This window comes from Syngnathus acus, chromosome 2, assembly GCF_901709675.1.
Source record: "Syngnathus acus chromosome 2, fSynAcu1.2, whole genome shotgun sequence".
Taxonomy (NCBI): domain Eukaryota; kingdom Metazoa; phylum Chordata; class Actinopteri; order Syngnathiformes; family Syngnathidae; genus Syngnathus; species Syngnathus acus.
In genome coordinates, this window is record NC_051088.1 from 2,297,977 (window position 1) to 2,872,067 (window position 574,091).

Below are 574,091 nucleotides of genomic sequence, written 5' to 3' on the forward strand. Positions count from 1 at the left end.
ATACTCCTTGCTGCTTCAACTAAAGTCCGATTTTTTCTTTCAGCTACACCGTTTTGCTGTGGTGTGTGGGGTACAGACATTTCATGGTGGATGCCTTGAGCTTTCAGGTATTCTTGGAATTCTTTCGACGTGTATTCCCGACCGTTGTCTATTCTCAGTCTTGTAACTCTTTGTCCACGCTCATTGAAGAATGTTCTCTCAAACTCTTTGAACTAGCTGAGCACTTCACTTTTCTGCCTCATGAAGTATACCTTGCAGCATCTTGAGTAGTCATCAATGAATGTCACGAAGTACTTTGACCCACCTATGGATTCAGTCTGCATGGGACCACAGACGTCACTATGAATCAGCTGCAGTTTTCGCTTTGAGTGGATTTCTCCCACTGACTTGAATGGCTTCCTAGCCAGCTTGCCCTCCACACATGCTTTACAGAAGGAGTTCTCTTTTTCAGCAGAAAAGTCCATTCCACTCACCAGAGGTTTAAGCTCCTTCAGCATGGTGGTGTGATCTTTGATGCCATAGGCTGGCTGCAACTGATGCACTTCTTGCTGTATGAGGGACAGGCGTACTCCCCTCCACATCCAGCTGGTATAATCCATCGGCTCATTGTGTTCCCATTCCTCGAAGATCTCCATTTTTTCCGCGAATGTAGCACCGGGTCTTCTTGAACTGCAGTATTCCCTTTTTTCACAGCAGCTCCCACTGAGAAAAGATTCCCTGACAGCTTGCACACATCCAGCACATCATACATTGTGACATCTTTGACATCACTCACTTTGAAAGTCATTTTTCCATTGCCGAGTCCTTGTGCATCGACTACTCTGCCATCGCCCAGTTTCACTGATTGTGGCTTTGTGAATTCCTGGTAATCCTGCAGTATTTCTTTTGAGCATGTCATGTGTTTTGACGCTCCAGAGTCGATCAGCCATTTGACCTGTTACACTTTTTCATTCTGATTTTCTCTGGCAACAAATGCACTTTCAGTTGCACTCAGAATTTTCATTATCCTCACATGTCATTTGTTTAGCCTTGTGGGTTTGATTTTTACTTTTTAACTTTGGACAATTTCGTTTCAGATGTCCCTCCTTCCCACATTTAAAACATTTCCACTTGGATCTGTCAATTCCCTCAGGCTGTGGATCCCCACGCACTTGAGTGTCCATTGCAGAGGTGGCACCTAGTGGCGCAACACTGGTACTGCCATTTGCCTGCACTCGCTTTTGTTATTCATTTACTGCTGCACGAATTGAAGAGTCAAACTGTCCATCTTTGTCTCCAGGGCAGTGACAATTGTTGCATAGCTGGGTGGAAGACTACCTAGCAATGTCACAATCTGATCCTCCTCCTCAATTACAGCACTAATAGCACTGAATTGATCTGTTAATTCCTTCATGCGCTTCAAATGCTCGGTTATCGTTTCTCCTTCCTTCATTTCACACCTGAAGTACTTCTTTAGAAACAATTTATTTGCTAGAGTGTCTCTCTCAAAATGTCCCTTCAGTGTATCCCACACTTCTTTAGGTGACTGGCAACTTGTAATCAGGTACAGCTGAGATGTACTTACATTAAGCACCAACATTGAAAACGCTTTTTCTTTCCTCCTAGCGAATTCGGCTCGAGTAGCTGGGTTAGCATCTTGTGCTAATGTTTCCGTCTCCATTACCATGCCCCATAGACTCCTAGCTTTCAGCAGATGCTCAATCTGGAATTTCCACGTAGCCCAGTTGTCTGGTCCACTTAGCTTGTCGATAAACAGTCTGTCCTCCATTGTGAATCCCACAACACCGAGTACTCCACACAGAGTCCGTGTAAAACCACTGTTTTAAGCTATTTACTAGAACTGACTGGGACCGACTGGGTCCATAACCTGTTTTAATTTCACAAGTGTTTATTGAACAAAAACACGGAGCATACATAGCACCACAAAGTGGCAGTATTTCACATCTTGACCGGCATTAACCTGCATTGTAAAATGACTGTATTACAACAGCTTTTACTGCTCTTTCACTGACTTGTCAGCTTTGGATGAAAGTTGACTGCTGTTTCCTCAGACCCGCCTGCAATTCGTTGATCGTATCTCTTTTCAGTTGTCCTTGCAAGCCGTCATATTTTTCACTGTGAAGAGTCTTGTAGTGGCGTCGAATATTAGATTCCTTCAATACCGAAACTTGTTGCAAATACACCAAGCACAAAGGTTTTCCGTGCTTATCTGTAAATAAATGAATAGGACGCGGTCCATTTTTCATTGAAAATTCTACACTCCGTATCTACTTTTCTCCGTTTGGATAATGACATTTTGGCGAATGAGGGTGTAGGGGAGGGGTAGAGACCAGGGTAGAAACAACATCCTAACATGCAGCAATCGGCTCATTGTTACCATCTGCTGTGTTGGGTCTGTCTTCTCTGATCAAAATAATGTTGTCTTCTACTCTGATCAAATATGTGCCCCATAGCGGATAATCCATGAATTGCATATTATTAAAAATATTAACTCCGTGTATTTCATGCATTTTTTTCACTTTTAAATTGTCCCGTGGGCCTGATTGAACCTCCTTGCGGGCCGTATCTTTGACACCACTGCTTTAAATCCTAAAATAGAAAATTTGACTGTAAAATAATGGTGGCTAATTATCAAATCAAGTGCAATATTTCAAAATGCATTTAGCTAACACAATGTTATGACATCACTGTTTTAGCAATGAAAACATATTTATAATATTCATATATATTTTATGTCACAGAATCTAAAAAGATAAACAATGCAAACAAGTTTAAAAATCATCACACCACGCAGAAAGTAAAATCATGAAAACTACTTTTTGAGAATTTATTTATGTCTGGTGATTTTTTTGTATCGTGTGTAGACCAAGACACCGTTCATGAGGACAGTAGGGTTTCAACATGGTTCTAAGAAAAAGGGTTTTCTCCACTTGGCGACAAAACAGCACCCACACCAGAGACATTGATGTTTATGTCACATACAATCAGGACTTTATTGGGCCCAGGACAATTCTGATGAGGATGAAGCGAAGCAAGTGCATGCTTAGCAATCTTGTTCATGTGGTAGAAAAACTCCCATAAAGATGCCAATATGATGAAAGGATGGGAAATTCATAGATATGCCAGAAAGCAGCGGAGGGTGACTGTAAGCAGAAGCAAGCGTGGCATGGCCTGAAGGAGTTGGGCGGAGTTCTTGAGCGTCACCTCCACAGGAAAGTGGTTGCTCACCTGCAGAGCCTGGAAAGAAAAACAGCAGAATCAGTAAGCAAGAATTAACTCCACCAAGGTGAAGTAATTTTTCTTTGTTTTTGTTTTTTGTATTGTCCCCAACAATGAGAGAAATGGGACATGGCAAATAGGTAATACTACACAATGAAATAATTTTAACTGCATTTATTACAGTAACTACTACATTGCATTGGAGTATCATCAAACACATGATGGTTATTAAGGTTAACTAACATGATGGTCATCAAATGCACAATAATTCTGTCTTATCATTTATCATTATTTATTTCATACTTGTTTGCCAATTAAATGGAAAGAAAGCTTTGATATTGTCAATGAATATATTGACAAAGATGCGTGACAACAGAAGCCTGCATTACTGTGGTCTTGGTCAGTTTGAACTCTTTAGCGAAGTTGAAGACATTGGCGGAGAACGGAGTTATGGCTTTCAGGAAGGACTTCCCGTATACGACGATCCTGTGGTACAAGATTAAAAGCTACAGTCAAACATCAGTTCGACACGCATGCACGCGCATGCGCACATGCCTACCGATCATATGCACAGCTTGTCTCGTCCATGATGGTGGTGTCTATTTTGTCTCCGATGAGCCAGAAGAAGCTGCTGTTGGTGAACAGTCGGATGTTCTTCTTATCAGGGCGTGTCATGTGAGCGCAGCCAGCGTGAAAATTTCCCAAGAACATCACGTTCTACACACACAGACACACACACACACACACGTAAAAAACATACACATACCAAAAAAGAAAATTAAGATAGTTGCCAACTTGCATTGGCTTTCGGTCCACTTAAGATGTGACTTCAAGATTCTTTTACTAACCTATAAAATATTGCATGGCTTAGCGCCTTCCTATCTCATCAACCTAATTGTACCTTACGTTCTGTTCAGAAACCTTCGTTTGCAAAACGCTGGACTTTTACTGATTCCTAGGGCTGAAATAAGGGATAAGCGCAATCTCGATTCAGGCTCCAGAGCTTTGGAATGCCCTACCCATAGTTATTAAAGCTGCTACCTAAGTAAATCATTCAAGACCCGATTAAAAACACATTTCTATGGTATTGCCTTTAATTAACCTAGGCTGGCCAATTCGTCTGCAGTTTGTGCTTTCTGTCTTGTCGTGAAGAGTTGTTTGTTGTGTGCAGGTTGGTGACTAAATGAATGTGTTTTACCATTTGAAGTTTTTTGTTTGTTAGAAAAAAAATAATTCTGTTTAACGAGCAGCATGGCTGAAATAGGTGTGTAGATTAATAACTTGGCTCATGTTTGCTCACTGCTGCACTCTGGTGGCTGATGCCTGCCAGTATCCACCATGTTGAGAAACTTAATCCAAAACTTCATTTGGATCCTAATTTGATGTCAGCACATTGCAGAACAAATTGGTTGCTCTACAACATCCGAGCGTGAGTCAGCATGAGTGAATGCGAGATCTTTAGAGTGATGCAAAGTTGTGTGGTAAGATTTTTATTTTTTTTTATTCAATGTTTTACCAGGTAAGCCAATTGAGAACACTTTCTTATTTACAATCGTGACCTGGAGGCAAGGGGGTGAGAACTGAAAATTATTATGTTTGTTTTCCTGAGAATTCAGTGTTTCTTCAGAATTCCTGGTTTTACCCTCTGCTTGCTCTACAACAATTTTCTTTCTTGCATTTTTTATTTCATAAAATGTCATTTTGTCATTTTGAATGAGAATTAATTTGAAAAACAGCGTGACTTGTTTTTTCTTCAAAATAAAAATAAAAAAAAGATTTTTGCCAGGGTCTAGAGTAAGTTTGTTAAATAAACAGTAGCCAGGTGGCCAATGTAAATAAGCGTGGATGTTACCTCGTTATTCCATTTGTTCAATACTTGCTTGAAGACATCGTACAGGTGGTCCATCTCCTGGATGGCGCTGCTTGGGTCTGCATGCAGCCCGACCAGAACAATATTCTTGATAGCTGATGACAAAAGCGGTTGTTATAAAACAATATAAAAGCCAGAAAAATTATTCATGGGTTGCTTGCTTACCAGTTGTGTTGCTGAGGAAGTAAACAGCAAACGGCGGTCTGACAAACTGATTCTGGTCTTGGTACTGATGTTGACCCATTACATGCACCGTTTCTGTCCTGACAACAAAACATCAATGTCAACTGAAGAGTTAAAACGCTAGCATCTACTTTTTGTGAATTGAGTAAAAAAAAAGCTAATGTTTTTTATTTAAGTTATCTCAGTTAATATTAGGCCAGACAATACAAACAAAATTTCTCTAGTCCAAAATTTTCACACAACTATAAAATTACTCTGAAATGCTAATTGAATGAGTGAATAAAACATTACAACTACAACCTCTAATTTTTAGCATTGACTCAAATTACGCCTTAATCCTAAAATTTAAAAGGCAGAGACAAGACTATACTTTGAGGTGTCTTGTTGCTGCCGGTAAAGACTCTATGGCGATGAGTATTGAGAGCGAGAGCGAGAGAGAGAGAGAGACAGAGCGAGAGAGACAGACAGAGAGAGACAGAGAAAGAGACAGAGAGAGAGAGAGAGAGACACAGAGAGACACAGAGAGAGAGAGAGAGAGGGGAAGAAGTAGGAAGAGTAGGAAGAGAATAAAGCTTGGCTGAATGATAGGACTGCTAGTGCTCTTCCAAGATAAATTCAGATTCTGTCTCAGGAAAGGAACTGCCCATTTTGCAGTTGAAGGATAAGGGATGAGAAAGTTTAAAAAAGGACTGATTGAGCATGGATAGAAGTGGGGTTTTCACCTGTCCTTCACCTGACTTTTTTTTTTGCATTTATCTTCTTTGTTTTCATCTTGGTATTTTATATATGTAATAATCTTTTTCAATAAAGGAGAGGGAAAAATCTCTATGCTGAGACCAAACTGCCTGAAATTTAAGTGGTGTGAATAGTAAATTAGCCAACTAAAGAGCTTTAAATGTTTATTATAAATTATGAAACCGCTGCCATTAGCCTCTCTCAGAAGCCGTTTGTCCCAAGTACCTGCCCACTGATGGCCAGCGGATAATAATTTGTTCAACACCGCAAGAACCGACTTGGATTTGATTCTACCTTTGGCTACAATGCAGAGCAGAATCCTGGTTTAAGTGAGTTGTTTTAAACGTAAATCTTTTTGCCGTTGTTGTGGGTATTGTGTGCTACTGATGGTTGTGTATGTATGCATGACGTGTGTCGACAGAGTGCACATGCGTGTGAAGTATTCTGGAGGAGGAAGGCGGGAGCTAGCGTGTGTGCGGTTGTGGACCAGAAACTGATAAAAACAAATGAAAGAATACTACATCGAGTGTAAGAAGCAAGAGGAAAAAGTGTGCCAAATAAACTCTGACTGCAGTGCGACCCGTCTCCCTGTGGTGTATGTGTGCGTTATCGCGCTGTTGGGACTTCCCCTGTTGACAATGTGCAATGACAACGACCCCACAGCCTTGGACAAACGTCTCCTCTACATCCCCCGACTACTGTTAGGCAGCAAGCAAGTACAGACAACATACTAAGTGAATATGAGGCTTCGTAAAGCTCTGAGGCAGCCACCGTACCATCATACTCATATAAGCACTTCACCATTTTATTCAAAGCTCATCTGTTGGACTATGATTTTTATTTTATACTACATATACTTACGATGGACGGAGGTACGGACCGCTGATGGTTTTACAATAACGAGGACGGACGGACCATTCATTATCTTATGACTAAGAACTAACGAGGACGGAAGGAGGCTGAGGTCGCGTACGAAGGACAGACTGGCGTGTGTGTGTGTGTGTGCATGGGTGTGTGTGTGTATGCGTGTGTTTGTCTGCGCGTGGGTGTGTATGTACGTATGTATGTATATGTATATTCATTCCTGTTACACATTGGCTGTGGCTGATGACAAATATGACATGATGCCGAGCACACTTACAAACTTTTTTCCAAACTTTAACGCTTCAGACAACAGACCCAATGCTTTGATAAAACAACCAAATAGTTTTGTCGATGCTTTAAAAGAGCTAGTTTTGTAGTTATGTTGTAATGTATCAGTTTGGAAATATGGAGGAGGAGATGATTAGAGATTAACTTGTTGAAAAGATGAACTCACTGCGCATCAGGGAGCGTTTGCAACTGGAATTACCCCTCACGCTAGCCAAGCTTGGTCCACTGCACGTAATATTGAAATTGCTCTATCTGAGAATAACACTACGTGCAAGGGCGCATTGGACTGTGACGTACACATTGTTCTACAGAAAACAGGTTTCCAGAGACATGGGAAGTTCAAGGATCAACACCAACTGCTTTCACCACCACCTGAACAACCAAAACCTAAAAAGTAGCAAAATGAAATGTCCATCTGTCCGCCCCAACCTCCCTCCCTCCGTCAGTCCACCCACCGCGTATTTGGGGTCAGGTCAAGGAGGCAGCAGCTTCAGCAGGGAAGCCCAAACTTCTCTCTACCCAGCCACTTCTTCCAGCTCTTCTGGAGGGATCGCAAGTCATTCCCAGGCCAACCGAGAGACAGTCTCTCGAGCACGTCCTGGGCCATCCGGGTACGGGCCTGCTACTCGTGGGACATGGCCGGAACACCTCAGCATTCTAATCAGATGCCCAAGGCACCTCAGAGTCCCTCTCAGATGACCGTGCTTCAGATGACATAGTCTCTCCAGACTGTGCTGGGTCGTCCCTGGGGCCTTCTACTGGTGAGACACCTCTCCTGGGAAGCGTCCAGGAGGCATCCTAATGAGATGCCCGAGCCACCTCATCCAGCCCCTCTCAACACGGTGGAGCAGCAGCTCGACTCCAAGTCCCTCACGGATGACCGAGCTTCTCACCCTATCTTTAAGGGAGAGCCTGGACACCCTGCGGAGGAAACTCATTTTGGCCGCTTGTTTCAGGATCTCCTTCTTTCAGTCACGACCCGCAGCTCATAGATGAGGGTAGGATCATAGATCGACCGGTATATCGAGAGCTTTGAATTTCGACAACTCCTTCACCACGAAAGACCAGAGTATGCATCACAGCAGATGCTGCACTGATCTGCCAGTTTCCTGCTCCATCCTACCCACACTCGTGAACAAACTCCAAGATACTTGAACACCTCCACTTATGACAAGATCTCATCGCCGACCTGGAGAGGTTTCCGACTAAGAACCATGGTCTCAGATTTGGAGGTTCTGATATAAATCAGGATTTAAGAGGCCTTGTGGAACATAGCCAGGATAAACTGTACAGCATGTGACTAAACGAACCCATCATGAGAGATGATACGCTCAGAAAAGATTTCTGAATCTGTGTTTCTGATTTCTGACTATGTGTTGCAGACCAGTAGCGGAGGTGCTGCATGACACAATGCATTGGTCATGTGATGTAATGCTGCCGTTGTCCCCTGCGCAAGCATAAATAGGTCTTTGGACGAACATATCAATTTGACAGATAAAAGAATGTAGAAGGTGCAAAACATCTATATCATTTTAATTTAAACATTTTCTCAAAGACCGTTAACAGAATCGTTACCTCATTACCTCCCACCCTCAAGTTATCACTAATCTATTCCATTTATGTATCAAGCTTGAAAATTATTGTGATGAGTTGCAACAACCCTTAGATGGCAGCAGTGCCCATGATCAGAGCATAGCCTGTGACTTAGCTCAAGATGGAGAGTAGGTAGGGTGTGGAAGAGTCAGAGCGGATTCAGAGAGGATAGGAAAATAAAAAAACACAAGCAGCTTACTTTCGAAGATACTCTTCTTAGAGTTCAAGTCAACTAAAGATCGTCATTGGTTCAAGATTACAATGACGAAGTAAAAATAAAAACCCGTTAAAAAGCACCCGACACGGTAGACACAAACTCCGCTGGAGCCATGTGGAACACCATGGGGTGATTGTGCTTGTCCTGAGCTTCCCGTTCAGTGGATGCAGTTTTGTGGGCTAATAAAATATTTGCATAGATGAAAGGATGATGCTGTGGCGGAGGCATCTTGCCTTCAAAGTGTAAAACCCACAAAAAAACCATCAAATATGGCATCAAGTCATACATACCGTGTGACTCAGTATATTGTTTCAATATGCAGCTTTATGTTGGGGAATCCAGCACATTGTTTTTCAAAAAAGCCAAAATATTGGTGTCAAATTTTAACTTTTACTTGAAATACATCTGTTCACAAAATCCTCAATTTCTCAGTTTTTTCACCTGAAATAGGATTTTTGGTTAAATTTACCTATGTTCAGCTGCAGATAACCAAAGAATGACAAATGTTAGAATTATTATTTTTTTGTTGGTGATAGACTCTTTCTTCCTTTTGGTGGGTTCCATGTTTATGTGACCATAAAACACAATATTCTGTGAACCTTCGAAGATGGGTCAACATTCTCAAAAATGGCTGGCATTGAGGGGCTTGGCTGTGCTACAAATTGCTGGCATTTTATGAGTAGAGCGGAGCTTATAGATACTGTAGTTTTTAAAAACTCAGCACCTGGACCAGTTTACTACTAGGGCAAAGGCCCCCCATCACTATGTACTACTGAGTGTAAACATGTCATCCAACATGAGGTGCATTATGGGAAATGGTGATGGTGTCGCACCTATAGATGAAGACATAGTTCCGCAGGTCATCAGCAGACTTTCCCAGACTGGGGCTGGACACGACGTCGTAGTGGTAACCTTCATACCTCCAAATAACACAAACACACACCATACAAACAAACACAAGAACTCAGCATAAACCACATGACTGTCTCACACAATCAATCATTAACACAACATATTTGTTGAGGTGGGCGCTTTTCTCATACAACTTAAAAATGTCTTTTGACCAATATGTACTTAATTGTGACTTTTCTAGGTACCTTTAATAAAAAGTGCTTCAAAAAGAATTCAATTTACCGTATTTTCCGCACTATAAGTTGCACTTAAAAGCCTTTAATTTTCTCAAAAAACGAAGGTGCGCCTTTTAATAAGGTGTGTCTTTTGTGTGAACCGAATTCCAAAATCTGTAAAGTTGTTTTGTGGCCTTTAATTTTCTCAAAAAACGAAGGTGCGCCTTTTAATAAGGTGTGCCTTTTGTGTGGACCGAATTCCAAAATCTGTAAAGTTGTTTTGTGTGGCCTTTAATTTTCTCAGAAAACAAAGGTGCGCCTTTTAATAAGGTGTGCCTTTTGTGTGGACCGAATTCCAAAATCTGTAAAGTTGTTTTGTGTGGCTTCTGTAATATACATGCGTAATATGTAGATCCGATGAACCTATCAGAAGCCATTATGTTCCACGTAGATCGGGGCAAAAAAACAATCAGAGGACTGTACGTAACACGAAGAGTACGTACCTCCGCCGCCATTGATAAATAAATACTATCGTTTGTGCAAAAAGTTTTTTTGTGTGGCTTCCGCTACACAGAGACGTAATATACAGGCATAATATGTAGACCCGATGAACCAATCAGAGGACATTTACATAGACTGGGGCGGTAAACCAATCAGAGAGACTGTACGTAATGGGATCCTCCGTTGCTATTGATAAATGAACACTATCGTTTGTGCAAAGCAAACAGCATTAGGACCCTCTAAAATTGCATCAACAGACATGCTTACGAGGCACAACTCAAGCTTTCTGGAAAGCCAGGAGCATTGCACAAGAGCAACGTGACAACGATGAGACAATGACGAGAGGGAACTTGTCATGTTTAATGGCAAACTTGCCCTACTGTTTAATTTGGATACAGAAAATGAGGACTCAGACGGATTTGCGTATGAATATCAATCAATAATAATCTGAGTACAGTAGAGTACATGGTTAAACAGTAGAAGAAAGTACAACGGAACTGCCTTGCTCCTGTGACGTAAGTCATGGCATGCATGCGCCATATAATGCCGTGTGCCCGATGTGTGGATTAAGTACAGAAAAGCCCCCGGAATTGAGTCAGCGCCTTTTAACCCGAAGCACCTTATGGTGCGGAAAATACGGTAAATATGTTTTCTGTCTTTCGACAAGCAAAATGCATCTTGACTTCCTCCATTTATTCAAAACTTCTGTATTTTACGGTTGGGGTGACTTCGTTCCGTTTCTGGACATTTTTTATGTTTTCATGTGTTGCATCAAAGATGGAGCATTGAAGAAGAAAAAAACGGGTGCTGATATTTGAAGAGGATTATTAAAAAACGCAGAGGTTCTAAATAGCACCATGCTGGAGTTTCTCAGGATCTATTCAGACCAGAAAAGTCCTTTAGTCCGCTTGTTTGGTCTGGACCAAAAGCGGACTTAATTTTTTTCATTTGTTGCGGTTCCTATTCCGACTGTACATTTTGCAAGTGAAGTATACGCATCCACGCTTGTGACGATCTGTGCTCCCATTGGACAGCAATGACCAGGGCGGCACACAAAGCACAGACCGGAAATGGAGGAAAACATGCGAGTCCTAAATATATGAAAATCAGTCACTTACCGTAGTCTTCTACCTGTGTTCAAATGAGTGTCTCTGAAGAGTGGAATAAATTACCGTAGTTTTCGGACTATAAATCGCGGGTTTTTTTCATAGTTTGGGTGGGGGGGGCGACTTATACTGAGGAGCGACTCATATGTGAATTTTTTCACAAATTTTCAAAATAAAAAAAAAAATAAAAAGTTAAACTGCGATAAAAGAACCGCGATGTAGCAAGGGATTACTGTAATTTGAATTTCAAGTGACGTCAGTGGCGCGGCGGTTGTTTACATAAAGGACAAAGATTCGATCACGGGATGACGAAGATGACGAAGGGCCCCACGTACTACCGGCATCATTAGCGGCTTTGTTTCTAAGTGACACGGAGGACGAAGCGTTTGAAGGATTTAATGATTTGGAGTGACACAGAAGGTTTGAAAAACTATTATGGCTTTTACGCACGCCCGGTCCTACTCTACGGAACTTTCTTTCACCTCCGTGGATTGAAGTCGGGGGCCGGCGCTCGGCCGGGTGACTGTCCAGGGACGGTGGATGGGGCTCGGACATGGCTTTTACGCACGCCCGGTCCTACTCTACGGAGCTCTCTTTCACCTCCGTGGATTGAAGTCGTGGGCCGGCGCTCGGCCGGGTGGCTGTCCGGGGACGGTGGATGGGGCTCGGACATGGCTTTTACGCACGCCCGGTCCTATTCTATGGAGCTCTCTTCCACCTCCGTGGCTGGAAGTGCCACCTCCGGGGATGGAAGTCCACGCCGCTACACACCTGGAAGTCCACGCCGGTGCTTGGGGCCGTGTGGTGGTGAACTATTTATGTTATAGTTATTTGATATATTTTATTTCGTATAGCAACTTGTATATGTTTTTATCGTTACAGTTCAGTACTTGTTGGCTCGTTGAACTCTTGTTTTGTTAAATAAAGAGACGTTTACCAAACCCACGTCTTTCCTTGTACTTTGTTAACGCTATAATATAGTTATATACTAGATCTGTGGAATAACGACGAGGCTGACGTCAGGGCGCACGCGCGGCGTTGTTGACAAAGGAGGAGGAATTTGATCGATGGATTTAATGATTTAGAGTGCACAGATGGTTTGATAATATTATTGCTTATATAATAGTTGTTTGATATCTAATCTATATATCATTATATGGGTCTGTGGAATATTTAGAATATTTAGACGTCAGCGGCGCGGCGCATACGCGGCATCGTTCCCATAAAGGACGATCGATGGATTTAATGAATTGGAGTGACACAGATGGTTTTATAAACGTGTTATTTATGTAATAGTTTTTTGAATAACTCTGAATGTTACGTCAGGCCCGTTCTCAGCTCTTCGTTTGTGTTTATGTCACGTTAGTATACCTATCGTTTAGCCCAGTGGTTCCCAAAGTGGGCGGTACCGCCCCCCTGGGGGCGGTGGAAAGATCTGGGGGGGCGGTGAGGAAGAAAGGGGCGGTAGGGGGGCGGTAGGGGGGCGGCAGTCGATTTGTACACAACACGCCGCTCTGGCCCAGTCAGATCCGACAGCATAGACTACAAAAGCAAAAGCTCAGGTTTGTAATTTCAAGCTTGTAATGTTCCGAATTTTATCTTATAATAAAAACCGCATTCTGGCGGTCAACATCATCTTGAGTTCAAGTCAACATGAAATTGGGGACTCGCCAGAACGCGTTGTGTTGTGTTGAGCTGGTTAGGGCAGTGGTCCCCAACCACCGGGCCGCGGACCGGTACCGGTCCGTGGGTCACTTGGTACCGGGCCGCCAAGCCGCACAGAATTTTTTTTTTATCGACGATCAATTAATTCAGGTCAAGACACTCGTCCCGGTCACGTGACATGTTTCCCCAGTCGAGCCCGCAAAGCTAATATGTGGCGACAGGCTAACTAACCAGGCAGTTAAAACTGCTAAAAAATAAATTGGTTTACTAAATACTAAATTGGGTTTTATTTGTGAAATACACATTTATGTTTAACCTTTCTCTTTTCAAATTGCAGCAAACCAAATATCAAGAAAGAGGTGTTTGTTTCCATATGTGCCTTGGGGGGGGGGGGGGGGGGCGCTAGGAATTCACTGGGGAGCCAAAGGGGGCGCCAGCCTGCAAAAGTTTGGGAACCACTGGTTTAGCCTGTTGTTGCTTGTTCCTGTCTGTTCTTGGTGTTGGATTTTGTCGAATAAATTTCCCCCAAAATGCGACTTTTACTCCGGAGCGACTTATGTTTTTTTTCACGTTATTGTGCGTTTTATAGCTAATGCGACCTATATTCCGGAGCGACTTTTAGTCCGAAAATTACGGTACTTCATTTTCAGGCTGATGGTGGTGATAAACTTAAGTCTGAAGGGGTGTGGTCGGAAGGGCTGGGAATGGTGGCTACCCCTTCCCATAACTTTCATTGTAAACATCTTTCGAAGAAATACCCAAAGTTGAATGATCCTTAAAAATTCTCGAGCAGTAGTACCGTATTTTTACGATCATAAGGCGCACATAAAAGCCTTTAATTTTCTCAAAACATTAAGGTGCACCTTTTAAGAAGGTGCGCCTTTTGTGTGGACCATATTAAAAAAATTGTAAAGTTGTTTTGTGTGGCTTTCGTAATGTACGGGCGTTTTGTGTGGCTTCCGCCACGTTGATCGGGACAAAAAAAAAACAATCACAGGATTAGACGTGTCACGTGAAGGAGTACGTACCTTCGCCACCATTGTTTTGTGTAGCTTCCGCCACACAGAGACGGGAGGCGCGGTACAGGCACCCGATGAACCAATCAGAGGACATTACGTTTTACGTCAATCGGGGCGGTAAACCAATCAGACGACTGGGTGTAACACGTAGAGGAGTACGTACCTCCGCCGCCATTGGTAAATAAATACTATCGTTTGAGCAAAGTACGAACCTCCGCTGCCATTGATAAATAAATACTACCGTTTGTGCAAATCTGTAAAGTTGTTTTGTGTGGCTTCTGCCACACAGAGACGTAATAAACAGGCGTAATATGTAGACCCGATGAACCAATCAAAGGACATAACGTTTTACGTAGATCGGGGTGGTAAACCAATCAGAGGACTTCACGTAAGACGTAGAGCAGGGGTGTCAAACTCATTTTGGTCTGGGGGCCGCATACAACTTAATCGGATCTCAAGGGGGCCAGACCAGTAAACTCATTCCAAAATTACATAGAACTAACAATTGCGGCTTATACTTTCTCTCTGAACTTTGTCACAACACCTGCCTTTTTCCCGATCATTGACGGCGCACCATCAGTAGCCAGGCTTACGGCGCGGGACCAGTCCGCCCCGACTCTGTCCAGCGCTCCAACAATGGAGCGGAAAATGTCATCAGCTGTTGTGGTGTCGGTCATAGGCACCAACTCGAGAAACTCTTCTGTCTGTGACAGTCAAAGTCTCGTCAACTCCACGAATGAATATGGCCAGTTGAGCGACGTCCGTAATATCAGTACTCTCATCAATTGCAATGGAAAATGCCAGAAATGACTCCCCTTTGCGTTTCAGTTGGCCGTCCAAGTCTGCCGATAGTTCCGAAATCCTGTCTGCCACGGTATTTCTCGTCAAGCTAATATTGGCAAAAGCTTGTCGCTTCTCAGGACACACAATTTCGGCAGCCTTCAGCATACAGTTTTTGACGAACTCCCCGTCACAGTATGGCTTTGACGCTAATGCTATTTGGCTAGCAATTACGTAGCTGGCTTTCACCGCAGCATCACTGACCTCTCGGCTCCGGGTGAAAACAGATTGCTGTTTCCTCAGACCCACCAGCATTTCATTTACCTTGTGTTTTCTCAGTTCTCCGTGCAAGTTGTTGTATTTTTCTCCATGCTGAGTTTCATAGTGGCGCCGAATATTGTATTCCTTAAGCACCGAAACTTGCTGCATGCACACCAGGCACACGGGTTTCCCATTCACCTCCGTGAACATATAGGAAGAGGTCCATTTTTCTTGAAAAATCCGACACTCTGTGTCCACTTTTCTCTTTTTTGACAAAGACATTTCACTGAAGAGGGTGCCAGGGTCAACAGAAAAAGCGGGTAAAGCGATAGAACTGACTAAAACACAGCGCCCCTAGCGGACAATATAGGAACTGAAGATTTTAAAGGAAATTAAATTTATTCTTCTTTGATAATGCAGATTTATCCCGCGGGCCAGACTGAACCCACTGGCGGGCCAGTTCCGGCCCGCGGGCCGTACGTTTGACACCCCTGACGTAGAGTATGTACCTCCGCCACAATTGATATATAAATACAATATTTTGTGCAAATAAAACAGCAATAGGACCCTCTAAAATGGCATAGACAAAGAGACATACTTACGAGGCACAATTCAAGCTTCCCGGAAAGCCGGAATCATTGCCGAAGAGCAACGTGACAACGACGAGACAATGATGAGGGAAATTGGCATGTCAGATGGCGAACTTGCCCAACTGTTTAATTTGGATACAGAAGATGAGGACTTGGACGGATTTGCGTATGAATATCGATCAACAATAACGTGAGTACAGTAGAGCAGTGTTTCCCAACCTTTTTTCATTGACGGCACACCTTTTCATTGGAAAAAAATCTCGCGGCACACCGCCAACAAAAATCTGTTAAGCTCCTATATTATAATCAGTTATATTACAACGAAAGACGTAAAGTCCTATTCATATATATGAATGGAGAGTCGAATAATTTAATAGAAATAAATACTAAATATTCTTTAAATTGTATTCCTTTTTTAAAATAAAAGTGAGTTTTTTTAAAAAGGTTTTAGACTGTGTAAGAAATAAACTATTTAAAGTGATCCGTGAGTCGTCACCTTATCGTGGTGGTGGGGTTTGCGTGCCCCTATGCTCTTTTCTCTTTTTTGACAAAGACATTTCACTGAAGAGGGTGCCAGGGTCAACAGAAAAAGCGGGTAAAGCGATAGAACTGATGAAAACACAGCGCCCCTAGCGGACAATATAGGAACTGAAACTTTTACAGAAAAATTAAGTTTATTCTTCTTTGATAATGCAGATTTATCCCGCGGGCCAGACTGAACCCACTGGCGGGTTCAGACAACATGATCCTAGGAGCCATGTTGTCTGGGGCTTCATGCCCCTGGTAGGGTCACCCATGGCAAACGGGTCCTAGGTGAGGGGCCAGACAAAGCACGGCTCAAAAAGCCCCTTATGATGAAAAAGATATATGGACACAGATTTCCCTCGCCCGGACGCGGGTCACCCCCTCTGGAGCCAGGCCTGGAGGCGGGGCTCGAAGGCGAGCGTCTGGTGGCCGGGCCTTCGCCCATGGGGCCCGGCCGGGCACAGCCCGAAAAGGAAATGTGGGTCCCCCTTCCCATGGGCTCACCACCTGTGGGAGGGGCCAAAGGGGTCGGGTGCAGTGCAAGCTGGGCGGCGGCCAAAGGCAGGGACCTTGGCGGTCTGATCCCCGGCTGCAGAAGCTGGCTCTTGGGACATGGAATGTCACCTCTCTGGCTGGAAAGGAGCCCGAGCTGGTGTGCGAGGCAGAAAAGTTCCGACTAGATATAGTCGGACTTGCCTCCACGCACAGTTTGGGTTCCGGTTCAAGCCCTCTCGAGAGGGGCTGGACTCTCTTCCACTCTGGAGTTGCCCACGGTGAGAGGCGTCGAGCAGGTGTGGGTATACTTATTGCCCCCCGGCTGGGCGCCTGCACATTGGGGTTCACCCCAGTGAACGAGAGGGTAGCCTCCCTCCGCCTTCGGGTGGGGGGACGGGTCCTGACTTTTGTTTGTGTCTATGCACCAAACGGCAGCTCAGAGTACCCACCCTTCTTGGAGTCCCTGGAGGAAGTGCTGGAGAGCGCTCCTTCTGGGGGACTCCATCGTTCTACTGGGTGACTTCAATGCTCACGTGGGCAATGACAGTGAGACCTGGAAGGGCGTGATTGGGAGGAACGGCCCCCCCGATCTGAACCCGAGCGGTGTTCTATTATTGGACTTCTGTGCTCGACACGGATTTTCTATAATGAACACCATGTTCAAACATAAGGGTGTCCATGTGTGCACTTGGCACCAGGACACCCTAGGCCGCCGTTCGATGATCGACTTTGTAGTCGTGTCATCGGATTTGCGGCCACATGTTTTGGACACTCGGGCGAAGAGAGGGGCGGAGCTGTCAACTGATCACCACCTGGTGGTGGGTTGGCTCCGATGGTGGGGAAGATGCCGGTCCGACCTGGCAGACCCAAACGCTCTGTGAGGGTCTGCTGGGAACGTCTGGTGGAATCCCCTGTCAGGAAGAGCTTCAACTCCCACCTCCGGCAGAGCTTTTCCCACGTCCTGGGGGAGGCGGGGGACATTGAGTCCGAGTGGACATTGAGTCCGAGTGGACCTTGTTCCGCGCCTCCATTGTTGAGGCGGCCGACCGGAGCTGTGGCCGTAAGGTCATTGGTGCCTGTCGTGGCGGCAATCCCCGAACCCGCTGGTGGACACCGGCGGTAAGGGATGCCGTCAAGCTGAAGAAGGAGTCCTATCGGGCCGTTTTGGCCTGCGGGACTCCGGAGGCAGCTGACAGGTACCGGATGGCCAAGCGGAACGCGGCTTCGGCGGTTGCTGAGGCAAAAACCCGGACGTGGGAGGAGTTTGGCGAGGCCATGGAGAATGGCTTCCGGACGGCTTCGAGGAAATTCTGGTCCACCATCCGGCGTCTCAGGAGGGGGAAGCAGTGCAACGCCAACACTGTTTACAGTGGAGATGGCGTGCTGCTGACCTCGACTCGGGACGTCGTGTGTCGGTGGGGAGAATACTTCGAAGACCTCTTCAATTCCACCGACACGCCTTCCATTGTGGAAGCAGGGCCTGGGGACTCTGAGGCGGACTCTCCAATCTCTGGGGTCGAAGTCACTGAGGTAGTTAAAAAACTCCTCGGTGGCAAGGTCCCGGGGGTGGATGAGATCCGCCCGGATTTCTTAAGGGCTCTGGATGTTGTGGGGCTGTCATGGCTGACACGTCTCTACAACATCGCGTGGACATCGGGGACAGTGCCTCTGGATTGGCAGACTGGGGTGGTGATTCCCCTCTTTAAGAAGGGGGACCGGAGGGTGTGTTCCAATTACAGGGGAATTACACTCCTCAGCCTCCCTGGTAAGGTCTATTCAGGGGTGCTGGAGAGGAGGGTCCGTCGGGAGGTCGAACCTCGGATTCAGGAGGAACAGTGTGGCTTTCGTCCTGGCCGTGGAACAGTGGACCAGCTCTTCACCCTCAGCAGGATCCTCGAGGGTGCATGGGAGTTCGCCCAACCAGTCCACATGTGTTTTGTGGACTTGGAGAAGGCGTTCGACCGTGTCCCTCGGGAGGTTCTGTGGGGGGTGCTTCGGGAGTACGGGGTACCGAGCCAACTGATAAGGGCGGTTCGGTCCCTGTATCACCGATGCCAGAGTTTGGTCCGCATTTCCGGCAGCAAGTTGGATTCGTTCCCAGTGAGGGTTGGGCTCCGCCAAGGCTGCCCTTTGTCACCGATTCTGTTAATAATTTTTATGGACAGAATTTCTAGGCGCAGCCGAGGCGTTGAGGGTGTCCGGTTTGGGGACCTCAGCATCGCGTCTCTGTTTTTGCAGACGACGTGGTGCTGTTGGCTTCTTCAGGCCGTGATCTCCAGCTCTCACTGGAGCGGTTCGCAGCCGAGTGTGAAGCGGTCGGGATGAGGGTCAGCACCTCCAAATTCCTCGATCGGAAAAGGGTGGAATGCCCTCTCCGGATCGGGGATGAGATCCTGCCCCAAGTGGAGGAGTTTAAGTATCTTGGGGTCTTGTTCACGAGTGAGGGGAGGATGGAGCGCGAGATCGACAGGCGGATCGGTGCAGCGTCGGCAGTAATGCGGACTCTGTACCGGTCCGTCGTGGTAAAGAGAGAGCTGAGCCAAAAGGCAAAGGGGACCCCCTGCTGTAGAGTACATGGTTAAACAATAGAATAAAGTACAACCAAACTCACTTTCTTGCTCCTGTAACGTTTTTTTTTTGTTTACCGTAGATCATAGCATGCATGCGCCCTATGATGCGGTGCGCCCTATGTGTGTGTTAAATACAGTAATGGCACACATAACTGAGACTGCACCTTTTAGTACGGTGCGCCCTTTGGTTGTGAAAATACGGTATATATGCCCTCTCTATTTCAGGTAAAAAACTGTGACAAATTCCAAGTGAAATAAAAATGGCAGACTATATCTACAGGACTGTCTCAGAAAATTAGAATATTGTGATAAAGTTCTTTATTTTCTGTAATGCAATAAAAAAAACAAAAATGTCATATTCTGGATTCATTACAAATCAACTGAAATATTGCAAGCCTTCTATTATTTTAATATTGCTGATTATGGTTTACAGCTTAAGAAAACTCAAATATCCTATCTCAAAATATTAGAATATTTCCTCAGACCAAGTAAAAAAAAAAAAAGATTTATAACAGCAAAACAAAATCAAACATTTGAAAATGTCCATTGATGCACTCAGTACTTGGTTGGGAATCCTTTTGCACGGATTACTGCATCAATGTGGCGTGGCATGGAGGCAATCAGCCTTGGGCATTGCTGAGGTCTTATGGATGCCCAGGATGCTTCAATAGCGGCCTTTAGCTCATTTGCATTGTTGGGTCTGGTGTCTTTCACAAATTCTCTATGGGGTTCAGGTCAGGCCAATCGAGGACAGTAATGCCATGGTCAGTACACCATTTACTGGTGGTTTTGGTACTGTGGGCAGGTGCCAGATCATGCTGGAAAATGAAATCATCATCTCCATAGAGCATTTTAGCAGACAGAAGCATGTAGTGCTCTAAAATCTGCATTTACTCTGGACTTGATGAAACACAGTGGATCAACACCAGCAGCTGACATGGCTCCCCAAACCATCGCTGACTGTGGGAACTTCACACTGGATTTCAAGCAACTTGGATTTTGCTCCTCTCCAGCCTTTCTCCAGACCCTGGTGCCTCGACTTGAATGAAATACAAAACTTGCTTTCGTCTGAAAAGAGGATTTTGGACCACTCTGCAACTGTCCAGTGCTTCTTTTCCATAGGCCAAGTCAGACACTTCTTCCGTTGTCTTGAGTTTAGAAGTGGCTTGACCATGGGAATACGGCTATTGTAGCCCATTTCCCGGTCATGTCTGTGAACAGTGGCTTTTGATACCTGGACTCCAGCTTCAGTCCATTGTCTTTGAAGCTCCCCCAAATTCTGGAAGCGACTCTTCTTCACAATGCTGTTAAGGCTGCGGTCATCTCTCTTGGTTGTGCAGCGTTTCTTGCCACATTTCCCCCTTTCAACAGACTTTTTGTGGATGTGCTTTGAAACTGCACTCTGTGAACAGCTTGCTCTTTGAGAAATTTCTTTTTGTGTCTTACCCTCCTGATGGAGGGTGTCAATGATGGTCCTCTGGACAGCAGTCAGATCAGCAGTCTTCCCCATACTTGTGATTTAGTTTACTGAACCAAGCTGAGTGTTTTTCAAGGCTCAGGAAACCCTTGCAGGTGTTTTGAGTTCATTAGACGATTCAAGTGATTAGTTGAATACCCTATTAGTATACTTCCATCCATTTTCTGAACCGCTTAGTCCCCACGGGGGTTGCGGGAGTGCTGGAGCACATCGGGCAGTAGGCGGGGGACACCCTGAACCGGTTGCCAGCCAATCGCAGGGCACACAGAGACAAACAACCATTTGCACTCGCACTCACACCTAGGGACAATTTGGAGTCTCCAATCGGCCTACCAAGCATGTTTTTGGGATGTGGGAGGAAACCGGAGTGCCCGGAGAAAACCCACGCGGGCCCGGGGAGAACATGCAAACTCCACACAGGGAGGGCCGGAGGTGGAATCGAACCTGCACCCTCCTAACTGTGAGGCGGACGTGCTACCCAGTGCGCCACCGAGCCGCCTCTATTAGTATACTTTTCCATGATATTCTAATATTTTGAGATAGGATATTTGAGTTTTCTTAAGGTGTATGCCATAATCAGCAATATTAAAATAATAAAAGGCTTGCAATATTTCAGTTGATTTGTAATGAATTCAGAATGTATGACATTTTTGTTTTTAATTGCATTACAGAAAAAAAAGAACATCACAATATTCTAATTTTATGAGACAGTCCTGTATATACATACTATATTATATATATAGCGCAACAGAAAGCGAGAAAGAAAGAAAGAGCAAGAGAGAGAGTGCGAGAGAGCGCGAGTGGGAGAGGTAAGAGGGGAGAGAGATAGCGGAGAGAGGGAGAGAGAGGGCAGAGTGGAGGGAAGGTGACTCAAAATTAAATGTTCTTAAATGTTCTTCAGTTAAAGTCCATTCCAATACTTGGCATCAATACCAAGTGGCATCAAACAAAATGTCTCTAGATGTAAATACCATTAAATAAGTTGTCATTCTTTTGTCTGATCGTCATCTTTGACTCTGAAGCCGAAATGTCTTTAGTACAGTATAAGAAAAACAAAGGAATTGACCATTTCAACACTTTTGGAAGGGATTGCAAGAGTAAGTAAAAAAAAAAGTTGTGAATGAGCTTTATTAACATAACTCACATCTCAGATTAGGAAGAATCTATGCCCTTTAGTATTGGCTTTCTGTATGTGTTCCCACAGCATTTGTGTGAATTCGTTATTTGGAAGAATATCACTCCTAAATCGATGCTAATTTCAAGTCGAGAAACAAACAAAAGCAAGAGAAAGAAAACTCCATCCATGAGCACACTTAAACTGTGCGTTGCGCAAGATTTGAAAATAGGGCCATTAGTGTTGCGCCATCACGATCCGCAAATACAAAAAGTTTCATCAAAATACACATTGGCTCTTAATTCACTCAAAGCTAAGATTGGGATGAGTGATTGGTTTGCTTTACTGGTTCACTGATCACCATTAAGTAGGTATGCACTACAGAACGGTAAATTATAATTTATTGTAAATTACTCTGCAAACCCCTAAATAACTGCTCATGGACACCTGGGGTTCCTTGTTATCCCAGTTTGGGAACCACTCTGTTATCCATATCATAAGCAGCACCCACCACCACCACACAAACCCCCCACCTTGTCATGTCATGATACTCCACATTTGGTACAACAGACAATCACATGCAAGCGCTGCGGCAACTAGTACAAGCACTTTCACCAACCAATCACTGAGTCAAATTGGCATGGCTACTGTTAGTGAGCTTGTTAGTCGGAGACAGGGTAAGATGATGCCAAATATCAATCATGATAATGATAATAATGATAATAATAATGATAATAATAATAATCAGGGATGCACGATAATTCTGGACAAGATAATTATCAGGCCAATATAAGGATTTATGACATCAGATAATCTGACATTACGCAACATAGACAACAAAAAAGATCAGAAAGGAAAAATACTGAACATTTGCATGTTAATTCATGTTTGAAAGGTAGGTCAAAGTTTTGAATAGTGTGTGGTGCATTATTTTAGTTTATTTTAGCTAGATAAATTATTTTAGTTCATTTGAGTGTTTAGCTTGCATCCAGGTCCTGGATTAGCACATACTACTGTCTGCTTTAACTAAATTTAACTGATAGTTGCCCGACCAGTATAAAACATCTCAATTAGCACAAATTCAAATTCACACACATATATGGCGACTATCACTACATGCTAGAAGCTAGTAAGTTAGCCAGCATTAGTTTATGATTGGTTTAACTTTCGTGTTGGAACATTATAGACATAGACTTAACTTTATTCATCCCTTGGGATTGCTCCCTAAGGAAATTCTGTTCTAGCAGCATTCATACCGCAGAGTGGGTATATTAAAGACACAGAGATGACATGAGTGCCAACTCAATAGGCTCCAAGAAAACGCTGCCACTCACAATGGCGCCATTGTGGTTTTGTTACAACCACCACACACACAGTTTTTTTTTTTAAAGTTCTCACTCGTGTTCTCTGCAAGGTGCGTTCAATGACCACTCAACAGTCAGAAAACTCATTAATTGCAGCAAAATGTAATGACGAGTACGTGAGCACATTGCAGGGAGTACGTGGAAGCACAAAATAATTTATTAGCCTGACTTTTTCTGTCTTCTTGGGGGTATTTAGTGTAGAAAATTAAAAGAGGTTCCCCCCTCCCCAAGCAAAGTTAGGAGGTCAACAATAAAGTGAGATAATTTATTTTGTTATAAAGGCTTGAAAAAGCAAAAATAAAACTGTTGTTTTGGTTTTCTGTGTTTTCTGCGTTTACACAGAGTAATAGGGCAAAAAGTGTGACTTTTGCAATAGTCCGGCACGCTTTGTTTGCTTTTACATTGATTCCTATGGGGAATGTTGTCTCTATATAATCCTCTAAAATGACGGATTTATGGTGACAGACAGGTGCTCAGGTCGCTAACAAATGATGTGGCTCTCATGTGCAGCCAGTAGAGTGACATGGAGCAGTTATTTCAGTGAAGTAAAAAAGTATTAAAGTAAAAAAACATCTACATCAGGGGTCGCGAACCTATGGCTCGCGAGCCAGATATGGCTCTTTTGGTGAGTGCGTTTGGCACACGGACAAATCTGACATTTGATTACACGATTGAAGTCATAAATAATTTTGTTGTATTATCAAAGTAAAAAATAGACGTACTGAAATCAAAATGTTAAATTAGCTTTCAGGTGTTTCAAGTTAATTAGACGATTCAAGTGATTAGTTGAATACCCTACTAGTATACTTTTTCATGATATTCTAATATTTTGAGATAGGATATTTGAGTTTTCTTAAGGTGTATGCCATAATCAGCAATATTAAAATAATAAAAGGCTTGCAATATTTCTGTTGATTTGTAATGAATCCAGAATGTATGACATTTTTGTTTTTTTAATTGTATTACAGAAAATAAAGAAAATCACAATATTCTAATTTTCTGAGACAGTCCTGTACCATTTGGCATTCATTTACGGGTATCTTATATTATGCATCGAACTATAACTAAAGTTTACATTTGATAAGCAATTCAAAAAGTAGTTTCTTAAAAAATATATATATAATAAATGTGCAAAATAGAGATCTGTTTTGGATTTTTGTTGTGATAGAGGTAGGTGTCACATTTGACAAATGCGTTTATTTCCTCTTGGTGTGCACAAACTACAATTGACCGAAAATTTTAAAAACTGAAAAAGTTATTATCTGTCTTGAGAAACAGAAATTGATCAGCTTGAATGAAAGGTTGGCTTGAAAAAAAATATCGTGCATCCCTAACAACAAAAATAAGAGTAGGCTAATAACAATAATAACAGTAATAATAATAATAACAATAATAATAATAATAGAGACAAATATACAAGTATCTCTTTTCAAAATACTCAGACACACACGCATAATTCCAATTTGGTTAAGTATAAATTGCATTCATCAGATGTTATGTCGAGCCACATGTATCGCACCGCAGCACACAAATGACAGCTTCAAAGTATGTTGCATTGGCATTGATTGGCATGTGATTAATGCAATTGCAGCCAATCAGATTAGTAGGTTTGATTATCAGGCTCAATGTAAAAGCTTCGGCGATGCATGCTCGGAGAATCCACCATACCTTTGATCTTCCCTGTTGAGGGTCAGAAAGCACAGATTACATTACTGCAAAGTTAAAGGTCACTACAAGCACCTTGTGAGTCAAACAACCCAACATTAATGACTTTAAACCTTACCATACTATAATATAATAAAATTCATGATGACCGAATGGACCACACGAACAACAACACATTAAGCATTTACGGTTGCAAGGTCAACAGGTATAGAAGTTTCCCCTTTCATTATTTTACATGCCATATGATGGGAAAATAACCTCCATCAATCTACATGTGATAACCTGGTGGTGTATCTTCAATATTTTGGTACCAATACTCTTTGAGGTAGAGAGTTTTTAGTTTTTAAAGACTAGAGCTCCTCCAACCAATATTACGGTGGGTTGCCCAATATGTTAAGTGATTTAACTTTTCAACACATTTTCCAATGACCCAGAATTAAGAAAGAAACAGGAAGTTACTACCGTATTTTTCGGACTACAAGTCGCGTTTTTTTTTATAGTTTGGGTGGGGGGGGGCGACTTATACTGAGGAGCGACTTATATGTGAATTTTTTCACAAATTTTCAAAATAAAAAAAATTTTAAAAAGTGAAACCGCGATGTAGCAAGGGATTACTGTAATTTGAATTTCAAGTGACGTCAGCAGAGCGGCGGTTGTTTACATAAAGGACAAAGATTCGATCACGGGATGACGATGGGCCCCACGTACTACCGGCATCATGAGCGGCTTTGTAAGTGACACGAAGGACGAAGAGTTTGGAAGATTTAATGATGTGGAGTGACACAGAAGGTTTGAAAACCTATTATGGCTTTTACACACGCCCGGTCCTACTCTACGGATTTCTCTTTCACCTCCGTGGATGGAAGTCGGGGGCCGGCGCTCGGCCGGGTGGCTGTCCGGGGACGGTGGATGGGGCTCAGACATAGCTTTTACGCACACCCGGTTCTACTCTATGGAGCTCTCTTTCACCTCAGTGGATGGAAGTCGGGGGCCGGCGCTCAGCCGGGTGGCTGTCCGGGGACGGTGGATGGGGCTCGGACATGGCTTTTACGCACGCCTGGTCCTATTCTATGGAGCTCTCTTCCACCTCCATGGCTGGAAGTGCCACCTCCGGGGATGGAAGTCCACACCGCCACACGCCTGGAAGTCAACGCCAGTGCTTGGGGCCGTGTGGTGGTGAACTATTTATGTTAGTTATTTGATATATTTTATTTCATGTAGCAACTTGTATATGTTTTTATCGTTACAGTTCAGTAGTTGTTGGCTCGTTGAACTCTTGTTTTGTTAAATACAGAGCCGTTTACCAAACCCACGTCTTTCCTGGTACTTTGTTAACGCTACAATATTGTTATAAACTAGATCTGTGGAATAACGACGAGGCTGACGTCAGCCGCGCACGCGCGGCATTGTTGACAAAGGACGAGGAATTTGATCGATGGATTTAATGATTTGGAGTGACACAGATTGTTTGATAATATTGTTGTTCATATGATAGTTATTTGATATATACTTTATATATCGTTATATGGGTCTGTGGAATATTTAGAACACTTAGACGTCAGCGGCGCGGCGCATACGCGGCATCGTTTCCATAAAGGACGATCGATGGATTTAATGAATTGGAGTGACACAGATAGTTTGATAAAAGTGTTATTTATGTAATAGTTATTTGAATAACTCTGAATGTTACGTCAGGGCCATTCTCAGCTCTTCGTTTGTGTTTATGTCACGTTAGCATACTTATCGTTTAGCCTGTTGTTGCTCGTTCATGTCTGTTTTTGGTGTTGGATTTTGTCGAATAAATTCCCCCCAAAATGCGACTTATACTCCAGAGCGACATATATGTTTTTTTTCACTTTATTGTGCATTTTATGGCTAATGCGACATATATTCCGGAGCGACTTTTAGTCTGAAAAATACGGTATATATTGAGACAATTTCACCATCACAACTAATACAAGAGTAAGAGGTTGAGACTCCATCTCCATCTGCATTGCTTGGTTCTGGCCAGGCTAAGCCAGCAGTCACCATCACAAAGGTCATGTCAATGCAATCAATAAACTAATGAGCCGAGAGCACATAGATCCTGCCAGTAGTTCAGTGCTGTGAAAATTATCTGCCTTCTCAAATACTTTTTTCATGCATAGTTTCCCCACATTAATGTTTGATATCAAACAAATCTTAATGTCAGACAAAGACAAACCATGAAAACATAAAATTGAATTTTCAAATGATAATTTTATTTACCAAGGAAAAAACTATTCAAAGTTACTTGGCTCTGGGTGGAAAAGTATTTGTTCCCTGAACCAAATATAGAGATGTACAGATATTGTGGCACTTTTTTTTGCAGAATTACTTTAATTCAGCAACACTGCTTTTTTTCTTTTAATGAATGACCCCATTAAGTTCACGCCACAGTATCTGAATGAGATTCAGGTCAGGACTTTGACTTTACTAAACCAAACTGTCAGGTCTAACCGTGTGAATGAGTGTGTGAATGGGAATACGTATCACTAGATATAGTATTCCATTTAAAGCGGTGGGGAACACATAACGAGGTTCTGTGGACGTAATAGGCAAGGATTCTCCATCAGAACACTGGTAGAAGTGAGAATCATCACAGAAATCTTTTCGTTATCCCACTGGAAACACCCGACTTTAGAAAACCCTATGGATTTACAGTTGGGACCAAATTGATTAAAATGGGGAACTGGCAGAGCAAAAATAATATCCGAGATAAGCTCAAATGTAAAGATAAGAAAGGAAGGGAGGTAGCCACACGTATGATTGGGAGTTAAAGGAATTCTCTGGAGCTAGACAGAGAACTTTGTTGGAGCAAGGGAATCCAACTCCTAAATTATGAGGCCCTTGGTCAGGATGACCAGTGCTTCACCATCCAATTATTCCTTCACAAACCAAAACCTTAATTTTTATATATTTATTTTATTTTATTCAGAAGTAAACTGGTGTTGAATATGTACTGCTGAAGAAGCCTCGTACACCAGATTGAGGTAAAAAAAAAAATGATGACCAAATATTCTACCTCAGGATTTTCCAATGAAGGGCAGTAGTCATGGTTCAAGCAATCACATCGGCCAAATCCTGGAGTCAGTGAAGTCTTGAATTCAAAGTGGTAGTGTGATGACATGACCACCTCCATATTTGACTGTTTTTTAAATTCGATGCTACATTTATGTCGGATATATTTAGAAACACTACTTCTAAAAAATCTACCTTGCGTCTCCGACGGTCTGTTAGAATAGGCCTCTGGGCACACGTGATCAGCTAGGTAGCTTGAGCTATGTCGTTATCTTGCTGTGACCTTTCTTTTGCTTTCACTGGCCTTCCCTTCTCTATGGCACTCTTTGCACATACAGTGCCTTGCGAAAGTATTCGGCCCCCTTGAACCTTTGAACATTTCGCGACATTTCAGGCTTCAAACAAAGATATAAAAGTTAAATTTTTTGTCAAGAATCAACAACAAGTGGGACACAATCGTGAAGTGGAACAAAATTTATTGTATAATTTAAACTTTTTTAACAAATAAAAAACTGAAAAGTGGGGCGTGCAATATTATTCGGCCCCCTTGCGCTAATACTTTGTAGCGCCACCTTTTGCTGCAATTACAGCTGCAAGTCGCTTGGGGTATGAATCTATCAGTTTTGCACATCGAGAGACTGGAATTATTGCCCATTCTTCCTTGCAAAACAGCTCGAGCTCAGTGAGGTTGGATGGAGAGCATTTGTGAACAGCAGTCTTCAGCTCTTTCCACAGATTCTCGATTGGATTCAGGTCTGGACTTTGACTTGGCCATTCTAACACCTGGATACGTCTATTTGTGAACCATTCCATTGTAGATTTGGCTTTATGTTTTGGATCATTGTCCTGTTGGAAGATAAATCTCCGTCCCAGTCTCAGGTCTTTTGCAGACTCCAACAGGTTTTCTTCCAGAATGGTCCTGTATTTGGCTCCATCCATCTTCCCATCAATTTTAGCCATCTTCCCTGTCCCTGCTGAAGAAAAGCAGGCCCAAACCATGATGCTGCCACCACCATGTTTGACAGTGGGGATGGTGTGTTCAGGGTGATGAGCTGTGTTGCTTTTACGCCAAACATATCGTTTTGCATTGTGGCCAAAAGGTTCGATTTTGGTTTCATCAGCACCTTCTTCCACATGTTTGGTCGGTCTCCCAGGTGGCTTGTGGCAAACTTTAAACGAGACTTTTTATGGATATCTTTGAGAAATGGCTTTCTTCTTGCCACTCTTCCATAAAGGCCAGATTTGTGCAGTGCACGACTGATTGTTGTCCTATGGACAGACTCTCCCACCTCAGCTGTAGTTATCTGCAGTTCATCCAGAGTGATCATGGGCCTCCCCGCCACGCATTTACTAGCGGAAGCTGTGTCAGAAAGCTCGGTCGGTGCACACTCAAGTGCGTATACGTAGTATAAGTAGTACGTGCTCTATTTCTATCAGTTCTGAATTTAGAGTGTGGGCTGTGATGTCAGCATTCTCGTAATTCGCGCGCTGAGCTTTCAGCTGCAGTTTTACGCTAAAGCCACCCACAAACCTTCCCCTGGAATCCTTCCGCTAAAATGTGTGGCCAAAGGAAAAGAAAGGTGGACACTGAGTGCCACGTGTTTAAAAAAAGAGTGGACAATTTGGCTCGACCTCAGCAACAGGATCAACATCAACCCGTCACAGATTTAGGTTAACGGACCAACACCTCGGCTCTATCCTAAGAAGGAAAAGAGAAGTCACTGCTACTCCTCCCCCACCGTCTGTTGTCTTCCGGGTTAGAGCACGCTGGCGTCAGATTTGTTGACTGCCGCTTCTGTCCCGGACCGTGTCCGTTACTTGTTTTTCGTTTTCCCGTTTTCAGTGCACCCGTCTCTTCTTTTATTTTTCTCGTGTTGTCTTCCGTCCACCTCGCATCCCCGCAGCTCCGCTCTCACCTATCTGTTTCCTCTCCCTCGGACTACCAACTACGTTAGCCAGCTAGCCAACAGCCAACTGGCCAAAACCACCACCGGACCCTCCTGCCTCCCGACTCGGAGCCTGTGGCCGCCTGCTGTGGACTCGACGGCAGCTCTGGCCCGGCTCTCTGGCCTTCCGTCCGGCATCCTTGGGGGACGGGCTCCACTCCCTGCGGGCTCGCCAACTGTGGCTCTGCTGTGTGCCGCCGTGGTGCGTTGGGGCCTGCCGTTCGAGCGGGTGCAGTCGAGGTCGACCGGCATCACCACCTGGTCCACTGCTGCTTTCACACGAGGCTGGGATCCTTCGCCGTCGCCGCTACATCTGACCGGCATTTCACCGATGGCTCACCCATCTCCTCTTTTTGGACTACCAACCCCCCGTCACCCCCACCTCCCGTACTGGCAACCTCAACAACCTCCGCTCCCGCCCCTCCTGCTCCTCCATCCATCTCCTTCGCACTGCTGACCGATGTCTTGTTAACTATAACCTACTGTCTCCACCCCCCCCTCCACTCTTTTTTATTCCATGTAAAGCGTCTTTGGGTTATTGAAAAGCGCTATATAAATTGAATGAATTATTATTATTATTATAATTGCCACAACAAATTTTACTCCAGACTATGATGCACTAGCAAAAAAAAGGGAGACCAACACTGTTCCCACTGAAAATGAAGGGGAGTTTCTCTAGTTTGTTGTAAAAATATCCAGTTTGAATGTAATTTGTAAAAATAGCAGGGATTGAAACTACCGACCATTCTCATTTTCAAACAATGCAGGATGCTCAAGGACATTGGTGCACCACCTAATCTAAGGACTAATCTTAACTTTTAAAGTTCTTAAGGCCGACTTTAAGGAAGTGTTTCCCGTTTCCTCACCTCTGTCACCAGGTGTTTGTGAGTTAAAGCTCTGCTCTGATTTTCAGATATCCGTCACAGTGTTGCCGTTTTGATTTCTTTATTACTTTATTTAGATGTATTCTTTCACTGATTCTTCAAGATGATGTTTTTGGTCAGAATGTTTTCCGTTTGATGTGATTTCACCTCATAAGATAAGCATCTTTCATAAATCTGACCTGCAGGCGCTGAAGTGATGGAAACTGTTATTCATAATAACAGTGTCGTATTTATTGAGAATCACTGATGGCAGTTTTTTGGTGAAATATTTTTTTAATGCTGTTAATAAATGCATTTGTTTTCAAAAAGCTTTTTTTGAATATCCATGCTTTACTACCTACTAAAGGCCAAAAACCTTTATGCAATGACCTTTACATTGCGTTTTTTCACCTTCGTAATATTGCTAAGATTCGTCCGATCCTCTCGACCGGTGATGCGGAAACTATTAAACATGCGTTCATCACGTCGCGCCTGGAGTACTGTAATGCATTATTCTCTGGTCTTCCTAAGTCCAGCATCAAAAGTCTAAGTTAGTACAAAATGCTGCTGCAAGGCTGCTCTCACGGACAAGAAAATTTGATCACATTACCCCAATATTAGCCAACTTACATTGGCTCCCGGTCCATTTAAGATGTGACTTCAAGGTTCTTCTATTAACCTATAAATCATTGCATGGCTTAGCGCCTTCATATCTCGTCGACCTAGTTGTTCCGTATGTTCCGTGTCATAACCTTCGTTCGCAAAACGCTAGTCTTTTCGTGATACCGAGGGCCAAGAAAATGCCTGCAGGGTCTAGAGCATTTTCTATTCGGGCTCCAGAGCTTTGGAATGCCCTACCAATGAATATTAGAACTGCTACCTCACTAGAAACATTTAAGACACGTTTAAAGACACATTTCTATGATATGGCCTTTAATTAACCTGTAGTGGCCAATTCGGCTGGAGTTTGTTTTCGCTCCCTCTCCCCATCTCCCCAGGAACGGTGGACGGGCAGCTATCCCGAGTCGTCGAAAACCGAGGCCTGTCGGTGCTTCAACTTAATGTCGAGGGCCTTACCACCGCCAAACTCGAAGTCCTTCGGCACCTGGCCGACTCCAATGGGGCCGCGGTCCTGCTCCTACAAGAGACGTACTGCACGACCAACAACATCCTCAAAATCCCTGGGTTTCATCTCGCCGGGTCCATCAACACCAAGCAACACGGTGTGGCAACCTTCGTCCGCACTGGAATAAGCTGGGCAGCCTGTAGCCAATCCCCACCAGGCTCCAACATCGAGTGGCTGGTTACTAAAATCCAGAAAACCTCAGTCATCAACGTCTACATGCCCCCACCATCGGAGCTAACCACAACGTCACTCCCATCTGTAACTGCACCCGCAATCTATGCAGGCGATTTCAACTGCCAGCACAGACTGGGGGTACTCCAGCTGAGTGGCGCTGTGCGAATGGGCCTCCAACACTGATGCCCTGCTACTGTACGACCCCAAGGAACCCCCAACCTTCTTCTCTGCACGCTGGAACACCACCACCAACCCGGACCTGGCCTTCGCCATCTGCCGCAGCAACGACCCAAGACCGGAAAGGCGTGTTCTTGACAGGTTCCCCCGCTCACACCACCGACCTTCCATCATCAAAGTTCCATCACTGGTGGAACCGGTGCCAGGGAAGCCTGTGAAGAGATGGAACTTCCGATAAGCCAACTGGGAGTCGTATACTGAGGAGACGGAAAGGAGGTCTGCCGGCCTGCCAGACCCAGAGTCCACAGATGTGGAAGCAGCCTATGCAGCCTACTGCCAGGTCCTCCTGCGTGCGGCAAAGAAGACCATCCCACGTGGGTACAACAGGAACTACATCCCAGGCTGGGATGGGGAGTGTAGCCGCCTCCTGAAGGAACACCAGAGAGCCAGCTCCAGAGAAGAGGAGGACGCAACGGCAGCAGCACTGCTCGAAAAGCTGGACGCCACCCGCAAGGCGAGATGGACAGAAGTCATTGAATCAATCGACTTCACCCATTCCAGCCGCAAGGCGTGGCAGACCATCAACCGGCTCACAGGCAGAAATACACCAGCCCACAGATACCCAGTCACTGCAGACTCCATTGCCTCCCAACTCCTAAAAAACGGCCGCTTCCCGGATGCAGACAAAGACTTTGCACGACTAATATCACGTGAGGTGTCTTGCATCTCAAGAGCGGCCAACGTCGATTTCAATCTCTCGGGAGCCTTTACAGCAGAGGAACTCAGTGAGGTCATTAGCAAGCTAAAGCCGGGCAAATCCCCGGGCCGTGACAACATTCACCCGGAGTTCGTCATCCACCAGGGCCCAACAACATCTAGATGGCTTAAAGGTTTCTTCACGTCATGCTACCGGAGATTAAAGCTCCCGAAGATCTGGCGTAGGGCCTCCGTGACAGCTCTGCTGAAGCCAAACAAAGATGCGGAGGACCCAAAGTCATACAGGCCCATCTCACTGCTGAGTGTCCCATTTAAGATCTTGGAAAGAATGATACACAGCCGCATAGAGCCAGTGGTGGACTCACAACTCCCACGGGAACAAGCTGGTTTTCGTCGTGGAAGGTCAACAGCAGACCAGATTACCCTACTCTCCCAAGACATCGAGAACCGCTTCCAGGATAAGGAGAAAGCTGGAGTGGTATACCTGGCCTTAACTGCCGCATATGACACCGTGTGGCACCGGGGACTCCACCTGAAGCTGCTGAGGACCATACCGCACCGGCACATGGTGCAGTTCATTATGGAGACTGTTTCCAACCGCAGCTTTACTCTCCAAACCAGCAGTGGGCAGTGCAGTAGGCTCCGTAGACTGAGGAGCGGGGTACCACAAGGGTCAGTTCTCTCACCAACACTATTTAACATCTATATATACGACCTACCGGACACAGCATCCAGAAAGTATGGCTATGCAGACGACCTTGCCATCATGCTGAGTCGACCAACGTGGAAGGCGACGGAAGACGGCCTGAATGAAGACATGCGCACCATGGCAGCATACCTTCAAAAGTGGCGTCTCCAGCTCAGCGTTGGAAAGACTGTTGGTGCATCATAGCACCTCAGCACCAGGGAAGCAAGGAGAGAACTGGCAGTGAGCATTGAGGGCAAACGCCTGGAGGTTCAACAAGCCCCGAGGTACCTCGGCGTGCGTCTGGATCGAACCCTATCCTTCAAACAACACCTCGAAGATCTGAAGGCAAAGGTGACATCCAGGGTTGCACTGATCCGCCGCCTTGCTGGAACAACGTGGGGATCCTCTGCTAAGATCTTGCGGATATCAACCCAAGCGCTGGTCTTCTCTGCAGCAGAGTACTGTGCTCCAGTTTGGAACAGAAGCCCCCATGCCAAAAAGGTGGATGTGGCAATTAACAACGCCCTCCGAACTATAACAGGATGCCTGAAACCCACCCCTGTGTCCCTCCTGCCTGTCCTTGCGGGAATAGCGCCGGCCAACCTTCGGCGAGAGGCTGCCACCCTCGTTCTCGCCAGGAAGGCAAAAAATAACAACTGGCACATCCTGCACAACACTACAACAACTCCAGCTCCACCAAGCAGACTCAAGGCACGCCACCCCTACAACATGGCAGCACAAGAGATGCTCAATTCCATCCCTGAAGACATCTCCAGAGATGCCTGGCTGGCAGCAGCTTGGAAGCAGGAGTGGGAGGCAGCTGGCCCCTCCCTCATGCACCGTTATGTCTGGGAACCAAGAGACGGCGCCATAGGAGGAGACGAACTACCTCGCCAGCAGTGGACCACACTGAACCGCTTAAGAACTGGTGTTGGGCGCTTCAACACGTCTATGCGGCAGTGGGGACTGGCGGACAGTGCGGCAAGCGAGTGTGGAGCCCCCGAGCAGACAGCCGACCACATCATCAACACCTGCCCCCTATATAGACCACCCTCAGAGGCCGGCCTCTTCGACCTGGGACCAGAGATGCTGGCGTGGCTCTACGTGTTTGATAAATGTGTCACTATTTTAAGAGCGTGATTGAGATGCTGCATAAAGAGGATAGTTGTCAGTTGGAGCTCTGACATTATACGAGAGAGAGAGAGAGAGAGGTGAAGCTTCCACCCCACACAGCGACACAGCTGGAGAGGACGCTCTCAATGGTGCCTCGATAGAATGTGGTCATGATGGCTGGTGGAGCACTTGCTCGCCTGAGTTTCCGCAGGAAGTACAGGCGGCACTGAGTTTTCTTCGCCAGTGATGCAGTGTTGGTGGTCCAGGAGAGGTCTTCACTGATGTGCACCCCCAGGAATCTGGTGCTGCTCACTCTCTCCACCACAGCACCGTCTATGGTCAGTGGCAGGTGATGGGTGTGACCCTTCCGGAAATCAACAACAATCTCCTTGGTCTTGCTGACGTTCAGCAGGAGGTTGTTGTCCCTGCACCACGTGGTCAGAAGGTCGACCTCCAACCTGTATTAAGTCTCGTCGCCCTTGGTGATGAGATCCACCAGTCGTGTCGTCAGCAAATTTCACTATGCGGTTGGTGCTGTAGGTTGCAGTGCAGGCATGCGTCAGCAGGGTGAAGAGCAGCGGACTGAGCACGCAGCCTTGAGGGGCCCCCCTGCTCAGCGTGATGCTGCTTGAGATATTGTCGCCAACACGTACTACTTGAGGCCTCTGACAGGAAGTCCAGTAGCCAGTTGCAGAGGTAGGTACTGAGTCCCAGTTTGTCGAGTTTGCAGATGAGTCGTTGCGGTACAATGGTGTTGAATGCAGAACTGAAGTCCACAAACAGCAATCTCACATACGAGTCTCTTTTTTCCAGGTGGGTGAGGGCTGAGTGGAGGGCAGAGCAGATTGCATCCTCAGAGGACCGTTTGGCTCGGTATGCAAACTGGAAGGGGTCAAGGGTGGGGGGGGAGAATGGATCTGATGTGTGTCATGACAAGCCGCTCAAAGCACTTCATGATGATGGGTGTCAGTGCCACGGGGCGGTAGTCATTGAAGCAGGATGGGGCAGTTTTCTTCGGCACAGGTATGATGGTGGCAGCCTTCAAACATGATGGGACGATGGCTTGCTGCAGGGAAGTGTTAAAGATGTCTGTGAAGACACCCTTAAGCTCCTCAGCGCAGTCCTTCAGAGCTCGACCTGGGATGTTGTCTGGCCCTGCTGCCTTACGGGTGTTGATAGCAGCAAGTGTCCTCCTCACGCAATCGACAGAGAGGCACAGGGGCTGCTCGTGTGGAGGGGGAGGGGTCTTCAGCGGGCAAGTGCTGTTCTGAGCGTCAAAGCGAGCAAAGAAGCGGTTCAGATCATTGAGCAGAGGGATGTTGCTCTCACAGCTCTGCGGCGCGGGCTTGTAGTCCGTGATGGTCTGAATGCCCTGCCACAGGCTTCGTGCGTTCCTGCTGTCTTTGAAGTGCGCGGTAATCTTGCAAGTGAATGCCTTTTTTGCTTCCTTGATGCCACGGGACAGGTTGGCCCTCGCTGTTCTCATGCCAGCCCTGTAGGCTTCGTCTCTGGCCCTCAGCAGCCTGAGGACATCCCGTCAGCCATGGCATCCAGTTAGCCCGAGTGATGATGTATTTTGTGTGGGTCACATCATCAATGCACTTTGAGATGTAAGAGGTTACAGAGTCTGTATACTCCTCTATGTCTGTCTGATTGTTGTAAGTGGCTGCCTGCTTAAACATTTCCCAGTCTGTTGTGTCAAAGCAGTCTCGAAGAGCATCAGAGGCTCCCTCACGCCACACTTTTACCTGCTTGCGAACCGGCCTGTATGCTTTCACCCTTTGTCTGTATGCGGGCATTAGCATAACAGCGATATGGTCAGAAGGTCCAATGTGGGGGAGGGGGGTGGCTTTGAAAGCGCCTTTATGCGTAGTGTAGACCAGGTCCAGGAAGCTGTCTCCTCATGGTGGAAAATCAACATGCTGGTGTAGCTTTGGAAAAACAGCCTTCAGGTCTGCATGATTAAAATCTCCAGCGAAGATGGTGAAACCGTCAGGGTGCGCCGTCTGTTGTTCACTGACAGCCTGGTACAGTTCACTAAGAGCTGTGATCCTGTCGCTTGGAAGGCGGGATGTATACCGCGACTCGCAGAATCGCAGTAATTTCCCTTAGCAGGTAAAAAGGACGGCACTTTAAGATCACAAACTCCGCTAGTGGCGAGCAGTGTTTGCATACAACCACAGTGTCCTGGCACCATTCGTCACGGATGTAAACAGATTCCTCCTCCTCGCGATTTTCCACCCTTTACAATGGCCCGGTCTGCTCGATAGCATGCTAGCTGCCCCAGTTGTACAGCAGAGTCCGGAATGTTGACATTCAACCAACTCTCAGTGAACACGAGCACACAGCAGTTACTCACTGTCCGGTTCGTAGATCTCAGCAGTCGTATGTAATCCATTTTGTTGTCCAGTGAACGAACATTCGCCAGAAGAATGGAAGGTATGGCCGGGCGAGTTGGGTTGGTTGCTAGCCTGACCCGGATGCCTCCGCCCTTGCCCCTCTTCTGCCTCCTTGCACACCGCTTCAGACGCTTCTTATCCGGGGGAGGAGTAGCAGGCGAGTCTGGTGTTGTTTCAGGCCGGAGAAGTCCGAGTTCCTTTAATGTCTCTGTTTCGAAGTCCAGAACGCTGCAAAATTCGCTTTTGCCGATGTCAAGTAGAAACTGCCTGCTGTACTTGTAGCACGACGTAGTAAGACGAGACGAACATGTAAAACTGTCGGACAAACACTTCTTAAATGAACAAAACATAACAAAATTATAACAATATATTCGAGAGAAAAATCATGTTATTTTGCCTCATTCAAATCATGCAAAGACTGTCTATCACATCTTAATATCTGAATATTTACCGTATTTTTCGGACTAAAAGTCGCTCCGGAATATACGTCACATCAGCCATAAAATGCACAATAATATGTCGCATTTTGGGGGAAATTTATTCAACAAAATCCAACACCAAGAACAGACATGAACGAGCAACAACAGGCTAAATGATACGGTATGCTAACATGACAAACACAAACGAGAAGCTGAGAACGGGCCTGATGTAACAATAACAGTTATTCAAATAAATATAACATAAATAACACCTATATCAAACCATCTGTGTCACTCCAAATCATTAAAGCCATCGATCGAGTTGGTCCTCCTTTATGTAAACAAGTCCGACGTCAGCGCCGCGTTGCAGTTCAAAATTTTCTATAGGCCCATATAACAATATATCAAAGTCAAAGTCCGCTTTATTGTCAATTTCTTCACGTCAAGACATACAAAGAGATCGAAATCACGTTCCCACTATCCCACGGTGACAAGACATAGTACACAATATACATACAAGTAAACAACACAAAAAGTAAAAACAAGAAGGCACAAACAATGAATAAATAAGAGTGATGAATAAATAAAAAATATATATACATATAATAAATAAGAGGAGCAAAACTGGAGCAAGTGTGCATACAGCAGTCAGTCAGAATATAGCGCAAAAGTACAGGACGCTACGCAGAAGGGGGGAGAGAGTTCAGGATCCTAACAGCCTGGAGTATGAAGCTGTTGGTGAGTCTGGTGGTGTGGGACCGCAGGCTCCTGTACCTCTTCCCAGAGGGCAGAAGATCAAACAAAGAGTGAGCGGGGTGACTCACATCACTCACAATCGTGGTCGCCTTGCGGGTGAGATGGGAGGTGTAAATGTCCTTCAGGGAGGGGAGTGAAGCACCAGAGATGGGGACTCGAGTCACTGTGACTTGGACTCGAGTCGACTCGAGTCACTGTGACTTGGACTCGAGTCGACTCGAGTCGCTGTTTTGATGACTTGTGACTTGACTTGACAAAAATAAAAAAACTTGAGACTCGACTTGGACTTGGAAGTTAAAGACTCGGGACTTGACTTGACTTGGGACACGATGACTTGAATGACTTCCGTGTTATTTAGTTTATGTTTTCAGTTTGAATATAAAATTAATAATACATTTAAAAAAGTAATATCGATAACACGGTAGGAGCGCAGGCTGAGAATGGCGTTGTTATGATTGGATCGCTACCCTGTCAATCAATCAGTCGTGCCCTCTCTACCTACCGAACGTGTTTATTGGAGAATCACGCCCCTTTATATCAGACATGCGCAAACATGTCAGCGGGAGCGGTACCTTCGGCCATCGTAATTACCTTTATGACGGCAAAAGACGGACAGCACAGTGCAAGATATGCAACAGAAATATTTCAGACAGCCAGACGACAACTTCAAACTTTGTCCGTTTGAAGTTTATAGAGCTCTGGTGTCTCCAGATGTTACAGATGAAACATAAAATGTTTCTAATGCTCTTTAATGTGTTTCTTCTTTCAGATTTTTTTCAGATTATTTTTCATTTTTGCAACTCAAATGTGTCAGACACTGTCGGCAGACGTTCATTTGTTTAGATTGAGCTGTCAATCATTGTATGAGGTAATTTCTTTTTTGTTTGATTCCATGGTGTATTTTACTGAATATCAGTAATTACAGTGCAAATCCAAATTATTGTCGTATTTTTTAAACGAGTTCGACACATTGGACAATGATGGTTCTTAGTTACTTATATCTTGTCTTTTCACGTTACTAAGATCAGATTCTGCGGGTACAATTGCAATAATAAGGTGACTTGACTTGGACTTGACCTATTTAAGGACTTGACTTGGACTTGACTTGACCTATTTAAGGACTTGACTTGACTTGACTTGCCCAAGAAGAAAATGACTTGGGACTTACTTGAGACTTGAAGGTTAAGACTTGAGACTCACTTGAGACTTGCACATCAAAGTCAAAGTCAAAGTCAGCTTTATTGTCAATCCCTTCATATGTCAAGACACACAAAGAAACCGAAATTCCGTTTCCTCCATCCCACGGTGACGAGACATACAAGTAGGCGACACAAAACAAAAACGAGAAGGCACAAACCATAAATAATAAATAATAAATAAAATAAAATGCGCGATGAATAAATAACAGACCAATAACCCATTAAATAAGAGGGGCAAAACCGAGCCAGTGTGCATACAGCAGACAGCAAGAACAGGACGCTACATGTGTGACTTGGTCCCATCTCTGTGAAGCACCAATAATCTTACCAGCCGTGTTCACTATGCGCTGCAGGGCCTTCATGTTGTATTCAGTGTATATAAACTATGTATGAAATAACAATAATATAAACAACAATTTTATCGAATCATCCGTGTCACTCCAAATCAATAAATCCATCAGAATCTTCGTCTTCCGAGTCACTTGGAAAAACAAAACAAAACAAAGAAAACAAAAAAACACAGCTGTTGACCCCGGAAAGACGACATGCGCCGCGGACGTCAGACTAGATATCAAATAAATGTAATATAAACAACAATTTTATCGAACCATCCGTGTCACTCCAAATCAATAAATTCAGCAGAATCTTCGTCTTCCGTGTCACTTCAAAAAAATACACAAAAAAACACAGCTGTTGACACCGGAGTCCGTGCGCTGCTGACGTCAGCCTAGATATATCAAATAAATGTAATATAACCAATTTTAACGAACCACCCGTGTCACTCCAAATCATTAAATCCACCGGAATATTCATCCTCTGTGTAAAAAAAAAAAAAAACCAGCTGTCGATTCCGGACCTACGTGCGCACTGACGTCAGCCTCGTTGTCAGTTGGCGGCTCCAATTATTCCACAGATCTACGTATACAACTATATTGTAGCGTTACCAAAGTACCAGGCAAGACATGGGTTTGATAACCGGCTCTTTATTTCACAAATCAAGAGCTCAACATGTGAGCCAACACACGCAAGCACCCTGGATCGCTCTTTTTAGGCGATCTTTTTGAGCTCTCCATCTCCGTACATTACACTTTGTGACACCATATTTCACAGCCGCTTTGCAATTGTTTGAAGACTCTGCCTCATTTATCATCATCATCGTTTGCATCATAACTTCTCCTCAGCTGCCGGTTAACCTGGCCGATCGATCTTCGACCCACCTTTCTACAGATTGTCGCTACGTTTCTCCATTTTCTGTTATCTCTTCTCTTATTTTCTTCTCTTTTCTTTCTTACCGCTATTTTTTATTTTTCTTCTTTGTGCTACCGCTATTTTTATTTTTATTCTTCGTGACAGGGGTTTGCTTTGGCCGGGGGAGTTAAGTTCAGCATTCGCTTTAAAGATATCTGGCGCCATCTAGCGTTGTGAATGGGTATAATGTCTAGACACTGAATGTAAGACGACCCCCAGTTTTTCAGTCTTATTTCAATGCAAAAATCACCGTCTTATATTCGGGCCAATACGGTACATTTACCAAATATGCCACCATCCTTGCTCCTCATTCTCCAAACCTGCTTCTCTTTATCTCCGTCCATTTCGGTACTGGAAGCTTGCTGTGCCCACAAACGGCAATGATTATTTTGTCCTACATTAAGTCTATGCAGGTACACTTGCCATGTCTAAGGGCTGTGTATGTGACGTAGTAAGTACATAAATCCTTATTGCAGATTGGCTCTCGTCACCCGAGGTAAGTGTTCCTGTTTAAATTTACCAACATGAGCGAACCTCAAACCCATCACTGGTGCCACCCGGCTGGGATTTCCACCTATCTGCATTGACTTTATCTGTAATCGCATTGCGAGAATAGCTTGTGCTCGGCCTGATAGCAGCATAATTATAGTATCCTAAAAGTAACCCATCATTTACGGAAAACAAGTAATTCCAGCAGAAGTGTGAACGACAAGTTTGACTCTGTTCTTGGTGCCATTTGTTTACCTGCCAATCGGAAGTTTAAACACCTTGCACCAAATGCAAAAGTGCTGCGTGTATAGAGTCTGTCATTGGTGGAGAAAAAACGCGTTGACAATGTACTTAGGCTCACACGGCAAACTGATAGAAAGGAACATGACAACATTAAGTGGTAGCCCATGTGAAGTTGGCTTAAATCAGTACCTTTCACTGTACCTGTTGAGTGATGCCAGCAGAGTATTGACAAAGGAGCCATCAGAAGCCATCACTTCCTGGATGAGTGTGATGTCACAGCGAGAAGCGATCTATACACAGGGGCATTTGTGAGTGAATGAGTGAGTGGCTCGTGTGGTGTGCGCCTTTGTAAAGTACCCGTGTAAGCGTGTGCAGCACTCTATAGTTTGATGCCTTCTTAGAGTCAAGCTTCTGCACATTGTAGGCACAGATCCTGAAGGCTGAGACGCCCCCACCCCAAACCACGACACATAAGAAGGGCAGCAAGAGTCCAAGGTAAGGAGCACACCACGTCATAATCACCTGTGGAACAAAATACACATGAATTCTTATTTGCAGAGAAATCACTTGAAGGAAGTCTGGTCACATATGATGGTCGTAAGCAGTGTTGTACCTGAACGCGTTCAATGAACAAGAGTTCATGAACTCGTTCATATTTTGGACGAACATAAACTGAACGTAGCGCATTTTTGCTTTGTGAACATTTTTGTGAACACGCTAATTCTGGAGCCAATGAACAGTTATGAAGTGCTGTTTATTTCCGTTCAAGGATGCCAGGTTTTCTTTTCTTAGATTGCAAAACACACAGCAAACAAGGCTTAGACAAGGAAAACCGATTTGACAACCCCACCCGCAAACAGTTGCAAGTCATCAAAATGCGACGTGTGCATGGAGGAGCGAAGAAAGCAGTCGATGTAAACTCAGTCGCGCGACGAGCAGCCCCTTTCTTGTCAAATGGCAATGATAAGGTATCATCCTATGAGAGCATTCAGGAATTGTAGAAGTGGTAGCGCACTCAATGGCGTTGACCCACAAATTACTCTTAATGAGATGCATGTTGTTGTTTTAGTAATTTATTTGGGCTTTGCATATTTACATTAGCACTTTTAAGTCCCAAATTCTGAAGGTGTTCTGGTTCTTCTGGCAAACAAGTTAAGAAATATTAAGTTCACAAACAAATGAAGTTAGTAAAAGCTAATATGATGTTACTTTGAATCAGGCATGTCCAAAGACCGGCCCGCGGGGCAAATCCGGCCCCCGGTCAGATTTCATATGGCCCGCAGCTTCGGTCTTATAATGTATTATTTATGGCCCGCCTGCACTGTCAAACTGAATAAAAAAAAATTTTTAAATCGTGAAACTTGAAACTGTAATTCGTCAAATGGGACGTCAAACGCTGCGCGTTCGCTTCTCTTCCGGGGGGGGTGCTAATGGGACGTCAAACGCTGCGCGTTCGCTTCTCTTCCGGGGGGGAGGGGGGGGGGTGCTAATGGGACGTCAAACGCTTTGTGTGGCGGGCTCCATCTAGTGTGGAAACTGAGAAGTGCAACAGAGTTGAGCTCAAGCTTCTTGTGCGGGCCATATTCAATTATGTTTTCAGAATTTGCTGCGGGCCAATAAAAACTGGACCGTAGTTGGGACAACCCTGATCTAGAGCAGGGGTGTCAAACTCGTTTTTTTCGCGGGCCACATTGTAGTCATAGCTTCTTTCGAAGGGCCATTATGACTGTCAACCCAAATAAATGTATGAGCACCTCATATTATATACAGTAAAAGCTACAAAACAAACTGACAAATAACTCGTTTTCAAATCAGATGAGTAAAAACTGGTCAAATATTTAAAAAAAAAGATATTAAAAGTGACGACAATTTGCAATTCTAGTAATGACATACGAATTTGATGCACAATTTGTCTTCACGGGCCACAAAATGATGTGGCAGGCCATATCTGGCCCCCGGACCTTGAGTTTGATACCTTTGCCCTATACAGTCCTCAGGCTCCCCAACAATAGCGGTAGCAGTTTGCATTATTTTATTGCAATGTTTTTCCTTATTCAGATTTGTTTCAAGACTACAGTTCCAGTTAGACTTCACTTTGATGGTTAATGCAGTTATTGCAATTTTGTTGTTTTATCACAGTAGATTGGTTAAATTACATTTCAAAAACCAGAAGCCATTCATTTACAAATGTGATTGCACTTTAGTTTACATATTTAAATGTTCAGATATTAAGATGTGATAGACAGTTTTTGCATGATTTGAATAAGACAAAATAACATGCTTTTTCTCTCGAATATATTATGATCATTTGTGTCAGATGTACTGTAATTATTTTCTGTATAAAAAATAAATTCTGTGTTCAAAAAGTCTTTTTTTCAAACTTGAGTCTTGAAAAAGAGGGGGTCGTCTTATAATCAGGGTCATCTTATATTCGGGCCAATACAGTATTACTTTCTGAAAGATATTGTAAATAACGAGCAAAATTCACTTGTTTTAAGTTTTAATAAAAACAGACAACTTTGCATTACTTATAACTCCTGTTTAAAATGTTCATGAGGCAAAAATAATTTTAAACTCATGTAAATTTAAGGTATTTCATACAGTTTGTTCAGTGTTATTGGACTCTTCAGATATGAATGAAAGGCAGAATTTGTGTTTTTAGAGTTGTTCTCATCTGCCTGAATGGCTTATATTTGGTTATTTTGTCATTTAAAAAATAAAGACAATTGGGACAATGAAATTTGTTTTATAACAGTGCATGAAAATTTTGTAGTTAAAAAATGTCCGAAAAAACTATTGGCCCCCGGGCCCCTTCACTTTATCAAATCTGGCCCTCCTTTCAAAAAGTTTGGACACCCCTGCTTTAAATGTTTTGCACATTGAATACTTCAATAGTCATCCTTAATTTCCTACCTCAGTATGGCACCTACAGCAGATTGCGTTTGCACATTCTGGACCACAATTGTGCTTTTGTTTCAATTCATTAAAGAATTCAAGCAATTTTTTCATGCATTTGAGATTGTAAGGTGATAGCAGCATACTAGTGAATGGAGTGGAAGAAAACAATGAGAAAATGCCAATATGCCAGCGTGTAAAAGCTTGCAGCAACCTTCATTTTTGATTTGGGGGAAGAAAAGAACTATCAACTTTTCATTTTTTGAACCATGTACGTAGTTATAAAAAATAAAAAAGCTAACCATGAACTGAACAAGTTCATTTTAAAATTTGTGAACTGAACTTTGAACTATTTTGTATAGAAAATAAACTCTCCCAACACTGGTAGTAAGGTCATGGGTGGAGGAGATTTATACACGGCTGGCTGACAGGCCCGAGAGTTGGATTTTTGAACTGGTGCAGTGCAAAAGTGCCTGAGAGATTGTTAATATCAATATGAAACTATTCGAGAGAGAGCGAGAGAGACTGTTAACGTCTTGAAGAGACAGTTGTTTCTATGGCGTTAACTTTTCAACCATCCCGTACTCAGGAAGCACTATTATTCCACAATGATTACGCTGGAGATGCTTGGTCATGTTACTCATGTTTCCTTTCATGTACAGGACATGCGTCAAGTATCGTTTGCACACAGTAACATTTCTGTTGACGGCTTTCAGTCTCAACGGCGAAACCAAAGTTTACCCACACAGGAGATTTAAACTAAACCTGTGCTTCTTCATACTTTTGTTTCTCGACTCCTTGGCTTGTGCTGGACATGCCTCCATGTTAGCTTTCTCTGGCTTCTGTGAGTGTGAGATACACTAGCTATTGCCAGTTGTGTAGCTACAGTAAAATAAGCCACGTCTTTAAGAGTGAGAGACATGTGTTTGACGGGCATGCTTCTGGTCTCTCCTGGGTTTGGGAGAAGAAAAAGGGCAAAATAGTGGCTGCACTTTTGGAACCAGCAAAAAAAAAAATAAATAAATAAATAAATCATACACTTATCTCTGGCAACATTTACACGCATTTTTTCAAAACAAAAAGACCAAACTAATCGATCAGGGCTCCAGACATTTGGTTGCATTTTGCCACCAAAATCCGAGAAAGTCCAAGTAATATTTTCATCTACTCGCGCATGCGTGACCAATAAATTTGGATATTTTTTTCATTCAATATTTTTGTCGCTGACTATGTTCCTCACTTCAGCCCACGATCTTGCGTTAATAAATGAGCTGATAATAATAATAATAATTCATTCAATTTATACAGCGCTTTTCAATAACCCAAAGACGCTTTACATGGAATAAAAAAAGAGTGGAGGGGGGGGTGGAGACAGTAGGTTATAGTTAACAAGACATCGGTCAGCAGTGCGAAGGAGATGGATGGAGGAGCAGGAGGGGCGGGAGCGGAGGTTGTTGAGGTTGCCAGTACGGGAGGTGGGGGTGACGGGGGGTTGGTAGTCCAAAAAGAGGAGATGGGTGAGCATTCGGTGAAATGCCGGTCAGATGTAGCGGCGACGGCGAAGGATCCCAGCCTCGTGTGAAAGCAGCAGTGGACCAGGTGGTGATGCCGGTCGACCTCGACTGCACCCGCTCGAACGGCAGGCCCCAACACACCACGGCGGCACACAACAGAGCCACAGTTGGCGAGCCCGCAGGGAGTGGAGCCCGTCCCCCAAGGACGCCGAACGGAAGGCCAGAGAGCCGGGCCAGAGCTGCCGTCGAGTCCACAGCAGGCGGCCACAGGCTCCGAGTCGGGAGGCAGGAGGGTCCGGTGGTGGTTTTGGCCAGTTGGCTGTTGGCCAGCTGGCTAACGTAGTTGGTAGTCCGAGGGAGAGGAAACAGATAGGTGAGAGCGGAGCTGCGGGGATGCGAGGTGGACGGAAGACAACACGAGAAAAATAAAAGAAGAGACGGGTGCACTGAAAACGGGAAAACGAAAAACAAGTAACGGACACGGTCCGGGATAGAAGCGGCAGTCAACAAATCTGACGCCAGCGTGCTCTAACCCGGAAGACAACAGACGGTGGCTGATTTGCCAACTGACCTTGAGGGTGTATTCAGACCTGACTGTTTGGTCCACTTCAAATGGACCAGGGTTCGATTGTAACGCTAGTCCAGACCTTTTGTGCAGGTGTGAATACATGCAAACAAATCCTGGTGCGGATTAAAGAAACAGACCGAGACCCGCTGGTCTCGGTTCGCTTCCAAACGAACTCTGGTGCGGTTCACTTCAGGTGTGAATACAAACAGCGTTGATCTGAAGCAACAGCACAAATATGCAGAGCAGGAATGCAACGCATAGGACTTGCATGTTTTCCTCCATTTCCGGGTCTGCGCTCTGCGTGCCGCCCTGGTCATTGCTGTCCAATGGGAGCACAGATCGTCACAAGTGTGGATGTGTATACTTCACTTGCAAAATGTACAGTCTAAATAGGAACCGCATCAAACCAAAAAGAATTAAGTCCACTTTTTGTTCGGACCAAACAAAGCGGACTAAAGGACATTTCTGGTATGAATACACCCCAAGTTAACAACAATACTTTTTACAAGGAATGAAAATAAATAGTTGTGTTCATGTTATCTTCGTTTCTCACGGATGTGGCAACTATGGCTGCATGGGCCAGGCCAAAATGGCTGCCTACAGTTACAACAGCACAAGAGCATGCCGGTCTAAGCACAACAGCGATTGGACATGACCTTGCGGAGGCAGAGCTTTTCACCAGCTCGGACAGGCACATACACATTCACGGTAGCCTGTAAATGCATCCATGTAAAATCAAGTACCAAAAACCCACAGTCCATTCGAGCGTATTGTCCCGTGCAGAGTGGAATGACTGGTGTAATATTTTACCGTGTACTGTTGCACCCCTGGTTAGGACGCACTTTTGTAGCATGTTAAGTGCACAAACGTCACAATCGTAGCTCACGAGTACTGTTTTAAAATGCCGCTCCCTGTTCTCGAGATTGCCTTTCTTTGCCAATGCCATCAGTGCATTGCAGATCAAACAAACAAGCTTTAAATAAGAATAGACAAAATTCAAGATTCAAGAGTTTTTATTCGCCATGTTTGAGCGTGCCAAACAAGGAATTTGACTTTGGTACATCACAGCCTCTGTTCAACATTTAGGTGACTAACAACACTCAGGGCATGTGAAAAATGACAAGTATTCTCAAACATCCCTTGCTCTTAAACTCCCAGGAGGGCAAGGAAAAACTCAAAACTCCAACTAGGGGAAATGAGAAACCTTGAGAAGAGACCACAGATGGGAGGGTCCCTCTTCCAGGATGACCAGGCTGCAATGGATGCAGAAAGGACACATAGTACAAACAGTGTAGACAATTCAAAAAAAGGTGTGGAGAGCAGGATGTTATTGCACAGCAATGACTCTGAGACTCTAAGAGTGGTGTGAGTTCATCAGAGCAACAGCCTGGGGGAAGAAGCTGTCTCTGTCTGCTGGTTTTGGCATACAGAGCTCTATAACACCGTCCGGATGGGAGTACTTTAAACAGACTGCAACCTGGGTGAGAAGGGCCTGTAGAGATGTTACTTGCACGTTTCCTGGTCCTGGACAGGTACAAGTCTTGGATAGATGGGAGGTTGATTCCAAATAATGCAGCTTGTAGGAATTTACATTTATGCTAACCATACGTTGTACTATGATAATTACTTTTCATTTGCATTTACTGAGAAGGTCTGGAGAGGCTAGCGCAGACACTTTTGAGGGGTGGCGCTTTAAGGTAGCCGCAGTGTTTGTTGTCGGCGTGTGTTCCGACTTTTAAATTTTTTTTAATTAGTTTTTAGTCGTGTTTTTTAAAGTCTCTTTTCACGGCAGCCTGCGTGGAACAGTTTTTGCTTCATGCGTGGCCATCGATAAAGTTGAAAGGAGCTGGAAGGATTGAATATTTACAAATACTCTCCGCATTTCCTAATGAGCCTAAGGAAACACGCTGCCCAGCTAAATGGGAATATGAAACAAAAGCTGTCAAACATCAGGATATCCCACAAAAGAAGTCGCGCAAGAGGACCTAAAGCCGGTAAAAACAGAAGGCAGAAAATAATCATAGAAGGACACAGACCGAATCCCAAACAAAGGAAGGGAGTGCCCTGTCTGCAATACGGTGTGTGAAACCTGAACGAGAGCAACCGCGGATGCCAAAGTTAACTCTGCAACGCGAGGTCATTGATAAATAAGACGTATGAATATGAAATATTGCTGAAAACCCTAGATGCAGACATCGGGTGCGTTACTGAAACGTGGGCTCACAATAATATACCGGATGAATCAGTCAGTCAAGGATTACCAACTATTTAGGAGAGACAGGAACGGCAAAAGTGGAGGGGGCGTGGCTGTGTACTGTCATGACAGACTGCAGGCAAAAAGGAGAAAGGATTTGGAGAACGATGACATTGAGTGTGCATGGGTACAACCGCGTCAAACCCCCAGCAGTGTCTCAACTATATTTGTGGGGAATCTGTACCACCCGCCCTGGGCAAATAAAAAACTGTGCCAAGACAAACTTCTGGAATATCTAATAAATACTAAAGACACAATTAAAGCGTCTTTCCCCCACATGAGATTGTATTTATGTGGAAATTTTAATAAACTGCCTACAAAAATGTTAAACTCCTCCCACCCTGAGATTCGGCAGGCAGTCAAACGTCAGACCCGAGGGCAGGCAACTCTAGACTTGATTTTTACCAAGATGGCTAAACTTTACAGCCCCCCAACCACCCTTGCCCCCTTGGGTTCCAGTGACCGCAAGTGTTTGGTGATGAGCCCCTTAAATTCAACAGGGCAGAAACAATGGGTGAAACGTAGGAGGGGCCGGTTAGTGACGACAGAAAGAAAAGAGGCTCTGTCAACATGCATCGCTATGACCGACTGGTCTGCTGTCTATGAGGCTGAGGACATCACTGCCAAGGCGTCAAGTTTTAACAACTATATCTAGACAGCAATGGACATATGCATCCCTGTGAGACAGAAAAAAATAACTGCGGCTAAACCATGGATGACGGAGAAAATAAAACAGGCTATAAAGAAAAGACAAAAAGCGTATAATAAATAGGGGAAAGTGGGAAAATGGAGAGAAATTAGAAACTCTGTCCAAAGACTCATACACAAGGCAAAAACAACATACTATAAAAATGAAATGTAAAACTTAAAAAAAAAAAAGAACCCCAAGGAGTGGTGGGATTTTATAAATAAAGGCCTAGGACAAACTACCGTTTTTTTCCGTGTATAATACGCAAAATGTAACTAATTTATTGTCCTAAAATCTGGGGTGCGCATTATACATGGGTACAATTTTTTTTACATTTTTTTTTTTAATTTAATTTTTTTTTTTTTTTTTTTTTTTAAGAAAATCATGGTACTGGTACGAGTATTGATTTATGTATTGTTCTCTTCTTGTCATGTTGTGAAAGAATGTGGGTTGAATAAATACCGAAAGAACAATAGTGTGTTTGTACTGTGCTCTGGTCATTTCGTCAAAGAAGGGATAATAGTCCTCTTCTCTTCTTGACTGACAATGAGATAGTTTAATACAATCAGCAAATAACAAAATGCGTATTACAGGTAATATTTTATTTCACAACACTTTGCCTTGTTCCTTTCGTCTCTGCTGTTCACTTCAAACACGCTCCATACGAACGCAATGCTCTCGTATCAGACGCTTGCTCGATCACCTGCTCGTTTGCTGTCACAATGTACCCTACACAAATCCGAAACATTTGTTGCGGCTCCGAGTCACGACGATGGGCAAGTTTTGGTTTCCAAGGGTGTTTTTATTCCTCTTCAACGTCTCTCCCATACAGAGCCGCCTTTTTCACGTCCGCACGTCACTTTCCTCTCTTTTCATCTGATCGCGGTGGTGCCTTTACGGGCAGTCGGAGAAATCAACGCCAAAAAAAAAAATACATCCAGCCTAGTTAAGACCATACCAAAGACTATAAAAATGGGACCCATTGCCTCCCTGCGTGTGTGACGATCATTGGGACTTTTAAAAAAAAAAAAAAAAAAAAAAAAAAAAAAAAAAAAAAAAATTGGGTGCGTATTATACATGGGTACAGGCTTTTTTCCAGCATCAACATGCCATTGTTAGGGTGCGTATTATACATGGGGGCGTATTATACACGGAAAAAAACGGTAAATCATCATCTGATGCAAAAATCAGAATACAGGGAGTAGAAGAAAACAAAGCTGCAGAAGCTCTGAACAACTTCTTTGCCAAATCATGGACTAATACAATGCCCTATTGTGTTTTCCCCTTACCTAGACCTACACAAAGTAACATCTGCAGTATAGGTAAGATGAAGCTAGCCCTCACTCGGTTGGACCCCCGGAAAGCAAGTGGGCCAGACGGTATTCCAACCTGGCTGCTTAAAGAACTGGCAGAGGACCTGGCTCCGGTCATTACACCTCTGGCCAACTGCTCATACCAGCAGGGGTGTGTCCCTGATATATGGAAAGAGTCAAACGTCTGTCCCATACCCAAAGGCCAAAACATTGGCTCAATATCAGACTGGCATCCCATCTCACTAACCTCTTGTGTAGGGAAAATAATAGAAAGATTTGTGTTGAAAAAAACTAATGCCCACAGTGCTTGACGCGTGTAAGAACCAATATGCATATCTGCCTAAGCACAGTACTACAACGGCCTAAGTCAGGGCAATGCACACCTGGCTCACTGAAACTGACTCCAAACCAACAATGGTGAGAGTACTGTTGGCAGACATGTCCAAAGCCTTCGATAAAATCGACCACGGGATCCTGATGCAAAACATACTGGACCTAAAACTGTGCCCATCTCTGACAGCCTGGCTACACAGCTATATCACAGGGAGGAGACAAAGAGTGGTGGCAAATGGGGCTTATAGCCCCTGGATTGAAGTCACATCTGGGGTGCCACAAGGGGGTGTAGTTTCCCCATATGTCTTCCTCCTTGATATGGCCACCCGGGATGCTTTGTTTGCGGACACTCTTGATGTTGGCTATCCAGATGACATCGGGCTGTCAATCGAGCAGCGATCCCCATATCCAGCATCATGTCAGACTCATCAATGTGCCTGGAGGGACAAAGGCTGGACGAATGGGCAGCAAAGCATAAAATGATACTCAACAGGAAAAGTCGGTTGAACTCCGGATATGTTTTGCACGAAACCCACCACAACCTGCCCCACTGATGCTGGGGGGCCAGGAGGTACCTGTTGTGGAAACTACAAAGTATCTAGGATACCACCTACACCAAAACCTGACTGGAGATGTACACATTGAAAACGCAATAAAAACTGCCTCCAAGCGGTTGCTCTAACAGTGATGGTGAGACAAGGGCTACCTGCAGATAACCTTATCACTATCTACACCACTTTCATTAGGTAGTGTCTGGAGTACAATTCAGTGCTCGTGGTGGGCTGCTCTAAAAGACAACAAGCAGAGCTCGAGCGAGTCCAGACAGGTGCCTGCAAAATCATCAGAAGGAGAGCAGGTAACTTCTCACAACCCCTACCATCACTCCAGACCAGGAGGGAGGAGGCTGCAGTGAAGCTGGTCAGAGACATGCATGATCAGCAACATCCTCTGCAGGACCTGCTACCTCCAACACGAGGCAGCTGCACTGCCAGGACTTTGAGGAACCAACAAAAGCTGGCTGAATCTGAACCCAGGGCCAAGACCAACAGGCTGAGAAACTCCACCTTGTATACTGCAGTCAGGCTGTATAATGACATTATTTAGACATTATTTAAACAAGCAAAACAGCATGGCCACCAGAACTGACACTTTTTCCATGCCCATGCCCAGAACTTTTTCCATGCCCTGCTGCCTTGAAAAACATGTCTTGCTTTTTTTGATATTTAATCTTTACATTTCTTGTTGTTGTTATTGTAAAGTTCTGCTGTTTTTTCAGTGGGGCCTTTTTGGCTCCACTGCAAGCATGAATTAATAAAGTCACATCAAAGACATGGGCAAACTACGGCCCGCGGGCCGCATCCGGCCCACGGGGCTGTTTAATCCGGCCCGCCAAACTGGAATAAATTGTATTATAATACATTGTTTTGGGTCATTTTCCCTTCAATGATTGCATTTCCCCAGTAGATAGAGAAACGCCCGCCCGCGCATTTACTCCCTTAACCCGCGTCAGAAAGCGCGGTGCACACATGTCGTTTATATTACTTCACACAAACACTACATCCATCTGCTCCTGGTTCGGCCCCCCGGTCAAAATTTAGAACCCAATTCGGCCCGCAAGTCAAAAGGTTTGCCCACCCCTGGGCTAGCGTGACCTCAGGTGGCGCTGCGGCGGGAAATCTCCACGGCAGACATCAAACTTGCGGAGAGGACAAGACAACTTTTTTGTTGGCAGGCCAGCTGAAGGACCTCAAACCACACACCAATTAAGACAACTTATTTTTGACAGTCCAGTTGAAGGACATCAAACCATGCACCAATGATCCTCCTCTGTGAAACTTCAGCCTCATGAAGGGCGGACACAACCCCTCCTCAATTATTGCCACAGCAGGACCGGGCTGAAACACAATTATCAACATGGCGGCCAACAACACATTCACGCACACACAAACTGCAAGGCCCACCCTTTTGATGAAATGTGGTGTATGAAGTCTATTTTAGGGAAATGCATTCTTTGTCACTCTGCATCGCTACCTTCGAGGCTAGGGACGGATGTGAGCCGGAGCTCAACTCAGAAAATTGGCTTGCTGTTATTAGACCATTTTGGTAGGAATAAATACTTTGATTGTGTCACTGATGCGATAGACGAGTGTGTGTGTTTATTCCTGCACCCACCTAACGAGCACCTCGGAACTCCACAAAGGGATACGTTTAAGACTCTATTAGTCAATTGGTCATTTAAAAAGAGTGGATTTTTTTGCCTTCAAGATATATCTCAACAGCTCTGATTGCTGGCTCGATCTGGATGTTACAGTTAATTTAATGAATGAATTCTCACCAAAGGGAGCAGCGCTCAAATTTCGATGTACTGTGTACAACGACAATAAAGGCGATTCTGATTCTAATTGTTGAAAACATATTTGATCCACTGGTGAAAGGAGACGATGAATCTCATCTATAACTGCTTCACACAACAAGGCTTATGGAGGAATAGTTATGTTTGTATTATTGCCACTATTTTATGTTATATTTTATGTTATATTGTTAATTTATGCAATATGTTTTTGTAAAGCACTTTGTTTCGTTTTTTTCTTCCGGCGCTGGAAGAGCGGCAGCCCTTACAGCAGCTCTGTTGTTTTTATCTCCTGTTTGTTCTTCTCCTTCTTCTTCTTCTCCTTTTGGCTTTTTCCCTCAGGGGTCGCCACGGCGAACCATCTGTTTCCATCTCCCCCTATCCTGTGCATCCTCTTCTCTCATCCCAGCTAACTTCATGTCCTCTTTCACTTCATCCATAAATCGCCTCTTTGGTCTTCCTCTTGACCTCCTGTTTGTTCTTCTTAATTTTCTTAAATGAAGGCTGCTGTATTCTGGAATTTTCACAGGTGGAACCATCTTATCCTTATTATTAGTCAGGTTGTGGAGGCAGCAGCTTCACCAGGAGAGCCCAAACTTCCCTCTCCCCAGTCACTTCTTCCAGAGGGATCCGAAGGCATTCCCAGGCCAGCTGGGAGACAGTTTCCCCAGAAAGTCCTGGGTCGTCCTGGTGGTCACCTGCTGGTGGGACATGCCTGGAACACCTCACCAAGGAGGCATTCAGGAGGCATGCTAATCAAATGCCCTCATTTTACAAACCAGATTCAGTTGAAGTTGGGAAAGTGTGTAAAATGTAAATAAAAACAAAATACAACGATTTGAAAATCCTTCTCAACCCATATTCAACTGACTTCACTCCAAAGACAACATATTTAATGTTCAAACTGATAAACTTAATTGTTTTTTGCCAAATAATAATTAACTTAGAATTTCATGGCTGCAACACGTCCAGTAGAAGCTGGGAAAGGTGGCAAAAAATACTGGGAAAGCTGAGAAAAGCAAATATATGGGGAATCACGGCGTTTGCGTGTTGAGGCTTGTGGGCAGCAAAGATCGACGATCGAGCGAGCTCAACATTGACAAGGAGGGAGCAGAACCAGTCAAGTGACGTTCACATTAGTAACATGTTAAGCTCATAGAAAGTTACTACATTTTCAACTGTTATTTTTCGGTAATTTGAATGACTTTTAACAGCGTAAGCCACAAACAACGTGGGTTAGCTGGCAACTGCTATCAAATATAACTCGTTGCTGCTATTTAGTTTAGTTATTGTCTAGTTCGTCTAATTGTCGTTCTGGCCAGGTCGCACCAGCAAATCTGGATTTGTTAAATAAACTTTAATTAACAGAAATACAGATAATTTAACTACAAATTGTCTGGACGCCCATGTTGCTTCACGAAGCAGAGAATATTTGCGTGTATTTGTTCACAAGTGTTTTTATAGAAATGTACACGCCCTTTTGTACAAGCGGGTACAATTAACAACGACTATCACGACTCCTGTACGGGGACCAAAGCTCTTTTGTTCTTTAGTTTGCTCAGTTACGAATGTTCTTACCTGAGCCCAAAGTTTAGTGTTGATTTTTATGACGAGTCATGCAAGAGAAGCGAAGACTTGGCAGGGTGGGGTTTCTCTCTCTTTCTCGCTCTCTCTCTGAACCAGTCTCTACCTGCTCACACCTTCCGCAACAGTGGAACAACCCCCAAGTATGCTGCATTCAGAGCCTGTCGGAAAAAAAAACATTCTGACAGCGAGGTGTGTGTGTGTGTGTGTGTGTGTGCGTGTGTGTGTGTGTGTGTGTGTGTGTGTGTGTGTGTGTGTGTGTGTGTGTGTGTGTGTGTGTGTGTGTGTGTGTGTGTGTGTGTGTGTGTGTGTGCATGCGCGTGTGTGTGCATGCGCGCGCGGGTGTGCGTGCACCTGCGTGTGCGTGTTTTTGGGTACTGGCAGAATCTGGACAAAAATGCAAATGGTCTTAAAGGTACACGCTGATTTCAGCCCTAAATTTCACACCATTAAAGTCAAAGTCAAAGTCAAAGTCAGCTTTATTGTCAATCCCTTCATATGTCAAGACACACAAAGAAACCGAAATTCCGTTTCCTCCATCCCACGGTGACGAGACATACAAGTAGGCGACACAAAACAAAAACAAGAAGGCACAAACCATAAATAATAAATAATAAATAAAATAAAATGAGCGATGAATAAATAATAGACCAATAACCCATTAAATAAGAGGGGCAAAACCGAGCCAGTGTGCATACAGCAGACAGCAAGAACAGGACGCTACGCTGAAAGGGGGAGCGAGTTCAGGATCCTAACAGCCTGGAGTACGAAGATGTTGGAGAGTCTGGTGGTGCGGGAGCGCAGGCTCCTGTACCGCCTCCCAGAGGGCAGAAGTTCAAACAAAGAGTGAGCGGGGTGACTCACATCACTCACAATCTTGGTCGCCTTGCGGGTGAGATGGGAGGTGTAAATGTCCTTCAAGGAGGGGAGAGAAGCACCAATAGTCTTACTAGCCGTTTTCACTATGCGCTGCAGGGCCTTCAAGTCGTAGTCAGTGCAGCTGCCACCCCAGACAGCAATACAGCTGGAGAGGACGCTCTCAATGGTGCCGCGGTAAAAAGTAGTCATGACGGCCGGAGGAGCCCCCGCTCGCCTGAGTTTCCGAAGGAAGTACAGGCGGCGCTGGGCCTTCTTCGCCAGCGATGCGGTGTTGGTGGACCAGGAGAGATCCTCACTGATGTGCACCCCCAGGAACCTGGCGCTGCTCACTCTCTCCACCACAGCACCGTCGATGGTCAGCGGCAGGTGTTGGGCGTGACCCTTCCGGAAGTCAACAACAATCTCCTTGGTCTTGTCGACGTTCAGCAGGAGGTTGTTGTCCCTGCACCACGCGGTCAGAAGGTCAACCTCCAGCCTGTATTGAGTCTCGTCTCCCTTGGTGATGAGACCCACCAGAGTCGTGTCGTCAGCAAACTTCACTATGCGGTTGCCGCTGCAGGTGGCAGCGCAGTCATGCGTCAGGAGGGTGAAGAGCAGCGGACTGAGCACGCAGCCTTGGGGGGCCCCTGTGCTCAGCGTGATGCTGGCGGAGATCTTGTCGCCAACACGTACCACCTGTGGCCTCTGACAGAGGAAGTCCAGTAGCCAGTTGCAGAGGCAGGTACTGAGGCCCAGATTGTCAAGTTTGCTGATGAGACGCTGCGGCACAATGGTGTTGAAGGCAGAACTGAAGTCCACAAACAGCAACCTCACATACGAGTCCCTCCCCTCCAGGTGGGTGAGGGCCGAGTGGAGGGCAGAGCAGATGGCATCCTCAGAGGACCGTTTGGCTCGGTACGCAAACTGGAAGGGGTCAATGGTGGGGGGGAGAACTGACCGGATGTGCTCCATGACAAGCCGCTCAAAGCACTTCATGATGATGGGCGTAAGTGCCACGGGGCGGTAGTCATTGAAGCAGGACGGAGCAGGCTTCTTCGGCACAGGTACGATGGTGGCAGCTTTGAAACACGACGGGACGATGGCCTGCTGCAGGGAAGTGTTAAAGATGTCCGTGAAGACACCCGTCAGCTCACCAGCGCAGTCCTCCTTACGGATGTCGATAGCGGCAAGCGTCCTCCTCACGCTGTCGGCGGAGAGGCACAGGGGCAGCTCGTGGGAAGGGGGAGTGGCCTTCAGCGGGCAAGTGCTGTTCTGAGCGTCGAAGCCAGCAAAGAAGCGGTTGAGGTCATTGAGCAGACGGACGTCGCCTTCACAGCTCTGCGGCGCGGGCTTGTAGTCCGTGATGGTCTGAATGCCCTGCCAAAGGCTCCGTGCGTCCCTGCTGTCCTTGAAGTGGGCGGTAATTTTGCCCGAGAACGCCCTCTTCGCTTCTTTGATGCCCCGGGACAGGTCGGCCCTCGCAGTCCTCAAGCCAGCCTCATCCCCCGCCCTGAAGGCTTTGTCCCTGGCCCTCAGCAGCCTGAAGACAGCCCCTGTCAGCCATGGCTTCCGGTTAGCCCGAGTGACGACGGATATTGAGCGTGTCACATCATCAATGCACTTCCTGATGTAGGAGGAAACAGAGTCAGTATACTCCTCAATGTCCGCCCGACCGTCGCAAGTGGCAGCCCTCCTAAACACGTCCCAGTCAGTAGAGCCAAAGCAGTCACGAAGCGCATCAGAGGCACCCTCAGGCCACACCCGCACCCGCTTGCGAACTGGTCTGGATGTTCTCACCTTTTGTCTGTATGCGGGCAAAAGCATAACAGTGATATGGTCAGAAAGTCCAAGATGGGGGAGGGGGGCGGCTTTGAAAGCTCCTTTATGCGAAGAGTAGACCAGGTCCAGGAAGCTGTCGCCACGCGTAGGAAAATCAACATGCTGGTGAAGCCTCGGAAAAACAGACTTCAGATTAGCATGATTAAAATCCCCAGCGAAGATGGTGAAACCGTCAGGGTGCGCTGTCTGTTGGTCACTGACAGCCTGATACAGTTCACTAAGAGCCGCGACCCTGTCGCCTTCGATGTTGGAAGGCGGGATGTAAACCGCGACCAGCAGAATCGCGGTAAATTCCCTCGGCAGGTAAAAAGGACGGCACTTAATGATCACAAACTCCGCCAGTGGCGAGCAGTGCCTGCATACCACCACAGAGTCCCGGCACCACTCGTCACGGATGTAGACGCATATTCCACCTCCACGAGATTTCCCCCCCCGTACAATGGTCCGGTCCGCCCGATAGCACGCTAGCCGCTCCAGACGTACAGCCGAGTCCGGAATGTTGACGGTCAACCAAGTCTCAGTGAACACGAGCACACAGCAGTCACGCACCGTCCGGTTTGTAGATCTCAGCAAGCGAATGTAATCCATTTTGTTGTCCAGCGATCGAACATTCGCCAGAAGAATGGAAGGTACGGCCGGGCGAGCCGGGTTGGCCGCCAGCCTGGCCCGGACGCCCCCACGCTTGCCCCTCTTCAGCCTCCTCGCACACCGCTTTCGACGCTTCCCAACCGGGGGAGGAATAGCAGACGAGTCCGGCGACGCTTCAGGACGTAGCAGTCCGAGCTCCTTTAATGTCCCCGCATCAAAGTCCAGAACTCGACAAAACTCGCTTTCGCCGATGTCAAGCAGAACCTTCCTGCCGTACTTGTAGCACGACTCAGTACGACGAGACGAACGCACAAAACTGCCGGTCAAACACTCATTCGACGAACAAAACACCGTTCGAGCGGGACAGAGAGAGGTCGCTGCGTATGCACGCGCCGCCATCTTGAAGAATATTTATATATATATTATAGAATATATATTAAAATAATCGGTCGTGATTTAAGGGCTTATTCAAGATTCAAGAGATTCAAGAGTTTTTTATTCGCCATGTTTGAGCGTGCCAAACAAGGAATTTGACTTCGGTAAATCACACCCTCTGTTCAACATTTAGGTGACTAACAACACTCAGGACATGTGAAAAATGGCAAATATTCTCAAACATCCCCTGATCTTAAACTCCCAAAAGGGCAAGGAAAAACTCAAAACTCCAGCTAGGGGAAATGAGAAACCTTGAGAAGAGACCACAGATGGGAAGGTCCCTTATCCAGGATGACCAGGCTGCAATGGATGCAGAGAGGACACATAGTACAAACAGTGTAGACAAATTCAAAAAAGGTGTGGAGAGCAGGATGTTATTGCACAGTAATGACTCTGAGACTCTAAGAATGGTGTGAGTTAGGGGTGTAACGATTCATCGATACACATCGATTAATCGATATAATGCTCTACGATTTATTGTCATCGATGCTAAACGTAAACATCGATTTATATCGCCGTGTTTGACCTCGGACATTAGACGCGACTTTATTTTGAAATCCAGTTCATTGTTGCTTGCTTCCTCTTTCCGGGAGCAGTGCGCGGCGTGCTGTGTTGTGAGCAGAGCAGGCACGTGAAAGGGGAGCCGACAACTACGCGGCTCCTGGGCTGGTGCTATGGCTAGTGTCCAAGAAGACGAGGAAATTCGCTCCCCTTTGGGCTTCAAGTCATTCGTTTGGAAGCACTTTGGATTCCAAAGAAAAGATGGCTCAACGGACAATTAAAATTATTGTAAATAAATAGTTCAGTAATGCACTTTAAAGTTAATGGCATTACAAAAAAAGAAAGAATATTCATTTTTCTTTACTTATATGAGAAAAAATATAGGAATTCGATAAAGTTCAGTGTTAAAATAAGCACTTTGTACACTACAATACTCTTGTAATTTCCTAAATAAAGAGTTTGCAGGACCTTGTTGATTTTGCGTATGAATTGTTATAAATCAGGATATTGTTCTATATTTTTTATTTAAAAAAATAAATAAAAATATCGATCGTGGAGCACTATATCGTGATGTATCGTGAATGAATCACAGCAGGCTTTAAGATATCGGCAATAATCGTATCGTGGTCCTTTGTATCGATATGATATCGTATCGTGACAAAACCCGCGATTTACACCCCTAGTGTGAGTTCATCAGAGCAACAGCCTGGGGGAAGAAGCTGTCTCTGTGTCTGCTGGTTTTGGCGTACCGAGCTCTATAACGCCGTCCGGAGGGGAGTAGTTCAAACAGACTGCAACCTGGGTGAGAAGGGTCTGTAGAGATGTTCCTTGCACGTTTCCTGGTCCTGGACAGGTACAAGTCTTGGATAGATGGGAGGTTGATTCCAATTATCTTTTCTGCAGTCCTGATTGTCCGTTGCAGTCTGTGCTTGTCTTGTTTGGAGGCCGATCCAAACCAGACAGTGATGGAGGTGCATTTGGCCTTACGACAGATTGAGCAGGACACGCAACAGCGTTACACTGGTCAACATGTGCTAAATTCAGATAAATAACTGGAAGAAAAGACCCGGAGGTCAGCTTGACAAGATTTTAAAGTTGGACTTGGAAAGATTTGAACCACCGAACTTCAAACGTTTAGTGCAGGGGTGGGCAAACATTTTGACTTGCAGGCCGATTTGGGTTCTAGATTTTGACCAGGGGGCCGAACCAGGAGCAGATGGATGTAGTGTTTGTATGAAGTAGGTAATAGAAATGACATGTAAAGGTTATTGCATAAAAGGTTTGCCTGATGCATGCCTGATGATTTTCTAAATCACGGACACTGCCAAAGTCGTTTAAAAATGTTCAGTACTTGATTATATTTTACTATGTTTTGATTAATGCTAGACGCCAGTTTTGGATTACTACTGAACGTTCTGGACAGAGGGAAATGTTTTCGTTTTGTTTTGTTTCATTTCGTTTATTTCAAACATGTGGAAAAAAAGAAGATTACTGTACACAAATGAAAAGACAAGACAAAATACATGCATATACACATACATATATACATACACACATAAATAAAAGAGTAGCAATCAAGATATAACCACAAAGGAAACTGTACTGATCTCCCTGTGCGTTATGTACTTCGTGTACGTTGTCACAGTTCATCAGCCAGCCAAACTCACGTGAGCCAGGATTCAGAGCGTCTTGCTCCCTTTATTTCTGTTCAGTGCTAAACACAACGAGTGAAACTGCAAGTAAAACAACAAACAGTTTCTACTATGAATATTCTTATCTTATAAACAATAATAAAGTTATCCAATAACAATAACTTACAGCCGTTGATTCCGTGAGGATAAGGAGAGGAGAAAGATTCGTTTTTGACACAAGTAATGCTAACGTCTCTACTCATCAGTTGTCAAGTCGCTTCAACAAGAACATGCGCAGCTTCCGGTGCATTTCAAAATACATTTCCGGTTTGCTTCCGAACGACAAATAACCATTGTGTATTCTTTTCATAGAAAACATTTCTTACGTCATGAAAACAATTCTGAGGGCAGAACAGAAACCATAAATCATATTCACATGCCTGAAAAGGAGTGGGAAGAAGTATAATTTATTTAATCCCACCCCCTTTTAATAATCCCTAAATACCCAGCCATAAATTATTTTGCCTCATTTATCCCAACAAAATACTAAATTACTAAATTATCTTCCACCTGCTGATCGCTAGAACACTAAACATAAACCTACACAATATTAATACATACAGATATCTCACACACAAACATTTAACATACATACATACCTCAAATACAACACAAAGATACCTGAATGATAAAAATAAACAAAATAAAAACAAAAAACAGCATGAACAAAACAATGACACTACTAAGCACCCCATGATACTCAAATACCCTCATTTCTGTACCTTGTAAAAATAATTTCTTCTTTATATCTTTTTTTAAACTGATTGATGTTTGAACATTCCCTGAGCGTCCCCTCGAACGTGTTCCATAGCTTAACTCCACAAATTGAAATACAGAATGTTTTTTTGTTGTGCGTGCCTTCCTTATCCTGAAATTAAATGTTCCCCTTAAATTATAACCCCCTTCCAGTGAAAAGATTCTGAATGTTAGTTGGCAACAGATTATTTTTTGCTTTGAAAAGTATTTGTGCTGTCCGGAATTCCACTATATCTTTGAGTTTGATGAGTTTTGACTGTAAGAATAATGAATTTGTGTGATCCCTGTATCCTGCCCCATGAATGATCCGTATTGCTTTCTTTTGTAAAATAATAAGTGGATATATTGTGCTTATGTAATTATTACCCCAGATTTCTATACAGTACATGAAATAAGATAAGATAAGATAAGAGGAACTTTATTAATCTCACGTGTGAGAAACTGCATGTAACAACAGCTCGATTTACAGGAAGGTACAAGTTGGGGGATAAAAGTGCAAAAAGAGACTTCAGGAGACTTCAGGACCGTAGTCTTCCGGCATAATAAATAGAATACACTATAAAAAATATATGGAAAAATAACAGCAATTGTAGCAAAACTAAAAATATGAGCTATGAATATTTACAGAAAGAAGATAAAATAGTGGTAAAGTGTCGTAAAGTGTATGAAGTGTATGGAGTTTAGCAATGCTAATTACAAAGAGAAATATTGCACGGGTTATAGGAGTGAAATAGATCTATGCATTGTGTGGCAGAAAATATTGCACATTGGGCTTAAATTGCACATTGGGGTTAAGAATTGCACGTTACGGGGAAAGTATTGCACAGAAGGATGTGTTTACAGGTTGGCATTGTACAGCCTGATTGCGGTGGGGATGAAGGAGCTGCGATAGCGTTCCTTCTTACACGGGGGGAGTCTGAGTCTCTGACTGAAGGAGCTGCTCAAGTTCTCCAAAGTCAGATGCAGTGGGTGAGAGGGGTTATGGAAGAACTAGTGTATTATAAAGGATGCGGAGTGATTTATGATCCAGAGCCTGTTTTGCTTTATTTAATACTGCGATGCATCTTGAGATTTTAGTTTGTACATGTTTAACTTGTGATTTCCAACTGATCTTATCATCTATCGTCACCCCTAAAATTTAATCTCATTCACTCTTTCAATACTAACCCCATCCAGCTTTATCTCTAGTTTCAAATTAGTTCTGTGATTACCGAAAAGTATTACTCTTGTTTTGCTTAGGTTTAAGGATAATTTATTGCTGTCCAACCAGACCTTTAATTTGCTTAATTCATGATTTATTAGTCTTGTTAAGGTGTGTAAATCACTACCAGAACAAAAGATATTTGTGTCGTCTGCAAACAAAACCATCTTCAAAATATGTGATACCTTGCATATATCATTTATATATAATATAAAAAGTTTAGGGCCCAACACGGACCCCTGAGGGACGCCACAGGTAATGTCGAAACACGTTGAACAAGTGTCACCCAACTTCACAAACTGCTTCCTTTTTGTTAAATAGCTCTTGATCCACTCTAACGGTTTCCCCCTGATGCCATACCGATGTAATTTATTGAATAATATTTCATGATTTATTGTGTCAAATGCCTTTCTTAGATCTATGAATATCCCAACTGTATATTGTTTTAGGTCTATTGCGTTAGTAATTTCCTCCATTGAGTCAATTAGTGCCAGTGATGTTGCTCTGTTGGATCTAAATCCATATTGACTTTCAGTGAGTAATTTATATTTATCTATGAATTTGTCCAGTCGGTTATTGAAAAGTTTTTCCAGTATTTTAGAAAATTGTGATAGTAATGATACAGGTCTGTAGTTTGTGAAGTGGTATTTGTTCCCAGTTTTATACAAAGGTATGATTTTTGCTATTTTCATTTTATCTGGAAATATACCGGTCTGAAATGATAGGTTACAGATGTATGTTAATGGTTTAGAAATCCCCTCAATCACTCGTTTTACAACAGTCATACGGTCCAGGGCTGTGGACTCGGACTCGGACCCGGGGACTCGGTCGGACTCGGTCATTTTTGCCGGACTCGGACTCGGTGCTGATTTTGACCGAGTCCACCGAGTCCGACAATAAAAAAAATACATTCATATCAACATTTGTGTTTATTTTTCGTGCGTATTTGCTTCGCTTGAGTTCAATATGGTTTTTGGTCAAACGCGCATGCGCGTGAGGGGAAATCCCGCAAAGGAGGAGGGACAAACAGAGCGATTGGTTTTGCTGGCTTTTTAATGAATGGCGACTGTGACTACGGGGGCCCATTAGGTCCAGAAAAGCTGACAAGACGTTTGCCAAAATGGCAAGGAAAAAATGCACAGCTAAACGAATATATGACGATGAACACAGGACGTTTTTAACAGAGTTAAAGTTGTTTTTTGTTGAACGCTATGGCAAGCCATTCTGCCTGATATGTCGGACGTCATTGGCGCATTAAAAAGCTCAAATGGTCAGCGCCACTTCAGCTCACTTCATGCCAGTATCGATAAGGACTTTGCAAAAGGGACTGAATTTCGCAAGCACAAGTTTGGAGACTTTGAAAAGTCAGGCAGAAAAATAGGTACAGTTTTTCAAAAAAATTACGAAGCACTCAGAGACTGTCACACTTGCATTGTTTCAACTGGCTTGGAACATTGCACGGGCTAAAAAGCCATACAATGAAGTGGAGTTCGTTAAAATATGCCTCAGTGACGTTATTGAATTTTATTTTCATCATGCTGCTGAGAATGCGCGTAGGAATACTGTCCACAGCCCTGCTTGCTTGTTATGAAGACAAATTTAGTTGTTGCGTGCGCGCCCGCGCCTGCCTGCCTGCGTGCGTGCACGTACAAGACCCACAATGCCCCGCGCGCAGCCAAGATGGAAGAACCCGGGAGTAGCGAGAGAACAATGTTTTGCCTCTAGATTTGGGGGGGAAACGGAGCGTAAATTACGATCAATCCGGCCACGTTGAGTTGCACTTAGGCTAATGTTTACATTATGTACCAATGTCAAGGACGATTATGTCACCCAGCTTATATCATTGATGTGTTTCGATAGTTGTGGGGTCGTCACTAATTATTTGTGTTTAGATAAATGTCTGAGCTATAATGGTGTAATTAATGATTAAAACTTGAAAGTATATGTTTATTGTATTCGTTTATATGTTTAATAAAGACAAAGCCATCACAAAACTGTTGTAATTATTTAGATTTTGATCTAAATTAGCCTTGAATAAAGACTAAGCAGTCACATGAATTAACAAAAAAAAAATGGACAGCCGGACTCGGACTCGTGGTCAAGAGGCCGGACTCGGACTCGGTGCAAAAATCCGACCGAGTCCACAGCCCTGCAATGTCATCACAGTCTTTGGATGTCTTGTTTGTGCATTGGGAAACTATCTTTATAATTTCTTTCTCATCCGCTGCTTTGAGGAACATTGAGCTCAGATTCCTGTCTATTAAACTATTACAATGCTCCTCAGATGTTACTGGATCTGGGATTTGTTTGGCCAGATCAGGTCCCACACTTACAAAGAATTTATTAAAGTTGTTAGCCACTTCTTGCATATCATGCTTCTCAGTGTTATTGATAATAAAATATTTAGGATAATTAATTTTTTTAGAGCCATTTTTTATGACAGTATTCATTATATTCCATATTTCTTTGGTGTTATTTTTATTATCATTTAATATTTTATTATAGTATTCTTTTCTAGCAGCTCTTTTAATATTAGTTAGTTTATTCTTATATTGTTTGTATTTATTTTCTGACTCTTTAGTTCTCTGTCTTATAAATTCTCTGTAAAGTGTATTTTTCTTTTTACAGGCATTTTGTAAACCCTTTGTGATCCAGGGATGATCTACATAATTTAGTTTCCTATTATTTACTTTTAGAGGACAGTATTTGTCATATAACCTTTTGAAAATTTGTAAGAATTCCTCATATGCACAGTTAATGTTATTTTCATTGTATATAGTATCCCAGTTTTGTGACATTAAACCATTTTTAAATGCCTGTATTGTTTCTTCTGTTTTAATCCTTCTGTATTACTGTTTTTTGGCCGGTTGAGTAATTTTATAGTTGTCATCAAAAACCATAAAAACTGGCAAATGGTCACTGATGTCGCTGACTAATAACCCACTTATTGTGCTGTTTATAATGTCATTTGTGAATATATTATCAATAAGAGTGGCACAGTGAGAAGTTATTCTGGCTGGTCTAGTGATTTTTGGATACAAGTTCATGCTATATATTGTGTTAACAAACTCTTCAGTCAGTTTGTGCTTGTTTGGATTGAGTAAATCAATGTTGAAGTCTCCACAGATGAAAATTGGTTTGCAACTGTGTTAGGGTAGTGTTCACTCTAACTTATTTTGCAAGAACCACACTGGAGACAAGTTAGTCGTTTCAAACACCTGCAGGCGGAGAGTTCACTCGTCGCTGTGCTTACAGCGATGGTCGAATGAAGTCTGAAGTCTGGCCTCATCAGGTGCATATTTATTGAGAAGAAACACAGTGGGGTTGAAAGTGGGGGTGTGAGAACCCAGGAAGGGGTGAAGACGCTCCCCTGCTGATCAAAGCATAGCAGGGGGCCTTTTACGACTTTGTGGAAACAAAGCAACTTTGATTGCTTCCTCTGCAGCTAGTCAATCAGGTGAAAATATCTTAGCACTTTGGTCTACTACTTTGGTAAGACAGGACAAGCTAGGTAAATTATTACAGGTTACATTCCAACATAATCATACGATGAAGATATTCTGCAAACCCTAACATATCCCCCCTGTTTTATCATATGAGTATGTCAAACCCGATCACTCAAACATAAGAAAGAAAATACAATGACAGCAATAATTTCCAGTGAAGACGAGGCATTCCCCTCAATCCTCCAGTCCAAATTTTGTGTGCAACTGAAAAACCTGCGGCCAGATTAAACGCAGGAAAAGAGTTACACGGCCCCTTTGCCTTAGGCGACCAGAATGTTATCAATAAAAAAAGAAAAAGAAAAACACAGAAACAGTACATCATTGTACCCATCACTTGCAAGGCATTTTCGATGGTCAAATCATCAAGTTTCTGTAAAAGAATGCTGAGCTAAACAGCATCTACGCAATCCACGTCTCGCAGCACATCATAGTCATCACATCCGTCATCTCTAAGAAGTTGTATATGCACTTGTGCCACGGTAGAAGACACAAACCATGTCACAGCAGACTTCAAACACGGGATAACACAGGTCGTAAACAAGCACAACAATACCAGCACAGCAAGCACAGGAGTCACAAGTTTCAACAGCAACTGCCACCACGCGCCAGAGAATAGCCATGAAAAGAAATCCCATTGATGTGGGATGTTATCCTCCGACATGGCCTGCTGTAAATTCCTCAGTGAGTTCATGGCTTCCTTGATGTGCGTGTCGTTATCTCCTGGAATGTATGTGCAACAGGAAGTCCCAATGATGTGGCACACACCACCTTGTGCTGCCATCAACAAGTCCAGAACCATCCTGTTTTGCAAGACCATTAGTCTAATAGCCTGGATCCCCCTATTTTGTCCATCATCGACTTGCAGTGAGAGGTTCACAAAGGATTGAAAACGATAGTTCAGTGTCTCGATGAAGAGAGATTGTTTTCCAACTCCGATCCAAGGAAAAAGCGCATGAACAACTTTGTTTCCGACAGGCCATATTTTATGGTCGTCCGGAACATTCGCACCCCAGACAGGGTCATGGGGGTCAAAGGTTGCAATCGCCCTGCGGCGACGTCCAGAAGAGTTGTGTGCTGTCGTCAGCTGACGATGTTGTATCCTGTAGGTGTGGTCTGTCACCCACACTGGTGCACACACTCCTGTCCAGTTGGCGGGCAGCATCGGATAAACCTTGTGACCACAAAGCCACCAGCCATTCTGTATGAAGTATGTTCCGTTTGATGGTGCAGCCATGTTGGTCGGAGAGCCCTCACCACCTGAAATGGCTCTCTTATCCTGACACTCAGTGGCGATGTCCAAAGCTCCCATCCAGTTCCCTCCCGGAGAGCAGTCTCTGTCAATGCATTTGTGGGTCTCACTTCCTTGGATGTAACACGTATAGTTCACTCCAGGTGGCCGGTCGGTGAAGGCCACCTGCGGCAGTGTTCGTCCTTTAACAGTCACATTGAGATTTGTCCAGAAAAGCTGATCACAGGTACCTTCCGCAAGTCCAGGGCGGGACGGGTCGGCATCACTGACTGTGACAGCACGGTGTTGATATCCAACTCCTCCCATGGATGCCATGCATTTCGCTTCAGTGACATTCATTGCTCTGGCCTCCAAGTGAACTTGTGTGGAGGACGGAGGGAGTTTGGAACACACATAGCAGCCCTCCTGTGTGTGCGATCTCACAGTGAATTTGACGTAGCGGTACCACGTGTTGGTTTCGTATGGGTTTCTCGGGTCCCATGACCAGTCCTCAAAGTTCTCATCGTGTGACCATCGTTTTCCACGGTCAACATTGTCACTTGGTCTGTTCAGTTGAGTCCATAGACCATAGCACGCTCCAACCACAACGCAGCAGAGGATCCATCTGGCATATGGAGCCCCGTTGCTACTAGGATGGCAGAGACACCGGGACATCCCCTCGCCTAGCGGAGTGGGGATCGTTGTTTTCTTCACCAACATTGAGACGTCCCACCCTAAACGATAGGACTCCTTTGAAGTTAGTCTTCCCCACCACTCCGAATTAGGGGTCCAGCACTCTCTGCAACTTGCAGTGGCTGAGGTGAATCCAGCTTGGCCGTTCAGCTATCTTTACTGCGGTGGGGGTAGTCAGCAGGACTTGGAATGGTCCCTCCCACCGTGGGCTGGCCCAGTTCTTTCTTTTGATGACTTTGATGTAGACCCAGTCTCCTGGCTTGACGCTGTTGTCGACCTGTGAGGATGAAAGATCAGGCGGCAGTAAATTTGCATTTGACACCTCTGTCAGTCTGAGCGTTCTAATCATGTAGTCTGCCAAAGACTGTTCTTCATCTGCCTTTTGTAAATCTGCATGGAACACAGGTAGTCTATATGGCCTCCCGTGGATGATTTCAAAAGGTGTTAGCCCTTCTGAAGTGGGAGTGATTCTCATATAGAGCTTCACTAAGTCTAGGCACTCCGGCCAAGATCTGCCTGTTGTTTCCATGCATTTTTTCAACCTGCTTTTGATAGTATAGTTTGCTCGTTCAACCAGGCCAGCGCTGGACGGGTGGTAGCCGCAGTGGTTTTTTAACGTTACCCCAAGGTGTACAGCCATGTTCTGTACAACTTGGTTCACAAAGTGTGGACCATTGTCACTGTAAATGGTTTGGGGGATGCCATGAGTCGGTATGATGGCTTTGCAAATGGCTTTTGCCACTGTTAAGGCATCCGCACGTTTAGACGGAACTATTTCCACCCATTTGGAAAATGCATCAATCATCACTAGGCAGTATTTGTGAGGTCCACTTTGTGTGAGCTCAATAAAATCCATGTGCATGATTTGAAATGGGTAAGACGGTTTTGGAAATGAGCCTCTCTTAGGTCTCATGTTTCCTTGTGGATTATGTTTCACACAAACGGGACATGCTTTACAAAAGTTTTTTAAGTAAACATCCAAACCAAAGGTAGTGAATTGTTGATGTATGATGGACCTCATCCCCCCTGTCGACACATGGCAAGGCCCATGCGTCGCAATTGCCGCTGCTTTAAAGAGTGACTTAGGCAAAACAGGTTTGTCATCGACGCGGAGGATATTATCTGTGTCCGCTATTGCTCCTTTTGTCGTCCACATTCGTCTTTCCACCATTGGAGCATTGCCCTGCATATCTGTCAGTATAGTCTTATCTATGAGATGCGTGTCCTCTGAATCTATTAAAAAAAATTCATGGCCATGTTTCCCTGCTGCCGCTTCTTTAGCAATTCTGTCCGCTAGTCTGTTTCCATTCGAGGCTTCGTCTGTGCCTGTGGTGTGAGCAGCACATTTACACACAGCCAGTTTAGCAGGTAAATGAATGGCCTGCAACAAGTCTTTCAAGAAGGAGGCGTGGGTAACTGGCTTACCAGTTGATGTTGTCAACCCCCTGCGCTCCCATTGTTTTGCAAAATAGAACAGAGTAGAAAACGCATACTGACTGTCTGTGTATACAGTGACTTCCTTATCTTCCGCCAATTCACAAGCTCTTGTTAGTGCAATTAGCTCAGCAGCCTGCGCCGACCTGTTGTATGGAAGCTCCTCTGCTTCAACGATCTGGTTTGGCAATTTCACAATTGCATACCCACTTTGATTGTTCCCTTTATATATTTATTTCTTCCTTAGCATTTAACGTACTCAAAATCACTCTTTCTTCAAAGTCGCTCTACTAATTTTCGATAGAAGTGTCCAACAACGCCAACCATTCAACCTGTATTTTCCCTTCATTCAGGCAATCAGTCATCAATGCTCATTTGCATCTCACACGCAGTCTCCAAGAAGGAGACTTTCTATCTCATCGGTCCCAATACATCCAAGCTCACCACACAACATTCACATACCGTTTCCATCTCAAGGTTCTTGATAGGACAATCCACCAATCCAAAAAAAAACTCAACACGCAAAAAAACTGCTGGCAAATCAATCAGAAGTTTTCCTTCACAATTTTGATTCTTCCAATTCCTGAAAGCATGTTCTGTCGTTTCTTACTTAACATGCACTAGTGTGGATCAGTTTCTGCTCGCAAACAGATTTCTCTCTTTTCCTCTCATTTTTATCTTTCAAAAGCGTTTCTGTTCTGCGGTGCAAATTGGATAGACCACAGTCTAGCAAATTTCTGTGCACTAAAAGTTTAGCCAATTTTCATAATTTTAACACGCATGCACAGCTCTCGCGCGCGTAAGGTAGATCCCAGCACCAATGATTCGTCACAGGCTGGCCATTTCCTGTGGTCGATCATGAGCTGGTCCCTCCCACGCACACGAGGACAGCACATTCTAAGTTTTATTTATCTTCTAGAAGCCAGTTGCATTCATTTACCACTAGATTTGCAAATTTTAACTTTAGTGTACATACACAATTTGATCTCTGGTCATTTGTCATTGGGCATACAACAGCATTGTCATACTCCTTGCATGGACAGGAGCTCTAACAATCTAAAAACGTTCTAATAATCTGACAATGACATGTCTTGCTTTCATATGGACATCTGTTATTTCTTCCTCTGTAGGAGCACAAGAGATCACAGGGGAGGAATCTAGTCACGCTGACAATTTGGCTTTTCCTCTGCCCCTTCCTCCACCCTTTGATAGGTGTCGTTTTGCCTGACGACACTCTCTTGCGAAGTGTCCCCGTCTCCCACAGTTCCAACAGTTGTCAGAATCTGATGGGGGTTTTGAGTTACATTGCGGCCTGCGACCTTGTTGGCCTCTACCTCTTCCTCTGGCCTGCTGGGACCCATGAAAGAAGACTGTTGTATCTTCATCTAGGTCAACATCATCATCATCGCCTAGATGAAATACATCAGAACTTTTGGCCCATTGCGTAGTTGTTGTCACACTTGCAATATCTACTTCCACCAAATGTTTCCTCACCCAGTTGCCGAAGTCGGGGGGGGAAACAGTGATGAGCGCGTTTTTAAGACGTTGCTGATAAGCACTCTCAGCCGCATCATCGAATGGGGTGCCACTGTGCACCCAGAATTCTTTTTCAAATCTTAATTGAATGGCGGTCTCATCACTTTTTATCTTTCCAGGTTTTGTCTCCTGAATTTGTTCTCTTTTCTCTTGTGAAGCTTTCAACCACATTCTAGCACAATTCAACTCTCTCTCTTTTCTTTTCTTTTTCAGTCCCTTTGTCGTTCTATCTACACTCTCCTCCAAAACATCAACCACCATCTTCCACACTTCAACTTTCAACGTCCCTTCTACTCCATACTTTTTCTTCCACTTTGGCATGTATTGCATACAATTAAGAAATTTACATGCCATGTACTTCTCATCTCCTTCAAGAGCTAGGGATTTACCGGTTTTGTTTCCCATCTTAATTAGGTATTTTAGGTTTATACAATTTTTTTTATTTTTATTTTCTTTGAGGATCCTCAATGCAGGTTTAAATTGACCTTCCACCAAATTCTCTTTGCGGTCAATTTATCCTACCAGTCGCACTCTCAACCACACAAACACCAGCGCTTTTTATTTTTAGGCCTATCCAGGATGGGTGTAAAACCCTCCAACACAGCTTGGAGGAACGGACAGAAAAAAAGAATCTACGCCCTTCTTCAATTAGGAAAAAGAAACTCTGTTCTTTCTTAGCCCGTTCCTTCCACTGGGACTTGAACCCAAGCTGTTCTTTGGCCGGAGAAACGTACAAAGAAATATCTACACCCTTCTTTGATGAACAAAAAAGAAGCTCCGTGTTTCTTAGCACGTTCCTTCCACTGGGACTCTAACCCAAGCCAGATCCCTCAGCTTGGAAGAACAGACAAAGAAGAATCTACGCACTTCTTCGATGAACGAAAAAGAAGCTCTGCTTTTCTTAGTCTGTTACTTCCCCTGGGACTCGAACCCAAGCTATATTCCGTGCACCTCTACCTTTTTACGCGTTTCACAACAACACAATCACACAACTTTAGGGCGTTAACTTACTTGTCCCCTGGTTCGTTGCACTGCCGGGTCCCGTCAATCCACCTCTGTCAGACGAAGGCAGACCTAAGACGCTGGCCCAGCGAAGAATTTCCTTCCCAGGTCTTTCTTTACCAGGTCCTCCTAATGGACGCTGGCCCGTCGACGGTGTACAGCGCGTCGTCCTCCGTCAGCCAGATGGCGGGTATGAGGGTCCCGGGTTTCGGCACCAAAATGTTAGGGTAGTGTTCACTCTAACTTATTTTGCAAGAACCACACTGGAGACAAGTTAGTCGTTTCAAACACCTGCAGGCGGAGAGTTCACTCGTCGCTGTGCTTACAGCGATGGTCGAATGAAGTCTGAAGTCTGGCCTCATCAGGTGCATATTTATTGAGAAGAAACACAGTGGGGTTGAAAGTGGGGGTGTGAGAACCCAGGAAGGGGTGAAGACGCTCCCCTGCTGATCAAAGCATAGCAGGGGGCCTTTTACGACTTTGTGGAAACAAAGCAACTTTGATTGCTTCCTCTGCAGCTAGTCAATCAGGTGAAAATATCTTAGCACTTTGGTCTACTACTTTGGTAAGACAGGACAAGCTAGGTAAATTATTACAGGTTACATTCCAACATAATCATACGATGAAGATATTCTGCAAACCCTAACAAACTGATTTTTGAAAACACCTCCTCCATCCATTCTGTGAACAGTTCAATACTAGAACCTGGTGTCCGATATATGCAGCTAATGATTACATTTTTCTTTTTTTCTTTGCGTATTTCAATTGTTATGCATTCCAATATGTTGTTAACTACCATTGACATATCCTTTATCACCCTGACGTTTAATGTCTTTTCCACATAGATCGCAACTCCTCCTCCACCTTTGTTTTGTCGATCTATGTGTATAAAGTCATATCCCTCCAGCTCAAAGTCTGAGCTTTTACTGTGTTGATCCATGTTTCCGTTATTGCAATAATGTTGTAAACTGTAAACTGATGAAGATAATCCTTAATGTTTGTGAAGTTGGCATACAGACTCCTACTGTTAATATGTATAATGGACAGTTTGCTATCTTTATTGATTCTATTAAATTCTTCATCAGTATAGTAACTGCAGTTATTGTTGATTGAGTTGAAGAAGTTGTTATCCGGGTCTATATCATGTTCCATATCCAGTGAACTGTGGTCAGTATATTGAAATGATTGGAGTTCCAGCTTGTCGTGTTCACTAATTCTCTGAGTTATGTTACTGTTGTCTTCAAGTGTAGATGCTTGACTTCTTACGGTGTGTGTCATGGTTGTGAGTAGAGTTTACCTTACAGTCCTGCATGATGATCATTGGTATCTGTCCAGCTCCTCGGTACGTCTTACCATCAGCACTTTTGCTTCCTCTGGTGTTCCATTGAGATTGATAAATATTTTACAGTTTGTAGTCCAGGTGTGTTGAATTTTTTTCTGCTTCTTCAGGTAGCGTGCTTTTTTGGCGATATCAGCGTTGCGCTTGGTCAGGTGCTCATTGATGTAGACGTCGGTTCCTCTCAACTTTCTTCCTTGTTTTAATAGTGCAATCTTGTGTTTTCGGTTGACAGCGGATTTGTCCCCGGGGCTCCTCTTGGGCAGAGGGTGGCAAGCTTCGATGTTGTCGCAGTCCAGCTGTATCCCCTTGGACTGCAGGAAAGTAGCCACCTGTTTCTCCGTGGAGCTAACATCCGTTTCACCGGGCTCACCTTCCTCGCCAGCGGCCAATGCCCGGGCGTATGACCGGGCTTTGATGTTGACTCCCGAGATGATCACATCGTTAATTCTGGTGTACTGCTCCAGGTCAGCAACCCTGCTTTCCAGGAAGGTGATTCTCTTTTCCTTTTCCTCATTCTGGATGCGGAGAGCTTTAACCTCCTCAACCAGTTTAAGGATAGCTATATGCTCCAGCCTGACAGCAGAGACTTCTTCAGTGAGGAAGTCCAACGCCTTTTTAATATCATCGACCTCCTCCACCAAAGAGAGGGGAGCCGCTGGTGCCTTCTTCAGACCCATGTTTGGGACGTGCTAGTTGTTTTTAGCAGTGTAGCAGTGCGTTGTTGTATGTGTGATAAATGTCTGCCCACGTGCTTTTAACCCAGAGCGCCGGCCCGCTGCCGCTTCATCCAACCTTTCTTTGAGGCAATAAAAGTGACAAGGAGTCTGTGGTGAATGGTCTTTGTTGCTTCGCTGGTCTTCAAAAAACACTTGGTGGACGATGGCTGGCCCAGAGAAGGAACACTCCAGTGACACACGGCTGATTGGGAAAAGATTTTATTCAACCGATGTCAGAGTGAAGTCTCTCCAAAAATTCGAGTGGCCCCAAAAGCATAGATGTTAGCAGCCCCTCCTTCCTGACAGACAAGCCTATCTTATACCTGCCCAGACCGTTGATGTCATGGCTTGGAGTAGACTTAGAGACTTAGACTTAGACAGAACTTTATTGTCATTTTGTCAACACTAGGTGTGTACAAAACGAAATTTCGTTGCATACGGCTTTCAGCAATGTAGAGGTATTTCGGCTGGTTAAAAAAAGTGACATTCTATATAAAAATATGAAATAAGATAATTATAAAGTACAAAGTGCAGCAGTGATAAAGTATGTGAACAGTGCAGGAGACAAAAACAGTATTTACAAGTGTGCAGAGGAATGCTACGTTTGAATGTTCAGCAGTCTGACGACAGCAGGGAAAAAACTATTGCAGAACCTGGTGGACCTGCAGCGGATGCTGCGAAACCTCTTCCCAGAGGGCAGCAGGGAGAACAGTCCATGGTGGGGGTGTGATGGGTCACTGATAATATTTCGGGCTCGGGACACGCAGCGCTGGGATGACAAGTCCTGAATGGAGGGAAGAGGAGCCCCGATGATCCTCTCTGCTGTCCTCACCACTCTCCTCAGGTTCTTCCAATCGGAGGCGCTGCAACCTCCACACCACACCGAGAGACAGCTTGTCAGAATGCTCTCTATGGTGCTTCGGTAGAACGTCCTCATGATGGGTGGGGGCAGGTGGGCTCTCCTCATCCTCCGCAGGAAGTACAAGCGCTTCTGTGCCCTCTTGACCAGTGTTGTGGTGTTCACAGTCCAGGTGAGGTCGTCTGTGATGTGGACTCCCAGGAATTTAGTGCTGCTGACCACCTCCACAGCTGAGCTGTTGATGATCAGTGGAGCGTGGTGAGGCTGGTTCTTCCTGAAGTCGACGATGATCTCCTTCGTCTTCTCCACATTCAGGATCAGGCTATTTTCTCTGCACCAGCCCACCAACTGCTCCACCTCCTCTCTGTAGTCCAGGTCGTTGTTGTCCCTGATGAGGCCCACCACCGTTGTGTCGTCTGCAAACTTCACGATGTGATTGGTGGTGAACCTGGGGGCGCAGTCGTGTGTCATCAGGGTGAACAGCAGGGGGCTCAGGACGCAGCCCTGAGGGGAGCCTGTGCTGAGGGTGATGACATCGGAGGTGTTCTGTCCGACCCGGACTGACTGAGGTCTGTTGGTGAGGAACAGCTGTCGTTCACGTGTCAGTCTACTTGCTGCTTTCGATGCCCTAAAAAGGGCATGTACAAGGCCCTTCCCTGGTCACGAACAAATGGCCCTTCCATGGCCATTCTAAGTACCTACACATTACTGAAACTAAAGCCTCTCTGCCCAGCAAAAATAGCTTATGGTTGAACATTGAAATAGTTTACCACCTAAGGCAACATACAAAGACGCATAGAATCCAAATTTTACTACAAGTCCTCATCAAATGCTTCTCCTGCAGGCTTGATCTGTGTAACAATGCAGTAAGCGCAGTAAATCTCAACATGTTCCATCACGCACGGCGACAGACGAAGGGCGTTAGCCAAATTTGCCTAACAATGAAAAGATATGTCTCAAAAGATAGTGTCAAAAGAACAAACAAACAAATGCATGGTAAGTGGTGAGTAAGAACTTTGCATAGTCAGGGAACATTAACAAATTGATGATGTCACAGCCAAAAGTTCACATAATTCCGCACAAAATGACAAAATTGAAAAAATGATGAATGGGCGGTGTGCGACAGTGGGCAAAGTGGATGTATGTGCAAGAATGGTTTACAGGAAGGACACTTGGAGATAAAACCGGTAGAGGTGCCAGAGGAAGAGCGGCAGGAGGAAAACAACCAGGAACCCAGCCAAAGGTGATCGCCAAGGCCGAAAGACGGGATGGAAAACCGCAGCCCCCACACACACCGAATCGCCCATAATCAACACCCACCCCACGGAACCAGCTCTCACCGAACCAGCACCCACTCCCATGGAATCAAACTCTCCTGCGAACTTGCCACACCCCCTGACTCACCACCTATCAAACTCGGCCCACACTGGCATGTGCAACTGAATATAAGCTGACCAAAGAACCTTGAACGTTGCCTTTTCTGAATGGAGACTTTCTGCTCTTGAGCATGGTCGCACGAAAGGCCCAGCGCTGTATTGTACTTTCCTGAAAATAGAGCTTTCTTAACAACAATTGTGATTGAACTCAACCAACCAATGTAAGTCTAAATTTTGTTTCGGTGTCTTAGCCTTTTCCTAAAACTGAAGAAATAAAACGAGCACGCAGTGAGTAAATTGGATAACAGGTGATTGGCTATGGCTTTTGCCGTGAGGTGCGGATAGCGCGCTTCCCAAATTGTGGACCAAATCCAACAGTAGGTAGTAAAGCATGGATATTCAAAAAAAGCTTTTTGAAAACAAATGCATTTATTAACAGCATTAAAAAAATATTTCACCAAAAAACTACTATCAGTGATTCTCATTAAATATGACACTGTTATTATGAATAATAGTTTCCATCACTTCAGCGCCTGCAGGTCAGATTTATGAAATATGTTCATCTAATGAGGCGAAATCACATCAAACGGCAAACATTCTGACCAAATACGTACATCATCTTGAAGAATCAGTGAAAGAATACATCTAAATAAAGTACCGTTTTTTTTTCATGTATAATGCGCCCCCATGTATAATACGCACCCTAAAAATGGCATGTCAATGCTGGAAAAAAGCCTGTACCCATGTATAATACGCACCCAAATTTTGACTTTTTTTTTTTTTTTTTTTTTTTAAAGTCCCAATGATCGTCACACACGCATCTGGGTGTGGTGAAATTTGTCCTCTGCATTTGACCCATCCCCGTGTGATTTTGATCCATCCCTTGGGGGAGAGGGGAGCAGTGAGCAGCAGCGGCGCCGCGCTTGGGAATCATTTGGTGATCTAACCCCCCAATTCCAACCCTTAATGCTGAGTGCCAAGCAGGGAGGCAATGGGTCCCATTTTTATAGTCTTTGGTATGACCCGGCCGGGTTACTTAAGTCCGTAAACGTAAAATTATTTCAGAAAAAAGATCATCTTTGGGAACAACCGGATGTTATTCTGCCGGTCAGTATCACTGCGCATGCAGTAGCAAACTCGATAGCGAAGAAATATGTGAGCCTCTCAACGGGATCACCAATATTTGAGTGATGTTCCAGTTATTTATCACAATTAGTTTACCAAGTCTGTGTTTTGAGTTCCTCCAGTCCGTCAGTGCCTCCCCAGTCATGAACCTCACCGCACGTCACTGGTACACATTAACAACAAACTGGACTGGACCGACAACACCGAGGCTCTTATCAGGAAGGGGCAGAGCAAGATGTTTTTCCTGAGAAGGCTGAGGTCGTTTAATAGGGGTGTAACGATTCATCGATACACATCGACTAATCGATATAATGCCCTACGATTTATTGGCATCGATGCTAAACGTAAACATCGATTTATATCGCCGTGTTTGACCTCGGACATTAAACGCGACTTTATTTTGAAATCCAGTTCATTGTTGCTTGCTTCCTCTTTCCGGGAGCAGTACGCGGCGTGTTGTGTGTTGTGAGCAGAGCAGGCACGTGAAAGGGGACCCGACAACTACGCGGCTCCTGGGCTGGTGCTATGGCTAGTGTCCAAGAAGACGAGGAAATTCGCTCCCCTTTGGGCTTCAAGTCATTCGTTTGGAAGCACTTTGGATTCCAAAGAAAAGATGGCTCAACGGACAATTAAAATTATTGTAAATAAATAGTTCAGTAATGCACTTTAAAGTTAATGGTATTACAAAAAAAGAAAGAATATTCATTTTTCTTTACTTATATGAGAAAAAATATAGGAATTTGATAAAGTTCAGTGTTAAAATAAGCACTTTGTATACTACAATACTCTTGTAATTTCCTAAATAAAGAGTTTGCAGTACCTTGTTGATTTTGCGTATGAATTGTTATAAATCAGGATATTGTTCTATATTTTTTATTTAAAAAAAATAAATAAATAAAAATATCGATCGTGGAGCACTATATCGTGATGTATCGTGAATGAATCACAGCAGGCTTTAAGATATCGGCAAATATCGTATCGCGGTTCTTTGTATCGATATGATATCGTATCGTGACAAAACCCGCGATTTACACCCCTATCGTTTAATGTTTGTAATAGGCTACTGAGAATGTTTTGTCAGACAGTGGTCTCCAGTGTCCTGTTCTTCGCCGTGGCCTGCTGTGGAGGCAGCATCTGTGCCAGGGACGCTACCAGGCTGAACAAGCGGGTGAAGAAGGCCAGCTCGGTTATGGTGGCTGAACAGAGGATGGGGAAAAAACTGGCGGCCATGTTGGCCAATCCCTCCCATCCACTGTACATCGAGCTGACGGGGATGAGGAGCAAATTCAGCGATAGATTTGTCCTCCTCTGTCAGAGCACAAAGAGATTTGGACAGTCGTTTATTCTAGCTGCACTCCGACTCTACAACCAGGCCCTGCAGGCACGGGGAGACCTGGAGCTAGAGTTGATAGGCTAACTGACTTGGGACTTTTATTTGCACATGACGCACTTTAGCAAACTTCCAGCTTGCGCTGCATATTTATTGGACCAGCAGTGTGTTTATATTTTGCATTGTCATCTCTGGTTTTCTTTTTGTCTTCCTCTTTTTATAAACGTCATGAGCTGTTTGACAACTGACAACCAATGTTCCCTCTAATTTTTCATGTATCTGGGCATAGACACAAGCTCCCTGAGCAAACTGAGGACTACAGTGAGCAACATCAGGTCGCTTCGGGGGGGGGTGCTAATGGGACGTCCAACGCTGCGTGTTCGTTTCGCTTCGGGGGGTTGTAATGGGGCGTCCAACGCTGCGTGTTCGCTTCGCTTGGGGGGGGGGGGGCTGATGTTTATGCGCCGGATAGATTTCTTGTGCGCTGAGAACGTGCGGGCAGTGCGCGATTGCGCACGCGCGCAGCTTAGAGGGAACATTGCTGACAACTGATTTTCCCCAGAGGGGACAATAAAGGTTTCCATCCATCCATCCATCCATCCATCCATCCATCCATCCATCCATCAATACCACCGAGCCATGACGCCCGGATTTTAATTTAATACAGAACAATCCATGAACAATCCATCTCATGAAAAGTCTCTCAATTCATTGTGTTTGCTTATCTTGATGAAAGAAAAGTGACAGATGTGACAGAAACGGCACTTAAACTGCAAGCGGGCACCTATTCTTGCTCTTTTAGGTCAGCAATGAAAATGAATGTTTTTTTGGAATGTTTTCCAAAGTTGAAGTGGGCCTAAGTAGAGATGTCCACATACATTTTGGGGTCTGGTTGATCCCTGCTTTGCAATGTATTTTAAATTATTTTGACTGGGCAAATTGTGATCGGTCCCAGCTGTGACTCCCACTAAAACATGAAAGGAGAGGAGGGGGGCGTGACCATGTTCTTCATTATAAGTAGGTGTTTTTCAAAAACATGCATGGTAGGCCGATTGAGCATCCCAAATTGTCCCTAAGTGCGAGTGCAAATGGTTGTTCATCTCTGTGTGCCATGCGATTGGCTTGCAACCAGTTCAGGGTGTCCCCAACCTACTGCCCGATGACTGCTCCAGCATGCCTGCGACCCCCGTGGGGACAAGCGGTATAGAAAATGGATGGATGGATATTGAGTTAGGGTTACCGAGGAAAATTTTGAACAAAATAATTTAGAGAGTTCTATTGATGCAGTCGCAATCAATACACTTTAGGTCACCATCTTTTATTTTTTTTTAACCATTTGACCAAAATAGTGAGGTTTTTTTCTCCAAATGAAGTTAGATTCATGGTATTAATTTTTTGAATTAGCTTGTTTCATGTTATTCATGAAAGAATCCCATTTTGGTTAAGAAAATGCATTCTAAAGTGGATCCCGCATTCCTAAATTTATTATCAAAGTTTCTTGCGAGAGTGGATTACATGCGATAGAGAGCGAGAGAGAGCGAAAGACCGAGAAAGAGAGACCGAGAGAGAGCGAGAGACCGACGGACGGACAGAGTGGAAGAGCGAGACGGAGGCCACAAGGATTTGGTTCAGCTAAAATCAATCGGTGGATAAGTGACACAGTTTGTGAAATTACGGAACGAAGATAAGCAAGAAGTGGCGGGTACAGTAAAACTTAACCAGCAACTGTTAACAAACTCTTTAATGTGCATGCTAACTTTGTGGCTATCGGTTACCTTAGTGCACAATTGCCGTCGACTTGAAACCTAACCAGCAACTGTTAACACATTTATAAACTTGGATGCTAACTTTGCGGGACTCGGCTAGCCAGGTGTTGTGCTCGATTTCGTTCCCCCGTGAGATTTTGTTCCCCCTGCTACGGGAGCGCGCACGCCTTGCTTGGAAAGCGAAAAACCGATGCCGTACGGCGTCGTACGGCGTCAGCACTATGTTGTTTTCAATAAAAACATGAAGAACTCACGTTTGCGTCAGTCAATTTTAATTTTTAGAAATGATTATTCTCATTTGATGTCTTTAAGTTCATTCGCGTTCTGCCGTTGAAGCGGGGTGCATTCAAAGACCAGTCGTACAGACGGAACACTCAATCACTTCACCAAAAAGCAACAATATAATTACGTGAGCTCTTTCCTTAAACCTCAATGCAAAGAAACTCCTCTTTTTGGGTACCGTTACATGCTACAAGGAGTATATATTACAAAGGAGACTTTGTACTTAATTGTGATCATCATTCATCCATCCATTTTATTACTCAGGTATTTTCAAAGCAAATTAGTATTGTTGCATTTATTAATTTGCTTTAAAATGACAGCGCAATATAATTAAAAGCTGACACTATACCAATGTCAAACGTGTTCGTTTAAGAACACACACGTTTTGTGATCAAATCTTTCATAACGAGAATGATTTGAGTGAATTGATTTGAATGAATAATTGAGAAGAAATTTCAGTTCTGAAGGCTCCTTTTGTCCCAAGCAAAGTGACAGGTGGTGGGGAGGGACGATAAAAATTGTAACAGGAACTCTATAAAAAATGTCAACCCGTGAGAATTTGTGCCCCCCTCCCATTTTGAGAACGGTGAGTCCTGGACATCGACTGGCTTTTTTTCTGTCTTCCTGGGGGTCTGTTCAGGTTGTGTGGCAAATTTGAACAGATTCCTCATTCCTAGGCCAAATTACAGGGGGGGAACACATCCTCACGGCGGCCCCGTGAGGATATGTCCCCCCCATTTTGAGAACGGTGAGTCCTGGACATTGACTGGCTCTTTTTCTGTCTTCCTGGGGGTCTGTTCAGGTAGTGTGGCAAATTTGAACAGGCCATCACAACGATACCATTCAGTTAAGTGGAAGGTTCCTATTCCACTTTGGAAATCCTCTGATCTCAGTTGTTAAAACGCTTTTCCATAGTCTAGCGGACGCTTGCGTGTGGGTGTTTGATGTTACCTCTGCTTCAAGTGTTGTGTAGTATGCACATGGAGGTGCATGATCTTATTGAGGGAGGGTGTAACACGTATACCACGCACCACTGGTTATGGACGTATGTGCTCTTGCCACATCAGTCATCTTTGGCTTAGTGTCTCAGTCAGGTGACACTGAGCCTCAATAAATATGCATATACGCAAGTTTGTGGAAGTTGACAGGGGACGCAAGGGATGAAATGTTTGCTGCTCGAGAGCCGACGACAAGTGCTGAATCGTGTCGATCGACCTGTGTGATTATTAGAAAAGCGGCCACACTTGTTTGATGATGAGCTTCTAGTCCAGGATTCAACTCAGCCCAATCTAGAGGATTCCTGCCAGGAATCCACAACCTGCTCTGTCTGGGCTGGTAGGCGGCTTTCACAGCCGGCCCATTAACACTTTTGGTTTCCCAATTTAGTCTGTGGCCCACCCAAACTTTCATGTTCATTTTCCACATTCCCCCGTCCCTCACATTTTCGTCGGGACAATTAAAGCACAATTTTGCAGATGATATGAACTAATGAATTGAACTGACTTTACCAAACAAGATACAGAAACATTGTATCCAAAAACAGTGATTATATATTGATATTATGATGAATTATTGAACTGGCAAATGTGATGATTGGAGATTATTTACACCGGATAGCCATTCGTTTTCTTCTAGTGTCTATTCATGTGTACCGTATTTTTCGGACTAAAAGTCGCTCCGGAATACAATTCGCATCAGCCATAAAATGCACAATATGGTGGAAAAAAACATATGTAAGTGGCACCGGAGTATAAGTCGCGTTTTGGGGGAAATTTACTCGACAAAATCCAACAACAAAAACAGACATGAACCAGCAACAACAGGCTAACGATACGGTATGCTAACGTGACATAAACACAAACGAGCCTGATGTAACATTAACACTTATTCAAATAACTATAACATAAATTACACCTTTCTCAAACCTTCTGTGTCACTCCAAATCATTAAAGCCATCAATTGAGTTCGTCCTCCTTTATGTAAACAAGTCAGCGGCGCGTTCCAGTTCAAATTTTTCTACAGGCCCATATAACAATATATAAACTATGTATGAAATAACAATAATATAAACAACAATTTTATCAAACTTTTTTGATTTTATCTGTGTCACTCCAAATCTTTAAATCCAACGGAATCTTCGTCTTGTGTCACAAAAAACAAAACAAAAAAAACACACACACACACACGTCTGTTGACGCCGGAAAGACTACGTGCGCCGCTGACGTCAGACTAGATATATCAAATAAATGTAATATAAAGAACAATTTTAACAAACCATCCGTGACACTCTAAATCAGGGGTGGCCAACCAGTCAGAGACTAAGAGCCACATTTGTTTTACTGTGTACCGCAAAGAGCCACATCCCATCCCCCCCCCCCCGAATGGGTTTGCCCCTCCTCCTTTGCGGGATTTCACCTCATGCGCATGCGCGTTTGACGAAAATACCATATTGAACTCAAGCAAAGCGAACACGCAGCGTTTGACGAAAATACCATATTGAACTCAAGCGAAGCGAACACGCACAAAAACAAACAAACAAACAAATAAACCCACAAATGTTGATATGAACGTAAAGGAGCCGCATGAAACCCGGCAAGGAGCCGCATGCGGCTCGCGAGCCAAACGTAAAGGAGCCGCATGAAACCCGGCAAAGAGCCGCATGCGGCTCGCGAGCCGCGGGTTGGCCACCCCTGCTCTAAATCATTAAATCCATCAGAATATTTATCCTCTGTGTAAAAAAATAAATAAAATACACAGCTGTTGACGCCGGACTATGTGGGCTGCTGACGTCAGACTAGATATATCAAATAAATGTAATATAAACAAGAATTTTAACAAACCATCCGTGTCACTCCAAATCTTTAAATCCACTGGAATATTCATTCTGTGTGTCAAAAAAACCCCAAAAAAACCCCAGCTGTCGCTTCCGGACCGACGTGCGCCGCTGACGTCAGCCTCGTCATCAGCCTCGTCATCAGCTGCGGCCCCAATTATTCCACAGATCTAGCATATAACTATATTGTAGCTTTACCAAAGTACCAGGCAAGACAAATCAAGAGCTCAACATATGAGCCAACACACGCAAGCGCCCTGGATCGCTCTCTTTAAAGTGATTTGTGGTTTAAAGTGAAAATAACAAAAGTGGTTTAAAGTGAAAATAACATGTGAAGTGATCAACTATACTAGTAAGTAAGTAATGTGTTAATGATCAAGTAAAAATTTGTGAAAAAATTCACATATAAGTCGCTCCTGAGTATAAGTCACCCCCCCACCCAAACTATGAAAAAAACGCGATTTATAGTCCGTAAAATAGGGTATATCCATTTGGTGTCAATATAAAGTCTCTGCCTCCTCTCTTTCTGAGGCGCTATTTAGATTATGATATGCAGAAAATATTGGTGAGCTAGCCTGGAGAGTTGGTAGAACTGCACCTTATTGATATTTTTGTGGACAAAATAGTACAATACCGAAATGGACATATTTGTCTTCCGTGCCTCTCAAAGAGGAATTAACCCCAAAATTTTCCTTACAATGTTGAGAGCACTCCTACTAGTCAAACAATTTAATTCTAATTTATATTGCGTCTGTGGAATAAGAGGTAAGCAGCTAAATTCGACCATTGTAGTGGGCGGCCATTTTGCCACTTGCTGGCGACTAAGAATGATATCACAGTTGCTCAGGGCTCAGGTAATGACCAATCACGGCTCAGCTTTAGAAAACTGGTGACTTAAAAAACGTTATTATTATTTCATTTGAACTCATAAGGAGTATTATTTATATAATAATAAAATAAAAGTAGTTATTTCAATCAAAAACACCTTAACAGGTCAAGTTACATTTTACCGTATGACTTCATACTGTATTTGATAGCAGCTTCTCAATCTTGCATTCCTTGAATTTGAGTTATTGCACATTCTCTGCAGGATATCAGAATAACCTCCAAAAGATGTTGTTTGGATGAAACAACTATCAGTGACATACAAAACTGTAATGTTATCCAGGTGGCACTATGGTGTCGCGGCTCCTGAGTCGTTTGAAGCGCTCACTCTTGAAAGATGGCGAGGTCCCGGGGCCTGAGCCGCTGGGGCGGATGGAGGATAGCTGCGAGGTGGAACTGGAAGAGGAAAATGAGTCCGTGGCAGAACGACTTATTGGCACGCTCTCTTTCGCCGGCAATGGAGCAGCGCAACATGGAGAGGAAGGGGAGGGGTCGGGCTTGGACAGTGACTTGGACTTCCTGGACAAGTCACTGGAAGATGGGCTTCGCAGCAGAGGTGAGGCAACATGACAGAATACCTCAGCAGAAGCACAACTGTTTTCTTTTCTTTTGTCTCCAAAGATGCCAGTCCTGTTTCTCCAGCCCCTTTCAACTTGCAAGGGACTAGGGCAGGAACTGGCCAGGCAGACATTTTGTTGTTTGAGGTGACAAATGCTACCGTGGTCCAAGACACGTCCTTGAAGTATGTGGTAAGTTGCAAGTTGAAAAGTGGAGTAAGCTCATTGACCTCGCACTGATGTCAGTGTCTAACCTTCTGCCAGCTTTACACCATCCACGTCATCCAGACACGTGACAGTGACAAGACACCGGCCGCCATCGCCCGTCGTTACTCCGATTTTCTGCGGCTGCACGCCACTCTGCTCCATCACCATGGAGACCAGATGGAGAGTGTGTGTTTCCCGCGTGAGCGCAAATTCCGCCAGGGATGTCTTTGTGGGTGGGGTGCTTTCTGGTTGGTTTTGTGACCGGTTTCCTTTTACTTCTGCAGGGAAGAAGCTGCGCAAGAACTTCACGGCCGAGACCATCGCCAGGCGAAGCCGGGCTTTTGAGCAGTACCTGACGCATCTGTGCTCCGTCCCAGCCCTCCGGGAACTGCCCTGTGTGCGCTGCTTCTTCTACCTGACAGACCTCCAGACTGGACAACTGCTTGTCAGGTTATTGCTCATTTCCTACTCCTCAAGGCGGAAAAGCTAAAAATAGCAAACATTAGGGCTGTCACTATTAAATATTTTTAGAATTGTTTATTCAATTGATCATTCCAATGAACTGTTTAGATGTCTGTTGTAGGATCAATTGGACATTTTTTGACAAAATAGGTTCCTTTATGACAGGACAGATATCATGGTTTTAGCAGTTCATTCAATAAAATAACTAAATGGAAAAATGTTTAGAATGACAAAAATGGCAAAGCAGTATTACAAAGTTAATAATACATTTGAGAGTACAGTGGAAGGAAATCTTTGTCCCGGTTCTCTAACAAAGCTTCGGAAACCCACCCGACTCACGCGGCTATTGTAAACAAAAATCGTACCGTATTTTTCGGACTAAAAGTCGCTCGGAGTACAAGTCGCATCAGCCATAAAATGCACAATAAAGAGGAAAAAAACATATAAAAGTCGCACCGGAGTTTAAGTCACATTTTGGGGGAAATTTATTTGAAAAAATCCAACACCAAGAACAGACATGAACCAGCAACAACAGGCTAAACCAGGGGTGGGCAAACCTTTTGACTCGCGGGCCGAACTGGGTTCTAAATTTGGACCGGAGGGCCGAACCAGGAGCAGATGGACGTAGTGTTTGTGTGAAGTAATATAAGCGACCTGTAAAGGTCATTGCATAAAAGATTTTGGCCTTTAGTAGGTAGTAAAGCATGGATATTCCAAACAAGTTTTTTGAAAACAAATGCATTTATTAACAGCATTAAAAAAAAAAAAATCACTAAAAAACTGCTATCAGTGATTCTCATAAAATACGACACTGTTATTATGAATAACAGTCTCCATCACTTCAGTGCCTGCAGGTCAGATTAATGAAAGATGTTTATCTTATGAGATCACATCAAACGGCAAACATTCTGACCAAATATATCATCTTGAAGAATCGGTGAAAGCATACATCCAAATAAAGTAATCAAAACGGCAACACGGTGAGGGGTATCTGAAAATCAGAGCAGAGTTTTAACTCACAAACACCTGGTAACAGAGGTGAGGAAACGGGAAACACTTCCTTAAAGTAAGCCTTAAGAACTTTACAGGTTAAGATTAGTCGCAAACAGGTGGTGCATCAATGTCCTTGAGCATCCTGCATTGTTTGAAAATGAGAATGGTCGCTAGTTTCAATCCCTGCTATGTGTACAAATCATATTCAAAATGCATTTTTTTACAACAAACTTGAGAGCCTCCCCTTCATTTTCAGTGGGAACAGTGTTGTTGGTCTCCCTTTTTTGCTAGTGCGTCATAGTCTGGAGTAAAATTTGTTGTGGCAATTCTTAGGAGAGATCCGAGGTGTTGGTCCGTTTACTTCGATCTGTGACGGGTTGATGTTGATGTGGCTGAACGTCACGTCGCGTACGTCGAGCCAAATTGGCCACTCTTTTTTAAACACTCGGCACTGTGTCCACCTTGCTTTTCCTTGGACGACTCATTTTAATAGAAGGATTCCAGGGGAAGGTTTGTGGGTGGCTTTAGCGTAAAACTGTATCTGAAAGCTCAGCGCGCGAATTACAAGAATGCTGTCGTCACAGCCCACGCTCTAAATTCGGGACTGATACAAATAGAGCGCGAGTGCGCCATGTCCGTACTACTGAGTACGTACACGCACTTGTGAGTGTGCACCGAGCTTTCTGACACGGCTTCCGGTAGTAAATGCGCAGGCGAGCGGTTCCCCATCTACTGGGGAAACGCAGTCATTGCAGGCAAAATGACCAAAAAAAATGTTTAATAATACAATTTGTTCAGGGTTGGCGGGCCGGATTAAACGGTCCCGTGGGCCGGATGTGGATGTTTGCCCACCCCTGGGCTAAACGATACGGTATGCTAACGTGACATAAACACAAACGAGGAGCTAAGAACGGGCCTGATGTAACATGAACAGTTATTCAAATAACTATAACATAAATAACACCATTTGATAAACCATCTGTGTCACTCCAAATAATTAAATCCGTCGATCGAATTCATTGTCCTTTCTGTAAACAACGCCGCGTGTGCGGCGCGCCGCTGACGTCGGACTCGTCATCAGTTACAAGTTCAAATTATTCCACAAGCCCAGATAACAATATATAAACTATGTATCAAATAACAATAATATAAACAACAATTTTATCGAACCATCCGTGTCACTCCAAATCATTAAATCCATCGGAATCTTCGTCTTGTCACTTAAAAAAAAAAAAAACACAGCTGTTGACGCCGGAACTACATGTGCCGCTGACGTCAGACTAGATATATCAAATAAATGTAATATAAACAACAATTTTAACAAACCATCCGTGTTACTCCAAATCATTAAATCCATCGGAATATTCATCCTGTGTCAATAAAAAAAAAAAACACACAGCTGTTGACGCCGGAACTACGTGCGTCGCTGACGTCAGACTAGATACTATATCAAATAAATGTAATATAAACAATAATTTTAACGAACCATCCGTGTCACTCCAAATCATTAAATCCATCGGAATATCCATCCTCTGTCAATAAAAAAACAAAAAAAAACAGCTGTTGACTCCGGACCTACGTGCGCCGCTGACGTCAGCCTCGTCGTCAGCCTCGTCGTCAGCCTCGTCGTCAGCCTCGTCGTAAGTTGCGGCTCCAATCATTCCACAGATCTACGTATATAACTATATTGTAGCGTTACCAAAGTACCAGGCAAGACGTGGGTTTGGTAAATCACTAGATCTCCGGAAGTCAGTGAATGGAACTCATTGTCAGTGAGGCTCCAATTATTCCACAGCCATAGTGCGCCCTCATGCGGTTTAAAGTGAAAATAACATGTGAAGTGATCAACTATACTAGTAAGTAAGTAATGTGTTAATGATTAAGTAAAAAATTGTGAATAATTTCACATATCAGTCGCTCCTGAGTATAAGTCGCCCCCCCCACCCAAACTATTAAAAAAAACGTGACTTATAGTCCGAAAAATACGGTAGTTCGTTCCACCTGCCACTAGTTGGTCTTGGTTGACGTCGTTTGGCAGATTGTTGACCACAGTAAGGCGCATTGTATGAGAGAATAAACATGGCTCCTAAGAAAGATGCAGTAGAAAAGAAGAAGAGGAAAGTGGTGAGGACAACAACACATCTGAAAAAGCTGATCATAAAAAAGTAGGAAAGAGGCGTTCGTTTATGTGACGGACTTGGCATCAGAATACAAGGTGCCAGGATCGACCATAAGTTCTTTTTTGATGAACAGAGAAGCGATAAAAACTGACAGTGTTGCTAAGGGGGTTTTACGAGGGGTTACACAATTTGAAATGACATACAAATTAGATGGAACAAGTGTCACTCTGTAGACTTAAGGTCATTCAATGAAATAAGTTCTGTTGGATTAAATGTTTTAATGACAACATTGTTTTGTGTCCAGTGTCGACCGCTACCAGGACGCTCTGGGACCGTTGCTCAATGCCAAGAGGCTGCAAGACAAATTGGGTAGTCCTCCAGATCCCCTTCATTGGCTCTTCACTCTTGTGGGGCTGTGCTGCTGCTTCCAAGAAGTGGAGCAGCTGGAAGAAGCCCGGGATCAATGTGAACATGCCCTCCGTGTCCTGATCCCCCCAGAGAGGACAAACGTGGACAGGCCACACCCAGTGCTGATGTCATTGTTACAGGCCGCGGTGCGCCTGTCGTGGCAGATGGGACAAGATAAGCGGCGATGGGAACAGCTTCTCCATAAGCTTGATGATCAGGGGGCAGGGCTGAACAGTCAACCAACCATCAAGGAATTTCTGGTCAAATGTAATCTGCAAGACAGCCAAAAGGATGCATTTTATGTCAACATAAAATCCCATCATTTTAAAACAGGATATTCTCAATATTCCAGTGACAAAATTATTTGATACAGATGACACTAATACAGAGCAAGTGCTCTTATTGTGGTGGCTGCTCAGTCAATAGCAGTGGTCCCTAACCTCAGCGTGTGAACTGGTACCGGGCTGTGGGTTCTACACCGAATTACTCCCTGGGTGAGACGACTTCCAAGCGCCCCCCCTCTAAAAACACATTTTGTTTTGCACGGATGTTTATTTAACAGTATTAGGGAAAGAGAAACTTGCATTTCTCAAGGGCACACTTCCTGATATTTCACTATTGCAATTACAACAGGAAACACTTTTTAAAATGCACAATGAAGACAAAGGGACATTTCTGAATACAACATAAATTGGCAAATGGATATAAAAAAAAGTGTAGCAAGAGAAAACCAATAATTTAAAATATTAATAATACTCAAAATATACAAACCGGATTCGGTTGAAGTTGGGAAATTGTGTAAAATGTAAATAAAAACAAAATACAATGATTTGAAAATTCTTTTCAACCTATATTCAATTGAATACACTACAAAGACAACATATTTAATGCTCTAACTCATAAAGTTTATTTCATTTTTCAAATAATAATTAACTTAGAATTTCATGGCTGCAACACGTGCAGTAAAAGTTGGGAAAGGGCATGTTTACCACTTCGTTACATCACCTTTCCTTTAATAACTTAATAACGCGCAAACGTTTTGGAAGAGAGGAGACTAATTCTCTTAGCTTCTCATGTGGAATTCTTTCCCATTCTTGCTTGATGAACCGCTTCAGTTGTTCAACAGTCCGGGGTCTTCCCTGTTGTATTTTACGCTTCATAATGCGCCACACATTTTCAATGGGAGACAGGTCTGGACTGCAAGTGGGCCAGGGGAGAACCTGGACTCTTTTACTTCGAAGCCACGCTGTTGTAACCACGTGCAGAATGTGGCTTGGCATTATCTTGCTGAAATAAGCAGCGGCATCCATGAAAAAGACATCGCTTGGATGGCAGCATATGTTGCTCCAAAATCTGTATGTACTTCTCAGCATTTATGTTGCCTTCACAGAAATGTAAGTCACCCATGCCATGGGAACTAATGAATCCCCATACCATCACAGATGCTGATGGTCCGCTTCCTCTTTGGTCCGGAGGACACGACGTCCAGTGTTTCCAAAGACAATTTCAAAAGTGGACTCATCAGACCACAAAACACTTTTCCATTGTGCATCAGTCCATTTTACATGAGCTCAGGCCCAGAGAACCCGGCGCCGTTTCTGGATGTTGTTCATAAACGGCTTTTGCTTTGCATGGTAGAGTTTTAACCCGCACTTACTGATGTAGTGACGAACTGTATTTACTGACAGTGTTTTTCTAAAGTTTTCCTGAGCCCATTTGGTGATATCCTTTACACACTCATGTCGGTTTTTAAGGCAGATCGAAGGTCACGGTCATTCAGTCTTGGTTTCCGGACGTGGCGCTTACGTGCAGTGATTTCACCAGATTCTCTGAACCTTTTGATGATATTATGGACCGTAGATGTTGAAATCCCTAAATTCCTTGCAATTTTGCTTTGAGAAATGTTGATCTTAAACTGTTCAGCTATTTTCTCACGCAGTTGTGGACTAAGTGGTGAACCTCGCCCCATCCTTGTTTGTGAATGACTGAGCATGTTTGGGGAGGTTCCTTTTATACCCAATCATGGTACCCACTTGTTCCCAATTAGCCTGATCACATGTGGGATGTTCCAAATAACTTCTTCAACTTGTCGATAACAGGACAAGAAGTCAGAGTTGGAATTCTTTTGACCCACCACCAGGCTCTAAACATGCCTGAAAACTCATGAAACTTTGAAAACCCAACAGGCCTGGCAACAGCATCAATATTCTGTTGAGTTATTGTGAGATTTTAAAAAATGGCTCATTAGCTCCCAAGATCTAACAATCTTTGGAGGTATCTGAAACAGACCAAGACCTACAAAAACGGCTCATGGGGCCATTTGCTAAATGTAACTATCACGTCTCGTCTCCGCTTCTTGCCGTTTCCGCGTTTCCTCGTGTGTCAGTGTTAGTTGTCATGGTTTCTGTTCGCGTCTCTGTGCACTCGTCCCTCCTCACCTGTGTCTACCCGTAATCAGGGTAATCACAGTCGGGCAGTTGACTCATTACCTGTCTTGTATTTAAGTCTTGTCTGCGTGTCACTCCCTGTTGGATTGTTCTGTTAGTCTGTCCCTCTGTTATTCTGTTAAGCCTCCGTTAGTCTGTCTCTTTTAGCCCGTCCATCTCTGTTAGCCCATCCTGTTTGCGCTTGCCGGTTAGTCCTACCATGCTCTCCTGCTTGTTTGTTCCCCTCATCCTGTCCGCCACCACCCTTTCCCTCAATAAACCCTGGTCCAAACTGCATTTGGTCGCCCTGCTCCATTCCGCACGTGACAGTAACATTGTAAATGTAACACTTTTAAATTTCTTTTAATTTGGCCCCATTTTTGGCATAGTTTCCGATTGTCTAGCGAGGCCATGAAGGCAGCGGGGGGGGGAGACGGGAAGAGCGATCCAGGGCGCTTGCTTCAAGCACACACTCATATGTTGAGCTCTTGTTTTGTGAAATAAAGAGCCGGTTACCAAACCCACGTCTTGCCTGGTACTTTGGTAACGCTACAATATAGTTATAGAGTATAACTATATTGTACTCCCCGGGAGTCCCAGCCGCGATCGGCGGGATACGGGGAGTCGCGCCGCAATCGGCGGTATTCGGGGAGTCCACGCCGCAATCAGCGGCATTCGGGGAGTTCGCACCGCAATCGGCGGCATTCGGGGAGTCCGCGCCACGATCGACGGCATTCTGGGAGTCCGCGCTGCAATCAGTGGAATTCTGGGAGTCCGCGCCGCAATCGGCAGCATTCAAGGAGGCCCCGCCGCAATCGGTGGCATACGGGGTTTCCCAGCCGCAATCAACAGCATGCGGGGAGTCGGCGTCGCCATCGACGGCAATGTAGGAGTCCCAACCGCAATTGGTAGCATTGGGGGAGTCCGCGCCGCAATCGGCAGCATTCGGGGAGTCCGCGCCGAAATCGGCGTTATTTGGGGGGTCCGCGCCGCGATCGACGGCATTCTGGGAGTCCGCGCTGCAATCAGTGGAATTCTGGGAGTCCGCGCCGCAATCGGCAGCATTCAAGGAGGCCCCGCCGCAATCGGTGGCATACGGGGTTTCCCAGCCGCAATCAACAGCATGCGGGGAGTCGGCGTCGCAATCGACGGCAATGTAGGAGTCCCAACCGAAATTGGTAGCATTGGGGGAGTCCGCGCCGCAATCGGCGGCATTCGGGGAGTCCGCGCCGAAATCGGCGTTATTTGGGGGGTCCGCGCCGCAATCGGCGGCATTCGGGGAGTCCGCGCCGCAATCGGCAGCAAACGGAGAGTCCCTGCTGCAATCGGCGGCACACAGGGAGTCCCAGCCGCAATCGCAATCGGCGGCATTCGGGGAGTCCGCGTGCAATCGGATTCATTCGGGGAGTTCGCGCCGCAATCGACGGCATACGGGGAGTCCCAGCCGCAATCGACGGCATACGGGGAGTCCCAGCCGCAATCGGCAGCATTCGGGGAGTCCCCGCCGCAATCGGTGGCATACGAGGAGTCCCAGCCGCAATCGGCGGCATACGGGGAGTGACTATTATATATATGTGCGTAGATCTGTGGAGTAATTGGAGCCGCAACTGACGACGAGGCTGACGTCAGCGGCACACGTAGTTCCGGAGTCAACAGCTGTGTGTTTTTTTTTTTTAAGCGACACGGAAGATGAAGATTCCGATGGATTTAATGATTTGGAGTGACGTGGATGGTTCGATAAAATTGTTGTTTATGTTACATTTACTTTTTCCATGTATAATGCGCCCCCATGTATAATACGCACCCTAAAATGGCATGTCGATGCTGGAAAAAAGCCTGTACCCATGTATAATACGCACCCAAATTTTGACTCCTACTTAAGTCCGTAAACGTAAAATTATTTCAGACAAAAGATCATCTTTGGGAACAACCGGATGTTATTCTGCCGGTCAGTATCACTGCGCATGCGCTAGCAAACTCGATAGCGCAGAAATGTTTCGGATTTGTGTAGGGTACATTGTGACAGCAAACGAGCAGGTGATCGAGCAAGCGTCTGATACGAGAGCATTGTGTTCGTATGGAGCGTGTTTGAAGTGAACAGCAGAGACGAAAGGAACAAGGCAAAGTGTTGTGAAATAAAATATTACCTGTAATACGCATTTAGGTTTAGAACTGAACTCTCGCTCTTTAGTATATAGCTGACGTGTCTTGCGCATCCGTTCTGCGCATCTGTAATGGCGGCCTCCGTATGATATCCGGTTGGCGATGGAGATTAAAAAAAAAAAACAATATTTGACAATAACACACCATCAAGGATTGCACCATCGCATCAAACGATGTGTCGTCAATTATGAATTTTACTGACTAAGTGTGTTGGGCAGGATGGCTGAATGCGATGCGCGATTGACAACAAACAAGAAGAAAGGTGATTTCAAGTTTTATTTCGAGGGAGATTTTCTTAAAAAGAAAAAAGAATTGTACCCATGTATAATGCGCACCCCAGATTTTAGGACAATAAATTAGTTAAATTTTGCGCATTATACATGCAAAAAACCGGTATTTGATATATCTAGTCTGACGTCAGCGGCACACGTAGTTCCGGAGTCAACAGCTGTGTTTTTTTGTTCTTTATTAAGTGACACGGAAGACGAAGATTCCGATGGATTTATTGATTTGGAGTGACACGGATGGTTCAATAAAATTGTTGTTTATATTATTATTTGATATATAGTTTATATATATTGTTATATGGGCCTGTGGAATAATTTGAACTGCAACTGACGACAACGAGTCCAACGTCAGTGGCGCGCCGCACTCACGGCGTTGTTTACAGAAAGGACGAAGGATTCGATCAATGGATTTGTTGATTTGGAGTGACACAGACGGTTTGATAAACGTGTTATTTATGTTATAGTTATTTGAATAACTGTTAATGTTACGTCAGGCCCGTTCTCAGCTCCTCGTTTGTGTTTGTCACGTTAGCATACCGTATCGTTTAGCCTGTTGTTGCTGGTTCATATCTGTTCTTGGTGTTGGATTTTGTCAAATAAATTTCCCCCAAAATGCGACTTATACGCTGGTGCGACTTATATACGTTTTTTTTCCCCTTATTGTGCATTTTATGGCTGATGCGACTTGTACTCCGGAGCGAATTTTAGTCTGAAAAATACGGTATGTCTGATAAACGAATGAGGTATTGCGGTTTTCAAATATACAATATCATGCAAAAAAGAGACAAAAACAACAGTGGTTCTTATGTCAGCAACATTCTAATTTCCTGTATAGTGGAGGAAGAGGGCCAAGATTTGGCCTAATATGTATACAAAAAAAAAAAAAAGACTCCTAGCACAGGGTCCAGCCACCCGCGAGACTTGTGAGAAGTGGTTCGGAAGATGGATGGATGGATGGATGGATGGATAGATGGATTGGTTTGGGTGGATGAATGGATGGGTTGGTTTGGGTGGATGGATGGATGGATGGATGGATGGATGGATGGATGGATGGATGGATGGATGGATGAGGATATAGTTATTTTATTTTCAATCTGTAGGGGAGAGTGGGGTAAGTAGTGCCAATTTCTACTTAAAGTGCCCTTAAAGCAAGGGGATAACAGTAATGCCTCCAACTAAGATATCTACATATAGTTTAGGATGTTGTGCATCCCTGGGAACAATTACTTTGGATCTTAAACAAACTGTTTGAGAAATACAGCTTTAGAAAAAAAAAGTGGTTTTGTGGCACAACTTGCCCCAGGTATGGGGTAAGTTGTGCCATTAGAGAAAATACACTAGGGTAAATTGTGCCATTGATAATTGAAGTAAAACAGATCATTTTAATCTCACAAATGATAATGCTATATAAAAACAAGACAAATTCAATACAAATTACTTGTTTAACTTTTATTTAAAGTTTTAGCAACATCAAAGGCCACTTTTCTATAACAAGGCCTATAGTCACATGAACACCTAATTGAGTCTTGGAAATATGAACTTCTGCTCCTTTCTGGCAGTACCACCTAGTTTTGTGGTGTGGTGTGAACACATAGGCTACTCAGAACAAAATTAAAATTCCAAAATGAGCACCAAATCATCTGCAGCTGAATTTCTTCCCAGATTCGGCCTACTACTGAACATCCCACGTGTCAATGCTGCAGGGGAATGCAAATTTATGCTCCCTTCTGGTTGTGCCACCAAGTTTTTGTGGTGTGGGTAATTTCTTGAGCACATCACCTCTAGGGATGACTCCTTCATCATTCTCTCTAAATGTGAAAATGGACTTACCATCAAGAGACATCTCAGAACTTTGCTTCAGAAACTTTGCACTAATCTCGTCACCTTCAACATTCTCCACCAATCCAACACAGTTCTAGGATTTGGATTTTTTACCCGCAAACCTCACAATGACAAAGTCACCAGCAGACAGATTCTTGTCACCATCATCATCATCACTCTGGACACCTGAACTGTCATATTCAGTGACATCACTCAGTGGAAGCGGAAGATCACTCTCTCCTGAGCTACTGGGGAGCACCTTCTTTTTGGATTTGTTTTGCTTTGACCTTTCCAGGCTCCCCTTCTTATTCCCACTCCTTTTCTTCTTTTCAGCCTGTTTCTTTTTTCTGCTGTGCATCTTCTCTAGGCCATCTTCTGCCTCATCATTGGTGGTGGAGTTTTCTTCTGAGCTACTGTACACGGTCATTTTCTTCTTGGTTTTGTTTTTATTTGCAGCTTTCATAGCCCTTCTCTCTTTCATTCTTTTTCTTTTCCTGTTCAGCCTTTTTATCTTTATCTTCTGCCAGTGGCACAACTTACCCCAGGCCCTTTGGCACAAATTAGACCCACCATTTTGAAAAACAAATGCATCCCCTTGCTGTTTTGAGCAAGCATCATGCTAATCGTATGGACTCATGCTGTAGCTTACTAAAGCACTAAAACATGTGTGAACTGTTTTCAAAGTTGTTTATAATTGTTCAAACACAGCAATAAAAAACCCTTAATCATAGAAATTTTACTTTTGAGGGTAAAAAAATTTTTTTGAACTTAAATGTGCTTACCTCTCAAGCCATGTGTCTCCCTTCTCTGCAGGATGAGTGAAATGGATGCCCTTACAAAAATAGGTGGTCACATGACCAACTTCTTCTATGGTTTTCTGGAAAACAGGGGTGGAACTACTTGCCCCTTGGCACAAATTACCCCACTCTCCCATATTGTTTTTCATAATTATAGCTGGATGGATGGATGGTTAGATGGAGATATAGTTCTTTTATTTCAATCTGTATTGTTTTTTATAATTATAGCTGGATGGATGGATAGAGAGAGAGAGCGAGATGTCAATACCGTATTTGTTTTTATTTTCATTTATTATTTAGGTAATTGTTATTTGGGCAATTTGGTCAGTGGTCACAATAGCACACATTCAGGCCTCGACTGACTGGTATTAGAGTGTAGTTTTGCCCCCGTGTCAGTAGGAGGAACAGTTGCGGTGTAACAAAGAAGTTCCTCGGCCTCACGTCAAAGATTGTCTATTTTTATGAAGAAGACATTGACGTTTGTTTATTTAATGGCTATTTTGTTCAGTGTTGTTCAATGATTGGTTCTGCAGTGGTGGGGTTTCATCCTTCCAAAGGGTCATTATTTGAATATATATTTTAAAAATTACTTTTCATTTTCAGTATTCATCTTGCCTTTTCATCATATGATCCAATTGTAAAAAGCAGTGCTTCTCAATTGGGGATGCGCGTACAACTTGGGGTATTGGACGGAAGACACTCCTGGAGGTATGTAAGATTTTTAAATACGTATATTGACAAAGTAACATACATGCAAATATGTTTTAAAAACACCTTAATTATGTAAATCTTTCAGGAAAAATCCAAGTTCATGAATTTTATATTCACTAGGCTACTCAATTTCATTATCCTAAAAACCCTGCCAAACTGTCATAATAATGCTACCACACTTGTCAATCATTTGAAAATCATTTAAAAGTAAGTAAATTATTTCTTTTACAGCACTTTATTATGATCCCAAAGCAGATAACATTGTTGATAATATTTTTATGTGCACAGTTCCAAAGGTTAATAAACCAGACAATGATGGTACAAGACTCTGATGTTCTTTTTTTTTTTTTTTTGTTCTCATCCCTAATTGCTTTGCGCTGATTAGAGGGCACTTGGTTCAAAACCATTATTTCACACAAATATCCATCCAATATCTCCATCACTGAAAAATGGTTGAGAATCACTGGTATAAAGCATTTTATTAATTCAAAATGCCAATGAGTAGGGCTGAGCATATAACAGTTACCAACCTGGTGCCCGCGGGAGCCAAGAAGCCACAAAGCATCACATGTCAGCTCAGTGGCCTAGTGGTAGAGTGTCCGCCCTGAGACTGGAAGGTTGTGGGTTCAAACCCCGGCCGGGTCATACCAAAGACTATAAAAATGGGACCCATTGCCTCCCTGCTTGGCACTCAGCATTAAGGGTTGGAATTGGGGGGTTAGATCACCAACTGATTCCCGAGCGCGGCACCGCTGCTGCTCACTGCTCCCCTCTCCCCCAGGGGATGGATTAAAATCACATGGGGATGGGTTAAATGCAGAGGACAAATTTCACCACACCCAGGTGTGTGTGTGACGATCATTGGGACTTTAATCTTTAATCTTAATCTTAATCTTAATGTCCTAAACATACTGTACTTGACTAATGATGGGACATTTATGATTTTCAAGGAATGTTGTACAAGTGATCACTTGAAATTGTGAACAATGGATGGATGGATGGCAGAGATTCATAAAAATAATGTCGTCTAATGATATTTATGTGTTGCTTAGTTATTGTGAAGTCATTAACTTTATCATTGTCTTGTCATAAATGTACATATATCATTAAATATGTATTATAGTGATGGTGAAGCCACACACTTCCCAGGGTGCATGTAAATAGTTGTATACAGTTAAATGTTGCTCTTTACAGTATTTGCTTTGTCAAAAGTGTGACGTCTTTGAGATGGAAGGGAAAAGGAACAGCGATTCAAGGAAGCAAAGGAAGGGAGCAGGTAAAATGGGCAGGAGTACCATTTTAGCTTGAAGCTCGTCTTAAGGCAGTCTGTGAGTTGGGTGAGTGGGCATGAGTTCTGGCCAATAGCAGCTCTTGAATGAAAGTGCATTATGTTACTGCTTGTGGAAATAAAGCAAAAGTGTTGTCCTTTAAACACAAATGAGGATTTTAAATATTTATAGTCCATCCATTCATCCATTCTCTGAACCACTTATCCTCACGAGGGTCGCGGGTGTGCTGGAGCCTATCTCAGCAGTCAGCGAACAGTAGGCAGGGGACACCCTGAACCGGTTGCGAGCCAATCGCAGGACACACATACACAAAACCATCCACACTACAGACAATTTGGAGTGGTCAATCAGCCTACCATGCATGTCTTTGGAATATGTGAGGAAACTGGAGTATCCGGAGAAAACCCGCACCGGCACGGGGAGATCATGCAAACTCCACACAGGAACACCAGAGCCAAAATCTAACCCACAAACTCTGCACTGTGAGGCAGACGTGCTAAGCAGTGTTTCACCATGCCACCAATATTAATACAGTGAAACCTCTCCTTATGAAATTAATTCATTTTGTGATCGCGTTCATGGGTAGAAAAGTTTGTAAATAGATCAAAATTTCCCCATAAGAATGAATGCAAAATGTAAAATGAACGTTTTTACCTTGAAATACATGACGACTTGCTATTGGAGTAGGCACTTGAGAGACGGGGTGGGAGGGGGAAGTGGGAATATCATGTACCGTGCTTAATTTCTACATTCGCTACACCCTCTTCTTCAAGAAGTGGCCGAGCGAAGGGTAGAGACACGTACACACATCACAACGTCATCGGACACGATCTGATAGAGTCATTAGTTGCTTGGATGTCGAATTTTGTTTGTAAAGGGAGGCAAAACAATCTTGAGGCTCCGGTTCACATCTTGAAATGTTCATAAGTATAGGCATTTCTAACAAGGGGTTTCAATGTAGTAACATTTAATAATATTAAAAGGTATCGTGGACAATTTTGTCATTTCATACGTCTGTTTCAAACTGGTACAGCATTAATCAGTATCCCAGAAGTAGCTCCGTCTTTCAGAAAGGTTGGTAATGCCTGATTTAACAAAACAAACATACTGTGCTACATTGCACTGTTATTCTAAGAATACAAAAATAGGACACTATAGGTAGTTTCACATGATGTGATCAGTGTTTATCTGCTATGTTGGAGGATGGAGGATAAACTAGGAAATGTGAATTCGTTTGTGCGGAACCGTGAGTATGCGGGGTCCACCGGACAGCTGTTTAGCATAATGTAGTCCTGCTCTCGAACAGCATCAAAGTGAGAGGTCTCGCCGCTTGGTGCATCTTTGCTAAGAGAAACGTGGCCTTAGAGGGTTACCGGCTGGCTCGCGTGTGATCTACGAATGACACGCATACAATTCCGGCTTTGTCCTCCATCTGTTGGCCTTTTTTCGAGTGGGGTCTGATAACAGAACCTTGTTTTTTCCGCACATTTCTCGCGCTACCCGCCGTCTCTGCCTTACAAGCCGCGATCCACGGCGAGATATGTCTGAGGTGGAGAAAGCCAGCAACTCGGCTCCGGAGACTGTCACCGCTCTCCTGGACGTCCTAAACACCACCGACTCGAACGGGAATGAGGCGCTCAACGCGACCGCCAAATTCGTGGCCACGCCGGAGGGCACGGCACTGGCTTACGGCAGCCTGGTGCTCATGGCTCTGGTGCCCATCTTCTTCGGAGCTCTGCGCTCCGTGGCCTGCTCCAAGTCCAAGGTGAGATTGCCGTTAGCTGGCTAGCCGCGCGCACAATCGATCGAGCTGCTGACTTGCGAAGCTTTCTTACGTCACATAATGTGATTCCTGATACAACATATGTGCTGGTTAATATGTTAACCATCGCTGTTGTTTCGAGATTGTGTTGTTCTTTGTACGCGTGTTGACATCATCGCGTTGCTTATCTCCGGCTATCATGAAGTGGACATTTGCCATCGGACATATGTCATCATGTGTATTGTTGTAATTATTAGCGCCCGCTGGGAGTTCCCGATGGTTTTGTAGAAATTCTGCAGTTTTGTCCCGTCAAGAATCCCATATCTGACGCCCGACACATCCACGGAAACTCACCAAATTTAGCGCACTCATCGACCCTGGGGAAAAAGTATATATGTTATGGTAAGAAATGAAATTAAAATGGCCTTGTAGCGCCACCTAGAATGGAAAAATAAAAAACATTCCCTGGCCGTTTGGCCTGGATTTACGAAAATTGGTAGGCACGTGTAGCACCCTGAGATGTGCAAAAGATCAGTTGCAGCGGTAGTCTAAAATGTACAGGAAGTGAGCTGAAATTTTTTGAATATCGAATTTTGGCCCATCTTTGCACATTTACAAAGGTCATAATTTTGCACCCTTGTCTTTGAGCAGCCATGTCCAAAGTCCGGCCCCCGGGCCAAATCCAGCCCCCGATCAGATTTCATATGGCCCGCAGCTTCGGTCTTATAATGTATTATTTATGGACCGCCTGCACTGTCAAACTGAATATAAAAAAAAAAAAAAACTTGAACCTGTAATTCCTCCTATTACCAAAGGGTGGCAGCACCACCCCTCGCCGCTCATTTCTGCCATGGCGACTGCAAAGAAAACGAGGACAGTTGACATTGAGGGCCGTCGCTTTCAAGAGAAATGGGAATTACAATAATACTTCGCTGAAAATCAAGGCAATTGTGTTTGTCTAATTTCTAAAGAGACGGTTGCCTCGTTTAAGGATTTCAACCTAAAGAGACACTAGTAGACTAAACATGCTGACACATACGACAAGCTAACAAGGAGTAACCGCGCTGATAAAGTGAAGCAGCTCCAAGCTGAAATGGCATCACAACAGCGATTCTTCACGCAGGGCTGTGAGTCAAAATTAAATAAAAATTTAATATTACTTAATATTAAATACCGTTTTTTTTCCATATATAATGCCTGAAAAAAGCCTGTACCCATGTATAATACGCACCCAAATTTTGACTCCTACTTAAGTCCCTAAACGTAAAATTATTTCAGAAAAAAGATCATCTTTGGGAACAACCGGATGTTATTCCGCCGGTCAGTATCACTGCGCATGCGCTAGCAAACTCGATAGCGAAGAAATGTTTCGGATTTGTGTAGGGTACATTGTGACAGCAAACGAGCAGGTGATCGAACAAGCGTCTGATACGAGAGCATTGTGTTCGTATGGAGCGTGTTTGAAGTGAACAGCAGAGAAGAAAGGAACAAGGCAAAGTGTTGTGAAATAAAATATTACCTGTAATACGCATTTAGGTAGAGAACTGAACTCTCGCTCTTTATATAGCTGACGTGTCTTGCGCATCCGTTCTGCGCATCTGTAATGATATCCGGTTTGCGATGGAGATTAAAAAACAAACAATATTTGACAATAACACACCATCAAGGATTGCACCATCGCATCAAACGATGTGTCGTCAATTATGAATTTTACTGACTGTGTTGGGCAGGATGGCTGAATGCGATGCGCGATTGACAACAAACAAGAAGAAAGGTGATTTCAAGTTTTATTTCGAGGGAGATTTTCTTCTTCAAAAAAAAAATTGTAGCCATGTATAATGCGCACCCCAGATTTTAGGACAATAAATTAGTTAAATTCTGTGCATTATACATGGAAAAAAACTGTATTATGAAGTGGCCATGTTAATACTGTTGATGTTATAAACCTGGAGACATGACACAAACTATTACTTTCTGAAAGATATTGTAAATGACAAGAGCAAAACTCACTTGTTTTAATAATAACAGACAAATTTGCATTACCGTATTTTCCGCACTATTAGGCGCACCTAAAAACTTACATTTTACTAAAAAAAACACAGTGCGCCTTATAATGCAGAGCGCCTTATATATTAGACTTAGACTTAGACAAACTTTATTGTCATTTTGTCAACACTGGGTGCACACAAAACGAAATTTCGTTGCATATATGGATCAATTGATGAATTTGTTGATCCATACTGGTTGTACACAGTGCTCTGCCAAAATGTTTCAGTACGTTTTAGTACGACTAGTAAATTACAAGGTCGCATCGCTTCCCAACATTATGGCAACTGTAGTCAGGGGGCGTCACCGAATAGCTGTTGTACCCGCGAGGCTATTTCATTTCAAAATAGGCTGCTCCGTTAATGTTTCGAGTAAATTTACGGATTGATATGGAAGGGAAACATAGGTAAGCAGTACCAATGCGTTAGATCGAACTTTAGTCAGTTCCGATCATTTTGTAGGAGATCGTTTGAGAAACGCGATTGTTTACACTTTGCTGAGGCTCATGGGAGATTGCGAGCTGAGGCTCATGGGAATTTGCGGATGGCTAATGCTATAACGATAGCTGCTATACGCACCAGGCTATTTCATGTCAAAATAGGCTGCTCTGTTAATGTTTCGAGTAAATCTACGGATCGATATGGAAGGGAAACATAGGTAAGTAGTACCAATGCGTTAGATCGAACTTTAGTCAGTTCCGATCATTTTATAGGAGATCGTTTGAGAAACGCGATTGTTTACACTTTGCTGAGGCTCATGGGAGATTGCGAGCTGAGGCTCATGGGAATTTGCGGATGGCTAATACCGGACTTAGCAGAGTTTAATGAGAAGGGACAGAAATGTGTTCAGCTGTGGCTGAACCACGTCTAGCCAAGCCTGTAACTAACTGCCTTGTAGCCACGATAAGAAGAAGAAGCCAGTCGGTGGTGCTACCACTACGATGTAAAATACGTTTGTAGCTGTCTTCAGGACATTTATGATGAAATGTGCAAATTTGAGAAAAGATAGGATCATCTGGGTCAAGTTGCAGCAGGTTTTATTGTCACGGCGTGTCATTAGACTTTAATAGCCACGCCTTTTGCCAAAAACTCACAAAATTTGACGTAGAGCAGGGGTGTCCAAACTTTTTGCAAAGAGGGCCAGATTTGATCAAGTGAAGGGGCCCGGTGGCCAATAGTCTTTTCGGACATTTTTTAACTATAATAAAATTCATGCAAATACACACTGTTATAAAAGGCAGATGTGAACTCTAAAAACACAAATTCTGCCTTTCATTCATATCTGAAGAGTCAGATAACATTGAACAAACTGTATGAAATACCTTAAATTTACATGAGTTTAAAATGATCTTTGCCTCATGAACATTTTAAACAGGAGTTTTAAGTAATGCAAAGTTGTCTGTTATTAAAACTTAAAACAAGTGAATTTTATAATATCTTTCAGAAAGTAATTGTTTGTGTCACGTCTACAGGTTCATAACATCAACAGTATTAAGATAAGATAAGATAATCCTTTATTATTCCCTCAATGGGGAAACTCCTATGTTAGCAGCAGTACACTTAACATATACACACACACACGCATGCGGGGAAGGGGGTAAAAGATTTAAAAAAGTAGAAGGTATATATAATTAAAAAATATGGACAGTATATACAAAATACACAATACACAATATACAGTGGAGATAAAAAAATATTAGATAAAAAAATAGTGCAAGGGAAGAAAAAAAAACAGTGCAAAAAAAGCAGGTAAAAGAGTGTGAGGTAGACAGATATTGCACATAGTGTGATTGCACATATGGTTATTGCACGTTATTGCATGGCCTCGCGGGTACAACTTCGTAGCTTGCTTTAGTAATATTTACTTTGACTCAGCCCCGCGTGAAAAATCGCTGTTGTGATGCCAGTTCAGCTTGGAGCTGCTTCACTTTATCAGCGCGGTCACTCCCTGTTAGCTTGTCGTATGTGTTAGCATGTTTAGTCTGGTAGTGTCTCTTTAGGTTGAAACCTTAAACAAGGCAACCGTCTCTCTTTACAAATTAGACGAACACAATTGCCTTGGTTTTCAGTGAAGAAGTTTTGTAATTCCGATCTCTCTTGAAAGCGACGGCCCTCAATGTCAACTTTCCTCGTTTTCTTCGCAGGCGGCATGGCAGAAATGAGCATAGAGGGGTGCGCGGCACGGATGCAGACTGGCTACAAAACAAACTGATGAATAACTAGTTTTGAAATCAGAGAGTAGTAAAAACCGTTCAAATAATTTTTAAAATGAATGGTAACAAAAATAGCAAGTAATATCTATTTTCTTGTTTAAAAGTGAAGACAATTTGTAATTTTAGTAATGATACAAAGTCGATGCAAAATTTGTCTCACAAGCCACAAAAAATGATGTGGCGGGCCGTATCGGGCCCCCAGGCCTTGAGTTTGACACCTAGGCTCCAAGACAGGGGTGTCCAAACTTTTTGCAAGGAGGGCCAGATTTAATAAAGTGAAGGGGCCCGGGGGCCAATAGTTTTTTCAGACATTTCTTAACTCCAAACATTTCATGCAAATACACACTGTTATAAAACAAATTTCATTGTCACAATTGTCTTTATTTTTCAAATGACAAAATAACCAAATATAAGCCATTCAGGCAGATGTGAACAACTCTAAAAACACAAATTCTGCCTTTCATTCATATCTGAAGAGTCAGATAACATTGAACAAACTGTTTGAAATACCTTCCAATTACATGAGTTTAAAATTATTTTTGCCTCATGAACATTTTAAACAGGAGTTATAAGTACCGTATTTTCCGCACTACTAGGCGCACCGGATTATAAGGCGCACCTTCAATGAACGGCCCATTTTAAAACTTTGTCCATATATAAGGCGCACCGGATTATAAGGCGCATAAAATAGAAGCTATACTGCAACAAACTGAGGTTGACTAGGGTTGCGGTATGCATCCACTAGCCAATAACCAACGAGCCCTCTGTAAACAATCGCGTTTCTCAAACGATCTCCTATAAAATGATCGGAACTGACTAAAGTTCGATCTAACGCATTGGTACTACTTACCTATGTTTCCCTTCCATATCGATCCGTAGATTTACTCGAAACATTAACGGAGCAGCCTATTTTGACATGAAATAGCCTGGTGCGTATAGCAGCTATCGTTATAGCATTAGCCATCCGCAAATTCCCATGAGCCTCAGCTCGCAATCTCCCATGAGCCTCAGCAAAGTGTAAACAATCACGTTTCTCAAACGATCTCCTATAAAATGATCGGAACTGACTAAAGTTCAATCTAACGCATTGGTACTACTTAAAGTAGTACTTACCTATGTTTCCCTTCCATATCGATCCGTAGATTTACTCGAAACATTAACAGAGCAGCCTATTTTGACATGAAATAGCCTGGTGCGTATAGCAGCTATCGTTATAGCATTAGCCATCCGCAATTTCCCATGAGCCTCAGCTCGCAATCTCCCATGAGCCTCAGCAAAGTGTAAACAATCGCGTTTCTCAAACGATCTCCTATAAAATGATCGGAACTGACTAAAGTTCGAACTAACGCATTGGTACTACTTACCTATGTTTCCCTTCCATATCGATCCGTAGATTTACTCGAAACATTAACAGAGCAGCCTATTTTGACATGAAATAGCCTGGTGCGTATAGCAGCTATCGTTATAGCATTAGCCATCCGCAATTTCCCATGAGCCTCAGCTCGCAATCTCCCATGAGCCTCAGCAAAGTGTAAACAATCGCGTTTCTCAAACGATCTCCTATAAAATGATCGGAACTGACTAAAGTTCGATCTAACGCATTGGTACTACTTACCTATGTTTCCCTTCCATATCGATCCGTAGATTTACTCGAAACATTAACAGAGCAGCCCTATTTTGACATGAAATAGCCTGGTGCGTATAGCAGCTATCGTTATAGCATTAGCCATCCGCAATTTCCCATGAGCCTCAGCTCGCAATCTCCCATGAGCCTCAGCAAAGTGTAAACAATCGCGTTTCTCAAACGATCTCCTATAAAATGATCGGAACTGACTAAAGTTCGATCTAACGCATTGGTACTACTTACCTATGTTTCCCTTCCATATCGATCCGTAGATTTACTCGAAACATTAACAGAGCAGCTTATTTTGACATGAAATAGCCTGGTGCGTATAGCAGCTATCGTTATAGCATTAGCCATCCGCAAATTCCCATGAGCCACAGCTCGCAATCTCCCATGAGCCTCAGCAAAGTGTAAACAATCGCGTTTCTCAAACGATCTCCTATAAAATGATCGGAACTGACTAAAGTTCGATCTAACACATTGGTACTGCTTACCTATGTTTCCCTTCCATATCAATCCGTAAATTTACTCGAAACATTAACGGAGCAGCCTATTTTGAAAGGAAATAGCCTCGCGGGTACAACAGCTATTCGGTGACGCCCCCTGACTACAGTTGCCGTAATGTTGGGAAGCGATGCGACATTGTAATTTACTAGTCGTACTAAAACGTACTGAAACATTTTGGCAGAGCACTGTGTACAACCAGTATGGATCAACAAATTCATCAATTGATCCATATATAAGGCACACTGGACTATAAGGCGCACTGTCAGCTTTTGAGAAAATTTTAGGTTTTTAGGTGCGCCTTATAGTCCGGAAAATACGGTAATTGTATTTAGCCTATCTCTTTTTTTTAATGGTATGGCTCTCACGGAAAAATTATTTTAAAAAAAATGGCATTTATGGCTCTGTCCGCCAAAAAGGTTCCCGACCCCTGGCATAGAGCAAAGGTAGAAATTTTGAGTAGACCGAGGATTCTCACTAGGTCTTCAACAACAGCAATGTCACTGCAATCCAAAGTGTCAAGTTTTTATTATTATTAGATTCTTATTATCAGACAAATGCTAGAAATTTTTCATTGTTACCTGCTGCTGACAGTTTCGACTGCGCACTCCAGTCTTCTTCAGAGCCGACGGGTCTGAAACTAATCGAAAAAAACAAGCGTCAAGTTTTTGTTATAGTTCTGGGCTGTAGATACAGCAGCCTGCTGTTCTTGATACTGGGCCGTCATTTTCAAAAATTTAGCGGCCGCCGTGGAAAAAGGAGAGCAATTAAATGTCTTTTACGACTAGAACAGTGGTCGGCAAATAGGGGCCCGCGGGCCAATTTTGGCCCGCCATCTATTCTGTCTGGCCCGCGAGATGACGTTAATATGATGTATTTTTTTCAACCCCATATTTTTTTAAAAGAAAAAAAGGGCATACAACAAACCCATTAAATTCGAAACATTTATTGAGCTATGATAGTCTTTAGTGACAACAACAGGTGGAACATCCTGTTTCAGTTATCCATGACGCACAGGTCGGAATGGTATTGACACGCGAGTGCGCGTAATCTTATGCAAAAAACACCCAAAGTGTCCTGTCTCCCTCCTCCAGTGGGCAAGGTAAAAAATAGTCTATATTTCGTTAAATTAGTAGCATAACAAGGTCTGTTCAAATGTGAAATGGCCCACTTAAAATAAAACACAAAGAAAGAAGTGAACGTGAAAGCCCAATCGAAAGAACAGATGAATGCACATTGGCCGCGTGGGAGAAGGATCTGCGCTGCTCCTGAATAAAGACAGAAAAAAGAGAAATTTAAATAAGATCAAACAATATATAACTGGCATTTTTGTTTAACTATTTAAAAAGGTCAGTAGGCTACTCACTTAATGGGAAAAGTGGCTCCTCCCTTTGGTCACAATTTTGTGAATGTCGTGCGACAGGGATGTCACTTTTATCCTCAAGCAGTTCTCCAAGCTTGCATTGGTCAGACGGTTCCTCTCGTGTGTTTTGATTGCATTCATTGACGAAAAGCTTGACTCACACGTGTAGGTAGATGGAAACATCGTCAGCACATAAACATCAAATTTCTTGATCCCCGTGTACTCTTCTGAGCATCCGATCCAGAAATCCTCTACGGAATGCGCACTAAAGGCATCACGGACGAGGGAGCTTGACTGGAAATCGATTAGCTCCAACTGTAGCGTTGCCTCGTCCAATGAGCTCATGGTTGTTTTGGCCAGTGAGGAGAATTCCTCTCTTCGCGTGGACAATGGGTCACGGACAAAGCCAACAATTTCCCTTGGGACACAGTAGTCTTGGAACCGCGACTGAAAGTTGTCCCGTAGTTTGTCAAGGAATTCAGTCATAATTCCTGTCACTCGCCCCCCTCCCTGTGATTTTAATGTTGCAAAGTGCAAAAGCCTTCCACTTGCTAGATCAGACTGGAACAACTCCAGCTTCCTTGTAAACGAATCCATCTTCTCGATCAGGTCCTGGTTTTCCCTCTCCCTTGTAGTTGCAGGTTCAGCTGGTTAAGATGGCCAAAAATATCAGTTAAAAACGCAATGTTTGAGATGGACATTTCCCCTTCTGGAAAGGCCAAGTGGTCGTCTGAAGCACGCATCTTGCTCATTTGCAGGAAGGTTTTCACTTGCTCTAGTAGCGGACAGAAGCGCTCCAGTGCCTTTCCTTTACTTAACCAGCACATGTCATTGTGAAGTAGCAGATCCTCGTAGCAGGCCTCTGACTCAGCAACAAGTTGGCGAAAAAGATGGTGCTGAGTGCTTGATGCACCCCGGACAAAATTAATGACTCGCATCACTTTATCCATGACACTCTTCAGCTCGCCACTGAGTCTGGCGCACAGGACACTCTGGTGAATTAGGCAATGTAGTGCATGCATTTGTGGTGCTATTTCCTTCAATCGGGCCACCAGACCTCTGTGGCAACCAACCATGTCAGGTGCACCGTCTGTCACGATGAGGTTTATTTTCTCAAATGGTATTGCATGGTGTTTAAACAATTCCTCCACTTTGGCAAATATAACATCCCCAGTGGTGTTCCCTTCTAATGGAATTAGAGCCAACAAGTCCTCCCTGAACTCCTTCCCATCAAAATACCGCACGTAGATGCACATCTGACTGATATCAGTGTTGTCTGTACTCTCGTCAATGGCAACGGAAAAGTAGTTGGCCTGACTCAGGCCACTCATTGATCCGCGCACATCGTCAGATAGGCTCTCTATGCGTCGGGAAGCTGACCTCGCTGAGAGCGGCATTTGTTTCACAGAGGCAATCACTCCATCCATGGACTTATCAGTAACCAGCTCCTCCAAAACAGCCACCATCACTTCCTTAAAAACCTCTGCGTCCGTAAATGGTTTGTTGTGACGGGTAAGAACCCATGCTGCTTTAAGGGACGCACTTGTAACCCTCTGCTGCTCGGTGAGTGACCTGACAAGTATTTTGTTGCTGTGTGCATATCCGGCCTCCAATGCTTTAATTTTATTCGTTCGCACATCTGTCCCAGGAGCTGTTTTGAACTGGCCATGTTTTGTCTCATGGTGTCTTCTGATGTTATACTCTTTGCAAACGGCAACAGCCTCGTTGCAAATGAGACACGTAGGCTTGGCATTAATAAATGCAGGCAGGATAAATGCATACCTCTGCTTCCATTCTTCTTTGTAGGTCTTGCATTCTGAATCAATTTTTCTTTTCAAGGCTTTCGACAATGACATTTTGCATCGATAACTAGCATAGCAATGTTCAGCTAATCATTCACACGTGATCCAAAAGAATATTTGTATGAGTACGGCAGGTTGAGACGGACACGCAGCAGGCGGCATAAAAACAACGAACATAAGCAAATAAACGTTTTTAATGGAATTAAATTAAATGCATTTTAAAAGTAAGATGATGTTTATTTTAATATAATGTAATAATTAATACCGTATTTTTCGGACTAAAAGTCGCTCCGGAATATAGGTCGCAATAGCCATAAAATGCACAATAACGTGAAAAGCCACCCGGCCGAGCACCGGCCCCCGACTTCCATCCACGGAGGTGAAAGAGAGCTCCGTAGAGTAGGACTGGGCGTGCGTAAAAGCAATGTCCGAGCCCCATCCACCGTCCCCGGACAGCCACCCGGCCGAGCGCCGGCCCCCGACTTTCATCCACGGAGGTGAAAGAGAGCTCCGTAGAGTAGGACTGGGCGTGCGTAAAAGCAATGTCCGAGCCCCATCCACCGTCCCCGGACAGCCACCCGGCCGAGCGCCGGCCCCCGACTTCCATCCACGGAGGTGAAAGAGAGCTCCGTAGAGTAGGACTGGGCGTGCGTAAAAGCAATGTCCGAGCCCCATCCACCGTCCCCGGACAGCCACCCGGCCGAGCGCCGGCCCCCGACTTTCATCCACGGAGGTGAAAGAGAGCTCCGTAGAGTAGGACCGGGCGTGCGTAAAAGCCATAATAGTTTTTCAAACCTTCTGTGTCACTCCAAATCATTAAATCCTTCAAACTCTTCGTCCTCCGTGTCACTTAAAAACAAAGCCGCTAATAATAATAATAATAATAATAAACTTTATTTGTATAGCACCTTTCATACAAGAAATGCAGCTCAAAGTGCTTTACAACAAAGAAAGAAAAACAAAACATTAATGTATGGATACACAATTAATAAAGTGAGCTTAAAATAGGAGCAAGCTTTAATAAAATAAAGAATAAAGCTTTAAGAAAAGGTAAAAAATAAAGATAAAATTAGGCTTAAAATTAAATTTACAAAACGTAATTAGTTAAATGCTCGGGTAAAGAAATGAGTTTTAAGTTTTGTTTTGAAAATATCTAGCGAGCTGGCTTCCCTGATATCTATGGGCAGTGTGTTCCATAGTTTGGGGGCGTAATTAACAAAGGCTGCATCACCGATCTTCTTTCTGCTGTTGCTGGGAGACTCCAATAAACCAGCAGCAGATGATCGCAGGGTTCTTGGAGGTATGTAGCTAACAAGAGAGTTAGCAATGTAGCTTGGTCCCTGCCCGTTGAGGGCTTTGTTTATAAGGAGAAGGACTTTAAAATCAATTCTAAATGTTACAGGAAGCCAGTGCAGAGCAGCTAGAACTGGTCTAATGTGCTCTCTCTCCTTGGTCCTGGTTAATAGGCGAGATGCAGCGTTTTGGATGAGCTGAAGTCTATCAGTAGTTTTTTTTTCGGGAGACCAGTAAAGAGTGCATTACAGTAGTCAAGCCGGCTTGAAATAAAGGCATGAATCAGTTTCTCAGCATCATTTTGATTTATGAACGCTCTTACTTTTGCTATATGTCTAAGGTGGAAAAATGATGTTTTTGTCACCTTGTTAATGTGGGACCTGAATCTTAGATCTGAATCTAAGATAACACCAAGACTTGTAACCTCGGATTTAATCCAGGGAGTTAATTTCCCCAAATTATTAAACAGCATTTCTCTTTTTGTTTTAGGGCCGATTAGCAAGATTTCAGTTTTATCCTCGTTTAACTTTAAGAAATTGTTGCTCATCCATTTATTTATAGCCAGAAGACAGTTGGTGATGGAGCTTATAGGTGTAGCATCATTGGGTTCTGCAGATATGTACAATTGTGTGTCATCCGCATAACTATGGAAATATACTTATACTACTATACTTACTATAACTTTCTGATGATGTCACCAAGTGGCAGCATGTAAAGTGAGAATAATAGTGGACCAAGGCAGCTGCCTTGTGCAACCCCATAGCGGCTGTCATGTGTGTTGGACACATGCTCTCCTAAGCTGACATAGAACTTTCTCCCTTTGATATACAGTGCCTTGCGAAAGTATTCGGCCCCCTTGAACCTTTCAACATTTCGTGACATTTCAGGCTTCAAACATAAAGATATAAAAGTTTAATTTTTTGTCAAGAATCAACAACAAGTGCGACACAATCGTGAAGAGGAACAAAATTTATTGGATAATTTAAACTTTTTTAACAAATAAAAAACTGAAAAGTGGGGCGTGCAATATTATTCGGCCCCCTTGCGCTAATACTTTGTAGCGCCACCTTTTGCTGCAATTACAGCTGCAAGTCGCTTGGGGTATGTCTCTATCAGTTTTGCACATCGAGAGACTGGAATTCTTGCCCATTCTTCCTTGCAAAACAGCTCGAGCTCAGTGAGGTTGGATGGAGAGCGTTTGTGAACAGCAGTCTTCAGCTCTTTCCACAGATTCTCAATTGGATTCAGGTCTGGACTTTGACTTGGCCATTCTAACACCTGGATACGTCTATTTGTGAACCATTCCATTGTAGATTTGGCTTTATGTTTTGGATCATTGTCCTGTTGGAAGACAAATCTCCGTCCCAGTCTCAGGTCTTTTGCAGACTCCAACAGGTTTTCTTCCAGAATGGTCCTGTATTTGGCTCCATCCATCTTCCCATCAATTTTAGCCATCTTCCCTGTCCCTGCTGAAGAAAAGCAGGCCCAAACCATGATGCTGCCACCACCATGTTTGACAGTGGGGATGGTGTGTTCAGGGTGATGAGCTGTGTTGCTTTTACGCCAAACATATCGTTTTGCATTGTGGCCAAAAAGTTCGATTTTGGTTTCATCTGACCAGAGCACCTTCTTCCACATGTTTGGTGTGTCTCCCAGGTGGCTTGTGGCAAACTTTAAACGAGACTTTATATGGATATCTTTGAGAAATGGCTTTCTTCTTGCCACTCTTCCATAAAGGCCAGATTTGTGCAGTGCACGACTGATTGTTGTCCTATGGACAGACTCTCCCACCTCAGCTGTAGTTATCTGCAGTTCATCCAGAGTGATCATGGGCCTCTTGGCTGCATCTCTGATCAGTCTTCTCCTTGTTTGAGATGAAAGTTTGGAGGGACGGCCGGGTCTTGGTAGATTTGCAGTGGTCTGATACTCCTTCCATTTCAATATAATTGCTTGCACAGTGCTCCTTGAGATGTTTAAAGCTTGGGAAATCTTTTTGTATCCAAATCCGGCTTTAAACTTCTCCACAACAGTATCTCGGACCTGCCTGGTGTGTTCCTTTGTCTTCATGGTTCTCTCTGCGCTTTAAACAGAACCCTGAGACTATCAAAGAGCAGGTGCATTTACACGGAGACTTGATTACACACAGGTGCATTCTATTTATCATCATCAGTCATTTAGGACAACATTGGATCATTCAAAGATCCTCACTGAACTTCTGGAGTGAGTTTGCTGCACTGAAAGTAAAGGGGCCGAATAATATTGCACGCCCCACTTTTCTGTTTTTTATTTGTTAAAAAAGTTTAAATTATCCAATAAATTTCGTTCCACTTCACGATTGTGTCCCACTTGTTGTTGATTCTTGACAAAAAATTAAAATTTTATATCTTTATGTTTGAAGCCTGAAATGTGGCGAAATGTTGAAAGGTTCAAGGGGGCCGAATACTTTCGCAAGGCACTGTATGTTCTGAACCAGTTTAACACACAGTCCGAAAGACCAACTAACCTTTCAAGACGATTGATTAGGATATCATGCTCAATGGTATCAAACGCTGCACTTAGGTCTAAAAGGATAAGAATCGACACCTTGTTTTCATCAGAGTTTAGTCTGAGGTCGCTGATTATTTTAGTAAGAGCAGTTTCAGAGCTGTGGTATGTTCTAAAGCCTGACTGAAATTCCTCCAGGATATTGTTTTCTTTCAGAAACGAGTTTATTTGCACTGAAACTATCTTTTCAAGTACCGTAAATTCCGGACTATAAGCCGCGACTTTTTTCCAAAATTTTGAACCCTGCGGCTTATAGTCAGGTGCGGCTTATATAAGGATTTTTTCGTGATTTTTGTGATGACTTGATCACTTTTATACACTGCGGTATCTTGAAGAAAAAAACAACAACAAAAATACTATTTTGAAACACTACTATGGCTGCTGCTTATTCTGGCTGTGTTGCTTGTGACTATTATGAGCTTTAGTAGGAATGCACGCTAGGTGACCTGCGTCAAAGGGCTCTAAACCCTTTCTCTTACTCTGCCATGTGACTCAGAGATTACACAAAGCAGTGGCGCTGTTTGGACCATCTGCATTGTATTAAAACCCAATCAATCAGCATTTAAATTCAATTCTTCTGACATTTTGCTCACCAAAAACAAGTTGTAATGAACGTGAACTTTTAATGCATTTTATTCAGAAGGTTAATTTGAGGCAGAGCACGAGCAAAGGCCATCCGGATGGAACTTTTGACTTTGACTTCCCTCTAGTTCAAGTTAAGGGGTCATCTTAACGTGCATTCATTTTGCGGCAAAAAAAAAAAATAAAATATATATATATATAGGCGTAGGAGAATTAGCCCCTGACGAGCCAAAGGAGAACGTTGCCACTGTACAGGATTCGGAAATCAACCTTCTCAAGTCCGGAGAACTCACGATGGCCGTCCCGCTCAGCATCGAGGATATTTCCCAGTTTGGCGACGGCTCGCGGGAGCTCTTCATCAAATCCAGCTGTTACAGCGTGGTGACCGTTGCGGTGGCTGACGCGGGGCCGAGCATCGGCTGGATGTTTTCTTCGGAACCAAAAAGCATTTCCTTTAGTGTGGTTTACCGGGAAAATGCTGATGATCAATTGGAGCGATCAAAGGTTCTCATTCCACTGACGCGCTGCAATTCTCACAAAGAGACCATTCAGGGACAGCTAAAAGTGCGTCGGCCGGGAACCTACGCGCTCATCTTCGACAACTCCTTCTCACGATTTATCTCCAAGAAAGTCTTCTATCATCTGACCATGGAAAAGCCCATCATCTACGATGGAAGCGACTTCCCCTGAAGCTTTGCCAACACTAAGTATCACCATGGCAACCGAAGGGAGATAAGAAGAGACAGACGAAGAAGAGATAATGCGCCGAAGAAGACGTGCTAGTTTGTGTTTTGATAGGCGTATAATTCACACGAAGAAGAGACAGAACGAGATCAAGACGGACATTACTGAAAGGGAGCTTTTATACACAAACCGTCATTATGGGGGACAAAAGAAATGCATATAATGCCGCTTTTAAGCTAAAGGCAGTCGATGTTGATGACATTGTCTTGCGTCACCCTTTTCTTTATTTCGTGGTCCCGTCTACTCTGGAGCTATACGTGTCGCTCGCTAGTTTAATGTAATTTAGCGCTTCGTGCATGAATAAAATTAGCATGAACAGACCCTCATCACACTCGAAGAAATGCATAAAAGCGACAACGAAAGAGAGACTGAGAAAGTGTGAGGCGAAGGATATCTAACGCTATTCCAATCGGACGCTGAGGAGGAAGACTTCGATGGTTTCAGTGCACAGGAGGAAGATGAAGACGACGAAGCTCTTTTTTTACTTTTACTGGTATGTTTTTTAATGAGCCCTGTTGGTGCTGTACTACCGTGTTGCTGCTGTGTTACCGCCGCGTCTCAGTGACTTTTACCGGGTATGTTTTTTTTAATCCAGCCCTATTAGTCTTGTGTTACTTCCGTGTTGCTGCGGTATTACTGCCGCGGCACGGGCAGTGTTTGGAAAGAAATGTTAAGGTATGTTATTAAAACTTTAAAAAAGCTTTCTGTGTCCAGTCTTTCTTTGTTAATAACTCGCGTTGGAAAGAAATGTTAAGGTATGTTATTAAAACTTTAAAAAAGCTTTCTGTGTCCAGTCTTTCTTTGTTAATAACTCGCGTGCACACTTCCGTGTTGCTGTGGTACTACTGCTGCGTCACAGGCAATGTTTAGAAAGACATGTTAAAGTATGTTATTAAAACTTTAAAAAGGTTTTCTGTGAACGGTCTTTCTTTGTAAAAAACGCGTGTGCACGTGCGTCTTATAGTCCGGTGCGGCTTATGTAAGAAAAAAACTAAAATATCCCCCAATTTTAGCTGGTGCGGCTTATAATCCGGTGCGGCTTATAGTCCGGAATTTACGGTATCTTACTAATGAAAGGAAGGTTGGATATCGGCCTATAGCTGGTCAGTACATTTCCATCTAGGTTGGGCTTCTTTAGTAAGGGTTTTACCACAGCTGTTTTAAAGACATCTGGGAAGATGCCTGTTTGAAGAGATGTGTTTATAATGTTCAGGACATGACTTGAGACACTGTTGAATACCCGCTTAAAGAATGCTGTCGGTACAGGGTCAATACATGAAGTGGAGGAGTTACACTCAGTGACAGTCTTGCAAAGCTCATTCAATGTAATACAGGTGAATTTTCCCATTTTTACACAATTTTTGTAGGATTTACTGAGATCATCTATGTTTATATCAGCAACAATACTGGCTCTGATTGAAGTTATTTTACTAGTGAAGAATAATGCGAGTTCTTCACATTTTGATGCAGAGAACTGTGGGGGTGTGGGGGCAATGTTGAGTAGTTGATCAATAGTGGAGAATAATATTCTAGAGCAGGGGTGGCCAACCCGCGGCTCGCGAGCCGCATGCGGCTCCTTGGCTGGTTCCATGCGGCTCTTTTACGTTCATATCAACATTTGTGTTTATTTTTGTGTGCGTATTTGCTTCGCTTGAGTTCAATATGGTATTTTGGTCAAACGCGCATGCGCGCGAGGTGAAATCCCGCAAAGGAGGAGGGACAAACCCATTTGAGGAGTGTCAATTTCGCTCTAAAAATGGCAAGGAAAAAATGCACAGCTAAACGAATATATGAGGATGAACACAGGACGTTTTTAACAGAGTTAAAGTTGTTTTTTGTTGAACGCAATGGCAAACCATTCTGCCTGATATGTCGGACGTCATTAGCGCATTTAAAAGCTTCAAATGTTCAGCGCCACTTCAGCTCACTTCATGCCAATATCGATAAGGACTTTCCAAAAGGGACTGAATTTCGCAAGCACAAGTTTGGACACTTTGAAAAGTCAGGCAGAAAAATAGGTACAGTTTTTCAAAAAAATTACGAAGCACTCAGAGACTGTCACACTTGCATTGTTTCAACTGGCTTGGAACATTGCACGCACGCACGCACTAGCGTTAGATATCCTTCGCCACACACTTTATCAGTCTCTCTTTTGTCGTCACTTTTATGCATTTCTTCTAGCATTTTCCATGATGAGGGTCCGTTCATGCTAACTTTATTCATGCACGAAGTGCTACATTACATTAAACTAGTGAGCGACACGTATAGATAGCTCCAGAGTAGACGTGACCGGGAAATAAAGAAAAAGGGTGACGCAACACATTGTCATCAACATCGACTGCCTTTAACTTAAAAGCGGCATCATAGCATATTCGTTTGTCCCCCATAATGACGGTTTGTGTATAAAAGCTTCCTTTCAATAATGTCCGTCTTGATCTCATTTTGTCTCTTCTTAGTGTGAATTATACGGCACGGATGGACATGCGATCAACACACCACTTTTCTCCCCAGTGACCGTGTCACATATCCCTCCGCCTCGCAAAGCGGTGCCGCACAACAGCGGTCCACAACCTTTTTACGAGTGTATAAAAGTGATCAAGTCATCACAAAAATCATGGAAAAAATCCTATATAAGCCCGCCATAATGACGGTTTGTGTGTAAAAGCTTCCTTTCAGTAATGTCCGTCTTGATTTCGTTCTGTCTCTTCTTTGTGTGAATTATACAGCACTATTTGCCTGGCGGATGGACATGCGATCAACACACCACTTTTCTTCCCAGTGACTGTGTCACATATCCCTCCGCCCACCAAAGCAGTGCCGCACAACAGCGGTCCACAGCCTTTTTACGAGTGTATAAAAGTGATCAAGTCATCACAAAAATCACGGAGAAAATCCTATATAAGCCGCGGGGTTCAAAATTTTGGAAAAAAGTCGCGGCTTATAGTCCGAAATTTACGGTATTATTTTATTATAAGCAGTCATGGCGTCTCTGTATATATCACGATGAACTGTGAGTCTAGTTTTCCTCCATTTTCTTTCAGCTGCCCGACAGACTCTCTTGGTTTGCCTAACATTGCTATTGTTTAACCATGGGGTGATTCTGTCAGTACTTTTCCTTTTAACCTTTAGCGGTGCAACAGTATTCAGAGCAGACAACAAGATACCATTGAAATGTTCAACTATGTCATTTAAAGAGCAGTCATAGTTGTATGGCTCAAATGACCTCATAATATCAGAAAACTCTGCTTCAGCCTGCTCATCTAGGAATCTCTTTTGAACTAGAATTTCCCTTTTAGTCTGTGTTAAGGTTAGCTTTACATTATAAGATACACAGTGATGGTCAGAGATAGGCAATTCACATACAGAGACATTATCAAGCCTGGTGGCCTCTGCAGTCTGGGGGTAGCTACTGTAGGCTACTGGTGGTAGCAGAGCTTCTGTAGTCCGAAGGTAACTACTGTAGTCTACAGTACCCTGGTGGTAGCTGGGCTTCTGTAGTCTGGTGGTAGCTACTGCAGGCTGCAGTAGCCTGGTGGTAGCTATAGGCTGCAGGCTGCAGTAGCCTGGTGGTAGCTGGGCCTCTGTAGTCTGGTGGTAGCTACTGTAGGCTGCAGTAGCCAGATGGTAGATGGGCTGCTGTGTAGGCTGATGGTGGCTAGCACGGCTAACAGGTAGCAAGGCTAGCAAAGCTGGCTAGTGCTAGCAAGGCTGCTAGCTTACCAGAGCATATGCTCCATAAAAGAGAATAGTCCACAGATAAAACAAAATTGGTTTTCTAACTAATAGGGGTGTAACGATTCATCGATACACATCGATTAATCGATATAATGCTCTACGATTTATTGGCATCGATGCTAAACGTAAACATCGATTTATATCGCCGTGTTTGACCTCGGACATTAGACGCGACTTTATTTTGAAATCCAGTTCATTGTTGCTTGCGTCCTCTTTCTGGGAGCAGTACGCGGCGTGTTGTGTTGTGAGCAGAGCAGGCACGTGAAAGGGGAGCCGACAACTACGCGGCTCCTGGGCGGGCTGGTGCTATGGCTAGTGTCCAAGAAGATGAGGAAATTCGCTCCCCTTTGGGCTTCAAGTCATTCGTTTGGAAGCACTTTGGATTCCAAAGAAAAGATGGCTCAACGGACAATTAAAATTATTGTAAATAAATAGTTCAGTAATGCACTTTAAAGTTAATGGTATTACAAAAAAAGAAAGAATATTCATTTTTCTTTACTTATATGAGAAAAAATATAGGAATTTGATAAAGTTCAGTGTTAAAATAAGCACTTTGTATACTACAATACTCTTGTAATTTCCTAAATAAAGAGTTTGCAGTACCTTGTTGATTTTGCGTATGAATTGTTATAAATCAGGATATTGTTCTATATTTTTTATTTAAAATAAATAAATAAATTAAAAAATTTGATCGTGGAGCACTATATCGTGATGTATCGTGAATGAATCACAGCAGGCTTTAAGATATCGGCAAATATCGTATCGTAGTTCTTTGTATCGATATGATATCGTATCGTGACAAAACCCGCGATTTACACCCCTACTAACTAACCTTTACAATGGTGGTACACTTGCATTTGATAAAAGGTTAGAAAGTTCTCAAAAAAACCCTAAAAACACTCTAAAATTGCAGGCAAGACAAGGAGCAAACAATACCGGCAGCCATCGGATTGATGCCGGTACTACGTGGGGCCCTTCGTCATCTTCGTCATCCCGTGATCAAATCTTTGTCCTTTATGTAAACAACTGCCGCGCCGCGCTGCTGACGTCACTTGAAATTCAAATTACAGTAATCCCTTGCTACATCGCGGTTCGTTTATCGCGGTTTCACTTTTTTTTTTTTTTTATTTTGAAATTTCATGATAAATTCACATAAGTCGCTCCTCAGTATATGTCGCCCCCCCACCCAAACTATGAAAAAAAACGCGATTTATAGTCCGAAAAATACAGTAATTTAAATAGTAGGGACCCCCCCAAAAAAAAAAAAGCTATGGCCCGCGATGCCATTGTCTCAATTTTTTTTGGCCCGCGTCCAAAAGTAATTGCCGACCCATGGACTAGAAGGTGGTGTCTCAACTGACCTTGGCGATCACAAACAAGGCATTTTTAACATCCCCCCTGAGGTCTGAGGTCACCAACTGAAAGCAGTAAAATCTACACCATGTAAATGACCATTTCCCTGGTAAAGTCTTGTACCTTTGTGTGGAATTCCAAGGTGCATGTTGATGGGCTCAGGAATGAAACCAGGGAAAATAGGGACAATTTCGAGTGGACAATCGGCCTGAAAAACATTTGGGACAAAAAAAAAGATGTTTGACTGAATCGATAGGCCAAAATCAAACATCCATCCATCCATCCATCCATCCATCCATCCATCCATCCATCCATCCATCCATCCATCCATCCATCCATCCATCCATCCATCCATCCATCCATCCATCCACCCAAACCAACCCATCCATTCATCCACCCAAACCAATCCATCTATCCATCCATCCATCCATCCATCCATCCATCCATCCATCCATCCATCCATCCATCCATCCATCTTCCGAACCACTTCTCACAAGTCTCGCGGGTGGCTGGACCCTGTGCTAGGAGTCTTTTTTTTTTTTTTGTAGTAGTAGGGCAAACAGTGTGACTTTTGGGATAGTCCGACACACATTGTTTGCTTTTACATTGATTCCTATGGTAAACATTGCTTCTACTTACAAACCTGATCATAGAACCAATTAAGTTCATAAGTAGAGGCACCACTGTATTATAGTATATTATATAATTTTTTGATTTTATTTGGATTATATTCAGTCCTGATCCTGTTTTTCTTCCTGTCTTGTCTGTTTACGTCTCTTTTTCTTTCTCAAATATTCTACTTTTAATTGGATTCAGTCCTGATGCTTTCTTTCTTCCTGTCTTGTGCGGTTGCATCTGTCTTGTCTGTAGGAGCTTGGAGAAAAAGCGTACGAGTCAGGCATACGAGTGAGTATAAAAGATGCTGTTTATATGCATGAAAATATACATGCTTTGTGTGTCTACGATTGTGTGTGCAACCATCATATCACTTGATGACCGTAAATCATGTCAACTGCATCAGAGAGTGTTTCCCACTTTCCCACTCGTCATTAACCAATCAAAATCGTTTCACACTTTTCTCCTTGTCATTAACCAACCAGATCACTTGTTTGATCTTAATGTTGATGTGAGGCTTCTCATGAACAGAAAGTATCAGGTTAGAAAATTTTGTCACCTCTAATATCATGGTTTATTAAGAAAATCTATATCCAAATGCGTTTTTTTATCCTGGTTGTATTAAACAATTGTAGATCTCGCTGAACATTTGTCAAGACGCCCTGGAGGCGGCCATGCTTGCTTGAAAGAAGGCAGCAGTAGAGCTGTGACTCAGGTCCATTGACAGCCATCTTTGCCTCGTTGCCTCAAAAATTCAACGCAAGTTTCTCTTGGTCAGATTCTGACAAATTATCAAGATCTCAATGCACTTTAATCAATCATGGTTGATCTTATACTAGACCAGTGGTTCTTAAACTTGTTGGAGGTACCGAACCCCACCAGTTTCATATGCGCATTCACCGAACCCCTCTTTAGTGAAAAACAAAATTATTTTTTTCAAATTCAAGACGTATGTTTTTTACAAAATGAGCCATGCATGAACGTCACTTTGTTCAAAGAACAAAACCAATACAATGCATGAACTCACAACAAATTAATCAGTGCAACTTCTGCTGTTGCCTTTACGAGACCAGTTCAGATATGCATCTTCACGAATTTACACGATGAATCAGGTGTGTTCGGACCTCCACAGTGGAGGCTCTGCCGAACCCCTGAGGCCGACTCACTGAACCCCTAGGGTTTGATCGAACCCAGGTTAAGAACCACTGTACTAGACTATCTTGATACGTATTGCGATACATGTTTTGCATCCCTGAATGCACTTTAATCTATCATGGTTGACCTTACACTAGACCAGGGGTCGGCAACCCATGGCTCCGGAGCCACATGTGGCTCTTTCATCCTTCTGTTGTGGCTCCCTGTGACTTTGGAAAATGAGTATTTTATAAAAATTTAATTTAATTTTAGTTCGTTCATTTTTAAATATAATTCTGAATTTGAAGATTATGGTAAACTTGTAACATTAAAATTAAACGTTTTCAATATTTTTACCGCCCGAAATGCGTCACATCCGCCGATGTGCGACATTCGAATTCCTGGCGTCCCTCACGTCTGGCAGCCGGCGCTTTTCCAGCACACTACCAGCGCGATTTTTTGACACCTGCCTGGAAGGTAAATGATGGATAAATCCAAGAAAAGGAAAATTTCTGAAGATAACAGAACGTTTAATGCTACGTGGGCAGATTATTTTGCTTTCACTGCTGATGAAACTGGTTTACCAGTCTGCTTAATATGTGGTGAAAAATTGGCAAACAACAAAAAGTCAAATGTTGCGAGACATTTCGAGAACAAACACTCGCCCTTTGCTAAAAAATATCCAGAGGGAGAGGAGCGAAAAAAGGCCGTTTCGGAGCTGATGCGGAAGGCTGATGTGAGCAAAAGTCACTTCAAGAAGTGGATTAAGACTGGAAATTCAACTATGTGCAAGTTTCGTGGCTGCTCAGGAAATAGTCAAGCATGGGAAGCCATTTACAGATGGAGAATACCTCAAAGAAACATTTATTAAGATTTCAGAACATCTGTTCTCGGACTTCAAAAACAAAGATGAAATTTTACAGAAAATAAAAGACATGCCTCTCTCTGCAAAAACTGTCCAAGACAGAACTGTGAAGATGGCATAAAACGTCACCAGAAAGCAGATTGAAGATATCAATTCAGCTTTGGCGTATGCAATCGCCTGTGATTTGTCCAAAGACCAAAATGACATCGAACAAATAGCGCTGTTCTGCCGATACGTGAGCGCTGCCTGGCCACAGGAAGAAATGATTGAATTGATACCGTTAAAAGGCCAAACACGGGGGGAGGACATCTGCGAGGCTGTCTTGGATTGTTTAAGAACCAAAGAAATAAAGACCACCCACCTGGTGTCCGTGGCTACTGATGGGGCACCATCTATGACGGGAGCTCAGAAGGGCTTTGTGGCTTTACTGCAGAAGTCACTGGATAGAAAGTTGCTGACATTCCATTGCATCTTGCATCAAGAAGCATTGTGTGTGCAAACATTTCCTCCAGAATGCACAGAAGTAATGGATGTTGTCATTCAGATTGTTAACAAAATAATGGCAAAAGGTTTAAATCACCGTCAGTTCCGCTCATTACTGGATGAGTTGGACAGCGCGTATTCTAATCTCTTGCTGCATAACAAAGTCCGGTGGCTGTCCAGAGGGGAAGTGCTGAAACGCTTTGCAGCGTGTCTGGAAGAGGTGAAGGTTTTCCTCAGCAACAAAGGGCTCACTTTTCCTGAACTGGAACAGCCAGAGTGGCTGGAAAAACTCCACTTCGTGGTTGATATGACAGCGCACCTGAACACGTTGAACACATCTCTTCAGGGGAAAGGAGGCACAGCTCTGCACATGCTGGAAGAGGTGCTGGGATTCGAGCGCAAATTGACAGTGTTCGCCAAGGATTTACAGCGAGGTACACTGTATCACTTCCCCACTTTGAGAGAGTTCCAACAAGCTGGCAATGCCATAAATTCACAGTATTTGCAATCTGTAATCACTGCAACGCAAACATCATTTGGAAAACAATTCTGTGAGTTCAGAGAGGAAAAAAACACCTTATCCTTCCCTGTCACTCCCCTGACCATCGATCCATCCCTGTTGAACATGACTGCATTTGCAGTTGTAAGTCAACCTGATCTGGAGATGGAACTGGCCGACATCGCCGACAAGGACATCTGGGTGTTGAAGTTCAAAAGCTTGACAGCTGATCTAGAAAACGTGTCCCGTCAGAAGGCCGTTCTTGCTCAGAATCACAAATGGAGCGACATTGCAAACCTTCCCAAACAGGACAAACTTGTGTTTGAGACATGGAATGCCATCCCCGACAGCTACATAAACATGAAGAAGTATGCATTTGGGGTCCTGGCAATCTTCGGATCCACATACATCTGTGAGCAGGTCTTCTCCAACATGAACTTTATTAAAAACAAGCACCGCTCACGCCTCACAGACATCAGCTTACGTTCCTGTTTGAAGATGAAGGTGACATCTTACAGCCCTGACGTGAAGAAGCTGTGCAGCGAGGTTCAGGAGCAAAAATCACATTAACCAGGTAAAATAAATATTTTAATTGGTTATTATTTTCCATGTGTGTGTGCGTGCATACGTGCGTGTATGCGTGTATGTGAAATATAAAAGTGACATAAATACATAACTATATATTAAGTGAAGTAGTCCTTTTTTTTAATTCAGGAGGACAACTGGCTGCACACTCCAGTACACGCGATGGGACAGAAGCTTTTTGTTACATGCAGAAATAAAATTCTGTGTTCTCTGCAGCAGTTCGTTGATTTCATTTTCATAAATGCAATAGTTTTTTGTACATAGCATAATATATACATGCAAAATATATATAATGATGTCAAAATGGGTTGTGGCTCCGGGGGCTTTCTTTTCATTGGGGGGCGGTCCCAAATGGCTCTTTGAGTAAAAAAGGTTGCCGACCCCTGCACTAGACTATCTCGATACGTATTGCAATACAGGTGTATCACGATGGAGAAAACCGACTCCGGGTGCTCCGGTTTCCTCCCACATTCTAAAACATGCTTGGTAGGCCGATTGACTATTTCAAATTGTCCTTAGGTATGATTATGATTATGAGTGTGAATGGTTGTTTGTCTATATGTGCACTGCGATTGGTTAGCGGCTAGTTCACAGTGTATGACTGCTGCGATAGGCTCTAGAACGCCCGCAACCCTCGTGAGGATAAGTGGTTAGAAAGATGAATGAATGAATTCTAGGACATTACAAAATTCTCTTGCATGACTAATCGGTTGAATACATCAATAATTAATGACAGGATTTGTAATTAATCTAATTAATTACCAGCTCAGTTGGTGGTAGAGTGTCCGCACTGAGACTGGAAGGTTGTGGGTTCAGACCCCGGCCGGGTCATACCAAAGACTATAAAAATGGGACCCATTTCCTCTCTGCTTGGCACTCAGCATGAAGGGATGGAAATGGGGGGTTAGATCACCAAATGATTCTCAAGCGCGGCACCGCTGCTGCTCACTGCTCCCCTCTCCCCCAGGGGATGGATCAAAATCACATGGGGATGGGTTAAATGCAGAGGACACATTTCACCACACCCAGATGTGTGTGTGTGATGATCATTGGGACTTTAACTTAACTTTTTTTTTTTTTTTTTAATTGCATTTTAATCTCATCACTGATAAAGGTCCCCATATAAAGATTTTGAGTTCTGACATTACAAAATTGTAGTGCATACCTAATCAGTTGAATATACCAAGATGAAAAGATTTAATTCCACCTTTTTATTCGTGAAGTGTTCTTGATTAATGAAATTCAATGGAAAAAAGTCAAGCACATCAGCAAATTAACTAGGCTAGGTGCGCTATTCAAAGATGCAATACAATTACACAGATATAAAGCTGACTCAATGCAGCAATTCAAAATCCAGGGATCTCCTGCGTTATTTGTACCTCTGCTTCACACAGTCTGCTGCCACAACAATTGCTTCTTTGAATTTGAGCTTATTTTTCTTTTTCCAGTACAAAACACTTTGTTTACTATGTACTGTACAACCAACCTTAATACTATTAAACTGTAGTTCCAGCTTGAAAATACAAACGTCTCTTTAAATGTCAACATGCTGAAAACGTGAGTTGGCCCGAAAAAAAAAACATGACTTGGCGCATGAGTGACTCTCACAGATGACTTCTGATAAAGAACATACAGTCAAACCTCCGTTTTTTAACGTCCCGGTTCTCGAACAAATCGGAATTTGAACGAAAAATGAGAGGTTTTTGCTTCGGTTGTCGAACAGAATTCGGAGGTCGAACCTCGCGAGATGAGCCGAAAGGACCCGAGAAAACCCGACCGCGCGGCCCAGATGCCGACTGACTCCGTTCGTTATTGTATTTTCGTTACTTTGAGGATTGTATTAACCCCTAATCATGCCTCCAAAGAAAGCAAGTGGGAGCAGTAAAGCCATCCTAAAACTCAAAAGACGCTCTTAAAGCAATGCGACAGTGAGCGCCCGGCGCGCTGCGGTTGCGCGATCGGACCAAATTAAGGTCCCTGCGCACTGAGGTCCACTTAAATTTTGGAAAGTACATCAGGACTTTAAAAATATTGTCTAAATTTCAGCGATGGCTCTGTCACAATAACGCGACCAGCGCGGTGCAGTTGCGCGGTCGGCGGCGCACTACGGTTGTGCGTTCTGCGGCGCGCTGCAGTTGCGCGATCGGACAAAAATGCGCAAATAAAAAATGCTTAAAGCCGTTTTTTTTTGTCTTGGAACGGATTAAAATTTTGTCCGTTATTTGTAATGTGAGAAATAGATTCGGAATTCGACCGATTAATTTCTCGAACCGCCTTCTGGAACAGATTGTGGTCGAGAACCGAGGTTTGACTGTTTAACACACTAGTGATGTGTAGATGAGTCGTCATGAAACGTTTCAACACTTTGCCAAACTGTATTGATACTGTGTCGATACTGTGTCACTGAGTGCTGACACCTGCTGGACCTTAAAAATGCTACAGGCAACCTAGTTGACAGACTCATCTGACACTGATTTGATGACCTAGTATATACATTAATATAATTTAAGTAATTATATCTTGTATTTTATTATTTCATATATACAGGACTGTCTCAGAAAATTAAAACATTGTGATAACGTTCTTTATTTTCTGTAATGCAATTAAAAAAACAAAAATGTCATACATTCTGGATTCATTACAAATCAGCTGAAATATTGCAAAACTTTTATTAATATTGCTGATTATGGCATACAGCTTAAGAAAACTCAAATATCCTATCTCAAAATATGAGAATATCATGAAAACGTATACTAGTAGGGTATTCAACTAATCACTTGAATCATCTAATTAACTCCTGAGCCTTGAAAAACACTCAGCTTGGTTCAGTAAACTAAATCACAAGTATGGGGAAGACTGGTGATGTGACTGCTATCCAGAGGACCATCATTGACACCCTCCATCAGGAGGGTAAGACACAAAAAGAAATTTCTCAAAGAGCAAGCTGTTCACAGAGTGCAGTTTCAAAGCACATCCACAAAAAGTCGGTTGGAAGGGGGAAATGTGGCAGAAAACGCTGCACAACCAAGAGAGATGACCGCAGCCTTAACAGCATCGTGAAGAAGAGTCGCTTCCAGAATTTGAGGGAGCTTCAAAGACAGTGGACTGAAGCTGGAGTCCAGGTATCAAAAGCCACTGTTCACAGACGTGTCCGGGAAATGGGCTACAATAGCCGTATTCCCATGGTCAAGCCACTTCTGAACTCAAGACAACGGAAGAAGCGTCTGACTTGGGCTATGGAAAAGAAGCACTGGACAATTGCAGAGTTGTCCAAAGTCCTCTTTTCAGACGAAAGCAAGTTTTGTATTTCATTTGGAAGTCAAGGCGCCAGAGTCTGAAGAAAAGGCTGGAGAGGAGCAAAATCCAAGTTGCTTGAAATCCAGTGTGAAGTTCCCACAGTCAGCGATGGTTTGGGGAGCCATGTCAGCTGCTGGTGTTGGTCCACTGTTTCATCAAGTCCAGAGTAAATGCAGATTTTAAAGCACTACATGCTTCCGTCTGCTGAAAAGCTCTATAGAGATGATGATTTCATTTTCCAGCATAATCTGGCACCTGCCCACAGTGCCAAAACCACCAGTAAATGGTGTACTGACCATGGCATTACTGTCCTCGATTGGCCTGCCAATTCCCCTGACCTGAACCCTATAGAGAATTTGTGGGGTATTGTGAAGAAGAAGCTGAAAGACACCAGACCCAACAATGCAAATGAGCTAAAGGCAGCTATTGAAGCATCCTGGGCATCCATAACACCTCAGCAATGCCACAGGCTGATTGCCTCCATGCCACACCGCATTGATGCAGTAATCCGTGCAAAAGGATTCCCAACCAAATACTGAGTGCATCAATGTACATTTTCAAATGTTTGATTTTTTTTTGCTGTTATAAATCTTTTTTTTTTTTTACTTGGTCTGAGGGAATATTCTAATATTTTGAGATAGGATATTTGAGTTTTCTTAAGCTGTAAGCCATAATCAGCAATATTAAAATAATAAAAGGATTGGAATATTTCAGTTGATTTGTAATGAATCCAGAATGTATGACATTTTTGCTTTTTTAATTGCATTACAGAAAATAAAGAACTTTATCACAATATTTTAATTTTCTGAGACAGTCCTGTACATTCATTTAAATTTAAAATATATTTAATCTTTTAGTTACAGTCCATAAATAATGTGAGCATGTTGTGAAAGAGGGTGCTTGTTCTGTTTTTTTTTCAAATTTTTATTCAATACGTTTTTCCAACGTCGTGAAATTGAGCCTGTTGCGCTTTTTGGACGCATTTTCTCCAGCCGTTGAAAACACCCGCTCACACGGCACAGATGAGGCTGGAGTGCAGAGAAATTGCAACGCAAGCCCGAAGAGGTTTGAGTAATGGGTCTTTTGATTGTCCCAGTATCTGATTGGATCCTGCGACCTGGCAATATTGCCCTCTGCCAGGTATCTTTGAACCTCCTGGATGGCATCGGCTGTGGCACTTGCTTTGTCTGACCACTTCAATGTCCAGGTTATCTAAAAAACATTGAATTGGCATTTTAGTACATGATCACTTTGAAATGAATTTGAATTCAGATATAACAAGTGGAAACGCTGAGAGAAACATGATGAAACAACAAGGAAATTAAAACAAATACCTTATTTTCTGATATGAGATCAAAATAGTCCCACACAGAAGAAACCTTTCGTTTGACTTGGGGCTGCTCCATAATTCTTGATAACTTCGAGGATGAATCGCAAAAGATCAGATATTGTTTTGGCAGATCCAGCCCGTTGACGATGCGCTTCCTTTAACAGAGGTTTGGCACGCTTCCTTGACAGGCGATACTGCTGCTGTTTCAGTCACGTGACTTTCGTAAAGCGATACACGCACCGACACGGGGCTTCGCTCTATGAGCTCGACACATGCGCCGAAGCATCGGTGTTGCCCAACCCATCAATATTACACACTATTTCATGGTCCAAAATTAAAAGTTTTTTGTTGTGTGCATGTTAGTTGGTATAAAGGTATAGTTTACCTTTTTTATCTTATATTTGTTAGAAACAAATCCTTTTGGAAAACTTGCACCACAGCTGAAATACCGTTTTTTTCCATGTATAATGCGCCCCCATGTATAATACGCACTCTAAAAATGGCATGTCGATGCTGGAAAAAAGCCTGTACCCATGTATAATACGCACCAAAAGTTTGACTCCTACTTAAGTCCGTAAACGTAAAATTATTTCAGAAAAAAGATCATCTTTGGGAACAACCGGATGTTATTCTGCCGGTCAGTATCACTGCGCATGCGCTAGCAAACTCGATAGCGGAGAAATGTTTCGGATTTGTGTAGGGTACATTGTGACAGCAAACGAGCAGGTGATCGAGCAAGCGTCTGATACGAGAGCATTGTGTTCGTATGGAGCGTGTTCGAAGTGAACAGCAGAGACGAAAGGAACAAGGCAAAGTGTTGTGAAATAAAATACCTGTAATACGCATTTAGGTTTAGAACTGAACTCTCGCTCTTTAGTATATAGCTGACGTGTCTTGCGCATCCGTTCTGCGCATCTGTAATGGCGGCCTCCGTATGATATCCGGTTTGCGATGGAGATTAAAAAACAAACAATATTTGACAATAACACACCATCAAGGATTGCACCATCGCATCAAACGATGTGTCGTCAATTATGAATTTTACTGACTAAGTGTGTTGGGCAGGATGGCTGAATGCGATGCGCGATTGACAACAAACAAGAAGAAAGGTGATTTCAAGTTTTATTTCGAGGGAGATTTTCTTCCCCAAAAAAAAAAAAAAAAAAAAATGTACCCATGTATAATGCGCACCCCAGATTTTAGGACAATAAATTAGTTACATTTTGCGCATTATACATGGAAAAAAATGGTAGGTGTGTTCATTGATGACTTGTTGGCTCATGTTGGCTTCAAACTAGATTCTGGTGAATGATGCGTTCTTCCTATTGCCATGATGCGAAACAATGTTTAATTATGATTACGTACATACTGTATTCGTGACCATGCATTACCAATGACTATGGGCTGACAGACAGAGAGTGCTCACTTGAGGTAAGTAGTACAAATTTAAACGTGAAATACTTGGGGAGGAGCTGAGTACCGTATTTTTCGGACTAAAAGTCGCTCGGAATATAGGTCGCATTAGCCATAAAATGCACAATAACGTGAAAAAAAGCATATAAGTCGCTCCGGAGTATAAGTCTCATTTTGGGGGAAATTTATTCGACAAAATCCAACACCAAGAACAGACATGAACGAGCAACAACAGGCTAAACGATAGGTATGCTAACGTGACAAACAGAAACGAAGAGCTGAGAACGGGCCTGACGTAACATTCAGAGTTCTTCAAAAAAGTATTACATAAATAACACGTTTATAAACCCATCTGTGTCACTCCAATTCATTAAATCCATCGATCGTCCTTTATGTCAACAATGGGTGCACGCCGCTGACGGCGCTTGCACTTCAAAATATTCCACAGGTCCATATAACGATATATAAATTATATATCAAATAACTATTATATAAGCAATAATATTATCAAACCATCTGTGTCACTCCAAATCATTAAATCCATCGATCAAATTCCTCGTCCTTTGTCAACAACGCCGCGCGTGCGCCCTGACGTCAGCCTCGTCGTTATTCCACAGATCTAGTATATAACTATATTGTAGCGTTAAAGTACAAGGACCCAAGCACTGGCGTCAACTTCCAGGCGTGTGGCGGCGTGGACTTCCATCCCCGGAGGTGGCACTTCCAGCCACGGAGGTGGAAGAGAGCTCCATAGAATAGGACCGGGCGTGTGTAAAAGCCATAGTAGTTTTTCAAACCTTCTGTGTCACTCCAAATCCTTCAAACTCTTCGTCCTCCGTGTCACTTACAAACAAAGCCGCTAATGATGCCGGTAGTACGTGGGACCCTTCGTCATCCCGTGATCGAATCTTTGTCCTTTACGTAAACAACCGCCGCGCCGCGCCGCGGACGTTACTTCAAATTCAAATTACAGTAATCCCTTGCTACATCGCGGTTCGTTTATCGCGGTTTCACTTTTTTTTTTTTTGGAAATTTATGAAAAAATTCACATAAGTCGCTCCTCAGTATAAGTCGCCCCCCACCCAAACTATGAAAAAAAACGCGACTTATAGTCCGAAAAATACGGTAACTCAAAGTAACACGAAAGTGATGAGCCACTGCAGCAACGTGTAATATTTCATATTTCGTCTTTATTTGTGGTTTACACACAAGACAGGCTGGGCGTGTTGCTGTCAATCGGTACTTGACCCTGTTCATACAGTTTGTTCAAATTTGAAAATTGTTATATTTCCAAATAAATTCACCACCATAAGCCTTTTTATGCTTGACTGCTGATTGCTACAAGCCTTCCTTTAATAAAGGTGTTAAAAAGATATGTCAGCCTCTACTTTACAAAAATTCACCCATTGCAATAGATCATGGAACGTATCCCCTGCGAAAAGTGAGGGAGCACTCACATAATGTTTGATTGTATTTTATATATTAAATATACTTCATCTTCCATCCATGCATTGTCCACCGCTTATCTGAGCTCAGGTCCCAGAGGCAGCAGCTTCAACAGGGAAGCCCAAACTTACTCTCCCGAGCCACTTCTTCAAGCTCATTCCAGGGATCCCAAGTCTTTCCCAGGCCAGCCAGGAGATAAAATCCTCTAGTGTCTCCTGAGTCGTTGCTTTTTGGCTCAGCTCCTTCTTCACCACGACAGACCGGTACATAGTCGACATCACTGCAGATGCTGCACCAATCTGCCAGTCACCCGTTCCATCCTACTCTCACTCGTGAACAAGACCCTTAGGCACTTGAACACCTCCACTTAAGACAGGCTTGTTCAAACCCGGCCCGCGGGCCAAAAGCGGCCCGCGTCTAAATTTAGACTGGCCCGAAGCATTGTGTAATAAAATCAATAATAAGTGGCCCGCTGGCACTGTCGCGGGGACCTGCGCGCCCCAGAGCGAGCCACAGAAATGAAACTCGTCCTAACGGGAACGCGCACATGAGCCAGCACTCATGATCGGTTGTGAGCGTGTCTCCTCCATCCCTTCCCAGTTCACGCGCACACAGGTGTCCGTTTGCAAGATAATCAGTGACACAGACACTTCCTCATTCAAATGTCCACATACCAAGGACTAAGGCGACGCTAAAATCAGAGACGCTGCAAGTGACGCTACACAAGGAAAGGCAAATAAACACGGACTACTGGTGAGAGCTGTCTGCTTCGTACGAACTCTACACACTACGCGTCCGTGCCGCCCACTCACAGTGATCGCAAACAACAAAAAGACTATGGATTATTATTTTGAGATTATGAAGTAATTTGTTGCGTATGAAATTGAAATAAAAAAGATAAAATGGAGAATGATTTGATTTGGATTAAAAATCTGACATGATGCAACCTGGCCTGTTTACTGCAGTCACAAACACCAATATCACCCTTCTCATTAATACAACAATAACAATAATAAAACAAACTTAATACATCTAATAAAAAATTCATTAAATTTTCATAAAATTGTTCATTTGTATTTAATTATTATTTTAATCTTTAACTGTACTGGTAGTGACAACAGATTTTCATTTGCAAGATCAACCTATCTGCAGACAGCAAAGGTTATAGATATATATTTACAACTTCATTTACAATGGTAATGGTTCCAGGAATGTCAGTGCGAATGGTCGGCCCCTATACATTTTTATCTAACCAAATCTGGACTGCTTTGCAAAAAGTTTGGACACCCCTGACTGAAGACAAGATCTCATCCCAACCTGGAGAAGGCATTCCACACGTTTCTGACTGAGGACTATGGGCTATATTTGGAGGTGTTGATCTGAGCCACATCATCTATAAAAAGCAGTGATGCATCTTCATCTTATTTGTGAAATTGTATAACACTGCAAATCACCGAAATAGAAGATACAACAGGCTCAATTAGTATGCACTACTCACAAAGAAATAGGGACATTGGAATTTTGCTTTTGATTCAAGTTGAATCTAAAATGAATTAAAACCTTTACAGGTGAACTTAATTTTAAACAAGAACCTGTTTGATCCATGCACCCCCCCCCCCCCCCCCCTCAAACAAAACAACAGTCCACTTCATCTGCTGTCGACACCTTGCACCTCACCTATGAGCCTTTGGACAGGAGGTTTTTAGAGAGAAGTGGCCACTGAGCAGAGACTATCTTCTTCACCTTGCACCTCGACTGTGAGGCTTCCGACAGGAGGTTTTTAGAGAGACGTGGCCACTGAGCTGAGAATGTCAGAGTTGTTCGCAGGTTTGTGAGTGTGACAAGAGTTGCAGAAAGGAATAGATGTTGACGTCCATGGAAATGTTCATGAATCAAACACCTGTTGTAACATTTGCCATTCAGATCCAATTTCAGAAACAAGTACTGAACAGTAGTTCATATGCGTTCAAAAGTTTATAGATGGTCAAAATAAGTTAACCCAGTGGTTCCAAACTTTGTTTGGAGTGCCCTGCAAGACGTTTGTTGTTAAAATTATCTTTTACGAGCACGGGATAGCCCCAGCACGCTAGTTTTCATTATACTCTGTCAAAACATGAATAATGTTACTTCACCTTGGATTATTTCTTTCTTAAGATTTGTGTCCTTTGGAGAGTAGTAGTTGAAGCAGACTTACTTTGTTAATCACATTTAAAGGTTTAATGAACAAGTCTCACTGTAAGTGTTTAACTATCCCTGTCGTTGTCCGCAGAACACGTCAGACATGCCAGAGACCATCACCAGCAGAGAAGCTGCCAAATTCCCAATCATTGCCAGCTGTACTCTCTTTGGACTCTACCTTTTTTTCAAGGTGACCTTCCAGATTCTTTACACTTGGCTCAAACTGTTATCCATTTGATTGGTGGTGGGGATGGGGCCAAATTTGATTGTGAACAGCAAAGAGACACTAGCTGTAGAAAATAATGTGTACTGAGCAGCTGACAAACACCAGAAAACCACTAGCTTATGACGATAGTATAGGGTTTAGCATCAAACAAGTTACCGAGCAGCTGGTGTACATAGTTTTGTATTTAGTAGGGGTGTAACGATACATCTTTTCTATCCATATACCAATGTGTCTGCCCCACAATCCAGCTACTGTATTTTCCGCACTATAAGGCGCACTTAAAAACTTAAAATTTACTCAATTTATATGCCTTATAATGCAGAGCCCCTTATACAGGACTGTCTCAGAAAATTAGAATATTGTGATCAAGTTCTTTGTATTCTGTAATGCAATTAAAAAAACAAAAATGTCTTACATTCTGGATTCATTACAAATCAACTGAAATATTGCAAGCCTTTCATTTTAATATTGCTGATTATGGCATACAGCTTAATATTAGAATATCATGAAAAAGTAATTGAATCGTCTAATTAACTCGAAACACCGTTTTTTTTAGTCTTGGAACGGATTAAAATTTTGTCCGTTATTTGTAATGTGAGAAATAGATTCGGAATTCGACCGATTCATTTCTCGAACCGCCTTCTGGAACAGATTGTGGTCGTGAACCGAGGTTTGACTGTGTAAAACACTAGTGATATGTAGATGAGGCGTCATGAAACGTTTCAACACTTTGCCAAACTGTATTGATACTGTGTCGATACTGTGTCACTGAGTGCTGACACCTGCTGGACCTTAAAAATTCTACAGGCAACCTAGTTGACAGACTCATCTGACACTGATTTGATGACCTAGTACAGGGGTGGCCAACCAGTCAGAGACTAAGAGCCACATTTTTTTACTGTGTACCGCAAAGAGCCACATCCCATCCCCCCCCCCGAAGCGAAGCGAACACGCAGCGTTTGACGTCCCATTACCACCTAAACCCCCCCGCATGCGGCTCGCGAGCCGAACGTAAAGGAGCCGCATGAAACCCGGCAAAGAGCCGCATGCGGCTCGCGAGCCGCGGGTTGGCCACCCCTGACCTAGTATATACATTCATATACCGTATTTTCCGCCCTAAAAGGCGCACCGGATTATAAGGCGCACCTTCAATGAACGGCCCATTTTAAAACTTTGTCCATATATAAGGCGCACCGGATTATAAGGCGCATAAAATAGAAGCTATACTGCAACAAACTGAGGTTGACTAGGGTTGCGGTATGCATCCACTAGCCAATAACCAACGAGCCCTCTGTAAACAATCGCGTTTCTCAAACGATCTCCTATAAAATGATCGGAACTGACTAAAGTTCGATCTAACGCATTGGTACTACCGTAATTTTCGGACTATAAGTCGCACCGGAGTATAAGTCGCACCAGCCATAAAATGCCCAAAAAAGTGAAAAAAACCCATATATATGTATATAAATCGCTCCTGAGTATAAGTCGCCCCCCCCCCAAACTATGAAAAAAAACCGCGACTTATAGTCCGAAAATTACGGTACTTACCTATGTTTCCCTTCCATATCGATCCGTAGATTTACTCGAAACATTAACAGAGCAGCCTATTTTGACATGAAATAGCCTGGTACGTATAGCAGCTATCGTTATAGCATTAGCCATCCGCAAAGTCCCACAAGCCTCAGCTCGCAATCTCCCATGAGCCTCAGCAAAGTGTAAACAATCGCGTTTCTCAAACGATCTCCTATAAAATGATCGGAACTGACTAAAGTTCGATCTAACGCATTGGTACTACTTACCTATGTTTCCCTTCCATATCGATCCGTAGATTTATTCGAAACATTAACAGAGCAGCCTATTTTGACATGAAATAGCCTGGTACGTATAGCAGCTATCGTTATAGCATTAGCCATCCGCAAAGTCCCACGAGCCTCAGCTCGCAATCTCCCATGAGCCTCAGCAAAGTGTAAACAATCGCGTTTCTCAAACGATCTCCTATAAAATGATCGGAACTGACTAAAGTTCGATCTAACGCATTGGTACTACTTACCTATGTTTCCCTTCCATATCGATCCGTAGATTTACTCGAAACATTAACAGAGCAGCCTATTTTGACATGAAATAGCCTGGTACATATAGCAGCTATCGTTATAGCATTAGCCATCCGCATAGTCCCATGAGCCTCAGCTCGCAATCTCCCATGAGCCTCAGCAAAGTGTAAACAATCGCGTTTCTCAAACGATCTCCTATAAAATGATCGGAACTGATTAAAGTTCGATCTAACGCATTGGTACTACTTACCTATGTTTCCCTTCCATATCGATCCGTAGATTTACTCGAAACATTAACAGAGCAGCCTATTTTGACATGAAATAGCCTGGTACATATAGCAGCTATCGTTATAGCATTAGCCATCCTCAAAGTCCCATGAGCCTCAGCTCGCAATCTCCCATGAGCCTCAGCAACGTGTAAACAATCGCGTTTCTCAAACGATCTCCTATAAAATGATCGGAACTGACTAAAGTTCGATCTAACACATTGGTACTGCTTACCTATGTTTCCCTTCCATATCAATCCGTAAATTTACTCGAAACATTAACGGAGCAGCCTATTTTGAAATGAAATAGCCTCGCGGGTACAACAGCTATTCGGTGACGCCCCCTGACTACAGTTGCCGTAATGTTGGGAAGCGACCTTGTAATTTACTAGTCGTACTAAAACGTACTGAAACATTTTGGCAGAGCACTGTGTACAACCAGTATGGATCAACAAATTCATCAATTGATCCATATATAAGGCGCACTGGACTATAAGGCGCACTGTCGGCTTTTGAGAAAATTTTAGGTTTTTAGGTGCGCCTTATAGTCAGGAAAATACGGTAATTTAAGTAATTATATCTTGCATTGTATTATTTCATATCCATAACACCTCAGCAATGCCGCAGGCTGATTGCCTCCATGCCACGCCGCATTGATGCAGTAATACGTGCAAAAAGATTCCCAAGCAAGTAATGAGTGCATTAATGGACATTTTCAAATGTTTGATTTTGTTTTGCTGTTATAAATCTTTTTTTTTTTTACTTGGTCTGAGGAAATATTCTAATATTTTGATATTTGAGTTTTCTTAAGCTGTATGCCATAATCAGCAATATTAAAATAATAAAAGGCTTGCAATATTTCAATTGATTTGTAATGAATCCAGAATGTATGACATTTTTGTTTTTTTAATTGCATTACAGAAAATAAAGAACTTTATCACAATATTCAAATTTTCTGAGACAGTCCTGTATATGGATCAATTGGTGAATTTGTTGATCCATACTGGTTGTACTAGGGCTGTGGACTCGGTCGGATTTTTGCACCGAGTCCGAGTCTGAGTCCGGCCTCTTGACCATGAGTCCGAGTCTGAGTCCGAGTCCGAGTCCGGCTGTCCATTTTTTCTGTTAATTCATGTGACTGCTTAGTCTTTATTCAAGGCTAATTTAGATCAAAATCTAAATAATTACAACAGTTTTGTGATGGCTTTGTCTTTATTAAACATATAAACGAATACAATAAACAGATACTTTCAAGTTTTAATCATTAATTACACCATTATAGCTCAGACATTTATCTAACCCTTATTTGGAAAGCGAAAAACCCATGTCGTACGGCGTCAGCACTATGTTGTTTTCAATAAAAACATGAAGAACTCACGTTTGCGTCAGTCAATTTTAATTTTTATAAAGGATTATTCTCATTTGATGTCTTTAAATTCATCCGCGTTCTGCCATTGAAGCGGGGTGCATTCAAAGACCAGTCGTACAGACGGAACACTCATTCACTTCACCAAAACGCAACAATATAATTACGTGAGCTCTTTGCATAAACCTCGATGCAAAGAAACTCCTCTTTTTGGGTACAGGCTACAAGGAGTATATATTACAAAGGAGACTTTATACTTAAGGCGGCTCGGCGGCGCACTGGGTAGCACGTCCGCCTCACAGTTAGGAGGGTGCGGGTTCGATTCCACCTCCGGCCCTCCCTGTGTGGAGTTTGCATGTTCTCCCCGGGCCCGTGTGGGTTTTCTCCGGGCACTCCGGTTTCCTCCCACATCCCAAAGACATGCTTGGTAGGCCGATTGAAGATTCCAAATTGTCCCTAGGTGTGAGTGCGAGTGCAGATGGTTGTTTGTCTCTGTGTGCCCTGCGATTGGCTGGCAACCGGTTCAGGGTGTCCCCCGCCTACTGCCCGATGACGGCTGGGATGGGCTCCAGCACTCCCGCGACCCCCGTGGGGTCTAAGCGGTTCAGAAAATGGATGGATGGATGGACTTTATACTTAATTGTGATCATCATTCATCCATCCATCCATTTTATTTTATTACTCAGGTATTTTCAAAGCAAATTAATATTGTTGCATTTATTAATTTGCTTTAACATGACAGCGCAATATAATTAAAAGCTGACACGATAGCAATGTCAAACGTGTTCATTTAAGAAAAAGCCACACACGTTTTGTGATCAAATCTTTCATAATGAGAATGATTTGAGTGAATTGATTTTACAATTTTTATCCCCCCTCCCCACCATCTGTCACTTTGCTTGGGACAAAAGGAGCCTTCAGAACTGAAATTTCTTCTCAATTTCATTCAAATCAATTCACTCAAATCATTCTCGTTATGAAAGATTTGATCACAAAACGTTTCCGTCTGTACGACTGGTCTTTGAATGCACCCCGCTTCAATGGCAGAACGCGGATGAATTTAAAGACATCAAATGAGAATAATCCTTTATAAAAATTAAAATTGACTGACGCAAACGTGAGTTCTTCATGTTTTTATTGAAAACAACATAGTGTTGACGCCGTACGACGCCGTACGACATCGGTTTTTCGCTATAATTCGGTATAATTCGAGGTAGTCCACCCTCACCCAAAATTAAGGTTTCATGGGAATATTATTGTCATAATTGTCTGGACCATATATGATAATTGTTTAATGGTAGTTATTGATAGATCTTGAAGATGTCAAGTTATAGGTGCATAAGACTATGTTGTTCATGCATATAGCACGTTCATTGTAAGAGGGGAAGAGATGTTGTGTATTTTGGGCTAACTCAAATTCCGTAGTAGAAAAACCCCGGAAGTGGGATGGGCATTCTGTGTTGTTCTGGTACGCCCTGTGAACGCACTGTGAGTAAGGAATAAAGCAGTTATCATTCACGTCGTTGTCCGACCTATTCTTGCTATCTAAGAACCTGGAAAATAGTAAGGATATAACATATATCACGGGTCATTACGACGAGTTTGGTGGAGTTTTTACTGCTTCTTCCAACTCCTACCGCGCTGACTGTAACCTGACACTCTCTGGCTGCGTCTTGCCTCTTTTTTTTATTGTCGGACTCGGTGGACTCGGTCAAAATCAGCACCGAGTCCGATTCCGAGTCCGGCAAAAATGACCGAGTCCGACCGAGTCCCCGAGTCCGAACCGAGTCCACAGCCCTGGGTTGTACACAGCGCTCTGCCAAAATGTTTCAGTATGTTTCAGTATGACGAGTAAATTACAAGGTCGCATCGCTTTCAGCATTACGGCAACCGTGGTCAGGGGCGTCACCGAAGTAAGCTACTACTGGTCAATCGCATGACTTTTAAAAAACAAAAAAAAAAAAAAAACATTTTTTCTATAGGCTAGAATCCATCCCATCGCTTGATTGACATATAGGTAAGCCTGTCGGGAGGAACACACAGTGTGCACGTGCGCCCTCACCGCAGCAAATTTGGCTGCGCATACGCAAGCCCAGCACCAAAGCTAACAAGCTAAGCAACGCATTACGCATCAGCTCCATCTAGTGCAGGGGTCTCAAACTCCAGTCCTCGGGGGCCGCATTCCTACATGTTTTCCAAATTTCCCTCGTTAAACACACCTGATTCAAATGATCAGTTCATCCTCACGTTCTGGAGGAGCCTGATAATTGAATCAGGTGTGTTTAACGAGGGAAACTTGGAAAACATGTAGGAATGCGCCCCCCGAGGACTGGAGTTTGAGACCCCTGATCTAGTGCAAGGGTGGGCAAACCTTTTGACTTGCGGGCCGAATTGGGTTCTAAATTTTGACGGGGGGGCCAAACCAGGAGCAAATGGATGTAGTGTTTGTGTGAAGCAATATAAACGACATGTTAAGGTCATTGCATAAAAGGTTTTGGCCTTTAGTAGGTAGTAAAGCATAGATATTAAAAAAAAAAAAACTTTTTGAAAACAAATGCATTTATTAACAGCATTAAAAAATATTTCACCAAAAAACTGCTATTAATGATTATCATTAAATACAACAGTTATTATGAATAACAGTTTCCATTACTTCAGCGCCTGCAGGTCAGATTTATGAAAGATGATGTTTATCTTATGAGCCGAAATCACATCAAACGGCAAACATTCTGACCAAATACATCATCTTGAAGAATCGGTGAAAGAAAACATCTAAATAAAGCAATAAAGAAATCAAAACGGCAACACTGTGACCGATATCTGAAAATTAGAGCAGAGCTTTAACTCACAAACACCTGGTGACAGAGCTGAGGAAACGGGAAACACTTCCTTAAAGTCGGCCTTAAGAACTTTAAAAGTTAAGATTAGTCGCAAACAGGTGGTGCATCAATGTCCTTGAGCATCCTGCATTGTTTGAAAATGAGAATGGTCGCTAGTTTCAATCCCTGCTATTTGTACAAAATATATTCAAAATGCATTTTTTTTTTCCAAACAAACTTGAGAAACTCCCCTTCATTTTCAGTGGGAACAGTGTTGTTGGTCTCACTTTTTTTGCTAGTGCATCATAGTCTGGAGTAAAATTTGTTGTTGCAATTCTTAGGATAGAGCCGAGGTGTTGGTCCGTTAACCTAGATCTGTGACGCGTTGATGTTCATGTGGCTGAACGTCACGTCGCGTAGGTCAAGCGAAATTGTCGTCTCTTTTTTAAACACTCGGCATTCAGTGTCCGCCTTTCTTTTCCGTGGGCCACTCATTTTAATGGAAGGATTCCAGGGAAAGGTTTGTGGGTGGCTTTAGCGTAAAACTGTATCTGAAAGCTCAGCGCGCGAATTACGAGAATGCTGACGTCACAGACCACACTCTAAATTTGGCACTGATAGAAATAGAGCGCGGAGTGCGCCGTGTCCGTACTCAGTAGTACGGACACGGCGCACTCGTGGGTGTGCACCGAGGTTTCTGACACGGCTTCCAGTAATAAATGCGTGGGCGGGCGGTTCCCCATCTATTGGGGAAACGCAGTCATTGCAGGGAAAATGACCGGAAAAAAAGAGTTTAATAATACAATTTATTCAGGGTTGGCGGGCCGGATTAAACGGTCCCGTGGGCCGGATGTGGCCCGTGGGCCGTAGTTTGCCCATGTCTGATCTAGTGGATGCATAACGCAAACCTAGTCAACCCCAGTTTGACGCTGTAGCTTCTATTCTATGCGCCTTTTAATCCGGTGAGCCCTATATATGAAATAATTTCTAAAATAAAAAATTCAATGAATGTGCGCTTTATAATCCAGTGCGCCTTATAGTGCAGAAAACACTGTACATCGACGAGAGCTGGACTTATTTACATTGATGCTGGCCACACGACACAATTTTTATTTTTGTTATTGATTGCTTTAATTCATATAATAAATTAGATTGTTTTAGACCCAACAGTCCTAATACCCTTTTATCTTTATTCAAGTAAGAATGTTATTTTCAATCAAGTCTAAGTTGTTTTCGCTCAAAAATGTCATCTCTGGTCAGCGCTTGCTGCGAGAGATTACGTCAAGCATGCAAACAAGATAATAATGGTGACGAGGAAGACGAGACACGTGTGTGGGAGCACTGTGGATTTTGCAAGAAAGGAGATTGTCTTGACAACACAGTTGCAGAGTATAGACTTTGCAAATGCCCAGTGTACAAGTACAACGGGAATACAATTTGTCGACGCATGGCGTCTCCGCCGCGGGGGCGCGCGCGCACCTCGAGTCAGATCAGTGCAACATTACTTGCTTGTTTTCGCAAAGAACACACATTTGTGTATTTTGATTTTCATTTATATGAGCAAGGTTTTGAAAAATGAACAGGTGATGCATTCAACGATCAATAGCTGCGTGTAGAAGCAAAATAACTGTACAAAGTCACGTTCGTCAGTTTATTCCATGTCCATTCATTGACCACTCACATGATAGGACATCTCAAACATCCACAAAATACTCATTCAATGCACCAAAAGGCAATGACTTAGCACATTGCAGGGAGTAGGTGACTTTTATAATCTATTTGAACCACCAAAATCAGAACACGGGGGATGGGGATTCAATGGGACAACAGTTTTTGTTGCCAAGCATGTGGACTAGCTGATATTTTTTAAACCGAATATGTAAGCCTTTGGCAAAATTGGATAAAAGTCATCACAATTATTTTGTTCAATATTGAAATCACGATTTACACAATTGTTTTGGAAATTGGAACAGCATTTATTGAACATGTTTGGAACAGTAGTTATGGAACATGTTTTAAAAAAGCACTCTCCTGTTAACAGTGATGGGAAAGTTCATTTTCTTTACAAACTACCGTATTTTCCGCACCTAAAAACCTCAAATTTTCTCAAAAGCCGACAGTGCGCCTTATAATCAGGTGCCCCTTACATATGGACCAATATTGAGCCACTACAGCAGGCGTGTCCAAAGTCCGGCCCGCGGGCCAAATGTATATATCTTATAAATGGACAAAGTTTTAAAATGGGCCATTCATTGAAGGTGCGCCTTATAATCTGGTGCGCTTTATATATGGACAAAGTTTTAAAATAGGCCATTCATTGAAGGTGCGCCTTATAATCCGGTGCGCCTTATAGTGCGGAAAATACGGTAGTTAGAAGTTCAGTTCACAAATTTTAAAATGAACTTGTTCAGTTCAGAGCTCATAATTGAAATTTTATCAACTAGGTTTATGGTTCCAAAAATGAAGTTAATTGTTTTTTTTGTTCCCCGATAAAAAAAATAAAAGTTGCTTTGAGCTGTTTTCTGGCATTTTCCCATTGTTTTCACCCACTCCATTCACACTAGTATCCAGATGCTAACAACGTACAATCTTAAATCTAAGAGAAAATTGCTTGAATTGTTTCTTATACTTTATACTTGCACAGTAAAATTTCAATTTAAAACATTGTAGTTTCTGCAAGTACTTAGTAAGTAGTTATACGGTGAAAATAGAAGGAATTGTGAATGTTTTCTCTGCAAGTCAAATTGTCGTGTGTGCCCCTAAGTTTTCTTCCAGCACTGCTAAAATCTTCAATTTGAAGCTCTTCTTGAATTATATTAGTCTGGTGCCCTCCTGTAGAGCGACAGCTAATGATGAGCTCTTGAACGCAAGAGTGTCTAGCACAGGGGTGGGCAAACTTTTTGACTCGCGGGCCGAACTGGGTTCTAAATTTGGACCGGAGGGCCGAACCAGGAGCAGATGGACGTAGTGTTTGTGTGAAGTAATATAAGCGACCTGTAAAGGTCATTGCATAAAAGATTTTGGCCTTTAGTAGGTAGTAAAGCATGGATATTCCAAACAAGTTTTTTGAAAACAAATGCATTTATTAACAGCATTAAAAAAACAAAATCACTAAAAACTGCTATCAGTGATTCTCATAAAATACGACACTATTATTATGAATAACAGTCTCCATCACTTCAGTGCCTGCAGGTCAGATTAATGAAAAATGTTTATTTTATGAGATCACATCAAACAGCAAACATTCTGACCAAATATATCATCTTGAAGAATCGGTGAAAGCATACATCCAAATAAAGTAATCAAAACGGCAACACGGTGAGGGGTATCTGAACATCAGAGCAGAGTTTTAACTCACAAACACCTGGTAACAGAGGTGAGGAAACGGGAAACACTTCCTTAAAGTAAGCCTTAAGAACTTTACAGGTTAAGATTAGTCGCAAACAGGTGGTGCATCAATGTCCTTGAGCATCCTGCATTGTTTGAAAATGAGAATGGTCGCTAGTTTCAATCCCTGCTATGTGTACAAATCATATTCAAAATGCATTTTTTTACAACAAACTTGAGAGCCTCCCCTTCATTTTCAGTGGGAACAGTGTTGTTGGTCTCCCTTTTTTGCTAGTGCATCATAGTCTGGAGTAAAATTTGTTGTGGCAATTCTTAGGAGAGATCCGTTTACCTCGATCTGTGACGGGTTGATGTGGCTGAACGTCACGTCGCGTACGTCGAGCCAAATTGGCCACTCTTTTAACATTCGGCACTCAGTTCTTTTCTTCGGGCCACTCATTTTAATGGAAGGATTCCAGGGGAAGGTTTGTGGGTGGCTTTAGCGTAAAACTGTATCTGAAAGCTCAGCGAGCGAATTACAAGAATGCTGTCGTCACAGCCCACGCTCTAAATTCGGGACTGATACAAATAGAGCGCGAGTGCGCCATGTCCGTACTACTGAGTACGTACGTACACGCACTTGTGAGTGTGCACCGAGCTTTCTGACACGGCTTCCGGTAGTAAATGCGCAGGTGAGCGGTTCCCCATCTACTGGGGAAACGCAGTCATTGCAGGCAAAATGACAAAAAAAAAGTTTAATAATACAATTAATTCAGGGTTGGCGGGCCGGATTAAACGGTCCCGTGGGCCGGATGTGGCCCGCGGGCCGTAGTTTGCCCATCCCTGGTCTAGCAGCTGACAGAGATGGTTAGCCACGAGCACCCAAAAGACACAGTAAATGTTCAGCTGGTGAGTGGAGCATGAATTTAGCTGCTAAGAGAACACTTGGCACGAAATTTTGAACACATCAGTGGGTTGAGCCAGAAGACTGTACCGTTTGAGACTGAAATCTGTACAGTTTTCTGTTACGTGTTGAACATAGCAGTGACCTGATGTGTGCATAGCTATTAACTTATATTAAGATAGCACAGTACTTAGCAGCAGTTATATATTAGCTGGTGAACATTGCAATGAATCTCGCTGAACTATAAGTGTGTTCAGCAGCTAAGGGACATGGTTAACATATTTTTGCATCACATTTTGGATTTGTACGGTGTGTGCAGGTGTTTTCTCAAGAGTACATAAACCTGCTACTGTCGGCCTACTTCTTTGTGCTTGGTGTGTTGGCGCTGTCTCACACGACGAGGTAAGTTGCAAGGCCTTGCACATCATACACCACCCTGTTGCATTGACTCTTCTTTTTGGTATCCAAGTCCTCTGCTGTCCAGAATCTTCCCCTCTTCTGTGCCAAACAAGCAGTACCAGCTGCTCTTCACACAGGGTGCTGGTGAGGCCAAAGAAGGTGAGAGAAATCTAGTCCTCTAGTCTTCTGCCCTGGATACGCTGATTGCCAAATTCTGTTGTTTTGTCTCTAGAGATCATTAACTACGAGTTTGACACAAACAACTTGGTGTGTCTGCTTTGCAGCAGCGTGGTTGGCGTCTGGTACGTTCTCAAAAAGGTATTCTACGTCATGGTGGTGGGATAATAGCACACACTTGTGTCCAATCATTTTGTACTTTGGGACGGCCAATCATCAGTGTTGTTTTGGCCTCGTAGCATTGGATCGCTAACAATCTCTTTGGCCTGGCCTTTGCCCTCAACGGAGTGGAACTTCTGCACCTGAACAATGTCAGTACCGGATGCATCCTGTTAGGGGGGCTGTTTGTCTACGATATCTTCTGGGTAAGAGCCTGCCTCACCTAAAATTATGGGTGGGCGATATGGCAAAAATATCACATCACCATTTTTTTTTTTTAAATCACAATCACGAATTTTATCAAAAACATTTTCGGGTGTGTTGTTTTTACGTGCACACCAAACACTGGGTGAGCAGCAGCAGCAGCCAGCAGCAGCCAGCCGCAGCCAGCCGCATCATCCGCGTTTCCTAGCTGCTCCCTCTTTTAAGTATGTGTCCCGCAGACTTTTCAATTTTATATGGCAAAACTCCTCTGACGACCAAAAAAAAGTCAACATCGAGTGGCTGACACTGTGCTAATACTGGTGCTTCGTACAGTTCAACAGCTGAAAAAAAACTAAAAAACTAAGTAAAACATGTCAGGTAAATCCCAAGTTCCTCACAGTTCTCCTGCTCGCCTGCTCCTGTTTACTTCTGTCCTGTTCATACATGGACATGTTGTAGTTCTCGAGATTATCATCTTTTCCTGCATTGTTTTCCAAACTCTCTTTCTGCATTTGGTTCTTTCTTCTCCACAAAGCCCGCCGGTACCAGACGCAGTGCGTCACGTGGTATGTTCGCAAAATTGATTGGGGTAGCGTTTTACTTTATATCCGGCGGAAAGGCGACATGAGCGTTATTGCGTTGCCTCATCAGCGCCATTCTGCACTCGCATGCGCCCACACGCAAGACCTATATTGACTGATTGAATCGCATCGCCAGAAACCCGAGCAACATATTTGGCGTGAACGCAGCATTAGCTTGAAGCTCACGTCTGCCTCTGGCTGCTGTGTGTTTGACTTGCGATTGGTTTGGCTGTTGGTGTATGTAGGGTTTTGGATGCTGTCTCCTCAAGTAAATAAACAGGTTCATAGTGTCCACCGTCCGAATGTAGTCACTGCATATAACTTTGGTTTGCGTCTTGCCAACCCAAATCCATGCTGTGATTTCAGACGATCTGCCAATCTATCGCCTTCATGAGATCATGAGTTAAATTCGATCTAATATTGTCATATCGCCCACCACTACCTAAAATCTAACCTTAATATTCGTAATGACACTCACTCTTCACAGGTATTTGGTACCAATGTCATGGTGACAGTTGCCAAGTCTTTTGAGGCGCCGATTAAACGTGAGTATCGGTTAGGATTGATTACAAGACTTTTATTATCTGATTACATGCATGAAAGAGACTCAAATGTTCCAATTTGTTATATAGCCTACAATGATGCATTGAGATTATTACTTAATAAAACTAGTTGGACCCGTGCAACTGAAATAAGTGAAAGGGTCAATACCAAAGGCGCATCTAGTCTTTTTTTGGAAGGGGTGGTTACTGAAGCACCAATTATTGAGTTGAGCAGGCATTCCAATCCCCGGCAACAGAAGCTAGCTTTTGGCACATGGAATGTCACCTCTTTGGCATGGAAGGAGCCGAAGCTGGTGTGCGAGGCAGAGAAATCCAGACTCGACATAGTCAGACTCACCTCAACACACAGCAGACTCACCTCAACACACAGCCTAGGCTCTGGTACCAGTCCTCTTGAGAGTCTTCTACTCTATTCCACTCTGGAGTTGCCCATGTCGAGAGGGACAGAGCAGGTGTGGGCATACTTATCGACACCCAGATTTGCGCCTTCACTCCGGTGGACGAGAGAGTAGCTTCGCTCCGCTTTCGGGTGGGGGGACAGGTTCTGACTGTTGTTAGCGCCTATGGACCAAACGGCAGTTCAGAGTACCCTCAGAGTACCCACCCTCTTTGTAGTCCCTGGACGGTATGCGGGAGAGTGCTCCTTACGGGGACTTCATCGTTCTGCAGGAAGACTTCAATGCTCACGAAGGTAATGACAGTGATACCTGCAGAGGCATGATTGGGAGGAAACCCCCCCCCCCCCCCTTTCGGCCTGAACCCAAGTAGTGTTCAATTATTGGACTTCTGTGCTCGACATAATAATAATAATAATAAATTATATTTATAACGCACTTTACATTCGGGGGAATCTCAAAGTGCTACATGGCAAGTAAAAACAAGAAAACAAAACAAGGACAAGTATAAAACAACTGGACGACAACCAGGATATGAGAACAAGAATTACGGAAATGCTATAGTAAAGAGGTGAGTTTTAAGTCCGGTTTTGAAAGAGTCAGTGGATTGGGGTGCTCTTAGGTGGTCGGGGAGGGAGTTCCACAGTGTGGGGGCTGCATGGCAGAAGGCCCGGTCGCCCATGGTGCGCAACTTGGTTTTCGGGACGTGGAGAAGGTGTGAATTGGATGAGTGGAGGCTTCGGGTGGCAGGTTTTGGGGCAAGGAGTTCTTTGAGGTATGGGGGAGCATGTCCGAGGATACACTGGTGAGTGAGGAGGCCGATCTTATAATAATCAGTTCGGAATTTGATGGGGAGCCAGTGCAAAGAACGGAGGATGGGTGTGATGTGGTCGCTTTTCCGCACCCTCATCAGGATCCTAGCAGCGCTGTTTTTGATGTACTGAAGCCTCTGGAGGCTCTTGCTAGGGATCCCGATGAGGAGTGCGTTACAATAGTCTAGCCTTGAGGAGATAAGTTGAATGTTGAATGAACCATGTTGAAGCATAAGGGTGTCCCTTACACCCTCGGACGCTGTTCGCTGATTGACTTTGCGGTTGTGTCATTAGATTTGCTGTCGCATGTTTTGGACACTCGGAAGTAAAGAAGGGCAGCGCTGTCAACAAGATCACCATCTGGTGGTGTGTTGGAAAAGAGTATCTGTTGGGACGTTCAATCTCAGTTTCAGGAGGAGCAATGTGGTTTTCGTCCCGGCCGTGGAACAGTGAACCAACTCGACACAGTCAGCAGGGTCCTCGAAGGTGCATGGGAGTTCACCCAACCAGTCTACATGTGTTTTGTGGACTTGAAGAATCTGTTCGACCGTGGCCTTCATTGAGTTCTGTGGGAGGTGCTTTACTCGTATGGGGTACCGAGCCCCCCCTGGGCTGTTCGGTCCCTATACCACCGATGTCAGAGTTTGGTCTGCATTTCTCGGAAGTACGCTACACTCTCAGCAAGGTCCTTGAGGGTGCATGGGTTCACCCAACCAGTCTACATGTGTTTTGTGGACTTGGAGAATTCAGCCGTGTCCCTCGTTGAGTTCTGTCGGAGGTGCTTTACTCGTATGGGGTACCGAGCCCCCCTGGGCTGTTCGGTCCCTATACCACCTATGTCAGAGTTAGGTCTGCATTTCTCTGCAGTACTCTACACTCTCAGCAAGGTCCTTGAGGGTGCATGGGTGTTCACCCAATCAGTCTACATGTCTTTTGTGGACTTGGAGGATTCAACCGTGTCATATGTGAGATTGCTGTTTGTGGACTTCAGTTCTGCATTCAACACCATTGTACCACAACGACTCATCTGCAAACTCGACAAACTGGGACTCAGTACCTACCTCTGCAACTGGCTACTGGACTTCCTCTGTCAGAGGCCTCAAGTAGTACTTGTTGGTGACAATATCTCAAGCAGCATCACGCTGAGCACGGGGGCCCCCCAAGGCTGCGTGCTCAGTCCGCTGCTCTTCACCCTGCTGACGCATGACTGCACTGCAACCTACAGCACCAACCGCATAGTGAAATTTGTTGACTCTCGTGGGTCTCATCACCAAGGGCGACGAGACTCAATACAGGTTGGAGGTCGACCTTCTGACCACGTGGTGCAGGTACAACAACCTCCTGCTGAACGTCAGCAAGACCAAGGAGATTGTTGTTGACTTCCGGAAGGGTCACACCCAACACCTGCCACTGACCATCGACGGTGCTGTGGTGGAGAGAGTGAGCAGCACCAGATTCCTGGGGGTGCACATCACTGACGACCTCTCCTGGACCACCAACACTCCATCACAGGCAAAGAAAGCTCAGCGCCTTCTGTACTTCCTGCGGAAACTCAGGCGAGGAAGTGCTCCACCAGCCATCATGTCCACATTCTACCGAGGCACCATTGAGAGCGTCCTCTCCAGCTGTATCGCTGTGTGGGGTGGTAGCTGCACTGAATACAACAGGAAGGCCCTGCAGCGCATAGTGAACATAGCTGGAAGGATTATTGGTGCTTCACTCCCCTCCCTGAAGGACATTTACACCTCCCATCTCACCCGCAAAGCGACCACGTTTGTGGGTGATGTGAGTCACCCCGCTCACACTTTGTTTGATTTACTGCCCTCTGGGAAGAGGTACAGAAGCCTGTGCTCCCGCACCACCAGACTCACCAACAGCTTCATACTCCAGGCTGTTAGGATCCTGAACTCTCTCCCCCCTCCACCCTCGGCTACATGACGTCCTGGCCTTTTGGGCCACGATGGCTGCCTTGCACTATTATACTGACTGTCTGCTGTATGCACGATTGCACCATTTCCACCGAGTTGCTCTTATTTATTCATTGCTCTTATTTATTCATTGTATATGCCTTCTTATTTTTACTTTTTGTATTGTTTACTTGAATCTGTAATATGTCTTGTCACCGTGGGATAGTAGGAAACAAAATTTTGATTTCATTGTCTGTCTTGGCATGTGAAGAAATTGACAATAAAGCAGACTTTGACTTTACTTGTTGAGTTCTGTGGGAGGTGCTTTGCAAGTATGGGGTACCGAGTCAGACCACAAAACACTTTTCCATTGTGCATCAGTCCATTTTACATGAGCTCGGGCCCAGAGAACCCGGCGGCGTTTCTGGATGTTGTTCATAAACGGCTTTTGCTTTGCATGGTAGAGTTTTAACCCGCACTTACTGATGTAGTGACGAACTCTGTTTACTGACAGTGTTTTTCTGAAGTTTTCCTGAGCCCATTTGGTGATATCCTTTACACACTCATGTCGGTTTTTAAGGCAGTGCCGTCTGAGGGATCGAAGGTCACGGTCATTCAGTCTTGGTTTCTGGCCGTGGCGCTTACGTGCAGTGATTTCACCAGAACCTGAACCTTTTGATGATATTATGGACCGTAGATGTTGAAATCCCTAAATTCCTTGCAATTTTGCTTTGAGAAATGTTGTTTTTAAACTGTTCAACTATTTTCTCACGCACTTGTGGACAAAGTGGTGAACATCGCCCCATCCTTGCTTATGAATGAATGTTTCGGGAGGCTCCTTTTATACCCAATCATGGTACCCACCTGTTCCCAATTAGCCTGATCACATGTGGGATCTTCCAAATAGGTATTTGATGAGCTTTTGTCAGCTTTCTCAGTATTTTTTGCCACCTTTCTTCAGTATTTTCGCCACCTTTCCCAACTTCTACTGGACGTGTTGCAGCCATGAAATTCTAATTAATTATTATTTGGCAAAAACAATTAAGTTTATCAGTTTGAATATTAAATATGTTGTGTTGTAGTGTATTCAATTGAATATTGGTTGAGAAGGATTTTCAAATCGTTGTATTTTGGTTTTATTTACATTTTACACAATTTCCCAACTTCAACCGGATCCAGTTTGTAGATTGGTTTATTTACATTTCAAAAACCAGAAGCCATTCATTTACAAATGTGATTGCACTTTAGTTTACATATTTAAATGTTCAGATATTAAGATGGGACAGTTTTTGCATGATTTGAATGAGGCAAAATAACATGCTTTTTCTCTCGAATATATTGTTATAATAATTTGTTTCAGATGTACTGTAATTTCCTGTATAAAAATTAAATTTGGTGTTCAAAAAGTCTTTACAAACTTGAGTCAAAAATATTTTTCAAACTTGAGTCTTGAAAAAGAGGGGGTCGTCTTATAATCAGGGTCGTCTTATATTCGGGCCAATATGATATTATAACAACTCTTTTATAACAAGGCACAAGTGTACACACTGTAAATTATGAAAAAATATATATATAATAAGGTACAATACTGTAAATATACTTTTAGAACTCTTATTATTATAACAACTACAACAAGTGTACGTACTGCAATTGTGTGGACACTCCCAGTCTTCTGCTGGCGTGTGGGCAACTTACGTGCCAGAATTCCTCAATTTAGAAGGTTTATTTTGAAATTGTGAATTTTTTGGGGGGGGGGGGGGAATCTGTGATGTGCTGAAGCCGCGATAATCAAACCGCGATGTAGCGAGGGATTACTGTAAACGTAGTGCCAAACATGGTAAGTACAGCAATGGCCACGGCGTTCTGATGTGCTCACTCTCTCCCCTTGCCAGTGGTCTTTCCACAAGACTTATTGGAGAAAGGTCTGAATGCCAGCAACTTCGCCATGCTGGGTCTTGGTGACATCGTCATCCCGGGCATCTTCATTGCGCTGCTGCTGCGTTTTGACGTCAGGTAACCCTGCGGATGGGATGCTTGTTGTAACCATTGCTTCTCGTTTCTTGTGATGTCTTTCCTTTTTTTTCCTACTTCTATTGGTTCTTCTCATTTTATTTGTCCTTCAAATTGCTCTTAATGTTCTTGTATTCTTCCATCCTTCTTTCTGCTCGTCATGGTCATTCTTGTACTTGTTAACATACTACATATTGGAATTTTTCTCTCCTACTTGTTCTTGTGCACATCCTTCTGTTTCTACTTTTTGATCATCTAATTGGTATTCTACTTCTGCTTATTGTATGTAATGTTCATCTACTTGCTGTATATGGGTCCTAATACTTGTCTTCCTTTGCTTTCTACTTGCTCGACATCTGCTAATTCTTCTTCTCTTTCTACTTTTTCCTCTTGTTAATCTACTTTTAACTTGTTCATCTTTTCTTCTACTTTTTCTGCATGTGCTTTTCCTCTTCTAATTCTCATTCTTCTACTTATTCTGTTAACTTTTTCAACCTATTTCTTCTCCTACTTCAATTTGTTTTTCATCTATTTGCCCTTGTTTTTATTATTCTACTTATTCATTCTTCTCCACCTTCTTCTACTATGTCTTGTTTGCTTCTAGCCTGAAGAAGAACAGCAGGACATATTTCTGCTCCAGCTTCCTGGCCTACATCTTCGGACTGGGCCTCACCATCTATGTCATGCACACCTTCAAACATGCACAGGTGAGACATTGGTCACAGCGCCATTAAAGCCCCTTCCCTCAGAGAGTAGCTAACCTTGGTTTGTGTGTGTGGTCAGCCCGCTCTGCTCTATCTGGTACCTGCCTGTGTCGGCTTCCCCGTTGTAGTGGCTCTCTTCAAAGGAGAACTTACTGAGATGTTCAGGTGAGTAGCCATGGTAAAAAGAAGAAATCTGAACCACAGCTGCTGTCATGACAAGTCAGTGAACGCAACCAATCATCCTATTAAATGCTTGGACATCATCCTCCTGTCTGTCTGCATGCATTTCCTGTCTTCTTCTCTTCCTCTATCTGCTGATACTCCATGCGTCTTCATCTACCTCTTCTACTGCATCAGGGTTCTTATAGTTTTGGAATCTAAATTGTAGTTAGTTTTTATTTAGTTTTGAGTTTTTTGTTTTGTTTTTTTAATTTAGCAAGTCATCATGAGGACAAGCGGTTCGGATGGATGGATGGAATAGTTTTAGTATTAGTTTTAATTTTTAATTATTGCGTGTGTGCAAGATTTAAAAAAACGATACCATGGTAGGTATTGCTTAATACAAGTTCAGGAAAACCATTACCGTATTTTCCGCACTATTAGGCGCACCTAAAAACTTACATTTTACTAAAAAAAAAACACAGTGCGCCTTATAATGCAGAGCGCCTTATATATGGATCAATTGATGAATTTGTTGATCCATACTGGTTGTACACAGTGCTCTGCCAAAATGTTTCAGTACGTTTTAGTACGACTAGTAAATTACAAGGTCGCATCGCTTCCCAACATTACGGCAACTGTAGTCGGGGGGCGTCACCGAATAGCTGTTGTACCCGCGAGGCTATTTCATTTCAAAATAGGCTGCTCCGTAATGTTTCGAGTAAATTTACGGATTGATATGGAAGGGAAACATAGGTAAGCAGTACCAATGTGTTAGATCGAACTTTAGTCAATTCCGATCATTTTATAGGAGATCGTTTGAGAACGCGATTGTTTACACTTGCTGAGGCTCATGGGAGATTGCGAGCTGAGGCTCATGGGAATTTGCGGATGGCTAATGCTATAACGATAGCTGCTATACGCACCAGGCTATTTCATGTCAAAATAGGCTGCTCTGTTAATGTTTCAAGTAAATCTACGGATCGATATGGAAGGGAAACATAGGTAAGTAGTACCAATGCGTTAGAGCGAACTTTAGTCAGTTCCAATCATTTTATAGGAGATCGTTTGAGAAACGCGATTGTTTACACTTTGCTGAGGCTCATGGGAGATTGCAAGCTGAGGCTCATGGGAATTTGCGGATGGCTAATGCTATAACGATAGCTGCTATACGCACCAGGCTATTTCATGTCAAAATAGGCTGCTCTGTTAATGTTTCGAGTAAATCTACGGATCGATATGGAAGGGAAACATAGGTAAGTAGTACCAATGCGTTAGATCGAACTTTAGTCAGTTCCGATCATTTATAGGAGATCGTTTGAGAAACGCGATTGTTTACAGAGGGCTCGTTGGTTATTGGCTAGTGGATGCATACCGCAACCCTAGTCAACCTCAGTTTGTTGCAGTATAGTTTCTATTTTATGCGCCTTATAATCCGGTGCGCCTTATATATGGACAAAGTTTTAAAATGGGCCGTTCATTGAAGGTGCGCCTTATAATCCGGTGCGCCTAATAGTGCGGAAAATACGGTACTTTAAAACAGTTTGATATTACCAGGTACAGTTTAATAATCCATAGACTAATTACAATAAGTAATACTGATTTGAAAGTAAGTGTGCAGTGTACTATTTTTTTATATGTACTGTATATTCTTTTCCATATATGAACCAAAAAAAATGAAAGCACTTTTTATCTAGTGTTGCCTTTCAGGCTGAGTTAAATAAATGCAGGGAAGCCATTAAACCACACCAAACTCATCTTTTTGGAGCAACGTCATCGTGTTGGCTCTTTTTTTTATTGGCTGCTGCTTGTTGATGTCGCTTCTGTGCGCCACACATTAGGACTACACTCCAACGCGACTGCTTGACCTTCTCTTCTGCAAGTGGTCATGCATTAATTTAGAACTACCGTATTTTCCGCACTATAGGGCGCACTTAAAGGCTTATAATTTTACTCAAAAAAACCACAGTGCGCCTTGTATTGCAGAGCGCCTTATATATGGATCAATTGATGAATTTGTTGATCCATACTGGTTGTACACAGCGCTCTGCCAAAATGTTTCAGTACGACTAGTAAATTACAAGGTCGCATCGCTTTTAGCATTACGGCAACCGTGGTCAGGGGCGTCACCGAAGTAAGCTACTACTGGTCGATCACAAACATTTTTTCTATAGGCTAGAATCCATCCCATCGCTTGATTGACATACAGGTCAGCCTGTCGGGAGGCAATCACAGTGAACCGCACATGTGCAACACCCCCTCACCGCAGCAGGTTTGGCTGCGCATACACAAAAGCTAACAAGCTAATAACGCATTACGCATCAACGCACGCACTCGCTTTTTTCTTTGAACTAAAGAAAGTTTATGACCATCAAAAATGAATGGGGGTTGCTAGACCAAGTAAGAAGCCAAACTGTATCACTTTCATACAGAATGGGAGTTGGACTTTTTTTTACCTCATTGACTGGGTTGACATTCCCTTTAGCACAGCTCCATCTTGTGGATGCATAACGCAACCCTAGTCAACCCCAGTTTGATGCAGTAGCTTCTATTCTATGCGCCTTTTAATGCGGTGCGCCCTGTATATGAAACATTTCTAAAATAAAAAAATTCAATAAAGGTGTGCCTTATTATCCAGTGCGCCTTATAGTACAGAAAATACTGTAAATACATTTAAAATCAACCCCAAAGGCTCGTTTATTAAATTGCCAAGGAAAACTAAAGACATTTTTGCCAGAAGTACCGTATTTTCCGCCCTAAAAGGCGCACCTAAAAACCTAAAATTTTCTCAAAAGCCGACAGTGCGCCTTATAGGCCAGTGCGCCTTATATATGGATCAACTGATGAATTGTTGATCCATACTGGTTGTACACAGTGCTCTGCCAAAATGTTTCAGTACGTTTTAGTACGACTAGTAAATTACAAGGTCGCATCGCTTCCCAACATTACGGCAACTGTAGTCAGGGGGCGTCACCGAATAGCTGTTGTACCCGCGAGGCTATTTCATGTCAAAATAGGCTGCTCTGTTAATGTTTCGAGTAAATCTACGGATCGATATGGAAGGGAAACATAGGTAAGTAGTACCAATGCGTTAGATCGAACTTTAGTCAGTTCCGATCATTTTATAGGAGATCGTTTGAGAAACGCGATTGTTTACACTTTGCTGAGGCTCATGGGAGATTGCGAGCTGAGGCTCGTGAGACTTTGCGGATGGCTAATGCTATTGCAATAGCTGCTATACGTACCAGGCTATTTCATGTCAAAATAGGCTGCTCTGTTAATGTTTCGAGTAAATCTACGGATCGATATGGAAGGGAAACATAGGTAAGTAGTACCAATGCGTTAGATCGAACTTTAGTCAGTTCCGATCATTTTATAGGAGATCGTTTGAGAAACGCGATTGTTTACACTTTGCTGAGGCTCATGGGAGATTGCGAGCTGAGGCTCGTGAGACTTTGCGGATGGCTAATGCTATTGCGATAGCTGCTATACGTACCAGGCTATTTCATGTCAAAATAGGCTGCTCTGTTAATGTTTCGAGTAAATCTACGGATCGATATGGAAGGGAAACATAGGTAAGTAGTACCAATGCGTTAGATCGAACTTTAGTCAGTTCTGATCATTTTATAGGAGATCGTTTGAGAAACGCGATTGTTTACAGAGGGCTCGTTGGTTATTGGCTAGTGGATGCATACCGCAACCCTAGTCAACCTCAGTTTGATGCAGTATAGCTTCTATTTTATGCGCCTTATAATCCGGTGCGCCTTATATATGGACAAAGTTTTAAAATGGGCCGTTCATTGAAGGTGCGCCTTATAACCCGGTGCGCCTTTTAGGGCGGAAAATACGGTAGTTTGTTTTGGTTAGTTCTGTAAACGTAAAACATACTTTGGTAGTTTTCGTTTACTAAAACAACCTTGGTCTATATACATACACTCCTCATTGTACTAAATGGGCTGTACTTGCTGTATGCTTTCTACCTTTGGTACTCAAAGCGCTTCACACTGTTTCAACATTCACCTCCCGATGACATACCATCAGGACCAACTGGGGGTTCAGTGTCTTGCTCAAGGACACATGGTCACAATTGCTAAGTATCAAACCCCCAACTGCCGGGTTGGAATGCAACCACTCCACCATTGAGCTACACTGCCCACTCATGAGTACTTCATCCTCTCTGTGTCTCATCTTTTGCCTTGCTTATCTGCATACACTTGCTGTAGCTTTATTGTCCTCTGTATCTGTATCCACTCTCTCTTCTTCCTCTTCTGTCTGCATCGACTGCTGTCTGAATTCTGCAGTCATCCCTATTCCCCTCCTTGTCTGAATTTACTGCCCATGTGTTCATCTTTCTCCTTTCTGTATTCTGCCACTTTCTGTTTCTTCTACTTTACTGTTTGCACACATGTCCTGTCTTCATCCCCACCTTCCACTCTTTTTCTGCATCTTCATACTATCTTCCTCCTCCTAATCTTTTTATTCTTACTCACCTCTGCATCCACTCCCTCTCGTAATCTTTCTCTTCCTCCTGTCTGCTTTATTGATGGGAGCATTGATCTAAATGTAACTACGTATTGATATCTAGTCAGTATATTAGATCGATACTAGCACAATGAGTTCAATACCATAGTTCAGGGGTGTCCAAACTTTTTGCAAGGAGGGCCAGATTTGATAAAGTGAAGGGGCCCGGGTGCCAATGGTCTTTTCGGACATTTTTTAACGATAAAAAGTTCATGCAAATACACACTGTTATAAAACAGTTTTCTTTTTTTTTTCTGTCATTGTTCAAATGACAAAATAACCAAATATAAACCACTCAGGCGGATGCGAACAACTCTAAAAACACATTCTGCCTTTCATTCATATCTGAAGAGTCAGATAACATTGAACAAATTGTATGAAATACCTTAAATTCACATGAGTTTAAAATTATTTTTGCCTCATGAACATTTTAAACAGGAGTTATAAGTAATGCAAAGTTGTCTGTTATTAAAACTTAACAAGTGAATTTTACAATATCGTTCAGAAAGTAATTGTGTCACGTCTACAGGTTCATAACATCAACAGCACTAACATGGCCACTTCGCAGCTTGCTTTAGTAATATTTACTTTTGACTCAGCCCTGCGTGAAGAATCGCTGTTGTGATGCCAGTTCAGCTTGGAGCTGCTTCATTTTATCAGCGCGGTCACTCCCTGTTAGCTTGTCGTATGTGTTAGCATGTTTAGTCTGGTAGTGTCTCTTTAGGTTGAAATCCTTAAACAAGGCAACCGTCTCTTTACAAATTAGACAAACACATTTGCCTTGATTTTCAGTGAAGTATTATTGTAATTCCCATCTCTTTTGAAAGCGACGGCCCTCAATGTCAACTTTCCTCGTTTTCTTTGGAGTCGGCATGGCAGAAATGAGCAGAGAGGGGTGCGCGGCACGGATGCAGACATTATTAAAGTAGTGATGCTACCTTTTGGTAAAAGGAGGAATTATAGTTTCAAGTTTCATTATTTTTTTATTCAGTTTAACAGTGCAGGCGAGGAATAAATAATACATTATAAGACCAAAGCTGCGGGCTGTATGAAATTTGACCGGGCCGGACTTTGGACGTGCCTGCCATAGTTCAAGTTCCATTTTTACTAGTTTTGTCACAGTTGGCAGCCAGTTTGCCGTAAAAAAAATCCAGAATCCAGAAACATTGCCAATCTGTCGGGAAAAAGTAGAATTTTATATTTATCAATACATTTTCTTAATTATGATGTCATGGCTTTTAATAGTTTAATACTAAAAAGGCAAATATCACCAAAACACTTACAGGTCATGAAATTAATTGAGAATTGGCAATTCAAGAATGCAGCCATCTTAACTATGTAAAGTAACGGTACTGATATTGCCGATACTGTATTTACTCGTTTACTTGGATTGACTGTGTAAATTATGACATTCAAACAAAAAGTACCCGGAAACCTCATCAATCTTTTATATTCGCATGAGTGTGCACAAAACTCCTGTCAGTGTTCTTTAGCATCGTCATCCTTTCAGTGACTTTTTTTCTTTTTCACCACATTTTAATCCGAGTTCTTGGCCCCTTCTTTTTTCTCTCACCTTCTTTCCTCTCGAGGCACTCAGCTATGAGTCATTCGAGGGTGTCCTTCCAGCCTCTCCCAGGCTCACCTCCTTTCCAAGCATCAGCGGCTCCCCCGCCAGCCTCGCTGCCTCCATGAACGCTGTCTCTATGGCGACAGACTCCCCCCACCGGCTTCGCTTAAAGAACGCCGCCATGTAGACAGACTGTCCGTGGTGTTAGCATTTGCCATCAGACGTTTACTGCAACTGATAACGTCTCCTTCCTGTCCGACATCATCATCATCTGTTCTCCAGGTACGAGGAGACCTTTGGGGAGGAGGGCCTAGCTAAAGATGACGCGGCAGAATCACTGAAGAAGGACCAATAACATTCACCGATCACATCTGCCTCGCAAACACTCTCATACTGCCAGCCTCCGCCCACAACTTCTCATCTGGCTGCTTCCTGCCATGCTTCCTATCACTTGTCATTCTGCAACCTTATTGTCTGCAGGGGGGCAAGGACCCAGAAGCCCTCTTTCATCAATACGTTGCAAGGATAATCAGATGAGGGCAGAAACTTGATGGGTGAGGTGACAAAAATCAATAAAATTAATACATACATCAAAAAAAGAATCAATGGACGGATGAATGAATGAGTGGTTGGGTGAATGAATGAATGAATGGAGGATTAATTCAGAATTCAAAAGGCCTTTTTGGGGCATTGATAAAGAAATTTATCACAAGCATTCTTTTACGTATCTTTTGGACAACAAAAATTGTGATGTGCCTTTTCTACCCCTAATTATTTTAATTCTCATGATTACTTAAATCATAAAAAAATGGGGTCCCAACATGTTATTATTAACATTAATTATGTTATTAAGGGGTTAATATAGGTAAAAAGGTTATTTCAAAGGGCTGTTCCAGCATTTTTCGTAAAATAATCATTAATATTTGATAATGTAAACTTCATTATAAATGCCCCCCTTGCCCTCATCTGCGCTCTTGCATCTAAATGGTCACGACATCATGGTTGAATGTCATCATGCATCCTTTTTCTTTTTTAATATTGTTTTCTAGGTTTATTAAGATAAGATAAAAGGGAGTTTTCCAAAGGTATATGGGTATTTCACAATAAAACCTTATTTCACAGAAGTCTTTTTGATGTTGCGGTTGTGCTTTGTTTTCCAATTGGATAAGAGTATTTAGGGAAGTGTTTATTGTGTGTGTTTATTTGGAAGGGTACATTTGCTCTCATAATCCTCAAATTTTAAATGGTTTATTCTTCGTTGTTAATGCTCCCTTTGCTCAATTTTCTTTTCCAACTTGATGTTAAGGAGAGAGAAAAAACAAATGGATGAATAATTGCTCTTCTCCAGCTCACTTTGGTTGAGGACTGCATGTTAATGTTTTTGGTGTGCATAAAAAAATAGAACTTTGACTCAGACAACTCAAGTATTTGTGTCGCCGTATCGTCTGATGTTCACAATCTTTCTATAAAATGTATTAACACATGAGAATTTCTAACGAAAACCACCACACCAGGGCTCTGCTTTGTCCCTAAATTGTGGCATTTTGCCACTAAAATGTGCAACTAAAATTTACTCAGGCTAGTGCACTCAGTCAATTTGCTTTTTCAAAATGTTTTTTTTTTTTATATTTACGAATCTTTGATATTGTTGCTGACAAACGTTTGCCCCACACTATATAGTGAACATAGGATGAATATTTAGCTTGGAATGCAATTTGCAATGTGTGGTCTAAAATCTGCTTGAGCCCCTAAATTTAAGTTTAAAGGAACAATAAGGCCACTATGGTCCATTTTTCAGTTACTATCTCAATTTATGTATCTTTTGATCGGGAAAATGAAAAACTTTGCATTTTCTATTTTCTCAGTTTATTTTAGAGAAATAATTACCTTGAAAAGCCAATATGGCCATGTCCCCTCCCCTCCATATCTTTGTGGGTGTCACTTGAGGATCAGTTTCTCAATTGGAAATCATTGTACACAGTCACAAGGCTGCCTAAAACCCTACTAGTTTACAACCCTTCTTTGACAACCTCGCAGTGGCGGATGCTGGTCTTTGAAGGAGGGGAAGCTAAATATCGGCCTACGTCATGAAATGTGTCTGTTTATTTATACGTAAATTCTACCCTTCGTTCTTTCGATTGCTGATTCGCACATTGCGCTGTCAATCATAAAGGGATTCAGCCTCAGACAGATCAGAGGCGTAGCCAGGAATTTTTCCAGTAGGGGCGCACGCCCACAGGAAAAAAAATCGAACATCACCCACGCCGTTCGCTGATCGCTAAAACAACGTCCGGGAGGCAAACGGTGAATGGATAACATCGCGCACATAGAATAGCGTAAGCACATTCGCGCAAGACCGAAAGAAAAAAACGGCATGAAAATGAAGAATCGAAAAAGCTCGATTTTATTTTATTTTTTTTCCAACCGGGGCGCAGGGAGTCCTAACCGGGGCGCCGCCCCGGCTCGCCCCGGCTTGGCTACGCCTCTGAGACAGATCATCCAATCATCATTCAGAAGCTGACCATCCGCAGCCAGTCCACTGCCCCGTACACCCCCAGAGACGCTGGGCGTCCAATGGGTGGGATAAAGCCCGTATACTCGTCTCGTTTCGCTGCACTCTTTGCTTCCCTATTGAACTTGGTAGACGCCCAGTGTTTAAAGACTTAGACTTAGACTTAGACAGAACTTTATTGTCATTTTGTCAACACTAGGTGGGTACAAAACGAAATTTCGTTGCATACGGCTTTCAGCAATGTATTTCGGCTGGTTAAAAAAAGTGACATTCTATATAAAAATATGAAATAAGATAATTATAAAGTACAAAGTGCAGCAGTGATAAAGTATGTGAACAGTGCAGGAGACAAAAGCAGTATTTACAAGTGTGCAGAGGAATGCTACGTTTGAATGTTCAACAGTCTGACGACAGCAGGGAAAAAACTATTGCAGAACCTGGTGGACCTGCAGCGGATGCTGCGAAACCTCTTCCCAGAGGGCAGCAGGGAGAACAGTCCATGGTGGGGGTGTGATGGGTCACTGATAATATTTCGGGCTCGGGACACGCAGCGCTGGGATGACAAGTCCTGAATGGAGGGAAGAGGAGCCCCGATGATCCTCTCTGCTGTCCTCACCACTGCACTGTGAAGCTGCGGGAATGAGTAGAGGAAAGCCGCGTTGTTACCAGTGATAAGCTGATTCTGAACAAATGTTGAGAGCGTTGTAGCGCATATTTAGTCAATGACGTACACACAACACTGCAGGGGTGTCCAAACTTTTTGCAAGGAGGGCCAGATTTGATAAAAGTGAAGGGGCCCGGGGGCCAATAGTTTTTTTTGGACATTTTTTAATGCAAATACACACTGTTATAAAACAAATGTCATTGTCCCAATTGTCTTTATTTTTTTTTAAATGACAAAATAACCAAATATAAGGCACTTAGGCAGATGTGAACAACTCTAAAAACACAAATTCTGCCTTTCATTCATATCTGAAGAGTCAGATAACTTTGAACAAACAGTATGAAATACCTTATACTTCATGAGTTTAAAATTATTTTGCCTCATTAACATTTTAAACAGGAGTTATAAGTAATGCAAAGTTGTCTGTTATTATTAAAACTTAAAACAAGTGAATTTTGCTCGTCATTTACAATATCTTTCAGAAAGTAATAGTTTGTGTCACGTCTACAGGTTCACAACATCAACAGTATTAACATGGCCACTTCGTAATATTTAATATTAAGTAATGTTTACTTTTGATTTACTTTTAACTCACAGCCCCGCGTGAAGAATCGCTGTTGTGATGCCAGTTAAGCTTGGAGCTGCTTCACTTTATCAGCGCAGTCACTGTTAGCTTGTCGTATGTGTTAGCATGTTTAGTCTGATAGTGTCTCTTTAGGTTGAAATCCTTAAACAAGGCAACCGTCCGTCTCTTTACAAATTAGACAAACACAATTGCCTTGATTTTCAGTGAAGAAGTATTGTATTCCATTTCTCTTGAAAGCGACGGCCCTCAATGTCAACTTTCCTCATTTTCTATGCAGTCGCCACGCCCGGACTGAACATAGGGAGAACCAGGAGTATTCCCGAAGCGCCGGCCTAGTATTGGCCTGCGTCTGTTTTTTTTTATTTTTATTATTATTATTATTATTATTATTGTTATGTTAAGTCTGCCTGTGCAGCGGCGCGCCTATCAGAGAGACAGGCCAGGCCACTTAGGCCACTCAGGCCTGGAGCATGTGAGGAGGGAAAGACGATGGGTTTATATCAATTAATACCCGCCCCCACAGTCCGTATCAACCACACAGACCGCGTGTGGAGGAAGGGGTGTGTTACTATGTCAGGTGCCGTCTGCTGTAGCTAGCTAGCGAGCGGTGCAAGTGAGGATAATGAACTTCGAACGTGGTAAAAAGAAGAAGAAAGGCGGTGCAGAGAGGGAGAGGAACAAAAAAAGAAAGGCGCTGGAGGAGGACGCGGCCAAATGCAGAAAAGTTACAGATTTATTCAGCCTTCCCCACGGTGCCATTAGAAACTGTGTGTGCCCGCGTGTGTATGCATGCCAGTTTGCATGTGTTGTGTGCATATGTGCCACTGCCATGTAATAAGGCTGTCCTTCTGTTGATTTATTGTTAGATTTAGTTCTAGTTGATTTTGTAAGTTGAGTCATTTGTTATTCTTTCTTACATGCGCATTCCTCTAGACTTTGTAACTGGCCCTGGCTAAATTAATATTAAAATATATGTCTATGTTTCCTATGCAAAGGTGGCAATATTGCCAGTTTTGGTGCTTCAGACAGTAGGCCCAGTACTAGCTGACAGCAGCTGACAGGTAAAGAACAGTCATCTATCACTGCATGGGATTGAATAGGCAATGACTATGCATGAAACATTTGGAAAAAAAGCATATATTTGACCATATCATCCTTTTGATATTGATTAAATGTGTTATTGTTGATAATATAATTATTATGCTGGTTGTTCTGACACTCCCAGCAGATGCAGAGTATATTAGCAAGACAAGTCCAGGGAGCAGTGCAAGGGAAAGGCCAACTCAGGACACAGGCAGTCAGACTCAGAGAGACCTTTTGATTCTAGAGATTCTGATTTGATTTGTATTCAATTTGACAGTGCAGGCGGTCCATAAATAATACATTATAAGACCGAAGCTGACCGGGGGCCGGATTTGGCCCGCAGGCCGGACTTTGGATAAGTGCATAACAGTATATATTTGATCACTTAGTTTTTGACATTTTAGGGGAAGCTGAGCTTCCCTTGCAATCTTAGAGCAATTGGCTGTGCAACCGATCCTGTTGCAGGGTTGAAACTGCTTAGCCCTAGTTTGAAACCCTAATTTGGAGCCCTAACCTGAGTTTAAAACTCAAATTTGAAACCCTATTTCGCAACATTAAACTTAGTTTTAAGCCCTACTTTAAAACCTTAACCCTAGTTTACAACTGTACTCTGAAACTGTGCATAGTTTAATGTCTCCCCCCCACCACCCCCCCTCCCGACATTAAAACCATTAACCAAGTTGGGGGGGCGGTGATGTCGGACACATCAGTGTGACTGTGCGCCCAAATGTAGACAGAAGAATGAATAAATATCAGAGATAAATTTATAATTTTAATTTACAAAATGCAGGTGGGAATTCAGCGCTAAGCTCAAGGCATTGTGGCTGCACAGGGCCCCTGCCACAACCACTGCGGTGGAGGGAGACCCAGCTGCACAGGGGACATTTGCTCCATTGCCAGCTGCGCAGCAAGACCCCGCAGGGTCTGTGGGTAGAGGGACGAAGGCCTCAGAGAGTGGCGGCGCAATTTAAATTTCAACAGGGTTATTTAAAATTACAATTTGTCGTCTATGCTGTAACGAAAGTTGTCAAATATTAATTTGTCAAAAAGGCTACAACGTGAACCATATCTGGAGAATTGAGAATTAAAATGTTAGGGATCAGGTGTTACGTTTTGGAAAGGCCACTCATACAAAGGCCACTCACAGGAATATAGGATGGGTCTTGCTGTTCTGTTTAGCGCTTTGGACATGGTTATGTACCCTGAAGAAAAGCAAATGATGCGTTAAAGCGCCTTCACTCCATTCTGGTGTGGGGGCGTTCTGACCCGTAAGAGGCTCTAAGCGCCATCAACTTCTACCAAACTCACTAATCATTGTTCTGGGTGATCTTAACAGGGCGAACCTCGCACACGAACTCCCCAGATACAGACAGCACGTAACGTGTCCCACCACAGGGGCACAGACTCTGGACCACTGCTACACCGTGATTAAGGATGCATTCCACTCTGCGGCTCGTGCAGCTTTAGGACTCTCGGACCACTGTCTAGTTCATCTGATGCCGGCCTACAGGCAGAAACTAAAAACTTCTAAGCCTGTGGTGAGGACTGTGAGGAAGTGGACAGTGGAGTCAAGGCAGGACCTCCAAGCCTGCTTTGACTGCACCGATTGGGGAGTTTTCGAAGCTGCAACTTCAGACCTGCATGAACTCACTGACACTGTCACATCATACATCAGTTTTTGTGAGGATCTGTGTGTGCAGACTAAGACCTTCTGCACGTACAATGACAAACCTTGGTTTACACCGAACCTCAAGAGGCTGCGCAAAGTCAAGGAGGAGGCCTACAGGAGCGGCGACCGCGACCTGTTCAAGCAGACCAGAAACACACTGAACCGAGAGGTCAGGAAAGCCAGGAGGTGTTACGGGGAGAGCCTGATGAGACACCTCTCTGCCAATCCTGATCCCTCAATAGTGTGGAAAGGTCTGCAGAGCATCACGGGCTTCAAGAAACGAACCCCCCGTCCTGTGGAAAGCCCAAGGCTGGCTAACCAGCTAAACAGGTTCTACTGCAGGTTTGATCGGTCCTCCCACACTACGGGACTTCCTGCAGCACAATCTACATACTCACCTCTCCCCACAACTGCTCCGTCCACACCTCTATCAACGTTGTCACCCACTCTCTCTCTTGCAGAGGCCGCGCCCGCACTCCAGATCCGCGAGGAGGAAGTGCGCCAGATGTTCCGGAGACAAAAGACCAGGAAGGCACCGGGCCCAGACGGCGTGTCACCTTCCTGCTTGAAAGTCTGTGCTGAGCAGCTGGCGCCCACCTTTACACGGATCTTCAACCGTTCTCTGGAGCTGTGTGAGGTGCCCTCTTGCTTCAAGAGCTCCACCATCGTTCCAGTGGCCAAGAAGCCCGCCATCACAGGTTTGAATGACTATCGACCTGTCGCACTGACATCTGTGGTCATGAAATCTTTCGAGAGGTTAGTGCTGAACCACCTGAAGGATGTCACGGGCCCCCCTGCTTGACCCCCTCCAGTTTGCCTACCGGGCAAACAGGTCGGTGGATGATGCGGTCAACATGGGACTGCACTACATCCTGCACCACCTGGACACCCCAGGAACGTACGCCAGGATCCTGTTCGTGGACTTCAGCTCGGCGTTCAACACCATCGCTCCTGACATCCTCCAACAGAAGCTCATCCAGCTTGCGGTGCCTGCCTCCACCTGTCAGTGGATCACCAGCTTCCTGACCAACAGGAGACAGCGTGTGAGGCTGGGGGGCACCACATCTGACACCCGGACCACCAATACTGGAGCCCCTCAGGGGTGCGTCCTCTCCCCACTGCTCTGCTCTCTCTACACCAACGATTTCTCCCCAGGTGACTCTCCTGTGAAGCTCCTGAAGTATGCAGACGACACCACTCTCATCGGACTGATCCAGGACGGTGATGAGACTGCGTACAGACAGGAGGTGGAGTGGCTGGTCCACTGGTGCAGCCAAAACCACCTGGAGCTGAACCCGCTCAAGACCGTGGAGATGACAATGGACTTCAGGCGAGACCCTTCACCACTTTTACCCCTCACTATCCGCAGTAATACTATTCTCTCCACAGACACCTTCAAGTTCCTGGGAACCACAATCTCTCGGGACCTGAAATGGACTGGCCACATAGACTCTGTCCGGAAGAAGGCCCAGCAGAGGCTGTACTTCCTGAGACAGCTCAAGAAGTTCAACCTGCCGCGAGAGCTTCTGAAGACCTTCTACACTGCCATCATCCAGTCTGTCCTCTGCACCTCCATCACTGTCTGGTTTGGATCGGCCCTCCAAACAAGACAAGCACAGACTGCAACGGACAATCAGGACTGCAGAAAGATATTGGAATCAACCTCCCATCTATCCAAGACTTGTACCTGTCCAGGACCAGAAAACGTGCAAGGAACATCTCTACAGACCCTTCTCACCCAGGTTGCAGTCTGTTTGAACTACTCCCCTCCGGACGGCGTTATAGAGCTCGGTACGCCAAAACCAGCAGACACAGAGACAGCTTCTTCCCCCAGGCTGTTGCTCTGATGAACTCACACCACTCTTAGAGTCTCAGAGTCATTCCTGTGCAATAACATCCTGCTCTCCACACCTTTTTTGAATTTGTCTACACTGTTTGTACTATGTGTCCTCTGCATCTATTGCAGCCTGGTCATCCTGGATAAAGGACCTTCCCATCTGTGGTCTCTTCTCAAGGTTTCTCATTTCCCCGAGCTGGAGTTTTGAGTTTTTCCTTGCCCTCTTGGGAGTTTAAAATCAGGGGATGTTTGAGAATATTTGCCATTTTTCACATGTCCTGAGTGTTGTTAGTCACCTCAATGTTGAACAGAGGGTGTGATTTACCGAAGTCAAATTCCTTGTTTGGCACGCTCAAACATGGCGAATAAAAACTCTTGAATCTTGAATCTTGAAGTCAGACAACTAAGGGAATTAAGGCACAGGGAAATAAATGCCATTTCTGCTACGCTCTCTAATTTCGCCACCACAAATCACAAGGCTGGAGAAGACAATGCTCTCAAATTGTAGCCTGAATGATCACACAATGGACATGCTCGCTTCCTCAAGCAAAGTAGCGTCCATGGAGCAGCCGTCAAACTTGAGCAGTTCCCACTCAGCGAAGGTCTGGGCGTCTGTGTCGCAGTGGCCCAAACTGCCAGGGTATCCAGCGCAGGTGGTTGTGCTGACATCTGCATAAATGCCCAACTTCAGACCCTTGGAGTGCACCTGGAACCAGAGCTTTTACTTTCAGACAGTCTCAAGAAAATGGCAGTGTTGCACTAAGAATTATGCCTTAATATCCAAAAACAGTCCTAAACAATGAAATGCAACCATACTGTAGCCTACCTAACGTTAAACACAACCTGAACTGTATATAACAAATGTACTGTAGTGAAAGTGAATCGCCACTACCACACTGAGAATTAGGATGTATTCAGACCTAAGTGTCCACTTTAAACGGACCAGGGTTCGATTGGATACTACTAAGTGACGTTTTTTTTTTTTTTTTTTAAATATGTGACTTACCGTTTCTTTCCATGTATAATGCGCCCCCATGTATAATACGCACCCTAAAAATGGCATGTCGATGCTGGAAAAAAGCCTGTACCCATGTATAATACGCACCCAAAGTTTGACTTTTTTTTTTTTTTTTTTTTTTTTTTAAAGTCCCAATGATCGTCACACACGCGTCTGGGTGTGGTGAAATTTGTCCTGTGCATTTGACCCATCCCCGTGTGATTTTGATCCATCCCCTGGGGGAGAGGGGAGCAGTGACCAGCAGCGGCGCCGCGCTCGGGAATCATTTGGTGATCTAACCCCCCAATTCCAACCCTTAATGCTGAGTGCCAAGCAGGGAGGCAATGGGTCCCATTTTTATAGTCTTTGGTATGACCCGGCCGGGTTACTTAAGTCCGTAAACATAAAATTATTTCTGAAAAAAGATCATCTTTGGGAACAACCGGATGTTATTCTGCCGGTCAGTATCACTGCGCATGCAGGAGCAAACTCGATAGCGAAGAAATATGTGAGACTTTCAACGGGATCACCTATATTTGAGTGATGTTCCAGTTATTTATCACAATTATTTATTATTATAATAATAATATATATAATATATATAATTATTTATTATTCACAATTGTCATGGTGATCTTTCTCGTGATTTCTTAACTAGGCTGGATGTATTTTTTTTGTTGGCGTTGATTTCTCCGACTGCCCAGAAAGGCACCACCGCGATCAGTTAGGTTAAAATGAAAAGAGAGGAAAGTGACGTTGTAAAGAACCATCCGTGACAAGATTTTCTTCAAAAATTGTTGTACCATGATTTTCTTCACAAAAAAAAAAATTTTTTTTTTAAAATTGTACCCATGTATAATGTGCACCCCAGATTTTAGGACAATAAATTAGTTAAATTTTGCGCATTATACATGGAAAAAAACGGTAGCCAATATGCTATATGAATACAAAACTAAGGGTGCATTCAGACCTGACTGTTTGGTCCGCTTTAAACAGACTCGATTGTAACGCTGGTCCGGACCTTTTGTGCAGGTGTGAATACACGTAAACGAATCCTGGTGCGGATTGAAGAAAGGGACTGAGACCCACTTTTTCAAGTGGTCTCGGTTCGCTTCCGAACGAACTCTGGTGCGGTTCACTACAGGTGTGAATACAAGATCCGAACCAACAGCACCAATATGCAGAGCAGGAACGCAACGCATAAGACTCACATGTTCTCCTCCATTTGCGGGTCTGTGCTCTGTGTGCCGCCCTGGTCATTGCTGTCCAATGGGAGCACAGATCGTCACAAGCGTCGATGTGTATACTTACTTCACTTGTAAAATATACAGTCTGAATAGCGCATCAAACGAAAGAAATTAAGTCCGCTTTTGGTCCGGACCAAACAAGCGGTCTAAAGGACTTTTCTAGTCTGAATGCACCCGAAAACTAATCATGAAACTAAATTAAAATCAATGATTTTTTCCAAAATAAAAGCTAAAAACCGGCTCTAAAAACGATTTAAAACTGGCTATATTTAAACGACAAAAGTAAAAAAGAGAATACAAAACCATCATAAGCCTGAAAATTTCCCAGGGCACAGATCACAGATGATTTATAGCAATAAATCATTGCCTTGCTTTAAAACAGTCAAGTAATAAAGTTCAAATTTTAATTTGTGATTGGCCTGTAGGAATTGCTGAACCCGGCTCAGGTTCTCTACGTTCTCACTTGGTGAATTCTGCCATGACGAGTAAAGTGCCAGATGTTAACTTTATAATATCACTAATATCACACAGCCGTCAACTCATGCAGTTTTTTTTTTTTCTCCACACTTATCCCTTTGGAGTAGGAGTGTTTGTCCCGCATAAGGATGAACCATCTCTCCTTGTAGTTCAGCGGCGATGTTTTCCTCCTCTGTTGATGAAAATGTCTTGTTGGATTTTGGTCCACAATTTAGGGAGCGCTATCTGCGCCTCACGGCAAAAGCCATTGCCAATCACCTGTTATCCAATTTACTCACTGCGTGCTCGTTTAATTTCTTCAGATTTAGGAAAATGCAAAGACGCTGAAGCAGAAATTAGACTTACACAGGTTGGTTGAGTTCAATCACAATTCTTGTTAAGAAAGCTCTGTTTTCAGGAAAGTACAATACAGCGCTGGGCCTTTCAAGAGCAGAAAGTCTCCATTCAGAAAAGGCCACGTTCAAGGTTCTTTGGTCAGCTTATATTCAGTTGCACAGGCCGGTGTGGGGCGAGTTTGATGGATGATGAGTCGTTGGGGTGGGGCGAGTTCGCAGTAGTGTTTGATTCCATGGGAGTGGGTGCTGGTTATGGACGATTCGGTGTGTGTGTGGGCGCTGCCGTCTTCCATCCTGTCTTTCGGCCTTGGTGATCATCTTTGGCCGAGTCCTTGGCTGTCTCCCTCTGGCACCAGCTGGTTTTATCTCCAAGTGACCTTCCTGTAAACATTCTGCTCCATTCCTACACTGTCGCACCTCATCCATTCGTCATTCTTTCAATTTTGTCATTTTGTACGGAATTATGTGAGCTTTTGGCTGTGACATCATCAATTTATTAATGTTCCCTGACGATGCAAAGTTTGTTCTTTTGATACTCCATGTCTTTGCTTACATCATTACATTCTTAGTTTAATCAGGCTTCCAACCGTATCTCTTCTTTGTTAAGCAAAATATTTCCCTCTGTGCAGAGCGTTCAGTAGTAATCGAAAAGCTGGCGTCTCACATTTAGGCGACGTATGACGTTTAGTCAAAACACAAGATATAATCAAGTACTGAACGGTCAAGACGACTCTGGCCGTGTCCATGATTTAGAGAAAAAACATCAGGCATGCATTACACAGTTCCTTAAGGGTCATTAAGCTATTTAGGCAACATATCAAAAGACATTTATTTTGCAGTGCACAGAAATACATATTGAATCGTGAAGTTGTAGCAACCTCTGTTATTATCTTATATCAAAGAATGTCTAGTTATGTCTTCTTTATTGGTTGACTCCATGAATATACTTGTCTGCTTATATACTTTATCCAAAGAGATGTGAGCGTATCTGTTATTGTGGCTAGGCGGGTTTTGTGTCTTTTGACCCTATTCCTTCACACCCTCTGTTGACCTCAGTTTAACTGAGGTCACCAAAAACCCATATGTGTTCGTAATCCCTCTGTCGGCCCACCACGTCCCTCTGTGGAGCCGCTTCAAGTCCCTCTGTGGGGCCGCCAATGAGTGAGAAAAATAAATATAGATAAAATTCATACCCAGACATTCGTAAAAGATGGAGAGGGGAAAGGCAATTGGCCTAGACGACATTCCAGTGACAGCATGGAACTATCAAGGAGAGATGGCAGGGGAGATTCTTAAAAAGCGAGAAGATTCCCGAAAGAAGTGGAAGATGAAAAAGAAAATGTGAGAGAAAAATACATAAACAAATAACGAAATACATACATACATATAGACAGACAGACATCGAACGATCGCCCATTCGGTCACTCAGTCATTTGGTCTCGGTCATTCTGTCATTCAGTCAGTCACTCACTGTCCACCAATCAATCAATCAATCTTACTCACAAGTGTTAACTAATTTGTAATAGTATTGCAAGCAGTTTAAACTCTATTGGAATATGTGAATGTCCATATCTGTTCTATCAAATTCTAATCCTACTTTACCTATGTGTTGGAAAAATGTGTACATATATGTTATCATGCGTTCTCTTATATCATGCTTTTTATACGCTTTCTTATATTATGCTCTTACGCAATATTAAATTATTTTCTTTTTAGTCTTTACTACAACATTATTATATAACCGTGATGGCTTACCACAATGGTACGCCGAGTACGTGCTTGCTGGTTTGCCGTGCTGTTCTTATGTTCTTACCACAGGAGAGGTGAGAGGTTACAACTGGGCCAACAGGTTGCAGCTGCAAAGAAAGACTGCACCTTGTTCCATACTTTCAATGAAGCGTCTATCGTACATCCCGTACATTGAGAGGCGATGAATGGTTGTCACCGCAACCACCCATCTGTCATACATCGAGAGGCCCCCGAGAGGCCCCTGAGAGGCCCACTCGTCTATCATACATCGAGAGGCGACGAGTGGCTGTCACCGCAACCACGCGATCTTAATGGAGCGTTAAACATGCTTCTGAGTTCCTGCCAGAGGGATTGCTGAACTCTTGACACCTCATCCTGTTGCCATTTAAGTATATCACCTTGCGTTTTTTATGTTTACGAAACAAAGCCCATACGCTCCCCCTCCCTTAGGGGCTTTGTTTCACTTTGTGGGTAGGGCGACCCCAAATAAAAAGAGCAAGGAGGCAGACAGATCTTCAGAGGTAGTGCGATGGTTGTTAACTGTCTGTACTGCCCTCCTTGTACAAGTTAAGACTCAATCTTCCGTCTCACTTGTGTTTTGTCCGCTGATGCTTTTCTCTAACAGTTATTCAGTCAGCGAATTAAACCTGACAGAAATTTGGGGCTCGTCCGGGATCTCTACAGGCCCTGAAAGTTGTCCGGCGGGACTTCTCGACACAGGCGAAAATCCTCGGCCGAGGTAAACAAAAGCCCTTTGACGGGACTGTCTCGAGCAGTCCGGCTGGACACCAAAAAGGCTGCCGAGATCATCCGAGGAAGAGAACCAGCGGACTGTGAGTAGGAACATTGATTCTGCTGAGAAAAGAATGAATGAGTGGTGACAACAGGTCACTTAAAATGAGCAGTGACAAGAGGTCACTTCAAACCTTGAGAATTCTAGACTCTGTCAAGTACAAATAGGAACAGTTAACTTCCGCAGGGGCGTTGTGGAGCCCCCTAACTTTTGTTGTTAGTTAAATTCCGCAGTAGGAGGGCGGACTCCTCTGTTATTCCTGAAAAGTGGTAAAAAGCGCGCGGTGTGTTTGTGTACGGTTTGACTGAGAGTGATCTCATTTGAGCGCTCCTCTATATAAAAACGCAGGATTGTAAACAGTGGCTTTGTGTGGAAGCAGAGGCAAGAACTCTCCGCTCCCTTACCACACATCGAATTATTAACCGCTGTCCTGTGAATAAAGTTGGTTTTTAGGACACTGTAGGTGCCATTCAGACGACCAACTCCAAATTTTAGATAAAAAAACCATGGGTAACTTAAGTAGCAAGCAAAAACCCCTACCCCGACATGATTTAAAATGCAAGGATTGGAAATTAATGGAATGGGTCGACCCAGAAAATGTAAAATATCTTGACAAATGGATAACCGATTACAAATTTGATGGTCAGCTGAGCTCAAAATCATTAAACGACCTCAAAGAATCGATTAAAGCCAAGCACGGCGCAAACAAAAAGAAGAAAGACGGGTATCAATTAATAGTAAAATGGGAATTGGAAGCAGAGAAAAGAAAATGTGGACAGATGAAAGGTAGAATGAACAATAAGGGAGGTGAAGAAAAAGCCAAAGAGAATTTGTTATTGCACAGGCAGGAAGATGATGAGACAACATCGGCGCGGCCTCGCCTGAGGGCCGTGGCTGAGGGTGTGATAAGTGAAGATGAGAAAGATGTTCAAATCGCAAAGAAAGATGTTGTGGGACATCAAAGCGATTCATCCTCTCCGGCTTTGTACCCCAATTTGCCGAGTGCGGATGATCCTCCGAAGTATAGTGATTTTGCTCATGCCATGGTGACGCGGAGCCGCGCGAAGTCAGAAGCTCCCTCTCCCTCGGCCCCCGCAGCAAGCTGCGGCCCGAGCTACATGGGAGCGGGAGTAGCTGACGCTTACCCAATGATTCAAGTAGCAAATCCTCATGATGACGGAGGACCCACAATTTTAGTATACAGAACATGGACACAAGCTGATGTAAAATCAGCCACAGAGGGAATAGCATTGCCTTCTGAAGATGTTGAACAATACTGCACTGACATGATACAACTCATTGCTTCCTACAACTTAAGAGGCGATGAAGTGCAGCAAGTTTTTATGGCAACCTTGACCAAAGATTGGGCCAGTGTCAAGGGCAATTGGAATCCTTTTGATGAAAATGGCCGTCCGTGGGAATACAATGGATTGCCATTGAGAGATCAAATTGAACAACTTTTGGGCAGAATAAAAATAAAATTTCAACGTAGAGCAAATTACACAGATATTGGCCGAACCAAACAAAAAGAGGATGAGTTGTTTGAGGATTATAGACACAGATTGGAGAAGGTGTTCAAAGCCAATAGCGGTTTGGAGCCTGGCACTGAAGTCTACAAACAACAACTCAAAAATGCTCTACACGCAAACTCGCGACCAGCAATCCAAAGCTGGGTTGCTAAACACATGATTACTTTCCCAACTTCTACACTGCCACAATTTATTGATTTATTTCATGCTATGCACGCTGAAAAGGTTATAAATTTAAAAAAGGGTAAAGAAAAAGGGAAAATGGCCACCATCTTTTTTGCAAATAATGATTCATCTGACGTGTTTTTTCAAAATAGAAACTCCGAACCACGCCTGAGAGGGCGAGGTCGTGTAAATTTCCGCGGCAGAGGCAGAGGAGAGTTTGGTCGTGGGGCTCTTGGTTATGACCCAAACGGGCAGCCCTCCCAGGGCCAGCCAAAGCATTATGGTCCCCGGCTTCCTATTTGTTGGTCGTGTGGCAAAGAGGGCCATATAGCAAAAGACTGTCCGAATCTCCATAAGGGTCAGGCTAATCCTCCCTTATGACTGACCGATGGTCAACGGAAGGCTGAAAAGGCTGTCCTGACGACTGCTCCCCCTGCTGATGTAGATTTGAACATTCAGGACTTGTTGATGAACAATGTAGAAAAACCTGTGATAACTTTGATGGTAAAAGGGACTCCAATAACATTTTTGTGTGACTCTGGCGCGTGTGTGACCACATGTCGTGACATTCCTGAGGATGTGCGAGAAGGAGGAAAGACCTTTTGGGTGAGAGCAGCAAATGGAATGACAACCCCAGTTCCCCAATCTCGTCCAGTCTGGATACGGGATCCAGAAGGGGGAAGTTGTTGCATTCCCATTTTGTTGATGCCAAATTGTCCTGTTAACCTGCTGGGAAGAGATGCACTCACTGCACTTGGCCTTTCTCTTGTGCCCCTTGATAACAAAATTGTTGTCAAGAGGCGACACCAATTACAAATTTTTGGGCAATTTCATTGCTATTATTTTTATTCATTGGATTTGACTGATGCTGAAGTTGTGCAGTGTGGAACCCCTCTTCTAGCACAAGCAGCCACCCTTTTGCGCTGCCCTGAGCAGGCGATGGACCCAACTAAACTGCATGTAACCATGTGGCATAAAGACACGCCTGGTCCTGATCACAACTACGAAAACTTGCTTGAGGCTGTCACGCCTGCCTCCTTGAGAACTGACTTCCTCCTGCATGATGGTGAAAGCCGTGCTTGTGTAGTCATACAGCCGGCTCCCTCTGAGATCCAGGAGTTGCATAGGACTGCCACGCCTCTCCATATCTCTTTGTTCCGACCTTTTTCATCCACATGGCAAAGTTTAGGATTTATGGCTAAAGATGCATTGGCTGCCTCTGATTGGGCTCAGGTCGGTCCTGACTCCTCTTATAGTCCTTCTACGAAGTTTTTCAAATACAGAGTGAACCAGATCCTGTCCCTTACGTGTGGAGTGCACGTCAGATCTTGTTCTGAGAAAGCGCCCTCGGCTTGACATTTTGCGCTCTCATCGGATGATGAGCGGGTCCTCGCTGAGGTCCCACAGGAACTGTGGTCAGCGGGGCCTTCAGACGTAGGGCTAGTGAAAGGTGCGCTTCCTGTTGTTATCAGACCTAAGACCGAATACCGCCCTTGTGTGCGACAGTACTCATTGAAACCCGATGCCCTACAAGGTATTGCACCTGTTATTTCAGATCTATTGAAAGCAGGTGTACTCGTTCTTTGTCCTGATTCTCCGTGCAATACTCCAATTTTCCCTGTGAAAAAGGCGCCTCCTTCTGTCGGGTGGAGATTGATACAAGATTTGCAAGCGGTAAACAATGCTGTCATTCAGAGGGCACCCTGTGTCCCTGACCCACATACCTTGCTAAATTCGTTGACACCCGATGCAAAAATATTCTCAGTAATTGACATTAGCAATGCCTTTTTCTCTGTCCCTATTGCGGAAGAAAGCCAGTTTTGGTTTGCGTTTACGTACGCTGGGCTGAGGTACACCTTCACCAGGCTGCCCCAAGGGTACTGCGAAAGCCCAACTATTTACTCACAAGTGATGGCAGCCAGCATGGCAAAATTTGTCCCACCAATGGGCAGTCAGATTTTGCTCTATGTCGATGACATCTTGATTGCGTCCCCTGATTTTGATTCGTGTCAAACAGACACACTTGCGTTGTTACGTCACCTAGCAAATGAAGGCCACAAAGTCAGCAAAAACAAGCTCCAATTGTGGTCCGAGGAAATTAAATATTTAGGCCACAATCTGAGTTCTCAGGGTCGCACTATTGTTGAAAGTAGGAAAGTTTCCATTTTGCAGGCCCCTAAACCTCTCACTAAGAAGCAAATTATGTCTTTTTTGGGACTTGCTGGGTATTGTAGGAGCTGGGTGCCTGATTATGCCCAAATTGTTGCTCCTCTGTCTAAATTGATGTATGTGGAAGACATCTCAATGTCCACTCTGTTGAGATGGACTCCTGAGGCAGAGGATGCATTTGTACTGATAAAACAGGCCTTAGTCTCTAGCTCCACTCTAGCCCTGCCGAATTACGACAAGACGTTTGTCCAAACTGTTGATTGCAAAGGGCATTTTATGACCTCTGTCCTGTTGCAGTCGCATGGCTCGAAACTCCGCCCTATTGCTTTCTTTTCTTCTAAGTTGGACAGTGTTGCTTGTGCTCTCCCACCATGCGTGAGGGCCGTGGTGGCGGCCTCCATGGCTGTGGAAAGCAGCGCCAGCGTTGTGTTGTTTCATCCTTTGACGCTGAAAGTTCCGCATGCAGTGTCAGCTCTCTTGCTGCAAACTAACATGACCTTTTTGTCGCCTGCGCGTCATCTGTCTTGCATGGCTACATTGCTTTCTCAGCCACACCTGACCGTTGAGAGGTGCACGACGCTCAATCCTGCTACTCTCATTCCTCTTCCTGATGATGGTGAATTCCATGATTGTGTCGAAGCGGCTCATCATGTGGCCAAGGCTCGACCCGATCTGGAAGATACACCTTTGTCTGACGGTCATGTGGTTTTCGTTGATGGATCGTCTAAGAAAAATGACCTTGGTGTGACCCTCTCCGGGTATGCTATTGTCTCTGCTGATGAGGTGTTAAAAGCTGTCAAACTACCGTCCCACATGTCTGCACAAGCAGCTGAGCTCATTGCTCTCACTGAGGCTTGCATTCTTTTTGCGAACAAGTCTGTCACCATTTGGACTGATAGTCAGTATGCTTTCGCTACAGTGCATGTTTTTGCTCAACAATGGAGCAACCGTGGCATGGTTACATCTACGGGCAAGCCCGTCACCCATTCTACATTGCTACCTCAACTTTTGGACGCTGTCCAATTACCAACCAGGGTGGCGGTCTGCAAATGTGCTGCTCACACTACAAGGACTGATCCTGTTTCACTGGGGAATGCCTTCGCTGACAGGTCTGCCAAGGCCGCTGCTGAAGGCCTGCTCCATGTCCTCTCGTCTTGCACTGATATTGGTTCCATGTCGCACATCTCCCCTGACGTGCTGCTTGACATGCAGTCTCAGAGCCCCTCACAAGAACGGCTCTCTTGGGAAAGGCGAGGTGCAGTGAAAAACACCGATGGTCTTTTTGTATGACCACTAGGCAAGCCTGTCTTGCCCCGGAACTTGTATAAGTGGGCTGCTATTTCGAGTCATGGGGTGACCCATGTCTCGACGGGGGGTATGGTGAAACAGATTGATTCTATTTTTACGGCATATGGATTCGCAAGTTTTTCGCAACAATTTTGCAGAGCATGTTTGATTTGTGCCAAACATAATCCACAAGGCAACCTAAGACCTAAAAGAGGGAAGTTCCCAACTCCAATGTATCAATTTCAAACAATACATATGGATTACATCCAATTAAATAAGAGCGAAGGAAAAGAATATTGTTTGGTCATTATCGATGCGTTTTCTAAATGGATTGAAATTTTTCCTACCAGACATGCAGACGCGCTCACGGTAGCAAAGGCCTTATGCAAAGATATCATTCCTAGATATGGTATTCCAGAAAAAATTTATAGTGACAATGGTCAGCATTTTGTTAATCAAGTGGTGCAAAACATTGGGAAAATGTTCCACATAAACATTAGGAACCATTGCTCCTACCATCCGCAGTCTGCAGGCTTAATTGAGAGATTTAACGGAACTATAAAAAACAGATTAAAGAAATGTATGGAGGAAACCAAACGACCGTGGACTCAGTGTCTGGATTTGGTGAAAATGTACATAAATGTAACAAGTACAACTGGGTTGACACCCTATGAAATCATTTTTGGGAGGCCTTATAGGCTTCCTCAGTTTAAGAACATTTGGGACGTTCCAGAAGAAGCCACATTAGCAGATTACATGAGAAAAATGTTGGAACATGTGAAAAAGCAAACCAGTAACACTGATGACCAACCCATCTCTCCGCAGGAAGACCCCAAAGTGGTACCGGGAGACTGGGTCTTGATCAAGAGTATCAAGAAGAAGAATTGGCACTCCCCCAAGTGGGAAGGTCCCTTTTTGGTATTACTCACAACTCCGAACGCTTTAAAAATAGCTGAGCGCAACACGTGGATTCATCTGTCTCACTGCAAAAAGGTGATCTCCGCAGACCCAACCTAAGTAAGGAAGGTGAGCAAAGTCTGGTAATAGTGCCTGATTCTGGTGCCAAGATCCAGGGTTGACGCGAAAGCCAGCGGAAGATTTCCAAGACACCAACCTGAAGCTCAGGGAGTTGACTCTGAGGAGATCTGAAAAAATGCTGTTGAGAAGATGTTTCGCGGGGGCGCGAGCCTGGTGTAATTGGGACATGTGCGTTTGGATGACTGTCATAATGGGTGTTACTATAACAGCTTGGATAGTGGGCTATGAGGATATAGTTCCTCTTCATTTGAGACAACCTACCCACCTCAGTTCACCTGAAACAACTACTGATGATGATTTTTACCAATATTGTTTGTGGAGGAAGAATGTTATACATAGACGTAGACGTGATATTCTCCCTTCTTTTTGACCTTGCCGTTTGCACACCAGCCATCATCCGCTCAGGCTCTCCAGCTTGCGTGCCGTGGATCCTGGCCTGGACTTATAAACATTCATTGATGTTCACAGTGGCTCCCAACACATCCTCTACTGTCACCTTACCTATGAAAAGTTTAAAAGGTTTTCAAAATGGGCATGCCACTACTGGGGACAAATGGCTCGGCTATTGGTGGTACCTAACTGGCCACCCAGTTAGTACTGCTTGGAACACCCTCGTTACCTCACAAGAGCCAGGATATTGGCCTCCTGGGTCCAGTGAAGAGGCTGTGTTTTTTGCTAAACGAGTAACTTTGAAGAACCGAGGCTCAAACCTCGTTCTGACTTTTACACTCCCTGATGGTCAAATACGGCCTCCTAACGCCACTTTGTTTAACACTTCCTGTTGGGGTTTTCAACTGTGGGCTTGGTCCTCCGGGTCTGACCCCCACTTCCCTGTTGTGATTTGCGTTAACAAAACAATGTTAATGGCTGACAGTCCCATTTTGAATAATTATACCAAAGCAGCCTCCACGGGTATGAGTGGTCAGACTAACAACTGGCTCCTTATGGCCGAACAAGCGTCTGCAATGGCTAACACCAGTTGCGTTGTGTGTATGGGCCCAAGACCCCTTTTGAAAATTGTACCTGCTAGTGTTACACCGAAGTGTGCTGTTGTTTTGATGTCATCCCTTTCCATCTCACCTACTCATGACTGCTCTGCATGGGACAGATTTTTTCCTGTTTCCTCCGTGACAAAGAACAAACCCCTTTTTTCGTCTGATGTTGCTAGGGGAAATTTCACGTGCGTCAGATTACCGGGTACCGGCGTGCCGCTTGGTGTTGTAACTACACCAATGTGTGCTAATATCGTGAATGTCACTGCCCCTTTTTCACCAGTCGCTCGTGGTGATATTTGGTTTTGGTGTAATACTAACAAACTCGATGATAGTCTGCCTTCAAATAGCTCTGGGATTTGCGCTTTGGTAACCCTTTTGCTTCCTGTTTTATTGATGCCCATGACTCCTTTTGAGTTGGGATCTTTTGTTGATTCCATAGTGCCCAAATTCTGGCTGAGAGCTAAACGAAGTGCCGATTGGCAAGGCGCTGCAGACCCGACTTATATAGATGCTATTGGTGTTCCCAGAGGAGTACCGGATGAGTATAAGCTGGTGAACCAGGTAGCAGCTGGGTTTGAATCCACCCTGTGTTGGTGGTGTACTCTTAACAAAAATGTCGACAGGATCAATTACATCCATTACAACGTGCAGAGGCTTGGGAACTGGACCGAGGCGGGCTTCAAGGCGGTCCACTCCCAACTGGCCGCTACGTCCCTCATGGCTTTCCAGAACCGGATGGCCCTAGACATGCTACTCTCAAAGGAGGGCGGTGTCTGCGCCATGTTTGGTGATCAATGCTGCACATTCATTCCAAATAATACTGCAGCTGATGGAAGCCTGTCCCAGGCTCTCGAGGGCCTGAGGACCTTGAATGGGAAGATGAAGGAGCACAGTGGGGTGAACACAGACGTTTGGTCAAACTGGCTGAATGTGTTCGGAAGGTACCGCACCTTGGTTTCCTCGGTCCTAGTCTCCCTTGCTGTTTTTTCTGCTGTTTTGACCTTGTGTGGATGTTGTTGCATTCCGTGTCTCCGGTCCCTAATTAACAAATTGATTACCACTGCTATCTCTCCATCAGCTGAGACTTTTCCGTTGCTCCCAGAGGACGACTTTGAGTTTTTGGATATTCGTCACCCTACCGAGGACTCCCTCTTTGAGGCTCCCGTAGTTGACGTGTCCGTTTTGTTTCCTGACACCGACACTGATTGATTGCCCTCTTTTCCCTTCCGAGTGTAAATCTGTTCTTATGACGTGTGATCCTGCGGCTGAAAATCTTCTGAAGTGGCCGTCTACAGGTGATGTGATTGTTTCTGAGAACTTATGATAATCAGGGGGGAATTGTTGGAAAAATGTGTACATATATGTTATCATGCGTTCTCTTATATCATGCTTTTTATACGCTTTCTTATATTATGCTCTTACGCAATATTACATTCTTTTCTTTTTAGTCTTTACTACAACATTATTATATAACCGTGATGGCTTACCACAATGGTACGCCGAGTACGTGCTTGCTGGTTTGCCGTGCTGTTCTTATGTTCTTACCACAGGAGAGGTGAGAGGTTACAACTGGGCCAACAGGTTGCAGCTGCAAAGAAAGACTGCACCTTGTTCCATACTTTCAATGAAGCGTCTATCGTACATCGCGTACATTGAGAGGCGATGAATGGTTGTCACCGCAACCACCCATCTGTCATACATCGAGAGGCCCCCGAGAGGCCCCTGAGAGGCCCACTCGTCTATCATACATCGAGAGGCGACGAGTGGCTGTCACCGCAACCACGCGATCTTAATGGAGCGTTAAACATGCTTCTGGGTTCCTGCCAGAGGGATTGCTGAACTCTTGACACCTCATCCTGTTGCCATTTAAGTATATCACCTTGCGTTTTTTATGTTTACGAAACAAAGCCCATACGCTCCCCCTCCCTTAGGGGCTTTGTTTCACTTTGTGGGTAGGGCGACCCCAAATAAAAAGAGCAAGGAGGCAGACAGATCTTCAGAGGTAGTGCGATGGTTGTTAACTGTCTGTACTGCCCTCCTTGTACAAGTTAAGACTCAATCTTCCGTCTCACTTGTGTTTTGTCCGCTGATGCTTTTCTCTAACAGTTATTGTTTATGTTTATTGTTTTGTTGTTTATTGTTTAGCACATATTATTATAACAAATAACAGTGCAGGGAGGGAGACGAAGCCTAGGGCTTGTAAGGAGCTCCACTCCTGTGTAAACAAAGTGCACAACAAACAAAGTGCTGTGTCATCAAATATCATTCAAGTGTTTAAGAAAAAAATATATATATATATATATAAATGAATAAACATAAATGAATAAACACAAGCATAACTAGCTAAATATTAAATCGTCATATTTACATATGCATATATACGAATGTGAATGTATACATACATAAACAAATACACTATACAAAATGAGAAACAAGAGAAACAAAATTTGAAACTTAGTGATGTTGAAGCAATCAAAAAAACACCAGGTAAGAAATAGCTAAGAGGGAGCAGAAGAACTGCAAACAGAAAATAACAAAACAAGGAAGAATCAGGGTATAAATAGTGGTTTAAGTTGATGTTCTTAGTATGGATCAGCTGAGTGCGGTGGAGTAATTTTGGACTGGTAGGATCATGAGTGGAGAAGGTGGTGTTTCAGGTGCTTTCTAAAAGCAACCTGTGAAGATATGGATCGGATATGGATTGGTAGCTCATTCCAGAGTGAGGGCCCTCTAAAATGGATATTATATTGATGGCGTGATGTTCGACAGGACGGTGGGTGGAGATTGTCCCCCTGTCTTGTTGGATAAGAATGAAAATCAGATACAAATGCGAAGAAATTATGAAAAGTGGCTGGAAGACAGTGTTTCCTATATATATATTTATGGGTGAGTAGACAGGTTTGATGAATATTTACTTTATCAATTGGCAGTAATGAATAATTTCTAAACAATGGTGCCGATGGTTCATATCTATTTGAAAAAGAGATCATTTTTAGGAACTTCTTTTGTATGATGAGTAATTTGCTGAGGTATGTTGGATATGTAGCTGCCCAGACTATGTTGCAGTAATTGAGTAAAGGAAAGAGGAAACTAAAATACAGAGTGAGATGAGCAGACGGATGGACCAAGGGACAAACTTTTCGTAAAATACCTAGCGTTTTCATGGATCTTTTGCAAACCAAATCAATGTGTTCAGACCAGTTTAAGTGTTTATCTACTATAACTCCTAGGAATTTAGTGCTAGTAACTTGATGGATTTCGTTATTATTTATGTAAATTTTGGTCTGTTTTTTGGGGTAAGATTTATTTATATTGCAGAAGATCATGAAGTTACATTTTTTTATATTGAGTGACAACTTATTTATTTTGAACCATTTTGTAACAGCGTGCAACTCAGTATTCACACGTGCAATGAGGAAATTAAAATCCTCGTGGGTGGCAATGAGATTGGTATCATCCGCAAATAACAAAGGAAGAAAATTTGAACAAGACATGGAAAAATCATTTATGTACACCAAAAATAATAGAGGACCCAATATTGAGCCCTGCGGGACCCCAAATAGTATTTTAGAGCTGTTGGAAGAACAACCATTTATATATACATATTGTTCTCTGTTGGCGAGATAGTTTGTGAACCATTTCAGGGCAGAATCGTTCACTCCATATCTCTCTAGCTTAGCGATAAGGATCTTATGGTCGACAGTATCAAATGCTTTGCTTAAATCTAGAAAGACACCAAGAGCGAATTTCTTATTGTCAAGAGCCGTTGAGATGTGGTTGGCAAGCTGAAGCAGTGCATGCTCAGTAGAAAACTTTTTGCGGAAACCGTATTGATGTTTATAGAGAATATTGTTTGTTTCTAGGTGCTTTGCCAATCTTGAGTAAACCAGTTTTTCTAGAATCTTGGAGAAGCAAGGAAGTACGGATATAGGTCGATAATTACCATATTCATTAGTCTCACCAGCTTTGAAGATAGGAATGACTTTAGCAATTTTTAATTCTTGGGGTACAATGCCAAATTTTAAAGATAAGGAGAAAATGTGTGTTAGTGGAATTATTATCGAATGAATGATTTTCTTAATAAGTATGCTTCTGATCTCATCATGGCCAGGGGCCGAGTTTTTCAAGCTCATGACGATGTTGTAAACTTCCTCAACACTAGGAGGGTCAAGAATGGAGAGTGAAGGAAACTGCCCTTTAATAAGGCAACAGGGGCTTGTATCAGAGGTTGAGAAGCTAGATGCCAAGGTAGTGCCAACATTTACAAAGAAATCATTGAAACCATTAGAAATATCTATTGGGTTTGAATGAGCTCTATTCTTCCCCAGCATCTCACTTGGGGTAGATGTTTTTGATTTCTTGCGATGTAATAAATGGTTGATAAGATTCCACGTTGTTTTGATGTCACCGGAGGCTTGTGTAAATTTATCAGCATAGTAAGTTTGTTTGGTTTTCCTTAGTAATGCTGTAAATCTGTTTTTATATTTCTTGTATGTTTCTATATTTATAGGGATGGGATTTGCAATAGATTTTCTATATAGTTTATTTTTTTTACGTGAAGATTTTTTTAGTTCATCCGTTATCCATGGTTTCCCCTTAGAGTTATTTTTACGACTAGAAGTTAAAGGAAAGGAGGACTCTAATGCATTTGTGAGTATTGTTAGAAAGGAGTGATAGGCTTTGTTGACATCTTGCAACAGGATAACCTCATCCCATGACACAGAGCTGATGATAGATATAAAAGATACCATGTTTTTCTCAGTAAATTTGCGGAATTTCATTTGATCACCAATATGATCTTTGATTTCGGGACTACTATCATTGTGGATGAGATGGAAGACAGGTAGATGGTCGGATACATCACAGATCAAAAGGCCAGATGTTATCTTGTAGTCTAGAGAATTAAATAGGATATTGTCTATGAGAGTGGCCGTTGAGCTTGTGATCCTGGAGGGTTTGTTGATAAGAGGGAAAAAGTTACTGGAATATAATGTATTAAGGAAGTCTGCTGTATGTGACTGCTTAGATTCAAGCAAATTAATATTATAGTCACCAAGTAAGACACACAATTTGTTTTCTTTGTTTATGATTTCTAGAGTAGAGTCGAGGGCTTCATTGAAGGTGATTTTATCAGAGTCTGGTGGTCTATATATACATCCAATTATCACATTTTTGTTGTTTATAAGTGAGCAAGATGAGAGTTCTATAAACACAGATTCTGCTACAGTCATGTCAAAGTTGACACTTAGATCCTTTCTGGGAGAGAAATTTAAGTTATCAATCACATACAGTGAGACTCCTCCACCTTGCTTGTTTGGTCTACAGGAATGTATAGGAGTGTAGTAAGAGAGAGGGTAGCTAGATGTATTATCAACCATCCAAGTTTCAGTAAGAGCTATTACTGAAAAAGAATGTGTTAAGGTTGATAAATAGGTTTTTAGACCATCATAATTTTTAGAGATACTCCGTACATTGAAGTGGACAGTGGAGAATACATTTGTTTGGCAGTGGCCAGGAGGAGTATTGCACAGTTTGTTAAACATATCTTCAGAAAAATATTCACATGACATTTCAACAGATTTTAAGGGAGTGTAATTTGTATCTGGGTTAAGGAAGGACTCATAGATACCAGCATTAGCATTCTCTAGATCAAATGAATTAAATAGTAAAGAGTCTAGATTCGGTGGGACAGAAATTCCTGCATTTGTGAGAATGTCACTGGATGGCATGAAAGGTGTAAGGGAACTGTCTACCTGAGATGGATGTCCTCCCTGCCAGTCTCTGTTTGCCTTGTTGTACTTCGCTGTAATCCATTATTTTCGTCCGGAGGGTCCATAGGTACCAGTTAATGGTCATTAGTTCAGCCATTGTAAATGTTTGGTTCCCCCACCACCAGGCCACATTTCTTCAGTTCCTCCAGTTCACTCACAACGAGAGTTTTGACATCTTCTGGTGTTGCTCCGTTTGTTTTTAATCCATATTGTTACAGTTTCTGACCCACGTTGCGAGAATCTTGTTTTCCTTCTTCAGTTGCGGTGCGTTCCAGGCTATCTCAGCATTCTTCTTAGTGAGGTGCTCATTTAGGTAAACCACCTTCCTTGTAGCTTCCTCCCTTGCTTCAAAAGATCCACTTTATGTTTCCTATGAGAAGCGAATGATAATTTTCGGAGGATCTTTTGGTCGTTTTCGGTTTCTTGGGATGTGTGTGACAAGCGGCAATGTTTCCTTTCTGGAGTTCCATGTGCTTACTCTCGAAAAACTGTACTACCTGATTTTCGAGCGTTGACAGCTCGTCCGATGGAGAGTCATCTGTCGAGGGATCCGAAGGACCCGCCGCCCTGGCATAGGAGCGGTGAGATGTTTTTAGACCCGTGATTATGAGGTCTTCTTGTCGGGAGTACTGCTCCAGTGCATCTACTCTCCGTTCAAGCGACAGGATTTTCTCGTCTTTCTCCTTCGATAAGTTCTTAAGCTCCGTTAGCTCAGACGTTAGCTGGAGCAGGGTGGCTTGCTGCTCTAAGAGTGTGGTAATGTCTTGCCGTATCAGGTCAATGGATGATTTAAGTTCATCGTAGCCCTCATTTTTTTTGGAGGGCGGCATAGCGTAAAGTTCGAAAAAGTTAGGCTCTATAAAGTTCAGTTATCAAAAACAATTCGGCCACATAGCCTGACAGTGATTCCGCTTCCGCTGTTAATGACTCAGCAAGCTGCAGTAATCTACCGCAGAATTGAATTGGAGTTGCAAAATGGGTAGCCCGAGTCAGTTGCTTGTTAATCCGACTCCAGTGTTACAATCGCGGCTGCTGCATCCATGCATGAGTATTCAGTCAGCGAATTAAACCTGACACTATGTATAAGGCACAGGTATCAAACTCAAGGCCCGGGGGCCAGATGCAGCCAGGCACATCATTTTATGTGGCCCGCGAAGACAAATTGTGCTTCATATTCATGTCATTACTCGAATTGCAAATTGTCTTCACTTTTAATAATATTTTATTTTAAATATTAGACAAGTTTTACTTGTCTGATTTGAAAACGAATTACTTGTCAGTTTATTTTGTAGCTTTTACTGTATATAATATGAGGTGCCCATACATTTATTTGGGGTGACAGTCATAACAGCCCTCCAAAAGAAGCTATGACTACAATGCGGCCCGAAAATTATTATTATTTTTTTTTTTTGACACCCCTGGTATAAGGGATAGCCTTTTCAAAGCATAGTCATCGTAATTTATTCAATCTGTTGTTTGACTAACATTTAATCATTGATCAATCACGTATCTTAATTCATGCTTTTCCTCCTTTGAAGCGACTATGTACTTCAAACCCAAACGCCACCATTTTATAGGGAAAAACTTTTGTTGAATCTATTTGTTTTCACCATAATACTCCTGCAGTCATCTTAAATTTGTTCAATTTATCAATCCCTTCCATTGTTTATCCTGCAAATGAATCGCGTGAATAATGTGTTATTCAAACTTTATCGTTCATAAGTTATCCACCTGTTCCAAATTCGTTTGGAGTCTGTATGTTATTGTTCCAATTTTTTTTTTACATTTAATACTCTCCCACCTATTTGATCCTATCTTGTAAAGGTCTACAATTTATTCTAAGCTATTTTAAAACTCTCCACACTTGTTACCAGGCTTTGGCTCCATTTCACGATGTTGTCTCCCATTCACTTCATTTCTGCCAAGCTGCTTCTTCTCCTCCGTCTCGCATGTTGAAGACTTAAAAACCATCAATTCTGAAAACACTTAAAATCTCACAATTCCCCCCTTTGTTTTTTTTTGTTTTTTTGTTTTGTTTTGTTTTTCCCTCCCCCTTTCGACACATTCTAAAAAATGTGGCACTTGGTTAAAAGTAAAAATAACAATGTCCATGGTAACATACCCATCGCCAGCTGGACTTCGGTGTACCTCCAGATGCCATCCTGGCCTGGAATCACCAATTCTCAGTCCCTGAAACTCGACTGGCAGCATCTCACATGGCTGTATGAACAAAAGCCATCACCCTCCTGTAGCTGTGCATGCAGCTCTCCGGACAATAAACATCCATAATACCAAGAAATAAAATTCATAATGCTAAACAAAAAATAATCCACACACGGGCGCATGTCAAACGTATGAAATTGAAAACTGGAGCATGCCGAGCCCGTCCTGAAAACGATCACATTTACAAACTCATTATGAAAAGTAAGGGGTTAGTTGTTAATGCATGTTCACAGACATGACACAAAATTCTCCAAGACTGCAGTTGACAACCTGCAAAGTAAACACAAGTTTAACAAATAAAGCACAATCTGCTCCCTGGGTTGCTGTTAGAGGCTGCAATACAATTAGGTAAAACATCAAAACAAAGCAAGTCATCACAAATTCCGTCACGTACATTTCGTCACACTGTCAGGTAAGTCCAGAGTTGTTGTCATACACTGTCTTGACTCAGTCTTGATTGTCAATGCTGGTATAGTCACATCTGGTCATAATCTTGAATTGGGCCTTCTCCATTGAAGTCTTTTGTTGTCAATGGTGCCCCAGAGTAATCCTAAACCCATATTTAGTCCAAAATTAGCCCCGATCAATCTTGCTTTTTCAAATCTGTATATTTATATATATTTATATTTTTCAGGTGAGAGGAATGTTATCCTCTGCTGTGATCACATCACCCCAACCTTGAATCATGTTAACCATTCACAATACACAAACACCACAAGCACAGACTTGACATTCATACACCATTACAGACAAACTGTCATCCCACAACACACACATAAAAACATACAATATTAAATTGTAAAAGGAAACATCCCTACGCAAAATTTTCTCCTCAATTAAAAATTTTAAATCCAAAATTAATATCTAATTGTCTGGTCTCCTGTCCTCTCATCGTTTGCCAATATGCAGAATGCTGGAACATGATTTAACTCCCCATTTAGTTTGCTCACATCTCACAGACTATTTGACACTTTGTGTTGAGCTGTAACTTCAATATTTCCACCTTCCCCATATTTCTTCCACTAACAGTTCCATTTTGCTTTCAGTTTAAATTCATCCCTCCAAATAACTACCTCTGGCAAAGAACCAAAAAATTATAGAGCACTCCCTTTTACTGTTACCTTGTTCCTTCATTCATCTCCTCACAAGCATAACTGACCCTCCTAAAAAATAATGATACTAAAAATAATGTTTAAAAAAAAACAATATACACAGCTTCCTCCTGCCACTTACACTATCACCTTGAAGATTATCGTTCTCATTTTTGTTGATGCCAATTCTTAGAATTAAAAAGAAATGCTTACTCTTGATAATGGAGTCACGCTATATCACAAATTTTGAAAACGTTCTTCCACGTTTCCCCTTTGTACCTATCAAAACCAATTACAAATATTTTTGCTGTCATGATCATCATTGTGGCCCTCACACATATTGTTCCTGTACTTTAAATTGTCAATTTTTGTACATTTGAAGCCCTTTGAGATTTGCTGGTGGGCTGTATAAATAAACTTGACTTGCCTTGACTTTATTATTATTCAACTTCTTCTGCATTCTTCTGCCTCTTTTTATTTATTTATTCATTTTTTTTAATTTTTTTTTTTTATTTTTTATTTTTTTTTTTAGCTTAACTACTTCTACGAATTCATCTGATTCACTTCATTACACTTTTAACACATTCCAAATATTCATGCCAAATATTCTAAAATGTACAACTTTACAAATTTACAACTTTTAAGCCAATATTTCACCATTCATTCTTCATGGCACATTCAACATTTCTCATTTTCTTCCTCATAATTCCTCCACTTCGCCTTCTTTCACTTCCTAGATTAAAATTTCACATTTTCACTTTTAACATTGCGGTAAGATTTTGCAAAATTTCCTTTTTCCCTTATAATTTCTAATTAATTTTTTTTTTTACTGACTCAACCCATTCAATTTTGAACTGTTTCATCTTAGCCTACCTATTCCAAAACTTCCCACTTTTGAAAATTTTCAAATTTTCAACTTTAAAATTCACGCCCAATTTTACAGAATTCTTTCTATATTTTCATCCATTTTCTGACCACTTCAACACGTTCCAAATTTAAACATAATCTTGTAGCATTCCCCGAATTTTTATTCAGCCTCTTCGCCTTCACACGCAATTTCTACAGAAATTACAAATTCTAGTTATTATTGTTAATCCTCCGTGACCCTCGTAAGGACGAGCCGCACCAGTAATGGATTGGATGGATGGATTGTTAATCCTAACCCAAGTGCCTATCATAAATTGCCATTTAAATCAATTGTCGCAAGGGTCATGTCAATGTATTTGTTATTTAAAGCCCTACTGTATTCTTTTTTAATTAAGTAGCGCCCTGTATTACTATTTTGCTGACTATACAGAATTCCAACTTTCTTATGGCCCCTCACCCCTTCCAGCTCAACATGCATCCTATAAATCATTCCGCAATTGATGTGTAATTAAATTCTGGTCGTTTTGATAAAGGTCAATTAAAGTTAGCAATTCAGCCTTCTGTTGCCCGAATCCAAATTTGCACCGGTCCAATTATAAATTTCATTATTTCAATTAGATTCATCATGTCTTCGAAATGCTATGTTACGATATAGAAATTTATGATTCAAATGATTTAATTTTTATCGATCAATGTACACTTTGCAAAGTTTCTGATCACGCTGTCGTATGATTTGTTATTATTAGTGCATCTTCACTGTCCATATCGATGTATTTTGTTTTTTATCCCCGTTTCAATGTCAATAAGCAGCCTTATTATTCCCCTCTTTTATCAAAACTCCTCAGTTATGTCCGCCCCAGCACCCAAACACACTTCCATCCCTTTTGTCCCATACTCCACCAACTTTGTAATGCTTCAGCAGTCTTTAGCAATGGTAGTCAGTTTGACTTCATGGTGCCTCGTGCAAGTCTTTAGCAGCCTCTCCTCTTAGATTCTCATGATGATGACTCAGGGCTGGATTGTCCGCCATTCTCAAATGCGTCCATCTTGTCTTTGTTCTTTCAGTCCATTTTCTTTTTGATCTGCAACTGTGTGTATTCACCAACTGTATGGTTCTTGTCCTGTAAGAGCTGTGCTTGCCCCCTTCAAGCATGATAATAGTTCCCGGTTGTTCTCCCAAAGGTCAAAGGTGTCTCATGACCAGGGACAGTCCTCTGTTGATTTGAGACCCGCCAGTGGAGTACGAGGACTCAGTTCAGGACTTGTGCCACACGCTAGGGCATAACACACTGGGACACAAATTTCACAAAACTATCTTCGTGTTATCAGTCTTCCTGTGTAGTATTTGTTCCTTACACCCCAAATCTTCCTATTAACATTTTGTATCCTATCAGTTGCGCACTCTCATCATCTTACTATCAAGCCGCCCTTATCAAATGCTTTTTTTTTTTTTTTCTTCTGAGTAATCCATCCACCCGACCCATTAACACAGCTAAAATCCTCGTTCCAGTGTTTATCATCAAATAAGTTCCGAAATCCTTTGTATTAAACTGTAATGTAATTTAACAATCTACCACATGGGTTGTATATGCGGTGAATGTTATTGTTCAATCTATAGGTCATACAGCGCCTGTGTTCCAAATATGACACTCCTTCTTGATTTACCATCTCATGTTATTGTTGTCAGCAGCGCTAAATGATAGTGCTTGAAAGTGAATGTCTTATCGCCCAATTTGAAACACATGCCACATTTGAGCTAGTATTTATTCATTTATTTATTTGCCATCCTCATGTTAGCTGGCATATGTCAGAATTAAAATGTAATTTTGCTTTTAATTTTAAGTCTTTCTGAATTGCTATATCCTTACTGCACCGAAATAAACTGTTAAATATATCTTTAAAAACACACAAAAACAATCTATGCTCCTGCACAGACTCTTAAAAGTGGCACCCAAATGCCAGATTACAAATCAAACCTCCTCCTTCACTCTCACATTTTTTGATAAAACAGTCTACTTATCTAGACACTGTCATCACGTACTAAATAATGGCCTCCAAATATAATGTTGTTGCTGTGGTCCCTCAAAACATGTGACTAGAATTTGGACAATTATTAACCCCCATCAATTGATCAATTATCTCCTCACTAAATTCCTAGCCTGTTAACCTATCTGCATAAAGAAAACATTTACAATGCAGGCGATAAGAGAATAACAAGGAACACCTGAACCCTAACCCAAGAACACAAAGAAAACATAACAATAAACAAAATAAACCCAAGTACTCCAAATATTTCCTCATTAAAATTTTAGCCTTTTTGTGCAGAGCACCATTGATTTCTCATCATTGACCTAATTTTATCCTTAATTTAATCCCAATCACGAATGCCCCCTGCTTAATACTTTACTTGGTGTTCTTTTAATAAAAAGTGCCCCCTTGCAATGTCGTTTTTATTTGTTGTTGTTGTTTTTTTTTAACTCTAAGTGATTCAAATCTTTGATTTATTCTTACATGTAACCACCTTGTATAGTCTAATGTCCTAATCGATCAATAATTCCTCCTAAATTTAACATCTGCAATCACAATTTATGTAATTTGATCCAATTCAATAATGCCTGTTCTCTCTTACTCTCACATTTTTTATGAGGGTTGGGCACTCTCCTCGTTGGACCAGTTTCTGCCCACAACCCTCAGATTATTCTATAATTTCTAATTTTTACATTTAACAATGCAAATCTGATAAACCATTGTCTAGCACACCGTTTTCGTGCACCATTTTAACCCAATTCCATCATTTATAACAAACTGATACACAAAGACAAACATAGATAACACACGGGCCCACAACATAGACATGACAATCTTCCCAGTTGATGACAAGGGGGGGGGCAACCGAAGTGTGGAGAGCCTCGCCACCACCACGTCGCACAATGCAACCCCCCACCTCTGTCCAAAATATGCATTTGTGCCACCTGACCGTTTGGCCCAAACTTTAGAGCCGCACCCTTTTGAAAACAAAAATGGTTACAGTTTAACCCCACCACACAATGGGATATAACCTTCATGCTAATTATATATATACATTCTTTATCAAATTCTTTTTAAGCCATTTTTCTGACTCCAACTCACATGACAAATAAAAATCAACAATTTTATACAAATCAACTTATTGTTCTTCATGAACCACAAATCATCACTTCCACCCCATGAACAGCAGCACCACAACTAATCACTCACTTCTCTAGCTGCGTCGCTGTCCCATCTGACAGCCCAGCCTGCTTTCCACACAATATCATCATAGTCACACTTCAACAATTATGTAGCGACCTGGTTAACCCAGTTACCCTTCGCCCTAGACAACAATATAAGTCTCTAAGGTCGCGCTATTGAGGTCGCCAGGCATCCGTCCTGCTATATCAGCGATGCCGTCACCTTTTTTTTTTTTTTTTTTCACGAGTCCCCGACTCGTATTGGTGGCCTGGCCGATCCAATCGACCCTGACCTTAGGCAACAGTACAAAGTCCCTAAGCGTCTACTATTGAGGCCACTCCGGTGCCCATATGATAGTCACTGGCACCCCACAAGTTCCACGGTGAGTTTCCTTCGCTGATCAGACGAAGTCCTCACCACCTTTCTCCTTTTCTTTTCCACAAAATGTCACTTTTTCACCAGTTCCCATACAAGCATAAATGTAGTATATACATACAACCACAATTCCTGAACACAGAGCTAAAATTATTAATTTTTAATTTTAATTTTACTCCGCTTTCACTCCACAATATTGCTGAACTGGGAGATTTTATTGGAAAAAAGTTCCCCCTTACCTTTTGTGTTGATCGGACTGCAATATTGTTGAGCAAGAGCGGAGATGGAAGAATCCTTCCTGGAGCATGCACTTTCCCTTCTGAAGAAATCACGTCGGATGGTCACCATTTGTTGGATTTTGGTCCACAATTTAGGGAGCACTATCTGCGCCTCACGGCAAAAGCCATTGCCAATCACCTGTTATCCAATTTACTCACTGCGTGCTCGTTTAATTTCTTCAGATTTAGGAAAATGCAAAGACACTGAAGCAGAAATTAGACTTACACAGGTTGGTTGAGTTCAATCACAATTCTTGTTAAGAAAGCTCTGTTTTCAGGAAAGTACAATACAGCGCTGGGCCTTTCAAGAGCAGAAAGTCTCCATTCAGAAAAGGCCACGTTCAAGGTTCTTTGGTCAGCTTATATTCAGTTGCACAGGCCGGTGTGGGGCGAGTTTGATGGGTGATGAGTCGTTGGGGTGGGGCGAGTTCGCAGTAGTGTTTGATTCCATGGGAGTGGGTGCTGGTTATGGACGATTCGGTGTGTGTGTGGGGGCTGCCGTCTTCCATCCTGTCTTTCGGCCTTGGTGATCATCTTTGGCCGAGTCCTTGGCTGTCTCCCTCTGGCACCAGCTGGTTTTATCTCCAAGTGACCTTCCTGTAAACATTCTGCTCCATTCCTACACTGTCGCACCTCATCCATTCGTCATTCTTTCAATTTTGTCATTTTGTACGGAATTATGTGAGCTTTTGGCTGTGACATCATCAATTTATTAATGTTCCCTGACGATGCAAAGTTTGTTCTTTTGATACTCCATGTCTTTGCTTACATCATTACATTCTTAGTTTAATCAGGCTTCCAACCGTATCTCTTCTTTGTTAAGCAAAATATTTCCCTCTGTGCAGAGCGTTCAGTAGTAATCGAAAAGCTGGCGTCTCACATTTAGGCGACGTATGACGTTTAGTCAAAACACAAGATATAATCAAGTACTGAACGGTCAAGACGACTCTGGCCGTGTCCATGATTTAGAGAAAAACCATCAGGCATGCATTACACAGTTCCTTAAGGGTCATTAAGCTATTTAGGCAACATATCAAAAGACATTTATTTTGCAGTGCACAGAAATACATATTGAATCGTGAAGTTGTAGCAACCTCTGTTATTATCTTATATCAAAGAATGTCTAGTTATGTCTTCTTTATTGGTTGACTCCATGAATATACTTGTCTGCTTATATACTTTATCCAAAGAGATGTGAGCGTATCTGTTATTGTGGCTAGGCGGGTTTTGTGTCTTTTGACCCTATTCCTTCAGTCTTCCAAAATGCTGTCACCCATGGTTCACGCCCTGGTTAACCTGTAACGAGGGAGCAACAAAGATGTAAGGTCACTGAAAGTGGCTGCTATAATTTGTTGTGTATATTTAGTGTAGAGGTTATTCAGATACTTGGGCCTTTTAAAGGCTTTGTTCATATAGGAGTCGTGTCAAACATAGGGCCCGCGGGCCGAAACCGGCCAGCAAGGAGGTTCGATCAGGCCCGCGTTCGATCAGGCCCGCAGGATAATTTAAAAGTGAAAAAATCCATAAAAGACACGGAATTAATATTTTTAATAATATGCAATTCATGGATTATCCGCGATGGAGCACACTGTTTTGATCAGAGTAGAAGACAACAATGTTTTGATCAGAGAAGACAGAACCAACACAGCAGACGGTAGCAATGCGCCAATTGCTGCTTGTTACGATGTTGTTTCTACCCTGGTCTCTACCCCTCCCCTACACCCTCATTAGTCAAAATGTCATTATCCAAACGGAGAAAAGTAGATACGGAGTGTAGAATTTTCAATGAAAAATGGACCACCTCCTATTTGATTGATTGATTGAACATTTATTGATCCCCGGGGGTAGGGAAATTCAGGCCCCAGCAGTATTCATACCACAGAGCAGGTATAGAAAAGACACACAGATCAAATCAATAGGCTTTTTAGATAAGCACGGGAAACCTTTGTGCTTGGTGTGTTTGCAACAAGTTTCGGTATTGAAGGAATATAATTGACGTTACTACGAGACTCTTCACAGCGAAAAATATGATGGCTTGCAAGGACAACTGAGAAGAGATAATATCAACGAATTGCAGGCGGGTCTGAGGAAACAGCAGTCAACTTTCATCCAGAGCCAACAAGTCAGTGAAGCAGCGGTAAAAGCCAGCTCGTTGATTGCCAGCGAAATAGCATTAGCATCAAAGCCGTATTCCGATGGTGACTTTGTTAAATGATGCATGATAAAGGCGGCTGAACTTAAGTTCTTGCCATAGACGTCTATTGGACGTCTGGTCTATGTATAGACCTAATTTAGACGTCTAAAATTGATCTATGTATAGACCTAAAATAGACGTCTAAATTAAAAACATCAAATATGATCATAATTTGGAATTTTAAAGTTTCAACCAGCTGTAAGTTGTATAAATAATGTACAGAAGTTGTTTGGATTTGTTTTTAACAACCATATTGATCCGTACATGTGAAGTGGTTATTTCTGTAACCTGATATAGATGTCTATTTTAGGTTATTCTATTGACCTAAAATAGATGTCTAAATTAGGTCAATGTGTAGACCTAAAATAGACGTCTAAATTAGGTCTATATATAGACCTAAAATAGACGACAAATGTAAATTCATTAAATATGGAATAATAAACCCTAAACCAGCTATAGGTTGTATAAATAATGAACAGAGGTTGCATTGCTTTGTTTTAATCAACCATTGATCCTGGTAAAGTGTGGTTATTTCTGTAAACTGATAGACGTCTATATTTGGTCTATGTGTAGACCTAATTTAGACGTCTATTTTAGGTCTACACATAGACCTTATTTAGACGTCTATTTTAGGTCTCTAGAATAACCTAAAATAGACGTCTATTTTAGGTCTACACAGACCTAAAATAGATGACAAAATTAAATCATCAAATATGAAATATTAAACCCAAAAACATTCTGTAAGTTGTATACATAATGTACAGAAGTCGTGTTGCTTTGTTTTAAACAACCAATGATCCGTGTGAAGTGTGGTTATTTCTATGACCTGATTTTAGGTCTATGGAATAACCTAGAATAGATGACAAAATTAAATCCATCAAATATGATCATATTAAACCAAAAACAAGTTGTGTTGCTTTGTTTTAAACAACCATTGATCCGTGTAAAGCAGGGGTCTCCAAACTTTTTGCAAGGAGGGCCAGATTTATTAACGTGAAGGGGCCCGTGGGCCAATATTTTTTTTCGCTTCTCTTCCGGGGGGGGGGGGTGTTAATGGGACGTCAAACGCTGCGCGTTCACTTCTCTTCTCGGGGGGGGGGGGGTGCTAATGGGACGTCAAACGCTGCGTGTTCGCTTCCCTTTTGGGGGGGGGGGCGATTGTAATGGAACCAGGTGGCCCGCGGGCCGTAGTTTGGAGACCCCTGGTGTAAAGTGTCATTGAGGCTATGGAATAACCTAAAATAGATGACAAAATTAAATCCAACAAATATAAAATATTGAACCCAAAATCATTCTGTAAGTTGTATAAATAATGTACAGAAGTTGTGATGCTTTGTTTTAAACAACCATTGATTAGTGTGAGGTGTGGTTATTTCTGTAACCTGATATTAGGGCTATGGAATAACATAAAATAGACGACAAAATTAAATCCATCCATCCATTTTCTATACTGCTTGTCCCCATGGGGGTCGCGGGCGTGCTGGAGCCTATCCCAGCAGTCATCGGGCAGTAGGCGGGGGACACCTTGAACTGGTTGCCAGCCAATCGCACACATCGACGAACAAAAATTTAATCCATCAAATACGAAATTGTTAAACCCTAAACCAGCTGTAAATTGTATAAATAATCTACAGAAGTTGTCTTGCTTTGTTTTAAACAACCATTGATCCGTGTGAAATGTGGTTATTTCTGTAACCCGAGGCCAAAATTAAATCCATCCATCCATCCATCCATCCATCCATCCATCCATTTTCTATGCTGCTTGTCCCCACCATCAAATATGAAATATTAAACCCTAAACCACCTATAAGTTGTATAAATAATGTACATACGTTGTATTGCTTTGTTTTAACCCTTTAACAACCAATGATCCCAGTGAAGTGTGGTTATTTCTGTAACCTGATATAGAAGTCTATATTAGGTTATTCCATAGATGCCAAAATTAAATCCATCAAATATGAAATATTGAACCCTAAACCAGCTGTAATTTGTATGAACAATGTTGTATTGCTTCGGTCAAATCGCTAGGGGCAGACACATGCATAGATTGTGCGCCACCGTAAAAAAACAAGAAGAAGAAGAAGTGTGCAGCGCAAGTAAAGTGGCCTATGAGTTTGAGCCTGTTGCTTCTAAAGACAAAAACAAAATAAGACACTAAGGAAGGCTGCCAGCAGGTGAGTCTTCGAGGTTTTTCGGTAAGACCTGTTGTTTTGTCCTGCAAGTTTGTCCATTTCATTATCAATCGATTTCAAGCTTGGACTTAAGTTGTAGATTGCCTGCTAGTCCTTCGTTTTCGCTACGTGACTAATTGCTTTGTGAAGAGAAGAGCTGACAAACGCTAATGGTCGCTAAACGTTGATGGTAGCTAAAGTGAATTTGCTTCAAATTCCAAAAAGTTTGTTTCATGTCGATGCATAGTGCATGTAGTGATTTTCTTAAGTAAATAAAATCTCAAGTGAATAAAATATTTTTGAAAGTTTATAACTGTACATATAAGGCATATAACAGCCTACATTTAAAAAGGAAATGTTATTTTTGACAAGCGGTTATGCCGTATGCACTTACAATTCATATGTGAATTCAAAACTAATGTATAAATAATTGCCATTGCTTTTGCAGATGTCAGCAGCTCGCTTTGAAAAATCGCCATGGCTATTATAAAACAAAAACAAGATCAAACAGTAAGTATTAGGGGTGTAACGATTCATCGATACACATCGATTAATCGATATAATGCTCTACGATTTATTGGCATCGATGCTAAACGTAAACATCGATTTATATCGCCGTGTTTGACCTCGGACATTAGACGCGACTTTATTTTGAAATCCAGTTCATTGTTGCTTGCTTCCTCTTTCCGGGAGCAGTACGCGGCGTGTTGTGTTGTGAGCAGAGCAGGCACGTGAAAGGGGAGCCGACAACTACGCGGCTCCTGGGCTGGTGCTATGGCTAGTGTCCAAGAAGACGAGGAAATTTGCTCCCCTTTGGGCTTCAAGTCATTCGTTTGGAAGCACTTTGGATTCCAAAGAAAAGATGGCTCAACGGACAATTAAAATTATTGTAAATAAATAGTTCAGTAATGCACTTTAAAGTTAATGGTATTACAAAAAAAGAAAGAATATTCATTTTTCTTTACTTATATGAGAAAAAATATAGGAATTTGATCAAGTTCAGTGTTAAAATAAGCACTTTGTATACTACAATACTCTTGTAATTTCCTAAATAAAGAGTTTGCAGTACCTTGTTGATTTTGCGTATGCATTGTTATAAATCAGGATATTGTTCTATATTTTTTATTTAAAAAAATAAAAATATCGATCGTGGAGCACTATATCGTGATGTATCGTGAATGAATCACAGCAGGCTTTAAGATATCGGCAAATATCGTATCGAGATTCTTTGTATCGATATATCGTATCGTGACAAAACCCGCGATTTACACCCCTAGTAAGTATAGATGACAAATTTGAGATTTTCTGATGACATAGCAAAGATGTAATTTTCCTTTTTACCCATGTTGTGATTTGTGACTCCAGATTTAGCTCAAGGAGTGGCACGTGAAAAGGTAGGTTTTTATCTTCTGATGTCATTAAAATGTGCACCTAACTTTGTTTTGCGCTCAATAGGGCTTGGCAAATCACTTCAAAAGTTAAAATTGTGTTGTGTCATGTGATTAACAGCAGTTAATGGGTGAATTTTCAAATCAGACATCTTCTTTTTCCCTTTCCCTTTTTTTCAGACTCCAAGCCTGGAGAAAAGAGGAGCATCTGTATTAAAAACTGACCAGACTCCACAAGGTACAGATTGATTTTTGATTTATTCTTGATTGTATCACAACTGCCTCGCGTTATCTTTGGAAATTGATATGTTATTGGTGGTTTGAATATACTTATGTATGCGGACCTACTGTCGAGCATATGCAAAAAGCGTATGTCGTAATTGCAATCTTCAATATGGAACTTGCATTTATGACATGTCATTTCCTTGACTTTCACACTCCGGAAACTGGGGCGGATGTCAAAGAGCAAAATAAAACCCAGGTTTACCCTGTACATTTTCTTCGTTTGGATAACAACTTGTAGAACAAGCGATTTTATCAGTACCATTTTAAAATAACGTGATTGGATATGTACAACAGCCAAATTAAATTGCACCACATTCAAAGGCACAGACAAATGCCATCATTTTTTTTTCCAAACAGGGCAAAGTTTATCATTGGAAAATGGTCCATTTGAATCTTGCAGCTAACATTTGCTTCATTCTTCAACAGCTAGGAAGTGAAACGCCCATCACAGGGAAAAGTAAGAGTTTTTTTTTGTAGGCATTAGTCATTTAAAATAGGTCGTAGCTGCAGTAATTTAAGTGAGTATTTTATTTCTATTTCTCTTTATTCTCAGAGTTTCTGAAGATCATTGTGAAGCCCCTTCTGGCAATCTCTGGGCTGAGGAGCCTCAACTCTCGTTCATAATGTGACGCGGAGAGTGGACGGTGCCCATGACTGATCTGGAGACCTTTGACATGATGTTCAAGGAAATAAATGACATAAAGGATGCATGACAGAATGATTAAGCTTGGAATTGGTTAGTCAACATTTTGGATGTCCCCCCTTCACTCTTGATAGCTTCCATTTGTTTTAATTGCTCTACTGTCAAAGTTACTGACTTTTCAGTTATTTTTTTTTACAAGAAACAAAATCTTCAATTCAATTTTGTCTACTTTTAATTCCACTCTTCTGAGACACTGTTCATAATTCCTTGTATACAGATTGCAAAGCAGTCTTGTGTTGGGAGGGGCTGATTTGAAGACCTGCATGTTTCCAAGACCATGGACAGGTATGATTAGTTTGACATCTGTACTGTAGATTAGAAAAGACAACAGTGAAGGCTTACGATGTGGTGGCTGCTCTCAATGTTGACATTTTTTTCTGTTGTAGATTTTACACAAATGACTACGCGTGGTGGTGAAACTCGTGCAAAGAGAAGACTGCTCTGATAGCTCTGGTAATTAAAAAAAACTTGTCAGCTCGTTCCTGTGCGATTGCTTTATGTTCGAAATGTGCGACTGACATGACATACATCAAGGAAAACCTATTTTACAGGTAGTCATTTTTTTTCCCATATTCATATTTATTTTACAGAGTAATCCCAAGGTCTACAATGGGTGGTGCCTGATGTACATCGAGTTCATCTTTGTAGAAGCTGTTGGTGACACGCACAGAGGCCACGGATGATGAAACAAGGACCGCAATGGCTATAAATTTAAAACGGGCTCCAGCGCTGAGTAGCAAAGGGGGCTATCAAAAGCCCACAAGAGTGATGTTTATATTGTTGTGTTTCGCCGAGCTGATTGTTTTGTTTGATATGTCCTACATAAAATATTATATATAAATATATTTATATTGTAACGTAATAGTTTTGTTCTATTAAATAGCCCCCATTTTTTTAGTATTGTATGTATATTTTTACATTTTTAAACATATGATTTAAAAACATTGCACATTTATATTTATGATGGTTGGATAATGTTTGAAAAAATGTTTTTATTTAGGTTCAATTATCGTTTTGGTTAATTTTAACATCAAGAGGTGTATATCTGCAGCTAACATAAGTATGACTGTTACTGAAACCTATTTTTATATTAAAAAATGTAAATTTTCACACCCTGGACCATCACTAATCAAATGCATTTTCACAACATCCTGGGACTACACAAACGTAAGGATCACAAGTTAAATGTATTGAAGAGAACCTCAATGTTGAATAGACGTCTAGATGGTCAAATGAACACTAGCTATTAGCGCGATTAGCGCTAATCGCGCTAATGGCTATTAGCCATCATTCGAACGTCTACTCAATAAACGTCTAAAAACTTTCACTTATAATAATAATAATTCATTAAATTTGTATAGCGCTTTTCAAAAACCCAAAGACGCTTACAGGGAACAAGGCAAAGACATACAGGAGGGGGACGGGGAAGAGACAATGGGATAAAATTAAGAAGAGGAAACCAGTTATGGGTAGGGGAAGTCATAGGCTTGAGAGAAGAGGTAAGTTTTTAGACGGGACTTAAATATGGGGAGTGTGGGTGAGTCACAGACAGACTGAGGGAGAGAGTTCCAGAGTCGGGGTGATGTGCAGGAGAAGGCTCTGTCGCCGAAGGATTTGAGTTTAGATTTTGGGACTGTCAGATGAGAAGTATTGAAGGATCGGAGGGGACGGTTGGGGCGGTAGGGGACAAGGAGGTCGGATAGGTAAGTGGGAGCCAGGTGGTGAAGGGCTTTGAAGGTGAGGAGGAGGAGTATCTTGAAGATGATACGCTCCTTAATGGGGAGCCAGTGAAGAGAGCGGAGAACAGGAGTGATGTGTTCGCGGGACCGGGTGTGGGTAAGGAGGCGGGCAGCAGAGTTTTGGACTAGTTGAAGTCTATGGAGCGAGTGAGCAGTGATTCCAGTGAGAAGGGAGTTGCAGTAGTCAAGCCGGGATGAGATGAAGGCGTGGATGAGGGATTCAGCGGCAGGGAGAGAGAGGCAGTGCCTGATTTTGGGGATGCGTCAGAGGTGGAAGTAGGAGGTCTTAACAACTGAGCTAACATGAGGGTGGAAGGACAGTGCAGGGTCGAAAATAACGCTAAGGTTGCGTGCCAGAGGGGAGGGAGTGATGCTTGAGGAGTCAATGGTGAGTGTGATGGATCCAGTTTTATTAAGGGAGGATTTAGTGCCTATGAGGAGGAGCTCTGTTTTGGCACTGTTGAGTTTAAGAAAGTTGTGGGTCAGCCATGTTTTTATTGTAGAGATGCAGGTTTCAAAGTGGGTGAGGGGAGGGCTTTGGGTTTGTGTGGTGCGTATATAGATCTGGGTGTCATCAGCGTAGCAGTGGAAGTCCAGATTGAGTTTGCGGATGACATTACCAAGGGGAAAGAGGTAACAGATGAATAGGAGGGGGCCAAGAACTGAGCCTTGGGGCACCCCCTGTGTAACTGGGTAGAGGATGGATGTGTGGCCGGAGAGAGAGATGAACTGGTTTCTGTTGGCGAAATAGGAGGTGAGCCAGTCGAGTGCAGTGCCCTCAACACCTAGTTGGCGCAGCCTTTGAAGGAGGATGGAATGGTTCACAGTGTCAAAGGCTGCGCTAAGGTCGAGTAGTAATAGGATGTTGAGGGCACCAGAGTCTGCAGAAATGAGGAGATCATTGGTGACTTTAACAAGAGCTGTTTCGGTGCTGTGAAGTGGGCAAAATCCGCACTGGAAGGGTTCATAGAGGTTGTTGGACTGGAGATGGGTGTGGATGGGCGGAGACAATGCGTTCAAGGGTTTTGGAAAGGAATGAAAGGTTGGAGATGGGACGGTAGTTGGAGAGGTTGACTGGGTCCAAGGTGGGCTTTTTGAGGACGAGGGTGATGGCTGCAAGCTTATAGACAGTGGGAAAGTGGCCAAGGGATAGAGACTGATTAAAAAAGGTGGTGAGGTGAGGAAGGAGGACAGGGAGGCAGGCCTTAGTTAAGGTCGTTGGAAGGGGGTCGAGAGAGCAGGTTGGATGCGGTGATGATGTCTAGGATGGTGGAGGAGTTGACAAGGGAGAAGGCAGTGAAAGAGGGGAAGGGCGGGAGGTCAGGAAAGGGGGAGCAGGAGAGCAGGGGAGGTGGGGGAGGAGGAGTTATTGATGGTGTCGGTCAGAGAACTGTTGATTTGGGCGATTTTGTTGTTAAAGTTGACAAGGAAGGAGTTACAGAGGGCGGGTGAGGAGGGTGGCTTGGTGGCCGGTGGCTGGAGCAATTTGTTGACGGTGGAGAACAGTATGCGGGGGTTCCGGTTAGTGTAATTAATGAGAGATGAGAAGTAAGCAGATTTGGCAGCAAGAAGAGCATCACGGTAGGAGATGTGTTGTTTGAAGGTTTCAGCATGGACAGTGAGGCGGGTTCTTTTGTGGAGGCGTTCGAGTTGACAGTTTGTTTCATGGAGCAGAGTTCCGGGGTGTACCAAGGGGCAGAGTTAGTGAATGTAACAGAGGAAGTTTTCCAGGGGCTAGGGAATCAAGGGAGTCAGAAAGGATGTTGTTGAGCATGGTGGCGAGGTCATCAGGGGAGGAAGAAGTGGGGTCGGAGGGAAGGGCAGAGGATAAGAGCTGGCAAAGCGTGATTGGGTTTACAGTCTTGATGTTGCGGTAGGAGATGGTGCGTTTTGTGGAATTATGAGGCGAGGGTAGAGGGGCGGAGAAGAGGATGCAGAAGAGATGATCTGACAGTGGAAAGGCGAGAGGACGGGGGTTGGATGTGAGTGGAAAGGAGGAGCATACTATATCCAGGGTGTGGCCTTTGGTGTGGGTGGGGAAGTTGATGTGCTGGGTGAGATGGAAGCAGTCCAGAAGGGAGATGAAGTTGGACGTCAGTGGAGCAGTTGGCTGGTTGATGTGGATGTTGAAGTCACCGATGAGTAGGAGGCGATAGGAGACTGAGGATACGATGGTGAGGAGTTCAGAGAGTTCAGAGAGAAAAGACGGATGTGACTTTGGGGGGCGGTAGATGAGAACAGCAGTAGTAGAGTTGGGGAGGGAAAAAGCGAGATATTCAAAGAATGAAATAGATGGGAGGTTGAGGTCCAATTCAGTGATGGGTAGGGACTGCTTATGGAGGACAGCAATGCCACACCCTCGCCCAGAGAGGCGGGGTTTGGCGATGTAGCTGTAGTTGGACGGAGTGGCTTGGTTGAGACTAAAAAAATCCAGGGGCTGTTGCCATGTTTCACAGAGAAGGAGCAGATCCAAGTTATTGTCCAATAGTAGTTCAAAAATAACTGGTGATTTGTTGGAGAGGGAGCGACAGTTCAGCACCGCGAGGGAGATGGATGAAGGAGCGGGGGGGAAGGGGGAGCGGAGGTTGTTGAGGTTGGCAGTATGGGAGGTGGGGGTGACGGGGGGGTGAGAGGTAGTCCAGAAAGAGGGGATGCGTGAGCAATGTTCCCTCTAAGCTGCGCGCGTGCGCAATCGCGCACTGCCCGCACGTTCTCAGCGCACAAGAAATCTATCCAGCGCATAAACATCCCCCGCCCCCCCATTAGCAACCCCCCCCCCCGAAGCGAAACGAACACGCAGCGTTGGACGTCCCATTCGCAACCCCCCCCCCCCCCCCCCCCCCCCGAAGCGACCTGATGTTGCTCACTGTAGTCCTCAGTTTGCTCAGGGAGCTTGTGTCTATGCCCAGATACTTGAAAAATTAGAGGGAACATTGTGCGTGAGCCATCAGGGAAATGTCGGTTAAAAGATAGTCCAGAGCTACGGTGGATGTAGCGGCGACGGCGGAGGATCCCAGCCTTGCTGGTAGCTGAGGCAGCAGCAGCAGGGAGACATTGATTATAGTTGAGGTGATGAAGATCAGCAGCAGTGTAGACAAATGGGCGAGAAGTTGGTGGAATAGAAGCCCGGAGCAGCAGAAGTGATAGTTCATGGAAGAGATGAGACGTGACAGCAGCTGGGAATAATCCAGATAAAATGCTAGAAGTGGCTAGTAGCTGGTTAGCTAGAAATCCGGAAGAAGGCCCAGCAGAGGCTGTACTTCCTGAGACAGCTCAAGAAGTTCAACCTGCCGCGAGAGCTTCTGAAGACCTTCTACACTGCCATCATCCAGTCTGTCCTCTGCACCTCCATCACTGTCTGGTTTGGATCAGCCTCCAAACAAGACAAGCACAGACTGCAACGGACAATCAGGACTGCAGAAAAGATCATTGGAATCAACCTCCCTTCTATCCAAGACTTGTACCTGTCCAGGACCAGGAAACGTGCAAGGAACATCTCTACAGACCCTTCTCACCCAGGTTGCAGTCTGTTTGAACTACTCCCCTCCGGACGGCGTTATAGAGCTCGGTACGCCAAAACCAGCAGACACCGAGACAGCTTCTTCCCCCAGGCTGTTGCTCTGATGAACTCACACCACTCATAGAGTCTCAGAGGCATTACTGTGCAATAACATCCTGCTCTTCACACCTTTTGAATTTGTCTACACTGTTTTTGCCATTATTCACATGTCCTGAGTGTTGTTAGTCACCTATATGTTGAACAGAGGGTGTGTTTTACCGAAGTCAAATTCCTTGTTTGGCACGCTCAAACATGGCGAATAAAAACTCTTGAATCTTGAATCTTGAATCTTGAATCTTGAAATTGGTAAGCAGTGAAATGCATGGAAGCAGCAGTGGACCGAGTAGTGATGTTGGTGGAGTGGGTGTTGGTGTTGGTCGATCCCGACTGTACTGGCACAAACGGCAAGCCCCAGTGTGTCATGGCGGCACACAGCCAAGCCACGACCGGCGAGCTCGCAGCGAGCGGGTGCTCCCCTTGAGGACGCCGGCCGAGTGGCCAGAAAGTTGGGTTAAAGCTGTTTGCCGAGCCAAGAGCGAGCCGGGAGGTAGGAGGGTCCGGTGGTGGTTTGGCTAGCTGGCTAGCGTAGCTCGGAGTCCGAGGGAGTGGGAACAGAGAGGTGCGAGCAGAGCTGCAGAGATACGCGGTGGGCAGGTGAAAAGGCAAGAAAAATAAAAGAAAAAACGGGCACACTTAAAACGGGAAACACAAAACAAATAGCGGACAAACAAGTAGCGGACACAGTTCGGGGCAGAAGCGGCAGTCAACAATCCAGACGCCAGCGTTGCTCTAACCCGGAAGACAAAAAACACGGGAACTGGTTGTGGGAGCCAAAAGTATCTCTGCAGCACCTTAAAAAAGCGCTTCGTTGTTAGTTCGATGCATAAATGATATCCTTGTTTGTTCACTTATCCAGCTGACGACAGCTCTTATAGATGTCTAATAGACGTCTAATAGATGTCTATCCCGTAGACGTCTAAAAAACTTTCACATATAGACGTCTAATAGACATCTATCCCGTAGATGTCTACGGCATAGACGTCTATTTTTTATTTCACTTTTAGGCCTTTTTTAAGACGTGTTTTAGCCGAGACGTCTGGGTAGCATTTAGACGTCTATTAGACGTCAAAATGCTCGCAGGGATATTCTTCTAGAAATTATGTAACCTCTAATCTGGGTAGTAAAATTCTCTCGCGACGTAAAGCGTTTCGAATTTATACGGATTCCATGTCGATCGGATTTTGAATTAACGGCCAATCCATGTCTTTGTGTGGGAGGAGACAGATTGAAACTCTGGGTCTCTTATCGTAAACCTGCCAACGAGCAGATTATGTTCACAGAGTAAATTACCGCAGTAATTGACCCAGAGTTTAAATTACCTCTCTTTCTGGAACGGATAACTCAGAGTTTCCCTCATTTCCGGGGTAATTTACTCAAGAGTTTTCACAGAACCCGCTTTCTGGAATACCCCCCCGGTCGTCACGTTCAAGCTTGCATTGTGTTTGTATCATTAAAAAAAAAAGTAGGATGAGGAAGAAGACGACGAAGAAGAGAAGAAGCCGCAGCCGCAGAAGAAGAAGGAGGAGGCGGAAAGAGACGCTGACGAGACGAAGCAAAGCAAAGCAAAGCAAAGCAAACGCAGTCGCGTGACCGCAGAGCCTAATGCCGCCGCCGCCGCTGTTGTGTTTCTCCCATTATGGCGGAGTGGCCAGCAGCGCGGATGGGTAGTGCCTCCCATTCGGATGTTTTTTCTTGAAAGCCTTTCATACTCCTTAAAGTGGCTTTTCCCGCATCGACCCTACGTCCCCTCCTCTCGTGTGATTTTCGGCAAAGTCATGGCAGACTGCGGCGTGGATTTATACGCCCTGCCGAAGGAGGTTCGAGACCAATTGGCGGAGTTGGACTTGGAACTGTCCGAAGGTAAATAGACGCTGCGAATGGTAGAAATCAATGGTAACGATGTCAAGACATGTCTCGACTGTATCCGGCCACTGTGTTTTATTGTCGGCGGCAGGCGAACGCGGCTTTACCGAGGTTATTGTCAGCTGAAACTGAATGTTGCTTGTCGCTTCTTGAGACGCGCAAGATGCTGTCATATCCGGCACCTTGCCGCTTGAAACGCAAGCTTTTTGAGGGGGTAAAACACTAAAAAGATGTGAATTGTTTAGGTATCGTGTGCCTTGGAAATTTATTATCCTACTGTGTGTGTGTGTGCGCGCGCGTGCGTGTGCGTGCGTGTTACACATGTCAGTATAAGCATTAAAATAATTGTGTTGCTTTGCAAACAAGGTAAAAAGCACTGCAGTAAATGAGACTGGCAGTAATGCACCATTCAAACACCACGACTCACAGCTCCAATGAACACGTTCAATAGGACTGTGTGTTAGATTTTCTCAAGAAAGCCCAGCACGTTATAAGTGACATACGAACAAGGAGAAATGACAGCAGAGTCGAGCCCTGACAAGTAGGGCCTGCTTGCCTCTGGCCATGGCTGTCTCACGCACGCACGCACGCGTACACACACGCACACACACACACAATGAATCCAATGAACAGTTCATAGTACCCTCCCCCAAGCAGCTGTTAGCCCCCTCATGCATCCCATGGACACAGTGTGCCCCCCCTCCCAGCACCCTAACTGCTGAATAATGCACTGAAGCTTGATTTCAAGAAAATCGCAAATTAAATCAAAATAGCAATCTGTCAGAAAAATGGCAATACAATTTTTACTTGAATTGTTTGGTCCAAGTCCTCAGTTGACCAAAGGAACATATTGAATGTGGAAGATAGTCGGCGTACCCTAAGGAAACCACCTAAAGAGGACATATTGTGCAATTTCAAAGATGACAAAAACCCAAATGACCCCCACCCTGTTGTGCGATCCTGTGCCTGGAAAGGCGTGGGACGATGGTGGCGTGTGGAGGTCCTGGGGCTTTGGTCGCCGCTGTACCCCTGAGCTCTCCATCCTTCCCCTGTCTAGACCTTGCCATGGGACAGTACTCACTGCAAAAGAAAATGGATGGATGGAATACAACATGAAACATTGTAAACATTGTAGCCAGATATTTTGGCTATGGCTTAAGGGGAGATGGTGATAACCATGTTTCAGATTAACCCATAAAATCAATATTTGAGTCAGTAAGCAGATGCTCCATTTGTTCTTTTTTAGACCCCAAACATCGCACATTTAGACTTAGACTTAGACAAACTTTATTGTCATTTTGTCAACACTAGGTGTACACAAAACGAAATTTCGTTGCATACGGCTTTCAACAATGTAGTGGTATTTCGGCTGGTTAAAAAGTGACATTCTATATAAAAATATGAGATAAGATAATTATAAACTACAAAGTGCAGCAGTGATAAAGTATGTAAACAGTGCAGGAGACAAAAGCAGTATTTACAAGTGTGCAGAGGAATGCTACGTTTGAATGTTCAACAGTCTGACGACAGCAGGGAAAAAACTATTGCAGAACCTGGTGGACCTGCAGCGGATGCTGCGAAACCTCTTCCCAGAGGGCAGCAGGCAGAACAGTCCATGGTGGGGGTGTGATGGGTCACTGATAATATTACGGGCTCGGGACACGCAGCGCTGGGATGACAAGTCCTGAATGGAGGGAAGAGGAGCCCCGATGATCCTCTCTGCTGTCCTCACCACTCTCCTCAGGTTCTTCCAATCGGAGGCGCTGCAACCTCCACACCACACCGAGAGACAGCTTGTCAGAATGCTCTCTATGGTGCTTTGGTAGAACGTCCTCATGATGGGTGGGGGCAGGTGGGCTCTCCTCATCCTCCGCAGGAAGTACAAGCGCTTCTGTGCCCTCTTGACCAGTGTTGTGGTGTTCACAGTCCAGGTGAGGTCGTCTGTGATGTGGACTCCCAGGAATTTAGTGCTGCTGACCACCTCCACAGCTGAGCTGTTGATGATCAGTGGAGCGTGGTGAGGCTGGTTCTTCCTGAAGTCGACGATGATCTCCTTCGTCTTCTCCACATTCAGGATCAGGCTATTTTCTCTGCACCAGCCCACCAACTTCTCCACCTCCTCTCTGTAGTCCAGGTCGTTGTTGTCCCTGATGAGGCCCACCACCGTTGTGTCGTCTGCAAACTTCACGATGTGATTGGTGGTGAACCTGGGGGCGCAGTCGTGTGTCATCAGGGTGAACAGCAGGGGGCTCAGGACGCAGCCCTGAGGGGAGCCTGTGCTGAGGGTGATGACATCTGAGGTGTTCTGTCCGACCCGGACTGACTGAGGTCTGTTGGTGAGGAAGTCTAGCAGCCAGTTTTGAAGGGGGGTGCTGAAGCCCAGGTGTTCCAGTTTTTCCACCAGATGTTGTGGAATGATGGTGTTAAACGCTGAGCTGAAGTCCAGGAACAGCAACCGCACGTGGGTGTTCCTCTCCTCCAGGTGAGCCAGGCTCAGGTGAAGAACGGAGGAGATTTAAATGACCTCCCAGAAACCTTTGTTTCTGTAATTCATCCATCCATCCATCTTCTTCCGCTTATCCGGGGTCGGGTCGCGGGGGCAGCAGCTTCAGGAGGGACTCCCAGACTTCCCTCTCCCAGGCCACTTCAACTAGCTCATCCCGGGGGATCCCCCCCCCGGAGGCCCGGCTAGTTGAGGTGGAGGCCCGGCTAGTTGAGGTGGAGGCCCGGCTAGTTGAGGTGGAGGCCCGGCTAGTTGAGGTGGAGGCCCGGCTAGTTGAGGTGGAGGCCCGTCTTGCTGAGGTAGAGGCCCGGCTAGGTGAGGTGGAGGCCCGTCTTGCCGTCTTATTTGGTAATGATGGTCCAGAATTAACTTCAATATCTCCAGCTAACAGCAAAATCATGACAAGATGTACAACCCTTATGGAAGGTTTAACTGAGTCAGTCTCATCATGTTTACCTTTGGGAAGCCTGGCATGGCCAGTCTAGTACTCTTGTGAGGAGAAGGTGCTGCTTGTAGATTTGTTTGTTTGTTTGTATCCTTTCGTGGACATATGCAGTTCAAGAGTAAGTATAGAGATACAAAAGCAAGTAAAAGCCAAGATAGTGATATGGCTAATGGTCTTTTAGCGCATTTGAAGCATATTCGTGGCAAACACACAGGACCTGCCAAACTGTGTGGCTGCCCCACGGCAGCCGTTGTTTCTGACAGTCGAACACAAACATGCTCCGACTTCACAAGATAGTAAACAGTTTCTGATAGCAATGTGTATCTTGTTGAACTTGTTTGCCCAAAGAACCAGAAAACGTTTAGAATTTGGGACATAAAAGTGCAAAGGGTGCAAAGCCCAGATCAATTTCTAAAACAACAAAAAACAATCTCCTTAAGAATTATTTGTGGTTCAACTCCATTGACAGCCCTACAACTCCTAAAATTCCTAATTCCGCTCATATGATAATACCTTATCCTTGCCGTTAGACAAGAAAGAGCAAGTGGGACTGCTTGCCGTGCGACGTATGAGTTTACATCAACTGAAGCGGCATCGCAATTTGTTTGCGCCTCCACGCTTCGCATTTTGATGATGCACGCGCCGTGCGACTGTTTGCCGGGGTTGCCAAATATTTTTTCCATGCCTAATTTAGCCTTGTTTACAGTGTGTTTAGCAGGCTTTTATTTTAAAGTCTGAGAAAACCTGGCATCCTTGAGAGAAAATAAACTGCCCTTCAAAATCGTTCATTGGCTCCAAAATGAGCACGTTCACAAGAACGTTCAAGAAGTTAAAATGTTCAGTTCACGTTCATCCAAAATTTGAACGGGTTCAGGAACTATCGTTCATTGAATGCGTTCAGGTGAAACACTGTCTGTGGTCCATTCAGCCGGAGATGAAGTGGCTAGTCAGTCGGCCCGGTCTGTATGCATCAATTTCTGATGAACAACTGCGAGAAAACCCCCAGAGTTCAGAGTCAAAATTTAAAAGTTGGACTTGGAAAGATTTGGCGCACCGAACTTCCAGTGATGAGGGTCACCTTTCAGCCGAGTGTGGTCAATTAAAGCAACTCCTTGTTTAAGTTTAAGTCCCAATGATCGTCACACACACATCTGGGTGTGGTGAAATTTGTCCTCTGCATTTAACCCATCACCGTATGATTTTGATCCATCCCCTGGGGGAGAGGGGAGCAGTGAGCAGCAGCGGTGCCGCGCTCGGGAATCATTTGGTGATCTAACCCCCCAATTCCAACCCTTAATGCTGAGTGCCAAGCAGGGAGGCAATGGGTCCCATTTTTAAAGTCTTTGGTATGACCCGGCCGGGGTTTGAACCCACAACCTTCCAGTCTCAGGGCGGACACTCTACCACTGAACTGGTCACCTTTGATCCTTAGCAAAGAATTGTTAGTTCATTGCTGCTGTGACTTAGTTTATTGCCGCTGTGACTTAGTTCATTGCAAAACCTGCTGTGACTTGAGGGGGAAATGTTTGTTCCCTTGTTACTTGGATAAGAACAGTGGCCTGCCAAAAGGCCTCTTGGAGGTATGCTACTTCTGTTGCGAGCCTCCCCCCCGTGACCATGGTAACACAATGACCATTCAGCTGCTTTGGGTCTGCATGGCCAGGAGCTCTGGCGTTTGTACCATTCAGCTAAACTCGTTCTTTCTGCAGTTCTCACTGATTTTTTTTCCATTGGAGGAGGAGGGCCATACTCGAAAAGTTGACTTGCTGTCCTCTTGTGGGTCAAAGTTGAAGCCTGTTCAATCGAATGGTTGGAATTGAGGAGTAACTTGTGATATTTTGTAATGATATCATGATAGAGAGCGTATAGAGAGAGTAAGAAAACTGTTTAAATATCAATTATTTTACAATGGCTTACAGTGTTTATATATTCTGTCAAAATTACATTTGGTGAATGACCCTACAAACAATCAAACAAACAAACAAACAAACACATTTTACCACTAAATTCACCGCCCGCCGCTGATTTCGATGCCCCCTGCAGATATCACAGCAGTCTGCGGATGTGCAGAATAATATATTTCCATCTAATTTTCATCCCGGTAGCTAGGTGTCGCAACGCTTTTGTTTTCAATTGGAAGGCATCTTTTTACAATGCTTTATTGATAGCCTCACTCGTTTGGACAATGGAGCGGTGTCTCAGAACTCAGCCTCCGTAGTCCGTACATAGAGAGCAAACTCTTACCTGAAAGATTTGCGTGAGGATGGAGGCAAGGTCTTTTGTACAAGTTGTAACAAGGTGCTGGATCACAAATGAAACTCGACAATAAAAGTTAATCTGTCCTCTGCTTCTCATTTAAAGAGAAATGCAATGTAAATGGACAACATTTTAAAACTACAGAAAACAATTACCACAATCGCCAGTAAGACCGTGACTGTTGAGGATAGGAAACAGATATATAGAGGCTTTGCAGTCACGTGGTTTTATCACGTGATTTTGTGTTATGCCGCCATCTTGGCGGTCAACTAGTCAGCTCGTTCCTACGTGTTTGTATGGATTGTCTGATTTCTGCGCTACGTTTTCACCGATTTCTTCCGAATTATGGCTGATTTGCTATCCAACGAAGTTAGGCATTTGGATGAAGACTCCAAGAATCGTCACAGAGAGAAGTTGAACCTTGTTGGCACAACGGATCCGTACCTTTTACCGAGAAGCATGCTAAAATCGCCCGAGCATTTTGCAACAGCCGACCTGCCTGAACGCTCATATCCAGATATTTATAATTACCTCGTCGATTTGTTTTGTAATGGCATTTCATAACTTGACATATTAAAAAACTGAATAGAGTGAAATCATTCAGATACTGTACCTGTCTGTTCAAGTTGCTACCATTTTTATTATTTGTTTATTTTTGCATGATGCCACATCTGATTGGCTTGAAAACTTAACCAATAAATAGAATTCAATATTTACATTGATAACGTTTTCAAGCATCATGAAAAAATAAACACAAAATAAAAACGGGGGGGTGAACTGAAGAAATCATCCCATTCCCTGCCTTGCTGCTCTTGCTGCCTTTCTAAAAATGCACCCAGCATTTTCAACAATCATATTTGTATCATCCCATATTGTATTATTTCACATTTTGTGAAACAAATCAGGGGTGAATAGTTTGTTTACATACCTGATATGAAGTCCTCATTGCATATCCTTGTGTAAATCGTAGGTTTCCATCGTTCACGACGAATATCCGCGATCCATTTATCACGTTTTTTCATGTTCGCCGGAAATCTATAGAAGCTAAGATTTGGTTTATCGCCTCGTCTATTGCTACATCTAACAGCACAGCAGGTATCCGGCATTTTTAAGCTCAAATAGCAGCAGATATAACAAGAAAGCGTGTGTGAGTCGTTGACCGGCACTGAAAAGTTGACCGCCATGATGGCCGCCAAGCTAATGTGGGTAGCTTGATGACGTCAGCTGCAAAGCCTCTATTGTGGGTGCCGTGGCTCAGGCAGTAGAGCGGGTCGATTAGTAACCGGAGGGTTGTCGGTTCAACTCTGTCACAGTCACGTGTCATTGTTTAATAACATACCTTAACTTTTCTTACAAATAATGCCTGTGACGAGGGAGTAACACAGCAGCAACACGGAAGTAACACAGCACTAATAGGGCTGGATAAAAGTCACTGAGACGCGGCTGTAACACAGCAGCAACACGGTAACACAGCACTAACAGGGCTGGTTGAAAAAAATACCAGTAAAAGTCACTGAGAGCCATCGTCTTCATCTTCCTCCTGTGCACTGAAACAATCAAAGTCTTCCTGTTCAGTGTCGGATTGGAATAGCGTCAGATATAGTTCGCCACACACTTTCTCAGTCTCTCTTTTGTTGTCGCTTTTGTGCATTTCTTCTAGCATTTTCCATGATGAGGGTCTGTTCATGCTAATTTTATTCATGCACAAAGCGCTAAGTTACATTAAACTAGCGAGCTACACGTATAGCTCCAGAGTGGATGTGACCGGCAAATAAATAAAGAAAAGGGTGACACAACGAGATGTCATCAACAATAGCCCAGCGCCCCCTAGTGACCAGAAGAAACCTCTCAAGTGCATGCATGAGCAGCTGTAGTTCCTACGTTAAGAGCCAAATCGACTGACTTTAACTTAAAAGTGGCATCATATGCATTTCTTTTGTCCCCCATAATGAGGGTTTGTGTATAAAAGCTTCCTTTCTTCAGTAACGTCCGTCTTGATCTTGTTCTGTCTCTTCTTTGTGTCAATTATACGGAACTATTTGCCTGGGGGATGGACATGTGATCAATGCACCACTCTTCTCCCCAGTGACCGCGTCACATATCCCTTCGCCCAGCAAAGCGGTGCCGCACAACAGCGGTCCACAGCCTTTTTACGAGTGTATAAGTGTATTAGTCATCACAAAAGTCACGAAAAATTCATAGATACGCTGCACTGGACGACAAGCCGCAGGGTTCAAAACTTGAGCAAAAAGTAGCGGCTTATAGTCCGGAAATTACGGTAGTCAAGATTGATAAGTATTTAAAATGTTTTAAAATTACTATGCTTTGCTCGACATAGTATGTTTTTTTTACAGGGCGTATTCATTCATAAGACACATAGTATATTGTATGTCATAAAATGTCTATGACTCAAATACTCGATGGAAATAACCCCAAGGCTTTTTGTGTCATCCTTTTCACTGTATTATTTGAAAACTGTAAATATCAAAAATATTTACAATGAATGTATTGTTTTGTATTTTTGTGCTGGAATGTTAACAGTATCCACAGTTCAAATGGATCGTTTACACTTAGCTTTGGCACTTGCTGTGTTAGCCTTGTTTACACATAGTGTTTTGCATTGTTTTGCACCATATTAAGTTAATTTCTGCTGTATGCAGTATGTTTACAATATCCTAGTCATGGATATTTTACACTTTGTTTTAATATTTGCTTTAATATCTTCTGCCTTAAAAGATTTGCACCTTATTAAGTAATGCAAATAAATCTGCCAAAGAAGGACAAAGAGAATATTGTCACGTTCCCACGTCACCTGACTTCCAGCCTAGCCCGACTCATGAAATTGCCAGCACCTGCTACGGCTCGTTAGGCTCCCCATTTAACCTCTCTGTGTTCTGCCAGTGGTTGTCAGTTCGTCTGATTACCCTGCCCGTGATACTGCTGCGCCAAGGCAGCAGATCCGTCGCCCAGTACGCCATCCGGTTCCAGACGGTGGCGCGTCGTAGCGACTGGAACACCCCGGCTCTCGTCGGTGCCTTCATCCACGGACTCGCGGAATATATCAAGGACGAGATGGTGTCCTGCGAGCGCCCTCAGACCCTTGAAGTGGCCATGGACCTGGCAGTACGGGTGGACCGGCGGATCCAGTCGAGGCGACGCGAGGAGAGGAGGGTGACTCCGCCCCCCCGTCGCCGTGACATCAGCCCGACACCTCGGGTGTCAGGGAGAGCACCGGTTTTTCACCTGACCTGTCGTCCGCCAGGGACCCTGTCCACGTAAGTCAGCGCGCCTTTACTGCTCCTCACACCCAGCCCAGCTGGTCGGAACCGATGGAGATCGGACGCACCTCTCTCTCTGTGAGGGAACGCAGTCAGCGCATCAGAGAGGGGCTTTGCCTGTACTGCGGGGGTGAGGGTCACTGGGTGGCCTCTTGCCAAAAGAGACCTAAGGGCACCCGCCAAGCAGGGATCCGTTTGGGGTCGGTTTTCTTGCCCCCCACCACCTGTCGCGAGTCCCTGTCCCAGAACCACTACTCGACTCCAGCCCGTGCCCTTGCCTCTCGGCCCTCCGCTTCTCCAACCCGTGGGCAGCGGCCGCGGGCCCGGTCTCGCCGTCGGCCGCAGCGTATGGCCCGGGCCCTTACTCGGCTGCCGTTGCGACGTCCGCAGCCGGGTTCTGCTCCAGTGGGCGGGGTATTATGGTCTGACCGGCTTCCTGCTCGGAGTCGTCCGGTAGGGACCCATCCGGTTCCCGCGCCGGCCCCCTGGTCGGCGTCTCCCGGTGCCGCTGCTGGGGAGGTGGACCGGGCGGTAGTGCCGCCTGATGACGGGGCTTGGTCGACGTGTTCTGACTCGGACTTGTCGGACTATTGACTGCCGCACGTCTTGGGTTCCCCCCCTCCCGCCCGGCCTCCTGCTCCGTCTTGGGGTTCTGTTTTTGGGACGTCGGGGGCCGTCCCTTGGGGGGGGGGGTTCTGTCACGTTCCCACGTCACCTGACTTCCAGCCTAGCCCGACTCATGAAATTGCCAGCACCTGCTACGGCTCGTTAGGCTCCCCATTTAACCTCTCTGTGTTCTGCCAGTGGTTGTCAGTTCGTCTGATTACCCTGCCCGTGATACTGCTGCCCTTTTTGTCCCCGGACCAAACTTGTAGCCAACTGCTTCCTTGACCTTCGACCACGCTCCAGATCGCCGCCTGCCCTGACTACTTGCTCGTCCTTCGACCACGCTCCAGATCGCCGCCTGCCCTGACTACTTGCTCAGCCACGCCAGCCAGACCGCAGGTCCAGCGTTCTACGTCCCCGTTTTCCCTCTTGCCAATAAAGGATCGTGCTGCACTTGGTTCCCTGTCTTTGTTCTCTGACAAATATTGATCTTTATTATTTTATAACCACAAATTTTCAGTATGGTTTTGTTTTACACATAATTTTCCAAGATAATTCTTACTTTATTATTAATTAAGATTAAAGATTAAAGTCCCAATGATCGTCACACACACACCTGGGTGTGGTGAAATTTGTCCTCTGCATTTAACCCATCCCCGTGTGATTTTAATCCATCCCCTGGGGGAGAGGGGAGCAGTGAGCAGCAGCGGTGCCGCGCTCGGGAATCAGTTGGTGATCTAACCCCCCAATTCCAACCCTTAATGCTGAGTGCCAAGCAGGGAGGCAATGGGTCCCATTTTTATAGTCTTTGGTATGACCCGGTAGCTTTATAACTACCGTTTTTTTCCGTGTATAATACGCCCCCATGTATAATACGCACCCTAACAATGGCATGTTGATGCTGGAAAAAAGCCTGTACCCATGTATAATACGCACCCAATTCTTTTTTTTTTTTTTTTTTTTTTTTTTTTTTTAAAAGTCCCAATGATCGTCACACACGCAGGGAGGCAATGGGTCCCATTTTTATAGTCTTAACTAGGCTGGATGTATTTTTTTTGTTGGCGTTGATTTCTCCGACTGCCCGTAAAGGCACCACCGCGATCAGATGAAAAGAGAGGAAAGTGACGTGCGGACATGTGAAAAAGGCGGCTCTGTATGGGAGAGACGTTGAAGAGGAATAATAACACCCTTGGAAACCAAAACTTGCCCCTCGTCGTGACTCGGAGCCGCAACAAATGTTTCGGATTTGTGTAGGGTACATTGTGACAGCAAACGAGCAGGTGATCGAGCAAGCGTCTGATACGAGAGCATTGCGTTCGTATGGAGCGTGTTTGAAGTGAACAGCAGAGACGAAAGGAACAAGGCAAAGTGTTGTGAAATAAAATATTACCTGTAATACGCATTTTGTTATTTGCTGATTGTATTAAACTATCACATTCATTGTCAGTCAAGAAGAGAAGAGGACTATTATCCCTTCTTTGACGAAATGACCAGAGCACAGTACAAACACACTATTGTTCTTTCGGTATTTATTCAACCCACATTCTTTCACAACATGACAAGAAGAGAACAATACATAAATCAATACTCGTACCAGTACCATGATTTTCTTAAAAAAAAAAAAAAAAAAAAAAAAAGAAAAAATTAAATTAAAAAAAAAAAATTAAAAAAAAATTGTACCCATGTATAATGCGCACCCCAGATTTTAGGACAATAAATTAGTTAAATTTTGCGTATTATACACGGAAAAAAACGGTAGTCATTTTAGATTTTTTTAAGACCTGCGGAAAAATCAACTTTCAAGCTGCGGAATAAAGAATTATTTTCCGTAGAATCAGGACTGTTCACCGCGGAGAGTTTTCTCTACAGATTCCTGCGGGGACTAGGAAATAGAACCAAAACCTAAAGAATGTTAACATGCAAATATTTTTGTGTGTACTTAATACTTTTTCAATATCCCATATTTGGTCTAATTTGTTTTTCTCCATTATTTGATTAAATTTTTTTTTTCTATTTTCTGTTTGTGTCGTAATAACATGTTATAGTGTATTTTTTCTTGTTTCGTGTTGTATTCCGTCCATCTATTTTCTGTACTGCTTGTCGCCAAGGGGGTTGTGTGCGTGCTGGAGCCTATCCCAGCAGTCATCAGGCAGTAGGCAAGGGACACCCAGAACTGGTTGCCAGCACACAAAGACGAACAACCATCCGCACTCACACTTACGGGCAATTTGGAGTGCTCAATCAGTCCACCATGCATGTTTTTGGGATGCCGGAAGAAACCGTAGTGGCCGGAGAAAACCCACGCAGGCACGGGGAGAACATACAAATCCACACAGGGAGGGCCAAAGGTGGAATCAAACCTGCACCCTTTGAACTATGAGGCAGACGTGCTAACCAGTGCTCCATGTGCCTTCCTTGTGTTGTTGTATGAATATATTAATTTTATATTTATTCATTTTTATCTATTTTGTACGCATATACATATATTAGGTATGAAATGGTTTTCAAAAACCGCTTGAATCAACTGGTCCAACAGTTTCGGTTCAGTTCGGGCTCAAGCAATCATTTGGATAGCTCTGTAAGAAAACATGTCAACTTGTAAAGGTTTTTATTTGTCCACAACCACATATAAATGAAGTTCCACTGGATAATGTTTTGTTTCTGTATTTTTGGTTACGTTCCAAGCAGATTGTTCAACACTTAAGGCAAGTATCTTGTGTGCATAAAATATGACAACATATGCATGTTGTCGTGGTGAATAGTTAATAATTCAAGATTCAAGAGTTTTTATTCGCCATGTTTGAGCGTGCCAAACAAGGAATTTGACTTCGGTAAATCACAGCCTCTGTTCAATATTTAGGTGACTAACAACACTCAGGACATGTGAAAAATGGCAAATATTCTCAAACATCCCCTGATCTTAAACTCCCAAGAGGGCAAGGAAAAACTCAAAACTCCAGCTAGGGGAAATGAGAAACCTTGAGAAGAGACCACAGATGGGAGGGTCCCTCTTCCTGGATGACCAGGCTGCAATGAATGCAGAGGACACGTAGTACAAACAGTGTAGACAAATTCAAAAAAGGTGTGGAGAGCAGGATGTTATTGCACAGTAATGACTCTGGTGATGCCAACTCACCCTCCTCCAGATATGCTGGAGGCATAATAATTCACATGCCTTAATTAACTCTTTGAATGCCAAGCGTTTTTAGAAATACCAACCCATAAAATCCCAGACGATTTCAAGCATTTTCACTCGTTTTTTAAGGCCTACAGAATATTGTGAGCTATGGCTATACGTATACAGTATTCCCTCGCTACATTGCGGTTCATTTATCGCGGCTTCAGTACATCGCGGATTTTTTCCCAGATTAAAAAAAGATGAAAAATTCAAAATAAAACTTCTAAATTGAGGATTTATGGCATAAAGGTTGCCCACACGCCAGCAGAAGACAAGGAGTGCCCACACAATTGCAGTACGTACACTTGTACCATTTTATAAAAAAAAGTTGTCATAATAGAGTTCTAAAAACATATTTACAGTGCCTTGTTATACGTAATTTTTTTTATAATAAGAGTTCTAAAAACATATTTACAGTATGTACACTTGTACCTTGTCATAAAAAAGTTATTAGAATAATAGAGTTCTAAAAACATATTTACAGTATGTACAGTGCCTTGCGAAAGTATTCGTCCCCCTTGAACCTTTCAACATTTCGCGACATTTCAGGCTTCAAACATAAAGATATAAAAGTTTAATTTTTTGTCAAGAATCAACAACAAGTGGGACACAATCGTGAAGTGGAACAAAATTTATTGGATAATTTAAACTTTTTTAACAAATAAAAAACTGAAAAGTGGGACGTGCAATATTATTCGGCCCATTGCGCTAATACTTTGTAGCGCCACCTTTTGCTGCAATTACAGCTGCAAGTCGCTTGGGGTATGTCTCTATCAGTTTTGCACATCGAGAGACTGGAATTCTTGCCCATTCTTCCTTGCAAAACAGCTCGAGCTCAGTGAGGTTGGATGGAGAGCGTTTGTGAACAGCGGTCTTCAGCTCTTTCCACAGATTCAAAGTCAAAGTCTGCTTTATTGTCGATTTCTTCACATGCCAAGACACACAAAGAAATCGAAATAACGTTCCCACTATCCCACGGTGACAAGACATAGTACACAATATACATACATGTAAACAACACAAAAAAAATAAGAACAAGAAGGCACAAACAATGAATAAATAAGAGTGATGAATAAATAATAAATAAACAAATAACACAATAAATAAGAGGAGCAAAAATGGAGCAAGTGTGCATACAGCAGACAGTCAGAATATAGCGCAAAAGTACAGGACGCTACGCAGAAGGGGGGAGAGAGTTCAGGATCCTAACAGCCTGGAGAATGAAGCTGTTGGTGAGTCTGGTGGTGCGGGAGCGCAGGCTCCTGTACCTCTTCCCAGAGGGCAGAAGATCGAACAAAGAGTGAGCGGGGTGACTCACATCACTCACAATCGTGGTCGCCTTGCGGGTGAGATGGGAGGTGTAAATGTCCTTCAGGGAGGGGAGTGAAGCACCAATAATCTTACCAGCCGTGTTCACTATGCGCTGGAGGGCCTTCACGTTGTATTCAGTGCAGCTACCACCCCAGACAGCGATACAACTGGAGAGGACGCTCTCAATGGTGCCACGGTAGAATTCAAGATTCAAGAGTTTTTATTCGCCATGTTTGAGCGTGCCAAACAAGGAATTTGACTTCGGTAAATCACACCCTCTGTTCAACATTTAGGTGACTAACAACACTCAGGACACGTGAAAAATGGCAAATATTCTCAAACATCCCCTGATCTTAAACTCCCAAAAGGGCAAGGAAAAACTCAAAACTCCAGCTAGGGCAGCGGTGGCCAACGCATGCGGCTCTTTGGCTGGTTTCATGCGGCTCTTTTACGTTCATATCAACATTTGTGTTTATTTTTCGTGCGTATTTGCTTCGCTTGAGTTCAATATGGTATTTTGGTCAAACGCGCATGCGCGTGAGGAGAAATCCCGCAAAGGAGGAGGGACAAACAGAGCGATTGGTTTTGCTGGCTTTTTAATGAATGGCGACTGACTACGGGGGCCCATTAGGTCCAGAAAAGTTGACAAGACGCTTGCCAAAATGGCAAGGAAAAAATGCACAGCTAAACGAATATATGACGATGAACACAGGACGTTTTTAACAGAGTTAAAGTTGTTTTTTGTTGAACGCTATGGCAAGCCATTCTGCCTGTAATGTCGGACGTCATTGGCGCATTTAAAAGCTTCAAATGGTCAGCGCCACTTCAGCTCACTTCATGCCAATATCGATAAGGACTTTGCAAAAGGGACTGAATTTCGCAAGCACAAGTTTGGAAACTTTGAAAAGTCAGGCAGAAAAATAGGTACAGTTTTTCAAAAAAATTACTTAGCACTCAGAGACTGTCACACTTGCATTGTTTCAACTGGCTTGGAACATTGCACGGGCTAAAAAGCCATACAATGAAGTGGAGTTCGTTAAAATATTGCCTCAGTGACGTTATTGAAATCTTGTCTCCTGAAAACGACAAACCAAAACGAATGGTCTGTCCCGCCACACATAGTAAGTGAAAAAACTTATGTTTTTGTTTGTGGAATTTGTTGAACTGAGAGTTTGTCTGTGTGAGACAATGCACACAATGTTCATTGTTGAAAATGTGGTCTTTGGTCTGTGGTTTTAGTACTGTAGGAGTCAATTTGTCATTATCATGTTGGTGCGTGACATAATGTCACACAATAAATTTGGCTGAGCAGAGGGGTGTGTGTGTGTGTGTGTGTGGGGGGGGGGGGTTCATGTGTGGGGTTCATGTGTGCTCATGTGTATGATGTGGCTCTTTGCGATGACACAGTAAAAAAATGTGGCTCTTAGTCTCTGACTGGTTGGCCACCCCTGAGCTAGGGGAAATGAGAAACCTTGAGAAGAGACCACAGATGGGAAGGTCCCTCTTCCAGGATGACCAGGCTGCAATGGATGCAGAGAGGACACATAGTACAAACAGTGTAGACAAATTCAAAAAAGGTGTGGAGAGCAGGATGTCATTGCACAGGAATGACTCTGAGACTCTAAGAGTGGTGTGAGTTCATCAGAGCAACAGCCTGGGGGAAGAAGCTGTCTCTGTGTCTGCTGGTTTTGGCGTACCGAGCTCTATAACGCCGTCCGGAGGGGAGTAGTTCAAACAGACTGCAACCTGGGTGAGAAGGGTCTGTAGAGATGTTCCTTGCACGTTTCCTGGTCCTGGACAGGTACACGTCTTGGATAGATGGGAGGTTGATTCCAATGATTTTTTCAGCAGTCCTGATTGTCCGTTGCAGTCTGTGCTTGTCTTGTTTGGAGGCCGATCCAAACAAGACAGTGATGGAGGTGCAGAGGACAGACTGGATGATGGCAGTGTAGAAGGTCTTCAGAAGCTCTCGCGGCAGGTTGAACTTCTTGAGCTGTCTCAGGAAGTACAGCCTCTGCTGGGCCTTCTTCCGGACAGAGTCTATGTGGCCAGGCCATTTCAGGTCCCGAGAGATTGTGGTTCCCAGGAACTTGAAGGTGTCTGTGCAGAGAATAGTATTACTGCGGATAGTGAGGGGTAAAAGTGGTGAAGGGTCTCGCCTGAAATCCACTGTCATCTCCACGGTCTTGAGCGAGTTCAGCTCCAGGTGGTTTTGGCTGCACCAGTGGACCAGCCGCTCCACCTCCTGTCTGTACGCAGTCTCATCACCGTCCTGGATCAGTCCGATGAGAGTGGTGTCGTCTGCATACTTCAGGAGCTTCACAGGAGAGTCACCTGAGGAGAAATCATTGGTGTAGAGAGAGAAGAGCAGTGGGGAGAGGACGCACCCCTGAGGGGCTCCAGTATTGGTGGTCCGGGTGTCAGATGTGATGCCCCCCAGCCTCACACGCTGTCTCCTGTTGGTCAGGAAGCTGGTGATCCACTGACAGGTGGAGGCAGGCACCGCAAGCTGGATGAGCTTCTGTTGGAGGATGTCAGGAGCGAATGTAGTCATGACGGCCGGAGGAGCACTTGCTCGCCTGAGTTTCCGCAGGAAGTACAGGCGGCGCTGAGCTTTCTTGGCCAGTGATGCGGTGTTTATCTCGATTGGATTCAGGTCTGGACTTTGACTTGGCCATTCTAACACCTGGATACGTCTATTTGTGAACCATTCCATTGTAGATTTGGCTTTATGTTTTGGATCATTGTCCTGTTGGAAGATAAATCTCCGTCCCAGTCTCAGGTCTTTTGCAGACTCCAACAGGTTTTCTTCCAGAATGGTCCTGTATTTGGCTCCATCCATCTTCCCATCAATTTTAGCCATCTTCCCTGTCCCTGCTGAAGAAAAGCAGGCCCAAACCATGATGCTGCCACCACCATGTTTGACAGTGGGGATGGTGTGTTCAGGGTGATGAGCTGTGTTGCTTTTACGCCAAACATATCGTTTTGCATTGTGGTCAAAAAGTTCGATTTTGGTTTCATCTGACCAGAGCACCTTCTTCCACATGTTTGGTGTGTCTCCCAGGTGGCTTGTGGCAAACTTTAAACAAGACTTTTTATGGATATCTTTGAGAAATGGCTTTCTTCTTGCCACTCTTCCATAAAGGCCAGATTTGTGCAGTGCACGACTGATTGTTGTCCTATGGACAGACTCTCCCACCTCAGCTGTAGTTATCTGCAGTTCATCCAGAGTGATCATGGGCCTCTTGGCTGCATCTCTGATCAGTCTTCTCCTTGTTTGAGATGACACAGAAGGTTTGAAAAACTATTATGGCTTTTACGCACGCCCGGTCCTACTCTACGGAGCTCTCTTTCACCTCCGTGGATAGAAGTCGGGGGCCGGCGCTCGGCCGGGTGGCTGTCCGGGGACGGTGGATGGGGCTCGGTCATGGCTTTTACGCACGCCCGGTCCTATTCTATAAAGAGGGAAAGAAGACCCAATGATTGTCACACACACATCTGGGTGTGGTGAAATTTGTCTCTGCATTTAACCCATCCCCGAAGGGAGCAGTGAGCAGCAGCGGTGCCGCGCCCGGGAATCATTTGGTGGAGCTCTCTTCCACCTCCGTGGCTGGAAGTGCCACCTCCGGGGATGGAAGTCCACGCCGCCACACGCCTGGAAGTTTGTTTTGTTAAATAAAGAGACGTTTACCAAACCCACGTCTTTCCTTGTACTTTGTTAATGCTACAATATAGTTATATACTAGATCTGTGGAATAACGGCGAGGCTGACGTCAGGGCGCACGGAATTTGATCGATGGATTTAATGATTTAGAGTGCACAGATGGTTTGCTAATATTATTGCTTATATAATAGTTGTTTGATATCTAATTTATATATCGTTATATGGGCCTGTGGAATATTTTGAAGTGCAAGCGCCGTCAGCGGCACGCACCCATTGTTGACGAAGGACGATCGATGGATTTAATGAATTGGAGTGACACAGATGGTTTTATAAACGTGTTATTTTTGTAATAGTTTTTTTTAATAACTCTGAAAGTTACGTCAGGCCCGTTCTCAGCTCTTCGTTTGTGTTTATGTCACGTTAGCATACCTATCGTTTAGCGGCCTGTTGTTGCTCGTTCATGTCTGTTCTTTGTGTTGGATTTTGTCGAATAAATTTCCCCCCAAAATGCGACTTATCCGGGTCGGACAGAACACCTCAGATGTCATCACCCTCAGCACAGGCTCCCCTCAGGGCTGCGTCCTGAGCCCCCTGCTGTTCACCCTGATGACACATGACTGCGCCCCCAGGTTCACCACCAATCACATCGTGAAGTTTGCAGACGACACAACGGTGGTGGGCCTCATCAGGGACAACGACGACCTGGACTACAGAGAGGAGGTGGAGCAGTTGGTGGGCTGGTGCAGAGAAAATAGCCTGATCCTGAATGTGGAGAAGACGAAGGAGATCATCGTCGACTTCAGGAAGAACCAGCCTCACCACGCTCCACTGATCATCAACAGCTCAGCTGTGGAGGTGGTCAGCAGCACTAAATTCCTGGGAGTCCACATCACAGACGACCTCACCTGGTCTGTGAACACCACAACACTGGTCAAGAGGGCACAGAAGCGCTTGTACTTCATGCGGAGGATGAGGAGAGCCCACCTGCCCCCACCCATCATGAGGACGTTCTACCGAAGCACCATAGAGAGCATTCTGACAAGCTGTCTCTCGGTGTGGTGTGGAGGTTGCAGCGCCTCCGATTGGAAGAACCTGAGGAGAGTGGTGAGGACAGCAGAGAGGATCATCGGGGCTCCTCTTCCCTCCATTCAGGACTTGTCATCCCAGCGCTGCGTGTCCCGAGCCCGTAATATTATCAGTGACCCATCACACCCCCACCATGGACTGTTCTCCCTGCTGCCCTCTGGGAAGAGGTTTCGCAGCATCCGCTGCAGGTCCACCAGGTTCTGCAATTGTTTTTTCCCTGCTGTCGTCAGACTGTTGAACATTCAAACGTAGCATTCCTCTGCACACTTGTAAATACTGCTTTTGTCTCCTGCACTGTTTACATACTTTATCACTGCTGCACTTTGTACTTTATAATTATCTCATTTCATATTTTTATATAGAATGTCACTTTTTTTAACCAGCCGAAATACCACTACATTGTTGAAAGCCGTATGCAACGAAATTTCGTTTTGTACACACCTAGTGTTGACAAAATGACAATAAAGTTCTGTCTAAGTCTAAGTCTTATACTCCGGAGCGACTTATATGTTTTTTTTCACGTTATTGTGCATTTTATGGCTAATGCGACCTATATTCCGGAGCGACTTTTAGTCCGAAAATTACTGTAGTTAAAATAATGTGAAAGCCCATTCAATCAGATGAAATTCAAAATTTGGTTGACACACAAATTGCTGCCTCAAAACTGCAATATTTGCATGTTTGGCATCATTTGTAGCTGCAGATGTTCTTTTCCAGTGACAAATGTCCATGATGATGAAGAAGCCTCGGGTTTGTTGTAGCTTTAGACCAGGGGTGTCCAAACTAAGACCCGCGGGCCAATTGCAGCCCCCAGTTTTAATATGCCCGCAAGACATTTTATAGAAAGAATAGAAAATGGCCTGCACTTCAACTATTGCCTGAGTGAATTGCACTTTTTAATTTTAACACCAGAGGGAGCTACTGTTCTACTACTACTGTTGATCAAGGCACCATAAAAAAGGACAAAAGTAGACGAAGTGTGAGAGGACAGACAGGGCAGCCAATTGCAAGTTGACATAGTCTTTATTGAATGAGGGGAAAGGGGATGTGGCGATCAGGAGTTGGAGCAGGTGGGTGCTTGCTTCGTGGCGTAGCCGGCGATTGAGGAAGACTGGTGCGTCAAGGAGGAGAGCGGTGCGGCAAGCACGTACCCGATCGGTGTGCTTGCGGGGATCGGCGTCAAGGACGGGCGCAGAGTCAGGACGGGTGGCGAGCAGAGCGTGATCAGCACCGGGCAGATGGTCAGGGCAGGCGGCGAGCAGAGCGTGGGCAATAACGGGCGGGTGGTCAGGGCAGGCGGCTGGCAATACAAGACGGGTCAGCGAACAGAACAGGTCGGCAATGGGAGTCAGACGGGTAGAGTGCAGTGAGTATACGGGTGGCATCACAGGACAGACTGACAAGGAGTGTTCCGCTGGCATGGTTTAAATAGGTTGAGGGTGAGAGAGGATGTGAGCGAGTGAGATACTGAAGCGAAGAAGTAAAAACTCTTCTCTGATTGGCTATTGTCACGCATGTGACCGCATTCTTTTTTATCAAGTATAATGGTGGTTTGCATCCATAGCATTGCATTAGCAATTACTGGATTATATGTGAATTTCCAAGATGGCGGCGCCCCAGTCAGCTGCGGCTGCCACGGCTCTCGACAACCGACGAGCATTTCCACAAAATATGCCGCCTAGGACGCTACAAACAACACAAAGATTAGTTTATCCATCCAGTAGGTTAGTATATGATCGCCAGCGCCTGCTGGAGGTACGGTCATCAAGTGTTTTTGGACTCGTAGCCACAACTACCCTAGTCTGTTTACGTAGCCTCGGAGTGCTTCGGGCAAAAGCCCCAGAAGCTCACGATGCAGCGGGCTCGCCGGGCAGCACACGCCGGAGGAGGAGTAAGCGTAGGCGGTGTGACCGGCGGCGGAAGCGCGGCTGTCGAGGTGGGCTAACGGCTAAGCTAAAAGCTAACCTCTACAAACCGCCGCTTCCATCCATCTTCCTCTCCAACGTCCGCTCACTGGATAATAAAATACACCATCTACAACTGGAACTCTCTTCAAAGAGGGAGATTAGAAACTGCTGCGCTCTCATCCTGACGGAGACATGGCTGAACTCATCAATACCGGACAACGCCGTTAGCCTGGAGGGGCTCGCTACATTCCGCGCTGACAGAAACAGCGAACTAAGCGGTAAATCCCGAGGAGGTGGGCTGTGTGTCTACATCAACAACAACTGGTGCAAAAATGCTAGATCTGTCGTCAGCTTCTGCTCTTCGGACATCGAGCTTTTGACTGTTAACTGCAGACCCTTCTACCTGCCCAGGGAGTTTACTGTTATTAGCATCACGGCTGTGTATGTGCCTCCCAGCGCTAATACTAAAGAGGCCATGAGCGTTCTCTATCGAACAATCGGTGAGCTGCAATCCACGCACACAGAGGGTGTTTTCATCATTGCTGGGGACTTCAACCAGGCTAACATGAAGACTATTCTCCCTCATTTTTACCAACATGTGGATTTTCCAACTCGGGGAGAGAACACTCTGGACTTGGTTTACACCAGTGGTTCCCAAACTTTTGCAGGCTGGCGCCCCCTTTGGCTCCCCAGTGAATTCCTAGCGCCCCCCCCCCCCCAAGGACCGGCATTTATATAAATAAATAATACATTTATATAAATAAATAAATAATACATTTATAATATCATTACCATTACGTTGAATTAGTGGGAGCACTGAGTTTGTTTCTCAGAAACGAGCCGGTCCCATCTAGACGTAATCTGAGACAATGACACCCGAAGTGATTTAAGGTTTGTCTTTTATTGCAGGATGCTTGGTCTCCATGTGTTGAAGCAGTTTTGAATGCTTCACTGCCTGGTTAGTTAGCCTGTCGCCACATATTAGCTTTGCGGGCTCGACTGGGGAAACATGTCACGTGACCGGGACGAGTGTCTTGACCTGAATTACTTGATCGTCGATTAAAAAAAAAATTCTGTGTGGCTTGGCGGCCCGGTACCAAGTGACCCACGGACCGGTACCGGTCCGCGGCCCGGTGGTTGGGGACCACTGCCCTAACCAGCTCAACACAACACAACACGGCGCGTTCTGGCGAGTCCCCAATTTCATGTTGACTTGAACTCAAGATGATGTTGACCGCCAGAATGCGGTTTTTATTATAAGATAAAATTCTGAACATTACAAGATTGAAATTACAAACCTGAGCTTTTGCTTTTGTAGTCTATGCTGTCGGATCTGACTGGGCCAGAGCGGCGTGTTGTGTACAAATCGACTGCCGCCCCCCTACCGCCCCCCTACCGCCCCTTTCTTCCTCACCGCCCCCCCAGATCTTTCCACCGCCCCCAGGGGGGCGGTACCGCCCACTTTGGGAACCACTGGTTTACACCAATATAAAAGATGCATTCAGAGCAGCCCCCCGCCCCCACCTCGGCTCTTCAGACCACCTATCTGTTATGCTAATCCCTGCATACAGGCCCCTGCTGATCAGAGCAAAACCCACAGTGAAGCAGGTGAGGGTGTTGTCTGAGGGGGCCATGGAGGCACTCCAGGACTGCTTTGAGTGCTCTGACATGTTCAAATCAGCAGCAACATATGACAACCAGATCAACATTGATGAGTACGCCATGACTGTGTCAGCCTACATCAACAAATGCACCGAGGACGTCAGCACCACTAAGAACATCATCACCCGAGCCAACCAACGACCCTGGATGACTGAGGAGGTACGTCAAACGCTACGAGCACGGAACTCAGCCTTCAAGTCTGGCAACAAGGAGGCACTGAGGACAGCGAGAGCCAACTTGAACCGTGCCATCAGGTTAGCGAAGCGAAGCCACAGTCGGAAAATTCTGGATTTTTTCCATGACGCCAATAACACCAGGAGTATGTGGCAAGGCATACGGGCGATCACTGACTACAACTCACCCTCCCCCCCGGTGGGTGAAGTCTATGCCGACTTCCTAAATGGTCTAAATAACTTCTTTGGGCGGTTTGAGGCACTAAACAGTAGGGGTGTAAATCGCGGGTTTTGTCACGATACGATATCATATCGATACAAAGGACCACGATACGATTATAGCCGATATCTTAAAGCCTGCTGTGATTCATTCACGATACATCACGATATAGTGCTCCACGATCGATATTTTTATTTTTAATTATTTTTTTTAAATAAAAAATATAGAACAATATCCTGATTTATAACAATTCATACGCAAAATCAACAAGGTACTGCAAACTCTTTATTTAGGAAATTACAAGAGTATTGTAGTATACAAAGTGCTTATTTTAACACTGAACTTTATCGAATTCCTATATTTTTTCTTATATAAGTAAAGAAAAATGAATATTCTTTCTTTTTTTGTAATACCATTAACTTTAAAGTGCATTACTGAACTATTTATTTACAATAATTTTAATTGTCCGTTGAGCCATCTTTTCTTTGGAATCCAAAGTGCTTCCAAACGAATGACTTGAAGCCCAAAGGGGAGCGAATTTCCTCGTCTTCTTGGACACTAGCCATAGCACCAGCCCAGGAGCCGCGTAGTTGTCGGCTCCCCTTTCACGTGCCTGCTCTGCTCACAACACAGCACGCCGCGTACTCCTCCCGGAAAGAGGAAGCAAGCAACAATGAACTGGATTTCAAAATAAAGTCGCGTCTAATGTCCGAGGTCAAACACGGCGATATAAATCGATGTTTACGTTTAGCATCGATGCCAATAAATCGTAGAGCATTATATCGATTAATCGATGTGTATCGATGAATCGTTACACCCCTAGTATATAGCCATTGATTTTCTCCGGCTGTACCTTCCGCGCCTTCGTTTTGCGATGCTTCAGTCACTGGGGTACTTCTCAATGGTTTAAATTGGTAGCCTTGTACCCCAAGAAAGAAATCGTACTCGTCTTCATTTTCGTCAGAAGGTGAAGAATCATCTGAGGGAGATTCGTCAGACGACATCGCTTCGCTATTTGTAAATAAAACAAAACAAAAACGACATCGCTTCCACTTCTGTATCCGCCATTATGCTTACATGGGCTAAGTAATTTGGCGACGCTGAGCCTCCTATAATCTACGTCACAGTCACTTCGGCAATTTCCGGGATGAACTTCAACGATCACATACAAACCGTTGATTTTTCATCGATTACTCCTCAATTTGCAATTTTATTCAAAAATTAACAACAGTTTCCAAAAATACAAGTCCATCTTAATCAAATAAATTTTGGGACCCCATAGTGTCTTTACATGCCCTTTAGTCGCCCAAGCCGATGCTAATGAGAACAAACATTTAGAAAATAGATGGATTTATAAAGAGACAGAATGTGAAAACAGATTAAAAATGTTTTCATTGTGAACTACACCATTAAGCTTTTAAAATGAGGTTGAACTGACACAGGTAGAGTGGAATGGTTCTCATTAATGACAATTTCCTGCCAAGTGCAGTCGAGACAGGTTCCCAGCACAGTCTACTCATTGTTTTTGCATTTCTGCTCTCTAGTTTTTATAATTACAATCTTGTTGGGGTGATGTTTTTTTCCCCTTTTAGCCTGCAAGAGCACTGATTGTTCAGTTCTCCTTAGATTGACTTGGCTTTGGCGGGGTTTGGGATAAGGCTTTATGATTTTGGATTAGGCATTAGGAGTAAGGGCTATGGGTTAGAAAGAGTGGGTTTCAAGTGTTTGGATTAGGGTCAGTGTTAGAGTGGTGCTCACTCTAATTTATCTTTGCAAGAACCACATGGGAGACAGTATGCCCTTTTTAAGCACTTGCAAGTGGAGAGTCATTCGTCGCTGTGCGTACAGCGATGATCGAATGAGGTCTGACTCAGGCCTCTTGCAAGAGCATTTTTATTGAGAGAAACAGGGTGGGGATGAGAGTGGGGTGAGAGTGGACAGGATGGGGTTGAAGCCCCTGGCCTGCTGGTCAAAGCATAGCAGAAGGTCTTTTACGACGTTGTGTAAACAGACCAACTTTGATTGCTTCCTCTGCAGCTGGTCAATCAGTTCAAAAGATCTTAGCACTTTGTTCTACTACTTTTGTTAAGACAGGACAAGCTAGGTTAATTATTACAGGTTACATTCCAACATAATCATAGGATCAAACTAATCTATCAACCCTAACAGTCAGTATGTACAGAATAACAGAAATGTACTGGAGTTGCATATTCAGAACACAAATAAAATTCACTATTCTGTTACAGTTACAGAAAAAAGAAGTAATCAAATTACAGGTATGTTTATTAAAAATGAGGATTATTTTGCAGGATTACAATTTCCATGCAGACAGACAGATGCCATCATGTTACGTTACAAACTACAGGTAACTAGTGACTGTATTGGAATAGAAATAACCCTCCCAACCCTGGTTTGAATTTAATGTTATGAGTAGGGCTGCCAAGATTACTTGACAAGTTATAACCGCGTCAATGACCAAATCTGTTGAAAGCTAATTTAAAGGGATGCTTGGATAATCTGAACATTGGCACTTCTACTGTATGACAGATCTGAATGTGAAAATGATGTCAGCACTAAAATTCAAACTCTAACCCTAACACCAGTGTTTGGAATAAGGGCGTTTAAAATAACGGCGTTAGGTAATGCCGTTATTTTTTCAGTAACATGGTAATCTAATTAATTACTGTTTCCGTCGCTATAACGCCGTTATCGTTACTGAACGTTAAATGCGATGCGTTACTATGAATTGATTGAATAAACCGCGTAATCCCGACGCAACCCTGGCTGCTCCACACAAAATCGAGACTGGGTGGGTTAACGAGATAAGCGATTATGATTGGCTAAGGCAGAGACATGTTTCATGGTAACCAATCGGAGCCAGTGTTTTTACACGAGCCAGGCCATGCGCTTCACGCGCGCACACACACACACACACACACACACACACACACACACACACACACACACACACACACACACACACACACACACACACACACACACACACACACACACACACACACACACACACACACATACATACAGCAGCAGCAAATGCACTTTGTATTGTTTAACTGTTTACTTTTGAAGGAAATACTTAAAGTACAGAATGTCTACCAGACCAGTTGCCTGAGATTGTGAGCTTGATTTATTGAATTAAGACTACACAGTTAAACACACTTTATGTTGTTCAAATGTTTACTTTTGTTGTGAACAAAATACTTCAAGTGCAGGATAAACATTGTGCAATAAATATTAAAGGTTATGTACAAGTACCTATCTGTTCCACTCATTTCAACTGACTTGTGAAAACTGCTCAGAAAAATCCAAATTCTTTGATATATCGCAACTTCTTTTACAGTAACGCAAATAGTTACTTTCTCTGGTTACGAGTACGGGTGTAAATCGCGGGTTTCGTCACGATACGATATAATATCGATACAAAGAAACACGATACGATATTTGCCGATATCTTAAAGCCTGCTGTGATTCATTCACGATACATCACGATATAGTGCTCTACGATCGATATAGAACAATATCCTGATTTATAACAATTCATACGCAAAATCAACAAGGTACTGCAAACTCTTTATTTAGGAAATTACAAGAGTATTGTAGTATACAAAGTGCTTATTTTAACACTGAACTTCATCAAATTCCTATATTTTTTCTCATATAAGTCAGTAAAGAAAAATTAATATTCTTTCTTTTTTTGTAATACCATTAACTTTAAAGTGCATTACTGAACTATTTAATTACAAAACAAAAATAAGTTCTTTATAATGAATGTAGTAAACATTACACCTTGACCATATGTTCTAATCCAAATGCAAAAAAAAAAACATTCTCTTGCAATACCAGAGAACTATACATAATACATAACTATACATTCATTCCATAGCACCAGCCCAGGAGCCGCGTAGTTGTCGGCTCCCCTTTCACGTGCCTGCTCTGCTCACAACACAACACGCCGCGCACTGCTCCTGGAAAGAGGAAGCAAGCAACAATGAACTGGATTTCAAATTAAAGTCGCGTCTAATGTCCGAGGTCAAAAACGGGCGATATAGATCGATGTTTACGTTTAGCATCGATGCCAACAAATCGTAGAGCATTATATCGATTAATCGATGTGTATCGATGAATCGTTACACCCCTAGTTACGAGTTACTATTATTATAAAGTAATTCAGTTACTAACGCAGTTACTTTTTGGATCAAATAGTGAGTAACAATAACTAATAGGGGTGTAACGATTCATCGATACACATCGATTAATCGATATAATGCTCTACGATTTGTTGGCATCGATGCTAAACGTAAACATTGATCTATATCGCCCGTTTTTGACCTCGGACATTAGACACGACTTTATTTTGAAATCCAGTTCATTGTTGCTTGCTTCCTCTTTCTGGGAGCAGTGCGCGGCGTGTTGTGTTGTGTTGTGAGCAGAGCAGGCACGTGAAAGGGGAGCCGACAACTACGCGGCTCCTGGGCTGGTGCTATGGCTAGTGTCCAAGAAGACGAGGAAATTCGCTCCCCTTTGGGCTTCAAGTCATTCGTTTGGAAGCACTTTGTAATTTCCTAAATAAAGAGTTTGCAGTACCTTGTTGATTTTGCGTATGAATTGTTATAAATCAGGATATTGTTCTATATCAATCGTAGAGCACTATATCGTGATGTATCGTGAATGAATCACAGCAGGCTTTAAGATATCGGCAAATATCGTATCGTGGTTCTTTGTATCGATATGATATCGTATCGTTACAAAACCCGCGATTTACACCCCTAATAACTAATTACCTTTTGAAAGTAATGTTCCCAACACTGTCTAACACTACCCCCTAAAAGAATCTGTAGTGATTTTTGTAGGTTGAAGTGAACAAGAGTAGCAATGCACATATGATTTTTGGTGGTGATTGATTATAGTTTTCAGACATTAAGATACACTAATATTTTTTTATCTCCATGGACAGGCAGGCAGGAATGAAGTCAAATTTATCAAACGTCTCCATGTGCAAAAACGTGCAAATGTGATGGTGCATTTAAACAGATCAGGGCTGGAGTAAATACATTTTTGGTGCTGGTTTTTTTTTGGGAGCCAACCCCACATTCAAGCCACCGGTGTGACAATGAAGTCCTCAGTAAGCGTTTGTTAGCGTGCATCAACTGACACCCCTACTAAACATGTACCACCTGGGCAGCACGCACACACAGGGTGGAGTAACGCTCATATCCTGACCTAAGATTACAGGCACACACACGATCGCAGTACTGTTATGCACACACCACATTCTTGCACTCCAGCTTTCCCTCTCTATTGGAAGAAGCTGTCAACATCACAGAGTCAGTGTGGTCATGCCAGTCTGGCCCTGTTGTTTTGCCCCACAACCCCGACAGGCCCTCCTCTGTTTGCTAATGACTGTCAACCCTCCACTCTCCTGGCACTCACTGGAAGAACATGAAGACTCCAACAATAATGACGCCCCAGTCTGTTACAATCCTTGTGCACATCACTGTGCTTGCATGGGTGTTTCTGCATCAGTATGCAGCTTAGCATAAACAATTGCATGCGGCACATCCACAAGGCTCAATTACATTTACCAAACATCCGACAAGTACATACAGTTTTTGTAAGACTGGTGTCATATACGAATATTTTCCAAATTTTCCAAACAAACTACAAACGAAAAGTTTTACCTTGAGCTACAAGAGGCCTGAAATGTGATTTTGTTTTTAGAGTCATCATTCAGGTGATTTTCTTTTTTTTTTTTTGCCTTAACTTATAAGCAGAAATATGACAGGACTGCTGCAAGATGGAAGGAAAGAAAGGCCGAACGGTTTAACGTTTTCTGATTGAAATGGCGATAAAATGTTTTTGGAGTGCTCCTGACTGACCCAAGGTCTGTTTATGTATCCTATTTAAGATCACTATCATTTGTCATGGTTCATCAGATTTGTTCACAAATGGGTCGTTTTCAGTTATTTCTCATGGGATAAATTGCTTTGAAACTCAACGGTTTCCCTTCTCAACACCCCTTTTGGTACAAATTACCGTTAAGATCTCAGGTTCTACTGTGTATAAAATTGCAAAATATACTGTGGTAATTATTCCTGACAAAAGGTTAAAAATATGCATATTTAGACAAATTGTTCTGGAAGTGAATTTCAACAGGTTGGCAGCTCTGTATTTCTGTAGCAGTGTTATGTTCCTTGTCTGACTGACACTATCTCTTTGTGGATTAAAATAATGCAGCATATTTAATAGGCAGCCTGGCTGGCTCTGTTCACACATTAAATTGCCTACTGTGGAGGGAAGAGTGGCCAAGTTTTATTTTTTGCAATATTCCGGTCTAAATCGGCGGGTTCAAAATACTGTGCCCAGTGCGGCGGAGTTTAGCACTAAACCTACGCAATGTGTCAATCCGCAAATACATGGGCAAATGTGTCAAAAACATACACAATGATGCAGTTAAGACGCACACTCAAGTACGCAAATAAATACGTGTTGTAGCAATAGAAAATATATATCAGTGGCAGATATGTAATTTTGCGCATATCGCTTAACCTTTAAACTAAGGAAACTCCAGGAGTGTGTTGAGATCAAATGAGTGCTCTTGATTTTGCTTTATAGGTGTGGGTGTGCACACGAGTGTGTGCTTCTACATTGAATTTTGTGCAGCAATGGAGAAACAGATTTAACTATTTGGTGTATCTGTTTTCTCTCCTAGGTGACATCACACAGAAAGGTTTTGAGAAGAAGAGAGCCAAGCTGCTGGCTTCCTATTTGCCAAGTAAGACCCATCAACTCTTAGGCCAACATCGTTTTCGTTTTCGTCAGTATCCAGTGTGACTTTTGACCTAGTTTGCCACCATCATCTGTAATACTCGAATAATACTAGAATACTGTAATACTGTAATACTAGAATTAGAATTGCAATGGGTTTATGTTAATCTGCCAGACTTGGGCTCTTAAAATAATTTTATTTCTTGGGCCACGTCACTCCACTTTGATCTCAAATGGGCTATTTTTGACAACCTCAACTGACTCAGTTCACCATACAAATTAAAGTTGGAGGTTCAAGGAACTATTTACAAAAGAAGATCCTGTTTACCCCTTCCTGAGTAAAGGTCATATCCCCGAGGAATCTTGCATTCCCCAGAGAACCAACCTACTTTCAAGTTATCGAAAAACACAACATTTTATGTTCAGAGGTTTTATTGGTAGGGAAAGTGTTTAAGGGTGCTCTTGGTATCCTGTGGCATTTTTTTGTATTTATTAGGGGTGTAGCGGTTCACCATACTCACGGTTCCATTCAAGTTCCGGTTTTTAAGTGACTGCTCCATTCAAACTTCAGTTCAGCTTAAAAAAAGTTAAAAAACACTTATATTTTTAGTTGTTGAAAACCTCCAGGCAAAATGTATTGATTTTATTGCAATATTAAGAACACGTACATGACTCAATTATATATGTTATAATAACATCTCTTTAGACCAGTCCTCAATAATAAGGTACCGTATTATTCGGACTAAAAGTCGCTCCGGAGTATAAGTCGCATTAGCCACAAAATGTACAATAAAGGGGAAAAAAACATATTTAAGTCGCACCGGAGTATAAGTCGCATTTTAGGGGAAATTCATTTGACAAAATTCAACACCAAGAACAGACGAACCAGCAACAACAGGCTAAACGATACGGTATGCTAACGTGACATAAACACCAACGAGGAGCTGAGAACGGGCCTGACGTAATATTAACAGTTATCCAAATAATGATAACATAAATAACTCCTTTAGCAAACCATCTGTCACTCCAAATCATTAAATCCATCGATCGAATTCTTCGTCCTTTATGTAAACAACGCCGCGTGTGCGCCGCTGACGTCGGACTCGTCGTCAGTTGCAGTTCAAATTATTCCACAGGCCCAAATAACGATATATAAACTATATATCAAATAACTATTATATAAACAACATTATTATCAAACCATCTGTGTCACTCCAAATCATTAAATCCATCGATCGAACTCTTCGTCCTTGATGTAAACAACGGCGCGTGTGCGCCGCGCCGCTGATGTCGTCAGTTGCAGTTCAAATTACAGTAATCCCTCGCTACATCGCGGTTCGTTTATCGCGGTTTCACTACATCGCGGATTTTTTTTCCCAAATTTAAAAAAAATAAAATTCTAAATAAAACTTTTAAATTGAGGAATTATGGCACAAAAGTTGCCCACACGTCAGCAGAAGACAGGGAGTGCCCACACAATTGCAGTGCGTACACTTGTACCTTTTTAAAAAAAAAAATTGTTATAATAAGAGTTCTAAAAACACAATTGAGAGTGTTATACCTTATTATGGAAAAATTGTTATAATATAAAACAGTTCTAAAAACATATTTACAGTATGTACATTTGTACCTTGTTATTAAAATTGTTATAATAATAAAAGCTGTTCTAAAAACATATTTACAGTATTGTTAAGAATTCTTAAGTTAGAGTTATATAGGAGTTATTTATGTTATTCAGCCGTGCTTTGATTTGCGGTAGGGTGCTTTATTTTGAAGGCCGTTTTCAACCGATACCATTTCAAATCATTAAATCTCCTGACTCCGGAAGTCAGTGAATGGAACTCATTGTCAGTGATGCTACAATTATTCCATAGCCATAGTGCGCCCTCATGCGGTTTAAAGTGAAAATAACATGTGAAGTGATCAACTATACTAGTAAGTAAGTAATGTGTTAATGATCAAGTAATAATTTGTGAATAATTTCACATATAAGTCGCTCCTGAGTATAAGTCGCCCCCCCACCCAAACTATGAAAAAAAACGCGACTTATACTCCGAAAAATGCGGTACTTCTAATTAACTGAACCAAGAATAATAAAATAAACATTTGTTCAATGATCAGTTTACTTTGTCATAATAAAATCTGTGAAACTGTTCTTGAACCAGTCTGAGGTATAATAAAAAGAAAAAAAACACTTATCTTAGGAGCAGCCAACATCGTTTAAATAAATCAAATATAAATGGAAAAACCTCTATATTGTCTAAAGTAAAATAAAAATCTGATACTGGTCTGAGGTAGAATTAGGATGGATAAATATCAAGTCTTTAAAGACCAGTCTTTATTCTCAGGTGAGAGGCTGGATCTCTGTGCTGTCATTACATTGTCAAGTGCTGAATAGAAAACCGTCTCACGAGCAACAATTGTTGCTGGGACGCCAAGATAGCGTTTAGCCAATTTAGCCAATTGGAAATTGGCTGGCATTAGTTATTGCTTTTGCCCACTGTGATTTTGGATCAAGTTTCACTTTGAAGGGTTCGTGGATATTTGGCCTCATGAATATTTTGCTGCTGTTGTGGTTTCACTGCTCCGCCTGAGTGAGCTCGGTGGCTACGTGATACCTCCTCATATGGGCTAGCATGTTTGACACGTTACCGTTCTCTCCCACAGACAGTTTTATGTAACACAAATGACAAATAACTACCGTAAATTCCGGACTATAAGCCGCGACTTTTTTCCAAAATTTTGAACCCTGCGGCTTATAGTCAGGTGCGGCTTATATAAGGATTTTTTTCGTGATTTTTGTGATGACTTGATCACTTTTATACACTGCGGTATCTTGAAGAAAAAAACAACAACAAAAATACTATTTTGAAACACTACTATGGCTGCTGCTTATTCTGGCTGTGTTGCTTGTGACTATTATGAGCTTTAGTAGGAATGCACGCTAGGTGACCTGCGTCAAAGGGCTCTAAACCCTTTCTCTTACTCTGCCATGTGACTCAGAGATTACACAAAGCAGTGGCGCTGTTTGGACCATCTGCATTGTATTAAAACCCAATCAATCAGCATTTAAATTCAATTCTTCTGACATTTTGCTCACCAAAAACAAGTTGTAATGAACGTGAACTTTTAATGCATTTTATTCAGAAGGTTACTTTGAACCCCGAGGCTTAAATGGCGGCGCGGCGTATTTATGGATTTTTACGGCCTCCAGGGGGCGCTCTAGCAGGAAGCAAGAGCGAGACAGACGAAGAAGAGATAATGCGCCGAAGAAGACGTGCTAGTTTGTGTTTTGAACATTTCGCGGATCACGCACACACCCTCATCATGGAAAACACACGAAGAAATGCATTTGATGCAGCTTTTAAGTTAAAAGCAATCGATTTGGCTGTCAAAGAGGGAAATAGAGCTTAAATGGCGGCGCGGCGCGTCGTATTTATGGATTTGTACGGCCTCCAGGGGGCGCTCTAGAAGGAAGCAAGAGCGAGACAGACGAAGAAGAGATAATGCGCCGAAGAAGACGTGCTAGTTTGTGTTTTGATAGGCGAATAGTGGCGTATAATTCACACAAAGAAGAGACAGAACGAGATCAAGACGGACATTACTGAAAGGAAGCTTTTATACACAAACCGTCATTATGGGGGACAAAAGAAATGCATATGAAGCCGCTTTTAAGCTAAAGGCAGTCGATGTTGATGACATTGTGTTGCGTCACCCTTTTCTTTATTTCGTGGTCCCGTCTACTCTGAAGCTATACGTGTCGCTCGCTAGTTTAATGTAATTTAGCGCTTCGTGCATGAATAAAATTAGCATGAACAGACCCTCATCACACTCGAAGAAATGCATAAAAGCGACGACGAAAGAGAGACTGAGAAAGTGTGAGGCGAAGGATATCTAACGCTATTCCAATCGGACGCTGAGGAGGAAGACTTCGATGGTTTCAGTGCACAGGAGGAAGATGAAGACGATGAAGCTCTTTTTTTTTTTACTTTTACTGGTATGTTTTTTAATGAGCCCTGTTGGTGCTGTACTACCGTGTTGCTGCTGTGTTACCACCGCGTCTCAGTGACTTTTACCGGGTATGTTTTTTTTAATCCAGCCCTATTAGTCTTGTGTTACTTCCGTGTTGCTGCGGTATTACTGCCGCGTCACGGGCAGTGTTTGGAAAGAAATGTTAAGGTATGTTATTAAAACTTTAAAAAAGCTTTCTGTGTCCAGTCTTTCTTTGTTAATAACTCGCGTGCACACTTCCGTGTTGCTGCGGTACTACTGCTGCGTCACAGGCAATGTTTAGAAAGACATGTTAAAGTATGTTATTAAAACTTTAAAAAGGCTTTCTGTGAACGGTCTTTATTTGTAAAAAAACGCGTGTGCACGTGCGGCTTATAGTCCGGTGCGGCTTATATAAGAAAAAAACTAAAATATCCCCCAATTTTAGCTGGTGCGGTTTATAGTCCGGTGCGGCTTATAGTCTGGAATTTACGGTAAGTAGAAGGCAAGACCACCATCCTCTGTCGTCTCAATTAGAAATCCAAAATGTCTCCACACGGCCGACTCAAATATGGCTAGGGGTGCTGCTCGTTCGTGTTTGGCCGTCATTTCCGTCATTTCTGTCGGCTGCCTCCGGAGTCCCACAGGCCAAAACGGCCCGATAGGACTGCTTCTTCAGCTTGACGGCATCCTTTACCGCCGGTGTCCACCAGACAGGCACCGACCTCCTTATGTCCACAGCTCCGGTCGACCGCCTCAACAATGGAGGCACGGAACATGGTCCACTCAGACTCAATGTTCCCCGCCTCCCCTGGAATGTGGGAAAAGCTCTGCTGGAGGTGGAAGTTGAAACTCTTTCTGAAAGGGGATTCTGCCAGACGTTCCCAGCAGACCCTCACAGTACGTTTGGGTCTGCCATGTTGGACCGACATCTTCCCCCACCATCGGATCCGACCCACCACCAGGTGGTGATCAGTTGACAGCTCCGCCCCTCTCTCCATCCGGGTGTCCAAAACATGCAGCTGCAAATCCGATGACACGACTACAAAGTCGATCATCGAACTGCGCCCTAGGGTGTCCTGGTGCCAAGTGCACACATGGACACCCTTATGTTTTAACATGGTGTTCATTATGGACAATCCATGTTGAGCACAGAAGTGCAATAATAGAACACCGCTTGGGTTCTGATCGGGGGTGCAGTTCCTCATAATCACGCCCTTCCAGGTCTCACTGTCATTGCCCACGTGAGCATTGAAGTCACCCAGTAGAACGATGGAATCCCCAGAAGCAGCGCTCTCCAGCACTTCCTCCAAGAACTCCAGAAAGGGTGGGTACTCTGAGCTGCGGTTTGGTGCATAGACACAAACGACAGTCAGGACCTGTCACCCCACCCGAAGGCGGAGGAACCCTACCCTTTTGTTCACCGGGGTGAACCCCAATGTGCAGGTGCCAAGGCGGGGGGCAATAAGTATGCCCACACAACTCCAGAGTGGAAGAGAGTCCAGCCCCTCTCAAGAGGACTTACCAGAAACCAAAACTGTGTGCCGAAGCAAGTCCGACTATGTCAAGTGGGAACTTTTCTGCCTCGCACACCAGCTCGGGCTCCTTTCCTGCCAGAGAGGTGACATTCCATGTCCCCAGAGCCAGCTTCTGTAGCCGGGGATCGGACCGCCAAGGTCCTCGCCTTTGGCCGCCGCCCAGATCACTTTGCACCTGACCCCTTTGGCCCCTCCTACAGGTGGTGAGCCCATGGGAAGGGGGACCCACATTGTCTTTTCGGGCTGTACCTGGCTGGACCCCATGGGTGAAGGCCCGGCCACCAGACGCTCGCCTTTGAGCATGTTAACTTTCCAACACGTGGTGACAGCTTCCTGGACCTGGTCTACTCTACACATAAAGGAGCTTTCAAAGCCGCCCCCCTCCACCATCTTGGACTTTCTGACCATATCACTGTTATGCTTTTGCCCGCATACAGACAAATGGTGAAAGCATCCAGGCCGGTTCGCAAGCGGGTAAGAGTGTGGCCTGAGGGTGCCTCTGATGCGCTTCGAGACTGCTTTGGCACTACTGACTGAGAAATGTTTAAGCAGGCGGCCACTTGCAACAATCGGACGGACATAGAGGAGTATACTGACTCTGTTTCCTCTTACATCACGAAGTGCATTGATGATGTGACCCACACAAAATTCATCATCACTCGGGCTAACTGGAAGCCATGGCTGACGGGGGCTGTCCTCAGGCTGCTGAGGGCCAGGGACAAAGCCTTCAGAGCGGGGGATGAGGCTGGCTTGAGAACAGCGAGGGCCGACCTGTCCCGGGGCATCAAGGAAGCGAAAAGGGCATTCTCTTGCAAGATTACCGCCCACTTCAAGGACAGCAGGGATGCACGGAGCCTATGGCAGGGCATTCAGACCATCACGGACTACAAGCCCGCGCCGCAGAGCTGTGAGGGCGACATCCGTCTGCTCAACGATCTGAACCGCTTCTTTGCTCGCTTCGACGCTCAGAACAGCACTTGCCCGCTGAAGACCCCTCCCCCTCCACACAAGCAGCCCCTGTGCCTCTCTGTCGATAGCGTGAGGTGGGCGCTTGCCGCTATCAACACCCGTAAGGCGGCGGGCCCTGACAACATCCCGGGTCGAGCGCTGAAGGACTGCGCTGGGGAGCTGATGGGTGTCTTCACGGACATCTTTCACATTTCCCTGCAGCAGGCCATCGTCCCTTTGTGTTTCAAGGCTGCCACCATCGTACCTGTGCCGAAGAAACCTGCTCCGTCCTGCTTCAATGACTACCGCCCCGTGGCACTGACGCCCATCATCATGAAGTGCTTTGAGCGGCTTGTCATGGAGCACATCAGATCCATTCTCCCCCCCACCATAGACCCCTTCCAGTTTGCGTACCGAGTCAAACGGTCCTCTGACGATGCAATCTGCTCTGCCCTCCACTCAGCCCTCACCCACCTGGAGAGAAGGGACTCGTATGTGAAATTGCTGTTTGTGGACTTCAGTTCTGCATTCAACACCATTGTGCCACAACAACTCATCCGCAAACTCGACAAGCTGGGCCTCAGTACCTACCTCTGCAACTGGCTACTAGACTTCCTCTGTCAGAGGCCTCAGGTGGTACGTGTCGGCGACAAAATCTCCGCCAGCATCACGCTGAGCACGGGGACCCCCCAAGGCTGCGTGCTCAGTCCGCTGCTCTTCACCCTGCTGACGCATGACTGCACTGCAACTTACGGTAGCAACCATGTGCTAAAATATGCCGACGACACGACTCTGGTGGGTCTCATCACTGGGGGCGACGAGACTCAGTACAGGTCGGAGGTCGACCTTCTGGCCACGTGGTGCAGGGACAACAACCTCCTGCTGAACGTCAACAAGACCAAGGAGATTGTTGTTGACTTCCGGAAGGGTCACACCCAACACCTGCCACTGACCATCTACGGTGCTGTGGTGGAGAGAGTGAGCAGCACCAGATTCCTGGGGGTGCACATCAGTGAGGACCTCTCCTGGTCCACCAACACCGCATCACTGGCGAAGAAAGCTCAGCGCCGCCTGTACTTCCTGCGGAAACTCAGGCGAGCAAGTGCTCCTCCGGCCGTCATGACTACATTCTACCGTGGCACCATTGAGAGCGTCCTCTCCAGTTGTATCGCTGTTTGGGGTGGGAGCTGCACTGAATACAACATGAAGACCCTGCAGCGCATAGTGAACACGGCTGGTAAGATTATTGGTGCTTCACTCCCCTCCCTGAAGGACATTTACACCTCCCATCTCACCCGCAAGGCGACCACGATTGTGAGTGATGTGAGTCACCCCGCTCACTCTTTGTTTGATCTTCTGCCCTCTGGGAAGAGGTACAGGAGCCTGCGCTCCCGCGCCACCAAACTCACCAACAGCGTCATACTCCAGGCTGTTAGGATCCTGAACTCTCTCCCCCCCTTCTGCGTAGCGTCCTGTACTTTTGCGCTATATTCTGACTGTCTGCTGTATGCACACTTGCTCCATTTTTGCTCCTCTTATTTATTGTGTTATTTGTTTATTTATTATTTATTCATCACTCTTATTTATTCATTGTTTGTGCCTTCTTGTTTTTATTTTTTGTGTTGTTTACTTGTATGTATATTGTGTACTATGTCTTGTCACTGTGGGATAGTGGGAACGTAATTTCGATCTCTTTGTGTGTCTTGGCATGTGAAGAAATTGACAATAAACCAGACTTTGACTTTGACTTTTGACTTTGACAAAGGGGGGCCCCGAGTCCGGACAAGGGAAGACGAAGTCCATTTTTGTTTATCATCATATGGGGTTAATGAGCCGTGCTTTGTCTGGCCTCTCACCTAGGACCCTTTTGCCATGGGTAACCCTGTCAGGGGCATAAAGCTCCAGACAACTTGGCTCCTAGGATCATTAGGACACGCAAACCCCTCCACCACGATAAAGTGATGACTCATGGAGGTTATTTTTTAGACAATTCTGTTTATTTAGATTATTTCTTAGAGCATGTTCGCTCATTATTTTCAGTTTTTACTTTTCTGAAAATGCATCATTCTTGTTGTTTTTCTTAGTTTTAGCATTAGTTTTAGCTTTTTTCCTAAATTTAGAGTAGCTGAGTGCAAGATTAAAAAAAATGCTTACCAAGTATTGTGTAACAAAGCAAACTACAATTCTGAAACGACCTGTTGGCTATTCGTTTTTACGTCCAGACATACAGCAATACCAAAATAAAAACATTTAAAATGAACCTCAAAAGCACACATATGGTATAAATGCACAAAGACAAAAACATTTTTTTTTACCCTCAGTAATTGTAGTTATAGTTAATTTATAGTTAGTATAGTTCTTTTTTCAGAAGCACATTTGTTTTTCTTTCTTTTTTTTAAATTTAATTGAGGACATTTTTCCCTCTTTTAGTTATTTCATTAAATTATGTTTACTGTAATATTCTTGCTCTAGATGCGGATGTGACTCTGCCAGATGTGCAGCTTTCTGGGGGCCACAGTGGTGAGCCCACGACTAGTCCTGAGGCCTCGGGCCCCTCCACATCTTCAGCCTCCAAACACCATCGTACACACCGAAGTGGAGGGGCCAGAGATGAACGGTATAGATCAGGTACTAACAAATCACAAAGCTTTTGAAATGTAATATTTGTTACATTTTGCTTACTGCTGTTCTCATTTTCTATATTAATTTGTTTAGACATTCACACAGAAGCTGTGCAGGCAGCACTAGCCAAACACAAAGAGGAGAAGATGGCCCTACCCATGCCAACCAAGCGACGCTCAGCTTTGGTCCAGTCTCCTGGTGATGCTTGCACACCTCCAGGTACAAATAATTGCCAATAACGTTTTTGCTTTAATATGCTTCAGCAGAAGTACCTTCAAGTGGCCCACATTCTGAACTTTCAGATTATTATCAGCCAACATCATATTAATCCGCTGCCGGAGGGCAGAGCAGGCATCTCTCACAACCTGCAGCTTTCTATTTATCTGTGTGAAAGGCTCATCCTCTTCCTCGCACCATTACAGTGGTACCTCTACTTACGCCTATACTGATTATACTTCGCAATATTTTTTTTATATCTATTTAGGAACCAATTTTCAACCTTCCGAACCGACGGTGCAAAAGACAAGTAGTGTAGTTGAGTACCGTGTTTTTCCATGCATAATGCGCAAAAGTTAACTAATTTATTGTCCTAAAATCTGGGGTGTGCATTATGCATGGGTACAACAATTTTTGAAGAAAATCTCCCTCGAAATAAAACTTGAAATCACACCTTTCTTCTTGTTTGTTGTCAATCGCGCATCGCATTCAGCCAAACTGCCCAACACACTTAGTCAGTAAAATTCATAATTGACGACACGTCGTTTGATGCGATGGTGCAATCCTTGATGGTGTGTTATTGTCAAATATTGTTTGTTTTTTAATCTCCATCGCAAACCGGATATCATACGGAGGCCGCCATTACAGATGCGCAGAACGGATGCGCAAGACACGTCAGCTATATAAAGAACGAGAGTTCAGTTCTCTACCTAAATGCGTATTACAGGTAATATTTTATTTCACAACACTTTGCCTTGTTCCTTTCTTCTCTGCTGTTCACTTCAAACACGCTCCATACGAACACAATGCTCTCGTATCAGATGCTTGCTCGATCACCTGCTCGTTTGCTGTCACAATGTACCCTACACAAATCCGAAACATTTCTTCGCTATCGAGTTTGCTACCGCATGCGCAGTGATACTGACTGGCAGAATAACATCCGGTTGTTCCCAAAGATGATCTTTTTTCTGAAATAATTTTACGTTTACGGACTTAAGTAAGAGTCAAAATTTGGGTGCGTATTATACATGGGTACAGGCTTTTTTCCAGCATCGACATGCCATTTTTAGGGTGCGTATTATGCACGGGGGTGCATTATGCATGGAAAAACACGGTATGTCTCCTCAGACCATGAAACTCGAACTCATAAAGGTGTTGTGCCAAAGTAGGTACCCCTGTGAAAATCGGTATCCCGTGCTGCAGGAACGCGCACGCATTGAATGAAAGCTAGTACCAGCTGGTTTTCAATAAAAACATGAAGAACACCCTTTTGTGTTTGTCATTTTCCATCTTTAGAAGCTTGGTTCCTTTTCTTTTCTTTTATTGTTTTAAATTCTCACTTGCGTTCTGCACGAGTTGCGTTTAATGACCACTCACACTGTCATAAAACTCATTAATTGCACCAAAAATTAATGTCGAGTACGGGAGCACACTGCAAATAGTAGTACATGGAAGCATGAAATAAATTATTAGCCTGACCTTTTCTGCATCTTCTCGGGGGTATTTTTTAGCAAGTGCAGAAAATTAGAACAGCCCCTTCCCAAGCAAAGTTAGGAGGTCAAGAATAAAGTGACATTTATTTTTGTTATAAAGGTTTGAAAAAGCAAAATTAAAACTGTTGCTATGTGTGTTTTACGCAGAGTAATAGGGCAAAAAGTGCTACTTTTGGAATAGTGCAGCAAACAATATTTGCTTTTATATTGATTCCTATGGGAAATTTTGCTTCTACGTACAAACTCTTCTACTTACAAACCCGATCGCGGAACCAATTAATTTCGTAAGTAGAGGTAACACTGTACAAGGAAGCAGGATTCCTTAGTAGGTAGCAGGTTTTCACCTCAACACGAGCGGCTGTGACAGGCAAGTGATGCAGAGCTGCAGAAAAATGCCCTCGCTCTTACTGCAGTAAGATGGTTTGTAACTGTCTAACTAGCGGCAACAGCAATACGGCAGTTGTGGTGACATCACACTGTCTCATCCGAGTGCACAAAATTATAAATTGATATTCATCATGCCAATCGAACAAGTGACCGAATTACATTACATACATTTACTCATGTAAATGTGATACGTTGATGGTACAAACTTAAAAAAAAAATTCAACTTTGTGGCATATTGTTCATTTGTAGTTTGGTGGAACTTCAAATTGTAAAATATTTGGAGCATTCATTTATTTATGGTATATCTGTGAATGAGTTTTGATCAAGATTACAGATTTTAAATGTTTGTTCTTTCCACCAGACACATCTTCTGCATCAGAGGATGAGGGCTCACTGCGCAGAAAGGCTGCCTTCAGTGTGGCGCTGGCCCAGGGGCTGCAAAGTCCTGATTACTGGATCAACCATTCCGTCCAAAGCTCCTCCACTTCCTCATCGGCGTCCTCTACACTGTCCCACGGAGAGCCGAAAAGCCAGCCCCAGCCTCAGCCCGCTGCTTCAGTGCTGGCCGATGTACTAGCCCACATGCACATTGGTAAATTCCCTTTATCAACAGCACATATGAATGTGTTTGTGCTCTGCAGACCCTTAGCATGGCTCACTTTGTGGTTCCCCATTAGAGAACAGTGTTTCTCCAGATGTGACATCATCTGCCACTGCCCAGGACAGAGGCTCGAGAATGGACCTGCCTCCAGCTGTCAGGGGCATGAGCCGTGGACAGAGCCGTTCTAGCATGCTTGATACTGCTGATGGTAGATACACACACACACATGCATGCAATCACACAAAACTGTTGGTAATATCAGGTATGTGTGCCTGTGTGCTTTACTGCGTACGAAATACAAAGTAAAACCCAGCAATTACCTCCTAATCATTCCAGTCATACCGGGCATTCTTAATAAATTAATTATATTGTCAAAAAATGTTAATTGCATCCAGTAGTTGAGTTCAAATTTTTTCAATAATGTTTCAATAAAGGCGGCTCGGTGGTGCACTGGGTAGCACGTCCGCCTCACAGTTAGGAGGGTGCGGGTTCGATTCCACCTCCGGCCCTCCCTGTGTGGAGTTTGCATGTTCTCCCCGGGCCCGCGTGGGTTTTCTCCGGGCACTCCGGTTTACTCCCACATCCCAAAAACATGCTTGGTAGGCCGATTGAGCACTCCAAATTGTCCCTAGGTGTGAGTGCGAGTGCGTATGGTTGTTTGTCTCTGTGTGCCCTGCGATTGGCTGGCAACTGGTTCAGGGTGTCCCCCGCCTACTGCCCGATGACGGCTGGGATAGGCTCCGGCACGCCCGCGACCCCCGTGGGGACTAAGCGGTACAGAAAATGGATGGATGGATGGATGTTTCAATAATTCAACGAGTAATTTTTTTATTGTTGATGTAACATTTTAATTTCTTGAGATGCCAAATATTGGTTTTTCGTTGGTGAGAGTTGTTACCATCAAAACTTTCAAAAATAAAATCCTGAACTACTTGACACAGTGTCAAAAGTGAGTTTTACATTTTGAATTAAGCTACTAAAATTGATTACGTTTTTGTTTCTCCCGTGGTCTAGTTTTTATTGGTGGGCATCTGTGGTGATGACACTCAATAGAATCTGTTCGATAAAGTCAAGGCACATGACGCTAATTATCCGTATCTTTCTTCTTTCTTTTGGGTCCATTAATCCATCTTGACTTTCATTTAAAAAGGAAAGCGAAAAGGTAATACGAGTGGCACGGGGATCCGGGGGAGCGATTCTGAAGATGCCCGTGTCAGCTTGCTTTCCAGCCTGTCAGTCTCAGTGTGTCTTGTGACTTAAGCTTAGATTTAGACAACCTCCCGCGCTCCTTTTCCCTGAATTTTCAAAACTGTGTCCGTCCAACTCATTTCAAATCTTTCCTGTTGCTGATCTTGACCCTGACTGTGTGACTGTGTATACTACAATAGCCATGTGTGTTAGAGTTGCACGTGTGGATCATGATTTTCTTAATTGGTAATACTTTGTTTGTTTGACGGTGGTGGTTGTTTATGCAGGTGTGCCTGTCAACAGCAGAGTGTCCACTAAGATTCAGCAGTTGCTAAACACGCTCAAACGGCCTAAAAGACCACCACTCAGCGAATTCTTCCTCGACGACTCTGAGGAAATAGTTGAAGGTGAAAAGATGAATTCATTGCATTCATTACAACAAGGGACACCCATTTCATTTGTCGCGATCCTCTGTTTCATCCAGTTCCCCAGCTAGACCCCAATACCCCAAAGCCAGAGGGTCGTCAAATCATCCCAGTAAAGGGGGAGCCCCTCGGTGTTGTCAGTAATTGGCCTCCTGCCCTGCAAGCAGCTCTAGCCCGCTGGGGGGCCACCCAGGCCAAGAGCCCCGCACTCACGGTGCTAGACATCACTGGAAAACCCCTCTACACTCTCACATATGGTGAGTAACAATTTGTTGCAAATTTTAAATGGAGCGATAGCTCAAAGTTAGTTCACAATCTGTTCTAAGATGCTTGGCCAGAGTCGAAGTTTTAAGAAAACCTTTGATAACAGTACAGGTCGTTATTAATCGTAATTAACATTTTAATCATCATACTCGTACTAGCTACCTACTGCCTTCCTGTGTGGAGTTTGTATGTTCTTCCCATCCCTGTGTGGGTTTTCTTCGGTTACACCGTTTTACTCCCACAGTCCAAAAACATGCATGGTAGGTTGTTTGAACTTTGAAGACTCAAAATTGTCAATAAGTGTGACTGTCCATGTGAATGATGTGTGCCTTGCGATTGTCTAAAAAACATTTGTTGGTTCAAAAATGGTGTTATACGGCAGCCTACCAGTGTTTTTTTGTTTTTTTTGTCGGAACATTAAGTTGTGGTCTGCATCAGTGATTCTTAACCTTTTTTTTGTCTTGTGTACGCTTTTGTTATACTCAAAGTTGTTGATGATATTCCAAGAGTAGAATGTAATACTGATTATGAACAGAAAATCATTTTATTTCGTCTCCTTAATTTCAACATTTAATTACTGGGCACTGTCTTCTTTTTAACTCAAATTAAACATCAAAATTAAAAAAAAATGTTGCCTTGAAAATACATATGCAATATTAATAAAGTAAATAAACCTGTCTTTTGTATGTATAACATTTAGAACATTTACCACTAAATCTAGAGCTCATTTTATAGTCCCTTCCAAACAGACATTTTAACTTTTGTTTTTGTAAGAATGAAACACGTTTCCCCAAGGAAACAGGATGTTGTGCACACCATTTCATTGACAGACTTATGAAAGGACTAAGAATATGTACTTATCTTGTAAATAAAACATAAAATATTTAGACATAGCCCCTGCAATGTACTCACATAACCTTGGTTAGGAAAGTCTTGTGTGTCTCTTCAGTCGATGTTCCTTCTTGTCAGAGTTGCTCACACATTTGAAAATGGTTGTTTCCAACCAATGCTGGTCTGCAACAGAAGAGCTTGTTTTAAGACTACTTGTAACTTGCTTAATAGATTCACAACTATAGTATTTTAGATGATGGAAGTCCATCTTGATAATTTGCATGATGTTTGCATGCCTGTGCATGTCACAGGCTGTAAAATGGCTGTTCTGATTAATTAGTAGAGCGTGTAAGTGGCAGGTCGGAGTAGATCACGTCAGTTCAATTCAGGTTGCCGAGGGAGTAGGGCGCCTTTTTGTTCTGCTCTCAAGGTTACAGCTGCAAACTAAGAGATAACGGCATACAGACACACAGACATTCAAAATACAAACAACTTAATATGAAATAGCTTTACTTGTACAATGAACGAGCAAAAGAAAGGACATTTTGGAGTGATGCAGCCAAAAAAGGATCAGGCAACGGCGATACTTTGGAAGAAATGAGAAATCAGATGAGAACTCGGTGAACAAATCTGCAGAGAACTCTGGACATTCTTCAAGAGACAGGAGGGGAGGTTAGCGACATTAAGAAGAGTATTAACGAAATGAAGACTCAATTGACTGGATTAGAAACCAAGATGAAAGAAATAGCATGTCTCAAAGCTGAGAATGCCAAGAAAGACTAACTGATAAAATTCTCACCAACAGAGTAGATGATATCGACCAACAATATAAAATGAACAACGTCATTATCTTTGGGATCAAGAGCTCACCTAGACATCAAAATGAGTCTGATGGTGGAGACGAGATAGCAAATCGATCCGTGGAATAGCAAGTGGTAGATTTCCTTACAATACAAAACATAGCGCTGGACAAGGAAATATTGGATTTCTGCTGACTCCGTTCCACAAGAGGGACAACTGGAGGTAGAGTGAGCGGAAATCGTGTAGTACTACTGAGATTTATAAATATCAAGCACAAAGTTGCTTGACTGAAACGGAAAGAATCTAAGAGGATCGAATGTCTACAAAAACAAAAATCTCAACAAGCAAAATGCAACCATTGCATGGAGAGCTCGCCAGCTGAAGAAGCAAGGAAAAATACAAAGCACTTGGACGACAAATTGCAAAATCTACATAAAGCCGAATGGATCATCCCCAGAAAGCACCAAACCTGTGCTGATGGAAGAGCTGGAGAAATATGCAAACGGAGGTACGTCAAACCTAACTTCATTCTATTAAATCATAACAAAAATGTCAACAAACAAGAACTAACGGACTTGGCTGCAAGATATGAGAAAATGTAATCAGAAATTAAAAATCATCCAACAACAAATGTTCCAAATGAGGATACTAACCCAGACTGTCACTACTATGGAAATGGATGAGAAAAATGTGGATACTACTTGGAAGATAAATTCAACAACTGCATAAATATGAAAGAAAACTGTCCATAATCCACTTCAACATCAGGGTTTTAAATTCCAACTTTGAAAAATATAGGACTATCTTCAGACATTGGACAAACCTTTCAACGTCATTGCAATATCAGAAATGTGGAACAAAGAAACTACAGTCGAGTCTCCACCTCGACGGATATAAACCAGTCCATAGATGTAGAGGCAACAAAACAGGTGGTGGAGTCGCAATCTATATTGAAAACAATATTGTTTTTGAAATGCTATGTCGTATAGTATGTCAATGGTGATTGAAAATGTTTGTGCACGTGTAACTATCTGTGACTATGAAAACAGAAATACTCAAGTTACAAGATATTATTGTATGCATTTCTTTGGTAAGCATGTATGGAGTATCTGGATTTGACATACCTTCTACTATACTAAATCTATTCAGACTGGGAAAAGACACCCTTGGACTCAGATGACTGTTGATATTTGAGCACCTGCAGATGAGCACAACATCGAGGAGCCACACGCCAGCAGTGACTGGTGTATATTGCAATAAATTAAATACAGAAACTAAGACGTCTGCAAATCGTAAGACTTTCAAAAAAACAGTCAAGAGCTTTTTGATACAAAAACACAATTCATCATATGAATTCACCAAAATTACAAGAGGCTTTGAGACGCATTTCATATTAAATCACTGTGACTTTTGCTTTAAATATTTTTGTATTATGTCTTCAGTGCAGGCTGGTGACTGTGATGCTGATGTGTGCAAAGGTTGACACAAAAACTCACCAACCCTTGTATCTAAGGTTGTTGATATTGAAATTCATAAGCAATGCTGTTGAATGTTAAATTGTTTGAACTTGTGACACATAAGAGGGGAGTTGCAGTGAGTCTTGTGGGCGCATCGGGTGCAGGCCTCCTAGAGACAAGAACAGGCGCTTCACCAACTATATCATATGCTATGGATCTCCTAAGCTCGGCCTTCAGTGCAACCGACCAGACAATTGGGAGCCGCAATGACCCCACAGTACCTCTCTCGCAGGGTACACAAACGGACAATGGACTGGAAGTGGCGCGTCTTGTGCCTCAAGATGGGGAAGATGTGTACATTGTGATCTTCTTCGTCATCGGCTGGCTTTCTCTGACCACCGTAGGGTTGCACATGTACCAAAAGCGTTGCACATGTACCAAAAGTCTGGCGCCCTTGGAAATGAGGGACTTCCTGCTTTGGAAAACAACCTGAGGGCTGAGAGACCAGAGAGATGATGACAAGGCTCTGTCACGAGATATCTGAACTTAATGGGAAAATGGTCAAGGTACAGGAGGCCAGCATGGGAGATGACTGGTTGTGATCGATCGGTGCAGGTGTCGCCTGGTGCTGGGGGTAGTGCCCTGGGGTGCCGCCGAGATTGTGACTCCAACTCTCTGTATATTGATTGTTTTATTCAAATCAAATTGTCATAATCTGCTGGGATAGGCTCCAGCACACCCGCGACCCCTGTGGGGACAAGCGGTATAGAAAATGGATGGATGGATGGATGGATGGATGGATGGATGGATGGATGGATGGATGGATGGATGGATGGATGGATGGATGGATGGATGTTATAACTCAGTTATCTTGTCATTGCTGTATTCAAATCAAATGTTATGTTGTGTAATTTTTCTGATTATTTGTTTCTTCCTTTTTTGTTATGGTGGTACTTAGGTAATACTGTGAAGATGTAGACTGTGTCTGGCAGTGTAAACCCTTGGTTGAAATCGGGACAGGACTAGATAAGCAAAATTGCTTCAACCCGCCTCCCTTTGTGTAAATCTGGCCACAGAAGATCCAAATCAAAATATTTTGCTCACAAAAAGCTGCCAGCTGACAGTCCTATCAATTTAGTGCAAGTGAGCAAAAACAAAGCAGTATGATTGCTCAATATATCTTAACAGAATCAGCACTTGCGCTAAATCACCCATATGTGATTACTGTTCATATCTAACTATCATGACACTGAAATATTCTGCATAAAAGTACTTACACTGTCAGCTTTTTTTCTGCTTTCAAAGCACACCTGCTTACTTCATGTTAATCATAAGAAAATGTGTTGCAAAAAGCCAAAGGAAAAGGCAAAACACACAAGCACAATTATTCTTTTCATGCTTCCTGAAATGAGATCTCGTACATTGCGGTTGATGTCATAAGACTTCACGTTTGAGAATGGCTTCAATCACAGAAATTGTGTGAACCTCGGGGAGCATTTTTCACCAACATTTTTATTTCTTTCTTGTAGGCAAACTGTGGAGTCGCAGTCTGAAACTGGCTTACACGCTGCTTAATAAACTGGGCACAAAGACGGAACCTGTGTTACAACCTGGAGATAGAGTAGGAGCATGTTAATCACTGCACATAGGGTGCACATGTTAACAGCTGACAGTGAAATGTATCATCTCTTGTCTCCTAGGTCGCACTGGTTTACCCAAACAGTGACCCCAGTATGTTCTGGGTTGCATTCTATGGCTGTTTGTTGGCTGAGGTCATCCCTGTGCCTATTGAAGTACCACTTTCAAAACAAGTAAGGACAATGCTATTGAACATTGAAGGACACATTTTTTTGTCTGTGACACTGCCTTATTTTACTCAGAACGTTGTGAGATAAAATACCAACAGGAACATTGAAAATGAGCTTATGTGTTGAGATAAAATACCAACACGAACATTGAAAATGTGATTTTGATGGCAAAATAATATATTTACAATGATTCTTATAAGGATGGTTTGATGGGGCGCTTGGTTAGCACGTTTTCCTCACACTGCAGAGGTTGTGGGTTCGATTCCGGCTCCAGCCTTCCTGTGTGGAGTTTGCTTGTTCTCCCCGTGCCTCCAGGAACTCCGGTTTCATACCACATTGCAAAAATATGCATGGTTAGGCCGATTGAGCACTCCTAATTGTCAACTGGGATAGGCACGACCGTGACCCTTGTGAGGAGAAGTGCATGGATGAATCTTACAAAGTATTTGCATGCTATTTAGTAGGCGTAGTAGTGTGTTTTATAGATTTGTACAGATTAAGAATCCATTATATTGATCGGATGTTGTCTCTCTCCATAGGATGCAGGCAGCCAGCAGATTGGTTTCCTCTTGGGCAGCTGTGGCGTCAGTCTGGCACTGACCAGTGAAGTGTGTCTCAAAGGGCTGCCCAAGACACAAAATGGAGAAATCATCCAATTCAAAGGTCACACAGCCCTATGGCTCAGTCATCACTATCTACCACTAGCTCTGTGTTTGTCATTTGCTCCTCCTGGGGACCTATTAGAGGTCATCATTACACTGAATAAAAGCTGTACATGATTAATATGTCGTCAACTGACGTCATTTTCTACTCTTTAATCAATGGCATGTCCAAATTAAGTAAATCCAGTGGAACCAAAGTGGAACCAGCATAGAAGTACTTGTTGTATTAAGATTTGTTTGGGTGGCCTCTTCGCATGTGCAGTCGGAGCTGAGATTGCAAAATGAAAACTTTGTTTTAATGTTGCTGGTCATGAGATCTTCCGCACCCCTTGTGTCAGGCAGCTAAAACTTGTTCACCTTCTTCAGGATGGCCCAGAATGAAATGGGTGGTGACAGACACCAAGTACCTGACCAAACCTTCCAAAGACTGGCAGCCTCATATTCCCACCGCCAACACAGACACCGCCTACATCGAGGTACTCACTTAAGGCGAATGTATTTTACTTATCGTGGAGCTTCTGATATCTCACAAATGTGTAGCTTAACTATGGAAAATACTGGTCGACCTCTGCTTCTTATCTTAGGTCATTTGTGTGCATTTCTATTCATTGTAGTACAAAGCCAGTAAGGAGGGGACCGTGATGGGTGTGGCTGTGTCCAAGATCTCCATGCTGACTCACTGTCAAGCCCTGACACAGGCCTGTAACTACTGTGAAGGTCAGTATGTAACAGTATAATTTTGTAATTTCGGACGAGTCAACCTTTGATTATCGTGAGGGATCTGTTCTAGACCACACACGTAATACGTGACTTAGTGACCCAGTATTCTGTATATATTCAGTATCCCACCGTGACCAGAGGGTAACAATCAGTGAAGACGCAGTACTGAGTGCTGGAACGTGTCGATCGACCTGCGCAATTATTCGAAAAGCGGACTTGTGTGTGGGCTTCGCCTTCCCCCACCGCGGCTGCGGAAAACCAACACCAACAACATCTGCTAAAGGAAGGAAGTCAAATGGCATCGTAGGCTACCATGCTAACGTAGCCTACGTGTTTAGCCACTTTAGCCCCACCGGCAGGTATTGAAAGTCGGCGTTTAGCAGTGTGACTCGTTTTTAGTCTAGATCTGCTTACGCCAGGGGTCACCAACTCCGGTCCTCAAGGGCGCCAATCCAGCCTGTTTTAGGTGCAGCCCTACAACAACACACCTGATTCAAAAGATCAGGATCGCTATCAGCCTTAATAGAGCTTGCTGATGAGCTGATCATTTGAATCAGGTGTGTTGTTGTAGGGCTGCACCTAAAACAGGCTGGATTGGCGCCCTTGAGGACCGGAGTTGGTGACCCCTGGCTTACGCTATGCCGCCCAAAAAAAATGAGGGCTACGATGAACTCAAATCATCCATTGACTTGATACGGCAAGACCTTACCACACTCTTAGAGCAGCAAGCCACCCTGCTCCAGTTAACGACTGAACTAACTGAGCTTAAGAAATTATCCAAGGAGAAAGATGAGAAAATCTTGTCGCTTGAACGGAGAGTAGATGCACTGGAGCAGTACTCCCGACAAGAAGACCTCATAATTACTGGTCTTAAAACATCACACCGCTCCTATGCCAGGCCGGCGGGTCCTCCGGATCCCTCGACAGATGACTCTCCATCGGACGAACTGTCAACACTTGAAAATCAGGTCGTACAGTTTTTCGAGAGTAAGCATATGGAACTCCAGAAAAGAAACATTGCCGCTTGTCATACACTCCCAAGAAACCGAAAACGACCAAAAGATGCTCTGAAAATTATCATTTGGTTCGTCAATAGGAAACATAAAGTGAATCTTTTGAAGCAAGGGAGGAAACTACAAGGAATGGGTGTTTACCTAAATGAGCACCTCACTAAGAAGAATGCCGAAATAGCCTGGAACGCACGCAAACTCAAGAAAGAAAACAAGATTCTAGCAACGTGGGTCAGAAACTGCAAAGTATGGATTAAAACGAACGGAGCAACAACAGAAGATGTCAAGACTCTCGTTGTGAGTGAACTGGAGGAACTGAAGATGTACGGCCTGGTGGTGGGGGAACCTAACGTCTACAATGGCAGAATTGATGACCATTAACTGGTACCTATGGACCCTCCTGACGAGAATGGTGGATTACAGCGGAGCACAACATGGCAAACAGAGTCAGGCGGGGAGGACTTTCATCTCAGGTAGACCGTCTCCTTACACCCTCAATGCCATCCAGTGACACTCTCACTAATGCAGGGATCTCTGTCCCACCGGATCTGGACTCTTTATTATTAAATTCATTTGAGCTAGATAATGTTAATGCTGGTATCTATGAGTCCTTCTTTAACCCAGATACTAATTACACTCTCCTAAAATCTGTTAAATTGTCATGTGAATACTTTTCTGAAGATATGTTTAACAATCTGTGCAATACTCTTCCTGGCCACTGCCAAACAAATGTATTCTCCACTGTCCACTTCAATGTATGGAGTATCTCTAAAAATCATGATGGTCTGAGAACCTATTTATCAACTTTGACACATTCTTTTTCAGTAATAGCTCTTACTGAAACCTGGATGGTTGATAATACATCTAGCTACACCCTCTTTCTCACTACACTCCTATACACTCCTGCAGACCAAAAAAGCAAGGTGGAGGAGTCTCACTGTATGTGACTGATAACTTAAATTTCTCTCCCAGAAAGGATCTAAGTGTTCACTTTGGTATGACTGTAGCAGAATCAGTGTTTATAGAACTCTCATCTTGTTCACTCATCAACAATAAAAATGTGATAATTGGATGTATATATAGACCACCAGACTCTGATAAAATCACTTTCAATGAGGCCCTCAACTCTACTCTAGAAATCATAAACAAAGAAATCAAATTGGGGGCCCCCCAAGGCTGCGTGCTCAGTCCGCTGCTCTTCACCCTGCTGACGCATGACTGCACTGCAACCTACAGCAACAACCGCATAGAGAACTTTGCTGACGACACGACTCTGGTGGGTCTCATCACCAAGGGCGACGAGACTCTTTACAGGTCGGAGGTCGACCTTCTGACCACATGGTGCAGGGACAACAACCTCCTGCTGAACGTCAGCAAGACCAAGGAGATTGTTGTTGACTTCCGGAAGGGTCACACCCAACACCTGCCTCTGACCATCGACGGTGCTGTTGTGGAGAGAGTGAGCAGCACCAGATTCCTGGGGGTGCACATCAGTGAAGACCTCTCCTGGACCACCAACACTGCATCACTGGCGAAGAAAGCTCAGCGCCGCCTGTACTTCCTGCGGAAACTCAGGCGAGCAAGTGCTCCACCAGCCATCTTGACCACATTCTACCGTGACACCATTGAGAGCGTCCTCTCAAGTTGTATCGCTGTGTGGGGTGGAAGCTGCACTGACTACAACATGAAGGCCCTGCAGCGCATAGTGAACACAGCTGGTAGGATTATTGGTGCTTTACTCCCCTCCCTGAAGGACATTTACACCTCCCATCTCACACGCAAGGCAACCACGATTGTGAGTGATGTGAGTCACCCGGCTCACACTTTGTTTGATCTACTGCCCTCTGGGAAGAGGTACAGAAGCCTGCGCTCCCGCACCACCAGACTCACCAACAGCTTCATACTCCAGGCTGTTAGGATCCTGAACTCTCTCCCCCCTCCACCCTCGGCTGCATAATGTCCTGGCCTTTTGGGCCACGTTGGCTGCCTTGCACTACTCCTCCTGTATTTTTGCGCTATATTCTGACTGTCTGCTGTATGCACAATTGCTCCATTTCAAAGATATAAAAGTTTAATTTTTTGTCAAGAATCAACAAGTGGGACACAATCGTGAAGTGGAACAAAATTTATTGGATAATTTAAACTTTTTTAACAAATAAAAAACTGAAAAGTGGGGCGTGCAATATTATTCGGCCCCCTTGCGCTAATACTTTGTAGCGCCACCTTTTGCTGCAATTACAGCTGCAAGTCGCTTGGGGTATGTCTCTATCAGTTTTGCACATCGAGAGACTGGAATTCTTGCCCATTCTTCCTTGCAAAACAGCTCGAGCTCAGTGAGGTTGGATGGAGAGCGTTTGTGAACAGCAGTCTTCAGCTCTTTCCACAGATTCTCGATTGGATTCAGGTCTGGACTTTGACTTGGCCATTCTAACACCTGGATACGTCTATTTGTGAACCATTCCATTGTAGATTTGGCTTTATGTTTTGGATCATTGTCCTGTTGGAAGATAAATCTCCGTCCCAGTCTCAGGTCTTTTGCAGACTCCAACAGGTTTTCTTCCAGAATGGTCCTGTATTTGGCTCCATCCATCTTCCCATCAATTTTAGCCATCTTCCCTGTCCCTGCTGAAGAAAAGCAGGCCCAAACCATGATGCTGCCACCACCATGTTCTTCCACATGTGTGGGGACATTACCAGTCTTTGTGTGTCTCTCTTGTTTGCTAATGTGTTTCTGTTTTTTGTCTCAGGTGAGACTTTGGTCAATGTGTTGGACTGCAAAAAGGATATGGGCTTGTGGCATGGCATCTTAACGGTAAGATAAGTTTGTCCTCCACAGCCAATTGACTGGTGGTCTCAACCACGATGTCTTTCTTCTCCTTCCAGAGTGTCATGAATAGAATTCATACTATTACTGTGCCGTATTCCGTCATGAAAGCCTGTCCCATGTCCTGGGTGCAGAGGGTGCACATTCACAAAGGTTTGCCTTCATTGCTCTTATTATGATGCTCCTTTGTCTATTGTTTTTCAGTATGCATTATGTTTCTTGTCATCTCACAGCACGTGTGGCCTTGGTTAAGTGCCGTGACCTTCACTGGGCAATGATGGCCCATAAAGATCAGAAGGACACCAACCTGTCCTCCATACGAATGCTTATAGTGGCTGATGGAGCAAACCCATGTGAATCACATCCCTTTTTTAACATTATATAGATCTTTGTTTGGTCTGTTATAATTGACCCTTTTCCCTTTTTTGTGTGATTAGGGTCAGTGTCATCATGTGATGCCTTCCTGAATGTGTTCCAGTCTCACGGTCTAAAGCCTGAGGTCATCTGTCCTTGTGCCACCTCGCCAGAAGCCTTGACGGTGGCCATTCGCAGGTACAGTAGTCTTTCACATGCATAAAGGCATGCAGTTGCGCACATTCTGGCTCTGCAGATTTTCTCCTGTTAAATCTGGCCTTACATGCATTCTGTGGTGGATTTAAGCACTTTTTCTCTTATGCGCATCAAAGGCTGTAGTAATGGTTTGCCATAAATACAATATTATCAGGGTATTTTTTGGGGGGTGATAAAATTTTGAAAGATCATGTAATTGACACTGTAGAGACGTGATTACGTTAACGCAACATCGTACATTATTGTATGTGCTCTTCCCAATGTCGGAGAGCGTGAGCAGCTTTGCACCGTCTTCGTCCTCAAATGAGGCGGTGGTTAAGGTGAAAGGGGTCAGATAAATTGCAAAATGCAATCCTTTAAAAATTATACAATTAAACTGTTGTCACTAAGGTTAAGAAGAAACAACCAGCATCTTAAACCCAAGATAAAGACGTGAGGAGGACATAAAAAAAGTAAAGTGAACGTAAATGTTAACAAAAGTTTCAACCTAACATTGCTGCAGCATTTGTTAGATGGGCTCCTTATTTAAAAAAACACGGTCGTAAAGTAATATTGAAGCCGTTGCTTATTATTTGGCCAGGATACACAATCCCTGGGAGAGTCCAATCAAATATAGATGCATGTGTGTGTGTGTGTGTGTGCGTGTGTGTGTGCGTGTGTGCGTGCGTGCGTGCGTGCGTGCGTGCGTGCGTGCACTCCTCAGCCTACCTGTTAAGGTCTATTAAGGGGTGCTGGAGAGGAGGGTCTGTCTGGAGGTTGAATCTTGGATTCAGGAGGAGCAGTGTAGTTGTCGCCCTGGCCGTGGACCAGCTCTATACCCTCGGCAGGATCCTCGAGAATGCAAGGGAGTTCGCTCAACCGGTCCACATGTTTTGTGGACCTGGAGAAGGCGTTCGACCGTGTCCCTTGTGGAGTTCTGTGGGGGGGTGCTCAGGACACGCTGGAAAAACTGTCTCTCGCCTGGCCTGGGAACGACTTGGGATCCCCTAGAATGGTCTGGACAAAGTGGCTGGGGAGACGGAAGTCTGGGCGTCCCTCCTAAAGCTGCTGCCTCTGCGGCCAGACCCCTGATAAGCGGTAGAGGATTGATGGATAGACGGACGGACGGATGGATGTTGTTAATAATTAATGACGGATCGGAGCTAGACCGGACTTGGGCACCCCTGATCTAGACTGTTGGAGATGTCCTCTTGGATGAGCAGCGAAAGGTCTTATAATATAACCAGAACATTCCAGTTGCAATCAATTCAATGCGCCAAGAATGAATTGACTTAGACCTGTCAAGCCTTTAGCTCACACGATCACTATCTTTCCCCACTGCCTCCGCTACAGACCCGGGGCGCGAGGAGCTCCTCTACCAGCCAGAGCTATCCTCTCCATGGGCGGGCTGAGCCACGGTGTGATCAGAGTGAACACAGAGGACAAGAATTCGGCTCTCACTGTCCAAGACGTCGGACACATTATGCCTGGAGGTTCGTTGCCAGTGCTAACTCTTGGAAATACTGTAACACAAAACGTTAACATACCCAGAGTTGATGTGACAATAATACGTATTTCAGCTCTGATGTGCATCGTGAAACCAGATGGCTCGCCTCAGCTGTGCAAAACAGACGAGATAGGAGAGATTGTTATCAGCTCCCGAGCGGGGGGCACTATGTACTACGGTCTTCCTGGGGTCACCAAGAACACTTTTGAGGTCTGTCAAAGCCCAGGTTGAAGTGATGCTTTCAAGATAAAATTTTCTTTTTGTCCTCCAAAAATACTAAAACCAAGCACATTTATTTGCAGATATACCCTTTTAAACATATAATTGCTAATACACATCAAACTATACATGAAAAAGTTAATTTTAGAAGGCATTAAATAAAACTGAGTATAAGTCAAATGCACAACATAAATAAGGGCAACTGCAATAGGTGCTCTTTAGTCATGTTTGATGATGTTATAACCTTTAGATTTGTATGTCACTCAAAACACAATTTCATTTCAACTCAATCTAGCAGTTCTGTTTCAAAAAGCTGCTCATATGAGAAACAGAAAATGGCAACTGCAGGGTGTTCTGTTCGATGTTGCGTCGTCTATAACAACCTAATGTTTTGCCCCCTGTAGGTGATCCCTGTCAACCAATCTGGAGCACCTTTAGGAGAAGTTCCCTTTACCAGAACTGGTTTGCTTGGATTTGTTGGCCCAGTAAGTCCCATGTACCCAGAAATCAAGAGCTGACATTTAGCATGCATGTAGTCAGGGCTGAGGCCCTCCTTTTGTTCTTTGCGTAGGGCAGCCTGGTATTTGTTGTGGGCAAAATTGAAGGGTTACTAATGGTGAGCAGGCGACGCCACAATGCTGACGACTTGGTGGCAACCGCTCTTGCCGTCGAGCCTGTCAAAACAGTTTACAGGGGGAGGTAAGACACTGCCTGCTTAGTAATATGAAATGTGAAATACTTAATAGTGTGTGCATTTGTGCACGCGTGTGTTTTGATCCCTCTGACTCTGTCTAGGATCGCTGTGTTTTCAGTGACTGTTTTTTATGATGAGAGAATTGTGATCGTGGCAGAGCAACGGCCAGATGCCAGTGAGGAGGACAGCTTCCAGTGGATGAGTCGAGTTCTGCAGGTATGTTGCAGCCTCTCTCTTACAAATGGGAAAGCCTCAGACATTTAGTGATCTAAACCAGTGTTTCCCAACCTGTTTTCATTCACGGCACACCTTTTCATTGGAAAAAATCTCGAGGCACACCGCCAACAAAAATCTGTTAAGTGTTACACCAGCTTCTATCTTAAAATCAGTTATATTATAACAAAAGACGTAAAGTTCTATTCCTGTATATGTATGGAGTCGAATAATTGAATAAAAATAAATACTAAATATTCTTTAAATTGTATTTCTTTTGTAAATGAAAGTGACAGTTTTTGAAAAAAGGTTTTAGACGGTGTAAGGAATAAACTATTGAAAGTGATTGTGATCAAAATCCAAAAGAATCAATATGGCTTTGTTTACTGTTTTAGACTAGCTCTATAAAATATTGCGACATTAAGAACAAAGTCACTTTTAAAGACGCTCTGCTGTTCTGACAGCGTCTGAGTGGCTATCACAGTCGAGGTGTCTCGATTTGACTGTGTATTTTACGTTGGTGAAAAATGAACAATCCAGGTTCTCCCGTTCAACTACATGCTCTGATTTCCATCGGACCGAAAACGCACCACAGCCGTCATAGTGTCACTGTTAGTAAAAACATACAGCAACTAGTGATGTGCATTTCAGTTCTTTTAAGTGAACTGAACCTTTAGAATCAGTTCATTCAAAAGATTCTTTCAAACGAATCGTTCAACAAATCGTCCCCCCCCCCACACACACGCACACACTGAACAGGAAGTTGCGTCACTGACTCGTCTCGTTCGTGAACCGGAAAATACGTCACTGACTTGTAAAGTCCCTCCTCCATCTATCGCTCGCTGCTGATTAGTCGTTCGCAAAGATTCACGAGTGAGTGACAGACAGCATTGCTGCTATACCAGCCAACACACGTTATGCCGACATTGATGTTTTAATTTTGTATTTGTTGGGTTATAGTTGATGGTGTTATTATTCCGAATGTGTTTGAATAAAAGGTTGATAAAAAAAAACGTTAATTTAAAAAACGTTATGCCGACATTTGTTATTTTGGGGGACACCAACTCGTATAACAACGTAAACATTGTCATATAAAGCAGTTAACCAAATGTCTGATTTTTATGTTTTGATTGGCGAATATAAATACAAGGGTTAGGGTTAGTGAACGAATCACTTCCTAAAGTGATTCGTTCTTTTTTCAGTTCATATGACTTCAACCAGTAGGTGTCGGTAATGCGCATTGAAGCTGGTGCCACCACGCCGTAAATCAATACGAAGAAGAAAATGACGTAACTTCCCGTTCACGAACGAGTCGTGAATTGCATTTCCCGTTCACCACCTGAACGGATCTGTGAGTGAACGAGTCATTTTAAATTGTACTTTGCTAGGTGTTCGTGTACACAATGTGTTGTGATGACATCTGCTGTGGAATCTTCACTGATCTATTCGCTTGTAATAACAGGCCACTTTATTAGGGAAATATCATGGTCAAAGGTCACAGGTGTCAAGCTCTAGTCCTCAGGGCCGCATTCCAACATGTTTTCCAAGACCTGATGGAATGCACATCACTAGTACAAAACAGTGCAAACGACCATGGTTGTCCAGGTTGAAATAGCCAACTGGATAATGACACGGGCTCTTGCTCGGTAAGAACTTGGTTCGATCCCAGGTGTGAGAATATATATTATTGTGCAATTAACCCTTTATTTATTCTTTTTTTTTACCTCGTGTAGTGTACCTACACATATTGTCATATAAAGCAGTTAACCAAATGTCTGCTTTTTATGTTTTAATGGGCGAATAAAAAAAAACAAGGAATAAAACACCAGACAAGTTTTAACATAAATGTTTATTTGAAAATAATAATATTAAAAGTAAATTTCAAACCAGCAATCCAATATGAAATTGCAGTAGATATATTGGATAACAATATTTAGGCATATATATGCATACACGGTATTTAAAAACTACTACAGGTGTTATAAAATCAAGATTACCCAAAGAGAAGCATAATCTCCCCGTTGTTGCATAACGGCGCATCCCTTCATGCAATAAAGTTAGCCGTTAGCTTGGAGAAAACGTGCATAAAAGAAGTGGTGTTTCAGTGAGTGGTTCTTTCTTTCCTTGGCAAATCGTAAATCTACATTCTGGCTTACATAGTTCACGCCAGGAGACGCAACACTGACTGATCCGTTGATGCACGGGAAGGCATTTCACCCATTGATCGTTCGCGAACGGGAAAGTCAAGATTCGTTCCCTCACTGATCCGTTCTCGCGATGAACTGGAAATGCAAATCACTCACTCACTGACTCGTTCACTCACAGATCCGTTCAGTTGGTGAATGGGAAATGCAATTCACGACTCGTTCGTGAACGGGAAGTTACGTCATTTTCTTCTTCGTTTTGATTTACGGCGTGGTGGCACCAGCTTCAATGCGCATTACCGGCACCTACTGGTTGAAGTCATACGAACTGAAAAAAGTTCGTTCACTGAAAACAAAATCGTTCTTTTGAACAAATCGTTCACTCACGAGCCAACACTAACAGCAACACACACATAAAGTGAGTATGTGCCGATGCCACAACATGAAATCTCAAGATTCTCCGATTTGCCACGCATGCACGATTAGCAAGTGGCTGACCAGGCCTTGCGCTAACTGACCTGTGGTTTGGCGATCCTGTTTACAATGCGCTCGGTATTTAATGTTGGACAATTTCCCACGGCACAGCTGAACATCTCTCACGGCACACTGGTTGGGAAACACTGATCTAAACAACAAAACCTATGTGAAATATAAGTTCCAAAGGTTGTGTGTTATACTGTGTATGACACAAACCATCAGTATTCTAGACCTCATTGTATCCAGTATCACATGAGGAACTCTGCTTATGTGTTTTACCTTTCTTCTTGTGTTTTTGTGGCACATTTTTAAATAAAAGATGAGAGAAGATATCCACAGGAAATTTGTATGAAGTAAGCAGACCTGCGTATACGAGGATACGCTGTCATTGTTGTGCTGTTACTGTTTTTTATTTGTCAGGTTTACACTTGCCCTTTTTGTTCCATTGTTGTTGGCTTGATTAGATTGAATTGAATAGCTTATTTCCATGCATTGAATCTGAGGAGCACTATGTGCATATGTAGACTGATACGCATATACTAGCATATGCATCACACTAGCTCTTATTCAGCCACTGACTAGCTAGCTGCCATATGATGGACATGTCGCTTGATTCGTATGTCTACTCAAAGGATGTTAGTGGCTTTGTTTAACCCATTACGGCTGAAAGTGCTTTGCAAAACATGCCTCTAAAATCTAAGGGCGATCTTAGAAGCACTCCTTCTAAAGTCTGTGCTACTGGAAATTCAACAATATTGTTAACACCTACTAAATAATTGATAGCGCAGCCCCTGTAGCAGATAGAAAAATTATTCCAAAAACATTTGAGCACTTACAACTACAATCTATAAACATTTAATATAATTTTTAAAACTGTACCTTTGTCTCTGGGAACAGGTGTGTTTGAAACAGCCTTGATTAAAATTAGTCCTCCATTCTGACTGGAAGCTTTCAAAATCTGGTCAGAAAAGATTCCCTCAAATTCTACGAGACAACGGTGCAGTCACGTGTTCCGATGCATTTCATTGGCTGCGAGAGAGAGAATTAGTCAAGGAAAACAAAATGATGCATTTGCATTCATGGTCTTAAAGCAGTGGTTCTTAACCTGGGTTTGATCGAACCCTAGGGGTTTGGTGAGTCAGTCTCAGGGGTTCAGCAGAGGCTCCACTGTGGAGGTCTGAACATACCTGATTTATCATGTAAATTTGTGATGACGCATATCTGAACTGGTCTCGCAAAAGGCAACAGCAGAAGTCACACTGATTTGCAGGTGTAATTTGTTGTGAGTTCATCCATTATGTTGGTTTTGTTCTTTGAACAAGGTGATGTTCATGCATGGCTCATTTTGTGAACCAGTAAAAAACATTGATGTCTAGAATTTGAAAAAAATAATGTTATTTTTCACTAAAGAGGGGTTTGGTGAATGCGCATATGAAACTGGAGGGGTTCAGTACCTCCAACAAGGTTAAGAACCACAGTCAAAGGAAGAAATGCAGAACAGCGCTCCTGGCTCTAGTGGTCGAAACACGGTAATGCGCTCCCGTTTTAAATAATAATAATAATAATAATAATGCATCAGATGGGTTCCAATTTTGTATTGTGACATTTAATGATTAAAAAAGGGGGAAACGTTTGACTTTCATCACCCCTCCCCATTCAGAATTAAAACTACGAGATTGTTTAAACCAGGGGTCATCAACACGGTGCCCGCGGGCACCAGGTCACCCGTGAGGACCGCATGAGTCGCCCGCAGGACTGTTCTAAAATTAGCTCAAATAGCGGCACTTGTCAGTGAGCTGGATCTATTTATTTTACAGTCAAACGTCGGTTTTCGAACGTCTTGGTTCTCGAACAAATCGGAATTCGAACAAAAAATTCGAGGTCGAACCTCGCGAGATGAGCCGGGAGAACCCGAGAAAACCCGACCGCGCGGCCCAGATGGCGACTGACTCCGTTGTTATTGTATTTTTGTTACTTTGAGGATTGTATTAACCCCTAATCATGCCTCCAAAGAAAGCAAGTGGGAGCAGTAAAGCCATCCTAAAACACAAAGACGCTCTTAAAGCAATGCGACAGTGAGCGCCTGGCGCGCTGCGGTTGCGCGATCGGACCAAATTAAGCTCCCTGCGCACTGAGGTTCACTTAAATTTTGGAAAGTACATCAGGACTTTAAAAATATTTTCTAAATTTTAGCGACGGCTCTGTCACAATAATGCGACCAGCGTGGTGCAGTTGCGCGGTCGGCGACGCGCTACGGTTGCGCGTTTGGCGGTGCGCTGCAGTTGCGCGATCGGACAAATATGCGCAAATGAAAAAATGCTTAAAAAAGGTGGTTTTTTTTTTGTGTGTCTTGAAACGGATTACATTTTTTTCCATTATTTGTAATGGGGGCGGCTCGGTGGGGCACTGGGTAGCACGTCCGCCTCACAGTTAGGAGGGTGCGGGTTCGATTCCACCTCCGGCCCTCCCTGTGTGGAGTTGGCATGTTCTCCCCGGGCCCGCGTGGGTTTTCTCCGGGCACTCCGGTTTCCTCCCACATCCCAAAAATATGCTTGGTAGGCCGATTGAAGACTCCAAATTGTCCCGAGGTGTGAGTGCGAGTGCAAATGGTTGTTTGTCTCTGTGTGCCCTGCGATTGGCTGGCAACCGGTTCAGGGTGTCCCCCGCCTACTGCCCGATGACGGCTGGGATAGGCTCCAGCACGCCCGCGACCCCCGTGGGGACTAAGCGGTTCAGAAAATGGATGGATGGATGGATTTGTAATGGGAAAAATAGATTCGGAAATCAACCGATTCGCTTCTCGAACCGCCTTCTGGAACGGATTGTGGTCAAAAAACAAGGTTTGACTGTATTTTTGCTATTCTTGTTAAAATCACACTTACCCGTGAACTGGAAATGACAATAATAACACACAGTGAAAGCCAAATTGACCAAATTGGCTATTTCAGAAGTGTGTGTCAAACTGGTAGCCCTTTGCCTTAATCAGTACCCAGGAAGTAGGTCTCGGTTTAAGAAAGGTTGGTGACCCCTGGTTTAAACAATGTTTTACTGTTTTATTTTGTGGATTAATACTGCAGTGTAAGTCATCACAAACATTCTCACCACAGGCCATTGACAGTATCCACCAGGTGGGTTTATACTGCCTTGCACTGGTGCCTGCCAACACCCTCCCAAAGACGCCTCTCGGTGGCATCCACATCTGCGAAACCAAGCAGAACTTTCTAGAGGGAAACCTACACCCTTGCAACATCCTCATGTGCCCACACACCTGCGTCACCAACATGCCCAAACCACGGCAGAAACAGCCTGGTGAGTTTGTTGAATTAAGTTGTTTGACTCAAGTGAATGGTGTTGCTTAAAATGACTGGTATGCCATCTGATCTTTGCAGTAGACGTTGGTCCAGCGTCTATGCTAGTGGGCAATCTAGTGGCGGGAAAACGTATTGCACAGGCTACAGGCAGAGAACTGGGTGTGTTAGAGGACCAGGATCTGATTCGTAAGGTACGATAGAGCACACTACATTGACCAAGTTCACATCTGTTGCACAATGTTTGATATGTTCTAACCAGGGGTGGAAGGGTTCACTTAATCCACATTCAAAACTTGAGTTTGCGGTCATGGATTTCTCACAGAATTATTGATAAACATTTTTTGTTATTGTAGCACTATTTACATATTTTTACTAATCAGAAATGTATCTATGCTAGTGGGCAACCTATCCATGTTCGCTGCATATAGTGATTGGTGAAAAAATAAGTGCTCTTCCATTTGATGGCAAAAGATACAATAAATATGGCAAAAGATACAATAAGTATGTGTACCCACCAGAGGTGCGAGTAAGTCACGTATGTGCAAATCACAAGCAAGTCTTAAGTCATAGCCTTCGAGTTTCAAGCAAGCCCCAATTAAGTAACTCTAGAAATAAATAAAGCAAGTCATGTCACGTGACCAAAAAAGTCCTGAGGCCGCCAATCTGAACCCTCAACGCCCAGGCTGTGCCTATAAATTCTTTTGATAAGTTACAAATAGAATCATTGACAAAGGGCAGCCTTGGCGGTGTCCGGTCACAGGAAACGAATCTGACTTACTGCCGGAAATGCGCACCAAACTCTGACATCTGTGATACAGGGACCGAACCGCCCTTTCAGTAAGCACCCCCCGCAGTTTGTTCCACGGCCAGGATGAAAATCACACTGCTCCTCCTGAGTCCGACCAGGGAGGCTGAAGAGTGTGATTCCTCTGTGTTGGAACACACTCTCCGGTTCCCCATATTAAAAAGGGGAACGACCATGGGAAGGGGGACCCACATTGTCTTTTCTGGCTGTGCCCAGCCTGGCCCCATGCATCAAGGCCACCAGATGCTCGCCTTCGAGCACCGCCTCCAGGCCTGGCTCCAGAGGAGAGGCCCGGTGATCCGCGTCCGGACAAGGGAAAACTGCATCCATTTCTTTTTAGAATCATAAGGGATCAGTGCAACTGTAATAATAAACACTGACTTGTTATACAGTACTCTATTAAATAAACGCTCGTGAAATAAGTCTTAGGGTGTATTCAGACCTGACTGTTTGGTCCGCTTTAAACGGACCAGAATTCGATTGGAAGGCTGGTCCCGACCTTTTGTGCATGTGTGAATACACGCAAACGAATCCTGGTGCGGATTAAAGAAACGGACCGAGACCCACTGTTTCAAGTGGTCTCTGTTTGCTTCCAAACGCGCTTCCAAACGAACTCTCGTGCGGTTCTTTCAGTCCATACCAAACAAGCGGACTAAAGGACTTTTCTGGTGTGAATACACCTTTAGATGACGCACATCGACAGAACAATGTTTATTACCATAGTGATTTTCAGCAAGTGGTAATCTGGTGTTTTTCATGCACATATGCTGCTCTTGCTGTTGTCTGAATTATGTGACTTTGAGTTCCTGGTAGATCTAGCAAATGCTCCCGAAAGCAATAGCAAGGAAATAGATAAAAAAGAGCACCGACGAGGAGCCCCATTAATCGGAATCTTGGCTAGCATGAGCGCAACCGTACACACTGCCTCCGTGCGTACGTGGTGTGCGAGGGTCGTCGTCTCCCCCCCCCTAGCTTTGCTTGCTTTGCCTGCGACCATGCAGATGCAGCCCTCTCCCCCGCAGGTCAGAGTAAAAAAAAACAAAAACGTTTTGATCAGTTCAAAAACCAATTAAACTGAAATGGTTTTACCGATCAGTTCAAACGGTTTTTAAAAACCTCCCTTGCTTGCTTTGCCTGCGACCATGCAGATGCAGCCCTCTCTCCCGCAGGTCCAAGTAAAAAAAAAAAAAAGTTTCTTTCAGTTCAAACGGTTTTCAAAAAACGTTCCATTCCTCATACTATCCATCCATCCATCCATCCATCCATCCATCCATCCATCCATCCATCCATCCATTATCTGTCCCCACGGGGGTCGCGGGCATACTGGAGCCTATCCCAGCAGTCATCGGGCAGTAGGTGGGGGACACCCTGAACTGGTTGCCAGCCAATCGCAGGGCACACAGAGACAAACAACCATTCACACTCGCACTCACACCTAGGGACAATTTGGAGTGCTCAATTGGCGGAAGAGACAGTATAAACTGTGCTTGCCATCGGTCATCATGGGAAACGTGAGATCTCTTCAAAGCAAAATGGAAGAGCTAACGGCGCTAGCCAGGACGCAGAGGGAATATCGCGAATGCAGTCTCATGTGCTTCACGGAGACATGGCTGAACGATCTCTCGCCCGACTCACACCTCTCCCTGGACGGTTTTCAAGTGGTGCGGGCTGACAGGAGTGCTACGGAGTGCGGTAAGAGGAGAGGTGGAGGACTCGCTGTGTTTGTGAACGATAGATGTTCCCATCTCGGACACGTCAGCGTTAAGGAGTGTCTCTGCTCCAGTGACTTGGAGCTGTTGGTGGTTAGCATGCGACCGTACTATCTCCCGAGGGAGTTTTCACATGTTGTTGCTATAACTGTGTACATCCCTCCCTCGGCTGTCGCTGCTACCGCTACGAACCGGATCCACGCTATTGTTTCTAGGCTTCAAACCCAACACCCCCAATCTCTCCTCCTCATCTCCGGGGACTTCAATCATGCTTCCCTGGCCGCTTCCCTCCCTGCCTTTACGCAATATGTTGACTGCCCCACCAGAAACGACAGAACTCTGGACCTGTTGTATGCTAATGTCAAGGATGCATACACCTCTTCCCCCCCCCCACTTGGTCGCTCGGATCACAACCTTGTCCATCTGGTCGCAGACTACACCCCGGTGGTTAAACGGCGTCCACCTGAGAGGAGGTCTGTGATGTTGTGGTCTGAGGAATCCACTGCCAGGCTCAGAGACTGCTTCGAGTGTACAGACTGGGAAGCTCTCTGTAGCCCCCATGGAAGTGACATTGACAGCGTGACCCACTGCATTACGGACTACTGTAATTTTCGGACTATAAGTCGCGGTTTTTTTCATAGTTTGGGTGGGGGGGGCGACTTATAATAAGGAGCGATTTATGTGTTTTTTTTCGGAAATTTTCAAAAAAAAAAAAAAAAAGTGAAACCGCGATAAACGAACCGCAATGTAGCAAGGGATTACTGTAATTTGAATTTCAAGTGACGTCAGCAGCGCGACGCGGCGTGGCGCGGCGGTTGTTTCCATAAAGGACAAAGATTGACTCGACGGAGCTCTCTTTCACTTCCGTGGATTGAAGTCGGGGGCCGGCGCTCGGCCGGGTGGCTGTCCAGGGACGGTGGATGGGGCTCGGACAATGCTTTTACGCACGCCCGGTCCTACTCTACCGAGCTGTCTTTCACCTCCGTGGATGGAAGTCGAGGGCCAGCGCTCGGCCGGGTGGATGTCCGGGGACGGTGGATGGGGCTCGGTCATGGCTTTTACGCACGCCCGGTCCTATTCTATGGAGCTCTCTTCCACTTCCATGGCTGGAAGTCCACAGCGCCATAAGCCTGGAAGTTTGTTTTGTTAAATAAAGAGCCGTTTACCAAACCCACGTTTTTCCTTGAACTTTGTTAACGCTACAATATAGTTATATAGTAGATCTGTGGAATAACGACGAGGCTGACGTCAGGGCGCACGCGCGGCGTTGTTGACAAAGGACGAGGAATTAGATCGATGGATTTAATGATTTAGAGTGCACAGATGGTTTGATAATACTATTGCTTGTATAATAGTTATTTGATATATAATTTATATATCGTTATATGGGCCTGTGGAATATTTTGAAGTGCAAGCGCCGTCAGCGGCGCGCACGCATTGTTGACAAAGGACGATTGATGGATTTAATGAATTGGAGTGACACAGATGGTTTTATTAACGTGTTATTTATGTCATAGTTTTTTTAATAACTCTGAATTTTACGTCAGGGCCGTTCTCAGCTCTTAGTTTGTGTTTATGTCACGTTAGCATACCTATCGTTTAGCCTGTTGTTGCTCGTTCATGACTGTTCTTGGTGTTGGATTTTGTTGAATAAATTGCCCCCCAAAATGCGACTTATACTCCGGAGCGACTTATATATGTTTTCTTTCACTTTTTTGGGCATTTTATGGCTGATGCGACTTATACTCCGGAGCGACTTATAGTCCGAAAATTACGGTACATAAATTTCTGTGTGGAGACCACTGTGCCCTCCAAGGTGGTCCGGTGTTTTCCCAATAACAAACCCTGGGTGTCGTCCGAGATAAAGGCTCTGCTTAATGGGAAGAAGAGTTCGGGGGATGTGGTAGAGCTGCGTAGAATCCAGAAGGACCTCCGGCTGAAGATCAGGCAGGGGAAGGAGAACTACGGGAGGAGGCTGGAGAACCAGATGGGGCTTAACAACGCCAGGGGCGTCTGGAGGGGTCTGCAGTCCATCTCGGGCCGTGGTAAAGGGGCTGATCGGAAACCAGCTGATGGGGACAAGGACTGGGCGGATGAACTCAAGCTGTTCTTCAACAGATTTGATTCCGCCTCCTCCCCGCCCCTTCACCTCGCTCCGCACCTCATTCTGTCACCTTCGACACTCCAGCCCCCCCGCCAGCTCACCAACCCCCTCTCACCCCCCCGGAGTCACTCTTCTGTCTCCACTCCATCACCCCGGTCTTCCGACGTCCCCCTCTCCTTTATAGATCTTCAGGTGAGAAGTCACCTCAGAAAGATCAAGGCAGGGAAGGCCCCGGGCCCAGACGGCATCTGGCCGAGACTGCTCAGGGACTGTGCGGACCAGCTGAGTGGTGTGGTCAGGTACCTGTTCAACCTGAGCCTGAGCCTGAACAAGGTCCCAGGACTGTGGAAGACCTCCTGCGTGGTCCCCGTACCGAAGGTGCCGCGCTCCAAGGAGCCTAACCACTTCAGGCCTATTGCCTTGACTTCCCACCTGATGAAAACTATGGAGAGGATCATCCTGGGTCACCTGCGATCGCTGGTGGGAGCGCAGCTGGAACCCCTGCAGTTTGATTACCGGCCTGGTGTTGGGGTGGGCGATGCAGTGATTTATTTACTGCACAGAACACTGCTTCACCTGGAGGACAACAGGAACACTGGGAGGATCATGTTCTGCGATTTCTCCAGCGCTTTTAACACCATCCTGCCGTCACTGCTTAGGGTGAAGATGGAGAAGGCGGGTGTGGACCAGCGCCTGGCTGCATGGACAACGGACTTCCTCACCGACCGGCCGCAGTATGTGAGGTTACATCGCTGTGAGTCCAACGTGGTGCACTGCAGCACAGGTGTCCCCCAGGGTGCGGTGCTCTCTCCTTTCCTTTTCACCCTGTTCGCTTCAGACTTTGGCCACGACACCGCTCACTGCCACAATATAGGACGGTCATCAAGGACTTTGTCAGCTGGTGTGAGCTCAACCAGCTTCAGCTAAACACCAGCAAGACGAAGGGGTTGATTGTGAGCTTCGGGGGTACAGCACCCATCTTCACTCCGGTGAACATCCAGGGATCGGACATTGAGGTAGTGGAGAACTACAAATTCCTGGGTGTTCACCTTAACAACAAACTGGACTGGACTGATCACACCCACGCCCTGTACAAAAAGGGCCAGAGTCGCCTCCACCTGCTGAGGAGACTGAGGTCCTTCGGTGTGTGCAGGGCTCTCCTCCGGACCTTCTATGACTCTGTGGTGGCCTCAGCCATCCTCTACGCCAGGGGTGGCCAACCAGTCAGAGACTAAGAGCCACATTTTTTTACTGTGTACCGCAAAGAGCCACATCCCATCCGCCTTTTATTTTTCTTCTTCGTGACAAGGGTTCGCGTTGGCCTGGGGAGTTAAGTTCAGCATTCGCTTTAAAGATACATGGCGCCATCTAGCGTTGTAAATTGGTATAATGTCTAGAATGTAAGACGATCCCCACTTTTTCACTTATTTCAATGCAAAAAACTGTCTTATATTTGGGCCAATACGGTACTACAAATCCTGTGCGGTGATTGAGCTGAATATGCACAAATCCTGGATGTGTGCTGGGTTATGGATGGTCATTCTGAAATGTGCATCTTTTTTCAACATGTAGCCGTGACCATTTTTCAAAGCCTACAGTACCGTAATTTTCGGACTATAAGTCGCGTTTTTTTTCATAGTTTGGGTGGAGGGGCGACTTATACTCAGGAGCGACTTATATATGTTTTTTTTCACAAATTTTTACTTGATCATTAACACATCACTTACTTACAAGTATAGTTGACCACTTCACATGTTATTTTTAGTATAGTTGATCACTTCACATGCTTTGATATCTTTATCTTGAACATATTCAAAACATGAAAAATAGAGAGAAAAAATCAAATAAAGTAATTAACACTTTAAAGCGCCATATCCTCTGGACATGTCCTCTGTCACCTGGATGACATAAAGGACGAGAAATTTGATCGATGGATTTAATGATTTGGAGTGACACAAATGGTTTGATAATATTGTTGTTTATCTGATAGTTATTTAAAATATAGTTTATATATCGTTGTATGGGCCTGTGGAATAATTTGAACTGCGGCGCGGCACACGGCATTGTTGACAAAGGACGATCGATAAAAGACGAGAAATTTGATCGATGGATTTAATGATTTGGAGTGACACAAATGGTTTGATAATATTGTTGTTTATGTGATAGTTGTTTAAAATATAGTTTATATATCGTTGTATGGGCCTGTGGAATAATTCGAACTGCGGCGCGGCACACGCCATTGTTGACAAAGGACGATCGATGGATTTAATGAATTGGAGTGACACAGATGGTTTTATAAACGTGTTATTTATGTAATAGTTTTTTTTAAATAACTGAATGTTACGTCAGGCCCGTTCTCAGCTCCTCGTTTGTGTTTGTCACGTTAGCATACCGTATCGTTTAGTCTGTTGTTGCTCGTTCATCTCTGTTCTTGGTGTTGGATTTTGTCGAATAAATTGCCCCCCAAAATGCGACTTATACTCCGGAGCGACTTATATATGTTTTTTTTCACATTTCTGGGCATTTTATGGCTGGTGCGACTTATACTCCGGTGCGACTTATAGTCCGAAAATTACGGTATATTGCTTGTTAGCAGGTGCAGATGGTATGTGTGTCTGTTTTTAAATGGGCTCGGATCGACTAATAATTCATGTGTATAAAAGTCTATTCCTCTCCCTTTCAGCACCAGTTCTTATCTGACGCACTCCAATCAAGAGCCCAGACCGACCCGGACCATATTCTCTATGTCCTACTGAATGCAAAGGTAGAGCAAACAAGTGCACAACCATCCTAGTCCTGTAGAATAAGGTTGTACTAAGAATGAATGAATGGGATCTGTACATGGCAGTGTTCTAACAGCATATCTTTTTGCTGTAACGCAGCATTGTAGCCTAAGACAGTACAAATGCAGGTTGTGCTAATCTTAAACCCCTTAAAATCTCAGTGTAATAGGCTGCAGTGCATTTGAACCAGTTGTACAATTGCATATAAATTTATGAAATATAAAGTGTCAATTTTAAAATCGTCCAGGATTCCATTCATTTAGTCACCATATTATGTCTGCAGCGTCATCAGCTGGCTTTTTGCTGCAGTCAGACCAAACACGAGCTGAGTGTTTTCTGATGGCACGTTTCCATATAGTGTTCCCTCGATAGTTTGCGGTTCGATTCTTGTGGATTCACTTTAACGCAGATTTTTATTCGTGACTCATTAAAGTGTTACCCACGAAAAGTGAGGGTACAATGTATATATGTATCAATGCAGTTTGCTCGGTCAGGCACGAAGGAGGCTCGGAGGAAAATATTTTTGCTCCTTTTCCCATTTTATGGCATTGCATTGCCAACAGTCAATCAGTATCAAGAATGTACTCAATTCATTAGCATAAACGCTGACAAATAGCCAAATAGTTAAAAATAAGACACACATATACACACACTCACACACACACACACACACACACACACACACACACACACACACACACACACACACACACACACACAGGATGCTGAAATGAAAACATTTTGGGACAATATCACCTTCAGTGGGACCGAGCCAGTGTAATTTTTACTTAATTCTTTAAATTGTTCGGGCACGGGGTTGATTGAATGTACAAAAATATGACTAAATAGAATATTTTGTAAGTGCCTTTGGATAAGACTGAAAGCAACCGACTTAGATTTAATTCAAATGTCGTATTAGTACTCAAACTTTGTGTAAAGGTGCAAAAGCTGAATTGAAAGTATGCCGATTAATTTTTTTGGTTTTTGTCATGCGTAATGATTTATTTTGACAAATTTGTCTGAAAGACTACCAGTGTATGCCATACTTGAAAATACTGCGATTGTTTTGGCAAAAGTAACTCAAAAGTGTAGCAGTAGTATGATAAATCTTAGTAATATTGTTCCGAATAGGTGTCCTGGACATTTTTCCAGGACTGGTATCACAAAAGATTTACACGTTTTGAAGCTGAATCTAAGAAGGTTTCCCTTTATTGTGAGTAATATAATCAACAGCACATCTGCAAAAAGATGCCATAGCATTTTCTTTGTTCAACGTGCGAGAAGAGGCAAAGTTGGGACAGGGCAACTTGTGGCTGCTTCAACATGACACCCGTCATAATTCCCTGAATCCAACAGTTGCTGGCTGAGAAGAAACCTGGTTCTGTGGGAAAGTGGGTTATACAAGGGTACTAATTCCTTCAGTTTTCAGTTTGGATTCAACTTGTTTGTGATACCAGTCCTAAAACATTTCTGACATACTTTGAACATGAATAACAGTAACCAAGTACAAGTATGTTGTACATAATACCATAGATATAATGCCAAATGGCGGTTGTTATTATTGTTCTGTTTTGGCTGCAGGGCGTAGCAGTGTGCACGGCCACGTGTGCTCAGCTGCACAAGCGGGCAGAGAAAATCACAGCCACCCTAATCGAGCGAGGAGGCCTCAACACCGGCGACAATGTGGTGCTGCTTTATCCCCCAGGTGAACATGTGCATCGATGATGAGCTTCTGTCAGAGCAGAAACGTTTAGGTTGTTGCTCTGTCAATACATTCTGTTTGAGTCTGAGACCCGAGGATAGAACATGCCATGTGTACTATACAAACATAGCTCCCGACAGCTTTCCTTTGTCAAATCTTTAGGAAGTTTGAATGAAGTCTATTGATCACATATATTACAGACAAAAACATATATAACAGGCTTGTTACTGGGAACTGATGAAAAGATGCTTCCTGGGCCTTTGATTTACTAATATAGTGGATCTTGACGCTAATTCGTTCCAGAAGGAGCGTTGAACATTGAAGCCGTTGCGTTCAGTCGCAACAGAATCAGAATCAACTTTATTGACAGGCACCCGTACCTACTGTGTCATTGCGCATGTTGAGCTAGTGTGTTGCATCTCCATCCATCCATCCATCCATCTTCTTCCGCTTATCCGGGGTCGGGTCGCGGGGGCAGCAGCTTCAGGAGGGACTCCCAGACTTCCCTCTCCCCAGCCACTTCATCTAGCTCATCCCGGGGGATCCCAAGGCGTTCCCAGGCCAGCCGAGAGACATAGTCTCTCCAGCGCGTCCTGGGTCGTCCCCGGGGTCTCCTACCGGTGGGACATGCCCGGAACACCTCCCCAGGGAGGCGTCCAGGAGGCATCCTGATGAGATGCCCGAGCCACCTCATCTGGCTCCTCTCAACGTGGAGGAGTAGCGACTCTACTCCGAGTCTCTCCCGGATGACCGAACTCCTCACCCTATCTCTAAGGGAGAGCCCGGACATCCTGCGGAGAAAACTCATTTCGGCCGCTTGTATCCGGGATCTCGTTCTTTCGGTCACGACCCATAGCTCGTGACCATAGGTGAGGGTAGGAGCGTAAATCGACCGGTAAATTGAGAGCTTTGCCTTTTGGCTCAGCTCTCTCTTTACCACGACGGACCGGTACAGAGTCCGCATTACTGCCGACGCTGCACCGATCCGCCTGTCGATCTCGCGCTCCATCCTCCCCTCACTCGTGAACAAGACCCCAAGATACTTAAACTCCTCCACTTGGGGCAGGATCTCATCCCCGATCCGGAGAGGGCATTCCACCCTTTTCCGATCGAGGACCATGGACTCGGATTTGGAGGTGCTGACCCTCATCCCGACCGCTTCACACTCAGCTGCGAACCGCTCCAGTGAGAGCTGGAGATCACGGCCTGAAGAAGCCAACAGCACCACGTCGTCTGCAAAAAGCAGAGACGCGATGCTGAGGTCCCCAAACCGGACACCCTCAACGCCTCGGCTGCGCCTAGAAGTTCTGTCCATAAAAATTATGAACAGAATCGGTGACAAAGGGCAGCCTTGGCGGAGTCCAACCCTCACTGGGAACGAATCCGACTTACTGCCGGAAATGCGGACCACACTCTGGCATCGGTGATACAGGGACCGAACCGCCCTTATCAGTTGGCTCGGTACCCCGTACTCCCGAAGCACCCCCCACAGAACCTCCCGAGGGACACGGTCGAACGCCTTCTCCAAGTCCACAAAACACATGTGGACTGGTTGGGCGAACTCCCATGCACCCTCGAGGATCCTGTTGAGGGTGAAGAGCTGGTCCACTGTTCCACGGCCAGGACGAAAGCCACACTGTTCCTCCTGAATCCGAGGTTCGACCTCCCGACGGACCCTCCTCTCCAGCACCCCTGAATAGACCTTACCAGGGAGGCTGAGGAGTGTAATTCCCCTGTAATTGGAACACACCCTCCGGTCCCCCTTCTTAAAGAGGGGAACCACCACCCCAGTCTGCCAATCCAGAGGCACTGTCCCCGATGTCCACGCGATGCTGTAGAGACGTGTCAGCCATGACAGCCCCACAACATCCAGAGCCCTTAAGAAATCCGGGCGGATCTCATCCACCCCCGGGGCCTTGCCACCGAGGAGTTTTTTAACTACCTCAGTGACTTCAACCCCAGAGATTGGAGAGTCCGCCTCAGAGTCCCCAGGCCCTGCTTCCACAATGGAAGGCGTGTCGGTGGAATTGAGGAGGTCTTCGAAGTATTCTCCCCACCGACACACGACGTCCCGAGTCGAGGTCAGCAGCACGCCATCTCCACTGTAAACAGTGTTGACGTTGCACTGCTTCCCCCTCCTGAGACGCCGGATGGTGGACCAGAATTTCCTCGAAGCCGTCCGGAAGTCATTCTCCATGGCCTCGCCGAACTCCTCCCACGCCCGGGTTTTTGCCTCAGCAACCGCCGAAGCCGCGTTCCGCTTGGCCATCCGGTACCTGTCAGCTGCCTCCGGAGTCCCGCAGGCCAAAACGGCCCGATAGGACTCCTTCTTCAGCTTGACGGCATCCCTTACCGCCGGTGTCCACCAGCGGGTTCGGGGATTGCCGCCACGACAGGCACCAATGACCTTACGGCCACAGCTCCGGTCGGCCGCCTCAACAATGGAGGCGCGGAACAAGGTCCACTCGGACTCAATGTCCCCCGCCTCCCCCGGGACGTGGGAAAAGCTCTGCCGGAGGTGGGAGTTGAAGCTCTTCCTGACAGGGGATTCCGCCAGACGTTCCCAGCAGACCCTCACAGAACGTTTGGGTCTGCCAGGTCGGACCGGCATCTTCCCCCACCATCGGAGCCAACCCACCACCAGGTGGTGATCAGTTGACAGCTCCGCCCCTCTCTTCGCCCGAGTGTCCAAAACATGCGGCCGCAAATCCGATGACACGACTACAAAGTCGATCATCGAACTGCGGCCTAGGGTGTCCTGGTGCCAAGTGCACACATGGACACCCTTATGTTTGAACATGGTGTTCATTATTGAAAATCTGTGTCGAGCACAGAAGTCCAACAATAGAACACCGCTCGGGTTCAGATCGGGGGGGCCGTTCCTCCCAATCACGCCCTTCCAGGTCTCACTGTCATTGCCCACGTGAGCATTGAAGTCACCCAGTAGAACGACGGAGTCCCCAGAAGGAGCGCTCTCCAGCACTTCCTCCAGGGACTCCAAGAAGGGTGGGTACTCTGAGCTGCCGTTTGGTGCATAGACACAAACAACAGTCAGGACCCGTCCCCCCACCCGAAGGCGGAGGGAGGCTACCCTCTCGTTCACCGGGGTGAACCCCAATGTGCAGGCGCCCAGCCGGGGGGCAATAAGTATACCCACACCTGCCCGACGCCTCTCACCGTGGGCAACTCCAGAGTGGAAGAGAGTCCAGCCCCTCTCGAGAGGGCTTGTACCGGAACCCAAACTGTGCGTGGAGGCAAGTCCGACTATATCTAGTCGGAACTTTTCTGCCTCGCACACCAGCTCGGGCTCCTTTCCAGCCAGAGAGGTGACATTCCATGTCCCAAGAGCCAGCTTCTGCAGCCGGGGATCAGACCGCCAAGGTCCCTGCCTTTGGCCGCCGCCCAGCTTGCAATGCACCCGACCCCTTTGGCCCCTCCCACAGGTGGTGAGCCCATGGGAAGGGGGACCCACGTTTCCTTTTCGGGCTGAGCCCGGCCGGGCCCCATGGGCGAAGGCCCGGCCACCAGACGCTCGCCTTCGAGCCCCGCCTCCAGGCCTGGCTCCAGAGGGGGGCCCCGGTGACCCGCGTCCGGGCGAGGGAAAACGTGATCCATTCATTTTTATCATCATAAGGGGCTGATGCATCTCATGGATATTTATTACTGAAAAGGCCCCTCATTGAAGCTTGGTCTTAAAAGGATCCGTCCTCCAGCCTCTTAAATACTGTATAACATACAGTAGCTCTCTTTTTACATGGTTGTTATCGGTTGAACTCAACTCTTCAGCGTGAAACCCCGTGATCTTGTGGTTTCACCAGTGCAGCTTTACGGCTATTGTTTACAAATACATAGAGTAGCTCCCAGTTGTTATCACATTAATGTAACTCTCAGCGTGAACCACTTGTGATCTTGTGGTCTCGCGGATGCAGCTTTCCGGACGCGCGCCATGCACGACTGCAGTTGGGCGTCACAATGGTTTAAAACCCTCTAAACAACAATGCAAGCTAACGTCAGTTTCCGAAGCTTTAACCGAGAACCGAGGCAAAGATTTCATTCATTTCAGTACCGAGGTGATTGACTTCCGGGGTTCCATTGTAATCAGAAAATGTTTTTTTTAAAAGCTCATCACTTTTTAATTTTGTGCAAACAAATGCAGCAAAGGGGCGGCTCGGTGGCGCACTGGCTAGCACGTCCGCCTCACAGTTAGGAGGGTGTAGGTTCGATTCCACCTCCGGCCCTCCCTGTGTGGTGTTTGCATGTTCTCCCCGTGTCCGCGTGGGTTTTCGCCAGGCACTCCGGTTTCCTCCCACATTCCAAAAACATGCGTGGTAGGCCGATTGAGCACTCCAAATTGCCCCTAGGTGTGAGTGCGAGTGCGGATGGTTGTTTGTCTCTGTGTGCCCTGCAATTGGCTGGCAACAAGTTCAGGGTGTCCCCCGCCTACTGCCTGATGACGACTGGGATAGGCTCCAGTACGCCCGCGACCCCCGTGGGGACAAAGCGGTACAGAAAATGGATGGATGGATGGATGGATGGATGGATGGATGGATGGATGGATGGATGGATGGATGGAAATGCAGCAAAGACTGCACACGGGTCTATTGAGGTCTTTTGGTTTGCTGTGTTTGATGGACTTGTCTGCAAAATTAGGCTTTTATCTTTTTCATGTTCCACCAAGACTGGCTGGTTTTACCTCCTGCCACTGCACTGGCCATAAAACGTGGAACTGAAAATCAGATTAAGACAACTGGGAATCAACGCATTGTCTCTTTCAGATGGCGATATTATTATACATATTTCACTACCCTTCAAACGTTTGGGGTCACTTAGAGATGTCCTTATTTTTATAATAAAATTATAATAGTTTTATAATAAAGTCAAAAAAAATGTTCCAGTGAGGATAAAACTAATCAAGAATAGACTATAGATTGTTAATCTGGTAATTGACTATTCTAGCTGCAAACGTTTTGGTTTTTTAGATTCAAGATTCAAGAAGTTCATTGGCCATGTTTGGGCATGCCAAACAAGGAATTTGACTCCGGTAGAACTCAGCCTCTGTTTAACATTTAGGTGACTAACAACATTCAGGACATGTGCGAAAATTGACAATTATTCTCAAACATCCCCTGATCTTAAACTCTTAAACTCCCAGGAGGGCAAGGAAAAATTCAAAACTCCTATTAGGGGAAATGAGAAACCTTGAGAAGAGACCACAGATGGGAGGATCCCTCTTCCAGGATGACCAGGCTGCAATGGATGCAGAGAGGACACATAGTACACGTAATATAGACAATTCAAAGATAAAGCGTCAAGAGCAGGATGTTAGTGCACATCAATGACTCTGAGACCCTTATGAGTGGTGTGAGTTCATCAGAGCGACATCCTGGGGGAGGAAGCTGTGTCTGTGTCTGCTGGTTTTGGCGTACAGCGCTCTGTAACGCCGTCCGGAGGGGAGTAGTTCGAACAGACTGTGACCTGGGTGAGAAGGGTCTGTAGAAATGTTACTTGCACGTTTCCTGGTCCTGGACAGGTACAAGTCTTGGATAGATGGGAGGTTGGTCCCGATTATCTTTTCTGCAGTCCTGATTGTCCGTTGCAGTCTATGCTTGTCTTGTTTGGTGGCCGATCCAAACCAGACAGTAATGGAGGTGCAGAGGATAGACTGGATGATGGCAGTATAGAAGGTCTTCAGCAGCTCCTGTGGCAAGTTGAACTTCCTGAGCTGTCTCAGAAAGTACAGCCTCTGCTGGGCCTTCTTCCGGGCAGAGTCTATGTGGCTGGTCCATTTCAGGTCCCAAGAGATTGTGGATCCCAGGAACTTGAAGGTGTTAGAGTGGTGCTCACTCTAACTTATTTTGCAAGAACCACACGGAAGACAGTATGCCCTTTTAAGCACTTGCAAGTGGAGAGTCATTCGTCGCTGTGCATACAGCGATAATCGAATGAGGTCTGACTTTGGATTCTTGCAAGAGAGTTTTTATTGAGAGAAAGCAGGGTGGGGGTGAGAGTGGTCAGGATGGGGGTGGACCCCTGGCCGCTGGTCAAAGCATAGCAGGGGGTCTTTTACGACGTTGGGGGAAACAGAACAACTTAGATTGCTTCCTCTGCAGCTGGTCAATCAGTTCAAAGGATTTTAGCGCTTTGTTCTACTACTTTGTCAAGACAGGACATCCATCCATCCATCCATTTTCTGAACCGCTTAGTCCCCACGGGGGTCGCGGGCGTGCTGGAGCCTATCCCAGCCGTCATCGGGCAGTAGGCGGGGGACACCCTGAACCGGTTGCCAGCCAATCGCAGGGCACACAGAGACAAACAACCATTTGCACTCGCACTCACACCTAGGGACAATTTGGAGTCTTCAATCGGCCTACCAAGCATGTTTTTGGGATGTGGGAGGAAACCGGAGTGCCCGGAGAAAACCCACGGGTTTTCTCAAGACAGGACATGTTTGGTTAATTATTACAGGTTACATTCCAACATAAGCATACGATGAAACTAATCTATCAACCCTAACAGAAGGTGTCTGTGGAGGGAATAGCATTAGTGAGGATAGTGAGAGGTGGAAGTGGTGAAGGGTCTCTCCTGAAGTCCACTGTCATCTCCACGGTCTTGAGCGGGTTCAGCTCCAGGGGGTTTTGGCTGCACCAGTGGACCAGGCGCTCCACCTCCTGTCTGTACGCAGTCTCGTCACCGTCCTGGATCAGTCCGATGAGAGTGGTGTCGTCCGCATACTTCAGGAGCTTCACAGAAGAGTTGCCTGAGGAGCAATCATTGGTATAGAGAGAGAAGAGCAGTCAGGAGAGGACGCACCCCTTGGCGGCGCCAGTGTTGGTGGTCCGGGTGTCTAATGTGATGGTCCCCAGCCTCACATGCTGTCTCCTGTTGGTCAGGAAGCTGGTGATCCACTGACAGGTGGAGGCAGGCACAGCGAGCTGGATGATCTTCTGGTGGAGGATGTCAGGAGCGATGGTGTTGAACGCTGAGCTGAAGTCCACAAACAGGATCCTGGCATACGTCCCTGGGGTGTCAAGGTGTTGCAGTATGTAGTGCAGTCCCACGTTGACCGCATCATCCACCAACCTGTGTGCCCGGTAGGCAAACTGCAGGGGGTCGAGCAGGGGGTCTGTAAGGTGGTTCAACACCAACCTCTCAAAGGATTTCATGACCACAGATGTCAGGGCGACAGGTCTGTAATCATTCAAACCTGTGATGGCGGGCTTCTTGGCCACCGGTACAATGGTGCAATGAGGGAACCTCACACAGCTCCAGGGAACGGTTGAAGATCCGTGCAAAGTTGGGTAGCAGTTGTTCAGCACAGACTTTCAGGCAGGAGGGGGACACGCCATCTGGGCCTGGTGCCTTAATGACCTTTTGTCTCCGGAATATCTGACACACCTCCTCCTCGTGGATCCGGAGTGCAGGCGCGGCTTCTGAAAAAGAGAGAGTAGGTGATAACGATGATGGAGGTGTGGACAGAGGGGTTGTGGGTGAAGGTGTGTATGCTGATTGTACTGCTGGAGGTCCTGTTGTGTGGGTGGACCATTCAAACCTGCAGTAAAACCTGTTTAGCTGGTTTGCAAGCCTTGGGTTCTCTACAGGTTTCTTGAAGCCTGTGATGCTCTGCAGGCCTTTCCACACTGTTGAGGGATCAGGATTGGCAGCGAGGTGTCTCCCTAGGCTCTCACCATAACACCTCTTGGCTTTCCTGATCTCTCGGTTCAGTGTGTTCCTGGTCTGCCTGAACAAGTCCCGGTCCCCACTCCTGTAGGCCTCCTCCTTGGCTTTCCGCAGCATCCTGAGGTTTGGTGTAAACCAAGGTTTGTTGTTGTTGTACCTTAGTCTGCACACACAAGTCCTCACAAAAGCTAATGTATGATGTCACAGTATCGGTGAGTTCATGCAGGTCTGAAGCTGCAGCTTCAAAAACACCCCAATCGGTGCAGTCAAAGCAGGCCTGGAGGTCCTGCTTTGACTCCACTGTCCATTTCCTCACAGTCCTCACCACAGGCTTAGAAGTTTATCATTTCTGCCTGTAGGTTGGGATCAGATGAACTAGACAGTGGTCCGAGAGTCCTGCTGCATGGGGCACAGAGCGGAATGCGTCCTTTATTACGGTGTAGCAGTGGTCACGTGTCTTTGTCCCTCTGGTGGGACACGTTATGTGCTGTCTGTATTTGGGGAGTTCGTGTGCGAGGTTCGCTCTGTTAAAATCACCCAGAACAATGATCAGTGAGTTTGGTAATTTTGTCTCCATGTCTGTTACCTGGTCAGCCAGCAGCTGCGTGGCTTCGATCGCACGTGCGTGTGGTGGAATGTAAACACCTGCCATAACGATCGAGGAGAACTCACGTGGTGAATAAAACGGCCGGCAGTTTATGAAAAGTGTTTCTAGGAGAGGGCTGCAAGACACTTTCAACACTGTGACATCAGTAGACCAACCTTCATTAATATAGAAACATAGACCACCTCCCTTTGTTTTTCCCGTGAGCTCCGCGCTGCGATCTGCGCGTAGTAGCTGAAACCCAGTTAGCTCTACGGCGTGGTGGGGGGTTAGGGTCCGTCAAGCCACATTTCGACGAAGCACAGGGCGGCGGATCTGCTAACGTCCGTGTTCCTTGAAATGAGAAGCAGCAGTTCGTCTATCTTGTTAGACAGAGAGCGGACATTCGCCAGATGAATTGATGGTCGGGGAGCACGGAACCCTCTCCGCTTCAACTTCACGAGGGCTCCGGCGCGCTTACCACGCCGCCGTCTTCGGCATGCTAGCTTGTAGAGTGCCGCCGCTCTGGCTAAAATCTCCGTCAAACAGTCTGAGTCAGTGAAAACCGGAGAGAAAGTATCAGGAGAAGACTGGTCCGATGTTTAACAGTTCTTCTCTGGTAAAAGTGTTCCAGGATGGGCAGCAGAAGACGCAAAAATCACACAAAATAACACAAAGAAGCAGAGAGCGAGTCACCGAGGCGACCATCCGCGGCGCCATCTTGATCCTCCGCCTTCTTGATGCAATATCTACATACAGTGCCTTACGAAAGTATTCGGCCCCCTTGAACCTTTCAACATTTCACCACATTTCAGGCTTCAAACATAAAGATATAAAATTTTAATTTTTTGTCAAGAATCAACAAGTGGGACACAATCGTGAAGTGGAACGAAATTTATTGGATAATTGAAACTTTTTTAACAAATAAAAATCTGAAAAGTGGGGCGTGCAATATTCTTTGGCCCCTTTACTTTCAGTGCAGCAAGCTCACTCTAGAAGTTCAGTGAGGATCTTTGAATGATCCAATGTTGTCCTAAATGACTGATGATGATAAATAGAATGCAACTGTGTGTAATCAAGTCTCCGTATAAATGCACCTGCTCTTTGATAGTCTCAGGGTTCTGTTTAAAGCGCAGAGAGAACCATGAAGACAAAGGAACACACCAGGCAGGTCTGAGATACTGTTGTGGAGAAGTTTAAAGCCGGATTTGGATACAAAAAGATTTCCCAAGCTTTAAACATCTCAAGGAACACTGTGCAAGCAATTATATTGAAATGGAAGGAGTATCAGACCACTGCAAATCTACCAAGACCCGGCCGTCCCTCCAAACTTTCATCTCAAACAAGGAGAAGACTGATCAGAGATGCAGCCAAGAGGCCCATGATCACTCTGGATGAACTGCAGATAACTACAGCTGAGGTGGGAGAGTCTTTCCATAGGACAATAATCAGTCGTGCACTGCACAAATCTGGCCTTTATGGAAGAGTGGCAAAAAGAAAGCCATTTCTCAAAGATATCCATAAAAAGTCTCGTTTAAAAATTGCCACAAGCCACCTGGGAGACACACCAAACATGTGGAAGAAGGTGCTCTGGTCAGATGAAACCAAAATCGAACTTTTTTGGCCACAATGCAAAACGATATGTTTGGCGTAAAAGCAACACAGCTCATCACCCTGAACACACCATCCCCACTGTCAAACATGGTGGTGGCAGCATCATGGTTTGGGCCTGCTTTCTTCAGCAGGGACAGGGAAGATGGCTAAAATTGATGGGAAGATGGATGGAGCCAAATACAGGACCATTCTGGAAGAAAACCTGTTGGAGTCTGCAAAAGACCTGAGACTGGGACGGAGATTTATCTTCCAACAGGACAATGATCCAAAACATAAAGACAAAATCTACAATGGAATGGTTCACAAATAGACGTATCAAGGTGTTAGAATGGCCAAGTCAAAGTCCAGACCTGAATCCAATTGAGAATCTGTGGAAAGAGCTGAAGACTGCTGTTCACAAACGCTCTCCATCCAACCTCACTGAGCTCGAGCTGTTTTGCAAGGAAGAATGGGCAAGAATTCCAGTCTCTCGATGTGCAAAACTGATAGAGACATACCCCAAGCGACTTGCAGCTGTAATTGTAGCAAAGATGGCGCTACAAAGGTATTAGCGCAAGGGGGCCGAATAATATTGCACGCCCCACTTTTCAGTTTTTTATTTGTTAAAAAAGTTTAAATTATCCAATAAATTTTGTTCCACTTCACGATTGTGTCCCACTTGTTGTTGATTCTTGACAAAAAATTAAACTTTTATATCTTTATGTTTGAAGCCTGAAATGTTGAAAGGTTCAAGGGGGCCGAATACTTTCACAAGGCACTGTAGGTGTATAAAGGCCCATTTCCAGCAACCATCCATCCAGTGTGCTTAATGGTCCATTGTGTTTGCTAATTGTGTCAGAAGGCTAATGGATGATGAGAAAACCCTTGAAAACCCTTGTGCAATTGTATTAGTTTTCATGGAAAACACTAAATTGTCTGGGTGACCCCAAACATTTGAACGGTAGTGTATGTTAATAGTCTATTTTTGTAATCAAGGGCCTCCTCCCTCTACATGCAGGCATTGACCTGATAGCTGCCTTCTATGGCTGCCTTTATGCCGGCGTCATCCCTGTGACTGTGAGGCCGCCCCACCCACAGAATCTGGCCGCGACTCTCCCCACTGTTCGCATGATCATTGACGTGAGTGTGCGCCACCTTGATCCCAAACCATGTGTGTTAAGTGATTCATATTTATTTGAGAATGTAATTGCTTCCTATGTGTTCCAGGTGAGCAAAGCAGCCTGCATCCTCACCACTCAGCCGCTCATGAGGATCCTAAGGTCCCGGGAAGCTGCCGCCAGTGTCAATGTCAAAACATGGCCCATCATCATCGACACAGGTAGAACAAATATTGATAGAACATCAATATTAGTGCATTAAATCGAGGTGCCACTGTAAATTAACTTCTTTTGGACCTGTTGTCCTTAGCCCATATGCAAATGGCTATTGTTTTTCGTTGTTTTTTAAATATTTTGATCTGTAAAAATATTAGATAAATAACATACAAATTTAAAAAAAAAAACATTTGCCTATGTGGTAAGGACAACAAGTCCAAAAGAAATTTCAAATAAGTAATTTCAAATATGAATTGCCATTGGATGACGTGACATATCAAAAAGGCACAACCCATTAAATTCACAGATGCTTTCACATTTAGACAAAATTTAGACATTGAGATGAAAAATCTATTTCCGAGTTTAAGGCAGCAAGATAGCACTCATCGTCCTCGCTCTGTGGCGAAGCTGCCTAAAACCGCATTGCATACTGCAGGGGTCACCAACCTTTCTTAAACCGAGAGCTACTTCCTGGGTACTGATTAAGGCAGGGGTGTCAAACTCCTTTCCTCGGGGGCCGAATCCCTACATGTTTTCCAAGTTTCCCTTGTTAAACACACCTGATTCAAATGACCAGTTCGTCCTCACTTTCAGCAGGAGCCTGATTAATTGAATCAGGTGTGTTTAACGAGGGAAACTTGGAAAACATGTAGGGATTCGGCCCCCGAGGAAAGGATCTTGACACCCCTGGATTAAGGCAAAGGGCTACCAGTTTGACACACACTTCTGAAATAGCCAATTTGCTCAATTTGGCTTTCACTATGTGTTATTATTGTCATTTCCAGTTCACATGTAAGTGTGATTTTAACAAGAATAGCAAAAATACAGTCAAACCTTGGTTTTTGACCGCAATCCGTTCCAGAAGGCGGTTCGAGAAGCGAATCGGTCGAATTCCAAATCTATTTTTCCCATTACAAATAATGGAACATTTTTCAATCCGTTTCAAGACAAAAAACCCCTGCCTTTTTAAAGCATTTTTTCATTTGCGCATATTTGTCCGATCACGCAACTGCAGCGCACCGCCGAACGCACAACCGTAGCGCGTCGCCAACCGCGCAACTGCACCGCGCTGGTCGCATTATTGTGACGCTGAAATTTAGAAAATATTTTTAAAGTCCTGATGTACTTTCCAAAATTTAAGTGGACCTAAGTGCGCAGGGAGCTTAATTTTGTACGATCGCGCAACTGCAGCGCACCGCCGAACGCACAAACATAGCGCGTCGCCGACCGTGCAACTGCACCGCGCTAATCGCATTATTGCGACAGAGCCGTCACTAAAATTTAGAAAATATTTTTAAAGTACCGTATTTTCCGCCCTAAAAGGCGCACCGGATTATAAGGCGCACCTTCAATGAACGGCCCATTTTAAAACTTTGTCCATATATAAGGCGCACCGGATTATAAGGCGCATAAAATAGAAGCTATACTGCAACAAACTGAGGTTGACTAGGGTTGCGGTATGCATCCACTAGCCAATAACCAACGAGCCCTCTGTAAACAATCGCGTTTCTCAAACGATCTCCTATAAAATGATCGGAACTGACTAAAATTCGATCTAACGCATTGGTACTACTTACCTATGTTTCCCTTCCATATCGATCCGTAGATTTACTCGAAACATTAACAGAGCAGCCTATTTTGACATGAAATAGCCCTGGTACGTATAGCAGCTATCGTTATAGCATTAGCCATCCGCAAAGTCCCACGAGCCCTCAGCTCGCAATCTCCCATGAGCCTCAGCAAAGTGTAAACAAATCGCGTTTCTCAAACGATCTCCTATAAAATGATCGGAACTGACTAAAGTTCGATCTAACGCATTGTACTACTTACCTATGTTTCCCTTCCATATCGATCCGTAGATTACTCGAAACATTAACAGAGCAACCTATTTTCACATGAAATAGCCTGGTACGTATAGCAGCTATCGTTATAGCATTAGCCATCCGCAAAGTCCACGAGCCTCAGCTCGCAATCTCCCATGAGCCTCAGCAAAGTGTAAACAATCGCGTTTCTCAAACGATCTCCTATAAAATGATCGGAACTGACTAAAGTTCGATCTAACGCATTGGTACTACTTACCTATGTTTCCCTTCCATATCGATCCGTAGATTTACTCGAAACATTAACAGAGCAGCCTATTTTCACATGAAATAGCCTGGTACGTATAGCAGCTATCGTTATAGCATTAGCCATCCGCAAAGTCCCACGAGCCTCAGCTCGCAATCTCCCATGAGCCTCAGCAAAGTGTAAACAATCGCGTTTCTCAAACGATCTCCTATAAAATGATCGGAACTGACTAAAGTTCGATCTAACGCATTGGTACTGCTTACCTATGTTTCCCTTCCATATCGATCCGTAGATTTACTCGAAACATTAACGGAGCAGCCTATTTTGAAATGAAATAGCCTCGCGGGTACAACAGCTATTCGGTGACGCCCCCTGACTACAGTTGCCGTAGTGTTGGGAAGCGATGCGACCTTGTAATTTACTAGTCGTACTAAAAAGTATTGAAACATTTTGGCAGAGCACTGTGTACAACCAGTATGGATCAACAAATTCATCAATTGATCCATATATAAGGCGCACCGGACTATAAGGCGCACTGTCGACTTTTGATAAAAATTTAGGTTTTTAGGATGGCTTTACTGCTCCCACTTGCTTTCTTTGGAGGCATGATTAGGGGTTAATACAATCCTCAAAGTAACGAAAATGCGATAACAACGGAATCAGTCGGCATCCGGGCCGCACGGTCGGGTTTTCTCGGGTCCTCCCGGCTCATCTCGCGAGGTTCGACCTCCGAATTTTGTTCGACAACCGCAGCAAAAAAAATCTCGAATTTTTTGTTCGAATTCCGATTTGTTCGAGAACCAGGACGTTCGAAAACCGAGGTTTGACTGTAAAATAAATAGATGCAGCTCACTGACAAGTGCCGCTATTTGAGCTAATTTTAGAACAGTCCTGTGGGCGACTCATGCGGTCCTCACGGGCACCGTGTCGGTGACCCCTGGCATACTGTATAACCGCAATCCTGCCCAACCATACTGGACACTATTTTCTCTGTTGGGTCCAGGGTCCGTTGGTTCTGGCTCCATTAAATCGAGGATCCACTGAAAATAAATGGACACATTTTGTACGTTTGTTTACTCTCCTCTTAGATGACCTACCCAGAAAGCGGCCACCACAGATCTACAAGCCCCCAACAGCCGAGATGTTGGCTTACCTGGACTTCAGTGTGTCTACCACAGGCATGTTAACTGGAGTAAAGGTAACGATTTGAGCACCTTGCATTAAAATCCATGCTCGATACTGTAGATTAGTGTTTCCCAACCTATCTATACTGACTCAAGGCGTATACTATGTCACATCGGAAAAAAATCTCATGGCATTACATACCAAAATGATTCACAAAACGTGAATCGCAATTGGTTGTTTTGCCTGTTACTATACATCAGTGATCCCCAACCTTTTTTGCGCCACGGACCGGTTACGTGTCAGAAATATTTTCGCGGACCGGCCTTTATATAAATAAATAATACATTTATATAACTAAAATACATTTATATAAATAAATAATACATTTATAATAAATACATGAATACGATGAAACAAAATGATACGACTGGCATAAAAACAAGTATAAACGACATTAAAATAAAACTCACCATCACATTGAATTACTGGGAGCACTGAGCTTGTTTCTCAGAAACGAGCCGGTCCCATCTAGGCGTAATCGGAGACAATGACACCCGAAGTGGTTGACAGTACCCTATTAAAAGACAATTGAAAGTGTATTGAAAGACAGTAGGGTAGGGGGCAGGATGCTTGGTCTCCATGTGCCGAAGCAGTTTTGAGGGCTTCATTGCCTCGTTAGCTAGCCTGTCGCCACATATTATGCAGAGTGGGCTTGGCGTCTTTTAAATGCAGCTTTCCTTTTCTTAGAAGTCATAGCCTCTTCTTCTTCCGTCTCCTCATTGGGCTTTTTTCCCTTTCCGAAGAAGCTTTCCAAACATCTCTGTTTCTTGCTCATTTTTGCTTGCTTCGCGGGCTCAACTGAGGGGACATGTCACGTGACCGAGACGAGCGTCTTGACCTGAACCGACGGATGTAATTGGGAGAGAATCGCCAATTTTTTTATATTTTTCAAAATAAATACTTACTCATTTTTGCTAGCTTTGCGGGCTCGACTGGGGGAAACATGTCACGTGACCGGGACGAGCGTCCTGACCTGAATTAATTGATCGTCGATTAAAACGTTTTTTTTTTTTTTCTGTGTGGTTTGGCGGCCCGGTACCAAGTGACCCACGGACCGGTACCGGTCCGCGGCCCGGTGGTTGGGGACCACTGCTATACATGATCGGCATAGATTAACAAATGACACTTTTTGTATAAGAAAATAATGACAATTTTGTCAAAATGATTGACATTGGATAAGTCCCTCTGGCACACCTGATGATCTCTCACTGATTGAAAACCACTGCTGTAGATAATCTAAATAATCGTGACCAATACTGGACATAAAATTTAGCCTTGAACTTGAAAAGGCCCATATCATGCATGCAATTAGATAGTATTACTTGATTACTTTATGTTTGTATGTTTGTGAAAGAATTTATTTGAAATATAATTGCTCTCAATTGGAATTGTAGTTTCAAAAGTCAACCAGGTGAAAGTTGGCTTAGTATTGCAAAGACCCAAACTTAAGGCGGCATTTTGTCACCTAACCGTTGCTGAACGATTCACTTGTGTGTAGTATCTCACACTCAATGTTGTTTGTAGTTGACGCTGAGTAGTATTTTAAAAGGTGCTGTTTATTTATTTTTTTAATCAGATGTCTCATGCTGCAGTCAGCACTCTGTGTCGTTCCATCAAGTTGCAGTGTGAACTCTACTCCTCACGCCAAATAGCCATCTGCCTGGACCCATACTGCGGCCTAGGCTTTGTCCTGTGGTGCCTCTCCAGGTATGTAAAATGGTCCATAGATGATAAGCAGTGTGATTGTTACAAAAGTGATTGTGGTGTGCAGTGTTTACTCAGGTCATCAGTCAATCCTCATCCCTCCCCTGGAGCTGGAGAGCTCACTTCCTCTGTGGCTGAGCACCCTCAGTCAGTACAAGATCCGAGACACCTTCTGCTCCTACTCAGTTATGGAGCTTTGCACCAAAGGCCTTGGAACCCAGACAGAGCTGCTGAAGGTTGGCGTGCAAAACACTTGAAATGCCTCAATTTTATTTTATTTTAAGCCTTAAGTGAATGTGTTTCATAAAGACAGAATGAAACACATTCATTTAAGGCTTAAAATAAGCGGTTATGCATCTTAACTTGTGAGGCAAAATTTGCATCTTGTGCCTCATCAAACACATTGAATAGCAAAACAGCTGTCCTAAAAATTGTTGTTTGGGAGGACGCATGCGCATCTCTCAAGACACCTACTGTGGATAGTCGGAAGGTGCGGCTTAAGTGGATGGATGGATGGATGGATGGATGGATGGATGGATGGATGGATGGATGGATGGATGGATGGATGGATGGATGGATGGATGGATGGATGCCTTTTTAAACTAAATACTTTTAATAGGGCTGGGCAGTGTTGGGCAAATTACTTCCAAAATGTATTTAGTTACAGTTATTAGTTACCTTTCCAAAAAAGTAATTGAATTATGATTGATTTACTCCTTCATAGATGTAATTAGTTACTAGGGAAAGTAATTACAGTGATCCATCGTAACTTCGCGCGTCATTGATTGCGGATTCGCTATTTCGCGGGTTAATAAGTGACGGGAGAATAGCATTTGAATACACGCTGATAGCGTGAGGCGTGCCTCTGAGCAATGTGTGTCACTTGGGACAAGCGCGGAAGCCAGCCGCACACAAAATTAATGCACTGGCATGAGCGCTGATAGCGTGCTCTGCCTCTGAGCAATGCGGAGGTGACAGAGTAGAAGCGCAGGAGGCGCGGGAGGCCGGAAGGCGCGAGGGAACAGCACCAATCGGTGCAGGAGGAGTTGGGACACGTGACAATATTACGTTTGTTCTCTTATTTACTGTTAAGGTAGAATACATGCACAGAACAGTGTGGGAAAGGTTATTAAGTGATTGGGAAAGTTTTATGTCGTGTAAAAGTATTAAGGAGGCTTTACAAAGCCTAAATATTGTGTATAGTACCACAATGCAACAGGAGATTCATGCGTGACTGTGACTGGTTTTGCTATGCATGATGTCCCTGGGTTAGTGTAGTGCAGGAATTGTCAACTGGTCGTCCGAGGCCCTCTAGTGATCCAAAGTGGTATTGCACGTGGTCCGCGAAATTGGAAATGGAAAACAATTGAAACATTTTGAAAAATAAAATTGATTTATAATTTAGACTTGATTTATTTTCCAGCTAATTTTGTGAATCATTTACCCTTCCAAATTATGTCAAATGTAGCTGACATTTCCAAAATACACATACAGATGCAAATAAATAGCCTGTATAGGTCTATACTCTTTCGGTGCAAAATAAAATAATACTCCGTCAAAGCAGTGGTCTCTGAGTTGCTTCTTGGGTATAATGGATAAATGGACAAATGGACAAAACCAGTTGAAAACCCCTGGTGTAGTGTGTTAATCCTGAAGGTGGTCACTTTGCATTGCTTGAAAAGGTAAACCAGACTTCAAATAAACTTGCAATACATCCATGCCCTCTAGCGGCCAACACGAAACACGACATGTTTGAAATTTCTATACAAAGGTAATTAAATTCCTAATTAATACATATAATGTTTCTACTATGCGGATCTTCATTTAAATGATGGTTCTGGAACGCATCTCCTGCGATAAACGAGGGATCACTGTATTGCATTACTTTTTCAAAAACGTTCAATGATGTAAAAGAAATCAACTTTTTAAGCAGGTGTCAATACAGTTGCATTAACTAATACAGCATAGCTCAGTACCTCATTTAACTTCATATTTATTGAACAACAATGTAAAATAAGAATACAATAAATAAATTGTCACACAACTTCCAAATTGTTCACATCGGCCAGAAATCCACACTGCACACTTTTTCATTTTTTTACACCAAAACTCTGATGAGAAAAAAAAAGTTACGGCACGGAGTGGCGCACAATTCGCTATATGGTATTTAAAATCAATGTTTGCGTCTTTGGACAGTCCAACAGCTGAAAAACGAACAAAGTAAAAAGTAAAACGTACCAGGTATGCCAAGTTCCTCACTCAAGATCGCCCATGTCTGCTCCTGTTTTGTTGTATCCCAGTATAGGTACAAAGAAGTACGTATTGTACAGCGAGGGGTGAGCACGGATGGTTGTTTTGTTTTTGACATTCTGAAAATCTACTCCCTAAACTGAATTTGAAACCCAAGATGAATTACTGTACACTACACCCTTTCTCAGCGAGGAGGAGAGGCCTATAGGTTGAAATTACCGTAATTTTTGGACTATAAACCGCACCGGACTATAAACCGCACCAGCTAAAATTCAGGGATATTTTAGTTTTTTTCTTATATAAGCCGCACCGGACTATAAGCCGCACGTGCACATGAGTTATTTACAAAGAAAGACAGTACACAGAAAGCCTTTTTAAAGTTTTAATAACATACTTTAACATATCTTTCTAAACGCTGCCTGTGATGCAGCAGTAGTACCGCAGCAACACGGAAGTGACACAGCACTAACAGGGCTGGTTGAAAAAAATACGAGTAAAAGTGAGAGCCGTCGTCTTCATCTTCCTCCTGTGCACTGAAACCATCAAAGTCTTCCTTGGAATATCGTTAGATATACTTCGCCACACACTTTTTCAAACTCTCTTTTGTTGTCGCTTTCATGCATTTCTTCTAGCATTTTCCATGATGAGGGTATGTTCATGCTAACTTTATTCATGCACAAATCGCTAAGTTACATTAAACCAGGGGTGCGCAATACGTCGATCGCCAAGCCACTATTAGTCGATCGCGTGATATTAAAATGTTTTTTTTTTTTAATTTATTTATTTATTTCGCACTTGACGCGTGTACAAACAACGGCGCTAACAACACAACACAAACACGCTAGCTCGCGAGTTCCCTCCAATTGTCAGAACCCTGTTTTTTCTTTTAAACTTAAGAAAGGGTATAAAAATGAGTGGGGCAGCTGGCCATAGTAAGAAGTATCACTTTCATAGGGAATGGGAGTAGGACTTTTTTTTTCACGATGACATATATATACTATATATATATATATATATAATTTTTTTTAGTGGGTAGATCTTTGTGACTTGGTCATTTCAAAAGTCGCTCGCGAGCTGAAAAGGTTTGGGCACCCCTGCATTAAACTAGCGAGCTACACGTATAGCTCCAGAGTAGATGTGACCGGGAAATAAAGAAAGAAAATGGTGACGCAACAAGATGTCATCAACAATAGCCCAGTGCACCTTGTGACCGGAAGAAACCTCTACAGTGCATGTATGAGCTGCTGTAGTTCTTACGTTAAGAGCCAAATCGACTGCCTTTAACTTAAAAGCGGCATCATATGCATTTCTTTTGTCCCCCATAATGAGGGTTTGTGTATAAAAGCTTCCTTTCTTCAGTAATGTCCGTCTTGATCTCGTTCTCTCTTCTTTGTGTCAATTATACGGCACTATTTGCCTGGGGGATGGACATGCGACCAACACACCACTCTTCTCCCCAGTGACCCTGTCACATTTCCCTCCGCCCAGCAAAGTGGTGCCGCACAACAGTCCACAGCCTTTTTACGAGTGTATAAAAGTGATCAAGTCATCACAAAAATCACGGAGATAATCCTATATAAACCGCACCGGACTATAAACCGCTGGGTTGAAAATTTGAGAAAAAGGTCGCGCCTTATGGTCCAAAATGTACGGTATTATAGCATTGCAGAATGAATCAGGCTAAGCAGCAAGATAGCAACAAGATCTTTAATGAGAACAAAAAAGGATTACTGTGGCCGTGACCACACCAAATTAAGGAAGTGTACCATTTTGGCTTGAAGCAGCCATTTTAGGCAAATTAGAGGGCTACGACTTTGACAAACTGTTCTTGGTAATTTGCCCAAATGAGTTCCAGTGGGAAGTAGGTTTCCTAAAAAGATGGACAACGCTCTTTTAAATATTTTTTTTATATTGGCGAAACATTGAATGCATTTGGATCCTTCACCATTTAAAAAGAGGTATAAGGGCCCATTCATCAATGTTTGCAGTTTTAATTCTTATTGTATCCCACCGCAGTAAACCACGATGGTGCAGGTTGTAAGAATGTTGTGGCTTATCTGTTTATCTAATAATAATAATAATTCATTCAATTTATATAGCGCTTTTCAATAACCCAAAGACGCTTTACAGATAACAAAAAAAAAAAAAAAGGGGGGGTACGTATGGGGGGGGGGGACAATAGGATATAGTTAATAACAGGACATCGGTCAGCAGTGCAAAGGAGATGGATGGAGGAGCAGGAGGGGCGGGAGCGGAGGTTGTTGAAGTTGGCAGTACGAGAGGTGGGGGTGACGGGGGGTTGGTAGTCCAAAAAGAGGAGATGGGTGAGCCATCGGGGAAGTGCCGGTCCAGATGTTGGACCAGATGGACCAGATGGTGATGCCGGTCGACCTCGACTGCACCCGCTCGAACGGCAGGCCCCAACGCACCACGGCGGCACACAGCAGAGCCACGGTTGGCGAGCCCGCAGGGAGTGGAGCCCGCAGGGAGTGGAGCCCGTCGCCCGAGAACGCCAGACGGAAGGCCAGAGAGCCAGGCCAGAGCTGCCGTAGAGTCCACAGCAGGCGGCCACAGGCTCAGAGTCGGGAGGCAGGAGGGTCCGGTGGTGGTTTTGGCCAGTTGGCTGTTGGCTAGCTGGCTAACGTAGCTGGTAGTCCGAGGGAGAGGAAACAGATAGGTGAGAGCGGAGCTACGGGAATGCGAAGTGGACGGAGGACAACACGAGAAAAATAAAAGAAGAGACGGGTGCACTGAAAACAGGAAAACGAAAAACAAGTAACGGACACGGTCCGGGACAGAAGCGGCAGTCAACAAGTTTGACGCCAGCGTGCTCTAACCCGGAAGACAACAGACGGTGGGGGAGGAGGAGTTCTGTAAGAAGTAATCAGAACGTTCCTGTTGAACAACTCTTATGGTAAAAATATTTGACATACACAGCATTATCAACAATTGGATGGTCCCTGTTGCGATAAATATGGTTGTCTACCTGGGGCATAGTACATTGTCCATGTTTCACTGGTAGATCAGAAATAACATGTTTCTGTCAAAGACAAGTCTACAATTGTGTGTGTGTGTGTGTGTGTGTGTGTGTGTGTGTGTGTGTGTGTGTGTGTGTGTGTGTGTGTGCGTGTGCGTGCGTGTGTGTGTGTGTGTGTGCGTGTGTGTGTGTGTGTGTGTGTGTCTAGGCACGTGGTGTAAATCTGTCGTGCGTGCGCAGCTGCGTGGTGATAGCCGAGGAGAGGCCCAGACTTACCCTCACGCAGTCTTTCTCCAAGCTTTTCAAGGATGTCGGTCTGTCGTCGCGAGCCGTCAGCACCGCTTTTGGCTCCAGGGTCAACCTGGCCATCTGTATGCAGGTGGGAATTCTGACATTCAGGTCATTCAGGTTTATGCACTTAAGTACATTAGTGCATCTACATGTTTCCTTTTTTGTTTTCCTGGCTGTGTTGCAGGGCACAGCTGGACCAGACCCCTCCACTGTCTACGTTGACATGAAGTCGTTACGCCATGACAGGTAATGCTCAACACTACCTTTGGGACATTTTAGGGTAACAGAGTTATGTCTCTGTTGCTAAGGGTGAGGCTGGTGGAGCGTGGAGCACCTCAGAGTCTTCCACTCATGGAGTCAGGCACTGTGAGTGTTGATTATTGATAAATTAGCACCATGACACAGATCCAGCAGCTATCAGCGATTGTGTTCTGTTTGAAGATTTTAGCGGGGGTGCGAGTCATCATCGTCAACCCAGAGACACGAGGACCGCTGGGAGACTCCCATCTTGGTGAGGTAAGTGGCTAGAGAGGATAGCAGGAACTCACATTGGCTTAACTGGGCTTTGACCATATAGCCATATGCTTTTTGTGAGGATGCTGATTTAGACCTGTTTGAGTTTTTCAGGTTGAGATGTTTGACAATAAGAACCAAGTAAAGCCAGATCTAGACTGGGTACCTGCTGTATGTTTGTTACTTTTGATGAAACGTTCGCGTATCATTGTGGTAATGACCTTGATTTCATTTGATGTAAAAGAAGAAAAAGAAAGAGTTGTTCATAGACGTTTATTGTTCAGTGGTCATTCGTCCTTACAGCAATTTACAATACTTACAACGTAAGGTGTTTCAAGGTTACAAATCGCAAGTAATGAACTACCATAAAATCCCGTAAGGCTAAGTTAAACCTCAATTTTAAACGCTTCGATTCTACGCGATTTTCTGTCTAATGCGATATGGTCACGGACCCCAATTTTTTCGGCGCATTTTAAATGGTTGAAATTGTAGAAATTACAGTGCGAAAAGACAAGAGGCAGTATCTACTTTTGACTACACAACGGCGCGTTATTATTTTTCTCCTACCATATTCCTCAGCAACATGGCGCTGCAAAACACCTGTCAACCCGTTTTCCATCTTTCTTAAAGAGACTGCAGCAGTAACTTACAGGTTATATATACATTAGCACAATGTAACAAATCAATTAATTATTCATTTTTACCCAGCACAGCGAAGTTATTCCCCAAATGCAAACGTTTTTTCCTACTGCAATTACCCGATACACTCGCATGCACGGCTCTGTATTTTTTCCCCTTCCAAGACTTTCTAAATAACGTCCTTTCGGGTTAACGCCATTCCCAAATTCTGGACCCCAAAGTCCGCGTAAACTCTAAGCTTAGCTGTACTCCTTTTTTCCCCCAAAAATGATCCCCAAATTGTAATGCATTACAGCACTCAGTAACTAATACATGACAAAAGCACATCGTGCCATAATGCATTACAATAATTTATGAATAAATGATGTAATACAATGAGTTATTCAGCATTTTCTCTAATATTTTTACAGTTACTGAGTCCTGTATCACATTACATTTTCAGGATTACAATAAATAAGTACTCACAAATTTGACTGGAAATGAAGTCCATTGCGTCTATTACAAGATGGGCTAGTTTCTTTACCAACCACTGTGAACAGGATTTTTTTTTACCTCTCTGAGGGATTCTTGATGCAATTTACAAACACATGGCTCATTTTGCATCACTGCAAAAATGTTTTCTGTATTTGAAACAACAACAAACTTTGTTAAGAAGTCATGGCTTGTTAAAATAAAAAATGCAAAATTAACATCCATCCATTATCAGAACCGCTTATCCTGTCGAGGGTCGCGGGTGTGCTGAAGCCTGTCCCAGCTGACTTTGGGCAGTTGTCGAGGGACACCCTGAAGTGGTTGCCAGACATTCGCAGGGCACAGAGACAAACAACCATCCGCACTCACACCTACGGGCAATTTGGAGTGGTCAATCCGCCTACCATGCATGTTTTTGGGATGTGAAAGGAAACTGGAGAATTACAACTTAATGAACTCTAGATTGTGTGTTTTTTTTTTTTTTTTTTTTTTTTTTTTTTTTTTTATATAAAGAATACCGTATTCTATAATTAGAGAAGGTTTATGTCCAACAGGGGGGGTGGGCGATTAATAGAGAATAGGGGTGTAAATCGCGGGTTTTGTCACGATACGATATCATATCGATACAAAGAACCACGATACGATATTTGCCGATATCTTAAAGCCTGCTGTGATTCATTCACGATACATCACGATATAGTGCTCTACGATCGATATAGAACAATATCCTGATTTATAACAATTCATACGCAAAATCAACAAGGTACTGCAAACTCTTTATTTAGGAAATTACAAAGTGCTTCCAAACGAATGACTTGAAGCCCAAAGGGGAGCGAATTTCCTCGTCTTCTTGGACACTAGCCATAGCACCAGCCCAGGAGCCGCGTAGTTGTCGGCTCCCCTTTGCGGCTCCCCTTTCACGTGCCTGCTCTGCTCACAACACAACACGCCGCGCACTGCTCCCGGAAAGAGGAAGCAAGCAACAATGAACTGGATTTCAAAATAAAGTCGCGTCTAATGTCCGAGGTCAAAAACGGGCGATATAGATCGATGTTTACGTTTAGCATCGATGCCAACAAATCGTAGAGCATTATATCGATTAATCGATGTGTATCGATGAATCGTTACACCCCTAATACAGAACACTTTTTGTCCGATCGCCAAGGGGCACTGAAATGGGCGACAACAAGTATATTTTCCTTATGTAGTATGCAATACCTGCATCTCACTGGTGTTCTTGTTTTGATCTACTTCTAACAGCGGGGTGCGTCCATTGACGCTCCATCGATGCGACACGTTACCGTCGCACATCACATGTTGCGCACGTCATGTTATCGCGATCGTCTTGTTCGAGCGCACCCCCCGATAACGTAATTGTGTGAGGATATTGTAGCGGAGTGACGAGTGTAATTGTATCATAGTTTATGGAGAAAAACAATTTAAAAGGGCCATTCGACGTGCTGTCAAATCTGTCATATTTAAACTTGTGCAATGACGTCGGCATGCGGTCGCGGAGGAAAACGTAAGTTTTGGGGGTAATTTTTAGCAGCATGGGTGATAATTGGAGGTATCAATGTTTTTTATTTACGTCATCGCTAACACACACTGGGCGATTATTAGAATATGGGCGATAATTAGAATAAATACGGTTAAATGCTGACTTAATATGGATCGCTCTTTAGCCATTCATATTTTTTCCTTTGTTGCATATTCTTTATCGAGCTATCTATCTTATCTGTTTTGTTTGACCAATTATCAATTACAGTGGAGCCTCGGTTTTTGAACGTCCCGGTTCTCGAACAAATCAGTATTCGAACAAAAAATTCGAGATTTTTTTGCTTTGGATGTCGGACGAAATTCGGTTGTCGAACCTCGCGAGATGAGCCGAGAGGACCCGCATGCCAACTGACTCCGTTCGTTATTACATTCTCGTTACTCTGAGGATTGCATCAACTCTAATCATGCCTCCAAAGTGGGAGCAGTAAAGCCATCCTAAAACACAAAGACCCTCTTAAAACAATGCGACAGTGAGCGCCCGGCGCGCTGCGGTTGCGCGATCGGACCAAATTAAGCTCCTTGCGCACTGAGGTCCACTTAAATTTTGGAAAGTACATCAGGACATTAAAAATATTTTCTAAATTTCAGCGACGGCTCTGTCACAATAATGCGACCAGCGCGGTGTAGTTGCGCGGCCGGCGACGCGCTACTGTTGCGCGTTCGGCGGTGCGCTGCAGTTGCGCGATCGTACAAAATTAAGCTCCCTGCGCACTGAGGTCCACTTAAATTTTGGAAAGTACATCAGCACTTTTAAAATATTTTCTAAATTTCAGCGACAGCTCTGTCACAATAATGCGACCAGCGCGGTGCAGTTGCGCGTTCGGCGACGCGCTACGGTTGCGCGTTCGGCGGTGCGCTGCAGTTGCGCGATCGGACAAAAATGCGCAAATGAAAAAATGCTTAAAAAAGGCGTTTTTTTGTTGGTTTATTTTGCTTGAAACGGATTAATTTTTTTCCCATTATTTGTAATGGGAAAACATGATCCGGAATTCGAACGATTCACTTCTCGAACAGCCTTCTGGAACGGATTGTGGTCGAAAACCGAGGCTCCACTGTATACTCTATCACTATTATTTAATACTAGCGTTGGGTGTCTGACAAAAAGTGACTGAGAGTCAAAATTAAGTCCAGTTTGTGTATGTGTGTTCTTACATGTGTGTAGATCTGGGTCAACAGTCTCCACAGTGCGAGTGGCTACTACACTATCTATGGCGAGGAGAGCCTGCAGGCGGATCACTTTAACACCAAACTCAGCTTTGGGGATCCCAACACGCTGTGGGCTAGAACAGGGTACCTGGGCTTCATTAAGAGAACCGAGCTACTGGATGCTAGTGGAGGTCAGCCACTATTTTACAGTTTACAGTCTCTTTGGTACATTTCTAAGATCAGAATTGACATTTACATAACAGTCAGTCTATTTCTCAAAGCAATACTTACAAATAGCAAAACATAATGGTTTCCCTGCAAAGGTCATTTTCTGTCTCAAAATCCTTAGTGCATCCCTCAAAATAAACATTTGTGCATCTCTCAAAACAAATATTTGTGTCCCCGAACTTATCAGAATGACAGGTCTTGGTGTCACTGTGTATGGCTATGATATGGCTGGCTATCCCCTTTTATTTTCTCAATCGATTTGATTTTAATTCACAAGAGTTCACTTCTATTTCAGTAGGTGCTACTGACGCAGCTGACCCGTGGCGGAGCTGCCGAGTGTTCAAAATTGTCCATTTGTTTATTAATTGATATTTGTTCAATCCAATTTTAATCGATTTAATTGAAAATATCATTTTTTTATTCACTGGTTGATAGGCATATTTGCCAACATTTGGTTGTGAAAAATGTGGAAAAAAATGTTTTCAATAGCGTATAGACCTAAAGTTTATTTGCCAAGTCTTTTGCGTAATATTCACCACACGAAGGAAAATTATGCCAGCTGTTTCACAGATATTCAGTAAATTTCCATTGAGGACAATGAATAAATGAGCATTTCTATTTAATCTCTGCTGACCGCCAGGAGAAGGTGCTTAAAGCAGTTTCCTTTGTGCATGCGCAGTCTAAGTACGCATACCAAATTAGTCATATGTGACCCCTGGATGTGTTCTGGTGTCACCCGGTTCGTTCGTTTTCTCTTTTCTTCTCATTGACATTTTGCATACCGCTGGGTCTTTCTCTACCCTGAAGAAAGCACGTATTTGTCTATCAACATTTTCACCTCGACGCTGTAGAGCCTTGAGACCATTGGTCAGAGCAGCAAAGTTTCTCTCTCTAGACGCTGCAATGGCATTTAACTTTGAGTGTAATTGTTTGACGCCGTTGTGGCGTTTGAACTTGTTTGAGGCCCGATGTGGTCACGTTCTCTAACCTCCGACTAGTAATGTGTCGCAGAGTAACATTTTTTTTTCACCGGTTGACCTCTGCGGGAGAGCAGCGTGGATGCTGCTGTTTTCTTTAGTGACGCAGTCCGACAGGCTTTTGGGCTGATGACCAGGGAGCACGGGCGGGTGATGTCCTTTCCAGTCTAGGCGCGCCACCTGCCAGGTGTGGCTGGTGCAGTCACCCCTGATGGAGGCCTCTAGGAAGGCTCTCTGTAGCGTTCCTGTGGAACCGGGGAAGCCTTTTGCAATGGGAGCGCTGGAGAGAACGATTAAGGCTCACGAGAATAGGAAACTGCATTGGAGTCTTAATAGGAGCCTTGCCCCTTGGGGTAGACTCAGAGCACCCTCTATATCTCCGCACCCCTGCCCTCTGCTGCAGTTTCCGACCGTGGGCATGGTCCCCAGCCAGCTGGCTGCTTTGCTGGCTTGGTGGTCTTGACCCAGTGGTACAAGTTCCAGTATCGACCTACTTCCTTGTGACAAAAAAGACTGGTGGATAATGACTGACTATGGACCTGAGAGGGCTCAACCATCACTTCAAGGTGCACTTCCACATGCTAACTACGGCTGACGTCTCGCTCAGCCGGGGGGAGTGGTTTACATTTGTCGACCTGAAGGACGCCTTCTTCCACATCCCAATTGCACTTCAATTGCTGTCACTGGCAGTTCCATATGGTCTCTTTTGGGCTCTCCCTCACCCCAAGGGTCTTCACACGTTTTGTGAAGGCTGCACTTGCGCCCCTACAGTCTGCGGACATGACGGTGTTGCCGGACGTGGATGACTGGCTCATCTGTACACCGTCAAAGGCTCAGGTAGTTCAGGATACGTCCACTCTTGCGTGCCGGTGTTGCCCGAATGGGCATCTGGGTCAATTTAACCAAGTCTATGAGACCTGATTAACACCAAAACAGAATTTAACAGCTACGAAGCATTGTTGACCATAAAAGTACAACTGACACAATGATGTCAAAATTGGACAAGTAGTTTTGAGAGACTTATTGATTCTGACATGAGAAGTGTACCAAAGCAACTGAGAAAAGTTGTAAACTAAGGAGTAAGGAGGGAAACTGTTAATGACTCAATGATTTTCTGCTACAGATCGCCATGATGCCTTATTTGTAGTGGGGTCCCTGGATGAGACGCTGGAACTAAGGGGCTTACGTTACCACCCCATCGACATTGAGACGTCCGTATCTCGAGCTCACCGCAGCATTGCAGAGAGGTGAGTGCTTAGCTTGTTTTTATGGTACAGTTGACTCCACATTTCTGACACTATATGGTGGTGGGCTTTAAAAAGATCGCAAGACAGGTTGTGTCAAACTTTGTGTAAAATTATTAGATGATAGAAGAATGTAAAAGTTAAATACCGTATTTTTCGCACCAAAAGGCGCACTGGATTATAAGGCGCACCCTCATTGAATTTTTTATTTTAGAAATTATTTCATATATAGGGCGCACCGGATTAAAAGGCGCATAAAATAGAAGCTATACTGCAACAAACTGAGGTTGACTAGGGTTGCGGTATGCATCCACTAGCCAATAACCAATGAGCTCTCTGTAAACAATCGCGTTTCTCAAACAATCTCCTATAAAATGATCAGAACTGACTAAAGTTCGATCTAACACTGGTACTGCTTACCTATGTTTCCCTTCCATATCGATCCGTAAATTTACTCGAAACATTAACAGAGCAGCCTATTTTGACATGAAATAGCCTTGTGCGTATAGCAGCTATTATTATAGCATTAGCCACCCGCAAACTCCCATGAGCCTCAGCTCGCAGACCCCCATGAGCCTCAGCAAAGTGTAAACAATCGCGTTTCTCAAACGATCTCCTATAAAATGATCGGAACTGACTAAAGTTTGATCTAACACATTGGTACTGCTTACCTATGTTTCCCTTCCATATCAATCCGTAAATTTAAAGTTAAAGTCCCAATGATCGTCACACACACATCTGGGTGTGGTGAAATTTGTCCTCTGCATTTAACCCATCCCCGTGTGATTTTAATCCATCCCCTGGGGGAGAGGGGAGCAGTGAGCAGCAGCGGTGACGCGCTCGGGAATCAGTTGGTGATCTAACCCCCCAATTCCAACCCTTAATGCTGAGTGCCAAGCAGGGAGGCAATGGGTCCCATTTTTATAGTCTTTGGTATGACCCGGCCGGGGTTTGAACCCACAACCTTCCAGTCTCAGGGCGGACACTCTACCACTAGGCCACTGAGCTGAAATTTACTCGAAACATTAACGGAGCAGCCTATTTTGAAATGAAATAGCCTCGCGGGTACAACAGCTATTCGGTGACGCCCCCTGACCACAGTTGCCGTAATGTTGGGAAGCGATGCGACCTTGTAATTTACTAGTCGTACTGAAACGCACTGAAACATTTTGGCAGAGCACTGTGTACAACCAGTACGGATCAACAAATTCATCAATTGATCCATATATAAGGCGCTCTGCATTATAAGGCGCACTGTGGTTTTTTTGAGTAAAATGTAAGTTTTTAAGTGCGCCTAATAGTGCGGAAAATACGGTACTATAATTTATTAAAACAGGATATTACTAAAAAATACCCAATAAAAAGCATTGCTTTGATTTATGGGTTTATAGCCTTTACATGAATATATTTGTTTGTAATTTCCTGAGACAACTTTCTCCTTCACATTCTAGTCAATGTTGAGTCCGGTACGCACCATGTCATCAAGCAACACAGTGACTAAATAAATAGAGGACACACTATAGGTGCCTATGCTCAAGGCAACTCAAAAAATTATTTGTAATATGTTTTGTGCAGCCCAATTAGTCGAAACATAGTGTTTTGAATATTGCGTTTGTTGAATATGAATAAGGCAGGCAACATCCAACTGTTAATCCATCTCAGGCCATTTTGCCACTTGTCGACTGAAAATGACATCACAGTTGCCAGGTCTCAGGTCACAACCAATCGCGGCTCACCAGTTTTCTGAAGCTGAGTCGTTATTGGTTGTGATCTTAGACCTAGCAACTGTAATGTAACTTTTCAGCCGCCCCCTGAGATGGGTAAAAACGGGCAAATTTTGCTGCTTCACTTATATTGCACAAACACAATATATTAATCCAAATGCCGTGTTTAGACTAGTGGGGGCACATACCACATATTGTAAGAAACATGTTTGGGTTGATTTCCCCTTTAATAACAAAAGCACCCACAGATTGTTCTATTTTTTGGTCAGTCATCAGGTATCCAATGCAAGAAACAAATCCAGTATTTATTCTTCTGGTAAACATGCATATTATTCCTTGTTTGGAGGCTTATTCTTTCAGAAACTGTGGGTGGAATTTGAAGTGTGCATAGATACTAAGTAATCCCAGACATCAGACTTGTATGTGTTCCCACCAGTGCCGTGTTCACGTGGACTAACCTACTGGTGGTGGTGGCCGAGCTGAGCGGCTCCGAGCAGGAGGCATTGGACCTGGTTCCCCTTGTCACCAACGTGGTTCTTGAAGAGCACCACCTTATTGTGGGCGTAGTGGTCATCGTGGACCCGGGCGTGATCCCCATCAACTCCAGAGGGGAGAAGCAGCGCATGCACCTGCGCGACTCCTTCCTGGCCGACCAGCTTGACCCCATCTATGTGGCCTACAACATGTGATCTGAGAGAGAGGAACATTACGAGAAATCAAACCGGGCTTCCTTTGTCTCCCTCATTAGTCATCTTTTCAAACTAAACTGTTTAATTGCTCGTATTCTTCCATCTATTCATTGCTCTCCATGTAAACAGTTCATCAACACATTTATTTTCTTTATCGTTATTCCCCCTACACCCTCATAAAAGACCCTCACTTCTCAGTAGCAGGGAGGCGCAGCGATTGAAACTACAGAGAAGAGGTGGAACTTTCCTCCTTCCCCTTGCACTTTAAGTCCTCGCACCTCCGAGTCCACCTCCTGTCTGGCCAGAAGGGGACACGCACATTGTTTGCTTTCCCAGGGGCAAAACCTCCACTTCAGTATTAACACGTGCCGCCAGCTGGGGGGGGTCCTGATATGTGCACAGTGGCATTGCATCGTACAAAATGTTCTGAAAATACACTGAGGCTGAGGTCCAATTGCTTTATGACCGTTTACCTGCTGAAAACTGAATTTTCTTTTGCTGCAACCTGCGGGTAATAGCCAACACGATGTTGAATATATAATTGAGCAGGGTTTTCAATTGACAGCACAAATTGGGTGAATTTCTGCACAAATCTTGCACAAAGGAGCCTTTAGCTGAACAGCCCACTGCATGGTAAGGCCATGTTCACACCCATGCGGATATTTACAAAAATATATGCCTTTCAAGTAGACATATTTTGCATTCCCCCCAATTCAAAGCGATTCCTAGGTGTCTCAATAACATGCCAGTAACATGTTTTCATCAAAATAACCAAAGCATAAAAACTTGCATCACATTTTACCCACTGTAATTTTCCCTTGTTCATATTAACCTGTTTTCAAGGTGCAGTCTTGTCTCATGTAAGTGAGCCACTGTTTCCACTCCACTCTACTGCTTCAATCAAGTATGGCCTCTGTTACCTTGATGCCTCGCTTGTGCATCATGACAAGACAAGCAGCTATTTGTTGTCAAAGAGCAAAGCAAGCCCTCATGAAGACCATTTGTGTGTCCACTGGTGGAGGTAGCACTTAATCACCAAGCTGCCAAATGCATGAGGCGCATGCAGCGTCCATATTGGCAAACACAAATTTACCCCCCATCTTGACAACTTAGCTCAACTTTCGAGTAAGTGCGAGTTAGCACAGGCTAACTAGCGATGCACTCTGCTTACCTTTTAGCTGGGCATTGTAGTGTTCTGTGTACTCAAGGGGCCGGACTCCAACTGTGACTTAAAAATAGTGGATTGTCAGACAGCCTAGCTTCCCAGTCATGAATGGAGATACTCAGTGTGGGGATGAAATTATGCAAATTAGCTGCACTACTAGGCTACAGTCTCGCAAAATTCAAAAGGGCTTGCTCACATTTGGGAAAATAGGCAGCTAACAAAGGATTTCTGTGGTTGTTTAATTTCACACTTGATAGGTGTGTTGTAGATGTATGTTGTAAAAAAATTGGAGCTTGGAAAATATACTTTTTATTGTATTCCTTTAAATATCAATGTATGTGTGGACCTTAAGGGCTCCCACTTGACTTGGCCTCAACTGGTCTCTTGCTAGAGTCAAAACATTTTTATTACAGATTAAACAGCCTTGAAATACATGACAAGTAATCCCTTTTAGCAAAAATGCAATATGTCTAACAGCAAGGGAAATGTATGTTCTAGACAATTTATTAAGGACCTTCAAATTGCTCTAGCCAACGAGAAATATGGCAACTGGATGTATTAAAGTTAAATGCAACAAATGACCCATTGAAAAACACCCGGCTATCAAATGACGTTTTATCATCACTGTATTAAAAAGCAGACTTGCTGGACATTTCCGTTATAAGTCCCAATCTCAAATCCCTTGTTATTTGTTTTGTTTTGTTTTTAACCCCAGATGTAGATGACTCTCAATGATATAGTCATTGCAAGCACATGTTCGCATTGTGTGCAGTCGTTTTGACGATGCTTAAAAGCTGTCCTATCAGCGCTAGTATGCTGTTCAAATAGGTTGCTTGTTAGGAGGCAGAGTTGTGCCTTTTCACAAAAAAGCTCCATTGTGACACAATGGATGAAGGAGTCGTATTATTAAGAGATCAGTGAGTGAGGAAACAACTTTTTGCCTTATTGAAACTCTTGGAACTTTTAATTTGAACCTTCTCCAATCATACTGTTCATATCTCTTGCTCATGTCGTCTTCACGTAGTCCAAGGCTTAATGAATGTCAAACACTTGAAAGCAAGGTAGGATGGCCGAGTGCTAGTTGTAAGCAACTCATATAGCAAGATACATTAACAAAGTTGTAGGGGATCAATGAGGGTATAAGGATGTCAATTTGTAATCTGTGTGTTAGGTCAAATACTGTTATCAACTGGTGTTATTGTGTACATGCAAATAGTCTACACTTGACTGGTCTTTAATACTTGACAGCATTTTTCTGCTTTCATTTGAAAAACAAATCGAAAAAAACACCAGACTTATTAGACTACTGTGGCCGGAACACCATGCACTTTTCACAATACTGGTGCGTACGTGCGTGTGCGGGAGAGCGCGTGTGTGCTTTTATGATGATTTTTTTTTTTTTTTAAGAAATTTGAAACCTCTTTAATGATTTGATTTGTTTTCATCTTTTATGTCACCGCCACTGTAATTTCACCCTTTCCATCCAACTATAGAATTTAAAATACAGGATCTGATAGTTTTAATTGCTTTTTTTTCTTAGTGTGACCAACGTCACACGTTAACACGTTAAGTGACATGTATGCAACAGGCACGTTAAAAGCACTCATGCACCAGTGAAGCATTTGAGTCACTTTGTGACTATTCTTCTGTTGTAACTCTTACAAGTTTTTAATAAAGTTTTATAATTTAACGTCAACCTTTTTCGGTGCTATTCTCTTAGAGATGTGAAAATGTCCTCTTATACTGTCTGGATGTTCATAAATTGCTGTTCATTACGATGTTCTACAAGGGATTGTCTTCATTAACATTCATTCCACATCTCCAAAGTAATTCCAAGCACAGGCTGATGTACCCACAATGTATACCTCAACAATGACTTGTCGCCTCACTATGCATCGATGAGCCGCAAGCAGTAGTTTGATCAATGGTGTGATTTCTTCAACGCTGTCTTGACAAGCAAAGACAAAGATTTCATGCTGTCGTTGGATGTGGTTCATGTGAAATAAATAAGATGCTTTGTCAGAAGCTCCTGTCATTTTGCCACGTTTCACTCACATTTCATAAATACCGTAATTTTCGAGCTATAAGCCGCACTGGACTATAAGCCGCACCAGCTAAAATTCGTGATTTTTTTTAGTTTTATACTTATATAAGCCGCACCGGACTATAAGCCGCACGTGCGCACGAGTTATTTACAAAGAAAGACAGTACACAGAAAGCCTTTTTAAAGTTTTAATCACATTAACATTTCGTTGTAAACACAGAAGTAACAGCACTAGCTGGGCTAAAGTTTGAATGGCATTAACATTTTGTTGTTAACACGGAAGTAACAGCACTAGCTGGGCTAAAGTTTTAATAACATTAACATTTTGTTGTAAACACGGAAGTAACAGCACTAACTAGGCGGGTAAAAAAAAAAAACATACCAGTCAACAGTCACTGAGAGCCGTCTTCTACACTACCATCATCCAGTCTGTCCTCTGCACCTCCATCACTGTCTGGTTTGGATCGGCCTCCAAACAAGACAAGCACAGACTGCAACGGACAATCAGGACTGCAGAAAAGATCATTGGAATCAACCTCCCATCTATCCAAGACTTGTACCTGTCCAGGACCAGAAAACGTGCAAGGAACATCTCTACAGACCCTTCTCACCCAGGTTGCAGTCTGTTTGAACTACTCCCCTCCGGACGGCGTTATAGAGCTCGGTACGCCAAAACCAGCAGACACAGAGACAGCTTCTTCCCCCAGGCTGTTGCTCTGATGAACTCACACCACTCTTAGAGTCTCAGAGTCATTACTGTGCAATAACATCCTGCTCTCCACACCTTTTTTGAATTTGTCTACACTGTTTGTACTATGTGTCCTCTCTGCATCCATTGCAGCCTGGTCATCCTGGAAGAGGGACCCTCCCATCTGTGGTCTCTTCTCAAGGTTTCTCATTTCCCCTAGCTAGAGTTTTGAGTTTTTCCTTGCCCTTTTGGGAGTTTAAGATCAGGGGATGTTTGAGAATATTTGCCATTTTTCACATGTCCTGAGTGTTGTTAGTCACCTAAATGTTGAACAGAGGGTGTGATTTACCGAAGTCAAATTCCTTGTTTGGCACGCTCAAACATGGCGAATAAAAAACTCTTGAATCTTGAATCTCTTTGTCTTCCTACTGTCCACTGAAACCAGCAAAATCTTCCTCCTCAGTGTCTGATTGGAATAGCGCCAGATGTACGTCGCAACACTCTTTGTCATTCGCTCTTTCGTTGTCGCTTTCATCATCACTCTCGTCCTGAGGCAAATTCACTCCTGAGCTTGTGCTCTCCTCTCCGTCACACACCAGACTGGCTTTTCGAAACCCATTGGTGATGGTGGATTTTTTCACACTGCTTCACACTGTCAGGATCCACTGGCAGACTTGTGCGAAAGTTGCTCTTCGCCTGCGTCCAGTTTTTGTAAACGATTTCTCGCCGCTGGTCAGCCAAGCCTCCCTTTCAAGTCGGGGGGCCACTTTAAATCGATTAATTTATTCCAAGTTTACGTGCAACTGCTCAGTTCCCTTCTTTATCAGCCAGCTCAATTTAATTACTTCACTGGTTCTTCTATATCAAACAATTTTCTTAGGTTCATTTACCTGACATGTTTCGGCGGGTTCTTTCGCCTTCATCAGAGTGTCAGTGATGTGATTGTGACGCGTCTTTATCAGCTGATGGATGAAGGCGTGGCTCACCTGTCAGATTTGACAGATGAGCCACGCCCTCTGCTGTCCGTTCACCTCTCCAAAATGCTGTTCCAGGTTGTAGAGAGCATGTAGGCTCCTTCGTCCCTGTTGATGGTCCTCGGGCCCCGCTTGCGGATCTCAATGGCCTCCCTGATCCAACGCTGATGTTTGTTGTCTTCAGTGCGGATGACTCTGGCCTTTTTCCAGTCCATGATGTGGTTTTCTCTTTTACAGTGGTCGGTGATGGCTGACTTGTACTGTTCCTGTTCTGCTTGTAGTTTTATTGCTCTTGTTTGTCTTGTTGCTGTCTCCTTCTCGCATTCCTTCTTATGTTCCGTTTTTCTTGTGATGAAGTTCCTCCCTGTCTCCCCGATATATGATTTATTGCATGATTTGCATGGAATCTCGTATATGGAATTGCATTTATTTTCCGGATTAACTTTGTCTTTTGGGTGGACCAGTATCTGACGGAGTGTTGTATGTGGTTTGATAGGCGTGCTTATGTTGTATTTTATCATGGCTCTTTTGATGCGTTCCGTAATGCCTCTTACATACGGCAACGTCACTATTCCGCTGGGTTCTTGTTTCCGTGTTTGTTTCTTTCTTTTCTCCTGTGTTTTGTATTTTTTGTTTTTTACCTGTTCTGCACCTTTGGTTATTGCCCATTGTGGATACTGACATTTTTTGAGTGCGTGTTGTATGTATTTTTCTTCCTGTGTTATGTCTTCCGGATCCGTGATTATTGTTGTGCGTTCGAATAGTGTTCTGACTACTGACAGTTTGTGTATAGTGGGATGTTCTGATGTCCAGAGGAGGTATTGGTCGGTGTGTGTGGGTTTTCTGTGTACTTTTGTTTTGATGTCACCGTTGTCTGTGTGGTGTATGTTGATGTCTAAAAAAGCTATGGATCGATCTGTTTCTTCTTCATGAGTGAATTTGATGTTACCGGTGGTGTCTATGGTATTGAGATGGTCTGTGAGGTGTTGTGTATGTCCTGTTTTTGTTTTTTCCAGAATGTCGTCAACGTAACGTTTCCATAGCGTGGGTTTGTATGTGTCCAGGGCTGTTAAGAGTGCCTTCTGTTCTAAATCTTCCATAAAGAAATTACACATGATGGCAGAAAGAGGGTCTCCCATGGGGAATCCCTCTTTTTGCCTGTATATTGTGTTTCTGTATTGAAAGTATGTGGAGGTGGCTATGAAATGAAGTAATTGGGTGATGTCTTGTGCTGTTAGATTTGTGCGTTTCTTGAGTGTCCTGTCTGCTGATAGTCTGTCATGTACTATGTGTATAGTGGGCTGTGTGGGCGTTTTTGTGAAGAGTGAGATGACGTCGTGTGATATGAGCATTTCATCTTTCTGTACTTTTATGTGTGTGAGTTCTGTAGCTAGTTGTTTTGAGTTTTTGCAGTGTTGATCCGTGTGTCCTAGTAGTGGTTTTATTATTTCTGTGAGTGCTTTTGAAAGGTTGTATGTGACTGACCCTATGCTGTCTACAATGGGGCGAAGAGGTGTACCTGGTTTATGGATTTTTGGTGTGCCATAAATTCTGGGGATGATGTTTGCTGTGGGTATTAGGTGATTGTATGCCTGTTTGTCTATTTTATTTTCCATGAGTAGTGGTTTGAGTAATGCTTTGAGTTTATTTTTCTTGTCTTCTGTTGGGTCTTTTTTTATTACTTCGTAGGTATCGTCCTGTAGTAACTGTTGCATTGATTCTTCGTAAGTGTCCGTGTCCATAATCACTGTTGTTCTGCCTTTGTCTGCCGGGAGGATTGTAATGTCTTTATTTTTTGCTAGTGTGATCATTGCGTTTGTTTCCTGTTTTGTAATATTACTGGGTGGTGATTTAGCCGTTTTTAATATACCTGCAACTTCATTGCGTAGTGCTGCTTTTTGTCCTGGGTTATGTATTCTTTCGCATGCTAACTCCGTGGCTAAAATGAAATCATCGTAAGGTATGTTTTTGGGTGTGATCGCGTAGTTGAGTCCTTTTGCTAATATGCTGCGTTCTGCCTGGGTGAGATCGTGGCGTGACATGTTGTGAATCCTGCTGAAGGAGTTCTAATGAAGTTTTTTTGTCTGTACAACTGTGGAGGCAACGGATGGGTACTGGTAGGCCAAGTGGAAATCAGCTTTGGTGGTTACTGAGGCAAAAACTCAGGCTTGGCATGAGTTTAGCAAGGCCGTGGAGAACGTCATCTGGATGCCTTCAAGGGGGTCCAGTACAGTGAGCTCAGTATCACGTCTGCTTTTTGAAGAGGCTGTGGTCATGGTGGCTTCCTTAAAATGCAATGTTCATCAAGCCATTGGGATGAAAATTAGCACATCTGAGAACAAGATGCTCGGTCAGAGTCTGGGTCCTTTTTTCTTTTTTTCCTTTGAATCCTCTCCAATGTGTTCTTTTTAGCTGGGGAGTACTGCACTGCTGGTTCACTTCTTTGCACTTGGGTCCTTCATCCTGCCACAAACGTAACAGGGATGTGCTCAGTGCAGTAATCAAAATTAACTGATTTTGTTTTTCATGTTGACTCCTAGCAACCTGTTAGGATAACTAGGATGTGTCCAAGTTTGTTGACAAGTGTGGAAATATTTAATTGACCTTCCTGACTGTCATACCTCCATGTGGCCATCTCCTGTCACGGATGGCCACATCCGGATCAGAGACAGGGTGACCAAATGCAGCACGGACCTTTATTGAAAAGGGGGGAAAGGGGAAGTGGAACGCTGGACTTGCGAGCTGGCTGGCGTGGCTGAGCAGCAGAGCACAGCGCGTAGTCGTAGTCGGAGGCAGGCAAGTGGTCTAGGCAGGAGGTGATCAGAAGCGTGGTCAAAGGACGAGCAAGTACTCGGGGCAGGCGGCGATCAAAGCGTGGTCGGTCAGTTTACAGAAGCGGTTGGCAACAGAGCTCGTTCAGGGCACAAAAGCAGTGGTGTCACGGGCAGGGTAAGCAGACGAACTGACAACCACTGGCAGAATACACAGAGGTTAAGTAGGGGACCTAACGAGCTGTAGCAGGTGCTGGCAATTCCTTGATTGGGGCTTGGTTGGAAGTCAGGTGACGCAGGAACGTGACATCTCCATGTAGTTTTATGAACCTATGAGCCCCTTTTTTTAAGGAGGTGACCTTGCTTGCTTTTTTGCCTTTTTTTCTGTCTTTGCTTGACATAACCAATGCATGTCAAGGATTGGTCGGTGAGCAAGTTTCATGGTACTGATGACGCTCCAAAGTTCCCAACTAAGAGGCTTAGAGCAATACAAGCAATGAAGTCTCTCCATTCTACTTTTCTTTTTTTTTGACAGTAATGATCAACTGTTAAAGATGTAAAATGTTGAATGGGTAAAGTCAAAGTCAAAGTCAGCTTTATTGTCAATCCCTTCATATGTCAAGACACACAAAGAAACCGAAATTCCGTTTCCTCCATCCCACGGTGACGAGACATACAAGTAGGCGACACAAAATAAAAACAAGAAGGCACAAACAATAAATAATAAATAAAAAATAATAAATAAAATGAGCGATGAATAAATAATAAACCAATAACCCAATAAATAAGAGGAGCAAAACCGAGCCAGTGTGCATACAGCAGACAGTAAAGAACAGGACGCTACGCTGAAAGGGGGAGCGAGTTCAGGATTAAGAGTAAGAGTTTTACTCAGGAATTGATTCATTCACGTTTCATTCATTCCTAAGAAAATGTGTTTGCTTATTTTGAAATATGACCAACACGAAATTTGACAGCTGTTCACACATTGTCATTGACTTTCTGCACTCGTTTGCACAGGTGTGCAATTCGATACTATCAGAATTCTTGCATTGACCTCGCACGCAAGAGATACACGTGTGTTGTGTGCGCACCATCCGAGCACACACTCTCCTGTGGTGGCGCACTGGCGTCGGGCATTAGGAGGAGAGCGAGGCTGCAGGCCTAAATATCCTTTTGGATTGGAGCAGGAGGCACCGGGCGACACTCCCTCACATTGTGCTGAGAGACATCAATTAATTATGCAGGGAAGCTGCTCGGTCTGAGGAGGGCTGCTACTGCTGGAGGTGGAAGTGCTGGTGGAGGTGGTGGAGGAGGGAAGACGGCAGCATCAATATGGCGACAACTGCAGTTTCTCCCAGATAATTCGCGCCTCTGCAGTCCCGCGACGGCTCCACGGATTCACTGTGACGCTTACGAGGTAAGCGCACCTTCCCTTACATGTGGAACTCGTTGTGTGCGATGCCAGGAGACAGCTGGTTCTTTTTTTTTGTTTTTGTTTTTTTGGGGTCGTTTTGCGTGAATGTCGCAGAGCTGCCCCGCACCCCCTCTTGTTATTCCTAAAGATCTGAATGTGTGTCTTGAGCGTCGTCCTCGGACTGGACGCGAGCAGAAAATGAGGGAGGCAGGGTCGCGGAGCATAAGATGGTTCCATCAACAACAACAAAAATCGTATTGCGGGACACTTGCCTCTAGCTAAAAAAATCACATTGCGGGACACTTGGCTCAACCTTGGATGACAGGATGCGTGTGAGTAATCAATCCTTCATTTCTCGTAGCTTCAATGCGTCTTTGTCTAATCGTTTCTCTCTTTCTGTTTTTTTTTAAAACATGTTCACGCACCCCCACATGCATGCACACGCACACAACGTGTATTGATTTGCTCGTCGACGAGACTCCACGGGTGTGGTGCACACCCTTCAAGGCGTCGCGCTGAGGAAAACTGGATTTGGAATCTAGCGCGCCGCATGGAAGACTTTTGCATGTCTCACCAAAAATGATGTTAATGGTTCGTGAGGTCGCTGCATGTGACAAGGATTATTTTATCTTTTTTTGTTACCATCCACTGCAGCAGCAGCAACCTGCCTGCCCGCCTCGGTTAATGTGTCGCTTTGCGCAAAGTATCCTCCAATGTTACACAAACATCCACTCTGGTTGTCGTCACCGATACAAACGCAGAAAACCCCCGAATGTGCGTGTCTATTGTAGTGTAGTATGTGGACGACCCTTTGGCTGTTTTTTCCCGCCGTCGAAGGCCTGATCTATGTTCTTTTCTGAGCCTTTTAATTTTATACATGCACGCGCGCATTGTGTATGCATGCGCGTTTGCCAGAAGAGCAGCAGAAGGCTCGGTAGCTCTCTATTCCAGGGTCCATTATAAAAGCAGACGTTTTTGCAGAAGGGGATACAGAGCGTTTGATTGTATGTGCGCGTGCGTTTGTGTGTGAGAGAGAGCTTCTCACGACCAACATGTAACACGTAAATGTGTTGGGTGAGCGTCAAAATGAGTCAAATCTGATGCCGCGACTGTCTAAGAAAATGGCACATCCGTTCTAAACTGTTGGCTTTTCTCCAATAGCTTGTATACCTTTTTTTCTGCCGAATGCTGGCTCACATGAGTTGAGTTGACCCTGAAATTTGCTGCAGCTTGAGCACTTGTCATATTACCATCATACGCTGACTAAAAGGCTCTTCCTGAGTAGAGCAGCCATTAAAGAGCAGCCTAATAAAGTAGCCTAAAATAGGGCAGTGCAGTGTTCTAGTATATGAAAATGTCTTCAACCCAAGATCCTGCTCAGTATACTTACTTTTCGAAGGCTTTCATTTATTTCACTCCCAAAAAATTATCAACCTTTGAAGTGAATGTTTGTCCTTAAATTTTCTGCTTCACAATCAGGCACGCAAGAAACCACTGTCATTGTTTAATTACAATTGACACATTTGTCAACTGCAATTGGTAAAACATTAAGCCTTGCTACGGAAGGGTTGGCAACACATTAAAATATACCATGGCGTATTGTTCCGGGCATGTGCCAATAGCCTGGAGAAATGGCTGAGGTGTTTTTCTTCCCAAAACGGGACACAATAGCTATTTCAAAGCCGAGTCTTACAGAATGATTACGTTAACGTCATTTCAACTGAAGTGTCTGGAGCGACAGGGGTCACAACTATATTTGTCAGAGTCAGAATTTTACCGCACAGTCACCTTGCGGATGGACCCTCAAATGTTAATTAAATAAAAAACTAATTTTGGCATAGTATTATTATTTGATGTTTATTCTTTATCTTTCAATTTCATTTAAAACTGAAGGCATTTTTAGTTGGAGTGCAACTGTACAAGGCAAAATATTGAACAGTTTGGTCCGCTCTACACAAGACAACACAGTAAACCCTCGCTACATCGCGGTTTGTTTATCGCGGTTTCACTACATCGCAGATTTAAAAAAAAAAAAAAATTCTAAACTGAGGAATTATGGCACAAAACTTGCCCACACGCCAGCAGAAGGCAAGGAGTGCCCACACAATTGCAGTGCGTACTCTTGTACCTTTTTATAATTTTTTTTTTATAATAATGAGTTCTAAAAACATATTTACAGTGTTGTACCTTGTTATAGAAAAATTGTTATAATAATAAAATAGTTCTAAAAACATATTTATAGTATGTACACTTGTACCTTGTTATAAAAAAAAAAAAAAAGTTGTTCTAAATCAGTGGTGTCCAAACTACGGCCCGCGGGCCAACTGCGGCCCGCGGTCCAGTTTTTATTGGCCCGCAGCAAAGAAGAAGTACTGGGCAGGCTAACGAGTTAGCGGAAAGATGCTAATTCGCGATCGTGCTAACACGCGCAAACGGACCTCTAAAGGAAATTAAACGAACATTTGGAGCAATACTACATTGTCCTAAAGGTTAGACACATGTGATCATTCATTTCTCTTGTTAGGAGACACACTTACATCGCCAATGACTCCTGTACCACTGTAACCGACATATGTACAAGAACGTAAAAAAGGAAGTGGTATCGCCTGAAAACCGCCTTCAAAATAAATCACCCTACCTCAAATCAAAGCATGGCTGAATAACATAAATAACATGGAGAATTCTTAACACAAACTGTAAATATGTTTTTAGAACAACTTTTATTATTATAATTTTTTTTATAACAAGGTAGAAGTGTACATACTGTAAATATGTTCTTAGAACTCTTATTATTATAACAATTTTCTATAACAAGGTACAACACTGTAAATATGTTTTTAGAACTCTTATTATAATAACTTTTTTTTTTTTAAAGGTACAAGTGTACGCACTGCAATTGTGTGGGCAGTCCTTGCCTTCTGCTGGCGTGTGGGCAAGTTTTGTGCCATAATTCCTCAATTTAGAAGTTTTATTTTGACTTTTAATTCTTTTTTTCAATTTGGGAAAAAAATCCACGATGTAGTGAAACCGCGATAAACAAACCGTGATGTAGCGAGGGATTACTGTACATCACTGAAAATCAAGGCAATTGTGTTTGTCTAATTTGTAAAGAGACGGTTGCCTTGTTTAAGGATTTCAACTTAAAGAGACACTATCAGACTAAACATGCGAACATAAACGACCAGCTAACAGGGAGTGACCGCGCTGATAAAGTGAAGCAGCTCCAAGCTGAACTGGCATCACAACAGCGATTCTTCACACGGGACTGTGAGTCAAAAATAAATATTACTAAAGCAAGCTACGAAGTGGCCATGTTAAGATTGTTGATGTTATGGACCTCTAGACCTGACACAAACTATTATTTTCTGAAAGATAATGTAAATGACAAGAGCAAAATTCACTAGTTTTAAGTTTTAATAATAACAGACAACTTTGCATTACTTATAACGCCCATTTAAAATGTTCATGAGGCAAAAGTAATTTTAAACTCATGTAAATTTAAGGTATTTCATACAGTTTGTTCAATGTTATCTGACTCTTCAGATATGAATGAAAGGCAGAATTTGTGTTTTTAGAGTTGTTCACATCTGCCTGAGTGACTCCTATTTGGTTATTTTGTCATTTGAAAAATAAAGACAATTGTGACAATGAAATTTGTTTTATAACAGTGTGTATTTGCATGACATTTTTGTAGTTAAGAAATGTCCGAAAAAACGATTGGCCCCCGGGCCCCTTCACTTTATCAAATCTGGCCCTCCTTGCAAAACGTTTGGACACCCCTGTTCTAAATACATATTTACAGTATGTGTTAAGAATTCTCCATGTTATTTATGTTATTCAGCCGTGCTTTGATTTGAGGTAGGGTGATTTATTTTGAAGGCCGTTTTCAGGCGATACCACTTCCTGTTTTACGTTCATGCACACATGTTGGTTACAGTAGTACAGGAGTCATTGACGATGTAAGTGGATCTCCTAACAAGAGAAATGAACGATCGCACGTGTCTAACCTTTAGGACAATGTAGTATTGCTCTAAATGTTCGTTTAAATTCCTTTAGAGGTCCGTTTTCGCGTGTTAGCACGATCGCGAATTAGCATCTTTCCGCTAACTCGTTAGCCTGCCCAGTACGTCTTGTAAACATGTTACACGCACACACGTATAATGTGTATATTTTCAGTATTTATACACAATTTTATGTATGTTAGTTATACTATTAATGTATTATTTACATGTTTGAAACAATTATTTAATGTTCTAATAATAAAATATGCACTTACCGTTTTTTTCCGTGTATAATACGCAAAATTTAACTAATTTATTGTCCTAAAATCTGGGGTGCGCATTATACATGGGTACAAATTTAAAAATTTTTATTTTTTTTTTTTTTAATTTTTTTTAAATTTTTTTTTTTTTAAGAAAATCATGGTACTGGTACGAGTATTGATTTATGTATTGTTCTCTTCTTGTCATGTTGTGAAAGAATGTGGGTTGAATAAATACCGAAAGAACAATAGTGTGTTTGTACTGTGCTCTGGTCATTTCGTCAAAGAAGGGATAATAGTCCTCTTCTCTTCTTGACTGACAATGAATGTGATAGTTTAATACAATCAGCAAATAACAAAATGCGTATTACAGGTAATATTTTATTTCACAACACTTTGCCTTGTTCCTTTCGTCTCTGCTGTTCACTTCAAACACGCTCCATACGAACGCAATGCTCTCGTATCAGACGCTTGCTCGATCACCTGCTCGTTTGCTGTCACAATGTACCCTACACAAATCCGAAACATTTGTTGCGGCTCCGAGTCACGACGAGGGGCAAGTTTTGGTTTCCAAGGGTGTTTTTATTCCTCTTCAACGTCTCTCCCATACAGAGCCGCCTTTTTCACATGTCCGCACGTCACTTTCCTCTCTTTTCATCTGATCGCGGTGGTGCCTTTACGGGCAGTCGGAGAAATCAACGCCAAAAAAAAAAAATACATCCAGCCTAGTTAAGACCATACCAAAGACTATAAAAATGGGACCCATTGCCTCCCTGCGTGTGTGACGATCATTGGGACTTAAAAAAACAAAAAACAAAACACAAAAAAAAAACATTGGGTGCGTATTATACATGGGTACAGGCTTTTTTCCAGCATCAACATGCCATTTTTAGGGTGCGTATTATACATGGGGGCGCATTATACACGGAAAAAAACGGTAAATGGTTTCATATACATTTATTGACAAAAGATGAGAGGGTGACCGTACTTCGCGGATTTCACTTATCGCGGATTGGTTTTGGAACCAATTATCTGCGATAAATGAGGGATTACTGTACACAAGTTTTTGTTTTAATACATCATTTTCAATCTATGTCCAATAGCTGTTGTGCTTGGCAGTCATGCTCTCGCGTTGTTGTAACTGTAGGTGGGTCCGTGCAGTCATGGTTACTTTGGGCTTCTTGTTTTGAAAAGGTTTTAATTTGCTTATTCTGAAATTGTAACCCCTATGTTGGACTTTTTCTGGTCCCAAACCCAGGAGAGACCACAAGCTTGCCTTTTTGTCCCTTATTTTACTGTACACAACTGGCAACACAGAGTACCGCTCACAATTACAGAAGCGCAGGAGGGTTAACGGCGTTGCAACAACACTTAAAGAGTTCATTGTTTCTGAGATTAATCACAGTCATGGTTTCATAAAATCAAAATGTAAAACATATACGTATAGTGGTACCTCTACTTACGAACGATTAAACTTAGGAATTTTTCAAGATACGAACCGGAGCCTCGCAATATATTTTGCATCTACTTAGGAACCAATTTTTGACATCCGAACCGACCAGGTTCCCCCATCCCCAAGCAAAGTTAGGAGGTCGAGAAAAAAAGTGATATTTTTTGTTATAAAGGTTTGAAAAACCAAAAATAAAACTGTTATCTGTGTTTTTACACGGAGTAAAATGACTTCTGGGATAGTCCGGCACGCATGATTTTCTTTTACATTGATTCCTACGGGAAACGTTGCCTCTAGTTACAAACGTTTCTACTTACAAACCCGATCATGGTACCAATTAAGTTCGTAAGTAGAGGTACCACTGCATTCAAAATCTGAGATGTGCAATGACGTCATGCTACGGGCACTCCAATTGGACAAACTACATGACATTACACCTGTTAAATAAGGATATGGGTGGTGGTCTCAATGTACATGTCTTGGAAAAATGTCCGCGATGGTATAATAAACATACCGTGGCTCCAAGGTATAAATCATGTTACGGTACGGAATCCAATCCCCTCTATGACAATGTAGAGACGCAGGTTGTTGCAAATTGTCCAATCGAGGTTGTTATCCATCTCTCCCGCCTTTTCAGAATGATTGATAAAAGCTTGCCTCTGAAGTTGTTATTTAGGGGTTTCTTCCTTGGCACCGTTGACAGCCATATCAATCTACGCACAGCCGTCCAGTTTATTGTTTCTCAACTGGGAGTAAAATCCAAAATACTTTAAAACCTTGGCTTTGAACTAAAATGGTGCGCGTTTGAATTGGTTGTTTTTCCTATCCCTTCCATTAAAGCTACAGTCTTGTCTCTTTTGAGTTGTCACAAAACTGTGGTTGCGCAGTGCTGCCCTTTATCAACCTGGTAGATTAACATGTGACTGGTTGCTTGTAAAGTAGCTTGTGCGACACGGTAAAAAGGTATTGAAAGTATCGATGCTCACTTAAAGAATCGATACTTGGTATCGGCACAAAAAGTATCGGGATACATTAAAATATTATATTTTTCCCAGCCCTAACAGGTGAGGTACACCCAGAATAGTTACTGCCTGGCCAAAACATTGTCCCTTGCCCCGTGTTTGCTTTTCTCCTCTTTGATATGTCCAGTGTGTATCTAGCATAGCATGTGATTTTCTAGACTGTGTAATGATTATCCTCTCAACTTTGGATGCCATCAGCCTCAATGATTTTGTCACATTAGTTCCAGTACTTGCTAACATGTGGGTAACATTGGTCATCCAGGGTCCAGATGATCTCTTTCATCCACTTGAAAGCATTTTCATGGCTGGCAATCCATTCGACGTCTGTTCCCTGTAGTATTTGGCTTAATGGCGCTGTCGCTTCTGACAGGTTGGGAACAAAACTGGCAAGATAAGTCACCATGCCGAGAATTGTGTTGAGATCTGCTTCATTCTATAGTGGTTGCATATCTTTGATGGCTTGGGGTCTGTTTCAGGCCATACATTGTGAGTCTGTGTCTGAAGTAGCTCACTTCAGGTACACAGATGGGTTGAGTTTGACTCCTCGTTCTACTGTATAGTCCAACTGACTGGGAGTTATATCCTGGGGGCCCCAGTGCTGCTGACCACAGTGTCAGAGATGGTGTCTCTCAGCCTGACGTACTGTGGCCTGCCTGTGAGGTAGTCGGAGATCCATACCACCAAGAAGGGGTCCACTCCCATTCTACTCAGTTTGGCAAGGGGGGCGGATGGTATTGAAGGCACTGGAGAAGTCCAAGAAGAGAATCTTTGCCGTGGCTCTCCCTTTGTCCAGGTGAGAGTGGACTCAGTATAATAGGTAGAGGGTGGCAGGGTGTAAGCTGAGATGGGGGGGTATGTGGAGGCAAGGGGTGGTGATGCTGTGTTGTCCATGGGGAGATGAGTTGTGGAGGGAAGGGGAGATGGCTGCAGCAGAGGTGGGGGGGTCAAGGACTGGTCAGACCTGTAAAAGAACTTATTCAGTTCATTTGGCCGCTCCATTGTCCCTCAACGGCCCTGGTCTTTGTTTTGTGGTTATGGTCCTCACACCGTCCCAGACGGCCCTCATGTTATTTTCACTCAGCTTCTGATCCACCTTTCTCTTGTAGGGGTCTTTGGCTACGCTCACACAGTGTTTCACCTCTTGCTGTGCTGCCTTCATGGCCTCTTTGTCTCTGCTCTTGAAGGCAGCCTTCTTCCTGTTTAGGACAGCCTTGACTTTCCATTGTTATTTGGGTAGTAGTAGACGGTCTCAACAGGAGAAACAGACAGGCAGAAAACAAACTCCAGCCGAATCGGCCACTGCAGGTTAATTAAAGGCCATATCATAGAAATGTGTCTTTAAATGTGTCTTAAATGTTTCTACTGAGGTAGCAGTTCTAATATCCATTGGTAGGGCATTCCAAAGCCCGAATAGAAAATGCTCTAGACCAGGGGTGTCAAGATCCTCTCCTCGGGGGGCCGAATCCCTAAATGTTTTCCAAGTTTCCCTCGTTAAACACACCTGATTCAATTAATCAGGCTCCTGCTGAAAGTGAGGACGAACTGGTCATTTGAATCAGGTGTGTTTAACAAGGGAAACTTGGAAAACATGTAGGGATTCGGCCCCCGAGGAAAGGAGTTTGACACCCCTGCTCTAGACCCTGCAGACATTTTCTTGGCCCTCAGTGTCGCTAAAAGACTAGCGTTTTGCCAACGAAGGTTACGAGACGGAACATAAGGAACAACTAGGTCGACGAGATATGAAGGCGCTAAGCCATGCAGTGATTTATAGGTTAATAGAAGAACCTTGAAGTCACATCTTAAATGGACCGGGAGCCAATGTAAGTTGGCTAATATTGGGGTAATGTGATCAAATTTTCTTGTCCGTGAGAGCAGCCTTGCAGCAGGATTTTGTACTAACTGTAGACGTTTGATGCGGGACTTAGGAATACATTACAGTAGTCCGGGCGCGACGTGACGAACGCATGTATAATAGTTTCCGCATCACCGGTCGAGAGGATCGGACGAATCTTTGCAATATTACGAAGGTGAAAAAACGCAATTCTGGTTATATGTTCTCTACTTCGCGGATTTTCACCGGGTGGGCGTGAAACCAATTAACCGCGATAAACGAGGGATTACTGTACACCTAAATCTCCATTTTACTCAATTCAATCGTGACTTTCTGTCTAACCGGGTTTGGTCATGGGCCCCAATTTTTTGTCATAAATATATTTTCAAGTAGTATTTTAAGTGGACAATATAAGGGCCGTACGAAGCTACATAAATGACTAGCGTGTAATCCTTAGTGCTAGTCATTTGATGAAGTTCTGTGACCAATTTCAAGGCCTTTAATAAGAAGAATTCATGCTGTTTGATCTTTATGACTGCTTTGTTACAGTGTTAGGCCCCTCCATGAGTCGTCACCTTATCGTGGTGGAGGGGTTTGCGTGCCCCTATGATCCTAGGAGCCATGTTGTCTGGGGCTTCATGCCCCTGGTAGGGTCACCCATGGCAAACGGGTCCTAGGTGAGGGGCCAGACAAAGCACGGCTCACACAAGCCCCTTATGAAGAAAAACATGAATGGATTTCGTTTTCCCTCGCCCGGACGCGGGTCACCGGGGCCCCCCTCTGGAGCCAGGCCTGGAGGCGGGGCTCGAAGGCGAGCGTCTGGTGGCCGGGCCTTCGCCCATGGGGCCCAGCCAGGCACAGCCCGAAAAGGAAACGTGGGTCCCTCTTCCCGTGGGCTCACCACCTGTGGGAGGGGCCAAAGGGGTCGGGTGCAGTGTAAACTGGGCGGCGGCCAAAGGCAGGGACCTTGGCGGTCCGATCCCCGGCTGCAGAAGCTGGCTCTTGGGACATGGAATGTCACCTCTCTGGCTGGAAAGGAGCCCGAGCTGGTGTGCGATGCAGAAAAGTTCAGACTAGACATAGTCCGACTTGCCTCCACACACAGTTTGGGTTCCGGTACAAGCCCTCTCGAGAGAGGCTGGACTCTCTTCCACTCTGGAGTTGCCCACGGTGAGAGGCGTCGAGCAGGTGTGGGTATACTTATTGCCTCCCGGCTGGGCTCCTGCACATTGGGGTTCACCCCGGTGAACGAGAGGGTAGCCTCCCTCCGTCTTCGGGTGGGGGGACGAGTCCTGACTGTTGTTTGTGTCTATGCACCAAACGGCAGCTCAGAGTACCCACCCTTCTTGGCGTCCCTGGAGGAAGTGCTGGAGAGCGCTCCTTCTGGGGACTCCATCGTTCTACTGGGTGACTTCAATGCTCACGTGGGCAATGACAGTGAGACCTGGAAGGGAGTGATTGGGAGGAGCGGCCCCCCCGGTCTGAACCCGAGCGGTGTTCTATTGTTGGACTTCTGTGCTCGACACGGATTTTCTATAATGAACACCATGTTCAAACATAAGGGTGTCCATGTGTGCACTTGGCACCAGGACACCCGAGGCCGCAGTTCGATGATCGACTTTGTAGTCGTCTCATCGGATTTGCGGCCGCATGTTTTGGACACTCGGGCGAAGAGAGGGGCGCAGCTGTCAACTGATCACCACCTGGTGGTGGGTTGGCTCCAATGGTGGGGCAAGATGCCGGTCCGACCTGGCAGACCCAAACGCTCTGTGAGGGTCTGCTGGGAATGTCTGGGAGAATCCCCTGTCAGGAAGAGCTTCAACTCCCACCTCCGGCAGAGCTTTTCCCACGTCCCACGGAGGCGGGGGACATTGAGTCCGAGTGGACTCCGCGCCTCCATTGTTGATGCGGCCGACCGGAGCTGTGGCCGTAAGGTCGTTGGTACCTGTTGTGGCGGCTATCCCCGAACCCGCTGGTGGATACCGGCGGTAAGGGATGCCGTCGGTAAGGGATGCCGTCGGTAAGGGATGCCGTCAAGCTGAAGGAGTCCTATTTGGCCGTTTTGGCCTGCGGGACTCCGGAGGCAGCTGACAGGTACCGGATGGCCAAGCGGAATGCGGCTTCGGCGGTTGCTGAGGCAGAAACCCGGGCGTGGGAGGAGTTTGGCGAGGCCATGGAGAATGACTTCCGGACGGGTTCGAGGAAATTCTGGTCCACCATCCGGCGTCACAGGAGGGGGAAGCAGTGCAACGTCAACACTGTTTACAGTGGGGATGACGTGCTGCTGACCTCGACTCGGGATGTCGTGAGTCGGTGGGGAGAATACTTCGAAGACCTCCTCAATTCCACCTACAGGCCTTCCATTGTGGAAGCAGGGCCTGGAGACTCTGAGGCGGACTCTCCAGCCTCTGGGGTCGAAGTCGCTGAGGTAGTTAAAAAAGTCCTCGGTGGCAGGGCCCTGGGGGTGGATGAGATCCGCCCGGAGTTCTTAAAGGCTCTGGATGTTGTAGGGCTGTCATGGCTGACGTGCCTCTGCAACATTGCGTGGACATCGGGGACAGTGCCTCTGGATTGGCAGACTGGGGTGGTGGTTCCCCTCTTTAAGAAGGGGGACCGGAGGATGTGTTCCAATTACAGAGGAATCACACTCAGACTTCCTGGTAAGGTCTATTCAGGGGTGCTGGAGAGGAGGGTCCGTCGGGAGGTTGAACCTTGGATTCAGGAGGAGCAGTGTGGCTTTCGTCCTGGCCGTGGAACAGTGGACCAGCTCTACACCCTGTACAGGATCCTCGAGGGTGCATGGGAGTTCGCCCAACCAGTCCACATGTGTTTTGTGGACTTGGAGAAGGCGTTTGACCGTGTCCCTCGGGAGGTTCTGTGGAGGGTGCTTCGGGAGTACGGGGTGCCGAGCCAACTGATAAGGGCGGTTCGGTCCCTGTATCACCGATGCCAGAGTTTTGTCCGCATTTCCGGCAGTAAGTCGGATTCGTTCCCAGTGAGGGTTGGACTCCGCCAAGGCTGCCCTTTGTCTCCGATTCTGTTAAAATTTTTATGGACAGAATTTCTAGGCGCAGCCGAGGTGTTGAGGGGGTCCGGTTTGGGGACTTCAACATCGCGTCTCTGCTTTTTGCAGACGATGTGGTGCTGTTGGCTTCTTCAGGCCGTGATCTCCAGCTCTCACTGGAGCGGTTCGCAGCCGAGTGTGAAGCGGTCGGGATGAGGGTCAGCACCTCCAAATCCAAATCCATGGTCCTCGGTCGGAAAAGGGTGGAATGCCCTCTCCAGATCGGGGATGAGATCCTGCTCCAGGTGGAGGAGTTCAAGTATCTTGGGGTCTTGTTCACGAGTGAGGGGAGGATGGAGCGCGAGATCGACAGGCGGATCGGTGCAGCGTCGGCAGTAATGCGGACTCTGTACCGGTCCGTCGTGGTAATGAGAGAGCTGAGCCAAAAGGCAAAGCTCTCAATTTACCGGTCGATTTACGCTCCTACCCTCACCTATGGTCACAAGCTATGGGTCGTGACCGAAAGAACGAGATCCCGGATACAAGCGGCCGAAATGAGTTTCCTTCGCAAGATGTCCGGGCTCTCCCTTAGAGATAGGGTGAGAAGCTCGGTCATCCGGGAGAGACTTGGAGTAGAGTCACTACTCCTCCACGTTGAGAGGAGCCAGATGAGGTGGCTTGGGCATCTCATCAGGATGCCTCCTGGACGCCTCCCTGGGGAGGTGTTCCGGGCATGTCCCACCGGTAAGAGAACCCGGGGACGACCCAGGACGCGCTGGAGAGACTGTGTCTCTCAGCTGGCCTGGGAACGCCTTGGGATCCCCCGGGGTGAGCTGGAAGAAGTGGCTGGGGAGAGGGAAGTCTGGGAGTCCCTCCTAAAGCTGCTGCGACCTGACCCCGGATAAACGGAAGAAGATGGATGGATGGATGGATGGATGGATTGTTACAGTGTCAGGGATAGATAGGATTGTTTTTGATTCGGAAAGGGGGAAGTTTGCGGAAGCACCTCATCTACACAAGTCACTCACAATTCAAAAGAGCGTGGTCGGACACAGTAGTAGAATAAGTGGCTGCTTTATTCTCTCTTCCATCCAATTCACATAGTATCAAAATGATGTACTCAATCAGTCTGATATTGTCATGTGCGTATTGCGTCTCTTTTAATAAAATGTCAACAGACTTCAATGTGTGTGAAGACGGACAGCAAACTGACCTTTTTGGCTACCCAACAACATGCCTGACCTAAATTAACGTAACAAAGGTCCACTTCAGAGTGGTCGTACTCAGACGAGCTTCAATAGTAGAAGCTATACATTGCGCATTAGTAATGACTGTGGGGCGCAGCTCCTCACAGCATCCCCAATCCAACCCTTAATGCTGGGTGTCAAGCAGGGAGGCCTCCATTTTTTTCAATAGTCTTTTTGGTATGACTCGGCCGGGGATCGAACCCATGACCTCCCAGTCTCAGGGCGGACACTCATACCACAAGGCCACTAAAAACCTGCCTAAAAACATGCCTTTCTAAAACAAACAGGACTTTCTATACAACACGCTTTCGAGGTTAATGCAACGCCCACATTCTGGACCCCAAAGTTCACATGAAATCGAGATTTAGGTGTATAAATAACCTGGCAGTGTATTTTTTTTACATGTAAAATATATAGAAAACAAGGGGGAGGGACCAAATACGTTTTTGTAGTTTTTTCCCAGTCTCTTTGAACATGTAAACTGCATTGAACTTTTTCTACTGATTTTTTCTTTTTTCCGCAAAGTTTTATTTTTATCTTGTAATGTGTTGTATATGGATGTAAATCAAATCAATCAATCAATCAATCAATCAATCAATCAATCAATCAATCAATCAATCAATCACATTTTCCCTTTGCCTCATCGTCCCACAGATCTCCTACATTGGATGGTCAAAACCTAAAGACCACATAGTTGCAGGATGAAAACATGGCTGCACCCCTTCTCGCACCCCCAGGACCTAACAGCTTCAAGAGATTTAATGCAGAATCATTGGCGGCCCTCGAGCAGCGCATCAACGAGGAGAAGAACAAGAAGCCGCCAAAGCAGGACAGCAGTTACCGTGACGACGATGATGAGAACAAGCCCAAGCCCAACAGTGACCTGGAGGCTGGCAAGAGCCTGCCCTACATCTATGGGGACACCCCTAAGGGAATGGTGGCGGTACCACTGGAGGATCTGGACCCGTACTACCTGAATTCTCAGAAAGTGAGTTGAACCATGATCATCTCAGCTTTTAAAGGAAGACAGATGCTTGAAAACAGAATGGCCAAGGTTATTTGTCGATGAGATACTAAAACAAATCAAGTTTGAGGCAAATGTGTATTCGTGTTTTCATCAGCCCTATTCCTTGTGTCAACCAATCAGCATTCTTTTGTCCCCCTGTGATTTGTTCAGCTGTGCGTCATTGTCAGTTTGATTATATTTAGTTCAATGTTTTCATTTGGTCTTCGTTTATTTGTTGTCGTTGTTGCTGGTGTTATGTATCCCTGGTTTGGTCACGTTTCCTGTCATGGTGAGAATTTTGTTTTCTGTGCTTCTTTGGTCCTTTGAATCTTGATTAATTTCATTATTTTGTTTGCCCCCCCCCCATTTTTTTCTAAAGAAATCATTTTGGGGAATTCATCCTGCCTTGCTTTGCAACATTTAGGTCATTTTTTCACCTCAACTCCACCACACAAATCTGTCTATATGCATCCCGACACCGTCTGTCAAGAATACGGACCCTGGAAAATAGGTTAAAAAAAAGTAATAAATATAACATCCCTAAATGATCAGGATTCAAGTATCAAAGAAAGAAAATCTCCAGAAAACAAAACACTCACCACACTAGGAAGCATGAAAAAATTTGGAATACATGACACTAGCAGCAACACCGATACGCAGACTGGAAATTAAGTTCAAGCTAATCAATGACAAAACTAGGAACAGCAGGACAAGACACGTGGCTGAATGGAGTTGGTTGGCGGACACAAGGCACAAAGCGAACAAGAACAGTTCGTAATGAAAATCCAAAAAGTAGAATTGACATTATAAAGGGAACACAGGGAAAACACTATCAAACATGAAATAAAACTAATATAATCAAAGCAAAGCTAAACAAAACAAGATCACGACAAAATTATGATTCATGTATGATTCATTCACCATGTGACAAAATAAGTCTCGGTAAATGTTTATATTAACTGTTTGTTTGACTAATATTTATTCAATTTTATTATTTACAATAAATTATTTCCACTGTGCACTGGTTAGCACGTCCATCTTACAGATCAGAGGTGTAGGGTTCAATCATGACTCTGGCCTTCCTGTGTGGAGTTTGTATGTTCTCCCAGGCCTGCGGGGTTTCTTCTGGGTACTCCGGTTTCCTCCCATATTCCATAAACATGCATGGTAGGCTGATTGATATTCCAAATTGTCCGTAGGTGTGATTGTGAGGGGTTGTCTGTTTATGTGTGCACTGTGATTGACTGGCAACAAGTTCAGGGTGTACCCCGCCGATCACCCAAAGACTGCTGTAATAGACCCTTGTGAGGATAAGCGGTTCAGATGATGAATGAATGAATGTTGAAATAGTTTGGAAACTTAACCAATTTGAGGTAAAATGGCTAAATGAATTATATAATATATATATAATATATAATATTATAAAAGATATTATATTATAGGACTCTTGATAATGGAAATTCTTGGTGGGCCAGATTTAAAATAGAAGTGGGCCCTACTTTGCCCAACCTTTTTTCTAGTAGTGTTGGACTAGGCCTCTTTGGCACCTATGATTAGATAGGTAAGATCTTCCGCAATCTTGCAGAAAAGGCTCCACAGCTGTGTATCGATCTTTCTGGCATCCATTAAATAGTTCAACTGAGAAATGGCAGTCCTTTGGTAGTCACTATAGCATAGCGAGCATTTAAAGATAAAAGAACTGTGAGAAGATAACAGTTGCAAGGCTCTACTTATATTGGGATCCATAAGGAGTGTTTTGGGGTTCGCTGAGTTATCTCTGAATATCTTATGCTACATTCAGATGAAAAGGATGGTTACAATTGATGGTCCATTGAGTCTAAATGATTGTTGCTTAGTCCATCTTGAAGTGAAACAGTTGAGGCCAACTGGCATGCACTATTCGGCTCTTTATTTACTTTCAACAGGCCCTACATCACACCTAGCATGGAAATCCAGACTCAATGCTGTACCTGCAAATGAGTCTGGTGAGTATACTCATCAAGCCAATTTCTAAGGCGAGGCAAACCTGAGCAAACAGACAGCGAAATTAACCAATCAGCGAAGAGTGGCTGTGACATCAGAAAGAAACACATCTTCTTTTGCTTCCAGTGCTGTCAGCTGCTGGAGTTTAATGACTCAATGTGTTTTTGGTGATTCAAAACTGAGTTTAATATTGAATGAAACAAACTCATCTCTCCTGCATGACACTTTGAATGTTATGAGAATGGACCTCCGCCACCCATCACTCAGCTTCAGAAAATTGATGGGCCTGCACAGAACACATTATTACAAATAAAAATTATTACAAATAACATTTTCAGGTTGATGTCCCCTTTAATAAAGGACCTATATTTTTTATAAACTGCCGTTTTGTTGTTAATCCTCTGACAATTACAGACCAGCTTGTAGAGAAAATGTCAGTTGAGGTGAAAACCTGCTTCCCACTAAAATCCCAGCCTTGTGAGACAGCGTATAAACATATTTTTCTTCAGTTACTTTACTGCTAGCCTGTCTTACAGTTAGGACTATCAAAGGGAATTACACAGCTCCGGTTTGCTTCAAGCTAACTAGCAAGTAGAACGACATGAATAGAATAGAATAGAATAGAATAGAATAGAATAGAATACCTCATTGTATAGACAACGAAATTGAGAGCGCTGCTCATTTGGTGAATAGGGGTGTGAAACAGAGTGGGATTGTATAGAATAGAGAATAGGCGTATATAAGGAGGACAGTGTAGAATATAATTTTGTTCGCTGGGGCAAGATTGGAGTTTTTGGTGAGTTGCTTTGCATCTAGGGTAGGGATGCACCGAAAATTCGGCCACCGAAAATGTTCGGCCGAAAATGACCCAAAAGTGCATTTTCGGTTTTTGGCCGAAAGACCTAAATCACCGAAACAACACGGCCGAAACTTGTGATGACGTGAGCAAACAGCGCAGCCAGCACGCGGGAAAACGGGATAAGAGCCAGCATGTCTGCGGTGTGGACTGATTTCACTATCTCAGAGAAAGAGCCACGGATAGCGATTTGCAAAACATGCAATGCTGAAATTTCAAGAGGGGGTGCATCTGCAAAGAGTTTCTCCACGTCGGGTTTAATTCATCACCTGAAATCCAAACATCCCGATCGCCATTCTGAATATGAGAAGAAGGCGACACAGAAAAGGAAACTGACACCGAGCACGCCCACTCCGTCTGTGGCGGACGTTTTTGAAAAGGCAAGAAAGTTTGTGCATCCACAATTCTTGGTGGATTTGTTGTTGATAAAGGCTATGGTAACCATTGTTTTGATACACTTTTATGTTGTACACACAGAACAAAATTTAAAAGGCACTTGACTTATGCACTTTGTGTTTTTATAAGAGAACATATTTAATTTTACAGTCTTTCAGCAGGCCAGTCAGTTATAAGCCTGTAAATTATTATTTAATGTACACATGAGTGGGGTCAAGTTAAACATTTTATTTTTATTTTATTTTTGAATTTTAATTTATATTGTGCATTGTTGTAATGTCAGTGCTAAATAAATATTTTCATACTTTTGTAACTGGTTTATTGCAATGCCTTGATTTTAGTGAGGTTAGTACACATGTAGCCATAAATGCTGTGGTTCTAATAACTGACATAATCATTTCTTTCGGTGTTTCGGTTTTCGGCCTTGGTTTCCTCATTTTTGGTTTTCGGTTTCGGCCAAGAATTTTTATTTCGGTGCATCCCTAATCTAGGGCAGTGGTTCTTAACCTTGTTGGAGGTACCGAACCCCACCAGTTTCATATGCGCATTCACCGAACCCCTCTTTAGTGAAAAATACAATTACTTTTTTCAAATTCAAGACATTGACGTTTTTTTACCGGTGCACAGACATGTCATCTTGAAAGGCAATTTAAAATAAAAATAGAATAAAGGCAACAACAGGCTGAATAAATGTACGGTATGCAAACGTTACATGATACATAAACAATGAACTGAGAACGTGCCTGACGTAACATATCAAGAGTTATTCAGATAACTATAGCATAAATAAAATGCTAACAAGTTTACCAAACCATCCGTGTCACTCCAAATCACTAAATCCAATGAAGTCTTCATCCTCAGTGTCCCTTTTAAACAACTCCGCTAACTCTGGAGGTAGAAGATGCAGCGCTTCCTCTTCTACGTGGCTTACGTCAGACTCGTCAGTTGCAGTTCCAATTATTCCACAGGTCTAGAGCGCCCTCATGCTGAACCGCATGAGGGCGCTCGTGAATGTGAAAATAACATGGGAAATGATATGTGTTAATAATTTCACACATAAGTCGCTCCTGAGTATACGTCACACCCCCGGCCAAACTATGAAGAAAAATGCGACTTATAGTACGGTACCTACTCACCAGAGATGCTGATCCTTCATAGATTTAAAAAATGAAAACAAACATACAACAACATATTTATTTGTCTCTTCCTGTCTGCTCAAGCAGTGGAGAATACCTAATTTTCCTGGTTGAAAAAAATAAAACAGCATTTTTATTTTCAAATTCAGCCTCTGGGCCAGTTTAGTACCGGGGCTCAGTACCCATCCTAGAACTCCAGATTGATGAGCAACCAAAGCTGCATTTCAAAAAGAAAGGGAAAGAATTCCACTTGCAAAGCTTCAACTAATAGTGTCCTCACTTTGCAAATGCTTCTTGAGTGTTGTTAAAAGGAAAGGTGATGTAGCATGGTAAAAATGGCAGGCATCAAATTCAAAATGAGTGAATTGCAAAATCCACCCCCCACGTTTATCAGTTTGAACATTAAATATTTTCTTTGTTGTTTATTCATTTAAATATAGTTGGCAAATGATCACCGTATTTTCCGCACCATAAGGCGCAGACTTAATTCCGGGGGCTTTTCTGTACTTAATCTACACATAGGACGCATGCATGCCATGATTTACGGTAAAAAAAAAAAACTCACAGGAGCAAGACAGTGACTTCAGTTGTACTTTATTCTACTATTTAATTATGTACTCTATTGTACTCACATTGTTGATCGATATTAATACGCAAATCCATCAAAGTTCACATCTTCGGTTTCCAAATTAAACAGTTGGGCAAGTTTGCCATTAAACATGACGAGGTCCCTCTTGTCATTGTCTCATCGTCGTCACGTAATTCTTCGGCAATGAGGCCAGCTTTTCATAAAGCTTAAGTTTTGCCTCGTAAGCATGTCTTTTTGTCAATGCCATTTTATAGGATCCCAATGCTGTTTATCAATTGCGGCGGAGGTACATACTGTACGTCTTACGTACAGTGCTCTGATTGTTTTTTTTGCCCCGACCGACGTAAAATGTAATGTCCTCTGATTGGTTCATCGGGTCTACATATTAAGCCTGTATATTATCTGTGTGGCGGAAGCCACACAAAACAACTTTACAGATTACAGATCACACTTTACAGATAACAGACACAAAAGGCGCACCTTCTTTACTTTTTTTTTGAGAAAATTAAAGGCTTTTAAGTGCACCTTATGGTGCGGAAAATAAGGTACCGTTTTTTCCATGTATAATGCGCCCCCATGTATAATACGCACCCTACAAATGGCATGTTGATGCTGGAAAAAAGCCTGTACCCATGTATAATACGCACCCAAATTTTGACTTTTTTATTTTTTATTTTTAAAGTCCCAATGATCGTCACACACGCATCTGGGTGTGGTGAAATTTGTCCTCTGCATTTGACCCATCCCCGTGTGATTTTGATCCATCCCCTGGGGGAGAGGGGAGCAGTGAGCAGCAGCGGCGCCGCGCTCGGGAATCATTTGGTGATCTAACCCCCCAATTCCAACCCTTAATGCTGAGTGCCAAGCAGGGAGGCAATGGGTCCCATTTTTATAGTCTTTGGTATGACCCGGCCGGGTTACTTAAGTCCGTAAACGTAAAATTATTTCAGAAAAAAGATCATCTTTGGGAACAACCGGATGTTATTCTGCCGGTCAGTATCACTGCGCATGCAGTAGCAAACTCGATAGCGAAGAAATATGTGAGACTCTCAACGGGATCACCAATATTTGAGTGATGTTCCAGTTATTTATCACAATTATTTATAATCCATCCATCCATCCATTTTCTGAACCGCTTAGTCCCCACGGGGGTCGCGGGTGTGCTGGAGCCTATCCCAGCCGTCATCGGGCAGTAGGCGGGGGACACCCTGAACCGGTTGCCAGCCAATCGCAGGGCACACAGAGACAAACAACCATTTGCACTCGCACTCACACCTAGGGACAATTTGGAGTCTTCAATCGGCCTACCAAGCATGTTTTTGGGATGTGGGAGGAAACCGGAGTGCCCGGAGAAAACCCACGCGGGCCCGGGGAGAACATGCAAACTCCACACAGGGAGGGCCGGAGGTGGAATCGAACCCGCACCCTCCTAACTGTGAGGCGGACGTGCTACCCAGTGCTCCACCGAGCCGCCCTATTTATTATTATAATAATAATATATATAATATATATAATAATTATTTATTCACAATTGTCATGGTGATCCTACTGGTGATTTCTTAACTAGGCTGGATGTATTTTTTTTGTTGGCGTTGATTTCTCCGACTGCCCAGAAAGGCACCACCGCGATCAGTTAGGTTAAAATGAAAAGAGAGGAAAGTGACGTTGTAAAGAACCATCCGTGACAAGATTTTCTTCAAAAATTGTTGTACCATGATTTTCTTAAAAAAAAAAAAATGTACCCATGTATAATGCGCACCCCAGATTTTAGGACAATAAATTAGTTAAATTTTGCGCATTATACATGGGAAAAAACGGTATATTGTTGTTTTAATTTACGTTTTATATGTATATCCCAACTCCATCGGAATTGAGGGTAGAATTTTTGTAGCATGGGTTGACAGTAGGGGTGTAACGATTCATCGATACACATCGATTAATCGATATAATGCTCTACGATTTATTGGCATCGATGCTAAACGTAAACATCGATTTATATCGCCGTGTTTCACCTCGGACATTAGACGCGACTTTATTTTGAAATCCAGTTCATTGTTGCTTGCTTCCTCTTTCCGGGAGCAGTACGCGGCGTGCTGTGTTGTGAGCAGAGCAGGCACGTGAAAGGGGAGCCGACAACTACGCGGCTCCTGGGCTGGTGCTATGGCTAGTGTCCAAGAAGACGAGGAAATTCGCTCCCCTTTGGGCTTCAAGTCATTCGTTTGGAAGCACTTTGGATTCCAAAGAAAAGATGGCTCAACGGACAATTAAAATTATTGTAAATAAATAGTTCAGTAATGCACTTTAAAGTTAATGGTATTACAAAAAAAGAAAGAATATTCATTTTTCTTTACTTATATGAGTAAAAATATAGGAATTCGATAAAGTTCAGTGTTAAAATAAGCACTTTGTATACTACAATACTCTTGTAATTTCCTAAATAAAGAGTTTGCAGTACCTTGTTGATTTTGCGTATGAATTGTTATAAATCAGGATATTGTTCTATATTTTTTATTTAAAAAAAATAAATAAAAATAAAAATATCGATCGTGGAGCACTATATCGTGATGTATCGTGAATGAATCACAGCAGGCTTTAAGATATCGGCAATAATCGTATCGTGGTCCTTTGTATCGATATGATATCGTATCGTGACAAAACCTGCGATTTACACCCCTAGTTGACAGGCATGTGCACAAATAGGAGTTGCTCAATCGCCTGCCCTTTTGCCCTGGGTGAAAAAAGTGCAATTTTCTTCAAATTTTAAGCTTAATTTTTCCATCACAATGTTGTGCCTTTTCCGTCTTGGCTATTTCAGCCAACAATGACACATGTGCAAGGCAGGGCAAACGTCCTTATTGGTTCGCTGAACAATAGAATAGAATAGAATAGAATAGAATAGAATAATCTTTATTTTAAAGATTAAAGATTAAAGTCCCAATGATCGTCACCCACACACCTGGGTGTGGTGAAATTTGTCCTCTGCATTTAACCCATCCCCGTGTGATTTTAATCCATCCCCTGGAGGAGAGGGGAGCAGTGAGCAGCAGCGGTGCCGCGCTCGGGAATCAGTTGGTGATCTAACCCCCCAATTCCAACCCTTAATGCTGAGTGCCAAGCAGGGAGGCAATGGGTCCCATTTTTATAGTCTTTGGTATGACCCGGCCGGGGTTTGAACCCACAACCTTCCAGTCTCAGGGCGGACACTCTACCACTAGGCCACTGAGCTGGAGTTTGTATAGCACTTTCACAACAGCAGTCACTGTAACAAAGCGCTTTCAGTAACAAATGACACTTTGTAGTGAAGGTAGACTTCCAAAATGGATGCTAGTAGTGCATTCTGGGTCATTCAAAGACCTCAAAACTCTTTATAGGACAGCGGGTGATGAGGGCTCATTGAATATTCACCATGAGCCGTCCGAATGTAACTGATGAGATGACGCAGCCACGCTTAATGGCGTCCGCCTCTTTTTGTTACTCCCATCCTCTCCCTTACGTCTCGTCATCCTCTGGCTGACTGGCTGCCTTTGCCACGGTCTTCCTTGGCCTGCTGCTGCTGCCTCTGCCGCCTGCCTGCTTGCTTCACTACCTCGCCATCTTACCCGGCGCCCCGTAATGAAATTTTCAGCAGCTTTGCAGCACTTAAGTCATGCGTTACAGCAGTGGTTCCCAAACTTTTGCAGGCTGGCGCCCCCTTTGGCTCCCCAGTGAATTCCTAGCGCCCCCCCCAAGGCATTTATATAAATAAATAATACATTTATATAAATAAATAAATAATACATTTATAATATCATTACCATTACGTTGAATTAGTGGGAGCACTGAGTTTGTTTCTCAGAAACGAGCCGGTCCCATCTAGACGTAATCGGAGACAATGACACCCGAAGTGATTTAAGGTTTGTCTTTTATTGCAGGATGCTTGGTCTCCATGTGTTGAAGCAGTTTTGAATGCTTCACTGCCTGGTTAGTTAGCCTGTCGCCACATATTAGCTTTGCGGGCTCGACTGGGGAAACATGTCACGTGACCGGGACGAGTGTCTTGCCCTGAATTAATTGATCGTCGATAAAAAAAAAAAATTCTGTGCGGCTTGGCGGCCCGGTACCAAGTGACCCACGGACCGGTACCGGTCCGCGGCCCGGTGGTTGGGGACCACTGCCCTAACCAGCTCAACACAACACAACACGGCACGTTCTGGCGAGTCCCCAATTTCATGTTGACTTGAACTCAAGATGATGTTGACCGCCAGAATGCGGTTTTTATTATAAGATAAAATTCTGAACATTACAAGCTTGAAATTACAAACCTGAGCTTTTGCTTTTGTAGTCTATGCTGTCGGATCTGACTGGGCCAGAGCGGCGTGTTGTGTACAAATCGACTGCCGCCCCCCTACCGCCCCTTTCTTCCTCACCGCCCCCCCAAATCTTTCCACCGCCCCCAGGGGGGCGGTACCGCCCACTTTGGGAACCACTGCGTTACAGAGTGGGGGAAAGACTTGATACATACATGGCATTGTGTGTGTGTGTGGGGGGGGTACTTGTGTGCCTATTCATGTGGGTGAGGGACTTGTATATGAACTCAGCATTAAACAACAAATGTCATGTCAATCGTGGTGAAGTTTTAGCATGTGTGACAGTTTTAGGAAAGATTGACACATTTGATCTGTCCCCGGTATAAGCAAACTCAGTCTCCCCACATTGGGCCTCAGTATTCATCTACCATAGAGAGAAATGGATGCGTAGATATCTAGATATCGGACTTCATACCCAGTTATCATTTACCGTTTGCTCCATCCTTAACAATGGGTGGTTTTGATTTACCTTTCAACTTTCAATTTGATGCCTGGCTGCAACAGTGTTGAGGCTTTAGGTAGATTAAAGAAATAAAGTCACTCGTGAATAATGTACAAACCGGATTCGGTTGAACTTGCGAAATTGTGCAAAATGTAAATAAAAACAAAATACAACGATTTGAAAATCCTTCTCAACCCATATTCAATTGAATACACTACAAAGACGACATATTTAATGTTCAAACTGATAAACTTAATTGTTTTTTGCCAAATAATAATTAACGTAGAATTTCATGGCTGCAACACGTCCAGTAGAAGTTGGGAAAGGTGGCAAGAAATACTGAGAAAGCTGAGAAAAGCTCATCAAACACCTATTTGGAACATCCCACATGTGATCAGGCTAATTGGGAAGAGGTGGGTACCATGATTGGGTATAAAAGGAGCCTCCCCGAACATGCTCAGTCATTCACAAGCAAGGATGGGCCGAGGTTCACCACTTTGTCCACAACTGCGTGAGAAAATAGTTGAACAGTTTAAGAACCTTTCTCAAACCAAAATTGCAAGGAATTTAGGGATTTCAACATCTACGGTCCATAATATCATCAAAAGGTTCAGAGAATCTGGTGAAATCACTTCACGTAAGCGCCACGGCCGGAAACCAAGACTGAATGACCGTGACCTTCGATCCCTCAGACAGCACTGCCTTAAAAACCGACATGAGGATGTAAAGGATATCACTGAATGGGCTCAGGAAAACTTCAGAAAAACATTGTCAGTAAATACAGTTTGTCACTACATCAGTAAGTGCGGGTTAAAACTCTACCATGCAAAGCAAAAGCCGTTTATGAACAACATCCAGAAACACCGCCGGGTTCCCTGGGCCCGAGCTCATGTAAAATGGACTGATGCACAATGGAAAAGTGTTTTGTGGTCTGATGAGCCAACTTTTCAAATTGTTTTTGGAAACACTGGACGTTGTGTCCTCCGGACCAAAGAGGAAGCGGACCATCCGGACTGTTATCAACGCAAAGTTCAAAAGCCAACATCTGTGATGTGTCAAATCCGCACGTATCGACCGTAAGTGACCCGACCCTCCGTTTAAAGGGTTAAACTCCCCTTCGACCCCGCTGCTGTAACGCAGCCCTCATAGGGAGACGAGAGTTTCCAGGTCGGGGCGGGGAAAGATTCGTCCGAGTCTAACCGCCTCTAAGATATCAATTCGGACAGAATTAATTTATTCTTTTAAGGATGCCAATCCCTTTAAAGCAGGGGTGCCCAATACGTCGATCGACCGGTCGATCGCCAAGCCACTATTGGTCGATTGCGTGATATTAAAATGTTTTTATTGTTTTTCGCACTTGACGCGTGTACAAACAACGGCGCTAAGAACACAACACAAACACGCTAGCTCGCGAGTTCCCTCCAATTGTCAGAACCCTGTTTTTCTCTTAAACTTAAGAAAGGGTATAAAAATGAGTGGGGCAGCTGGCCATAGTAAGAAGTATCACTTTCATAGGGAATGGGAGTAGGACTTTTTTTTCACGATGACATATATATACGTATACTATATATATATAAAATTATTATTTTTTTAGTGGGTAGATCTTTGTGACTTGGTCATTTCAAAAGTAGCTCACGAGCTGAAAAAGTTTGGGCACCCCTGCTTTAAAGTCACTCTGAAACCGGTGCAGAGTAACCACTTGAGGCCCGGAATCAAGATGACCGCGCCCTTTTTACCAGCGGCTCCTTCCCCATTTTTGATTCGAAGCATTTGTCATCGCTCGGATAACTTTATCTGTCTTTGGTAAGACCAAAGGGATTCGTTGATTTACTAGAGCGCACGCGCCCTAGCTGAGCTCAAGATAACATACTTCGAACCAGATCTGACAATTCCTGATGTTAAGGATTAAAGCTGTCTTCACTTTAAAAAGAATTGAACGGATTTAAAGAATGACTATGATAGGGAAATAAAGAAAATATAAAGTTCTAATTACTGCATATAAAACCATGCTCAACATAGTTAATACGAACTAATCGATAACCGAATTAAGGATTAAGAAGAAATTTAATGAATAAGCAAGAAAAAGAATTACAAGTCGAAAAAACAACAACACTCACCCGTCTCAGAACAAAAGAGGAAACAAAAGGTCTAAAATCCTATTTGGTTGAACAAGTCGAGTGATCGGCTCTCCTTTGTTCCAAAATCCGAATTCTGTTTAAAAAAGAAGGAAAGGTCTGGCCATGAGTAGCTTAGCCCAGTGTTTCCCAACCTTTTTTCATTCACGGCACACCTTTTCATTGGAAAAAATCTCGAGGCACACCACCAACAAAAATCTGTTAAGTGTTACACCAGCTTCTATATTAAAATCAGTTATATTACAACAAAAGACGTAAAGTTCTATTCCTATATATGTATGGAGAGTCGACTAATTGAAGAAAAATAAATACTAAATATTCTTGGAATTGTATTTCTTTTGTAAATAAAAGTGACAGTTTTTGAAAAAAGGTTTTAGACAGCATAAGGAATAAATTATTGAAAGTGATTGTGATCAAAATCCAAAAGAATCAATATGACTTTGTTTACTGTTTTAGACTAGCTCTATAAATATTGCGACATTAAGAACAAAGTCACTTTTAAAGACGCTCTGCTGTTCTGACAGCGGCTGAGTGGCTATCACAGTCGAGGTGTCTCGACTTGACTGTGTATTTTATGTTGGTGAAAAATGAACAATCCAGGTTCTCCCATTGAACTACCTGCTCTGATTTCCATCGGACCGAAAACGCACCACAGCCGTCATAGTGTCACTGTTAGTAAAAGCACACAGCAACACACACATAAACTGAGTATGTGCCGATGCCACAACATGAAACCTCAAGATTCTCCGATTTGCCCCGCATGCACAATTAGCAAGTGGCTGACCAGGCCTTGTGCTAACTGACCAGTGGTTTGGCCAACCTGTTTACAATGCGCTCCGTAATTAATGTTGGACAATTTCCCACGGCACAGCTGAACATCTCTCACGGCACACCAGTGTGCCGCGGCACACACCAACACCGTAACATTGGCGTCTTCCCCTTTCTGCCCGAAGCGGCTGACTCCTCTGCCTTCCTCGAAGCTTAAAATTTGACAAAGTCCAATTCGAAGCTTAAATTTTGACAAAGTCCAATTCGAAGACTCTGGAAATTCATTTTAGTAGATTTTGGTTCAATCTCAAAAAGAATGAAAAATCCATCTTCCTCTAAACTGCGTTCTTTACACCAGGCAGCGTCACGGCCATCGCCCTGACTGGGAAGAACCGCCTCGCTCTGTGTCAGGACATCATATTTATAGGCTTCTGGCATTACCTCATCAGAATATGTAGGTAAAAGGTCAGAATCACTGCATCAGGTCATAAGAATATCTAAGTGAAAGGTCAGAATCCCAGCACCAGGTCATAGGAATATCGAGGTGAAAGGTCAGAATCCCTGCACCAGGTCAGAAAAATATCTAGGTGAATATCTGGTCGATTCCAATAGTGTAACAAACAACCTCTTTTGTCTCCCCACAACTTAGCGTGATTTTCCAAGCATAATGTGCAAAATTTAACTAATTTATTGTCCTAAAATCTGGGGTGCGCATTATGCATGGGTACAACAATTTTTGAAGAAAATCTCCCACGAAATAAAACTTGAAATCACCTTTCTTCTTGTTTGTTGTCAATCGCGCATCGCATTCAGCCATCCTGCCCAACACACTTAGTCAGTAAAATTCATAATTGACGACACATCGTTTGATGCGATGGTGCAATCCTTGGTGGTGTGTTATTGTCAAATATTGTTTGTTTTTTAATCTCCATCGCAAACCGGATATCATACGGAGGCCGCCATTACAGATGCGCAGAACGGATGCGCAAGACACGTCAGCTATATAAAGAGCGAGAGCTCAGTTCTTGTTAGGTCTAAATACCATCAGACATTAAACCATACGCTGGAAGGAAGAGGAGAAAAGAACCGGAACAGGTTTACTCGCGAGGAGAACGATAGAGAGAGCAAACTCAGTTACAATCTCCATCAATTCTGAGTTCTCACTTCACGTGCTCCTCTATTTAATGTTTTGGTTGCCCTGGTTACAAAGGCGTTGCTACACTAAAGGGAGGGGAGATAGTGTCTGTAGCAACGCTTATTAGCTAAGGAATGTAGTGTGGTGTGAATTAGCACTTCATTGTCAGCCCGTGACCCCCGCAGACTTTGTCCTCGAGTGGGATCAGATAACTTGGATTGCCGCTTTCCTGTGGTTCCTGTGGAACAATGCAACTAAACCTTTGCTAACTTTATCTACTTGGTAAATTAACACACAATAATAATGAGTGACTTGTCCTAAACCCTTCAACACACATTAAGTAAATGTAAGGTAACTGGTGTGCAGTTCCTTAAACAAACATTGAGTAAATATGGGATAACTTGTATGCAACTACTTCAAACTGTATATAACACTTAACAAAGAAAAACAGTTCTGACCAACAACAATCTATGAACCAAACCTACAGTAAGATAAAAGGAATGAAGGTTCTTTGAACCAAATAAGAACACTTCGCCTATGCAAATAAGCTCTGCTCATTGTTGGTGAAGGCCTCTTACAGGAACAAAAACAAACAGATAACATAAGGACAGGAAAGAGACATATGGCTGACAGGGATCAAAAGACATCCCTGTCACTAAAAAGGAAAAACCTAGATAAAAGGAAAGTCATAAACAGTAAAGACAAGGCCTCCAGGTCTGGCAGGCCAAGGCTTCACTTAAATTATTCCAACATTTCCCCCCTTTTTATCACATATTTGCTCAAATTTCACATTACCAAAAACAACCACTTCTCTCGATTGTCAGTTGTCGGATCACAAGTATGAGCACAAATAAGTTTACACCAAAAAGGATAAATGTTGCGACATTATCATTCGGAAACACACAGATCTGGGAAGAAGTCTGTAAACTCAAGTGCAAAAATTGCATCATCATCATCATCGTTATCATCAACATGCTGGCGTTCAGACATTAGGCATACCCGGGCCATCTTGTCGTCCATGGGCGATATTGCTGTAGTGATGAGACGATTAAACAGAGCACGGAGACATGGAATATAACAACATCCACACAAGGTGAGTATAGCAGTAATTGAGGACACAAGGGCTTTATACTTCCCAAAAGCAGTCATCCACTTGTAGTGCTCTTTCATCCTCGTGTTGAGGGATTGCAAGCTTGCAATCGCCTTCGTCAGGCTCCCATCAGGGGCGGTGTCGTTCCGGATGAAGGTGCAGCATTGTTCTCTGAACATCGCGCAGACCCTTCCTTTCTCAGACACCAACATAACAAGAGCATTGCGGTTCTGGATTGACATTAGGGAAGGCGTGGCTAGCCGTCCATGCACTGCCTCAAGTCCCGCTTGTGTCCGTTTGCCCAATTTCTGCATGTTGCAATGGATGTAATTTATCCTGTCAACGTTCTCGTTCATCGTACACCAGCAGCAAATGGAGGACTCCCATCCCGCTGCAATTTGGTCAATTGATTCTTATTAATCAGGAACTCCTCTGGGGACTCTAATTGCATCAATTTCAGTCAGATCATCGTCGCCTCTCAAATTTAAAGACATTTTTTTTTTTTTTTTTTTTTCAATTTCCACCTTTTTCCCAGATCTTGGCATGTCGATACATATACAATTTTGGTTGACTACATTCTCTAAAAGCAATGGTTTCTTTTCTTTCTTTCTTTTTTTTTTTCAACGGATATTATATAGAACACTGTCGCACATTTCACAATCAGCAGACGTGACAGATTTCACACAATCTTTTGTCAATGGCAACGGTACAACATAAAGAATCGGTCGTAGACCCATACATATGGCATTCATTATTTATTTATTTATTTTCCTTTGCAGTTTGTTTTGCCATTAGCAATCAATTGTTTCTTTTACCAGTTACTCTTATAGTCACCTGAAACAAACTATCCACATTCATTTTAGATATATATTAATTCCATTCTTTAACATCTACAGCGGTTGTTGACAAAGTATTATTTCTTTACATAACGTTTTTGCCACTGTTAAGGCATTCAGTGTTTATTTTGAATCCATTTTGAGAATGCATCTATTATGACCAGGCATTATAACCCTGTGGATTGTGTTTAGCACATGTTAAACAAGCTCTACAAATTTTTTTTGTTTATAAATGTTTTGAATATGAATCAAATCCATATGTTGTATAAAGCTGACTGACCTGCCCCATTATCCCACCTCTTGAGCCATGTGACACACACCATGGCTCAATATTGCTGCCCATTTGTATAGGTTTTTTCGTAGGATAGGTCAGTCTTCTGGTCATTTATAGATGCCATTCTCCACTCTTGCCCCTCTTTTCGTCCATAATCGAATTTCAGTCTATGGGCTTTGTCGCTGCACATCTTTAAAAACGTTTCAGTAATTTAATCTGCTTCTTGTGTGTATAACATTCGAAGCGTCTTTTACACTACAGCTATGCGGTTCCGTCTGCAAGCTTGTTACCTCTTGACACCTTATCAGTCTCGTGTGTGTGCCCTGCACACGTGCATCTAGCTATTTTTCGTGGCAATTGTACTGCTTCCACAACTAGCTTAGTTGTAGTTCCTTGTAGTTTCTTTAGTTACTTTTCAATCATTTTCTCATCGTTTATCACAAGAATCTTAGCAATTTGAATAAAAATCAATATGTATGTTTTATTTTACTCAATTGTATGATATAGAGAATCCATATGTAGTAAAATGTTGTATTACTACTATGATTTCATCTTCATTTACTTTGACACACCTTTCAAAATGCTTCTCAGTGTCCCAGTGCACACATGTTTTGCGTGTGTAACTGGTTGTCTCAACCCGTGTTCCTCATCCTAATTTTTCCTTCCTCAAGGTGTCAAACCAATCAAGATAGAAAGATAAAAACCAACAAAATAACCGCCAGTAAATTAATATAATAGTTAATTGTTGTTGTTACTAAACTTCAACTCAATCGCTCTCTTATTCTCAAATCTTAAATTTAGCTTTGAAATGTCGTTATTTCATAATTTTTCTTCATCCAATTCCAGAAAGCAAGTTCTTTCCATCTCTCAAATTTTGTTTCATCAAGGCTAGGCCTTAATGCAGTGTGGACCAGTTTCTGCCCATAAACAAATTGCTTGCTTTTTTTACTTCCTATTTTTACAAAATCGTTTTTGTTTTGCGGTGCAAATCAGATAGAGTACAGTCTAATAAATTCTTTAGTGCACCTATATTTGCCAATTTCATCCTTTTAACACATAACACTTACAGCACACAGACAACACAAAAACAGCAGAGACACAGCTCACAAACAATACCAACAAACAACGCTGCGCAAACGTCATCCTCTCTTTTGACGTTTTGGTTATACTTTTATCAGTGTTGATTGGTCACAGGCTGGCCATTTCCTGCAACAACCATGATGCCGGCCCACCGCCCACACGAGCATAGCAAAGGCCCAAGCGCACAGCCCCGCGACTACGCGCGAGCGCAGGCACGCTTATCAGTCTCACCTTCTCAAAGGGCAGGCCAACTTTGCTGTTGCCCCCTTCATCATGTTCACATTCGACATCTTTCACTGTCTTCTACACAACATTTGCTGTCTCTTATTCTCATCCTATCAAGCCACCGTTCTAGTCACTTTCTGCCACACACGTCTTATTTTCTCTACTTCCACACACTGCTCATCTTAGTTTCTCCAACCAACTTAAACACATCATCGTCTACTTCTCAATTTCCCTATTATCGCTCAACAGCCTCCTGAACATTCTCCATTACTGATTTCTTCCATAGGACCCACATCTCACTCACACTCATACACACAACATTCATGAGGATCCTCTGCGCGCACACGCACACACACACCAGCACAAAAGGATGACGCACAACATATAGAACACACATCGATCCCATTAACACACTTTTTTGTTCGTCTTACTTTTCTGATCTATTCTCTATTTCACTTTTAGAAGCTATTTGTAATTCTTTTCCATCTATTTAGCAAATTTTAACTTCAGTGTTTCTTTATCTTTATCCTAAATACTTAAGCTAATTCATCTTTAATTTTGGCAGCCAGGTTCCCACTTCATTACATGGAAATCTGATTTGATTTGATTTTGGCCTAGTCATAACTGTCTTTGTTAATTTGTGCAGTCACGTGCCATGTGACCGTTTTCCCCGCAACTCCAGCATTCTATTGGAGGTTGTACTCCTCTTCCTCGGCCTCTAAAGCCTTCTCTGTTAGACATTGCTCATCAGATGCCTTCTTTAATTTCTTTAAGATTTCTTTTTGTTGTTTCGTTTATGGCACCTCTAAATCCTAATAATTTGTTTGTTTGTAGTTGTCTCTCAAATTTGCAATTTTTGATCTGTTTATCTAAATTTGTATTCGATCGAAATCTGGTCTTTTAATTATTTTCCAATCTTTACATTTTAGTGTATCTCAGATATTATTTTTCCCTAGCAGTTCCCCATTTTAATCAATTTGGTCCCAACTGTAAAACCATAGGGGTTTCTAAAGTCGGGTGTTTCCAGTGGGATAACGAAAAGATCCTGTGGTGATTCTCACTTCTACCAGCGTTCTGGTGGAGAATCCTTGCCTATTGCGTCCACAGAACCACGTTATGTGTTCCCCACTGCTTTAATATGGAATACTATATCTAGTGATACGTATTCCCATTCACACTCTCAATCACACAGTTTTAGACGGACGTCTCCGTTCTGTACTTTTACTGTTACTGTTAGACGGAATTTACATTTTCAGCTTTTCTGTGGCTCCGCAACCTACTACTTGGACATCACTGTCCTACGCGGAATTTCAGTTATGCAGGGTCTGTGGACTTCCGTTGTCCTACTTACACACCTAGGTTTTTACAGGGCATGACGAGCCCTCGGCCGCACCACACTTTTTTACAAAAAAAAACTCACCCTCTGGTTCTCTTCACCTCTGCACCTCGGATTGCCTTCAACCTTCAGATCCCAGCTGACGGAGCGGACAGCCAGCCCTTAAAAAGGATTCTAGGACCCCACCTAGGGAGGTCCTGCCGCGCGCGGTCTTTCTGGATCTCCGCTGCCGCCCGCTGGAATCCTCAGGTGTATTGGCATCCGGCTCGAAGGACCAAAATGATAGGTCTAAATACCATCAGACATTAAACCATACGCTGGAAGGAAGAGGAGAAAAGAACCGGAACAGGTTTACTCGCGAGGAGAACGATAGAGAGAGCAAACTCAGTTACAATCTCCATCAATTCTGAGTTCTCACTTCACGTGCTCCTCTATTTAATGTTTTGGTTGCCCTGGTTACAAAGGCGTTGCTACACTAAAGGGAGGGGAGATAGTGTCTGTAGCAACGCTTATTAGATAAGGAATGTAGTGTGGTGTGAATTAGCACTTCATTGTCAGCCCGTGACCCCCGCAGACTTTGTCCTCGAGTGGGATCAGATAACTTGGATTGCCGCTTTCCTGTGGTTCCTGTGGAACAATGCAACTAAACCTTTGCTAACTTTATCTACTTGGTAAATTAACACACAATAATAATGAGTGACTTGTCCTAAACCCTTCAACACACATTAAGTAAATGTAAGGTAACTGGTGTGCAGTTCCTTAAACAAACATTGAGTAAATATGGGATAACTTGTATGCAACTACTTCAAACTGTATATAGCACTTAACAAAGAAAAACTGTTCTGACCAACAACAATCTATGAACCAAACCTACAGTAAGATAAAAGGAATGAAGGTTCTTTGAACCAAATAAGAACACTTCGCCTATGCAAATAAGCTCTGCTCATTGTTGGTGAAGGCCTCTTACAGGAACAAAAACACACAGATAACATAAGGACAGGAAAGAGACATATGGCTGACAGGGATCAAAAGACATCCCTGTCACTAAAAAGGAAAAACCTAGATAAAAGGAAAGTCATAAACAGTAAAGACAAGGCCTCCAGGTCTGGCAGGCCAAGGCTTCACTTAAATTATTCCAACAGTTCTCTACCTAAATGCGTATTACAGGTAATATTTTATTTCACAACACTTTGCCTTGTTCCTTTCTTCTCTGCTGTTCACTTCAAACACGCTCCATACAACACAATGCTCTCGTATCAGACGCTTGCTCGATCACCTGCTCGTTTGCTGTCACAATGTACCCTACACAAATCCGAAACATTTCTTCGCTATCGAGTTTGCTAGTGCATGCGCAGTGATACTGACCGGCAGAATAACATCCGGTTGTTCCCGAAGATGATCTTTTTTCTGAAATAATTTTACGTTTATGGACTTAAGTAAGAGTCAAAATTTGGGTGCGTATTATACATGGATACAGGCTTTTTTCCAGCATCGACATGCCATTTTTAGGGTGCGTATTATGCACGGGGGCGTATTTTACATGGAAAATTACGGTAATACATTCATGTATCGATGGAACAACAATGTTAAATACAGGTTGGATAAAACATTGCAACATTAAAATCATATATCTTGTCGAGTAAAGATCAATTTTCACACATAATCATACTTAGCCATAATAATGGGTTCTTCTAACGTTAACATTTATATTGATATAAGCTGTTACATCTTAAAATTATGGCATAGCAAACTCATATTTCAAAACTGTGCGTTGCTACGTGTTTGAACAGGTTGTATCCTCCCAATTGCTAACAATTTAATTTATTACATTTGTTAGTTTCCATCAGGTCACCCCGATGTCAAGCTTTAACACCATCTCCTGGTGAAATCAAAGTCAAAGTCAAAGTCAAAGTCAGCTTTATTGTCAATCCCTTCATATGTCAAGACACACAAAGAAACCGAAATTCCGTTTCCTCCATCCCACGGTGACGAGACATACAAGTAGGCGACACAAAACAAAAACAAGAAGGCACAAACCATAAATAATAAATAATAAATAAAATAAAATGAGCGATGAACAAATAACAGACCAATAACCCATTAAATTTGAGGGGCAAAACCGAGCCAGTGAGCATACAGCAAGAACAGGACGCTACGCTGAAAGGGGGAGCGAGTTCAGGATCCTAACAGCCTGGAGTACGAAGCTGTTGGAAAGTCTGGTGGTGCGGGAGCGCAGGCTCCTGTACCGCCTCCCAGAGGGCAGAAGTTCAAACAAAGAGTGAGCGGGGTGACTCACATCACTCACAATCTTGGTCGCCTTGCGGGTGAGATGGGAGGTGTAAATGTCCTTCAAGGAGGGGAGAGAAGCACCAATAGTCTTACTAGCCGTTTTCACAATGCGCTGCAGGGCCTTCAAGTCTTGGTCAGTGCAGCTGCCACCCCAGACAGCAATACAGCTGGAGAGGACGCTCTCAATGGTGCCGCGGTAAAAAGTAGTCATGACGGCCGGAGGAGTCCCCGCTCGCCTGAGTTTCCGAAGGAAGTACAGGCGGCGCTGGGCCTTCTTCGCCAGCGACGCGGTGTTGGTGGACCAGGAGAGATCCTCACTGATGTGCACCCCCAGAAATCTTGGAACTACTACATGTTTTGGGATAGCCAATGTGCCTGGGCCAAATTCGATACCCAATTTTACACCATCTTGTACCACCATGCCACATGACAGATGGTATGGGGGTGCATTAGTTCCCATGGCATAGGTGACTTACATTTCTGTGAAGGCAACATAAATGCTAATAAGTACATACAGATTTTGGAGCAACATATGCTGCCGTCCAATCGACAACTTTTTCATGGGCACCACATTCTGCACGTGTTACAAAAATGTGGCTTTGAAGTAAAAGAGTCCAGGTTCTCCCCTGGCCCGCTTGCAGTCCAGACCTGTCTCCCATTGAAAATGTGTGGCGCATTATGAGGCGTAAAATACGACGGGGAAGACCCCGGACTGTTGAACAACTGAAGTGGTTCATCAAGCAAGAATGGGAAAGAATTCCACATGAGAAGCTAAGAGAATTAGTCTCCTCTCTTCCAAAACGTGTATTGAGTGTTATTAAAAGGAAAGGTGATGGCACGAAGTGGTAAACATGCCCTTTCCCAACTTCTACTGCACGTGTTGCAGCCATGAAATTCCAAGTTAATTATTATTTGAAAAATAAAATAAAGTTTATGAATTTGAGCATTAAATATGTTGCCTTTGTAGTGTATTCAATTGAATATAGTAGGTTGAAAAGGATTTTCAAATCATTGTATTTTGTTTTTATTTACGTTTTACACAATTTCACAACTTCAACCGAATCCGGTTTGTAGTCAATAGTAATGATAATGTCCTGTCTAGAATGAAGTTCTCTGATATGTTACGTGTCTGTGTGCTTTTGAATGTGAAGACAGAAATAAAAAGAGTAAATGATAAACAGGCTTGGGGAGCATTACGTATTCAGAATACAAGAAAAACAACTGTATTCCAGTAACAGAAAAAACACGGAATCAGATTACAGGTACATTTATTAAAAACGGGGATTATTTGCCAGGATTACATTTTCCACGTGGACAGACTGATGCTGTTGTTTACTTCAGCCCTCAGCGCAACTAGGGACTCAGTGGGGCACCGTGACTCCAGTCAATCGACGTGGCGTTGCTGAGAGCAAACTGGCCATGTCGTGTCTTCCACATGGGCATTAAAGGAGGAAGAGTTGACTGCCATTAACTGTTTGGAATCCACTCACTGAAGGACCGATTTATCTTAAATAACATTTCCCCCCAAAACATTTGAGCTGTCAGAGTTGTGCAATGACGGAGTTACGCTGCTAGCCTGCTGCACCCAAGTAAATATCACCTTGCTTTACAAATCACTCACAAATTTACTATTTCAAACCATATTACCAATAAAAACAGCTAAACTTGGTACGGGCAAAAAAAAGTGGTATATCGTGAATTGTCAATCTTAAATAGGGAAAAAGGTGACGGCTTTTTCCCGTTCAATGGAGACAACAACACTGCTTCCAGTGGATGGAAGCACATGTGAATATCTGAGACTGTGTGTGTGTCTGTGCATGCGTGCGTGTGTGTGTGTGCGTGCGTGCGTGTGTACGTGTGAAAACGACGAGATGGTTCTGTCAAAAATAAATGCACGAGTCCACTGATCCACAAACGCATATTTGACATTTCACACACAGAATTTAATGCTTACAAATGATAAATACACACACAACAAAAAAAACATGCGAAAATTATGAATGTATTTGTGGATTGGAAAAACAGAATGTGTTTTTTGTGCATCCGAAAATGTGAAAATTTAAGTGTATAAATTGCGGATGTAGTGTTTGTGTGAATAAGTTTGACACAAATCTCTCCCCATAAGGTTGAGTTGAGAAGCAGACGGAGATGGAGTTGGGTGCAGAGTTCGGGGGGTGGGGGAGAGAAAGAAACAGACAGACAGACAGTACAATAGAGGAATTGGAGAAGAGAAAAGGATGTGTAGAACATTTATTGCATCAGCGATAAGAATGCTATGGTAGCAGAATTAAAGGTGGCCATTATTAGCTTTACCTCTGCAACCATTTGCTCAAAGGCGAATGTGAAAATGGACAAAAGAATTTAGTAGCATTGTTATTGCCTGCAGCACGGAAAGCAGACGCCAATATGTGCGGTGATATGGAAGTGAAGCAGAACAAATCAGACCGTACGTGTAAAAAAATTGGCTGCATCAAATTTGCTTACGTGATCAACATTTGTCACACAAAAACAACACACTTGCACATGCTAGGTGCATCTTACTAAATCATTCACAATTGGCTGAAACTGAAGTACATTTTGGGAGTTTACAATGGACTTGTAATTCGGGAGAGGAAGATGTTATTGGCATGATCTAAATGTCAGTCAAATGCATATCAGCAATGGTCACGTAACCACTCTGAAGCTGCTTGGCTGCTCCATATTCAGCCTTGAAATGCTGATGTCTTTGCATGGTATTGGCGGGGAGTGCACACACGAGTCATGTGACGCACAGGCACGCACGCACACTTTGCTAGGGGCTTAATGTAGCAAGGGAAACTTCACTAAAGCACACCCAGCCATATCACTTGTACAAATGCAGTATCTCATTAAACTTTGATGCCTTTCGCTGTATTATTTAAACACTTATGAGGTTATCCACAGGAAGAGGCTTGCCACCTTCTCCTGCTCATCCTGCAGGAGAACATCCTGCTCTCCACACCTTTTTTGAATTTGTCTACACTGTTTGTACTATGTGTCCTCTCTGCATCCATTGCAGCCTGGTCATCCTGGAAGAGGGACCTTCCCATCTGTGGTCTCTTCTCAAGGTTTCTCATTTCCCCTGGCTGGAGTTTTGAGTTTTTCCTTGCCCTTTTGGGAGTTTAAGATCAGGGGATGTTTGAGAATATTTGCCATTTTTCACATGTCCTGAGTGTTGTTAGTCACCTAAATGTTGAACAGAGGGTGTGATTTACCGAAGTCAAATTCCTTGTTTGGCACGCTCAAACATGGCGAATAAAAAACTCTTGAATCTTTTGGTTTCTCAAAAACCTGGCAAGATTGATTGCTAAGCAGGACACACACAAACCACCCCCCCACACATTTTCATATTTTGTGTACTGTATTTTTCGGACTATAAGTCGCGTTTTTTTCATAGTTTGGGTGGGGGGCGACTTATACTGAGGAGCGACTTATGTGTGAATTTTTTCACAAATTTTCAAAATTTAAAAAAATAGATAAGTGAAACCGCGATGTAGCAAGGGATTTCTGGTATTTGAATTTCAAGTGACGTCAGCGGCGCGGCGGTTGTTTACATAAAGGACAAAGATCACGGGATGACGAAGATGACGAAGGGCCCCACGTACTACCGGCATCATTAGCGGCTTTGTTTGTAAGTGACACGGAGGACGAAGAGTTTGAAGGATTTAATGATTTGGAGTGACACAGAAGGTTTGAAGAACTATTATGGCTTTTACGCACGCCCGGTCCTACTCTACGGAGCTCTCTTTCACCTCCGTGGATGGAAGTCGGGGGCCGGCGCTCGGCCGGGTGGCTGTCCAGGGACGGTGAATGGGGCTCGGACATGGCTTTTACGCACGCCCGGTCCTATTCTATGGGGCTCTCTTCCACCTCTGTGGCTGGAAGTGCCACCTCCGGGGATAGAAGTCCACGCCGCCACACGCCTGTAAGTCCACGCCGGTGCTTGGGGCCGTGTGGCAGTGAACTATTTATGTTATAGTTATTTGATATATTTCATTTCGTGTAGCAACTTGTACATGTTTTTATCGTTACAGTTCAGTCGTTGTTGGCTCGCTGAACTCTGGTTTTGTTAAATAAAGAGCCGTTTACCAAACCCACGTCTTTCCTTGTACTTTGTTAACGCACAATATAGTTATATACTAGATCTGTGGAATAACGACGAGGCTGACGTCAGGGCGGACGCGCAGCGTTGTTGACAAAGGACGAGGAATTTGCTCAATGGATTTAATGATTTGGAGTGACACAGATCGTTCGATAATATTATTGCTTATATAATAGTTATTTGATATATAATTTATATATCGTTATATGGGCCTTTGGAATATTTTGAAGTGCAACCGCCGTCAGCGGCGCGCACCCGGCCGGCATTGTTGACATAAAGGACGATCGATGGATTTAATGATTTGGAGTGACACAGATGGTTTTATAAACGTGTTATTTATGTAATAGTTATTTGAATAACTCTAAATGTTAACGTCAGGCCCGTTCTCAGCTCTTCGTTTGTGTTTATGTCACGTTAGCATACCGTATCGTTTAGCCTGTTGTTGCTCGTTCATGTCTGTTCTTGGTGTTGGATTTTGTCGAATAAATTTCCCCCAAAATGCGATTTATACTCCGGAGCGACTTATATATGGTTTTTTTTCACTTTATTGTGCATTTTATGGCTAATGCAACGTATATTCCGGAGCGATATGACTTTATTTATGTGGCACTTTTGTCAACGTCGTTTGCCGTAACATAACTAATTTTAATATGGAACCCGGTGTAACACTTAACAGTTTTTTGGTGGTGTGTGTGCCTCGAGATTTTTTCCAATGAAAAGGTGTGGCGTGGATGAAAAAAGATTTGGAAACACAGCTTTTTGTACCTGCTCTTTAAACTAAATGTACTGTTTACTCATACATATTTTTTCTCTCTGTTCTTCTCTCCACAGACATTTATAGTGCTAAATAGGGGGAAGACAATCTTCCGTTTCAGTGCCACACCTGCCTTGTACTTCATAAGTCCTTTTAATCCGGTTAGGCAAATAGCTATTAAAATTTTGATACATTCATATCCTTTTCACGTGCTGTCTTAAATGCAAAAGCTTGCCTGATTGTGTGTATTATTTATGATGATTTGCCCTATGTGGTAATGGATGTTGAGGAACAGACAGTAAGACGCTCGTGAAGAGGACTGAATAATGGACAGCTTTTGGGTAATCTTCCAGTAATCTTGCCGACTTCAGGTTGATCTGCGTTTTTACCGTATTGCAGAGCTTATAGTCATCATGTGAGAGACTAACATCCATTGCGATTACTAGAATCAGTTGACATGACAGGTCCCTAAATGTCCCAGTCTGTTTCTCACATTTTTTACATTATTACAAATTCAGTCCACACATGATGAGACTTAGGGATGGGGAATGATAAGAATTTAGTATCTGCCTCTAGACCTTTCTACAGCTTTTACATTTCATGATCAATATACTGGTAATACATGTAAAGATAAAATTGGATGAGAGAATTTTCATATCCTACATGAAACTTGAAATAATTTAACACGACTTGAAGTGCATCTATTATTCAGGCCAGCTAATCAATCTATGATTTTGAATGTATTTTGTGTTGGGATTAGTTTGGAAATAAGCCTTTGAATGACTCAACAAAATATAAATAATAATGCAATGATAAGGTTTGAAATTTTATGTTTGAAAATGCTTCCTTCAATTGTCGTTTTTACCCCTTAACCTACTGCTCACTCTTTTCAGCATGATCATTATGTGTACTATTTTGACCAACTGTATATTCATGACCTTCAGTGATCCTCCTGAGTGGTCAAAACAAGTAGAGTAAGTACAGCTTTCATTATTCTCTCTTAAAATGGTAATATTCCACATTTGTGCTTCTAGTGTAGTGCTACTGTGTACTTTACAAGTTGTATCTTAGCTACACTGTTGTTATTTGATTATTATTGATGCCAATGCCCTTGTGTTTCAGGTACACATTCACAGGAATTTATACATTTGAGTCTCTTGTAAAAATCACGGCACGAGGATTCTGTATAGATGGCTTTACATTCCTTCGAGACCCATGGAACTGGCTGGACTTCATGGTCATCTCCATGGCGTAAGTATTTCCCTACTCTAGGCGATTGTATAATATTTTGATTGAAAGAAGCCTACATGATGCAATCCGTGGTGTTGAGAAGTGTGGATGGAAAAAAGTACGCTGTATCCTACCTAGATACAGTCATATGCAAAAGTTTGGGCACCCCTGATAATTTTCATGATTTTCCTTTATAAATCATTGATTGTTTGGATCAGCAATTTCAGTTAAATATATCACATAGCAGACAAACAGTGATATTTGAGAAATGAAATGAAGTTCATCGTTACTTGAACAAAAGTCGGCAAAAGTGTCAACAGCCTGTCGCTGAAGCAACTCCTCTGCCCAGTGACGGTGCTGTACAGTGGGTGGACGGGGTTGTCTGTGATGGACAGCAGCCTGGCGAACACCCGATGTTCTGCCACAAACACCAGATCAGGTAGCTCTGTGCCCACAACAGAACCTGCCTTCCTCACTAGTGGTTACCAGGCGGGACACATCCCTCTTCTTGACGCTGACCCCTCAGCATGCCACCGCAAAGAAGAGGGTGCTCACCACAACAGAACGATAAAACATCCGCAGAATCACATTGCGACATTGTTCTTTCTTGCACAAAGCGTCCACACAGACCAGTCGAGTTTGTCGTCCAGCGACACTACAAGATATTTACAGGTCTGCACACAGTCTCCATTGATAGTCACTGGCTCAGGACGAGGTCTGGGCCTCCAGAAATCCACCACCATTTCCCTGGACTTGGCGGTGTTTAGGTGCAGGTGGTTGGAGTCACACCAACTGGCGAAGCGGCGGACCAGGCTTCTGTACTCCCCCTTCTCCCGCCCTTACATCCCTAATCCAGCCAAAAATTGCAGTGTCATCCGCAAACATCTGCACATAGCAGAACTCAAAGTTGTACTGGAAGTGATTTCCATTTTGTTTTCTATGTTCAGACTAAAGTTCCTTTTGACAGCAATTATTTTGTAAACTGCTATTTGAATATAGCCTCACTTCCCTAATCACCACTTCCCATTGGAGACAACAGTCTCTGAGCAAAGTCCGCCCCTCATGAATGTGCACAAGCAGAATCTGCCATTATGGACAATTCATAATGACTGCTTTCTATAATTATTCAGAGGGATTGTAAGATACAATCGTCATATTTATGAAGGAAATATGAAAACCTTCACCATACATGTCACCATCCTGTCTGCGCCTCGACCAAAATCACGTTACTCCACCAGTGACACAACTTATATCTTCTTCTAGTTGTTCTAAAATCTGGTGTACTTTTGGTCACGAGCGTGCCAGAGACATGCAATAGAACACTCCTGAATGCCTGTCGAGGTGTAGTGCAGGTTACCAAATTCACAAACACGATAAACTAGACTTGCCTTGGTACAAAAATGAAGATACGCCCACACAGTGATGCCTTTGCCTTAGTTTTTTCTGTCTCTGGGTTTGTTCAATCTCTCTTTATTTTGCTTTTGTTTGCTAGTCGCATGCCTATTTGATGGCAAGCGAGGGATTTTTATTTATTGATTTTTTTTTGAGGTGGCTATTTTACCATAGTTTCAGCAAAGCTTCTATGAAGTCTTTGGTCTTCGGTAAGCGTAACTATTACTGTGCCCAGAATTGCATGAGCTCTGATTGACACCTCGTCAGTTGTGAGGTTACGCCTTGTGTCTCTGGTTGGTTGTTTTTCCTCGGGGGCAGTGTTTGTTGAAAAATCAAATTAGAGGTACAATGGGGCCAGAGAACACAGAGGACTGTCTGTTTTCACTGATCATTTCCCTAATGTACAGTGGTACCTCTACTTACAAATGCCTATAATTACAAACTTTGTGATTTTTTTACATTTATTTACGAACCAAATTTCGACTTCCGACCGGCCCCCCTCCCACCTGTCTCCTTTGCTCGGCCATTTCCTGATGTGTGTGTGTGTGTGTGTGTGTTTATATGTATATATGTATATATATATCAGCCTACCAAGCATGCATACATACACACAGGTGTGTGTGTGTGTGTCTGTGTGCGCGCGTGTGTGTGTGTGCGTGCTTGTATGTATGTGTGTATATATATATATATATATATATATATATATATATATATATATATATATATATATCCATCCATCCATCCATCCATCCATCCATCCATCCATCCGTCCATCTTCTTCCGCTTATCCGGGGTCGGGTCGCGGGGGCAGCAGCTTTAGGAGGGACTCCCAGATTTCCCTCTCCCCAGCCACTTCGTCCAGCTCATCCCGGGGGATCCCAAGATGTTCCCAGGCCTGCTGAGAGACATAGTCTCTCCAGCGCGTCCTGGGTCGTCCACGGGGTCTCCTGCCGGTAGGACATTTCTGGAACTCCTCCCCAGGGAGGCGTCCAGGAGGCATCCTGATGAGATGCATATATTATATGTATATATTTATACATTTTATTTGTAAATGTTAGATTTTTTTTCTTAATTTGGAAAAAAAATCTGCGATATACCGAAGCCGCGATAAATGAACCGCGATGTAGCGAGGGATATCTAAGTATATATATACACACATACACAGACACACACACGCACGCACACACACACACACACACGCAATTTAATTGTGGGTAAAATATGTGCTTGGGTAGCCTGCAGTAAAACACTAGTTATTGAGAGCGGTTGAAAGCCAATATTTGTTGATGTACTGCATTTGTTGATGTAGTCCATTTAGATTAATAGGAAGCCTCTTATATGGGGTGCGACAGTGGATCACTGGTTAGCACCTCACAGTGCAGAGGTGGTGGGTTTTATTCCGCCTGCGGCCTTCCTGTGTGAAATTTGCATTTGTTCCTGTGATTGCATGGGTTTTCTCTGGTTTCCTCCCACATTTTAAAAACATGCGTGGTAGGCCAATTGAGCACACCAAACTGCCCGTAAGTGTGAGTGTGAATTGTTGTTTGTCTATGTGTGCCCTGTTATTGACTGGATGGATGGATGGATGACGTATGACGTAGCCCGCGTCCCGCGGCACACGTGCTGCTGACGTATGACGTAGCCCGCGTCGCAATAGATTAAGGAAAGGATCGGCTCACAGATCGGCTGCATTTTCCGATACCCGATCCATCAATTTTGTTGATATCGGGGCCGATATCCGATCCAGATATCGGATCGGTGCATCTCTACTTAATAGTAATACTTTTAAAAATAAAATTGATTCTATATTTAGACTTGATTTATTTTTCAGCAAATGTTTTGAATCATTTACCCATCCAAATTATGTCAAATGTAGCTGAGATTCCCAAAATAAACATACAGATGCAAATAAATAGCCTGGTGAGGTCTATCCTCCTTTGGTGTAAAATAAAATAATATTAATAATAATAATCATATAATGTGGTCCCCGAGTTGCTTCTTGGTAATAATGGTGGTCCCTTGGACAAAACCAGTTGAAAGCTACTGCGCTATATGGTAATGTAAACAATGTTGCATCTTCGTACAGTCCAACAGCTGAAAAATTAGCAAATAAAAAAGTAAAACATACCAGGTATGCCAAATTCCTCACTCAAAGTCCCCTAGCTTGCTCCCGTTTTGTTATATCCCAGTATAGGGAAAAATAAGTACGTATTTTACAGCGAGGGATGAGCACGGACGATGAACATAGTTTTGTTTTTGGCCCGCCATTGCGCAGAATGTCATGTGACACATTCCTTGAAGCTGATTGTCTGGCACGAGGCGTAGCGAGTCAAGTTAGTCCGTAGAGAGTTGTGTTTTAGTGTGGGGCATCGAGCATCCTAAGCAGCATTCCGTATTGGCCCGAATATAAGACGACCCTGATTATAAGACAACCCCCTCTTATTCAAGACTCAAGTTTGAAAAAATACCTTTAGAACACCAAATTTAATTTTTATACAGAAAATAATTACAATATATCTGACGCAAATAATTATAACAATATATTCGAGAGAAAAAGCATGTTATTTTGCCTCATTCAAATCATGCAAAAACTGTCTATCACATCTTAATATCTGAACATTTAAATATGTACTAAAGTGCAATCACATAGGTAAATGAATGGCTTCTAGTTTTTGAAATGTAAATAAACCTACTGTTTCTCCATTTTCTGTTATCTCTTCTCTTATTTTCTTCTCTTTTCTTTCTTACCTTTATTTTTTATTTTTATTCTTCGTGCTACCGCTATTTTTATTTTTATTCTTCGTGACAGGGGTTCGCTTTGGCCTGGGGAGTTAAATTCAGCATTCGCTTTAAAGATATCTGGCGCCATCTAGCGTTGTGAATGGGTATAATGTCTAGACCCCGAATGTAAGACGACCCCAGTCTTCCAGTCTTATTTCAATGCAAAAATCACCTTCTTATAATTGGGCCAATACGGTAAGTCGGTACTACATTTCACTGTTAGTAACTGTACCTGCGTTATAACAATTAACATAGACATAACATAACATTGACTGTAAATCCACTTCTGACAGCGTTAGTCCCAACACTGAGGAACGGTGTTTAAAGCGATGTTTGCTTTTGCTCAGTCATCTGTATGTCTTAGCTTCAAACCTTCAAAGACATGCTGCTAAAATGTCCTCATTTAAGAGTTAGGTAATATCTCTTCGGAGTGGAAACGTCTCATTGAGGTGGATGTTCGCGAAAGGTCGATTGGAGGCATGTCTGGTGGAGTACATTATGGTTGATTGTGCATTTTGTACTCTCTCTTTATGAGCTTATGTGCCTTGACTTCCGAGTTTAATTTGTTCCATGACCATGCTCGTAACTGAAAATGCTGTATCTCAAATCATCTTTTCCCATTGAAATGAATGGGAATGCCGTTTATTCGCTCCTGTGACTTAAAAAATATAAACTTAATGATGAGACACAGAAGAAGATCATAGTTACTCAGGAACGATGACACTCATTTTTCACAAAGGGTTAAGAATACATATGTATATGCCGGTGAGTATTGTTTTATGGTCTTTCTGTATGCATTCCTCCTGATTGTGTTCAAGATTTTCTTGTATTTCGAACAACTCGTAAGTGGAAGTACCACTGCATTGCTGTTGATCCTATCACCTGTACAGTTTCCCTGTGCTCATGTGTGCACATGAAAATAATCCGCTGTTGTAACTGTGGTTTGATCCTGCAGGTATATAACAGAGTTTGTAAACCTAGGCAATGTCTCAGCTCTGCGCACGTTCAGAGTGTTGAGGGCATTGAAAACAATTTCTGTCATTCCAGGTAAGACAGTATTGGGCAGGGTGGTGCCTGGGGGGGGTGAATGGGCGGGGTCAGTGTTAGGTGTGTGTGTCCTCCTTTCTTTCCCTTCCACCCTTCTCCTCCATGGACAGGGTCTGTGAGTGGCGTCGTTCTTCCTCCTGGTGCGCTGGTGTTGTGCTCTTGCCGTGTTTGGTTTTGGTCATCGTGTGTGTTCTGTGTGTGATCCTTCCCCTGTTCCAGATATATAACAGAGTTTGTGGACCTGGGCAATGTATCTGCGCTGAGAACATTCAGAGTTCTCCGAGCATTGAAAACTATCTCGGTCATTCCAGGTGAGACTCCGTTTAAACACTAAGGCTGATCCTCCCACCCATTCTTTTCTACTCACAATGATTATGGTTATGATTTTCAAGCAGCAGCAAACCAATTGGAGAGAGACATTTTTTAGTTCTTTTTATTCTCCAAAATTATCAAAAATGGTACTAATACATTTTTGATAGGCTTTGCAGTCTCCTCTAGGGCCTTCCAATGTGTCTGCACTCTTCCCCTGCCCCAATAGCACTCTCATTATGAGGCTGGTTTTCACTGCAGCTGTGACCCAACCTCCACCAACCCCACCTCCACCCCTGCTTAATAAGCAGATGCCTTTTCTCCAACTCTTAACACTGTTGTTGCGTGTTTAGCTTTTTTCCAAAAATCAGTTAGTCTATCTGAATAATAATAATCTCTCAAATTGACCCAAAAATTGCAATAAGTCACTCAGTAATGTTGTTGCACATGAAAACTAAAAAGGATCATCATCTCCCCTCATAAACCCAAATTCTTAATGTATGAAGACTGCCAAGCCTAGTTTGTCAACATATCTTATGCTGCATGATGCTTCTCAGTCACTTGCTTTTCTAATCTTAATCTACTGAGAGTTTGGCTGACAAAAGGCACTGATAGTTTAATTTTTCCTCCTTTTTGTTTGGTTTTTAGTTTCTTGATTGATTCCCCTTCCCTCTGGTCTATGCAACCCAGAAAGAAAAATAATCAGTGCGCTCAGTTGTACAGGGTTGCAGATGCAATGCATGAACAACATTTTGATATTCATCAGTAACTCTGAGCCAAAATTTTATGTCAGTCAATGGACGTTGTTGAGCAGATGTCATGCGTCCTCTGGACAGCCTCATTTATGCAAGACTGCTTTTGTTTTCTTCAATTTATATACCGTAGGTAACAGATATTAGTTGTCTGTAACGTAACTACAAATAGGCCAGATTGTACAATGCAATTCATTTTTTTAATCATCTCATGAAGTAATACATTAGGGCAAATTGGATCCCTGTTGATTGTGTACATTAAGTGTGTATTGTTTATGGTAGTTTATTGATTTTGGTAAAAGAAAGCATACGCAAAGAAAACCCACGATATCAAAGTGGTACAATATTGTCTGTTTTATTCACTAAAGTAAGTATTTGGTCCCTAGGTTTAACTCATATACAGTAAGTTTAGTACTTGGTGCAGAAACACTTGTTGGCAAACTACATACTTGTAGTTGTTTCACCAAGTTTGCACATTAGGAATTTTAACTCTTGGTTTCTGCTTGAAAATTGCAAGCTTGCCTTTACTTCTATTCTATTGGATTGAGGATTAGAGTCTGGGCCACTCTATGACACTATGCTCGTTAAGTCAACTGATTCGTTGCCCTGGCAATATGTCTCGGCTCATCAAAATTCTGGATCTCGATCTTGAGCTCGCTAAGGAAAGGATGATTTTATCCAAGATTTGACAGTTCATGGCTGCTTTCATTGGCCACTCAATGCGGTGAAGTTGTGTTCCTGTAAACATAATGTTTCCACCTCTTTGATATTCATTTACGTATATCAACCATTAAAACTGTTGATGTTTTTGTCCCAATTGTGTATGGATCAATTGGAATTAGTGAATCACTTAAGTCAGGAGCCAATCCAAGTTGTTGAATTTTAAAGTATGAATTATTCAGTACCTAGTAATTAGCACAATTCAGAACACTCCAAACATTTTTGAAGTTTCCTCATATCCAAACTTCAGAGAAAAAAATTACATGCAGTGTTACTTTTTGAATCAATGTGCCTAGGCATTTGCTATTGCGGTGCATTCTGGGACTCGGATGTAACTGCGGTGAGTGCAGTATACATTATACAGGGTGTCCATAAAGTCTCTTTACGTTAAGTGTTTTTTTTTTTTTTTTTACAAGCATTTGATAAGATATCAGAACCACATTTGTTGTATTGTAATTAGTCCATCCATCCATCCTCTTCCACTTATCCGGGGTCTGGTCGCGGGGGCAGCAGCTTTAGGAGGGACTCCCAGACTTCCCTCTCCCCAGCCACTTCATCCAGCTCATCCCGGGGGATCCCAAGGCATTCCCAGGCCAGCCGAGAGTCATAGTCTCTCCAGCGCGTCCTGGGTCGTCCGCGAGGTCTCCTACCGGTGGGACATGCCGGGAACACCTCCCCAGGAAGGCGTCCGGGAAGCATCCTGATGAGATGCCCGAGCCACCTCATCTGGCTCCTCTCAACGTGGAGGAGCAGCGGCTCTACTCCGAGTCCCTCCCGGATGACCGAGCTTCTCACCTTATCTCTAAGGGAGAGCCCGGACACCCTGCGGAGGAAACTCATTTCGGCCGCTTGTACCCGGGATCTCGTTCTTTTGGTAACGACCCATAGCTCATGACCATAGATCAGGGTAGGAGCGTAGATCGACCGGTAAATTGAGAGCTTTGCCTTTTGGCTCAGCTCTCTCTTCACCACGACAGACCTGTACAGAGTCCGCATTACTGCCGACGCTGCACCGATCCGCCTGTCGATCTCGCGCTCCATCCTGCCCTCACTCGTGACCCCAAGATACTTGAACTCCTCCACTTGGGGCAGGATCTCATCCCCGATCCAGAGAGGGCATTCCACCCTTTCCCGACCGAAGAAAAGTACCTCGGATTTGGAGGTGCTGACGCTCATCCTGACCGCTTCACACTCGGCTGCGAACTGCCCTAGTGAGAGCTGGAGATCACGGCTTGAAGAAGCCAACAGCACCACGTCGTCTGCAAAAAGCAGAGACGCAATGCTGAGGTCCCCAAACCGGACACCCTCAATGCCTGGGTTGCGCCTAAAAATTCTGTCCATAAAAGTTATGAACAGAATCGGTGACAAAGGGCAGCCATGGCGGAATCCAACCCTCACTGGGAACGAATCCGACTTATTGCCGGAAATGCGGACCAAACTCTGGCATCGGTGATACAGGGACCGAACCGCCCTTATCAGTTGGCTCGGCACCCCGTACTCCCGAAGCACCCTCCACAGAACTTCCCGAGGGACACAGTCAAATGACTTCTCCAAGTCCACAAAACACATATGGACTGGTTGAGCGAACTCCCATGCCCCCTCAAGGATCCTGCCGAGGGTGTAGAGCTGGTCCACTGTTCCACGGCCAGGACGAAAGCCACACTGCTCCTCCTGAATCCGAGGTTCGACCTCCCGACGGACCCTCCTCTCCAGCACCCCTGAATAAACCTTATCAGGGAGGCTGAGGAGTGTGATTCACCTATAGTTGGAACACACCCTCCGGTCTCCCTTCTTAAAGAGGGGAACCACCACCCCAGTCTGCCAATCCAGAGGCACCGTCCCTGATGTCCACGCAATGCTGCAGAGGCGTGTCAGCCATGACAGCCCCACAACATCCAGAGCCTTTAAAAACTCCGGGCGGATCTCATCCACCCCCGGGGCCTTGCCCTTGAGGAGTTTTTTAACTACCTCAGTGACTTCGACCCCAGAGATTGGAGAGTCCACCTCAGAGTCTCCAGGCGTGTTTTGGACACTTGGGTGAAGAGAGGGGCGGAGCTGTCAACTGATCACCACCCGGTGGTGGGTTGGCTCCGATGGTGGGGGAAGATGCCGGTCCGACCTGGCAGGCCCAAACGTATTGTGAGGGTCTGCTGGGAACGTCTGGCAGAATCCCCAGTCAGGAAGAGCTTCAACTCCCACCTCCGGCAGAGCTTTTCCCACGTATTGTAATTAGTGTTTTATATTAAAGTTCATCATCATCAGGTTGAAATGGTGTGTTTCTGGCTGTTGAAAGAGATATTGCAAAATTGATGAGAAGATGCTACAGAGAACATGGCAAGCTATCAAGTACCGTCTTAGCCTGTATTTAAATGATGAATCATAAAGGACAAACATTTTTGACTGGTGACGAAGGTAGCAAAATGCATGTTCACGCCAGAGTTCGTTCAAGCTCGCAAATCTTCAAAAAACATTAGCCAAATCTTTGCTAGTTGTCCGTCGATTGTTTTAGTGATTTTTCCTGTTGCAAGCGAAAGTACAGCCAAACATCTGGCAAATATTTGAGATTCTGAACAAATCCTGCTAAACCTTGACAAAAACGCAACATTTGGTCCCTTTGAAAACTCTCGCAATTGTTGGCCCCTCGGTGGGATAGGGATGTAAATATTGTTTTAAAGGAGCTAGGAAAAAAAACTTTGACAACCACAATAAAACAAATTTGGTTACGATATCTCATTAACTGTCTTTGTACTAAATTCTTAAAATTGTAAAGAGTCTTTATGGACACCCTGCATTACTAAAACTGAAGTATAGACACAAATGTTGCAGTTCAAATATAAGAGCATCACTGTATAGGTATCTCATTTTTAGGAAATAATGTTAGAAAATACTATTTACTTGCATTTATCAAGCACCACTAAAGTGGTTCTCTGTACAGTACACCCATTAATTATAATACAGTCAAACCTCGATTTTCGACCACAATCCGTTCCAGAAGGCGGTTTGAGAAGTGAATCGTTCGAATTCCAATCTATTTTTCCCATTACAAATAATGGGAAAAAAATGAATCTGTTCCAAGACTAAAAAAACGCCTTTTTTAAGCATTTTTTCATTTGCGCATTCTTGTCCGATCGCGCAACTGTAGCGCACCGCCGAACGCGCAACCGTAGTGGGCCGCCGAACGCGCAACTCCACCGTGCTGGTCGCATTATTGTGACAGAGCCGTCGCTGAAATTGAGAAAATATTTTTAAAATCCTGATGTACTTTCCAAAATTTAAGTGGACCTCAGTGCGCAGGGAGCTTAATTTGGTCCGATCGCGCAACCGCAGCGCGCCGGGCGCTCACTGTCGCATTGCTTTAAGAGCGTCTTTGTGTTTTAGGATGGCTTTACTGCTCCCACTTGCTTTCTTTGGAGACATGATTAGGGGTTAATACAATCCTCAAAATAAAGAAAATACAATAACGAATGGAGTCAGTCAGCATCCGGGCTGCACGGTCGGGTTTTCTCGGGTCCTGGTTGACTGGTTGAGCGAACTCCCATGCCCCCTCGAGGATCCTGCCGAGGGTGTAGAGCTGGTCCACTGTTCCACGGCCAGGACGAAAGCCACACTGCTCCTCCTGAATCCGAGGTTCGACCTTCCGACGGACCCTCCTCTCCAGCACCCCTGAATAAACCTTATCAGGGAGGCTGAGGAGTGTGATTCACCTATAGTTGGAACACACCCTCCGGTCTCCCTTCTTAAAGAGGGGAACCACCACCCCAGTCTGCCAATCCAGATGCACCGTCCCTGATGTCCATGCAATGCTGCAGAGGCGTGTCAGCCATGACAGCCCCACAACATCCAGAGCCTTTAAAAACTCCGGGCGGATCTCATCCACCCCCGGGGCCTTGCCCTTGAGGAGTTTTTTAACTACCTCAGTGACTTCGACCCCAGAGATTGGAGAGTCCACCTCAGAGTCTCCAGGCGTGTTTTGGACACTTGGGTGAAGAGAGGGGCGGAGCTGTCAACTGATCACCACCCGGTGGTGGGTTGGCTCCGATGGTGGGGGAAGATGCCGGTCCGACCTGGCAGGCCCAAACGTATTGTGAGGGTCTGCTGGGAACGTCTGGCAGAATCCCCTGTCAGGAAGAGCTTCAACTCCCACCTCCGGCAGAGCTTTTCCCTTTCGCCTCATCTCGCGACCTCCGAATTTTGTTCGACAACCGAAGCAACAAAATCTCGAATTTTTCGTTAGAATTCGGATTTGTTCGAGAACCGGGACGTTCGAAAACCGAGGTTTGACTGTAATTCAATCCTTAAATCAGTCTCAAGCCCAATTCAAAAGTTTCACTCTAAGGACACAGTAAAATTTTATGTCAAATTCTCCCTCGTTTCATGTTTTGGGAACTGTTTAACAGTTTCAAGTTTTGTACTCAGGCTAAAACTGGAACAACAACAACTTGCCCAAAACAAACAAACAAACAAACAAACAAATAAACAACCAAAGAAACAAACAAGCATGTTTATGCGCTGGATAGATTTCTTGTGCGCTGAGAACGTGCGGGCAGTGCGCGATTGCGCACGCGCGCAGCTTAGAGGGAACATTGCTCCAGACTATGTGAAGCCAGTGACTATACCATAATATAAGAGGTATATAAGAGGTGAAGCCAGCGCTAATGCATGAAAAGAGGGTCATCCTGCTTCCATATCTAACTTCCTTCCTGCTGGCCCAGTGTGAATGTTGGCTGCAGAGGATGCCAAGGTAATGTGACATTGTCATCAGTGTGGACGAGAGAGACTGCAGGGTGGCACAAAGATGACATAGTGACACCTACACCAGGCGGTCAAGCAAAGCAGCCACATGCCATGGCGCTGGCATTGAATTGCTACCTGTTCAGCCTTGGAGTTTAAATGACCTGCATGTGGTTCCCACCCCCAGCCCCCACCCCACCCCTGCCTGTGCTTCCGTCTCATGGCCCCTTGTTGTGCTTCCGTGCTTTCCTCTCACTTTTCTGCAGCCTTCCCCCTCTCTTTCAAGCCATGCACGATTGGCAACGAAATGCAAACACCACTCGATTCTTCTGCTACGATCATTTTAAAAAGAGTGGGAAGGCTCTTTGATATTTCTTGTTTGATTTTGTTTATACAATTGTGTGTCATTATGATGATTAAAGATGTTTACAGATATAAATAAACATATAATCTATATTTAAACATAATTAAGACCTAAAATAAAACTGTATGTTCAGGATGCTCTTTTGCATAGAATGCATCCATCTTTGTTTGTTTAATTCTGTTAGTTTATTTTCTTCTCCAAAGAGACAGTGTGTAGAATGTTTTTATTTTTAAATTTTCATTCTTTCTATTTTATTCTATCACATGAATACAATATATATATTTTTTTATATAATCATGAGTCTCGTAATCATTAATTATTTTACATGGGCCACGCCTCATTGTACAGGACGCTAATACGTCTCACCGCCATCTTTCTGCTACGGGTACTCAAAGACATTCACCCAATCACAAATTTGATGGTTAACTTGGAGGAAAGACTAGATGTTGTTTGTGAAATATTTTGCATGCACCCGTTCTAAAGAAATTGGAGGTAGGCTTGTGAAAGTGTGGTCTCTCTGAAGCACCGTAGTGTGTGCTTCAAAATGCAAGCACTTCAAATTTAGGTAATTGTGTTTTATTACCACTTGATGGCAAAATATTCTACACGCTGTTTAAATTGCGAGATTATTGATATTGTTGGGACAGTACTTATATGTAATGATCATAACAAAATATCCTCAAAAAATCATGTATGACGCTATCGCTGTATCGTGAGATTATGACATCGCTGGCCAATATACTGAAAACAGTCTATTCCCACTAGTAGAAGCAGTGTTGAAGGATTCACATCTGCCGAATGGGTCTCTTGTGCGTCATTGCTCTATGTGCTCTCTTTGCATGGCTCCTCCCCCTCAGGCCTGAAAACCATCGTGGGTGCCCTCATCCAGTCGGTCAAGAAGCTTTCTGATGTGATGATCCTGACCGTCTTCTGCCTCAGTGTCTTTGCACTCATCGGTCTGCAGCTCTTTATGGGCAACCTGCGCCACAAGTGTGTCATTTGGCCCATCAACATAACCGAAAGCTACCCGGTCAATGGCAGCTTCGACTGGGATGCGTACATCATGAACAACAGTAAGTGGTAAAAGAGGGCAGGATTTGTGTCTGATGTCTCAGAGCTGCTGCAGTGGACTTAATGCATGTAACTCAACCAATGCGGCGTCACAGGAAAACAGTACGTCAATTTGGCACAAAAAGAATTGATGTTAAATGAGCTGAACTGAAATTGCACCAAAGACCTGAATGAATTGATGGGCATTCAAGAAACAAATCGTAACTGTAATGCCTCAATGCACAACTCTTTTTTTGTTCTTCAGCAAATTTCTACTTCCTGCCCGGCCAAATAGATGCTCTTCTCTGTGGGAACAGCTCAGACTCGGGGTGAGTATCTGTACTTAGTCCTCCTTGATGTGCCTGCAATGAGCTGACCTTTAAGGTCCAAAACAATCTCGACGCTGATCAAAGTTGTACTTGGTAGATTCTTAAAGCGAAAATTCCGTACTTATGAATGTCACATGAACAAACCAAGAAAACAAGTTTGGCTCAATACTTGAGCTCTGTGATGTCATTTTCAGTCAAAAGCAAATAGTATTTAGACTTGTGGGGGCACGAAAAAACACACATTATTGTGAAGAGCATTTTTATCTTGACTTCCCCTTTAAAGGGAATTAAAGGAGTCACTTTGATTGGCCGTGAATGAAGTTGGCTGTGACCACTCTTACAGCGGTGCAGCCCTCCCTCTAGGACACAGGTGTCAGAGTCAAGGCCTGGGGGCCACGTCCACCCTGCAACATCCCTTTATGTGGCCCGTGAAAGCAGATCATGTCTGTCCACTTCCACGACCCTCACTAAAATCTGTACCAAAATGTTTGTCATGTGGAATAAATAACATTGATTTTTACATTATTTTTTATTTTTACAGTGACAAACAGTAACTGAACAAACTTCTATCTTTGACATTTGATTTCAAAGCAAGTACCGTATTTTCCGCCCTAAAAGGCGCACCGGATTATAAGGCGCACCTTCAATGAACGGCCCATTTTAAAACTTTGTCCATATATAAGGCGCACCGGATTATAAGGCGCATAAAATAGAAGCTATACTGCAACAAACTGAGGTTGACTAGGGTTGCGGTATGCATCCACTAGCCAATAACCAACGAGCCCTCTGTAAACAATCGCGTTTCTCAAACGATCTCCTATAAAATGATCGGAACTGACTAAAGTTCGATCTAACGCATTGGTACTACTTACCTATGTTTCCCTTCCATATCGATCCGTAGATTTACTCGAAACATTAACAGAGCAGCCTATTTTGACATGAAATAGCCTGGTACGTATAGCAGCTATCGTTATAGCATTAGCCATCCGCAAAGTCCCACGAGCCTCAGCTCGCAATCTCCCATGAGCCTCAGCAAAGTGTAAACAATCGCGTTTCTCAAACGATCTCCTATAAAATGATCGGAACTGACTAAAGTTCGATCTAACGCATTGGTACTACTTACCTATGTTTCCCTTCCATATCGATCCGTAGATTTACTCGAAACATTAACAGAGCAGCCTATTTTGACATGAAATAGCCTGGTACATATAGCAGCTATCGTTATAGCATTAGCCATCCGCAAAGTCCCATGAGCCTCAGCTCGCAATCTCCCATGAGCCTCAGCAAAGTGTAAACAATCGCGTTTCTCAAACGATCTCCTATAAAATGATCGGAACTGATTAAAGTTCGATCTAACGCATTGGTACTACTTACCTATGTTTCCCTTCCATATCGATCCGTAGATTTACTCGAAACAGTAACAGAGCAGCCTATTTTGACATGAAATAGCCTGGTACGTATAGCAGCTATCGTTATAGCATTAGCCATCCGCAAAGTCCCATGAGCCTCAGCTCGCAATCTCCCATGAGCCTCAGCAAAGTGTAAACAATCGCGTTTCTCAAACGATCTCCTATAAAATGATCGGAACTGACTAAAGTTCGATCTAACACATTGGTACTGCTTACCTATGTTTCCCTTCCATATCAATCTGTAAATTTACTCGAAACATTAACGGAGCAGCCTATTTTTAAATGAAATAGCCTCGCGGGTACAACAGCTATTCGGTGACGCCCCCTGACTACAGTTGCCGTAATGTTGGGAAGCGATGCGACCTTGTAATTTACTAGTCGTACTAAAACGTACTGAAACATTTTGGCAGAGCACTGTGTACAACCAGTATGGATCAACAAATTCATCAATTGATCCATATATAAGGCGCACTGGACTATAAGGCGCACTGTCGGCTTTTGAGAAAATTTTAGGTTTTTAGGTGCGCCTTATAGTCCGGAAAATACGGTAATCTAGCATTTTTGTGTGTGTAATATATATAGAAAATGGATGGATGTGATAATGTGATGAGATGATTAAACATTGATTTGGTTTCACTGTCACAACGACCGTCGGAGGAAAGCTGCATCTCCAAAGTGGACTGCAAAAAACTAAGTTCGACACACCTGTTCTACTACATCCACCACCCTGCACTCGTCTGTTATCAATATTGGGTCTAACTTTTGTTTTCGCAAAGATACGCCAAATCCCATGATGTGTTTAAGCCAGTGATGAGAATAGCCATAGAATTAAAATGTGGATTCTCAGTCCTTCATCCACAAAAAGCTGCTTGATACCAGCCGAAAGTCCTATGAAGCCAATTTCAATTGACCAGAAACAAGAAGTAGACACCTACCAACAGATGTGGGTATCGACCATCAGTCCCTGAGTTTCCATCCCTGACCCACGTGGACCCCAGTCTGTCCCTCGTCAACGAGAGCCAATCGGCCTTGAGAACATAATTTCTACTTCCACACGCAGAAGCACAAGCAGACAGGCAGCCAAAGTAAAAAAATAATACTAACAAGACAAACCCAACACACACACGCACAGTGTGGTAATAAAAAAACAAAACAGGACATTGCAGTCTGCGGGACCACACGGTATACAAGTTTTATTTATTCATTTTTTGTCTATTTGCATGTCAGGTATGCATCAACTGCGTGTGATGTGGTACCAGTAAATCCGTTCTCAACGGTGTTTGGCAGAATTGGACTGGGCATGGCTGAAATACTGATAAAAACTCAGGGAAGGAAACTCGGGGGCGAAGGACGATGACCATCACTGTCTACCAAATTAAAAATGTTAAACATAGCTTAACTTTCTGTGGATATTCTTATTTTCAGGCCCCTGTCATTCTTTCAGAATAAATGCAAAAAAAAGAGTTAATCCTTTAGTTGGCTGAGATGTTACAATCTGGCGAGGTGCACTACTGGTTTAAAAAATTTCCAGCAACATATTTTGTACAACTCTTTGGGTGTCATTCTGAAGCCTTGCTGCCTGCCTCCCTCAGCCGTTGCCCGGAGGGATACACGTGTATGAAAGCTGGAAGAAATCCAAACTATGGTTACACCAGCTTCGACAGCTTCGGATGGGCCTTCCTGGCTCTTTTTCGCCTCATGACACAAGACTTTTGGGAAAACCTCTACATGCTGGTAATGTTGACTTGTTCACCCACTATGATGAATGCCCTGTCACACTAAGCAACACTCAATATACGTAAGTGTATATGTGTATGTGTGTATGTAAAAACTCTTGAATCTTGAATGTGTGTATATATATATATATATATGTATATATATATATATATATACATACATACATACATACATACATACATACATACATACACACACACACACACACACACACACACACACTCAATGTAATGATCAATTGCTCAAGACAGCATTAACCTTAGTGTACAGCACAAATATTATAACTGCTTTCATGAAATGTACTTGTTCATATATACTTGTTCAGAAATGCAAGACGTAGCCCTAGGAAATCTGACGGGTAGCAATAGGTCATTTGATAGTAGTTAGAAATGCTATTGTGTAATTGTCACGGAAGGAATGTAGCAGGGTGACCAAATGCACCTTGGACCAGGGTTTATTGAGGGGAAAAAGGGAGTTGGAAGGGAGGATGAGGGGAACAAACCAACAGGAGAACCGGCATACTAACATTAACTCCGGGGGCAGACGAACAGAAAGACTAACTCGCAGAAGTGAAACCAACAGAAACTGACAGAGACTAGACAGGACAGGACAGAAAGACGAGAACAATCCGGCAGGGGAGTGTCACGCAGACAGGACTTAAATACATGACAGGTAACGAGAGGCAGGTGACAGCGATTACATAGATTATGAGCAGACACAGGAGGGGAGGGGCAGCACAAACAGAAACCATGGCAACATATACACAATAATGGAATGACTGAGGACGAGTCGTGACAGTCCCCACAACAGGGGACGGCTCCTGATGTCCCAAAAAAACAAACCCCCACACGGTGTGCGTGGGGGGGCGGAAGCGCACCACTCCCAATGACCCCCACTGGTCTGTGACAAAGTCCGAACCGCGCACAGCAGCAAACGGAGAATCAGAACCGCACTCGGCGGCACACGGCGAGTCCGAACAGAGCTCAGCGGAAACCTGGGAAACAGAAACGCGCTCGGCGGAAACTCGGGAAACAGAACTGCGCTCGGCGGAAACTCGGGAAACAGAACCGCGCTCTGCGGCAACTGGGGAAACAACCGCGCTCGGCGGCAAACGGAGCGTCAGAACCGCGCTTGGCAGCATACGGAGAGTCAGAAGGGCGCTCTGCGGCAACTGGGAGGTGGAGATGCATGCAGCAGCAGGAGTCACAGCTGCACACACGGTGGCATACGGGAAGCCAGAGCCGCACGCAGCAGCAGGAGACAGATGCGTGTTTCCCGCTTCGGAAGCGGGGTCTCGGATGATAGCGGGCCCGGCATTGCTGGCACGAGGCCCGGCGATGCCGCGGGTCCGGCGACGTTGGGGTGGAGCCCGATGGCGGCCGCGAGCCTGATGGTGCTGAGACGAGCTTCGACGGGGGCCACAGGTCTAGCACCGCTGGGACGAGATCCGACGGCGGCCACGGGTCCGACGGCGGTGGGACGAGGTCCGGCGACGGCCGCGGGTCTGGCGCCGCTGGGATGAGGTCCGGCGACGCTTTGGTTCTGGCGACGCTGGGGTGGATCCCGTTGGCGCACGTGGGTCCGGCGTCCCGGATACGGAAACTGGTGGCGGAGGTTGGTCCAGCCGCTGGTCGCTGAAGTGGTCGGATTATTCTGTCACGGAAGGAATGTAGCAGGGCGACCAAATGCAGTTTGGACCAGGGTTTATTGAGGGGAAAAAGGGAGTTGGAAGGGAGGATGAGGGGAACAAACCAACAGGAGAACCGGGAAACTAACATTAACTCCGAGGGCAGAGGAACAGACAGACTAACCCGCAGAAGCGAACTGAAACCAACCGAAACAGACAAAGACTGGACAGGACAGAAAGACGAGAACAATCCGACAGGGGAGTGCCACACAGACAGGACTTAAATACATGACAGGTAACAAGAGGCAAGTGACGGCGATTACATACATTGTGAGACACAGACACAGGAGGGGAGGGGCGACGCAAACAGAGACCATGCCAACATATACACAATAATGGAATGACCGGGGGACGAGTCGTGACAGTAATATCCATAATCCTGTAACACAACTGATGATTTTTAGGGTTTTTACTAGTTATATTGATTTATTTAATTGTAGAATTTAAATTGTAGAATTTAGCTGCTCATAGTGAAGGAATTGGTCCCTCCCAATCCCCAATATTCATTCATTCATTCATTCTCTTGCACTTATATGAAGCCAGGTCATGGGGCAGCAGCTTAAGCAGAGAAACCTAGATTTCCCTCTCCCTCGCCACTTCATCCAGCTCCTCCTGAGAGATCCTGAGGCGTTCCCAGATCAGACAGTAGACATTAGTCTCTCCAGAGTGTTCTTGGTCATCCTCAGACCACCTCCCAGTGGGACACACCCGGAACACAACAATTCAGGTGGCATTCTGACAAGATATCCGAGCCACCTCATCTGCCTCCTCTCAATGCGGAGGAACAGCGGCTTGACTCTGAGCTTCTCCCGAATGACCAAGCTTTTCACCTTATCTCTAAGGGATATTCTCCCCACCCATTCACAATGTGCCCCATCTCCATTATACAGTGGTGATGGTGTACTGAGACGCTGGATGGTTGATCAGAATTGAATTTTTTTTAAGCTGTCCAAAAGTTATTCTGCGTGCCTTTGCCAAACTCCTCCCATGCCAGAGTTTTGCCTTGGTGACCGCCAAGGCTATTTCCTGCTTAGCTAGTATCAGCCCATCAGCTGTGTGCTAGCAGGTACCCATCAGCTGTCCCACAAGCCAAAAAAGGCTCCAGAAAACTCCTTCGGCTTGATGGAGTTCCTTAGCGCTGGTGTCCACCATCTGGTTTGAGGGTTGCCACCACGACCGGCACTGACCACCTTGTCGCCACAGCACCGGTCGGCCGTCTCAACAATGGAGGCACGGTCTACTCAGACTCAATGCAGACATTGAGTCTGAATGGACCATGTTCCATGCCTGCCATGTTCCTGAGTAGACTATGTTCCATGCCATATCCCATGTGACGTGGGTGAAGTTCTGGTGCAAGTTGGGGTTGAAACCTTTTCTGACAGGGGCTTCTGCCAGATGTTCCTAGTAAAGTCTCACAATATGATTGGGTCTGCAAGGTTGGACTGGCATTTCCCCCAGCTTTGGGTGGTGGTGATCAGTGGACAGCTCCACCCTTCCCTTCACTTGAATGTCCTAATCATGTGGCCGCAAATTCAATGGCACAACCACAAAGTCGATCATCGAACTGAGGCCTTTGCTATCCTGGTGCCATTTGCATATACCGTATTTTTCGGACTAAAAGTCACTCCGGAATTTACGTCGCATCAGCCATAAAATGCACAATAAAGTGAAAAAAAACCATATAAGTCGCTCCGAAGTATAAGTCGCATTTTGGGGGAAATTTATTCGACAAAATCCAACACCAAGAACAGACATGAACGAGCAACAACAGGCTAAACAATATGGTATGCTAACGTGACATAAACACAAACGAGAAGCTGAGAACGGGCCTGATGTAACAATAACAGTTATTCAAATAACTATAACATAAATAACACCTTTATCAAACCATCTGTGTCACTCGAAATCATTAAAGCCATCGATCGCGTTTGTCCTCCTATATGTAAACAAGTCCGACGTCAGCGGCGCGTTGCAGTTCAAATTTTTCTACAGGCCCATATAACAATATATAAACTATGTATGAAATAACAATAATATAAACAACAATTTTATCAAACCATCCGTGTCACTCCAAATCTTTAAATCCAACGGAATCTTAGTCTTGTGTCACTGAAAAAAAAACTACACGCAAACACACACACGACTTGACGCCGGAAAGACTACGTGTGCCGCTGACGTCAGACTAGATATATCAAATAAATGTAATATAAAGAACAATTTTAACAAACCATCTGTGACACTCTAAATCATTAAATCCATCTGAATATTTATCCTCTGTGTCAAAAAGAAAAAGAAAAATACAGCTGTTGACGCCGGAACTACGTGGACTGCTGACCGACAGACTAGATATATGAAATAAATGTAATGCAAATAAGAATTTTAACGAACCATCCGTGTCACTCCAAATCATTAAATCCACCAGAATATTCATCCTCTGTGCAAAAAAAAGCTAAACAAAAAAAATAGCTGTCGATTCCAGACCTACATGCCCCGCTGACGTCAGCCTCGTTGTCAGTTGGCGGCTCCAAGTTTATCGAATAATCTGTGTCACTCCAAATCATTAAATCTCCCGACTTCGGAAGTCAGTGGATGGAACTCATTGTCAGTGAGGCTCCAATTATTCCACAGCCATAGTGCGCCCTCATGCGGTTTAAAGTGAAAATAACGTGAAGTGATCAACGATACGAGTAAGTAAAGTGTTAATGATCAAGTAAAAATTTGTGAAAAATTCACATATGTCACTCCTGAGTATAAGTGGCCCCCCCACCCATATTATGAAAGAAACCCGCGATTTATAGTCCTAAAAATACGGTACCATTGCCCCTTACAGTATGTTTGAACCTGGTGTTTGTTATGGACAATCTGTGACAAGCGCATAAATCCAGTCACAGAACACCGCTTGGCTTCTGATCGGAATGGACATTCTGCCCAATTGTAACCTTCCAGGGCTCACTCTCATTGGCCACGTGAGCACTGAAGTCAGCCAGAAAAACGATGGAGTCCTTAATCCAAACTAATGTTTGGTGCATAAGCAAAAACAGCAGTCAGCACCCGTACCCACAACCAAAGCCAGAAGGAGGCGACCTTCTCGTCACCTGGGGTGAACCCCAATATACAGACGCTAAGCCCACATGTATGTAGTATGTATGCCCACACCTGCTCGCCAACTCTCACCGTGGGGAACTCTTTGGCTCTTAACGAAGGAAATAGAGCTGCTGTACTGTAGAGCAGTGGTCCCCAACCTTTTTTGCGCCACAGACCGGTTACGCGTCAGAAATGTTTTTGCGGACCGGCCTTTATATAAATAAATAACACATTTATATAAATAAATAATGCATGTATAATAAATATATAAATACGATGAAATATAATGATATGACTGGCATAAAAACAAGTATAAACGACATAAAAATAAAACTCACCATTACGTTGAATTAGTAGGAGCACTGAGCTCGTTTCTCAGAAACGAGCCGGCCCCATCTAGGCGTAATCGGAAACAATGACACCCGAAGTGGTTAAGGTTTGTCTGTTAATGCAGGATGCTTGGTCTCCATGTGCCGAAGCAGTTTTAAAGGCTTCATTGCCTCGTTAGCTAGCCTGTCGCCAAATATACCGAGTGCGCTTGGCTTCTCAGAGTCACCTGTGGCGATAAATCCATATTTTAGGTATGACTCCAGAAAAGTTCTTTTAAATGCAGCTTTCCTTTTCTTAGAAGTGGTAGCCTCTTCTTCTTCAGTCTCCTTATTGGGCTTTTTTCCCTTTCCGAAGAAGCTTTCCAAACTCCTCTGTTTCTTGCAAAACATATCACGTGACCGGGATGAGCGTCTTGACCAGAATTAATTGATCGTCAATAAAAAATTTTTTTTTTAAAAAATGTTTTTTTTTCCTGTGCGCCTTGGCGGCCCGGTACCAAGTGACCCACGGACCGGTGCCGGTCCATGGACCGGGGGTTGGGGACCCCTGCTGTAGAGGTTTCCTCCGGCCACTAGAGGCGTCTTGATATCTTGACATCTTGTTGCGTCACCCTTTTCAGTGTTTTTTTTCTGGTCATGTCTTCTCCGGAGATTACGTGTAGCACGTATCGCATTGCCAACTTTACCCCTGTAAGTGTTCCATTTTTATTTATTGTTCCCTGCACATTAAATTTATGTTAGTCGCTGAAACCTATACATGTTTGCAGAGCTCCTTCATCTCTATTAATAAATGTTATGTAAAACAAGATTCTAATTTTAGCTGGTGCTACGTATAATCAGGTGCGGCAGATAGTCCAGAAGCAATCACAATTTCCCCATTGGAAATCATTGTACAGACTATCGTCCAAAAACAGCTATCAATTGGCACCAAAATTGACATGGACTTCTCTACTTATGACACCTTCAACATATCACAGGGATTAGTCTCTTCGTGGCTGATGTAAGAGCAAGAATTGAGCAGTCTCTCTGAAGCTAAAGTGCCCTGTTATGTCTACATATTTCCTTTCACCAGTCCCCAACATACGCAAACACGACGTGTTACGAGAGGCTTTATATGTAAGCTGAATTGTTCATCGTTGTTACATATTCAACTGAAATTGGTAAGGGTTCATTTGACTTACATTTACCCTGAAGTCCACGTGTGGGGTACCACCTCCGCCTCCTATCCGAAAAGGAAGTGTTTTAAACGGCCACACTCAAGATGAAGGGTCACCCCCCTCACTGGAAATCTGGTGCTGGCATTCTTTCCAACAAGCCGACCTTGTGTGTTGTGACACGTTCCGGGGCCAGCCTCCTGGCTGAGCCACGAGCCGGCTGACACTTTTGTGTTTGTAAAGTTCCATTTTTAGAAACTAGGTTTATTTTCTGTTATAGTACAGGCCCTTTAAAGACAACAAACCTTTAACTGTAACACTAAACCTACAGTGTTTGTTTCCCTACTAACAAAGCTCATCATTTAAATGTATCCTTCCAACAGACATTGAGGGCGGCAGGAAAGACCTACATGATCTTCTTTGTGTTGGTGATCTTTGTGGGTTCTTTCTACTTGGTCAACCTGATCCTAGCTGTGGTGGCCATGGCCTATGAAGAGCAGAACCAAGCCACCATGGAGGAGGCCCAGCAGAAGGAGGAGGAGTTTAAGGCCATGCTGGAGCAGCTGAAAAAACAACAGGAAGAAGCTCAAGTCAGTGGTTTTTGAAAGCATGTTATCCTGCTGTTACTGTTACATATATGCTATTAATGCTTATGTTTATCATTAGACTGCTGCCATGGCAACCTCAGCCGGAACAGTATCAGAGGATGCGGTCGAGGATGACGGAGGAGGGCGGCTGTCATGCAGCTCTTCTGAGATGTCCAAGCTGAGCTCCAAGAGTGCCAAAGAGCGGCGCAACCGTAAAAAGAAGTGGCGACAAAAAGAGCAAGAGAAGGAGAAAGGCGATAGTGAAAAGTTTGTCAAGTCCGAGTCGGACGACGGCAGCAAGAGGAGCCGCTTCCGGTTTCCTGATAACCGCCTGGGGCGAAAATCTTCTATTATGAACCAGGTAAGGAGCAAATCTCTTACTTTACAGTGCTGCCTCTACGTTCAAGTTCTGTCGAACCCCGCGATCGTATGGGCCCCGTCACTGACAAAGGGCTATTATAGACCAATCAGCAACACGACTACAAATATTGCAATGACACGTTGGGTGTCAGGGAGCACCTTACTCGCAAGTTTTTCGAAGATACATACAAAACAATATAGTATGAAGTAAGATAAACAAAGAAAAAGAATGAAGAAAGAACAAAGCATTTTTGCCAAGTGCTTTACAGTATGTTACATAAGTAGTGCTGCTAGTTTGTCCCAGTATCACACCAACCATCACAATGTTGACTGCACATTATTAGTTAACATTAAACAGCAGACCAGCAGCTGAGACAAAAACTGGATGCACGGATATCTCTTAGAATTTGTTTACGTAGAAAAGTTGTGTTCCGTTATTAACCATGACAATGACCGTTTCTTTTATTTTATTCATTCTTTTATCCTCTTGTACCACCAATGTTGTTTCAGAATAAGTAAGTATTGAGAAAAGCCAAAGAGAAAGGTAGAAATCACTTGGAGAATTAAACTTTTGATGCTAGACAGAATTAGGTTCAGTGTGGTGGCCTCATAGTAAAATAAGATGAACCCCATGAAACAATTTCAATTTTCTGTCAAATAACAAAAAAGGTGTTCAATAACGTGAACACCGTAAGACGTTTTCAACGATTCTTCCTAAACTTTGTGTTTGCAAGACCAAGACACCAGTGCCCTCCGCAAGTTCAGGATGATTTCAAGTTGTCTACTGGACATGAATGACTCATGAGTGCATAGCTTGAATTATCAAAAATATTTAATTTTTTTCGTCATTGACCCTCGTGAGGAAAATCCGTTGGAAAAAAATAGATGGATGCATGTACTTACCAACGAGCTTGGTATTGAGCAGCTACAGTGTAGTCCAGCAGGCAGATGTGTCGACGTGCCCACGTTCAGGCTCTGAATAATTCACAGTAATAACATGAATGTTTTAGGGGGAGCAATCCTGCAGCTTTGCAAAGGCAGTTGCATAGTGTGGTCTTCTGAGAACCACAAAATGGGACTTATGTAATGTGGTGTGCTTGCCTGCAATTGCTGTTCACTTTACATTTAGGCAGACCAAAACATTTCATTTGAGCCTGTTGCGATTTTATTCACAGGCTGGATTGATATTGGCAGCAGCACAGATTAGTGTTGTCATGACTCATGTAACATCCCAATTTTGCCCACCTGGTTTTCAGAATGACCTTTGCAGTAATACTAGCTACCGCTGACCTATCAACCCCCACACAATCCCCAATGTTTTTGTGAACAGTCCCTCTTTGGGGGAGTGTAATCAGCCATTTTTAATTTTTACTTTTAATTTTACAAACACAAAGATGCTGGGGATCATTAAATATCACTTCAGAACAATGGAATGAAAAACCTGAAAAATGCGACAGTGTGTGTACGTGTGTGTGTTTATATATATATATATATATATTAGGGGTGTAAATCGCGGGTTTTGTCACGGTACGATATCATATCGATACAAAGGACCACGATACAATTATTGCCGATATCTTAAAGCCTGCTGTGATTCATTCACGATACATCACGATATAGTGCTCCACGATCGATATTTTTATTTTTATTTTTTTTAAATAAAAAATATAGAACAATATCCTGATTTATAACAATTCATACGCAAAATCAACAAGGTACTGCAAACTCTTTATTTAGGAAATTACAAGAGTATTGTAGTATACAAAGTGCTTATTTTAACACTGAACTTTATCGAATTCCTATATTTTTTCTCATATAAGTAAAGAAAAATGAATATTCTTTCTTTTTTTGTAATACCATTAACTTTAAAGTGCATTACTGAACTATTTATTTACAATAATTTTAATTGTCCGTTGAGCCATCTTTTCTTTGGAATCCAAAGTGCTTCCAAACGAATGACTTGAAGCCCAAAGGGGAGCGAATTTCCTCGTCTTCTTGGACACTAGCCATAGCACCAGCCCAGGAGCCGCGTAGTTGTCGGCTCCCCTTTCACGTGCCTGCTCTGCTCACAACACAGCACGCCGCGTACTCCTCCCGGAAAGAGGAAGCAAGCAACAATGAACTGGATTTCAAAATAAAGTCGCGTCTAATGTCCGAGGTCAAACACGGCGATATAAATCGATGTTTACGTTTAGCATCGATGCCAATAAATCGTAGAGCATTATATCGATTAATCGATGTGTATCGATGAATCGTTACACCCCTAATATATATATATATATATATATATATATATTATATATATAAAATATATATATAATATATATATACGTATATATATATATATATATATATATAATATATATATATATATATATATATATATATAATATAGAAGATACATACAATACATAGTCCAGCGGGCACGTCGACACATCTGCCCGCTGGACTACACTGTAGCTGCTCAATACCAATTGGTGGTTGACTAAATACTTTTTTGCCTCACTGTATATATATATATATATATATATATATATATATATATATATATATATATATATATATATATATATATATATATACACACATACATACATATACATACATACATACAGTGAGGCAAAAAAGTATTTAGTCAACCACCAATTGTTCAACGACCAATTGTTCTCCCACTTGAAAGATGACAGATGCCTGTAATTTTCATCGTAGGTACACTATAAGAGACAAAATGAAAAAAAAAAAAAGAAAATCACATTGTCTGATTTCTAAAGAATTTATTTGCAAATTATGGTGGAAAATAAGTATTTGGTCAGTAATGGCCCCGATCTGGGGCCCCATGCAAGATCTCACCCCGTGGGGTCAAAATGATCACAAGAACAAAAATCCCAGAACCACATGGGACCTAGTGAATGACCTGTAGAGAGCTGGGACCAAAGTAACAAAGACTACCATCAGCAACACTCTACGTCGCCAGGGACTCAAATCCTGGAGTGCCAGACGTGTCCCCCCGTCTGAAATTTGCTAGAGAGCATTTGGATGATCCAGAAGAGGATTGGGAGAATGTCAAACTTCAGACGGGCCTGGACATATAGTTATAAATAAATATAAATATTTATATTGCAGGGCACAGAGTCAGACAACCATTCGCACTCGCACTCACACCTATGGGCAATTTAGAGTGCTCAATCAGCCTACCATGCATGTTTTTGGGATGTGGGAGGAAGCCAGAGTGCCCGGAGAAAACCCACTCAGGCGCGGGGAGAACATGCAAACTCCACACAGGGAGGGCTGGAGGTGGAATCGAACCCGTACTTGGATGAGAGAATACCATATGGAATACCATATGCTTATCTAGCCTCTGGTGGGGCAAGCTCGCCCAACTCATTGCTGGTCCCAAACTTGGATAAACAGGGAGGGTCGGAATCCAAAACCTCATCCACAAAGATGTCCCTGGGTATAAAAGTAACTTGGAAGATGAAGAAATACCCAAATCTTTTATACTATTTATGTCTATTTACCTGTACTGTATTTTCAAAATTATATCCAATATCACTGTTTTTCTGACATGTTCACAACCAAATGTATGTAAATAACTACACATAGGTGTCAAGAGTGGGCAGTGGTTTTTTTTTTTGTCCCAGTACAGCCTTGCCCACATCTCTAACATTGCCTGTGTTTTTTATGCTCCCTTCTAGTCTCTCCTGAGCATACCAGGCTCACCTTTCCTGTCCCGCCACAATAGCAAAAGCAGCATCTTCAGTTTCAAGGGCCGTGGCAAGGACGTGGGTTCAGAGAACGAATTTGCGGATGACGAACACAGCACGGTGGAGGAGTGCGAGGAGCGCCGGGGCTCCCTGTTCAGCCCATACCGCCGCAGCAGTTACAGTGGCTACCACGGGAAGCGGAACAGCACGGTGGATTGCAACGGCGTGGTGTCCCTCATCGGCCCTGGGCCTGGTGGACGCCTTCTGCCTGAGGTGAAAATAGATAAGGCAGCTACTGACGACAGTGTAAGGAAGTCATTGAGTAGACCTATCTAGGCATGGAACCCCCCCCTCTTGTCCGCTCTTCTCTTTCTTTATCTTCTGATCTGTCATCTTTGCAAAGCCGTATGTATCTCTTGGCACCAACGCGCCTAGCCTGCCCCCCTTTCTCCTCCCCCCAACGCCTGCAGTGTATGCTGCCCTCCATAGTAAAGCAAAGGATGGAGTCATTAACAAACGTACTTAAAGCAGCCACACATTTGATAGGTTAGTGAAACTAGGACTGTCACTGACTTTCATAATTCTGAATGTCAGTGTGTGGTGCAAAATGAATGCTTCTCAAATGAAACCCAGCTTATATATTTATACTACACCATTCCCACCACTAAAGTGACATGTAATGATGAGTTAACGTACTTCATCACAGTGTATTGCTGTGTTTCTCCTTCAGGCATCCAGGGCCTCTGCAAGCCTCTGCAAGTAGGTGGAAGAGAGTCAGGGGAGAGACATTTTTATCTGCTTCCCTAATGTATACGTAGCTTCCATCTCAAAGCAGATAAAAACATTTTATCTGCTTCTCTAATGCATAGATCACATCTCAAAGGAACATATTTTAAAAAGCAAAAGAGAGCTGCTGTCCTTGTACGTATGTCTTGACCTATTTCTGTTTTTCAAAATACCTGATTAACATGACTGAATTGAATTTCTACAGTGTGGCAGTAGTTAGCATGGTAGAGCCACACCAAAAAATAAAAAAGCATGACAAATGGATCTGTCAATTCCCTTCCTTCTCTTTGACTTGGAGCATGCTTGGCATGACCACTGGATTGATATGAACGACTCGCTTATTATTATTTTATCTTTTTCCAATTTTTGCATTTATAAAAGTAAACAGCAACATCGTGCCATCAGTTTGCAAGCAAAACCCAAGATTTTGCAATGACATGAAAGGCCCCAACGTGCATTCCTGGAGAGCAGTTGACAGCTGAGTCTTAATTTGGACAACCTCTCAGAATTTGCCATTAGGTGTAATAGTTAATCTTACCTCAGCATAAATTTACTAAATGTACAAAGGTCCATTAACTAGCAGAGGTACATAAAATGAATAAAATGAAGGATGTTATCGATACTTTCCCACCAACAGTCACGATGACTTTTTATGGTCAATGGTGTTGTCCGCTTCCCTCCGCCAGCCACCGGTGGCAATGTGGGATGGTGTTCATGTCCACTCCATGGGTGCTTGATTCTTCCTCTCCTCCTGACAGCCCACTACTGAGGTTGAGGTGAAGAAGAAGCTGTCTGGCTCCCTGATGGTGTCTGTGGACCAGCTCAATACCTCCTTTGGGCGGAAAGAGCGGGCCAACAGTGTCATGAGCGTCATTACCAACACACTAGTGGAGGGTACTGCCTCTTTAACCCAGCTTTTTAACCTGCATTGTCATTATTCTTTAACTAGGGCTGCTCTTATTGTTTGGTTAGTTTGACATGTGTTTCCTGCTTATCCGCTTTGCATAGCCAGTGATACAGATACATACAATTGTTCTGTCTCTCAAGTCCTTTCCATGTTTGATTGCTTCACACGCACACGTATGTTTGGTTGTGACATCTGATCTGTCTTCAGAACTGGAAGAGTCCCAGCGCAAGTGTCCACCCTGCTGGTATAAATTTTCAAACACATTCCTGATATGGGAATGCTCCCCCACGTGGCTGAAGATTAAGGAGATTGTCAATCTGATAGTCATGGATCCCTTTGTGGACTTGGCCATCACCATCTGCATCGTCCTCAACACGCTCTTCATGGCCATGGAGCACTACCCTATGACACCCGACTTCGAGGCCATGCTCTATGTGGGGAATTTGGTGAGTGAGTGAAAATGCAATTCCTTCTCTTGGGGTTGAAACCAACCTTTTATTGAGCCGTTCTTGTATTTTGTAGCATTTTATAAACAGGCATGTCAACTCACATGACTTTCCTCCTTTGGGTGGGAGAAGACACACCCCTGTCGAAATTACAAAAATCAAAATGCAATGAAATTAAAGTCATTACAAATACACCTGAATCTCGACTTTGGGGTCCAGAATCTGGGAATCGCATAAATCCCGAAAGTATGTTGTACAGAAAGTCTTCTTTTTTTTAGAATGGCATGTTTTTAAGCAGCCAAAGGGGTCCTTTATTACGTTAATTTAGGCCAGGCATGTTCTTGGGCAACATAAGGGTCCGTTTGCCGTCCGTGACCCACACACATCAAAGTCTGTTGACATTTTATTAAAAGAGAAGCAATACGCAGATGACAATATCAGGCGAATTGAGTAAGTCATTTTGATGCTATGTGAATTGAATGGAAGAGAGAATAAAGCAGCCACTTATTCTAATACTGTGTCCGGCCACGCTCTTTGACTTGTGAGTGGCTGTGTGGATGAGGTGCTTCTGCGAACTTCCCCCTTTCCGAATCAAAAACAATCCTAGCTATCCCTAACACTGTAATAAAGCAGTCATAAAGATGAAACAACATTACTTCTTCTTAATTAAAGGCCTTCAAATTGGTCACGGAAATTCATCAAATCGCTAGCGCTAAGGTTTACGTGCTAGTCATTTAGCTTCGTAGGGTCCTTATATCATCCATTTAAAATACCACTTAAAAACGTATTCGCGATGAAAAAAATTGGGGTCCATGACAAACGCATTCGACAGAAAGTCGTGTGAAATCAAAGCATGTAAAATTCAGGTTCAGGTTTTCCAAGATGGCGGCGCCCCAGTTGGCCGCGGCCGCTACGAGTCTCAACAACCGACGAGTATTTTCACAAAATATGTCCCCTAGGACACTACAAACAACACAAAGTTTAGTTTACCATCCAGTAGATTAGTGTATGATCGCCAGCGCCTGCTGGAGGTACGGTCATCAAGTGTTTTCGGACTCGTAGCCACAACTACCCTAGTCTGTTTGCGTAGCCTCGGAGTGCTTAGGGCGCTAGCCCCAGAAGCTCACGATGCAGCGGGCTCGCCGGGCAGCACACGCCGGAGGAGGAGTAAGCGTAGGCGGTGTGACCGGCGGCGAAGGCGCGGCTGTCGAGGTGGGCTAACGGCTAAGCTTAAAGCTAACCCCTACAAACCGCCGCTTCCATCCATCTTCCTCTCCAACGTCCGCTCACTGGATAATAAAATGGACCATCTACAACTGGAACTCTCTTCAAAGAGGGAAGTTAGAAACTGCTGCGCTCTCATCCTGACGGAGACATGGCTGAACTCATCAATACCGGACAACGCCGTTAGCCTGGATGGGCTCGCTACATTCCGCGCCGACAGAAACAGCGAGCTAAGCGGTAAATCCCGAGGAGGTGGGCTGTGTGTCTACATCAACAACAACTGGTGCAAAAATGCTAGATCTGTCGCCAGCTTCTGCTCTTCGGACATCGAGCTTTTGACTGTTAACTGCAGACCCTTCTACCTGCCCAGAGAGTTTACTGTTGTTAGCATCACGGCTGTGTATGTGCCTCCTAGCGCTAATACTAAAGAGGCCATGAGGGTTCTCTATCGGACAATCAGTGAGCTGCAATCCACGCACACAGAGGGGGTTTTCATCATTGCTGGGGACTTCAACCAGGCTAGCATGTAGACTATTCTCCCTCATTTTTACCAACACGTGGATTTTCCAACTCGGGGAGAGAACACTCTGGACTTGGTTTACACCAATATAAAGGATGCATTCAGAGCAGCCCCCCGCCCCCACCTCGGCTCTTCAGACCACCTATCTGTTATGCTAATCCCTGCATACAGGCCCCTGCTGATCAGAGCAAAACCCACAGTGAAGCAGGTGAGGGTGTGGTCTGAGGGGGCCATGGAGGCACTCCAGGACTGCTTTGAGTGCTGACTGGGACATGTTCAAATCAGCAGCAACATATGACAATCAGATCGACATTGATGAGTACGCCATGACTGTGTCAGCCTACATCAACAAATGCTCCGAGGACGTCAGCACCACTAAGAACATCATCACCCGAGCCAACCAACGACCCTGGATGACTGAGGATGTACGTCATACGCTACGAGCACGGAACTCAGCCTTCAAGTCTGGCGACAAGGAGGCACTGAGGACAGCGAGAGCCAACTTGAACCGTGCCATCAGGCTAGCGAAGCGAAGCCACAGTCGAAAAATTCAGGATTTTTTCCACGACGCCAATAACACCAGGAGTATGTGGCAAGGCATACGGGCGATCACGGACTACAACTTACCCTCCCCCCCGGTGGGTGAGGTTGATGCTGACTTCCTAAATGGTCTAAATAACTTCTTTGGGCGTTTTGAGGCACTAAACAGCACTCCTGCAGTTAAAACTGTTCCCCACCAGGAAGAGGAGGCCCTCTGCCTTGACTCAGCCGACGTGTGGAAGACTCTGAGAAGAGTCAACCCACGTAAGGCCCCAGGCCCCGACAACATACCTGGGCGGGTGTTCAAGGAATGTGCAGGCCAGCTGGCTGGTGTCATCACAGACATTTTTAACATCTCGCTGGACCAAGCCAAAGTGCCAGTATGCTTCAAGGCTGCCTCCATCATTCCGGTGCCGAAGAAACCTCAAATCACCTCATGATGAAGTGCTTCGAAAGGCTGCTCAAAGATCACATCGTCTCCAGACTCCCCCCAACATTCGATCCGTTCCAGTTTGCCTACCGGCAGAACCGCTCTACTGAGGATGCCATCTCCTCCGTTCTTCACCTGAGCCTGGCTCACCTGGAGGAGAGGAACACCCACGTGCGGTTGCTGTTCCTGGACTTCAGCTCAGCGTTTAACACCATCATTCCACAACATCTGGTGGAAAAACTGGAACACCTGGGCTTCAGCACCCCCCTTCGGAACTGGCTGCTAGACTTCCTCACCAACAGACCTCAGTCAGTCCGGGTCGGACAGAACACCTCAGATGTCATCACCCTCAGCACAGGCTCCCCTCAGGGCTGCGTCCTGAGCCCCCTGCTGTTCACCCTGATGACACACGACTGCGCCCCCAGGTTCACCACCAATCACATCGTGAAGTTTGCAGACGACACAACGGTGGTGGGCCTCATCAGGGACAACAACGACCTGGACTACAGAGAGGAGGTGGAGCAGTTGGTGGGCTGGTGCAGAGAAAATAGCCTGATCCTGAATGTGGAGAAGACGAAGGAGATCATCGTCGACTTCAGGAAGAACCAGCCTCACCACGCTCCACTGATCATCAACAGCTCAGCTGTGGAGGTGGTCAGCAGCACTAAATTCCTGGGAGTCCACATCACAGACGACCTCACCTGGACTGTGAACACCACAACACTGGTCAAGAGGGCACAGAAGCGCTTGTACTTCCTGCGGAGGATGAGGAGAGCCCACCTGCCCCCACCCATCATGAGGACGTTCTACCGAATCACCATAGAGAGCATTCTGACAAGCTGTCTCTCGGTGTGGTGTGGAGGTTGCAGCGCCTCCGATTGGAAGAACCTGAGGAGAGTGGTGAGGACAGCAGAGAGGATCATCGGGGCTCCTCTTCCCTCCATTCAGGACTTGTCATCCCAGCGCTGCGTGTCCCGAGCCCGTAATATTATCAGTGACCCATCACACCCCCACCATGGACTGTTCTCCCTGCTGCCCTCTGGGAAGAGGTTTCGCAGCATCCGCTGCAGGTCCACCAGGTTCTGCAATCGTTTTTTCCCTGCTGTCGTCAGACTGTTGAACATTCAAACGTAGCATTCCTCTGCACACTTGTAAATACTGCTTTTGTCTCCTGCACTGTTTACATACTTTATCACTGCTGCACTTTGTACTTTATAATGATCTTATTTCATATTTTTTATATAGAATGTCACTTTTTAACCAGCCGAAATACCACTACATTGTTGAAAGCCGTATGCAACGAAATTTCGTTTTGTGCACACCTAGTGTTGACAAAATGACAATAAAGTTTGTCTAAGTCTAAGTCTAAGTAATTGATGTTTCATTCATCCCTATCAGGGAATTAAATTGTCAGGGCCGCAATATTCGCACAGAAACAGTAAACACCAATTTCAAAATATAGTAGCAACCAACACAGTACAAATAAAAAGATAGCACCGCATTAGGATGGTGCATGGAAGTTCACCCCACTAGTCTCTAGGCCTAGGTGGTTCTTCTGTAGTTCAGCGAACCATACCCCCTAATATGGGCTGTTCAGTTCCTGTGAGACTGGTGTCAGAGTTTGGTCCACATTGCATGAAGTAAGTCAAATTTATTTCCAGTGAGGGTTAGATTTTGCAAAGGCTGCCATTTGTCACTGATTCTGTCCATAGCCTCTATGGACATATTTTCTAGACACCGCCAAGGCGTTGAGGGACTCAGCTTTGGTGATCTCAGTATTCATCTCTGCTTTTTGCACATGCTGTGGTACTGTTGGCTTCATCAAGCTGTGAGGTCAAACTCACTGGAGTGTGAAAATGGCTGAGGTGAAAATCGACACCTCCAAATTCGAGAACCTGGTCCTCAGTCATAAAAGGGTTGAGGTCGGGCGTGAGATCCGAAGAAGTTCAAGTATCTTGAGGACTTGTTCATACATAAGTGAAGGGGATTGAGGTAGTAATACGGATCTGTGAAGTTCTCTATTTAGTGGCCAATCTATGTTCTACCCTCACCAATGGTCATGAGCTGTGGGTTGTAACCGAAAAACCAAGATACAAGCGGCTGAAATTAGTTTCCTCCGCATGGTGTCTGGCCTCTCCCTCTGAGATACTGTTAGAAGCTTGGTCGTACAGAAGGGGCTCGGAGTGCTTTATGATACCAGAGTGCCGGGGGGGGAAAGAGTTTGATAACCCCTGCTCTTAAGTCAAGCTGACCTTTTTAAGCGTTACATTTTCGCAATGGACTTTCTATTTGCGCTTTCCTATTGGATGGTGTAAACTACCGTATTTTTCGCACCAAAAGGGGCACTGGATTATAAGGCACACCCTCATTGATTTTTGTATTTTAGAAATTATTTCATATATAGGGCGCACCGGATTAAAAGGCGCATAAAATAGAAGCTATACTGCAACAAACTGAGGTTGACTAGGGTTGCGGTATGCATCCACTAGCCAATAACCAATGAGCCCTCTGTAAACAACCGCGTTTCTCAAACTATCTCCTATAAAATGATCGGAACTGACTAAAGTTCGATCTAACACGTTGGTACTGCTTACTTATGTTTCCCTTCCATATCGATCCGTAAATTTACTCGAAACATTAACAGCAGCCTATTTTGAAATGAAATAGCCTCGTGCGTATAGCAGCTATCATTATAGTATTAGCCACCCGCAAACTCCCTTGAGCCTCATTTCGCAGACTCCCATAAGCCTCAGCAAAGTGTGGTGGCAGCCCCCTGTAAACAATCGCGTTTCTCAAACTATCTCCTATAAATGATTGGAACTGACTAAAGTTCGATCTAACACATTGGTACTGCTTACCTATGTTTCCCTTCCATATCGATCCGTAAATTTACTCGAAACATTAACGGAGCAGACTATTTTGAAATGAAATAGCCTCGTGCGTATAGTAGCAGCTATCATTATAGCATTAGCCACCCGCAAACTCCCTTGAACCTCATTTCGCAGACTCCCATAAGCCTCAGCAAAGTGTGGTGGCAGCCCCCTGTAAACAATCGAGTTTCTCAAACTATCTCCTATAAAATGATCCGAAGTGACTAAAGTTTGATCTATCGCATTGGTACTGCTTACCTGTGTTTCCCTTCCATATCGATCCGTAAATTTACTCGAAACATTAACGGAGCAGCCTATTTGGAAATGAAATAGCCTCGTGCGTATAGCAGCTATCATTATAGCATTAGCCACCCGTAAACTCCCACGAGCCTCAGCAAAGTGTCGTGGCAGCCTCCTGTAAACAATCACGTTTCTCAAACTCTCTCCCGTAAAAGTGATCAGACTGACACATTGGTGCTGCTTATTTATGATTCTGTTGGATATTGATCCGTAAACGTACTCGAAAACATTAACGGAACAGCCTATTTTGAAATGAAATAGCCTCGCGGGTACAACAGCTATTCAGTGACGCCCCCTGACCGTAATGCTAGATCAGCGGTTCTTAACCTTTTTGACTTTGAGGCCCAATTTTTATAGTACACAGTGGCCCTGGGCCCATTAAATATTTACACTGTATAGGTTTAATTGGCTCAGTCATGGTTTGATTTGTAACCAAACCCACTTAGAGTTTAACAACCGATAAACCTTGTAAAAAAGAATGACATGATACAATGGGATCATCACAAAGATTTTTATTAAACACATATATGTAACCTGCACACACATCAAACCTCTGAATAGGCTGATAATTCCTGGCACAAATCAAGGTGGGACAATCTTTTTTTTTTTCCAGGATCAAGTCACTCTTTTTAATTAAAAAATAATATTTAGATTTTACGTATGATAAAATAAATAATAAAAAATAAATACATAATTGAAAAGATACGTATATATTTATACATATTAAAGAATAAATTTGTAAAAAGATGACAAAATAAATACATTCAAATAATTTAAATTAAAAAAAAAACTACAAATAAATATTTGTAATAAAGTGCAAATGAAACTATAGCATTATAATCTGCAAAGTCACTTAACAATTGGCTCAGCAGGCATGCAGAACCAGAAGCGGCAGGCAAAACCAACTCCTCCACTATGGCAAATGCCACACGTCTGACTATGACAGGGGTGGGCAAACTACGGCCCGCGGGCCACATCCGGCCCACGGGACCGTTTAATCCGGCCCGCCAACCCTGAATTAATTGTATTATTAAACTTTTTTTTTTGTCATTTTGCCTGCAATGACTGCGTTTCCCCAGTAGATGGGGAACCGCTCGCCTGCGCATTTACTACCGGAAGCCGTGTCAGAAAGCTCGGTGCACACTCACAAGTGCGTGTACGTACGTACTCAGTAGTACGGACATGGCGCACTCGCGCTCTATTTGTATCAGTCCCGAATTTAGAGCGTGGGCTGTGACGACAGCATTCTTGTAATTCGCTCGCTGAGCTTTCAGATACAGTTTTACGCTAAAGCCACCCACAAACCTTCCCCTGGAATCCTTCCATTAAAATGAGTGGCCCGAAGAAAAGAAGTGAGTGCCGAATGTTAAAAGAGTGGCCAATTTGGCTCGACGTACGCGACGTGACGTTCAGCCACATCAACCCGTCACAGATCGAGGTAAACGGATCTCTCCTAAGAATTGCCACAACAAATTTTACTCCAGACTATGATGCACTAGCAAAAAAGGGAGACCAACAACACTGTTCCCACTGAAAATGAAGGGGAGGCTCTCAAGTTTGTTGTAAAAAAATGCATTTTGAATATGATTTGTACACATAGCAGGGATTGAAACTAGCGACCATTCTCATTTTCAAACAATGCAGGATGCTCAAGGACATTGATGCACCACCTTTTTGCGACTAATCTTAACCTGTGAAGTTCTTAAGGCTTACTTTAAGGAAGTGTTTCCCGTTTCCTCACCTCTGTTACCAGGTGTTTGTGAGTTAAAACTCTGCTCTGATGTTCAGATACCCCTCACCGTGTTGCCGTTTTGATTACCGTATTTTCCGCCCTAAAAGGCGCACCTAAAAACCTAAATTTTTATCAAAAGTCGACAGTGCGCCTTATAGCCCGGTGCGCCTTATATATGGATCAATACAGTAAGCAGCCGCTGGCTGATTTCATTTTCCCCCGTAGAAGAAGAAGCGCGCGGTAGAAGAAGCTAGAAGAAGAAGCGCGCGGTAGAAGAAGAAGCGCGCGCGCGGTAGAAGAAGAAGCGCGCGCGCGGTAGAAGAAGAAGCGCGCGGTAGATTCAAATTCCATGTTTGTTTACGTGCAGACCCCAAAATGGCTCCTACTAAGAGACACGCTTACGACGCAGAGTTCAAACTCAAGGCGATCAGTCACGCAGTAGAACACGGGAATAGAGCAGCAGCCAGGGAATTTAACATTAATGAATCAATGGTGCGGAAGTGGAGGAAGCAAGAAGACGACCTGCGCCAAGTAAAGAAAACTAAACGGAGTTTCCGAGGGTGCAAGGCGAGATGGTTAACGTTGGAGGACAAACTCGAACAGTGGGTTGTTGAACAGAGAGCAGCAAGTAGAAGTGTCAGTACAATCACTATTCGAATGAAGGCAACAGCGCTAGCAAGCGAACTTAACATTGACGATTTTAAAGGCGGTCCTTCTTGGTGCTTTCGGTTCATGAAAAGACGTAATCTCTCCATCCGCACACGGACTACTGTTTCACAGCAACTGCCAAAAGACTACCAAGAAAAGCTGGCCACTTTCCGCGCATATTGCAAAAACAACATTGCTGAAAAAAACATCCGGCCAGAGCACATCACCAACATGGACGAGGTTCCACTCACCTTCGATATTCCTGTGAACCGCACTGTGGATAAAACGGGAGCACGCACGGTAAACGTTCGCACCACAGGGAATGAGAAGTCCTCCTTCACTGTGGTTCTCGCTTGCCAGGCTAATGGCCATAAACTTCCACCCATGGTCATTTTCAAGAGGAAGACCTTGCCAAAAGAAAACTTTCCAGCCGGCGTCGTCATCAAAGCTAACTCGAAGGGATGGATGGATGAAGAAAAGATGAGCGAATGGTTGAGAGAAATTTACGCGAAGCGGCCGGGTGGCTTTTTTCACACAGCTCCGTCCCTATTGGTCTACGACTCCATGCGCTCCCACATCACAGATGGTGTCAAAAAACAAGTGAAGCACACTAATTCGATACTCGCCGTCATTCCGGGTGGATTGACAAAAGAACTCCAGCCGCTAGATATTGGTGTCAACAGGGCATTCAAAGCTAGACTGCGAACTGCGTGGGAACAGTGGATGACAGAAGGCGAACACACGTTCACCAAGACAGGGAGACAGCGCCGGACGACATACGCCAATATCTGCCAGTGGATCGTAAGTGCCTGGGCTGATATATCAGTCTCAACTGTGGTCCGAGCTTTCAGGAAGGCAGGAATTGTCACTGAACTGCTAGACAACAGCAGCGACAGTGACTCGATTACTGACGACGCCGACGAGACGGAGCCGGGCATATTGGATCCCGTAATCGCCCCACTGTTTAATTCGGACACTGAAGATGAAGAATTCGAGGGATTCACGGATGAGGACTAACTTTATAAAGTGAGCTTTACACGTTTATTTTGTGTGCCGTGTTGTGTGACGTTTGACGTTAACGTTTGAACAACGTTGTGTTATTTATATATTGTTATTGCTTTGCACTATTTCGAGTGTTACTGTATTGTAGCGCTAACGTTTGATTTACCTTAATCAGACTTGATCAGACTGTTTCTTACATGTTTATTGAATCCAAGAAAAGTTCCCCTCCATTATGTGAGATAAATGTTGCATTACATGTTATACCCTGCTGTTGTGTTATTTATATATTGTTATTGCTTTGCACTATTTCGAGTGTTACTGTATTGTAGCGCTAACGTTTGATTTACCTTAATCAGACTTGATCAGACTGTTTCTTACATGTTTATTGAATCCAAGAAAAGTTCCCCTCCATTATGTGAGATAAATGTTGCACTACATGTTATACCCTGCTGTTGTGTTATTTATATATTGTTATTGCTTTGCACTATTTCGAGTGTTACTGTATTGTAGCGCTAACGTTTGATTTACCTTAATCAGACTTGATCAGACTGTTTCTTACGTGTTTATTGAATCCAAGAAAAGTTCCCCTCCATTATGTGAGATAAATGTTGCACTACATGTTATACCCTGCTGTTGTTAAAAGATAAACAAAATACCTCATCACATAAAACAGCTGTTTATTCATATTGGAAGTAAATGGAGTTGTCAGAATGCTGGTTTGTAATCTATAAATAAAGTTTAACTGACCTATCTGACTGTTTTGTTGACATTCCCTGTAGCGTAGCTCCTTCTAATGAATGCATAACGTAACCCCAGCCTCTACTGTAGCGTCTATTCTATGCGCCTTATAGGCCGGTGCGCCTTATATATGGATAAAGTTTTAAAATTAGCCATTCATTGAAGGTGCGCCTTATAGCCCGGTGCGCCTTATAGGGCGGAAAATACGGTACTTTATTTGGATGTATGCTTTCACCGATTCTTCAAGATGATATATTTGGTCAGAATGTTTGCTGTTTGATCTGATCTCATAAGATAAACATTTTTCATTAATCTGACCTGCAGGCACTGAAGTGATGGAGACTGTTATTCATAATAATAGTGTCGTATTTTATGAGAATCACTGATAGCAGTTTTTTAGTGATTTTTTTTTTTAAATGCTGTTAATAAATGCATTTGTTTTCAAAAAACTTGTTTGGAATATCCATGCTTTACTACCTACTAAAGGCCAAAATCTTTTATGCAATGACCTTTACAGGTCGCTTATATTACTTCACACAAACACTACGTCCATCTGCTCCTGGTTCGGCCCTCCGGTCCAAATTTAGAACCCAGTTCGGCCCGCGAGTCAAAAAGTTTGCCCACCCCTGGACTATGAGGTAGCTGGCTTTCAGTGCACATTTGGAGCTGTAACACATTTGGAGTCAGTAACATAACTGACCTTTTCTGCATCTGCAGCCCGTTTTCCTTTCTTTTGAAAAATTCCACCGGCTTTCCGAAGAGCGTCGGGTGTTTGGTCTGTAGATGGCGCTGTAGTTTTGAGGACCTTAGCGCCTCATTCGACAGTGTTCGCCCACACATCACACACTGGGCTCTCGGTGCTGTCTTAGGACCTCCGTTCACAAAGCCGTATTTTCTAAAGTCAGGATTGTACCGATGAGTAAACATATTCTTGAACAGTAAGTTGGCCATTTTAGTTTGAAGAAGCTGTTTTGGCTAAATCCCAGGTCTTGTACTCCATGTAGTACTTGCCAACTTTGGGTTGTGAAAAATGGGGATATTTTTCTTTTCATCAGCGTATCAGCCCACGATTCCTTTGGCCGCGGGGGCGAAGGAGTTATTTGTCAAAGCGGTTTCTTGCTTTATATGATACATACTTGCCAAGTTTGGGTTGTGGAACATGGGTATTTTTTTTCATCATAATTCTGATTATTTCTAAGATGTTTACTGCCTTCTCCTCTGCCAGGTGTTCACTGGGATCTTTGCTGGGGAAATGATGTTCAAACTAGTGGCTATGGATCCCTATTACTACTTTCAAGAAGCCTGGAATTGTTTTGACGGCTTCATCGTGACGCTGAGTTTAGTAGAGCTGGCTCTAGCTGACGTCGAAGGGCTGTCAGTCCTGCGGTCATTCCGACTGGTAAATGGTCATTTTAGCAATATCACATTGATACAGTATCTCACTAAAGTGAGTACACACCTCTCATTTCTGCAATCTTTTAATTATATCTTGTCATGGGACAACACTTAAGAAATGACACTTTGAGACAATGTTAAATAGTCACTGTAGAGCTTGGATAGCAAAGTAAATGTATTGTTATTTCAAAGTAACTCAAAATACAACAATGAATATGTAAAATGCTGGCAACAAAAGTTGCCAGCATTTTAGACCCCAACTGAAAATGTCAAAATTAGACCCAAATGTCAATATTTTATGTGGCCACCATTATTTTCCAGCACCGCTGTAACCCTTTTAGGCATGGAGTTCACCAGAGCTTCCCCGGTCGCCGCTGGAATCCTCTTCCACTGTTCCATGATGACATCACGGAGCTGGTGGATGTTGGAGACCTTCCGCTCCTCCACCTTCCGTTTGAGGATGCCCCACAGATGTTCAATAGGGTTTAGGTCTGGGGACATGCCTGGCCAGCGGTGACCTGTGAAGCTCTGGTGAACTCCATGCCTAAATGTGTTACAGTGGTGCTGGAAAATAATGGTGACCACACAAAATATTGACATTTGGGTCCAATTTTGACATTTTCAGTTGGGGTGTACTCACTTTTGTTGCCAGCATTTTACACATTCATTGTTGTATTTTGAGTTACTTTGAAGTAACAATACATTTGCTATCCAAGCTCTACAGTGACTATTTAACATTGTCTCAAAGTGTCATTTCTTCAGTGTTGTCCCATGACAAGATATAATTAAAACATTGCAGAAATGAGAGGGGTGTCCTCACTCTTGTGAGATACTGTACATTTTGTGAAGTATGCACATGTGTTGCTATGCTATTTGTAAAGTTTAATGATTTTCCATGACCTGACTAATAATGACCTTCCACACTCTGCCCTTTCTCCAGCTGAGAGTGTTTAAGTTGGCCAAGTCATGGCCGACTCTCAACATGCTGATCAAGATCATTGGCAACTCTGTGGGCGCTTTAGGGAACTTGACTCTCGTGTTGGCCATCATTGTCTTCATCTTTGCCGTGGTGGGCATGCAGCTGTTTGGAAAGAGTTACAAAGATTGTGTGTGCAAGATCCATGCTGATTGTGAGCTGCCGCGCTGGCACATGAACGACTTCTTCCACTCCTTTCTGATTGTCTTCCGGGTGCTGTGCGGTGAGTGGATTGAGACCATGTGGGACTGCATGGAAGTGGCTGGCCAGGGCATGTGTCTCATCGTCTTCATGATGGTCATGGTCATTGGCAACTTGGTGGTGAGTAGGTGTTAGATAAATTATCCATATTGTGATTTATCACAGATTTTATTTAAGAAAATCACATTATGATAATAATAAGCTGTTTACAAAGTGCTTTTACTGACTAACTAGAACACAAAGCCCAGTCAAAAAAATGAAAACAACCTAACCGCATAACAGTAACAGTAATTAAAATCACAATAACAATCATGAATAAAATACCTGCTATCTATCTTTACAAGCTGACAAAAACTGTTGATTGCCCAAATTGCTATCACATTTGTGTACCTTCTTCCTTTTTCTTGTTGCAAAGGTATTGAACCTGTTTCTTGCTTTGCTGCTGAGCTCATTCAGTGCAGACAACTTGGCTGCCACAGATGACGACGGCGAGCTTAACAATTTACAAATTTCCGTCATTCGCATGAAAAAAGGCATTGCGTGGATCAAAGCCAAGGTGCGTCTGCTGGTGGCCAGCCTGCTGAGGAAACCACCCATGGAGGATGAGCAGAAACCTTTGGACGACATGTATGACAAGAAGCTGAACTGTATTGCTAACCACACCGGGGTGGACATAAACCGAGATCTGGACTATGCAAAGAACGGCAATGGCACGACCAGTGGCATTGGCAGTAGTGTGGGCAAGTATATGATCGATGAAGACCACATGTCATTCATCCACAACCCCAACTTGACCGTGTGCGTACCCATTGCGGTTGGGGAGTCTGACTTTGAGAACCTTAATACAGAGGATTTCAGCAGTGAATCAGACATTGAGAACAGCAAAGAGGTATGACTCAAGCTCCACTTCCAACAAGCAGCACAGCCCATTACAGTTTGAATATGTGTGTGTTTTCAAACCATGCAGTGGTATCGCCATGATTGACAACATTGTATTCTGCGATGCTAGTTTGTTTAAACATCTGCGTCTTTGCAGCTGGATGACACCAGCTCGTCAGAGGGTAGCACCATTGACATCAAGCCAGATGTGGAGGAGGTGGTTGTGGTGGAGACAGTGGAAGAATACATGGAACCCGAAGCATGTTGGACAGATGGTGAGGCCACTGCTCCCATGGTGCACATTATCTCCAGTCAACAGCACCGAGACTCCCTTGGGCTGAGTGACAATGATAGCTAGCTGGGTGAAGGACAGTTTCATTATAAAGACTCACTCGAGCATGCCCACTGTTTAACATCACTGTCTGACTCTCTCTATCCCTGTGACTGATCCCTAAATGCCCTCAAGATTCATGTGCATATGCAGTATGCCTTTTGTGTTTACAAGACACTCAGTGGGAGGTGTTTTTAGCCAGAAATTTCAGTTAAGTCACAAAGAAGCCTGCTTTCAGGGTATTCACGGGGTTGTAAAGGGTATTAAAAGGTAGTTATGAAATTAGCAAAAAACTAAGGCCATTAAAAAGTTGTAAATGCCATCCAATGAGGTATTAAATTTTCTAACCGCTATCCACCTTTAAGACTTTTTCCCATTTGCATTAAGTGGTGGCCTATTCCCTAGAAATCACGTGGTTTCGTTTATCTTATAAATTATTTATAATTATCGTTCGAATAGGACCTGTGACATATGTTGTGTAGTGTGTGGCATTAATGCAATGCTGTGGATGCCAGTCACCGTAAAAAAAATATATCCATCAGTGTGTGTTCGTAGTGAAAACGGCAACAAAATAATTCATGCCTACATAATACAGTCAAACCTCAGTTTTCGACCACAATCCGTTCCAGAAGGCGGTTCGAGAAGTGAATCGGTCGAATTCCGAATCTATTTTCCCCATTACAAATAATGGAAACAATTTTAATCCGTTCCAAGACTAAAAAAAAAAAAGCCTTTTTTAAGCATTTCTTCATTTGCGCATTTTTGTCCGATCGCGCAACTGCAGCGCACCGCCGAACGCGCAACTGCACCGCGCTGGTCGCATTATTGTGACAGAGCCATCGCTGAAATTTAGAAAATATTTTTAAAGTCCTGATGTACTTTCCAAAATTTAAGTGGACCTCAGTGCGCAGGGAGCTTAATTTGGTCCAATCGCGCAACCGCAGCGCGCCGGGCGCTCACTGTCGCATTGCTTTAAGAGCGTCTTTGTGTTTTAGGATGGGTTTACTGCTCCCACTTGCTTTCTTTGGAGGCATGATTAGGGGTTAATACAATCCTCAAAGTAACGAAAATACAATAACGAACGGAGTCAGTCGGCATCCGGGCCGCGCGCTCGTGTTTTCTCGGGTCCTTTCGGCTCATCTCGCGACCTCCGAATTTTGTTCGACAACCAAAGCAAAAAAATCTCGAATTTTCCGTTCGAATTCCGATTTGTTCGAGAACCGGGACGTTCGAAAACCGAGGTTTGACTGTATTCCCTAGGTATGGAAGAAAAACTAAATGTAATATCTGATTGGAGAACGCTATATTCAAAGACTCACAGCGACCAAACACAACTCATACACCTCCAATGAGGGCATAGGAGAGCGCTTCTGCAATATGTTTGATGACTCACAAACAGCAAAAAGCTTTGTGTGCGGCAAGGATGAGAATTGCTTGGCAATTAAGTTTGGTTTAGTGCCATACTTTGAGAAGAAGCCAGTGAGTGTCAACAAACAGTTCAACTCGCTTCCAGGTTAACTGGCTTCCCGAATCGAGATCTGACCATTAGGGCAAAGCCAGTTCAATAATCTTGTGTTTCCTGACTGCAGATTCGTCACAAGCTACATAGAGATTGTTGTACTGCAAAACTGTTAAATTCCTCAATGAACACGTGGAACAGAACGTCTTGTTTACATTTCCGACTGGCTGCAAGAAATTGCAAACAGTAAAAAAATTAGAAAAATACAACAGTAGAAAGCAGGATTGAACCCGTGATACAAAGTAATAAGAAAACACTGTGAAGCTGATGGCTTTACCGCTATACTACGAGCCATGATAATGCCCCACTGCAAGGATGTCGTGAAGCCTGGTAACGCGACCATGTCAAGTTTCTTCCATGGACCCAGTTAACATGGGGGTGTATATAATAGGCCCCAAATCAACTCATACCCTTGCTGGGGAAACTGGTTTTAAATTCAAATACTGTAATATATTTTGCAAAGTCTGAGTGCATGGCTCGTTACCTCTAGTTACCAGCTCAGTGGCCTAGTGGTAGAGTGTCCGCCCTGAGACTGGAAGGTTGTGGGTTCAAACCCCGGCCGGGTCATTCCAAAGACTATAAAAATGGAACCCATTGCCTCCCTGCTTGGCACTCAGCATTAAGGGTTGGAATTGGGGGGTTAGATCACCAAATGATTCCCGAGCGCGGCGCCGCTGCTGCTCACTGCTCCCCTCTCCCCCAGGGGATGGATCAAAATCACACGGGAATGGGTCAAATGCAGGGGACAAATTTCACCACACCCAGATGTGTGTGCGACGATCATTGGGACTTTAACTTTAACTTTTAACTTTAACAGTCCCAACACTGTCTGTAAATAATAAATATTTTCATGGTTGATTATTCTAATGATTTAGCCTACTGTTGATCATCTGTAATAGTAGCCACGTATATCCATCCATCCATCCATCCATCCATCTATCCATCCATCCATCCATCCATCCATCCATCCATCCATCCATCCATCCATCCATCCATCCATCCATCCATCCATCCATCCATCCATCCATCCATCCATCCATCCATCCATCCATCCATCCATCCATCCATCCATCCATCCAACCATCCATCCATCCATCCATCCATCCATCCATCCATTCATTCATCTTCTGTACCGCTTAGTCCCCACGGGGGTCACGGGTGTGCTCGAGCCTATCCCAGCTGTCCTCGGGCAGTAGGCGGGGGACACCCTGCACTGGTTGCCAGCCAATCGCAGGGCACACAGAGACGAACAACCATCCACATTCACACCTTCAGGCAATTTAGAGTGCTCAATCAGCCTACCATGCATATTTTTGGGATGCGGGAGGAATCCGGAGTCCCCGGGGAAAACCCTCGCAAGCATGGGGAGAATATGCAAATTACACACAAGGAGGGCCGAAGGTGGAATCGAACCCGCACCCTCTGAACTGTGAGGCGGAAGTGCTAACTAGTCAACCATTTTGCCCATAGTAGCTATAATAGTGTCAAATTTATTTAATCAAAAAACATCTCTAACTGATGTACTTAGGGAAAATGTAATGCCATAGTTGTAGGCTATGGTTATTTGAGTTTCAGTGAAATAGAATGATTGTGAAAGAAAGTGTAGCACTGCAAAAGTGGTGAGTGCTCTTTCTACATACAATGAAAAAATATTTTGTGCTTTCATGCACTTACCCATTCAGAAGGTTGTGTGAGAAAATGACAGTAATCTAACCTTATTTGTAACCCCTAACATTGAAGTTTAGAAAGTTGTCATAGATCATACGTATCAAAGTCAAGGCCCGGGGGCCAGATACGGCCACCCACATCTTTGTATGTGGCCCTCAAAGACAAATTGTGCATGGACTTCATGTGTCAATACTAAAATTACAAACTGTCTTCACTTTTAAAAAGTAGAGAAGTTGCTGGCAATTTTTATTACCATTCAACATTTTTTTTTTTAGTAGTTTTTACTAGTCTGTGATTTCAAAACTTATTTTCATCAGTTTGTTGTGTAGACCAGTGTTTCCCAACCTTTTTTCATTCACAGCACACCTTTTCATTGGAAAAAATCTCGAGGCACACCACCAACAAAAATCTGTTAAGTGTTACACCAGCTTCTATATTAAAATCAGTTATATTACAACAAAAGACGTAAAGTTCTATTCCTATATATGTATGGAGAGTCGACTAATTGAAGAAAAATAAATACTAAATATTCTTGAAATTGTATTTCTTTTGTAAATAAAAGTGACAGTTTTTGAAAAAAGGTTTTAGACAGCATAAGGAATAAATTATTGAAAGTGATTGTGATCAAAATCCAAAAGAATCAATATGACTTTGTTTACTGTTTTAGACTAGCTCTATAAATATTGCGACATTAAGAACAAAGTCACTTTTAAAGACGCTCTGCTGTTCTGACAGCGGCTGAGTGGCTATCACAGTCGAGGTGTCTCGACTTGACTGTGTATTTTATGTTGGTGAAAAATGAACAATCCAGGTTCTCCCATTGAACTACCTGTTCTGATTTCCATCGGACCGAAAACGCACCACAGCCGTCATAGTGTCACTGTTAGTAAAAGCACACAGCAACACACACATAAACTGAGTATGTGCCGATGCCACAACATGAAACCTCAAGATTCTCCGATTTGCCCCGCATGCACAATTAGCAAGTGGCTGACCAGGCCTTGTGCTAACTGACCAGTGGTTTGGCCAACCTGTTTACAATGCGCTCCGTAATTAATGTTGGACAATTTCCCACGGCACAGCTGAACATCTCTCACGGCACACCAGTGTGCCGCGGCACACTGGTTGGGAAACACTGGTGTAGACTATAGTGTATATAATGTAATGCATTAACAGTCATAATGGCCCTCTGAAGGAAACTATGACTCCGATGCGGCCCGCGACAAAAATGAGTTTGACACCCCTGTTAGATGCAGCAAGAAATAGTTTTGGTATTAAAACATATTGTGACGATATTAAAAAGTATTAAATTCTTTTTAAGAATTTTTGTATTTACCCTGTGCTATGTAACGTATGTACCGTAATTTTCGGACTAAAAGTCGCTCCGGAATATAGGTCGCATTAGCCATAAAATGCTCAATAACGTGAAAAAAAACATATATAAGTCGCTCCGAGCTGAGAACGGGCCTGACGTAACATTCAGAGTTATTAAAAAAAAACTATTACATAAATAACACATTTATAAAACCATCTGTGTCACTCCAATTCATTAAATCCATCGATCGTCCTTTGTCAACAATAAGTGCGCGCCGCTGACGGCGCTTGCACTTCGAAATATTCCACAGGCCCATATAACGATATATAAATTAGATATCAAATAACTATTATATAAGCAATAATATTATCAAACCATCTGTGCACTCTAAATCATTAAATCCATCGATCAAATTCCTCATCCTTTGTCAACAACGCCGCGCGTGCGCCCTGACGTCAGCCTCGTCGTTTTTCCACAGATCTAGTATATAACTATATTGTAGCGTTAACAAAGTACAAGGAAAGACGTGGGTTTGGTAAACGGCTCTTTATTTAACAAAACAAACTTCCAGGCGTGTGGCGGCGTGGACTTCCAGCCACGGAGGTGGAAGAGAGATCCATAGAATAGGACCGGGCGTGCGTAAAAGCCATGACCGAGCCCCATCCACCGTCCCCGGACAGCCACCCGGCCGAGCGCCGGCCCCCGACTTCTATCCACGGAGGTGAAAGAGAGCTCCGTAGAGTAGGACCGGGCGTGCGTAAAAGCCATAATAGTTTTTCAAACCTTCTCTGTCACTCCAAATCCTTAAATCCTTCAAACTCTTCGTCTTCCGTATCACTTAGAAACAAAGCCGCTAATGATGCCGGTAGTACGTGGGGCCCTTCGTCATCTTCGTCATCCCATCATCAATCTTTGTCCTTTTTGTAAACAACCGCCGCGCCACGCCGCGCCGCGCTGCTGACGTCACTTGAAATTCAAATTACAGTAATCCCTTGCTACATCGCGGTTTGTTTATCGCGGTTTCACTTTTTTTTTTTTTGAAAATATTTGAAAAAATTCACATATAAGTCGCTCCTCATTATAAGTCGCCCCCCCCACCCAAACTATGAAAAAAACTGCGACTTAAAGTCCGAAAATTACGGTATTTTTTTTTAGCATTCTCATCTCAATAAAATTCTTAACCTGGGGTTCGGTGAGTCGGTCTCAGGGGTTCGGCAGAGCCTACACTGTGGAGGTCCGACACACCTGATTTATCATGTAAATTTGTGATGACGCTTATCTGAACTGGTCTTGCAAAGGCAACAGCAGAAGTCACACTGATTTGCAGGTGTGTAATTTGTTGTGAGTTCATGCATTGTGTTGGTTTTGTTCTTTGAACAAGGTGATGTTCATGCATGGCTCATTTTGTGCGCCAGTAAAAAACATCGATGTCTTTAATTTGAAAAATATACATTATATATTTTTTTTCACTAAAGAGGGGTTTGGTGAATGCGCATATGAAACTGGTGGGGTTCGGTGCCTCCAACAATGTTAAGAACCACTGCAATAGAGAAAACATGAGAGACACGTGATGAGGAAACTACGATCATATGTAAGCTCTTATTGTGTGAAATATAATACACAAAGTATACAACTTGAGGCCCCCCCCAAAAAAAAACACAAAACAGATGTCTGTACTAGTTCCAAACATCGACTTGTGAGAGGCAAGGCGTTACCGTAGGGCTTCCAGAGTGCTAGCAAATACAAAGAAGAAGAGTAGCAGTAGAAGAAGAAATAAAAAGAAGCTAGTAGGGGTGTAATGGTTCAGCATACTGGAAATCCAAAATTTCTCCACACGGCTGACCTGAATGTGGGGTGCTGCTCGTCATTTCCGTCAACTCGCGTATGAGGTTATTCTGCATTCAAGCGCTCCTCTGATTCATTACGTGCTGGTTTCATTGATTTTAACACAGTATAAAGGTTTTAAATATTTTTTTTACCTGTTCCCAGAAGCATCCAGGACTTGAGCTCTTTAATGAATTTAACCAATTTAAATACATGCAGAGGTATGAGGCACCGAAACAAGCAAGAAAAGGGCACATCCCACTGAAACCCTGGTGTAATCTGCGATTTAGCACAGGATGATGCCTGCTTTAACACACTCATCCTGTGTTGCTGACAGAAGAATCCCCTTCTCCCCCTGTGTGTACGCAGCATGCGTGGCTAAGTACAAATGCTGCGAAGTTGACATCACCATGGGCTGGGGGAAGCTCTGGTGGTATCTCAGGAAAACATGCTACCTGATCGTGGAGCACAACTGGTTTGAGACTCTCATCATCTTTATGATCCTCCTCAGCAGTGGAGCTCTGGTGAGTCGGAGGCAAATACATGTACTTCATAGCTAGGTTCACACTGCAGTTGTTAATTCTCAATTAGAATTTTGGGGGAAAGCAGATTTTTTTTGTGAGTGAAAGCGGCACTAATATAGTTATATATTAAAGGCAACCCCAGGCTGTCAGTTATTTGACTCAGACCTGTCCCCGAAATGAACCACATGCGCATAGGGGGAGACGACATCAGCGTCCAGCGTGTAGGGGCTCATCTTTTTATCATTTGATATCTTCAAAGGAGGGATGCGAGAGGGAGGATACAAAATTTGGGGAATTGAGGTGAGGCTATTCGTCTACTAAAGATGACCTTAACGATCTTGTAATAAATGAACTGTCTGTATCTGAATTACTACTGTCAATGTACCGTATTTTCCGGTCGCAGTTTTTTTCATAGTTTGGCTGGGGGTGCGAGTTATACTCAGGAGCGACTTATACAGGGTCCGGCAAAATTACCTGACACATTTGTAGGTTTAATAAAATGCAAATAAATTAAAGAATTTTTTTTTTTTTTCGAAAAGTACATATAATGCAATTTCGTTTTGTTTCGTTTCGTTTCATTTTATTTTCGTTTTGTTTTCGAATAATGTTATTTTGTTTCCTTTCAGTTGCTAACATGAATTGGACCCGTGAGCATCGTGCTTTCATTGTGGAAACGTTTATCAAGAACGAATCTGTTACTGCAACACAACGAGCATTCCGTTTGCGCTTCAGACTTGGTAGACATCGTCCCGTACCTGCTCGAAACACGATCTTGTTTTGGGTTACTAACTTCAGAGCCAGTGGATCAGCATTGAAACAAAAATCCACCGGCCGACCTCGCACCGCCAGAACTCCAGAAAATGTGGCAGCGGTAAGACCAAAATAACATTATTCAAAAACGAAACGAAAATGAAATAAAACGAAACAAAACAAAATGAAAATGAAAAAAAAATGTTTTTGTTACTTTAATATATTTGCATTTTATTAAACCTACAAATGTGTCAGATCATTTTGCCAGACCCTGTATGTGAAATTATTAACACATCATTAACATATTACTTACTTAAGTATATCACTTCACATGTTGTTTTCACACTAAACCGCATAAGGGCGATCTAGGCCTGTAGAATAATTGGAACCGCAACTGACGATGAGTCTGACGTCAGCGCCGCATATACTTCCGTAGTCAGTTGAGTTGTTTATAAGTGACCCAGTAGACGAAGATTTCGATGGATTTAATGATTTGGAGTGCCACTGATGGTTCGATAAACTTGTTATTTAAATTAAATAATAGTTATTTGATATATAGTCTATATATAGTTACATAGGCCTGTGGAATAATTGGAACTGCAACTGACGACGAGTCTGACGACGAGTCTGACGTCAGCGCCGCATTTACTTCCGGAGTCAGCGTAGTTGTTTATAAGTGACACAAAGGACGAAGATTTCGATGGATTTAATGTTTTGTAGTGACACAGATGGTTAGATAAACTTATTTATGTTATTTGAATAACTCTTATTATGTTATGTCAGGCACGTTCTCAGTTCATCTTTTATGTGTTTATGGAATGTTAGCATACCGTACCGTTCAGCCTGTTGCCTATTAATGTATGTTCTTGGTGTTGGATTTTGTCAAAACAATTTCCCCCAAAACCCATCCATCCATCCATCTTCTTCCACTCATCCGGGGTCGGGTCGCGGGGGCAGCAGCTTTAGGAGGGACTCCCAGACTTTCCTCTCCCCAGCCACTTCATCCAGCTCATCCCGGGGGATCCCAAGGCGTTCCCAGGCCAGCTGAGAGACATAGACCCTCCAGCGCATCCTGGGTCGTCCCCGGGGTCTCCTACCAGTGAGACATGCCCGGAACACCTCCCCAGGGAGGCATCCTGATGGGATGCCCGAGCCACCTCATCTGGCTCCTCTCAACGTGGAGGAGCAGCGGCTCTACTCCGAGTCTCTCCCGGATGACCGAGCTTCTCACCTTATCTCTAAGGGAGAGCCCGGACACCCTGCGGAGGAAACTCATTTCGGCCGCTTGTATCCTGGATCTCGTTCTTTCGGTCACGACCCATAGCTCGTGACCATAGGTGAGGGTAGGAGCATGGATCGACTGGTAAATCGAGAGCTTGGGCTTTTGGATCAGCTCTCTCTTCACCACGACGGACCTGTACAGAGTCCGCATTACTGCCGACGCGGCACCGATCCGCCTGTCGATCTTGCGCTCCATCCAGCCTTCACTCGTGAACAAGACCCCAAGATACTTGAACTCCTCCACTTGGGGCAGGATCTCATCACCGATCCGGAGAGGGCATTCCACCCTTTTCCGACCAAGGACCATGGACTCGGATTTGGAGGTGCTGACCGTCATCCCGACCGCTTCACACTCGGCTGCGAACCGCTCCAGTGAGCGCTGGAGAACACGGCTTGAAGAAGCCAACAGCACCACGTCGTCTGCAAAAAGCAGAGACGCGATGCTGAGGTCCCCAAACCAGACCCCCTCAATGCCTCGGCTGCACCTACAAATTCTGTCCATAAAAATTATGAACAGAATCGGTGACAAAGGGCAGCCTTGGCGGAGTCCAACCCTCACTGGGAACGAATCCGACTTACTGCCGGAAATGCGGACCAAACTCTGACATCGGTGATACAGGGACCGAACCGCCCTTATCAGTTGGCTCGGCACCCTCTACTCCCGAAGCACACTCCACAGAACTTCCCGAGGGACACGGTCAAATGTCCACAAAACACATATGGACTGGTTGAGCAAACTCCCATGCCCCCTCGAGGATCCTGCCGAGGGTGTAGAGCTGGTCCACTGTTCCACGGCCAGGACGAAAGCCACACTGCTCCTCCTGAATCCGAGGTTCGACCTCCCGACGGACCCTCCTCTCCAGCACCCCTGAATAAACCTTACCAGGGAGGCTGAGGAGTGTGATTCCCCTATAGTTGGAACACACCCTCCGGTCCCCCTTCTTAAAGAGGGGAAGCACCACCCCAGTCTGCGAATCCAGAGGCACCGTCCCCCATGTCCACGCAATGTTGTAGAGGCGTGTCAGCCATGACAGCCCCATAACATCCAGAACCTTTAAGAACTCCGGGCGGATCTCATCCACCCCCGGGGGGCCTTGCCACCGAGGAGTTTTTTAACTACCTCAGTGACTTTGACCCCAGAGATTGGAGTCTCAGAGTCTCCAGGCCCTGCTTCCACAATGGAAGGCGTGTAGATGGAATTACGGAGGTCTTCGAAGTATTCTCCCCACCGACTCACAACGTCCCGAGTCGAGGTCAGCAGCACGCCATCCCCACTCTAAACAGTGTTGACGGTGCACTGCTCCCCCTCCTGACACGCCGGATGGTGGACCAGAATTTCCTCGAAGCCGTCCGGAAGTCATTCTCCATGGCCTCGCCAAACTCCTCCCACGCCCGTGTTTTTGCCTCAGCAACCGCCGAAGCCGCATTCCGCTTGGCCATCCGGTACCTGTCAGCTGCCTCCGGAGTCCAGCAGGCCAAAACGGCCCGATAGGACTCCTTCTTCAGCTTGACGGCATCCCATACCGCCGGTGTCCACCAGCGTGGTTCGGGGATAGCCGCCACAACAGGCACCAACGACCTTACGGCCACAGCTCCGGTCGGCTGCCTCAACATGGTCCACTCGTACTCAATGTCCCCCGCCTCCCCCGGGACGTGGGAAAAGCTCTGCCGGAGGTGGGAGTGGAAGCTCTTCCTGACAGGGGATTCTGCCAGATGTTCCCAGCAGACCCTCACAGAGCGTTTGGGTCTGCCAGGTCGGACCGGCATCTTCCCCCACCATCGGAGCCAACTCACCACCAGGTGGTGATCAGTTGACAGCTCCGCCCCTCTCTTCACCCGAGTGTCCAAAACATGCGGCTGCAAATCCGATGACACAACTACAAAGTCTATCATCGAACTGCGGCCTAGGGTGTCCTGGTGCCAAGGGCACACATGGACACCCTTTTGTTTGAACATGGTGTTCATTATAGAAAATCCGTGTCGAGCACAGAAGTCCAATGATAGAACACCGCTCGGGTTCAGATCGGGGGGCCGTTCCTCCCAATCACGGCCTTCCAGGTCTCACTGTCATTGCCCACGTGAGCATTGAAGTCACCCAGTAGAACGATGGAGTCCCCAGAAGGAGCGCTCTCCAGCACTTCCTCCAGGGACTCCAGGAAGGGTGGGTACTCTGAGCTGCCGTTTGGTGCATAGACACAAACAACAGTCAGGACCCGTCCCCCCACCCGAAGGCGGAGGGAGGCTACCCTCTCGTTCACCGGGGTAAACCCCAATGTGCAGGCGCCCAGCCGAGGGGCAATAAGTATGCCCACACCTGCTCGACGCCTCTCACCGTGGGCAACTCCAGAGTGGAAGAGAGTCCAGCCCCTCTCAAGAGGGCTTGTACCAGAGCCCAAACTATGTGTGGAGGCAAGTCCGACTATGTCTAGTCGGAACTTTTCTCCCTCACACACCAGCTCGGGCTCCTTTCCAGCCAGAGAGGTGACATTACATGTCCCAAGAGCCCGCCTCTGCAGCCGGGGATCGGACCGCCAAGGTCCCCACCTTTGGCCACCGCCCAGCTAACTTTGCACCCGACCCCTTTGGCCCCTCCTACAGGTGGTGAGCCCATGGGAAGGGGGACCCACGTTTTCTTTTCGGGCTATGCCCGGCCGGGCCCCACGGGCGAAGGCCCGGCCACCAGGTGCTCGCCTTCGAGCCCCACCTCCAGGCCTGGCTCCAGAGGGGGGCCTCGGTGACCTGCGTCCGGGCGAGGGAAAACGAAGTCCATTTGTGTTTTTCGTCATAAGGGTCTTGGGTGAGCCGTGCTTTGTTTGGCCCCTCACCTTTTGCCATGGGTGACCCTACCAGGGGCATGAAGCCCCAGACAACATGGCTCCTAGGATTATAGGGGCACGCAAAACCCTCCACCACGATAAGGTGACGACTCACGGAGGGGAATTTCCCCCAAAATGCGACTTATATTCGGGTGTGACTTATATGTTTTGTTTCCCCTTTATTGTGCATTTTATGGCTGGTGCTATTTATAATCCGGTGCGATTTATACTCCGGAAAATACGGTAAACGTCCCGTTTGTGCTTTATGTTTCAAGTGAAATTAAATTAAAGTCGAATATAAAGTCATTACTGTTACTCAAAACAATTTTGCAGACTCATGGGCAGTTGGCAATCTCCCTCGAAAGCGCTGTCTCCCGTCTGCGCATTGAGCATTTTGGTCTTTCGACTGAGTTCAAATCCGATGTGACCTGGCTGTTCAGACTGAAGTTGTATTGCAAAAAATTGTATATGTATCCGATCTAAGACCACGTATAAAAGTAAACCAGGTTGGATTTTAAAAAATTATGATTGAGCCGTTCAGACTGTTTAAAAAAAAAAAAGGTTGCCGGCAATGTTCCCTCTAAGCTGCGCGCGTGCGCAATCGCGCACTGCCCGCACGTTCTCAGCGCACAAGAAATCTATCCAGCGCATAAACAGCAACCGAAAAATACTGTATTTACAGTCTTGTGGAAGTGGGAGGGGTAATATAAGACTGATAGTTTTTGCACCATTTTTCAAATTGTAGTTCTCTTTCTGTGGGGATAAGATGCTTATTCCCAAGTGTGCCTAACGCTACTTGAATAACAGCAAAGATTTCTGCACATCTAGATTAGTTGTTCAAACGTATCGCAGCGATTCATTCTGTTAGTCACTGTTGGTCATGGTGCTGCACACACTTCATTAGCCGGACTGTAAATCATCGAGGTATAATGCGTCCCTGACATATATTTGTGTCTTGTTTCACTCAAAGGCCTTTGAGGATGTGTACATTGAGCAAAGAAAAACCATCCGGATAATACTGGAGTACGCAGACAGGGTTTTTACATACATCTTCATCCTGGAGATGCTGCTGAAATGGGTTGCGTATGGCTTTGTCAAATACTTCACCAACGCTTGGTGTTGGCTGGACTTCTTCATTGTGGACGTAAGTGCATTTATATCCTCTATTAGAGTGTTTCATAAGTCCTTGGTCCACATGTAAAATTGGCTTAGATAGTACAATAAATGTGTGTAAATAATAATATTAACTAAATTCAATTGCCATAATGTTACTGCTTGAGTTTATCACATTCTGAATGAAGCAATAATGTTTTGAGGATATTTAAACTAAAATTGAATCACATTTTTTGCTTAGGATACTAATGAAGGACCTGAAGTTTTTAGCTTCTTATTGTCACTTGACACCGGATAGATTACTAATGAAATTATGCTTGATTGGGGTATAAAGGCATGTGGTCTATTTAGTTTGTATAGACATTTTTATTGTATTGTCTAATCAGGGCTCCAGACTCATGTTTTTTTAATGGGAACACATAAATCACAAATGTGTGTGTGTGCGTGTGTGTGTGTGGGCGCGCGTGTGTGTATGTACGTATGCTCGGTGGGGCACTGGGTAGCTCGTCCGCCTCACAGTTAGGAGGGTGCGGGTTCGATTCCACCTCCGGCTCTCCCTGTTTGGAGTTTGCATGTTCTCCCCGGGCCAGCGTGGGTTTTCTCCGGGCACTCCGGTTTCCTCCCACATCCCAAAAACATGCTTGTTAGGCCGATTGAGCACTCCAAATTGTCCCTGGGTGTGAGTGTGAGTGCGGGTGCGAATAGTTGTTTGTCTCTGTGTGCCCTGCGACTGGCTGGCAACCGGTTCAGGGTGTCCCCCGCCTATTGCCTGATAGGCTGGATAGGCTCCAACACACCCGCGACCCCCGTGGGGACTAAGCGGTACAGAAAATGGATGGATGGATATATATATATATATAATATATATATATATATATATATATATGCACGCACACACACACACAGAAATGCGCAAGTTCATGGAAAATTTAGTAGCACTGTTTTTGCAGTCAAAATGCCTCCATTGAAGGGTAATTTGGAGCCTGATGCATGTATTACACAATAAGATTCTTCACCTGTCCATATGAAATGGACACATGCCTTTGACTTCCCAATCAATCAAGTTTTTATGCTTGGTTTGTTCCTCTGAGACACTTCTACTGTACTGTATGTGCACTCGCACTGCAGGACCAAATTTTCTGCCTGATGCATCATAGGATTTGAGGTTAATTGGATCAAACAATTAAGAACTCGCCTACTGATTGCAGCCATATTCAAGTGTTGCTCAGAGCTGTAGGATGTGTCTTGCATTTGTTTCTGACTTGTTGATTGTTATGTACCCGTCAATGTATTTTTTCTCTACTCCTTGTTTCTTGTGTCAAGTTTGAATGACCAGAAAAGAGAAGATTCATTATTCTATTCTTCAGCACTTACACAACTCCCTTTTCAGTTCGCCATATTAGAGTGGTTTTACATTCATAGATGGAATGTAAAACAATGTAAAACTTTTTATGGAGGCAATTGAAAAGATCAAAACTTCTCCAACTTCTGTCCTTCTTCTTGAACTAAATGCCTCTCCACAGTGTCCAATACCTCAGCCCAAACCGGTGAATGGACTCCTGTCAGTGTCTACTGAGTGGCAAAAACAAGCGCCACCATCCCACAATGACCTTTTGCTTAGTTGCTGTTGCTTAATCTGTCAAGCTTTCAATAGGATGCCTTTTTTGAGGAAATTCAATTTTATTTTCATAAAACGTATACAGTGATCCCTTGTTTTTCACGGGAGATGCAACGAAAAATGAAAATCCGCAAAGTAGAAACGATATCGGCGGCTCGGTGGCGCACTGGGTAGCACGTCCGCCTCACAGTTAGGAGGGTGCGGGTTCGATTCCACCTCCGGCCCTCCCTGTGTGGAGTTTGCATGTTCTCCCCGGGCCCGCGTGGGTTTCTCCGGCACTCCGTTTCCTCCCACATCCCAAAAAACATGCTTGGTAGGCCGATTGAAGACTCCAAATTGTCCCTAGGTGTGAGTGCGAGTGCAAATGGTTGTTTGTCTCTGTGTGCCCTGCGATCGGCTGGCGACCGGTTCAGGGTGTCCCCCGCCTACTGCCCGTTGACGGCTGGGATAGGCTCCAGCACTCCCGCGACCCCCGTGGGGACTAAGCGGTTCAGAAAATGGATGGATGGATAGAAACGATATCTGTATTATTTGGAAATTAAACAATTGTATTGAAATTTCCTGGACGTGGTGTTTCTTATTGGCCGCTAGAGGGCAATTGATTGTCAATTAGAAGAGTGGCTTTTCCTTGCCAAGCCATGCGACGTGTCCACCTTCAGAATTACCACACTACACGAACCACAATCATGCATAGCGAAACCAGTGAGTTGCCCATGAATCTCCTGTTGCATTGGGGTCCAGTACACAAAATTAAAGCTTTTACCAATACTTTTACTCAACATAAACCTTTCCCATTCCCTTAATAACCATTCCTACACTGTTCTGTTCATGTATTGTACCTTTATAGTGATATTGTCACATGTCCTGACTCTTTCTGTACCGGTTGGTGCTTCTTCCCCTCGGATGCCGCCTCCTGCGCTTGAACTCAGTCATATCCGCAAAGACGCGCACATTGCTCAGAGGCACGCCCCGCGCTATTAGCTCTCATGGCCGCTGTTCCGCAGCTGCGCCCCCAGCCAGCGCTTGTCCACAGTGAAGCACATTGCTCAGAGGCACACCCCGCGCAATCAGGGCTCATTGCCGCTGTCCCAACCCCTGGACGACAGTGTTTTTTTCCTACGTGCGCAGCAGGCAGCTTGTCCTCAGTGAAGCACATTGCTCAGAGGCACGCCTATGAGCCTATAAGCGCTCATTGTCGCTGTCCTGACTCTTTCGACACGGCGGTGCATTTATCCTTCGTGCACGGCTGTGTCACGTCCCCGCTCTCGCCCTACTGGCTAGCTGGCGCACCCTACCGTGCCAGGCCTCGGGGGCGCGGGGCGCCAATACGGAACTACGCGTGCTAATCGGCGCTGATCGCCACCAACTGTCCCGTGTTACCCACTGATTAGGGCGTGTATATAGACACTGTTCATCGCCGGTCAGTCCACGCCATTTCGTCTGCTTTGACATACGCACGCCTGCCACCTGATTCCCGTTTGTCTGATCCGCTGTGTAGCGGTACGCTTGGCTGGTTGTCTGCCTTGACACACGCACACCTGCCACCTGATTCCTGTTCGAGCTTGCTGACCGGCTCGTCAGTTGCCTTGTGCACCTGCTCTGTTGGCGTTCTAGCCTCCCTTTTCCCCATACCCTAAATCACAGGTGTCAAACTCCAGTCCTCGGGGAACACATTCCTACATGTTTTCCAAGTTTCCCTCGTTAAACACACCTGATTCAATTATCAGGCTCCTGCAGAATGTGAGGATGAACTGATCATTTGAATCAGGTGTTTTAAGGAGGGAAACTTGGAAAACATTTAGGAATGCGGCCCCCGAGGACTGGAGTTTGACACCCCTGCAATAAACAGTCCGTGTTGCACATGGCTGTCCTGCCTTGTTCGTGACAGGCTGGCTGCCGCGCTTCCCACGCTTGTCCACAGTGACACATATTGCTCAGAGGCACGCCCCACACAATCAGCGTGTATTTAAACGCCGTTCTCCCGTCACTTATAAAGCCACAAAGTTGCGCATTCGCAAAAGGTGAAGCGCCAAGTGGCGAGGGATCACTGTATTTGTAATGGAGTGGCACGGTAGATCACTGTTTAACACGTCCACCGCACAGTAAAGAGGTGTAGGGTTTGATGTGGCCTTCCTGTGTCAAGTTTGCATGTTCTTCCCATGCCTGGGTGGGTTTTTTCAAAATACTCCGGTTCCATCCTACATTCCCAAAACATGCATGGTAGGCTGATTGACCACTCCAGATTTTCTGTAGGTGTGATTGTGAATGTGAATGGTTATCTATATGTGCCTTGCGATTGGCTGGCGACCAGTTCAGGATGTACCCCGCCTACCTCCCGAAGACTATTGGCATGGGCTCTCCAGCATGCCTGCGACCCTCGTGAGGTTACGCGGTCCAGAGGATGAGTGAATGAATATTTGAGAAGGAAGCAGTCAGAAGGTTGTGTATGCCTTTGAAGGCAATATCACCAGATCAAAGGGACACATGGAAGTGCAATTCAATTTAATACCTAATTTTTTTACCCTCTATTTCCACATACATTTACAAGTGGTGGAAGAGATGAAACAACCCACGTGGAGATGCACAATATAGATGAAAATCAACAAGGGTCAACAACTGGCCGTCAAAAATGCCACTCGGCATGTTAATGTAATGCTGTGGCAGATATATGTACCAAATTTGTTCTTTCACATTTGTAAAAGGCCTGCTTTTGTGCTGAAGATAGCGGTTTCCATGCATTTCTTTTGTCTTACACAGTGCGGTAGTGCATATCACAATTTACACTTAAAAAAAAATCTTAATCTTGTCATTTAATGCAAAAAAACCCGGATATGTCACAAAAGAAAGTCAACCACATACGTAGATACATATATTGATGACAATGATATTAAGGAGCAGCATTTTCTGTGAATCTAACTATGCTCTCTCTCAATTTTGCTCCTACTATTTTCCCACTATTTTCTCTAGCACTTATCATCATCATTATAGTCATGGGTGAGATACAGACGATCTGATCTGACTTTAAACGAAAGGCGAGATACACCCTGGAATGGTCACCAGTTATTACCAGGGCACATATTGACAAACAAGTATTCACATTCACATCTACCGTAGGCTATGAACAACTTAGTGTATTCAGTAAACCTTAGATCACCTGTGTCAAACTCAAGGGGGCCAGATACGGCCACATCATTTTATGTGGCCCGTGAAGACAAATTGTGCATCAAATTAGTGTCATTACTAGAATTGCAAATTGTCTTCACTTTCAATATCTTTTTTTAAAATATTTGACCAGTTTTTACTCATCTGATTTGAAAACGAGTTATTTGTCAGTTTGTTTTGTAGCTTTTACTGTATATAATATGAGGTGCTCATACATTTATTTGGGTTGACAGTCATAATGGCCCTCCGAAAGAAGCTATGACTACAATGCGGCCCGCGAAAAAATGAGTTTGATACCCCTGCCTTAGATGTTTTTAGACTGTGGGAGAAAATCCCACACCAGCTCAGGGAGAACATGCAAGCTCCACACAGGGAAACTGGGCCTAATATTGCAACCCTGAACCTCAAAACTGTGAGGTAGACATGCTAGCCACTTGGCCGCTGTGCAGCCCTCCATTACAATCATTCAAAAACAAAAAAGAATCTAAAACATTTTTTAAAATCCTTTAAAATATGTTGAATGTCAATGAGCTGTGTTTTTTTTTTCTGTGCTGTGGTTGGCCAGTCTGCATTACAGTGTGGCTTTGCAAAAGGTCATCTCTCTCTCTCTCTCTCTCTCTCTCTCTCTCTCTCTATATATATATATATATATATATATATATATATACCGTATTTTCCGCACTATAAGGCGCACCTAAAAACCTCTAATTTTCTCCAAAGCCGACAGTGCGCCTTATAATCAGGTGCGCCTTATATATGGACCAATATTGAGCCACTACACCAGGCGTGTCCAAAGTCCGGCCCGTGGGCCAAATGTATATATTTTATATATGGACAAAGTTTTAAAATGGGTCATTCATTGAAGGTGCGCCTTATAATCCGGTGCGCCTTATATATGGACAAAGTTTTAAAATGGGCCATTCATTGAAGGTGCGCCTTATAATCCGGTGCGCCTTATAGTGCAGAAAATACGGTATATATATATATACACACACACACACACACACACACACACACACACAGTATCTCACAAAAGTGAGTACACCCCTCTGATTTCTGCAGTGTTTTATTTATATCTTGTCATGGGACAACACTGAGGAAATGATACTTTGAGACAATGTTAAGTAGTCACTGTAGAGCTTGGATAGCAAAGTAAACGTATTGTTACTTCAAAGTAACTCAAAATACAACAATAAATGTTTCAAATGCTGGCAACAAAAGTGAGTACACCCCAACTGAAAATGTCAAAATTGGACCAAATGTCAATATTTTGTGTGGCCACCATTATTTTCCAGCACCGCCGTAACCCTTTTAGGCATGGAGTTCACCAGAGCTTCACAGGTCACCGCTGGAATCCTCTTCCACTCTTCCATGATGACATCACGGAGCTGGTGGATGTTGGAGACCTTGCGCTCCTCCACCTTCCATTTGAGGATGCCCCACAGATGTTCAATAGGGTTTAAGTCTGGGGACATGCTTGGCCAGTCCATCACCTTCACCCTCAGCTTCTTTAGGAAGGCAGTGGCTGTCTTGGAGGTGTGTTTGGAGTCGTTATTGTGTTGGAATACTGCTCCGCGGCCCAGTTTACAAAGGCAGGGGATCATGCTCCGCTTCAGTATTCCACAGTACATGTTGGCATTCATTGTTCCCTCAATGAACTGTAGCTCCCCAGTGCCAGCAGCACTCATACAGCCCCGACCATGACGCTCCCACCACCATGCTTGACTGTAGGCAAGACACACTTGTCTTTGTACTGTTCACCTGGTTGCCACCGCACACGCTGGACACCATCTGAACCAAATATGTTTATCTTGGTCTCATCAGACCACAGGACATGGTTCTAGTAACCCATATCCTTAGTCTGCTTGTCTTCAGCGAGCTTCCTTTTGCATCTTTTTTAGAAGAGGCTTTTTCCTGGGACGACAGCCATGCAGACGGTGTCTAGCGTGTGTGGCGGCAACCTGGTGAAGAGTACAAAGATAAGTGTGTTTTGCCTACAGTCAAGAATGGTGGTGGGAGCGTCATGCTGCTGGCACTGGGGAGCTACAGTTCATTGAGGGAACAATGAATGCCAACATGGACTGTGGAATATTGAAGCAGAGCATGATCCCCTCCCTCCATAAACTGGGCCGCAGAGCCGTATTCCAACACGATAATGACCCCAAACACACCTCCGACAACCACTGCCTTCCTAAAGAAGCTGAGGGGGAAGGTGATGGACTGGCCAAGCATGTCCCCAGACCTAAACCCTATTGAACATCTGTGGGGCATCCTCAAATGGAAGGTGGAGGAGCGGAAGGTCTCCAACATCCACCAGCTCCGTGATGTCATCATGGAAGAGTGGAAGAGGATTCCAGCGGCGACCTGTGAAGCTCTGGTGAACTCCACGCCTAAAAGGGTTATGGCGGTGCTGGAAAATAATGGTGGCCACACAAAATATTGACATTTGGGTCCAATTTTGACATTTTTAGTTGGGGTGTACTCACTTTTGTTGCCAGCATTTTACACATTCATTGTTGTATTTTGAATTACTTTGAAGTAACAATACATTTACTTTGCTCTCTAAGCTCTACAGTAACTACCGTAATTTTCGGACTATAAGTCGCGGTTTTTTTCATAGTTTGGGTGGGGGGGCGACTTATACTCAGGAGCGACTTATATACATATATATGTTTTTTTTTCACTTTTTTGGTCATTTTATGGCTGGTGCGACTTATACTCCGGTGCGACTTATAGTCAGAAAATTACGGTATATACGTATATATATAGATGGAATGTTTTTTTTCCAAATCCTTTGAGCCACTCGGTCCGAATGTTTCTGTTCAATACATATAGGCACACACCTCTTTTTTTTTCTGGAAGCAACAGAGCACGCTTTGGCTGATCTTCATTGAGGCATTTGCGATTCAGGGCACTAAGAGTGCTTTGATACCGAGACAATAGCACGACAATATCGAGGCACTATAAATACCACTACATACAGTATACATAAATATGATTAGTCGTTCGAAGTTGTTGCTATTGGAGTCTCCCTCTCAGTAGGTGTGTTCCCAAGCACTTGGGATGGTGCATCTTCCCAAACCTTCGGTGAATGTGCTGTCAAGAGTGACTACCTTTTTTTTCCTACCATCACCCCACTCACTCCCTTTGGAAAATGTAACCTCAGCAATGTGATGATGTTTTGATGACGTGTAATGATGGTGGGTGACAGGCGCTCAGCGGTAAGTTTGGTCTTCACTGGCACTCCCCCTGACGAAAAAAAAAAAGTTTGAATTGTGGTGATTGCTGTTGTGGCCTCTGCTGTGCTGTGTTGTGGGATGCAACTGTTACCGTGGACTTTCAAAAGGGGGGATGAGCACCATCATTAAAACAGCCCATCTTATTCCTTGTGTGTATGCTGCTGACTCTTTTCCTCATGACCCTTTTGTTACTGCATCTTTTTCTTACACATTTGTGTCTGTTTGTTGTGTCAATGTGAACATCAGGGACTTTCGAATGTAGAATCCAATGTTAAACGATGCTCCAGTAGAGATGTACATGTTAAAGGAGACATATTTTGATTTTTGGGGGGGGGGGTACAATTATAGTTTCAATGTCTCTGACATTCTTCACTCAAAATAGACAAAGGATAAAGAATAACAGTGTACTCAACATCCATTTCTATCAGCCTGAACTTTTGGGCCCTTCCTAAATGGGAAATTAACGCTGAAGGAAAACCGTACACCTCTGTGTATAATGTCTGGGTGGCTGTGGTTGTTGCTGCACAAAAAGTTCATCGTCAACAGATGAGAATCTGATAAACTCCATGGATGGAAGTCTTATAACTGTTATTAAAATGAAGGGTGGCTATATTGGTCATTAATTTCTAAATGTTAATTTCTAAATTTTGAGTTGTTTGTTTATTATTCTCACTTTAGCAAATGAAAATAAACAAGTGACTTTAGTTGCTTAATGATTCTGCACACTAATCGTTGCCTAATAATTAATAGAAATAATAATCATAGAAATTACAATCATAGAAATTTTCCCAAGAAAGACAGAATCTCACTTTTACGGTCTTAAATATTTAAGTTGAAGGTTTATTAGCATTTCAGTTCACTGAGAGCTTTGTAATTGTTCAAAAACAAAATTCATCCTCAAAAATACAATTTGCCTCATAATCCTGCACACAGTGTATTTCCACTCACTCCCGCCTTCCTCCTCCAGAACGCCTCACGTGCATGCGCACTCGACATACAAGCGTCAAACAATGTGTCAGTCGTACACAAGCTGTCACAATACCGTTTTGGGTTTAGATAGATAGAAAATGACCAGGATGCCATTCTAAATTGTAGCCAAGGGTAGAATCAAATCCAAGTTGATTATTGTGGTGTCGTACATGATATTATACAGCAATGATCAGCGGCTTTCTCAAACTGAGGAGATTCTGTAAAGCAAACGGGTTTCATCTTTTGCCATGAAAGAGAGGCTTCATAATAATCAACATTTAAAACTCATGACTCAGATGTTAGTCAGCACTCGACCTGGACAGGGATGATTAAATAATCGGACGAAACCCCACTTTCGTCCGTCCTCAGTCTGACCTTTTTTCGAACATTCTCCCCCCTCGTCCTTCATCCGCAAAATGGCCTTTGGTCGTTGGTCAGGGACGGACAGACCATTCCGTCCCTGGGACGCAACGCCCACCTCCGGTAACATGTCTAATCCAGGCTTGAGCTCGGTAGTGTGGGTGGGGAGAGGGTGATCAGCTAATATGAAAATAACCAAATTCCCATTGAAAGAGCATGTTCACACGTGGATAGGTGTAAGATTTATTTTGGTTCTGTAATATATCACTTGATTGGTGGGCAGGCACTCCAGAGACCCAAATTATTCTGGATTCTTATACAAACGATTAAAGTTAATTTTCCATAATATGTCTCCTTTAATATTTGGATTAAATAAATGCTGTAGTTCAAAATGAAAGTTCATTGTGTGAGCAGGAAGCTAGAAAGTGTCATTCTTCATACATATGTTTGTTTCCACTCAGATTATTTTTCATGGTTTTGTTCTGTTTTTCCCTTGTGGTTTTAGTTCGCTTTTTTTCCGTTTGTTTTGCGCTGTCGTCATCCTGGGATCACAGCCCCAGATGTCATTGGCCTTGACTTGCAGAAGGACGGCGAGACACTGACCACACCAATCCAGCTGGCCGAGCAGGGGCCATAGGCCGGGCACCTGAAAGGGTGCACTCCATGGGGTCAGGCTGAAGGTGACAATACCCCAAACATTGTAGTGTAAATGAAGGCAAAATCTTTATTTTAAGAGGCCGCATATGGTATTTACAAATCTACCATATTTTCCGGACTATAAGCCGCTACTTTTGCACAAGCTTTGAACCCCATGCCTTAGAGTCCAGTGCAGTTATCTATGGAATTTCCATGATTTTTATGATATTGTAAGATGATTTGTTTTGGTAATACAAAAAATAGAAATGAGGATATTCATTTTAAAACACTTGCGGCTTATAGTTTGGTGCGGTTTATGTATATATGAACAAAACAGGATTTTTCCTAACTTTAGCTGGTGTGGCTTATATTTAGGTGCAGCTTATAGTCCGGAAATTACGGTAGATCATTGATTTGTAGTAGATGGACATGGCTCTATCTTCTTTTCTTCTTATCTTCTTTTATCCTCTTAATTTTACCCTTAAACACTTTTTCTGAGTTACCTCTGGCTCCAATCAAAATGAAGATTTTGCCTGTACAATCCTCCCTATGTAACTTTGGCAAGCTTTGGATGTTTCTGTACTCCATGTGGTGCGTTTGACCACTTGGTGTCAGTGGCTGGTTGGAGGTGAACTCACATGTTTTGACTATTGATATTTTCCTTGTTTGTAAGAAATGGCTACACCCCCCAGCCCCTAGTTTTTAAACATATGTACAATTTGTATTAATGAGCATGTCACACAAGGCTAGAAGAATTTGAGCTTCACTAAATGGTATGACAGTATTAGTGGCCTGTTATTAACTCTACCAGCAATCTACCAGCAATATTTCAATTGACATACAAATACAATTAACAAATATGAGCATAAGTTATTCAGTCTAAATAAGGAGATATTAACTGTCGCAAAAGAATAAGATATATCCATAAAGTTGAACATTAAAACCCAGCAAACCACATTCATACATACATTCATACATACATACATACATACATACATACATACATACATACATACATACATACTACCGACCGACCGACCGACCGACCGACCTACCTACCTACCTACCTACCTACCTACCAAACCTACCTAAACCTACCTAAACCTACCTACCTAACCTACCTACCTACTTTATGAGGGACAAAAATGTATGGGAGCTAGCACTGGAGATGAACCTGTCAAGTCTTTTCTGCGTTACTCACCAAGTGGCTTTCAAGAAACATTGGCACTAAATATTGGTCACTCTCACTATTGTCCATTGTCTCCTGCTGTTAATGATCCAGTGTTCAGGCCGCAGCTGTAGATGCTCACTGGTTTATAAACAGGCCACTTTGGTTCATTTCACATTGGTAGTTTGCATTTTGCACTGAAAACGTTTGACACAAGAGGGGCTGTATCCGTTTCTTGTAGTGCTGTTAATTGTGTACAATGGGACTGTAGCCAATAAGGTTTTGCTGTCCTTCAAATGATTATATCAGGTGTGCCCAAAATGTCCAACCTTGTCTCTTGTCTGTGGTTCATGTGATTGTGGCTCTCCTTTTTGAACCCCTACCCCTTAACCCCCGCACAACTGTGTGACCATTTGAACTTGCGTGATGTATGAGAAATGATGGCAGCCAGTGACACACTTGTACATGTTGACTTGTATTCTTTCTCTTAGGTACCATTAGTTTGTCTGTCTTAAATTGTGATTGGGATTTGAGCCCAAGAGCGACACGGAGAGACAATGTTAGAGGGGCAAGGGTAAGGCTCTCCAATCTGTTGGGTGTTTAATCGACTCCTGCAGGGTGACCTCTCTTCTTCTTCCTCCTGCCTTCCCCTCCCCTAGTCTTCCTCTGTGCCCCTCAGCTCCTCTTGCTTGTACTAAACCGTGTCACGTTCTCTGCCTGATTTGCCCTTGATTTGAGTCTTCTCTCTCTCTCTCTCTCTCTCTCTCTCTCTCTCGCTCTGTCTTCCTCCATCACTCATATGCTTTCTCTCTGTCTCTCAATCTCACATTTTTTTGCAGGTACACCGGACTTTCGCCCCAAATTGACTGACAATAATAACCCCCTTGGCCTTCTGCTATATTAAAAAACACCACACACATTAAAACCTATACTAAACACTGACCTTCTCTTTCAAGTGTCTATGCATGTGTAAATGCAATGTTATACATGCATATACATTGCTTAGATTAATGTGTGTATGTTAAGCAACTCTCCTCGTCTATGCCAGGGCCCTCTCTCTTCCTTAGTAAATAATCTCACACTTCTAACAGCTTGGAACCTCTTTTGCTTCTCTGTTTTTTGTGTAGGTGTCTATAGTCAGCCTTGTAGCTAATGCGCTGGGCTACTCCGATCTAGGGCCCATTAAATCACTCAGGACACTAAGGGCCTTGAGACCCCTCAGAGCCTTGTCACGTTTTGAAGGGATGAGGGTAAGATCCAAAGCTAAGCAGCTGATCCTTCCGCATGCCCATTCAACAGGTTCAAGCATGCTAGAACTGAAAACAAAAGAACACGAACAAAAAAGTCCACCAAATTTTTTTTGGGGGGGAGGGGGTTTCTCTTAAACCAGAAAGGCCAATCTTCCAATCCGTAGCATGCCTTTTATTTTTTTTTGTAACATTAGCGAACAAGTCATGATGCAGCTATAGAGACAGTAGAACAACATGCATTGAATTGATTTCTCTCAAACTATTGAAACATTTGACATTGATTTTATAGCAAAGCTGCCTCATCACGAGTGACAAAGAAGAAATTCAGATTACTGCATTCATTCCTACATTACTGCGAGCTTGTTACTACAATGTTATCCCTTGTGTACAGTGCCAACGCTTACATGCCATCTCACACAGAGATTAAATCAATAATTAGCTCCTCATTCGGCCTGATTTTTCAACCGCCGGTTTCATTGAAGATAACCCGCACCTACCTCCCGACCTCCCTCACAACCTCCTCATACACATGCCCATAACCTCCCACTCCTTCCTCAGCACAATTAAACAAGTAGCCTAACACTCATTGCTCAGTGCAACAACCAGCAAGGATCCATAGGATGTCAAACCTCTAGGCAACGAGTAACATCCTAAATATGTGAAAAGAAGGTTGTTTTTCTTTTGATTTATAGACACTTTTGTAGGCTCTCGAGGAATAGACAGTGCAAAATATCGCAACGCTTCATATAGTTTTCCACTTATGTCACAGTATCGTGTATTCAGTCCAAACAGGTTGTTGCGCATTTGCTGCCAAGTTTGAATCTGATTCTAGTGCTAATATTCTCCTCTGTATCAACACTGTGAATCTAAAATTACAGAAGTGGTCATCAAATTGCAAATAAAGAAAGAAAAGGGTGACGCAACAAGATGTCATCAATAGCCCAGTGCCCCCTAGTGACCGGAAGAAACCTCTACAGTGCATGTATGAGCAGCTGTAATTCTTACATTAAGAGACAAATCGACTGCCTTTAACTTAAAAACGGCATCATATGCATTTCTTTTGTCCCCATAATGAGGGTTTATGTACAAAAGCTTCCTTTCTTCAGTAATGTCCGTCTTGATCTCGTTCTCTCTTCTTCGTGTCAATTATACGGCACTATTTGCCTGGGGGGTGGACATGCGATCAACACACCACTCTTCTCCCCAGTGACCCTGTCACATCTCCCACCGCCCAGCAAAGCGGTGCCGCACAACAACGGTCCACAGCCTTTTTACGAGTGTATAAGTGTACTGATTTTGTGTCATCACAAAAATCATGAAAAATCCATAGATACGCTGCACCGGATGACAAGCCGCAGGGTTCAAAACTTGAGCAAAAAGTAGCGGCTTATAGTCCAGAAATTACGGTAATTTTTATTCGAGGGTCCGGCGCCCAAGTTGACTGTCCGGTAAAATTCTGGCACTTTGGCGAAAAGAGTCAGTCACCCATGCCATACTGTGAACAATTATGTTTTGGGAAAAAAAGAATGAACAAAAAAGGTGAACAATCGTACGTAGATGTGTCAAATTATTTGATACTTGTCTGATTATTGGTCTTGGTTCGTTGTTCATAGTATTAGATGATACACCTTTTTTCTCTTTCAATCATTGTCAGTTTTATACAGATAGCTTTATGTGTCCCTAAACATATTTTTGACGCCGATTTCAATGTATTTTTTTGTAGCACATCAGGTACGTGGAGCCTCGGTTTTCGACCACAATCCGGTCCAGAAGGCTGTTCGAGAAGTGATGTTCGAATTCCGATCATGTTTTCCATTACAAATAATTGAAAAAAAATTGATCCGTTCCAAACAAAAAAAACACCTTTTTTAAGCATTTTTTCATTTGCGCATTTTTGTCCGATCGCGCAACTGCAGCGCACCGCCGAATGCCCAACCGTAGCGCGTCGCCCACCGCACAACTGCACCGCGCTGGTCGCATTATTGTACCCAGAGCTGAAATTTAGAAAATATTTTTAAAGTCCTGATGTACTTTCCAAAATTTAAGTGGACATCAGTGCGCAGGGAGCTTAATTTTGTCCGATCGCGCAACCGCAGCGCACCGCCGAACGCGCAACCGTAGCGCGCCGCCGACCGCGCAACTGCAACGCGCTGGTCGCATTATTGGGACAGAGCGGTCGCTAAAATTAGAAAATATTTTTAAGTCCCTAACGGACTGTTCCAAATTTAAGTGGACCACAGTGCGCAGGGAGCTTAATTTGGTCCGATCGCGCAACCGCATCGCGCCGGGCGCTCACTGTCGCATTGCTTTAAGAGCGTCTTTGTGTTTTAGGATGGCTTTACTGCTCCCACTTGCTTCCTTTGGAGGCATGATTAGAGTTGATGCAATCGTCAGAGTAACAAGAACGTAATAACAAACGGAGTCAGTTGGCATGCGGGTCCTCTCGGCTCATTTCGCGAGGTTTGACAACCGAATTTCGTCCGACATCCGAAGCAAATAAATCTCAAATTTTTTGTTTGAATACCGATTTGTTCGAGAACCGGGACGTTTGAAAACCGAGGCTCCACTGTATTTGAGATATTTTAATTGTTTCTTTTAAATTAGACCTATGAATACTAATAATGATTGTACCGTATAGCTATTCCCTTTCAGAACATAATCCAACTGTTGCTCAACCTAACCCTTAATCCATAAATATTACTTGGATTGGGGACCCCTGGTTTAGAGTCTTCAATGAATTTAACACAAGTGTGGGAGGAAGCTAGAGTGCCCAGTGAAAACATATGCAAGCAGAGTGCTACTGTTATGACAGACATGTCCACCAAATTTCGTGTCCATTGCTGAAAGTGGGCTGCAAGATTTCTGGGGTATGTTGCAGCTCCCAAAAAGGCCTTTTATTTGTCAGAATAACAATAAACTTTAGAAATAGCCTTCTTACGTCCTGCTGCTTGGGCCATAATAAGTTGTTTTTAGAACCTCCCACCTTGGTGAGGAAGAAAAAGAACTTATAGTTAAAGCTAATTATTAGGAAGCTTGTCAGCTTGCCCAACAGTTCTTATAAAATATATTCATTATCGCATACTGTTGGTCAAAACTCACACGTTCTCATGCACCCCCCTCTACCTCTCTTAGTTCTCACCACTTTGGACTGTTGGTCTAAAAAAAAAAGTCACTTCACATCTTCACTTCTGCCCCCTTTCAGGCCCACATGTGTAGCACAGTGCTGCATCCACCCCACCCTACTCCACCTCACCAAACGCCCGCCCTCCCTACTCTCTCCTACCGTTCCTTCACTAACTCTGCCTCTGCTGAAAGCTCTGTACACTCTCTCCTGGGGAGTGTGAGACAAGCACTCCGTCACAGTGTTGTTAAACAGTATATTTGTTAATCTTGCCCAGTGATCCACTTCATCTAATTCCACTCATTCCATTTTGGTGGCCACCTTTATGAGGCGCAGGCAGAAGATTGGCAACTATCCTCGGCTGCCATTTGACACAAGCACCATACAGCAAGTCCCGGCTTCCTGTTGCGTTCCATTTGCACAGGAACTGAACGGCCCTGTTCAGTCTTTCACTCTGAGTTTTGGGATAAGAACGACAAATGGTGTTTTGGTTCCGCCATAAATGACAAACCAGCATTGAGAAGCTGCATGCAATCATCAAGTGCATCAAGGCTCATTCATCCAAGTTGTCCAATAACTCAAATGCAATGTGTATGAACAGGCATTTAAGGCCCTGGATAAGCTGTATGGATGTTACACTAGTCATACATTAGATGCTTTTCTAGTGAAATATATAAATAAGACATTTGGCATGGGGGTGGGGGTTGAAAGAGAGGCAAAAGATGCGAATACATTCTGCTGTATCAGTTTGACCGACCACAATGTTGATGTTCACCTATGAATTCTAATATTAACATTCGTTTTGAAGTGACCCAATGTCAATGCTGAGCAATAAATAAATGAATGGGGATGTGGATGAATGGAGAGATGAAAGAGATTATAGTATGGGATTTGTAATAATGACGACAAAAGATGGACTGGACGTTACTGTGCAACATGGAATTTATTATTATTCTCATTATTATTATTATGTTCACCACATGGCACTAGTCCAACCACATTTCAACACCAGTGAGCCTATTTCAGCTCAATGAAATAAAAATAAAATTGTAGTTCTTCTTAGTGGTACATAAAGTGTAAATCCTGATTTATCTCTGCTTCTTCACCTTGTTTCTGTTTTGACCAATGCAAGTGCAACCCCTCCAACCTTTTAGCCCAGTGTGGTACTGACCAATCTGCTCGTTTAAATGTACCGTATTTTCCGCCCTAAAAGGCGCACCGGATTATAAGGCGCACCTTCAATGAACGGCCCATTTTAAAACTTTGTCCATATATAAGGCGCACCGGATTATAAGGCGCATAAAATAGAAGCTATACTGCAACAAACTGAGGTTGACTAGGGTTGCGGTATGCATCCACTAGCCAATAACCAACGAGCCCTCTGTAAACAATCGCGTTTCTCAAACGATCTCCTATAAATGATCGGAACTGACTAAAGTTCGATCTACGGCATTGGTACTACTTACCTATGTTTCCCTTCCATATCGATCCGTAGATTTACTCGAAACATTAACAGAGCAGCCTATTTTCACATGAAATAGCCTGGTACGTATAGCAGCTATCGTCATAGCATTAGCCATCCGCAAAGTCCCACGAGCCTCAGCTCGCAATCTCCCATGAGCCTCAGCAAAGTGTAAACAATCGCGTTTCTCAAACGATCTCCTATAAAATGATCGGAACTGACTAAAGTTCGATCTAACGCATTGGTACTACTTACCTATGTTTCCCTTCCATATCGATCCGTAGATTTACTCGAAACATTAACAGAGCAGCCTATTTTCACATGAAATAGCCTGGTACGTATAGCAGCTATCGTTATAGCATTAGCCATCCGCAAAGTCCCACGAGCCTCAGCTCGCAATCTCCCATGAGCCTCAGCAAAGTGTAAACAATCGCGTTTCTCAAACGATCTCCTATAAAATGATCGGAACTGACTAAAGTTCGATCTAACGCATTGGTACTACTTACCTATGTTTCCCTTCCATAGCGATCCGTAGATTTACTCGAAACATTAACAGAGCAGCCTATTTTGACATGAAATAGCCTGGTACGTATAGCAGCTATCGTTATAGCATTAGCCATCCGCAAAGTCCCACGAGCCTCAGCTCGCAATCTCCCATGAGCCTCAGCAAAGTGTAAACAATCGCGTTTCTCAAACGATCTCCTATAAAATGATCGGAACTGATTAAAGTTCGATCTAACGCATTGGTACTACTTACCTATGTTTCCCTTCCATATCGATCCGTAGATTTACTCGAAACATTGACAGAGCAGCCTATTTTGACATGAAATAGCCTGGTACGTATAGCAGCTATTGTTATAGCATTAGCCATCCGCAAAGTCCCACGAGCCTCAGCTCGCAATCTCCCATGAGCCTCAGCAAAGTGTAAACAATCGCGTTTCTCAAACGATCTCCTATAAAATGATCGGAACTGACTAAAGTTCGATCTAACACATTGGTACTGCTTACCTATGTTTCCCTTCCATATCAATCCGTAAATTTACTCGAAACATTAACGGAGCAGCCTATTTTGAAATGAAATAGCCTCGCGGGTACAACAGCTATTCGGTGACGCCCCCTGACTACAGTTACCGTAATGTTGGGAAGCGATGCGACCTTGTAATTTACTAGTCGTACTAAAACGTACTGAAACATTTTGGCAGAGCACTGTGTACAACCAGTATGGATCAACAAATTCATCAATTGATCCATATATAAGGCGCACTGGACTATAAGGCGCACTGTCGGCTTTTGAGAAAATTTTAGGTTTTTAGGTGCGCCTTTTAGGGCGGAAAATACGGTACTTTAAATGGCAACAAAGCCACCAAACATGTTAGCAGCCATTCTGCCGTGATCTCTTTAATCGCTCTCACTCTCTATCCACTTATTTCTCTATTGATTTATTAAGTTGAATAATTCTTGATATTGCACAACGCCATGTAACACGCATGTAATAGAACTGCTGTTGCACATTATGTGTTTTGAAAAGCAATTTTCCCTCTTTTTTGTGTTTTTTATTCCTCTGCCTTCCAATCAAGCATATTGGGAAAACAGTTGATCTGTTGTTTACATTGCAACAAGAGCCTTTCTCTCAGCAAGATGCAACAAAGATAATTTTAATGCATTGATACGGTCAGTGCTGATTTGTGCACCTTGGCAGTGGTGACGGTGGCATGCTGAGAGAACAGAGCTCCAGAGAGAGGGAATATGGCTTCACAAAACAATGACATGCATGCTCAGTTGTCGGCCTGCCATTATACAATAACAGCACTGCTATATTAGAATAGCATTCAGAGAATTAGACTGCACTGCTAAGAATACATTTGGGCTGGTTAAATTTCAGTTTTTTTTGGGAATGCTAGAGAATTGTGTGAATTAGTTGAGCACGTCATGAAACTAATTTATAGTGAGAATTTTGAGAGCTCATGTTTTTAGTTGGACTATGCAAGGTTGGACACGTCATACTGGTATGCCATACATCATCAATCTGTTAGAAATAATATAGACAGTGTCAAAATGGCATTATTATTAAGAATAATTAGAATTTGGAATCTTTACTTTAGGAAAAGAGGAATGATCCACATGGTGAGCTAATACTGAAAAGAAATGAGTAGAGCACAGTGTATACTGCTTTAGTATTAAAAATATACTATATACCAGAGGTGGGTGCCTCAGTAAATGTTGCCATTCTGTCATTCACCACAAGCCTGCCCACACGTCAGACACTGTCAGCTCGTCATTATTTCAAGCTGCACCAAAAGCGTAATGTCAGTCTGTTACGCCATCATCATTATTTTACCCGAACCTATGTAAACTTTGCTAAATTACAGTTCGTCACCACTATTTTAGCACCGTCAGATCTGCTTCTTCTTTGGCGGTATCAAGAACGAACTACTTACTCCATCACATGCATTCGCAGCACAAACAGTGTATCGGTGCCAGAAAAGAACCACACCTCGTACTGATGTGAAAACTAAAACAAAGCTATTCCATTATATTTACAATCAGTATTTACTGTCAATATTTACAATCTTTCCTTTCACTCAAACATTCAATAAGTAAAAAAATTATACCGCGGGCACCTTGAAAAACAGTAGTAGATAAATTGAAGATGATTAAAGTCCATCACATGACATGACGCTCTGGTCTTTGTCTCCTGCGTTTTGTTTCACTTGCAAGACATTGAGCAATAGTGTTTAGCTGTTCTTAACAAACCTACACTGTCATGTCATGAGAAATTACAAAATAATATATTTTAATCTTTTACATCTTAAGCCTCAAAACTCGAGTTAAACTGTACAAGAGCTTGACCACGCCGCAGCTCTTGTTGTATACTAGCTCCGTTAGCTCCGTCCCTGTAATTTAATGTTGAGAAGGAAGGCCATATACCTTGGCTCCAAAAATTCCATTAACGACGAAAGTCATTGTTTCTAGGACAGACGGTGGTTGTTGCACCACAAAACACATGAAACAGGATCCGTCCAATCTCTTGACTGAATCAGATTCAGTCGGATACTCCAAAAAGAGCTGGATCGAGTGCTGAATTGGCACATCCTTATTGTCCACATAGTACTAGTCTGCCATATTTCAACACTCTGAGACTAGTTCAGACATGGGCAAACTACGGCCCGCGGGCCACATCCGGCCCACGGGGCCGTTTAATCCGGCCCGTCAAACCTGAATAAATTGTATTATTAAATTTTTTTTTGGATCATTTTCCCTGCAATTACTATGTTTCCCCAGTAGATGGGGAAGCGCCTGCCCGCGCATTTACTCCCGGAAGCCGTGTCAGAAAGCTCGGTGCACACTCACAAGTGCGCGAACGTACTAAGTAGTACGGACCCGGCGCACTCCGCGCTCTATTTCCATCAGTGCCGAATTTTGAGTGTGGGCTGTGTCGTCAGCATTCTCGTAATTCGCGCGCTGAGCTTTCAGATACAGCTTTACGCTAATGCCACCCACAAACCTTCCCCTGGAATCCTTCCATTAAAATGAGTGGCCCGAGGAAAAGAAAGGTGGACACTGAGTGCCGAGTATTTAAAAAAAGAGTGGACAATTTGGCTCGACCTACGTCTGTGAACAGACGTTCAGCCACATGAATGTCAACAAAGCCCGTCACAGATCTAGGTTAACGGACTGACACCTCGGCTCTATCCTAAGAATTACCACAACAAATTTTACTCCAGACAATGATGCACTAGCAAAAAAGGGAGACCAACAAAACTATTGATGTGTTTATTACTTATTTAGATGTATTCTTTCACTGATTCTTCAAGATGATGTACGTATTTGGTCAGAATGTTTGCCATTTGATGTGATTTCGCCTCATTAGATGAACGTATTTCATAAATCTGACCTGCAGGCGCTGAAGTGATGGAAACTATTATTCATAATAACAGTGTCGTATTTAATGAGAATCAGTGATAGTAGTTTTTTGGTGAAATATTTTTTTAATGCTGTTAATAAATGCATTTGTTTTCAAAATCTTTTTTTGAATATCCATACTTTACTACCTACTAAAAGTACAAACCTTTTATGCAATGACCTTTTACATGTGATTTCTATTACTTCACACAAACACGACATCCATCTGCTCCTGGTTCGGCCCCCCGGTCAAAATTTAGAACCAAAGTCAAAGTCTGCTTTATTGTCAATTCGGGCCGCCAGTCAAAAAGTTTGCCCACCCCTGGACTAGTTCTACTCGGTAAAATATTACTTAAAAAAATTGTGTCTCCTCAACTACGTAGAAAAGCATTTCGGTGGTGAATGTATGGTCATAACAGAATGATGGATCCTGCCAAAAGGTTGAAATGATTTTGCTTGTGTTTCCTACTGCTAACACTGTTGTATCCTGTCTTTCCTGATCTGGTTTAGGTGGTAGTCAACGCCTTGGTGGGAGCCATCCCTTCCATTATGAATGTCTTGCTGGTTTGCCTCATCTTTTGGCTGATTTTCAGTATCATGGGGGTCAACCTGTTTGCAGGAAAGTACTACTTCTGTTTCAACGAGACCTCCGAAGAGTACTTTCCTGTTGACGCGGTCAACAACAGGACCCAGTGCGAGGCCCTCATTGAACAAAACTTTACGGAGGTTAGGTGGAAGAATGTCAAAATCAACTTTGACAATGTAGGTGCCGGCTACCTGGCCTTGCTCCAAGTGGTGAGAGTATACCTTCTGTTGGCCTCACTTTTTTCTAACTTGCCATCATTGTCTCATTTCTTTGATTTGCATCCACAGTTACATTGTGTGTATTGAGTGCTTCTTTGCGCTTATCTTTTTTTCCATTCACAACTTGATAAACTGGACATGCATCACCCTTGGTTTAAGTTTGGACATTTGCTTTCCCTTTTAACGAAATGTTGGCTTGCCATTGTGTTTTCAGTTAGTAATCTTTATCATGTGAGTAGTAAACATGTCTGTCTTTTTAAAGGCCACATTCAAAGGTTGGATGGACATTATGTATGCAGCTGTGGATTCCAGAGAGGTACCTTTTATTGTCAATGTCACTTACATTTGGAATAACTATAACCATCATAAAACCGTTATTAACTTCACAGGTATTTTTCCCTATACACATCACAATAGGTGTCAATAGGCTCAACATTGATAGGACGCTTCATACAGGATTTCTTGTCTTTCTAAAATGATCCCAGCTCAATTTGGCTTTCACTATGTGTTATTATTGTCATTTCCAGTTCACATGTAAGTGTGATTTTAACAAGAATAGCAAAAATACAGTCAAACCTTGGTTTTTGACCACAATCCATTCCAGAAGGCGGTTCGAGAAGCGAATCGGTCGAATTCCAAATCTATTTTTCCCATTACAAATAATGGAAAATTTTTCAATCCGTTTCAAGACAAAAAAAACCCCGCCTTTTTAAAGCATTTTTTCATTTGCGCATATTTGTCCGATCGCGCAACTGCAGCGCACCGCCGAACGCGCAACCGTAGCGCGTCGCCCACCGCGCAACTGCACCGCGCTGGTCGCATTATTGTGACAGAGCTGAAATTTACAAAATATTTTTAAAGTCCTGATGTACTTTCCAAAATTAAAGTGAACCTAAGTGCGCAGGGAGCTTAATTTTGTCCGATCATGCAACTGCAGCGCACCGCAGAACGCGCAATAGTAGCGCGTCGCCGACCGCGCAACTGCACCGCGCTGGTCGCATTATTGTGACAGAGCCGTCGCTAAATTTAGAAAATATTTTTAAAGTCCTAATGTACTTTCCAAAATTTAAGTGGACCTCAGTGCGCAGGGAGCTTAATTTGGTCCGATCACGCAACCGCAGCGCGCCGGGCGCTCACTGTCGCATTGCTTTAAGAGCGTCTTTGTGTTTTAGGATGGCTTTACTGCTCCCACTTGCTTTCTTTGGAGGCATGATTAGGGGTTAATACAATCCTCAAAGTAGCAAAATACAATAACAACGGAGACAGTCAGCATCCGGGCCGCGCGGGTCGGGTTTTCTCGGGTCCTCCCGGCTCATCTCGCGAGGTTCGACCTCCGAATTTTGTTCGACAACCGAAGCAAAAACATCTCGATTTTTTTTGTTCAAATTCCGATTTGTTCGAGAACCAGGACGTTCGAAAACCGAGGTTTGACTGTAAAATAAATAGATACAGTTCACTGACAAGTGCCGCTATTTGAGCTAATTTTAGAACAGTCCTGCGGGCGACTCATGCGGTCCTCACGGGCGACCTGGTGCCCGCGGGCACCGTGTTGGTGACCCCTGATGTAGACCTTTATGCTTCAACATGTTTATTCAGAGGGGATGCGGGTTGGGTTTCAACAAAGTTAAAGTAAAACCTGTAACATTGCTAAATATTGCTTCCAAGAAGCAGCACTTTGAAGTGTTTCAAAAATCCAAATAAAAAGGCAAAACGTTAATCATTTAATTTTGGCTAAAATGGGGGTCAAGGGAGGTTTTCATATAGGTATCGTGAAAAAAAATTATTTGGTTGAATTCCAAAGTTGAAGCACTCTGTGACCTGCCTTTCTTGCTCTAAGGTGGGAGATCAGCCAGACTATGAAGTTAACATCTACATGTACATCTACTTTGTGGTTTTCATCATCTTTGGCTCCTTCTTTACCCTGAATCTCTTCATCGGTGTTATCATTGACAACTTCAACCAGCAAAAGAAAAAGATAAGTCTAACATATCCTTTTCTCTCTTTAAATCCTGGTACAAGATTATGACCTGATGTTTTTTTCTGCCCTTTACTTCGGAGGTCAGGATATCTTTATGACAGAGGAGCAGAAGAAGTACTACAATGCCATGAAGAAACTGGGCTCCAAAAAGCCTCAGAAACCCATCCCTCGACCACAGGTGCAGTATGCCCTTCCCCCCTTTCTTTAAGATAATCCTTCTTTGAAATTTTACCACGCAATAATGTAAGTCAATACAAATCTATCTATTCAATTCATTCACGCAACACAAATATGATATTTGTCTTACAATCATATCCCCTCTTCGAGCTGCCCAACTAACCAAATTGGCTCACTTTTCAGGATACGTAGACACATCATTGAGTATAAGCTCATGCGATATTGATATGATACAATATCAGCACAAATTACATACTACTTTTATGACTTATTTTGTATTACTGATTGTTGTAAAAATTATATTACCGGTACTCAAACAGTATATATCACTATAGTCAGCAACAGTGGGTATTTGTGTTATGTAATATTTGGGTTACTGTATGTTGGAGCATAAAACAGAGGTGCTTTTAGGTAGCAGGAAGTACGTATATTCATGTCATAAACTATGGGTTAGTAAATGTTTGAACTGCCTTTGAGTGTCTCTGTTGTTAGAACATACACCGACACAAGTGACGACAAAGACCTGTGAGTTGACGCACGTCGCGAATGATCAAACGGATTTATTATTATATCATTATTATTATTATCATTTTATTTCTTTTTTGTTTTTTGCGAGGGTCGGTCAGTGTGCACTGGCATAAGTGGCTATCGGGAAGAGCGGCACTGATGACAACAGACATCAAATACATGAGTACCTCGGACCTACGATAAAATGTCTTTTGTATAGCAGTGCCACAAGCAGGAGCAAAGGATAAAATGTTTGGAATTATTGAGAGAGGTACACATTGCTTGCAGACATTTTGATGAAAATATTACAACCCAAAAGTGTATTTTGGGTTTGTGTTAAAGCTCTGTTTTACAAAGTCATCCTCCACTTTGCATAAACACACCACAATTCTGAAATACTTGAGAATTTAACTGGAGACAATGGAATCTATTAATTGCTCAACTCCTCAGAGATTGACAGGTGATGTCAAGTTTTATCAGGTGTTCAGCCATTTTTTTCTGAGCTTGCCTGAATAGGAACTACAAAGTGGGCAAGTACTTCAATATTGAGTGGTGAATCTACATCACAACAAGAAATTCAGATCAGTTTGTATTTGCAGGCCTTTGCCTTTCAAAGGCTACTGCATGTAAATATCTTGGATTTAGATGACATGGGATATTGCAAGTACAGTAATCCCTCGCTACATCGCGATTCGATTATCGCGGCTTCAGTACATCGTGGATTTCCCTCCCCCCCAAAAAAAATTCACAAATTCAAAATAAACCATCTAAATTGAGTAATCATGGCACAAAAGTTGCCCACACGCCAGTAGAAAGCAGGGAGTGTCCACACAATTGCAGTATGTACACTTGTACCTTTTTATAAAAAAAGTTGTTTTCATAATGAGATTTCTAAAAACATATTTACAGTATTGTACCTTGTTATAAAAAACGTTATCATAATAAAAGAGTTCTAAAAACTTATTTACAGTATGTACACTTGTACCTTGTTATAAAAAAATTGTTATAATAATAAAAGCGTTCTAAAAACATATTTACAGTATGTATACTTTAGCTACATATACATGTCACGCACGCACGCGCACACACACACACACACACGCACTCGCACACACACTTATTTTCTCTGTCATTTACACTACGTATTGATAGACAGTGGAGCCTCGGATTTTCGACCACAATCCGTCCCAGAAGGCTGTTCGAGAAGTGAATTGTTCGGAATTCCGAATCACGTTTTTCCATTACAAATAATGGAAAACATTTAATCCGTTCCAAGCAAAAAAAAAAAAAAATCGCGCCTTTTTTAAGCATTTTTTCATTTGCACATTTTTGTCCGATCGCGCAACTGCAGCGCACCGCCGAACGCGCAAACGTAGCGCGTCACCGACCGCGCAACTGCACCACGCTGGTCGCATTATTGTGACAGAGCCGTCGCTGAAATTTAGAAAATATTTTTAACGTCCTGATGTACTTTTCAAAATGTAAGTGGACCTCAGTGCGCAGGGAGCTTAATTTTGTCCGAACGCGCAACCGTAGCGCGTCGCCGACCGCGCAACTACACCGCGCTGGTCGCATTATTGTGACAGAGCCGTCGCTAAAATTTAGAAAATATTTTTAATGTCCTGATGTACTTTCCAAAATTTAAGTGGACCTAGTGCGCAAGGAGCTTAATTTGTTCCGATCGCGCAACCACAGCGTGCCAGGCGCTCACTGTCGCATTGTTTTAAGAGCGTCTTTGTGTTTTAGGATGGCTTTACTGCTCCCGCTTGCTTCCTTTGGAAGCATGATTAGAGTTGATGCAATCCTCAGAGTAACGAGAATGTAATAACGAACAGTCAGTTGGCATGCGGGTCCTCTCGGCTCATCTCGTGAGGTTCGACAACCGAATTTCGTCCAACATCCAAAGCAAAAAAATCTCCAATTTTTTGTTTGAATACCAATTTGTTCGAGAACCGGGACGTTCGAAAACCGAGGCTCCACTGTAGTAGTATTTACATGTTTGAAACTGTTATTTAATCTTCTGATAACATATGCACTTATATGGTTTAATATACACTTATTAATACACAAGCAATGTATGTGTCATAGAATGAGTGGAGCTGGGCGACCAAATGCAGCTTGGACCTGAGTTTATTGAGGGAATTCAAAAGACAGACGAGAGGCTCGACTAAGGACGAGAATAACTGAAAAAAAAGACAAGACAAAGACAAGACAAAGACAAGAAAGACGAAAACAATCCAACAGGGGAGTGACACGCAGACAGGACTTAAATACGAGACATGTCACGAAAGGCAGGTGACGGTGATTTTCTAGATTGTGAGCAGACACAGGAGGGGAGGGGTGACGCGAACAGAAACCATGGCAACTGTTAGTGTTGATAGATTATTTTGATCGTATGATTATGTTGGAATGTAGACTATAATGATGAACCAAACTTGTCCTGTTGTCACAACGCAGTAAAATAAAGTGCTTGCATCCTCTGCACTGGTTGACCTGCTGCAGAGGAAGCAATCAAAGTTGTTCTGTTTACTTTAGATCGTAAAACACCCCCTGCTCTAATCTCACCAGACGCCGGGGGTTCACCAAACCCGTCACCCCACCCTGCTTTCTCTCAATAAATATGCTCTTGCAAGAGACCAAAGGCAGACTACGTTCGAACATCTCTGTACGAACGTTTTCTCCACTTGCAAGTGCTAAAAAGGCATACTGTCTCCCGTGTGGTTCTTGCAAATAAGTTAGAATGAGCACCACTCTAACAGCAACATTAAAACAAGGAAACGAACGGAGACGGATCGTGACAGTATATTAAAAAAAAGGGTGACACTACTTTGCGGATTTTCACATATCGCGGGTGGTCTTAGAACCAATTATTCACGATAGACGAGGGATTACTGTATTCAACATTTGAATAAAGTACCGTTTTTTTCCGTGTATAATGCGCCCCCATGTATAATACGCACCCTAACAATGGCATGTTGATGCTGGAAAAAAGCCTGTACCCATGTATAATACGCACCCAATTTCTTTTTTTTTTTTTTTTTTCTTTTTTTTTTTTTTAAGTCCCAATGATCGTCACACACGCAGGGAGGCAATGGGTCCCATTTTTATAGTCTTTGGTATGGTCTTAACTAGGCTGGATGTATTTTTTTTTGTTGGCGTTGATTTCTCCGGCTGCCCGTAAAGGCACCACCGCGATCAGATGAAAAGAGAGGAAAGTGACGTGCGGACATGTGAAAAAGGCGGCTCTGTATGGGAGAGACGTTGAAGAGGAATAAAAACACCCTTGGAAACCAAAACTTGCCCCTCGTCGTGACTCGGAGCAGCAACAAATGTTTCGGATTTGTGTAGGGTACATTGTGACAGCAAACGAGCAGGTGATCGAGCAAGCGTCTGATACGAGAGCATTGCGTTCGTATGGAGCGTGTTTGAAGTGAACAGCAGAGACGAAAGGAACAAGGCAAAGTGTTGTGAAATAAAATATTACCTGTAATACGCATTTTGTTATTTGCTGATTGTATTAAACTATCACATTCATTGTCAGTCAAGAAGAGAAGAGGACTATTATCCCTTCTTTGACGAAATGACCAGAGCACAGTACAAACACACTATTGTTCTTTCGGTATTTATTCAACCCACATTCTTTCACAACATGACAAGAAGAGAACAATACATAAATCAATACTCGTACCAGTACCATGATTTTCTTAAAAAAAAAAAAGAAAAGAAAAAAATTTAAAAAAAGAAAAAATTTAAAAAAAATTGTACCCATGTATAATGCGCACCCCAGATTTTAGGACAATAAATTAGTTAAATTTTGCGTATTATACACGGAAAAAAACGGTAAATCAAACATTAAGTTAAATCTTGAAAAATAACCTCGATAAATCCATACACACTGTAATCTCCATTATGTCTCCACAGAACAAGATACAAGGAATGGTCTTTGACTTTGTCACACAGCAAGTCTTCGACATCTCCATTATGATCCTCATTTGTCTCAACATGGTCACCATGATGGTGGAAACGGACGACCAATCAGATGAAACTGAGAATGTCCTCTACTGGGTCAACTTCATCTTCATTGTGGTCTTCACCACGGAATTCTTGCTGAAGCTCTTTGCTCTTCGCCACTACTACTTCACCAATGGATGGAACATCTTTGACGTGGTGGTGGTCATCCTGTCTATCGTTGGTGAGTTGAGGGGCAGACATTGATGTCTATCAAGCCGTTTAGTGTGAATGACCAGAGTGCAGTTTGGAACAATGTTCATCTACGTCAGGGGTCACCAACATGAGCGCATGAGTCGCCCGCAGGACTGTTCTAAAATTAGCTCAAGTAGCGGCACTTGTCAGTGAGCTGTATCTATTTATTTTACAGTCAAACCTCGGTTTTCGAACGTCCTGGTTCTCGAACAAATCGGAATTCAAACAAAACATTCGAGATTTTTTTTGCTTAGGTTGTCGAACAAAATTCGGAGGTCGAACCTCGCGAGATGAGCCGGGAAGACCCGAGAAAACCCGACCGCGCGGCCCGGATGCCAACTGACTCCGTTGTTATTGTATTTTCGTTACTTTGAGGATTGTATTAACCCCTAATCATGCCTCCAAAGAAAGCAAGTGGGAGCAGTAAAGCCATCCTTAAACACAAAGACGCTCTTAAAGCAATGAGTCAGTGAGCGCCCGGTGCGCTGCGGTTGCGCGATCGGACGAAATTAAGCTCCCTGCGCACTGAGGTCCACTTAAATTTTGGAAAGTACATCAGGACTTTAAAAATATTTTCTAAATTTTAGCGACGGCTCTGTCACAATAATGCGACCAGCGCGGTGCAGTTGCGCGGTGGGCGACGCGCTACGGTTGCGCGTTCGGCGGTGAGCTGCAGTTGCGCGATCGGACAAATATGCGCAAATGAAAAAAAACGTTTAAAAAAGGCGGGGGGGGGGGGTTGTCTTGAAACGAATTAATTTTTTTCCATTATTTGTAATGGGAAAACTAGATTCGGAATTCGACCGATTCGCTTCTCGAACCGCCTTCTGGAACGGATTGTGGTCAAAAACCAAGGTTTGACTATATTTTTCCTATTCTTGTTAAAATCACACTTACATGTGAATTGGAAATGACAATAATAACACATAGTGAAAGCCAAATTGAGCAACTTGGCTATTTCAGAAGTGCGTGTCAAACTGGTAGCCCTTTGCCTTAATCAGTACCCAGGAAGTAGCTCTCGGTTTAAGAAAGGTTGGTGACCCCTGATCTACGTCAATCTAACTCAACTATTCTACATAGTATGAACTACTGTAAATTGTAACTAGTTATATATATTTTTTACTCTTTCTGAATTGCGTGTTACACTGAGATGGTTAAAAAACCTTTGGGTGTCAGTACCCCAGGAGTGGATGAGATTCACCTGGCCTAAAAAAGTGGACTGCGGTGTGTGTTCCGACAATAGGGTGATCACACTCCTCAGCCTCCCCGGCAAGGTCATGAAGAAAACTGGTCAAACGGCAATTTGGATTTTCTTCTGGCAGTTTAACAGTGGACCAGTGGAAAGATCAAGATCAGTGATACAAGTAGCCGGAATGAGTTTCTCCTGCATGGTGTATGGACTCTCTGGTAGAGAAAGGGTGAGAAGCACTGTCATCTTGGAGGGACTAAGAATAGAGCTCAGAGATGGGGACTCGAGTCACTGAGACTTGGATTCGAGTCGACTCGAGTCGCTGTTTTGATGACTTGTGACTTGACTTGACAGAAAATGAAAAAACTTGAGACTCGACTTGGACTTGGAAGTTAAAGACTTGGGACTTGACTTGACTTGAGACACGATGACTTGAATGACTTCAGTGTTATTTAGTTTATGTTCTCGGTTTGAATATAAAATTAATAATACATTTAAAAAAATAATATCGATAACACGGTAGGAGCGCAGGCTGAGAATGGCGTTGTCATGATTGGATCACTACCCTGTCAATCAATCAGTCGTGCCCTCTCTACCTACCGAACGTGTTTATTGGAGAATCACACCCCTTTATATCAGACATGCGCAAACATGTCAGCGGGAGCGGTGCCGCGAGTCATCACCTTCGGCTATCGCAATTACTTTTATGACGGCAAAAGACGGACAGCACAGTGCGAGATATGCAACAAAAACATTTCTTCTTTCAGATTTTTTTCAGATTATTTTTTCATATTTGCAACTCAAATGTGTCAGACACTGTCGGCAGACGTTCATTTGTTTAGATTGAGCTGTCAATAAATCATTGTATGAGGTAATTTCTTTTTTGTTTGATTCCATGGTGTATTTTACTGAATATCAGTAATTATAGTGCAAATCCAAATTATTGTCATATTTTTTAAACAGGTTAGACACATTGGACAATGATGGTTACTTAAAGTTACTGATATCTTGTCTTTTCACTACTAAGATCAGATTCTGCGGGTAAAATTGCAATAATAAGGTGACTTGACTTAGACTTGACTTGACCTATTTAAGGACTTGACGTGGACTTGACTTGACCTATTTAAGGACTTGACTTGATTTGACTTGCCCAAGAAAAAAATGACTTGGGACTTACATGAGACTTGAAGGTTAAGACTTGAGACTTACTTGAGACTTGCACATGTGTGACTTGGTCCCATCTCTGATAGAGCTGCTGCTTCGTCATATTGAGACGACCCAGATGAAGTACCTCAAAGTATCTGGTTAGAATTCCTCCCGACTGAGTTGTTCCTGGTACGCGGATGTCCCAGGACATGCGGGAAAAACTATGAGCCCGGTCTTTGTGTTTAGCACAAGTTTACCACAAAGCCCAGTCTAACTGTGCGCATGAGTGGAGGAGTTTTCTTTCCTTTGGTATTTTCCTACACCCGCATAGGTAGACGAGGGCGTTTCTGTCATTGAGCGGCATTGTGGTATGGAACACAGTTGACTCTCGGGCATTCGAAATGGCTTCCCTCAATCCCTTTAACTTCAGCGCAGCGATAGATATACGGACGTGAACCCTGAAATGTAGCAACTGTGTGCACAGTCGCCGTCCCGCATGCGGTCCCGAATGGTCTGGGTACGTGCAATGTGAAATCTTGGAAACTTAACAAAGAGGGCAGCCACAATTTCTAGTAGTCACTACTTGTGTTGGAGCAAGCATTTAAATGCATGCACTTGCACAAACATGACCAGATTAAATTCTTGGTTGCACACGCTGAGGAAGAGATCATATGAGACCATTGTGGTCTGTCTTAAGCCATAATTAAATTCATAATTGTGTAACAGTTACTGTAACAGTGGCCGTAAATTTAGGAATATTCCCTGATACTGATTTTCAGAATTGGCAGCTAGCGAACATTTACTTGGTTGTTGTACTTGTATTTCACTTGGTGCTTGAGCAGGCACTACAGAGGGCCAATGATTTGTCTACAAAAAATTAATTCCAATTATGATTTTCTTTTTTTTTTTTTATAAAGTCTTCCATGTCTTTATACTTGCCGACACCCATCTATGGTACATGCTGCATTTTTACACGAGTGTGTTTGCTGTTCATCCTTACAGGAATGTTCCTGGCTGACCTTATCGAGAAGTATTTTGTATCTCCGACGCTGTTCCGAGTGATCCGCTTGGCTCGTATCGGCCGTATCCTGCGTCTTATCAAAGGAGCAAAGGGCATCCGAACGTTACTCTTTGCCCTGATGATGTCACTTCCTGCCCTGTTCAACATTGGCCTCTTGCTCTTCCTGGTCATGTTCATCTTCTCCATCTTCGGCATGTCCAACTTTGGCTACGTGAAGCATGGTGCCGGCATCGACGACCTGTACAACTTTGAGACCTTTGGCAACAGTATGATCATCCTGTTCATGATCACCACTTCGGCCGGCTGGGACGGCTTGCTTCTGCCCATCCTCAACTACCCGCCGGACTGCAATCCCAACTTGGAGAACCCAGGCACCTCAGTCAAGGGTGACTGCGGTAACCCCTCAGTGGGGATATTTTTCTTTGTCATGTACATCATCATTTCCTTCCTGATTGTGGTCAACATGTACATTGCCATCATCCTGGAGAACTTTAGCGTCGCCACAGAGGAGAGCGCTGATCCACTGAGTGAGGATGACTTTGAGACCTTTTACGAGATCTGGGAGAAGTTTGATCCCACTGCCTCTCAGTTCATCACTTTCGCCAAGCTGTCCGACTTTGCTGATGCACTGGAACACCCGCTTCGTGTCCCGAAGCCCAACACCATCGAGCTGATTGCCATGGACATGCCCATGGTGAGCGGCGATCGCATCCACTGCCTGGACATTCTGTTTGCCTTCACCAAGCGTGTGTTGGGCGACAGCGGTGAGTTGGACATGCTGAGGCAGCAGATGGAGGAGCGCTTTGTCGCGGCAAACCCCTCCAAGGTGTCCTATGAGCCCATCACCACCACGCTGCGCCGCAAACAGGAGGACGTCTCGGCCAGGATCATCCAGAATGCCTATCGCGCTCACCTCATCCGCCGCGGCATCATTTTCAAGCGCCACATGTTCACTAACAACAAGCTTGAGAATGGCAGCACGAACCAGGAGAAGAAGGAGAGCACGCCATCCACCGCCTCGCTCCCTTCGTATGACAGCGTGACCAAACCAGACAAGGAGAAGCAGGACGACAACAAGGAGGCATGGGCCAGGAAGGAGAAGGACAAAAACAAAAAAGATGAGTGGGAATCTAAGTGTTAGGCACCATGAGACTCTTGAGCCCCACCGAAGTAGAAACATTTGCAAGTAATAAAATCTGAGAAAAACACTGGGAAAAAAATGTTTACAGACTACTGAGGAAACACGGTTTCTTATGTCATCAAAGACAGCTGAACCAAACACAATCAGTTTACTGTGGAACTTTGCTGCATAATGACCAAGCTCTTAGAGTGACTCACAACAGTATGCTGGCCATGACACATACGCACGCACGCACGCACGCGCGCACACACACACACACACACACACACACACACACACACACACACACACACACACACACACACACACACACACACACACACACACACACACACACACACACACACACACACACACAGATATTTTTGGGGACCAACTTGCCAAGGCACACAACTCTCTGGTGAACGAATGAAAGAATAGCAACGTCCCTGCCACAGCAGAGCATGTCAAGTCCCTCTGCAAAGCTTCCATGCGAGAGCACGACTAGAACTGCAACATCAGTATAAAAGAAGAAGAAGGAGAAGAAGAAAAAAATCAACCACACAACCGAGCAAGCCAGCTATTGGGCGATGGATGGATGGATGGATGGATGGATGGATGGATGGATGGATGGATGGATGGATGGATGGATGGATGGATGGATGGATGGATGGATGGATGGGGAGCAGAAAACTGAAATTTTTGACTGTTTAATTTGTTTAGCTTGTCAATGCCTCGTTGCAACATTACATGATTCAAGCAGCAAAAGAAATTAAGTAACATCAAGCTCATGTCACAAGCGCTTTCATCTCGGTTATGCTGACATAAGGAAAAGACATTCAGGTTTTGGGCTGCAGAAGACTTGCTCAGATCAATAATAATAATTATTGTGCTTGTTCAATGCATAGAAATGACTTGCATGAAGGCATGTTTTGATCAGGAATCATGCATGAGTAATCATAGTCCACAAGACACTAAATGCTCATAACTCTGCAGAGGTTTTACAGTGTGACATGGAGGCGACTGCCCACTGGAGCTGATGAACCGGGTGTTTGGCAACTTAAAGTTTTTTTTTTCTGCTCTGCATTGAAATGTCGGCGTCAAAGAGGCAGAAGTCGACCCTTATGTTGAGGATGCGGGGATCGCATCACTTTTGTCCTTTTACTGTTGGGACAATGTTGTATGTCACAGAGTTTGCGGTGTTTTGATCTGGGGTGCTCAAAGAATAATAGGGTATCCCTACTACTGTTGTAGCCCTTGTAGACAGTAGAGGAAGAAGACGCGTTTGATTTCCTCTTTTTGTACTCGTGACGGATATGCATTAGAGCTTCCCAGCCAATGAGGCGTTATGTAATGTCACATTTGTCTGACAATTTGGAACCACGGTCTGGGAGATTGTCTTTTCTGTTGTCGTCCCACAAGGCTGGAGAATGACGCAGACCATCACGGAGTGTGTGCGGGGTTTGCACAAAGCTATCCCAATTCCCAAGCACTAAGCCTTGTCATGCCAAGCATGAGTGGAAGGGGCATAAAGGGCTTTTGGTTGCTAGAATCCAGTGGGCTATGTCTGCGGGTGATCCTCAACAACAGAAATAACTGCCATGTTTCTCTGTGTATCATTGGCACCATCTTTTTTCACACACGCTTCCAGTGAGTCGGACAGAGGTGATAAAAGCAAGACTTCCTTCTGATGAACATCAGGAGACCTCACATAGATGCAGCTACCGTGTGTGAGCAATCAAAAAAGTTTTGTGGAGAAACGGAAGGCTTTGTCAATCCAGCTGCCTCTTGAGGTGTTCCTGCCATTCCTTTTGTACGTGCCAATCGATGGTCCTATTTCTACGCGGATGACTTGCCCAGCGTCCAATACCATTTTGGTGTGTTCAACACTGCCGACCCCACCCCCCTACAAAAGGACACCCTTTTGTCTGTACCATGAAACCAGGTCTGTTCACAGCATGATGTCTCCCAATAGTTTGGCTGTTGCACACTGAAAACAAATACATTCCCAATGAGAGAACCACTGGAGCGAGCTGTGCCATCCAGCCGAACAGCGCTCATCTCGGATGGAACCGATCCGATTGACTCGCTCACCACGCCAACCACAAACAGACAAAAAAAAGAAGACGATGTACAGCGCAGGCGACAATGTAAATGGCACAATCGCAGGAAAAGAACGACTTTTTTGAGAGAAACTATAAATATTGTAACATACGATTTTATTTTATCTGCATGCTTTGTTGTGTTTTTGTAAATAAGTAATTTATCACTGTTACTATTACTAATCACACAGAAAAGAAGAAACATGACGATATAGAATGGCCTCCAGCTATCCCTGTTGACACGTTTGTACCTTTAGAATTTTTTGAGACACTTTTCACTTTGGTGACTGGATCAAGGAAAAAAAAAATAAAAAAAAAAAAAAAAAATATATATATATAATATATATATAAAGATATTTAAATATATAAATATTATACAATATAAAAAGATTTATCTGTGTATACATATATGTCTATATGTATATACATCAAACAGAAGAACATGGTTTCTTACATACATTTTGATTTCCGTGCAACACGTTCGGTAGATGTTTCAATGTTCGTGGAGCGGGGGAGGTTGTTTGTTTGAATTGTAGCCTGATCATGACCACAACAATAATGTTACCAGCACATCATTCACTCACTGCTCACTGCCCTTCTCTGCCACTCAGCGGGTGTGACTCATGCACCTCCCCGACCGACCATGTATAGCTGACCTGCCTACCTTTTACACTCTTCCCACTGCCACCGTATACAGTGCCATGGGCAACTCAACCTCACCTTTTGTTTTGTACTGTGTTCCACTCAATGGCATGTGCCTTTTTTCTGCTTTATCTGAAATTTGGATGTCTGCCACACCTGAAAACTATTAAAAAAAAACATTGAACTTGACGTAAAGATGTGGAGATTGAGGCTTTGAGTGGAGCAGTGTGAGCACAACATGCATCAGGGATGTGGAGTCACAAATACAGCCATGCACACACCTCACTTCATCTCAGTATTCAAGCGTGTGTCAAGAGAAAAAAAAATAGCTAAGTCAACAGTGTCCTGTTCTTCTAGTGCTATATACAGTATGTGTGTATGTCACCCACTTGGCTTGTGAAAAAGAAGCTTGCCTTTGATACTTCTCTCTTAAGTTCCTCCACTTTTCTCTGAAATTTATTTTTGTAACATTATTAATTAATTGATTATAGAACTCATTACTTTTCTTTTTTTTAATGCATGGTTTATTTATTACGGCCATATTTTTGCTTTCCCTTGAAAAATGAACCAGTGTTTTTTTGTTTTCACTTGTCACCACGTTTTAAAACGTGAGGGGAAAAGGATAAACATTACAGTATCAACCACTTAAAGAAAGAATACATGAAAGGTTGTCTTCATTTGAGCACGAAACTTTTTATTACCAATAAAGCAGCCTTCCAGTTCAAAATATGTGCATCTTTCATTATCTATTCACCATATTGACCCTTTGCTCTGGACAAATATGTGACTTCATCTTTTTTTGAAAAACACCATCAAATTGGCTCTAGCAATAATTTCGAGTGGCAGCCACCTTTTTCCTTTCAACTGTTTGGCATTTGCAATGCAAAGAGCCATGACGATCACTAAGCATCCTGTGAAATGCATCTGAATGCTATTGTAGTTGCAGGCCTCATCTTGTAAAGAGTTTATTGCTGGGGTGGGCAATTCTGGTCCTCGAGGGCCGGTGTCCTGCATGTTTTATAGGTCTCCCTGCTGCAACACACCTGATTCAAATGATCAGGATTGTTATCTGCAGACCTTGCTGACCACTTGAATCAGGTGTTGCAACAGGGAGACATAGAAAACATGCAAGACACCGGCCCTCGAGGACTGGAATTGCCCACCCCTGGATTATTGAGTTTGTTCGAAGGCCCATGGATTATTTTACAATTTGTTGGCCAGCATGAAGGTAAATTGGCTGTGAAGCAATAAATTCATGTTGAAATGTTTGTAGTGGGATTATCTTTATGGCATGGTCTCTGTTCATGATGGGATAAACGACTGATATGGTGATGAAACAGTGTACACCAACATCACATATATAAATATTGTGTGACCAATAGAACATTTTATAAAGTGTGTATCCAAAGCACCAATCAAAACAGCCATCACCACCTCGTTTTCAAAAAATTGGTCTGCTCTTGAGCAAAGACTATAATAATGGAACTGGCTGTTGGTACTTTGCATTTAACAGAGTGTGGTCACACTGGTGTCTTGCCTGGCTCTTCTGTGTTAAGTGCTATAATTAGCTCTCCTGTATGGTTTGAGTCAAATTGACCACTTAGATAGTATTTGTGGTGAGACTTAGGAGTCAACATAGAATTAAAAGCAATGAAATGCACTCGTAACCGTGTTGCTAAACACTACTCATCGTTTTCAATCCATTAACAATAATATCAAATTATCCCAGGGACATATTGGCTGCTGATCCTGTAAAACAAACCTCAGGTGGTTAAACATGAAAACATTAAGAACCACTGTCGCTGAGGTTGACCAGGAACTTATTTTTATGCAGACTTTTAATATAATTCTTCTATTGCATTTTCATTAACATCTTGGCTAAGTGTCGGGAAAAACCCACCCTGTGTGACCAAGACAGGGAGAGGAGAGCAACAACACGCCCCAGCCTTGTCTCTCTTTTTTTTTTTTTCTCGTCAAAGAAAACACATTGCATCTGCATTGATTTTTAATCGTATACTAATATCCATCATGGTGTCAAATTTAGGAGTTGAGGACAACACCTAACCACTCATCCTACCTCCTTCATCATGGCTCTGTATCGCTGTAGGTGACGGTCTGACGTCAGACTAGGCAGAGGGGCGGGGAAGAAAGGGAAGGGAGGTGCTAGACTGGATCACTGCAGTGCAGATAAATTAATGCAGCAGTTGAAGCGGAGTCAAAAGCACATGCATGCAGCGCCTCTATCACGGCTGCTTTGGAAACCACAGCAAATCAAATAAGGAAAGAAACAATATCCGAAGATAGCAGCGATGACATCGATTGAGTGCCAGACGAGGATAACTGTCCTCCGAGGCTGAGTGGAGAAACAGGGTCATTTCCGTCATTTCTTATCTTAGTTTTAATACACATATTATGCAATGTTCTGTTCTAGTAGGGGCAGTATTTGATAACAAAATGACTTGATTACGCTTCTTCATGGTTAGTTAGCGTAACTGAAAGTGCTGATTGAACAAAGATCTGTGATAGATGCTTCTATTTTTGCTTGCATGTTTTCTTTTCTGCTGGTCCTCCAGCTTTCTGACACAATGCAGAAACATACATGTTTGGTTAAATCCAGACTCTAAATTGTGAATGTAAAGGTGTAAAATTTGGGGAGTGCTCGATGTGAGAATGTGCCTTTTGAAACCACCATCTCAATCCGATTTAACTGCAAGGATTACAATGTACAGTAGTTATGAATGAATGAATGAATAAATAAATAAATAAATAAATAAATGACAGACAGACAGACAGACAGACAGAGGAGCTTGACTGCGACGACAAAGTCATGTTTGGGCTCAGCTGGCGTCCCCCTCTGATTGCCCCTACCCATTCCAGTCCTCCTAGAAGAGGGCAGGCCCTACGATGAACTCCACGGCCGCTTGGTTATTACCTTACAACGTAAATAAGCACATTCCTGAAGTAAGACATAGGAGTAGGTTCTATCATTGTTGTATTACAAAACGGTCCATGACAAAATTTGTCGATTGTGTGCCTAAACGCCTTTCCCCCATGTTTAAGCTAGGGTACTATCATAACATGTTTTCCATTACAAATGTATTGTTTCAAATTCAGACACATTTCTATTCATGCCAGTGAGTGTAGTATATCACACGCTCTCGTACCCTAATGGGCTAACTAAGGACATTTATACACTTTGGTCGCTTCTAAATTTATCAGACAACACAAGTAAAATGAACTCAAAATAATAAGGATAAAATACATAACCTACATTATAATTAGCACCATCAACAGCATTTTTTTTTTTGTAAGCGGCAAGGTAAACACCCCGCCCCTTATAACATCTTTTATTCATATCCGCGCATGCTGCAGCCCCTGTGTGCTATGCTATGCTGTCCCCCAAATGACTGTCTTGTTCAACACAAAATCATAAAGTTTTGCGTAAATGTGTGTCAACATTGTGTTCTGCACTATATAAACAAAGCATTCACGCCCGCAAGGTGACTTTTCCACTCCAATTCATCTTGAGCACATAGCTACCACATTTGGTGAGTAACAGCACTCCCTTGTGGTAGCACAAGAGCATCAACGTAACATTTTGTCATCCTTCTGCAATGAAATATCCATCCATCCATTTACCGAACCACATGGGGGTCGCGGGCGTGCTGGAGCCTATCCCAGCTGTCAACGGGCAGTAGGCGGGGGACACCCTGAACCAGTTGCCAGCCAATCGCAGGGCAGCACAGAGACAAACAACCATTTGCACTCGCACTCACACCTAGGGACGATCTGGAGTGCTCAATCGGGCTACAAAGCATGTTTTTGCGATGTGTGAGGAAACCAGAGTGCCCGGAAAAAACCCACGCAGGCCCGAGAAGAACATGCAAACTCCACACAGGGAGAACCGGAGGCGGAATCGAACACGCACCCTCCTAACTGTAAGGTGGACGTGCTACCCAGTGCTCCATCGAGCCACCCGCAATGAAATATATTTTTTGTATATATTCATCCATCCATTTTCTCAACCGCTTGTCCTCACGAGAGTTGCGGTTGTGCTGGGCATTATATTTATTGTATATTTTACCAAATAATACATATTAACTAGAAATTAGACCAACGCAACATGCATAAATATTGCAGACTGGGAAGACTTTATTCTCAAATTGAAATCTGAAAGAATATAATTCAGTTTAAAAAAAAGTGATTTGAAACTGATTTGAATACAAATACAAAATATACATCTTTTAATAAATCAACAAATACTACTACTACTATTGCTATCACTTAGAATATTAATGGAAAAATACATGACTTCATGTGAATATTCCTTCATACGTCATGAAACATGCTCTCACACTTCTGCTGTGATTTGGAGGAACTTTCCGTGACATCTGTAATGAAAATGCAAAATGTGTTATTGAGTAAAATAATCAATCACTTGGAAAAATAGTCCGTTTTCCCTCAAACTGTTATGTCTCTGCTCCATTTCTACCTTTGACAGCTTTGAGCTTACCCTTCTCGCTTCGTGGTGGTCAGCCACGCCACAAAGTCTTTGGCCTTCATTTTATCCAGGTGGCCAGTCAGGTCATTGGTGAAGGTTCCTTCGGAATGTCTCTTGTAGTTCTCGATTGTGTTTTGCTCTTTTTCCATCTCATACGAACGCCATCTGTGGAGGGCAACAGGATTAACTTTGTTCACCGATGACAAGCTCTAGACCATTACCTTCTCATGTTTACAGTAATTTAAATACCTCGTTAGGTGACTGCTTTTATCCAGCACAACCTCCATACTGGTAGAAAAGACGATGGGGACGAGCATGCACCACATGAGAAGGATCATCCTCCGATCTCCTGGTCAACATATGAGCATGCTGGCATTTCCTTACACTTTCTTCACTGTTTGTTGGTATTTTTTTAGAAGGACAGCAACTCACCTTGGGCAGCCTTTAGTGAAGTGCAGCACTGTCTGGTGGACATGAAGCCAGAGAGGAGCTCTGAAAGTGGACATACAATGTGGTGATCGCTTTATATAGGCTGCAGATGTCATTCGGGGTTCCACAGTCACCTCCCACAGATGATCCGTCCACTCATTATGGATGGATCGGAAACACGGTGGCACCCACCACAGGTCAGTGGTCAGAACTCAGCCTGGCTTTTTTAGAAAGCACCAGGTGTGAGGAAATAACACATCCTTAAATGCAACCTTCATGTGAGTTTCATGATTTTATTTTAATGCAAACCACCACACTGGATTTCACATGAGCTTTCAGAAATTCTCCATTTTCAGGAGACCATTATTATTAATGTGATTATGTAAACAATATTTTTTATTCTTTGGATAATCTTTCTTATTATTATTGCAGCCTACACAGTTAACACCGCCCCAAATGATCTATCAAAACGTGATTTGAGAAGTTGTGATTAAATATTTAATATTTTGATATTACCAGAGGAACACATTTCTCACTAAAGCCATCGAAAACACACCAACCATGATCCTTGTGAAATATTTTGTTGTACTATGTTTGTTGGACAGTGGCGGTTTTAAGAAGGTTTACCTGGAGTGGCAGAGGAGTGCCCTCCCCTCCACACACACACACACACACATACAAAGAAAAAAAAAGAGGAAATATATATACAAGTGGTATACTGTACATCTTATAGTATCAGTAAACATCCAAGGACAATTTAAAGCTGGAAGCAGATATGAATGGGCCCTTCCACCCATTTAATGTCGAGCCCTCAACATAATCACCATTGTACTGCCCACATTTAACTGATTAGGCTAAGCTTCTCAATTTAGTTTAGCCTGGGGGTCGGCAACCCAAAATGTTCAGAGCCATATTGACCCCCCCCCCCCCCCCCCCCAAAAGAAACCTGTCTGGAGCCGCAAAAATCTAAAAGCTTTTTATAAGGCAACATAAACTGTCAATACATGAGCTGTATGCCTACTATTAAAATGATTAAGTAGGCTACAAATAAAAAAGCAACAAAGCGACGCAAAACGTCGCCGCTGGATAGCCAGCGGACTTTGTTGTACAGCAGGATATCGGCATATTCGCTGTCAACTTCATCTAGCAATTCACGGAACTGGCGGTGGTTTAATGCTTTTGCGATTATTTTGTTCACAATATGGATGACAAGGTTCATTACCGCCATACACTCCGGTGGGAATGTTTACGCACACAGCGCCTCTTGGTGCAATATGCAATGGACAAACTTTTGTGACCCTCTCATACTCGGTGCGCCGTCTGTAGTGACTGAAATCAGGTGGCCAGTGTGCATCTCTGTCATTTAAACACTGCAGCACAGTCTTGCAGATGTCCTCCCCCCGTGTTTGGCCTTTTAGTGGTATCAATTTCTTCTTGCGGCCCATTAGAGTTCACGTACCTGCATAGCAGAGCTGTCTGTTCGATATCGGTCACGTCACACGACTCATCACAGGCAATTGAGAAAGCTGGAGCTGAATTGATGTACTTGATTTGCTGATCGGTGATATTGTTTGCCATTCAAATTACCATTTCCTTCACTGTTTTTCTGAATGATCTCGGTTTTGTCCGAAAATAGGCACTCTGATATTTGAACGAATTAATCCTTCATGTATTCGCCATCGGTGAATGGTTTTCTGCGCTTTATTATCTCCCGGGCTGCAACAAAACTTGCAGCAGTAGTAGAGTTTGGAGATGCTATCCACTTCTTGAAAATGTTTTTTCGTTCCTCAAATTGCAACCTTCCTCTCAGTTCCATCTGGGTGATCGGCAGCAAATTTAGCATGCTTTAGCTGAAAATGTCGCTCCAAATTGCTCTTCTTGTTATATTTGACAACTTCTCATTGCAAATCAAACATTCAGGCAATCCTTCAGCATTGGCAATGAAAGCAAATAGTTGAGTCCATTCTTTCTTAAACCCTCTGTTCTCATCATCAATCTTTCTCTTTTTGCCTTTTGAATCCATGGCCCGTAACTCACACACCTGTTTGTTTACAACTTGCCTGTGCTGTGTCGCTTGCTATGACGCAATTTTGCGCCATTCTGAAATTCGGTATTTTTAATATACAGTGGAGCCTCGGTTTTCGACCACAATCCGTTCCAGAAGGCTGTTCGAGAAGTGAATCGTTCGAATTGTTTACAAATAATGGGAAAACATATATCCGTTCCAAGCCCAAAAAACAAACAAAAAAAACACGCCTTTTTTAAGCATTTTTTCATTTGCGCATTTTTGTCGGATCTCGCAACTGCAGCGCACCGCCGAACGCGCAACCGTAGCGCGTCGCCGACCGCGCAACTGTACCGCGCTGGTCGCATTATTGTGACAGAGCTGTCGCTGAAATTTAGAAAATATTTTAAAAGTCCTGATGTACTTTCCAAAATTTAAGTGGACCTCAGTGCGCAGGGAGCTTAATTTCTTCCGATCGCGCAACTGCAGCGCACCGCCGAACGCGCAACCGTAGCGCGTCGCCGACCGCGCAACTACACCGCGCTGGTCGCATTATTGTGACAGCCGTCGCTGAAATTTGGAAAATATTTTTAATGTCCTGATGTACTTTTCAAAATTTAAGTGGACCTAGTGCGCAAGTAGCTTAATTTGTTCCGATCGCGCAACCGCAGCGCGCCGGGCGCTCACTGTCGCATTGTTTTAAGAGGTCTTTGTGTTTTAGGATGGCTTTACTGCTCCCACTTGCTTCCTTTGGAACAGTGGTGTCCAAACTACGGCCCGCGGGCCAACTGCGGCCCGCGAGCCAGTTTTTATTGGCCCGCAGCAAAGAAGAAGTACTGGGCAGGCTAACGAGTTAGCGGAAAGATGCTAATTCGCGATCGTGTGAACATGCGCAAACGGACCTCTAAAGGAAATTAAACGAACATTTGGAGCAATACTACATTGTCCTAAAGGTTAGACACATGTGATCATTCATTTCTCTTGTTAGGAGACACACTTACATCGCCAATGACTCCTGTACCACTGTAACCGACATATGTACAAGAACGTAAAAAAGGAAGTGGTATCGCCTGAAAACCGCCTTCAAAATAAATCACCCTACCTCAAATCAAAGCATGGCTGAATAACATAAATAACATGGAGAATTCTTAACACAAACTGTAAATATGTTTTTAGAACAACTTTTATTATTATAATTTTTTTTATAACAAGGTAGAAGTGTACATACTGTAAATATGTTCTTAGAACTCTTTTATTATTATAACAATTTTCTATAACAAGGTACAACACTGTAAATATGTTTTTAGAACTCTTATTATAATAACTTTTTTTTTTTTTTTAAAAAGGTACAAGTGTACGCACTGCAATTGTGTGGGCACTCCTTGCCTTCTGCTGGCGTGTGGGCAAGTTTTGTGCCATAATTCCTCAATTTAGAAGTTTTATTTTGACTTTTAATTCTTTTTTTCAATTTGGGAAAAAAATCCGCGATGTAGTTAAACCGCGATAAACAAACCGTGATGTAGCGAGGGATTACTGTACATCACTGAAAATCAAGGCAATTGTGTTTGTCTAATTTGTAAAGAGACGGTTGCCTTGTTTAAGGATTTCAACTTAAAGAGACACTATCAGACTAAACATGCGAACACAAACGACCAGCTAACAGGGAGCTGATAAAGTGAAGCAGCTCCAAGCTGAACTGGCATCACAACAGCGATTCTTCACACGGGACTGTGAGTCAAAAATAAATATTACTAAAGCAAGCTACAAAGTGGCCATGTTAAGACTGTTGATGTTATGGACCTGTAGACCTGACACAAACTATTATTTTCTGAAAGATAATGTAAATGACAAGAGCAAAATTCACTAGTTTTAAGTTTTAATAATAACAGACAACTTTGCATTACTTATAACTCCCGTTTAAAATGTTCATGAGGCAAAAGTAATTTTAAACTCATGTAAATTTAAGGTATTTCATACAGTTTGTTCAATGTTATCTGACTCTTCAGATATGAATGAAAGGCAGAATTTGTGTTTTTAGAGTCTGCCTGAGTGACACATATTTGGTTATTTTGTCATTTGAAAAATAAAGACAATTGTGACAATGAATTTTGTTTTATAACAGTGTGTATTTGCGTGACATTTTTGTAGTTAAAAAATGTCCGAAAAAACTATTGGCCCCCGGGCCACTTTATCAAATCTGGCCCTCCTTGCAAAAAGTTTGGACACCCCTGCTTTGGAAGCATGATTAGAGTTGATGCAATCCTCAGACTAACGAGAATGTAACAACGAACGGAGTCAGTTGGCATGCGGGTCCTCTCGGCTCATCTCGCGAGGTTCGACAACCGAATTTCGTCCGACATCCAAAGCAAAAAAATCTCGAATTTTTTGTTCGAATACCGATTTGTTCGAGAACCGGGACGTTCGAAAACCGAGGCTCCACTGTATTTACAACTACATACATTTTCTACAGCATAAGAATGTTTGTGTCATGATTTTTAGATGCATCTAAAAACCATATTTAAAAAAACAAAACAAACAAAACAACATCTTTTTCCATTTTCACGCACGAGCTCCAGGGAGCCGCTCGGGGGGTGCTAAAGAGCCGCGTGCGGCTCTGGAGCCGCGGGTTGCCGACCCCTGGTTTAGCAAATAATTGCTTTTGATTGGTGACCATTTGGGTAATTTTCCTACTTGTAGTTGGCCAAGTTAAATTTGGAAGTCACCCAAAATGGAAGAAAAATGTTGACTGCCTGTTGAAATGAGTCATTATGTATATGTATGGGTCGTTCCTATGTCCTGTTCTGACCCATCCATCTAATTTTGTGTCTGTCTAAACTGGTGCTGGGAGTGTATGTTAACTTTCCAGTCCGTTTTGAGGGATCGGGTTGGGGGACCAAAAAGAACATGGGCTACCCGCTAAAATTAACAAAAAGTGTGCCAAATTATCAGCTGTATTTTATTTTAGTTCTCTCGCTGTTCAGTTGTATGACTGGGCAATCTGTATTTCTGGGGTGTGGCTTGTTTCGTGCATGCGCGCGCTAGACAGGAATGAGATATTCTTCGCGGTCTTGCACCGTGGTCAGTGTGTGGTGGGTTAGGGTGAGGATCGCGCTCTGCAGTGTCGAAAGACCAATTATTTTTAGTATGGTCGTCATTTCCTGCAGCGTTTCCACCAGTGATGGTGAGCAACAAAGTGCAACGGCAACAAGTGGTAAATGTCAGGAATTGACAAGTTGTTTGACAAAAGCCAAATAATTCGTCATATATAGTTGTGGTAGACCTTGTCAAGCACCTCGTTGATTTTATCAAGTATCGATTATTCATAGATGGTTGAAACTATAAAAGCTGTTTGTTGCAAAAATGGTAGGAGGGGACATCTTTACAGCTGTAATGATTAATTTAGTTGTAGTAATACAATTGAGCAGCAAATTGAGAGATTGGTGAAACACCACAAAACCTCTTGATCCAGACTATCACTTCTATAGAAATAATCATAATTCGCTGTGTGAGTTATTGTGCATACTTATGCTCAATTTACAAAACATAAAAATATCTCTAAAAAAAATCACAAAAATTAAAGAATACATAAAGGAACACAAAAGCAAAGATGGTTCATTTTTCAGTAAATTTTATTTATGTATGGATTATGTATGTTTTATCAGGAAAATGAAAAAGTTAGCATTTTATATTTTGTCCATTCATTTTGGAGAAATAATGAAAGAACGAATGCCATTAAAAATAGACACTTGACCCCTCTCATCCATGGCTTGGTTGATTACGCCACGGAAGGAAGCGATCACAATTTCCCTATTGGAAATCATTGTACAGTCTATCGCTTAAAACGTCCAAAAAGATTGGCACCAAAATTTACAAGGATTAGCCTCTCTGTGGCTGATTTAAGAGAAATGAACAGCCTCCCTGCAGCTGAAGTGCCCGAGCTGTCATGTCTATTTCTTTCCACCAGTCACCAACATGGGCCAACACGACGTGTTCCTAGAGGCTTTATATGTAAGCTGAATTGTTCATAGTTGTTACATATTCGGTTGAAATTGGTAAGGTTCCATTTGACTTACATTTCTCCTGAAGCCCACGTACGGGGTACCACATCCTCTACCTATCCAAAAAGGAAACACTTTAAACGGCCACACTCAGCTGAAGCATTGGCCTCCTCACTGAAGGTGCGCCCAATCTTTCGAACAAGCCAACCTCCTTGTGTTGGATTTCCTCAATGGGGAGTGCGCCAGTCGCACCCCGCGGCATAAACTAACACCGATTGTCTATGCCCAAATTACTCAATGCTTGTTGGTTTTTCTTCTGCTTAACGAAGGTATTCACACCAACACAATAAAAAACATACTCACATAGGGTGGGTTGTATTTGATCCAATATATTATTATTGATTCTCTGAGCTCAGGAATGTGTTCAGAGCTGGACCGCTTTTTCTACCCTGCCAAAGTTCGCACCTCTGTACGGGTTGAGTCAAAAAGTCGGTACTCTACTCCTGCAATCCACACACTTATATAGTAACCTGCCAATGTTACAACTCTAAAAAAAAATTGTTGAGGTCTCATCAGCATCCTTGGGTGCCCTGCCCTGTCCGGGTTCGCCAGAGGCCCTCTTACCTGAACGACTATGTAATGGCTTCACAACACCCGTGCCCGTCACATGGCACAATAATCCACAGGGCTATGCAGGTAAACTGGTAGTCTACCCGGTTTACCTAGATAGGTTGACTATGTTCCAGTCTGTTACGTTATATTGCACTAACTTGTTGTCGTGGGTTGGCATTCTGCGAAGGGGGGGGTGAATGTGGTGTGTGACTTTACGTACAAGAGTGTGACGTGACTGCCGTAAAACAGTTTGTTGGTCGGAAAAACGGTGAGTGTGTGTGTGATGTAAAATAAACGACAGTGAGCACGTAGCCGTTGTCCGCGTGTTTGTGAACATAACAGCCGTTCTCCCGTCACTTATAAACTCGCAAAATAACGCATTTGCAAAAGATGAAGCGCTAAGTGGCGAGGGATCTCCTATTAATAGTCACCTCGTGAAAAAAAGTTTTCCATCCATAGGCAAGCGATCTCGCTATTACTCAATCGTAGGTGGGTGTCAACGTCATGACGTCATCTGTCCCAACATGACGGCGTGCATTAAACAGTAGAGAGGGGGATTATTTTGGCAAAGACAAGACTAGACACAAAAATAAGAAGACTAGATTCTGATCAAACTTTACATTATTGCTCTCTTTCTCCAGCAAGACCTCAATATGGGACCTCTGGAGGTACACTTTAAGCAAAGACGAACAAAGCAAGCACAAAAAAAACAATATGGTTACATTTCATTTGAAGCTGGGAAATTCAGGAGTGACCCTTCATTTCACGTTTAACTTTATAAAAAATACACAGTGACATGGGGAAAAAAGCTGTCTTTGTTGAGCAAAGTGAAAGCGTCTGAAAACGTTCAAAAGGAGACAGATGGCATGCTGAGCACATAGTCCTGATTGTTGACTTTTGACCTCCTTTCAGGTGTTTAACAAACTTCAGGACATCAGTAACCTGGCCAGAAAGCACGACCGTCCTTCTCCTCACTGTGTTTCCCATGGATATCCTCACTCTTCAGACTCCAGTGTGGAGGTTGTGACCCAGCAGTTGTCCAATCTGGGACCCCGAGAGAACACCTACCACCCACCCATAGGCTCCCTCCCCACCCTCCCCCCTCCTCCTCCATTCTCTAAGAATTCTTTTCATTCTTCCATAGCTACTTCCCGCCTCCCTGTTCATTACTCCTCTCTACCGCCTTACCCACCCTCACTCCAGCCTCACTCTTCCTTCTCCTCACTCCCGCCGCTGACATCCTCTCTCCATGCTTCCTCCTCATTTGAGAGTCCTTGTGAAACTGATGAGAGTCGAGGTTTCTCTCAGTATGACCTTTCTGCTGGGAGCCAGTTCAACTCTGAACTGTTATCTTTATGCCCACCCACCGGTGACCAGAACCAAAATCGAGCTGGGCCCACAACGTCCCTTTTCAGAGAAACTTCTGAGACCGAGTACAGAATGGGACCTCATTTGTCACACATGCCCCCAAGTGGCCCTCATTTTGGAACGGGACCAGGAGCAGGTCTACCAGAAATCTCCTCTCCTCCAGGTCTTCTCCAGTCAATGTCTCCCCATACCTTAGGTAAGATTACAAAAATTGTCTGAAATGACGTCCATAAGTACATGCCTCACATTAGTGTATATCACGTCATGTTTTGCTCTGGACTTGTGGGCAACCAGATGGTGTGCAGCCTTGTGAAGAGTTCAGGGGACCGGAGGAGAGTGATGAGCTGGAATATCTTGCTGCTACAAACACCTGACTGGTGAAGATGATTGAGGGTGGGGGAACATGGACAAGTCAAGTATGTATGCCTCCCACATGGTGAACCTGGATTACATCCTACTTGTGACTCATTACACTTCCTGTCTGGCTGTCTTAAATCACAAAATTTGACCCCGGAAGCTCAAGGAAAATTCACACTCCAAATGTCACATAAAAAAGGCAACTGATTCATTCCTCTTGATTGACATTCAGACATTCACAAATGTTATTGACAAATTATACCAAAATGTACAGTTAAATGTTTTCATCCTCTATTGTCAACAGTTTGTGAAACCGTTCATTGCATTGCACATATTTATACAGACAATCAATCACTTGTGTGGTGCATTGAGTGCTAATAACATGACCATAATTTCGTGCAATCTCTTGGAGACTCGGCCAAAGGCAACGGAATTGTCGTGTGTAGTGTTCTATAACTAGTTTTCCTGAGTGGCTGATCATTGGCCACTAGTTTCGCTGCTATTTGAAATTTGTGGCATTGAAATGTTGCTGATGTACTAACAGCCAATCACAAATTTTGTAACACATGAGCTTCACAATGTTTGTGAATTTGAAACGAGAGCCAGCCAGTTGCAGCAGAGCTTTTACTATTACAGTATTTATATATTTATATTGTGTTTTACAAGGTGGTACGTGGTGCACGGGTTAGCACGCCTGTCGTTCGATTCCGGCTCGGGCCTTCCTGCATGGAGTTTGCACGTTCTCCCCCCCTGCCTGCGTGGCTTTCCTCTGGGGAATCTGGTTTCTTCACACATTACTAAGACTCAATTGGGCACTCTAACTTGTCCTTAGGTTAGTTGTCTATGTGTCCTGTGATTGGCTCGCAACTCGTTCAAGGTGTACCCCGCCTACCACCCAAAGACTACTGCACACCCGCAACCCTTGTGAGGATGAAGCGGTTCAGGAATTGGATGGATGGAAAATGTGTTTTACAATAATATTTTGCTATGGTAATTTATGGCTATAAGGTGAAGTTTGGAGAGACTGTTGTTAAAATGCATGAGAGCTTTCACAACATTTTTGAGTGGCAGCTTGCTGCAGAGCCACTGGTTGGAGCTGCTCCAGAAACAGTCCAGCCCACCAGAATCAATCCCGCCCACTTTCCACCAAAGACAGCACCGTCGACTTCTTTTTTTATTTTTCCAATTCATTTATTTTACTTTATTGCAAACGAATGGATTTACAATCTAGTCGAGCAAATAATCATTTTTTTAATATTAGTTTAGCTTTATTGAAAATACTTTTAATAATTTAAAACACACAAGGGTTTAACAGTTATAAGTTGTTTTTATTAAATACTATTTTTCTAAATTACTATATATTTAGAATTGCGTTTCACGTTCAAAATAAGCTTACAAATCATATTAATTTAGTAAACATGTTGATATATGAAGCAGACAAGTAGTTTTCATGTTCAGTACATTTCTTTACGCATTAACCAATCATTGTGAATAGGTAGCTTAGTAGACACGTTACCTGCGCACAGTAGCGGGCGGCCAGGTAGTTTTCCTTTTGCATTTTCTATTTAATTTCTATAACCACACTAGGGTAGATGGATGAAGAGATTTCATTGATAAATAAGCCTTAGAATGTTCATCAAAAATGAATATTCGCATCAACATCACCAGCAAAATTATTAATGCCCCTGTCCCCTCCCCTTCAGATGTCTACAACGAATTCCTCGCAGGCTATAAGATCTTTCATGCCCCATGCCATCACATATTACATTATATATTGCTATTTTGAACCGGTAGTTTATACTCGATTTTGTCACTGTAATTCTTCTGATGCACTGTAATTTCCGTGCTTGGGATTAATAAAGTATTCATCCTCACAGAGTTGATGTCAGAGACCTTAATCACCCTTCCCGTGGTCTGTTTCTGCTGTCAGGAAAAAACTATCATAGTCTCAGTAGGCTCCGGTGCCAAAACAGTTTTAGGCTGTCAATACTATTAATGAACTAATAACTATATTCATTATTTTCTTAGTATGCATTATTGATTAGTTTGGGGTACCAGTCTTGTTCTGGTAAAACCATTCCTTTTTTAATTAAAAATGACAAGTTATTTTGTAATCTTGTCTCATGGCAATAAATATCTGCATGGATTATAAGGATACTCCGGTTTCCTCCCACATCCCAAAAACATGCTTGGTAGACCGATTGAGCACTCCAAATTGCCCCTAGGTGTGAGTGCGAGTGCAAATGGTTGTTTGTCTCTGTGTGCCCTGTGATTGGCTGGCAACCGGTTCAGGGTGTCCCCCGCCTACTGCCCGATGACGGCTGGGATAGGCTCCAGCACACCCGCGACCCCCGTGGGGACTAAGCGGTTCTGAAAATGGATGGATGGATGAATGTTTGAGATAAACATCAATATTGATATCTTTATTTTACATTGAGTAAACTAATTAGTAAACTTAACAGAATAAACATACAATAACAACAACTAAAAACAAGAAGTAAACAACACTAAATAAAATCAAACGAAGGAGAGGCTACATGGAAACACCAAGTACTAATAGTCACATTGACTAGCTGTACTACTGGTGACTATTAGTGTCAGTATTACTGTCAGAGGTCAGGGTTGTACATTGCAGAGACGTCCCTTTGTCTCTGATCTCGCTCATGAGCAAATCCGTCTTCTTTTTCCTCAAAACTGAAAATGAAGGGAGCCTGGATTTCTTCCTCACCACCTTCATCGTCATCTTGGGTCAAGAACAATGTCTTGTAATGTTTGGGAGCCAGTGACCAACTCTGGGGGAGATTTTCCAGTACAGTCAAACCTCTACATATGAATTTAATTCGTTCCGGGACCTACTTCGTATGTTGAAATAGTCATATGTTGGATCAAATATTTCCATAAGAATACACAGTAAAATTCAATTTCCCTGATGGTCCAGTGGTTATGATGCGGAGCTTTCACCGCCGCGGCCTGGGTTTGATTCCCGGTCAGGGAACCATATGCAGCCTCAGTGTCTCCCCTGTGCCTGTCCCAAGCCCGGGTAAATGCAGAGGGTTGCGTCAGGAAGGGCATCCGGCGTAAAAACTGTGCCAAACACTTCTCATGCAAATCATCTGGACAAAAATGATTAAAACTCTTACTGTAGTTATTTGTAAGAAAGAAACTTCTCTTTGTTAAACAAATGCTTGGGCCTGAAAACAGGTTTTGTTGTTTGGTTTCAATACTATACATGTATAATAATGGTAAAAAAATAAAGGTTTCTACTCCGTGGATTTTGCCTATCACGGGTTCTTTTCGGAACGTAACCCCAGCGAAAAATGAGGGATTACTTTATTACAATTATAACAACGATGTAGGAAGGAACTCCGGCTGAAGATCCGGAAGGGGAACTACGGGAGGAGGCTGGAGAAGCAAATGGGGCTTAACAACGGCAGAAAAGTCTGGAGGGGTCTGCAATCCATCTCGGGCCATGGTAAAGGGGTTGATCGGAAACCAGCTGATGGGGACAAGGACTGGGCGGATGAACTCAATCTGTTCTTCAACAGATTTGATTCCACCTCCCCCCGCCCCTTCACCCCGCTCCGCACCTCAGCCTGCCACCTTCGACACTCCAGCCCTCCTGCCGGCTCAACAACCGCCTCCCACCCCACTCCTCAGTCTTCACTCCATCACCCCAGTCTTCCAACACCCCCCTCACCTTTACAGATCTTCAGGTGAGGAGTCACCTCAGAAAGATCAAAACAGGGAAGGCATCTGTCCGAGACTACTCAGGGACTGTGCGGACCAGCTGAGTGGCGTGGTCATGTACCTGTTCAACCTGAACCTGAGCCTGAACAAAGTTCCAGCCCTGTGGAAGACCTCCTGCGTGGTCCCCGTACCGAAGGTGCCGCGCCCCAAGGAGCCTAAGCACTTCAGGCCTATTGCCTTGACTTCCCACCTGATGAAGACAGGTCTCATCAGCATCCTTGGGTGTCTGTTGCTCAGGCCTTTCTGTCTGGGCTCCCCATCCTTGGCTGTCTCAGTCACGAAGATGACCACCTTCGCTGTCACCATGGAGTTCCTCCCATCTGATTTTCCTGCAATCACGTAATTTACAGTAACTACACATTCTTGGTCTATAGTTAATCTCCAAAATAGTTATGCTGACTGTGAACAGATTAGTTACTGATAGGATTATGAAATTTCATCGCCGCGGCCTGGGTTGCGTCAGGAAGGGCATCCGGCGTAAAAACTGAGCCAAAACTTCTCATGCGAATCATCTGGACAGAAACGGGTGTTTCACTGTGGCGACTCCTTCGGGGAAAAAGCCGAAAAGAGCCAACTTTTAGACCTCATTGTTTCTTTGGCATCTCAAAATGCTTTATCATTGTCATGCTGAGCTTCTAAAACGTGCTGCTAATGTTGTCAGAGTATATGTACATAAAATTATTAGTCCATGCTGCTTATACAGGTAAAATATATTAATACATATAAACACATGGACTTTAAACCAATGGATATGTACATGTGGGTTTTGCTAATGGAATTTAAATATAGCCCTTTAGTTGTCTTAAAGTTATTTATCCATAATTGAGTAAATGAGAATTTTACAGGTTGAATTGGATATGAAATTAGAAGAGGCATGAGACCAAGAAGGGTGTCCATGCACGAAAGGTTAGCCTTAAAATTTCATGAGCAGAAAATGAAATATTAGATGAGCATGACATGAAAATTATAATTTTACAGATTGAATTGGATATGAAATTAGAAGAGGCATGGGAAAGCTGTGTAATGAAATAAAATTGTGAAAATATTTTTTTTCTCACTTGAGCATAGTTTGGTCAGCCATGGTTAAGTTAATCATTTTTTGGCACCTTATTGTTGTATATCAACAACACAATGCAAGCAAAAACAAGCCATATTCATTCATTTCATGGTTTAAAAAAAAAAACTTTTCTGACTGATCGTGAACGCTTCAGTGTGAAAGTGCAGGTCCTCAGTTATTTTCTACCACCATTGCAGTAACATCTGGATCATTATGGTCTTCCATTGGAGGGTCAGGACAGGTGTGCTGCTTCGGGAAATTGCGCAGCATAGCTGTAGCAATGATTACTGTATAGTTTTCTCAGGTCACAAGTTGCACTGCAGACATTTTGAACTGTTCTACACTGTTGCTTCATTTACACCACAGAAATCACCAGTTTCACGATGAAAGGTTCCAGAGGCCAAGAATCTCAGTGATGAGAACTTGGAGGGAAACGGGCACAGACCTCCCTCTTTCAGACATGGAGGAAAGTCTAGTCTCAAGTCTCATGCAATCATCTCCAGTACATCTTCTTTGTACATACAGAAGGGATCTCTGAAATGTATTTAATAAAATTAATTCCATGGATACCTCCATTGAATTATCCTGGCTGGCCTGATTGTTGTTGATATAGATTTTCCAATTACGCCACGCTCCCAAACTATCTGTGCTCCCTTTCACAAAGAGTACTAAACTGAAATTAAACCTGTCTCTCTGCAGGAGTAATATAAAATACACACTCTTGCAATTAGTGTTGCTGAAACCCAAACAAGCTAAATCTATTACTACTTTAAGATACATCTGTAAGTGATTTAAAGCTCAAACAGCGTATTAGTCTGGGATTTTCTCTGAAATGTTCTCTTTCTGGCCTTAATGTTTTTATCTGTGTTAAGTTTAGGCCACTAGGTGTCAGTCTTCATTAGAGCACCCGATCCAGGTTTCTTCCATCTCTCACATGATCGCAACATTAAAGTAATTTAAATCATAATTTGCTGTATAATATATTGTGGCAGCTGTAAATATGGTATTAAATTAAATACAATGAAATAAAATAAATAAAATAAATAAAATAAATAAAATAAATAAAATAAATAAAACAATGGCTGTTCTGTTTGTACACCGGTGTAGAAGGACAATTGACTTTTGAACTTGTCTTGAAAAATGAAATACTGAAGGCATATACTCATTCACCATTAAAACTGCTGAGTTAAAAATGGACCAACCCTGGAAGTTCAGTCCAACTTTTAAGACAAATTGGGTTGTATTTAGGAGTATAGTTAATCAATTCAATGCTTTGCAGGGAGCCTGCAGGAGGAGGATGGTACAGCTGTAACATCCATCCATCCATTTTCTGAACCGCTTAGCAATGGTGTTCAAATGTCTGTGTGGGAGTCTTGTTATTTCTAGAGAAGAAAGGAATGGTGTGTTGAACTCATCCAATTTAGGGTCATGTTTTCTGAGGTGTAATGCTGTTTTCAATGGTACTTGATTAGTTGTTATTGATCACTATATTAATACCACATCGATCAATACTTTCCGTTGCACACTGGAACGCTGCTTAATATCAGGGTTGAATCCAAAAATCTGGTCATTATTGTTTTGTGAAATTTTATGTTTGTTATTGTTTGTAATTTATATCAACTTTGTTTGACTTTAATATCTTTAGATTTATTTGAACAAAGCATACAGCATATCCGAGATCAGTGCCGGCTCTACGCAGGGGCAAGAGGGGGCAATGCCCCCTCAAACAGATGTCCTGCCCCCTCGAATCAAACTTTTAGAAGTGAAAAATCCGCTGATAGAAACACACGTTAATCAGCCCCCTCTCTTCTCTCATGTCGGTGCAGTGTGTGTCCTCACACAGCCTGCTGTCAGGACTCCGCGCCCCTCCGTAAACATCCAATCACTGTGAGTATGCAAATGAGGCAAGACGCAGCCAGCGAGTGTCAAGTTACAGTCAGCGCGGTAGGAGTTGGAAGAAGCAGTAAAAACTCCACCAAACTCGTCGTAATGATCCGTGATATAACTACTGATTAACAACAACTCAAATAATAGTTAATATAACATTCATATTATATGTTCCCCCCCCTGAGAGATTGCCACCTTATTGTGGTCAGGGGGTTTGCGTGCCTCAGTGACCCTAAGAGCTATACCAGCAGAAGCTTTAATCTTCAGGTGGGACACCCAAGCTGGACAGGTCTTAGTGTAGAGGCCTGACAGAGTGCAATCCACTTCTCCAGGTTGAGATCTGGACACACAGCTAACAACTGCCGTGAAGAAAACACTAACCGAGCAACTCGGAGAAGAGTGTTTTAAGCCGACTAAAAGTTGCGACGGACTCTGTGCTAACGCCTAACAGAGCATCATGGAGGCTCGAGGAACAAGCAGGCTGCCTCGACTCATGTGCGACGGAGATGAAACGAAGTACGAGTTGCGGGAGACCAAAATGCTTATACATTGGCACTTATTAGGATTGAAGAAAACTATTCTGGAAGAACCAAACAGCAAGGAAGAGAGAGCAGCCGATGGCAAGAAGAACGCCAATGCTTATGCTGAGTTTATAGTTTTTGGATGACAGAAGCCTTTCATTAATTATGAGAGATGCACCGGACAATGGAAGAAAAGCTTGGAAGATCTTGCGAGAGTATTATGCCGGGAAGGGGAAGGCCCGCATTAGCAACCTGTACATCACGCTGACTTAGGTCCAGAAATTGAGCAGAGAAACGGCAACGGACTACATCATCAGGGCGGAGGCCACCATTACGGCGCTGCGGAATGCAGGTGAGACGTTTGGAGATGGCCTCTAATTGCTATGGTTTTAAGGGGACTGCCTGAACAATTCAAACCATTTGCAATAAACATAGCCCACCATGAAGACACGATAACGTTTGTCGATTTCAAAATGAAGCTGCGTAGTTATGAAGCTACAGAGAACCTAACTACAGCAGAGACCAGCGACAATGTGATGCACACTGTTTCACGAGCCAGGTGGGGACCCGCAAAGCCACGGGACAGGAGAAATGAAGATATCGACATAACATGTCGATATTCAGGCGAAAGCATGTCGACGAAAGATTTGGTGCGGCCATTGTAAGATGACACCCACAACAACGCCACATGTAGACGTAAGGAGAAGCAAGATGGCGCAAGGAAAGTCGCAGATGAGAGCGGCAACGGATCAGGATCGGAAGCAGCCGACTACGCCTTTAGGATCAAGGACGCGGACATCGCTAGTGACCAGCACCCAGCGCGCATCATCACGAAGAAAGGGATGATGGTCGACACTGGAGCTACTTCCCATATTGTCACGGATATATCCAAGTTTAAAAGTTTTGATGACTCATTCACTCATACGCACTGTGTTGAGCTGGCAGATGGCACCTTGTGCAGAGGTGTTGCTCAGCGCAAGGGGATTGCAGAGGTGATCCTGGTGGACAACACAGGGCAACTGAGGGATGCGTTGTTCATACCCTCCTATCCGCAAGACATCTTTTCGGTCAAGTCAGCCACTGCCTGTGGAGCAACAGTCATTTTCAAGCAAGGACAAAGCGTGCTGATATATAAAGACTGTACAAAATTCAACATCTATGTATACGGCAAGTTGTATTATCTACACACTGACAGTGATGATGTTGACCAATGTAATACTTGTCATTACATGCAGACATGGCATATGAAATATTAGGCCACTGCAACTACAAGGATGTGCTCAAACTACAGAATGTGGTGAATTCTTGGTATAAGATAAGATAAGATAATCCTTTATTATTCCCTCAATGGGGAAACTCCTTTGTAAGCAGCAGTACACTTAACATACACGCACACACGCATGCGGGGAAGGGGGGAAAAGATTCAAAAAGGTAAAAGATATATATAATTAAAAAAATATGGACAGTATGTACACAATACACAATATACAGTGGAGATAAAAAAATATTAGATAAAAAAATAGTGCAAGGGAAGAAAAAAAAAAAACTGTGCAAAAGCAGGTAAAAAGAGTATGAGGTAGACAGATATTGCACATATGATTGCACATACGGTTATTGCACTTTATTATTGCACGTAATTTGTCCGTTAGCTACAGTTATTTAGCCTGGTTGTACAGTCTGATGGCGGCAGGGAGGAAGGACCTGCGATGCCTCTCGGTGGTGCATCGTGGGTGACGAAGCCGGTCACTGATGGAGCTCTCCAGGGCTCTGACAGTCTCATGAAGGGGGTGGGAGACGTTGTCCATGATGGAGGACAGCTTAGCCACCATCCTCCTCTCCCCCACCACCTCCACCCGGTCCAGACTGCAGCCCAGGACAGAGCCGGCTTTCTTCACCACCTTGTCCAGCCTCTTCCTCTCCGCTGCAGTGATGCCGCTGCTCCAGCAGACCACCCCATAAAAAATGGCGGACGCCACCACAGAGTCGTAGAAGGTCCTCAGGAGGCCGTCCCTCACTCCGAAGGACCTCAGTCTGCGCAGCAGGTGGAGTCTGCTCTGGCCCTTCTTGTATAGGGCCTGAGTGTTACCAGTCCAGTCCAGTTTATTGTTCAGGTGAACACCCAGGTACTTGTAAGAGTCCACAATCTCTACGTCCGTTCCCTGGATGTTCACCGGTGAGGGGGGGACTTTGCGCCGGCGGAGGTCCACCACCAGCTCCTTTGTTTTTCCAGAATTAATCTGGAGGCGGTTCCGCTGGCACCAGTCCACGAATCTGTGATTCAGTCCTCGGTACTCCGTCTCGTCTCCGTCGTTAATGAGACCGACGATGGCGGAGTCGTCCGAGAACCTCTGGAGGTGGCAGGTTGATGTGTGGTGGGTGAAGTCAGCTGTGTAGATGGCGCCGTGAGTGGCTGCCTCCCAGCAGTGTTCTCTCTTTTCCTCTTTATTTCCTTCTTTTCTCCTTTTTCTTTCTGTCTTTTTGTCCATTCGGCGATGCTGGTGCCTTCTACCGCACCTCGGTATCTCTTCGGATCGGATATATTTTTTTTTTCTTCCTGGGACCGGGATCATCGGTCGAGACCAGCGTAACTCTACGACGGCTTCCTGCTTATCCGGCCAGTGATCACTGGGTCCCTCGCCTTGGCCTTGCAGCCGCAACCCCTGTGGGGAGTCCGCTCCCTTGTGCTCGTCGGAACCAACAACTTTCGCCATGCTGGCCCCGTGGTGACCATCTGCACGTGCCCCGACTGGGTGCCCAGGACGCTGCTCACACGTTTGCCTGCTTTGTGATGTTTTCACCGATTCACGACCACGGTCCATTGGGCGCCGTTGAACTGGACTGCCCTTACACCTGTCTATGGACCCCGTGGAGGCTATTTAGTGTGTTTTGGGGTGTACTCTTGTATTGAGGGGTGCTGGTTGGCCGCTGTTACTTTTTTTCCTTTGTCTTTTAGCTTTGATTTGCTTTGATGGCTTTTATCTTCAGCACTTTCTGACTTTCTTTGTGGCGCCGTTGTGTGGCAGCCTTGTGAGAGCCTGTTGAGTTGCGCTTATGCCATCTGTGTGTCTTTTGTATACCCACTCTGTGGTATGGATACTGCTGGGGCCTGAATTTCCCCACCCCTGGGGATCAATAAATATTCAATCAATGGTATGAAAATTAAGGGAGATATTGTAAAGCCAAGTCGAGAGTGTAAAGTATGTATCCAGGGAAAGTTTGCACAAACTCGAAATAGCAACCCTGATACAAGAGCAGAGGCTGCTTTACAAATGGTGCGTACAGACCTAGCAGGTCCAATTGCTAATGATTCTATTGATGGTTACATATATGTGCAGTCATTCACAGATGACTATTCAAACGCAGTGTTTGTATATTTTCTTAAAGCAAATAAAATCGTACTCTGCAGGCAACTGAAAAGTTCTTCGCGGATACAGCACTTTTATGGAAAAGTAAAGTGTATAAGGTCAGACAATGTTACAGAATTCATGTGCAGAGAGTTTCAAACTCTGTTGAGGGAGAACTGTATCAGACGTGAGACATCAGCGCCATACTCACCCCACCAAAATGGGACGCACTTTCGGCGCAGCACAAATGCCCTGTCGGCGCTGCGCCCTCTCGGCGCAGCGCACGCCTGCAATCTCGGCGGACCCTCGGCGCGCCCTCTCGGCGTGGAGTACTCTCGGCGCGGACCCAACTCGGCGCGGCCCCCTCTCGGCGCTGCGCTGAGAGGGCCCGTGCGTTGCGCCGAGAGGTCAATGCACCAAGAGGGCAATGCGCGGCGAGGGCGCGTGCGCTGCACCGAGAGGGCAATGCGCCAACTCCTGCCGCGGCGCCCTCTCGGCGCGGTGCCCTCTCGGCGCTGTGCAGCGTCCTCTTAGCGCTGTGCGACGCAGCGCCCTCTCGGTGCTCCCTCTTGGTGCAGCGCTAGCGGCGAAGCACTCCCAGCGCGCGCGCCCTCTCTGCACAGGGCCCTCTTGGCACATTTCCGTCCGACTGCACCATTTTTGTCCGATCGCGCAACTGCAGCGCACTACTGACCGAACAACCGTAGCGCGCCGCAGACGGCACAACTGCAACGCGCCCTTCGCATTATTGTGACAGAGGCGTCGCAGGAATTTAGAATCCTGATGGACTTTCCCAATTTTAAATGGACCTCAGTGCGCAGGGAGGTTAATTTGATCCGATCGCGCATCCGCGGCGCGCCGGACGCTCACTGTCACAGAGCCGTCGCTGAGCTCTCCGCGCAGCGCACCCTCGGCCCGCCTTCACGGCGCAGCACGCACAGCAAGTGCAGCGCGCGCTGCACTTGCAGCGCGGCGACCTCTCGGCGTGGCGACTTCTTGGCGTCCTTGCGGCGTCCTCGAGGCGTTCTCTCTGCTACGCGGCGCCCTCTCGGTGCGACGGAGCGCTCTCTCGGCGCAGCGCCATCTCAGCGCGGCGCCCTCTCTGCGCGGCACACCCTCGGCCCACTCTCTCGGCGCAGCGTGCGTGCGCTCTCGGCGCAGCGCGCACCCCCTTGGCGCGGTGCCCTCTAGGCGCGGCGACCTCACGGCGTAGCACCCTCTCAACGCAGCGCGCCACCCTCGCGGCGCGGCACAGCGCCCCCTTGGCGCGGCGCCTTCTCGGTGCGGCGCCCTCTCGGCGCAGCGCGCGTGCCCTGTTGGCGCTGCGCCCTCCCGGCGCTGCGCGAAGGGGGGGGCCCTCTCGGTGCTCCTTCTCGGTGCAGCGCACGTGGCGACGTGCTCGCAGGGCGCGCGCCCTTTCGGCACAGGGCGCTCTCCGCACATTTTCGTCCGACCGCGCCAATTTTGTCCGATCGCACAACTGCAGCGCGCCGCAGACGGCGCAACTGCAGCGCGTTGGTCGCATTATTGTGACAGAGGCGTCGCTGAAATTTTGAAAATATTTTCAGTCCTGATGTACTTTCCAAAATTTAAATGGACCTCAGTTCGCAGGGAGCTTAATTTGGTCTGATCACGCAACTGCAGCGCGCCGGACGCTCACTGTCGCTGACACAAGTAGAAAATATCTTACATCCAGGCGGGAGAGGATGATTTCAGAGGCGTAGCCAGGAATTTTTCCAGTAGGGGCGCACGCCCACAGGAAAAAAAATCGAACATCACCCACGCCGTTCGCTGATCGCTAAAACAACATCCGGGTCCGGGAGGCAAACGGTGAATGGATAACATCGCGCACATAGAATAGCGCAAGCACATTCGCGCAAGACCGAAAGAAAAAAACGGCATGAAAATGAAGAATCGAAAAAGCTCGATTTTTTTCAACCGGGGCGCAGGGAGTCCTAACTGGGGCACTGCCCCGGCTCGCCCCGTCTTGGCTACGCCTCTGGATGATTTGTCGGCATTTCCGTCCGACCGTGCAACCGCAGCGCGCCGGACGCATTATGGTTACATTGCCAAAACTAAGCAAATATTCCAAAAGTCGGGATTTACTTGCCAAAATCTGAGTGGACACACAGGAGTTGAAACAATAACACCATTACCTCGAACCATCACGGCAGAGCCTCAATTTATTTTGTATGTTAATGATAGGCTACCGGATTGCTGTCTCCTGGTCGTTCCCCTCCGCTGCTCCCTGCTCTCGCCTGGAGGACCTTTGTTGGTGAGCATCTGGAGAAAGGCTGTTGAATGGGATCCATTACTGCTGGGCCCCGTGCTTCAGCGACTGTACTTGGGGCATGAACACAGTCCGCAGGGAAGGCTTTGTTGCTATAGCGGGGGTGAAGGGACAGATGAATAGGCATAGAGATGGATACAGTTTGCATACCCCACAACAAGTTTCACAATTTAGAGTTTGACCCAAAGGTTGGTTGAAAAATAAAAGTATTATTTTTTTTATTTACAGCTTCTTCCCCCAGGCTGTCGCTCTGATGAACTCACACCACTCTTAGAGTCTCAGTCATTGCTGTGCAATAACATCCTGCTCTCCACACCTTTTTTGAATTGTCTACATTATTTGTACTATGTGTCCTCTCTGCATCCATTACAGCCTGGTCATCCTGGAAGAGCGATCCTCCCATCTGTGGTCTCTTCTCAAGGTTTCTCATTTCCCCTAGTTGGAGTTTTGAGTTTTTCCTTGCCCTCCTGGGAGTTTAAGATCAGGGGATGTTTGAGAATATTTGTCATTTTTCACACGTCCTGAGTGTTGTTAGTCACCTAAATGTTGAACAGAGGCTGTGATGTACCGAAGTCAAATTCCTTGTTTGGCACGCTCAAACATGGCGAATAAAAATTCTTGAATCTTGAATCTTAATCTTTATTTTTTTTGTCCCCTCCGTGAGTCGTCACCTTATTGTGGTGGAGGGGTTTGCGTGCCCCTATGATCCTAGGAGCCATGTTGTCTGGGGCTTCATGCCCCTGGTAGGGTCACCCATGGCAAAAGGGTCCTAGGTGAGGGGCCAGACAAAGCACGGCTCAGAAGACCCCTTATGATGAATAAAATATATGGACTTAGTTTTCCCTCGCCCGGACGCGGGTCACCGGGGCCCCCCTCTGGAGCCATGCCTGGAGGTGGGGCTCGAAGGCGAGCGCCTAGTGGCCGGGCCTTCGTCCATGGGGCCCAGCCGGGCACATCCCGAAAAGAAAACGTGGGTCCCCCTTCCCATGGGCTCACCACCTGTAGGAGGGGCCAAAGGGGTCGGGTGCAAAGCGAGCTGGGCGGCGGCCAAAGGCAGGGACCTTAGCGGTCTGATCCCTGGCTGCAGAAGCTGGCTCTTGGGACATGGAATGTCACCTCTCTGGCTGGAAAGGAGCCCAAGCTGGTGTGTGAGACAGAAAAGTTCCGACTAGACATAGTCAGACTTGCCTCCACACATAGTTTGGGGTTTGGTACAAGCCCTCTCGAGAGGCGCTGCACTCTCTTCCACTCTGGAGTTGCCCACGGTGAGAGGCGTCGAGCAGGTGTGGGCATACTTAGGTTGGTTGGTTGGTTGGTTTATTGTTTAGCACATATTATTACAGCAATAACAGTGCAAGGAGGGAGACGAAGCCTAGGGCTTGTAGAGAGCTCCACTCCTGTTATATATACAAACAAAGTGCAAAACAAACAAAGTGCTGTGTAGTCAAATGTCACTCAAGTGTTTAAAAAATATAGGTAAATAAACAAAAGCATAACAAGCTAAATATTAATTCATCATATTTATATATGCATATATACAATTGTGTTTGTATACATACATAAACGGGTACACTATACAAAATAAGAAACAAGCGGGACAAAATGGATACTTAGCGATATTGACGCAATCAAAGAGACACCAGGTAGGAATAGCTAAAAGGGAACAGAAAAACTGCAAATAGAAAATAACAAAACAAGGAAGAATCAGAGTATAAATTGTGTTTTAAGTTGATGTTCTTAGTATGGATCATATATAATAGTATATAATATATAAGTCGCTCCTTATTATAAGTCGCCCCCCCACCCAAACTATGAATAAAACCGCGACTTATAGACCGAAAATTACGGTATTTACTTTACCAATTGACAGTAGTGAATAATTTCTAAACAGTGGTGCCGATGGTTCATATCTATTTGAAAATGAGATCATTCTTAGGAACTTCTTTTGTATGATGAGTAATTTGTTGAGGTATGTTGGATATGTGGCTGCCCAGACTATGTTGCAGTAATTGAGTAAAGGAAACAGGAAGCTATAATATAGAGTGAGATGAGCAGAAGGATGGACCAAGGGACAAACTTTTCGTGAAATACCTAGCATTTTCATAGATCTTTTGCAAACCAAATCAATATGTTCAGACCAGTTTAAGTGTTCGTCAACTATAACTCCTAGGAATTTGGTGCTCGTAACTTGATGGATTTCGTTATTGTTTATGTAAATTTTGGTCTGTTCTTTGGGGTAAGATTTATTTATATTGCAGAAGATCATGAAGTTAAATTTTTTTATATTGAGTGTCAACTTATTTGTTTTGAACCATTTAGTAACAGCGGACAACTCAGCATTCACACTTGCAATGAGAGAATTAAAATCATCGTGGGTGGCAATGAGGTTGGTATTGTCCGCAAATAACAGAGGGAGAAAATTTGAACAAGACATGGAGAAATCGTTTATGTACACCAAAAATAATAGAGGACCCAATATTGAGCCCTGCGGGACCCCAAAGAGTATTTTAGATCTGTTGGAAGAACAACCATTTATATACTTATACTTATTATACTTATACTTAAATACTTATACTTATTATACTATATTATACTATTATACTTATACTTAGTATACTATATACTTATTGCCCCCCGGCTGAGCGCCTGCACATTGGGGTTCACCCCGGTGAACGAGAGGGTAGCCTCCCTCCGCCTTCGGGTGGGGGGACGGGTCCTGACTGTTGTTTATGCCTATGCACCGAACAGCAACTCAGAGTACCCACCCTTTTTGGGGTCCTTAGAAGAAGTGCTGGAGAGCGCTCCTTCTGGGGACTCTATCGTTCTACTGGGTGACTTCAATGCTCACGTGGGCAATGACAGTGAGACCTGGAAGGGTGTGATTGGGAGGAACGCCCCCCCCGATCTGAACCCGAGCGGTCTTCTATTGTTGGACTTCTGTGCTTGACAAGGATTGTCAATAATGAACACCATGTTCAAGCATAAGGGTGTCCATGTGTGCACTTGGCACCTGTTGAGTTACATGGTGGATAGGAGGGTAAAAGATGGTGCTGGATTTGACCCAGACGAATTGGCTAAGATGAAATTCCAAATTTCAAAGCTTGACATGGAGGACCTGAAGAAGGGGGCCTGAGTGGGGGTTACTTAAAAGTTAGTTCTTCAAAATTAACTATTGTTAAATTGGTAAAGGGGAATTTGTTGGTTGAACCAGTAAACCTCCATTCCTGTTCCAAATTTCACCAGAAGATGGTGCCAAAGTCAGATTGACCTAACGTAGTAAATTAATAGTTTAAAAAGTCATCAATTAGATGAAGATTTGTTCTGAAGCACAGCAACACACAATTTTGGATTATGTTATATTATTTTGTTTTGCTATAATATTCTTTGAAACTGCTCGAATATTTTAATTTGCTAACTCGGGAAGCCCATGCTCATCGTTAGGTAATGAGAATGAGACATGTTAATCACAGCTAGAGTAAGCTGCAATATATTTTTTTTTATTTTATTTTATTCTGCTTTGCAATATTGTATAGTTAGTAGCAACTTGAGCAGCATCATAGCACAGATGTTTCATTTACACATGAATGTATTAAGAGTTGAGTAAGGACAAGGGGCTGACAGTGATACCGTGGGTGGAAGACTGCAATCCCACGCTTGAGCTTGACCTAGAGGTCACCAGCTTGTCAAAATACGCTTTGAAGATGCTTGAGTGTTTTAACCTGCTAACTAAGAGAATCCACGATCATAGTTATGATTATGTGTTAAATTGACTATTGTGAAAGTATGTGTTATTATTGTCACAATAATTGATCAGTATCAAACATGTACGTATGTAATATTGATGTTCCATTTACACATGAATGTATGAATGTGAGCGAAGACAAGGAGGCGGAAAGGGTTAATGGTGGAGGAGAAGACGACAGCCTCCACGTGGCCTCCTCTGCAAGTAGCAAGAAATGGTGCAAGACCAACTTGTGAAACGAATGTCGTCAACCAAACGTCGAGCTCGTCGAGCTCGAGCTGGCAGGCTTAGGACCGGCGGACGGGCAGTCATCCCGACCGTCGAAAACCGAGGCCTGTCAGTGCTTCAACTCAATGTCGAGGGCCTAACAACCGCCAAACTCGAAGTCCTGCGTCACCTGGCTGATTCCAACGAGGCAGCGGTTCTGCTCCTGCAGGAGACACACTGCACATCCGACAACATCCTCAAGATTCCTGGGTTCCATCTTGCTGGGTCCATCTACAGCAAGCAACACGGTGTGGCAACGTTCGTCAGGACTGAATTAAGCTGGTCAGCCAGCAGCCAATCCCCACCAGGCTCTAACATCGAGTGGCTGGTTACAAAAATCCAGGAAACATCAGTCGTCAACGTATACAAACCCCCACCATCGGAGCTGTCCGTGACATCACTCCCATCAATAACTGCACCTGCCATCTATGCAGGTGACTTCAACTGTCAGCACACAGACTGGGGTTACAACCACACAACACCTAATGGAGTGGCGCTGAGTGAATGGGCCTCCAACACTGATGCTCTGCTGCTGTACGACCCCAAGGAGCCTCCAACGTTCTTCTCTGCACGCTGGAACACCTCCACCAACCCGGACCTGGCCTTCGCCATCTGCCACAGTAACGACCCGAAACCGGAGAGACGCATCCTGGATAGGTTTCCCCGATCACATCACCGGCCATCCATCATTAAAGTCCCAGCACTAGTGGAACCGGTACCAGGGAAACCCGTCAAGCGATGGAACTTCCGAAAGGCCAACTGGGAGTCGTATGCTGAGGAGACTGAAAGAAGGTCAGCTGGCCTGCCAGACCCAGACACAGCCGATCTGGATGCGGCCTATGCAGCCTACTGCCAGGTCCTCCTGGGTGCGGCAAAGAAGACCATCCCACGGGGCTATAACAGGAACTACATCCCGGGTTGGGACAAGGAATGCAGCCGCCTTCTGTGTGATCACCAGAGGGCTAGCTCCAGAGAAGAGGTGGACATGACTGCAGCAGCACTGCTCCAGAAGCTGGATATCACCCGTAGGGCTAGATGGACAGAAGTCGTCGAATCAATCGACTTCACCCATTCTAGTCGCAAGGCGTGGCAGACCATCAACCAGTTCACAGGCAGAAATACAACACCCCACAGCTGCCCAGTCACAGCAAATGCCATTGCATCCCATCTCCTGAAGAACGGCCGCTTCCCGGATGCTGACAAAGTTTTTGCCCGACTGATATCGTGTGAGGTGTCTGGCCTCTCGGGAGCGGCCAGTGTCGATTCCAACCTCTCGGGAGAATTCACAGCAGAGGAACTCAGTGAGGCCTTGAGCAAGCTCAAGCCAGGCAAATCCCCTGGCCGTGACAACATCCACCCAGAGTTTGTCATCCACCAGAGCACAATAACATCTGGTTGGCTCTGTGCTTTCTTTACATCATGCTACCGGAGATTAAAGCTCCCAAAGACTTGGCGCCGTGCCTCTGTCATAGCTCTGCCGAAGCCAAATAAACCTGCAGAAGATCCTAAGTCATACAGACCAATCTCGCTGCTCTGTGTCCCATTTAAGATCTTGGAGAAGATGATCCATAGCCGCATCGAGCCAGTGGTGGACTCACAGCCCCCACGGGAACAAGCTGGTTTCCGTCATGGAAGATCAACAGCTGACCAGGTAACACTACTCTGTCAGGACATCGAGGACAGCTTCCAGGACAGTGAGAAAGCTGGGGTAGTGTACCTGGATCTGACGGCTGCATATGACACCGTGTGGCACCGGGGACTCCACCTGAAGCTGCTGAGGACAATACCAGACCGGCACATGGTGAAGTTCATCATGGAGACAATTTCCAACCGCAGCTTCATCCTCCAGACCAGCAGTGGCCAGTGCAGTAGGCTCAGAAGACTGAGGAACGGGGTACCGCAGGGGTCTGTCCTCTCGCCGATGCTGTTCAATGTTTACATCCACGACCTACCTGATACAGCATCGAGAAAGTATGGCTACGCAGACGACCTTGCCATCATGCTGAGCCGACCAACGTGGAAGGCGATGGAAGAGGGTCTTAATGAAGACATGGGCACACTGGTAGCATACCTTCGGAGGTGGCGTCTACAGCTCAGCGTCGGAAAGACAGTCGCAGCGGCATACCACCTTAGCACCAGAGAAGCCAGGATGGAACTTGAGGTGCGCGTTGACAACAAATGTCTGGAGGTCCAGCAAGCCCCGAAGTACCTTGGAGTGCGTCTGGATCGGACATTATCCTTCAAACAACACCTGGAAGAAGTCAATGCCAAGGTGACATCCAGAGCCGCGCTGATCCGCCGCCTCGCTGGAACAACCTGGGGAGCCTCCGCTAAGACGCTGCGAATATCCACTCAAGCCCTGGTCTTCTCTGCAGCAGAATACTGCAGCCCAGTCTGGAGCAGAAGCCCGCATGCGAGAAAGGTCGACGTGGCTATTAATACCTCCCTCCGGATAATAACTGGATGCTTGAAACCTACTCCTGTGTCCCTCTTGCCGGTCCTCGCGGGAATAGCACCGGCCGGCCTCCGACGGGAGGCTGCCAACCTCGCCCAGGCCAGGAAGGCACAAAAATATGACTGGCACATCTTGCACAACACCACAATAACACCAGCATCTCCAAGCAGACTCAAGTCCCGCCACCCTTACAACAAGGCAGCACAAGAGATGCTCAACTCCACCTCTGAGGACATCTCCAGAGATGCATGGTTGGCAGCAGCTTGGAAGCAGGAGTGGGAGTCGGCCGGACCCTCCCGAGTCCACCGCTACATTTGGGACCCAGGAGATGGCGCCATTGGAGGAGATGACCTACCACGCCGGCAATGGACCACGCTGAACCGCCTACGGACTGGGGTCGGTCGCTTTGGGTCATCAATGAAGACGTGGGGCTTGGCGGACAGTGCGGCATGCGAGTGTGGTGACCCTGAGCAGACCGCCGACCATATAATCAACATCTGCCCCTTATATGGACCACCCTCGGAAGCCAGCCTCTTCGACCTAGGGCCAGAGATGCGGGCATGGCTACGCGACACCGAGTTGGACATCTGACGTTACACGAAAGAAGAAGAAGAAGGGTTAATGGTGATACTAAGTGGTGGAAGACTGAGGTCCCACATATGAGCGTGACATCGGTCACGTGCATCCAGTTGAAGCCGAAACAAAATGCTGTTTGACGGAACACAAGTCAGAGAAAAAACATTTGCAAATGTCACGTTGATGGACAGTTGACAGGATTTGGGAGTGGGAAACAGGATGGAGCATCCCTGAGAAAATTGTTACTTTCGTGAGAACATGGTCACCTCATCTGGTTCAATCCGGTTGAGACCGGCTGAGATGCAGGTGCAGTCTATTCTGGAAGCATTTGGGTCATCTGAGGCCAATGTATGACATCATGGGAAAAAAACTGGTACATGACCAAGCAGGCATAGTACCCATGAACTGGACTGGTATAAAAGGTTCATTCGGACAAAGAGCATCACTCTCTCTCGCCCGGTGGGCTTTCCCCGTCAGGGGTATGGCCCCTGCGGCTACTGCCGTGGGTCGAGAACGCCGATTAGACAAAGATATTCTTTCTGAGATTAACCCTAGGTCCGTTAAAATGAATTTATACTATCTTCAGATTGGATTTAGTCAAATTTTAAGCTCAAAGACAGGCTAGGAGATGCAGACCTCGGTGCAGGAGAGAGGAGCCATTTTTAGGGCGTCGTCATCTCCATTCTTTAGGCCAGCCTGTTCTTTTAAACAGAATTCGGATTTTGGAACAAGGAGAACTGATCACTCGACTTTTCCACCAAACAGCATTTTAGACCTCTAGCCTCTTACCCTTTTTTACTATATTTTTGAGTTTTCAATCGAGAGAACTTCGAGACTGAATAATTTTTGCTCTATTGAGAATGGTGAGTGGAAATTATTGTTAGTTGTTCGAACAATTGAAACTTGTAATTCTATTTCTTGCTTATTCATTAAATTTCTACTTTATAATCATCTAATTTCGATTAATGATTATTTTGATCTTTTATGCTTTAAATCTCTTTTGTTTCTCTATCATAGTCATACTTTAAACCGTTCAGTTCTTTTTTAAATGAAGACAGCTTTAATCCTTGACATCAGGGAGTGTCAGAATCTTAAAAGTTAAAGTTAAAGTTAAAGTCCCAATGATCGTCACACACACATCTGGGTGTGGTGAAATTTGTCCTCTCCATTTAACCCATCCCCGTGTGATTTTAATCCATCCCCTGGGGGAGAGGGGAGCAGTGAGCAGCAGCGGTGCCGCGCTCCGGAATCAGTTGGTGATCTAACCCCCCAATTCCAACCCTTAATGCTGAGTGCCAAGCAGGGAGGCAATGGGTCCCATTTTTATAGTCTTTGGAATGACCCGGCCGGGGTTTGAACCCACAACCTTCCAGTCTCAGGGCGGACACTCTACCACTAGGCCTTGTTCGGAACCGTTAACTCAGCTAGTGTGAGTGTACGCTAGTGAAAATAAACGAGTTCCCGCGGTCTTAACAAAGACAGCTAAACTATTCCGAGCGGATAACAAAAGCAACAATCTTAATCGGAAAGGAGAGCCGCTGAAACGGCCGCGATCGAGGAGATCCTGGGTCTCGACAAAGTAGTTACTCAACCCTCGGGTTTCTTTGATTTCAGCGGGACTGGCGTCCGGAAATGACGGAATTAATCTAACAATAGATTAGTTACCTGAACAGCGGTTAGACTCAGAACGAATCTTCTTTCCGTACCGGCTTAAATCAATTTTCGTCTCCCCTACAGGCTGCGTTACTGCAGAGGGGCTAAAGTACAGAATTTTAACCTTTAAACGGAGAGCCGGTCACTTACATCAGATAAGTGCACGATTGACACACCAGGACACCCTAGGCCGCAGTTTGATGGTCGACTTTATAGTCGTGTCATGGGATTTGCGGCCGCATGTTTTGGACACTCGGGTGAAGAGAGGGGCGGAGCTGTCAACTGATCACCACCTGGAGGTGGGTTGGCTCTGATGGTGGGGGAAGATGCTGGTCCGACCTGGCAGACCCAAACGCTCTGTGAGGGTCTGCTGGGAACGTCTAGCAGAATCCCCTGTCAGGAAGACCTTCAACTCCCACGTCCGGCAGAGCTTTTTCCACGTCCCGGGGGAGGCGGGGGACATTGAGTCCAAGTGGACCATGTTCCGTGCCTCCATTGATGAGGCAGCCGACCGGAGCTGTGGCCGTGGTCGGTGCCTGTCGTGGCGGCAATCCACGAACCCGCTGGTGGACACCGGCGGTAAGGGATGCCGTCAAGCTGAAGAAGGAGTCCTATCGGGCCGTTTTGGCCTGTGGGACTCCGGAGGCAGCTGACAGGTACCGGATGGCCAAGCGGAATGCGGCTTCGGCGGTTGCTGAGGCAAAAACCCGGGCGTGGGAGGAGTTTGGCAAGGCCATAGAGAATGACTTCCGGACGGCTACGAGGAGATTCTGGTCCACCATCCGGCGTCTCAGGAGGAGGAAGCAGTGCACCGTCAACACTGTTTACAGTGGAGATGGCGTGCTGCTGACCTCGACTTGGGACTTTGTGAGTCGGTGGGGAAAATACTTCGAAGACCTCCTCAATTCCACCGACACGCCTTCCATTGTGGAAGCAGGGCCTGGAGACTCTGAAGTGGACTCTCCAATCTCTGGGGTCGAAGTCACTGAGGTAGTTAAAAAACTCCTCTGTGGCAAGGCCCCGGGGGTGGATGAGATCCGCCCGGAGTTCTGGATGTTGTGGGGCTGTCATGGCTGACACGCCGCTACAACATTGCCAGGACATCGGGGACGGTGCCTCTGAATTGGCAGACTGGGGTGGTGGTTCCCCTCTTTAAGAAGGGGGACCGGAGGGTGTGTTCCAACTACAGATGAATCATACTCCTCAGCCTCCCTGGTAAGGTCTATTCAGGGCTGCTGGAGTGGAGGTTCCGTCGGGAGGTCGAAACTCGGATTCTGGAGGAGCAGTGTGGCTTTCGTCCTGGCCGTGGAACAGTGGACCAGCTTCACCCTCGGCAGGATCCTCGAGGGGGCATGGGAGTTCGCTCAAGCAGTCCACATGTGTTTTGTGGACTTGGAGAAGCGTTCGACCGTGTTCCTCGGGAAGTTCTGTGGAGGGTGCTTCGGGAGTACGGGGTGCCGAGCCAACTGATAAGGGCGGTTCCGGCCGCATTTCCGGCAGTAAGTCGCATTCGTTCCCAGTGAGGGTTGGACTGCAAGGCTGCCCTTTGTCACCGATTCTGTTCATAACTTTTATGGACAGAATTTCTAGCACAGGCGTTGAGGGTGTCCGGTTTTGGGACCTCAGCATTGCGTCTCTGCTTTTAGCAGACGACGTGGTGCTGTTGGTTTCTTCAAGCCCTGATCTCCAGCTCTCACTGGAGCGGTTTGCAGCCAAGTGTGAAGTGGTCGGGATGAGGGTCAGCACCTCCAAATCCGAGTCCATGGTCCGTATCGGGGATGAGATCCTGCCCCAAGTGGAGGAGTTCAAGTATCTTGGGGTTTTGTTCACGAGTGAGGTCAGGATGGAGCGCGAGATCGACAGGCGGATCGGTGCAGCGTCGGCAGTAATGTGGACTCTGTACCAGTCTGTCGTGGTTGAGCCAAAAGCCAAAGCCGAGCCAAAAGGCAAAGCTCTCAATTTACCGGTCGATCTATGCTCCTACCCTCACCTCTGGTCACGAGCTATGGGCCGTGACCGAAAGAACGAGATCCAGGAAACAAGCGGCCGAAATGAGTTTCCTCCGCAGGATGTCCGGGCTCTCCCTTAGAGATAATGTGAGAAGCTCTGTCATCCGGGAGAGACTCGGAGTAGAGCCGCTGCTCCTCCACGTTGAGAGGAGCCAGATGAGGTGGCTCGGGCATCTCATCAGGATGTCTCCTGGATGCCTCCCTGGAGAGGTGTTCCGGGCATGTCCCACCGTGGACGACCCAGGACGCGCTGGAGAGACTATGTCGCTCAGCTGGCCTGGGAACGTCTTGGGATCCCCCGGGATGAGCTGGATGAAGTGGCTGGGGAGAGGGAAGTCTGGGAGTCCCTCCTAAAGCTGCTGCCCCTGCGACCCGACCCCGGATAAATGGAAGAAGATGGATGGATGGATGATTTTATTTTTTTGTAATTGGAACCGTTGTTATATTGCACACCTATTAGCGCACTTCTCTTCTCAGCCATCACAATTATGTACATGCAATTGTATTGGCAAAGTGAACAAAGGACTTTGATTTGGACCTCTCTGTTACTCCTGTTGTTCATCCAACTCTCACTGGAGAGGTTCACAGATTGGGATGAAAATCAGCACCTCCAAATCTGAGACCATGGTTGTCAGTTGGAAAGATCGCCGGTACAGTATTTGGTTTGGCTTGCCAGGCTAGTTTATCGCGCACAGTCAAGGTTTGGTCACATTCATAATACAAACAGGAACAAACCAAAGTAAAATAACAGCATTTACAATCATGATGAATTAAGAGATTCTTGTAATTGTGCTTTTTAGCTTTCATTTGATTAATCGCAATATGCAAAACGGTGTGGACTCCGATCGGCTGCTTGCTATCAAATGTCTGACATGGTGTCACGTGAGGAGCAGGAGATGGATCAGAAGCAAACATAACATGGAAATTGAAAAGTAAAAGTCTTTATCAGATATCAATAGAAAACATTCTACCTGAAAGAAAGCTCAATGCACTGACAACTTTTCACTAGGGATGGTAAGGTCGAGTCAGTCCGCTCGACACAGCGAGCTTTTTTAAGCGAAAGTGTCGCTAAGCAGTGTTTTGAGCACGCCCCCTGTGACTTGACCACTGCGAGCGAGGCCTCGTTACGTCACACTGGGTCACGAGCTTTGTGGGAAATTCTAAAAATCTAAGCGTTTCAGTCTATGTTGAGTATTTAAAGGTGAGCTGAATCACAGTTAACACCGTGGGTTTTTGAGAGGAGGAGATTGCTATTGTTATTGCCTGTTATTCCTTGATCCAATTAGCCAGGGAAAGTATTAGTACAGTTTATACAGTTTAAGTTTATATTAAGGTCTAGTCTAGTTTAGAACTGATTCAGTATGTTAGCTATATGCACATAGGGCACGCAGACACAGGCACACACATATTTACAATATACATTCAAATAGGTTATAGGTTAAGTTATAGAAAGAAAAGCAGTGAGGAAGGGCCAGTGCCAAAAAGAGCACGATCAGTTGCCTGGGAGCACTTTGCTCTTATCAGCCCTAATAGGAAAAAAAAAAATCATCAATGCCAGCATCATCAGTGCCGTGTCAAAGGGTTTTCTCCAAAGCTGGAGGGGGAATGAGGCAGAAAAGGAGCCGATTAAAGCCAAGCACTGTGGAAACGATTCTTTTTTTTAATAAAAATTGTTGAACCATCCCAATGCTTACAAAGTTGCACAATCACCATTTCCGATATTTTCTTTTACAGTTACAAAAGCAGCACGGTTTGGATGTTCTCCCCGTGCCCACGTGTGTTTTCTCTGGTTTCCTCCCGCATCGCAAAAACATGCTTGGTTATCTGATTGAGCACTCCAAATTGCCCGTAGGTGCGAGCGCAGATGGTTGTTCATCTCTATGTGCCCTGCCATTGGCTGGCAACCAGTTCAGGGTGATCCTCGCCTCCTGCCCAATGACAGCTGGGATAGGCTCCAGCACGCCCGCGACCCCCGTGAGGACAAGCGGTATAGAAAATGGATGGCTGTTTTAAAAGCACTATCCCAGTTGCAGAAGCACATTTCTCCCATTTCCCCTCAACATTTTATCCACATATGCTTATAGTTATTCATTATTACATAAATACCTAAATAACCTACAATAAAAGCTTCTTTGATTATTAAGCATGCATCAAAAGGGCTATTTAATGCATTAAAAATAGACACATATATTTTTTTTCTTTTTCTTCATTATTACAGAACAAGCCACATTAGCAATGAATTAATGCATGCGTTTGACAAAATATTCTCTAAAGCAGGGGTGTCCAAACGTTTTGCAAGGAGGGCCAGATTTGATCAAGTGAAGGGGCCCGGGGGCCAATAGTTTTTTCAGACATTTTTTAACTACAAAAATTTCATGCAAATACACACTGTTATAAAACAAATTTCATTGTCACAATTGTCTTTATTTTTCAAATGACAAAATATCCAAATATAAGCCACTCAGGCAGATGTGAACAACTCTAAAAACACAAATTCTGCCTTTCATTCATATCTGAAGAGTCAGATAATGTTGAATAAACTGTATAAAATACCTTAAATTTACACGAGTTTAAAATTATATTTGCCTCATGAACATTTTAAACAGGAGTTATAGGTAATGCAAAGTTGTATGTTATTATTAAAACTTAGAACAAGTGAATTTTGCTCGTCATTTACAATATCTTTCAGAAAGTAATAGTTTGTGTCACGTCAACAGGTTCATAACATCACCAGTATTAACATGGCCACGTCGTGGCTTGCTTTAGTAATATTTACTTTTGACTCACAGTCCCGCATGAAGAATCGCTGTTGTGTTGCCAGTACAGCTTGGAGCTGCTTCACTTTATCAGCGCGTCACTCCCTGTTAGCTTGTCGTATGCGTTAGCATGTTTAGTCAGTCTGATAGTGTCTTTTTAGGTTGAAATCCTTAAACAAGACAACCATCTCTTTACAAATTAGACAAACACAATTGCCTTGATTTTCAGTGAAGAAGTATTGTAATTCCCATTTCTCTTGAAAGCGATGGCCCTCAATGTCAACTTTCCTCGTTTTCTTTGCAGTCACCATGGCAGAAATGAGCGGAGAGGGGTGGTGCTGCCACTTTTTGGTAATAGGAGGAATTACAGTTTCAAACTTCATGATTTTTTTTAATTCAGTTTGACAGTGCAGGCGGGCCATAAATAATACATTACAAGACCGAACCTGCATGAAATCTGACCGGGGGCCGGATTTGGCCCGCGGGCCGGACTTTGGACATGCCTGCTCTAAAGCCTTTGAAAACTACCTTTTAGTCAAAGGTAGTTTTCAAAACAATCCAGCAGATGTCACTCTTCAAAATGTATCAAAGGATTCAAAGCAGCGTTTCCCGTTTCAGCCTGTAGTCTATATGTAGACGCTCCAATTTCCGCAGCTTCCGACGCCGTCAAATGACGACAAGCATTCGTGCCGATTGTATCCGGTTATAACCAACCTTTGACCTGTCGAACCCGGAACCGCTGCCATTTTGCCAGTTTATGAGTCACGCATGCTAAGTGAGCGAAGCCGGACGATCGCGATTCACGATGGAAGATGCAAAGAGGTGAGCTCCGGGAAATTATGATAGACTCGAGATAGCAGGGTGAAACTTTTAGGGAACAATTATCATATAATGGTTATTGACATATGTGATTGCAGTGATGATTCGCCCTAACGTATTTCCTCTATGTATTGTTTTATGCGAAACATCTATACATAGACTATCCGCGTCTATGGGTACACAGTCGGCGATGGAGGTCTTCGATGCAATCGAAGATGAGGACGCAGTTGTGGATAAAATCTTTATTGCTCCACCCGTGGTCAGTTTCGAGTCTGACGAAGACACGGGCGAGGAAGACTGCGGAGGAACGTTCAATAATCTCTCGGGACGGCAGCTTAGCGCTCCCGCCGTGGTGGTCCTCGCCGACGGACGTGTGATCGGAGATGATGATGATGGCGACACTGAGGAAGAAGAGGAGCCCCAACAGGCCTCCACCTCAAAGAAACGCTCGCAGAAAGATGCGTTGGACTACAATTGGACCAACAGTAAAACGCGCCTGACAAAATTCCCGGACGCCAGGCCTCTCGCCGTCCCCACAATTTTGGTTGGAAAGAGCGCAGTTCAGAAGCTGGACTTCTTCCTTTCCGATGTATATCCTCACCTTGTTCGCGAGACCATCAAGTATGCGGCGGTGACTGACTCCAACTTCCAGCTCACCATCGGAGAATTGAAGCGCGTGGTGGGGATCTTGCTGCTCTCGGGTTACCACCAGCTCCCCAGTCGCCGACACTACTGGAACACAGATGAAGATCTCCATTGCGCCCTCGTCGCTGGGGCCATGTCACGCAACAGGTTCGAGGAGATCATCCGCTACATTCACTGTGCCGACAACACGCGCCAGAACAGCAGCGACCGGATGACAAAGCTGCGTCCCATGATGGACATCCTCAACGCTCGGTTCGGGGAGGCGTATCCAATGGACTGCAATCTTGATCTGGACGAGGCAATGATTGAATACTTTGGAAGACACGGATGCAAGCAAGCAATCCGAAACAAGCCGGTGCGGTTCGGCTACAAGGCCTGGTGCCTGAACAGTGGGACCAACGGCTTCCTGCTCCACTTCGACATCTACCAGGGGGCGAGTGTAGATGCCTCTGAAGTGGAACGCAAGTTCGGCAAGGGCGGTGGCACGCTCCTTCGACTTCTGGACAACCTCCCCGATGCTGTGCGTGCACTTCCGCTACGCATCTACATAGACAACTACTTCACCGGCCTCCCGCTAGTTGCAGAGCTGCGCAGGCGGGGCTACGCTTGCACGGGGACGATCCGAGAAAACCGCATCCCGCGCTCTTGCCCGATCACAGATCAGAAGGCTATGAAGAGGAAGCCGCGTGGTGCCGTGTCTGTCGTGTACGACACGGCAAACAAGATTGCGCTCACTCGGTGGAAGGATAACGCCGTGGTCACCATCGCCTCCACCCTCGCCGCTGAGCATCCTCTGCAGAAGGTGTCACGCTGGTCAAGGCAGGAGAAGAAGAAGGTGGCAGTGGACCAGCCATTTGTTGTCCAGCTGTACAACCGCAGCATGGGCGGCACGGACCGCGCCGACCAGAGCATCGAGCTCTACCGCATCAACATGCGCCGGAAGAAGTGGTGGTGGCCGATATTCACCTGGATGCTGGACGCGGCCGTCTTCAATGCATGGGTGCTGCACCGGCTGGATGAGCACGGCGGGATGTCTCTGCTGGAGTTCCGACGCGAGGTGGCCCGAACTCTGGTTGCAGCACCAGGCGCCACTCGAGCTCGGAGATCGGGCAGACCGCGCGTGTGCGCAGTTGCCGATGACTCCCGCTTCGACACCGTGGAGCACTGGCCGGAAGTGGCGGCGCAAGGCCGAAAGTGCGTACTGCCGACTTGCAAGTCGCGTCCGTCCAGTGCGTGCTCCAAGTGCCGCGTGGCACTGTGCACTGTGAAGTGTTTCCGTGCTTACCGCCAGCCGGAATAAAATGTGTGAGAAGCACTGGTCGCGTGATCCGTTTTCTGACCGGAAGTGGCGGCGCAAGGCTGAACATCATCACTGCTGAGTTACAGTTTATATCTGCGTTTATGGTACCGCAAGTTTGAAAGTTTGTTGTTGAAAGTTTGTTGCAAATAAATACGGCTATGAAAGCCACTTGTGTTCATAGAAACTTTGGCATTTTCTTACGGCTGGTCCCCATACCCTGGGGATGACGGCCGCCGTTGCACATGCACGCCCATTGAAAATTGTGGAAATGGTCCCTTTCATGTTGCAGACAGCTGTTACGTGTAAAACACAACTATCTCTGAACATTCAAATAAATTACATCACGTTACACTTGCAAATCGTCAGAATGCTCCGATTTTTGTGCACGTATCAGCACATAGTCTATATATAGATGCCGCATATTTCGTATACGCGACGTCATAACCAAAAAAGCGCGGCATATTCGTACTTAGGGACACCTAAGGACCCAAAAAATATGCACCTTTTTAGAAATAACAATTTGGGCAGAAACGGGTTAAGGCAGTTGTGTTGAAGTGATTCATTGGTTCATGAGGCATCGAAATTTCTATCACTACTTCTCACAGTGCTTGCAAATGGCCTCGGTGTTGGTGCTTTTCTCAGTCTGCTACCACAGACCAAAGTCTTTTACAAATCTCCTAAAACACTACTAACCCTCATTGATAGCTTTTCATACACCCCCACTGCATATGATTGATGTGTGAGGCTTAAAAAAAAAAACAAGGAAAAAAGAAATTATTGAATTGGCTTACCTCTTTGAGGAAGCAAGGGATCGTGATTGCCATCTGTAGGACCATGGCCCCCGATGAAATGCTGACTTTACTTGTATGTTAATCGTGTACTGTGTCTCGTCACCGTGGGATAGGGGAAACTAAATTTCGGTTTCTTTGTGTGTTCTTGTTCTTTGCATGAAGGAATTGACAATAAAGCTGACTCTGACTCTGACTACATATGAAAGCTTCACCTTGCTGACGTTAAACTGGTCTTTTGTATGTTTGCACAAGTTGACCCATTGCTCACATTTATTTTATTTTAGTTTTTGGCTGTGGGAAAGGAATAAAAAATACATCCTTGATATGTGGACAATCAGTGTCTGGATTCGTTTTTACAAGCAGCAGTATTTACTCTGCATGTTTTTTTTCGGGCAGCAAACAAGCAGCAATAGCATGGGTTGTCTGCGGGCGCACTTCTATGTTGACACCTTTCCAGTTCAGGCTGTGACATCACGCAAACTTGCCATCTAAAAATAGCAATTGTGTGGTACGCTATAAAAATAAATTAAGTTTAAAAATGTTTTTATGACCCTAACTCTATCATAAGCACTCTGGTCATCTTTAGGTGTATGTTTTGCTAAACATCTAAAAGTATTACAGCTCATGCTGAGTTCATGTTGATGTTTAAGCGCAAAGATGTTTTGATAGATTTTGTGCTGATAGAGTGCTGGTTGCAGAGTAGCATCAGCATCTACACTATGTTGTATGTCTACAAATGATTTAACAGCAGGCATTTATCCACCAGGTAAACATTCATTGCTTTCAAAAAGATTTTGCATCCTGTGCTCCTCCCTTTCAGTCACTCTCTCATACTTATGCATTGGAGTGTGTGTGCGTGTGTGTGTGTGTGTGTGTGTGTGTGTGTGTGTGTGTGTGTGTGCGTGCGTGCATGCGTGTGTGTTTGTGTGCGTGCCCAAGTCAGTGTGCGTGTGACATGAATGTTACCAGGCAGGTGGGAGTAGGGATAGTTGTTCGCAATAAGAGAGCATCGCCTGTGTCTGAATGTAGAATAGGATGGCGGACAGACTGTTGGTAAGGCATAGCAGTGAATGATTGTCTAGTATTCCTCTTGGCCATTAACCAGACAGGCCCATTGTGCTCACTTCCCACTGGCACACTGTTGCATTGAGTGGCAGGCCGCCGAGCCATCTCTGTGGGGCAGCCACATGGTGGGCTGCTGAATTGGGGAATACAAAACATAGCTGCATTGTCAGAATAGGTTATCTTCACTCATTATTTTCTGATGGGTTCACCTGTGCCTTAACACTTAACATTTGGTCTAGCACCAGACTGACAAATATGGGCTTACATCAAAATAATGTCACACGTCAAGATAGCGGTTAATTTAGTGAAAGCAAACTCTAGTCTACGCTCATTGAAAAGAACTTTGGGTCATTGTCATTTGATTAGTAAGGATTATTTTTAAGGATATTGCTGGGCGATAATTATCAACCGATATTGGCATCTGAGACGTCACACCGATAATTAAAAAAAACACTGATAATGAGCCGATAATATTAGTGACGTTTTATCTCGCTTTCGCTGTTTGTCTGTCTATTGTTGCTGCCGCTGGTGTCGCTCCTCAAGCCCTTTGCCGTTTGTACTCAACCCCTCCCCTCCCTTAAGGTCCACTTGCTTATTTGTGACATCATAATGCTATGCGGAAAAACAATACAGTGATCCCTCGCCAATTCGAGCTTCACATTTCACGAATGCGCTACTCCGCGGATTTATAAGTGACGGAATAACAGCGTTTAAATACACGCTGATAGCCTCTGAGCAAAGTGCGTCACTGCGGACAAGCGTGGGAAGCGCGCCAGCCAGCCTGTCACGAGCGAGGCAGGACAACCATGTACAACACTGACTGTTCATTTAAGGTATGGGGAAAAGGGAGGCTAGAACGCCAGCAGAGCAGGTGTAACCAGATGCCATCACGACGCGAGCTCGCTGATCGGCTCCTCAGTCGCCTCGTGCGTCGTGATGGCATCCTGTTACACAGCAGATCAGGCAAACGGGAATCAGGTGGAAGGCGTGCGTGTGTCAAGGCAGACAACCAGCCAGGTGTACCGTTACACAGCGGAACAGGCAAACCTGAATCAGGTGGCAGGCGTGTGTGTGCTAAAGCAGACGAAATGGTGAGGACTGACGGCGACGAACGGCGTCTATATACACGCCCTAATCAGCGGGACAGGTAGTGGCCATCAGCGCCAATTAGCTCACGCAGTTCCACATTGGCGATGCGCCCCCGTCTACCGCGGAAGGCACGTAGGCCGGCCAGCAGGGCAAGAGCGGTGACGTGACAACGTGAAGGAAAAATACACCACCATGCAGAAATAGTTGGGACAGCGACAATGCGCAGGGCGTGCCTCTGAGCAGTGTGCTTCACTGAGGACAAGCACTGGGTGCGTGGCTGGCTGCCGCGCACAAAGGAAAAAAGCACTGCCGTCCAGGAGTTGGGACAGCGGCAATGAGCGCTGAAACTTCTGAGCAATGTGCGTCACTGCGGATGTGACTGAGTTGAAGCGCAGAAGGCGACAGCCGGCCCCGCGCTATCAGCGTGTATTTAAATGCCGTTCTCTCGTTACTTATAAACCCGCGAAGTAGCGCATTCAAAGTTGAAGCGCGAAATGGCGAGGGATGACTGTAATGCAGTGCTTCTCCATAATTTTCTGTGATGCCCCCCTAGAGAGAAGAAAACATTTTGCGCCCCCCACGTTATTAACATTAAAGAAAAACAAAATATAAATAAAAAAGAAAGATCAACTTACAATAAAGAATAACTATTAAAAACATTGTTTTTTAGTCTGTAACAGAACAGATTCAATGTGTATCACTTTGCCTGAAATTAAAAATTATTATAATTATTTAAACTATAAACATTCTTGACCAACTGTCATTTTATGCTGGAAAAAATAAAATAAAATAAACATACATAATATTAAATTAAATAACAGCAATAAATAATATTCAATTCATAGTAATCAGCAACATTAACTCAGGAGCACAATATATAAAACATTTTAACCTACAAAACAAAAATGAATAAAACAATTTATGCTCAAAATGAGGCAGCATGACGGAGACCATATCCACAGCTGTAGGTAGTATCAGCTCTTCTGCAATGGTGTGTTTTTTTCTTGCACTGAGCAATTTGGTACGCTGCTTTATATGATGCGTACAGTGCTTGCCGATTGACTGAAGTAGCATTCACAAAGTGGGATGATTGTTGGCAATATTCAGCGCGTTTTCGCTGAAAAACCTCAAGCATCTTATCAGCGTGATTGGGGTGCAAAGACTTTATAAGAGCCGCCTTAATTTATTTGGCTTCATACTGTCCGCTGCCAACATCAGGAGTCAAATAAACAATGCAACCCCACTTAAAGTGCTGCATGAGACACCTTCAAATAGTTCTGTGATCTGTGAAACAGTTCTGTGAATCACTGTGTTTTTGAAGTCTTGAAGTAATTTATGGTCAATAGTGATGTTGTGTTTACACTATTTTGGATACACTGTCCTCAGGCTCCAGCTTTATGTTTATATGTTGATGTGCAATTGTTTTTAATTTTGATTTGTGACACTGGTTCTTGCACTTGTTTTAGCCACAAGTTTTTGTTTATTTTATCTACATTTCTGCCTGAGAAATTATACCCTGATACAATTCTGTGGTCTGTGATAATCTTCTGGTTCTGTGACTCACTGAGGCCTTGTGTGATTGTGTTATTTGTCTTCAGAATTTAAAAAAAAACTTGGTGTTTTATGAATAATAATGATGTTGTGTTTGTCCTATTTGGGACGGTATTAAAACGAAAAAAAAATCTGAAGTTGTTGTTTTTAAGTTATATACCATGATTTTACGAATCCGTCCCGCTTGGGAATATATTTTCCGCTATGTGGCCCTGAGCTAAGATGAGTTTGACACCCCTGCAATAAACAACAAAATGCAATGAACTCAATTTTATTTATACAGCACATTTTACAACGGCTGCAAACTGTAACAAAGCACTTCACATGCAGCAATAGACATTGAAAACAGTAAATTGAACACAAATTAATATACGTTAGAAGAACAATAACAGTTTAAAGTCAGTCAAAAGTCAAAGAATAAAAATGGGTCTTCAAACGAATTTTAGAAACGGATAGAGAGGACAAGAGCGCCAAAGTATTGTTGAAACTTTTTTTTTAACAAAAATTCAGGTTGAACCCTTTATTGTAGGATTCCTGGTGTGCGCTCAAACATTGAGGTACCACTGTAATCATTGTGAGGCTTAGTGAGACTACTTCAGCACATACATACTGTATATATATATATATATATATATATATATATATATTGTTGGATTTTGTCCACAATTTAGGGAGCGCGCTTTCTTCAGATTTAGGAAAATGCCAAAACACTGAAGCAGAAATTAGACTTACACAGGTTGGTTGAGTTCAATCACAATTCTTGTTAAGAAAGCTCTGTTTTCAGGAAAGTACAATACAGCGCTGGGCCTTTCGTGCGACCATGCTCAAGAGCAGAACGTCTCCATTCAGAAAAGGCAACGTTCAAGGTTCTTTGGTCAGCTTATATTCAGTTGCACATGCCAGTGTGGGCCGAGTTTGATGGGTGATGAGTCAGGGGGTGTGGCAAGTTCGCAGGAGATTTTGATTCCATGGGAGTGGGTGCTGATTATGGGCGATTCGGTGTGTGTGTGGGCTGTTGTCTTCCATCCCGTCTTTCGGCCTTGGCGATCATCTTTGGCCGAGTTCTTGGCTGTCTCCCTCTGCACCTGCTGGTTTTATCTCCAAGTGACCTTCCTGTAAACATTCTGCTCCATTCTTGCACATACACTGTCGCACCTCATCCATTCATCATGTCTTTGCTTACGTCATTACATTCTTAGTTTAATCATGCTTCCAACCATATCTTTTCTTTGTTAGGCAAAATATTTCCCTCTGTGCAGAACGTTCAGTAGTAATCGAAAAGCTGGCGTCTAGCATTAGGCAACATATGACGTTTAATCAAAACACAAGATATAATCAAGTACTGAACATTCTCGACGACCCTGGCCGTGTCCATGATTTAGAAAAAACATCAGGCATGCATTACACAGTTCCTTAAGGGTCATTAAGCTATTTAGGCAATATATCAAAAACATTTGTTATTTCAAAGTGCTCAGAAATATATCCATCCATCCATTTTCTGAACCGCTTAGTCCCCACGGGGGTCGCGGGAGTGCTGGAGCCTATCCCAGCCGTCATCGGGCAGTAGGCGGGGGACACCCTGAACCGGTTGCCAGCCAATCGCAGGGCACACAGAGACAAACAACCATTTGCACTCGCACTCAATCCTAGGGACAATTTGGAGTCTTCAATCGGCCTACCAAGCATGTTTTTGGGATGTGGGAGGAAACCGGAGTGCCCGGAGAAAACCCACGCGGGCCCGGGGAGAACATGCAAACTCCACACAGGGAGGGCCGGAGGTGGAATCGAACCCGCACCCTCCTAACTGTGAGGCGGACGTGCTACCCAGTGCGCCACCGAGCCGCCCTCAGAAATATATATCAGATCATAAAGTTATAAAAACCTTTGTCATTACCACCTATCAAAAATGTCTAGTTATGTCTTCTTTATTGATTTGGTGTGTAGGTATAATTATATGCTTAAAATGTTTCTTTTATTGCTTTAATATGTGAATATACTTGTCAGCTTATGTACTTTATTCAATGAGGTTTGAGCATATCTGTTTTTGTAGCTAGGCAGGACTTTTTGTATTTCGACCCCATTCCTTCAATATATATATATATATATACGTATATATATATATATATATATATACTATATATATGCTGGACGACTTTACTAGACCAAGGCTGTCTCATGGAATTCTGGAAAGTGGGCGGCATCAAGAAGGGTGCTGTGGAAACAATAGCCAGAGACATCTGTCATGCGTGGCTGCACTCCTCTCCACTTACAATGGGAATGGAGGCAGTGGCAGCTTTTTCTCTCCTCTCCTTTCCGGGGACACTTCTAGCCCTTACAATGGGCCTTTTGTCTCCTCCCCATTTCAGGTTTTTTTTTTTTTTTTTTGCCTGGACTCAGAAACAAAACCTAGCTGAAATGGCAACTATTCATTCAACACCCTGTGCTTCTCTTTTTCACTGACTTTTACCTCTGCTGGGCCTTGTAGGTGATGGTGTGCTTGTCACAACTCATCCCCGGTCGTCCTAGTATGTGTCTATGTTGTCATGGTTTCTGTTCGCGTCTCTGTGTACTCGCCCCTCCCCTCCTGTTTCTACTCACAATCAATGTAATCACAGTCACCTGCCTCTCGTTACCTGTCGTGTATTTAAGTCCTGTCTGCGTATCACTCCCCTGTCGGATTGTTCTTTTTCTTCTCTAGTCTAGTCTCTTTGTCTTTGTTTTAGTCGGTTTCTGTTCGTCTGTCGGTTCCCCCTGTCACTCTGCCCCTGCAGTTTATGTTAGTTCGCCGGTTCCTTATGGTTTGTTCCCCTCATCCTCCCTTCCAACACCCTTTTCCCTCAATAAACCCTGGTCCAAGCTTCATTTGGTCGCCCTGCTCCATTCTCATCTGTGACAGTGCTTTTTAGGAAATAATCTCTACCCCCTCCCACCTCACCCCGCTCCTGTGTCAACATCTATGAGTTCCCTAAGTGCCTATGTACATTATGATACACTCAAACGGCTTAAATGGCTGCTCATTTCTCTGAAATTAACCACGAAGAGGCTAATCCTTTTATTATGTTGAAGTAGTCATAAGTATAAATGTCCATGTAAATTTGGGTGCTAATTGATTTACATTTTAAGCAATGGTCTTTCCAATGATTTCCAAAGGGTAAATCGTCCTTTTGTGACGTCATCAAACAAGACATGGAGGGGGAGGGGTGCGTGGCCCTATTTGTCATTAAAAGTGGGCGTTTTTAAAGGCATTTGTTGTTTCATTATTTCTCCAAAAGAAATGGATAAATTAGAAAATGCTAACTTTTTTCATTTTCCTGACAAAAAAATACATAAACTTGGCTAGTTGATGAAAAATGAACCATCTTCGATTTTCCCTTGCTTTAAAAATGTAGTAAGTTACATCATCCAAGTACCATATTGCTAAAGTTATATATTATATATCATTATATATCATTTTTGAATTGCCTTTGTATTATCCATCCATTTTCTGTACCACTTGTCCCCACGGGGGTCGCGGGCGTGCTGGAGCCTATCCCAGCAGTCATGGATCAGTAGGGGGAGGACACCCTGAACTGGTTGCCAGCCAATCGCAAGGCACACAGAAACGAACAACCATCCACTATCGCACTCTCACCCAGGGGCAATTTGGAGTGCTCAATCTGCCTACCAAGCATGTTTTTGGGGACGTGGGAGGAAACCGGAGTGCCCGGAGAAAACCCACGCGGGCCCAGGGAGAACATGCAAACTCCACACAGGGAGGGCCGAAGGTGGAATCAAATCCGCACCCTCCTAACTGTGAGGCGGACGTGCTACCCAGTGCACCACCGAGCCGCCAGCCTTTGTATTATTGTAAAAAACATATAGTCATGCCAAAAAAATATATAAAATATATAAAAATATCTAAAACATATAATGCCATATTGTTTTGTTTCATTTCCTTTTCGTTTCGTTTTCGAATAATGTTATTTTGGTCTTACCACTGCCACATTTTCTGGAGTTCTGGCGGTGCGAGGTTGGTTGGTTGATTTTCGTTTCAATGCTGATCCACTGGCTCTGAAGTTAGTAACCCATAACAAGATCATGTTTCGAGCAGGTACGGAATCATATCTTCCAAGTCTGAAGCGCAAACGGAACGCTCGTTGTGTTGCAGTTACAGATTCATTCTTGATAAACGTTTCCACAATGAAAGCACGATGCTCACCGGTCCAATTCATGTTAGCAACTGAAACAAAACAAAATAACATTATTCGAAAACGAAACGAAAATGAAACAAAACAAAATGGCATTATATGTACTTTTCGAAAAACAACAGCCCTTTTTTGTTTCTGTAATTTATTTGCATTTTATTAAACCTACAAATGTGTCAGATAATTTTGCCGGACCCTGTAGTAAATCTATCTGTGAATTGTGACGCAGGTGAAATTTATGTTGGGTGCAGCGGGCTAGCAGCTAGTTCTGTCGTTGCAAGAAACCACAGGACTCCGACAGATTGCACTTTTCTTTATAAATGTTCATTAAGATAGTAAATTAATCCTTCACTGTCGTTGTCCAAGGAAACAGTGGCAATCACTTCCTCCCTTCCCTGCCATGTTACGTACCCTGCCCGTCTCCTCCTGGCCACACACAACCACGTGATCTTGGTCGGGATGTATTAAAATAATTTATCCACTTGTTGCATTCAATTTAGCAAATGCGCCGACGGTGTCTATGCAAGCATTGAAATTGTAATCCTATGAAATAATCCCAGTTTCTTTATACAGCCTTAAAAATGCTGGGTTAAAAACAACCCAATTTGTCTGAAAAAAAAATGGCCCATTTCATTGTACAAAAGACAACAAATCTTTTTTTTTTGTAAAACAACTCAAAGTTGGGTCAAATTGATCAAATTTTCATGGTCGGTCTAATTTCTAACCCTGCAGTTTTGAGGCTGTAACTGTAGCTATAATATGATTATTTGTTTTTTTCTATAACTGCAACAGAGTTCAGTTTCATTATTTCTCTGCTGACTACCTACTACCGTATTTTCCGCACTATTAGGCGTACTTAAAAACTTAAAATTTACTCAAAAACCCACCGTGCGCCTTATAATGCAGAGCGCCTTATATATGGATAAATTGATGAATTTGTTGATCCATACTGGTTGTACACAGCGCTCTGCCAAAATGTTTTAGTACGTTTTAGTACGACTAGTAAATTACAAGGTCGCATCGCTTCCCAGCATTACGGCAATCGTGGTCAGGGGGCGTCACTGAATAGCTGTTGTACCCGCGAGGCTACCGTTTTTTGCCATGTATAATGCGCAAAATGTAACTAATTTATTGTCCTAAAATCTGGAGTGCGCATGGGTACAAATTTTTTTTTTTTTTTTTTATCCGGATATCATACGGAGGCCGCCATTACAGATGCGCTTTCTTCTCTGCTGTTCACTTCAAACACGCTCCATACGAACACAATGCTCTCGTATCAGACGCTTGCTCGATCACCTGCTCGTTTGCTGTCACAATGTACCCTACACAAATCCGAAACATTTCTTCGCTATTGAGTTTGCTAGCGCATGCGCAGTGATACTGACCGGCAGAATAACATCCGGTTGTTCCCAAAGATGATCTTTTTTCTGAAATAATTTTACGTTTACGGACTTAAGTAGGAGTCAAAATTTGGGTGCGTATTATACATGGGTACAGGCTTTTTTCCAGCATCGACATGCCATTTTTAGGGTGCGTATTATACATGGGGGCGCATTATACATGGAAAAAAACGTTATTTCATTTCAAAATAGGCTGTTCCGTTAATGTTTTCAAGTACGTTTATCAATATATGGATCAATATCCAACAGAATCATAAATAAGCAGCACCAATGTGTTAGATCAGTCTTTAGTCGGTTCCGATCACTTTTATGGGAGAGAGTTTGAGAAACGTGATTGTTTACAGGGGTCCGCCATGACACTTTGCTGAAACTCATGGGAGTCTGCGAGCTGAGGCTAATGGGAGTTTGCGGGTGGCTAATGCTATAATGATGGCTGCTATAAGCACGAGGCTATTTCATTTAAAAATAGACTGCTCCGTTAATGTTTCGAGTAAATTTACGGATCGATATGGAATAAGTAAGCCGTACAAATGTGTTAGGTCGAACTTTAGTCGGTTCCGATCACTTTTAGAGGAGACAGTTTGAGAAACGCGATTGTTTACTGAGGGCTCATTGGTTATTGGCTAGTGGATGCATACCGCAACCCTAGTCAACCTCAGTTTGATGCAGTATAGCTTCTATTTTATGCACCTTTTAATCCGTTGCGCCCTATATATAAAATCATTTCTAAAATAAAAAATTCAGTGCCTTATAATCCAGTGCGCCTTATGGTGCGAAAAATACGGTACATGTATTCTATTACTCCTCAAGCCTGTTTATGTCTCTGGCCATATGTTTGTATGTGTGTGTGCTTATTGTATGTGTGTGGAGAATGAGCCTTCTATACCGGTTTACCATGCGAGCAGCCCACTAAGGGGATGACATCGCACCCTTACTGCCCACAGATGAAAAATAAATCACTTAGTTCCCTTGTCTGATCATCTGGCAGCGAGTTTACAAAGAGTGGCTTCGACTCAGTGCCATTGATTACCAAAGCCATTATGATGTGCCCGATCCTCAGAACTGTCTCTGTCTAGTAGTTCTTTAAAACACACATCACCGTGATACAAATTGCAAATTGATTTTCTTCTTTAATGAATTCAACTGACCAGTGGGTTGCTCACATTCAGATCTCTTATGAGGATTTTCACGAGGAAACAGATCTCAACACCACTGTGTGAACTTTGCAAAGTCTTAGAAAACTGACTATGGACAATTATTAAATGTACTCTGTTAATTGTGTATAATGTGTGGATAATAATGTAAAGTACCGTACAAATTCTACAACATCACGTCAATCTCTTTTTGAGTGGTGGCACTCTCATATTTTAACCAACAGTGTAAAGGCACGACTGGGCTGTCGTTTGCCTAATTGCTGGCAGCTGCTTGGGGTCGACCAACAAAGGCCTGCTTGAAAAGGTGATCCGTTGATTGGAAGAGTTGTCCACCCTCCTTTAATGGGACGTCCAATGAGATGTAGTATCTGTCTGCAGCACACATTCTTTCTTGCATACAGAGGCGTAGCCAGGAATTTTTCCAGTAGGGGCGCACGCCCACAGGAAAAAAAATCGAACATCACCCACGCCGTTCGCTGATCGCTAAAACAACATCCGGGTCCGGGAGGCAAACGGTGAATGGATAACATCGCGCACATAGAATAGCGCAAGCACATTCGCGCAAGACCGAAAGAAAAAAACGGCATGAAAATGAAGAATCGAAAAAGCTCGATTTTTTCAACCGGGGCGCAGGGAGTCCTAACCGGGGCGCCGCCCCGGCTCGCCCCGGCTTGGCTACGCCTCTGCTTGCATACGTGCTCGCAATCCCCACATCCCACCCTTGCCTCGGAGGTCCCCACACACTGTAACGGCACTGCTCATCTGTGTTGTGTAACAGAAAGGCCAATAAAAGGAAAAACAAGATGAGGTTGTGAGGTAGGCGGCATTGGTGATTGGTTAGTCCATTAATCGTAATGAATGTCGTGATTCATTTACTTGTAGGTATTCTTAACATGTCTGTGGCATGCGTTTGTCAACCTAGAGAATGCAATTCATAGAGAAATTGCGTGTGAAGGTTGAGAGGCTGAATGAAAACTGATGAGATTAAATTATTAATAAATTATGTCAAATGACATTGAATGATATACGATGACCAGGAATGAGCTGAACATAATGAAGTTGGATTGGTTTGTGTCGGTCAAAAAATATAGGAACTAAAGGTGAGAAACAAAAGTAAAACAAAAATAAGTTGTATCGTGAGTGGTTTTTTTCTTAATTTTATTTAAGTGATAATTTGGGCCATCAGTATGAGGCGAACAGGATCAAGTTAGAAATATTAGAATTGGTTACTGTCACGTTTCGTCCCCGGTTGTTTTATTATGTGCATATTGTCATAGTTTATGTCCGTGTGCCTGTGTGCTCGCCCCTCCCCTCTTGTGTGCCCATGATCAGTGTGATCATTCTCACCTGCCTCTCGTTACCTGTCGCGTATTTAAGTCCTGTCTGCGTCTCACAACCTTGTCGGATTATTTATTGTCTCATGTTCTGTTGTCGTTAGTTTCTTGTGTCTTCTTGTCCCACGTCTCGGTTAGTTCAGTTTTTGTTTGCCAGCCCTGTCAGTCAGTCCCGTTGACTTTGCCGGTTCTGTTGGCTTGTTCCCTTTATCCTCCCTTCCAACTACCTGTTCCCTTCAATAAACCCTGGTCCAAGCTGCATTTGGTCGCCCTGCTCCATTCCAATCTGTGACAGTTACAAAAAGTACAAATTAGAGGAGGAACCAAAAAAATACATTTTGACTTTTGTGCGTATTTCAATGAAGAAAATATAGAATTTTTATAAGTGGGAATTTGGGGAATCAATAAACTGAACAGTTTGGAATGGCTTGAATCAGTCAAAAATGTAGAAATTAGAACAGGAAAAATAAAATCAATCATTTTGGAATTTTGGACCTATTTCAATAGGGAAAATGTTGAAATTTTGGTAAGTGGTCATTTTTGGCATCGTAGTGATACTGCCGGAAATGCGGCCCAAACTCTGGCATCGATGACACAAAACCGCCCTTATCAGTGGGCTCGGCACCGCGTACTCCCGAAGAACCCCGCACAGAACTCCCCGAGGGACAGGGTTGAACGCCTTCTCCGGGTTCACAAAACACATGTGGACTGGTTGAGCAAACTCCCATGCACCCTCGAGGATGCTGCCGAGGGTATAGAGCTGGTCCACTGTTCCATGGCCTGGACAAAAAACACTTTGCTCCTCCTGAACCCGAGATTCGACCTCCTGACGGACCCTCCTCTCCAGCACCCCTGAATAGACCTTACCAAGGAGGCTGAGGAGTGTGATTCCTCTGTAGTTGGAACACATCCTCCACAACCCCTTCTTAAAAAAGCGGACCACCATCCCAGTCTACCAATCCAGAGGCACTGTCCCCGATGTCCACGCAATGTTATAGAGGCGTGGCATTGTAGAGGTAGTTTAATGGGGGAAAAATTTAGATTTTTGGTAAGTTGCAATCCTGGTCATGTTCAAATACCTTCTTAAGGTGGAATTGAATGAGCTGAATGTTTTGAATTTCAATTAGGGACAATGTAAATGTGAAATGCTGAATGCGCTATTGCGAATGAATGGTGGATTTCTGGTTTAAAATTCTTGAATTTCGGGATAGCCGTGTATTTTTGGAATGAGAAAAATGTAAGCCATGAAAGCGTGATTTTTTTTTAAAACGTTGGAGATGGAACAGTGAGAATCGGTCGAAAATTGTAGGCGAAGAAACACGCCCAAACAGTGCAAAGAATAAAGTATAATATTAATGAAGTTCAAGGTGTGCAAATAATTACCCCAAGGATCAAGAATTATCTAGACTTTACCCCCCTGTGTTCTTGAAGTGCTGAGATTAGACTGTTTTGAGTGCTCTGTTGCACTTATCAATTAGTATAGCGGATCCATAGATGTGGCACATGCAGGAGACACATCGCCAAACAGAACTACCCTCATGTCTCACTGTAAGGTCACAATCTGGCAAAATTCAAGCACATTTTTGGAATAGGCAGATTTGTATTTATTTTATTTATTCAATGTGTTAAAGTTAAAGTCCCAATGATCGTCACACACACATCTGGGTGTGGTGAAATTTGTCCTCTGCATTTAACCCATCCCCGTGTGATTTTGATCCATCCCTTGGGGGAGAGGGGAGCAGTGAGCAGCAGCGGTGCCGCGGTCGGGAATCATTTGGTGATCTAACCCCCCAATTCCAACCCTTAATGCTGAGTGCCAAGCAGGGAGGCAATGGGTCCCATTTTTATAGTCTTTGGAATGACCTGCCCGGGGTTTGGACTCACAACCTTCCAGTCTCAGGGCGAACACTCTACCACTAGGCCACTGAGCTGGTGCCCGGTAAGTCAATTGAGAACACTTTCTCATTTACAATGATGACCTGGAGGCAAGGTGTGTGAAGTGTCTTGCCCAAGATCACAAAATATTGATATTACAAATGTTTATATTGTATACATTTACGCTCGGTGGAAGAACAGGGACCCAAATAGATGTAGCTCTTTGTATACATACCAATTTTAGACCCCCTTTAAATTACAAGTGTGGCTCTCGTCCGCAATTGAAGCCTCTGGTCTTGAAAGGCCACGTTTAAAATGGACTTTGTTAATTATACTGGGTTTCTGGGCTTTTTGATCATGCACATACCTTTTTACCTACCTTCTAAAAGGGATCTTTTTCAAAAAGCAATTGCCACAATGAACATATGTTGATATGAAAGCATGTCATTTGAGATAACACTCTTCTCTTGTGTTTTCCCCTGACCACATCCATATCAGATAAAGTTGTCAACTGTGTTCCCTCCTTTCTCAGAAGGCAATGAATGCCTTTTGAAAGACAGAAATCTGTCTGTCTGTCTTGTGCCATGCAGATATAACCTGAAGAGTGTGTGCTCGAGTGTGCGTGTCTGCGTGTGTTTGTGTGTATGTCAACACCTCTCAGGGCTGTGTGTGGGATGGAGTGGCCCTGCAGTCATCCTGTTATGACAGCTCCTTCTCTGGTCTCTGCCTTGAGACACCTCATCTGGGGCGTGCTCTGACAGGGCTTCCATTTGGAATAGCTCTGATGAGGGGTCGGCACAGACTTTATGTCATTCTGCTGCTGTTTCTGTCACTTGCTCACATAGAAACAGTATGTCCGTGGGTTCTCAAACGTATTAACCATAAATAAGAATCGTGAATAGAAAGGTTGCTCAAAGGTATCAAGAGGGTTTGAATAGGCATTTTCAATATATATTGTAGTTTCAATATGTTGATTACAGATATTAAGCTAAGTAGAAGTTTCTGACAGAAAAGCTATAAAATAGGTTGAAAAATATATTGATTCTCTGCACAACACAAGGAGGATAAGAGTTTTATGTATGTAACCTAATAAATTGTTTGACTCCTCTTTTTTTAACAGCTTAATATGTAACACAATTACAGTAAGTTTTAAAATGCAGTTTACTTGTTAGGTGAAAAAACAAACCTAACTGGCTTTATTGATCGGAAATTGCCCCCTGAAACTAATACTGGTTGAGCCACTCTTGGCAGCAATAACTAAAACCAAGTGTTCAGTGATGATGCTAATGAATCAAGCATGAACTGCCCATTTTAGGTCACACCACAGTCTCACAAATTAATTGAGGTTTGCACATAGAAATAAAAAGGGAACAGTTCAAGAAATATTATAGTGCTGAATCAACTACCGTAATTTTCTACTAAAAGTCGCTCCGGAATATAGGTCGCATTAGCCATAAAATGCACAATAACGTGAAAAAAAACATATATAAGTCGCTCTGGAGCATAAGTCGCATTTTGGGGGGAAATTTATTCGACAAAATCCAACACCAAGAACAGACATGAACGAGCAACAACAGGCTAAACGATAGGTATGCTAACGTGACATAAACACAAACGAAGAGCTGAGAACGGGCCTGACGTAACATTCAGAGTTATTAAAAAAAACGATTACATAAATAACACGTTTATAAAACCATCTGTGTCACTCCAATTCATTAAATCCATCGATCGTCCTTTGTCAACAATGGGTGCGCGCCGCTGACGACGCTTGCACTTAAAAATATTCCACAGGCCCATATAACGATATATAAATTAGATATCAAATAACTATTATATAAGCAATAATATTATCAAACCATCTGTGCACTCTAAATCATTAAATCCATCGATCAAATTCCTCGTCCTTTGTCAACAACGCCGCGCGTGCGCCCTGACGTCAGCCTCGTCGTTATTCCACAGATATATATATATATATAAAACTATATTGTAGCGTTAACAAAGTACAAGGAAAGACGTGGGTTTGGTAAACGGCTCTTTATTTAACAAAACAAACTTCCAGGCGTGTGGCGGCGTGGACTTCCAGCCACGGAGGTGGAAGAGAGATCCATAGAATAGGACCGGGCGTGCGTAAAAGCCATGACCGAGCCCCATCCACCGTCCCTGGACAGCCACCCGGCCGAGCGCCGGCCCACGACTTCCATCCACGGAGGTGAATGAGAGCTCCGTAGAGTAGGACCGGGCGTGCGTAAAAGCCATGACCGAGCCCCGAGCCCCATCCCCCGTCCCCGGACAGCCACCCGGCCGAGCGCCGGCCCCAGACTTCCATCCACGGAGCTCCGTAGAGTAGGACCGGGCGCGCGTAAAAGCCATAATAGTTCTTCAAACCTTCTGTGTCACTCCAAATCCTTAAATCCTTCAAACTCTTCATCCTCCGTGTCACTTAGAAACAAAGCCGCTAATGATGCCGGTTGTACGTGGGGCCCTTCGTCATCTTCGTCATCCCGTGATCAATCCTTGTCCTTTTTGTAAACAATCGCCACGTCACGCCGTGTCGCGCTGCTGACGTCACTTGAAATTCAAATTACAGTAATCCCTTGCTACATCGCGGTTCGGTTATCGCCCCCCCCCACCCAAACTATGAAAAAAAACGCGATTTATAGTCCGAAAATTACGGTAATCTATCTGAACAGCTAACAATGCTGAGTTTTGATTGACACTGCCAGAGTGAAAGTTATTGTTTATTGCTGTGGGCCTAGTGTTTTGCTTTTAGTCTGTATGATTGACTGCACCATTTCACACAACAAGCACATTAATAAACAATTGTTAAATGACACAGTTTCTAGCAATGTTGATTAAAGTCTCCCATGTAGTGTACCTAATTGTAGGAGCTAATTAGTGTTAATACAATTAGAAAATTTATTTGACTGTGTACCATTACCGTAGGTTCACCATTGTATCAGTAAAGGCTGCTGGTCATTCAAGGAGGGGAAGCTCTTTTCTGGCCCACATCTTCCAAACTGCTTATCCTCATGAGGGTGGCCAGCCATTAAGGGCATACATACTACTACTACTTTTTCAACAATGTTTTGGGGTTTCCACGTGTAAAAATTAATGTTTAGTTCTCCTCACAAAGCATCATTAGAATAATGGTCTCATTATTACTTTTCTTTGTTTTATGGTGCACATTGATGACCAAGATGAGCATAAAAAACATATTATGCCTTTTTTCCCATCCCTCAGGGAGTTCTGTGGGGGGTTCTTCGGGAGTATGGGGTACCGAGCCCACTGATAAGGGGCTGTATCATCGATGCCAGAGTTTGGTCTGCATATCTGGCAGTAAGTCAGATTCATTTCCAGTGAGGGTTGGATTCCGCCAAGGCTGCGCTTTGTCACCGATTCTGTTAGTAATTATTATGGACAGAATTTCTAGGCACAGCCAAGGCGTTGAGGGAATCCGGTTTGGTGACCTCAGCATAGCATCTTTACTTTTTGCAGATGATGTGGTGCTGTTGGCTTCTTCAGGTCGTGATCTCCAGCTAGCACTAGAGCGGTTCGCAGCCGAATGTGAAGTGGTTGGGCTGAAAATCATCACCTCCAAATCTGAGACCATCGTCCTCAGTCGGAAAAGGGTGGAATGCACTATCCGGGTCAAGGATGAGATCCTGCCTCAAATGGAGGAGTTCAAGTATCTTGGGGTCTTGTTCACGAGTCAGGGCAGGATGGAGCGTGAGATCGATAAGCAGATCGGTGTAGCATCTGCTGTGATGCAAACTCTACAGGTCCGGTGTGGTGAAGAGGGTTAGGTTTACCTGTCGGTCTATGTTCATCCCGTCACCTATGGTCACAAGTTATTGGTTGTAACCGAAAGAACAAGATCCCAGTTACAAGCGGCCAAAATTAGTTTCCTCCGCAGGGTGTCCGGGCTCACCCTTAGAGATATAGTGTTGGATTTTGTCCACAATTTAGGGAGCGTGCTATCTGCGCCTCACGGCAAAAGCCATTGCCAATCACCTGTTATCCAATCTACTCACTGCGTGCTCGTTTGATTTCTTCAGATTTAGGAAAATGCTAAGACAGATGTTTTTTTTTCACTTTTTTGGGCATTTTATGGCTGATGCGACTTTTACTCCGGAGCGATTTATAGTCTGAAAATTACGGTAATGTTGTTGCTGTGGTCCCTCAAAACATGTGACTCGAATTTGGACAATTATTAACCCCCATCAATTGATCAATTATCTCCTCACTAAATTCCTAGCCTGTTAACCTATCTGCATAAAGAAGACATTTACAATGCAGGGGATAAGGAACAAGGAACACCTGAACCCTAACCCCAGAACACAAGGAAAACCTTAACAATAAACAAAATAAACCCAACCCACAATCAGAACCAAATAAACTAGGACCATTACATATGTGGACCCACACAGTACTCCAAATATTTCCTCATTAAAATTTTAGCCTTTTTGTGTAGAGCACCATTGATTTCTAATCATTGACCTAAATTTATCCTTAATTTAATCCCAATCACGAATGCCCCCTACTTCATACTTTACTTGGTGTTCTTTTAATAAAAAGTGCTCCCTTGCAATGTACCGTTTTTTCCCATGTATAATGCGCAAAATTTAACTAATTTATTGTCCTAAAATCTTGGGTGCGTATTATACATGGGTACAACAATTTTTGAAGAAAATCCCCCTCGAAATAAAACTTGAAATCACCTTTCTTCTTGTTTGTTGTCAATCGCGCATCGCATTCAGCCATCCTGCCCAACACACTTAGTCAGTAAAATTCATAATTGACGACACATCGTTTGATGCGATGATGCAATCCTTGATGGTGTGTTATTGTCAAATATTGTTTGTTTTTTAATCTCCATCGCAGACCAGATATCATACGGAGGCCGCCATGACAGTATGCGCAGAACGGATGCGCAAGACACGTCAATCGCGCATCGCATTCAACCATCCTGCCCAACACAGTCAGTAAAATTCATAATTGACGACACATCGTTTGATGCGATGGTGCAATCCTTGATGGTGTGTTATTGTCAAATATTGTCTGTTTTTTAATCTCCATCGCAAACCGGATATCATACGGAGGCCGCCATTACAGATGCGCAGAACGGATGCGCAAGACACGTCAGCTATATAAAGAGCGAGAGTTCAGTTCTAAACCTAAATGCGTATTACAGGTAATATTTTATTTCACAACACTTTGCCTTGTTCCTTTCCTCTCTTCTGTTCACTTCAAACACGCTCCATACGAACACAATGCTCTCGTATCAGACGCTTGCTCGATCACCTGCTCGTTTGCTGTCACAATGTACCCTACACAAATCCGAAACATTTCTCCGCTATCGGGTTTGCTAGCGCATGCGCAGTGATACTGACCGGCAGAATAACATCCGGTTGTTCCCAAAGATGATCTTTTTTCTGAAATAATTTTACGTTTACGGACTTAAGTTGGAGTCAAAATTTGGGTGCGCATTATACATGGGTACAGCATCGACATGCCATTTTTAGGGTGCGTATTATACATAAATAAATATCACAATCACAATTTAATTTTATCCAATTCTACAATGTATGTTCTCTCTTAGTCTCACATTTTTTATGAGGGCTGGGCACTCTCCTCGTTGGACCAGTTTCTACCCACAACCCTCAGATTATTCTATAATTTATCATTTTTACATTTAACAATGCAAATCTGATAAACCATTGTCTAGCACACCGTTTTCGTGCACCATTTTAGCCGAATTCCATCATTTATAACGAACTGATACACAAAGACAAACATAGATAACACACGGGCCCACAACATAGACATGACAATCTTCCCAGCTGATGACAAGGGGTGGGGGGGGGCAACTGAAGTGTGGAGAGCCTCGCCACCACCACGTCGCACAATGCAACCCCCCACCTCTGTCCAAAATATGCATTTGTGCCCACCTGACCGTTTGGCCCAAACTTTAGAGCCGCACCCTTTTGAAAACAAAAATGGTTACAGTTTAACCTCACCTCACAATGGGATACAACCTTCATGCTAATTATATATATACATTCTTTATCAAATTCTTGTTAAGCCATTTTTCTGACTCCAACTCACATGCAAAATAAAAAAAATAAACAATTTTATACAAATCAACTTATTGTTCTTCATGAACCACAAATCATCACTTCCACCCCATGAACAGCAGCACCACAACTAATCACTCACTTCTCCAGCTGCGTCGCTGTCCCATCTGACAGCCAAGCCTGCTTTCCACACAATATCAACATAGACACACTTCAACAATTATGTAGCGACCTGGTTAACCCAGTTACCCTTCGCCCTAGACAACAATATAAGTCTCTAAGGTCGCACTATTGAGGTCGCCAGGCATCCGTCCTGCTATATCAGCGATGCCTTCACCTTTTTTTTTTTTTTTCACGAGTCCCCGACTCGTATTGGTGGCCTGGCCGATCCAATCGACCCCGACCTTAGGCAACAGTATAAGTTCCTAAGTGTCTACTATTGAGGCCACTCTGGTGCCCATATGCTAGTCACTGGCATCCCACAAGTTCCAGCGGTGTGAGCGCCCTTTGCTGATCAGACAAAGTCCTCACCACCTTTCTCTTTTCAAAAAGAAATCATCCATACAATCATAAATGTATATACAACCACCATTCCTGAACACAGAGCTACAATTATTAATTTTTAATTTTACTCTGCTTTCACTCCACAATATTGCTGAACTGGGAGATTTTATTGAAAAAAAAGGTTCCCCCTTACCTTTTGTGCCGATCGGACTGCAATATTGTTGAGCAAGAGCGGAGAAGGAAGAATCCTTCCTGGAGCATGCACTTTCCCTTCTGAAGAAATCACGTCGGATGTTCACCATTTGTTGGATTTTGTCCACAATTTAGGGAGCACGCTATCTGCGCCTCACGGCAAAAGCCATTGCCAATCACATGTTATCCAATTTACTCACTGCGTGCTCATTTGATTTCTTCAGATTTAGGAAAATGCTAAGACACTGAAGCAGAAATTAGACTTACACAGGTTGGTTGAGTTCAATCACAATTCTTGTTAAGAAAGCTCTGTTTTCAGGAAAGTACAATACAGCGCTGGGCCTTTCGTGCGACCGTGCTCAAGAGCAGAAAGTCTCCATTCAGAAAAGGCAACGTTCAAGGTTCTTTGGTCAGCTTATATTCAGTTGCACATGCCGGTGTGGGCCGAGTTTGATGGGTGATGAGTCTTTGGGGTGGGGCAAGTTCGCAGTAGAGTTTGATTCCATGGGAGTGGGTGCTGGTTCGGTGAGAGCTGGTTCCGTGGGGGTGGGTGCTGATTATGGGCGATTCGGTGTGTGTGGGGGCTGTTGTCTTCCATCCCGTCTTTCGGCCTTGGCGATCATCTTTGGCCGGGTTCTTGGCTGTCTCCCTCTGGCACCTGCTGGTTTTATCTCCAAGTGACCTTCCTGTAAACATTCTGCTCCATTCTTGCACATACACTGTCGCACCTCATCCATTCGACATTCTTTCAATTTTGTCATTTCGTACGGAATTATGTGAGCTTTTGGCTGTGACATCATCAATTTATTAATGTTCCCTGACTATGCAAAGTTTGTACTCACCACTTACCATGTTTTTGTTTGTTTGTTCTTTTGATAATCCATGTACTTGCTTACGTCATCATATTCTTAGTTTAATCATGCTTCCAACCATATCTTTTCTTTGTTAGGCAAAATATTTCCCTCTGTCCGGAACGTTCAGTAGTAATCGAAAACTGGCGTCTAGCATTAGTCAAAACATAAGATACAATCAAGTACTGAACATTTTTAGACGACTTTGGCAGTGTCCGTGATTTAGAAAATCATCAGGCATGCATTAAACAGTTCCTTAAGGGTCATTAAGCTATTCAGGCAATATATCAAAAAACATTTGTTATTTCAAAGTGCTCAGAAATATATATCAGATCATAAAGTTATAAAAAACCTTTGTCATTACCACCTATCAAAAATGTCTAGTTATGTCTTCTTTATTGATTTGGTGTGTAGGTATAATTATATGCTTAAAATATTTCTTTTATTGCTTTAATATGTGAATATACTTGTCTGCTTATGTACTTTATTTAATGAGGTTTGAGCATATCTGTTTTTGTAGCTAGGCAGGACTTTTTGTATTTCGACCCCATTCCTTCAATAGTGAGAAGCTCGGTCATCCGTGAAGGACTCTGAGTCGAGCCGCTGCTTCTCCATGTTGAGAGGAGCCAGATGAGGTGACTCAGGCGTCTCATTAGAATGCCTCATGGATACCTCCCTGGGTAGGTGTTCTAGGCATATCCCACCGGCAGGAGACCCAAGGGATGACCCAGGATGCGCTGGAGTGACTATGTCGCTCAGCTGGCCTGGGAATTCCTTGGGATCCCCGGGATGAGCTGGACAAAGTGGATAGGGAGAGGGAAGTCTGGGTGTCCCTCCTGAAGCTGCTGCCCCCACGACCCAACACCAGATAATCGGCAGAAGATGGATGGATGGATGGATGGATGGATGGATGGATGGATGGATGGATGGATGGATGGATGGATGGATGGATGGATTGCGCATATACTATATATGTATATACATGTATGTGTGTGTGCGTGCGTGCGTGTATACACACAGTAATCCCTCATTTATCGCGGACATTTGGTTCCAGGACCACGATATGTGAAAATTCGCGAAGTAGTGTCACCCTTTTTTTTAACGTACATACATTGATTGTGTATCAATAAGTGTATATTAAACATATAAGTGCATATGTTATTATTAGAACATTAAATAATAGTTTCAAACATGTAAATACTATATTAATACGTAGTATAAATCACATACAGAAAATAATGTATAAATAATATAAATATGATATTTGTGTGTTTGTGTGTGTGTCTGTGTGTGTGTGTGTGTGTGTGTGCGTGCGTGCGTGTGTGTATGTGTGTAACATATGTAGATGTAGCTAAAGTATACATACTGTAAATATGTTTTTAGAACTATTTTATTATAGAAACTTTATTATAACAAGGTACAAGTGTACATACTGTAAAGATGTTTTTAGAACTCTTTTATTATCATAACGTTTCTATAACAAGGTACATTACTGTAAATATGTATTTAGAACTCTAATTATTATAACAACTTTTTTTATAAAAAGGTACACGTGGGCACTCCCTGCCTTCTGCCGGCGTGTGGGCAACCTTCGTGCCACAATTCCTCAATTTAGAAGGTTTATTTTTAATTTGTGATTTTTTTGGGAAAAAATCCGCGATGTACTGAAGCCACGATAATCGAACCGCAATGTAGCGAGGGTAGAGAGAGAGCACAAACAGGAACAGGAAACCACAGAAATTTAGGTCACATGAAACCACAAAAGCAATTCAATAACGTCAAAAGCACAAATCATGACAAAGCTATGAAGCTTTTTTGATTGTGAGCAGAGTACGGTGTCCACTTAGATGATCATTTTGAAGATTCATCATTAAAAGTCAGACAATGATAACAGACCAGCACATAACATCAATGAGTAAAACCCGAGTTCTTTGATGTGCTCAGACATTCATTAGATCATATTGCACTGTTGCAATCCCTGTATGTGTGCCAATTTAAAATGAACAATAATGGCACATCTGACATTGTGTGCCTGGGATAAAGAGATGAGAGCAGTAAAAATGTCCTTGACAGAGCTGTGCCCTGGCCGTGGTTAACAGATAAGCAGCACCATCTGTGACAAACCCGAAAAAAAGTCGCTCATAACACCTGAGATAAACCTACTGTCACACCTGTCCTGTCATTTACCAGCCCTTGTTCAGTCTCGTGTTATGTGGCCGAGGCAATAGTGTGGGGGCTGGTTCATGGTCAGCCTGCACCTTGTCCTCACGCCTCTGGCCCGGACCACAATCATAGCCATGGCTATCATAAAATGTCCGCTATCTGAAAATGGTGGGGGGTTGGGGTTCTTTGGCTGTAAAAGCATCATAGACATGTCCCTCAAACGACACCTGAAGGTCACTGACACGGCCAAGATGCTCTTTTTGTCTTTTCAAGCATTTCTCGGAAACGCCTGGCTGCTGTCTTCTTCTTTCTCAATCTGCCTGACATCTGACTGATCTCTACAAAACAATTTATTACCTCAGAGTCTTCATAATTAACATTTAATCATTATGTGATATAGTTAATTATCTTGAATTTCTTTGGTGTATTTCCTTTGACCAAGAAGCCAGTCTCACGAGATTGTGAGGTTTTTCGTCAACAAATGAAGATACTGTAACCAGTGTTCCCTTTAATTTTTCAAGTGTCTGTGCAAACACACAAGCTCCCTTTGCACACTGTGGACCACTGTGTGCAACACCAGATTAAATAAATAAATAAATAAATAAATAAATATTGTCAATGAGAACTTTAACTTGCTCGTGATCGGATTTTGTTTTGTGTGACAGCTCGTTCCTTTTCTGTCGGTCTTTTGCGCTCTCTCGCAATAGAGTACCGATCTCCTGTCCCATCTTGAGTCTTTGTACAATTCCAACAGCTTTCAAAACACATTTCTGTTGAATATGACGCTTGAGTACAACTTCCATTCCTTCCATATTTTTCCCTCCGTAAACTCGCCCGCCACTTTGGCTTCACTGCATGTTTTGCAGATGAGACCTTTGTCATTCGAAAAAGAGAAAATCTCACCCAGTTTCACCGTTTCCTTTCGTAGTTGCACACAGTCAAAGTCAAAGTCAAAGTCAGCTTTATTGTCAATCCCTTCATATGTCAAGACACACAAAGAAACACAGCCATCCAATCTTAAAAGAACTGCCGCATCTCTTATTTATTTTGGCTTGGCGAGTGGATGTGTCGCTGCTCATTCGTTTCGCCATGATTACTTAATTTAGTATTTGCATCGCTTGACTCCGCCGCACTAACAGATGGGCAGGACACATTTGTGTCATACATGTACCGTAAATTTCGGACTATTAGCCGCTACTTTTTGCTCAAGTTTTGAACCCTGCGGCCTGTAGTCCGGTGTGGCTTATCTATGGATTTTTTCATGATTTTTGTGATGAGTTGATCACTTTTCTATCCATCCATCCATCCATCTTCTTCCGCTTATCCGGGGTCGGGTCGCGGGGGCAGCAGCTTCAGGAGGGACTCCCAGACTTCCCTATCCCCAGCCACTTCATCTAGCTCATCCCGCGGAGAAAACTCATTTCGGCCGCTTGTATCCGGGATCTCGTTCTTTCGGTCACGACCCATAGCTCGTGACCATAGGTGAGGGTAGGAGCGTAAATCGACCGGTAAATTGAGAGCTTTGCCTTTTGGCTCAGCTCTCTCTTTACCACGATGGACCGGTACAGAGTCCGCATTACTGCCGACGCTGCACCGATCCGCCTGTCGATCTCGCGCTCCATCCTCCCCTCACTCGTGAACAAGACCCCAAGATACTTAAACTCCTCCACTTGGGGCAGGATCTCATCCCCGATCCGGAGAGGGCATTCCACCCTTTTCCGATCGAGGACCATGGACTCGGATTTGGAGGTGCTGACCCTCATCCCGACCGCTTCACACTCGGCTGCGAACCGCTCCAGTGAGAGCTGGAGATCACGGCCTGAAGAAGCCAACAGCACCACGTCGTCTGCAAAAAGCAGAGACGCGATGCTGAGGTCCCCAAACCGGACACCCTCAACGCCTCGGCTGCGCCTAGAAATTCTGTCCATAAAAATTATGAATAGAATCGGTGACAAAGGGCAGCCTTGGCGGAGTCCAACCCTCACTGGGAACGAATCCGACTTACTGCCGGAAATGCGGACCAAACTCTGGCATCGGTGATACAGGGACCGAACCGCCCTTATCAGTTGGCTCGGTACCCCGTACTCCCGAAGCACCCCCCACAGAACCTCCTGAGGGACACGGTCGAACGCCTTCTCCAAGTCCACAAAACACATGTGGACTGGTTGGGCGAGCTCCCATGCACCCTCGAGGATCCTGCTGAGGGTGAAGAGCTGGTCCACTGTTCCACGGCCAGGACGAAAGCCACACTGTTCCTCCTGAATCCGAGGTTCGACCTCCCGACGGACCCTCCTCTCCAGCACCCCTGAATAGACCTTACCAGGGAGGCTGAGGAGTGTAATTCCCCTGTAATTATATAAAATACACAGAAAATTCATGTAAGTTAAAAATGAGAGCGTGACACTACTTCGCGGATTTTCACATATCGCGGGTGGTCTTGGAACCAATTATCTGCGATAAACGAGGGATTACTGTACACGTTTTGAGTCGATTTCTGACGAGCGTTGTACACTTTCTCTGTTGAGGGTTTGCCACTCGCCAGGCTCTCACTTTGGAAAATGACTGGATTTGTCAAATATACAAACTAGAAATCATTTTCTCATGGTTTATTTATTGTATAATCTTTAATTTACTTTAATTGTGTCCTGACTAGATTGCATTTGGAGTTTTCTGAAATTACTAAACACTTGGTCTTTAAAATATACATGGAAATAGAGTGTCAAAAACGGGATTAGACATTAAAACTGAATTAGCCATTCAATTGCAGTGTGAACCTAGTTAGTGTAACCGAGTTGCATTTAATATAGCTTTGCTGAGGCTCTCAATTCACTTGTGGTCATGTCGTCATTGTGTACTATTGATTGAGCTCTGGTGAAGCTTGTGACTAAAGCTTAATCGTATCAGCGTAGAATAAATCACAGTATTGACCCTGTGCTTATCAATAAAGGTACTGACAAACATCTGGCCCCACCTTTAATGGAATCGACAAAGTCTTCCTGGCAGCGGCCTCACATTGGCCATGCATAGATTGCCTTGATCTTTCCAGTGGGAACCCACTCTCAATATGCTAATTAGATGAAATGAATGCAGTCGCCGTCAAAAGTAATGCTGACATCGAATTAGGAGTTGAAAATTCCTGTTAAAAGTATTCCCGTAAACACCAAGAGAAATACACCTCAGAGTGTCTGCTGACAATCAGTCTGTTTATTTGTATTTATTCTAGCAAATACCTCTGACAGAGTATCTACATCAATGGAGGAATAAGTGGAAAGATCCAATCAATGGTCACATTACAAAGGTCCAGAGGTGCTGAGTTAGACTTTTGGAGTGGCCTGCAGCGGCAGCACTTTGTCCTGTGTGCCCTGCCTCCACAGTGCTACCGGAGGTGGGCACATTTACTGTTACATTTACTTAAGTTGTTGTTTTAGTTACATGTCAGAATACTACATAGTATAGTATGTTTTGTGTCTATATTCTTGCTTTTAGAAGTTACCAGTAACTCTGTACTTGAGTTTTTTTTTCCACTGAATACTTAGAGTAATTATATAAAACTTGTCTTGATTTACCACTGTATGAATTTAAATTACAGAACCTTATGTGCCATTAACAGCCCTTCTATAGACGGTGCAGGAGCACGGTCGCATTATTAGTTGTATAAAAGAACTTCATTTCTTTCTAATCTTGGGATCGATTGGTGGCAGAAGGAGTATTTGTTTGTGTTTTCACACAGTGTGCATAAAAGGGTCTTCATAAAAGTTCTTTACAGTAAAGCGTCTGCAATGTTGCTACAGGCACAATGCAGATGGACACCCTGCTGCCCATTAGCATTACACTCAAATGGAAAACGTTCAGCCAAGTCATTCTGAATGACACAGAATTGCACCCGACTGACAGTATCGAACTCCTTAAAGGTAGTGCGACAGCAAGCTATTACTGTACTCTATCAGACAATTTGGAATAACATAATTTCGTCCTAGATGGAAAGGTTAAACATGACATTTCACAACATTAAGTGAACAACGAGCTGACAAGAAATACAAATTTCTTTTCATTCAAAATAAACAAAAGCAAAGTGTATTTTCTAACATTTCAAACTAATATGAATGGAATAATTTGAGCTGTCCGGCTCGTATGTCTTAGGCTTTACAGCCAGTCAAGTTTTATCAGTAACTCATAAAACTGCACCTTCTCTCCAGGTTTCTATCTTGTGTCCTTTTGGGCTTCCACCTCATTTAGTAGATGGACTGGAGGCCAATAAGACAGTGACTAATAAAGCAGAGAGAAAAACATAAGCATTTACGAGAATAATTTCCTTATGAGGGGCTTGCTGTGACACAAGAGGTGTCACAAGAGGTTCACATGCATTCATGAAGTCGATAAACACACCATTAACAGATTGACACCTACACATGTTGCAGTTCAAGAATTAGAGTCAGACTAATACATAACAATGCCTCTGACACGCAAATACACACCCAGGACACCCACAGAAGCAGGAAGAATAAAAAGATGAGATGCCAAATGTCTTTATATCCTCTAATTAGAGTTTGGAACCCAAAACAGGGTTTTGCCTGATATCATTATTATGAGTTTTGAGATGGCAAAACTCACAGTGAATGCTTCTGTTCCGTTTCTGTCAAAGCAGCACAGCAGTGCGGAACCTTCTATTTTTCCATTAATCCTGTTACTGCTGGGATTTGTTCTGCTCTCTCTGTAAAAGATTAGTCCTCCAGGAAAAAAGAATGGACTTGATTAGCTAGACAGCAATTTAATGGGATTGTCAGAGGGCCTACAATAAATCAGCTTTTGTGATTAAATGGGATCTCCAGTAAAAGTTGCATACCTCCAAATCAATAACTATTGAATGCTTCTCCCTTTGTTCCATGCAAAGGTAAAATGGGAGAGAGAGAAAAGGCAAGAGGAGCAAAGCCAAAATTTCCGGCGGTCTAATGACCTGTTCTCTGCTTGTGAGCTGCATCAAGCATTGTCAGCAGGGAGCCAAAAGAGAGAGGAGGGGTCATGGGGTTGGGAGTAATCCTCGGGAGATGATGGTGTGATTTGTATTCAGAGTAATGCATAATTTAAAGGTTGGGGAACTAAGTAGAAGAAAGTGTATTTAGGCAGACCTCAAGCCATGAATGCAAGCTGCTTGTACACAACTACAGTTGCCTGCTTGCGTCGGGGTCAACCAAAGAGCCAAATCGACTTCTATCTGTTAACAGCAGTGGTGGGCGCGCCGGTAAATTTTGATGGTCCATCATCGTCAGTCCGTCATTATTTCAAGCCAAACCAAAACTGCAATGTCAGTCCGTCACTCCGTCATAGTCCATGGTTGCTAAATGACAGTTTGTCACTACTATTGTAGGAGATACTAGAACAAGTATCCAGCCCCTAAACCTGCGCATAAATGGGTGTGTGTTCGGGTCAATTAGAAACCAAGCTGTGATTCCTCCAGCACCCATACATCAGATCATCAGGTCAAACATAAAATCATATTGACCTGTGCACATTTTTCTGGTCCAAAGGCTAAAAGATTTTCTGACGTGAGTCATATTGTGCTTCAATAGCACCCCCCACACACACTCATCCAAAGTAGGAGATTCATTATAGGATAACAAATCTTCATATCAAGAAAGGAAACCGGCCTTGTTTGAAAATGGAGTCTGCTCCAAGCCTGGTGAGCATTTGTATGTCTGTAGCGCTGCTCTGTATCTCACCCCTCGAATTCACACGTCATCAGCTTTTAGGGTTCGAAGGGCGTTCCAGATCCCACCAGCCTGCTCTACATTCCTGCTACTTTGATAATAGGGGGTTTGGAGGGTAGTGGGAACCCTGTGTCTGTCCATCATCAGTGTTTTTTCTTTTCCCTACCTCAAACTCAAAAAATCCGCGCACACACACACACACACGCACGCACGCACGCACACACACACGCGCACACACACAACACACGCGCGCACACACACACACACATACTCTCGCACAAACACACCCACACACGCACGCACATGCACACGCACACGCACACGCACACACACACACACACACTACGCTCGCCTCCCCCAACTAAAAGGAATTCCCCAGCTCTGGACAATGTTTCATTTCATTGCAGGCCACATCTTTAATAGCTTCATGGCAGCACAACAGGGAGAAAATTCCAAAAACAGACAAGACTCACATTCACATTGCAATTAATATGTTGCGACGAAGCCATGTTGTTTGCGAAAGGTGTAAGTTCACTCCTGACTTGTAGCCATGGCTTCACTATTCAGCCAGCCGTCTGAATGATCAATTGGTAGAACTGCAGCTACAAACACAAAGACACCACACGGCAGCCTTGTATACTGTCCTGACCCCGTGAAGAAGACATACAATGTGTCATACAGTGTGGCCAGCACTCAATTCCATCTCCCTATTGAATTGTGATTGCCACTGAGCTGTGGGAGCTCTGCTAATTGTCTCGTCATCCATTTCACTACCTTTCACTTGGACATAATCATGTACGTACACTGTCAATGTGACCCCCAGTAGTACGATGAAGATATTTTCAACACTGAGGGCAACCATGCGTACGTTCATTTTTCCCAGTAATAGCAAGTATTTTTACTGGGAAGACTTGAATGAAAGGTTCAAGAACCTTTTGATTTCAACTAATCCTGCATTTGGGAATCTTTCAACATTGAACACAGAAATAAAATATTTAGTGGTAAAATGATAGTCAAACCTCGGTTTTCGAACGTCACGGTTCTCGAACAAATCGGAATTTGAACGAAAAATTCGAGATTTTTTTGCTTAGGTTGTCGCACAAAATTCGGAGGTTGAACCTCGCGAGATGAGCCGAAAGGACCGGAGAAAACCCGACCGCGTGGCCCGGATGCCGACTGACTCCGTTCGTTATTGTATTTTCGTTACTTTGAGGATTGTATTAACCCCTAATAATGCCTCCAAAGAAAGCAAATGGGAGCAGCCATCCTAAAACACAAAGACGTTCTTAAAGCAATGCGACAGTGAGCGCCCGGCGCCCTGCGGTTGCGCGATTGGACCAAATTAAGCTCCCTGCGCACCGAGGTCCACTTAAATTTTGGAAAGTACATCAGGACTTTAAAAATATTTTCGGTGCGCTGCAGTTGCGCGATCGGACAAAAATGCGCAAATGAAAAAATGCTTAAAAAAGGCGTTTTTTTTTGTCTTGGAACGGATTAAAATTTTTTCCATTATTTGTAATGGGAAAAATAGATTCGGAATTCAAACGATTCGCTTCTCGAATCGCCTTCTGGAACGGATTGTGGTCGAAAACCGAGGTTTGACTGTATAGGTTTCCTCAGTGTACAACTACATCGACGTTTCAAGGTTAAAAACAGTGTGCTGCTTATTTTTCATTTAATCATTCCATAGAAATATTAAATATAATTACAGTATTTTACAATCTGTGTTAGCGTATATGCACTATGCCGTTTTCTGACTGTCATAAAAATGTGGCTTAGGTTTCCACCGTAGGAACAAAACTCCGGTGTTGGCTCAGGAGCCCATCTAACTGTGTTGCTGTGGCTGTTCATTTACTTAACAAGGAAGTTTCTGGAAGATGTAACATTTCTACATTGAAGGATATCACATTCAGTCATAAATGAACATATAGAAGCTGTTGTTGCTCAGTGGTGTTGATAATGTAGTGTATTTTCTGAAAGGCGTGGGTTCAGCCTGTCCGGGCCGGCCGCCAGGTGGTGATCAGAAAATTACTCCTCATGACACAAGCATCTTGGTTAGAAAAATATTTTATTCCTGCTCATGCTGAGGTTTCCTCGTTACCTCGCGTCCGCGCGCCTCTGTCCCCGCGCGAGTCTCCTCGTGTCTAGCCTTTGCTCCCGCGACCCTCTCCTTTTAGGACCGGCTTGAATATGCAAATTAACGAATCGCATATGCCTCTGTGGGCTCCGTTCCTCTTGAGACGAATGGGGCAATTACCAGCCAGAAACTCATAAGATCTTCAAGCAACCATAACCTGAGTAGGGGCATGCAACTCATTTTCTCATTGTCCTTGCAAGGTGCCAGGAGGTCTATATATCAATCAATTTATTTATGAGACTGTAACTTTAAGTTTAAGTTGTAAATTCACTAACTATTTGCAATGTCGAACAACATGGGTATATGAAAATATACCTCAATAACCAAGATACAGTACACATTGGACTTTCAATGCTGTAGTTCTCATAATACTTTTTTGCTTAATAGTAGTATATTGAAAATAGATTTTTGGAGATGCTGTTGGATTTAATTTCTGATCTCAGGCTCTCAAAAATAATAATTCTCAGATTTCTCTAGTCCTTCATGTAAGTAGAATGATTTATCTATTGTGTTTTATCAAAATAATATATTTTAATATAATATAGCAGATGTCCTGAAGAGAGCTGTCACCGATATTCTAGACCAAATCACGGTCAATGTTGTGACTGACAAGCTACGCAACTCGGCGAGAGGCAGATTAAGTACTCCCCGCCCACACAATATATCTTGCTTGTCGTATATATACAATATATTTTGCTGCTCGCAACTCAGCGAGAGGAAGATTAAGCACTCCGCACACACACAATATATATAGCTGGTCAGGTCTGAAGGCTCAACAGCAACAGCACTTTTGATGTCTAAACACACACAAACTAATTGTGAACATTGTCACACAGTAAAACAGCTCATGACGGCTCGCTATCTCAAGCAGCAGTCTGCTGCCCAAAATTACTATAAAAATTTGACACTGGATTGCAGTTACATTGCTGTTGTTGAACATCTAGTGAGAATCCTGGTTCCACTCAAAACTGCTGCCATTGCTCTATGCGAAGAAAAATGCCCCACTTTGTCACTTATACAGCTCCAGACGCCCCTTGTTTATTCCCTTTTACACCGCTACATTAGCAGTAAAGTAACGCCAGTACGCCAATGCCTAACAATGGAGCAAAGTGATAATAGTACACAGTCAGTCAACATTCCATGCAATCGAATTCACATCCCACTTTGATGCAAACAACATGAGAACCACACACTGTCTCAAGCGCCGGGAGTACTATTTTTAACAATGGCAAAGGCAGAAAAGACGAGTTCCGCGGGCGGATCAGCAATACACAGAGCTCTGCATTTTTGTCTTTGAGTTCTCCCTCTCATTACACTGGTGAGTGCTTTCAATCATACAAAGGTTACATTTAGGTTAAGGGCGTGTTATTTTTAAGACTTGCATGGCTTATTATTTGAGACAAGTAATATGCTACTGCCAGGATCAGCCAGATGGCCTTGTAGCCAGCTGTGGTCTGGCTGTTGTGCAGGGAGCACCGGCAGGCACTCCTGCCGCTGGAGACTATTGGATCATAGCTTTCATTGCCATTGAATCGTAAATAACTACGTATACGATCAAGTTATATGAACTGATTCAGTCACTGACGCATCTGATATGAAGTGATTGCTTCACAGGTGGTAAGTGCCTTCAACACCATTGTGCCACAACGTCTCATCAGCAAACTTGACAAGCTGGGCCTCGGTACCTGCCTCTGCAACTGGCTACTGGACTTCCTCTGTCAGAGGCCACAGGTGGTACGTGTTGGCGACAAAATCTCCGCCAGCATCACGCTGAGCACAGGGGCCCCCCAAGGCTGCGTGCTCAGTCCGCTGCTCTTCACCCTCCTGACGCATGACTGCACTGCCACCTGCAGCGGCAACCGCATAGTGAAGTTTGCTGACGACACGACTCTGGTGGGTCTCATCACCAAGGGAGACGAGACTCAATACAGGCTGGAGGTTGACCTTCTGACCGCGTGGTGCAGGGACAACAACCTCCTGCTGAACGTCGACAAGACCAAGGAGATTGTTGTTGACTTCCGGAAGGGTCACGCCCAACACCTGCCGCTGACCATCGACGGTGCTGTGGTGGAGAGAGTGAGCAGCGCCAGGTTCCTGGGGGTGCACATCAGTGAGGATCTCTCCTGGTCCACCAACACCGCATCGCTGGCGAAGAAGGCCCAGCGCCGCCTGTACTTCCTTCGGAAACTCAGGCGAGCGGGAGCTCCTCCGGCCGTCATGACTACATTTTACCGCGGCACCATTGAGAGCGTCCTCTCCAGCTGCATTGCTGTTTGGGGTGGCAGCTGCACTGACTACGACTTGAAGGCCCTGCAGCGCATAGTGAAAACGGCTAGTAAGACTATTGGTGCTTCTCTCCCCTCCTTGAAGGACATTTACACCTCCCATCTCACCCGCAAGGCGACCAAGATTGTGAGTGATGTGAGTCACCCCGCTCACTCTTTGTTTGATCTTCTGCCCTCTGGGAGGCGGTACAGGAGTCTGCGCTCCCGCACCACCAGACTCTCCAACAGCTTCGTACTCCAGGCTGTTAGGATCCTGAACTCGCTTTCAGCGTAGCGTCCTGTTCTTGCTGTCTGCTGTATGCACACTGGCTCGGTTTTGCTCCTCTTATTTATTGGATTATTGGTTTATTATTTATTCATCGCTCATTTTATTTATTATTTTTTATTTATTATTTATGGTTTGTGCCTTCTTGTTTTTGTTTTGTGTCGCCTACTTGTATGTCTCGTCACCGTGGGATGGAGGAAACGGAATTTCGGTTTCTTTGTGTGTCTTGGCATATGAAGGGATTGACAATAAAGCTGACTTTGACTTTGACTTTGAACTGACCTGATGAGAAGAATCTCACTTTGACGTCTTGTTCTCAACCCTTTTAATGGCTGCTATCCATTTATGACGTGTTGATTCTTGTTTTGCTAGTCTGGAGAGTGCTTGTCACTTTCTCCGGCTTGCTGTCGCACCGTGGTTTGCGCACCTTGGTTGTCTACTCTATTGTGCCAATAAAGAGTATGATTCAGGAGGCCATAGATGGCTTGATATGGTGCAGAAGTAAGCTTACTTTTTTAGTTATTATTTGCATTAATGGTCCCTTTATTTGTTTAATGTTTGGCACTTTGAAAGGAAACTTTTTTTTATTTTGTTCAGTTATTCAATAAGAGGGAAGATCTCAGCTGCAAACTGTTATTGAAAGAGCATTTGAAAATTAGCCTTTTAAAAAGTATTTTTGTTAAACTATTCAGTTAATAGCAAATATTAGAACGATCAGCATCAGTATTTTTTAATTTTATGAGCAAACCGTCTTGCTCGCCACACTCCAGCTTACTGACAAACACGCGATACATTACGTCCATAAAATCCAAAATATTGCAGCGATCCTTCTAATAATTCCAGAGATTGACAAGTACTAAAGTTTCCCACAAACATTTAAACAATAGCCAGTATTATTTTGGCACATTGAGTCTCCTCTGGTGGTTTAATGCAACCACAAAATTAAATGTGAGCGTTGCATCATGTTTCCAACATGAAAAGATAGGAGCACATGTACAATGTCGAGAGGGTCTTTTCAAACGACTCTCCCTCAAGTCTCCCAAAGTGTGACGCACTTCTCGTTCTGCTGATCCATTACATCAAGAACGGTACATTTTCAAATGGAACGATTCAGTTCGATTTGATGCCGCTGTAGCTTTTGTCACGTATTTTAATATGTAACAACATGGAAGACGTGTCCAAGCCTTAACTAGGAACAAGGAACGAGACCAATCAACACCATCATACAAGATTAAACCCATTTATTCCTGATGTACCTCTCATTAAAGAAAATTCTTTATGTATCTCAGTACATGGTGTACGATTCAAGGATGAAACATTTTGGAAAGTAAAAATTTCATTATGTTTGGTTAAAAAAAATACCCATGAAACGATTCCAATCGATTTAACATTACACCCCTTAATGATGAATTTAATTTTAGACATCAGCAGTTGAGTTAACCTGCGTGACTGATTTATGCCTCTTCATCATATCAAAATGTTCATTTTATTCTTGAGGGATTATTTCACTCATGAGTTTGCAGCGCTGTGTGAATGGGATCACAAAGGGAAAAGAAAACCCTCCTGTGTTTTCAAGTAAATCTGCCCCAAGTCTTGGCTACTACCCCAATCTACACGAAACCTCACAACCAAAAATACTTGATTGAAGTGTAGGCGTAAGCGGTCTTTTGAAAGGACCACACGTTGATGTAGAACCATAGAGGACATTGCAAATCTATTTTCTACTCTCAGTGCCACAGTCAGTTAAAGTCAGTGTTCTCTCTAAGCTGCGGAGCTACGCAATTGCGCACTGGTCGCGCAGTCATTGCGCACAAGAAACTCCATGCTGCGCACAAAATCAAATTCAGCATAAACTGATTGATTAATATCTAATGTTAGACGTAATGTAATCTAATTAAGTGGACGGATTATTTTCTTTCTGTGCCTTTTTGTAGTGTAAATCAGGAATTGACAGGTGTCCAGCCAATGATACGTATATGGTTCACTTACGCTACATACTGTAATTTTCGGACTATAAACCGCACCGGACTATAAACCGCACCAGCTAAAATCCGGAAATATTTTAGTTTATTTCTTATACAAGCCGCACCGGACAATAAGCCGCACGTGCGCACGAGTTATTTACAAAGAAAGATAGTACACAGAAAGCCTTTTTAACGTTTTAATAACATACTTTAACATCTCTTTCTAATCGCTGCCTGTGACGCAGCTGTAGTACCGCAGCAACACGGAAGTGTGCACGCGAGTTATTTACAAAGAAAGACGGTACACAGAAAGCCTTTTTAAAGTTTTGATAACATACCATAACATTTCTTTCGAAACACTGCCTGTGACGCGACAGTAATACCGCAGCAAGACGGAAGTAACACAACACTAATAGGGCTGGATTAACAAAAAAACATACCGGTAAAAGTCACTGTGACGCGGCGATAACACAGCAGCAACACGGTAGCACAGCACTAACAAGGCTGGTTAAAAAAACATCCTCTTGTGCACTGAAACCATCGAAGTCTTCCTCCTCAGTGTCCGATTGGAACAGCGTCAGATATCCTTTGCCACACACTTGGTCAGTCTCTCTTTCATCGTCGCTTTTATCCATTTCTTTTAGCATTTTCCATAATGAGGGTCTGTTCATGCTAATTTTATTCATGCACGAAGCGCTAAGTTACATTAAACTAGTGTGCGACACGTATAGCTCCAGAGTAGACGTGACCGGGAAATAAAGAAAAGGGTGATGCAACACCAATGTCATCAACATCGACTGCCTTTAACTTAAAAGCGGCATCATATGCAATTCTTTTGTCGCCCATAATGACGGTTTGTGTATAAAAGCTTCCTTTCTTCAGTAATGTCCATCTTGATCTCATTCTGTCTATTCTTTGTGTGAATTAGACGGCACTATTTGCCTGGTGGACATGCGATCAACACACCACTCTTCTCCCCATTGACCGTGTCACATATGTATCCCTCCGCCTCGCAAAGCGGTTGCCGCACAACAGCGGTCCACAGCGTTTTTACGAGTGTAGAAAAGTGAGTCGTCACCTTATCGTGGTGGAGGGGTTTGCGTGCCCCTATGATCCTAGGAGCCATGTTGTCTGGGACTTCATGCCCCTGGTAGGGTCACCCATGGCAAACGGGTCCTAGGTGAGAGGCCAGACAAAGCACGGCTCAAAAATCCCCTTATGATGAAACAGATATATGGACACAGATTTCCCTCGCCCGGACGCGGGTCACCGGGGCCCCCCTCTGGAGCCAGGCCTGGAGGCGGGGCTCGAAGGCGAGCGTCTGGTGGCCGGGCCTTCGCCCATGGGGCCCGGCCGGGCACAGCCCGAAAAGGAAATGTGGGTCCCCCTTCCCATGGGCTCACCACCTGTGGGAGGGGCCAAAGGGGTCGGGTGCAGTGCAAGCTGGGCGGCGGCCAAAGGCAGGGACCTTGGCGGTCTGATCCCCGGCTGCAGAAGCTGGCTCTTGGGACATGGAATGTCACCTCTCTGGCTGGAAAGGAGCCCGAGCTGGTGTGCGAGGCAGAAAAGTTCCGACTAGATATAGTCGGACTTGCCTCCACGCACAGTTTGGGTTCCGGTTCAAGCCCTCTCGAGAGGGGCTGGACTCTATTCCACTCTGGAGTTGCCCACGGTGAGAGGCGTCGAGCAGGTGTGGGTATACTTATTGACCCCCGGCTGGGCGCCTGCACATTGGGGTTCACCCCGGTGAACGAGAGGGTAGCATCCCTCCGCCTTCGGGTGGGGGGACGGGTCCTGACTGTTGTTTGTGTCTATGCACCAAACGGCAGCTCAGAGTACCCACCCTTCTTGGAGTCCCTGGAGGAAGTGCTGGAGAGCGCTCCTTCTGGGGACTCCATCGTTCTACTGGGTGACTTCAATGCTCACGTGGGCAATGACAGTGAGACCTGGAAGGGCGTGATTGGGAGGAACGGCCCCCCCGATCTGAACCCGAGCGGTGTTCTATTATTGGACTTCTGTGCTCGACACGGATTGTCAATAGTGAACACCATGTTCAAGCATAATGGTGTCCATGTGTGCACTTGGCACCAGGACACCCTAGGCCGCAGTTCGATGATCGACTTTGTAGTCGTGTCATCGGATTTGCGGCCGCATGTTCTGGACACTCGGGTGAAGAGAGGGGCGGAGCTGTCAACTGATCACCACCTGGTGGTGGGTTGGCTCCGATGGTGGGTGAAGATGCCGGTCCGACCTGGCAGACCCAAACGCTCTGTGAGGGTCTGCTGGGAATGTCTGGCAGAATCCCCTGTCAGGAAGAGCTTCAACTTCCACCTCGGGCAGAGCTTTTCCCACATCCCAGGGGTGACATTGAGTCCGAGTGGACCCCGAACCCGCTGTGGACACCGGCGGTAAGGGATGCCGTCAGGCTGAAGAAGGAGTCCTATCGGGCCGTTTTGGCCTGCGGGACTCCGGAGGCAGCTGACAGGTACCGGATGGCCAAGCAGAACGTGGCTTCGGCGGTTGCTGAGGCAAAAACCCGGGCGTGGGAGGAGAGAATGACTTCCGGACGGCTTCGAGGAAATTCTGATCCACCATCCGGCGTCTCAGGAGGGGGAAGCAGTGGAGATGACGTGCTGCTGACCTCGACTCGGGACGTCGTGAGTCGGTGGGGAGAATACTTCGAAGACCTCCTCAATTCCACCGACACGCCTTCCATTGTGGAAGCAGGGCCTGGAGACTCTGAGGCAGACTCTCCAATCTCTGGGGTCGAAGTCACTGAGGTAGTTAAAAAACTCCTCTGTGGCAAGGCCCCGGGGGTGGATGAGATCCGCCCGGAGTTCTGGATGTTGTGGGGCTGTCATGGCTGACACGCCGCTACAACATTGCCAGGACATCGGGGACGGTGCCTCTGAATTGGCAGACTGGGGTGGTGGTTCCCCTCTTTAAGAAGGGGGACCGAAGGGTATGTTTACAGGGGAATCACACTCCTCAGCCTCCCTGGTAAGGTCTATTCAGGGGTGCTGGAGAGGAGGGTCCGTCGGGAGGTCGAACCTCGGATTCAGGAGGAGCAGTGTGGCTTTCGTCCTGGCTGTGGAACAGTGGACCAGCTCTACACCAGTGGTTCCCAAACTTTTGCAGGCTGGCGCCCCCTTTGGCTCCCCAGTGAATTCCTAGCGCCCCCCCCCCCCAAGGCATTTATATAAATAAATAATACATTTATATAAATAAATAATACATTTATATAAATAAATAAATAATACATTTATAATATCATTACCATTACGTTGAATTAGTGGGAGCACTGAGTTTGTTTCTCAGAAACGAGCCGGTCCCATCTAGACGTAATCGGAGACAATGACACCCGAAGTGATTTAAGGTTTGTCTTTTATTGCAGGATGCTTGGTCTCCATGTGTTGAAGCAGTTTTGAATGCTTCACTGCCTGGTTAGTTAGCCTGTCGCCACATATTAGCTTTGCGGGCTCGACTGGGGAAACATGTCACGTGACCGGGACGAGTGTCTTGACCTGAATTAATTGATCGTCGATAAAAAAAAAAATTCTGTGCGGCTTGGCGGCCCGGTACCGGTCCGCGGCCCGGTGGTTGGGGACCACTGCCATAACCAGCTCAACACAACACAACACGGCGCGTTCTGGCGAGTCCCCAATTTCATGTTGACTTGAACTCAAGATGATGTTGACCGCCAGAATGCGGTTTTTATTATAAGATAAAATTCAGAACATTACAAGCTTGAAATTACAAACCTGAGCTTTTGCTTTTGTAGTCTATGCTGTCGGATCTGACTGGGCCAGAGCGGCGTGTTGTGTACAAATCGACTGCCGCCCCCCTACCGCCCCCCTACCGCCCCTTTCTTCCTCACCGCCCCCCCAGATCTTTCCACCGCCCCCAGGGGGGCGGTACCGCCCACTTTGGGAACCACTGCTCTACACCATCTGTGGAGGGTGCTTCGGGAGTACGGGGTGCCGAGCCAACTGATAAGGGCGGTTCGGTCCCTGTATCACCGATGCCAGAGTTTGGTCCGCATTTCCGGCAGTAAGTCGGATTCGTTCCCAGTGAGGGTTGGACTCCGCCAAGGCTGCCCTTTGTCACTGATTCTGTTCATAATTTTTATGGACAGAATTTCTAGGCGCAGCCGAGGCATTGAGGGGGTCCGGTTTGGGGACCTCAGCATCACGTCTCTGCTTTTTGCAGACGACGTGGTGCTGTTGGCTTCTTCAGGCCGTGATCTTCAGCTCTCACTGGAGCGGTTCGCAGCCAAGTGTGAAGCGGTTGGGATGAGGGTCAGCACCTCCAAATCCGAGTCCATGGTCCTCGGTCGGAAAAGGGTGGAATGCCCTCTCCGGATCGGGGATGAGATCCTGCCCCAAGTGGAGGAGTTCAAGTATCTTGGGGTCTTGTTCACGAGTGAGGGGAGGATGGAGCGCGAGATCGACAGGCGGATCGGTGCAGCGTCGGCAGTAATGCGGACTTTGTACCGGTCCGTCGTGGTAAAGAGAGCGCTGAGCCAATAGGCAAAGCTCTCAATTTACCGGTTGATTTACGCTCCTACCCTCACCTATGGTCACGAGCTATGGGTCGTGACCGAAAGAACGAGATCCCGGATACAAGCGGCCGAAATTAGTTTTCTCCGCAGGATGTCCGGGCTCTCCCCTAGAGATAGGGTGAGAAGCTCGGTCATCCGGGAGAGACTCGGAGTAGAGCCGCTGCTCCTCCACGTTAAGAGGAGCCAGATGAGATGGCTCGGGCATCTCATCAGGATGCCTCCTGGATGCCTCCCTGGAGAGGTGTTCCGGGCATGTCCCACCGTGGACGACCCAGGACGCGCTGGAGAGACTATGTCGCTCAGCTGGCCTGGGAACATCTTGGGATCCCCCGGGATGAGCTGGATGAAGTGGCTGGGGAGAGGGAAGTCTGGGAGTCCTCCCTGGGGAGGTGTTCCGGGCATGTCCCACTGGTAGGAGACCCCGGGGACGATACATCATACAAGTAGCCGTTACGCAGCGGCACGGCAACTAACGATCGCCAGCAAATGTATTTTGTTATCTAGATGACTATGTTTGGTGTGTTGCCGAGAGTATTTCATTTATGGTTATTTAGCATAGCGGAACCGTTACGCGCAGTTAGTTATGTAATGTGTCTACTAGTGTTGTGTGACGTCAGAAGTTGAGCGTGACTTACGTGCTGTATTTCTGTCTGTTGCAGAACCACACACACACCACACACACACACAAACTCAAACACACACACACCACACACACACACACACACACACACACACACACACACACACACACACACACACACACACACACACACCACACCCTTCACACGCTTCATACAATAATCACACCCACAAGAATCACATTCACACACCCAAAGACTCACCCATGTACAGTGCGAAAACAAACTCCAGCCGAATCGGCCACTACAGGTTAATTAAAGGCCATATCATAGAAATGTGTCTTTAAATGTGTCTTAAATGTTTCTAGTGAGGTAGCAGTTCTAATATCCATTGGTAGGGCATTCCAAAGCTCTGGAGCCCGAACAGAAAATGCGTATGGGATGTGGCTCTTTGCGGTACACAGTAAAAAAATGTGGCTCTTAGTCTCTGACTGGTTGGCCACCCCTGCTCTAGACCCTGCAGACATTTTCTTGGCCCTCGGTGTCACTAAAAGACTAGCGTTTTGCGAACGAAGGTTACGAGACGGAACATAAGGAACAACAAGGTCGACGAGATATGAAGGCGCTAAGCCATGCAGTGATTTATAGGTTAATAGAAGAACCTTGAAGTCACATCTTAAATGGACCGGGAGCCAATGTAAGTTGGCTAATATTGGGGTACTGTGATCAAATTTTCTTGTCCGTGAGAGCAGCCTTGCAGCAGCATTTTGTACTAACTGTAAACTTTTGATGCTGGACTTAGGAAGACCAGAGAATAATGCATTACAGTAGTCCAGGCGCGACGTGATGAACGCATGTATAATAGTTTCCGCATCACCGGTCGAGAGGATCGGACGAATCATAGCAATATTACGAAGGTGAAAAAACGCAATTCTGGTTATATTCTTAATGTGCTTTTGAAAGGAGAGCGTTTGGTCAAATATTACCCCGAGATTAGTTACAGTATCGCTCTGAGTGATAGTACGGTTATCTATAGTTATAGTGGTTTCCTTAAATAAGTGTTGATAACGAGTTGGACCAATTATCAACATCTCAGTTTTATCTGGGTTAAGACGAAGGAAGTTGAGAGACATCCATTGCTTGATCTCCGCAAGGCACGCCTCAAGATTACAACAGTCCCGCGGATCTGTCATCGATAACGGCATATATAATTGGGTGTCATCCGCGTAACATTGAAAACTAATATTATATTTACGTATTATGTCCCCAAGCGGAATCATATAAATATTAAATAGAATTGGTCCGAGTACCGATCGCTGTGGGACACCACACGTAACATTATAGAGCTCAGAGGACGTATTGCCATGGACCACTCGGTGCATCCTGTCTGATAGATAGGAATAGAACCAGCCTAGTGCTGACCCTGAAATACCAACACAACTTTTAAGACGCCCTAATAAAATATCGAAGTCTACAGTGTCGAAGGCAGCACTAAGATCGAGCAGTAACAATACCGATGAAGTGTTTGAATCCATAGCTATGAAGAGATCATTAGTCACTTTAGCAAGTGCTGTCTCAGTGGAATGATTAGCTCTAAAACCAGACTGAAAAGATTCATATCGATTATTGGTGACCATGTAATCAATAAGCTGCTGCGCTACTACTTTATCAAGAAGTTTTGCTATGAATGGGAGGTTTGAAACCGGCCTATAATTACTGAGACAGTCCTGGTCAAGATTTGGTCGCTTAAGTAACGGTTTAATGATAGCGGTTTTAAAGGCTGTTGGCACTATCCCAGAGGAGACAGACAGATTGATTATATTTAAGACGGACGGTCCTAAAATTTGAAATAATTCTTTAAGTAGTTTGGTTGGAAGCGGGTCGAGTAAACATGTTGTTTGTTTAGCCGCAGTAACCAATTGTGTAAGCCTTTCAAGGGACATGCTTTTAAAATTTGAGAGGGTTATTGCATGATCATCAGCGCCGGTAATCGGCGGTCTCGACTGAGCGATTGGAATGGTATTCTTGATCTCATCCCTCATGGATTCAATCTTTCGAGCAAAAGATTTCATGAACTCGTCAGCTGAGTGGAAGGAGCTATCGGGGGTCGGCTGACGTAGTCTTAGCTTTGCCACTGTATCAAATAGGTATTTAGGATTGTTTTTATTGAGATTAATGACTTGCGAAAAATAATAAGTTTTTGCTAAGATAAGCGCATCTTTATATTTCAGGAGGCTGTCATGCCATGCCAAGGAATCTCCTCCATGCTCTGGAGATTGTCCTGGGAGACACATCAAATCTTCTTGCAACAGCACGCATGAATGTGCCATCCTGGAGGAGTGCGGTTAGGACTTTGCCATGGCCGGTGAGGCCGTTTGGACTGGTGCGTTTTCCCCCCGACCCCCCGTTCGCCACGTGGGGGTTTCGGTTTTTTGGGACGTCGGGAGCCGTCCCTTGTGGGGGGGGGGGTGTACTGTCACGTCTCGTCCCCAGCCGTTCCACTATGTGTCTGTTGTCATGGTTTCTGTCTGTCTGCTCGCCCCTCCCCTCCTGTGTGCCCATGATTAGTGTGATCATTCTCACCTGCCTCTTGTTACCTGTCGTGTATTTAAGTCCAGTCTGTCCCTCACTCCCCGTCGGATCATTAATGTCTTCACGTCACTGTCGGTTAGTCCTCTTGTTGTTTTCTTACGTCATGTCAGTTTGCCGAGTCTGTTGGTTTGTTTTGCTGAATAAACCCTGGTCCAAGCTGCATTTGGCATTTGCATTTGTCCCTGCTCCATTCCGATCCGTGACAAAACTTGAGTCTTGAAAAAGAGGGGGTCGTCTTATAATCAGGGTTGTCTTATATTCGGGCCAATACGGTTCTTACTAAGGGTTGTGCATCTCTCGACTACCCCCAACTTGTAATTGATGTCTAACAATTTTGCAATTTAGAATATGATCTAGTGAACCATAACAGCTCAGACATGGCCGGCCATCTGCAGTTTAGAGCTGTAATGTGCTGTGAGATAGTCAGTAGTTTGCCCAGAGCCTGTTGTTGGCGATGGTTGAGAGGAGGAGACCATGGACTACAACCTCTGAATAGACGCTGAGTCGCCCAACTGGACCGAAATGTAATTACCTCTCCCTCGCAATGTCACACTGCAGACCTGAGCCCGACAGTAGCCTCAAAGTGGATTGAATTAACCTCCATCTGGGAACAATGTTATTTTGTAGTGTAAACCCCACCTTGCAATTTGTTATTTTCTTGTCTCAACGCATGGAATTGCTTTTCTGAAATTGTTTGTTTTGGTGGCATTTTTGGGACTGATGCAGCCAACCACAACAATGAGCTCAGACCTCAGAATGCTGTGATGCATCCTCACTGACATTAACACCGAACATTCTCCTCTCACTTCACATTCTGTGACAAAGCAGAGCTATTTGAGTATTGGTGTCACGTTAATTTGTCACTTGCTGCATTAAAACATTTGTCATCATCTTTACGAGCAAACAGATTATGTACAAATGCTTATGGAAATTGATTTGCATTTTCATCATGTGATTTATTATCTGGTGGTGGTACAGTATTTACTGGCTGGATGGGTAATGCGCTTCTGTAATGAGGACTTAAATGAGCCATTCATCTTGCAGATCCAAGGGTAAAGGGATGTCACAGCAGGGGGTTCTCAAGGAGAAAACTTGAAAGCTTCAGATGATGGCAAACGATAAGTGATTGCATATATCAAGAACAATAAGATAAAGCACTATATACCTAGTTTTTCGAGGACAGTTGATCAACAGTGAAAATAGAGGTAACTCTGTGCAGGACAAAGAGGGAAGGTGTTCAGTGTTGTAAATGACCATGTGTGAGCAAGAAGGGAGGTGGGAACCAGCAGGCTGTCGGGGGGCTTCCTAGCTGTATAACTGATAAGCACTCAGACAGCCATACAGTTTAACCTTGGAGGGCTGTGGTCTAGTCACTAATTGATGTGTTGGCATGCACTGGCAATTGAACAATGAGCTTCTTGTGGGTGCCCCTATTTACATTGGCTCTTTCTTTCATAAGCTCTTTACACAACAGCAAAGCTTTGTGAAGGCGCTTCAACAACTCTGTGCTATCTCTTGAAATTTCACTTGAAACTTTCCCATTATGCGCCTATTCACTGCTGACAGCATGGAAGCGGTCTCCTGGAAGCAACTTCAGGCTTTGCATCATCCAATTTGAGAATCACAGACATAGCCACCTATTCTGTTTCATACTGCTACCGTGATATGTCTACTATATATCTGCTGATATTTGAGGAGGGTGGCAGTAAGAATCTCTAATAGATGGTTCTGCTCTGTTGGAGCAGCAGGTCTTCGCGTGATTCTCGGGGCCAAATTCTCAACCAGATGCATTACCAATGGATGACTGATTAGAAACCCAATTACACAAAGATAGCTAGCAGACACGTCTATCCTGTCAGAGATTGAACTAGAGGAGGGACAGAAAGTGTCCTTCAGAAATGCTGCTTGTCTCTCTCCAGACCACCTGAGGATGTGAAAAGCCTGCATTAGTTTCTTCGAAGCATCTTCCCTGTGAATGTCTGTGTAGGTGGGTAGGCACCTGGCTGACATTTTGTCTCTCTCACTATACACACACTTATTTGAAAGGCTGTCAATGGAGGAGTAACTTATGAGCCCACTATGACATATGTAAAGACATAAGGACATCTGTGTTTTCATTTTCAAGAAAAAAAGTCAACTCTACTCTCCTATTACTAATCAAATATTCTGGGCAAACAGTGAAAGAGTGGCACTTCTGGGGCCGATGCAGCCACCCAAAACAATGAGATTTATGAGGAATCAGGACCGAGCTTGTCGTGAATTTTGCCCCCACCACCACCATTTCCCCCCCCCATTAATATCCTATACTCAAAGTACGGTTGGCCCGAATATAAGATGATGTTTTTTGCATTGAAATAAGACTGAAAAAGTGGGGGTCGTCTTACATTCGGGGTCTAGACATTATACCCATTCACTTATGTGCAGCAATAAGTTAAAGGATGCTGGTATCGACGGAGTATGTTGCTGTGATCGTGAGCATCTTTGACACAAAGTGAGTATATACATTTAATTGTGAGTATATACATTTAATTGTTACTCCTGTCCACTGTTGTGCCGTTTGTCCGATCGCGGTTTGCTTCGTGTGCGCACCGTTTGATTGACAGCTCCGGCGCGCTCCTTTAAGTTTGCCTCGCATCACACGAGTAGCCTTTACGCAGTGGCACGGCGACTAACGATCGCCAGCAAATGTATTTTGTTGTCTTGATGACTTATGTTTGGTGTGTTGCCGAGAGTATTTCATTCATGGTTATTTAGTATAGCGGAACCGTTACGCACAGTTAGTTATGTAATGTGTGCCATCGACTAGTGTTGTGTGACGTCAGAAGTTGAGCGTGACTTACGTGCTGTATCTCTGTCTGTTGCAGAACCACACACATCACACACACACACACACACACACACACACACACACACACACAGACACACCCCACACACCCTTCACATGCTTTATACAATAATCACACCCACAAGAATCACATTGACACACCCAAAGACTCACCCATGTACACTACACACATCTGCTCTCACATCCTTACGACCAAACATGTTGCCGCACGCATGGACGCGAATCACTCCACTCATGCGGGGTTTCTTAAAATAATAAATTTACTGAAACACACACAACAGTGGCAGTTACAGTCACGACCCGGCGAAACTCCCACTCACTGTCAGCTACTTCCGGGTACTGAGAATACGTTATAAACATCACACTGTCCATGTTATACGCAAAATTATACATTGTACAACCGTAACCGTATGTATCATAGTTTCATTCAATAATTAGCTCAGACTACCAGCAGTATTACAAGTTCTGATCATCAACTTTTCAACAGATTTACTCACCTGAAACACACAACAGTGGCAGTTACAGTCACGACCCGGCGAAACTCCCGCTCACTGTCAACTACTTCCGGGTACTGAGGACCCCCGTAGTTGTCCCAGGTGCCTTATTGAAATCCCCAAATATTCGCCACTGATACCATACAGCAGTGGTCCCCAACCACCGGGCCGCGGACCGGTACCGGTCCGTGGGTTACTTGGTACCGGGCCGCCAAGCCGCACAGAAAAAAAAAAAAAATTGCGACGATCAATTAATTCAGGTCAAGACACTCGTCCCGGTCACGTGACATGTTTCCCCAGTCGAGCCCGCAAAGCTAATATGTGGCGACAGGCTAACTAACGAGGCAATGAAGCATTCAAAACTGCTTCAACACATGGAGACCAAGCATCCTGCAATAAAAGACAAACCTTAATCACTTCGGGTGTCATTGTCTCTGATTACGTCTAGATGGGACCGGCTCGTTTCTGAGAAACAAACTCAGTGCTCCCACTAATTCAACGTAATGGTGAGTTTTATTTTTGTCATTTGTACTTGTTTTTATGTCAGTCGTATCATTTTATTTCATCGTATTTATATATTTATTATAAATGTATTATTTATTTATTTATTTATATAAATGTATTATTTATTTATATAAATGCCGGTCCGCGGAAATATTTCTGACATGTAACCGGTCCGTGGCGCAAAAAAGGTTGGGGACCACTGCCATACAGTACTATTTGCATATAACGGCATATAACGTGTTCAGAAACATTACAAAGTAATTAAAAAAATAACATGGTGGGTGAGTATGAATGTCCATTCAAATGTCCCAAAAACCACCATGGGCCCCACAATGTGCCTATACCCTTTTGCCAGTTTGCCTGTATGCCCCTATGATCCACAGTGCCTGTTACTTTTTTGCCAATAATTCAGTAAAGCAATCAAAAGTGAACCACGTCTTCCCTCCTGTGTTCTGACCGACACCCGGGGCCGAAAAGAGCATAACCATCCGAACCAACCCCCTATACCAGGGGTGGGCAAACTTTTTGACTGGCGGACCGAATTTGGTTCTGAATTTTGACCGGGGGGCCGAACCAGGAGCAGATGGATGTAGAGTGTTTGTGTGAAGTAATAGAAATGACATGTAAAGGTCATTGCATAAAAGGTTTGTACTTTTAGACTAAAACTACTATCAGTGATTCTCATTGAATACGGCACTGTTATCATGAATAATAGTTTCCATCACTTCAGCGCCTGCAGGTCAGATTTATGAAATATCATCTTGAAGAATCAGTGAAAGTATACATCTACTGTATTTTCCGCACTATTAAGCGCACTTAAAAACTTAAAATTTACTCAAAAAACCACAGTGCGCCTTATAATGAAGAACGCCTTATTCAAGATTCAAGAGTTTTTTATTCGCCATGTTTGAGCGTGCCAAACAAGGAATTTGACTTCGGTAAATCTTATATACTATGGATCAATTGATGAATTTGCTGATCCATACTGGTTGTACACAGCGCTCTGCCAAAATGTTTCAGTACGTTTTAGTACGACTAGTGTCAGACTTGGATCAAGGAGAGGACTCGGATGCAGAGTGCCAACAAAAAAAGGAATTTATTCTGACAGGTTGGAGTCAGCAAAAAACCCAAAAGCGCCTCAAAAGAGGGAAAACACGGTGGCAAAAAACAAAAACTGAAAAACACAGAGCTTAGGCTTGACAACAAAGGTCTCTTCACAAACTAGGTTCTCTAAAGGGTCTCTTTAACTCACGCGATTGCTGGTGCTCTGGACGGGACAAGACGCACTGGCACAAGACAAGGGGAAGACTCTGACTAAATACACACAGAAGGGTAAGGGCACAGGTGCAGACAATTAGGATCAAGGACACAGGTGCACACAATTGGGATCAGGGAATACAAGTAGACTGACGCACAGAGGAAGGACCCACGAACTGAAACGAGAGGAGAGTTATCAAAATAAAACAGGAAGTGACAATACGACAAACAGGACAAGACAACAATAATCCACAAAACATGACGGCATGACAACTAGTAAATTACAAGGTCGCATCGCTTCCCGGCATTACGGAAACCGTGGTCAGGGGGCGTCACTGAATAGCTGTTGTACCTGCGAGGCTATTTCATTTCAAAATAGGCTGTTCCGTTAATGTTGTTGAGTACGATTACGGATCAATATCCAACGGAATCATAAATAAGCAGCACCAATGTGTTAAATCAGTCTTTAGTCGGTTCCGATCACTTTTATGGGAGAGAGTTTGAGAAACGTGATTGTTTACATGGGGCCGCCATGACACTTTGCTTAGGCTCATGGGAGTCTGCGAGCTGAGGCTCATGGGAGTTTGCAGGTGGCTAATAATATAATGATAGCTGCTATACGTACGAGGCTATTTCATTTCAAAATAGGTTGCTCCGTTAATGTTTCGAGTAAATTTAAGGATCGATATGGAAGGGAAACATAAGTAAACAGTACCAATGTGTTAGATCAAACTTTAGTTGGTTCCAATCACTTTTATAGGAGATAGTTTGAGAAACGCGATTGTTTACTGAGGGCTCATTGGTTATTGGCTAATGGATGCATACTGCAACCCTAGTCAACTTCAGTTTGTTGCAGTATAGCTTCTAATTTATGCGCCTTCTAATCCGGTGCGCCCTATACAGTCAAACCTCGGTTTTCGACCACAATCCGTTCCAGAAGGCGGTTCGAGAAGTGAATCGTTCGAATTCCTAATCTATTTTTCCCATTACAAATAATGGAAAAAAAATTAATCCGTTCCAAGACTAAAAAAAAACCTCATTTTTTAAGCATGTTTTAATTTGCACATTTTTGTCCAGTCGCGCAACTGCAGCGCACCGCCGAACGCGCAACCATAGCACGCCACTGACCGCGCAACTGCACCACGCAACTGCACCACGCAACTGCACCACGCAATTGCACCGCGCTGGTCGCATTATTGTGACAGAGCCGTCGCTGAAATTTAGAAAATATTTTTAAAGTCCTGATGTACTTTCCAAAATTTAAGTGGACCTCGGTGCGCAAGGAGCTTAATTTGGTCCGATCGCGCAACCGCAGCGCACCGGGCGCTCACTGTTGTATTGCTTAAAGAGCGTCTTTGTGTTTTAGGATGGCTTTACTGCTCCCACTTGCTTTCTTTGGAGGCATGATTAGGGGTTAATAATCATCAAAGTAACGAAAATACAATAACAACGGAGTCAGTCGGCATCCGGGCCGCGCGGTCGGGTTTTCTCGGGTCCTCTCGGTTCATGTCGCGAGGTTCGACCTCCGAAATTTGTTCGACAACCGAAGCAAAAACATCTCGAATTTTTTGTTGAAATTCCGATTTGTTCGAGAACCGGGACGTTCGAAAACCGAGGTTTGACTGTATATGAAATACAGTGGAGCCTCGGTTTTTCGAACGTTCCGGTTCTCGAACAAATCGTTATTCGAACAAAAAATTCGGGATTTTTTTGCTTCGGATGTCGGACGAAATTCGGTTGTCGAACCTCGCGAGATGAGCCGAGAGGACCCGCATGCCAACTGACTCCGTTCGTTATTACATTCTCGTTACTCTGAGGATTGCATGAACTCTAATCATGCCTCCAAAGGAAGCAAGTGGGAGCAGTAAAGCCACCCTAAAACACAAAGACGCTCTTCAACCATGCGACAGTGAGCGCCTGGCGCGCTGCGGTTGCGCGATCGGACCAAATTAAGCTCCTTGCGCACTGAGGTCCACTTAAATTTTGGAAAGTACATCAGGACACTAAAAATATTTTCTAAATTTCAGTGATGGCTCTGTCACAATAATGCGACCAGCGCGGTGCAGTTGCGCGGTCGGCGACGCGCTACGGTTGCGGGTTCGGCGGTGCGCTGCAGTTGTGCGATTGGACAAAAATGCGCAAATGAAAAATTGCTTAAGAAGGCGGTTTTTTTTTGCTTGGAACGGATTAATATTTTTCCATTATTTGTAATGGGAAAACATGATTCGGAATTCGAACGATTCACTTCTCGAACAGCCTTCTGGAACGGATTGTGGTCGAAAAACCGAGGCTCCACTGTAATTTCTAAAATAAAACATTCAATGAGGGTGCGCCTTACAATCCAGTGTGCCTTATGGTGCGAAAAATACGGTAAATAAAGTAATACAGAAATCAATAGTATTGTTGGTCTCCCTTTTTTGCTAGTGCATCATGGTCTGGAGTAAAATTTGTTGTGGTAATTCTTAGGATAGAGCCGAGGTGTCGGTCCGTTAGCCTAGATCTGTGACGGGCTTTGTTGACGTTTATGTGGCTCACACAGGTAGGTCGAGCCTTTTTTTAAACACTCGGCACTCAGTGTCCACCTTTTCTTTCCTCGGGCCACTCATTTTAATGGACAGATTCCAGGGGAAGGTTTGTGGGTGGCATTAGCGTATAACTGTATCTGAAAGCTCAGCGCGCGTATTACGGAAATGCTGACGTCACAGCCCACACTTGAAATTCGACACTGATGGAAATAGAGCGTGGAGTGCGCCCGGTCCGTACTGCTTAGTACGTACACGCACTTGTTAGTGTGCACCGAGGTTTCTGACACGGCTTCCGGGAGTAAATGCGCGGGCGGGCGCTTCCCCATCTATTGGGGCAACATAGTAATTGCAGAGAAAATGACCAAAAAAAAAGTTTAATAATACAATTTATTCAGGTTTGGCGGGCGGGATTAAACGGCCCAGTGAGCCGGATGTGGCCCGCGGGCCGTAGTTTGCCCATGCCTGCCCATACAGTCCTCAGGCTCCCCAACAATAGCGGTAGCAGTTTGCATTATTTTATTGCAATGTTTTTCCTTAGTCAGATTTGTTTCAAGACTACAGTTACAGTTAGACTTCACTTTGATGGTTAATGCAGTTATTGCAATGTTGTTGTTTTATCACAGTAGATTGGTTTATTTACATTTCAAAAACCTGAAGCCATTCATTTACTAATGTGATTGCACTTTAGTTTACATATTTAAATGTTCAAATATTAAAGTCAAAGTCTGCTTTATTGTCAACTTCTTCACATGTTCTTCACAAAGAGATCGAAATTACGTTCCCACGGTGACAAGACATAGTACACAATATACATACAAGTAAACAACACAAAAAGTAAAAACAAGAAGGCACAAACAATGAATAAATAAGAGTGATGAATAAATAATAAATAAACAAATAACAATAAATAAGAGGAGCAAAAATGGAGCAAGTGTGCAGACAGCAGACAGGTACGATGGTGGCAGCCTTGAAACATGAAGGGACGATGGCCTACTGCAGGGAAATGTTAAAGATGTCTGTGAAGACACCCATCAGCTCCCCAGCGCAGTCCTTCAGTGCTCGACCTGGGATGTTGTCAGGGCCCGCCGCCTTACGGGTGTTGATAGCGGCAAGCCCCCTCCTCACGCTATCGGCAGAGGCGCACAGGGGCTGCTCGTGTGGAGGGGGAGGGGCCTTCAGCGGGCAAGTGCTGTTCTGAGCGTCGAAGCGAGCAAAGAAGCGGTTCAGATTGTTGAGCAGACGGATGTCGCCCTCACAGCTCTGCGGCGTGGGCTTGTAGTCCGTGATGATCTGAATGCCCTGCCATAGGCTCTGTGCGTCCCTGCTGTCCTTGAAATGGGCGGTAATCTTGCAAGAGAATGCCCTTTTTGCTTCCTTGATGCCCCGGGACAGGTCGGCCCCCGCTGTTCTCAAGCCAGCCTCATCCCCCGCTCTGAAGGCTTTGTCCCTGGCCCTCAGCAGCCTGAGGACAGCCCCTGTCAGCCATGGCTTCCAGTTAGCCCGAGTGACGATGAATTTTGTGTGGGTCACATCATCAATGCACTTCATGATGTAAGAGGAAACAGAGTCAGTATACTCCTCTATGTCCGTCCGATTGTTGCAAGTGGCCGCCTGCTTAAACATTTCCCAGTCAGTAGTGCCAAAGCAGTCTCGAAGCGCATCGGAGGCACCCTCAGGCCACACTCTTACCCGCTTGCGAACCGGCCTGGATGCTTTCACCATTTGTCTGTGTGCGGGCAAAAGCATAACAGTGATATGGTCAGAATGTCCAAGATGGTGGAGGGGGGCGGCTTTGAAAGCTCCTTTATGTGTAGAGTAGACCAGGTCCAGGAAGCTGTCACCACGTGTTGGAAAATTAACATGCTGGTGAAGCCTCGGAAAAACAGACTTCAGGTTAGCACAGGGGTGGGCAAACTACGGCCCGCGGGCCACATCCGGCCCACGGGGCCGTTTAATCCGGCCCGCCAAACCTGAATAAATTGTATTAATTTTTTTTTTGGGTCATTTTCCCTGCAATTACTATGTTTCCCCAGTAGATGGGGAAGCGCCCGCCCGCGCATTTACTCCCGGGAGCCGTGTCAGAAAGCTCGGTGCACACTCACAAGTGCGTGTGCGTGCGTACTCAGTAGTACGTAGTAATTTCATCTATCAGTGCCGAATTTCGAGTGTAGGCTGTGACGTCAATATTCTCGTAATTCGCGCGCTGAGTTTTCAGATACAGTTTTACGCTAATGCCACCCACAAACCTTCCCCTGGAATCCTTCCATTAAAATGAGTGGCCCGAAGAAAAGAAAGGTGGACAGTGAGTGCCGAATGTTAAAAAAGAGTGGACAATTTGGCTCGACCTACGTGTGTGAGAAGACGTTCAGCCACATGAACGTCAACAAAGCCCGTCACAGATCTAGGTTAACGGACCGACACTTCGGCTCTATCCTAAAAATGACCACAACAAATTTTGCTCCAGACTATGATGCACTAGCCAAAAAGGGAAACCAACAATACTATTGATTTCTTTATTACTTTATTTCGATGTATTCTTTCACTGATTCTTCAAGATGATGTATTTGGTCAGAATGTTTGCCGTTGGATGTGATTTCGCCTCATTAGATAAACATATTTCATAAATCTGACCTGCAGGCGCTGAAGTGATGGAAAATGTTATTCATCATAACAGTGTCGTATTTAATAAGAATCACTGATAGTAGTTTTTTGGTGAAATATTTTTTTAATGCTGTTAATGAATGCATTTGTTTTCAAAAAGCTTTTTTTTAATATCCATGCTTTAGTATCTACTAAAAGTAAAAACCTTTTATGCAATTTATATTACTTCACACAAACACTACATCCATCTGCTCCTGGTTCGGCCCCCCGGTCAAAATTTAGAACCCAATTCGGCCCGCAAGTCAAAAAGTTTGCCCACCCCTGGGTTAGCATGATTAAAATCCCCAGCGAAGATGGTGAAACCGTCAGGGTGCGCCGTCTGTTGTTCACTGACAGCCTGGTACAGTTCACTAAGAGCCGCGATCCTGTCGCCTTCAATGTTGGAAGGCGGGATGTATGTATACCGCAACTAGCAGAATCGCAGTAAATTCCCTTGGCAGGTAAAAAGGACGGCACTTAATGATCACAAACTCCGCCAGTGGCGAGCAGTGCTTGCATACAACTACAGAGTCCCGGCACCATTCGTCACGGATGTAGACACATATTCCTCCTCCTCATGATTTTCCCCCTTTTACAATGGCCCGGTCCGCCCGATAGCACGCTAGCCGCTCCAGATGCACAGCAGAGTCCGGAATGTTGACAATCAACCAAGTCTCAGTGAACACGAGCACACAGCAGTTACTCACTGTCCGGTTCGTAGATCTCAGCAGGCGAATGTAATCCCTTTTGTTGTCCAGCGATCGAACATTCGCCAGAAGAATGGAAGGCATGGCCGGGCGAGCTGGGTTGGCCGCCAGCCTGGCCCGGACGCATCCGCGCTTGCCCCTCTTCTGCCTCCTCGCACACCGCTTCCGACGCTTTCTATCCGGGGGAGGAGTAGCAGGCGAGTCCGGCGTTGGTTCAGGACGGAGCAGTCCGAGTTCCTTTAATGTCTCCGCTTCAAAGTTCAGAACGCCGCAAAACTCGCTTTCGCCGATATCGAGCAGAACCTGCCTGCTGTACTTGTAGCACGACGTAGTACGACGAGACGAACACATAAAACTGTCTGACAAACACTCATTAAACGAACAAAACACCGTTCGGGCGGGACAGAGAGAGGTCGCTGTGTGTGCACGCGCCGCCATCTTGAATCATGTGATAGACAGTTTTTGCATAATTTGAATAAGGCAAAATAACATGCTTTTTCTCTTTGCTTCAGATGCAATCATTTTCTGTCTAAAAATCGAATTTGGTGTTCAAAAAGTCTTTTTTCAAACTTGAGTCTTGAAAAAGAGGGGGTCGTCTTATAATCAGGGTCGTCTTATATTCGGGCCAGTACGGTATATCACAATCTATGATCCCAAAAGGCTCTAATATCGATTCAAATTCTTCTTGCAACATTACTCATAGTGGATGACAGATAGCTTGATTAGAAAAAAGTGCACATCTCAATTATGAAAGATTTAAGATTCATTCTCCAAAGATGTCGGCAGTGCCGGTTGATTTACACAAAGCAATAGTCCGTTCTATTCTTGATGCTGCTGTAATACTCAACGCGCATGTTGAAAAAACAGCATAATGAAATTTGCTTGGATTAAAAATTGACAAGAGTTGATGAGAAAATCAATCTTTGATCCTGGCACATACTTGTACCGCAAATATGGCAATATCAATACCCCCAACCCTACTTGTTTGTGTATTCCTCTATTTGATCTTTGAAATGAGAGCTACTCTCTTCCTTTACAACCGAGGCAGGTGCCGTGATGGGAATGCGAATGTATGTGCATAAATATTGGTATTTGTCCAAATCTCATTCATATAAAATGGCCCACCTGAATGAGAATGGTGCCTCGCAGGGTCGTATGCTATTACAATTTTAATGTGAATTCAGGCTTGTGGAAGATGAGAGAAGGGGGGGGGGGGGGGGGGGGGTCGGCATCTGAAATGGAAGCGTTCATCTTTCCTTTCTGTTGGTCAGCAAATGCGCTCAAAGGGAAGGAAACAGCCTGGTGAAAAAAGTGGAGACGAGGCTGATCTTAGAGAAATCATTTTATTGCAGATCAGCCTATTTCACCTTTGCTCTGCTACAAGTGGATATGCCAGGCTTGGGTTTATTGCATTTATCAGCTGTGACTTGGATGGCTGATTTTTTTGTGTGCTGGTGGCTCCATACTTCTGCTTTTCTTCTGCTCAGAAGAAAATCTCTTGGTCTTGGGAAAGTAATTTTCAAATGAAATTTTGCCAGGTAAAGAAAGTGCATATGTCATCACTGTAAGGGATCGAACAGTACAGCCAAGTGCGTAGCGACAGAGACTTTATTGCGGGCGGGGGTAAGGTGGGAGTAGCTGGAGCTGACGCTGGAGCGGCGATCTGGCTGGGGAAAAACAGGCTATTCTGCTGGATCTTTGACTCTTCAAGGAAGTCAGTTTCTCGTGGACCGGAGAGCGAAGCAACATCACGGGACAGACTGACACTCGGGTCTGCGCTGGCGGCGTTGATATAGCGCTGTCCATGAGCCTGTGGCAGGTGGCGGCGATTCCGCTGATAGGGGAGGGCGTGGTCCTGTCACAGGTGGCGCCAGTACGTGACAATCACGGACATTGTTTTTTTTTTTGTTTTTTTTACTCCTCCAGTTCATTTTCAACAGGTTGCATGTGCTGTTGCCAGGCAGGTTGCATGTAATCTATTAAGATTTTGATCTTTCACTAAGAGCCCATATAGCAGGTGCTAAATTACATGTTCACTCACTCTTGCCCGACTATTTAATTTGGATACAGACGATGAGGTCTTTGCGTATTAATATCGATTAATATAGTGAGTACATTACAGTACATGATTAAATTGTAGAATAAATAACTGAGCTCACTGCCTTGCTCCTGTGACGTTTTATTTTTATTTTTTACCGTAAGTCATGGCATGCATGCGTCCTATACTGCAGTGCGTCCTATGTGTAGATTAAGTACAGAAAAGCCCCCGGAATTGAGTCTGCGCCTTTTAACCCGAAGCGCCTTATGGTGCGGAAAATAAGGTAACCCATTTTTGGGGTTGTTTTATACAACAAAATGCCTGCTTTGGAAGTTGGGTCAAATTGACACAACCTCCTGGGTTGCTCCAATTTTTAACACAAATTGAGGAAAATTGCATTCCGCAGTGAAAGATATTGAGTGTTTACTTTTGTTTCTGGCAATTCAAAAATGTTCTCCACTCTGCCTCATTGGGACTTTGTTTGGCTCTGACCTGAGTGCGCCTTTTAACCCGAAGCGCCTTATGGTGCGGAAAATACGGCAACCCATTTTTTGGCTTGTTTTATACAACAAAATACCTGCTTTGGAAGTTGGGTCAAATTGACACAACCTCCTGGGTTGCTCCAATTTTTAACACAAATTGAGGAAAATTGAATTCCGCAGTGAAAGATATTTAGTGTTTACTTTTGTTTCTGGCATTTCAAAAATTTTCTCCACTCTGCCTCATTGGGACTTTGTTTGGCTCTGACCTGTGTATGCCTTTTAACCCGAAGCACCTTATGGTGCGGAAAATACGGTAACCCATTTTTTGGCTTGTTTTATACAACAAAATGCCTGCTTTGGAAGTTGGGTCAAATTGACAACCTCCTGGGTTGCTCCAATTTTTAACACAAATTGAGGAAAATTGCATTCCGCAGTGAAAGATATTTACAATCACATCAGTGACACTCTGAGCGGAAGAACCCGCCAAAACATGTCAGGTAAATGAACCTAAAACATCCTTCCATCCATCCATCCATTTTCTGTACCGCTTAGTCCCCACGGGGGTCGCGGGCGTGCTGGAGCCTATCCCAGCCGTCATCGGGCAGTAGGCGGGGGACACCCTGAACCGGTTGCCAGCCAATCACAGGGCACACAGAGACAAACAACCATACGCACTCGCACTCACACCTAGGGACAATTTGGAGTGCTCAATCGGCCTACCAAGCATGTTTTTGGGATGTGGGAGGAAACCGGAGTGCCCGGAGAAAACCCACGCGGGCCCGGGGAGAACATGCAAACTCCACACAGGGAGGGCCGGAGGTGGAATCGAACCCGCACCCTCCCAACTGTGAGGCGGACGTGCTACCCAGTGCACCACCGAGCCGCCCTGAACCTAAAACAAATTGTTTGATATAGAATAACCAGTGAAGTAATTGAAAAAGAAAAAACAAGATGAACCTAGTACAACCAACAAAGATATTTAGTGTTTACTTTTGTTTATGGCATTTCAAAAATTTTCTCCACTCTGCCTCATTGGGACTTTGTTTGGCTCTGACCTGTGATGACTCCTGCGTGGTCCAAGTTTCCACATTAAAAAAAGAAAATCAGCCATCGCAATTTGTCTCAGGTTTGAGAAATGCATGTGCTAAATTCATCTATTCGCAATATACTCCTCTCAGAATACCCATAATTAAGTGCCCAACAAGAACAATCAGGATTGCGCCCGTTTTTACAAACCTTGAGCAAATCAGGCCCAAAGTGTCTAATTTCATTGTCATTCTGTTAGTGTGTCAGTGGAAAAAAACAACTTCTGAAAGAGCCTCTTGTTTGCTGGTGTTGTCAATGGCAACAGGGCCACGGTGAGGATTAGGTGGGCAACAGGCAGCTTTCAGCTGACTGATGCTTTGTCCAGGTCTTCGTCAACAGGCTGGATGGACACTTTCAAAAAGACACCCCGGCGAGCCCTGTCCCGCTCTGCTGCTTCTATTTCTCTCAAAACCGGGTACGAGTTGGACCTCTCAGTAAAGATTTGATCATGAATGGAGAATAGGTCTTTGCTCCCCACCAACCTCTGCCTCTTGGGAGAGAAAGTCGACCAACAACAACTATTGCAATCTGTGACATTTGTAGGAGGAAAAGATTACTTTGGTTTAGGTTTACTGCTTCTACAATTTCAAGCCGAGGAAATGTTACATCAAATATTTGGCCTCTTAACAACTACGACAACATAGTAAATTAGACATTATTTTATATTAAATGTGTGTCTTGAATGCAGGACCTGTTCCATTACGCTCCTTCACACATGAAATCACAAAACGCCCGACTAAAAGTGTCCTACTATTCTGTCATTTGACATATTGTTCATGCAAACAGTAAACATTAGTATGCCTCATGCAGATATATGTTTAACTTTAGATGATTTACGGAAATGATGAACACACAGACGCATTTATCGACGGACCTGTTCGCAGTGACTGCATGCAAAGCATTATTCAAGTAAGCAAGTTTCCAAATTAATTTGACCCACTTAAATCAACGAAAAACATGCCTCAACAAGCAAGGCTCCATTTTGCATATTTATGGATTTTTAAATCACCTTTCCTTCGTAGGGCTGTTATATATTCCAAATACAAATACATATACCATATCAAGGACTTTTTTTGTACTTGAATGTTGTTCTTGCAGATTTGTGGCCAAAGTTGGAATATTCAAAACACTAAATTCATTTTAATTTCCTGATAGTAAAAAGAGTTAAATCTTTATTTTAAATTAAGCAGCTTAGAAAGATAACGTTTCCAAGAATCCGCAGTAGACTCAACCTAGATTGGATACAAATTTCATTGTATTAACATTAAGTGACTGCACCAAGGACTCAAAAGTGATAGTCAAAGGCAAAGTCTGCTTTATTGTCAATTTCTTCACATACCAAGACACACAAAGAAATCGAAATTACGTTCCCACTATCCCACGGTGACAAGACATAGTACACAATATACATACAAGTAAACATCCATCCATCCATTTTCTGAACCGCTTAGTCCCCACGGGGGTCGCGGGCGTGCTGGAGCCTATCCCAGCGGTCATCGGGCAGTAGGCGGGGGACACCCTGAACCGGTTGCCAGCCAATCGCAGGGCACACAGAGACAAACAACCATTTGCACTCGCACTTAGGGACAATTCGGAGTCTTCAATCGCCCTACCAAGCATGTTTTTGGGATTTGGGAGGAAACCGGAGTGCCCGGAGAAAACCCACGCGGGCCCAGGGAGAACATGCAAACTCCACACAGGGAGGGCCGGAGGTGGAATCGAACCCGCACCCTCCTAACTGAGGCGGACGTGCTATCCAGTGCCCCACCGAGCCGCCTACAAGTAAACAACACAAAAAAAAATAAAACCAAGAAGGCACAATGAATAAATAATAAATAAACAAATAACATAATAAATAAGAGGAGCAGTCACTTGTTTTTAAAGAAAATATCTTGAATTGAATTGGAATGGAGCAGGGCGACCAAATGCAGCTTGGACCAGGGTTTATTTAGGGAAAAGCGAAGTGGAACGGAGCATCCAGGGAAACAGACAGGAACTAGCAAACTAATGACATGACTGAATGACTAACCGAAACAGACTTGAAAACGACAGGAACCAAAAGACATGAAGACATCAAACGACAACAATGATCCGACGGGGCGTGAGGGGCAGACAGGATTTATATACACGACAGGTAACAAGAGGCAGGTGAGAATAATCAAACTAATCATGGGGGACACAGGAGGGGAGGGGCGAGCACACAGACAGAAACCGTGACAACAGACACATAGTGGAACGGCTGGGGACAAGACGTGACAGTTTTGGGTATAGATAACCCCTCTTGCCTCGACACAAAGAGTCAAATGCATGATGATTGCGATATAAAACATTTTAGTTTTGAATTCTCCTGTCTGCGCTGTGACCTCCATGGAGCAGTTTTCATTCCCTCAGACCGCACGCTGGCATGTTCATTTTTTTGAGTGCCAAGTGTCACATGTCCCTCAGCAGATTAACAACATGCATGGACGTGACCATGGAGTACTGACGCCTGGATACTATATAACAGAATGTTTTTACAGTCAAGTTGATCTCTGGTGAGGAGGTTTAAGTAAGTCATTTCAGGCAAGCCATCACCAAAGTGTGATGTTTTTCAGCAACTTTTGAAATCTATGAGTGTCTTATCTCCCCAGAGTGGGAAATCTAATGTGTCTGTTAAATTTTGTGGATGACCTCTGCACTGTGTGCGAGTGTGTGTGTGTGTGCGTGTGTGCGTGTGTGCATATGTGCGTGTGTGTGTGTGTGCGTGCGTGCGTGCGTGTGTGTGTGCGTGTATACATGCCACAGGGGTTTAACCCTGCCACATTGATCCCCGGACTGCTCAGGGCTGCCTAATTCTCCAATTTTCAGCTGTTAGAGATAGAATTGGAATAATAAACAGCTGAACCTCCCTGCCTAGTAATCCCTCAGCCCCCTCTACCCCCTTTCTCAACTGACTTTTCAGGGCAACTGGGGGAGGGAGTAGAGTTTCTCTCTGACCCTAATCTGGACCAAAGCTCATGCGCTTGCTCCTCAACTCTAATGAAATGATATGGTCACCCTTGTGCGCCTGGAACTGATTATCACCACCAACACACACGCAAACAGTGCATAACAATTAGGGACTCACACTCTCCTTCTTTCTTTTAGCTCTTCAGAAGAAGCCTGGCACAAGTGTGGGGAATAATTCTTGACGGTCTATTGAGAAAGGTAATTTGTGTTTAGATGTTTAGTTTGTCGAAAGCAGGGGTCTCAAACTCCAGTCCTCGGGGGCCGCATTCCTACATGTTTTCCAAGTTTCCCTCGTTAAACACACCTGATTCAACATGACAGAAGTCATCAGCTATGTGATGCCAATGAAAACTAACAGCAAAACTGAAAATGTGGGGAAGATAAACAACAAAATAATCCCTTCTGGACCCACCTCGCTGTTCATCCTCACGTTCTGCAGGAGCCTGATAATTGAATCAGGTGTGTTTAACGAGGGAAACTTGGAAAACATGTAGGAATGCGGCCCCCGAGGACTGGCGTTTGAGACCCCTGGTCTAAAGCAATGTGCTGCTCCAGGTCAGTTTCCACAGTCCTGGAAAAATTTCCCAAGCACTAAATACGATATCGATAAACTTTTGGGGCCCAGATGTAAACTGTCAAATCCACTCAATGAAGGATAGCACCAAATGGTGTCTTTTCTCATATTCGTATCAACTCCATTAGTCTTTAAAGTCATTAAAATGTCACGTCTCCATTCTCCGTTTGGGCTGATTGCCCCATGAATGGGCGTTTTGCCACAAACTGGCACCTGCTAGTCCCGTTTTGCGGTCCCGTGTTTTTTTGGGACGTGTTGTTGCGTCTCCGCTCTTGCTCCTCCCTGCCAGTGCTCCTCCCAGTCGAGCAATCACTGTCACATGTCTCCAATTGTTAACCAGTGTATTTAAATCTTGCCTGCGTGTCACTCCCTGTCGGGTCATCTGTTTATGTCCTACTGTTCATTCTCACCTGTCAAAGTTAGTACCTGTTCCTGTTTTCTGTTTCCTGGTCCGAGTAAACTTTTGTTGCCTTGCTCGTTGATCGTGTGGAGTTTCTGCACCCGTGGTCCAAGAGGACTTCTGTTCCCTCACCTGCTGTCTGTGAGGACTTCTGACCACCCTGTAAACCTGCTCTCTACTTCCTTTTCCCCTCAAATAAACATTGGTCTGAGCTGCATTTGATCGCCCTGCTCCGTACGGTGAAATGCACAGCCTAACCAGAACACAGTTCACTTCTTCAAAAAAGTCAACGAAGTACAGCAGGGGTTTTAAACTGTTTTTGTCCAAGGGACCACCATTATAACCAAGAAGCCACTCGGGGACCATTGCTTTGGCGGAATATTACTTTTGTTTTGCACCAAAAAAGCTATACAGCACAGGTGTCAAACTCAAGGCCCGGGGACCAGATACGGCCCGCCACATCATTTTATGTGGCCCGCGAAGACAAATTGTGCATCAAATTCGTGTGTCATGACTAGAATTGCAAATTGTCTTCACTTTTAATATCTTTTTTTTAAATATTTGACCAGTTCTTACTCGTCTGATTTGAAAACGAGTTATTTGTCAGTTTGTTTTGTAGCTTTTACTGTATATAATATGAAGTGCTCATACATTTATTTGGGTTGGCAGTCATAATGGCCCTCCGAAACAAGCTATGACTACAATGCGGCCCGCGAAAACAATGAGTTTGACACCCCTGCTATACAGGCTATTTATTTGCCTCTGTTGGTCTACTTTGGGAATCTCAGTGACATTTGACATAATTTGGATGGGTAAACGATTCACAAAATTAGCTCGAAAATAAATCAAGTCTAAATAATAAATCAAGTTTATTTTTGAAATTTGTTACAATTATTTTCCATTTCCAATTTCACGCCCGACCTGCAATACCGCTACAGGCCACTAGCAGGCTAAAATACAGTGCAAGAGCTGTATTTTTTCCGAAGCTAACCATACTCATTTTCTATTAGGCGTGGCGTCAAGCTGCACTGCGTCCATTGTGAGGTGTTGCCAATAATTTTACACTGCATCATATTGAATTGATTTTTGTTGGTTGTAATTAAACATTTATAGCCTCAATTGTTCAAATGGCTATCATTATGGTAACAAGTGAATTAATCTACAAAAGATAAACACCTCTACACTGACTCTCTTCACCAACGACATGATCAGCAAGGCATAATGACAGTCCAAAGTCACTTTCAAGTGATGACTAGAGTCAAGCCACTGGACTGCAATGTCTGAAACACTAGTTTATATCAATTTAACACATTTTAGGCACACAAAGCAGCAAATATTCAAACCCCATGAGGCAATTGAATTCATTGATCAATTCATCATCTGTCTTTGTTTGCTGTTGCCATTGAGTTATACAGACATACATACCATATTGGTCCGAATACAAGACGACCCTGATCATAAGACGACCCCCTCTTTTTCAAGACTCAAGTTTGAAAAAAGACTTTTTGAACACCAAATTTAATTTTTATACAGAAAATATTTACTGTACATCTGAAACAAATGATTTTAACAATATATTCGAGAGAAAAAGCATGTTATTTTGCCTCATTCAAATCATGCAAAAACTGTCCATCACATCTTAATATATGAACATTAAATATGTAAACTAAAGTGCAATCACATTGTAAATGAATGGCTTCTGGTTTTTGAAATGTACGTAAATAAACCAATCTACTGTGATGAAACAACAAAATTGCAATAACTGCATGAAGTCTTACTGTACCTGTAGTCTTGAAACAAATCTGAATAAGGAAAAACATTGCAATAAAATAATGCAAACTGCTTCTGCTATTTTTATTTTTATTCTTCGTGACAGGGGTTCGCTTTGGCCTGGGGAGTTAAGTTCTGCATTCGCTTTAAAGATATTTGGCGCAATCTAGCGTTGTGAATGGGTATAATGTCTAGACCCCGAATGTAAGACAACCCCCACTTTTTCAGTCTTATTTCACTGTAAAAACACCGTTTTATATTCGGGCCAATGCGGTACATTTAGGTCCATAGCAATGTGGGAAGAGCCTGTTGTACACAACCAAGAGAGATTTGAAAGGAGGGGGGCAAAAAGGACTGCTGGGTTTTAGATATGTTATAGAGCTACATTACGTGTTGAGGCATCATGGTGGAAGAGTTATGAGCATAATTGCTGCACAATCGAGGAGTTTGCATGTTGTCGCCTGTTAATCCCAAATCCCGAATGTCACGTGCGGGCGCCGCCGGCCGCTCGGCCACGCCCCCCCATCCTGCCCTGATCACCGGCACCTGGCGCTGGCTCATCAGGAAGTCTATATTAACGTGACCAACTCAATTCCAGTTGTTAGCTTGTCTTGTCATGTCCTTGTTCGCATCGATCTTAGAAAGCTTGACTCCCCGTTTCCTGGTGATTCAGTCCTTGTCCAGTCAGTCCTATTCCGCTTTTGCAGCAGCAGCCGTCCGCTCCAGAAGAGTCCTGTCATCCAGCCACCCACGCTCAGCGAATACAGCCTCGCCCGTCCACCGCTCCAAGACTCCATCGATCCCTTTCACAATAAAGTCTGGTCGCTCTGCACATGGCTGTACTGTCCGATCCTTACACCGAAAACATGTACGTTCATTGAAGACTCCAAATTATCATAGGACAGTGTGAATTTCTTTTTTTCTTTTTTTGTATGGAGGGGTGCCTGGATCAAGTGATAGAAGTAAAATGCTGGTGTATCTTATTGTGTTCCCCGCTTCCACTGTTCATCATCGGGTGAACAACCTTCTGAACGGAAATGTCGAGCTGTCGACGCCATGAGTATGTGGTCAAATGTCCGTGTGTTGATCTGTAGCCTCTTTCTATTTTTTAAGCCTGCCACGTTTTGTTTGCTTTCTCCATCTCTCCATTAACCTTCAATCAAGAGGCAACTACCAAACCTCCCAACATTTTTCTACTGTACTGTACATTCTTGGCTTGCCACAGCAGTATTCCGTTCTGTTCGCTGCCGTGGGAAACCACTTTGGCATCACTAATTTGGCCAGCAAAACAGACACCATTGAGAGGCAGACATGCTAGGAAGTAACAGCAATGGAGAATGGGGGCTTCATCATATTTTATCTAAACTGTATGTTCTTACTGTTTAACTTCACTCTTTTATTTATAGATCACATTAAAAAAGAGACTGCAATTGAAACAAAGTACGTAGACACAAAATGGAACAATGGAATAATAATAATAATAATAATAATATGAAGAAAAAGAAGGAGAAGAAGAATAGAGTGTGAGCGTGAATGGTTGTTTGTCTCTGTGTGCCCTACGATTGGCTGGCAACCAGTTCAGGGTGTCCCGCTTCTTCAGCTGGGATAGGCTCCAGCACGCCCGCGACCCCTGTGAGAGAATGGATGGATAAAATCAATAATAATACTCAGAAGAAGAAGGTGACAATATAGTAAGAAGAAGAGGGTGAAGAGACAAAGAAGACATAGACAAAGCCTTAAAATGTTGTGTGAAGCTGGTAGGAGGAAAGACAATCATGATTGTCACCTCCATGTCAGGGTCCGGGAGTTTTCTCTTCTGTCCATAGGTGGCATCCGTGGCAGGGTGGCTGAGGATCCACAGGGGTCGCTGATCAAGCTCATTAAGGAGAGGGGCTTAAGGAGCTTGCTGCCAGCAACTCGTCGCCTGAGTGTTGCCCATCTTGGTACCTCTACGGCTGTGTATCTACGCTCTGATTCTACCCTGCTCGCCTTCACCGCGTCTCCTGGCTCTCCGCTCCTGGACCCACCTCGCTGATCTCCGATAAGATCCACTCCTTCCTGGCAGCACTTCACTCACTCCACCATCGAAGCACCAGGTCTGTTACTCCTGTCTCGGACCTTCCAGCTCTGCTACTTCATTCCCCCCTTTTCAATAAACACTTAACGATCACTTCGGTCTTCTTAGTTCGTTCTCCATGTGGGTCAAAACAATCGCCAAAACCATGACAGTCCACTGACCAATGATCACTTTGCATCACATCGCTCACTTTGAACAAACAACTGCAATTTTCTACCAGATGTCTGGCTATTCACAGGCTTGCACATCAAGAAGCTGATATTCTCTCCCCAAAAATATGTCTCAAATAAAGCGGTTTGGAAAATTGATAGATGAATCCTGCTTCTCGCGCTAAATGGTGTAGCACAATGCAAAACAAACATCAAATGGTTAAAAAGGACAAATAGAGGACGTTAGAGGAAATTAGTGGGACAGCCAACTGCCAACTCACAAGGACTTCTTTGAAGTATCCATCCATCCATCCATCCATCCATCCATCCATCCATCCATCCATCCATCCGACGAGCTAACCAGAGACTTTGCACACCTCTTTCACTCGAAATCTCTGCTTGCATTTATGTAATCTGGTTCTGTGTGTGTGTGTGTGTGTGCGTGTGTGTGTGCGTGTGTGTGTGTGTGTGTGTGTGTGTGCGTGCGTGCGTGCGTGCGTGTGTGCGTGTGTGTGTGTGCGTGTGTGTGTGTGTGTGTGCGTTCGTGTGTGTGTGTGTGTGGTGTGCAACACAAAGGATATATCGGAGTAAGAGCTGAGTTTGCCCCCACCATCCTGCAATAAAATGAAGACAAATATAAACTGATGTTTGATTACGAGAATATTTCTTTAAAAAATATTTTTAAAAGAAACACTCAAATCGAGAGTATTATTAAAATTGTATTCTTATTTTTTTCACATTATTAAATAAAAGCACCACACTTGTGCGTTGAAAGGGTTAAGTGGCCTACATACAGTAAGCCAAAGGAATATGTTTCTTGGAATATCGAGAAATGCAAGGCTTCAGTTTACCAAAAACATGAAGCTCATTAACAGATTGTATCACACCCAATCAATGTTGCAAAAAAAAAACTGCTTGAAGGATGACAGCAAAATGCAAGTGCTGGGAAAGGAACTCTCCTCAATTTGTCGGCCTGTAACAAAAACTAAAATAGTTGGTTGGGCATAATAAAGCAATTTACGATTAGCACTAATACAGTAACAGCCATTTCACTTACCATTTTATATCATTTTTGAATGTCGTATTTTTTACATTGTTTAGCTCGCTCATGAAGTGCACTATATAAATAAAGCTGCCTTTCCTTGTCCCATTTAATTATTTCTTGCTTAATTTGACAATCGATTAGTTAATTTAAAAAGTCAATCCATTTTATGACGCATCTCTATGCTGTAGGCTGTTGAATCGGGCTGGGTGGATTCTGGGTTTGATGTGTCCAATATATGCGCCACATACACAGATCTGCTACAAAAACTGACAAGTGTAATTCGATGTTTTTTTATGAGTGCTGTCTGCATGAGGGAAAATACAAATTATGCTTTTACTTCAAATTCATAAAGCCTTGCTTTTCTCATCATAGTACAGCTTCAAAACAAGTAGCCGACCCAAACCATAATCTTTCATTTTTTTGCATATTTTCACCCTGCAAAAACACGATTAAGAGATCAGGGAGCTTTATTAAACTGAAAAATCCACAATATGTGTCCTTGAAAATGTGAAGGTATACAGTATCTCAGTTGCATTCTTTTAAATGAAAAGCACACATGTATGTCCTCTGTATGTCTGAGCTAGTGTTGGGAAGGTAGGGATCAAGGTCATGAGGAGTGACACCTGTCAACTTCACTCATGTGACTTGGAGGTGAGTGTATGTAGCCGTACCTGCCTGACTATTTTTCATCTATCTCATTTTCCTCAAATTTGACTGGTCTTGTGTCCTGATGCCCTGAGGTCTTTGTACTAGTGCTGGGCTCAGCAAGCTGCCCGCGTTCACACACTGCTGCCTCAGCACCAATAGGGCAATGGAGTGACAGAGTTCTCTGACAGAATTCTCTTCAATATCTCAATTCAAAACTCAACGATAGCTTTACCTAACCCTGCATGGCGACACCATGACCAAATTGACTGAGGGTTCCATGGATTCATCCAAATTCAGGGTCTCCACTCTTTCTAGGCTGCATGTGCAGGTTGATGATGTGATCACACTGTGCAAAGACTGTACATGTGAATATATACAGTATATAAAATGTGTGTATGTATGAAAGTATGGTGTGTATATTTTTATTCTTATTTGCCCCTCATTCTGTATAGAACAATCCTGTAAGTGCTGGGTCAACAAAGAAATCTAAACCTCAACAGGCAAAGGAATGGGGCAGCTCAAAATAAAAATAAAGCACATATCTCTTGCATTAGGCTAAATCCTAAAGTATAAATCCTGCCAATGAAATATTACACGTCTTAGCGCCAGATTGGCAAGGGGGTTAGGTGACAACCCAACTGAAATTTGCTGCACCGACTGAACAGATCTGAGGTGGGCCACCTCCTCACAGGTGCTGCCATGATGACTGAGGGTGTCTTCCTGCAGAGCTTCTTCTGATTAGATAGACATCTGCACGACTTGATCTTGTTATTTCGAATGACATTATATGTTAAATGTAAAATTTCAGGTAAAAGATAGGTTGCTCCACCACAAAACTTCTTATTCCTTTTAGAGCTGCCAACTACAGAACAATTATACCAGTATTAACAACAGTAATAGATTTTTAAATATCAAAGGACTGAATTTATTTTATTTAGTATTTTCAAAGATATCAGTTAGAGAAGCAACAATGTTATGTTACATTAATAGATTTTTAATGAGAATTAAAATATCCCACATGGTTTCCATCATGCATAAGTTTCATACGTTCAAGATCATGGTGTCTTCTGCCTGTCATTGGGACATTATCTGGGTTGGTCTCAGTGTTTTTGATCCATGTCCCAGTGTGCACATCATCATCCAGGAACGAATCTACACTGCCATGTCTAAGAATGTTAGACAAAGGGACTAGAAGAAAACATGAAGAAAAAAACACACATCCATTTGATTTCGGTGGCATGTGCGGATGTGAAGATGTCTTATAACCAGGCAGTGTCTTGAAAGCTGAACCATCCAATTTTAACAAGGGTGACGCAGATGTCTGAGACGCCTCCGAAGATATGGCCTCTGTCAACTGCAGCGGCTTGAATTACTGCAGACACTAAATTGCCACACAGTCCAGATTTGAGAAAATGTGAAGAATCTAATTGTGAAATTCACACTTCATTTAACAAGGGCTGGGAATTGAAAACCGGTTCTTGTTGAGAACCAGTTCCCACGTTACCAATTCCTTGGAATTGTTTGCTATTTTGCTAACAATTCCCTTAGTGATTCCAGTCAACACGAATTACGTAACGCACGCTATGCAACATCCGTAGCGACGTAAACAATGATGGCACCTGTCAAGCAGAACCACTCCAAAGATACATTTCGCTAAGAAGGATGAGAATAGAGCGATGTGGAATACAGTCAAACTTCGGTTTTCGAACGTCCCTGTTCTCGAACAAATCAGAATTCGAACGAAAAATTCGAGATTTTTTTGCTTCGGTTGTCGCACAAAATTCAGAGGTCGAACCTCGCGAGATGAGCCGAAAGGACCCGAGAAAACCCGACCGCGCGGCCCGGATGCCGAGTGACTCCGTTCGTTATTGTATTTTCGTTCCTTTGAGGATTGTATTAACCCCTAATCATGCCTCCAAAGAAAGCAAGTGGGAGCAGTTAAGCCATCCTAAAACACAAAGACGCTCTTAAAGCAATGCGACAGTGAGCGCCCGGCGCGCTGCGGTTGCGCGATCGGACCAAATTAAGCTCCCTGCGCACTGAGGTCCATTTATATTTTGGAAAGTACATCAGGACTTTAAAAACATTTTCTAAATTTCAGCGACGGCTCTGTCACAATAATGCGACCAGCGCGGTGCAGTTGCGCGGTCGGCGGCGCGCTACGGTTGCGCGTTCGGCGGTGCGCTGCAGTTGCGCGATCGGACAAAAATGCGCAAATGAAAAAATGCTTAAAAAAGGCGGGGGTTTTTTTTGTCTTGGAAAGGATTAAAATTTTTTCCATGATTTGTAATGGGAAAAATAGATTCGGGATTCGACCGATTCACTTCTCCAACCGCCTTCTGGAACGGATTATGGTTGAAAACCGAGGTTTGACTGTACTTGCAATGTTGAAATCTCAACAAAGGGTGGAAAAACCTCTAATATGCAAAAGCATTTGTACACGCAACATGCCATTAGTTTAACGCAGTGGTCCCCAACCACCGGGCCACGGACGGGTCACTTGGCACCAGGCCGCCAAGCCGTACAGGGGGAAAAAAAATGTTTTTCATCGACGATCAATTCATTCAGGTCAAGACGCCCGTCCCGGTCACGTGACATGTTTCCCAGTTGAACCCGCAAAGCTAGCAAAAATGAGCAAGAAACAGAGATGTTTGGAAAGTTCTTCGGAAAGGGAAAAAAGCCCAATGAGGAGACGGAAGAAGAGGCTCTGACTTCTAAGAAAAGCAAAGCTGCATTTAAAAGAAAATTTCTGGAGTCCTACTTAAAATATGGATTTATCGCCACAGATGACTCTGACGCGCCAAGCCCACTCTGCATAATATGTGGCGACAGGCTAGCTAACGAGGCAATGAAGCCTTCAAAACTGCTTCGGCACATGGAGACCAAGCATCCTGCATTAAAAGACCTACACCACTTCGGGTGTCATTGTCTCCGATTACGCCTAGATGGGACCGGCTCGTTTCTGAGACACAAGCTCAGTGCTCCCACTAATTCAACGGTGAGTTTTATTTTGATGTCGTTTATACTTGTTTTTATGCCAGTCGTATCATTTTATTTCATCGTATTTATATATCTATTATAAATGTAATATTTATTTGTATAAATGTATTCTTTATTTATATAAAGGCCGGTCTGTCATGCTGTAGTGTTTTGTGGGTTGTTTTTGTCTTGTCCTGTCCTTCGTATTGTCACTTCCTGTTTTATTTTTGTAACTCTCCTCTCGTTTCAGTTCGTGGGTCCTTCCTCTGCGTGTCAGGCCACTTGACTTCCCTGATCCCAACCGTGTGCACCTGTGTCGTTGACCCTAATTGTCTGCACCTGTGTCCTCCTCCTTCTGTGTGTGTATATAGCCTGCGTCTTCCCCTCGTCTTGTGCCAGAGCGTCTTGCCTCGTCGTGCACACTAGCGATCACTTTTGTCACAGTCATCCCCAGAGAGTTATAGATAGAAGATACCCGTTGCCCAGCGTGAGCTCTGTGTTTTTTGCTTTAGTTAGGTTTTTGCCATTGTTTTCCCTCATTGTTGAGGTGCCTTTTGTTTGCTGTTCCCAACCTTTTTCCTCGTTTTTGAGGCGCTTTGGTTTTTGCCTTTTTGTCCCTCATCGTGAGGCGCTTTTTGTTTTTGTGCGGTCTTCCGCTTAAGAGAATAAAACACCTCTTGTTGGAACTCTGCATTCGAGTCCTCTCCCTGCTCCAAGCCTGACAGAACGCTCTGGCCAGTCATGGACTCGGCAGAGTCAAAGCTGCTGGTCGCCACAGTACGCTCCCAGGCGTCGCAGCTCGCCCAACACCAGAACCAAGTAGACGCCCTGGGCGTTGGTGTCCAAGAGATTGTGAAGACTCAGGAAGACTTCAGAGAAGCGGTGGCCGCTCAGGTGGGAACAATGAGCAGGCAAATGCAAGACGTTCTCACGCTTCTGACCGCGGTCCCAGCAGCGACGCCCAGTCCACCTGCTGCTTCCCCGGTGGTTCGTCCTGCTCCCGCTCCCATGGCGATGGGGGTCAGACTGCCCCCCCGGAACGATACACTGGTGAACCCGGGCTCAGCAGAGCCTTTATAACCGAGTGCGAGATGCAGTTCGAGCGGTCCCCAGGCGACTTCCCCACGGAACGCTCCCGGGTGGCGTATATGGTCTCGTACCTGACGGGAAGGGCCCGGGCGTGGGCAACCGCAGAATGAGCCAGGGATTCCGCTACCTGTCATTCCCTCTCCGCTTTCATCGAGGCCCTGCGCACGGTGTTCGATCCGGTCTCCTCGGACCGAGAGAAGGCGTGCGAGCTGTGCCAGCTGACCCAGGGTCGAGAGACGGTCAGCGACTACGCGATCCGCTTCCGCACTCTGGCCGCGGAATGCGGGTGGAACTCGACGGCCCTGTATGATGTTTTTCTCAGGGGCCTTTCCGGACCCATCCAGGACCAACTCATCCCCCTCGACCTTCCCGCTGACCTCGACGCTCTCATCGCGCTGGCTATCCGCACGGACAACAGATTGCAGGACTGGAAGAAGCAGCGCGCAAGCCGGAGCGCGACCGCCTTCCCCCCCGTGTCAGTGGTGGGGTCGTCACCACTCGAGACGCACCGCCAAAGGCCGAACATGGCGCTGCTACCGCCCGGGACAGAACCTATGCAGCTTGGCTGGGCCAAGTTGAGCGAGGAGGAAAGGCAGCGCCGACGCCGGGAAGGCAGATGCTACTATTGCGGTGAGCAAGGACATATCCTCCTCTCCTGCCCGGTGAGGAAGAACCTGACTGTAAGCACCTTCTCCGTTGTCCAGCAGAAGGGTCGGGCCCTACCCCTCGGCACACTTACCTGCCTAGGAAAGGTCACCAAACTTTGTGTGTTGATAGACTCCGGGGCTGATGAGAGCTTGATTGACTGGGCCTTTGCTCGGAGATTAGGGGTAAAGACTGAACTGCTAGACACGACCGTGAAGGCCAAGGCGCTCAATGGTCAAGCACTTTTTGATATATCCCATGTAACCGAACCCCTCTCGCTGTCTTTCGGGACTCATCATGAGAAAGTAAGACTGCATGTAGTAACCTCCCCCATGAATCCGCTTATCCTCGGGTATCCGTGGCTAAAACGCCACAACCCAACCATGGACTGGGAGTCCGGGGAGATAAGGGGATGGGGACCCCATTGCCAAGTGTCATCTACCGAACCTAACCCCCCGATAAACCCTACACGTGGTTCTAACCCCGACTCTGTTTCTCCCGTCCCAGACCCCGAAACCCCGGATCTGGCCGGAGTTCCCGTATGTTACCATCAACTCGCGGAGGTATTTAGCAAAGTCAAGGCTAGCTCTCTACCGCCCCACCGTTCTTACGACTGCGCCATAGAGCTTTTGCCCGGCGCTAGTATACCCAAGGGGACCCTTTATTCCCTTTCGGGCCCCGAAAAGCAGGCTCTAAATGATTATATTGACGCGTCACTAAAAGCGGGGTTGATCAGACCATCGTCATCCCCTGCGGGGGCCGGTTTCTTCTTTGTGGGCAAAAAAGACGGTACCCTACGCCCCTGCATAGACTACAGTCCCCTCAATCAGATCACAATTAAGAACCGATATCCCCATCCACTCATGTCAGCCGTATTCGATCAATTGCAGCAAGCTCGGGTGTTCACCAAGCTAGATTTGCGTAACGCCTACCACCTCGTGCGCATTCGGGAGGGCGATGAATGGAAGACGGGATTCAACACTCCCAGAGGACACTTTGAGTACCTCGTAATGCCGTTTGGCCTCACCAATGCACCCGCTGTTTTCCAGGCCATGATTAATGACGTACTGAGAGACTTTTTAGATCATTTTGTTTGTGTATTTGGATGATATCCTGATCTATTCACCGGATTTGGAGACCCATGAGTCTCATGTTAAGTCGGTCCTGCAACGCCTCCTTGATCATCAACTTTACGTAAAAGCCGAAAAGAGCGAGTTTCACGCCAATACTATATCTTTCCTTGGCTTCATCATAGCCCCTGGTAAAGTACAGATGGACCCGGCAAAAGCAAGCGCGGTGACACAATGGCCTGTACCTGATAGCCGCAAAAAAGTGCAGCAATTTCTTGGCTTCGCTAACTTTTATAGGCGGTTCATCAGAGGCTTCAGCGCCACAGCGGCTCCACTGCATGCTTTAACTTCCCCGACAGTTCCGTTCTGTTGGACGGCGAAGGCGGAAGCCGCCTTCCAGGAGTTGAAGAGGCGATTCAGCTCCGCCCCGATCCTCACACTGCCCGACCCATCTCGTCAGTTTGTGGTGGAGGTTGACGCCTCCGGTCAGGGAATCGGCGCCGTCTTGTCACTAAGGGCCCAGGCAGACAACAAGCTTCATCCGTGCGCGTTCCTGTCCCGACGGCTGACGCCCGCTGAACAGAATTATAACGTGGGGGATCGAGAATTGTTGGCGGTCAAACAGGCCCTCGAAGAATGGAGACACTGGCTGGAGGGAGCCCAGCAACCCTTCTTGGTTTGGACTGACCACAAGAACCTACTAAAAGAATGCTTTCAAGAATGCTAAAAGACTGAATTCACGCCAGGCTCGTTGGTCCCTTTTCTTTAATCGATTCAATTTCACCTTGTCTTACAGACCGGGGGCCAAAAACATCAAGCCCGATGCGCTATCGCGCATCTACAGTCCAGATCCGGTGGCCAAGGAGCCCGAACCCATTCTCCCCCCTCACTGTGTGGTGGGAGCCGTAACCTGGCCCATAGAGGGCCTGGTGAAGCAGGCCAACAGCGACGAACCACCCCCTAGGGGATGCCCGGTGAATCGATTGTTTGTTCCCCCCAGGCTGCGTTCCCAAGTTGTCCACTGGGCACACACCTCCCGGCTCGCCTGTCATCCAGGCGTGCGAAGAACAATCTACGTAGTACAACAGAGATTCTGGTGGCCTTCCATGGGGGCAGACGTCAGGGAGTACGTTGCAGCCTGCTCCGTCTGTGCGCGGAATAAGAACACCCCCGGCACCCGTGTGGGTCTGCTGCAACCCCTCCCCATTCCCTCTCGACCATGGGCCGACATCTCGGTGGACTTTGTCACGGGGCTTCCTGCGTCAAATGGGAAGACGACGATACTCACTGTGGTGGACCGGTTCTCCAAGATGGCTCACTTCATTGCCTTGCCCAAGTTGCCTTCAGCTAAGCGGACGGCAGAAGTCCTCATGGACCACGTTTTCAGAATGCACGGATTTCCGCGGGACGTCGTTTCGGATAGGGGTCCCCAATTTGTGTCCAGGTTCTGGAGGGAGATTTGCAAGCTCATAGGGGCCACCGTGAGCCTCACTTCGCGCTATCACCCGGAGGCGAACGGCCAGGCGGAGTGCATAAACCAGCAGCTGGAAACAGGCCTCCGCTGCCTGGTAACCCAGAACCCCTCCTCGTGGAGCAAGAACCTAACGTGGGTGGAATACGCCCATAACTCCCTGCCTACCACGGCTACCGGGATGTCTCCCTTCATGTGCGTATTTGGCTACCAGCCCCCGGTCTTCCCCGATAGTGAGCCGGAGGTGTCCGTTACCTCGGCGCGCGCCGTGGTGAGTCGCTGTCGTCGCATCTGGGCAGCGGCACGAGCCACGCTGGTCCGCCAAGGCGATAGAGTCAAGAAGATGGCCGACCGGAGGCGACGACCGGCGCCCGTCTACCGGCGAGGCCAACGGGTCTGGCTGTCCGCCCGGGACCTTCCCCTCCAGGTGGGCTCCAGGAAGCTGGCCCCCCGTTTTGTGGGTCCGTTCCCCATTTCCAGAGTCGTTGGTCCGGCCGCTGTACGACTCCGCCTGCCCCGGCCCCTTGCCGTGCATCCCACCTTCCACGTCGGGAAGATTAAGCCGGCCAGGGAGAGTAGGATGGTGCCGGCTCCCGCGCCGCCTCCGCGGACAGTGGGGGGTGGGCCTGCGTACGTGGTCAAGGAGCTGTTGGACGTGCGCAGGAAGGGACGGGGCTGGCAGTTCCTGGTCGACTGGGAGGGTTATGGGCCAGAGGAGCGGCAATGGGTGCCGCGGAGTTATATCTTGGATCCCGGTCTGCTTGATGCCTTCTACGCGGCTCACCCCGATGCTCCTGGCCCGTCTGGGATCCGGCCCTAGAGGGGGGGGTTATGTCATGCTGTCGTGTTTTGTGGGTTGTTTTTGTCTTGTCCTGTCCTTCGTATTGTCACTTCCTGTTTTATTTTTGTAACTCTCCTCTCGTTTCAGTTCGTGGGTCCTTCCTCTGCGCGTCAGGCCACTTGACTTCCCTGATCCCAACCGTGTGCACCTGTGTCGTTGACCCTAATTGTCTGCACCTGTGTCCTCCTCCTTCTGTGTGTGTATTAGAGATGCACCGATCCGATATCTGGATCGGATATCGGCCCTGATATCAACAAAATAGATGGATCGGGTATCGGAAATTGCAGCCGATCTGTGAGCCGATCCTTTCCTTAATCTATTGGGACGCGGGCTATGTCATACGTCAGCAGCACGTGTGCCGCGGGACGCGAGCTACGTCATACGTCAGCAGCACGTGTGCCGCATGCCACGAGAGTTTTCTAAACAAACGCAAACATGGAGCGAACGAAAGAGTCAGCTGTGTGGAGGTACTTTAAACTGAACACGCCAACTAGCTCGACGGCAGTTTGTAATGTCTGCAAAGCTAATGTTGCCAGGGGTGCTGGTAGTACTGCCAGTTATAGTACTACCAATTTAATTAAGCATCTCCAGAAACACCACGCAACGGAGCACCAGGAGTTCCAGCAGTTGAGCAGATCAAAGGGAGCGGGAGGTGGACCTACACAGCAGTTAACGTTAGCAGATGCACGGCAAAGACGGGAGAAATTCCCAGGCAATAGCGCAAAAGCGATGAGAATTACTGAGAAAGTGCTGGAATTCATGGTTTTGGATGGACAACCGATGAGTGTTGTTGAAAACGAGGGCTTCCGACGTTTACTTGAGCACCTGGAGCCACGGTACAATTTGCCATCGCGCAAGTATAGACCGCACTGTCAGAAATGTATGAGAAAATGTGAGAACACTGGTCACAAGAATTAAGAGATGTAGATGCCATGAGCTTCACAACTATGAAGAGACATGTTTACATTGCTTGATTATTGTATTTGACCAAGTCACTTGTTTATTCTCTTGTCCCGATGCTATATTTTATTTTTAATTCCACTCTGCACTTTCAGTATTTAGAACTAATTTTGAATGTTTTTTTTTTGTGTTCGACTAAGCAGAGCTTGTTTTCAGGGAGCACTTCTCATTGCTGCTTAAATGAGCATTTAAAGCAAAGAACTGTGTAGTCATGCCTGATGCCATTGCCTTTAGTCTTTTCTGTTCCACATGTAGAGGTATGTAGCTTGTTAAGTCAACTGTAATATCGGATCTGTATCGGGTATCGACCGATACGCAAAGCCACGGCATCGGTATCTGTATCGAAACTGAAAAAGTCGGATCGGTGCATCTCTAGTGTGTATATAGCCTGCGTCTTCCCCTCGTCTTGTGCCAGAGCGTCTTGCCTTGTTATGCACACTAGCGATCACTTTTGTCACAGTCATCCCCAGAGAGTTATAGATAGAAGATACCTGTTGCCCAGCGTGAGCTCTGTGTTTTTTGGTTTAGTTAGGTTTTTGCCATTGTTTTCCCTCATTGTTGAGGCACCTTTTGTTTGCTGTTCCCAGCCTTTTTCCTCGTTTTTGAGGCGCTTTGGTTTTTGCCTTTTTGTCCCTCATCGTGAGGCGCTTTTTGTTTTTGTGCGGTCTTCCGCTTAAGAGAATAAAACACCTCTTGTCGGAACTCTGCATTCGAGTCCTCTCCCTGCTCCAAGCCTGACACGGTCCGCGAAAATATTTCTGACACGTAACCGATCCATGGCGCAAAAAAGGTTGGGGACCACTGGTTTAACGGAGTGTTACGTGTTTGATTCGCTGCGTAGGGTCAGTCAACAACCTGGCACCAGCGGCAACATTAGCCCGAGCCCGACGTGCAGTTTTACTGCAGGTAACTAACTAACTAACTAACTAACTAACTAACTAACGTCTTTTCCATGTATAATACGCACCCTAAAAATGTCATGTTGATGCTGGGAAAAAAAACCTGTACCCATGTATAATACGCACCCAAATTTCGACTCCTACTTAAGTCCGTAAACGTAAAATTATTTCAGAAAAAAGATCATCTTTGGGAACAACCGGATGTTATTCTGCCGGTCAGTATCACTGCGCATGCGCTAGCAAACTCGATAGCGGAGAAATGTTTCGGATTTGTGCAGGGTACATTGTGACAGCAAACGAGCAGGTGATCGAGCAAGCGTCTGATACGAGAGCATTGTGTTCGTATGGAGCGTGTTTGAAGTGAACAGCAGAGAGGAAAGGAACAAGGCAAAGTGTTGTGAAATAAAATATTACCTGTAATACGCATTTAGGTTTAGAACTGAACTCTCGCTCTTTATATAGCTGACGTGTCTTGCGCATCCGTTCTGCGCATCTGTAATGGCGGCCTCCGTATGATATCCGGTTTGCGATGGAGATGAAAAAACAAACAATATTTGACAACACACCATCAAGGATTGCACCATCGCATCAAACGATGTGTCGTCAATTATGAATTTTACTGACTAAGTGTGTTGGGCAGGATGGCTGAATGCGATGCGCGATTGACAACAAACAAG

At 44.0% G+C, this 574,091-nt stretch overlaps 7 protein-coding genes, 6 long non-coding RNA genes and 1 other non-coding gene across 35 annotated transcripts; 8 read left to right on the forward strand and 6 right to left on the reverse strand.

Moving 5' to 3' along the window:
* Positions 1-2,813: 2,813 nt before the first annotated feature.
* Positions 2,814-55,403, reverse strand: LOC119119497 (deoxyribonuclease-1-like 1). Of its 4 annotated transcripts, none has more exons than XM_037245929.1 (10): positions 55,258-55,403; positions 42,122-42,286; positions 41,966-42,054; positions 25,172-25,183; positions 9,803-9,889; positions 5,255-5,352; positions 5,072-5,184; positions 3,779-3,936; positions 3,609-3,705; positions 2,814-3,237 (listed from the first exon to the last, which is right to left on the reverse strand). In XM_037245929.1, exons 2-10 carry the CDS (start codon positions 42,278-42,280, stop codon positions 3,112-3,114), a joined length of 939 nt encoding a protein of 312 aa, XP_037101824.1. In that variant the 5' UTR covers positions 42,281-42,286; positions 55,258-55,403; the 3' UTR covers positions 2,814-3,111. The 4 variants fall into 4 exon arrangements, with proteins under 4 accessions (XP_037101824.1, XP_037101823.1, XP_037101827.1 ...); XM_037245928.1 differs by having other exon boundaries at positions 41,954-42,054; XM_037245932.1 differs by lacking the exon at positions 25,172-25,183.
* LOC119119559 lies at positions 6,360-9,139 on the reverse strand. The gene is made up of 2 exons (XR_005097353.1): positions 7,615-9,139; positions 6,360-7,531 (listed from the first exon to the last, which is right to left on the reverse strand). It is a non-coding gene; the product is annotated as an uncharacterized LOC119119559 (long non-coding RNA).
* A 29,930-nt stretch (positions 55,404-85,333) lies between the features above and the next one.
* On the forward strand, positions 85,334-90,157 carry snx21 (sorting nexin family member 21). Its single transcript, XM_037243009.1, has 5 exons — positions 85,334-85,598; positions 85,664-85,791; positions 85,864-86,005; positions 86,091-86,256; positions 89,686-90,157. Exons 1-5 carry the CDS (start codon positions 85,334-85,336, stop codon positions 90,155-90,157), a joined length of 1,173 nt encoding a protein of 390 aa, XP_037098904.1.
* Positions 90,158-100,603: 10,446 nt separating this feature from the next.
* Positions 100,604-202,268, forward strand: hm13 (histocompatibility (minor) 13). Of its 5 annotated transcripts, XR_005097300.1 has the most exons (17): positions 100,604-101,048; positions 121,718-121,753; positions 134,784-134,882; positions 145,971-146,053; positions 146,121-146,209; positions 146,283-146,368; positions 146,467-146,592; positions 147,659-147,716; positions 152,741-152,861; positions 153,463-153,565; positions 153,642-153,727; positions 164,567-164,632; positions 200,690-200,747; positions 201,221-201,227; positions 201,715-201,782; positions 201,884-201,950; positions 202,088-202,268. XR_005097300.1 is itself a non-coding variant. In XM_037245921.1 (12 exons), exons 1-12 carry the CDS (start codon positions 100,824-100,826, stop codon positions 160,162-160,164), a joined length of 1,185 nt encoding a protein of 394 aa, XP_037101816.1. In that variant the 5' UTR covers positions 100,607-100,823; the 3' UTR covers positions 160,165-161,228. The 5 variants fall into 5 exon arrangements, 3 of the variants coding, with proteins under 3 accessions (XP_037101818.1, XP_037101816.1, XP_037101817.1); XR_005097299.1 differs by lacking the exons at positions 201,715-201,782; positions 201,884-201,950; positions 202,088-202,268 and adding an exon at positions 201,348-201,482 and having other exon boundaries at positions 201,221-201,251; XM_037245921.1 differs by lacking the exons at positions 164,567-164,632; positions 200,690-200,747; positions 201,221-201,227; ... (1 more) ...; positions 201,884-201,950; positions 202,088-202,268 and adding an exon at positions 160,092-161,228 and having other exon boundaries at positions 100,607-101,048.
* LOC119119541 lies at positions 165,883-180,836 on the reverse strand. The gene is made up of 3 exons (XR_005097335.1): positions 180,566-180,836; positions 166,718-166,721; positions 165,883-165,892 (listed from the first exon to the last, which is right to left on the reverse strand). It is a non-coding gene; the product is annotated as an uncharacterized LOC119119541 (long non-coding RNA).
* Positions 178,396-180,054, forward strand: LOC119119498 (protein NYNRIN-like). Its single transcript, XM_037245933.1, has one exon. The coding sequence runs from the start codon at positions 178,999-179,001 to the stop codon at positions 179,923-179,925; it is 927 nt and encodes a 308-aa protein (XP_037101828.1). The 5' UTR covers positions 178,396-178,998; the 3' UTR covers positions 179,926-180,054.
* Positions 188,625-208,281, reverse strand: LOC119119555. Its single transcript, XR_005097348.1, has 3 exons — positions 208,175-208,281; positions 199,762-199,765; positions 188,625-188,638 (listed from the first exon to the last, which is right to left on the reverse strand). It is a non-coding gene; the product is annotated as an uncharacterized LOC119119555 (long non-coding RNA).
* An 81-nt stretch (positions 208,282-208,362) lies between these two features.
* Positions 208,363-311,521, forward strand: dip2ba (disco-interacting protein 2 homolog Ba). Of its 6 annotated transcripts, none has more exons than XM_037245896.1 (39): positions 208,363-208,715; positions 237,738-237,800; positions 246,742-246,897; positions 246,985-247,110; positions 249,349-249,579; positions 249,665-249,796; positions 250,739-250,750; positions 251,064-251,183; positions 251,261-251,458; positions 256,084-256,175; positions 256,255-256,365; positions 256,902-257,025; positions 257,391-257,500; positions 257,639-257,741; positions 261,502-261,566; positions 261,638-261,731; positions 261,812-261,931; positions 262,016-262,130; positions 263,481-263,620; positions 263,708-263,844; positions 264,258-264,338; positions 264,425-264,552; positions 264,649-264,763; positions 270,489-270,690; positions 270,771-270,883; positions 277,994-278,074; positions 279,675-279,798; positions 290,667-290,788; positions 290,876-290,987; positions 294,138-294,247; positions 295,811-295,941; positions 296,006-296,174; positions 301,374-301,544; positions 301,641-301,702; positions 301,765-301,822; positions 301,898-301,972; positions 305,799-305,973; positions 308,111-308,234; positions 310,392-311,521. In XM_037245896.1, the coding sequence occupies exons 1-39, from the start codon at positions 208,538-208,540 to the stop codon at positions 310,642-310,644; spliced, it is 4,833 nt and encodes a 1,610-aa protein (XP_037101791.1). In that variant the 5' UTR covers positions 208,363-208,537; the 3' UTR covers positions 310,645-311,521. The 6 variants fall into 6 exon arrangements, 5 of the variants coding, with proteins under 5 accessions (XP_037101791.1, XP_037101792.1, XP_037101793.1 ...); XM_037245897.1 differs by having other exon boundaries at positions 270,774-270,883; XR_005097298.1 differs by lacking the exon at positions 305,799-305,973.
* Positions 311,522-319,388: 7,867 nt separating this feature from the next.
* Positions 319,389-452,231, forward strand: scn8aa (sodium channel, voltage gated, type VIII, alpha subunit a). 10 transcript variants are annotated; one of them, XM_037245886.1, is made up of 27 exons: positions 319,389-319,703; positions 333,170-333,503; positions 359,389-359,507; positions 360,196-360,285; positions 360,434-360,562; positions 365,670-365,761; positions 373,495-373,710; positions 373,953-374,016; positions 377,018-377,159; positions 383,800-384,006; positions 384,083-384,364; positions 388,059-388,373; positions 389,612-389,747; positions 389,968-390,206; positions 401,436-401,609; positions 402,546-402,902; positions 403,198-403,671; positions 403,819-403,936; positions 410,688-410,842; positions 416,660-416,833; positions 429,082-429,204; positions 438,201-438,485; positions 438,757-438,810; positions 440,332-440,469; positions 440,546-440,650; positions 445,078-445,348; positions 448,697-452,231. In XM_037245886.1, exons 2-27 carry the CDS (start codon positions 333,225-333,227, stop codon positions 449,854-449,856), a joined length of 5,898 nt encoding a protein of 1,965 aa, XP_037101781.1. In that variant the 5' UTR covers positions 319,389-319,703; positions 333,170-333,224; the 3' UTR covers positions 449,857-452,231. The 10 variants fall into 10 exon arrangements, with proteins under 10 accessions (XP_037101781.1, XP_037101785.1, XP_037101780.1 ...); XM_037245890.1 differs by having other exon boundaries at positions 388,059-388,340; XM_037245885.1 differs by lacking the exon at positions 365,670-365,761 and adding an exon at positions 365,981-366,072.
* Positions 425,150-426,345, forward strand: LOC119119519. The gene is made up of 2 exons (XR_005097313.1): positions 425,150-425,659; positions 426,114-426,345. It is a non-coding gene; the product is annotated as an uncharacterized LOC119119519 (long non-coding RNA).
* A 4,495-nt stretch (positions 452,232-456,726) lies between the features above and the next one.
* LOC119119509 (glucagon-1-like) lies at positions 456,727-457,559 on the reverse strand. Its single transcript, XM_037245950.1, has 4 exons — positions 457,513-457,559; positions 457,330-457,429; positions 457,093-457,245; positions 456,727-456,970 (listed from the first exon to the last, which is right to left on the reverse strand). The coding sequence occupies exons 1-4, from the start codon at positions 457,553-457,555 to the stop codon at positions 456,931-456,933; spliced, it is 336 nt and encodes a 111-aa protein (XP_037101845.1). The 5' UTR covers positions 457,556-457,559; the 3' UTR covers positions 456,727-456,930.
* An 11,213-nt stretch (positions 457,560-468,772) lies between these two features.
* trnae-uuc lies at positions 468,773-468,844 on the forward strand. The gene has a single exon. It is a non-coding gene; the product is annotated as a tRNA-Glu (tRNA).
* Positions 468,845-487,389: 18,545 nt separating this feature from the next.
* Positions 487,390-503,738, reverse strand: LOC119119536. Its single transcript, XR_005097330.1, has 3 exons — positions 503,584-503,738; positions 495,879-495,885; positions 487,390-487,400 (listed from the first exon to the last, which is right to left on the reverse strand). It is a non-coding gene; the product is annotated as an uncharacterized LOC119119536 (long non-coding RNA).
* Positions 503,739-555,781: 52,043 nt separating this feature from the next.
* LOC119119539 lies at positions 555,782-566,199 on the forward strand. Its single transcript, XR_005097333.1, has 3 exons — positions 555,782-556,067; positions 565,314-565,320; positions 566,190-566,199. It is a non-coding gene; the product is annotated as an uncharacterized LOC119119539 (long non-coding RNA).
* Positions 566,200-574,091: the final 7,892 nt, after the last annotated feature.

What these genes read in the sequence shown, in the direction of transcription:
- LOC119119498 (XM_037245933.1), top strand. Translation starts at nt 178,999, where the DNA reads ATGGTGAAACAGATTGATTCTATTTTTACGGCATATGGATTCGCAAGT.
- LOC119119497 (XM_037245928.1), bottom strand. Translation starts at nt 42,280, where the DNA reads ATGACGTGGTGTGCTCCTTACCTTGGACTCTTGCTGCCCTTCTTATGT. An exon ending in CTTCCTCAGCAACACAACTG is followed by an intron (nt 5,185 to 5,254) that starts GTAAGCAAGCAA and finishes TTTTGTCATCAG; the next exon opens with CTATCAAGAATATTGTTCTG. An exon ending in ACAAGCTGTGCATATGATCG is followed by an intron (nt 3,706 to 3,778) that starts GTAGGCATGTGC and finishes CTTGTACCACAG; the next exon opens with GATCGTCGTATACGGGAAGT.
- dip2ba (XM_037245896.1), top strand. Translation starts at nt 208,538, where the DNA reads ATGTTTTTTCTTGAAAGCCTTTCATACTCCTTAAAGTGGCTTTTCCCG. An exon ending in GGCCTGTAACTACTGTGAAG is followed by an intron (nt 257,742 to 261,501) that starts GTCAGTATGTAA and finishes TTTTTGTCTCAG; the next exon opens with GTGAGACTTTGGTCAATGTG. An exon ending in GCCCATCATCATCGACACAG is followed by an intron (nt 290,988 to 294,137) that starts GTAGAACAAATA and finishes CTCTCCTCTTAG; the next exon opens with ATGACCTACCCAGAAAGCGG.
- snx21 (XM_037243009.1), top strand. Translation starts at nt 85,334, where the DNA reads ATGGTGTCGCGGCTCCTGAGTCGTTTGAAGCGCTCACTCTTGAAAGAT. An exon ending in GGAGAGTGTGTGTTTCCCGC is followed by an intron (nt 86,006 to 86,090) that starts GTGAGCGCAAAT and finishes TTACTTCTGCAG; the next exon opens with GGAAGAAGCTGCGCAAGAAC. An exon ending in ACTGGACAACTGCTTGTCAG is followed by an intron (nt 86,257 to 89,685) that starts GTTATTGCTCAT and finishes TTTTGTGTCCAG; the next exon opens with TGTCGACCGCTACCAGGACG.
- LOC119119509 (XM_037245950.1), bottom strand. Translation starts at nt 457,555, where the DNA reads ATGTCCACCAGACAGTGCTGCACTTCACTAAAGGCTGCCCAAG. An exon ending in TTCACTAAAGGCTGCCCAAG is followed by an intron (nt 457,430 to 457,512) that starts GTGAGTTGCTGT and finishes TATGTTGACCAG; the next exon opens with GAGATCGGAGGATGATCCTT. An exon ending in ACCACCACGAAGCGAGAAGG is followed by an intron (nt 456,971 to 457,092) that starts GTAAGCTCAAAG and finishes TTTTCATTACAG; the next exon opens with ATGTCACGGAAAGTTCCTCC.
- scn8aa (XM_037245886.1), top strand. Translation starts at nt 333,225, where the DNA reads ATGGCTGCACCCCTTCTCGCACCCCCAGGACCTAACAGCTTCAAGAGA. An exon ending in AATCTTCTATTATGAACCAG is followed by an intron (nt 384,365 to 388,058) that starts GTAAGGAGCAAA and finishes GCTCCCTTCTAG; the next exon opens with TCTCTCCTGAGCATACCAGG. An exon ending in AACCCATCCCTCGACCACAG is followed by an intron (nt 440,651 to 445,077) that starts GTGCAGTATGCC and finishes ATGTCTCCACAG; the next exon opens with AACAAGATACAAGGAATGGT.
- hm13 (XM_037245923.1), top strand. Translation starts at nt 100,824, where the DNA reads ATGTCTGAGGTGGAGAAAGCCAGCAACTCGGCTCCGGAGACTGTCACC. An exon ending in TGGCCTGCTCCAAGTCCAAG is followed by an intron (nt 101,049 to 134,783) that starts GTGAGATTGCCG and finishes CGTTGTCCGCAG; the next exon opens with AACACGTCAGACATGCCAGA. An exon ending in TGCTGGTGAGGCCAAAGAAG is followed by an intron (nt 146,210 to 146,282) that starts GTGAGAGAAATC and finishes TTTTGTCTCTAG; the next exon opens with AGATCATTAACTACGAGTTT.